Source organism: Argiope bruennichi, chromosome 9 (assembly GCF_947563725.1).
Source record: "Argiope bruennichi chromosome 9, qqArgBrue1.1, whole genome shotgun sequence".
In the NCBI taxonomy this organism is placed as follows: domain Eukaryota; kingdom Metazoa; phylum Arthropoda; class Arachnida; order Araneae; family Araneidae; genus Argiope; species Argiope bruennichi.
Window position 1 is genome coordinate 95,032,542 of NC_079159.1, and position 576,716 is coordinate 95,609,257.

A 576,716-nucleotide genomic window follows, 5' to 3' on the forward strand; every position below is an offset into this window, starting at 1 on the left:
TTATAGTTAAACGAAGATTTCAATCTCTCTCGCTGTATATAATTTAATTTTTGTTGATATTATTTTTAGAAAGTACAATGTTACCGATAAAATACTTTATCGAACATTTGACATTTCTAAAGAGAATAAGATATAGCATTAAACTTTTTGTATAAAGATACAAATTCTATAAATCATTTCCTTTAAAAATGTTAGTAGCAAAGCTGCAGATATAAATGAAAAATGTCAAATAGTAGAAAGAAGCCTTTAAATTAACCCTTAACTAGGGAGGTGAAATTTTATGACTTAACTGGGGAGGTGCAGCACCGCATTTCATTTACACTCAAATTAATTTTTCTAATGAATGTATTAGCATGAAAAATTGCCAATATATTTTGCAGATGTTTTTCTTGATGTATAGATATGTTTTAGAAATTTTTCAAAATAAATTATCATTTAAAAAAGTAAATGCGTTGGAAGATACGTTTTCTTCTCAAATTAAATGTTACAATAAATAATATTCTTGAAAAAACATTACTTTTTAGTTTTAAAATCATATTTTTACAGTATATGAAGGTATGTAGAATACAATACAAAGTAAAACTCAACAATTATATGAAAAATGTAAAAAAAGACAATTGGCTTTTTTTATGGGTTTGTGTGACTTTCATAGCACGGTTTTCTAGGGCATTTTAAATATGCAGGTTAAGAACTAGTATGAAAATCAACCTGTAAATTCTGTATATATATCTCTTGGTATATTAATATATTTTATAAATTTTTCAAAATGCATTATCACTAGAAAAATTATGTTTGAACATACATGTCAGAATCAGCTGAATGCGAACTTTCATCGAAAAACTCTTCTGTACAATTATCCTTATCACTAAAATCACTTTCTGCTTCATTTAAAAATGTCTGGAGCACTGCTTCATTATAGGATCAGTAAACTGGATGATATTTCGTAGCCCAAGTTTTAGCGCCATCTGCTAATCCTTGTTTATCGTTGGGACACTAACAGAGAGGTGCGGTCTTAGAGACCGCGCTTATAGAATTAACTGAATTATCTTAAAAGGCATCCGCTGAAATCGGTTAAAAAAGTGCACATGTATTGAAGGTCATAGAAGCTACAGGGTAAATCCATTTAAATGAGCTAAAAATTGAATAGGGGTAACAGAAAATCCATCGCTAGCGGTCTCACAGACCGCACGGCCCCTGTTAAGGGTTAAGCGCAGAATTGCTCTACATCTACGAAATGGAGGATACTCTTCATCAGACATTCAATGAAGCATTTTTGGTCATATATTGCTTATCTAAATACTCATCATTAATGTTCATTGTGGCCATAAAATAAACTATATTTTTGGTGTAGCTGTAGATTAGGCAATTATTAACTACAACTGTTAATACAAATTGGTGTTAACGCATATATAACTACACCTGATTTTTAACACAATTTTTAATATAGGTATTAAAAATTGTTATTTGTATAGGAATCTACATTTTTCTTGTGGACTATAATAATAATTTCTTGTGTATTATAATATTTGAAAAATATTAGCTTGCCCTGTATATTTTTAATTAAAATAGAAATTTGGACTTATTTTAAATAGACTATTTTTTGTTTAGCATAATTTTCACAAATAAATATAGTAGGCATTCATTTTAAAAACACTCTTAATAATATTCTAAAAAGTGGAATTTTTTAAAATTATGTTTAGATTCATCACTCTGGTCCTTTTATTCCCCCTAAAAACATTTTTCTGAAATTCACTTCCAGGTGGAGCCACTGATATCAAAACTTAATTAGCTGATAATTTCATTCTGAATGTAAGAAAATAGTATATTACCATCAAAAATAACTATATGTATAATATTCCAAAAATTAAATGCATCAGAATGGTAAATATATTAAAAATTCCGTATTAACAAACATGAAACAAATCAAGCTGAATAAAATTACATGAAAAAAAAATGTTATTGTTTAACAAAAATGTATCCAAGAATGAAAAATGGGACTTCTAATGGATTAAGTCCTATCATAAGATTAAATTTATGGATGCAATGATCTATGTTTGGCAAAATACATTAATTATTCAAAATTTTATTCATCCTTTATTTCTTTCCTAATTAAAAAGAAATAAAACTAAGTGCTAAATAAGGATCTCCCATGCAACATAGTCTTAACTTCCAAGAAAAACCTGATCTAATGAGAAACAAGCAAATAATCCTTAGTTCATTTCAGAGTAGCTAGCAAGTCCATTGTACAACAATCAATCAATCTATGATGGCACCATAACCCATTCTAATGCCGCCCTTTCAGCACACGATACCACACATTCTTTTTCGCAGATTGCCAGCAAGTAATGTTTCCTGCTGACATCCAATTAACCGCCGGACGAGCCATAAGCGTTCAGCGGCCGCAGTTCTCCAGGCCTTAATGGTTGCCGAAACGGCGCCCACAACGATTGAAGAGTTTAGTTGCTTCACTAGCGAAGAAAGGAAAGAATAGAGAAAAGAAATAAAAAAGAAATAAATAGTAAAAGCAACACATACTCAATAGAATGGCACTATCAAAATAGGGCATAGACAGTTCTTAGATCTTAAAATTTAAAAGGCTAAAGAAATTTTTCTTTAAAAGACTATGAAAAATGAAACATAAGTTAGAAATAAGTCTTTTTACCATCGTGCTTTATAAATTTAATCTATTTGGAAGGAAATATTGTCTTATTTTATGGCGTTATAAAAATGGCCAGTGAAGGATCATTTTTTATAATAATAATATTTTAAAATATTTTTTCTTAGACATTATAATCTTCTTGCATAAAACTCAGCATATATTTGTATTTATCATCTTTTCCTAAAGAGTGGGTCAATTTTGCTAAAATTTGGCAAACAATATTCCTCATTGAAACACTAAAATTTCTATATGGTTAAATCAACTTGAAGCTTTACTTTCTTAATTAGGAAGTAAAATCTTTCATATATATATATATATATATATATATATATATATAACAAATGGATTAATTTACAAGTAATTTGATTCTCACTATACAGTGTCTCAGACCAAAAATATAGTAAGGTTAAATCTTCATTTAGATATAACCTTGATATAACCATATACTTCAAATAATAAGAAAACCAATGAATCAGTACCAAGTCTCAACATCTGGTTTGATTTCGTTAATTTTTGATTTGTATGAAAGCTTATAGCCCTAGATATGTTATCAGTTGCCATCTACTTCATTCCTTTCCATCTAGAGAGGCAGCCAAAATAAAAATTAATACATCCTTCAACAAACTGGAATAATTTAGCCAATTTTCATCACCAATTTAATGATTTCACATTTTTGAAATGTACCTTGCTAATCAGAATTCTCTATCTTTATTGTGGAATATTTGCATACATTTATATAGATTTTTATTCTGCTTTTGATAAGATGTCGTTAATGAAAGTTAGGTAATATGACTAAATTAATTTCATTAATTAGGCGTTTCTATGACCATATTAATCATAGTAACTGCCTTCAACATGAACGAATCTCGATTAAATATATATTTTTCCCACGATGAAAGAAAATACTTTTTGAAACTATGATTCCATAATAATGGTAGAGCATTTTAAGTCAGCTGTGCTAGCAGAGAATCTAAATCAGTTGACGACAAGAAATGGCAAAATTGGTCCCGTTTTATGTTTGGGATTTCTATCTAAGTTTTAATTTACAATATCTCTCAAAAAGGGATTTGGAAGATAGATGATACTTAATGATAATTGAAGAGACTTGCGTGTCGTTTCTTAGAAAATTGAAATTGACAAAATAATAATAATATTTTATTTTGTGATTATGACTTTCAAACTCAATCAAGAATTTTCCAAACACAGAATAAATAATGAAGCTTTTGAACTTTCTCTCCGAAATTCATACAGATTAAGAAAAGAGTCTGAATGATTTAATATGAAAATGATATGACTAACGGTTGTAATAATTTAATATGAAATAATAATTGGCGAAATTGGTACAGTGTCAGGTGTCTAAAATGATTCCTTGATTTTGCCAATTTTTTAAAAATGCATAGATGGTGGATGAACAATCGATCGCCAAAGTCAACTAGTAAACTTCTTAAGTTAATAGTTATCTCTACGTCATGTTGGGATGTTTTTGTTTTTAGAGGAAGCTGGACAAAATAATATTTAATAAGAATGTTTTTTTCATTTTTATTAATCTTCTGTCCTATAACGAGGGGTGAAAGGGGAAGGGGATGAAGGAGGTGAGTCATAACGAAAACTTCCCTGATCAAGGTGGAAGTAAGTCATTGAAAATCTTAAATATTTATGACTTTCAATTATTAAGACTGAGCAAGCTAGTATTTACAATGTAATGAAGAAAATGATTCCCAAAAGCAGATTTAAGATTATTCGAAATATATAAAATATAAAATTTCATATAATTTGAATAAAATTATTCATTGTTTATAAGCAAATTGTTCTATTGGAATTTCAATAAAATTAACGAATGGAAACATTTTAATTAATATTATTTTACTTACCGAACCATATGATCCCCCCCTAAAGTCTTGACTAATAAAAAAACGAGCAACATATAAGAATTCTTGGTAAAAGTGAATTATAGTGTGACCCTTGCTGCGCCAACAATGCCAAGTCGCCAATAAAGATGGCGGACAAAATAAACAAATACTTCCGCGTTACAGTTACCATTTCCCACCATATAATTAGGACTTTTTACTGATAAGTATTGTTTTTTTTTTTGTTCTTGTTGTTTTCCCATACTGCCCGGTGCCTTCTACAGATGTCTTTGGCAGAATTTGTTAACTTAAAAAAAACATCCTACGGCTACTCTAGCAGCGGGAGCGGGAACCTAGTAGCTTCGCTAGCACATTGAACATAAGTACAGTGTGGATAATAGAAACGGTACATAACCAAAAGAAAAGAAAGAATGGAGAAAGAAGAAATCGGAACACTCTCCATACAAAATTTCAAACCAACATCCTTTTCCAACTTCATCAACTCGTAAAAAAATATATTACTCTCACCCTTCATCCATTCTGCCAGTTCAATATCAAACCATTTTCAATACAAAATTTCAAACAAGCATCCTTTCTTAACTTCATCAACTCATATATTTATCACCCTTCATCCACTCTACAGGTTCGAAATACTCCCGACATAACAAATTATGAAGGGAACCAACCATTAGAACACCAAAAGAATTACGGGAACTGCGAAGAATTCCATTGCAGTTGTCTTTTAAAGTGAGAATGTAGACGATTTTTTAAAGCACAAACTGACAATTAAAAATTGCAAAAGAATAAATATTTTCTGCTCGTATTCGCATTAAAAAAAAGAAAATAACTTTTAATTATAAGCTTAACTTTATTTAATAAACCTTTAATTATAATAAAGAACAAAATTAAAATCTTTAATCGATATTTTTTTATAATATAGTTGTAGTTTATGTACAACTCAACCATTGCAAAAAGTAGTAAACAAAACAGCATTAGGGTTGTTAGAAGAGCGTTCCGATGGGTTGCAATATTAGCGACAAACTTGGGGGCACACTATTCTTCACTTTATCCAAATTCTTTAGTTCATTCATCATAAATAAAAAGATAAAAAGCATTCCATAATTTCTTTCCTGCCAATGTGATAACATTGTAGAGCTATTAACCGCTCAACTGTTTCGCCCGAGTGCCATACGTGCATCGATTTATTAGATTTTGATAGTTGTAAGCAAAAAATAAACCATTCAGAACGATTATAATTCAATATTAAAATTGCTTCAATTACATAGATAAGTCAAGTATTCAATGGATTTATATTTGAATCAAAATGAGAAAATATTCCCAAAATAGAGAGTGTCATCTTATTAGATAGTAAAGAAAATAAAACAGTTAAGTGCTTAATAAATCAATCTTTTGATGGCGTACTATCCTTTTCTAATGCCACCAGCACGCTATACCGCAAACTTTTTCCCTAGAGTGCGGAAAGATAGTATTCACAGATAACATACAATTAACCGACGGACGAACCATTAGTGTTCAGCAACTTTCCAACTCTTAATAGACCCTGAAAGGACTGCCGAGCCGATTGCTAAGGCATTTATCCACTTTCCCGCTAGAAGGGAAAATGTTTCTAGAAAATAAGAATGGATGTTAATGATAAAAGTAAACACTTATTTGAATTCGACATTGCGATGTAGAAGTTTAGGCATTGATGCCACTTGGTATCCAACTTTCAAATTGTAATAGTAGAATTACCAAAACCTTTAAACATATTCAAAAACACTTGTTTTAATTACTGTTACGAGCACCTTTGGTTAAAAACTAGATTTAACTTTAATCATACTAGAGCTATAACTTGCTTTCAGAACTCTAAAGTCAGAATTAATTGCGCGCGAAACCAATATACGTTTTTGTATATGGCAACTATACAAAGCAAGCATCTAACTATATATATATAGCATGTAAATAGAATTGTAAAGGAGAGAGAATAAAATGGAGTCAGATTAACAACGAGTGAATTATTTCACATTTTGTACCCACATCTTTGAATCTTATTAGAGGAGAAGCGAATGAATGAAATGAAATTCAGATAGAGTCTCAATTGCTATAAAGCTGATTTTTTGGTAAAAAATAGAAAATTTATTTTTGAAAATGTTTAGATACGATTACGAGTTTTTTTTTTTTTTAAATCTCGGTTAGAATAACCTCACAGACTCAAATTAAGTTCTGCAATTGATAAGACTTCGTAATGAAGATGCATTGAGTGATATCAAAAAGATGAGTTTACAAAGAAGTATGAATTAGGGATTGCAATACCGGTATACCGAATACCGGTATTTTGAGCTATTTGTACAATTTTTTAATACCGGTATTCACAAGTTTAAATACCGGTTTTTCGGTATTTACTAGAAATTTTTAAAATTGTCTCCCCTATATGTTCAGGTATCGCGAACATAGCAAAATAGTATACGTTTTTGTTTTCATGTCTCCCTAACAGGGTGAAATTAATTAGCTAATTAATGGCTTAATTAATTGCTTAAATCTAAATGAGCGAAACATGGATTATCCCTGAAAGAAAATATTGTATCTATAACGACTGATGCAGCAACAATTATGAAAAAAGTTGGAAAGTTGATTGGTACAAATCAGCAATTGTGCTATGCGCATGGAATTCAATTAGGAGTAATAAATTATACCAAAAAAAAACAGAAGAATCCAAATACTGTGGATATAGAAATTTCAGATTCCAACATTGAAAAGAGTAAGAGTGAGAGTGATATTGACAATGTAATTGTTGAAGAAGATATTACTAATGAGGATGAAATATTAACCTATCAAGAATTGCTTCCTATAATTTATAAAGTTCGAAAAATTGTTAAAATATTTAAACGTTCCCCTATAAAAAAGGATATATTACTAAAATATATACTAACTGAAAATAAAACAAAATATATTTTAATATTAGATTCTGAAACAAATTGGAATAGTTTACTCCTAATGATGGAACAATTTATGAAACTGAGAAATCCAATCCAAAAAGCAATAATCGACCTGTAAATTAATTTTTCAGATAGTGAATTCGACTTAATATCCAGAACTATATCAGCTCTACTTCCATTAAAACTAACTATTGAGGCATTATGTAGGAGAGATTCTAATTTATTAACAGCTAATGCAACAGTAAATGTTGCAGTCACTGAAAGAATAGCACACATCACCATTTGAAGAATTATATATTACATTGAAAAATCTCACAGAAGATAGGCATACCGAAATAAAATGTCTTATGGTATTTACGTAATTATAATGATTTTAAAAATGAAAAAGAAAATAAAATAAAACCAATTCATCTGATTAAGTTTATAGTAAATTTTCTTAAAATATTTTACCCACCAACCTATCCACATTCAGAAGAATTCGGTTCAGTATCTAAGATTATGATGTCACTACTGTCGATAGTGAAAAGGAATTGTCTCTTGAACAAAAATTAGAATTAGCGATAAATAAAAAAAATTTCAACGAAGCAAAATACAATACAGAAATCAGCTTTATTCAAAACCATCCGACGAGAAATCGATTTATTTGAAGATGAGGGATTTAGAGGTAAATACTTGGAAAAAGTATATCGCGCACTGCTAATAGTACCATCAACTAGTGTAGATGCCGAAAGAGCGTTTTCGACAGCTGGTAATTTTTAAACAAAGTTACTTTTCAGGCTTAATGACAGTACAATGGATGCATTATGTTTTTTAAGATCACATTTCAAAAATTTGTAATAGTACCACAAACTGAATAGTGATATTTACACTTTTTTTGTGATTTAAATAAATAAGATGTTTTTTTACTTTTTTGTGATTATATACTGTTATAATTTATAAATTACAAATTATTTTTTGTGATATTTACACTCTCTAACAAAACTGGCAAATAAAACAAAGAAACACCTGTGTTTTCTTTCTTTTTCTAAAATTTCTAATACCGGTATTAAAACCGGTATCCCGGTATTAAGATTTAAAAGATACCGAATGCCGGTATTGAAATTTTGGTCCAGTATTGCAATCCCTAGTATGAATGCAAGCAACTTTTGGAAATTTCCCTAGTATTAGTCAATTAAAGTAATTATTTATCGAATTTCGTCAAATAGATACTAGTATAATGTTTCGTCTAATGGATACATATGTAGAGCGAAAAGTTTAAGAGATACTTACGTAATGTTTGGTCAAATGGATAATGTAAAGCAATAATGAAGGCAGCGTGTAATAAATAAAAGTGATGATCGGCAGATTCAAAAACTTGCAAGTTCCCAGCAGATGACTGTTCTTGAAATTTGAAAGTCATTGGAAATCTCGGCTTCAACACATACGATTAGTATACAAATTTTGTAACATGAACATGGGTCCATTGCAAATTCGAAAAGAAACTAGCACTGAAGCCACCTCATAAGTTACCAGAAATAGTACTAAGAATTCTAAACCATATGCCATATGAATAACAATAACAGTAAGTGATATTTAACGACACAAAAATGGAATATAGTTGACCCGAATAACTGAGCATCGTACTAACGTGGTTTGTTCAAGAAACAACGGCATTATTTTTAGTCCCAGATAAGGAAATACCTCGGTGATTGGTTGGCCATCCTTTGACTTTAATGTATAAATGTCTCTGTATTTTACCTGCAATAGTCAAGCATCCAGTTTCATAGTAAAATATTGGAGGACATCCTGTTATCACTTGCTGAGATTCTAGGTGGCCCTCATTTGGAATTTCAGCAAGACCATGTTACGATTAACAGAGAAAACACAAAAATTTGATTTTATTCTCAGGAAACAAAACTTGGCAATTGACTTCTGGGTTGGTGTATTTCTATTGTTACAAGCGATTTCACTTTAGATATAATATTTATTTAAAAAAGTAATATTTAAAAACAGTATATACCTTTATATACTGTTTTAATATATAAAGTAATATATTATTATATAATATTTAAAACAGTACGTACCTTTCTCGGATATTCGTTTGAAGTCTTCTTTTCATGTTGAAGTAGTGTCCGACGGATTTTTCTCTTTCTGCTTAATAATGTTGCTTATTTTGCACATACTAATTTTAATACCACACAAGTCACAACGTTTTAGGATTTAGGAGTAAAAATATTTTTTTTACGGAAAGGGCAAAAACGTATCTTAACGTATTATTTACGCAGAATATTTCGAAAGAATAATAGATTCAAAAGTAGCAGAAAATATTTCTGTCTTAAACTGATAAACAGTTGCAAGAAGCATGTGCTCAAAACTTCTGTTTTTTTAAAAAAAATTCTTTAGCGATATTGTTATACAAATGGTTAAATACCATTTATATGAGATAGAAAAAGCACTGAATTCTACATAATGCCCTACGTTTACCGAAAACAGCACTTTAAGGCAAGCACTCCACATACACGAGTTCACAAAACTAAAAACCAAGCATAGCACATGAAGTTAAAAGTAAGAGGCTACAGTTATGTGTCTAGGTTAGAAACAGTATAGTTCTTTTCAAGTTATAGGAGGACAGCCTCAAATGCATGGTGATTGATGAAACCCTAGTTGATACGCAACTCAGTTAAATATTTCACATTTCATTGTGTATTAGTTTATCAAACTAAAGAATACCACCGAGTTAACACGAAATAGAAAAGTTTTGCTTGATTTTTTTTAGTTGAAAGTATTTCCAACTTGACATTAATTTTTTTTTTGTATTTTTGTGCCTTCTGTACATAAATATTTTTTAATTAAAAATGCTTTTTGAACTATTTATACTTTGCATATTTTTTTTTAGTTTATCGTACAAGAAGTATACAAATAGAAAGTATACAAAATATTTTAGTGTAAAGTATGCAAAGTATATATACTCTATAATATACAATGAAAAGTCATCAAAACATTTGAACCCCTGATTTTGATGATTTTCCGCGTTTTGGACTTCCCTAAATAGGTAAAACACATTTTTGGAATTATATTTGTATCTGTTTTTAAATCGGCATCTTAAAAATACCTTGAGATAGAAGAGTAAAATTTGGTATGTGGTTTTGGCATCAAATTAGTAGATTTTTATTAATTTGTCCGAATATAAGTTAACATGATGGTTACAAAATAAGAAGAGCAAGTTGAATAAGAATTTGTTCGTAGATTTACGATTTAAATGTAAATTTTTATTAAATTTTGATTCAAATTTGACGAGATCTTGACCGTTTGTCTATCTATATTTTCATATGCATTTGAACGTACCGCTTCACATTTTCGTTCATTCTGCTTCAAATTTTTGTTTCAGTGGTCAAAAGAATAGTCGTGCGAATCACATATTAAGTTTTTTGGAATTTGTACATTAAACTACATCCCGGCAATTAATCGCTATAAAAAAGTTGCAAAATATTATACTCTAATAGAATCACTCGTAATTATTATTAACCGTTGTTATGAAGTATATAATACTCAAATACTATTTTGCTTTTAATATTATTTAAGTTATTGAATAAAACACGGAAAAGCCTCCAAACAATTTATGATTGATTACACACTAGTTTCTAACCACATAACTAGCTTATTTTTTACACTTGTGACAACTAGCTCAACAATAAGTCCCTTATTTATAAGCTAAATGAGTTTATGGGCTTGTAGTTTTCCTGTATATTAAACACAGAAAAATAATTCACAGTAGTAAAGAAAATCGAGCTTGTGATTTTTGACGAATTTCCATGTTTCAGATTTCTCTGAATCTAAAACCACATTTTTAACATTAAACCTGTCTGTCTTTGAACAAGATAACTCAAAAATACTTTGAATTAGATATATAAAATTTAGTATGGATTTAGATCAAATTTGTAGATTTTTGACACATTTTGATCACAATTTTTTCACAGGAAATCAATTTGTCTGAATGATCAAATAAAAGTGTATTCGATAATTTTAAAATGTAAAAAATAGACAGAAAAAAATTATTGGACATATCTAGCATCTAAATATATATTCTTACCGAATTTTGAACAAAATCTGTTAAAATATTAACTATCTGTCAAAATTTTCATATATGTAGTAATTCATAAGAGCATTAATTTAAATCGATTAATTTGATTTATATAATCTTGTCAATATAACTTTAATTCTGCGTCAATTTTTTGTTACAATCATTGAGAAGACAGATGTTCACAATACATACTCGCACGATAGATTCATAAAAATGCTAGATTCATACCAAAGATAAATACCATTTCGTGACTATTGTTCCCCAATTCCACGTTATTTATTAATTACCAATCATAATAACAGGTATTAGCCAAGATAGGCAATTATATACGAGGAGGGAAAAGGTAAATGAGGCTTTTATTGTAAAGTATGTGAAAAAATTTCGGAGATATCACTTCTGTCGGTTTATATGTTATTTTGCAAACTACTTTATTCATAATACTTTCGTTTATTTGTTAATGAGGCATTTAGATCCTAAAAAATTACAAAGGCTTTATTAAAATACATTTCAAATTAAAAATTTATTTTCGGAACCAATCATCATTTAGAATATGTAATGTCAAACAATCTAAAGAAAAATAGTTTCAAAATACAATATCAGTTTAAGGAGTTATTTAAACATATCGACGAACTCTATGTTTATTTAAATAAACATTGAAATCCATTTCGCTATAACTCATCGCAACGAGTGAAAAGTTTTATCCCAGTTCAAATCCTTGTTTATCCAGTCTCAGTGAAGGATTTCGTAAACAGAAAGAGTGGCTAAGGAAGTAATTAAATTAATCACAAATTCAAGTTCTTTAATTCAAACTCCTTATTATCATTTCCTCAGAGTTAAATGACTGAAAACAATAGCAGAGAAGGCCATACATTTAAATATAATTTCATCTTTAAGAAATTATTTCTGCCATTTGCAGCAGGGAGCTATCAGTTTATAAATGCTAATATATGTAACCAGTTTTTGACATCAGCAGTATGGCAACTGATATGCAGAATCAACAAAATGTTATTAATCCTAGAACTTGGTCTGGCATCATTAAATTTCGAATGGAACTTCATTTTTTTCTTTTGTTTGCTTTGCTGTGTTTATTCAAGAAACGGACTTTGAAATGTAAACAGTTGAGAGCAGATGTTGGCGATGTATTTTAATAGTCCTGCAATTTAAGAACGTTGAATAACATTACAAGGGAGGATTTATAATTGCAGGAAATATAAGGAATGGAATTAAGCAAATTATTTTAAAACCGAGACAGTCAATTTGATAGGAAAAGTAGTTATGCTAACTTATTTTAGCTTTATTAATTAGACATTAGAATATTTTTTAAAACGTTTTTTGTATAAGTTATAAAGAAATTTATGTATTTTTACTTGTTTTCAAACCATTAAGGGAATGGTATCTGAAAATATGGATAAAACATTTCTAAAATTCATTTAGATGTGTGTATGCCAGTGAAAATGTTAAATTCGTGATTAAATTAATTTTTCATTTTCTAAATCGCATAATTCTTATTAATGAAATAAAAATTTCTGCAGTCAGTGCTGCCATTTTTTACTGTGAGGAATTCCAACTTCCAAACTATTAAAGCGATAGTTTCTGGAAATCTGAATAAAACATTTCTAAAATTGATTCAGCAATGTGTATGATGATATTAAATCCAATGTTAAATTAATTCTCATTTTTTTTAGTCTCACAATTATTATTAATGAATTAAAAGTACGATCAGCCCTACAATTTTTCAGTGCGCTGATTCCAATTTTCACATGGTGAAACAATATATATCAACTGGATAAAAATATTTATGCGCATGTTTTTCCTTCAGATGCTTTCTTTTTTAAAGTTAGAGCATAGAAACCAAAAGTACTTCTAGATTATGTTGATGAATAGATAACAACAAAATGATCTAAACATAAATAAGCATGACAATTTTCTAAATTATAAAAGCTAGCTTGAATTTATGATGTTTTTACTTTATAGTGATAATATATAAACCATAATATTTTGCTTTTTCCACAATGGATTTTTGTGGCTTCTTGTTAAAAGTCTCTAAATTACGTTGGAATTCATAGCTTCGATATGAAAAATTTTTCATACCTTGGTGGATGTGGTTAATTTTTGCCCTATGTTAGACATGGCGATTTCTGAGATAGCATGCTTATTTTTTTATCTTTGCAACATTTTTACAATTTACAATTTAATACCTAAAATATATTTTATATATTTCCTTAATCTGTCCTGAAATGTCTACATGATTTCTTGAAAATTGTTCTCATTGTTCTCACTCAAATTTTTTTAATATATGAATTTCTACTGATAAATGTTTTCAACAAAATGGAAGGAGTTGTATGGGTGTTAAGACATGAACTAATGATAGTTTAAAACATACCTATTCAGCTTCCAAAATTATGGTTATAGTGGCATAATTGTTAAACTTTCTGTCCTTTTTTTTATTGGCACATCACCTTAATAGATAAAAATTTCAAGAAGAAGTTAATCAGAAAGGTAACTGAAGTATAAAAAAAACACTAACACAAGGCAAATATTAAGAAAAAGATGAGAACAACTAATGAGGACAAAGAAATGATAGAAAAGAAAAACAGTTTATTGTGTTGCATAAATTTCCCAAGAGTGTAGGAAGTGTCATCTTGAGTGATAGAGCATCATTTTTGCCTTGCTTCCATATGAACTTCCGATTATCATATCTGAATGCTTGTTATATTCTGCTGTAGGGGACACCTAATACAAAAAATTGTTCCTGGGCACTTGCAGTTGTAGGCTAGCCGATTAAATCTGTGAACGAGAATACAAAAAGATTTTCTGTAACCGACAAACATAATTACGTAACCAAAAACTATAAAAGAAAATCTTAGTAAGATGATAACAATACAAGATAGACTTAATATTTTATCAATAGCAGTCATTAATTGCAGGTATTAATAGCAAGATTATTTTTAAAAAATCCTAAAGTAACAATTAAGATATACTTATATTGCTGTATCATTTATTCACTGTGTAAGAAAAAAGGGAGGGGGGTGTCAGCCCCTAAGAGGAGTAGGCAGGTATGAAAAAAATATATAGATTAAACGAAACAATCAATCCAAAATAATCAATATGAAAATTCACCTGTATAATATTTCCTGAATCTATATAATAAAATATACATTGTATTTAGAGAGCGCTAATGCTTCTACAACTAAAACACAAATGAGCTTAACCAAATTAGAATAATTATTGGAAACAAATATTAAGTTTACAGCCAAAGAATCAAAAAGAAAGATATAATGAAACGGGTCTGAAGACTTTCTCAAGGGTCTTGAAGAAGTCTTGAGAAAGTCTTCAGGCCCGATTCATTATATCTTTCTTTTTGATTCTTTGGCTGTAAACTTAATATTTGTTTCCAATAATTATTCTAATTTGGTTTTATATTAAACGAATTAACTTTAAGCCACTCAACAACTGCTTGTGAACAGAGAACTTAATCTCGGTAATGGAGAATATACTAAGCAAATTCAGAGTTGCAGATCTAGAAAGATTGTTAAAGTCAACAATAATAGCAATGCTTATTTTTGAATATATATAAAGAATGAAAAGACAAATATTAGGCTAGGAAAATAACAATAAAAATAAGAGTAAACAAAGTAATTAAAAATATTATAATACTCAGAGATGATAATATATGAGAAACAACAGCTGATAGAATGAATAAATTGTACGTTATATTTGCAGCCATATGAAAACTTCAAGCATTAATTGAGAAAAAAGATTGGTCAGAGAATTTAATGTTGCTTTAGATTTTATAATACAAAGAAAAAATAAACACTTAAATGATAAATTTAACTACTGAAATAAGTTGTTGTTATTGATTACATGAGTGTGTCTAATATCCAAAAGAAGAAGTTCTGGAATGCTGTTGACCAACAGATGCTTCTGTGTTGAACTTATATGGATAGAGAAAAAGCTTACTCAGGTCGGAAAATTAGAAGAAGAGAGCAAAGATAGAACTCCCTTTAAGTTTTGATTAGATGATCAGGATCTATCATGAATAAAACTAATTCGGTAATTCTGACCTGGAAGAGATAGTGACCGAATTGTTATTGACCAAGCTGCGAGTAATCGTTGGTTCCGTAAAAGAATCAGTCCATAGAATAATAAAAAGAAGTTCCCTTATCTCCACGAAGAACACTTTCCTTTAAAAAATTTTTAGAACCTTTTCAAATAGGCTAGCAATAAGCTACATTTAATGATAAAATATTATTTGATACTGCTATTTTAAAATTTAAAGGGGGCTTTTGAAGTATGGCACCCTTGAACTTTTTAAGATATCCTTTATCTCAATGCTCTTACCACTTCTTGAGTATTCAACTAATTTCTGTTAATACTACAACTCGGAAGATAATTCGGGTATCTTTTGATACGATGATAATCTTGTTAAAATAGTTAGTCTTTTGTTTTTATATACTGACAAAATATTCAGTATATTATCAGATTTGTGAAGTACGACACAAAACGATCATTCTGATATTTCTTTTTCAATATATTCAGTATATTGAACTATTATTCAGCATATTGAGTTTTCAGCTTTTTGCTTGCTTTTGTATAAATATTATATATTTTACATAGTAGATGGTTTTTTAAACCAAAGTTTTGGGAATTTAAATATAATTTATTATTATGGCGTTGCCAAATTGTCACCAAATTTTGCTGCATGATTTTTCCAACTGGATGCTCTCAAATGCTAAATTTATTTTGGGAACCCAGCATTTTCTTTAAAAAAAAGACTCCAGTTGAGCAACTCCTTATAAAGTGATTTTAATAATTATGTTAGCTTCTGAAACAACTATTGTTATCTTAAATAAAAAAAAATATCCTTGAACTATTGAAAGACTTCCGAACAAACTTAGTCATGTTATTTAAGCGATGTAACTTCCTTGCAAAAATTGACTTCGTAACATTTATCGCAAATAGATCCCTAAATGGTGTATTTCTTTTTAAAACATAAAACTTCTGCTTCTAAACACTCACTTAAAGCGGTTTGAGGAAGTGGAGAAGCAGGTTGGTTGCTATTTTCTCTTTAAGATTTTCTGCAAAGCTTTCCCGCGTAATTGGTAGATAAAAGAAAGATTTCTGCGAAATTCCTGAAGTAGTACTTTGAAGTAAAGTAGCGTTAAACGTCAAACTGCCATTTATTCCTTAACAGGATTAACGGATTTGCTTCAAATGGGCCTTGCCTCGTGTAGGTACTTATAGAGAAGTTAGGAATGAAAATATTAATTTTCTTTTACTTTGGATTGTGGTATTTGATCAACAATTTCAATCTGTAAATATGTTTATGAAAAAAATGGCAAAGTAGCATAAAGTTAATTTGTTTTTAAACTATTTTATAAATAATCACTTTTCATCACAAATACTACACTCCATGGGAAAGGTTACATCAAGAAATAAATCCGAATGCATAAAATATTAAAATAAATTTAAATGTTCATAGGAAGTATATCATGAGAGAAATCGAAATCTTAAATTGCAACATGAAAGAACCTAGTAACTCCATTTTAATGGCATTTTTTGAGCTGTAACATTGATCATTTCAGTAATGTTATTTTCTGATTGTTTTGTTAGAAAGAACCAGCATTATATGTAGTTGCAAATATTTTCATATCGAAAATAGAAAAGCCATGAGTGTATTGAAAATTTAGTTTGACCTCTTTCCTCTTTATGTGAGTTTATTTAAATATTTCAATAAATTCAACGTAATGCCTGTCTGTTATACACATTTTTAAAACCAAAATGAAAAAGGACCATATATTAAAGACGATAGGACTATTTATTAAAGACGATCTGAAAATTGAGTATTCTTCCACATCAACAACATCCGTCCAGAAACTGCTTATTTGATATTTTAAAATTATTACTAACTGTCCATCAGACTTATGAAGATATCTGCAACAGTTCACGTCACAATATTTTGATTTTAGAGACATCGCACTAGCACATAATATATGCTTCGTTTCAACTTAATGGATTTATTCCAGTGAGACCAAATATTTTTAAAATATATTGTAAAATATTACAATTATCAATACTTTACCCAATATATATTCTTTTGTTTCCCAAGTGAATCATGGATAATATACGATTAAAAACAATGAAATAATCGAAGAAAATAGGCCGTTAAACTTATATTCAGTTAAAAAAAATTAGGAACTATTCCAGCAGTAAAATACAGGTTAACTGTAATATCTAGAGATAGGGAGAGAAGGGGAATACTTTGAAAAAGACAAATATCTTCAAAATTCCTTTAGAAATGTTTAGCTAATATAGCTTATTTGTTCAGTTTCTATTTGATAAAATAAAGAAATATTAAATAAATAATTTGTATCTTTGACATAGAATTAAAAAGAAATTGCACAGTTTTAGCATAATAAGAACGTGGTTATTTCACAAGAATTAATTTAAAAATTCAATTATTGTACATTTCTGAGATGCCCATCCTTAATAGTGAGAGGTATGGAATAACCAATTCAAGAATAGGTACGTCATAATCAAAAGATTAAGACAGTTACACAACAAAATTAAGTTATAGAAGTTATAGAAACTTGAATTTATAGATAAGTAATATCAAGTCTTTAGAAGAACTTTAAGTCGAAGAAATCATTCACAGACGAGTCATTTTCACTTTCTCATATAGAGAAAATATAGTAATCATTGAAAAATTTCAACTCGAGATTTTGAAAGAATCTCCACGTTTTATACCTCACTGAGTTCGACAACATATTACTGGAAAATTTCTGTCTGTCTGTGACAAAGATAACTCAATAAAGCTTTGAGAAGTTTGAAACCAAATTTGTGGATTTCCATCAAATTTTGAGAAAAAATCCCTTCAGAGGAAGTCTGTCTGTTCGGCTGTTTGAATATAAGTTAGCACGATAATTAAGAAAGCTGGATATATGAAATTCCGTACACAGATATAACATCTTTAGTATAGACGCTTGTCAAAGTTTTAGCGCAATCTAACAAGAGTTGGCTGTTTGTTGGTTTGTACTTTCAAAAGCAAATAAATACGAATACTTAAAGACACAGTGACTTAAATATATCGAATTTGATATTTTATTTTGCGATTTTAAACATGAATTTGAGTCAAATTTCTCTTTCAGTCGGTTGTGAAGAGCGCATCTGAAACCTAAATTTGCTTTAGGATTAATCGCCAAATGCCATCAAGGATAGCACGATAGATTCAGTAAAAATGCCAAATTCACGCCAAATGTTAATAATGCCTAACTATTCTAAGTCAATGTTATGCAAGACATTCACTGGGATAACATATTTATTCATGAGCATGCGAGAAAGTTATAGGGAGACCACTTACACTGATTACATAGGAAAATGTTACAAATATAACGAATAACTGACAGAAATGTCAGTATGACAGTGTCGCAATCAAATAAAAGACAGCAGAGGATGTATACAACATTTGTAGAATGCGAAAATGCTATTTTAGTTCTATTCATAAAGTTTGCACATTTATTAAAATCTTTGTAATATTTTAATAATGAATTATGTGTTTGAGACCACAAAGAAGAAAACGATTAAAAATATAAAAAATACTTTGCAGCATTCTAATGGAAGTATGCGTTTAGTTAATCTTCTGATAAAATTTATTTTTGCTCCTATGTGTGCTGGCTTATACTTAGCAATATTCTTGAAGTTCTTCATCATTACGAGTAATATCCTTAATGGTTATAATAAGCGTGTATTTCTTTCCTGATTACTGAACTGAAATTTGAATTTGAAATCAGAAATGTTTGATTTTGTAATTAACAGGATGTTAATCACGTGAAAAAGTTCTTTTGAAGATAAAACTGAACTTGACTAATTATCGGTACAAATATTAATATTTTGTTTCTATAAAACACAAAATCTTATGCATATATGTAAATTATTATTTTATGTTTTTATAAAAACAACATATATTTATTTATACATATATTTATAAAACATTTTCATAAATATATTTTTGAATTTTTCATAAAGATATCTTACTATGAATTCGCTACTAATTGGTACTACTAGCAATAATTTGATCAACAAAATCACCAAAAGATTTCACACATACAAAAAAAGAAACATTCGATTTCCTCACATAAAAATCATGTTTTTGGTTGGAACTTCTTTGGCGATAATTGCTATTATCTGTCAATATTCTACTGGAAGAAGAAAAATATATGTATAAAAAAATTACTATATTCCTTATCGGTAAAAGTTTTTAATGGCGTCGTAAAAATTCTTGCATCTACTGTTGCCATTCTGCATCGTAAAATTCTGCGAAAAGAACACGGCATTTCTGATCTCTGCGGATGAAAACCGATGCATTGAGTTATTGATCGCAACGTAAAAAGTTTTATGATTCAGAACAGGGTGATAACCGCTCTTAAAATATAGTAGGCTGAACGATGTTAAATTTGAAATAAATTTATTTTAATGTTCTTTTAACATTTTGGTTTGCAAGTTATACATTGTTATTCTGTTTGTAATTTCACTTTTATAAATAAATGTCACTTCGTGGTAGTGTTATGGTATTTTGGTTCTTTAGAAAAAGGAATGATTTGGATTTTTATGAAGTAGTTCGGAGCACTTCAAAGATAAGGCATTATCTATATTAGATAGTTTTCTGAATTTAATAGCTCTCTTCTGTCCAAATTTTTGTATCTGTACAAATGCAAAAGTCTTTCTTGATTTGAAATTCAGGAGAAATTTATTCTCCATCAATTAATTTTAATTATTATGTTAATAATGAAACAATAATAGTTTATTTATTTACATCGACTAAAGTTTTCTCTGAAATTGAGATAAAACAGGCATATTGCATTATTGTGAAAAGAAAATTATTTATTTATGGATATATTATTTCTAACTATATATGGATTAGAAGGAATTTTATATCCGTTTTTAAAAAATTCTAATTAATTGCATTTTTTTATTTCAGTGAAATCGTTAATGTGATTTAGCAAAAAGACAAATAAAAGTATTATAGATAATTTCAAAGGATTTTTTTCTTTTATAGTAAAAACATATCAATAAATTTTGATAAAAAAACAACAATACAGATTATGTTTGAAAGGTAAATTTTATCAGATTGTAACAAAAATTTCACACCACCGCTAATACAGCCTGCTCAAACAGTTCGCGTTGGCGTATTTGCTCCTATTTTATCAAAAGACATTTTGCTATTTGAAAGAATGATTGAATTGAAAAGCTTCATAACACTGTTTTGTGAAATATGTTAAAAAATATCGTTATCATTAAGTACAAGGTCTTTGAAATAGAACTATCACGCTACAAGATTAGAACCATCATTTACTTCTAGTAATGTTGCAAAAAAAGAGCTACAGAATGTCACCGAATCATGTGCTTAGCTTTAGGTGCTACTGTTGTATCATATGATGCTGTGAAGATTTGGTACTGAAAGTTCAAAAATAAGGGCTATGACATTCAAGAAGCAGAGCGCTTTGACCTGCCTACTGATGCTTATGAGGCACGCCTGCCAGAATTTCAGTAATCAACCACTCGAGAGCTAGCAAAGGAGTTAGACGTTAGTGCCATGTCCATTAGCAGCGTTATGCATCTCAAGAATTTGACGTACGAATTCAATACCTGGGTGAGAAATGAGCTGACTCAAGTGTACAGATGTGTTAAGGCCTGCATTTATCTGCGCATCATATCAACTCAAGGACAACATTCTGGACCATTAGTTGTCATGAAAAGTAGATTTATTTCAAAAATACAACCCAAAAGGGTTTGTGTTGTTGATCTACGTTTCTAACATTTCATATTTTAAAGAAAGAACTTAATTTCTAGTAAGATTTAATTTTCTTAAAAATATTTAAATTTAAATGATCTTTTGGAATGAAACAAATAACTCCATTTTTAAAACACTAAAAACTTTATTTTTTATATTTTTAAAATTGAAAGAAATTTAAATACGATTTATGTAAAATCTAAAAGCAATGAAATCCTTCTAGAAATTTTATACGATAAATATTTTTTGTTCTTTAAATAAACAACTTTTATTTTTAAAAAAGCCATAAATTTATTTAAAAAATGCTACTTTTAAGAAAGCGTATAATCAAATCAAGTTAAAACATTCATTGCAATACAAATAGATAGGTGAGTGGCGTTGGTAGTCAGTGGTTTATGTGGTTTATTGGCGCAAGAGCCAATCTCAGCTAAACTATGGCATACATATAGTTACAAATAAAGCATATCCAGCAACAAAAGAAAGAACATTTTTAAAATATAAACACAATTTCAATCAAGTTATGAATGTATCAAAAACTGAATATATGAAAATTATTGAAAACTGCAAAATAATCATAAAACCAAAAAGGGGATATCAATTGGAAAAAGGCAAAGTATCGAATCTAAGTAAAAGATGTATCAGATATAAGTGACAAAGCGAATAGCTTTTAAGAAATTAAAAATATTTGGGTAATGTTTTTCATCCACCAAGTCTTGTTAAGTTAGAGGCAATACCTGGAAAAAGTGTTCACGATGGGATTTAAAGTCTAGAATTCATTAAAAATGGGTTTAATAGTAAAATCAATACAACATCTTGGGCACACTGGTGTTTCTCTTCACAAATGAGATGTTTATGTGTGAAAAGTGTATGTCCTATATGGAGGGGTGCCCAATTTAACATTCAATCTCCGTACAGGAAGTACAGGCCATAATCCAATGAAAGGTTCGATTGTATTCAAATTGTAATAAACTATAGTTTCCCTCCAAGTGGAATTAAGATGACAAACAGATACGAAAAAGCTTATAATGTACTCGAATACAAAAAATTCAAATTGTTTATAAGAGATGGAAATATTAATTTTTCCCAATGTTTTTGTATTAACATTTTGATAAAATATATCAAAAATCGGATTAAATATTATACTTTTGTTAAAATATTGTTTATACGTATTCGATCCTCATTTTCATTTCTTACCAATCAACTTCCCAAATTTGCTGATTATATTACCTAAAAATAATAAATGCACTTCATCTAGAAATTACGACAGATAAAGGCCAAACGACAATTTTACAATATCGATAAAAATTCTAAGCAATCCTGAGTTAAATCCTTCGCTTAATTGCAAAAGAATATTCTGTAATAAGGGAAAACAAAAGAGTTCTTTTATTTCTGTTCCGCCTACAAAACATGATTCTTTGTTCATTCAGTAAAACCTATCACATTTTACGTATGTCAAAATTTTAAAAACGTTTGTACTGCAGAATCGGATACAAACAAGCAAAAAAAGGTCATTCCGAAAATATGTAATTTTGAAAAATTTGCTTTCTTTTATTCCTTCGATATTAATAAGCTCTCTAGAATGGGGCACATTAAAATGGATTCCATTTAGAGGAAACGCCGTTTAGCTAACTAAATGAGATTAAACTTTCAAACAGAAGACACCATTCATTAGGATTCTCACTTAAATTCCAAAACAGAAATAAAGCGCATATCTGAAAAGACTCTTTGGCAGAGAAAAAAAATTCGAACATTCTCTCCGTGGATTCATTAAATTCCTTTTAAAGAAATTTATTTGGAAATAGATTGTACAGTATTTTCATTTAGTTTGATGCGTTTTAAATTTATTGAGAATTTCCGGTGGTTTCAGTTTTTTACGTCGGTAAATGGGTTACAATTTTATTGTTATTATTCTATTAAAATATTCGATCTTAATAAAATGGAGCATTAATGCAAAAGACGAGTTGAGTTGCAAGAGGTCTTTTATTAAGTGCGCTTATGTAAAAAGTTATTATTGTTGGAAATCATTTAATGGTATTTTATTTTTATCAATGAATTGAATTTTGTGATATTATTTTTGGACTTTAATCTCAGTGATAAAATTTTGAAACCTTTTATTTTTATTTACTTTACGCACTTCAAAAGTGTTTATTGAAGAATTCATTGATGATATTTAATGTTTTATTTTTTGGGGGGTAAGAAACAAAAGAGACATTAAGAATTACATACATTTTGAACGTTATACTAATTGCTGTGAAAAACAAAGAAAATTAATTTATGCAATATTGCATTTTTATTAAACATTCATGAAATTTTTATTTTATATTGCTTTCTTGCATAATATATATGGAGGAGGGGGGGGGGGGTCCTAAGCTTTTAAATTCGCAATCCAATTTATAAGAGCCGATTTTAGAGCGACTCACTTCTCGACACAAGGATTTTTTTCAAAAACAAATTGATAATTATAATTTCACAAAATATAATAAAGCAGTTTGATACTAAGAGTCTGAAGAACTGCAAATAAATGTAGCCTCAAGCATCTGCGTCTTAAAAAGATATTTTCCCTGATTTCTTCAATTCAGGTCATTCTGCACGATCCTCTTGTTTGCGTATTGCGCTATTTGTGGTGATATTGTAGCCACATGGTTTGAAGGGAATTTATCACATTCTTGCAAATTTTGAAAAAATATACATAATTTCAAGATAAATATAATTTTGCCATCCACCAAAAATTGACAGAAGTCCCATAGTTTGAGAATATCTATTACATATTGGTTGTTAATTTCATTTCATTATAATTTGCATTTTTTCATTATTATATACATTTAAAATAATTTCTTAAATTATTTCATAGAAGAAATAAAACTACTGCTCTATATTTAAAGCAATAAACATCGAACAACAGGTCCTTTGTTAACTTAACAAATAAGAATTCCTGATTTTCAATCCGTAGATTCTTACTCCTCATGTCGGAAACATAAAGGAGAAAATGTTTGTTAAAATTTCAAAATATGAATGCAATAATAAGAAAAATCAACCAATAAATAAATATATATATAAATAATAAAAGAGCTATAAATATAAGGAAGAAATTAAAAATAATTGTTTTCAAAATCGTAGTCTTAAGCAGGTGGCATAAGGTCTATAAATTGCGACAGACCTGAAGAAAATATCTTTCCTAACTCTCTACAGATTGTTTGATGCAGAATTATATCTATATGGACAGTAGATGCTCACCAAGAGAGGCTAAGATTGTGTAAAGATTTTTATTCAAAATTAATCAATGATTTTTATGTTTTTCCTCAATAATTTCGTAATATATAATTGCATATGAAATTCCAAACATGACTTCAAAATTCAGAAATAATCTTTTCAATTATGCGAATCTTGCTTCTGCTTATAAAAATATCTGAAAATTATTTGTTTATATTTTAGGAATGCTAATTTTTATTGTTTTAGTTATTCGATTTATACTCACACATATTACGAAGATGTTAAATCTCTCTTTTTGCCTGCAATTTGTCGTTACTATAAATTAAGAGTAAATAAAAATAAAGAAAGATGAAATAAGTCAGAATGTTGTGTTATCATGCTATGGTTCATATTATAGAATCGCATTTCTGTTGCATTTTTATCGTAAAGAATCTAAATACTTTGGAATAAAAGAGAACAAAAGGAAGGAATTTTCCAATACTCTCTCTCTCTCTCTCTCTCTCTCTCTCTCTCTCTATATATATATATATATATATATATATATATATATATGTATGTATGTATGTATGTATATATTATTGGTTTAAGTAGAATGCAAGTTCGAAGCAGTGAAGAGACTTGGTATTCTTAATTTCGTTTTAATATCCATTTCGGGAAAGCATAATTATTAACAAGAAGATGCAGAGCGGCACAAACGCAGAAGTAAGAAAAAAGGAAAAAGGGGAGAAACAAATGATCACTAGTCTTATATAACATAGGATTTCTGGCCAAGCGCCAATATACCTGGCCTTGCCAAGGTATCAAGGTATCGTGGTGACCTTTGATACTTTGGCAAGGGCAAGTGAAAGTATCACTTTCATTTAATACGTAGTGCTGATGGCGCATTATTTTTTACAGAGGAATTAATTAAACCAAAAGTGGGATTGGATCACTAAATAAGAGAATATTTCTGGAATGAAGTTACTATGGGCTAAATTAAGATAAAGTTTTGGAAATTAATTTGGATTAAATTAAGAATTTAAAATATCATTGCATATATATATTAAAGGTTAGTGTTATTTGCATTTGTAATACATACGAATAAATCCTTATTTACAGATCGGCGGTGGTTTGTACTTGGATGTCTGATAACCTTGAAATATCACATGTCGTCTTTATTCTCTTTAAGTCCTTGATTCATGGGCTAAAGTACATTGGATGAAAAAAAAAATGTATAGTACTTTTAGATGAAATGTTATTTGCAGATATTCAGATATTTTACACTCTATTTGATTACAGTTTTCTTCAAAATTGGCAATATAAAAGTTCTTCATAAAAAATATTTATTGCACTCTTTTATTTAACATTGCTGAATCCCATTTTATTTTTTCGAATACAAAGAGGAAATATTGTAAACATCAAAAAATTTGATGTCTTTATTTTGGTGAAAAACCATGTTTCAAACTTCCTTGAGTCTGGAAAATACATTAACGGAATTATTTCTGCATGAATCTGTCTGTCTTAAAACACGAAAAATGTTAAAAACGGAAAAATGCTTTGAGTGAGACGAATGCAATTTCAAATATGGTCTTAGCAACAAATTTTTACTGAAATCTATTCATGGGAGATCTATATATCTCCCGAATATAAATTAACACAATAATTTCAAAATTTATAAAATTAGAAAAATAAAATTTAGTGCACATTTTTAATATATAAAAGGTAGATATGTAAAAAATTTGGATCAAAATTGGTTAATGAGTTGGACATGAGTAACTTGATCTTGAGACATAAATTCCAGTTCTAGCACAAATTTGTATTTCAATCGGTTGGAAGAAAGAAGCCCAAAATAATATTTGGTTTACTGGTACATGTGTATTAACCGCATCATAGCAAGTGATTATTTTTTAACCATTGTTCGACAAAGTCATGAGATTAATATCTCGCAAGTACACGGAGGGGAAAGCTTTCTGGGAAACCATCCCCGATGATTTTAAAATTAGAATTTTATAAACGATTTTTCACTCACTTATAACTTGAGTTCTGCCCACTTTGCATTATTCGTTTCAATACACTATTTAAATATTTTCAGAATTTAAATGCAATTTGATTAGTTAATTCAATTAAATGAATTTCATAAACTTGGTATCACTTGGTAGTTAGTTTGTGAAAAAAAAATTCATTATAAAATTTTGAATTTTAAAATAATGACATAAATCAAGGATCAAAAAGTAGATTAACAGAAGATAATGAGGAAATAGACCTCCACTCCTCTGAAAAAAATCTTAAAAAGAATTCTGAATGTGACATTAAAAGCAAATAAAATTTCAGCCATAGATATAGTATCTACAAATAACACTTTATCTGCTTGATATAATAGCTGTAGATAGTATCTCATCCGATGATACAGTACCTATAAAAAGAATTTATTCATAGGTTCAATATCTACAAATGTTTACTTTTATAAATAAAATAAACTATAGAATCAATGAATAAATTATTCAAAAATTTTGCAAATGTATTGTAATTAATTCATTGCTTCTGCAAATTAAAATTTTGTATCAATCATTATACTGTATTATTTGCATTATTTATCCATTGTATTGTATTATTTGTAATATTTATTCGTTTTAATGTATTATTTGCATTATTTATTCTTTTATTGTATTATTTATTCATTTTAATGCATTATTTGTATTATTTACCCATTTTAATGCATTATTTGTATTATTACTCCTTCTATTTTTATGCATTATTTATTCTTTTTATATTTATGTATTATTTATACATCGTGAAGTCAATTGTGTTCAACTGAAAATTAATTAGTAATTAAAAGTCATTTATTCATATTTTGATCTATATTGCTAAATGATCAAAACTGTCTTTCTTATGTGATCTTTATTCCTTAAATAATATGTCTCATCAAAGACTAACACAGTCAAGAATAAACCTCAAAAATACATTTAATTCTGAAATTGAACATGATCCCTAAGCGAGTAGTATCCCAACTTAGGGTATCTAATTCATTATGGAAATAATATTTGCTACCACTGTATTTCAAAAAAGGATATATCGATGCTTTCGAGCTGTTCAAGCTGTCGATTCTTTTCTACCAAAAGGGAAGTTCTTTTGAGGGGGAAAAATAGAATAAATAAATAAAGCCTTCTTTATTCACGTTTGAAGCATAAAATTTCAAAGAACTCGGGTAAATTTCCCATTCCACAACATCTTTATTTGCAACTCGAGCCACCCAACAATGCAACAAAACAATGCACATAACAAAGATATTCGTTTCCTTTTGTGGTCCGCGCGCTCATAATTTATGCAAACGATGTTGTGCAGCTGCCTGTGTGATTCACTGCACCCAGGAGCCTACTACAGGGGCTCGGGAAACAAAACAATAAGTTTTGGTGTCGACTACAAGCTTTTTTTTTCTCTTTTCATTCTTGTTGTTATTGTTGTTGTTTTTTGTGTCTGTTTCTAACAAAAACTAGCTTAAAATTCAATTTGACGCTGCTGGATTGTTTGAAGTTTTTAACAGTTTGAGCTCATCAAAAACAACTGCTTCCTTCTAATTCATTTTTTCTTTTAACAATTCTTTGTTATTAACAGAACTGTATGCATTCGATTCGTAATTTTTTTTGTTTTATTTTTAGAAAACAATGATGTTTTCAGGATTATTTCCAAAACTTCATAGTCTGGTTTTATATAACAAATAAGTTTTATGGCAAATAACAAAAGTTTCATTAGTTTGATGAGAAAATATATTCACTTAACTGTCTGCATTTTTATATGGAATTCCAACCGATGGTGAATTTTATATATCAAATATCCTTTACAGATTCGACTCCATTTTGAAGTTACATGAAATCATGGAGGAGGAAAGCTAAATTTATCAGATAAGGGTTAATTGTTTTTTTTTTTTTTTGTAAAAGAAAATTTATATTTTGTAAATATAAAAGTGTAACGAATACTTTTATTCGATAATTCATCATAAGACATCCTATAACAGTACATTACAAAGTTACATATTTTCAATAAGCACAAGATAATCAAAAAGCATCTTCATATATTAAAAAAATTACAAAATATAAACTAACAAAATATACTTTTCTGGGATTTTTTATTCAATATATAAAGTATCAAAAGTTTTTTTTTTGTAAATTTAAGAAATTTTAAATAGCATCAAGTTATTGATACTGTCTTTCTCCTTTTGTTCTAATTTTACAGCAGTAAATATCTTAAGATATTCATTGTTATTCGAATTATAATCTTTAACATAAGTACAGCGTTACTATCGGATTACATAAATTATTGATTGTCAATCTGTGAATGGTATGATAATTCTATAACAAGGTGCTGATTCACAAATATTTCATACACGGGTATGTTTTATGTTTAAAACATTTAAGCAAACTAAATGAGTATGGGAAATGCTTCGTAAAATCATATATATATATATATATATATATATATATATATATATATATATATATATATATATATATATATATATATATATAATGATATTTTAAACTCTTAATTTCAATTTAATTAATTTCTAAGATTTTATCTCAATTTAGCTCATAGTAACTTCATTCTAAAAATATTCTCTTATTTCGTGATACAATTCCACTTTCTCTGCTTAATTAATTCAAGATAAGCTTTATAAAATTGCTTAGTCAGCTAAACGCCGATATTTTCACACGCTCGGCGTGAAGGGGTAAAAAATGTCCAGTAAGCGCATTCTTTTTTAAAAGATCCCTGTGTTTCCCTTACACGTGATTGACAGACGATAGAAATCCCTATCAGAATCTTATTAATATATTAGCACTGTGAATAAATATTTTCCCTATCAAAATCTAAGGTTATATAAGGCGAGGGATAATTTTATTTCGGCCCTTTTTTCCCCACTCTGGCTTTTGTCTGCGCTGTGGCGGACGTCTTGTCCGTGTTTCTGCTTGTAAATAATTATGCTTTCCCGATGGATATTAAAAATAATTTAAAAAGATAAAAAGTCTCTTCACTGCTAGTCACAACTGCATTCTGCTTCACAAGAAATAATATTACATATTAAAAAGCCGACAGGATGCGATTTTATTACATATATATATATATATATATATATATATATATTTGAAATCTTCTGCCCAATCGGTATGCCTCTATCTTTGAAATATTCTGAACACTGTCAAAAATTTACTTTGATTCTTCCTTTATTAAGTACAGGAATCCGCGGTTGCGTAGCTTCATTTATTTTATTTTAGCATCCTTCTTAAGTATAAAGGAATTTTTATGACACTCTCTGCATTAAATTTTTAAAAAATGTGAACCTTTCTGCAGAAGAACATTCTATTGAACATTTTTTTAGATGGCTACATAATTGTTCTAGTTATTATAAAAAAGTTATTCGTAATAAAGTTTTAAAATACAAATAAAAATTCGAAACAAAATGTGTTCAGAGAGATTGGGAAGTTTTTAAAGGAAATTCCATTAAATCACTTATAGGATTTATGAAGTGGATTCCTTATAGGTATACTACATATAAGAATATAATTCATGCAACGATTTTGGGAAACATTTTGCTTGTCCTCAATTATTATAATCTCCAAATCCTCTCCATTCTAACTGAAACAATTCATTCATGTTAAATTATTAACAAATAGTTCTGATAGGATTTGAAGGGGTAGGAAAATTGTTGAAATGAGGAAAAATTTAATAGAGTTCGGATATTGGTTAGTCAGCTCAAAGGCTCGGAACAAAAATACTTAATTTTTTATAACTCTCTTATGATTGAAGATAGAAAGATAATTGACCATATGTGATTTCTCACCTCCTCGTAATAAACAATTCAACTTTTGTCAATAAAAGTTTTTATGACTGCAATAATTAAGAAGTTAGGGGTAGTGAAGAGTTTTTTATCACCTCTTTTCGAACTTCAGCTATTTTTAAGATGCTTATTAAAAAATAAATTTTATTTCAATGGTAGTCATGGCATGGAGTTTAAGAAAATTCTGCAAATTTTTAATAAACATGGCCTTTAGAACCAAAATCATCTCCGTCCAAAGAAAAAGGATGATTTTGAGTCATTATCATGTGAAGACGTTTATCAGATTATTTTATGGAAATTTTATATGCACTGGAATGTGTAAAGGGAGGATGAAAATATATGAAGGATTCGTTAATAGTGTTGGGATATTAAAATTTCCATTATTTTAACTTAATTACAATTGGTGATACAATACAATTATTACATACATTGCCATCCCACCATAACAAAAGTTTCTTTATAGCTGTAATTTTTTAAAAATATTTTCAAACTTCAACTTTTATTTTTAACATAGTAATGATAAGGACCTGTATATTAGTAGTAAATTGCGGCTTTGTCATTAGACGATATAAATAATGCAAGAATTGTTCACAACTGTCCACAAAACACACAATTTGACCTATAGCTAACAAATCGGCACGTTAGTACTTCTTGAGTACTTTACGTCGATAAAAAAATATTTTAAAGATTTTAATTAAATTTAATTTAAAATCCAATCAAAATTTAAAGATTTTGCTCAATGACTATGAACAATATTATTACCCATTATAATATCTTTACACATTTTTTTTTGTCATTCATGTTAAAATTGTATGTAACTATTCTTCTAATATTAATGATCTTTTGAAAAAAAATATTTTATTACAATACTTTTCCTTTATTGTCTTATATTTATAGGTATTGCACGATATTAAAAACAATTTTCGCATTATTTGATAAAAAAATAACTGTTGAAATATTATGTTATGAATAACTAACTAGAATTCCATATTCCATTTAATGTATAATCGGCAAATTATATAACTTATTATAATTCATGATAACTTACGTATATAACTTATACATGTAGAAACTTCTTGAAAAGCATTCATTCCTTGTATATCCTTATAGTTTTCATTATTGATCCAATTCTTATAAAATTGGAAGAAGGAATGATGGAGGGGGTGAAATATGACAAGAATTCTTTAACAACAGGAATTTATTCGTATAGTTTTACAAGCATTTATTTTTCCACCCAATATCAATTTTTTGCAGCTATTTACAAATTCAAATAACCATTATTTACTTTTAAGTATGAGTTGTTTGATTTAAAGCGACTTGTACACATTAAATCAAAAGTAATGTTTGAATAGTAATGAAGTAAAAAAAATAGTTCAACTATTTCAAAAATTTAATCATTAGATAAATTTCAGTAAATATTGCCACAACATTTTTTTAGTTAACATAAATATATTATTCTATATGCATATCACAATTTAAATATTATTATTCAATGCAATATAGTATTAAAATAAATTTTATGAAATCTAAGAGGGAAATTTATAAACGGATTAACACGCATCTTTATAGTTAAATTTTTTCCATCATGTTTTTAATAAAATAAATTCATTCATAAAGCAAATATATCATCTCAACTGTTTCGAAACCGTTGTATTAGCTACAAATTTTTGTCTTTATCTATAATGTCAAATGTAAATATGTTATAATTTTATTTCATACTAAGTAATTTGCAACAGATGGCAAAATTTTTAAAATCTTTTTAAAACTCCTTTTGAAACACAAGAGATTACACATGTATTTATTTATCTTTTGACTGCGAACTTTAGTTTTAATCAATAAAATCCCTCCCTTCATTTATACAATTGCTAAATTGATTCGTACGTTTTCATATAAATGCGTCTTTATTTGTAAGTAATAACTATTTCGGAATTACTCCCGACCTGCGAAAGTATTTGTGATAGTTGAATATCACCAGGACATCGTAAAAGGGTTCTAATCTATCAAACGCCCATAACTGGTAACCGTACAACTTCTCCCATAGAAGGTACATCTTGCCATTGGAGTGAAGGTAACTCGACTTCATTGCATCAACCTATCCATCAAGAAAGTGATAATCACTCCGGTTATCCGGCATGTTATCATCCAAGTATATATGATATTTGTTTTCATTGTAATTTTAATTAATTGAAGAAATCAAATTCTATAATTAATGAAAGGTTTTTAATTAAGTAAAGTTTTCTAATTAATTGTTTCGTTAGATTTGATAGAAATTTCGTAAAATATAATGGCATAAATATAAATTTTCAATTTCGCAAAAAATATTATTGATCCAAAGATTAAATATATAATAAATCGATTTTTTCCTTCTTTTAATTAAATACTATTTGTAACAATAATCGTTATTGTCGCAAAACAATTCACAATGTTTTATTGCTTCATTAAAATCTAATGAAGGATCTAGCATTCCTTTTTTTTATCAATGTTGTAGCATCAATGATGACAAATATTTTTATTCTTCACTTATTATTTGACAGTGAATGCTTTGAAAATGGATGACGAATATTTTTATCTCCAGTAGGGCCAGCTTTCATGTATATATATCGAATGAGGAACTGATATATTAATATTCAGAATAAATCATATAAATTCAAATTTCTATTTTTTAAAGAAAGAAGCAACGCAAAATTATAAATAGCTACTCATTTTTGACGATCACTTTGGTCTCTCAGGTTATAAATTTTTAGGTTGTTAAACCACTAATATGGTATTTATTTTCTAATAATACCTTATTAATTGAAATGAGTTAACACATAAATTTTATCGAATCAATCTAATACAAATTGATGTGGATCTAAATAAAAAAAAGTATTTATTTTTTGACTTAAAAATAGAAATATTAGTTAATGTCCCAAAAAAGTAATTTATTTTTTATCTTAATTTTAACTCTGTGAAAAGTACTCGACTGAATGTTTTAGTGGATGAGTGTGAATTTCATCATAGTATCAAAAACATTGTTACAGTCACTGCATCAAATTAAATTTTTTAAAAAAAATTATTAAAAATAAAGTAAAAGTGTAGACAAAAATGTATTTGATATCCTTAAAATGTTAATTTTTTTAAGACATAAAATTTTAGGAAGAAATAAACATCAATTTCCCTAGGCAAGTTCTAACGATTACCCGTAAAACGATGGTTAAGCGTGTTGTTTCCAGTACATGTAGTCTTCTGGCGAAGAAAACAGTTTTACAGATAGGTTTAACGGATCTCAAGTAGACGCCGGATCAATAATGTCATGGGGATCACTTGACGACTACGGCGACAAAATAAGAGATTTAAGAAACACCAAGAATTTTAGCGATAGCACTATTAGGAGACGTGTGATAGCTATCTGTTTGAAATATAATAAAATGAAGGAATCAAAATCTTCAAGAAGAAACCTCTCTGATATCTAGTATTGTCAAGAATGTTTGACCTCCTGAAATATTTTTTCAATAAGATTCGAATCAGTGAATTGTGACGCCATTATTATCTATGATTTTGTTATAAAAAAGGAATTATGGGGCAAAAAACATTTATCGAAAACTTATTCTAATAATTCATTTTTCAAATACTATCTTATAATTTTATAAAGCAATATATTTCATTATTTGAGATATTAACTGTTATACAAAATACAAATTTTATAAAAAATAACTGAACTATTTTTCATTTTCGTCGTTTCTTGAAATCTTTATCATATCAAAGTCATCAATATAAGAATTAGGGAATTATTATTATTAATTGAATTATTATTTTGTTCTTTAAATTATTATTTTGTCCTACAATATTAGTTCTAAGTCAGCAAATTAACTTTGTATTAGGTCTTGTGTTAAAGTAGTCAAATTAAAATTTTAGAACTGAAAAGAAAATTTTTTACTAAATATAAAAAGAATTATAAAATAACTATACACACAAATATTTTTTTTCAAATTGTTTTTATTGATTTTATTTATATAAAAGAAAAATCCAAACGTTTATTTCTTTCCCAATTCGAATAAAAATAAATAGGGAAAAAAACGAAACAAAAAACAGGTTGCGATTAAGGGTAAGATCTATGGATTTATCCCAAATTTAAGTTTCATAAGGTATTGGTTTGACATTTCGAAAATTCGAATAAAAAGAAGAAAACATATCTATTGATGATTTTGTTTATGTTGATTTTTTATTTTAGAATAGATTTGTAACCTTTGACACTAAATCCCATAATACTGGATAAATCTCAACGAGACAGAGATAATAAATCTTGATTTAGATTGAAAGTAGAGTAAACATCCTTACAAAAGAAAAAGACTAGAAATTCCATCTGGTGCAGAAATCCGTATAACAAAGTGGATTATGATAAAACACGGCATACTCTCTCCTCTCTCTCTCTCTCTCTTTTGATTCAATAAAAATATTTCCATTGAAATGAGAGGAAATTTTCCATTAGATGGCTCTAGACAGATGGTACTAAGTGCTTGCTATCTAGAGAATAACATAATTGTCTTCAAAACATAATGTGTAGTGTACCTGGCATTTTAAAGCAAGAAAAAGTAAATAAAACATATCAACCATTTATGTTTGTGATATATTAATAAAGTACATCAGTATATTGATTTTAAAGTTAACCCATATTTCGAAAATTCATCCTTCAGAATTTTATAGTGTTGCATAAGTTTTGAAAGTTATAGAATTCTGTTTAAATGTCATAAATATAGTTTGCTTCAAATATTGTTAAATAAGTGTAGTTTGCCCTAAATTTATTGTTCAGTTTTTCAACTTTTTGATGACACAATAAAAAATAAGTTATAATAATAGTTTGATGACACAATAATAAATAATAATAGTTTCCACAAACCTTACATCATTTTAAATAAAACTATTTCGTCCCATCCTTTTTGCAAAAGGTTTTTAAATCATGAGCAGGGTTTTGAACGTCATAAATGCTGAGAGTTTTAGTCTCCGCATATAACTTTTACATGTTTCGTGTAAAGAAACAATGGTACTTTAGTATACATTTTGGTCTTCTTCTTATTACAATTCTTGGGCTAAAAATTTAACATGAAATTACAACTCTAGTAGAAAGATCATAAACAGAATATCTTTATCAAAGTCATTGCCTTTTTTGGTTACCGCTTTTTATATATATGTGAAATTATAAACCAATAAACTATCAACTCCTTGATGGAGTTTTTAAAAATTGTACTTTATTTACATTTTAAAGGTTTAATTTGTGTGCTAAAATGCATACATCTAGATATTTATATTTTAATGTTATTATTTTCATCTATTCTAGAATAGTTACATAGATAGTCTACATGAAAATGATTCTCTTTAAATATTTAACCTTTATAAAAATGTGTTGTGAGATTCACATTCAAAATTTCATCCATTTAGCTCAATTTCATCCTTTGAGCTATCGTGTTTATAGATATACAAACAGAAATAAATACAAATACATTAAGTATACATTGTAAGATTGTTATCGTCAAAAAATTCGAATTTGAGATTTGGACGAATCTTTCTGAGTCCGAAAAACAAATTTTTAGAATTTAGTCTATTGGTGAGCAAATAACTTAAAAATGCTTTTGGAAATATTGATGAAATGTGTCATGTGATTCTTAGATCAAATGTGTAAATTTCTACCCTATCATGAAAGAACCAATTCATACGATTACAATTGAACAAAATTACTTTGAAATTCAAAAAGATCAATCAATATAATTTGGTAAATAATTTTAGATTCTTAATATACATCCGCAGCCTTTACATCCGTAGCGACCAGAAAAATTCTTGATTAAGTCCGTCAAATACCTGACTGTCTGTCGGTCATTACATTCAGACAAATGTAAGCACGGCTATTCAAAAACGAATGATCTGAATGTAATTTAAAATGTAACCAAAAATTCTAGTTTTGTACCAAATTTTGATTAATTTTCATTTTTAAAAATTTTCAAAATTTATACTTGGTTTCCTTCATTATAATATGAGGCACATAATATCCATGTGAAGGAATATGAAGATAAAATTCTAAATATTCTGAGCATGCATGACTTTGCCCAAGTTTCCTAATTCTTATTCGATAGTAAAAGTGATAAAACATTTATAAACGAGTTTCGAAAAGTCAACTCCCAGAGATTAAATAAGCATATAACCGCGTAAACATTCTGGGAATAAAATTGAAAGGATTTTACCATTTATAGCAAAAAGTCTTTTCAGTATACGTATAGTTAATTTGCAAAAATAAAGTAGTTACAAAAAAAAATTATATTATCGAAAAAACAAACAAAAAAAAAATCCACATTTCTGAGTATTTTTACTAGCTGAAGAATTCAGAATTTTTCGATTTAAAATCGTTTGGTTGATTATTATTATGTATAAGAAAAAGTAATAAAAGAGAAAATAAAATAAGAAATTTTTGATTATTTTACTTATAAGCAAAAATTTCTTATTTTAAGGGCATTTTTTATTTGCAGAAATGAAAAAAAGAGAAATAAGCATTTCATTTTAAGCAAAACCTTCAGTTGGAAAAGATATAACAAATAAAAAATGCTTTCCAAAAGTATTTTCAGTTTTTAAAACAAATCAATTCTGCCAAAAAGTCTGAAAATTATAAACAAAAATGAGAAAACATTTTTTTTATAAAGCTGTATCTATTTTATAACATCGTTTTTTATAAATTCTATTAAGAAATGAAGAATTGTTTGAATATTTATATAAAATGGAGAGTGGATTGTTAAATATTTAAAAAAATAATCACTTCACAGACATTATAACGGAAATGAAACAGCAAGAAATTGAAATAAGCAGTTCAAATAAACACTTCAGGCTGCAATTACAATAACAGTTGATATTCATGTATAAATTTCTGATCAGTGAAGAAACACTTTAAAAATTTAGCAAAGAAGGTTAGTTCTAAAACATCAAAAGAATCATATATTTGAAAATTCACTGATTTCACTATTAATTAAATGTGATTTGCATATTAATAAATGTATTCATATTTTCAAGCATTACATTTTTTCCATCGCAATGCAATATGTTAAAGTAACAATTCGTATCACATATTGTGATTGAAAATGAATAACGATGCTTTTAGTTGTATTAAAGTAACAGAATTAATTTCTTCGAAATAAATGTAAAATTTGCTTACAGAATTCCCGCATTAAGTTTTATTTTTTGAAAATATGAATCTTGACAATTCGCTTTATGTTTCAAATATTAAATGGTAACTTTGAAATAATTATTTCAAAATGTAAAATAAAAAGATTTTACGTTTAATTATTCATTTTTAATATCGATTCATATTGAAGAATTAAATATAATATTTAAAATTGCTAAAGCGTTTCCGTGATATGAAGTTACAAATAAATACATAAAAATGTGAATATTTTACCACATTAAATTAAATAATTAAAATTAAGTAGATAACTTCAACTGGCAGATGTGAAACTTGACTAAGCATTTTTAAATTAATAATGAAATTAACGATAAACATTTGGTCTATTACAATATCAGATCACTAACAAAGAATTAAATACTTAAATGATAATGATTTCTAACACATTACCATGTGTCCATTGACTTTTAAAATGAATAAATAAATTCATTATAAAAACAAACGGAAGAATTCTCCCTTCTCACTTTCTCATGTATTTACGTAATATTGTGATTTTGTATTCAATTTCGTAGTCCAGAGAAAGAAGTTGAATATATATTTGTTGCAAGTCTATGAATATGGCAATGAGACTCAAATCTTTTCCCTTAATCCTTATTTATTAAATTGCTATCCATCTTTGGTGACTAGGTAGTTCTCCTGGATTAATAGTTGCTTATTTTTTAATAAATGTTTTGTTTGACTATTCCATAGAGGATTCTTTAGCAAAATAATTTAAAACTTTAAATTTTAATAGATGCATAATCCATGTCATCTTAGAAGCAGCATACTATTCCATCCCTTGCTCTCTGTATTATTTATGCATATCGTTATGCACCTATCATTTGATAGATCAACAGTGTTTAAAAATAGGAATATTTAAAAACCTTAACTGCTGCCTAAATTTGAACTGAAACAATAATTATAAGTACATCTCAGTTTCAAAAATCCAATTAAAATTGACTTTACTCTGAAATCTCACAATGAAAAAAAAAGTCGAATCTCGCTTCGTTATAATTAGCAATGAATAAAAAAAACCATGAAATGTTGTTAGCACCAACTAAAACAATTCGAGTTTCAGTTCAATAAGAACAATATTAATGTAAAATACATTTAAAAAGTTATTAAAACTGTAAAATTTATACCTCAAACATAATTGATATTATTAAACATATACTGAATTGAAATTTAAAAAAAATAAAAACCCTTTTTAACTGTTATATTTCAAAAAGCTATATCGGAAAAAACGCCAACATTTTCTTATTTTAAGTTCAATAAATTTCTAATTAAAAATTTAAAAAATCACTTAAAATTACACATTGCCACCTTTTAAAGTATTAATGTACAGAATTTGATTTTCTATGTTAAACGGTTTCGACAGCACAAGCACGCTCAAAGACACACATACAATCTCCTTCATTATTAGAAATATAGTCATCGCGTTTACTGGCTTCCGAATAGATAATTCGACAAATATAAAAAACTTCTATGGGTCTTACAAAACTTTTTACATAGATCTGAACTTCTGATATAATATATTAAAATTCTCCAATAAAATTTGTGCCATTTTTAAGTTATTTCATTTATGCGAACGAGTTTAGAAAATGGCAAATAAACAACAATTTGAAGGATTTGGTCTAAAAGTCGATGCAGGTCTGTAATTCCGATAGTAAAATCTTTTTGTAAGCCTTTTAGAGCTTTACATACTGTCTAAGCAACCAATTTTAGTCATAAAACAATTAGTAAGTGCAGAGACAAAAAAACAAACAAAAAAAAACTGAGAAATTTTCGGAATTAATTAAAAAAATAGTTATCTTATCATCGATTACAGCGAAATTAAAACCATTAGTATCTAGAACAATCAGTTTAATTTACTCTATATTGTCGTTCTGCCTTCAGTCCTTTCAAAAGCAAATAGCAAACAAAATGGCAAATAATCAACAGTTTGAAGGAGTTGGTCTCAAATTTGCTGCATATCTACAATTTGAATTGTAAAATCTTTTAATAAACTTCAATTATCCAGCTAATTGCCTTTTAGAGCTTTTGATATAGTCTATGTAACCAATGTTTGTCATTAGACAATTAGTAAGTGAATAGACAAAAAAATCTCTGAGATCTTTTCGGAATTAAATAAAAAAAAAGTTATTATATCATTGATTAGAGCGAAGTTGAAACCATTAGTATTTAGAACAATCAGTTTGAATTACTCTATATTGTTATTCTGCATTCGGTTCTGTCAAAAACAACACTAATTCACTTTAAATTTCAGTCATTAAATCTCGTTTTCTGGCATCTATTTTCAATTCATTGGGAAAAAATAAGACTTTTGAAAATAATGTGAAGCCCCATTAGTGTGTTATTTCCGAGAAATTTATCATGATTTTAAATAAGTCCCGTTCATTTCCTTGTTTAAAATGTCGCAATTGATTAATAGCACAGAGAGAACTGCGACAGTAGTAAATCTAGTTGACGGCTTTGTTTGGACATTCAACATAATCAATATACGAACTCTGTCAAACGTACCCTTTAAAGGAAAGGGCTTTAGAAAATTTTTCATTTTCCTTGAAACAAGTTGCTAATTGCATTACTTTTCGATTATATTGATGACTCAGTTAAGTATTTTTAGCGTAAGAAACTTTAATATATCTTGACATTGAAATTACCATTTTAACTGTTAATGCAATGAAACAAATCAAGGGTTTGATAGTTCGTTAAAATAATGTTTATTTAATTATGGTATCCGACCGGTGCTTCCACCATTAAAAGGGATTTTTATTTTTTCATCTAATATAAAATCTAAAAATTGTAGTTGCTGTAAGAATTTATTTTTAATCAATGTAAAATATATCTTTAAATACAGCAATTTTAGCAACACAAAACAATAAAAGTTAAGCTGGAAATAGTGTTGTTTTAAACTGAAAGTGATTTTTTCCCCAAAATGCCTCCAAAATAATATTTAAAATAAATTTATTAGTTTTCCAACAACGCAGCCACAGTGCCCTTCTTTCAGACAATTCTGTCTAAAATGATCGAAAACAAAGTTTGTTTTTAATGTGTGTTTAGATATTATAAAAATGCATATTTAAAATGCATTTTCTGACGGATGAATATTTCATTCTGATTGGTTCCTGGAAAATATGGTATGTTGAAAACAATTTAATAAAATTTATTGGAAATTGGTATGCTAGTTTCAGTTTTAGTTCAAAACATTAAAATTTTCAAAAATGTTTCAGACACGTATACAGAATTGTCATTTGTACAGTCACATGCACTCACAGTTATATTGCGATATAACTGTTTTTAGAATAATAAGCATTGCCCAAATACTTTTTTTGGCAGACAGTACTAATAATATTTGATAAAAAAATTCTTTTAAGTTAGTGATTCCTCGAAAATAATTTTATTAATAATCCTTAAAATTCATTTCTTGAATAACGCCGCATATTTATTTCTTTTTTTAAAGTATCCACATGCACACCTTTACATTTATTTCTCGAAAAAATATTTAGTTTTAAGCCTATTGCTCTATATTTCTTGATTGGTTATCTTTGAAACGCTTAGATTTCATGAAACGTGATAGAAAATTAAAAGCATGACAGCGTCAAAAATTATATAACCTTATCCCAAAACGAGTGAATGAAACAAAAGTTGATTTTTATCTCTAAGTTCATAGACATTCTTCACAGATCACTAAAACGATCAATCTTTCAGACCGAAAAAAATTGTATATCAATTCGGAGGTTCATCTAGAAGAAAAAAAAAATATTCTAAAATGAATTTTTCCAGCAGAAAGGAAGAACTCGCCATTTTTATTCTTAACAAGTGTCATGCCGATGTCCTGGCTTAGGCGTAACGCGTCTTCCCCTTGATCTGGGCGTCTTGGGGTTCAGGTTCGGGCATGGTTGTTCTTTACGCTGTGTTTTATCTGCTAGGTGTGTGAAAGAGCCCCACTGTAAAAAGGGATTGTGCAAGCGAGTGTGTGAGTGCTATCTAAATATGAGCTAAAACCAAACTTCTGCCCTTGGATGGTCAGCTGTTTTTATCCTCAGAAGCTACTGCACCCCTCTCTCCCAGACCTTTCAAACTTGGCACGCATGCTCACGCGCACACACACGTACACACACACACGCGCGTACACATGCACACACATATATATCGTTATTTGTAATGAGTAATAATGTTAGAATAAAAACATAAGTTAGGACTATAAATTCTGTCAGCTAAAATAATAATCTTTTCTAACATTAATCACCGTCTCTAGTTCTACAATGTGGTACAGCAATAAAATTAATGATTCGAACTAATCACCAGAGGGTAGGGAAAAAACAACTTCTGGACTTTCAAGAAAAAGAAAATATTTTTTTCTTTCACTCCCACTAATTGTTGGTCTTTCTGAAACTTCCTTCTGATGATGGTAAGACACCGAAAAAAATATTACTGAGATTCGCGAATTATTTTCTAGACTATACTGAGCGCTAATAATCTGAAGAATTTATCGGTCAGCATTTCCTGATAATAGAGAAAAAATATTGTAGAGGGACGAGACTCTTTATAACTTCATTATGAGGTAGATGAAAATAACAGCCGAGTTTCAGGAACAGGTATTTAATTATTTTCTAAGTTCCACGTTTCACAAGACAAAACAAACACGAACACGAAAATGACATTTACTTAAAATACAATCTAATAATGAACCCCAGAATTATCATGGGAAATATAATGCCATATGTGTATCAAAAGAGAAAGTAGTAGAGTTATGTAACCTCTATAATATTTTTTTCGTCCTTTTACAATTTGTGATAATTATAAATAATTGTTTTCTCAGTTTGAGATTCGACATAGGTTTTCTTTTCCATTTCCTGCAAAAAAAAAAAAAATGAATCTGAGTTTGAATAATTTTTTGCAATGTTTCATTGCCACAGATAATTTTTGATATCAACAGAAAGAGTTAAAGACATGACAGGTGTGATCGGTAAAAAAAAATTTGACAGATGTGATTTGCTGCGAAGACTTTGACCTTACGTCATGTATCACATAAATCTGAAGAGAGCGATTGGTGATGAAAAGTCTTCCGCATCATTGAAATAGAGTGAACGTAATGCTGACTGACCATTAAACACGTTTAAAGGTATCGTAATTATATTATTAGGAATATTTTTATTTTTAGAGCTCTATCTTAGTAAATAATTTTACTAATTATTTATTAATTTTTATAATTCATATACTTTTATTAAATAATTTTAATCACCTATATAATTTTTATTTACAAGAAAAAAAATTTTTTTTTCAGAAATGGGATTGTTATTTTCTTAAAGATTTCCCAAATCTTAAAACATTTTTAATGATTCATATTGTAGTATTAATACATCTCTCTTGGATAGAAAAAACAAGTTGCAATAACATGTTGTTACGGAGCTATAAAATTGCTTCCCTAAACAATCAGCTTCTTAGTAAGGAAATGAATTTTATAGGTATCTTTGATGGATACTGAATGAATGCAAAGTGAATGACACCCCCGAGCATAATAACAAACTTTAAACTCGTAACCAGTTTTAAAACATGTGACAAAAGAGAGCATTTCTTAAAAACTCGAATTAGCATTACCTCTATTAGGAGAAAAAGTACGATATCCTTCTAGAATTTTATGAAAAAATTCACAGAAATTATGAAAAAAAATACCTAAGACATGGAGTTGAAGGAATTAGTTGAATCAAGAAAATGAATAGCTGAATGCATTCATTCATTCATTGATTAAAATGTTGAAGTCTAGCAAGTTCACGTTAAGCATTTTGTGCTATTGCGGTTGCTTTCTGAAAATTTGTTATTCGTGTGATGTTGATTTCTGCAAGTGATATTTTGAGTATGCTTCGTCTATGTTTTGTTATCTGTGTTTTATATAAAATAGAGCGTTATTTCCGTAAAAATACGTAACCTGAAATATACACATTATGTTTCCTTATTTCAAATTCACAGTTTTGCTCAATTTGGTTAGATAGAATATTTTCTTTTCATACATTTATGAAAGCGGCATATGTTGTTAGATTTATTGTTTATTTTAGATTTAGGTTGATATTATAGGTGTCAATTTATAGACACGATAACAAAAACACAAAGAGCAAGATAGATGGACATTATTTCTAGATAGTGTTTTATCAATAGGATTACACACAAATATAATATTTTTACCAATTATTATAAAGTGGAAATAATCTTCTCAATGTATATCTTCAAGAATATGAGCATGTAAGTGAATAAATGAAATTTGGTACATTTTCTTTGAACCGCAATTTTGCATATTCTAAATCAAATTTTTGATATTATCAGCAAAAGGAAAGAAGTATAAATTCACATAAACATAAAAAAACAAACATAAGTATAAACTCGATACTTTGATTCTTTTTATACAGTAGGCATATTTTCTTCTAGAAAATGTGCTTATTAAGAGTATAGGGAGAAAATCAACGGAAGAAAACTGCATTTGGTGCTGATATAAAGCAGATAATACTTAATAAATTACTGCACTCTTAATACAACGGTTGATCCAGTGAGTCTCTATTACTGAAAACACAACATGCGAGCCAAATGGTTTTGGATTCATTTTGTCTCATTTATAAAACTTAGCCAGAAATATTTCATACAATCGAGAATATGAGATTTCAGAGCAAGTAAGTAAATTTTTGAAGTATTATACAATTTAATGATGTTAAAGATACTTTTCATGTAAATATATATATATATTTATAAAATAAAGATGTTATAAGCTTTCATCCGGCTAGAGTTAATACTCCAAAGCTTTCATGTATAATGATTTTATAATAGTATTGCTCTCTTCACCTGCATAAAATTGTGATTCGTAAGTAAAACGGCAAATGCCTTGCATAGCCGTTAAAAATAGCCTTGCGAAAAATAGTTACGAAATAAAGATTTTTTACGTGTATCTAACATTTTTACTGAATATATGATGTGATTTCTGACATAAGGTTAATTCATATATAATCGAAAATAGTGTATATATTTTGGCTGCATTTTTTCGAATGATTGAAACCAATTTCAGTATTCAGCTGCAGTTGAAATCACAAGATCACGTGCCAAATTTTATTTATTTAAGACATTGACTTTTGGGGGATAGAGTGTGTTTGCGTGCTTCCGAAAGTATAGATGAACAAGCTGCCAACAGTTGAAAGATTTCATTCAAAATTTCATAAAATATATTTCAGATACTAAATCTATACACTAAACTCTATTTATCTAGCCTTTCATTCTTTGTATTCACTTGTACCTGCGGAGCCGTATGGACATATTTCCTGTGAATAAATTTCGTTGATGATGTCGTGTCTGCGTTACCACGAAAAGGGGGTGCGTTAGCTTCTGAGGGTAAAGACCCCTGAGCACACGAGGGCAGAAGACAGACTTCTAGCTCATATGAAGATGAAACTCACACATTTGCTTGCACAACCCCTTTTTACAGGGGGGGGGGGCACTCACACACCTCACAGATAGAACGCAGATGAAGAACAACCATGCCTAACCGGGATTCGAACCTGGGACGCCCAGATCACGGGGAAGATGTGCTACCCCTATGCCAGGACGACAACATAGATCTCGTTCAAAATGTGATAAAAATAAATAGGGGTGAGGCAAATTCTACATGCCAAATTTTATCCATTTAGCTCAAAATTATTTTGATTTCCAGTAATTAAAACATATATAACTCCAAATATATGCTTTTCGAAATTGGGAAAGTCTCAAACGTTAAAATTCGCTAAAATCTCGAATTTTGGGGAGATTACAACGCTTTGTATATGCTATGAATGCTAGAAAGTAAAAAAAAAGTTCCACGAAATTTTGGAGAACCTGCAGATGTTAATTTGATCAATTCAAAAATGATATCTATCTTTGAATGCAATAAAACCTGAAAAATTTTATTCGGATTTCTAAATTACTATCTAATCTTCCCTGGATCTTCACAGCAATATATATATATATATATATATATATATATATATATATATATATATATATATATATATATATATATATATAGAGAGAGAGAGAGAGAGAGAGAGAGAGAGAGAGAGAAAATAATAATTACAGATTTCTGTAATAATGAGTTTTATACGGGAGAAAATTATTAATAACAGAAATTGCTTCTAAAAGTGAAAGGCACTAATAGCTTCCTTAATTAAAAAAGATATTAAAAGAATCAACCATGATTCTACAAGATAACTGAAAGAAAAAAAAAATCGTTCTTTTTAATAAAATGGTTAAACTGGTGCCACAACATGAATTTCATTATTTTAAATAAGTGATCTCTGAATAATGACACAAGCTAGGATACATTAATTCTGTCAGTCGGAATGATTCTTTTTTCTAATTTTCACTTTGAACTCCATTCATCCACAGGATAGTGCAAAGATAAAACGAGTGATCCGAACTAATCGACAGAAACCAAATATAAAAGAAACATTCAGAAAAATCCTTAAGAAAAAAGGGGAAACGAACCTTTTCTGATTCACTAATTTTTCAGCTGTCTATACCTTCTTTCTACTGATGGAGAAAAACCGAAAAAAATATTCTTGAAATTTAGCGAAACTCTTTGGAAACCTTCATGGGAAGTTAATAATCTCAAGATCTTTATCGGTCTCATTTTTCTGTTATTGAAGAAGATTTCTTTTCTGGTAGATGGACATTATGGAAATAATTTTTGCTGCTTCGGACAACATAATTAACTCTTTTCATAGCATCTCTATTGAATTTATGCCAGTTTTTTTTATTTTTATTTCCTGAAAGTGTGATAAAGATCCATCTTGTAAAAGAAATCTACCTGAACTATTGAATTTGGTCAAGCTCTTTCAGATATCATATAACCTCAGAAAATTTCCAATATCAATTGGAGCAACTAGAGTATGTCAGGGCATGAACGTAACGAATGAAAACGTATGAAAAAATGTCAGGGCATTTGTGATTGATTGCAAGGCATTGACCTAACGTGATGCATCACATAAATTTGTAGAATGTCAATTATGGTGAAAAGCCTTTCACATCATTGAAGTGGATTAATTTATTGGCGGTGTACAAGATAAATTAATCATTATGCACGTTATCTTAAATATGATGTGCAACTATTTTTCAAATCGGATCAAAGATGGGCTCACTATTTAGATCTGGTTGCAATTTTTTAAATTTCCTTCCTAAAACCAAAAATATTTTCTGCGAATTGACCAGAATTTTTTGCTCAATTAATGATTTTGATCATATTATCTTTCATATTTCCAGAAATATTTAATTGAATGCAACCTATATGCCTAATTTTAACGAAATGAAATATTTATTAATATGTTTCAAGTGTTGGTTTGTGGAATATTTAGTTAATAAAATAAATGGCAGAGATCTCCTCAAAATTTTCTCACATACTCTTTAATAAACTTTTCAAGACAGAGAACACCTCACGTGGCATTGGCTTACAATAGTTTAAAAAAAATATTCTTATTTTGAGTAGATTTGGCATTTTTACTGATTCAACCATGCCATCCTTGGCGAGTTATTTGGCGATTAATTCCTAGTATGCTTAATATTATCGAAAAAACGAATTTGTTTTTTAAACATGTTTTTCTCAACCGATTTAAATAAAAATTTTGACACAAAACTCTATATGCAGTCACAAAATTACTTACCAAATTTGATATATTTAAGTCATTTCGATTTTCAATTGTCGCATTTACAGTTTCTGAAGGTACAGACGGACTGTCAAATCCTTGTAGGATTTGGCAGTCCAAATCCTAGTAGGATTTGGCAGTGTTAAGTAAAAAATATTATAAGATTTATTTAGGAAGTCTTTTTTATGTTGCTAGTAAATTCATTACTAAATATAAAACAAGAAAATTTTGTAACTCTGCTGGAGATTAAGAAATATTTTATTAATTCTATGAGTAAAATGATGAAAAAGAATGCAATGAATTGTAATTTAATGCAAAGATAAAAATAAAATATTTGTAAGTGTGTCTTGATTCAAAGAAAACTTATTATCATGAAACAATTTTAAATATGAATTTTTGTTTACTGAAGAACTTTTTTTTCGGTGCATTTTAATTCAATGAAATATCTTAATGTTATATTTCTTACTACGCTATTATTCCCTTCATTAATAAAAGCAGTCTGTTAATAACGTTTTATAAATGCTTGATTCGTTAGTCTCTACAGGATTGTTTATCATTTATAGAAATTCAATTTCTTGTTTATTAGTTATAAAAATTAAGCATCTTGATATAATATTAGTAACTTGTTACTTGCATTCTCGAAATACAAATTTTGAGCTACTTACGCCATTTCAAATTATGAGCAAGAATTCTTAAAATAAATTAACTATTGATTAAAATTGAATTAACTACTGATTCTGAATAAAACCTTCCCCAATACACCTAATAAAATTTCGGGAAAATGTTTTTACGACTCAACTTATTATACAAGTTCTTATTCTTTAGCATGTTTTATTTATAAAATAATTTAACAAAGCAAGTTAATTCTGAAGCAGAGATAAATTTTAAAGTTCAAAGGATCATATCTGTTAGCATTCAGATATATATTCCGATTGATAAAATATGTTTATTAAATTTCGTTTTATTTATTTACTTTTGGAAAAAAAAGTTTATTGCATTACCTTTTCACAAACCAAGTAAAAATTTTCATTTCAAATACTTCGACAAACTAATTAATTTATAAAAAAATGAATAATAGAATTTATATTCTCTTTACACATCATAGATATATTTACTTTAAAAATAGGTTTCAGTACAATTAATTAATATGGGACATTTATATTTTAAAAAATACCAAAATTAAGATAATTATGAAGTACAATTATAATTTGAATTTTTCCTAGGAACAGTTATCGAAAATTCATTAAAATTTGTTTTCAAAAAACTGCTTTCCTGATAAATACTAAAAATTATAATAAAATATTTACATATAAATAGTATTATAGAATGTGTGTCTTTGCTATGAAAATAAATCAAATTATCCATAACGTTGACTTTCGTTAATAAACGATAATATGCTATTTGAAAATCTTGTAGAAATTTGAAAAACATGTAGATTTATTAACCTAAACAAGAAAGAATGTATTAGGTTTGGACACATATAGAAAATATTACTGCTCCTAAATAAGTAGTTAATAATATTAAAAGAATATGGATTTTTCCGCCAGGTTAAATTTGAAAGCAATGGTTGAATGACCAATACACTTGTATTATAATATGCTATATCATAATGGATATTCTTTAGAAAAATCAATAAATTTTGAAGTAATAATTTTTTTTAAAAAATGAGAAAAGAATTTTCGTTAATATTGAGAAGTTATTGTTTCAATCCACTATGAGTCACATTACGAACACATTCACAAATTTTGTACTTCTTGACATAGCTTCCAATAAAAGGTCTATTTTTATGGGGTAGTTAAAATTTCCTTTAATAGATCTTTCTGGTCTATTTTAAATGTCCTTTTAAAAATAACCAAACTTTATGAGCTCTTAATGGTAGTGTTCATGCCTATTAAATAAAAACTGAGATCTCAGAATCATATATATATATATATATATATATATTGTTGTGCTCCATCCACATATTTCAATCAACTCCATCAATGATTCAATAAAATATTTAAAAAAATAATCAAAAGAATCACCATTTTCAACATGGCACCAATTTAAAGAAAAACTGGATGAATCGAATTAAATTGAAATTGAAATAAATTAATTTTATTACTAGGGATTCGTCATTCGTTAACAATTAACTAATATAACATTAAAAATAACTAAAACCCCAACTGTAAACACATATCTTAATTTTGTAATGTTATTCTATCATTAGCAGATATCTAAAATAATACCAGCATCATCAGCAAAAGAAGGGTCATTAAAATGTGGTTAGTTTTACTTTCATAGTTACTTTTTCTTTTACAAAGAAAAAATATTTACAAACTACATCAGAATTCTTGAATACTTTTTTTAACATTCCATCCCTTTTACTATCATCTACTCTGAAAATCTATGTCAACACAGTTATCGCCATTGATGTCTTAACTTGTCTAATATTTTCGAAACGTATTTGCAACATTCAACGAACAAACATAAAACTCGTGGAAAAAAAGAAATTCTTCATTTATATATTTCTTCATAATATAGAACATTTATATTTTAAACAATACAATATACCAGTGGGAAAATGCTGATCGACTTCTATTTGTCCACAACTCGTGGTGAAAAATGAAGAGGAAGAAATGGATCCTTTTCTCTTATAAACTAGATCTTTCCGAAGGATATATTTCTTGCTGATATCAGAGGAGGAGTAAGTTTAAGACAGAAAGGACAAAAATATTTCTTAGCAATTGTACCAAGCCAACGGACAACTATTATTCGGGTTTGTTTCTTAAGCCTTTTCTATGTTGGACTTGCATGTTTTTGTGGATTAACGTACTTTGAGATAATGTTGTAGAGGATTTGGCCAAAGTAAAGGACAAATCTTTGATGGTATATCATATTGTGAGATTGTTTTATTTTCATATTTATTCTAGTTAACAGTGTAGAAATAATATTGAAATACTCTGAATGTTTTAGTTAGAGGCATAAAGCTCACTATGCAATAATGATTCCGAAATTTATATAATTCTCTGAGTCGAAAATGAATCCAAATTTATTTCGAAAACTACTGAAACACAAAGACTTGAAAAACTTGAGTAAAACTTGAAAAACACTGAAAAAATTTATTTAATATAATAAACAGTGAAATGATTGAGCCAGTTGATTATGACAACTTTTCTCTAACACTGGAGTTAATTAAGCTAATTTTTAACACTGAAAAACACTGAAAAAATTTATTTAATATAATAAACAGTGAAATGATTGAGCCAGTTGATTATGACAACTTTTCTCTAACACTGGAGTTAATTAAGCTAATTTTTAACACTGAAAAACACTGAAAAAATTTATTTAATATAATAAACAGTGAAATGATTGAGCCAGTTGATTATGACAACTTTTCTCTAACACTGGAGTTAATTAAGCTAATTTTTAACACTGAAAAACACTGAAAAAATTTATTTAATATAATAAACAGTGAAATGATTGAGCCAGTTGATTATGACAACTTTTCTCTAACACTGGAGTTAATTAAGCTAATTTTTAACACTGAAAAACACTGAAAAAATTTATTTAATATAATAAACAGTGAAATGATTGAGCCAGTTGATTATGACAACTTTTCTCTAACACTGGAGTTAATTAAGCTAATTTTTAACACTGAAAAACACTGAAAAAAATTATTTAATATAATAAACAGTGAAATGATTGAGCCAGTTGATTATGACAACTTTTCTCTAACACTGGAGTTAATTAAGCTAATTTTTAACACTGAAAAACACTGAAAAAATTTATTTAATATAATAAACAGTGAAATGATTGAGCCAGTTGATTATGACAACTTTTCTCTAACACTGGAGTTAATTAAGCTAATTTTTAACACTGAAAAACACTGAAAAAATTTATTTAATATAATAAACAGTGAAATGATTGAGCCAGTTGATTATGACAACTTTTCTCTAACACTGGAGTTAATTAAGCTAATTTTTATGACCGCAACAACTGAAGACACGATTTCGTGCACAAATTGAATAAAAGCGGTAAATTTAATTAAAATTCACTAAGCTTCTCTATTTTGAAGTGCTTACTTATAAAGTTCAAAGTATATTACACTTAAAACGCAGTAGATTCCAAGATTCTAAATTTTGTCTAAATGGATTTTCACAATCCATACAAGTTGCATAATCATTTTTTTCCAGCAAATACTTGTATTAATTCGATCTTAAATCTATGCAAAATACTGATATTATAATTATGAAAATATATTTTTTAATTCAGGTAATAATGAATTATAATTGTTCTGGAAACATATGAAATTGAATTAAAGAATGAAAAAAAAATATGAAAATTGTATAATATTTCACAGTGCTCCTTTGCTGAAGACCATGCCCAACGTTTTGCTTAGTTCCACATTTTGACAATCATTGCTATGCACCATTAACTAAACTTTTAGCTTTTTGACTATTAATGAGTCGTATACATCCCACAGAACTTTTAAAATTGCTTTCATTAGTTCTGTATGAAAATAGTTGTTTTGGAGTTATTTTAATATCATGTTCCAGCCTCTGGCTTTCAAATTACTTTAAAAGAAAATTCGAAAGCATTTAAAGTATCTAAAATCTATTCTCTTGACATGATTAGAGAATGAATAGAGAAATATTTTTAAAGAAAATTGTTATCAAAGTGTTAAAGCAATATATCATCTTATTCCAAAAAAAATCATTAAAAAGAAGTATTTATATGCGGAACTCCAATTTCAATTTCCATTCAAAAGTATGACAAAGAATTGCATGATTACATTTTGAATTCGAATATAAAATAAAAATCATATTAAAATTGATTATCCATCAATACACCTACAGTACTTCTATGTTTGTTCGGAAATCGAAAGCCAATCATTTGAAATTCCTTTAACTGTAGTTACATTAAACTATCATAGACGTATTCACATATTTTTTCTTTTTATAAATGGGCTTTTAAATATAATATCTTGGCAATTATCAATTAAGTTGTCTTTTAGTTTTCACCAAATTTTTATAGCCATGATAAATAATTTGAATCATTATTTGTAAAAATAATTTTCATAGTTTCTATAAAATTAAAATGTTTGCATCCTATTAATAAGCATATGATCACGTTTTTCCTTCCTCCATTACTGAAAGCTAAAGAATGAAATTTCTGTTTATTCCTTTGGCATTACTCTTATGAATTTTTAATTTTTTTTTTATTTTATTTATTTATTTATTTATTTTTTTACTTTATAAGTTCTTACATTTTAACTACAGATTAAGAATTCTAAATATTAAACAAGTGCATGTTTAAATATGATACAGAATTATTCTTTTAATTTCTAATTAATATACTCGAATTCCCTCAATACTTTTTCTTAATTACAGCCTGTCACCCTATTACAACAGAAATAATACGTATAAACAGGGATTATTGTGACTGACCGTTCTGCTCATTTCTTTGAAAATGGAAATAACAGGAAATGTTTCACTCTAATCTGTATTGCAATGACATCGACATGAACAATAATTAGGCTTAGATTGGATTTTTTTTCTTATTTTCTAACGAACGTTATAAAATTTAAAAATGCATTATTTCTCTGATATTTTAATTGCATTATAAGTTGAGATATGTAATTCTGAATTAATATTTTTTTTTCACAAAGTCGACTTTTTCTTAAAAGAAAAATTAAAAATAAACTTGGAACACCATTTAAAACATTAAAATATGATTTATAGGTTTGCTCTTGACATATCAGAATTTGGAACATGTAGGCATATAATCTAAGAAGTATAATTTTTTTTTTAATTTTAAAATAAAATCTATTATTTTTCCAGAAAGATTTTTTCAGAATACATGACTTTTTAAAATTCTAAAGAAAATTAGTATTAGTTGATTAAATATTAAAAAAATATCATTCAAATTTCATTTCGAAATATCTATTAACTACAACAAGATATAGATTTTTTAATAAATCCCATATGTATGAATTCGTATTCAAGGTACAAGAGTAATAACTAATTGAAAGAATGAGTACCACAGAACAAAACCAATTGTAAAGTTAATTTATTCTGATTCTTTTCCATATTAAAAATTTATGTATGACAAATGAAACTAAAATATCTAGAATTGAAAACTATTTCTGAATTCACAAGTTTTCACAGATGACTACATTTCGTTTCAAACTTAAAAACGTAATACATTAGTGAAACCTAAGATAATAACCTAGTTATATAAAGCCTAAATACATCAGTGAAATTAAAAATATTATTAAATGGGAGATGAAAAACTAAAATAATTATGAGCATTTTAACCGAACAATGATTACCTATTTTCGGGAAAAAATAGAAGGATTTTCTAAAATATAACATGAGATCATTGAATGCAAATTGAATAATGAAAACCTTGAAGCATTCATTGAAACAGTATACAAAAATGAAACTGTTTGGTAAAATTATGAATTGCCTTGAAAATTAATAAGATTTTAAAGAATTCTACTTAAGTTATTATTAACAAGACTATATGAAGTAAATACAAATTCTTTTCTGCATTTAAATTAAAATAACTGTTAGAGCGATTGTTTCCATTTTGATTCAAATAGAACTTTAAAAATTAATTTAAAATTTAATTTGTAAAATTTGAACATTTTAATTTGTGAAATTTTAAAATTTTAATTTGATGAATTTGCATAAATCTCAATTAGTTTGCAATCATTCTAAGTAATTAGAATGTTGCACTTCAAATAAGCATGATGTTCTTCTTTATTATTTTAATACTTCAAAGAAATTCATTGAAGTTTTAAATGAATATGTTTAATTTCCTGTATAAATTACATATACAATAGTTGTGGAAAGAAACTTAAAAAGTTCAATTATCATTAATTTTTTTTTAGATAAGCAATATGGAAATTTTTTAAAATATTTTTACCAAAATATTTAATTAATTACTAATTATTAAACTATTACTAAATATTTATTAATATATTTGCAATAAATTGTTAAAAATACATAAAAAAATATTTTTGAACAATTTTTTGAATTGCCAAAGTAACGAATTCACATTTAAGAATAAAATTTGAAAATTAAAAAAAAGTGCATTTCGGATTTAATGGAAAAGCATTTATAAAATAAAGCATAAATAAAGCATATAGTTTTCTTTTGCATTTTAGTTAAAATTCACTACAAATGAAAGCGAATCATAAGTTCAGATTTCATGACATGACTAGTCAAATTACTCTCTAAATTAAGTTTATTTCAAAACACTTTGCAATGCACAATCTCTGCTTTCACACAATTCTGTTTATTTATATTATTTAGCAGTTTGAAATTCCCAAATGTTACTTTTGAGTTAACGTCAAAGGTCAAAAGAAGTATTAGAAAGATAGTTATTAGATACATTTCCAATAACCCAAAAGATTTCTCTTACAATTTTGAGAAAAGAAAACCTATAATAAAAATACCCATCTGGCAGCAATATTTAAAAAATATATATATTTAAAAGTGTCATATAAGGCTTTTTCGACCCTATGTACAAAATAACGTTACTAACTAGTGACAAGTGACCAGGCCGAATCTCGAAACTACTATACTCTGTCTCTAAGCCAAAATGTAAGAACCGACTTTTGTTTAGTCAGGGCTTTTTTCTTTATTATAAAGAAATTTCAATTTTTCTGATTACTTTTTTTTAAAATCCAACTTTTTTTTTTGTCGTGCGACAATTTTAAGCCAAATTATTGCGCAGTAGCTTCTGAAGGTAAAGACCCTGAGCACCCGAGAGCAGAAGTCTGACTTCTAGCTCAAATGAAGATAACACACACACATTCGCTTGCACAACCCCTTTTTACAGAAGGGGGGGGGCTCATTCCCGCACCTCACAGAGAGAACACAAGGAAGAGAATAACCATGGCCGAACCAGGACTCGAGCCCGGAACACCTAGATCACGGGGAAGACGCGTAAACACTAGGCCAGGACGTCGGCAAAAGCCAACATAAGAACGAGATATTCACCATAATGAGTTAGAAAAATGACAAAAAAAAGTGGAAATAAATATAGAGCCTTTATAGCTCCAAATAAAGATCTTGCTGAAATTAAATTGATCACTTTAATTTTGGTTTAGTTAGTTATCCTGCAATATACCTTGAATAGTTAAAATTACATAAATTATAATGCGAAGCACATTGAAACCAAAATGCACAACAAAAGTTAGTTTCGAAGTCAAAAGTGAACTTTGAATTCAAATGATTACGAAATGATTTTTGATTGAATTTAATACGACTCGTCCCCATATTCACATTTTTTTCCGCAAAAGTTATTCCTATTTTGTATATATATTTATGAAATGAAAATAGCAGCTTGAAAGCAATTGTTGTTTGAAGATTTTGGCAATGTTATGCTACATGACAGTTAATTCAGTTTGCTTACTCCTGTAACTTTCATAACACTTTATGCACCATATTTTTCATTGTAATGTTCAATATGTTGTAATAAGGCAAACCATGCTTCATCGAAGACACAACTTTGCAAGGATACGTCATCTATGACTTAAATAAAAAAAATATTTCTCACCACTCACCATTGTAGGAAACTTTTATATATCTACAGAAATTTCAATTGACATCCAGAAATCTTACTGGAAAAATTTGTCCAAATTCAATAGTCATGACTCATTTTCTTATCCACAAAGAAGTTCACTTACACTTGCGGGAAGTGAAAAAAGAAACTGAGACCCCAAACTCAATTGAGACGCTGTGAAAAGGGTCTATTATATCCTTTGGGGTAGCAAAAGGAATTTCTCATAATGTCAACCGACTATAAGAGGAGAAAAAAATTCTTCTTCTGTAATGGAAAAATGGCCACCGATAAAGATCTCGAGGTTATTAACGTTCCTTATACTTCCCAAAAGGCCAGATCCCTCATGGACTTTTCTAGGCTATTTTTTCACTGTTTTACCATCAGCAGAAGGAAGTTGCAGAAAACCGAACAATTAGTGTAACAGAAAAAAAAAATCTTTCATGCCTTTCGGATCGTTCAATAGTTCATTTTTTTTTTTATTTCTATTTCCTGTCTATTAGTTCTAGTTGTTAGTTTTATTATTGATGGATTTTGTGGTAAGAAAGAAATTTAGTAAAAAAATCTCCATTTAATTTAAGTAATGTTTAAAATTAGTGTTCAGACATTTATTATTGAAATTAATGACATTTATCATATTACACTAGTTTAAAATCTTATTCAATTTGGAAAATTTTTGATTTCAATCATTCAACATAATGATGATTTGTCTTTTTATGAAAAATGGTAGGTGTGAGCATAATTCAAGGACTTCTTCATACTTTTACTTTAATACTTTTAATAAGTTGTTTCTCCAGTAGAAATGATCTAATTGCATATACGTTACTGTAATTTTCAGTGTGATAAATCTTCAATATTCATAATCTTTAGAATTCAATCTCCCTAGCTAGATTCAACGAAGAGTTGCCCCGTTCCTTTGAGATAAAAAACATAGAAATGTTTAATATGTTGTAATGAATATTGGAACATTATTATTATAATTTTGTGGATTCACTGGAATTCGGCTAAAGTTGCATTTATCGAAATTAACTTTGCGATAACTAATTGGAAGTAAGATATGACTTAAATTTGATATCAATAAGCTCATGTGCACGAGCCAAAATTCTGCCACATTTGCATATTTAAAAAGCTTGCGAAGACAATTAGTAAACTATATGATAGAATGCTTAAAAAAGATGAAAATGATAATAAAATATATCAATATAATATATTTGCAAATGTATATAAATATAAACGCTTTTCCATTTTACAAACGATTATAAACATTTTTTTTTATTTTTATTCTTTATCGTTTTCCCATTTTAATATTTCATCATTATATTATCCGCGATATCGTCTGCTCTCCTTACGTTTACTGCGCATATATCCATTTAGGAAAATAGCAATATATAGATATTTTTACGTTGTATATTCAACCTTTTAAGTGATTGGATATTCAAATCTTACTCATAATAATTAATTACTTACTTTTAAATGAATCCATATAAAAAAGTTTCGCAGCCTCATCACTTGGTACATATATGACAAAAATGTATACAACTCCCACTCTAAAAAAACTTGACAACATATATTTGGTCATAGGAGAAATAGGAAGTTTCTTGGTTGCGGTTGACAACTTTAAAAAAAAAATAAGAAAACTTAGATGAGAGCACAAACAACAAGATATAAAATTTTAAATTGAGACCTCATAGCAGTAAGTAATTCACATAGTAATGAAAATCAAGAACCGAAGTTAGAGAAGAAACGATTAGAAAAGAAATAAGATAAAAACCACAAAAGCAGCAGCATTATTTTATAAAATAAAAAAATATGAATGATAAAGCTTTTTACTTAATTAATGTTTGAATCAATAAAAATTCGGTGCTTTGATCAAAAATAAAGTTATCATACAATTATGGATCAAAATCTAGTATACATCTTTCCTTTCGTTGAAATTTTTAGAGAAATAAGTGAAATTCGTTTCTCGTTTTTTCCTTGTTTTGACAATCAAAGACTTCATAAATTTCTCTTTTCATTCCTAACTCGAATCATCAGAAATGCTCTCGAAAATGCATTGGAATTTAGGCATTCCAAAAGTTATTGCATTTTTGCGTTTTGGTTAGTATTATTTTATTTAGATATTCTTTTTCGTTCTCCTTCTGACCTAGGCCCTATCAGGAAATTATAAGTAAGTTTTGCAAATTCAGTATAATCCAATAAAAAATTACTGAATTTTAGTCTGAAACATAATTGCATGATTTGGTTTTATACTCGATTCGACTGATTGGTCTTGGCCCATGATTGCAATAACCGTTGTGTAATCATTTTTGTATCTCACAATGTATAGAAAGAATCATTGGCTGTTTCTCCATCTATCGCCTGTCTGCATGCGCATCTTTCAGATTATCTGGCTGTGTTTTCGTCTCTCTGTATGCCTCAAAGTAATTGCTTATAGTGTCAGGTTTTTCTTTTTGCATCAAGCAATTACAAATAATTGTTCAAGCTACAAATTTTCATATTAAATTTCTCCATATTAAATAGATTTTTCAAATGAAAGTTAAATTATGCTAATGCATAATTCTAAACTCATTGATTTTCAAATCAGAATTCATAAAAATTTTGTATCGTGATCTAAATTATGAATGCCACTATAGTTGCTTAGTTATTCATTCCCAAAATCAAATGCATGAGCATTCTATACTTCTTAGTATAGGGAGGAGAACGAAAAACATTTTGAACATCTTTTCTTCAACCAAATAAAGAAAAAAATTGACACATTGCAATAACAGTATCACGAGATCACATATCAAATTTCATTCAGCTAAGTAATTGCATTTTTGAGATCATAATTTACATACACGATAATGTACACTCTGAAGCATAGTAAAACATACGACTTTGAATCAAATTTCATATTAAAATTTGATTCAAAGTTTAATATGAAAATATTGTTACGGATTTCCCGGTTCGTTTGGATAGTGGTAGTGATATGGTGAATGGAACACACAATCAGCAGGTCTCAGTAGAAAACAATGACGTTTATTTACGCGAAGATAGGACAGCACACAGACGGCAAATATTTACAGCAGAGACGAACACAGGACAGCACACAGTAGCACACCACAGACGACAGTAGCCCACAAGTAGTAATCGTCCACAGAACACAAAGCGGCCAGACAGAATCCAGCAGGTGAGGGGATCCTCGGGGCTTGGCTCTACGGTCTCTCAGACGGCTGAACTTCTCGCTGTCTTCTTTTCGTTTCAGCTGCCAACTCACTACTTCTCCAACTCTGACTACTCACTCACACGACTTCCACAGCTTGAGAGTGCCTGTAGTTTATAGTTCCGGGAGGCGGGGCAAGAATCTTCCAGACCAATCAGGGTGTATCTGGGTGTATCTTGGTTCCTAGTGGATGGATCGTGAAAATTCTGGAACTTTCCAATATTATCCATTTTGTCACCAAATACATCGCCAAGCCGCCAAATGATCGCCAAGTTCGTCACCAAGCTCTGAGGTCATTGACGCGGCACCCGCTCAACATACACAGGGCAAATCGTACAACGGTCTTTCTTACGGTGACTCTATTCGTGCAGGGAAGAAAATTACAGGTTTGTATCAATATAATTTGAATGTTAAAACAGCATAACAAATTTCATTTATCCAAGTTGTTGTGTTTTTTAGTTATCATGTTTACGTGCATGAGAAAGCATACACTTGGCAAGAAAAAACTTTCCCGGATTTGGTTCAAAAATTTGATACCATCTAAGCATCATTTGCGAAATGTATGCACATCTTGCTCCTTATGTTTTGTGGTTATCTTATTTGTTCGGACAGCCAGGCAGCAAATTTCCTCCGAATGTGATAAACTCAAATTTTAATAGAAGCATTAGGCATAGAATCCACGCCATACTCCATACATCTAGCTGAAAACGTTTATAATTTATTGTGATCACATACAAACAAACAAATATAACAAACATATACAAACATAATATCTGAAGTATGTTTTTCAAAATCATGAATGAGTGAAATGGGAAGAATTATCAAAATCGTTCGAATTTCTTGGCGATTATAATATTTTCTCTTTGCATGTTACGTATACGAGAAAATAAAGAAATATAATAACAATTGAATTCTCACAATTTACAATAAATACGTTAACATAAATTTTATATTTAAAAAGTAAATATCTTTTGTTCTGAATCATAAAATCAGTAACATCTACTATTGTTATTTAAATATTTAAAACCCTGGATATGATCTTTCGCAAAAATGTATATTTTGATACGGAAATATACTATTTGCTTCTGAAAATTTAGAAAAATGCATTTATTTGTTAATCCTTGAAGCAGGGCACTTTACTCTGTGAAATTAATACAAATATGTGTATTTTTAAATTGAATTAAAGTGTACAATATAATTCCATCTTTTGTTAATATTTTGAGCCTTCAGTCTTTGAATCCAAATTTTAAAAAGTAAAGTAATAAATTGCAAATAGCAGCTTCATATCTTAAAATGAATAAAACAATAGCAGTGTGACAAACGCAGAGTCATTTCTGGATTGAAAATAAAATTTTTGCTGTATTTTTTTTTCTCAATAACAAGTTCGAAACAAATAACGCAAAAGAACGCAAATTTTTCTATCTTTGAATTCTCAAGCTAAATTAGTATTCTCATTGTCTTCTTCAAAAATGGAACATGCTTTGTTGCATTTATTGTCTTTCATCAAATCTTAGTTAAGTTAGTTTTTTAATCTAAGAAAAATGTCTTTCTTCGTGATTTTTATTTATTTAAAGCATTATATTTTCATTTTACTTAGTTGCTGGCGGTGATTTCGAGGAAATAAGACTGTGCGCATCTATATGATCTGTAAAAGATTTATATTTTTGACTTTTTAAGTTTGGGCAAATTTTATTTCAAGTATCCAATATATAAAAAGAGAAGGTGTTGTTATTGCCAAAAAATTCACAAAGGTGTATGTTGAATTTATTATGAATTCCTTCGGAATCCGACAAAGAATTTTCGTAATTTTGTTTGTCTGTGTTTGTGTGCATTCCTTGAACAGTAATAATAATAAACCTTTATCGGATTTCAAACAAAATCAGTTAAAGAACTCTTACTATATGTTCCTCCATTTGTATGCTAATAGTAATTCAAACATAGAGTTATCAAAATGTATTAAATATGACATATGATTGTGTTACTAGCAAATTTCATTTCGTCAAGAATTGACTCTATTTGCCTATTCCTATGTGTGCATGTGTGTGAACTCGACAACTAACTGAATAAATGAAATTTGGTGTGTTTATTTTCCCCTCAAAATTCAGATCTGCATATTAATTTCTGAAATTTATTTGTGAAAGAGGAGGGAACAAATACATACCTGATTCTAATTGCTTTATAGCGAAGATAAACTCATAATGAGACATTTTGTTAAAATATACGTAAAAATTAAGAAAATAATTCTCTGATTAGATTTATTCAGTTATTCTACAACTAATAAAGCATATTACTCAGTTTGCTGAGTTGATACGATTTAATGAATAGGACTTCTACTATGATTTACCAGATCAAGTTCAATGTTTATGCATCGAGCATCTATAACTCAAAAAAATTGAGATATTCTTCCTTAGATTTATTATTACTGTTAATAATATATGTGAAATTTTTCAAAACACAAATACTTAATATCTGGTAACTCATTTAGGCTAAGCCTGCACATTAAATCGTTTTTCAATCAAAATTGAGATTGAGATTTATGATAGTCAGTGTTTGATTGATATGCTATTTTTCGCAATTTGTTTTAATTTAGTGTTTCCATGCTTCCCAAAGAGTGACATATCTTTCAAACCCAAACATATCAGAATCAGTATTCAGCAAAACAAGTTATTGTGTTTAGTTACCTACGCTTGTTAGAAGGCCTAGCATTAAGATTCGTGGTAACCTCTCGCAAGCTGATCGCAAATCTGAATTAATTCTTCAAGTGAACATCACTTCACTTCACCTGATGTAGGAAAATATTACCTTTCAGGATTACCACATATCCAGACTAAAACCCCCGGGGGGCACCTCGAAATGAGGATGAGATGCTTCCGGCATGATGGTTGGATCTCGCCACCCTGGAGAGTACACTAATAGATGGGGGATCTGACTCCTCCAATCGATGACGGGACGTACTTCCTTCGGGGAGGGTTGTACCGTGACCGGTGACGGTCCTTAGGGCTCAACTACAGTTCCCGCCAATGTTGCTGTTGCCGCTTTCCGGTCATTCAGTTTTTAGGGTTTAAATCCGTGTGCCTTCATGGCGGGTCGGAGAGTTAGATGGCTGACTATCCAGGGACTAAAACAAGTGCTTAAATTGATATTTGTTTGGCATTAAACCCTTGCCTTACTTTGATGAATCTGATTCATGATAGCAATTTTAAGCCAAATATAAATATTACAAGTCAAATATGTGGAAACAAATGCGGGCCAAACATAATCAACAAGATTCATACTCTTGGAATGGTGAGTAAGCGAAACGTGAATATCACGAGCAAGACTCATAGAATGGAAATCGGCCATACATACTACTCAGACTAGGATAGCGCATTCGTAGCATTGTGTATCTTTAATAACACATGGATCAATTTTCTATATAATAGTATTGGCAACTATTAGTTAACAATAATTGGCAACTATTACGCAACAGAATCAGTTAACAAACAAAAGGAACATTAAGTTGACAATTACAATGCATTCTTATAAATTATTTACTTGCAATATGCTTCTTTTCTTTAGATGCTGTATTACTAGATTCCTTCTGATGATTTTCCGCTTGTTGATTCTTTGTCATTTCATTATTTAATTATGTGAGAACATGATATTGTTTTGGATAGGGGGTTTTGAAGATCGAAATCGCTTAGGCAATGAATAAAGAATAAATGGCAATTTTTATCATCATCTTTCAATCGCATATATTTTTTTACCTGCTTTTACCAGTATTGTATTATTATTATGTATGCTTTTTTGAAAGCAGTTGTGTTTTTAAAAGACTGACCTGCTTTTACCAGTATTGCTTTATTATTAAGTGTGCGTCTTTGACAGCAGATGCGTTTTTAAAATGTTGACGTAGAACTATGACATCATAGCTGTTATTTCATCTCAAAATCGGTCAAGCTACAAAATTTTGTTTGCCAGCTAGAAAAAATTGAAAATGAAAGAAATCATCATAATATATATATATATATATATAGAGAGAGAGAGAGAGGGAGAGAGAATGATAGATACCGATAGTGAAGTCTCATGATTGGTTTAAACTGGTTAATGATTTAAATTAATCAAGGCAATTCATGACTTAAAAATAATAATGTTCTCACATGATAGCTTGACATTTCCGATCGTAGATTTCATTTTAATTTTTTATTTATGTGTTGTTTACTGTTATATATTGTTCTCAAAAACATATATAAACGAAATTCGTTAGCTTTGTATTTCACAAGAACTATATAATGTGAAATACACTTGTTCGCGTTTCGTCACGCAATTATTGCCATGCATCTCTCAGACCCGCTTAGCTCATGCCCTTTTCCTGTCATCTGGGCAAGCATTCCGTCGAACTAAATAGTGCGACAAGTGGTTAAGCAGAAATTACAAAACTCTGTAATGGGGGGTGATCTAAGAAAATTATTTATTTTGCTTTCCAAACAAAGAATGAAAGGAATAGAGATATGCTTAATGAAGAATAAATAGAAAGCGTAGAAGAATATAATTTTCATATAAAAAATGTTTCAACAGTTGTCTTACTGTGCGTCGATAACATTCGTACACGACGTAAAATTCGTCGAATTTCGATATTTTATAGAAAGTTTGAAATGTGTTTATCGAACATAAAAGATACAAAATTACAAAATTAGCAATGTAAAAAACACATAGACAATATGAAGAATGTCAAACACTTTGTTTTACAAATATTGTACTTCGATAATTTTTTGTCTACACTTATCAAATGGATTGAATTATGTGTAAACCATTCAGAAGTTCGGTTTCCAGATTTATCTTAGCAAACATAGTTGTTTTATTTAATAAACCATTTAAGTAAAATATTTAAGTAAATAATTCTAAATATTATGTTTTTATCCACTTCTATACAGTTATTAATATATATGTGTGTTTCTAAATCGAATATTTAAATTCCTTTCTTTATTTTAAGCAACCGTTCTGATGTATGAGATCAGCCGATTTTCTATCCCATGCAGCTGATGCAATTTAGTAATGTTACTTTAGATTTATGGAATGTATTGAAATGTTTTCAACAATCAATAAATGGCACGATTTCTGCATAATGAATTCTTTTTTAAAAAAAAATATTAAACTTATTGTTTAATACTTTCCCTTTCTATTTCAGGAATTCATTCAATATCTCATAAGCATTACTTTGAAGTATAAACTAAGTACCTATTTTGTATTTACTTATTTATTTAGCATATTGAACTCCTTTCTAAACCAAAAGTAGAATGTTTAAACAGATGAAAGTGATTCATTGGTATGAGATATGAATGAATATATTTACTCGATAAATATTTTCTTAAAACATATTTTAACTTTATATACTTAGAAATGTAAATAAAAGTTAGAGTATATGCTGCATAAGCTTTGTTTGAAAAGAAAAGAATTCTAGAAACTGTTACATTTCCTAATATTTCCATCGCAGAATCCAAGCTCACAAATATCTTCACTTTTCAAATACTATCAGTAACCACATAAACACAATGCAGAGTCTTGGAAAGTTATTTATATCAAGAATTTTTCCAATAATTGTTCAGTAATTCTCTGAATAAGAATCATCTAAATAATTATTTAACCCTTTTTTAGACTCTTTAGATCCATAATTCTCGGAAAATCGATTTCTTAAATCTCTACTTCGGGATGATTCTTCAAAACAACAATACAAACTTCAATTACAATTGGACGACATTCATTTAACTTGAAATCATGCTACTGCAAGAGCGCAAAACAATTTTTCCGGTAAGGAATTTTAGTATAAAATAAAAGTAGTTACAACAACCAGCTAAATATTTTCTGAAATAAAATCTTATTTTAAAAACTTTGATAACCTTAACAATATTAAAAACCTGGAATAAAATCTAATCTTAACCTATTTAGATTCTTCAATGACAGAAATCACAAGAAATATTTATTTGATATTACAACATAGCATCTACTTTAAAATGGCGCAATCAAGAGAATAAAAAAGTTGTTGTAAAATATACATATTTTTTTTAAAAAATTATTAAAAATAGGGAAAATCTTGCAAGAAATGATTTGTATTCTCAAAAGCCATTTTTTTTAAATTTTAAGGTGATACTAAAATAGTTTTTATACAATAATATGCTCCAAAGTTAGTAAGTAAAAGCATAAGTATTTCGATTAAATTATAATTAATTAAACGTTCAAATTTAGTATTATATTTTCGTATTGAACATTTACTCCTAAGAATTAAATACGAGGAAGATATAATTCCTCTAAGTCTACAAGTAATTGCTTAACAGCATTTTAACTAATAAGCGTAACATGAATCATACAATTAATAGATATTATGCCAAACTAAAGGAAGATATCAAATTTTCAAAGGAGTCAGAATAACAAAATTTTTTAAACGCCATTTTTCCCCATGTAATATTGCATTTAAATGGTTCCATTTAAATGCAATATTACTTGGAACGTTGCTTTAGTTAGTTAGCTATATTAGCGCCCAGTTTTAATGTAACACTAGGATAATTTGGGGACGGACTTCGCAATTTTGAGCCGCAGTCAGATGATGAGGATATAATATGAACCAGCACCCGCTCTTCAAACTATCGCATCACACTAGCAGGAGGGCATTTGGACCAGACGGATTTAACTTGCACCATACCCGCTTATTCTTCGGTGGAATCAGATACCGAACCTGGAACCCTTTCGGTCCCATAGATGAAACCTTATCACCAGGCCACCGCGGTCGAGGACCCCTTTGCAATAAAGATTAGAACTAATTTGGTATAAGTTTCATAGAGTTCACAAGTAAATCGCCTGCTGTGGTGTGCCTTTTAGCAAAAGATTAAAGAAAAAGGTTTTGATTTAAGGTTATCAAACCCATCTGTGCGTTCAAAATTTATATTCCTATTGATTACCACTAAAGTTACCTATACATTATCAGTGAAGTATTTCAACGTGTGGCGAAAAAATACTTCCAATCGTAAAGCAAAATCACGAATATGTTAGGAAAGACTGCTCATAGAAGATATAAAAATCTTTTTGGAAGAAACGCCTTCACTTAACTGTGTAGAAGTGGAATAATTTCAGATTCAATTGTGTATATAATGAAACTCAATTAAAAAAAGATCTTATTTGACTCATCATGAAACAGTCACCATCCAGCTAAATCCTTCCGATCGTTATCACTAAACACTTCGATTAAGCAAAAAAATCTCTACTTTCGACGTTATTAAGAAATGTAGCAAATGTGGATCCAGAATTCATCCTTATCTTCGCTCAGCAAAGAAAACTGATAGAAGGTTCTTAAAAATCAGTGTTCTTCTGCTCATGTGTAAATTAAGCATATCTTTTTTTAACGATTATTTTTAATTTCTTGCCTTAATAAGAGAAAACGCCCTAACAGTTTTCATCATCTCCATAAAAGTGGGAGAACAGCATATAAAATAATGATCACTTATATTTTTACATTGATGTGTAAGTTAAAAATATCTCTTCCGCATTGTTTTTCCTGCTATACTTTATAAGAGTGTATAATTTAAAGTTATACCTCACATTCACAAAGGAAAGTGAACTAAGGTAAAATGAAGTATCATCAGCACTTTTCTATTGATGAGTAGACTGAGTACATCTCCTAACTTTCCATTTGTTTGCTGCGATTTATATAAGAGTACAAACTAAAGTTCTACTTCATATGCTTACAGGGAAGAGAAACATCCTATTTAAGAAATTATGATTACCAATTAATTACAAGTTGACAAGTCCATTATTAAGGTACTATTAGTTGATTGAAAGTTGACAAGTTCATTTATAGGGTCCTGTTAATTGATTAAAAGTTGACAAGTCCATTTATAAGGTCCTGTTAGTTGATTAAAAGTTGACAAGTTCATTTATGAGGTCATGTTAGTTGATTACAAATTGACAAGCCCATTCATGATGTCCTGTTAGTTTATCACATGTTGACAAGTCTTATGAGGTCCTGTTCGTAATCTTATAATCAAAAAAATATAACTATCACTCGCTCTTAAATCCAGTTATTATCCCAATTATATTTAGCATAAATTTGTTCTCTGCTAACAATTTTCTCAACATCAATATTCCAATATGGCCATGTAATTCCAATGACTTGTAACCAATGCTCAGATGTTGAAGAAAGACATCTACCCTGGAATTTCAGCTCTCCGTATGAACTTGTGTCTCCTTGATAGACGTGGGATTTCCACTTTCCTAAATATCTCTACAAACAGCAAGTCAGTACCAACAATATGTTGAAATCAGAGATATGTTGTGATATCTAGGTCTCTGTAATTAATACAGTAAATTTGTATCACATTTTGGACTCAGTCAGTTTAAAGAAAGACTACCAAAATGCATATTTGTTTTTTCCCTTACTTATCTAGGTATTATGGTTATTGATTTTTGCTAATCCGTGTTTGAAGTATTATCCTGACTAGAGACTCACTTTCAATTTCTTTGACTTTTTCTTTGAAAAGTCGAATGGGTTATTTTTCATTTTATGTTGTTTCGTATTACTGGAAAAAAGCGCAAGCAATTCTAATTCGTTTAGGAAATAATTCCTAAATATTTTATTTCTTTTTTTGTAACTTTATTTTTTTGTTCATTAAAATGTCACAGAAAGTAAAATGCTGTTCAATTGTTGTAATAATTTCATATATCATATGCAAAATAGCAAGTAATATTCGATATATTTTAACGATTTATGATAATTAATATTATGTTGAACACACATTACATTGTAAAAAATAAATTTTCATCCATTATCTATTTCGTTGCATTATCATTACAGTGCTTAAAGAAATAAAGAAATGCCATCAAAAACATAATTTGTAAAAAAAACCAAGTCTCGCAACTCAGTTCTTCGATAGTAAAAAGTTGTGAGATCGATGTAATACCAAGTCGGTCAATTTATTCAGTCCCTACTTAAGGGTCCTTCTGTCTTAAGTTATTACGTAATTAGCTAACCTAACAACATCTTATAATCTATTTTATTAAATTATTTTTGAATCACTTGTTTCAGTTTCAGGAATCCTTTCGCTAATTTTCTGAGATTTTTTTCGTGTAGCTTTATGAGTAGTGTTTCCCTTTTTAGCTTTTCTACAAATAAAAAGAAGGAATAGGGGGACACATATGAACAAAACAATTAAGAACCCACTAGTAAACATGACAGAATTCATTTGTTCTGTGCTTTCAGTCATGTTTCCAGGTGCTTTCGTTGATTCTACTTTGGCTTTAAAATGAGAATCCTGGTAGCCATTTGCATTATTTTTCACGCCAAAGTAACCTTGAGGGACATGCAATTGCCTCCTTTTATTTTGCCCCTTCTGAAATGAAACAGGATAATATTCATTTTTATGTTGATATGTTTTTAAGAATGGATTAATGATTTGCTTATTTTTGAAGAAAAGGTTTTGTTCACCTTGAATTGGATTTCTCCCTGTCTGATGTTTTGCAAATAAAGTTGATGGATATTTTTGGCTATTCCTATACAAATCATTTTTTCCTCGCAGAAATTTCGATGGTTTATACTTGGTATCACCTATGAACTTATTTTTTCCATCCAAAGTCAGTGGTTGATACCTAAGGCGAGGAACGTTATTTGAATTCATATCCAGGCGTTTTTTCTGTGGTACAAACTTTGGTGCTTGATATTTCATTAATCTGTTCTTTATGTTTCCGAAGATTCCATATTCATTTCTCTTATCTCCGAATTTCACCCCTTTATTTGCATCACTTTTTGGATAAACATTTGGATTATAGGTTTTCTTCATATTATCTTTCGAAGTCCAAATGGGCATCTTAAAAATGTTCAAAATGCTCGAAGCCTTCTTAGGAGGTTTTGCATCGACCTCAGCACCTTTTAGCAGTAACTTATTAGCATTCATTCTTTTTAAATCGCCGAAATCTCACAAATCAGTCACAGTTTATTGCTATGAAAATTGAAATATTTTATCAGCTATAAATCACCTGCATAAATAAACTTTTTGTCACAGCAACAACAACTTATACGTTTTGTCACTGTTGTGAAATGCATTGTTGTATTAAGATGATGTAAGAATGTATGACGCAATAAAATGGAAAACTATTTATTGGTATAAAGGGAGCATTAAACAATTACTGTTCCTTTGTTGAAAAAAATCATTATTGGCATTCTAAATGTTATTGACAATTCTTTTATAAAGACGTTGTTGGGAAGCTGAAAATATTTCAATTTTCAAAATAAATTTATAAACACTATGAAAACTTATCTAATTATTATTTCTGTTTCCATAAATAATAAAAATGAATATATGTGTTCCTCTTTCTGTGTGTTTTTGGCGATTCACAGGTCAGGCAATCAAACTAATAAATTTGGCCAAATATCGGCTAATACGTTTGGTATCATACAGTTATGTAGGTGACAATGTGAAAACCCATAACTATTTTTATTTTTTTTGAAAATTTATTTAGAATTTTAATAAATTAAAAACTTTACTAGATTTTGGCCTTTTTCTGCAACCACATAAGATTTACATTATAGTTCAAAACTGATTTTTACAAAGTTTTAAAATTTGAAATCATTATCTATCCAATGATACCGTTTTAGTTGATTGTAAATATTTTTGTTTTGATTCAGTTACTGTTTAAACTGTCTACAATAATATTTTATTTCAATATTTCCATTGTTGTAAATGGAATCTAAATTTCTTTTCTATTGCTAATATTTTATCCTGATTTCTTCATCCATTGCTGATGACCTAAACAAGAAGATTTTGCTTAATTTTCCATATTGCAAAATTAAACAAAATCATCAAATAATTTCAGTTCAATAAAATTTTAGTATGTACATTTTTAATAAAATTTTAAATATTTTAACATTTACAATTAAGGCTTGGCTTCTAAATAAAATAATGATGAAACACTTTTTGAAGTTTATTCGTTTTAAATAGTTTAAGAATAAAGAATTTTGTACTTCCGTTTTAAATTAAAGCTGAGACTTTAGGTGAAATAATAGAAAATTAAAGATATGCAAAGCATATTGAACAGATCATTCTAAGGGTTTTTAACTAGAACACATTACATTTTATCCCTTATGAACATTGCTGTTAAAAAATATTTCGATAAGGAAGTTATATTTAAATAAACATTTTAACAACCATTTATTCAGATGAGCCAACTGATCATTAGAAATGACTAGTTACTTATTATTTACATATAATTTGTATAAAAATTAAATGTGTTCATCGAAAACGAAACAAAAATATCAATAGAAGCGAATAAATAAAAAGCATTGCTAAATGCAGATAAACTTGTTAAAGTCATTCAAGTAACCCAATGCGCCACTTTTTACTTTCTATGCGAATTACAGAGAATAAAATGTAACGTTCAAAAAATGCCAACTTGAGATCTTGAGGAATATTTCCGTTTCAGATCTCCTTTAATTAATTAAATAAATAACTGTCTAAGAACAGGAGAACTGAAAAAAAAAAAACTTTGAGCTAAACGGATTGTTTTTGGTTTACGAACTTTAAATTAAATCTCTAGAGGAAAGCAGTCTGTTTGGTCAGTCGAGTGTAAGCTAATGGTAAATTCAAAACGAAAAAATACTAGATAAATAAAACTAGGTACATTAGTTTCGTATCTAAAATGAAGACTCTTCTCGAATTGTGAACTACATCTGTCAAAAAGTTGACCTTATATTTGTTTGTACTTTCAAAAGCCTGTAAATGCAGTTACCCATTAACCCAATGATTTAACGTTAGGACGTCTGGAATTTTGATTATCCTTAAGCGTTCTGCCAGTCTCGTTTCGACACGGCGATATATGATTCTGACTTTGTTGAAATGCTAAATAGAATAAGATTAGGTGTGACTACACAAAAAGACCGCGACTTACTCTCGACTAGATTAATAACTCTCAAATCCAATTCAAATGAAAACAGATTAATTGAAATAATTGAACACCTCTCGAAACTTTCTGATGATACCTTTTGCTTATTACCTACAAAAAACATGTGAACAATTAAATACTTCAATGCTTAAATCTCTTCCACATCCCGAAATAAAACTTACAGCTGTAGATAGTATAGATTGCCCCAGATACCTCACAAAAAGAGCTCGTGAATGCATAAAAAATATGAAGACGATGCTTCTACGACTGCAGGCCTGGAAGCGTACATAATTATAAAAATAGGAGCAAAAGTCATGTTAAGGCGAAATATTGACGTGAGTCTTGGTTTAGTTAATGGTTCTATCGGTATAGTGCAAAGAATAAAGGTTGATCCGGAAAATACAAAAATAATTAAGAAAATATACATTACATTTAATAAAGAACATGTTTACGAGCGTAATCTGGTCAAAACTAAATTTGAAATTATTAATAGAGTTTATAATCATCGCGAATAGTTTCCCCATATGTATAGCCTATACTATAACTATACACAAAAGTCAGGGCCTAAGTAGTGCACTGATGGATATCGGTTCTGCAGTATTCACATCCGGTCAACCTTACGCGGCACTTTCGAGAGTTACAAGTCTGGACGGCTTACATCTAATTAATGTCGACTTTGGAAGCATTAAAGCGCAGGAATCCTCAATTTGTGAATACAAAAGACTAAGAAGCATTTACCGTCCAGACGTTAAAAACTGTATCATCAAAGCTTACGAGAAAAAACCCATAGAGACAGGGAGTGGGCTTTGAGAAAAACTGTAGCTGAAACACAAGAGGTAGTACCGAAAAAGAAAAAGAGGAAGACTACATACAAAAATAAGAAAAGGACTATCTACAAAAAGAAATGATATGCCATCAAAAACATAATTTGTAAAAAAAAAACCAAGTCTCGCAACTCAGTTCTTCTATCGTAAAAAGTTGTGAGATCTATGTAATACCAAGTCAGTCAATTTATTCAGTCCCTACTTAAGGGTCCTTCTGCCTTAAGTTATTACGTAATTAGCTAACCTAACAACATCTTATAGTGACCATATCAATATTAAAAATCTTTTATGGCTTAAATAAATAGATTGACTTGGCAATCGCACTAAACAATCTAATTTAATATAATATGTTAATGCAATCTAATTTAATGTAAAGATACATTGTGTTTGCATGCGATGGCCAAGTCAATCTATTTATTTAAGCCATAAAAGATTTTTAATATTGATATGGTCACTATAAGATGTTGTTAGGTTAGCTAATTACGTAATAACTTAAGACAGAAGAACCTTTAAGTAGGGACTGAATAAATTGACCGACTTGGCATTACATCGATCTCACAACTTTTTACTATAGAAGAACTGAGTTGCGAGACTTGGTTTTTTTTTACAAATTATGTTTTTGATGGCATATCATTTCTTTTTGTAGATAGTCCTTTTCTTATTTTTGTATGTAGTCTTCCTCTTTTTCTTTCCGGTACTACTTCTTGAGCTTCAGCTACAGTTTTTCTCAAAGCCCACTCCCTGTCTCTATGGTTTTTTCTCGTAAGCTTTGATGTTACAATTTTTGAAAAGTCTGGACGGTAAATACTTCTTACTCTGTTATATTCACAAATTGAGGATTCCTGCGCTTTAATACTTCCAAAGTCGACATTAATTAGATGTAAGCCGTCCAGACTTGTAGCTCTCGAAAGTACCATGTAGGCTTGACCGGATGTGAATACTGCAGAACCGATATCCATCAGTGCACTACTTAGGCCCTGACTTTTCTGTATAGTTATAGTATAGGCTATACATATGGAGAAACTGTTCGCGATGATTATAAACTCTATTAATAATTTCAAATTTAGTTTTGACCGGACTACGCTCGTAAACATGTTCTTTATTAAATGTAATGTATATTTTCTTAATTATTTTTGTATTTTCCGGATCAACCTTTACTCTTTGCACTATACCGATAGAACCATTAACTAAACCAAGACTCACGTCAATATTTCGCCTTAACATGACTTTTACTCCTATTTTTATAATTATGTTCTCTTCCAGACCTGCAGTCATATAGGCATCGTCTTCATATTTTTTTATGCATTCACGAGCTCTTTTCTTTAGGTATCTGGGGCAATCTATGCTATCTACAGCTGTAAGTTTTATTTAGGGATGTGGAAGAGATTTAAGCATTGCAGTATTTAATTGTTGACACATGTGTTTTGTAGGTAATAAGCAAACGGTATCATTAGGAAGTTTCTAGAGGTGTTCAATTATTTCAATTAATCTGTTTTCATTTGAATTGGATTTGTGAGTTATTAATCTAGTCGAGAGTAAGTTGCGGTCTTTTTGTGTAGTCACACCTATTTTTATTCGATTTAGCATTTCAACAAAGTCAGAATCCTTGAGCTGTCGCATGTTTATTGTAAGTTCATCGTATATGAACAGTTCAATCCACAGATTAGGTATACCGAGGGAACCTAACAACTTGTTAGTTTCAGCAGTTGATAATTTTTCAAAAGATGACTTTTCTCTTACCGGTGGAAGCTGTAAGAGATCGCCAAAAACTACAAGATGTTTTTTTCCAAGTCACCCATTCTGATCGTCGCTTGTGTCGATTATTTCAGATAAGCGTAAATGAATATATGTTAAAGTAACATTGCATATCATCGACACTTCGTCTATGATAAACAACACTACTTATTTCAAATCTGATCTCAGAACTTGGAGCACTTCATCAGAAAGTAGCTTGTTCTTCGATGTTTGTTTGTGTTCTACAGGCAGCTGCAATAGTCTATGTATAGTCAATACATTCACATTGAATGCATCTATTCCTGTTAGAGCACTAACTGCCACTTTTTTGTTTAAATATAGCTTAACCCAAACTTTCAGAGTTTTTTTTTATTAAAAAGCTCTTTCCAGTGCTACCAGTTCCACTCACAAAACAGCGTAAAACGTCAGCTTTATTATCAGTTGTGTCCATTTTATTTGTGATCATATCGAAAACTCTTTTTTGATCGGCATTAAGTTTTCCGATCATACTTTGAAGATCAGTTTGCTCTTCTTCTACCAGATTGATTCTCTGAAAGTCACCCACTGCGTTTGCAGCTTCCACAGTTTCAAATTGAATTATTTCAAATTAGATATTATTACAAACCTGTAATTTTGCTTCCCAGCAGCGAATAGTGTCGTCATAAGAAATACCGTTTTACAGTAATCTGTATTGGATGCTGTCGGATGCCGAGCCAGAGCTTGGCGACAAACCTTTCGGCGAATTTGCCGACAAAATGGACAATGCTCAAAACTTCGAGAAATTTATCGATCCGTCCATTATTACACGCATATTTGAGTTTTTCCTTGATTTATATACTAAACACTAATTGTATTCTAAATTTGAAGCTTCTATGTCTGCTAGAAGTACCTTAGAGTTTTGATGATCGGTCAGTCAGTGACAAAATTCAGAAACTTTGACTAGTTATAATTCTTAAACTACTGGTTCAAATTTAATGAAATTTGAAATATATCGTGTTTATATAATGCCTGCTTGGTTACTAAAAATTCAGGATTCGAGTTTTCTCTACAAAGAAGTTATAGAGGGTCGAAAATGGCCTGAACTGCTTTGAGAAAAGGATGGTACGGCCGTGTCGCTTGTTTTTGCTCGACTTGGCGGGGGCACTGCCGTGCCCCCAGATATTGATTATATTTCTATTCAGTTTTCAAAAAAAAAAAATAGTAGTACCTTTTCTCACAATACTTTACATTATGAAAATGAATAATGGCTCAAACATTTTTCGATTATTTTCTAGATTTATAGTCTATAAATTCCTAAAATCATTTCAATATGTAGTTAATATTTCGAACTATAAAAAGGAACTACGGTGACAATAGAAGTTCTTTCTAATCACCGGAACCAACTGGTTACATTAAAATGGAAATTTAATCAACGGTGGATTACAAATTCATTAGTCTAATGTTTTCTTCTTCTGAATAGTAATTTTAAGTAAACAATATTGAACAAAGAAAATGTTTCTGCAAAGCAATATTAAAGTAAAACCTGTTTTTCTATTTCAAACTTGGAACAAAGAAGCTTTGTGTGCTATTGGCCATTAATCATGGATGTTTTTTTAGTCGATAATGAAGCGCTCTTTTTGAGATATACCTCTCTTAAGCTTTTATCTTTTCATTTCACATAGATGGTGTCTGTAAAATGCAAGAAACATTATTCTTATTAACATTACAAATGAGATATGGATAATGCGAACTTGAAACTACTTACATAGTTCGGAGGCATTTGGCTAAAACAATCTAGATAATGGAATCATATTTTTCTAATTCATAATTTACTTTTTCAAGAAGTTTTTCAGAAAAATTTTGTTGAAGAAATTTGGAGAAAAAGAATTATTAATTCTTCTTAAATAGTAATTACAAATATAAATTCATAAAAGAATTTGAAACTAAATAAAATGTGAAATTTAATTCATAAAAGAATTGCTTTAAAAACTTTTATATTTAATTAAAAATCCCGATATTCTAAAATAAAATGTCTCACTTTAATTTCATTTGAAAAAGTCGTTAATAACCGAATAAACAATCATAATACAATAATACAATTCTTTGCTGATGAAATTCTAATATTCAATTGCTGGTTTTTCTTTATTCATTTATTTTAATTTTCGCATTGTTTTTAATAAAGTCAATTTATCCGTTCATCAACTTAATTTTTTCTTATAACTTGAATTTTAACTTTATTTTAAAGTGTGAAATATTTTGGCTTTCTCAAGATTCTCAGGGTAATATCTTTTTTTAATTTATCTATCGGTCATGAAGTTATGGCATCACGTAAAACTACTCAACTAAAATAAATACATTCTGAATTATATTTTTAAAAATACACTTTGTAACATATAAGTTCTGATTACTCCTCTTTTTGTTGTTTCTTCTACGATACTTTGCTGAACGTATCCCTCGTACTTATGGCCACGATATTAACAAAGCATTTCAGAAACAATTTTTTTAGCGTGTCGAAAGGAAAAAGTGCAATTTTAATATAGCTGTCTCAGTTTTATTTACCGGGATTCATTATATATTGAATAATTATAAGAACACTTATTCAGTTATATAACATTTTATAGAGGATGATGAAAAATATTTCAATATTGTACTAATGAATTTCATTAATTTTTTTTCAAAAGATGATCAAGATTTCTTTTCGGTGTTGAGAAATTTAGATAGTTTTTTTATTGTTAGATTATGGACGATCATGCATTTAAATTTAGTTCCTCATAATATTAAATACATCATATATGTAAATAAATAGTGTATAATTTAGGCATGTAGCATTTTTGGCGCATCAAATATGACTTTTAAATAAATTTTCAATGGCCAAAAATAGGGAAATATATGCATTAAATTAACTCCATTCTTACATGCACAAATGCTTTACACTAATAATAAACAATGAAATATGTGGGGAAATTCTGCGTGCAATAAAATGGTAAGCTATTTAAAGGGGAAACATGAATCATAAAGATAAATAAAATCATTTTGTTATGTAGTTATAACCTTGTCTTAGTTTCTAAGAAGCCATCATAATAATAATATTCTAATATATAACATGGCATGTTAAATATTTCTGAGCCGGCGTCCTGGCATAGGGGTAGCGCGTCTTCCCCGTGATCTGGCCTTCCCGGGTTCGAGTCCCGGTTTGGGCATGGTTGTTCTTCTGTTGTTCTATCTGGGAGATGTGTGAATGTGCCCTCCTGTAAAAAGGGGTTGTGCAAGCGAATGAATGATGCGTGAGTGGCAAAGTCGTACTCTTGGCCCTAGTTGGCGCTGCTATAAAAAATAAGAGACGTTCCCCCTCAGGCTTAAATCGCTGTCTTCGTAACAGCGGGCTTGTCAGTGGCAAGTGCCATAAGAAACAAACAGACAAACAAATATTTCTGAATAATTTTATCTCAAAAATCGTTACAACTTTTAAGTGTATGAAGCCAGTTACATAAAATTTATATTAGAGAAATATATTTCTGCAATAATAGAGCAAATTTCTGTGACTAAATCACTATGACCAAGGAAAATGTTCAAGCAACCCTTGTTCAACAAGTTTCATAAAAGGACCAGTCATCATTCTATTGAAAGGTTCATTTAAAAAGCTTTGCATTTCACCAGGTAAAATATCTGTCAACATAAATCTCAAGAATTTGAATACGCAATGTTTGAACAAATTCTGTCAGATAGAAGGATTATTTTTTTTCAAAACTTCATTTCTATTTTCTGTTTGCCACAATGTAGTGCAATAATAAAACTAATAACAGGAACTAATCGTCAGAAAATACAGAAAAAAAAAAAATGAATATTTCCGAACGATCCGAAAAGCGTAAACGAACTTTTTTTTCAGTTTCATTAATTGTTCGGCTTTCTGTAATTTCCTTCTGCTGATGGTGAAACAGTGAAAAAATATCTTAGAAAAGTCCATGAGGGAGCTGGCCTTTTGGGAAGTTCAAGGAACTTTAATAACCTCAAGATCTTTATCGGTGGCCATTTTTCCATTACATAAAAGGAAGATTTTTTTCTCTTATAGTCGGTTGACATTATGAGAAATTCCTTTTGCTATATCAAAGGATATAATAGACCCTTTTCACAACGTCTCAATTGAGTTTGAGGTCTAGATTTTTATTTTCATTTCCCTCAAGCCTGATTGCGTTTCTTTGTGGACAAGAAAATATATGTTGACTATTGAATGTGGACAAATTGAAGGGTGCCATATCACACTAAAGAATTCTGAATACGAATTAAAAAAGTTACAGATGTACAAGAGCTTAGAGTAATGATGATTGATTAGAGATATTTTATTTTTATGTCATACATTACTTAACTTTCTAATGAAGTTCTAATTCTAATGAAACATTATTTGCGTCGCTGAAACTCATTCAACTTATTAGTGATATGCGATAAATAAATGTAACTGTTTTGCTGAGTTGCATTCTTAAATATTTGAAATATATCGTTTTCAAAACAATGTTATATGAATATTCATTTAGAGAAATGATTTAATAGAACAAATTCTTCGTCCACCAACAGAGCATTTCAAGAATTTTGAAGAATGCGGGAAAATAAATGCATCTGTGTTGGAATTGGAACTGTTTATCATTATTTAAAGGGATGCACAGAAATCTCGGAATCAAGAAAGAATCTAAAAGTTGAAAATGGTGACTTAAGTACAATACTGATGGTACAAGATAATCGTAAATCACTGATGGGCATCATTTTAAAAATTGTCATTTTTTTACCAACTATTTGAAAGTTTTAAAGCGTTTGGATTCCTTTTGTTGTGGAACAATATTGATAATTTTGATGAGATTTTCTTAAGATAATGGCTACCTCCTTATTTAACAGGATGATAAGGAGGAATGTTAGAGATTGACTACTTTGTGGATGAGGCCAAACCACCTCGAAAGGGATGTCAGTTCAGTGAATCGGCTGGCGTTATGGACCGTTTATGTTAAAGATAGAAGTCTGCCGCAACAAATCCTGTCAGCACTGCTTCTTTCAGTGGTGGCGGGGTGGTTGGCTGTACACAAGAAGCAGAATATTTCAAGGGTATTTTTTTCAAAAAATCTCAAAAGTTTCTAATAACAACAAACAAAAATACATGCATTTGTATGTATAAAGATATATATATTCATATATCCACGAAATGATTACATATCATAGCAATTTCTTCAACTATAAAGGGAAAATGGCAACCAATAAGGATTTCGAGGTTTTTAATTTTCTACTATTTACCAGCAATCTAACTTTCTCCTGGACTCTTTGAAAATGAGTTAATTTGAGTTCAAAGATTATTTTAACTTTTGCACGTTTCGCTAGGTCAATTTTCCTTAACACAAATTACCAATAATAATTTGCATTAAAATTATAATTTATGCCAATTGTGTAGCTTAATTTCAGTAAAAATCCATTTCTAGTGGCATAATCTCTCCATTTCTAGTGGCATTGATTTTTGTTGAACATGATTCTGGCATTGAATTTTGTTGAACATGATTCTGGCATTGATTTTTGTTGAACATGATTCTGGCATTGATTTCTAGATTTTTTAAATTTTTGAATTCTGGAAGAATTTTTTTTAATACTACTAAAAACGAACTTTTTGTTTAATCGAAAAGAAAAATAAATTTGTCATTAAAATTATATCTTATTTATTTTTCGATGTTAATTACATATATATTATCATTCTTTCTCAATCATGTAACATGTCATGATTGATACTAAAAATATTCATTACTTTTCGATTCATTGATTCAAATATTTAGTTTTTGATGTATTTGTCATAAATTATCAAAATGTGTTAAATTATATTAAACAGAACAGTAGTCACTCACTCTGCAATCATAAACAGATGTTATGAGGAATATAATAGAAATATATTAATTTCGTTAGCTGAAGGAAACTGCTATAATTCGATATTTTGAAATGAATACTAAGTGGCTGTGAGTCCAAAGAAAAATTTTCAATCTATGTTTACCACACATTTTTTCGATTAAACTGTAACTGCTAAATGATTTTTAATATATTACAAAAAAAACTATTTGAGAAAATTAAAGTAAAAAATAAAAATTGTATCAAAAATAATTTTGAAAGTACTCACCTAAAGCATAACACTTATTACTGTGTTAGGTGTATCTATCTGTTAATTTCAAAACGCCACCATAAAATAAATTTTTTACGATGATGCTAAAATATAGAAACAAGTAAAAAGGGGTAAATTCTAAAAAGTCATATAATAAAGGAGCAAATTTTATAAAATGAGTTTTTCCTTCTTACAGTCTGTAAAAAAATGAAACATCATTCTACAAAAAATATGAATGCCATAACAAGATCACAAAAGCATGAGACGCTGATAGAAATACACTAAATACTTTGAAATTTCAATCGCAAAATCATATATTTGAATAAATAAGAAGATATTTTCGGATTTTCTTAGTTATTCATCGTCGATTAATTTTTTGAATAGAATTATGCCTTAATAACTATATAAAATTAAGATATAAGTAATGTTATATAAATGGTTTTGACATATTTGACATATTTTTAAAATAAATGTAATTTGTAATATGACATTTTTTAATTCTTAATATATTTTCTTTTACCTTGTAACTTTTAATTTATTTTATAATCCAATATTATAGGACTAGTTTCCTTTTCAGATTTTTGCTAAATTCACCATAAGAAATGAAACTTTGTAATATAAAATCAGAATTCAATAAAAATTAATTGATTAACTTACAATTTAATTCTAAATATATAAAATTTCATATAATCGTCTGAAAAGAGGACTTTGTATCAAAACTTTTTACTAACTTTTATCAATTTAAAAAATTAAATGAAGCAAAATAAAAGCTCATAAAATTAGAAATTTGCTATTATATGTTTTATTTGTATATTATATCCATTTTTTTAAAATCTGTCATTGTAGTAAATATATATATATATTTTAAAATATGTTTTAAGCACTTAAAAGGTCTGGTAGTTTTTGGAATTCATAAGTAATCATGCAATGGAAATTTTAACAAACTTTTTTTTTAATTTGCATATTTTATCATAAAAAAACCACAACCATATTTCAAAAAAATCATTAATCCAACTGTAATATTTTAGGAATGATTATACCGAATAAAGAATAAATCATTTCTATATATAGAAACATTCTTCCGGATTTAATTCGTTACTTTTGAAGAAAAGACATCTTTAAAGAAAAGTTAAGCCATTTATTGCTTTCCGGAATCGAATAAAAATAAATGAAAGAGAATGAAACAGAATGGAATTCACCGAAATGATTAAGGTAGAATCTACAGATTTATCCCAAATTTAAGTTTTGAAGGAAGATATTGGTTTGCTGTTTCTTAAACAAAAAAGTAAAAAAAAAAAAAAAAAAAAAAAAATGCTGATGTTTCTTTTCACGGTTGGTTTTTATTTTACAACGGATTTGTAACCTTTGACACCAAATCCCATAACACTGGATAAATTTCAAAGCAACAGGGAAAAATAAATCTTGATTTAGATGGGATCTAGGAAAAGATCCCTACAGCGGGAAAAAAGGGCTAGAAATTTCGTCTGGCAAGTAAATCCTTACAACAAAGTGGATTATTGATAAAATAGGTCATATTCTTCTTCTACGCTTTGAAAACAGCATTTTCTTTTGAAATGGCTGGAATTTTCTATCAAATGGTTCTAGACAGGTGGTCCTAAGTGCTTACGTTGAAACTAGGAATAAAGTTGTCTTCAATCACAAATTTTGCAATGGGTTTGACATTGCGAAGCTTGCAGAAAGTAAATAAGAAATACATATTTTATTTCTTTGACCTATTAGATATTGTGCCAGATTCAGTGTTTGAGATATTTATTTCTAACTCATTTTCCGACCTATGTTTTGAAACTGTACTGTTTTGAAGCCTTCCCCTTTCCTTCTAATCTTACTTAAAGTGAATGTTATAAAATCTGCTGCTACAGAATACATGGCCAATTTATTAAATGTATAGTGATTCCTTTGTATTATAATTTAAGTTAAGAATTGGCTATATAACACAAATAATCTCATTTATATTTCCTTATTTACGTTACTGCACCCATGCTTTGTGATGGAAAAAACTTTATAAGGAAGACTTATAGTTTACGAGAAATATATTACAGGATAAATTAAAACACTCATGTGGATTTACATGCGACAGATATTAAAATGACTTATACAATTATTAAAAATATTTACTAACATACAAAAAATAGTTTTATTTACTTTGACCTATTTAACCCTTTCTAAGACAGTGGGAAGTATGCTTACCCCCAAATTTATCAATCTTTGTATGAAATTATGTAGGTTGGCATAAGTTCCGACAAATTTTTTTCAGAAAGACAGAAACTTAGATGCTTCAGTTCTTTATCTCACACAAAATGATGTGTCTTGGTTTGTCACTTAATTATTAATTGACCAAATTAAATTTATCTATTAAGCTAAATGAATCCCTTTGCTTATTCTAATTTCAAGCCTAAAAATATTTTAACATAATATGACTAGAAAAAAATGGCCCTTTAAAGGGTTAAGTTACTAAAACTATCCACTGTGTCTGGAAAACATTGAAGTGATAACACATAAATTGTTACCGGCATATTACACGGTCAAATTATCACATATGTCTGGGTGGTTTTTTTTTGTGATATACTATTATTTAAAAATTTTGCTGCAGTATAACGTAAATAGTTTTATTTATATTGACCTATTTACGTTACTAAGCTCCTGCTTTGTGGTAGAAAAATACTGAAAGGAAGAAATATTTACATTGTTATTACTATACGGTTATGCACTTAAGGTTTTATCTGTTCATAGTATAAGGTTATCTAATAACTTTCTATACAATACAACGAAACCCTTCATTGATTATATTGACCTATTTACGTTAATATAGCAATGTTTTATGGTGGGGACACATTAACAGAATATTTCGGCAACACACGTGATTCATATGGCTTTAAAACTATAAAAAATTATGCCAAAGTTCTGAGACGTTTGGTACTTGCATATCTTATCTTGAATTATTAAATCCAAATAAAAGAAGCCATGTATCTACAACAAATAAAAAAAATTCAAGGTGCAAATCATACGTTTGATTCGGGATTGGTTAAATTTTAAAGAAAATATTTTATTATTATTTAATCTGTATTTCTTTTTCAAAATTGTTACCAATAATCCTTTAACGTTCATGATTGTTGTATATATCTCATTATTTACATCAAATACAATAATTATTCTTTTGTGTGGAAAAAATAAAGGACAAAATTGATCTGTAAGAAGACAAACGCCCGCCTACTAAGTCAAAGTTCAGAGTTAAAACCGTTATTAAAATCATTTGTCACTGATTGTTGTTCATGAAACTGACTTGATGCGTTTCTTCTTTAATTTCTTAATTAAATGATTTTTATTTCAAACGTAATTGTAAATTTATATTATATATATATGTGTGTGTTGAAAGTGGCCAGTGTTTGTTTAGAGTTCGTTGGAGGAGGAAGTTTGAGTGACTCTTGGCATAGTGGTTGTTCTGTTTGTTGCTTGTAACGACTTGAGGTAACGAAGAGTTCTCTGTGGGTTTCTCACATGCCTGGATGTGGTTTGTGTATTCGAGTTGTGCGATTGCTTTCGGTGGCCTCATTAGGTCTTCTCGTACTGCTTTTGACTAAGTCGCGGTTTGAAATTATATACAAGCAATTTTTTTTTTAAAGTGCATAAATGCCATTTCTCTAACAAAGATAATATGAAAGAATAATTGTTTAATAAATGTATTTACAATGTGTAGTGTGTCTAATAATTTTGACAGCGATTGTAACTTCTTTTTATTAAAATTAACTTAAATTTTGGACGAAAATGCATTTGAATGAATTTAAAATAATAGACCTTTAAATCAATCGTAGTTTGAAAATAGAGGTAAGTTTAAAAATATTGGGTACAGAAGAAATGTATTGAAATTACAAAGGAGTATACCCATATCCTGTTTCTGAACATAATTTATCTCACGCAATTCAGATTTGGAATCATAATTCACAATAAAATTGTTGTTCGTAAATTTAAAGTATAATCAAATATTCAAAAATATAAAAAGAAAATAAGATAGTATACCAGGAATATGAACGATCCAATACTTCATTCCTAAACCAGTTCAGATTTCCATATATTCAAAACTGAAACAAAAAAGAAAAACAAATTTTATGAAGAATTTATTTAATAGAATTTCAATCAATAAATATATTGTTTAAAAATTAGAGAAATTAAATATTTATACAATCCTTCGTTTAAACTACTTATATCTAGTAAGAATTGTCTGACACATTAACGCTTTATATATACACAGATTTCCATTTTTCAACTATTAGATGGATACAATTATGAAGGTTAGTATATCATTATTTTAAAGTAATGAACAGTGGTTCGAAGAAAGTACCTATACATGCATTGATATCATAAAGTGTCAAGTGAAATGATGTGAAACCGTGATATTCGGAACTCAGTCGGCTTTTTCCTATTTTTCACGACCAACTAGTCCTTCGAGATTAATGGTTGATAAAAATTTTAATAAAATATTTTGTGTAATTCTGCCTTAATGGTATTCTCAGTACAATATTTTTACACTTCAAATCTTAACCAATTTGCTACTCTTACTATCTTAGAAATCTGATACTGTTCTGTCATTATACTAGGCATTCCCTAATTTCCTTTCTATGTCTTTATACATAGAATGTAAAAAGAAGTAATATTTAAAAATAAACACACATTAATTCAACATTGCTTGGTTTTGAATTTAAACCTTAATTAGGACCACGATAAAATTTCCAGAATTTTATCAGAAACATCCGTTATATTCCTTATTCAAGATTAAAAATAAGCCATGAATTCGTATCTTGATATTTTTCTTAAGGGTAGTAGATCCCTCTTACTTGTTTCTTTTTGTTCAGGTAGTCTTCGGCCGTTCCGAATGTTTCGGCAGTATCTTTTTGCATATCGTGATTATCATCAGTGGAAAAAATATCAGAATGAAATATTAACAGGAATGAATTGTGATTTTAGATACACTTCTAAATATAAGATGAAATAACATGTTCATTATATTTATTAAAATATATTCACTAGATTTACTAGCACATATATATAGATTTTTATTCAATATCCGTGAATTGTATAAATAAAATTGTATAAAATTTAATACCATAGTTGGCCCAGCCTACAGGCTTAGATGTAAAGCTTTCAAAATATTATTATCATGACGTGATCTTTTATAATTGAAGAGCTAATTTTGTAAAATATATGAAATTTATTTTCAAGTTTTCATTTCAGTAATAACATAATTTCCACATCAGTAATGATGTGAGCAAATTTCAAATATTTTCAAGACAACAAAGACGCAACCTGAAAAGTTTCAAATTGCTTAGCCCTGGAAAATTTATTTCAAAGTACCTTTAAATAATCAATGGTAAAATAGAAAGTACATAAATATGGAAATTAATAAGATTAGCAATTTCTTCTATAAAAGCTTCGTAATATTTATAATTCAAAGACGCAGATAAAAACTTTCATAACTAATAAGAGTCGGATAAAGTATTAATGTCTCCTAGTATTTGCTATCACACTTTAATCAATTCCTATTTCAATAAAATAATTTTGTAAAATCTTATAGAATGAAATGGACACAGTATTTCTTGCAATATTTAAAGTAATTTTCATTAACTGAGATGATTTCTGGACTAATAACTGACTGAGCTGATTTCTGGACTAATAATTGGCTGAGCTGATTTCTGGACTAATAACTGACTGAGCTGATTTCTGGACTAATAACTGACTGAGCTGATTTCTGGACTAATAATTAACTGAGCTGATTTCTGGACTAATAACTGACTGAGCTGATTTCTGGACTAATAATTAACTGAGCTGATTTCTGGACTAATAACTGACTGATCTGATTTCTGGACTAATAATTAACTGAGCTGATTTCTGGACTAATAATTAACTGAGCTGATTTCTGGACTAATAAGTCGGAATAATATATTTCCTGTTGTATTAACATCTTTATATTAATTTTCAATCATGGAAGATTATTGATATCCTAATATTATTAGCAACGGCTGAAATCTCATGATTTCGAAATTGGAATTTTTCCAATAAAAAGAAACACGCCCTGTATATTTTGAAGTGTATAAAATAGTTTTCCGCCAAAAAATACAATCTAGAACAACATTCGAAAATTCTACTAGAATTCTAGACCAGAAAAAACAAACAGTAAATCTAAATTTTATATTTTAGTAGCAACTGCGTATTAAAATCTTTTAAAATATTAACATCTCTTTTTGGAAATTGCGAATTTTTTATTTCATTTTATTATACAGACGAAATAATAATTTAGTATACTTCTAAAGCTCCCAGAATTCAAGCAAGAAATAGAAAATTTATTTTCAAACCTTTCAGCATTTCTGATGCAATAGTCATTTAAATGTAATAATACATTAAGTAGACATACATGCATTATATCATTATATTTTCCTTTCCGTTGTAAACAAGTGTATTTCAAGAAATAATTTCTTATCGCTAGTTGTAGATGAAAATTTTTAAAGAAGCTTTTAGATGTAGAAAAATTACGAAAGGTTTTTCTTCAAAATAAAATTCTGTTCAACATTTTTTTTTTCCCTTTGCATTAAGACAATTTTTAAACCTTTTGACTCGATTTTTCTTCAAGTCACTATTTCAAATTTTAAAAGTAACTTATTTTCTATAATCAATTAACTATTTAAAAATGTATTTGCTTCCAAAATTTTAATCTCCAATGATTTAAAAAACTAGCAAATGTTATAGTCTAGAAATATATTTTGTTAAAAAGGGAAAGAAATGAACAGCATCTGAACACACATGCACTAAATTTATGTCGATTGCTATCACATTATTAAAAAATCACCACACAAGAATAATTTTGGACTCGTTTTCCTTTTATTCTGGCCATCATTACTTAGCAGCACGCTGCCTTGCTACCGCACACACACTAGCTCACGATACACTGAAGCGTTTTTCTCTTTGCCGCAAGAGGGCAGCTCAAGTGACAGGTCGGAACAGCATCAGTAGAAATTGAAAAACAAGCAAAACTTCTATTTCTTAAAAAATATTTTCATCAAAATTATTTGAAAATATTTTAGAATTAGTTTATACTAACTGTCTTAGCAATATTTTGATAGCAAAGTGTTCTCAACATAAATTAATTGTTCTTTTAAATATTTTTTTTAATGAAAGATTATATTTCCAATATATTTTATTTTTAAGAAAGTTTGAACTTTTGTATCATTACAAGTTCTAAATATTTTCTATAAAATCAATTTCTGGAACAGAATTTTTTTATTGAGGAATCTTTAAAAATTAATTCAAGATAGTAATTCTATAATATAGTTGTTTCCCGATACATTTATTTAAAAATAATCTATTAAAAGCTTGATAGGTGATTTTAATTTGTTTTTATCTACATATATTGATTTCTTTAGTATTTACATAAGATTACATGCTATTTCAAGGATAATGCTCTAACAAATTTCACATTTTTTGCATGAATAGAGTTCAAAACCAAACCTGCCATTCTTAATTGTATTTGCGACAAAATATAAGTGCCATTCTAAATAAAAAAATGCTATTATTATTTTAAATTATGTCTATATGAACAGGTACATTGGAAAGCTAATAACACCTGCTAATGTCCTTTGTTTTCATGCTGATTTTTCTCTTAATTTAAATTATATATATTAAATAATTTAATGATTATACAGCATTATATAACATTTCCATTATATAACATTTACGCCATTTAATTAAATGTTTTAATGTGTGTTTGTTATAAAATCTATGACGGATCGTAATCTTATTGACTGCGATCTAGTAATGTATCGTTATCTAGATTATAGATTTAATTGTTACTCTGGTTATTATTCTAAATACAATTTACATACATGAACAGTTACAGCCCAGAAAGTAGTAAGCATTTTATATGTTAATGTTCTTTGCTTTCATTCTGTAATGGCTATTTAAAATTTGCATTAATGTTTATGTAGAAATATCTCAAAGTTAATCGGTAATGTGTGAGTGACATTCCTATTTGATCTTTCGCCATTCGAAATATTTGAAGACATTTCAAATATGTTATGAAAAATCAATGTAATGTGGTTTCAGATATGCTATGAGCTAAAAACTAAACAATATTTTACCAAATCTTGTATTTTTACAAAATTCTCTTTTATTTTCCTCTTAAAATGTATTAAATGCTTCATCATTATTGGTTAAAACAAAACAAAACGTTCGTGGAAGATAGATTGAATGATGGAACTTAAACCCTAATTTTTATATGACATCCTCTTTCTATTATCATTTACTTTTACGATGTTACGATCTGCGAGATCACTACGCTTCTAATTGTAATTTTTCTCGCTTCCTTTCTCTCTCTCCCTATATATATGAAGAGAGTGAGAAATTATAAATTATTATTTAAAAATCTTTTTGATTTATGCAAACACATTCTTCTTATTTTACTGTGGTGTAAATGTGAGGTAGGTGAAATAATTTACAGTATATTTATTATATGCAGAGAAGAAGATAAACTGGAGATAATTAAACTGGTTTTGATGATCTCTCGCTTTTACTTATAGTGTGCAGGACTTTTATTACATTTAAAAGCCTATTTCTGTGAAACGGTCAACGTTGAAGGAAAAAAAAAAATTCAGATGATCCGAAAAAGAGAACTATAGAGATGATTTTTTTTTTTTGTACTTCTGATACAGATTGTTGAACCTACAAAATAATGCACAAGCTGAATTTATCTAACTAAGAAAACACATAGATAACATATATGTTTAATATGAGGGACTTTTTATTCAAGGATGTCCTTCAGCGGAATAAAACGCTTTATTATACTGTTTCAAATCTATAATATAGCTTCTCTCGGCAGATAGAATTATAATAAAGAAGAAATTTGTAAAGTTATTTCAAAAGGATGCTGAGTGGAAAATCTTGTCTGACTTTTCATTCATAAAATTGAATTAAACTACATAGGTAATAATAGACAATTTGATTGTTTTGTATTTTAGAAAATAGATTTTTATAAAGTGGACCTGATAAAAATAAATGTACAATAAATGTAAAGTTGGGGAAAATATGAAACACGCGTGTATAAAAATTGCGAAATTCAAAATTAAAAAAATTATCACGTTTGAAGTTTACGTAAAATTTAAATGCCTTCAGTTCTGAGACCTTTTTGCATTAGTAAATTGCTTTTGATAAAATTAAGCGAATGTCAAACAGACATATCATCCAGGTATCATATACATTTATTAAAATGAAGATCTACAAAATTTCATCTCAGACACTGAAGTTCCATAATATTCCTTTAAAGAAAATGGTCGGAACTCGTATATAAGATAAATACTTTCATCACCATTTTCTATCTACATAATTTCCAACTAGAGTGTTTCATATAGCAAATGGATTTTCATCAAAAATCCCACAAGAAAAATAGAATTTTTAAGAATTCAAACTATCAATCTATACTGCAGTGAAAATTTTTTTATTAAATACTTGAAAAGTGTATATATACAACAATTTATATTATCTATCTATGTCCATAATAAGGGTGAAAATTATTTGTACACAATTTTAAATATAAAGCATTGTCTTTTTGATAATAAAAAATTAATTGTTGATTAAAATACCATAAAGTTTGCCAATTTTAAAAAAATATTTTTTTTTCTCATTTTAAAAAATAAATTACACTGTTATCTTGAACCACAATACATTTTAATTGTTTATCAGGTTTCTAATCACATGATTTATTTCTCTTCATTATTGAAAATTAAAGAAGTAGAAGTTTGTTTAATATTTATGTAATTTAAAAATTAATAGAAAAGTGAAATTGCAATACAGATAAATTTAGAAAACAGGTGAGGCGGGCATTTATGCTCTTCATAGCGCTGCGATGTCTTAAGACTGGTTTCTAATAGATAAATTAATGAACACAATAAACAGAAAATAAATGACACTGTATTAATGTCCGATAATTTGATGGAATCATGGATATGAATTATAATTGAAATTAATTATAACCAATTTCCCCTGTGAACCAGCTGGCTGTCTATTAGTACGCAACAAACACAGAATTAATCTGAAAAATAGTAGTGCCTAAGAGAAAACTTTATCTCCTACATAGTATAGATGTATATGTATTTTTAGGATATTTGTGCGTTGTTCTAGAGGAACTACCAAGGAAAGACGACACTAATACGCCACTGAATTGATCCACCATCAAATACTTGTCCTTCACTATCCAAATCCTCGGCATCGTTATCCCTAAGTACACCAGCCAACATAAAAGAGGAAGAAGTCCAGCACAGAGAAGTCTTAAGGAACAAACAAGACGGTCGAATAATAGCTACCTAATGCGTTCGACTAATCGCTAAGAAACACTTTTCTTTCTTCTATCCTAAGCTACCCCCCGCCCCCATTTAGATGTCAGCAGGAAATATGCCCTGAGGAAGTCGGGGGTTGCGTTGACGACCGAAATTTCTTCCTCATTTTCGGATAGGAAGAACAGTGGGCAAACGTAAGATAATCGGCATTTTCTCTTGATGTCTAGACTAAGCAATTCTTCTCTTTCCACAAGTTTTTTGTTTGTTACAGGTTGTGAAAGATTTGTTCCGAAAATATATGAGACTAGGTGCACAGACCCAGACAGACAATTGCGTAATAGATAAACTCTTAGATGGTTGATAAGATAACGGAAAGAATATAAGGAGTCATATAAAATTGTCTAATCTGTACCAGGATAAGCAATTATATCTTACTGGATACAAATAATTGTTTTGATATTCATAAATGTAAGAAATAAAGTCTTCAACTATACTTTAATATTCAGTTTTGCATTTATATTACTCCGACAACACACCTTAGTCATCAGGATTATTATTTGATAAAATTTAAATTAGTATTTTTTGTGACCTTCTCGTTAAATTATGTTTTGATCTAATTTTGGTATACATAATTCTTACTATTCCCAAATCCTTACAGCACTGCATTCATTACACCATACATTTCACTAATTTCTAGTCAATATCTTTACATAAATCAAATGCCGGTGTCCTGGCTTAGGGGTAGAGCTTTTTCCCCGTGATCTGGACGTCACGGGTTCAAGTCCCGGTTTGGGCATGGTTGTTCTTCCGTTGTTCCATCTGTGAATGTGCCCTTCTGTAAAAAGGGGTTAGGCAAGCGAATGAGTGATGCGTGAGTAGCAAAGTCGTACTCTTGGCCCTAGTTGGCGCTACTTTAAAAACAAGAGACGCTCCCCCTCCGGCTGAAATTGCTGTCTGCGTAACAGCGGACTTGTCCGTGGCAAGTGCCATTAGAAACAACAACAACATAAATCAAATAATATCAGAGAAAATAGAAACAGCATTTAAAACTGGACCCATTTAAAAAATATTTCATCATTATTTAATTCTGAAGCTGTACCTTAGTTGTAAATGCAAATATAAATAAAATAAACATTTTATTTAAAGCTAAATACACTAAAACTTATTCAGTATAGAAAAATAAACCGAACATTCATATCTTGATCATCAATAATGGTAAAAAGACTTTTATCGTATTTAAAATGATGTACAAATCATTTTTGTGCTGCAATATTTTCGATCTTTTCCATTGAAAAATACCAACATTTCATCAAATGTTCATAAAAATCTCAATTGAAATTTCAAAAGCGTTTCTTCGAATATATATGTGTCAAGCTACGCCATGCAATACGTGCACAGACACATTTATTTTTATTATTAACGGAGATATTTTATAATACATAAATTTTGATTGTGGAATTTTCAAATCCCTTCTGTTGAAAAAGATATTTAATTAATATTGATTAAAGCATTCAAGATAAAAATATAAATTAAAATGAATCAAAATCGCTTACTGGTTTTGGAAATACTACACATTTTTAAATTAAATCTTTATGACACATCAATACTTTATGACCTTGAATTATAAAGAATTGTTTCCATTTAAGATAAACAGAAGATATAATGTTTCGTTTTCAATCAATCTAGTTAGAATGCTGAAAAATGTGGTGTTACAGGAGTTTGTGAAAACTCTGCTCTAAATGTTTCAGCTTGCCCTAGAAGTAAAATGGTTACATAAAAAGACACAATATCAAGGTTTGCCGTAACTTTCGTAGGTATTTTTTACAATTCGTTAAAAATTCACAAATATTATCTGATACGTGATGACGGAGTAATTGAATTTGAATGAAGGTAATTTGAAAGTAATTCAATAAGGTAATTTAATTAAAATACAATTTTTTTCTATGAATCCTTTAATGTAGTTTTAAATCATTACAAATGGCTATTCCTGAAAGAAAATTAATTATATTTATGTCAATGTTCTGAAAATGAAATTTAAGCCTTTCACTTGGTATACATTAAAAAAAAATATTCTCTAATTTTATCATAATATCCATGCAAAACAGAGAAACATGATTTTCAAACTCGGTAATTTAAAAAAAATATGTTATTATTTAGAAATAGGTATTTATTTCAATCATATATTTTTATATAGCTATTTAAAATAATTAATAAATAAACCAAAATCTAAAAATTTAAAATATTATCTAGAAAATTATAAGCTTAATCATAAATAACATGCAATTTCAAAATTAGATTTGAATGAAGACCGTTCCTTAAACATTTTTTCTTAACTTCTATATTTTCTTCTTGCAAAATTGTGAAGCAATCAAGCATCTAATTTGACGAATACTTCAATGGTAATAGCTAACATTGCATCCAGAATGGTCATAACTGAATGTAATTGTAATAGAAGAAAGAACTCAAAGAAATTTCAGGTCCGAATGTAACCTTATTTAAATTGAGGGAGGGGTGAATTGCCATATTGGGGTATTGTAAGAATTTGCTAATTTTTCTTATCTCAATTCAAGTAAAATTATGGGTATCGGATAGGCAATTTATGTTGTAATGATATAAATATAAATGTGATGTGTGGAAACCTTTTTTTATTTTCTCATATACATAGTATAGAGAAAATGTCGTAATCGTCAAAATAATTCGAATTCGAGTGTTTGACGAATCTCAGCGTTTTAGAACTCCCCGAGTTCGAAAAACCCATTTTTGGAAAATATGCGTCTATCTGTCTGTCTGTGACAAAAATAATTCAAAAATACTTTGAGCAAGAGGCATGAAGTTTGGTATATGATCTTTATACCAAATTTGTAGATTTCTATCAAATTTTGTATAAAATCCGCTTAGAGGAAGTCTGTCTATCCGTCAGTTCGAATATAATTGAACACGATAACTAGACAATAAAGAGAACTAAATTGATAAGATTCGATAAACTGAATTCACATCTATAGTCTAGACACCCATCAAATTTTGAAGCCAAATCAAACAAGTGGTTGATAGTCTGTCGGTCTGTACTTTCAAAAGCATGCAAACGTGGTAACCTCAAAATATAATGATTTGAATATATAAAATTTGTTACGGAATTTTAACACTATACGTGTAATTTTGAGTCAAATTTTAATTTCAGACAGTTGGGAAAAACATGTCTGCAACACAAACTCGTTTTCGGAGACTATTAACCACATGTTAGTGCTTAATCGCCAAGTATTTCGCCGAGGAGCACTCGATAGATTCAGTAAAAATGCTAAATTCAAGTCAAAGGTATATATTTCGTAACTACTGTAAACCAATCTTATGCAAGGCGTTCTCTGAGATAATATATTTATTAGAGTATATGCGAGAAAGTTTTGGAAAGTCCACTCCAACTGGTTTTAGAAAAAGTACAACATGGGTGCAAATAATGAGGAAATGGTTTTCCTTAGATGTCATCAACTAAATGTTTTATACGAAGACTATTTTATTGTAAGTATAGAAATATTTTATTATACCCAAAATATATCATTATACTCAGAGGGAATTTATAAGTTGCATTTTAATAATAAGAATTTTAATAATATAATTTAAACATAAATTCAAACTATTATTCTTGTGTCCATATAGTCACCGAATAGGACCACAATCAGTTACTTAAAATGGAGTTCCCGAATAAAAGCGACCCTTACATCGAAATAAAGGAATAACCCGGAAAGCGGTTATAATAATTAATAGTCCTCATAAAATCGAAGTGAAACTAGTTAAAGCAAACACACACACAAAAGGAACGTTAAAAACGTCAAATGTTGTTTCAAGAAAAACAGAAACTAAGATTAAGTGCTTTGCACCAGATGTAAAGAAATAAAAAAAAGAAAGTAGAAAGAAGCAATACATAAAATGTCATATTTGAGTTCACGTTGTGTATTGATGTGAATTCGGGAATCAAAAGATATTTTATCTTTTAATGAGTTAAAAAGATTGATACTCCAGTTTGGGAAACAAGGTTTTTTAAATTGATTATTATCATAAGATTTGTTTAAATAGTATTTCACAAGAATTTGAATTGCATTCTTTTGAATATTCAATTATAACAAAAACATCTATTAAATTTTGGTTGAAATTAATTTGTTAGTATTCTGTATTAAAGTTTAGATGGATCAAATAAAGAAAACTTCCTTTTATGCAACTTATACTATAAATAATGAGTATTTTAGAAAATTAATAATCAAAATATAGTTAGCACCCCCCTCCTCCCCAAAAAATACTGATGGCTGATGTTACCCGGTTTAAAATATTAATAAAAACTTAAAGAATAACCTCTTTAATTTTTTTACATTTTTATAATGGTTTGCAGTTCTTAAAATTCAGAATTTATTTTTCATATTTTGTTTCTTTTACCTCATAATTACCTCATAAAAAGTGCTCAAGTAATTTCTAATTTTCGCAACTACTGTCACTCTGAATAATGAAACCAAAGCTAGCAAAATGTTGCAAGTGTTTATAGATCAGTCTGATCTATTTTGTAATCATATGAACATTAGATGCATTTATATAAATCATCTAAATTGACCATATTTACGTATTATATAGGCCGTATTAAACCACCTAATAATTTTTAAAAATTATAATTAAATAAAGCAGATAAAATAAATGATAAAAATTGCTGTTGTTGTGTTGTGACTTATGTCACTTTACAAGCCCCCTGACAGTTTGCTATCAGCGATTTAAGCCAAGTGAACTTTTCTTGCTTTTTCAGTAGCACCAACTAGGGGCAAGAGTCCGACTAAGCTACTTCATGCGTCACATTCGCTTGCACAACCCCTTTTTACAGTGGAATGGGGGGGGCACATTCACACACCTCACAGATAGAACACAGAAGAAAAACAGATATGTCCGTACCGTGACTCGAACCCGGGACGCCCAGCTCACGCGGAAGACGGGCTACCCCTATGCCAGGACTCCGACAAATGATAAAAATAAAATTAAAAAAATGATCCGCAAATCTCTCAAAATAAATTAGAACGATTGATTATTTATTTGCAAAAGTCGGACGCATGATAAAAAAGAAGTGCAGAAATCAAGTATTATTTTTAGATAGTTCCCATATAATAATTTTTTTTCAAAATGTTTGTAATAAATTAACTTCAAAATTCTCCATTCATTATAGTAACATTTTGTCAATATTCGTAAATTATACTGTTATTCTGCCTAAAACGAATGCATAATTTACTAGGAATTATACATAAAAATTTCTTACCATTCAAATTATACAGTTTCCAATTTATTTGGTAGAATATAGAAACTTCTCTTTTGACGGAACAGTCTACAAGTGAGTGATTTGTATTTGTTAAGTAAAAAAGTTAATAAGAAATTGTTTAAGGGGTCGGTGACTCTATCAGACACTTTTCCTAATTATTCACCTAGGGTTATGATTTTTTTTTTTTAGCATATGCATTAAAATATAAATGCGTCACATTTTTTGAAAAACATTTTAAAACGAAATATATTATTCTTAAAAAATTTTTTTAAATGTATAATTTTTAAAAATTTTAAAATATTCCAAGTAAATTAATTTTTAATTTTTTAAAATTATTATTTTTCTCTTATTACCAAATGTAAATTTACTTGCAACGAAACTGCGAATGACATTTGTAATTCCAATTAAATGCTAATTCTTTTAGAAATATTTTTACGCACACTTATTGAATTTTCACATGAATTTTATGGTTTTCTGAACTAAGATTGACTTTTGACTATCTAAAAAAAAACACGAAACCTAAAATTCATGTCGTATTTTCTTTTAATATTTGACCGAAATCTTTACGGTCAATTGCATTTAATTTCTTCAAAAATTAAGACACCTGGAACATTTCAAAATCTAATTACAATATCATTTTGTGAAAAGTCATTAAAATATACTTCTTTTCCTTTTATCCTTTAAAATATTTTTTTTATTGTAGAATACATTTTATAACCCTATTTTAGGTGAATATAAGCATATATTTTGGTATGAAATGCTAAAAATAATATTGAGCATTTTTGCCTATTTTTGCTTACTTCAAAATCCACTGTCCCCTTAAGTTAAAAAAGGTTATGCAGATAAAAGCCCCAATCATTTTTACCATACAGTAGAATAAAAATTATTTTTTCCATTCGAATAAGTGGTTAATACGCTGTAATATCTGTCACCATAATTGTCATGTTTCTTTTTTTCATATCAAACTGATGCCTGAATAATAACAGGGATATTTCGAAACATTAATTCTGTCAGCTAAAATTGTTCTTTTTTTACTTAGTCTTCATTCCTGTTCTCCTTCTTCTACAAAAAAAGCGTAATAATAAAACTAACGACTCGAACTAATCGGTGGAAAGCATGAAAAAAAAAAAAAAAAGGAAAAAAAGAAACTTCTGAACGATCCGAAAAGAGAAAACGAACTTTTTACAGATCCACTAATTGTTCGCTTTTCTGTAACTTCCTTCTGCTGATGATGAAACGGTGAAAAAAATTCCTAGAAAAATTCACGAGGGAGCTGACCCTTCGGGAACTATAAGGAACATTAATAACCTCAAGATCTTTATCGGTCCACATTTCTCTATTATAGAAGTAGACTTTTTTTTCTTCTTTTATGGTTTGTGAATGTTATGAAAAATCCATTTCGGTGCCTCAAAGGAATAATCGAACTTTCACACAACATCTCAATCGAAACTAGGCTCGGGAGTTCTATTTTGGTTATCCAAAAATGAGATTGAGTTATTTTATTCAGAATAAAATATATCTGTATATTTGAATTGCGGAGTTTCTTTCGATGTCTAATCGCCGCATAAAACATTGATTGTCAAATAAAAAAGGAAAAGATGCGTAAAAACTTCTGGCATTTGAAATTTATTACGAGGACTTCACCCTACTGCTAGGTATGACATAAATTTCTTGTGTGATTTTTTTGGATTAAATGACTATAATAATAATGTAAATGTTCAGATAAAGCTGTATTAAACATATCACCATTATAAAAAATATTGAAATAATTTCTTCATTTCCACAAATACAACCTTTAATTGATCAAACATGTTTCATCCTCTGTAACGCCATGATCTTCGTATATCGAAATGAGCCATGTTTGCTGTGAATTATTAGAAAACCTTTTAATTAATATATATTGTTTCAAAAACAGATTGCAATTGAAAGAAATTCCCTTCGTTTTTCAGCAGTGCATGAATTTGAAATTGTTTCAGTAACAGAATTTCTTTGAAATGCAATCTAGCTTTCACAGCTTTATTGATGAAATATATATGTTACAATTAATGCACTTATTCGCTTATTATTAAAAATAACATGCAAATAATTAATCTATTTATAACATTTGGGCGGTTATTACGGATAATAGCCGAAAAAGCACAGTGACCATTGTGTGTGTGTGTGTGTGTGTGTGTGTGTGTGTGTGTGTGTGTGTGTGTGTGTGTGTGTGTGTGTGTCAAGTAAAGCTCGAAGCAGTGAAGAGACTTTGTATTTTTAATTTTGTTTTATTCTTTGCATAAGACAGGCATGATTTATTTACAAGAAGGAACAGTGCGTCACAATAAGAAGGGGTGAAACAAATGATCACTAGTCTTATATAACCTGGGATTTTCGGACACGCGCAAATTGAATACACGTGTTGACCTTTGACACCTTGGCAAGGGCAACGGAGGGATCACTTTTACTTGATACACAGATTGGTGACGCAGTACATTTTACACAGCGTCAGTTGAATTAATTAAACCGAAAGTGGAATTGGATCAAGAAATAAGAGAATGAAATTTCTATGGGCTAAATTAAAATAAAGCTTTGAAAATTAATTTGGTTGAAATTAAGAGTTTAAAATATCATTATATATATATATATATATACAAAAGTATTAGAATCAAGTTAATAGGAAAAACAAAAAATCAAATAAAAATTAAACCAAAAAAAAATTATTAAAAAAATATAAAAAAAAGAATCCGGCCTGAAGACTTTTTCAAGGGTCACCCTCAGGCAGGGATTCAAAGAAAGGGATTTTTTCTGTGAGGACATACAGACATTGTCTAATAATGATTCCTCGTGACCCGAAAATCCCCTGAAATTATGCTCAAGAGATATACCATTTTAACAGAAAGGAATTATTTCCTTTATTTAATAATTTTTTAATAATTTTTTTTGGTTTAATTTTTATTTGATTTTTTGTTTTTCCTATTAACTTGATTCTAATACTTTTGTATCAATTCATCTGTGTTTTAGAAGTAGCTGCAATGGCGCTCTCTAAATACTATGAAGTTCTTTTTTGGTTTTAGTTTAAATAGGTAATAAATTTTAGTTGCGATTTCGAAACTGTTTTGTTTCGTTTTCATTTTCGTTTGTTTTCAAACTTTTTCATACTTTAGATTGGTTATAATCATCGCTTCATTATAAATAATATTGATAATTTCATAGCAAAGATTTAAAGTATGCATGAATGTAAATAACATATTTAAATCCATCATGACTATGCCGTTTACATCTAAGAGACAAATAGTAGTCAATTGCGATGACTTGAAACCTATGTCTAATTTTAATATTAAAATCTTTTTATATCGTTCTATAAACATTAACTGAGGGAAAAAAGGCGTTACGTCACTAAACATATACCTATTGTTCTAGAGAACGTATGAATGTATTTACTAATTCCTAAACACAATTTTTTTTATATAATAAGCAGTAAAAGAAATATGCATTGCTTTTTAGATAACAAATAAAATTTAATTTGGTAATTCATTACGATCTGTTTCTATTATTTTAAAACCTCTCTTCTGATATTGAAATTCAAAAATAAGAAAAACGTCGACAGAAGAAATTTTATTCACTTGATTTATATAAAATAATAATGTTATAATTGAAATCTAATCATGTGCTGTTTAAAAATTCATTATTCTGTTCTATACCTTGGAGATAAATTATTTGATACTTTTAAATTAAATTTTAAAAAAATCGGTCATGCACTAATAAAGTAATATATACGAATTTCTACTTTTAGTTACGATTAAAGAAAAACGTATTGCTCATTTTTTTCTTTTTTTATGATACATCGTACATATTTTAAGATCGATGTAGTAACTGAATCTACATGAGAAATTCATTTTCTATTCGAAATTTTGAAATTAAAAACATAAAATTGTAATTTAAAATATAATGTTATAGCTATACGAAACAAATGCGAACAAATGTAAGCCTTTTTAAAAGAATTAGAGACTTCTTTAGAACTTAAGAACCATGACCTTCAGAAAAATTCTAAATTTCTTTAGATCCAAATGTCAATAGCAATCAACAGCAAGAAAGTTTGAACAATGCCATTGTCTTAAAATTACTTTGTCTACTTATTTCTGTGTCATCTTAAAGAAGTCACAAAGTTAATTAAAGCAATGGAATTAGATTCTGTTGATAAATTGCTTCCATATTTTATAGATAACAATATCAAGAGTACACACCCAGCACCGTAGACCACTTAGCTGCAAACAATCATAATATTGTAAAGTTTGTGAAACAAATTTTAAAGCTGCGTTGAGTTGTAACCATGAAGTATATTCATAAATTCTTAACTAAGCATAACAAAATTCATAATCTATTCATTATAAAAATATTTCGGTGTTGATTTAATATTTTATAATATGAAAAAAATGGCATATTATTTACAGCTGAACATCTGTATTTAATGTCCATAGAGAAATGCAACTCACTTCTGCAATACATTATTTTAAAAAATCAGCAAATCATTTGAATTTTTTTTTTCTAAAATGGAACGATTTTTCTAAACATATTTGATATTTAGCTCATTGCTTTTGTTACATACGATTTTTTTCATAATATTTTAAACAAAATTTCAAAAATCATTTTATAGCATTTTTTAAAAATTATTACGAATGCTGTTACATACCTTCAACATTATTCCCCTCTTATCTGGAGTTATACTGCATCAAACCGTACCTAAAAAAAGGAAAATAATAAAAATGTAACTATATCAAATACGTTTATTAAAAGAGGGAAGAATAATTATACTGAACATTTTAGTCAATTCTTTTTTACAATGAGATTGGTCAGATCACCCAAATTAGTTTTCGAAAGACAAATATTACAGGCTCTATTAATGGTATAGGAATCAATATTCTTAAGCTTATTATATATAACACTTTTCAAATTTATCTGAAAATTTATTTCGAAAATTCATTGTTATGCATCGCAATTAAGTGTTTGATATTATTTACCAAATTTGTGGTCATCTTATGAATGAAATGTATATAGATTACTGAAGTTCATTAAATATTTGCAAAAATAATAAATTCGAGGTAATTCTGACACTGATAAAAATAAATTACTATTGAATGTTCAGTTGAAAAAAAGTGCTACAATAAACAAAATACTGAATCTCCAAAAAAGGCTTGCAAGGAAGATTTTACCATCATAATACTCTGAGTTCCAATATCCCATTATTCTATTATTTTTTCAAAAGTTTTCAGACATATTGTGGTGAAAATAATATTCTTATTCATAGATATTTCAATGAAATTTTCAATTAGCGAGAATATCATGACAACACAACACAGCCAAAAAAATTGCAAATATATATATTTAAAAGCAAACATATATACGAATAGTAAACAAACAAAGATGGATCTGAAATTACAAATCTTAAATTGCCAACCTTAGAGAGAAAGACAAAAATAATCCGAAAAATTCAATTATAAAGGTTTTGAAGAGAATAAAAAATTAAAATATTTATATTAGAATAGTTAAAAATTTTCCATTTCTTAACTAGTATCAACATTAGATTAAATATAAAGCTAATGTTTTCTTTGAAATGTGTTATTTTTATGTATTTACAAAGTGTGAAAATATTTCAGACTAATTTTGATTAAAAGGATATTTTTAGCTTGAATATTTCCACATATAAAGGTTTTGATTGCTAAATAAAAAGTTTTAATAAAAGTGAGGGATATTTTTGATTAAAGTTTAAGCAAGGAACAGAAAAAAAAATTTTAATAGCATATATATAAAATGAAGATAAATGCAAATCCATATTTTAAAACATCAAGCAAAAAATTACTTTATAAAAATGAGTTACAATCTTAGGTGATTCAGCCGACCGAAACTAGATTGAAATACTAGAATTTAATTATATTTTTCGTAAAGTCTTCAACAAATTGATTTGAATATTCCTGATGCTTGATATATCTTTTCTTTATGTGAATTCTTGTCTTTTCTCATACTTATCACGTACTACAAGATGAATAAAATTTTGATCATTATATGTAGAATGTTTAAATTAATATTGGAGTATATATATAATCTTACAAATATTATTTGATAAATAAATTCTGATATGAAAAGTAAAAATTTATAATAATCTGTCAAAAGCGTACCTTTATATCTAAATCCGCTTATTTCATGATATAAAAAAAAATTCCTTACCTTTAAATATATTTTTCTTATTTAACAAAATGTCCCTTAATAAGTATATTTTCCAGCGGTTTTAATATGATGCTAATGCGTGGTTTACTAATCATATCGAAACTTTATCATGGTACAAAACTATACGAGAAACATTCTTAACTTGTTAAAGAGACAATGAATTTGGTAAGGGGCCAAGGGAGTAAACTTGGACTTATATGATTATCATTCTAATTATTACATCATTGCAAAGCGAATAATCAAGATAATAATATCTAATTCTTTAGTTAATTGACTGAAACATAGTATAGCAAAACTAATTTAAGTGAGATATGTTCTTTGTATTCATAGCGATATTATAAACTTTTTTTTTTTTTTTGCTGAACTGTCTAGCGCAATTAGATATGCACATCCAGAAACATAGAATTGTATGTATTCGAAAATTATATTGCAAGTTAAAATCATGATTTGGGTAAGTTCATATTTATTTTTATAATGTCAAAATAATCAATAAAATTAAACATTTCATGTATATCATTTTTGGGAGAAAAAAATTCAGCCATCACTCTTTTTAGTTCCTTCTTTCTCACCCAATCTTACAATTACGTACTTTTTCTTGTGTACGAGGATTAAAAAATAAAATTTTAGAAATAATGATAGAATAGGTTCAATTTCTCAAAGGAAACCTAACATTTTGCTTTGACCAAGAAGGATTTTAAGTACTGCGAACGCTATTGTTTTGATGATTAATTAGGAAAACTGATGCAAGACTTTCTTTCCAGAATAAAATATACTTAACTGACATCATATCGACTTTAGTCCATAGGATTAATGTACTAAATATATTTTAAGCTTTATGGGATAACTGTAGTAGAAATGCCAAAATAAATTCTTTGTTTTTTCTCCAAATGAACTTCTCTTAAAACTTTATTTTCTATGACCAAAATAATCTTTGTTTTTTATTTGTAGTAAAGCAATTAGCGTTATGGACCATCCAACAAATCCATTGATCCCTAAGGGTTAAAGTAAATTGTAAACTTTATAATTAATGTATTCATTATAATAAATCAAAACAAATTCAGTTGATGAAAATTAAAGTGACATTTCAGATCAAAGCAATTTTATTTTTTATATAAACAATGCAAAATTGCATTATAAATGTCTCGTGATTTCAGAGTTTCAGTATTTTATCATCTCTAATGAAGGTCTCACAGTTGAAAAAGCTGAACCAAAGCTTAATTTTTATGTTTTCACAAAATGACTATGATAAAATGGCGCAAAGACGACTGTAAATGAGGTGCAGCTAAAATTCTCCCAGTCCACTTGTTTTGCATTATTATCGGATGCGTGAATTTAACTTCTATTTTGACGGCGAACAATTCAGAGAGGTTTTTTATGCGTTTAAATCAACTGATTTATCTGCGTGGGAGTAAAAAATAAGCATAGATAAAAATTATCCATGGATCTGTAAACTTTACATTTTATTTCAAGTTCTTTATACTGGTTCGTGGCACAAAAAATCAATGAGTCAATGTTTGCATTTTTTAATTTTTTTATATGTGTGCATAATTTGATTTATATTTTTTTTTATTCTTTTATATTTATTTATATTTATATTTATTTTTTTATTTTTTTATATTTATTATACTGGCTCTTTATAGTTATTTTATTTTTTATTTATTTTTTTTAATCATATTCTGACTTCTCGGACTAGACTGAAGATTATTGTTAATACTTTTCATTCATCTTTTTTTTTAAATTTTGTATTTGGAATTGTAATTTTTTATGTTAGCAAATCCTTATTTGTTTCAGTTTAATTTCAACATCTATTTTTAATTTGAGTGCTCATAAACCGCATGGGTAGAGAAAAAACAAAACATTTCTTCTTAATATTCATTTAAATTTAAAGTATTAAACAGTTTACATTTACAAAAATATTTTTTTAAAGTTCTTAATAATCTAGCAATGTTCTTAAGCCTTTCTCTTATAACTTTTGTAAACTAATCTATGACAATCGGATCTTATTTATTGTAAACAGAATAAGAACTCGTCTAGACGGGCACTTCTTTTTAATAAAATAAATTGTTTATAAAACAAGTCGTAGCATTCATTAAAAATTAATAATTAATGAATACTGTTCTTTTCTTTCAGAAATAATGAGAGTGCTATGTTTTAACAGAACAAAGTCTATTTTTTTCTATACACATTTCCATTACCGGTTGGAATAAAATTGAAAATAATCTAGAAATATAATGTCTGTCTTTTCTTGATCAAAAATATATATTTTTTTAATTTTGAAATAAATTAATAATCAAAATAAAGGAATGCATAGATGCTCCATTAAAGCAAGCGTTAATCACTTTTAATTCTGCATTAGTCATTTTCTTTAATGCATTCTTTAATCAAAAGACAAATTGATTTAATAAAAGAATTTATAACCTTAATTACAGATAACGACCTGAAGCAATTGTTTTGATTCATAAAAGCATTAGAAATACAGGCAGATTATTTCAATGTAAATAGGTTTTTATAAAAGCGACAATCTTGCAAGAACATAAAAATCAATTGTGAATTAAACGACTCGCAATTTGAAAACAAATTACAGTTATTTGCTAGAAAGATGTTTCCATTCAATACCGAAATTTCTAAAAATGAATTACAAACCACATTATCTTAATGAATGAACTATGAGACGATCCAATTACTAGTCGTTTGCAAATCATAAAAATTTTGTAAGATTAAAGTCCTGTTATTTTTGTTTGGAAGCAGGGAAAAAATGACTTATCTAATCATAACAGCAGTTCTTTAAATCAGAAGCTGAGAAATTTCGCATCAAATGACCGACGCTTTTAAAAAGTATAATTGCTGCAATACTCGCTGTGAAGTTTCTAAAAATCTATTTAAATGAATCTCTTTTGAAAAGTAGTGTTAGAAGACGAAAAGATAATAACAATGAGGAAACAAAAAAGTACCAAGAATGATAATCACACACCTTCATATTTGATTCAGATTTCAAATTACATCCAGCGACGAAATGATGCAACCTCTTTCTCTGCTTCTTTCATTATACTCAGCCTTTTGACATACGATAGCAGAAGCAATTATAATTTAAAGCGACGCTTCGCATCAATTTAATTTTTAAGTACACCACGGCGCGCGAGATGAATCGAAAAAAACCTGCACGGAAAGAGGGCGAAAAAGAAATATACATATGGATGTCCTCTTGCCTCTTCGAGATTTATGAAGAATAAAGCCCTCAAAAATGCAATTTGCGCATTGTAATTACTTCAAAAACCCATTATAGTTTCCGCCAGCGACTTTGAGGAGTTAGAGCGGGAGGGTAAGGAGGCCGACCGGTGCAGGCAGCGTGTAAAAATTCATCGAGACAGAATTGGAAGGAGAGAAATGATGAAAGATTGTGAAGCGAAAATTTTATTTAAAAAATAGGCAGGATGGGAAGAGATGCATTTTCATTTCCCTTTGTAAAAGTGGTCCTCACTTGTGAAGAAAATGAGGAATGAACGGCGAAATTTGATCGTGAGGAATAAAATAACTGATTATATTCATTTTCAAATTTTTTAAACTAACTACTAAGATTTGATAAAATATTTTATTTATAGGAAGATAAAACATAAAATGAAGAAAAATTTAATATTAGAAAAAAAAAATGGGAGCCCAAATTACAGTGCATGTTTGTTTGTTTTTTAAATTTTGAATGTACTATTATTATGTTTCAATCTTCCAATCAGCCTCGTTTGTTTTTCATGCATAATTCCATAGCAGATAATTCATGATTATATCCACACGTACAAAATAGTACTACAAATTCTAACCAGATTCTAACAGATTCTAATTAATAAAAATTGACAAAACACGAAAATTCTATAAGCGAATGCATCCTTGATTGAAGTAATGTCTGTTTTTACATATCAGTAGGTTGCAAAAGAGCGTCAAATTAAACTTTATACAGAAAATATTAGTGCATAAAATATTAGTCCTTTGTCTTAATTACAAAGTTATGTTGACCTTTGAAATAACCTTTGAAACATAGTTATGATCTTCATTTTAGAGTCTATCCTTTCAACCAATCAAGATAAGTTTTCTAATATAATTATTTAGAGGTATGAGCTCGGGATGAGGTGAATAGCAAAAGAGTGTCTTTCATGGTTACAGTTATAGCTACAGAAACTCGAAATTTTCGAATAGCTATTTTCACCTTTCTCCATCTCAGAATACTCAGCGTATTAGAAAACTCGAAGGAACATTGGTGCGCTATTTGTATCATAAAAAACGGATGTGTTATTCGCGTTCAAAAATATGTATGCGAACGTGAAAAAGAAACGAATGGAAGCGCAAGGAGGAAATTTACAAATAGCATTGTTTATTCTCAGAATACTGGGACACCGATTTGGGGACCGCGTCATTTCATGCTATTTTCCTACTCGTTCCCCCGACCTCAATCCGATGGATTTATAGATATGGGGATTTTTCGATTTTTCAAACTTAGAATGCATATATGCAATCAGCAAACTTTGTCGGATTTGAAAAATTTTGTCAAGCATGAGATTGCAAACAATTCTTGCTATGTTATGATTGTATCTTATGGAACCCATGCGGAAATTATGTTCTTCAAATAAAAGTTTTCTTTCCTTATATCTGTGTTATCATCAGTTATTGGTATTGGTGTATGCTCTATCACATGCAAATTTCCTTCGTATGTCTCTGATAGATTTTTTTTTACCCTAAGAGGAGCTGTTTTGTGTGTGTGTGTGTGTGTGTGTGCGCGCGTGTGTGTGCGCGTGTGTGTGCGTGTGTGTGTGTGTGCGTGTGTGTGTGTGTGTGCGTGTGTGCGTGTGTGTGTGCATGCGTGCGTGCGTGCGTGTGTGTGTGCATGCGTGCGTGCGTGCGTAACTCGTCCTTTTTTGAGATACACGTAACGTTCCAATGCTCTTTATGGTTTTGGAATGCACTGAGTATTTTGCGATGAGAAAAAGTGGGCATTGGCATTCGAAAATATCAAGTTTATATATCTATAACTATGATATACAACCACGAACGCCACTTTGCTGCCGTTTACAGAAATCCGAGTTCATACCTCTGAAAAACTAAATTTGAAATCGCATCTCAATCAGTTGAACGGACCGGCAATTAGAAATCCATAAGTTTTATTTTTTCCATGACAACCCTAAATATTCATTTTTGTGCATTTATGCATTATATAGCTTCCACATAAATAGTCAATGGCATTGCCAATGTGAAATTATCTAACATTTTACAGGAGAGTTTGTGGCATATACATAGAAATTATTTTGAATTCAGGCGTCTGTATTTCCATTCATTCAAGATATTAGACATATTTTCCCTTATAATCAATATTTTATGCATCGTAATACATATTATATACATTTATTTTGCTTTTTTCATCACAAAAAAATAAAAAAATTTCCTTGAAAAAAAGTTAGGACTACCAATAGAAAAAATAAATCTGCTTTCGAATAATTTTTGAAACATTTATCACAAATGGTGTTGACTATTATTAAATATTATATTTATAATCACAACTAGAACATATGTTGTTTCTTTCTTTTCTTTCGAAACATGTAAAATAACAAATTGTCAAGTTTAAAAAAAACAAAAAAAACATATTCTGAAGGTTTCCGATTGCCTATAAACGTTATCCATATATTTATAAAATACTAACATGCATGCCACAGAAATCACTCAGATGACTTGGCAAATGAAAAAAGGCAAATTTAAACGAACGACTTCAGACTGCTTTATTGAACATTTTTACAGCTACATTTAATTCAACCTTTCTCCAATTAACAGTGCAGCGAAATATCATTAAAAATGCTCTGGAGAGGTTTCACCGTATCAGCAAAATATCCATTCAGCTAAAGGAAAGAAAATGCATAAGAAATCAAATAATAGTCTTGAAACATATTATTTAATAGTGAAAATGGGTTTAACTATGACCAAGTATGTAATTTCTATGACTTATCAATGGAAATTGATAATATCTTCCAAAGCTAATTTTTAAAAAAAATACTTTCTTCCTTATCGAGCTTATCATTACAAAACTCGAAAAGTTTGTCTTCAATTTTTTCAACCTGATTTTCAAATTTTATTTGATACAGAATCTGTATCAATGTTTTCAATATTAGTATGAAACCAAAACTTATTCATCAGAGCTTTCAAACATTTGATTATGCCAATGATGAAATTAATATTAAAAAATTAATTAATTTCAAGATAATATTTTCAATCGCTAAAAATTATGTTAGGATTAAAAAATAGTATTTTTATTAAATTATAGGACAAATAGGATTGAGAATTAAAATAGGCGATTAAATTATTCTTTTAATTCGTAATAAAAGCCATTTTTAATTTAAATCCTCAAGAATCTGCTCCAGATTGATCCAATTGCATTCAAACTTTTCAATAGTTATCAAAAACCATTCCATATTAATTGTTTAATAACCTGAAAAAATCAGTAATTATTGTAACATGAGGTCACTAGTGGCAGCTAGTTTCATTATAATAAAATAAGCATCTTTCATCATTTGCTTTCGCCATCCATTAATCTAATACAATTAACTTCCCATGAACCAAACTCAAAAACACCAAAATTTCGTCCTTTTATTCGTCTGCCACTCTCCTGAAATGAAAGGAAAAGATCTCCCGGATCCCGTTTTCTAAAGGGGAAGGATTAGGCTCTTCGGAATAATGATCCTTCTCCTGATCTTGTCAGGGGACGGTGATACATGACAGCCTGTCAAAATAAAATGAAGCCGAAAGCCTCCTCTAAGAGCACCACTGACGCAAAATGTCGGCGGAGAGTTAAGCTCCGGGCGAGGCTGTAAAATAATGCCTGAACGAGTTACAGCAATTATCGGCAACTATTTTTATTCCTCTGTCAAGTATCTACGCTAAGGAGAGTGAAGAAGATTAGAGGTAATGATTTTCAACAAAAACGTTTCAAAATTATATTGTTCTATGATATAGTTGATCACAATATTGTCCAATATTGATCTACATCAAAATATCTATAATCGAGTCTACTTACTATTTTCTTGCCGTTCCAATTTCAAGCTTTTTTTTTTTAAATTTTAAATTAGGAACTTGAAAATTTAAGTTTAAAAGCGAAAAAAGAAAAGACTGAAAGTTATTTCTCAGTTTAATTATCTTTAAATTATCCCAGTTTGCGATAAAATCTGCAGTTCTGTTAAGCAGATAATAGATACAAGGGACATAATCTTTTTAAAAATATTTTCTAGAAATTATTCAAACACAATCTGTAAGATTTTCTTAAAAATGTTGCCCTCTCTATATTCTCTCAAATGTTATTAGCAATTTTCTAGTGAAAATATTTTTGTAAATTCTACATTAACATTTTCCAGCTCTGTTCTACTTGATTTAAGCGAATAGTTCAAACAGTTTCAGCTATCGTTTTAATAGATTTTATTAATTATTCATTAATATTAATTAAATTTATTATTTGATTAATATTATTAAACGCATATATATTATTAGCATGATTAATAATTATTTATTGGAGCATCAATGTATAAAAAGTAACAAAATATTAATAGAAAAAACCGTCGGAAAAATTTTGAAAAATATAACTCATTCATCATAATGAGGGAATTAAAATGCTTGCTAATATATTTGAAAAAAATTTTATCCATAATATTTTCTTAAATAAGGCACCTTTTCTGCATGGGAATTAGATGAATAAAGGCTTTCACATTCAAAGTAGGATTTCGTTGATACCAGTTTTTGCCAGGTATAAGTTGATATTAGATTGTATCTCATACTGCTGGTAACTTATAAATTTTTACTTCAGATCAAACGCGGTCTTTCAGATATTCTACTATTATGAATATGTTTATCTGCATGTTCATCATTTATGTTCTTTATATTATAATACACTTAAGATATTAAAGTATATCAAATTTTATCTATCCTGGTCCACTTCAGCAATATTGTGTTAATTTTTATACGAACAGTCGGTCAGACCGATTTCACTTGTATGAATTTCGTTCTCAATTTGATAGAAATCATCTACAAATGTGGAGTAAAGATCATCTATCAAATTTCATCTGCCTATTTCATGGCATTTTTGAGTTATCGTTTTCATACATAGATACACAAACAAATGGACATCATTCCAAAAAATTATTTTCCTGACTCAGAGAAGTCTAAAAAGTCAAAATCTCCAAATCTAATTCTTTCACGATTTGAATGCCTTCTCTTTATCCCATTTATGAGAACGCAATAACTTATTTTGATCATCTGAAATGAACACAAATATTTAGAATTCATTGATTTTAACCCTAGTACAGTATTGCTGCACGTACTTCTAATACGTTATAGTAATCTATTATAATTACTAGACAATCAATATTATTTTTAGGTATAGTTAGGTTTAGTTTAGTTTAGTTATATTAACGTCCCGTTTTAAAGCATCATTAGGGCTATTTTGGGACGGGACTCGTAATTCTGAACCACGGTCAGATGACGAGGGCGACACCTGAGTTGGCACTCTCGTCTCCACACCACACCAGCGGGAAGATGTTTGGCTTGGACGGATTTAACGTGCACCAGACCTGCTTACACGACGGTTCTTCGGTGGAATCGAATTTTTAAGTAGAATAAACAGTTTATTGAGTTTAAATTTTTAAAATTAAATTAAAAATATATAAAGTAATGTGTAACAAATACTTTAAACTAATAAAATGTTAAATATATTATTACGAATTCGAACTTTATTATTTAAAATTACAAATTATTAAATGTTAAATTCATATTTCTTAAAATTCAAACTTTCTCTTTCTGTACTACATTTAACAGATTGAAATCATTTACTTTACTCATTTTAAATCTACAGAAATGTTTAAATTTCATTGTCTATCATAATAGCTTGCCGATATGTCATAATCTCACAAAAACAAAAGAGATTAAAAGTATTGTTTAAACGAAAAATAATTTTTTTTTTCTTCATTCAAAGGAGAGTTGTGTAACATTCGATACTTCTGTCAACTGTGTCCCACTTTCTTTCTGAAACTAAGACCCGTCTAACTTTTGTTGACGACACATCAAGCCTTAAGCTGTGCTCTCACTTGATTAGGTTTCTTGACACTGTGTTCGGTAGAAGAAAAAAAAAAAGCATATCAAGACCTGCAGTTGCCGAAGCCTTTCAGTTCGAAAAAACAACAATAAACACCTTTTTGCGGGGCAGGCAGTATTTTTTTTAATCTAGTTCATTTTGATTTGTCATCAATTCATGGTATATTGTTTGTGTCCTTTTGACTTTTTTTTTGGCGTTATTTGAAGACATTTTTTGTATACATTTGTTTTTCTTATAATAAGAGTGGATTTTTTTTTATAAATTTGATGAAGACTACAATTTAGGCTCATCAAATTCAGCAGTTTGTTTGGCATAAAAAAATGAGCTTGAAATTATTACACAAAGAAATTTTACACCAAATACCTAAACTACAAAAAACTAATTATATATATATATATATATATACAATATTGTGAAAAGAGCAATAGTTTCTTCTTTTAATTTCTTTTGAAAAGTAACTATAATTTAAAAAGATTATCTGAACATTTCATGTAATTAATTTATGTGCAAATAATTATAGTTGTGTGTTAGTTGAATTTTATACAGTTAACGTAAGTATAAAGCAACTATACTGTAGGAGTATAGTTGCTTTATACTTCTACAGTCAAAATATACTACAGTCAAAAAGAACACATAAGGAACGTATTGGCTTCTGTGCTGAACAAGATCAGTCTTTTATTATATCATAGACAGGACTCTTTACTCATCATTAGAGGAACATAAGTGCATTTTCTGTGCATAGAGAAAAGGAAGCTGTGGGTAATAAGTTTCCTGAAAAAAGGAGATTCCCTTGTGCCAACGGCATTGTACAATTTCGTTGAATTTTACAGTTAACATGATTATAAAGCATCTTTTCCATAAGAGTATCACCTCTGCATGACAATCGTACAGGACATATAAAGAACATATTGTCTCCTAATATATATAAATCCTTAATATATATATCTCGTGTCACGGTGTTTGTGTTCGTATTCCTCCGAAACGGTTCGACCGATTTTTATGAAATTTTTTTATGTGTATTTGGTAGGTACAAAAGTAGGTCGTAAAGTATATTTCCTAACCCTAGGTAATTAAGGTGTCCTTATCCAGAATTTTTTTCCTATTTTTTGACATTTTTTAATTTGGCATCAAAATTACCTATAACCCCAAATTTTCACTCTCCTACCCCCACCCTTCCATTTTTTAATTGCGATTTTAGTATTTTTGTATGAATTATATCCAAATAATTAACCCGTCAAGCATGGGGGCCCAAATGCTACAAGATCCATCTGCTGACACATTTTCGGACCAATTGTTAAATATCGGCGACGGAAAAGTTGTTGTCTATGAAAATACTGGATGCATAAAATTTCCCACTTATTTTTGCACTATCTTTGATTCGCAAAATGCTCTCATTGACCGCATATTTCCCGATGTACGCATTCAATACATAAATCATACGTGGCTGGCAGAAAGAGCCATTTGGCAGCAAAAAATGTGGACGTCGACGCTTTAAACTTCAAGATGCAGTCGACTTGGTATCATACAAATCGATCGATACGGTTTGCGATGCTAACTAAGCTGTAAATTATCCAACAGAGTTTTTGAACTCACTGGATTTGCCAGGCCTTCTACGATTGAAAGTTGGATCTCCGGTTATTTTACTTCGGAATTTGAACCTACCATGGCTGTGCAATGACACGCGATTGGTCATTAAAAAATTGATGAAAAATGTTATAGAAGCCATTATTTTGAATGGTAAATTCCGAGACGAAAATGTTTTGCTGCCACAAATTCCAATGATTCTCACATACGTGCCAATCGAATTGAAACGCGTTCAATCTCCTATTAGATTCGCATTCGCAGTGACAATCAATAAGTCGCAAGTCCAAATGATGTCTGTTTGCGGCTTAGATTTGGGCACACCATGTTTTTCACACGGACGTGGCATGTTCTCGCTTGGGCAAACCATCGAGCTTATTTGTGTTGGCTAAACATGGACTGATAAAAAAATATCGTATACTCAATTGCTCTTCGAAATGAATATTGATTTTCTTTATTTCAGTTTTATACTTTAGGACAAAAAATATATTACTTTTTTCTGTTTGATCTCTTAAAAGTTAAACCTAATGTATATGCTCGTTACATTAATGAAATAGATTGTATTGAGAAAATGAATGATTGGTGTTTGTTTTTATTGACGATCATCGTCTACAGCGCTCCATTCATCTTTCTGTCATAGATCCCATCCCCACACACTTACAATACATTCGTTATTTTTTAATTAAAAACCAAAATATTCAAGAGATATAATTTATATGGCAGAACAACGTTTGCCGGGTCAGCTAGTATATATATTATATATATATAGCGGCAAGGCACCTTACTGAGTGTCAGAGGAACAGGTGGGCAATTTCTGAGATAGAGAAAAGAAAAGCGTGGATGACAAGCATTCTGAAGAATGAAGAATCCTTTGTACCTGTGGTATTATACTATATTGTATAGAGGTATAGTATAATAATATTGCACTATATTGATGTAGCAATGGTTGCTTTGAAGGAGTGATTACGGTTGTGAATTCAGTGCCAGATGAGGATAAAAATTGAGACAATGAATTCAGTCATGTTATTGTGAGTTTGCCAAACAGGGCAAGAGTTTATAAAGTTTAAGAGTGATGAGGGTTTTTACTAACCCAGAAGAGACGATATAACCTGAAATTCAAACTAGGTGTGTTTCACCATTAGTACTTAACCTCGATTTCATTTTTATTGAATTAATGAAATATATTGAACTATTAACTGGAGAAGTACACATATATCATTAATATTTATCATAGATTCCATGTTAAGCGTATTTGGTTAGCTAAAACTTTCTTCCAGCACATTACAGCAATTTATTATAATTTCTAGACTATATAATACAATTTTCAGATAGAATTAGTCGTTTGTTAAGCTCAAATAATGTACTAACAAATAAAACATTAGCATGGGACACTAATATTGCTTAAATTGCATGGTTGGAAATTAACTTGCCTATAGAATCCCGAAGAGAGAATCGATTCTTCTATGAATTTCTTTCTTTCTACGAAATTTTGAAAACGTGCGGATTTGTTTAGAAGGGCCTACTCATTTCAGGTCCTAACAGAGTAAGAGCTGAAGTTTTCAGATTTTACAGAATCCTCCTTTTTTATTGCCAATGTTTGGCAGTTTTTTTTCACCAAAACTCGGGGAAGGTCACTGTTCAGCCACCCATTGAAATTTCATTAAAAATCTCTGTAAATCTGTCTTAACAGCAATGATACAAATGTTACATGAAATCAATATTACAAATTCGTAATAACAACAATAACACACAAAATTATCCTTGCGTAATTTGAATGCATTTTCTGCAAAATATTTTTATTTCTATAATGTGTTCCTTGTTTTAAATAAAACTTTGAAAATAATTTTAACATATTTTACATTCGTTCGTTTGTACATACGCACATTGCTATGATTTTTAAATACAACTTTTTCTTGTATGCTGATTTTCTTTACTATTATTAAAAGATATTTTTTAAAACTAACATGGCAGCAATTTAAACTTATTGTGATATGATTCTGGGGCTAAATATCCTAGAATAACTTCTAAACTTTTTAAAATTAATTTAGAAAAGCAACTACTCGCTCGTCAATTATCTAATCTCTGCATCATTACTCGCATTCTGAATATTCTGCCAAAATTACTCATGATTTTACGTCTAAGGGAGTAATAATCTATAGAGCCCTGTCGAGCAGACCTTCAGGTGTTGACTGATCCCCAAGCGCCTACAGGTGATCACTCTCAAGATTGAAATTATCAGCACATGGCACTGGATCTCTGTAAAGGTGCCTGTACCTACGCGATTATGCATGTGACTAAATACTGCTCACAATTCTGTATATTAAGCTGTCCTGATCAGTGCTAAATGAAAGCGTTAGTGAATGGTCGTTATTGTCATGTCACGATAATGGCTGTATGTCAGAAGTAACAGGGAAATCATCTAAATATTGGCACACGAGAGAATTATTAGTACAAACATGTAAATTATTAGTCACACATTCTCTCTTTATTATTTTCTAACTAACAACAACGATGAACTTAATATTTACATAGGGGACTAAAATGAAAGAAATAAAAATTAAAAAAAAAAACACTTTCAATCCAAAATTCACATTTGATACTTTTCTCGATATTGTAACATAGACGAATTATGTATTTGAATTGTATTAAGTACAGGAGAAATTCGAATATAGATTACTTCTCCTGATCCTTTTCCAGCTCTCAAGTGAGCCTTGAAGGCTTAGTGGTAAAATTTCAGTTCCGGAGTGCCTCAAATTCGAAACCCATCTCCGCTAGATATCTATCGTGCATGTGATCCTAATGCATGTTAACCTTGACGATATAGGTAAAATGACCTTCCATTAGAGAGATGCGGGGATTTGGAGAGAGGGAATGCCAGCTCAGGTACCGTCCTGGTCGTCCTATCAGGATTCAAATTACAAGGTTCGTACAAAAACAGCCGTAGTTTTGCGTTCAATATTTTAAAAAAACCAAATTAAACATCTCTAATTAATGAAAACTTGTTCAAAAAGCGAAGCAAACGCTACAATTTTCATCATCAAATCAAATTAAATAATCCGATATAAATTGCTTAGCTGTTTATTATTGCTACAAAAAGAAAGTTGACATTTTTTTAAATAATATATAATTTTTTTTTTGTGCTTTATTCAAGGAACACATGAAACAGTCAGTTCATTTTTAATCTTTTTTTCACCCTCTCAAAGTAAGTCTTGTATAACTTTTGTTGACAATACATGAAAGACTTACTCTACTATTATTTATTTTTTTCGAAATAATATTCAGCAGACTTGACTGAACTTTGATCAGATGCCGTATATGAGTAATTTTTGGAGGGAGAAATATGTCAATTGTTATACACGTTTTAAATTATCCGAACTCATTATCTAAGCTTATATTGTATTTCAAATAACTGATTTTATTAACAGAACTCGAGAGGGAAACATCAATAATGTCATAATATATAATTCGGGCTTCTCTATTTAAACAGAAGTTATTTAATTTCACACCAAGATTGCTGCATTCCTTAGATTTGTCAAAATATGTATTGAGTCATTTTTTAGAGTTTCGTTTGCTAGCGTCTTTCAAAATTCTACCAATTTGAATAATTTCTGTAAACTGTGCATTATTAAGAAGGCATTTTTTCTGAAAAATGTTGATACAAAAAAAATTCATTTGTACTTAAAGACCTGTAATATGTTTAGATATTTCGACAGAGAGAGTAAAAATTTCAAATTTAAGTATCTAACTTTGCATCTAATTATGTAGCTGATTATAAGTAAGAATTCTTAACTGCTTTCGTATTATTGAATAATCCGACAGAAAATAAAATTGAAATTGAAATTAACAAGTTGTTCCATTTTTCGCATATAAAATGTAGAAATAAAAAGCATTATAATAGAAAAAAGTACTTTACCATAATATTTTGGTTTCAGTCTTAGCTTTAAACTTCCAGGAAGAAAGAAATTCATAATATTAATGCTATTAAATAAATTTAAATAAAAATTTAAAATATCATTGATCTGTCTGCTAAAATGTTATTTCAAAAGCAAAAAAAAATGTTATATTGTCTATAAATCAAAATTACAAATCTTCACCCCTTTTTGACAGCTTCCATATATCGGGTTTTATTAACAGAATTGTACAATTGTATCCATCCCTTTTTCAACGCCCATAGTCTAAAAAAACACTTATCCAGAGGATATAAGGTGCGAATTTGGGCTTCAGGGAATTTTAATACGTCGAAGCAATGTCATTATTTGGGAAAATAACAAATGATTACATCGTCATTAGGAATTCTGCGCAGAATGCAAAAATGCAGCAAAAAAAATAAGCTTAAAAATTCGGCAAAACTCTAAAATGTATTATAAGTGTCAACATACAATTATCGATACTTTAATATCATCACATTTAAATACAGATATATCATACGTTAACATAAAATAAAAAAAATTAAATTAAAATTACAATGCAAAAATTTCAAAAATATTGCGACACTCAAAAATTAATATCAAAAAAATTTTCAAATCAATATATCATCAATTAGTCTTCATATCAATAATCAATTCTATATTTCAATCAGATGAAGAGGCATTAAAGTGCATTTTTTTTCCTTGGAAACTTTCTAAAACCGGAGAACACACCAGGAATTTAGCGAAAGCTCCTCTGAAACTGACTTGAAATTGGTAAATGAAAGCAATGCCAGTTTGAAATGCCAGCAATGAAAAGAGCAAGGTAAACCAAGTTTCATATGCGTCTTGTTCCTAAAACTGAAATGCCAAACAATGAACCCAGTAGGTCATTTGTGTTTTCCAGGCACAAAACATATCATTATGCAGGGAAAAAAGCAATAAGGGAAAAACTACTTTTGGTTCTAATTGGAAAAAAAATGTTAGCTTAGTATAGATAAGTGTATTCATTTGAATTTCTTTAATATGAAAAACTCATATTAATGCTGCCTTCAAATTTCTGACTTCATTTTGTTAAGAAGTGTTAATATTTTATAAAGATTTATTTGAAAAAATGTCTGTAAAATTGAAATACAGGATTTTCCATGATTAAAACCTTACTATTTTCAATCTTTTATGACACCTGAATTTCTTACTGGTATCTCTTTCAACCATACAAATATTGTGAAACTAAGCAAATTATAAAACCAAAAATAACAACTTAATTTCTTTAAAAACTTAATTTATTTCGAGTAAAAATGTAAATAAAATAAATAAATACGACTTCAAAAACTAGCTTAAGTCTAATTGTCGACAAAAGATCCGAAACATTCTTGCAACAGCTAACTTCTATCTTCTAGAAATTTACTACCTTCAACAAACATTCCACTAAAATGAACTTCAACGGAACTTATTTATGATCAGGGTAAGGGTGGACCGAATTTCGAAGGTAGTTTCTTTCTCGAAACTTTGAAATAGAAGCGACAAATTTCTGGAAAGCGAAAGATGATTTCGACCTTAAAGAACTCGTTAATCATCATTAGTTTAATTACGAAAAGTTCTTAGTTTGGAATATTTTGCAGGCAGCAAAATTCTTATGGAAAATGACTCGTCGGGGTCTTCGCGAATCCTGGCACCCAAAAAGAGGAGAGCATCATCTTTAAGAAATTCCGCATCATTTCATTCAACTAAATATTCCAGAGATGATGTTCAATGATGTTGAAAGAAATGGAATGATATCCTGACTTTTTAAGGCATATTCATCTATCTGGGCAACGAAATATTTAACGAGGGGCTTCTTTTTTTTCCAAAATAATGTCAGTACTGCTGCATTTGACAGTTTTACTTAATTAATGTTTAAAACTGAATTAGCATAGGTGAATGAGTTTTACGTCATAAATGTTTGATTATTGCTTTTTTTTATATTTGAGCGAAAATAGTTTAGAGGGTGACTTCTCAATGTTTTCAATGTTGTGTTTTCATTTTTCAGTGGTCAACTAGGATGTAAAAGTAATGTTTCAAATTTTGAACCTTTGTTCTTTTTTTTTTCTAATGATCATAATAGCAAGAACAATTTCTTTATTTATTCAGATAACTTTCTTAACATGAATAGGTTTTTATAAGGCTGACATGCTTTCAATAAATTGAGCAATGTAAAAGTCACATAGAATATAACGTGAGGCTTAAAATATAGAATGAGAAGTTCTACAAGCCAAATCATTGTACCAAGAGTAATCAAATTTAGAAGGCAAGTTTTACTTGGATAATAAATGTTTATAGAGAAATAGTGATTTTGGAAATTTTTTATTAGAATTTTATATATGTTCATATAAGTCTATATGAATTAAAATTTTTCAAAGTCCTTAATGCGCTTTCTTAATAAATCGGAAGGATATTATGGGAGTAGAAAATTATTTCACTGCACTTCCAAAGTCTAAAAATCAGTTCTGACACCCCTTCGCATACAATGGTGTGTCTGATATGCACATCGAATTACTGAAATTTTAGTTTTAAGTCTGCAACTAAGCGAAACAATTATGTATTCAAATATGAACAAAATAATTTAAAAACGCTTCAATATCTCATATTTCTTTATACTATTATAAAAATTAAATTGACACTAAATGTCCAAAATGTGATATCTATTTTAGTTTCCTCAGATAATGATTTAAAATTTAATAGATATTTTTTTTAAAACATTAATAATTTATTTTTATCAAAGCATTGAATCGAATTTATATTTTTAATGAACAATTTTAAAATTTCTAATAAAATTATCAATTACACTTTTGTTATATATTTTGAATATCATGATCTGTGTTCCATAATCAACGTTCCGCAATGAATCGCAATCAAATGTCTCAGGAATATTTCGATGCTACCTCTAAAGCAGATTAACTCAGGTAATGGACGCATATCTTAATGATCAATAACATGTGTAAATGAACGTTAGACACGCTGATATCTGGAATGGTATTCGTCGAAGCGCTATCTTGATTGCTCTGCAAATCCTTAACATAAATGCTTAGCAGAGGTGTAAACATACCATCTCACGGTGAATTGGAGATACCAAGAACGATTACAATATCCATGTAATTTGAAGCATTCCCACAAATAACATAGATGATAATGTAGAAAACAATGTAGCCAATTCCAAAATTAATACAAATTTTGTATAAAGGTTTCGCATTCAACTAGTTCTTCTGTGCTTAGATTAAATCAACGGGAGTGGTCTTCTTAAAATTTTCTCACATACATTCTGAGTAACGTGTTATTTCAGTGAATGCATTACACTGCATTGGCGTACAAAAATATGAAATATTAACCTTTGGCTTGAATTTAGCATTTTTACTGAATCTATCGTATCATTCTTGGCAAGTTATTTGGCGATTAATCCGTGGCACTTGGTAAATAGTATCCAAGATTCGAATTTGTGTTTGACAGATTTTTCTCATTGGTTGAAACAAAATTTTGGCACTAAACCACACTTGTAGTCACAAAAATAACAATACCAATTTTGATATATTTAAGCCAATTCATTTTTGAGCAATCGCATTTACAAGTTTCTGAAAAAACAGACAACTAGACGATCAAGCCTTTGTGGGATCTGTCTCAAACTCTGATAAGTGTCTATACTATAGACGTTAAATCTGTGTATCGAATTTTATCAATCACTCTTCATTTTGTTTCTATTCTGCTTAATTATATTCGAACAGTCGGATAAACAGACTTCCTTTGAATGGAATTTGCTCAAAATCTGTTAGAAAATCTACAAATTTTGTATAAAAGCTGTATATTAAATTTTATTCATCGAATTCAAAGAGTATCTTAGTTATCTTTGTTACAAACAGACAGGCAGACATTTTCCAAAAATGTGTTTTTCAAAATCAAGGAGGTTTAAAACGTGGAGACCCTTTAAAATCTCCAGTTCGAATTTTTACTATATTTTCTCTATAGTGCGTATACTATAATGCAAAATAGGAAGCATTTATGTTCGCCCGTGTATGCGATATTCAGAACACATTTAATGCGATTGGAACCATAAAATTTCCAGCGCAAGTTATCATAATGGTGACTCAAGGTAAATGAAATGAAAAATGAAATTTAAAAACACTTAAGTTAAAAAGCTTATACTATTTTGAATATGAACGGATTTGCTTATAATGACTGCAGGAAAAAAAAATCGTTCGCAGTTCATAGATTCATAGACTTTCATAGATTCAAAGAGATTCATTTTAGATGTGTAATATAATTTCTCAATTTTTGAGAATTCTTTTAAAAATAAGTAATCAATTTTTGCGAAAAATTTAAATTTTAAGAATATAAATTATAATTCCGGATCTGAACAATTTCATTCTGTCATCTTTTTTATATATTTAATGGCCATTATTAGAATGGTTTTCTCTGCTTTAAGCAAGAATGTTTAAAATACTTTTATTCTTGCATTTTCGATGAATTATTATTCTGATTTCCAGAATTTTCTTCTTTGTTCAACTGGGAGAAGTTTTTCTTCCTCACGGATTTGGCAGAAAAAAAGGTGAAAAATATTTTTCTATTCTAAATTAAATTCTTATATTTTGGCTTGCAACAGAAATTCTAATTTCATTTTCTCTTTATCACTCGATTTAGTATGTATTTATTAGCAATTATTAATTTTAAATATTGTCATCTGTATTTTACTTGATAAAATTATTGCCACTAAATAAATAAAAGTGTAAATTTAACGTTCTTTTTTTAATTTTTCAATTGGCTGTATTTTATTTTATTACGATTTTGCTTTTGTTGGCAAGTACTATTTTTATATGTAAAAGTATCAGCATAGCACATGAAAAATAAAACGTTGATGTTTTGTAAGATATACTTTAGTTTGAACTAAAGTATATCTTGCACGAAGTATACATTTGAACTAAAGTTACAAATTTGGCACAGATATGCTTTAGAGAGTGGAAATGTACATCTCGAATTGATATTCTTAAAATTTTTATTGATAGAAAATAAGGAAAATATTTGTGTTCTCACAGTTATTCCCGAAAACTGAATTAAAATAAATTTATTTTTATGCAAATTTAAAATTAAAATCATTGCATTTTAATTATATCATTTTAATTGCACTACAATTTTTTCCAGAATTTTGGAATATTTTTCAATATTTTTTAAATATAAATGAAATAATTAATATTTTTTTCCACAAATCTGAACTACACATTTTATTTTTACAATGAAATTTTAATAATCTTTTCATAGTTGATCAAATGCATAATTCCGCGATTTCCTATTGCTGAAAGGCAAGAAGAAAAAATGTACATTATCTGCACAGAAACTGGAATTTTAGTACAGTACACAATCTGAAATAGATTACTATACACAAAATATGCTTTACCCTTAACTGGGGATGTGCGGTCTGTGAGTTGGTTGGTTTGTTGTATTTTATTGGCGCAAGAGCCATGTTTTGACTAAACTGCGCCACTGTGCGGTCTGTGAGACAACTAGCGATGGATTTTCTGTCACCTCTATTCTATTTTCAGCTCAATTGAATTTATTGATCCTGTAGCTTCCTGTTCTGTGACCTTCAATACACGTGCAATTTTTCAACCGATTTCAGCAGATGCTTTTTAAAATAATTCAATTATTTCTTTGAGCGCGGTCTCTAAGACCGCATCTCCCTGTTAGTGTCCCAGTGATAAACAAGGTTTAGCAGATGGCGCTAAAATTTGGGTCCCGAAAAATCATCCAGTTTACTGATCCTATTATGAAGCAGGGCTCCAGACACTTTTATATGAAGCAAAAAGTGATTTTAGTGGTAAGGATAATTGTACAGAAGAGTTTTTCGTTGAAAGTTCGCATCCAACCGATTTTGATATGTATGTTTAAACATAATTAATTTTTCTAATGATAATGTATTTTGAAATTTTTTTTAATATATTAATATACCAAGAGATATATATACTGAATTGATAGGTTGATTTTTATACTAGATCTTAACTTATATGTTTAAAATGCCATAGAAAACCGTGCTATGAAAGTCACACAAGCCGATAAAAAAGGGCCAATTTTACCCATTGTCATTTTTTTAATTTTTCATATAACTCTTGAATTTTACATTATATTGTCTTCTATATACCTTCATATACTGTAAAAAGAAATATGATTTAAAAAGTAAAAAGTAATATGCTTTTTCAAGAATATTATTTATTGTAACATGTCATTTGAGAAGAAAATGTATATTCCAACGAATTCAATTTTTCAATGACAGTATATTTTAAAAAATTTCTAAAACATATTTATGTATCAAGAAAAATATCTGCAAAATATATCGGCAGTTTTTCATACTAATACATTCATTAGAAAATTTAATTTGAGTATAAATGAAATGCGGTCTCGTAGACCGCACCTCCCCAGTTAAGGGTTATTTTTTTTATTTAAAGTTCAGACTAATATTTATGTGTTTTGATTTAAAATTCTAACTGTTAGGAGGTGAATAAAAAATGAATAACCATATTTTATTTTAACAAATACGAAAAGCGTAAAAAAATATCATCGAACAGTTTTCTAAAACTTCACAAATAACCATTTATTTACCAACTAAAATGGAAAAGTGTTTCAATTTCCTTACTATTCATAATAAAATAAAATGAAATGAACACGATTTGACATTCAAATTTATTTCACTAATCCAAGACTACTTTTTTTTTATCTTCATAAATATTGGAAAAAATTAAATAGAATTTTCATTTTTACTGATATTTATTGCCGAAAGCAATCGAATATTTTGCAACTATCCTGTGCATGTTCCGTCAAATGAAGCAGAAATAAAAATTTTCGAATATTTCACAAGTGTAAGTTTCAAGGGAGGAAAAAATAGTTTCAAAAAATAGGAAGAAGAAATAAAATTTTCACATTTTCCTCCCACTTGTGGAGCGAGGCCCATAAATCAAACTCGGAGCTCACATGGCAGAAAAGGGTTGGGTGGGAGACAGGAGCTCTTTCGAATTCATCCTGTCTACTGTTCACTCCCCTCCCCTATATACATGCACGCACACTCGCCTTTACGAACAAAGGAAAATTCCAATTTTATTCTGATTCCCAGATGAAAAATTGAAATGAAAAAGAAATGTTATTATTAGATATCAAAGCCCATGCATAGTTAGTACATTAAATTTCACCTGAAAAAAAATTAAAGTAACATTATTTGCAATTCTATCCAATCAGATTTCAGAATTATTGTTGGAATCTTAATTCAAACATTAATAAAGGATAATAAATAAGCATTTAATAAAGAATGCAACGCAACTTAATTTTCTGAATACATTTTGTAAACTGGGTTCTTTAAGTATCTTTTTTCCCCCATGTTTTCGTATACAAGGTACACAGTGAGAAAGTATTATAATCATTCAATAAATTCTAGCTCGGAAATTTGACAAATTTTCATTTTTAAAACTTCCTAGAAAGAGAATTTTTGAATCATTTCTTCTGATTCAGAGCGCAATAATTGGAAAATGGCTTGAGATAAATGGATGAAATTTGGTCTTAACACAAAATGTGTTGATTACTCCCGAATTTTCAGAAAACTTATTCACTTAGATGTCTCTTGGATAAATGATTTTTCAAATGCGATCCCATTATTAAATTTATAGAACTCCGTCAAAAATATGATTACACGCATATTGGTTTACTTATCTATAGTACGAAGCCTGAGAGCACATATGCAGGATTCAGAAAATAAAAATTTCAGAACTCGTGATCGTTTGCTGCTTTCTTTAAGTTCAGTATATTTTTAATGAGAAAGGAATGGAAGGGAAAATAGAAATAACACCTTTATTATGGAATTTTTGAAAAAAGTTTCATGTAGACCACTTTTGTTTATTCAATAAAAAACAAAATATTTAGTTATTGCCATAAATCTGAATATATTGTTATAATAGAAATAAATAAACAATATTCGTCTTTCATCATACTTGATTAAAATATAAGATACAATTATAGATGAATATATTTTGATATTTAAATAAAGAAAAATAATTGCAAAATAAAAAAAAAAATTCAAGCAAAACAATTTAAGCAATGCTAGTTCCTAAGCATAATTATTTATTCAGCAATGTTTTGAAGTCTAAGAGAATAATTTAAGCATATTACCAAACATTTATATCTGAAGAATTTATCTCTTGGTAAATTTAATAAGCATGGCAACAAAGCATTCGATTAAAATTTTGAAATATGTGCATTTAGAGAGCAATTAAGTAGTGTAAGTTGAGAGTAGTGTCGATCACCTATACTTTATCCTCAAATTCTACAAAAAATATTTAAATGAGTATACCATGTGGATAAATCAGGCATTCCACATATTTACGAATCAGCCATTCCTAATCATTTAACGACGGAAAAGAATTCGTAATCTCTATCTCTACAAATAATGAAGGTGAATGTATATGTATGTGTTTTGACTCTTTACAGGACAGATCATTTCAATTAGCGTTACCGAATTTGGTATAGAATTTACGAAACAGCTATTCCCAATCAATTAACGATGGAAAAGAATTCGTAATCTCTATCTTTACAAATAATGAAGGTGAATGCATAATGTATGTGTTTTGACTCTTTACAGGACAGATCATTTCAATTAGCGTTACCGAATTTGGTATAGAATTTACGAAACAGCTATTCTCAATCAATTGTTTTGACTCTTTACAGGACAGGTTATTTCAATTAGCGTTACCGAATTTGGTACAGAATTTACGAAACGGCTATTCTCAATCAATTAACGATAGAAAAGAATTCGTAATCTCTATCCCTACAAATAATGAAGGTTAATGTATATGCATTCTTGACTCTTTACAGGACAGATAATTTCAATTAGAGTTACCAAATTTGGTACATATATACTTTAGAATTGTAAATGTGCATCTTGAATTGTTTTTGAAATAGTTATTAATAATCGAACGAGATTTGGTAGTTTTACTGCTATAACTCTAGAATCGATTCTGTGCTATAATAATAGCACAAAATCAAGTTTCACCACTTTAAAAGTTTAGAAATTAATTGTATTGTCATTTTAAGATATCAATTTATTTGTAATGTAAATTTTTCTTGAACACTGAAAACAAATTCAAATAATTTATTCCTTAATTTTCTAAAATTTATTCTTTAGTTTTCTGTATTTTCTTTCTATTTTCAATGTTGAACTGAAATTCAAATGGTTTCCATTGTTACATTAAATATTCAATCGTATAAGTTTATTCCTGTACTGAAAGCTAAGGAAAAATGCTTCAGTTTAATATCAAAATCGTATAGAAATCTACCTTTTTAAAAGCATTATTATGTCAAGAGACTTATTAGAATGATTCACATACAAATAAACAAAACAGGTTAATTTAACAGGTTAATTTAAAACAGGTTACAATTAAAACAGTTTGGTCAATATATATGTCATAATTTGATACTTGAAAATATGAGAAGTGATCCAAAAAACGTTTACAAGGCAAAGGAAAAATGCTTTATCAACAATAGACACAGGATACAAATGATAATTAAGAAACATATGTGGCGTCAGGTCCTCCGCTACTGGGCCAGTTCACGACACCTTTTTGTACAATATTTTGTATGATATGAACCTTGCTTCGGTGTTTCTTCAAAGCCGGGAAAAGGAAATAGTCACTGGGAACCAAATGGAGACTGCATGGGAAGTGGCTCCAGACCTCCAACCTAAACGTTTCCAGTAATCTCTCTACCCGCTTCAAAAGATCGCAACTTTGTGCAAGACCACTTCTCTAGACGTCCTGCCATTACTGTCGCTGTTTCAGGTCTGAGTACAAACACTATTTGCTCGGACGGCCGGTCTAAGATAACTAGCGCCATCTGTCTCCACTCTGGGTAGCAATATTCCCATCCACAATTTCTACTTTCCAAATGATGCCTGCTTGTAAACATTTTTTTTTTGGATCGTCCCTCGTATATTCTTGGAGAAGTCATGAATATTCAAGTTATTTAATTGAGTGCAAAAGTAGCTAATACTCTAGGCTAGCCAGCTGGTTGCCAAAGGTAGCTAGCATGAAATTTACAAAAGCTTATACCATTTTTCTTGTACCACACTCAGACGTCACTGCGTGACTTGAAGTAAATTATTTCGAAATATTTAGTTTCGTTTAAATCATTATCATAGTCAAAAAAAAATTCAAAAATAAATATTTGATACTTTAGATGAGTTACCAAATCACGTTAAAGTTTCAGTGTTAAATTTTCTAAAAGATAATTTTTTTAAATATACTAACTGCGAAAATACATCGCCAATTAAAGTAATTAGTTATTAAAATATTTGTATTAAATTCAAAAATATTTCCATTAAAAAGTGCTTAGCGAACTTTGGGTCAATCTAGCAATATTCAATCACTTTGGCGCAGCATGAATGAAATAAATAGTAATAATGGATTACAATAATTACTTAAAGAAATAATATTCCATCTACACTAATTCCTCTTCACCATTCATAATTATTCCGATAGCGATTGGAAAGTTTGCAGGAACACCTACCAACGGAGCTCGATAGGAAAACGTCTACACCACCCATTCGACCAAGTGTGACAATTTGGACGGATCATTAATTCGCGCCAACAAATGAAACACTTGGCGAGGAGAAATGGGCGTAACCGGATTCAAAGATCCTCACAGTCTGATTCCATTCTCGAGTTATATCTCTCCGACGTGGCCTTTAAATTACAGAGTTGGTGTTGCAGCAACAGGAGAAGATAAACCCAACTCCGAAATTGATTCTTTCGGAAAAGGAAGTTAAATATTTAAACTTGTGTCCCGGAGGATTCGGAGGGTAAACAATTGCTTCCCGAACCCGGAGAGAAGAAAGAAGAATTCTTCTTTTTCAAAGATACGTATCTTTCACTCTAAGAACAACAGCAGAAGCGGGGAAGAAGAAGAAGAAAAAGATGTCTCAGCGGCTATTTTCTTTCGCGTGCCTTGAAGAAAAGTTTTCCTTTTGCATGTTAAATAAAGATAAATGTGTCTCCCATGATCTTAGGGCAGCAGCTCGTAAATCAAAAGGAATGGCGGCAGACATCTCACTTTTCCCCTGCTGGAGCCTTAATCGACTCGCAACTGCGATGCTTCTCGCCAGGGGGCGCCAACAAGATACTTTCTTGAGGCTGACTTCTTGGATTACATGAAACGGTTGTTGAGTTTTGAGATGAATAGAATGTGTCCAAAGGCCGAGAGGGAATTAGCATACTGTATCGCTGTTGTTTAATATTTCAAGTAAAATTGTTTGGAGTCAAAGTGGTTTTGTGAAGATAGGAAATCAACGGCTAAAGACGAGAATTTTTAACTATTTGTAGTAAAATTTCTCACAAAGTATCGATAATATTATAACCATTTTTGTTGCATTTTGTATAAACTGTTGGAGCTAAAATTTAATTTAAAAAATTTCTCTGGACTTAATATTTTTGCATCCAGATACATATTTTTGTATTCGTTATTTTTGAGTTTACTTAACGTTGATGTATTTTAATTAAAATACAATTTATTTAACTGAAAATAATATAGAAATATAAAATCTATGCTTTACTTATTTAATTTTGAATAAGATTGCATAAATTGCAGAAGGAAAAGAAAGAGGTATGACGTTGCACTTATTGTAATTTAGTATAGAATCAGATGAGTAGAGGCCGAAATGAGATTGTGTTGTCGCAAGAATTGAAGTATTGAAAATTGTCTAATCAAAATTATACATGAAATTGTTTGTAAATATTTTTTGTTTCATATTTTTTCACTTCATTAGATATATTAATGGATTTAACTAGATTGAAAATTTGAAAACATTTTAATGGATTCTTCATGTTGTTACATGAAATATAACAATATTAACCCAAATATTTTTAATTACTTATATAAATGAGACTGGCGCAGAGTGACAGCATTAAAGCATAACATGTTCTTTTAAAGATTTGAAATATTTTTTTCTTGTCTTTCGATATCATTGTAAATAATAAATGATCAAATAAAAAATGTATTGTTAGAAATTTTTGATCTTTAAAAAATTTAAGATAAAGGAATCTACTCTAGAACAAAGAGACATACCACTTCTGGATAAGTTATGGTGGTCTGACAAATCAATTATAATTAATATTTACGAATACTTAGTGGGAGATCTATAATTTCTTTATACAAAATAGCAAGAAATTGATAGTTAAAGTACTAAGAAAAAATTGTACATAAACATTATATTACATCTCTTATTTACACAGATTTTTATAATAATGCTTGACATTTATAAAAATACAACTGTTTTTGTTAACAAATAATATAACATAAATGGTTAATTTTAATTTAAATCAATGGGAATATTCTCCCCGAATCTTTCTCATGTACTTCTCAATTAAGATCTTACCCCCCCCCCTCCCTCGTGCATAAAATAATAAAGGCCATAAATGCCTACCTTGAAAAAAGCGAATAAGGAAATACAGACCCTTGGCGTGAATTTAGCATTTTTATCGCTTGAACATGTATTTTGTCGACCTTTTATCTGATCAATGGACAAAAAGTGAGTTGTAGTCAAAAGATCACAAATCATATTTCCCTGATTTAAGTCATTGCATTAACATGTATAAGAAGATACAGCCATTTGACACATTTGGGTGGAATTTGATAAGAATTTACATTTTAGCTGTTAAACCTGCATATTAAATTTTATATCTCCAGGTATGTAGATTTTGTAGATATCGATTTCGCCTGCATTGAAACAGCCAGACAGAAAAATTTCCTCTGAATGGAATTCGTTCAAAATTTGATATAAAATTGCATACAAAACTGCTTTCGTCTAGTCGTATCGTTTTTGAGTTATCATATTCATAAACAGTGAGACATAAAATGCATATTTTTTGGACTTAGGAAGAGCTGAAATGTAGATATTCCTCAAAATCGTGAGTTCGTATTTTCTGACGATTACAATTTTTACTTTCTCTAAACTTCGTATTCGAGAAACTAAAAACGATAATTTTGTCGATAGGAATTCAATATTCAGGAAATTCAATCATTTTTGTGCAGATTAGATTTACTGGATTTTTTATGAATTTGGATTCATCCTAGATGGAATCAACACTTTTTAATGCTTAGAACCCGTTCAGTTTGAAATCAGAGTATCTGTAAATCTTTACAACCAGTTGAAATATTTTTCCTCAAAATAATTACGAAAATCTTATCTGATCTGATCTTAGTGTCTTGGTGATCTTATCTGTCATATTAGTAGAATATCTTGGCAATAGCAGTGGAATTGCTCTTCTATAAACTTTCCCGATCACTTAAACGATATACCTTTTTAAAGAGTCTGTATCCTTGATGTATGCCGAGAGCAAATGCATCGGGTTAGGAGAGAGTGCAAAGACTTGCAAATGAGTTACATGATGAGGCACAGCAGTCAAATACCAGCTGATATGAATACAAAAGGTGAGTCCCTATTTTGACTTTCGAATACAATGGCACAGTATGAAGAGTTTTATGCCTCGTAATCCAATGAAGATATGCAGCTCGAAAGAATTCGAAATTTGATACAGAATTGATATTATGGTCAATAAACGAGATTCAAATTTCGTTTATCTAAATGTTTGGGTTTTAGTGTTTTTCATCTGCACCCTAATATACAGAACGACTGTCTACCCATTGATAAAAGAAATCCACAATTTCATATATATCTACATTGTATGTATGGTTTTACTTTGTGGGAAGGTAGATAATTTTATGTACAGATATTGAGTGAATTTTCCCAAACATCTGCACATTTGTTGCCCGACGCCTCTACCAAGTTTTATCCATGCAAATCACTGCAATTCTGAATTATTTAGTTCAAATAGAAGTATAATTCTAAAATTTACTTTCGAGCAAGGATCTAATTTTAAAACATAAATACTGTATTCCGATAAAATATAAAATATTTATACTTCCCTTTCACACTCTTTGGAGGGATACTGGAGTTAACATTTGTTTTATATTTTATAATAATGCAGTTAATTCTTTAAATCTATAAGGAACATGTGAAACAAAGTTCTTTTGGATCTGCTAAGTTTAATGTCAAAAAAAGAAAGATACTTAATATTTACATATGAATATATAGAATTAAATCAACAATATAGACACATCTGCAAACAAGATAAATATTTCTATTAATTATTATACTTCTAATAATCAGATATCTTTACAAAATTAATGATAATAGAAAATTTAAAAAAAAAAAACCTCTTAAAAGGAATGAGACCTAAAAGAAACTATTTATTTTAACGCTAATATTAAAGAGAAAATCTACTAAGATAATTTTTCTTTCATGAGGCATGTCAATTAATTTTTGATCATCATTGATGAACATGCTTTTTCTAGGCTTTTTTTAATTATATGTGAGTGGCATTAATGAGCGAGTAAATATATGAGTTGAAATTTCATATATTAAAATAAAGATAGAAAATATTTACCAATGTTTTCTATATGAATTCTAATAATATAATTAAGCAATATATGCAACAATCAATCATTTTTACTCTCTTGTATAAGAATTGAACAAAGAAAAAATATTGTAATCGTCGAAAAAAAATAAGAAATCGGAAATTTGATGATTTTTTATGATTTAAATGAAAAAAAAAACATTTTTGTAATGATCTCAGTTTATTTATATGTTACTCTGTCTGTCTACGAACCATCACAAGTTAAACGAATGAAATTTGCAAATTACAAGCAAAAGAAAAACCTATGTATCCATTGCAACCTAAGTAGATTAATTTTTCTATGCTTCAAATTTGGATATACCAAAGGTAAAATTGGAGATATCCCCTGAAATATGCAGTGAAATTCATTCATATATTTTCTTTTCTTCTAGCTGTCAGAGAACAAATGAACGCGGTAATTTAAAAATGCGAAGGTCTAGATGAAAAAAAAAATTGGTTCACAGATTTAGAACTTAAATTGTTGAACTGAATACAATTTCAAACAAAATTTGTTTTAGGATAGACTTTTTGAAGGCTTTTTATTCTCGTAACAATAAAGACAAAAATTCAAAAACATATCAACATAGATAATTTAAATTTGACATTCGGTTATAATATCTAAAGCATAGACGTTTTTATATTAAATTTTGTGTAACATCCAGCAAAGTGCTAGTTATCTGTCAGTCTAATCATGCATATAAACACCATTTAAAAGAAACGCAAATAATTAAGGAAACAAAATTTGGTATATGATCTTATTGCCACAATCTTGTTATTTTGATTTCAATATTCGAAAAAAGGCATTTAAATTGCATTCTGTAATTTCCTCACTATGTAGCACATAGATTTTGCGTTCGAAATACTCTGAAAAAAATAATTCCTCGCAATTGGCACGGCTTTATCCATGGTCCATCATTTTATGTGTTAGAAGGTAGTGCGTGAGAAAGTTTCGGGGAGACGATTATAGCTGGTTTATTAGGAATCATTTTTATACATTTCTTACATTAATGCTAGTAAATTTATTTTTTACTGTGCTTCATAACAACTTATACATTTTATGGTGCATTTATAATCTTCGAGCACTATGGTATATCTTTTTTTATGTTGATATTTTTAAATTCTTTTTATAAAAAGTGCAAACTTATTTTAATGAAATATATAAATAAGTTTCTTTCTGTATGCAGATTTTTAAATTACTTTTAGAGTACTTTTAAAAATTCCCTTTTTAATATTTATCTTACATTTTTATTTCCTTTTCATGAAAACTGCTAAAATTGGTGCCTTCAATTCAGATCATAGAATATAAAAATTCTTTCCATCATATCATTTCTCGGCAGGTAATTAATATTTTCTTACAGAAATTTTTAAAAAAAGTTTCGTTATGTTCTGAAAGAAAAATTCTAAAGCAACTCATCTAATTCCCCTTTTCTTTTTTTTTTTATCTTCCAAAGGAAGGAAAATTTCTATGGTTTCTTTTCATATACTCTAGCTTAAAAAAAAATCGATGAAATTTCAATTTTTCCCTATCTATTCAATTCGAGATATAAATAGCCATTAATTTCTCTACATTTCGAATAGAGTAAATCTTTGCCGCATGAATGCACGCTGATTCTGCATTTGCTTTCACGAAAAACGAATTCTCTCAAGAGTATAGCACAAGAATAATTTTTCCCATAGGTCATTTTTAAATAGCCATTAATTTGTCTACATTTCGAATAGAGTAAATCTTTGCCGCATGAATGCACGCTGATTCTGCATTTGCTTTCACGAAAAACGAATTCTCTCAAGAGTATAGCACAAGAATAATTTTTCCCATAGGTCATTTTTAAATAGCCATTAATTTGTCTACATTTCGAATAGAGTAAATCTTTGCCGCATGAATGCACGCTGATTCTGCATTTGCTTTCACGAAAAACGAATTCTCTCAAGAGTATAGCACAAGAATAATTTTTCCCATAGGTCATTTTTAAATAGCCATTAATTTCTCTACATTTCGAATAGAGTAAATCTTTGCCGCATGAATGCACGCTGATTCTGCATTTGCTTTCACGAAAAACGAATTCTCTCAAGAGTATAGCACAAGAATAATTTTTCCCATAGGTCATTTTTCACGAAAAATGAATTCTCTCAAGAGTATAGCACAAGAATAATTTTTCCCATAGGTCATTTTTCACGAAAAATGAATTCTCTCAAGAGTATAGCACAAGAATAATTTTCCCATAGGTCATTTTTCACGAAAAATGAATTCTCTCAAGAGTATAGCACAAGAATAATTTTTCCCATAGGTCATTTTTCACGAAAAATGAATTCTCTCAAGAGTATAGCACAAGAATAATTTTTCCCATAGGTCATTTTTCATGATAGAATTTTAGAATAATCATGAATGTATCTTAGAAATTTAAATTTCGCGAAAATATATGACGATGTCAATCTTTTTAATTAAGATCTTAATTATCATACATCGATTTGAGAATTCTTTAAAGCACATTCATTTCAAATTGCGATAATATGTATTTATGTTAAAGCAGTGAATACACAAAAATGATTATTCTGTATTTACAATACAGTTTTTGCTTTTTAAAATACAGGGTGATTCTAAATGAATATGCCAACGTGGCAGGTCTCTTAAAACAAAACAAAGTACAGCCTTGGTTTTCATCAAAAATCAAAATTAAGAGTTGTGAGTTTAAATTCTGCACAATTATAAGTGCTCAATGGAATCTTTCCATAAATATTAAGGATATCGAAGCAATATGATAATTAATCCCACATTTTTTTCTGCAAACCTGACGTGAAACTTTGAAAGGATGCATATATATGTATATGGCGATACTTGATTTTTTTTTCAGGAGCTACATCAAGCAACAAGGATTTGTCCCTCCGTACCAACTAACGTTTATAAACTTTTGGTATGTGACTGCGTATGGGATGAATTTTTTGAAAAAGTTCCAAAATATGAATATTTTTGAATTAATAAGATTCAAAAAACATATATGAAACCAAAATATACAGCTTAAGTAATAAAACTTTATTTAAAAAATTAAAGAAGGGCCTTTATTAACTAAAAAAGAGGTGTAAAGGAAAATTCTTCTAGTTTAGAAGTTTATCAAATGAGTTACTTAAAATTTTGTAATTGCTTCAGAAATATATTATCTAATTCCTGAACAATAAAAAAAAATAATTTGAATTTCTATCCATTTTTTAAATAATGGGATGTGACTGATAAATAACACGAAATTTTCTTTTCCCACATTGTGAAGCATTAAAACCACTGTAAAATATTTTTAAATGAATATATTACTTATTTTCTATTTCAGGAACTTCAGAACGTACTGAGAAATTGTGATATCAAATCTGAACAAAAAAATTGCAGAATAGATTTCAATTATAAGGTTTAATTTACGATTCTTAAATTTTTTTTTTATAAACGATTAAAATTTTCGAGAACAGCATCTAAAGATATAAAATAGCATTGAAAATTAAGTAATTACAAATATAAAAATCATTATAATTTCCCCAAAATAAGCTTAGACACAAAATTCTAAATTTTTTATGAAGAAGCCTGCTCAAATATTAAGAGTATTAAATAAAAAAACATAGTTTTGAAAAACAACGACATTTTAACGAAATCATCTACCATAAAACCTGCATATATGCAGGCTTTCAAAGCATCGCATCAAAAATGCTGAAAGAATATAGGATGAATTATCATATAGTTCGCAGTTTCAGAAGTGTTTATTATGATTACTTATATTCATGATAAATTGAAATTTTCAATTATTATTTGCATTTTCTAATGAAGAACAATGTTGTACTGTATTTATTTTTCTTTCGAAATCCCTGCAAAGGTGAGATAGTCATTTATAATAACTCTGTATTTTTTCGCTAAATATCTTGTAACAGATTGCTTTATAGGAAGTATACCAGAAACTTATGATAAAAACTGTTCAACTTGATGGTGCTTATGTATTAGTTGATAAAGGAATACCTCACAAAATTATTCAGCTCTGTGATTTTGATGGTGAGTATTTTTTTTTTGATTAAACGATGTATAATAAAAAATTTCATTTTTATGGAATATTCACAAAAATTCATACAGGGACATATAAAACAATACTTGACTCTTTTGTTTTATGTTTTCACACTTACTTTAATACTTTTTATCATTAATAAATGATCTGACATTTGATGCATGATTTGTCGCGGAATATTGTAGAAAAATTTAAAAAAAAATTATGTTATATATTAAAATTTTGAATATTTTCTTTTTTAAAAATAAAGCATCAAGTGGGGACAAGTTTCGGCTTTGGGATATGATAGCACCAAGGTCGAGTTTCATATCGACAAACAGATTATCGTTTACTGGAACCAAGACCAATTTAAAATCTTTGAAGTAACAAAGGTTTGCGAAAAAAAATAACGAAAATGTTGAAAGAACGAAAACGCTTCAGATGTAATAATTCTTGTTATCTGACCGCGATCGAATATATGGGACATTCATTTACAAGCAGCACTGGCTCATTATCGAAACGGAACAATAAACTATCTTAAGCTCGGTGCAAATATCATTGTTAAATTCCTAGAAATAACCGTATACTTCAAAGAAGTAACTTCCTGAGTAAATCCTTTGGTCAACACACTATTATTTATTCGGAAAGGTCGTAGACATCAACAGAACCATCAAGCAAATAATAATACAACAATATGCTTATTCCATATATTCAAGGCAATGGATGAACCATGCTTAATCTGTGGCACAGAGCTCTATTACAAAATCTGAATCCATTGTATTTCTTCTTCTGAAATTACTTGAAATCATTACTCTTTTTTCATACAACTGGATTCAAACGAAAGAACTTTTTTATGAGAATTTTTCGACACCAAGTTTCATTGAGATGGATGAGCCATTCCTTCATTCATTGACATGAGTTATCCGACAGATACCGCGTAGATTAGTTTGGTCCGGTATATTTTCTCAAAAATTCGCGACTTGTAGTATTTTCTGTACTTAGTTCTCCCACAAAACAAACGTGTTTTTTAACAAAAGATCATTTTGAAAAATAATTTGCCTGTGCATATAATCATTAGCAGATATTCATAGATGTAGTTCTTGACTATCTTATTGACTATGATTTCGTAGATGCCTTGTAAATGTTCATTACTAATTGGTGGTTTCTTAGGAGTTATAAGCAAATATTTACATTCACATACCGTAATAAATATTAGCTAAAAATAAATCATAAATTATATTCTACGGCTAGAAAAGACAGAAAAATATTTATTGATCCTTATAAGTTATTTAAAAACCCACAGTAAGCTGAAAGAATGCTGAGAGATGTAATGTGGTTTGCTTGAGTTCTTTAATAACCACCTCCACAATGATAACCGGAGATATAGCTCAGACCCGCTACAAACCATTCGTAATAAATAAATAACGAAGAGAAACTATAGGAAATCCCATCAGATACTGAGCTTCCAAATATATATAGTTTCCTTCCTTATATTTTCTCATGTATTTCCATATAAAAACAGGTAACAGGTAATTGGGAGGTAAACACTTTAGATTGATAGCAATAAAAATAAAACTATTTTCAAAATATTCTATTTTTAAATACCGATTTATTAAAAACATTATATTGAAACAATATAATTAAAGAACCATTAACTTTTCATTAAAATGTCATTCATTTTTAATGCCTGCTAAGAATTTTTATTTCCTAGTATATCCCATATTGCTTAATTCTTTAAAACAATGTTTCAAGATTTTGTTTTGCATAAAATTTAAAATTATAAAATAAAAAAAATAATTTTTTTTTTCCTTTTTTGGAACTTTTAAATCTTTAATCTATTACAAAATTGTGCAATTCAATCCCTTATTGTCAGGATTTATTTAAAATTAATCATTTGACACATAACCATATTTAAAAATATAAAACATCTCAATACCTTCAGAAACAAACAGCATTTCAATGCATAATTTTAAAATAGTAAGTATCAGCTATAAATTTCGATTTTTAAAATTATTAAAAAAATAAAATTATACAAAAATTTTCTGAAATGCTAGGCAAAATTGCATTTTCGTTTTAGAATTCTTTATTATTATTATAAATGTTTAAAAATAGATCATTTTGGTATTTTATCACAAAAACGTCGTCTAAACTTTTCTTTTATAGGAAAATAAAAGTTTTTCTTTTGTATGCTAAATTAAAAAAAAAATGCTAATGAAATAGGTTTTAGTTGTATAATTTTCTTCTCTACTTCCAATATTTACATTTTTATTTAAATTTAAAAATAAAAAAATGCTTATTATTTTATTGTTTTATCATTTTTTTTTAATCCCAAGCTTTCTTCTAATTATAAATCAAGTGATTTTAACTTCATTGAGATTATCATGTTATAAAAAATCGAATATTTTTTAGCTAAAATTAATCAAGCATCAATAACAATTAATCAAATATCAATTGCAATTAATCAAGTATCAATTGCAATTAATCACGTATCAATTGCAATTAATCAAGTATCAATTGCAATTGCAATTAATCAAGTATCAATTGCAATTGCAATTAATCAAGTATCAATTGCAATTGCAATTAATCAAGTATCAATTGCAATTAATCATCAATAACAACTTTTATCACAATCCAAGTTTCTCCTTTATATTATTTTATCTATAAATTACTAAGAAGCAAAGAGAAGGTGATAATTATAATAAAAATATATAGAAGTAATTTTAGTTTCAAAAAGAGTATCAAATTTAAGTGAAAATTAGATTAGCTCCTGGGAAGTCTATTCTAAAATATTTTGTTTATCAATCAGAATATTTTTACCAAGAAATTAAATATGTGGTATAGCAAAATTAGTTTTCACACTCACTAATAAGAGCTTTTACAAAAATTAAATCAATTTGCAAGCAATCAAAATACAAGCAATTTGCTTTTTCATTCTATCCTCATAACAAATATTTAATTTCCTTTTAGATCAATGATCTATTATTCGAATAGATATATCTTCCCCATTCTGCATTTTCATAAACATTTTCCTGTCCTTTTTTTATAATAATAGCTCTAGGTTCCCTTCCATTAAACTAATTAGTAGATTTGTTCAAAAATAGGATCAAAATTTAATATTTTAGAGTAAGTTTATTTGACAAATTTTATCCATTTAATGTTCTTAGATTAATATTTTACTAACCCAGGGCTTTTTGAATAATAATTTTATTTAAAAGATTTTATAATTAATTAACATATCCACATCTATGTAAATCAAAGAATTTTTCACAAACCTTATTTTTTCTAGTTTCAAAATAAAATATTTGTACATAAATTCGGTTACAAACATGAACAGTAAGTCAATCTTATAGGGATAAATCAGTTTTTTTTTTTTTTTTTTTTGTGATAAAACATAGGAAGTGAAAAATTTAAATAGCCATTACAAATAGTTTTTTTTGTCATTTTATTGTGTTGAAACAAAGAATGCATAAGATAAAGCACACAAGAAAGATTTAACATATATTTGCAATAGTAAAACCACTTTTTTTCATAAAAAATAATATGAGAAGTACTTGCTGAAGCTCAGCTACTTTATGTACAGTATGTACTTTAAATGCGTACATTAATTGATGATCTGGTCTATAACTGTACTGCATCCAAAATACCCTCATTACCCCATTTGTCGAGTTACGTACGATTTATGATGTTGCAACTTGTTACACCTTGTGCTATTTTAAATTTATATTCCATTCAGTTTATTAGGTACATTTTACCAAGAACATCTTTTTTATTACTCAATTTATTGCCAAACCTACTGTAGGAAATCACTGATGGGTATATGGTTGTGTGTAGGATAACGACATTTCACTCACTCTATTGACCATTTAACTCTTTTTGAAGAATAGACTGGTCATGAAAAAAAATACAACATTTTGCCTTATGATGTATTTATGTATATTCGTAAATTTCAGGATGTTTAAAATATTTTTAGGCCAAGTCGAAATCAAAGGAACAAATAAAAGATCATTATGAGTTGAACCATGCTTTGCTCAATACCATTCTCTAACAGCGGATAAAAATAATAAATTAATTTTTTGTTTCTTGTCTTTCATATGCAAAAAAATGTAAGTAAATAAATAAATGTGATTGTTGAAATAAAAAATAAAAGTCATTTCATTACTAAATAATTTCAGATTACACATACATTGTGTTTGACAAGTATACGACGAGTCGTCATTGCTAAATTTTTGAAACACAAATTTAAATACACATTTTCTGAAGAGGTCGAAACAGTTACCTGGTTAAAAATTATTAAAATCAGAAAAATTCATAAAATAATGAAAGAAATCGTTTCGAAAAATCAAGGCAAACGATAAAAGATGTTTAACACTTTGATCAGTGGAAGTTATTTTTCCTCTACATATTTGTGAGATGAGATAATAATATAACAAAAAGAAATATTTTGTGTTATTATACAAAATTTAAAAAAATATTTCTATCCGATAATCTTGTTATTATAATGCGTAATCTAAAATTTCCTTTTTTATTTCTGGATTCACTTAAAATGAATTAATTATGTGCAGCATTTTTCATTCTTGAATTAATAAAGAAAACAAAAATCTGGTCGAGCACAAAGTATTGCCATGAATTTCAGACGACTTACATTAAGATACATTGCTTCAAACTTTATTTTTGAAACAGAGTCATAATTATATGCCTGCATAGAAGCAGACATATCTTCTTTTCCTTTTCTGATCTCTATATTCTTTAAAAATTAAGAAATGCTTATCTGGATTGTTACAACATTACTCACTGACTTACTGTGCAGAAAAATTTAGAAATGATTTTATTTTATAATTAACCCTTCAGAAAGAATGCAAGTATATTATATCTTTTATTTCTTTTATCAGCCGACTATAATTACTATTATAAGTTAATGTAATTGCAACCTTCTAGGATACAAATTATTTCCATGTATCCACAATGTAATTAATCATATTATATTTAACTTTAGTGTTTTGATGGAAAAAATTTAAAAGAACTTGCGAAACCTTCTAATGTTTTATTCATTAATGGACTTATTTTAGAAGACATCGACTTCGGCCATGAAATTATACAGAATAAAGCAGAAAACTTTGTAGACGCTGGAAATTTTTTTGTTTTTTAATTTGCTATATTAAGGAGTAAAATCGATAACGTAAATGATTTATCTACTTTTAGAGATAACATAATCCTGTATAAAAACAATGTAATAAATATGCTTTACATTGTATCAGTTTTTACATGCTTTTTATTTGTTTAACCAGTGAGCTTCAACCTCTTCTGAAAATGTCTCTCTAAATTGTGATAAACATATAAATATTATATAATTAAAATAAATTATTAATTATAAATACAATAATTAAATAATTATATAAAAATAGTAATTATCAATAAACTCGTCATAAGGCAAAATATGGTACTTTTTCCATGACGATTATACTTGTCAAAAACAGTTAAATGGTTAAAAACTGCATAATAATTGACAATAATTGATTTAACAAATTAAATAAAACACTTAGAAAAACATATTTATTGAAATTCTAATATATTGAGATATAAATTTTAATTATTTTCTAATTTTTTAAGATTTAATTTATTATTATTTTTTAAATATCATCGAATTTTGAAATCAGTTTTTGTCAAATTAACTACAAGGTGTAGTCACTGGAATAAAATAAAAAAAATACTTAATTCAAAGTTGAGTTCTAATTTATTATAATCATAGTCTTGTCATCAAGACCACACAAGTGTTCAAAATTTAAAAAGAGTCACTTATCAGAATATGAGAGAAAAATCGATGTCGAAATGCCATCTTTCCAAACCCGAAGCAGGACAAGATAATAAAAATATATTAAACGTGGTTTACGCTGCAAACATAAAATTATAAATATTGTAGCGGTTACATAACTCTACTACCTTCTCTTTTGATGCAACAGATGGCGTTACCTTATCATCAAGGTATTTTTCCCACAATTTTTCTTGAGGTTTATTATTAGATTGTGTTCTAAGTGAATGTCATGTTTTTTTCGTGTTCATGTTTGTTTTGTCTTGTGAAATGTGGAACTTAGAAAATAATTTAATAACTGTGTCTGAAACTCGTATATTATTTTCTTCTACCTCATAATGAAGATATAAAGAGTCTCGTCCCTCTATAATATTATTTACAGTCAGAAAATGAATAACCAAATTACATTGTAACAATAGAGAAATGTAAAAGTGGTCTTCACAATTTATGGCATATATTTTACCCAAAAATATGTGCAATTTTGCAAAGCATCACGCAGATAATGTTTTTTTTTAATGAAAAATGTGTTAGAATATTTTTGAATAAGTACAGAGATGAGATAATATTTCAAAACTAGAGTTTCAAAACATAAGTGGAATTTCTGTTACAGAATCGAATAAATTTGGACTGCTTTAAAACTTTCATCTCTCTCGATAAATTCACTTGGATGTTTTCAAAGAATAACTTATTTATGATCGCTTGAATACATCAAATAAAATGCATAAAAGTCTTCTGAAGGAAAGTTTTACTGAAATATGAGTAAAATATTTATCATTTTATATTTACCTTATTCCATTTTTTTAAAATTTCTTTTTAATCAAATGGAACATACTTTCGAATTGAATGGTTCGTGAATTTAATTACATACAGAAAAATTTATAAGAATGTAAAAGAAATCAAATGCATGGCTCTAATCGTTTGATATCACTATTATATAAAATGCGGTTTTGCGCATGTTCACTAGAATATAAATACATTTTATATCACAGTATAGTAAGGTATCACTCAACATGCATAATTCGTTCCAAAGTAAACAAAGCAAATTTGTGATGCATTACATGAGCATAACAGTTTCTATAAAAGCTTTTGTTTTGTCAAATGTAAGAAAGTGGTTGAGATAAATTTGCCAAAGTCTACAAGTATCAATACAATAACTGGAAATAGTGCTCTGATAACTTCATATGAATCTCACTTTACATAAAAGTCGGAATTATAAAATTCCAAGTACATCTCGACTAAAATACCAACTTCACCAAATTCCAACACTAATTACTACCAACTACAAAAGTGAGTCAAGATCATCTTTTAATGTCAGTCTTCTAAGGTCTGCCTCCCCTACTCTTAAGAAAAGCTCATTTTGACACTATAAAAGTATGCAATCTCCCGTGAATTTCTGAATGTCTATTTGTGTATCTTTCTATAGACAGTTCTCTATAAAACTAAGTGATTATTATTTTAATATTGAAGAGAAACGTTGTTGTTTTTGCAAATCGTGACATACGCCATGCATAATATAAAATATGATCATGAATTTCTAAAAGACAGATCATTGATCCTATAATTATTAAATTTGACATGTGGTAAATATTTGGCTAAAAAACAATAAAAAGAGGCTTACAAAATTTTGCTAAAATATTTAAATAAAAACACATTAGAATGTAATGTTTTTTCTTAAAATGTTCAAAGACTATGGCAAAAAAAAACTTTTTTTTTTGCATCACTTTAAAATTAAATAAACGGGCGTTTTAGTGATAACAATTATTTTCAGTGATAAAAGTAAATTATATGAAAACACGAAATATGAACAATTTTTTTCGCCTTTTTTTTTTCACCTTAACACAATCTTTTTTTTTCCCCTAATTGTCCATAATCTGGATATTCCAATATGTCGCTCCGGAATATCAGAATTTTTCTGTATTTAATCTAATTTTAATGCAAAATGTCTGATACTTTAGATGTAAAGTGAACAAAATTTACTTCAAAAATACATGGCGATTATAGAAAGATTTTTAAAGATAAATAGGAAATTTGAAATGCTATACATTTAAATAATGGCTAATTTTGATGAATTTTAATAGTATTTAATAATAATATTAATTAAAAAAAATATAAACAGAAATAAACTTTATAAAGAAGCTAGATTTTCACAGGAATTTTAATATGAAGAGGTACAAAACACCCAGAGAAAAAAAACAAGTAATTGTTAAAATACTAAATTTTATGTAAAATAAAAGAATAAAAACCGTGATCAAGATTCAAAATTTTAGAAAGTATGGAATAAACACTACGATAAATAATTGTTTTTAAAATACTAATTTTTATATTCAATAAAATCGTGTTCGAAATTCAAAATTTTAGAAAGCAAATATTTACATACAGAATGGGAAAAATTATAGATTAATATATATATATATATATATATATATATATATACATTAAAAATACACAATTTAATAAATTTATGTATAAGTCACATGACGATTATACGAAAACGTTGTATTCCGACTGGATTAAAATAATTCATTAAAATTGAAAAGCAACGAACAAACTTAATTTGATTTTCAAAATATATAAAAAGATCAATGTTATTATCATGATAATCAGTTTTTCATTATATGGCATCCAGAAATCTAAACATCAAAAGAAGTCAAGATGCCCAACAGTTCTCCTGTGCCCCATAAATAAAGGCAACCGAATCCCGGGATTCGGAAGGTTGAATGAAGAATACTGCAAAAAATGCATCAAATGTTTCGACCCCCCGGACACCGTGAATAGATAAAAAAATATCTAACAAGAAAGGTGGACTACCAATCTTTCAGAGTTCCGAAAAATCCTTTCCAATCTTTTCGTGAACACTTCCCTGCACTATTTTCATATTTCGACCGGCGGGGGAAAAAGGATCCTATAAAATCTAACAATCCCCTCTTCATACAAGGATGGCTCAAGAAAAAAAAAATATATGATGTATCATCTTCTCGATCTATATAGATGTCTTGGTTTTTTTCCCTCTTTTGATGTAGAGATATATCATCTACCTATCTGTTTATCCATAGAGAGGTTTTTTTAGAGAGGAAGTGTGCAATTTTAGGCAATTCTCTTTGAAAAAGTGTAATATTTTGAGAAATATCCATCCCACGAGTTGATTCAGGCCATAAAAATTATTAAAAATGTTCATGGAATTTTTATGGATTATTTGAGAATTTCAGAATTAGTTTTAACATCAAATTGCGGGCTAAATATTATGTATATGTGTTCTTTATCTCAATCAAAATGATGTGTCTTGATTTGTTACTTATGTATGTATGTTTAATTCAGCTACCCATTCATTCCTTAATCCCATATGTTAAGTGAGTTACTTTTACAATTTTGAGCTAATTTGACAGTAACGAATTTTAAAATTTGTTGTTTTAACCCTTTCTCGGGGTGTGGGAAGTACGCTTCCCACCAAATTTATCAATCTTTGTTTGAAATTTTGTAGGTTGGCATAAGTTCTGACACATTTTTTTTTTTTTTGAAAGACAGAAATTTAGATGCTTCAGTTCTTTATCTCAATCAAAATGATGCGTCTTGATTTGTTACATAATTATTAATTAATTAATCAAATTTATCTAATAAGCTAACCCTTTTCTTATTCTAATTTCAAGCCTAAAAATATTTTTACATAATATGACTAGACAAAAATGGCATTCTAAAGGGTTAAATAAACGGAATTTCCTTTAAAACAATTAATTAATAATTATCCTCAAATTTATATTATGTGTAGAGTTTTATATTCAGTCATTCAAAATTATTATATAAACAATTTATTATTAATCTTCATTCAATACAAAATATATAATTTCGACGATATGACTAAAGGTTCTAGTAGGACTAAAAAATGTAAATATCCCTTTCATTTAAAAGTAATGTATAAAACGCTTTATGATATCAGTGTTTAAATTAAAATTATTTTCAATAAAGTTTATCATAATATAACAATAGTTTAAATTAATTTTTGATATATTTTATTTTGATGCGTAATTCAGGTTGAATCTTTTCAGATAAAAGGGTAGATAATCAAGAGTAATAAATTCAGTCATAAATAGAAATGAAATAAATAATCTCGCATTTTTTTTTATCCTCCAGAGGACTTTTACAGTTTTTTAAGAATAAAACTATTAATTAATTCGATATTTATAATTCATCATCAAAGATTACTCACATTTTGTACCTATTGTTGGCCTATAATTTTCAAATTGAATAAAAAGGAATCCGTAGGAGCACTGTTATTTGATAAAGCATTCTTCAATTATTTTCACGGTAAATTTAAATATGAATATTGTCCCCGAAGTGTATAGAAATTTGTATTTTATCTATACTTTTTTTGTTTCATATGACACATTTTGATACCACTTACTGTATAGATATATTAAGTCTATTATATTGAAAAGAAAGTAGTTCTACCCGTATATTTAATAAAAGTTTTGAGATCATAGAATATATAGAAATAAACTGTTCCTGCCATTTATAGACAAATGTAAGCTTATAAAATATGGTATAAGCAATTATGATAGCGTCGATTCGGAGCCTAACAAATGTGTTGCAAGAAAAAGAAAGCTATCGTTTGTTTTGTTCTTCAACATGCTTTCGCAGCTCCCTAATGAAGTTTGTAAAATTTTGAATCTGAAGTTACTTGGTAAGGCTGTTAAGCTTTTAAACCATTTTTTGAAAGGCGTTTTACTGTGTACCAGACGGTTCTCCAATATTAATGCTCGCTAAAATGTTCACTAAATATTTTATGTAACTTATTCTTATAATAGGTTTTTTAGCGAAATATTTATAAGCTTCAAATTTTGACAGTCATATTATTCCCTTATACTATCATGTAGGTATTAAGCCGTTCTGTTCATTGTATTAAGCGTTCTCTCTCTAATTTTCTATTAGCGCCAGTGAAATTCAACTTTAAATCAAAGTGGAAACAATAAAACTCCAATAAATATAAAGTCGTATTTTAGTAAATAAATTGTTGAAAAATATGATTAAATTACTTTTTTAAAAACTCATTAAAAATAGAAATCTAAATTGTACGTTAAAACATTAGTATCATTAATAATATTTTTTGAATTTCGATATGTTATAAAAATCAATTTTGTGCCGTAATATTTTGGAAGTTATAGCGGAAAAACTCCAAAATTTCACTTAATTTTTAATTAAGTATAATTCTAATTAAAAATTCAAAAAAATAGCTCAGAGGAGCACATTTCCAGCCTCCAAAGTATACACGTGCTAAATTTGGTAGCTGTAGCCGAACGATCTGGCCTACAGAGCGCCAACACACACTCACACACACTGAGCTCTATTTTAAGTATCTGGTATAATATCATATTAGCCAAAACGACTTTCAGGAAGACAGTGCTGAATTAATATTCGCAGTGACAGATGGAAACAAAAAAAAAAAAAAATGGTTTCAAATCAGAAAATACCGGTTCGCGAAATTAGTAAGGCTTCCCCAAGGAGATAGTTCATAGATGAATTATATAATATTGTTACGTGCTCACGTAAAAACGGTTCATTCTCAAAGTTTATCAATATTAAAATATTGCAACGGACTCATAATCATATGCCATTTGGTGATAAATGGATGTCTATTTTTAAGTGATATAAAAAAATGAACCTGACAGGAATATAAAATATTGACATAATTTATGAAAAAAGTCAAATAATTCTGTCAGGAGATAAATTAGGTGGTGGTGGTTCTATGATGGCATGTGCGGTTTATGATTACAGAGACCAATTGGATTGGGCCTTTTTATATGGCCGACAGAATTCTCCTAAATGAATAGAAATTGTAGAAAATCATTTTATGCCATCTTCGGGAAATATAAGGGATGAAATTGGGAATATCAGCGTACCAATGCTCCAAATACACATATTTTGTTTATTTTCAGCTTCAACGATATTGTTCGTCGATTTTCTGATTATGCCAAACACATCTAGATAGTGGGCGATTTCCAGAGTACGCTAAGATCTCCAAGATTTATTATATATAAAGATGTATTCAAGGCCCATTTGGCAATTTTCAGATTATCCCAAGACCGCCATGGTCTCTCAGTTCCTCTTCAGTCTCTGCAGAAACTTCGGTTAGTAAAAATATGCATATTTTGGCGATTTCCGGCCTGAGGCTTAAAATTAAACAAGTATCAAATGCGTAATTAGAGTAATACCAAAACATTTTTGAAGAATAAATGTTTCCAAAAAAATTAATTAAAACTAATATGTTCAAATATCTTTAGTACATATAATATTTTTAAACAAATGTTTTAGCATGCGTAGATCTTAATTTAACTATAATGGTTTGAAATTCGAAGCTTGAAAGCTCAAAACCAGAACTAACCATTTAAAAGTAAAAAAAGAAGTTCAGCTTCATTTACCTGTCACTCCTTTTTCTTCTATCATCTCCCTGAAATAGCCCCAGTGCTAATCTCTTCAATTGTTAATTGTTGCTTCCATAAGTAACTAATTTTATAATGAGAAGCTTATAGAGGTCAGAGTATCTTTTTCTCGTCCTAGAATTAATATTTTTTAAAGGCATCTGGGGTAAGCTTACATTACGGCAAGGTAGATTTGCGTTCATTTATGGGAGAATATCGGCACTATGAGCAATGATGAATGTATCTTGGTTAGGCTAATGCAGTTCATTTACATAAGTTTCGCACATCAAGTAGATGTATCTCTCTATGTACCATATACACATTTACTAATCTCTATATCTTAACGCTATGCCGTCAGGTGACACCACAGTGGTGTCCTATGTAAAGTGTCGTCCCACGGCTGGCGACACTACAGTGATGTACGCAAAGTACCGACAAGTAAAACTTAACAATTTATAATCTCCCGATAACCTCAAAAACTGCCGGCACCAAGCGAAGGAATTTTTAGGAGACATGCGGACAGTAAAGTGTTAAGATATCCGACTAGGTTGGAAAGGATGGATTTGGAAAAAAAAATCATCTTTATTTTGTTGCAGTTTCAAAAAATAGTTACCTTTTTGTTTCAAGTGGTATATTTACTTTGTCTCTATGTCTATACTAAGCCAAAGTATAGCTAACTATTGATATGGTTGTTTATAAGCATTTAAACACTTTAGATGCATTTTTCTAATAATGAGTTTTTTCATAATTCTACTGTACGGAAAAAAAAATCTCAAAAAATAATCAAGATATCTTAATGCAATTTATAATTAGTGCGCATTATGTTATGCAGAACGTAATGAACTATGAATTGGATGTGGAATCCTCTAGAAGTGAATTTATGATTGTTTAATGTAAATATTATTGAAAAATTTCAAAATCTAATAAATAATTTCGTATATTACACACAAAAATTTTCTTTTTGAATATAATTCTTAAATAACAGTTACACTCTTAGAAATGTTAGATATTTTATGTTACGAAGAAAAATGAAAAGTAACAATTGTTTTTACTCTAGAATTATCCTAGCTTTTGTGAATAAACGCTAAAATGTACACCAAATATGCTTTTCGTCAAAAGTTGCATATATAAAATTTCACTTTTTTACATCATTTTATCTTTACATTAGTAAAAAATATCATAAACATTTTCCTTTGAAAACATCATTTCCGAACCTATTCAGATACCTTAACCCTATAAAGGGACATTTTTTTTCTTGCATATTATGTTAAAATATTTTTAGGCTTAAAATTAGAATAAAAAAAGGGATTCATTTAGCTTATTAGATTAATTTAATTTTATTAATTAATTAATATGGTTAATTAACAATTAAGTAACAAATCAAGACACTTCATTTTATGTGAGATAAAGAACTGAAGCATCTAAGTTTCTGTCTTTCTAAAAAAAAGGTGTCAGAACTTATGCCAACCTACATAATTTCATACAAAGATTGATAAATTTGGTGGGAAGCATACTTCCCACGGCCCTAGAAAGGGTTAATACAAAAAAATAATTTTCCTTTATGAACATCAAATGCTTTAATCATCCAAAACACAACAAACGCTGATCTGAAAATGATAAACAGTTTCTTATTTAAAAAATGTAAGATAATCTAATTGATTATATAAGGATCACGCATCCTTACATGTCCTTAAAAATCCACCCTGGAAGTTATATCTCATTAATTAAATTATTACCATAACGAAGACAGAAGACTCCTTAATTATTATAAAAAGGGAAAATAACTCTCATTCCGGTAATTAATAAGGCGACAGATTTGCGTATCACAATGAATGGGATTAATTTATTTCATTTTATGTTGCCACTTCATTTACACATAAATCAACTATTATAACTTCAGAATAAATCATATTATTCTCTTCACCCCAATTAGTTCTTTTTTGTTCCTTCCCCGAAAGCTTCATTTATGCCTCATATGCATTTAGTCGCTTTAAGCACACAATAACCACGAGCGGCGAATTGCAGCATGTGAATAATATGCAACAACATATATATATTAATGGTCGATCCGCTCTTACCAGTAATTCGCCGGGCTTATGAATATGCATGAAGGCTCAACCCTTCAGCGTGCTAACGAACGCATAAATGTTATATTCTGGATTAGTTAAAAACTTTAAAATTGATGAGTACCGACGCATGCTTTGTGATCTCGAACACAGGCGGCCGAATGAGACGAGTTTTCGGTATTTATTTATTATTAATCATTAGATATTGGGTCTGACAGTTACTATTATTCAAAACAACTGTTCGAAATGAAGTTTGTATTAATGTTTCAGTACCTTTTACTAATCTGTAGCTGAATCTATTTGGTCAAAACGTAGGTATGCTTTGTCCGTAACTATAATGAATTGAAAAATGAATTATGAAAATATGATAAAGTTTCTGCTTAATTGTACTGTATTTGGAATTTTGTCATTGTATGGTTTTAATTTTCGTTACAACTAGACTGTTCTGTGATGAATTTTATTGAAAAAAAATACAGAACTAGGGAGTTTTCACAAACTTCTGTGTCTTCGACTATGATTTAAATTAATAATTTAATTCTTGAGGCTCTAAATTTTTAATTATTTTAATAATTAGGCTTGTTCATGTTTTACGATAAGACGACTTCGGGAGCAAAAATTGCTTGTTCTTATTACTTCTACACTTGATTCCACCAAACATTTAACATGTATATAAGTTCTGTGAACATTCATTTCAAGACCAAATGTCCTCCTATTGGTATGGAGTGGGAGTATGCAGAAGAGAACGCAGGCCCAGGTGTCCGAATCGTTTTCAAAAGCGATTCAAGTTTAGGATTTTGTCCCAAAATATTCAACTTTTTCTTTAACCCTTTAAAGGACCCTTTTTTTCTAGTCATATTATGTTAAAATATTTTAGGCTTGAAATTAGAATAAGAAAAGGGATTCATTTAGCTTATTAGATAAATTTAATTTGATTAATTAATTCATTTGGTTAATTGATAATTAAGTAACAAATGAAGACACATTTTGTGTGAGACAAAGAACTGAAGCATCTAACTTACTGTCTTTCTAAAAAAAAAAATGCCAAACTACATAATTCCATACAAAGATTGATAAATTTGAAGGGAAGCATACTTCCCATGGCCTCAGAATGGGTTAAAAAGTTTATTAATATAACCAGTAAATATAGAAATGATGGATGAAATGTATTTAAAAAATATATGACAGTAAAATTACACTAAAATGCCGAAATTTCTGTGTTCAAATGATATTAGCTACGTATTGCAATTGTTGATTAAAATTTATGTAACACCTTATTTCTTATTTCTTAAATTTATGTAGCAAAATCATAGATAAACATTGAATGATTTTGCTTAATAGTTACTACTATGAAAAATAAACAAATTCTTATCTTTCAACAATATAGCAAATGTGCAATTATTTTTAAATCTTCAGACGTGAAATTTGATTCAAATTTGATGACTGTATATGTATCAAATAAATTTCATAGATAAGGGGCAGAAAGTTCCTCCGCGCTTGGTAAAATGCTGAAAACGTCCAAGCACTTACCGAAATATACAAATGTGATTGTAACTACTGTAATGCTACTAATGTGTAATATCTTATTCCAGTAATGATCGTCGCTGATTCACAAATATTTTGAAGGGTTGGTAATAGTTGTCAAATGAATGACACCCGAATACGGAAAAAAACTTGAAGATTATCTGGCTTTCTTGCAAAAAGAAGTTTATAAAAAAAATTTACAAAAAATATGGTGATATATCCGTTAGGAATAGAGATATGTTGATTTTTCTGAAAATCCCATATCGTGTGGGGGTCTATAGAAGGAGAAGCGCTTACGCGAGGAATGAATTCTCTTCTTGTTTAATGACCATGGAACAGGGTATATACCTGCATGCCGAGATCAATAATGATCTCGGCTTGTGATAACTAAAGTGATAATGGCATTACTATAGTGATACTATCTTGTGGCAACAGATAGTGATTTACTAACTCTTTCTGTGTTATTAATTTCTACTAACTCTGCTCTTTGTATACATCTTTGCTGTTTCCTAATGCTTCTGTTTGTGGCTCTCGTGGAATAAAGCACCTTTTGGCATTATATTGCTTATTGTATTAAATTCACTATACATCCAGCAGATAATATTCGAAGCAATATAATGCTGCTACATTTAATGTATATCTCCATTTCCTTACATGCAGCTCATATTTGTAATCAAATATTTCCTTCAGACGTAAGGGAAACTACTAAGAAAATACGAGATGAATGAGAATTTTGTATTAAGAATTGTATAATTACAGCCAATCATGCAATTCCGTTTCATTGTAATAATAATATGTAATAACATTATTATTACATTGAAACGATCATACTTAGATGGTGCAGCTACAAGCAAAGTCTATATCTTGTTTTCAGACATATGGAAATCTTGATATAAATATATGCATCTACGAGAGGAATATTGCCACAACCTCTCTATTGATATTTTGGTTGGAGCAGTCTAGTGCCTTAAAATTCTCTAGAATAACCTGTAACAAGTCTTTGGTCGATCACTAGTTGCAATCCGGGTGGCGCTGTAACAATTCAATTCCAGCGAATCAGAAATCGAGGCATCAGGAAAATTAATTAAAGAATTCTACAATTCTTCAACGTTGACAATTTGTTTTCATAACTTCGTCATCAACTCAAATCTGGAGTGGTGTCTAAGAAGAGAATAGATCTCTAAAGATCGCAATGTGCAAGGATCAAAATAAAAAACAATAGTAAGAAACATACCTAGTGAATACAATGGGATATTGACATATCCTTACAATACGCTTGCAGAGTTCTTTTGGCTGATTTTGTAGCTTCTGACTGAAGACTGTTGGATTAGAAAAAATCTTATAGTGTCATTTAGCAAGTTTTTTTTCTCCTTTAGTGTTCAAATTGATTTTTACTACTTGTAACATTTACCGTTGAATGTCTGCCAGTTTTATCCCTCTTTATTAGTAGATATGTATCTGGTTTCAGATGCATATATGCTGCCAGTCCATTTTTTCATCTTCTACAAGAAATCCATGCATACATTTTATTACTTTTCAATATTGTACAGCACATATGGTGATGAATGTACTTGATTTTTGTTGTTGCATGTAACTTTCTTTCAATTCAAAGAGGACAAATATTTCTTGATTTTTACATCGATTTAACTATGGAGTTTCACCCAATGACTCTCACATTGATTTATCTTAAATTTTTAACTTCACATTTTTTTTCTGCTGTGCTCTTTTTAGCTACATTTTAATAATTAATTTAATTAACCAAAACTGTTCTTTGCTAGATTCAGTAATGGAGAAAGTAAATCCTTAACTTCCAACAACAAATGGATAAATTTTCTTCGATACGAAATAATAAAACAAAGCTACCCGCTTGTTTCTCAAACTTATTGAATTTCGAGGCAATAAAAACATCTTAGTAAGGCAACAATAATCATTGTATATATTCTAAATGATTTTTTTTAAATAATTTAAATATAAGGAGTAACATATAAATATGAATGCCAAAACTTCCAAAGATAAGAATTGTAAAATTTTGCCAGTACTAGAACAACGTTTATTTAAATAGGAGGGAATGAAATTTAAACTTACTGACCACTTTTATTCAAACCCTGCAGTTTCAAATTTTTCCAATAGCTCACCCTTGAATAAATTTTCAAATAGAATATATGAAATGAAAAAGTGAATATTTCTCTTTTGGCCTAGTATTTCAACAATGGACCAGCCTTCAAGCCAATTGGCCCGGAACGGAGAATGTAGAACGCATCAAACGCTCTATCCCCTCAGGCGTCGTAGATAGATAAGAAAATATCTAACAAGAAAGGTGGGCCTCCAATCTCCCGCAGAAATCCTTTCCAATCTTTATGGTGAGCTCTTCCTCCAGTATTTTCATATTTCGACCGGCGAAGGAGAAAAGTTTCCTATAAAAATCTAACAATCCCCTCTTTATGCAATGATGGCTATGAAAGAAGTATGACGTATCATCCTTTCAATCTAGATGTCCGTTCTTCTTCTGATGTTGAGATCATCCTTGTATCCATGCATTGAAAACTTTCGGAAGAGTGAAAGTCTGCATTTCTGTTTGAAAAAGATTTTGGATATAGAGAAGTGTGGATTATTTGGAGAGAAACTATTTAAAATGCATCATATATCTATATCATGAGATATCTAATAGGAAATGGAACTAAAAAGACAAATCTTGTGAGATTTTAGTTTGTATTTGATATTTATAATTCAAATACAAAAAAATAAAAAAAAGTGGGGATTGTTCGGGTAGAAACTATTTAACCCTTTAAAGGGCCGTGGGAAGTATGCTTCCCACCAAATTTATTGATTTTCGAACAAAGTTATGAAGATTGGTAGAAGTTCTGACAATTTTTCAATAAGATAGAAACTTAGATGCTTCAGTTCCTTATCTCACACAAAATGCCGTGTTTTGGTTTGTTACATAATTATTAATTAACCAAATTAATTATTTAATTTAATTTAATTTATCCAATAAGTTAAATGTATTATTTTTCATAAGCCAATCTCAATTCTAAAAATATTTTAATATACCACAACTGGAAAAAAATGGCCTTTTAAAGGGTTAAAATGCATGATTTTATAAGGTGAAATCATTATGCAAATGAAATAATCAAATGAATCATATAAGATTTTAGATTGTATTTGAATCATAAAATTCAAATACAAAAATAATGAGAATTATGGATTATATTTGTATTTTATAATTCAAATACAAAAATATTGAGAATTTTGGATTATATTTGTATTTTATAATTCAAATACAAAATATTGATAAGTGTGTATTTTATTTGAATTTTATTATTCAAATACAAAAATATTGAGAAGTGTGGATTATTTGGATAGAAACGATTTAAAGTGCATGATATACCATGATAAATATTTATGTAAGGAAATTAAAAAGCCGAATCTTGTAACATATTATTTGAATTATATTGAATTTTATAATTCAAATACATAATTAGTATAGAGAAGTGTGGATTATTTGGAACTATTTGTGGGCTATTTAAAAGCCTGGTATATCAAGAGGAATTTTTATGTAATGGAACTAAAAAAGATGAATCTTGTAACATATTAGTTTGTATTTGAATTTTATAATTCAAATGCAAAAAATAGAGAGGAGTGGATTATGTGATATACAGAATTGCACCATTATTTGTATAGAAGCTATTTAAAATGCATGATTATCATGAGAAATATTTTGCAATGGAATATGCAATTAGTTTATATTTGAATTTTATATTTCAAATACAAAAAAATAGGGAAAAGTGTGGATTATTTGAATAGAAACTATTTAAAATGCATGATAGTATCATGAGAAAAATTTATACAATGGAAATAAAAAAGAAGAATCTTGTAAGATTCTGCGTTGCATTTGAATGTTATAATTCCTTTTTATTCAAATTAATTTTACAAAGAAAATCATTTATACTACAATGCAAAGATAAAGCTACTTCTACTATAAAATATGAAACGCCGACCCTGAAAAGATCTTGAATATTAGTTTACAGAATGGAAAATTGAAGAATAAATGCTTTGAAAACAGAAGCCATAATGTTTAATGAATTACGAACAAAGTCGTCTGCCACCTGGTTTAATCTTTTCAATCGAATTTGCAATGACTTTCATGGTGTAAAGATTTAGACATAATTTTATGCAAAAGCTTAACTTGGAAATTCCATTTTTATTAAACGAAAATTCAAAGATTTAATCCAAAACATATTCTCCAAAACTTGCCACAAGTGATTATGGAAAACAAATGTATATTTACAATGTCTGTTTGCATGCCATACTTATTTCCCGCTGCATTGTATGAAGGTAGTCCTCCAAAATAAATATTAACATTTTAGAAGTTAAATACAGCATATTAATAAATTCTTAATATTACATGTTCAACCCACACATCAGTTATGTAATGAAAAGCTCATCGTTTAAGAATTTATTAAATCTTTCGAAACAGAGTTCAACAAAATTGTTGTTTTCCAATTCAACCACGCAAAAATTCGACAATGCTTTGAAATAATATGTAAACATATCCGTATTCTCATAATGGTTTTAATACTTGGATTTATTCCTTATACATACAGTCTCACCGAATTTCTTTACGCAGAGAAATAAATTTTATTATAAATGTACCAAAAAGTAGAATGTTTAAAATTATTTAAAATTTTGAATTTATTATTCGTTACTAAAAATATTATTTAATCTTGAAATAAATATTTTCTATATTTCGTAATATCAATTGGTAGCATGGCCATTAAATCAAAGTTTAGTTATATTAATCTATTAATTGATAAATGAATTCTAAAAATATTATTGTATTATTATCGAGAATACACAAGTGTAAAAAAATTTAAAATTCCGTCACCTTAAAAAGGAAGTAAAAAATCGAGAATAAAATATCTTTATAATACTTGATGTATGTGAAATTCAATAGAAGTGTGAAATGAACAGTCACCATTTTTTTCTTACGAATTGTGTACGAATGTACAAAATTAGTTTGGTTAAGTGAAAGTTGTTTCTTCTTACATCAAGTGAAAACATTAATGCAATAAAATATCTCATCTTATATCTGGTATTTCATTTTTTTAATTAATTAGACAAAATCAATCCAAAAATTTATTTATCACTTTTGCCACATAATTGTCAAGCATAAAAATTATTTTGATGGTTCAAATGTCAAATGCTGATCCATATCCATATAAAAGAAACCTTCTTGCATTGATTATAAAAATCTTTCATTATACAACGAATGACATCTTAAGAAAACACAAAAGTTAAGTACTGCAAATCAGACCAATTATTTAAAATTAAGTTTTCAAACAATTGTTTACATCAGATATTTTCTCTATTCCTTTTTTCTTCTCTTTAAATTTTCAAGAGTAAAGATTAGATATTTGTTACAGTGAAAATCTTCTCGTAATTAGTGTACCATCACTTTTCCCCGACGAACTTTTTAAACGATTTGTTTGCTATTCAGTAAGAAAAATTACAATTTAGCATAGTTTTCAATTTAGTTTAGTTATATTAACACCTCGCTCTTAAAGCAACAACACTAGGTCTATTTTGAATCGTGGTTAGATGACGAGGACGACACCTGAGCTGGCACTTCCCTCCTAACACCAAACCAGCGGGAGGACGTTTGGCCCGAATTATTTTAACGTGTACCAAACCCGAATCCCTCCGGTTCCGAGACCAAGATCTTACCACCAAGCTACCACGGCCCTAACATAGTTTTTAGATTATTCCGAGTTAAGAAATAAAGAAATAACTAAGCTATTCTAAAATTCTTCAAAGTCATTACTACAGCAATTAAAAAAAAATTTCTGAACCACATTTCCACAAGTATCAAAAGATTTTCTACGGCTGAATTATATCAGTCAAAAATATTCATCAATTCGTTGAAAATTAAATACTTTTTTTTATTAAATTAAGACTGGTGTAAAGAAGTGTAGGTATAACAATATACACTAACTTATTGCGATTTTACCTAGCGATGAATATGTTTACTTATTTTAGTTTCTGTATCAAATTTTTACAAATATTTCAACATAAATTTCTCTGTACATGTTAATAAACTTTTTGGTCACATCTGGATTTTTTTAATTATTTATGAATATCACTTATTTACTTGAAAGAGAGTAATATGTTGGAGATACAAAAAAAAAAAAAGATTAAAAGATTGCATTCACAACTTTTACTCTAAAATGTACAGAAAATATTCCGGAAAATAACTCCAAACACTTAAAAAAATTAATTAGATTTTGCTCTATTAGGAAAGATAGAAAATAACGGTTTCATTTCCAGTAAAATTTATATCTTATTTCACAAACCGTTTACTTCAGATATGCATTCACTTATGAACATGCATATTATATAAAAACCCATAAGAGATACGCTAAATGGGATTGATATTAGAAGTATACCGAAATGTAACTGAAAAAAAGGGAACGAAAACAATCTCCGAGTAAGAAGAAAGAGACTAAGTCTACTCAGACACTTCGGAATATCCTCCATTGCATCTTATTGAATATGCCATTCGTTGGAGGCAAGTCCCGCCGCAGGAGATAATGTAACTGAAAAAAGAGAATACAAACAATCTCCGAGTAAGAAGAAAGTAGATTGACTAAACCTACTCAGATATTTCGAAATATCGCCCATAGCATGTTATTGAATATGCCATTCGTTGGTGGTAAACCCAGTCACCGGCGATAATGTAACTGAAAAAAGGGAATGCAAACAATCTCTGAGTAAGAAGAAAGTAGACTGACGAAGCCTACTCAGAAATTTCGAAATAATTTCCATCGCATGTTTTTGAATATGCCATTCGTTGGTGGTAAACCCCGTCACCGGCGATGATTTTCACCGCCATCATCATACCTTCAAGGTATACAAGAACCCTCTTAGACAACACGTGCCATCCTCATAAATGAGGTATCCACTGAAAAGATAAACTGAACCAACTATGCATATAATATAACAATCACCGCGTGATTATTCCTTTGATTAATTCTTTTTAATTTAAACTGAATGATATTTTAAATATATTAAGCAGTTTGTTCAAATTATTTACTTAAACATCTATATATGGAATTTTTATTTAATATATATATATTTGAAAAATATATATTAAATTAGCATTATTTGATTCTGCACTTGCCAATTTGATATTAGGAATATATCTAAATTATTTATCTTCGATGTAATACATTTATCTCTAAGCATATTTTATTTGAGAATAAGATGAAATGGGACTTTTATTTCCATTTTAAGGTATCGATGCAATTTTGTAGCTTCTTATTCTCGTTGTATAAGTCGCCTGTATTTGGTTCCATTTATAAATAAATAAAATCGTTTTCCTTGATCCAGATACTTCCTAAATAATAATCTTTAAAAGCAATGTTTCCCAATTTACTGACGAACAAATTCTTCAGCTCTCGTAACGAGCTTTTTCTTTTTTTTTTTTCTTTTTCTGAGCCTGGAACACCTATGGGAAATCTGCCAGAGAATCAGTCTCGAATTCATTTGATCCCAGCCAATTTGTGAGCTATTTCTACCGCGGATGGTCTATTTAGTTTGCGCATAAATTTCGTGCATTGGAAGAGCCAATTGTAGAAGTATTACTATCTTTATTGAAGGATGAAAATAAATCTCTGAAAAATTGGTTGGGAGAATTTCGATTAAGTTGTACGTTATAAAGTCTATTATTAAAAAAAAAAAAAACATCTTTGCCTACAATAATGTGTCTGTCACCTGCATCGTAATACTGAACTTTTAGTATAAATTCTGCATTTAAGGGAAAGTATTATTTAAAATGCAAATATCACTTAGAAACGCTTCAATATCTCAAATGTTCCTTATTATAATATTTTGCTTATATTATAGAAATTAAAATACTAATAAATTTCCCGAACAGAATATGTCGTCTAATTAATAAATTAAGTAAATTCGTAAGTCAAGAGATTAATGTTTTAAGATTTTAACTCCATCATTCATAAGATCATTCAAGTTCTGAAATTTCAGAGTACTGATATCTTTGAGAGAGACAATCGGTATTCAAAGAAAGTCCCTTTTCTAAAATCGCATTAAAATTCCATGTTCTTACGGGTTGATATTTAAAAAAAAAACATCCAGTTAAACTGATCTGTAGTAAACAAATGTATACTCGGAAGTCCTGTGAGTGTTCTCAAATAAATCTGCCTGTCTCCTAAACATATCTGAAAGAGCATCTCTAAGGAACAAAGCATGCACTTTGGGTATTTAGTCAATCATATTTAACAAAATGGTGAAGACTTTAGACAGCGATATCCAGGCGTCTCAGGCGCCACTTCTCAAAGTTTCGCTGAAAGGACATTTGGAGCCTTTCAGCTCTGTTATTATATGATAAGGATATTATTAATTTAAAATTCAACTTGCCAAGAAAATTTTTGTTTTACAAATAATACATAGGATTTTATTTTATTTTCTTTAATCATTCTATCCTCATACCATACGATTCAAATAAATTGAGATTTTTAAATTCTCATACCGCCTTAATTCTTTTCATTAACGATGTGCTACACTTTTCTTCTTTTATAAGACCAGAAAAAGCAAATCCGATTGAAATCCAATCATTTATATGGGTATAAATATTTTCTTCATTATTAAAAAATGGAATACTATTGAAACGACCGTAAAAAGGAAGTCAAATAAGCAAACGACTTTAAAGACTTTGAAATAAAAAAACATCGCCTCAATGGGTAAAATTAAATAATACTGTTTCTAACAACTTAGACTTTGCACTATGATTTAAACAAGGCATTAATTGATTACTTATTAACTAAATAATAATTTAATTCATTCATTAATTACATTATTAATTAATCAGCAAGCTTTAATTAATTTTCTTCCAACTAAAAATCGCATTAAAGAAACAAATAAAAAATTGATAATTATTATATCTTATTGACAACTGAATACCTAATATTGATATCATCACTGTTATAGAATTCTGACTAAAAGTACTATAATATAGTTTTAAGTTCGACATTTATGAAATGTACTTGCGGAATATGTTTTAGTGCGAACTGATAAAAAGCTGATTGGTTCAAAATTCTTTCGTCAAAATAAGGAATTTAAAATTTCATAAATTGAATGAGAAATTGAGAGAAGTCATGATTATCTGAAGTTTTAAATGTGTTCATGACTGTCTGAATTAAAAATTACATAAAATTTCTTTGGATTCCAGTGTCTTTAATAATGAAAAAAGAAACTGTTTATTAAAAGACATGTTATATTATATTTATTCCAGTAATGTATAGCAACAATCTTCACTATATCTTTATAAAAACATTAGGATTAATATTATTGAGAACGTTCTTTGAATTTTCTTGATTACTGCAACAAAATAATGCATGAAATACAATGTTGACAATGTGTTTCTTGGGTCAGTAAATAACATTACTTAATCCATTATATTTTACAACATATAATAAAAATTAAATAACATCTTTTATATGACATTAATAGGGCCCAATATAGTAACGATTACAAAAAGGCATTGAAGTTGTACTATAGGTACACTGTTTTTATCAAAAAAAAAAAACTGTTTTGCCATAAAATATATTACATGGTACGATTGCGTTATCCATTCTGTCGTCACATAAATTGATAAAATATCTAAAAATAAAGAAAAAAAATTAACCTTCTAGAGTTTTGAATCTTTTTTTTTTTAAATTTTTAGAGGTGTATTTTGAAATTTCGACATGAAGCGATTGTTAGAATCCAATGAAAGTTTGCAATCTGATCTTTCTTTCGGGATGTCTTGAAGAAAAGGTATGATGTATCATCGCATTTATCTTCATATCGAACATTTTCATATCTTTCTCACTGCACAAAAGCATTATATATTTTTCTATCTCTTTATACAAGGGCTGTGGAGAAAATGGTAGCGAATTTTTAATAAGTATTTTTTTGAAAATCTTAGGTATTGAAGAGTTTTGATCAAAGGGATGAAAGATATAACTGAAAATATGTCATCTAGCTGAACATCTAGTGACGTCTAGCTGAAAAGGTATTAAAATCTATTTTTCTCAAAAGTAAAGAAAAAAAATGGAATGCCTTTCAATTTTTCTTGCATCGTCATCAATTATAAAAGTTGTATTAACTTTTATCAAAAAGTAATTAGATTTCACGAATATTTATATCTTTAGTATATAGAAAATAAAAAAGTGTGATGGGAAAATACTAAATAAATCCCACATTTTATTCTTTATGAGAGTAATCTACATAAATAAAACCGAATCGTTTAAATAATTTCAATATTGTAGAAATCTTAAATCCTGAACAGGAGTTTTTCTAATATATTAATATCTAACATAAAACATAAGTAATGTTTTAGTGAAGATTTCCTGACTTTTAATTAAACATTGTATTTTGTATTAAACAAAAATTGCATCTCCATTAAGCGTACTCAATACAAGCAAAATATTTGTGTCCGTTATGATAACAAAGATATGCACTGCGTTGCAGAAGATAAGACAGTTACGCGTTAATTAACGTCATACTTTGACATTAAAAGTTTGAATTGTGATCGCAGAATTACCAAAGTCTTTAAAAATATTTCAAAAAACCTTTTTAAAACTCCATAATTAAAACATAATTGTTTTATCTGCTAAAAAACGAATTATTTTGGATATATATTTTTTTCTTATTAGAAATATTTTAACACAATTGCGAATTCCTGTGGATTTTAATTTTCAAAACATGGTTTTAAATTTAGAAAAGACGGCGTCTACTATTCCAAGTACAGGATGGTCCAGAAATAACAGGAGGTGTTCGGAGTCTTGTGTGTTATGTACTGGACGAAATATAACAAAATTTTGCCACCATACACATTAAAGTACGCGGTTTCTATTTATCAATAAAAAAAATTAGTACCAAAAAATGCCGATAGGGAAAATCCTGACGCTGCAAACACATATTGCGTGGAAAAAGAATACACAACTACCAATGGAAACAATAAATAGCAAAACACCAAATACCAATGAAAAATGTTTATTATAGCAACTTACAAGTTTTGCTCAAGGTGACCACCAACATGATGTTCCAATAATGTATGCGGTACACGAGATTTTCGACGGTGGCTCGCATCATATTGGCATTTATTCGTCTGGCATGTAACATTATTTGATCTTTTAAAGTAGGAATGTCAGGAACATGTCCATGATACACAGCACCTTTCAAGTGAACCAGAACGTCCCATAGCAAGAGATTGCCAAGAGTCAGATCAGTTTTATCAGTTAATGGATGTTATCTTATACGAATAAAATTTCAGGATCTTATACAATATCTTTTGCACAGTCGAGAACGAGATATCTGTTTGTCATGATATTGAACATGTACTGCTGGTACCTTGCTTATTAGCTATCACCTGATCCATAACGGCAGTTGCAACTTTTTCAATTTGTCCCTGCTTGATACCTTTATGTCCTCGGCCTTGAATTCTCGCACAACAAGAATTCTAGTTGTTTCAAATCTTTCAACTATTCTTCGTACGTTAGTTATGGTCATCGATCCTCTACGTAATGGTTTTAACCGCAGGTAATCACGATGAGCAGCACTGGCATTTGCATTTCGCTGATAAAACAGCTTGATTATAGTGTGTATTTTCTGTAGGCGGTTCAAGGTCACATTTTTACCTCGTAATTGGTTGTCTGGTGCCAGTAACGCTGTCGAAAAGGTACCTTGAACCGCCTACAGAAAATACACAGACTATAATAAGGCGCGTCCATGTAGTGACAACGCATGATGACTTAAATGACAAATTAGCGTTACCCTTCCTTTACCCTTTATCTTTTACCCTTCCGTTTTACCCTTCCTTTTATCTTTTATGTCATATCACAAAGTACTGGTATAAGCAAATCATATAATAAAATTTTCGATCACAGTGTCAGGATTTCCCCTATAGGTGTTTTTTGGTACTAATTTTTTTTTCTTGATAAGTCAAAACCGCATACTTTAATGTGCACGGTGGCCAAATTTTGTTATATTTCGTCCAGTACATAACACGCTACAGAATTCCGAACACCTCCTGATCACTCTGTACATAAGATCTGCAAACGATAGTAAGCGGCAGTCGAGATGCTACAATAGTAAGAAATTCAAAGAGTTTAGTTTCATTTAGTTACATTAACATGTTGTTTGAAAGTAACGCTACTGCTGGATTGCGAGGGACCTTGTAATTTTAAACTCCGATATGATGACGAAGAAGACGTTTTAGCTAGTACCTCTCCTCCAAACTTTCCCACTAACCAATGGCAGAGCGCTTGGTCCATGACTTAAATTTAACATGTCTCAGACTCGCATACATGGCGGATCTTTAGTGAAACTGTCTTTAAGCATGAAACCATAGCACTCTGAGACTCAGACCTTGCCACTAGATTTATGCGACCTCAGAAATTCAAATTAATGAGATCTAGAAGATTTAGCATTTGAAAATTGAAGGTAAGTACTTTTTGAAAATGTCGGCTATTGTTAATAGATCAAAGAATTCTATTTTTACACTAAAAGTAATGAATGAATATTTTGTCTCTAGCAACGTTGCATATCAGCTAATAATTTATAAGCCATATTTTCATTAAACCATTAAACAATCATTTACATTGTTTCAAACATTTCATTAAAAAATTATTTTGATTTGTGATACATAAAGTGGAAATATCAGAAAGTGGAGACAAGAAATCTAGGAACTATAAGAAGATCCATAATAACATAACTGCATCAAAATACCTACAGATTAAAGATATGTTTAAATTTTAAACACTAATTATAAAGCGGTTTAATTTTTCATGTTTATCAGCATAAGTTTGTTTTTAAGACCATTTTTTATTTCGACAGTAAGGTTTATTTCATTGAAAAGTTATTTCGTCCTAAATTATAAAAAATTAGTTGATTCTGTTTCTCATTAAATGATTTTTAGAAAAAAAATATTTTTCTTTCCATTTCTTTTAATAACTCTTGATTAATTACCTTTGTAAGTAGGCGTTTTTTGGAATTTAATTAAATTTTATTGGTTTTAGAATGTTGTTTCTATTGATGAATTTGAATTAACATTTAGAAAAAAAAATATAGAATCAACCGTCTTTTTTTTAACATCCAATATGCTATGTTTTGCATAAAAACATCTGAATAAATTTTAATCCTTCATTAGAAAAAAATATTATGCTGTAACTTGTAGTTATTTATAAACGCTCATATTGTTGCAATGAAATATGAAAAATACTAATATTGACAAAGCAAAGTTCACTTATTAAGCTACTTACTAAAAGCTGCAAGCATGCGAAAATTTATTTTTTTAATCGATATAAAAATTTCCTTTATTTTTAAAGCTCTTATAATTAAAGGAGAATGAAGAAGTAATTTGAAATGTTTAAAATAATTACTCTGTTGACTCTTTAATTGCTGAATATATATAAAAAAAGATTTTATCTAATATTTGTTTATTTTAGCATCCTTTTTCTCCCACATTATTCACATAGTTCTTACTAATATCTAGGTATAATTATGTTTTTAAAGGCTTAATTAAATTTGATTTAATTAAAAAATATTAAGAGCAAAAAGCATATATATATATATACCTTTTCTATTTATTAAGACATTTCAAATAAGAATCTCCTGTTATTTATTAATAATAAAATGCAAATATGTTGACTTTGTATTGCATATATAAGCAAACCATTTTTTTTGTTGAAGTGTATTATCTATTTTTTTCACAATATTCTATGCGATATTCTAAAATATTTTGAATCTTTCTAATTATATTTAAATTTATTAAGAAAACAGCGATTTAAGGTTTAAATGCTTTGAAAGAGTTATATATTATATAAATACACTTTTATGACTAGATAATTAGATTGAAATATTACCGCCTTGTTTCATAAAGATTTTTGTTCATATAAAGATTTAAGTCTTTTTACCATTTCATTTACTTAATATATTAAAAAAAAGTTGTAATCTTTTAAAAAAATCAAGTTGAAGATTTTGACAAATGCCTAAGGTTCAAGTATACCTTGAGTTCAAAATACATATTTTTTTTTAATTATGTCCATCAGTCTGTGAATACTAACTAAAAAAAAAAAGATGGTTTGAGATAGAATGGTAAAATTTGCTATATGGACGTCGTCGAATGTCATCGTCATTAAAAATGAAGAAACTGCAGAATCATCACAAAAATAAATATTGAACACCTTTCATATAAGAAAATATACAGGATATTGATTCTAAATTGGCTCAATAAATAATGGGCCATGGTGGACTGATGGCAAGGTATCGGCTTCAGAACCAGAGTTGCTGGCTCCAAACCCGCTTCCACCGAGAGACCGTCGCATAAGCGTGTCTGGTTCGTATTAAATCCATCAGGGCCAAATGACATCTCGCTGGTATGGTGCGGGAGAAAGGGTGCCATCCTCGTCACCTGACAAAGGTTCAGAATTACGAGATGCCTTCTAAAATAGTACCAGTGTAGCTTTAAAACTGGATGTTCATAGAACTGAACTGAATTAATAAATAATTCCTAAATCCTTAGAAGTAGATATGTAATTTCAACAAATAGTGCTTTAAGTGAAGTAAAGAAACATATTTTATTTTATATCAGTCAATAAAAGTACTGCTGAAAAAATTACAAAATTTAAATATGCATATGTTTTCTTAAATCATATTTAGTGAAATATCTTTCACAATAAAATTTTAAGCAAAAATATGCTCATAATTTTTTTTATAATCTTTCTAATAATCCATGAGATCTATTTCTCTGAAGTGGTTACCAAAAATGAAGAAACTCAAAATTCACAAATTAATCAGTTTTGATTGCAGAATTCCTTTTTTTTTTCCTTAAATTATTAATGTGACAAGAGTTTAATATTTATGGCTATTACAGAAAACTATATAAATTTTAAATTTCCCAATTTTCTTGCAAGGTAATTATAAATTTGTTTATCTAACTACGGGATTACTTCTCACGTTATAGAAATCGGCAATTGGATTACAATTAGAGTGGGTAAACCCGTAAAACATAAGATTATTTTTTTACCTACACTGAAGCTGCAATTTTGAATTTCATTAAATTAAAATAATAAATAAATTTATTTCAACGTATTTTACATTGGGATAAGATGATAAAAAAAAGCTCGAATAACGAAATTGAAGAATTAAATCAAGTAATTATTACATAATTAAAATTAACATTTTAAATTTTAAGAAGACCCGCCTACCCGAAAAACGGATAAACTTGAAAGTCACCAGGAATTTTAAGAAGATGCTAATACCATCTTCCTAGTATAATACATTAACTTGTACTTCCATTACATAATACATTAATGAAACATCCATTAAATGTTGATGATATTTTGGATTTGATAATATATTTATATCTTTTAGAAGCACCAGTCTGTTAGTCATGAGGAAATTTATTTTTTCCCTTCCACATATATGTTCTAATGCTCTAAAATAGACCATAAAGGTTAAATTATATTGAGGTCGGGTGACTGTGCGGGCCAAGACAGAGGTTTAACTTCATCCTCGTGTTCATCAAATCATGATTAAACAAATCTCGCTGCATGGATAGGTGCATTATCATCCGGGAAAATCCCAATCTCTTGCAGGAAACAAAGTTTGCATCATAGGATGGACCTGGTCAGCTAAAATTTCTCAATACTTCTCCCTAGTGATCCTTCCTTTCAGGATGACGATTGGTCCAGCAGAAAAGCACGACATGGCTGCCCATATCATAAAAGATCCGCCTCGATGCTTAACAGTTGGAAGGAGATAATCACGATCATAAGCTTGTGCAGGTGTCCTCCAAATGTGCACCCTTCCTGTTTTAGGGAAAAGTGTGAAACATGATTCCTCAGACCATATTATTTTCTTTCACTTATCAATCGACCAAGTTTTGTGAGTGTGACACCTCTGTAAACGACGTTTACCATTTACATCTGTGACAAGTGGTTTGGGAATTGCTGCTCTGCCATAAATGTTCCATCTATGAAGGTGCCTTCTAACTGTAAATACTGGTTTAGGAGAATCCAGATGGGTATTGAGTACTGCGATCACTTTTGCTGCAGTTGTTCGCTTTTTAGAAGTTACAATACGCTTCAATACCTGTCAGTCACTTTCACTGAGCTTCTCTTTCCGCACAATACTTTGCTTTGCCGACCTTATCTTGCCGCGTTGTGTGTATGCTGTCATGGCTTTAGACACCGTACCTCTAGAAACGCGTAAAAGTTGGGATGTTTCGATCAAACTTGCTCCAGCTAGAGAGGCTCCTAGAATTTGGCTTCTTTGAAAATCTGAGAGGTCCGGCATTTTATGCTTTTGGAAAAAATCCAAGAATTACAGAACTTCAATAAAGTTAACACTTTCTACCAGAATATATACAATGCTGTTTATACAAAAAAAAACTGGTGGCCATTATTATATTTTAATGCTTACGAAGCGTATTTTAAAATCACTTTTATTCACAGGTGTTTCAAAATTTTGATAACCACCTGTATTATAGAACCATTTTTATATTACTTCCATTAATAACCATTTTTATATTACTTCATTAAAAAAAATGATTTTCAGTTACGTAAATTTACGAAAACGGGTAAGTTTTCTGAATTTTAATAAATTTGCAACGATAATTTTTAGCAATAAATCAGCACTTTTTCGCTTTTGCAATGAATTTTAAACAAATTCTATTATTTCATCCTATATTTCATTTGTCTGATTTTGCGGATGTCAGTCCTATGATTTAAAAATACAAAACTTTCTTTCAATATTATAATATTGAAGGGATTTTCACTTTTAATTTTTATTAATATGATAATAATTTAAGTTTGGCATTTATTCCATGGATTGCTTGATATTAAAAATTGTTATGTACTGAATATATTGTCCGATATAATTAAAAACAAGCAAAGATGACACAGATACAAGTCTAAAAACATTAAGATATGAGGTGTCTGACTATCGGATCAAAACTATCAACAATTTTATGCAGTATATGATAACATCTACATCTGTTTTTATGCAGAAAATTGTGATAACACTACACGAAAGGATGGGAATTTTACACAAGATTACTGGAACATGCTTTAATGATCCCCCCTAAAACTAAAACTATGCCCTGAGGTGTTTCGGCATTTTAAGAGTTTACCGTTGAATAATAGCTAAAACGTGTTATCAACCTATAAATTTTAACAGCGTGTTAAGCTTCTTTAACCCTCCATTTATTACGAATCATAAATTTTAAAATTGACTATGATCAGCACATATGAAAGTATTCTTTACGAATATTTTGTAAGAGTATGTAATATAAATATTAATATTTTAAGAATATTATTAATAGTTTAAGAATATTATTATTAATTTAAGTATATCATTAATAGTTTAAGTATATTGTTATATAAGCGTTATGGAATATGTCATAAATATGACACAAAAAGGGAAATTTTAAAATTAAATGCATCTATTATCAGTATTCTAATTAAAAATCCGTATTATATATAGAACCACATTAATAAAATTGAAGTTTGATTGTCTATAAAGGATCATAAATTAAAAAAAAAATATTCTACGTTTTCGCTTATAATAAAATCATTAATTTATGACATGATAATTAAAAGTTAAATCTTATAAATGTTAATTTTTTTATAAAATTAAAAACGTGTTAATGTTTTCGAGATTGAAATTCCCACCCCAAAATGTTTGTGATGAAAAATATACAGAAATACTGTCCTCAAAATTTTCTCGTACAACTCTCTAATAAAGGTAAAATCTGTACTTCCGTATAAAAAAATGAAACTTGGGTGAGTCCACGAATGCTTTGCATATTACTGGCGATATTTAGAATTTGGAATTAATTTCATTTAGATTTACTGAATCTATGTGTGATGCTTGGATATTCTATTTTGAAAATTAACCTTTGACATTTAGCATTGAGTAACCTAACGCTGAATGTTTTTGTCTTAATCACGATCAACCGACTTAAACAGATATGCTTTACAGATTGCATTTGTGTACTAAATTTCATTCATCTAGATTTTTGTTTTATTATCGTTTAACTTATATTTGGGCAGCCGGATAGAGAGACATCTTCTAAATGGATTTTGTTGAAATTTTTAAAGAAATCTTTAAATTTGATTTAAAAATCATATGCAAAATTTTCATCAGTCGCTCACAAATCGCTTTTGAGTCATCTTTGTCATAGTCTTACAGACACAATGCCAAAAATATATGATTTTCAAACTCGAGGATGACTAAAACGTTGATATCAGTCAAACTTTCAATAGGGGTTTCTCTAATCGCATAAAGGAAAGTAAAAAAAGAGTCATCAAATCGGGATCATATTGATAAAACTCATTTTTTGTTTTAAATTTATAATATACCCATGGTTTTAAGAATAGTACAATCAAAACTTCCTAAAACATAATTTATATTGATTTCTTGTATTTGTTTTGCATACATTTGTCGAAAAACTACTTAACTTATTTATATAAACGTATACCTTACTAACATCGATGGTAAAATTAATTAAAAAAATTTCTAGTTAATTCTAACATAAAACATTAATTTTTGAATTTCTCTACTCATATGTGTTGGTTTTATGACTCACTATCTAAAACAAACGTTTCTATTTCCCTCTAAGTATTATTGTTGCAGTCCAATTTATTTCATCTCGCTGCTCATATTATTCTTTTAATATTCAGCCCCTTCTTTCATGCCTCCAAATAATTTCATCCTATTTCTAATTGTATATTTTATTTCCTGTTGAAGTTTGAGCATTAAAGCAAATTTGACGTTGAAACGCACATAAAATCAATGCATTGAAAGCTTTATGTAAGACTTAATCCCCTTGAAAGATTGCCTACAATTCTCCCATTCATTTTTAATTCGATATTATTTCAATAAAACACTTTATAAAAGTAATGTGTATAACATGATTAATGCCTTCATTTTATCAAATTATATCATTAATGCGTTTATTAATAAAACTAATTAAGCGATTAAATAAGCAGAAACGGCCTTATTCCCTTATCAATAGTGTCGACGTTTTCCTTTACGCTCAATACTCTTGCAAGCTTAAATAGCTTAAAGCTTACAAAGCCTATTGTTCATAAGCAGAATATGTGAGTACATTCCAACAGCAGATACGAGCTTGCGATTTAAACGATGATTCGCTATTTCTATGAATATGAATGGAGGCACATTCCTTCAACCCGCTAATAAGCGGATGAATGCTGCATTCTGGAATGGCCCAAAGTTTAAAATTAATTAACACTAGGGTTGCTGGTCCTTCTTCCATATAAAATATTGAATTTAATTAACATTGAGGATCATGTTTGATATTAGCAGCTATATTCAGAATTGCTCCACATTCATATCAATACTTAAATATGTATAAATATAATATTTCTGAATAAATATCAGTTCCTTTATATATGTAAACAATTTTTTAACAGAGATGGAAGAGAGAAAAGACACTTCCGAATTTTAAACATCCTTTATTCCATCCCGGGAAGCATGATTTATGCAAAAGCAGAAGCGATGAGCACATCAACAGAACGACAAAAGAATGAAAAGAAGGAATGCTAATGAAATATCTATCCCCGTGATTATATAGTGTGAGAATTTGATAGTGATTTCTTTACATGTATCGATTTAGGTAAGGAAATTATAGGTATCTTTTTAAAGAATGTCTTAGATCGACAAATTTTTATTCTTTCACTCTGAATATGGGAACTTGTCGATGTCAGCAATTTTACACCCGCATTAATTAATTCTGTAGCATTAATTAAATAAAAAAGGTGGAAAGGGATCAGGAAATAAGAGAATATTTTAGAATGCAGTTAAAATGGCCTAATTTATGATAAAACTTTGGAAAGTAACTTCAATTATATTTTAAATTTAATCCTTGTGTTCATTTTGTATAGTATACCATACATACAACTTTATAAAAATATACTTTATTAACTTTATAATACAACTTTATAAAAATATAAAAATAAATAAAAAATATAAAAATATAAAAAAATTATTTAAAAAATATATACAAATATACCTATATACATTTTTTTTTTTTTTTTTTTTTTTGCACTTCTTCAAAAAAGCAATTTTGACACGATAAGGGTTGATTAAATTTTTAAATATCATATTATATATGAACAATTTAATATAATAGAATATTAAAAACTGAAGTTATTGTCTCACATTTTGGAAATGTATTTAACTTCGTTTCGCTCGTAAAATGAAAATTAATTTAGAATTTAATCTGAGAGGTGCTCATCATGGAACTCATAAATCTGATTCATGTTGCAAAGTACAACAATAATTCCTTCATAGATATCTGTTTTTAAAAATTGCAGTATATTTATCTTCAATTAAATTTACATAACTATATTTTCTGGAATCAAAAGCCGACTAAGAAAACCAATGTACCAGAAGCCAGACAATTATACCAAAAAAGCCACAAATTGTTTTTTATCGTAAACGGATTCAGTGTTTTGAAAATTTATTTATTTCGTGTATCAGATATATTCCAAATATTAATTGGGTTCTTTTACAACAAAAATCCAAACATTTAAATTTTAAATTCTCATTTAAAAAATAAACTTTTATTTTTAAGAATTCTGCACATGCACGTTGTAATGCAGACTGTGTGTTTGGATATTTAAAGAAGTACATGCAACAATTTTTACACAAAGTCAAACGTTAATAGATTGATGGTAGTATTTGAGCAATATTTAAAAAGGGTTTAATTCTTAGCCACATGAATTTTGTCTATTATTGAAAACTAAAGAAGTATTCTGTTTAGTATCTGTGTGATTTATAAGATGAATAAAAGATGTGAAGTTATAGTACTACGAAATTTAGAAAATGGATGAATTAGGCATTTTTGTTTTTAATAGAGTTAATATGTTTTAGAGCTTGTCTCCATCAGAAAGGTTCATTTACATAATAAACAGAACATAAATAAGGGAATTAAATTAACTCAAATCTAATAACTATCAATTTGGCGAAATCATTGCCATGAAGTTATATTTAAGCGGTTTATTTCAAATTAAATATAACCAATATTCCCGGAAAACCAGCAAATTGACAGTGGTATTTAACTTAAAATAAGACAAGGATTTCACAAAAATTGAAATCTGCTTTCGCAAATTTCATGTTATTATGTGAGAACATAATTATTTTTCAGTCATTGTTTGTCTTATTAATTAATTTGTCATTAACTAGTTTAAACCAGTTGGAAACAATCATGTGACTATTAGATTACGCATGCTTCGACATTTAGAAAAAAATGTTTTTTTTCTTCTCATCTCAAAATCGTTCGAGACCTAAAACATTTTTTTTTTACAGTTAGAAAAATTAAAAATTAATATTATATAATATATTAATTTTAACTTTCGATACCTGTCCTTGCTGTTTCACATTCATTCCCATTTTCTTCTGTGTATTTCTTCGGGCGATAATTTCTTACGGCCTTGCCTTTTATTGGCCAGATAGGAGAATCAGATATATAGCAGACATTATCGCCAAGTTGTAAATTTTTGTCGCGATAAGTCACCAAATGTGACACCCTTCTTTATCAATTTATAATAACCCTAAAAGTGAAAAAATGATGCCTCAAAAGCGATATATCGCCAGTTTTCTGCCCGTGTATTTTGTGGCTTCAAAAATCTCAAACCAAAACAAGATCATGCTGTCGCATGATAAAAATGGCAAACAATTCTTCTGTAAATCAAGAATAAACATCTTAATAATTTCAAATATATGTCCTTATGTCTCTACCAAGAAAATATTAATACGAATAAAGCATTATATTCTAAATAATATTAAAATAATCCACTTTTGACCAATATGACATAGTGCATTGTTACTTCGTATGTGGTTTTAATTTTTCCGACGTTAAGAAGATGCATTTCGGAATTTCTCATTCCACTTACTCTAGTCAACTAAATAAATCCAATTACATAATTTTTCCATGCGATATAATTACTCTGACAGTTTAAACATAAAGCGCAACTTAACATCTTCACAAAAACTCCTCAACCTATTCGCTATCTCTAAGGAACTCTTTCGTTTTAAAGAGAGTGATATCATTTAAACAATTTAAATAAACCTTCAAGGAAGAGTATGAAAGTCAAATATTTTAAAAGTTGCAAACAAGACCATCAGGGCGAGTAATTTCAAAACAAGTTTTTAAAGAATTAAAACTTAGAAAAGGAGCAGGAAAAAGATCACTTAAGTGTGATAGCGTCGCACGGCGAACACTTTCTCGTAATCAATATACCGTAAACTTTTCGCTGTCGCATCTTTTAAAAAGAACTATTAGCTACTCTGAAACCTATTAGTCTATAATTTAACGTAAAACTACGACACCTCTCATTTTGGAAAGTGATCAGAAGAAAGAATTCCTGTCATTAGTCGGGGGGAAATTTCTCCTGCTCCTTTTTTCGCAGAGATTAATGCTTTGTGACACGAGTTTTCTTTAAAAACTTGGCGGGAATAATCGATGAAAGGACTGAAACTTGAAAGAAAATCGATTTGTTTATAATTTAACGAGTTTTAAGTGTTTGAATTAATGACATTTTGTGTTTATTAGGATTCTAAGCAGATGGGAAGAGAGAATAGATTAAATCTAGTTAAATGCAGAAAAATTGAAATATGATTAAATATCATTTCTACGATGGCCGATATTAAATTGTTATGAAAGTCTTGCTGTGCGTATACAGTAAAAAATGTCTAACAAACTACATAGTGAATATAGAAATTTTCCTATACAAATAAAGCTGAAGCGTACTCATATTTCTGCATCCACTTGCAGAAATTGATAACAGATTAGCTAATAGCAGATCGTTGATTAAATAATCGTGCACAATAATGTGCAGCTCATAGACTTCGCTCCACATTTATCACTCCAAAAAGAATATTCACTTGACTCTTTAATAAATTCTCAACAAGGTATAGAGTTTTCTAGAAGGATCTCGGATCTCGGCTCTTAATATAGTTAGACATAATTCTTGTTTGTTTTTTGTCTTTGTTGCCAAAGTAAACCAATCATCAATAAATCGCTTAATGATAGCCAAATTTACCTTTAATATTCACAGTTGTTGACCTGGTATCAATTAAAAATATCTGTAAAATACTATCTTCCTTTCTGAAAGAGGAAAGGGAAAGAGAAAAAATATTACGAGCTCTTAACGATGCATTTTAAATTTAAAAGGTAATTATTCAATAATCTACAAGGTATCAAATAAGATACCTCTTTTTCAATAAAAAGACACACTTATATTTGTATCTTTCTATCCTCTGGTTTAAAATCTATTAATAAATATCTGATATTTTTTATGCAGAATTATAAAATAATTATAATTACGTGGCTAAATATTTTTTCAGACTTAGCGATTAAATGGATCATTTAACTGACACCCTCGTTCTGTTTCAGTTTTCTTTTTCTTAAATATATTGTTACGAATCTGCGATGCGGCTTTCCAGCATAGTTGGTTCCATAGGAGATTCCAGAGCTTGGCGGCAAACTTGGCGACCATTTGGCAACGAATTTGGCGCCAAAATAGAATATACCCGAAACATCGAGAATTTTCCCGATCTGTCCAGTAGGAACGGAGATACGCCTCGAAAGTTCCTGATTGGTTGAGAGGTTTCTAGCCCCGCCTCCTGATGCCTATAAAAGGAAGTAGTCCTGCCGCTTCCGGGCAGGTGTGAACCAGTGGTGAATTGAGTCGTGGACCAGTGGAGTTAGTGGATTTTATTTGGAAGGCGCTATTCTTAAACTCCGCATAAAACTTTGAATCTGATACAAATTCACGAATGCCATAAAAGCAAATCAGGGATCATATTGTTACGAATCTGTGATGCGGCTTCCCAGCATAGTTGGTTCCATCATAAGAAAGAATGTTTTACACTCATCTGCATTGGACGGAGTACGGGTGTCACGTCGGAGGTTCCAGAGCTTGGCGACCATTTGGAGACTTGGAAACGAATTTGGCGACTTTGGTGCCAATATAGATTATACCCGAAACATCGAGAATTTTCCCGATCCGTCCAGTAGGAGCCGAGGTACGCCTCGAACGTTCCTGATTGGTTGAGAGGCTTCTAGCCCCTCCTCCTGAGACCTATAAAAGGAAGCAACCGCAGCTGCCAGAGTGGTGGTAGTCGGAAGCGACAGAGAAGAGTAGTCCGAATCGATGGTGGAGAACTGGCCTTCCAGAGATTAGCGGAGCAGCGACGGAGTAGAGCTGCTGTGTATACTGTTGTATGCTGCACGTCTCGGCTGAAGATAATCGTCTTCTGTGCTGTATATAGTTGTCGCCTTTGTGCTGTCCTGTGTGTCTTCGTGTAAATAAACGTCGTTGTTTTATTTTCTACTGCCGCCTGCTGATTGAGCGTTCTTCACACCATATAACTCCCATTATCCAAACGAACCGCCGGGAAATTTCGTAACAATATTTTGAATATCTGAGAATTAAAGAGAATAATCTTCTAACAAAATTTCTTTCAAACTACGTGAAGCAGTTTGGCTCATTCATTTTTACATTGTGTTATAGAAAAATATAATCATGTCTTTCAGATTTCTAACTGAAGTGGCCAAAACGGGATCTATAAAGTCTTTTTAATTAATACAATTGAATTATCATACAAAATCATACAAATTTCAAAAACAAAACAAAAAATTAAAATTTTGCTTAAAATTATTTTATATTTATTTGTTGTCGAAATCATTGATTATGAGGGAATATAATATTAATATAAATTTTATACAGTTTGAATTCTCTATGAGAAATATCCCGAAATTGTCTTTAAACAAATCCTCGTCTTTCAACTTGATTCGCGAAGTTACACTACCTACAACCAAACAATTTTTAAACAGCGAGTATTGGATATTATTCGGTTGAAAAAGTGCTTTATGAGAACAGAAACATATTAACCACGTATAATTACTTAATTAGATTGAATTATGAAAAATGCATTAAATTCTGTATAATCCGAAAGATAAAAAATTATAGGAATAAAACCAAAGAAAGAACTCTTGGTGGTAAATTAAGAAAATAAGGAAATTCATAGCATGAAATACACCCTATAGTCATTCTGGGGAGTTTTTTCCAATGTTTCGTTAGTGTTGATCGACTATCATATCCCGAATCAGTCCGCTGTGCACTAAAATCATAATTAACTCCTAACCAATCAGTAGAGCGTGCGCCATTATCATATTTAGATATAATTGTTAAATCAAGTAAATCTTCAGTATATAATAATATTGTCAAGTTAATGCACAATATTATTATATGTTGAAGATACATCAAAATATGGATAGAAACATAGAAAAAAAAGGGCCTACTTGAGGAGAATCAAGTGATAAAAAAATATTCTCAACACTTGTCCCGCGTAAACTATTTACTCATCTATCCATCTATGTATCTTCATTTGGGAATCAAAAATTTTGAGTTCGATTGTCTTTCTCCTGATAAATATAATGTAAGGTCCACGGTCAAATCACTAGCATTCCGATGACAGGATGCACCTATTATGGGAGGGATTGTATCACCTCCGGCGTACCTCCACCAATTATAGTTCCAGATGCAATACTATCAAGAGAACTGTCATTCAACCACCCTGTATGATATAACTAGGTGGAATTCTCTGTCTTTTGAAGGTTTTTTTCATTCAGAATACCTTACTAAGCTCTATCCCATGATCTTGCCTTTGTTTTACGCCTTATTAGCTATGAACATTCACTTTCGTAATTGGCAATGAGCATTCAGTCTAAGCCCGGCTTTAGATGAAAGGCAATCCTAGCGCAATTGAAATACCATTTAAATACATGTAATGCAGGATAGAGAATGTATATAACCATTTTTGATGTATATGATGAAATAGACTTTTCCGTATCTTACGATAAGATAATAATCGAACATTTTAAGTGAAGATTCCATTTACTCCAGTCTGCTAATATAACTGAGGAAAACTCTAGAAAATAAATCTAGTTTCAGCGGGATAATTCTACAAAATCCAGATATCCAAAGACTGCTTCATCAGAAAGAGTTAGTTGAATTATAAGCTAACCAGAGTTTTAAAATTTAGAGTATCGCAGTTTTCTACTTTAACCAAGTTCTTAAAAGTTATTGCTGAAGCATTCATTCTCACTGTAAAGCGAAAAGGTATGAATTTCATTACATTCTGGTTTATCAGGCAGATTATCGTGTTTCCAACTTCATATAATCATTAATTCTTTATAATTATTATATATTTTAACACAATGGCTAAATAGTTCATTGATTATTTTCATTTTGCTTTACATTTTCTTTGAGTATTCAATTATTTTTATTAGATTTGACTTTTAGTAGAGTAATAGTGTTTTACGTTTTAACCAATAATTGGCGGATGATACAAAATAATCCCTATTTCAAAGATCGTATTCACAGAAATAATCAGAAATTCAAGTTTTAATCCTTTAATTAATGAATGAATAATAATTAAGAAAGAATTTTTAATATCCCTAATAGCAGAAAACTTCAACTACTAGGGACATAAAAAAAATGTTACACTCTAGAAGTGGAGTCCATTTTATTGACGCAAACAACTCTCTAATGTAATTTAGCATAGATAACATAGGCGCATTATTTTTCTATATAATAATTAAATCGTTGTAAGTCGCTTTCAGAAAGTTGCATCAATCTTGCAATGCCCTGGTATTAGAAATACTCTCCTTGGTTATAAAAGCGCATAGTATATGTTGTATAAACAGATGATAGCTAAAAGGTTCACAGTCATATTGACATTCCTTAGATTGTCAAACAAATGGAAATTATAAGAAGCCAGGCTGAGAATGTGCTGGAAATTGCCAAACTTGCCTTTGAAACTGTCTGTGTGTGTTTCATGAAGTATTTCACTAGCATGCAAGAAAATAATGCCTTTACTTAAAAATACACGTCTTCTGTATTTCAAGGATATTGTGGTGAATAGCTTATAAGCCAGTTAACAGCTACGCTACACGAGCAATTGCTTTTGTATTGTGGTCATGTTATTCGGCTGCGAACCACAAGGTCCCAGGTTCTATCTTCGCTCAATTCAATCCGCCACAATACGAGCAAAAGATTGTACAGAAGGATTTGTGGTGACGCTTTATAAGCCAGATAACAGCTACGAGACATGAGACATTTCTTTTGTCTTGTGGTCATGTTACGCGGCTACTAACCATAAGGTTGAGAGTTCGATCCTCGCTTATCGCCAGTAGCAACAGATTCAAAGTTAATGATTATGCCTTTCCCCATGAACTCTTTTGTATGCACAAATCATTTACAGTAAATAAAATAATAGCCATGGTCTCATAAACGGGACTGACTATCTCCATATCGTTGAAGGTTATTTTGTGTATGGGTTAAAAGCTAGCATTCGTGCAGCTTGAAAGATAATAAAGTGACTAAGGTAATCATTGCCTTCTGTAGTATAACATTGAAGTAATTTTAAAGAAAGTCCAACATTTGTTATTTTTTCGCTTAGAAACTAATTAAGTTAGTATTTAACACGGTTTTAAATAATTCTGTTTGTGTCGTATCATTGAGTGAACGCTATCAACACTATTCCCAGATCCTATGCAATGTTCATAGCAGTCAAGCTTGTGTCTTTCGCCTGTCTATACCAAGTCTGTTTTATTCGATGTTCGATGCGCAGTGAAGTTTGCGATCTCTCTTTTCAAAATGTTTGCATCATTTCTGTGTCTGTAAGTGGCATTACAGGTGACCAATAACCTATCTATATTTTAAGGGTACATTTCCATTCGTATTTTAGATTTTGTTGACTCAAAAACATACTTTCTGTTTATTTAAAAAGCAAATGTATAGCTTCTGCTCAATTTTATTCTCACATTGGACGCTAATTGAAGGAAAATGGATGACCTTGAATTTAACCCTTAATTGGAGAGGTACGGTCTATGAGACCGCATTTCATTTATACTCAAATTAAATATTTTAATAAATGTATTAGTATGAGAAACTTCCAAGATTTTTTTTTCCAGATATTTTTCTTGATATATAGATATGTTTTAGAAATTTTTCAAAATATATAATCTTTGAAAAAGTAAATGCTTTGGAATATACATTTTCTTCTCAAATTACATGTTACAACAAATAATATTCTTGAAAAAACATATTACTTTTTACTTTTTAAATCTTATTTATTTTTACAGTATATGAAGGTATATAGAAGAAACTATAATGTAAAATTCAACAATTATATGAAAAATAAAATAAAAAATTAAAAAAAAATTGACAATGGGTAAAATTGGCTTTCTTTTTTATCGGCTTGTGTGACATGGATTTCTAGTGCATTTTAAACATACAGGTTAAGAGCTTGTATAAAAATCAATCTTTAAATTCTGTATATATATCTCTTGGTATATAAATATATTTTATAAATTTTTCAAAACACATTATCACTAGAAAAATTAATTATGTTTAAACTTATATATCAGAATCAGTTGAATGCGAACTTTCATCGAAAAACTCTTCTGTACAATTATCTTTATCACTAAAATCACTTTCTGCTTCATTTAAAAGTGTCTGGGGCATTGCTTCATAATAGGATCAGTAAATTGGATATTTTGGGGTCCAAGTGTTAGTGCCATCTGCAAAGACTTGTTTATCACTGGACACTAACAGGAAGGTGCGGTCTTAGAGACCGCACTCAAAGAAATAACTGAATTATTTTAAAAAGCATCAGCTGAAATCGGTTGAAAAAAATGCACGTGTATTGAAGGTCACAAAACAGGAAGCTGCAGGGTCAATCCATTCAACTGAGCTAAAAATAGAATAGGGGTGATCAAAAAATCCATCGCTTGCGGTCTCACAGACCACACGTCCCCAGTTAAAGGTTAAATCTGCAAAAGCTCCGTTCCTGTTGCGCATTGATGTCCATCTTCGAAAGTTATACATAACCCACATATCATATAACCTATGTATTTTATATTTAATTACCTAGTAATTAATTTTTCCCTAATTTTTGAGTTTTTCCAGATATGTCATTACACTTTGACATAGAAAGTTATGTTATGATTTTACTTCTCAAATTCTTAAACTTAGACCTTTTAGAATTGCATAATTGATTCAAGATTCCTAGAAAAGCAACATTTTTGCCTTTTATGGTCTTAAATTGGTTTAGTTAGTTAATGAAATTTTAAATCTAATCAGTACTAAATAGATATAGACATTTCTTTCATTCGAAGTGAAGTAAAAGCGAATTCTTTGTTTTATAAAGGCTATTGAAAAAATGTCTTTTATTTTGATTAATTACTTAGAATAGAATTCGTTGTTAAAATGGCTAAACCTTTTATTCCATAAGATTAAATAACCTTATTCCTGAAATAATATTTAAAGGGCGATAGTAGGAAAATTTGCAACGTTTTTATAGGCTCGTCACTTAATCGAACTGCTACCTATCTATTTTAGGGAAATTTATTCTCCCTCCCCCTCGTGGAAGAGTGTAATCCTTTTTTAACTGGTTCTTCCAACTCACTAAATTTATGCGCAGAATAAATAGACCGTCTGCGGTGAAGATTCCCAAATTGGCTAGGACGAGATGAGCTCTTGTCTGATTCTCTGGCAGATTTCCCAGAGGTATTCCAAACACACACACAAAAAAGAGACCGGTTTCAAGTGCCAATAAAAATTCGTGCCGCGGTAATCCACGGATATGTTACTTTTAAAATGTCGTTATTTCGAAGGTAACGGAATCCAGGTAAATGATTTCATTCATTTGTAAATGGAATGAAGTGTTGTACTTCTCCAACAGGAAAAAGCTGTCCCGAAATAGAAACGAGTTAAATAGAATAAGTAAAGCTGCATATCCACACCATACCAAATGAAATATTTAGAAACATTGAAGAAAATCAATGTGTAAAACTATTTCAATTGGGATAAATTAAATTTATATTTATACTGTGTCTTACCCGTCAGGATATTTCAAAACCCATGATTAGACTTAGTTAGACAAACATATTATCCGTAATCATATATACATAATACCCTTAGTCATACATACATACATTCAAAATACCCTTACTCATATATACCCATAAGACACAAGTACAAAATACCCTTACTTATATATACATATATACCCATAATACACACATACAAAATACCCTTACTCATATATACATACATACCCATAATAGTGCACACATACAAAATACCCTTACTCATATATACATACATACCCATAATAATACACACATACAAAATACCCTTACTCATATATACATACATACCCATAATAATACACACATACAAAATACCCTTACTCATTTATACATACATACCCATAATAATACACACATACAAAATACCCTTACTCATTTATACATACATACCCATAATAATACACACATACAAAATACCCTTACTCATTTATACATACATACCCATAATAATACACACATACAAAATACCCTTACTCATTTATACATACATACCCATAATAATACACACATACAAAATACCCTTACTCATTTATACATACATACCCATAATAATACACACATACAAAATACCCTTACTCATATATACAGGGTGGTAAAAAAAAAACTTCCCCTATATGTGAAACCCTAGCGGCCTATCCGCTCAATCAATCGAACCAAAATTTGAGACATGGTTGTTTGAAGGTATGCGCTGGAGATTGTGATGATTATAAACAACGCAGAGCTCACGGTTACGGTTACAGTGAAAGAATTTTGAAATTTTCGAATGGCAACACCCACTTTTTCCTTGCGCAAATTGATCAACGTATTGAAAACCACAAATGGCGTTGGAACGATTAGCGTGTGACGAAAATTGCTGCCGTAAAGCATTTGCAAAGAAGAGCATTATAAAAGACCAATGATAACACAGAGTGGAAAGAGAAAAAAAGCTTTTATTGGAATGGAAAGTTATAATTACAGGTTTTCAACGTGTTCACCTTCGCAGGCAACAACGCATTGCATTCGGGAGATTGTGGACAAAAATGCCAAACGTAACATGAAAGAAGAAATCTGCATAACTTCACACGTGTTATGGCATCTTGCAATTCTGACACATCTCGTGGACCAGGCTTGTACACCTTAGATTTCAGATAATCCCAGAACCAGAAATCCATAGGAGTGAGTCGGGGGATCGCAGTGACCACGAAAGTGCAAAGTTACTAGAGATGACTATATCGCCAACGTGTTGTTGCAGCATTGGTCGAACACATTGGGCGACAAGTAAAGGAACCCCTTCTCGCACCCATATAATGTCCCTATTGACAATTCGTTGCTGCAATTCATCACTAACGGAATTCTGCAACTGTTTCAGAATTGCAAGATGCCATAACAGGTGAAGTTATGCAGATTCCTGCTTTCATGTTACGTTTGGCATTTTTGTCCACAATCTCCCGAATGCAATGCGTTGTTGCCTGCGAAGGTGAACACGTTGAAAACCTGTAATTATAACTTTCCATTCCAATAAAAGAGTTTTTTCTCTTTCCACTCTGTTATATCATTAGTCCTTTATAATGCTCTTCTTTACAAATGCTTTACGGCAGCAATTTTTGTCACACGCTAATCGTTCCAACACCATTTGTGGTTTTTCAATACGCTGATCAATTTGCGCAAGGAAAAAGTGGGTGTTGCCATACGAAAATTTCAAAATTATCTCACTGTAACCGTAACCGTGAGCTCTGCGTTGTTTATAATCATCACAATCTCCAGCGCATACCTTCAAACAACCATGTCTGAAATTTTGGTTCGATTGGTTGAGCGGAGAGGCCGCTAGGGTTTCACATATAGGGGAAGTTTTTTTTTGACCACCCTGTACATACATACCCATAATAATACATACATAATACCCTTAGCCATACATAATTAGCCTTATACATACATACATTATCCTTAGTCATGGAATAAAGTTAATTTAAAAATAAAAATGGGGTGTTAAACACAAAGATGGGCGTTATTAGCAATCTTTTTTAGTGAATTAATTACAGTGCGATTATAAAACTTTTCATTCGCCAAACGTATCACTTTTGGAAGAAAGATAAAAATCCTTTCTTTTTATAAGAAGTTCATCATCAGTATATGGCACGACATTTTAAGAAACTGTTGATTTGGTTCTATTTTCCACAACAGTACGCTAAGTGGAAACTGATATATTCACCTTGTTTGTGATTAACAATATATCTGAACTATGAAATGAGTTAGCTTTGTTAGTACATGCTTTGTAGACTTTAGCAAACGAATTTAAAAAGTCTATTTTAAATCACAAGTGTTGAACCGTATCGCATATATGCAAAAATTGTTAAAAGAATACAACTTTGTATAGCTGTAGAAAGTTTTCATTCTGAATAAGATTTTTGAGCATTTCAATTAATGTATTAACTAAAAAATTTTAATAAAATTTTATAAAAGATGATATTTTTTTTTAATTTTCATGATATATATATTATCCTTGGAAATCTTAAAGGAAAGCCTGTCTCAAACATCGGTCAGTAGCATGAAAAAAAATTAAGTCATTTTGCAATTTGGTTTTTAATATATCAACAAGTTTTATAGATATAAGCATGGAACTTTGTTTTTATATATGAGTGCAAGAAAAACATTTTACATATTTGCATATTATATATGAGTGCATTACTGTTTTAAAATTTTGTTTGTTATTCCACAATATTACCGAGTAATCTTGACAATATTTTGTTGCTATTAATAATAGAAACGATATAATCTAAATGAAATATAAATCATATCATAGACAAAAGGAAAGAGGTTAAATACAGCATAGAATGCGTTTGGTTTAACAAAACGAGATAATTTTTGAATTTATATTCAAAAATTCAAAACGAATTATAATCAAAATGCTAAGCATATTAGAAACAAAAAAAAAGTATTTTTTTTTCTTTCATAGGGAGGAGGGATTAATATGATAAGAACGAATCTGGATAAAAAAATGACAGTAAATTGCAATACATAAAAAGGTCCTGTTTACTCAATTCTCTTGGAGCAGCATTTAAGATATTTGAATTTTAAATTCGCCTAAAGGCGACTCGCAGATTAAGCAGAAAGCATGTTGTTTTTCTTAACCTTTCAAGACCCTTCTTTGGTTCCTTTAATGGGAAGTTAGGCACTGGAATTCCTCTTTTGGCAATCTCCCCACCCCCTTGGATTCGGATGAAAGAGGGAAACTGTACTTTTTTGTATTGTTTCTTCCCCTTTAAGAAATTGAAATTCGGCCAAGAATAAACAGACGCCGGGATATTTTTTTTTTTTTCAATTTTTCAGTCTATGGATGTTGTCAACTTCAATTCTTATAAAATATTGTATTCTGAATTTTTATTCAGAGAGAAATTTGCTGTAATCTTCAAAAAATATTACGACCTTGGCTGAAATTCTTATTTTGATAGGAATTCCCCAGATTCAGCAATGTCTGTACAATGGCCAATGTGACAGAGAGTCTGTGTGTTAACAGAAATCGTATTGATTTTAAGTCTATATAATTGCATTCATTGAAAAAATGAATGTTGTAAAATAAGAATGATATATAAAGGTACGATTTCAAATATTTTTATTTAATACACGAAAGAACCAAAAATAGTACAGTTAATAATTACTGTGAATATGTTGTAGGAATTATATTATTTTTATTTTTCAGATTATTACCACGTATTGAAAAATAATCTGGAATGTAATTAGAGTTATTTCATTTTGAGTTAAGTAGAAGAGAAATTAATTTAAAATAGATATTTTTCAAACTTTTTATTCAATTTTTCTTTCTTTTAATAGTGATTTAAGGTATAACTACATGAATTCACCATATTAACATAATATGTAAAATTTTAATTAGTTTTATAAAAGTCAACATCAATTATTAAATTTTCAATTTACTTATTGATCTTATTATTATTATCTGTTTTAGCTTATGTAAAGATAATATAAGGGGAAATCAACTGATCAATTTTTTTTTACTGACACTCGATCAAACACCACATTGAGTACTTAGATTTTGACTGAGAGATGTGGAAAATTTGATAGTTGCAAAAATATAATAGATAACGCTGATTAAATTTATTATTTTTATTTTAATTGAAATAAATTTCATTCTCCTTTATATGTAGCAAAAAGAAAATTTAGTTGAGCAATAGTTTTTAAAAAATGCAATAAAGCTGCTTTCAAAGAACAATGTACTTTGATTTTATATTTATGAATTTATATGCTCAATATTAGCTTGATAAATGTCATATTAATTATTTCAGAATATTTAAACCATTTATATATAATACAGTACTGTTTAATGTATTATACTTTATTTAAAAATGCCAAAATACCCCAAATCACATATTAAATTAATGAAATGCGCTAATTATATATAAAATCATCCATGTTTTTTTACAAAATCAGATGTCTTAATATGTCAAATTTCAGATCATGTCAATTTTTTTTGAAACTTGTTCAATTTTAATGATCAGATTGTTAATAAGATTCAATTTGAATAAAATTATTATATTTTGGATATCAATAAATTTGATGAATTCAGAGATGCCTACAGTATAATAAGAAAAGCATCTTCCTAAAACAATTAACCTTTCCATTACATTCCTGTAATGAAACAAAAAGAATTCAAAGAAATGAAGAAAGAAGTGGAGAAAGAGCCATATCAAAAGAGAAATGAAGACAGTCATTCAAAGAAATGAAGAAAGAGGCATCTGAAGTCAAGCAATTTGTGAAGTAATTCTTGTCTTCGGAGTTTGCCGTCGTATTGATGTATTAAAAGTAAATCCCTTACTATTTGCGGAGGTCAGCTGTCTCCAACCCTAGCGATATAATTCTCTTAATCCAATTACTGGAATACGAATGTCAGAAAGGATATGCACTCTTGATTTTCGACATCCGAGATATGAAAGTGTGAGGATACTCAAAGACAGATCGGATGATTAGTTTCTACAGATAATTCCAAAGGTCATACATCTCCAAATTAAGCAAGATAGTTATCAACATAGAAGAATTTATGATACTGCTGACATCTATAAGCTTTCTTTCATACGTAGGAAAGCAAGTCTACATTCTTTGGTTTGTTGCTTCAAATATGTTTTTCTTTATAACACTAATTTGAAAAAATAAGGGGCTTTTACGAAATAAGTAGTATAACTTCGTTTTTCAAATATTTTAAACGCACGTGGATTCAAATTTAATAGGTAAAAGCTAAAAAAAATGATCGGATGAATGAAAATATAGGAACAATAACATTGTTTAATTGCATCTTGCAGCTTCTTGAAACTTCCAATCGCTCTCTACAATTCTATAAATTCTTTCAATTTTTCATATTTTATCTTGATCTAAAAGCAAAATTGCGAGAGTTTCTTTTTATTTGCATATAAAAATATGCAGAATTATTTTATTAAACGACATTTTCTAAACTTTTATTAGCAAAGATATTACTTTTTGTTGGCAGAGGTAATTGAAACTGATGAAAATTGTATATGTCTATTATTTATTTAAAGGAGATATAATTTGTTTCACCCCTTGCGGTATTTTGATGAGCATAACTTGTGATAATTTTAGATGACGTATGAAATCGTGGAAATAAAGCAGGCCACAAGTGATTGTCACGAGTCACACTCTTGAAATTGAGAATGGGTAAACAAGATCACGAGTCAGAATCGTGAGATGAAAATCAGGGCATATATACTATTTTTCTTCTAGATAGTGTCTTCCTAAATTTATATTAAATTATGCCATTATTTATATTATGTCATTTAAATATATATGGCTCAATTGTCCATTATATTAGTAATTGCTGGCATATCAATACAGTGAAAAATATAAAGATAGATTTCCCTATCAGTTACATTTTGCAAAAAACAATTTTATTTCTAATATAATTTATTTTTTATTATTTACTTTTAACTATCTTATTTCTACATTCCTTCCTTACTGATACCCAACTAATAATAATGAATGAAGGAATGATTCACCAGTTCAGAGAATTCCGGTCTCTAAAAATTCAGACTGCAAATTCTTTACGAAATAATGTAATGTGACAAAGAACTGGAGGTGGTAACCAGAATAAAGTATTCCAGCGCATTGAGGTTTGCGGAGCATGACAGGCATGACACGAATTCATTTCGACTTATTGTTTGATTAAATTTAATACCTTTTGGTTAAATTTACAGGAAAAGCAATTTAGGAGGATTTGCTATCTTTTTCAAGCCAATGTGTTAACGCAAAACTCATGTCGCAGAGCAAAAATACATTAACCAAGAGATTATAGTCAATTCCACACCATAGCTTCATCGATAACTTGCTACATAGAATTTGTAACATTAATACTCATATGTAACGTAAAATACATAAGATTAATCGGATCTGTCTAGAGATCGAAGAGAAACCTATTGATGGCATATATATAAGTTATAGAAATCAGTGACTCGCGCTAAAAGAAATCCAACGAAGTATTTATGTTGATTTTTTAAAATTAAACATTGTCAAATTTCTATTAACGTGTAAGTGTTTGAGTGCTCAAATAAATTTGAATATTGCTTATAGTTATTGGAATAGTTCTCCTTCTGAAATTTTCTGTGATGAATTATCAGTTATTTGAAGATTTATATAACAATCCAAATTAAATTTATACTAAATTTAATATAATTCACTTTCTATAAAACGATGTAAAATTTTATTTGGATTTCCGATAATTTCAAACAATATTTTATACTGTAAACATTATAACTATTTTGTTATCCCAATGCTTTGGCAAAACATTTGCAAATTGACATCTTCGCCATACTGATAAGAGTTCTCAATAATTGATTCAAATTTTATTGGATTAATTTTGGGAAATTTCAGTGAATTTTATATATTTTTTTTTCATTCAAGATCTATTTCTTAATTTTTACAATGCATTATCAATAGGTTTGTTTTGAAAGGGCATTGCAAGTACAGAATTATTTGAAAGCTTATTCTAATAATTGATTATGTTTAGTCAAGATTTATAAAACTACCGAGCGACACACTATTTTATGCTGAACTACTAATTTTATTTCGCCTTCACTAAATGATGCCTTTAAACCTTACTATACTTCATTAGCAATACCTAAGACATAGCAAATCCTCCTAAATTGCTTTCTCGGTAAATTTAATCAAAAGCGGCTCTCCGGAGAATCAGACTTTATCTCACCGAGATATGTTAAATCATTTGATTTTAACACTGGGTTTCTTTCCATATTTTTCAGAAAAGATAATTAAGATCTAATCCGAGAGATCTGAGAGTTAACCATTCTTATCTACATAAGCTATTCAAAGAATGAACATATTTTGTTAAAAATAATAACCTGATCTTATCTTCTGAATTTTAATGGACTTGCTTAAAGTCCTCCCCATTATAATCCCATATTTTTTTCTAATCATCAAATACTTGTTGGAACCTATTATTTGTAAAACCCGGTAAAATCACTTCCGTAGTTTAACCACTGCCACTGATGATTAAAAAAAACTTTAACTAGACAAGTATTTCTCCAAATTCGTGAAAAGGAAAAACAGCATATTAGTAAATCAGATTAATTAAGGAATGATGAACACATGTGACGTTGATGTTTGAAAAATATGATGAATGTCTCGGAACTCAATGAGAAAAACTTTCTATATGCGGTTTTTCTTGAGCAATATGTGAATGGAATCAACTGGAATAAATTTTCAGTTTCCCTAATAGATCTACTAATGTGATTCAAAAATTTTCCATAACATATAATTAATTCCGATATTCACTCCCACTGTGGTTGTGGAAATGTTTGAGATTGTGAAAAAGTTTGAGTATGAATTGGATAAAATCGACCAGCAGGAGATGACTCCCTCAAACATTCTCAAATACTGTCTAATAAAGAGGTTATCCACATTCCCATCTTCACATAAAATTACTGATTTTGGGCTAAATCGTGAATGCCATGAAGGCGAAGAATTTTATTTTCCCATATGATGTGCGCTTCGTAATTTATTAAAGAGAACAAGAAAATATGTACTAATTTAATTCCATTAACAAATATTAACTAAGAAAGTTTATCTTTGGAGTGAATCGGTTTTTATTGAATCTAATATGTGATGTTATGGTTTAATCGATGATATGCGGCTAATATACAATTAGCAAAAGATCAAGTGGATATATTGAAGGGCATTTTTCCAACCAATGGAAGAAAAAATAAGATTCCATTGAAACAAAATATTAGTACATTCACATATTTTTTTTTAATAATATGTGGGAGAGCTCTTCCAAAAAAAATTCTAGCATACTCTTTAATAAAATATGTAACCAGAATTCAATTTAAGAGTTCCATATATGTTAATTTTGTGCTGCTTAGTATAGCAAAGAAATCCTGCCCTTGGGTGTTATTAACAGCTTGCCATTTGGAGAATATTTATAAAAGATCCTATCAGGTTGTAATTTTTGTCGAATGTTCTTTCTTTGGCCATCAATTGATAGCCTATAGTTGCTACGTATATACCAAGAAACCGAATATACATTTTCTAGGAATTTTATCTGACCGATTGAAATAAAAATATAACTCAGAACTTCAATTTTAGTAAACGGATCGCATATCAAATTTCATTTCAATCCCATTGTTTTTGAGATGGCTATGTTTACATGTATGAATAAGTTTGACGGTAAGCCCTTTGACTAATTTGGTTCAAAATTTTAATAATGATCTACAATTTAGACACCAAAACTGTGAAATCTTATTTCATTTACCAAAATTTTTCATATTTTTTTGTATTATCTTATTTAAAGACAAAGAAAAATACAGATTGGCACACGGCCGTGAATTTGGTCCAAAATTCGATGCGGATCAACTTTATAAATTCTAAACCTGTGCGTAAATTTAATTTTAGCTCTTCACATTTTTTGCAGTTATCTTGTGCAAATTTTCTCAGAATGCATTTCATTGAAAAATCAAGACAAATGGTTGTCTTATTAGGGTTTTAATTTTAACGTTTGGTTATATTCAACTGTTTTGATCAACACTTTTGTATTTACGAGTTTTATCAGAGATATTTAAAGGAAATTATACTTTATCAACAGAAAAAAAAACACATCAAAGACCTTGTTTATTCACGGAAAAATAAGTTGAAGTCAAGCGAAATATTAATACAAGATTGGTCTCTTTTGGCCATATATTAAAATTAAATTTTTCATGCTCATTTTCTAAAGAAAATTGAAGTTAAATTTTCTCTTTTGCATAATACTGCTCTTAAGTCAAATATCTTAGGGCCTGTGCCATAAAGGGAATTGGATTCTTGAAATCGATGAAGAAAAGAATGCCCAGTACTTGATCGGATGATTATCTTCAAGAAATTCTGATCTTCCGAAATTTCTAAATTAACTTAGATATTTACCAACGAATGTAACTTTATGACGATAATGACATCATTTAAGACTTTTGAAAAGTATGAAAATAAATATGATTTTATTCTTAAAATTTTCTAATATATCTTATCTGAATTTGACAGCTAATTATTTTCCAGGCTGATTGCTGTGTATCAAAACAGTTTTTGTCTTTCAAAAGGATCTTCCTTGACGAAGAAAAATTCAAACATATGGCTTACAGTTGTAAATAATTGTCTTTCTGTCGATATATTTGCAGATATCTGTGACTAATTATTGATCATATGTATTTGCAAATTGAATGAACTTTTAATGATAACAAGTTTTCATAAAATGTGATTCATTCACGCGTTTCATTTAATAAATGTTTTAAAAAATTGAAATTCATTTCTTCTATTTTTATTGAAGCTCTTTTTTTTAATTTTCCTCTCTATATTTTTATAAATTATTTTTATTGCAACAATAATATATTTACACAATTATTTTTCTTATCAAAGATTAGACAAGCTTTAGAAAATTAACAAATTCTTTCATACTTACATCTTTCTAACACCCACATGCCAGAGCCTCCTACGCATAAATATTCCCTTTAAACCCAAATGTACTTATTAAATTCCCAGAAATAATAAATCCTCTCTAATTATTTTCCAAGCAAATTTAATGACTGTAGGTAATCTGTATAATCAGGCCTAATCTTAGCAAGATAAGTTTATATCATCTGATTTCAAAATATGAATTTTTTCATATTCTGACAAAAAGACAATTAGGATATATTTTATGAAAATCTGATATTTAATCGGCACTTCGCAAAGGAGTTTAAATAAATATGTTGCTTACGAAAAAGGCAATCTCTACTCCAAAGAAAACTATTCTAAAAATTAATTCAACTAAATTTCTATCTCAAAGATTTGGTTGAAGGTGATTAAATTCAGAAGAAGCCAATTGAGAAGATTAGTTTGCGATGTAAGAAATATATTATAAGCATATATAATTTATTTCAGTAAATCTCTATGAACCGCTTAGCCATTCAACATATCTGAGTTTTACAGTCTCAAAGAAAGAAGATAGTATTTTATGATGTAACTTGACAGAGAAAAAAAAATAAAATTCCATCTTTACTATTGTTTGAGAAATATTTTGTGCATGTGCCCTTGTTAAAAGGAAAATAGCTGCTCTTTTCACATATTATATTGCTTTCTTGTAGATATTTAATGAAAAAAAAAGAAAATAAAGGCTAACATATATTTTAGCGTATCTTCTGAAAGTAGTCGCGAGAGATTTTTCTGACCAAGGTGTTTCTTATCTTTTTTCAATAGAAGAAAGATACTTCGCAAGAAATTGAAACAATTAGATGAAAAATGTTGTTCCTTTTATTTTCTGTTCCATTCTTTCCAATTTTCTTTATAGTGGAGTTATTCTTTGGATAGTTCAGAAGCTTACATTGTTTTTATTTAAAGGCTATGTTAACCTTAAATATCGCAGCGAATACATATTTCTAAATATAAGTCACATTTTTTGCTTAATTTTTTAATCTAATATTTAGTTAATTTTTTCAAACATTATTAAGTGTGTAGTGATTAATATACTTTTGCTCGAAATAATTTTATTGCATGAAATGTTTTTAAAATATTTTTTTTCTTCCCTAATTATGTGACATATGTGAACTAAATTCTGATTCTCCACTATTTTAAAAAGAAGAAAATGTAATTTCAAAATGATTTCAAATTTTATCGAACAATTTACATTTTAACTTTATTTTAGTAATGCCATTTAAAACTGAGTATGAAATATTTTTCTATTTGGTTTTGCTTGTATTAAAACAACATCTGTTTTTTGGATACATATTGATTTGCCCAATATTTTATTAATTTCATGGGGTTTTAATACATAATTATTCAAGAAAATTAATTAAAATTTTGAGAGCTAACATTCCAAAAAAGGAAGGAAATTCACTGAAATTCATCTAAAGTGCAAAACAATTCATTAACTGGTTGCTTTTATTAAAAAGCCAAATCGTGAATATATAGGGTGTTCATTAATTATTGTCGGGGTTTCCGTTCCTCATAACTTTCGAATAAAAAATATTACACAAAAACCGATTACGTATTCGTAAATTACAACTCAAAGAATTTTATTAATGATATTAAAGTGTAAAGCTTGCACAATTTTCACTTTGTAGGCATTCAGCTGAAGGCGATTATATATTCGTAAATTCGCTGAACAAATTTTGACTTTTGATAATCGTGCGTGTTCTCCGAGCCCCATATTCTACAGTTATGTTTATTCACTTTTTCTGACACATGAAAAGTGGATTCTTCACTGAAGAACCATTTCCGAAGGTAATTTTCATCATCCTCAATTCGAGTCAAAATTTGTTCAGCGAATTTACGAATACATAATCGCCTTCAGTTGAATGCCTACAAAGTGCAAATTGTGCAAGCTTTACACTTTAATATCATTAATAAAATTCTTTGAGTTGTAATTTACGAATACGTAATCGGTTTTTGCGTAATATTTTTTATTCGAAAGTTATGAGGTACGGAAACCCCCACAATAATTAATGAACACCCTATATAATAATTCGAAAATACTATGAGGATTATAATGATTTTCTTTTATTTTGATATTCACATGAAGACAAAAATAGATATCTTATTTTGGATTCCAAAATGCTATTATTATTTAGTTTACTTTATAGCCATTTATAAGTATTAATAAATATTAATAAATACAGAAAAAGTAAATATATTAAACATTGCATACTTTAAACCTTTAAAAGGCCCATTTTTTTCTATTCAAGATATATTAAAATATTATTAGGATTGAGATTGGCTGAAAAAAAGTGATTCATTTAGCATATTAGATAGCTTTAATTTTATTAATTAATTTGGTTAATTAATAATTAAGTAAAGAATCTAGATACTTTTTATGAGGTTTTAGATAAGGAACTAAAGCACCTAAGATTGTCTTATTAAAATATTTGTCAGAATTTAAGCCAATCTACATAACTTTATACAAACATTGATGAATCTGGTGGGAAGCATACTTCGTACAGCAATAGAAAGGATTAAAGTGTGTAGAAATTAATCATTTGATTCATTGCTATTGATTTAATATATAAGAACTTAATTGCATTATATATTAAAAGAATATTTTCGAAGAATATTATTTATCATTTCAATGGCACGAATTCCTTGAAATATTTATTTGGGATAAGGGAAATAAAGTATTCATCTTTCTTTAAGATAAGGATTATAATAATACAGTAAAAAAAAAAAAAAAAAAACACGAAGCTAATATATTTTTTTCTTCATTTAAGCATGGCTTCAAAAATCCCACACATATAGCAAATATAATACTAGATATTTATCCAGTATTTCCTCCAATTTCCATGCGAAATTATGAATATAAATTATTTAGTGTAAAGACGCGTGTTCAAAATAAATCTTAACTTAAACAGAGAGACCATTATGGAAGTAGAAACCCATGCATGGTCGTGAAATAACTCGCATTTAATATTCTTTCAGTGGAGTTTAGTCAACTTAACATGAATGCGGATTATTTCATCAAACCCGTCTTAAATCGCCTTCGAGTCAGGTAAGAGTGCGTGTTAAATGCCCTGCCAGGGGTGGAACAAGCCTCTCGCAGCAGTCGGCCTTCGAGAGGTTAATTGGGGAACCTGGGCGATTTATATTTTAAAATCCCACTAGATTGAACATTATTGCTCCGGGTTGTCTTAAATTTGCTGCGATTCTGCTTATAAGCCCGGAAGTTTTAAAGCTAGTTATTAAGAAGGATCTGCTTAGATGTTTAACAATCCATAAACTGAGATAGATTCTTCATTGCATTCATCTGCGATTAAGACTGCCTTGTCGACAAGAGCACAGCTTCGATAAATTGGGGTTTCTATAAGATGTATTTTAAATATGTATAAGTAATTATTTGCTTGATTTGATCCTTTGGAATTTGCTTTTCCAGAAATAATTAGGATATTTGGATATGCTCTTCTTACATAGAGTTAGAATTATCTTGCTTTTATCAAATGTTTTCCAGCTTTATCTCGTTATCTCGTAATATGGAAAGTAATTTTGATACTTTACTTTCAATGTTATAATTAAGTACAAGGATATTTATTAGAAAGATGCAATGATTTTTGAAATTTTACATCAATGTATTAATGAGTAATTTTTAATAGGTTTAGGCATTTTATTTTAAAGGATATCAACTATATTCCAAGGCATCGATTAAATATAAAGATCTACTATCACTGCGTCTTAAGGCGTACGTACACACTTAAAACTTCGAAAATCGTTCAAAATAACGAATATTTTTTTATTACTTAAAAATTTTCTGTGATCCTTTAGCTTTCAAACGATACCAAGATGTTGTCAATATTCGAAATATTTCTCGAGTTATAATTATTTTTCTTCAGGTGCTTTCATTAAAAACTCGAGTTTCGTTTTTTTAAACTCATTTTATGAAGAATGATATTTTTCCACTATGTTGCTTCATTCAAACAATCATAACTCAACAAGAAATGAACCAAATACAATTATTTATATATCAAAATAATCTGTATGAAACAGTAAATGTTTTGTGCCTTAATCAAAGTTATATTTATAGAAATAAAATTTTAATAGCTATTTAAAAGTTAAAATTTAAAAAAAAATCTTCTAGTGGGTACGTACACCTTAAATAGAATTAATTCATCCTTCAATTATTCTTTTTGTACTTTCTCGTATGCGTAGTACAGAGAAAGTATGATAATCATGAAAGAAACATGATGAATCTCCATGTTTTAGACCCGAGTTCGAAAAATACATTTTTGGAAAATTTTCATCTGTAACAAAGATAACTTAAACACACATTGAGCTAGACAGATGAAATTTGGTATGCGTTCTTTATATAAAAATTATAAATATCTGTTCAGTTTTAAGCAAAATCCTCTTACAGGAACTTTGTCTATTTGGTTGTTCGAATATAATTTAACACGATAACTACAAAACAAAGACAGCTAGACAGATAAAATTCAGTACACTGAATTAACATCTATAATTTATCCATTCTTCAAATTTTCAGCCAAATGAAACAAGGGATTAATCGACTATAAGAAACTTGTAAATATGACAACTCAAAGACGCAATTATTTAATATATCAAATTAGGTAGGAGATTCTGTGACTAAGTAATTCTGCGCCAAATTTTTGTCTGAATTGGCTAGGAAAACGCATCCAAATTATAGATTTGATTTCCGGATACTATTAACCGCATTCCAGGGAATTATTGCCAAAACCCTAACCAAGGATAACACGATAGATTCAGTAAAACTGCATAATTCATGCCAAAGGTCAATATTTCGTAACTAATGAAATCGCCAATGCCATGCGTTCTCTAGGATAATACCTCTATTAGAAAGCGTGCGAGAAGGTTTTAAGGAGACCACTCTCACTGGTTTGTATATACAATTGCTACATTTGAAATTTCTGTGTCAGAAATATTAGAATTATCTTTTTATCAATCAAATATTTATTATCATTATATCAATATCTCATATAATTGAAAATAATTTTATTTTATATAAAATATTACATTCATTTTGAATGATATGATCTATGCTTGAGCGATTATAGATCAACTATTTAGATATATATAGTTGATATGATCTAGGTTTGTTACATTTATCTATATTTGTTACATTGAATGATCTATGCTTGTTACATTGAATGATCTATGCTTGTTACATTGAATGATCTATGCTTGTTACATTGAATGATCTATGCTTGTTACATTGAATGATCTATGCTTGTTACATTGAATGATCTATGCTTGTTACATTGAATGATCTATGCTTGTTACATTGAATGATCTATGTTTGTTACATTGAATAATCAATGCTTGTTACATTGAATGATCTATGCTTGTTACATTGAATAATCAATGCTTGTTACATTGAATAATCAATGCTTGTTACATTGAATAATCTATGCTTGTTACATTAATCCATGCTTGTTACATTAATCTATGCTTGTTACATTAATCTATGCTTGTTACATTAATCTATGCTTGTTACATTAATCTATGCTTGTTACATTAATCTATGCTTGTTACATTAATCTATGTTTGTTACATTACATCATTGAATTAATATTTTCATATTAGGCATGATAGTGATTCATTTCAAGTTTTTATGTTGTATTTATTATTGCCTTATATAATACAATCAATCCCAAAGGATATAACCACCTTTCAGTTTCAATGCATTCTGTAAAATTATACATTAAACCCAATATTTCCCCATATTTGGAACTGTGATTGTCACAGAACTTTAATCGTCTAATATTCGCATACATTTGCTGATCACTTCGTAATGATCGATTCATATAAATTTTCGGAATATTATCTATGAAAATTCCCTTCGAAAGATGGAGACTATAAACTGATTTGATGTGTTTTGTGTAATTAGATTTCCTAAGGACTCGTATTTCGTCGACAAAAGAAAATGATTTAACTCGGAAGAAACAGTCTTAGAAGATTACTTTGAGAGAATATCCTGCTTTTTCCCCCCTTTTCTGATGTCTTCCCTTCATTGCAGGTTATTATTTTATATGCATGTTCTGAACAGCTATACTTTTATCCGATTCAAACTTTAAGCTGATTACGAAATTGTATTCCCTAAAATCAATTTCTGTGAAGTTGAATGTAAGGTGCATATTCTTTTAAGGAAAAAATGTGCCGAATAGATCATGCGATTGAGCTCTTGGGAAACAAAACTACGTCTAATATGTTTCTCCTTTCTTAATAGATAGTTAAGAATTAAGGTTCCTCTGCAAAATAAATGAAGCGAGGTTCTGGTTTTTGCTAAATAAATGTTCAGGTCCTGAATATAATTGTTATATTTAAAAATGAATATCAGGAATGCCAAAAGTTTTTTACGAATGCAAAATTTTTTGATGATTTAATTTTCAATGATATTTATAAAATTGTTTAAACTGCAACTGGTTGAATAGAAAATTATAACATAAAAACATTAAAAAAATTAAAAAATTTGAAAAAATTAATTTTTTTACTATTTTTTTTAAGTAATAAATCCTCATCCCAGATTGCTAAAACAAATAATCTAAAAAGTCACCTTTGACAATCATTTTTACAATGGCATTGTTAGTCAGATAGTTTAGTTAGATTAACGTCCCATTGTAAAACAAAACTAGGGCTATTTTGGGACGGACCTCTAAATTTTGAACCGCGGTTAGGTGACGAAGACGGCACCTGAGCAGGTAACCTCCTCTCCAGACCACACCAGCGGGAGAACCTAACACCTAACGGATTTAACATGAGTCAAACCCCCTTACACGACGGTTCTTCGTTGGAGTCGGATTTCGAACTTGAAACCCTACGGCTTATTAGCCAAGATCTTACCACCAGGAGGGCACCAGGGGGCATTGTTTGTTCCAATAATAATATAATCTTTTATTTGTAACTTGAACTTTAATCTTACCTATTTATCCAACCTATTTCAAATTTTGATACTCCTGATTCTTACCATTTAAGAAGTCTTACACATTTTGTTATGAACCATCCCATTTGTGTCTATCCTTCTACCAAATGTATGAGTTTTATTTTGAATTGGGAAATTATTAAATCAAATTATAAGAAATTGAAGAGAAATTCTTCAACATTGAAATTTTGTGTTTAATAATATATTTTGTATTTAATTAAAAAAAACTAAAATGTTTTTTTTAAAGATACAATTAAAAATTTACTGGTGTAGTAAAATTTACTACATCAGAAAGCTAGTTTAAAGTTAAAAGAGATAAAATATGCACATCCAATTAAAGAAATTATCAACAGTAATATAAACAAACATATAAAGTACGCCCACCACTTATTTCAAAGTTAAAGGTAATCTATTATTTAATAAAATTACAAAATTCTATTTAATAATTCATAATTTAAATTGAAACTGAAGTAATATGCAAAAAAAGAAACATACAAAAAAAGAAACAGCTGATTATATATAATAAACAAAATTCCCGGATAAATATTTCCAGTTATAATGAAATCTATTTGAACTTCTTGATAACAATGGGCAGTAATGTTGTAACATTCATTCGAAATTAATATATATATATATATATATATATATATATATATTAAAACGGAAGAACATATGTACGGAAATTTATTTAGTATCAGAGTAAAGATTATTTCTTGAATTTTGTGACAGCATAATAAATATACTTCTTGATTCTGTTTAGCACACATATAGTGTCTTACAATATTTTATAATATTAAAAATTACTCACAATATTGTGTAACATTACTGAATATAATACCATACATTATTGTATAATGTTTTACAACAAGCTATGGTAATTGGAGATGTAATAATTTTAAAAGTTAAAAAGAAAAAAAATGAAACAATAATTAAAACTCTAATCAAATACTTGAAAAAAGTAGCTCCAATATTCACAAAACAATTTCAAAAGTAGGCCTTAATAAAATCTCTTAACTCCAGGTTCAATTTTCTTCTATAAATACAACCAACAAAGCACTCAGAAACAGATACTCATTCCCTTCCGATATTTTCCTCATTAAGATATTCTATATAGCGAACAACAACTTTTAAAAGGAACTGTAGTAACATTGGTTCTCATCAGAGACTAAAGCATATTTATATCATATTTATAACTCAGATTGCAATGAATTTAATTTTGTATTTGTGTTCTTAACATTTCGTAATTTACTTAACACTTAATTATTTATTATTACCTATTTACATATTTACACAGTACTTTTAATTATTTACTAATTACAATAATTATTATCACTGTCAATGAATTTGTCAATTTTGCTCTACTAAATAATTAAGAAAAAAGAGAATTTGTATTTAACTCTAAACCCTAATACCAGATATTTTACTTCTGTTTCAAATGCGATAAGTACTGTTACAATACTTTCTCTATACCCCATATACGAAAAAGCAAAAATTACTTTTTAAGTCATATTAATTTTGTTTCCGTAAAAATGCTTCTTTAAATTTTGTAATATATAATATGTAACCATAATTTTTTTAAAGCAGAATCGTGGCCGAAGACAGAGAATCTCAAACTTCGCTTTTATTCCATCCCTGGAGGTATGATTTATGTATAAGCAGAAGCGACTAGCATATCAACACAAAACGATACTAGAACGAAAAGAGGAAAATCTAATGAAATATTTATCCCCGTGATTATATAGTGTGAGATTTTGATAAGGGAATCATAGGGATCTTTTAAAAGAATGTCTTATCTCGACAATTTTTTATCCCTTGATTCTGAATGTGGGAACTTGTCGACTTCAGCAATTTTAAAATTCGTGTTGAATTAATTAAATAAAAAAGGTGGAATCAGATCAGGAAATAAGAGAACATTTTAGAATGAAATTACTATAGGCTAAATTAAGCTTAAATTAGATTTTAAAATATCATTACATATATGTAAGCATATTTCTGAAAAGTAGAAGGCAGGTTTAAAGACATTGAAGAGGCATTTATATTTTTAAATTAATTTTCATATCCATTCCGGGAAAGCATAATTATTTGCAAACGGAGACGCGGACAAGGCCTGTCCTCCACAGCGCGGCACAAAAGCAGAAGTAAGGGATTGAGCGAAACAAATGATCACTTGTCTTATGTAACAAGGGATTTCCGGCCACGTGTCGATTAAATACTCGTGTTGACCTTTGACAAGGGAAATGATTCCTCCGTTGACCTTTGACAAGGGCAACGGAGGGATCATTTTCACTTGATACGTAGAACTGATAGCGCATTATTTTTACAAAGCTTCAGTTGTATTAATTAAACAGAACGTGGATTTAGATCAGGAATCAAGAGAGAATTTTAGAATTAAGTTACTATGGGCTAAATTAAGATAAAATCTTGAAAATGAATTAAATAGAAATTAGAGTTAAAAATATCATTACATATATAATATGCAGTGTGTGTGTGTGTGCGTGTGCGTGCTTAAATGCTGTAATGGAATTCAAACTCGCCCATCAAAATATTCATTCGAGTGTTTTTCTCAATGATTTGCTCTGTAGTTGGATTTCCATGTTCGCTTTTATTTTATAATATAGTACATTTTAAATCTTTAAGTAAGATAAGATAATTGAGATAAGATATTTGAGTAAGGTCAATTCATGATTTTCAGTCGTATCAAATATAAGTTGATTTTTTTTTTTCTTTTAAAGCATTCCTCCAGTCTTTAATCATTCTATAAAGTCACTAATCTGCACAAACAGTCGCCAAAGGCGGCTAGTTATTATTTAATTACTTAACACGGGAGAAGACACTTCAAGTACCTCATCATTTCCAAGATATGGGAGACAGGATTAAATTGAATTGAATTCTGATGCATTTCCTTTTATTCGAATCCTGTTGTCGTACCAAAGCAACGAAAAAAAATCCCTTCTTGACTATTTCCTGAGAAGAAAAGAAGGTAATTTTTCTTTTCCGTCTTACGACGCAACTGTCTTAATCCAATTACTGGAGACCCTACGCCATAGAAGATACTTGATCTCTTGCTTTCAGACACCCGAGACTGTGAAGACATTGCAGGATGAATGATATGATTAGCGTCAGAAGATTCAAAAAGTTGTTTTTCACTAAAACAAATCATATAAAGAGCTAATTGACTCTATTTAAATTAATAGAAAAAATATTCTACTCTCTGAGGATTGTTTATTACTAAATGCATGTTTAATTACTTTTTCGTCTTCTCATTCTGCTGTGAGAAAATGCATCCCTTACAAGGAGAAATCTTTTAACATAGGTATTAGAAAAACGGAATTTAAAATAAAATCTCTTATTTCCATTATTTAAAACCGGTTTACAAAGGTGAATTTTTACCCATGAACATCTATGAAATATATGTATTGGTATTAATCGTCCTGCGACAATGAGCTATGGAATGTGAAAAATGCATTTTAATTGCTCTCTGTGTTCGCTCTACTTACTTGCGTTTCTATTTTGATAAGAAATTTTGAAGTTTCTTATCACTTAAATTAATTATCTTTTTAATTTTTGGTTTTCTGTCAATCACCATATATTTCACAAAATTAACCATAAATGATATAGTGATAAGAACTGGATTAATTTCCTTTTTAGTTAGTAAACGAATTATCTCTCATTAGTCCAAGTTTTATAATCCTCCTAAGAAGTGCAATACTGATAAGTGATAAGAGTCTCCTGCACACTGTGACAACTGGGCATCAATTTATTTTACTCTAATTCAACGAGTCTTGTAAAAAACTGTATAAATGTATTCATGATATATATATATATATATATAGCATATATAAATGTGGGGATTATGGCCCAGCAATAGCAAGTTCGAGTTAGTCGATATTTGAGAATTTAATGAATGACAATACAGTTACGTTAATGATGATGTACAAATTATGACGAGCAAATTGATGATGACAAATTTACAGGATGAGACTTAGATAATCAAGTTCAGAGCTAACATAAAAGCTCTTCTTTAAATTCGTAGTCATAAATCATTTGTTTAAATTAATAGTTCGTCTTCTTTGTCTTTAAAACACGTCATAATAGTTTGTCTTTATCTCGCCTCGTCTAGGCGTCAAGTGCTAGGAACTCTAGTTTCTTCCGCCAGAGGCGCTGCACAATGGTGGGAAGTAAGGTTTCTGCCACTACATATTATATATAGGGCATTGTGTTGGTATCTTCATCAGCTGCTACTTTTTCTATGAAAGTTTTGTCTTATGATACTAGGAGAGTTATGACTTGTTTATTTAATGTCTTGTTTTTACTTTGATATGACCTGAAATGAGCTACTATATAATAAATGTTTTGTTTAAAGCCTCATCCATTTTAAGCCTTGCACATCCATGAAATCCAGAGCCACCTTTACTTTTACTTATCAGTAAGAAACTATTCTTTCACCATATTGATTTTTCGATTATATATGGCTGTCTATGGCCTAACATCTAATTCTCAAATTACTATTCTTGTAAGTTTTATCCAAGATGTAATCCACATGAATAAAAGAAATTTATCAAGATTTGCGATGTTATCAGATTTTCAAAACGTAATTTTCCAAGTTTGCCAGTTGAAATAGTTAATATCCGATCTTAAGAGGCCTAAGATTTAACTATTATCATCTTAGATCGATGAATAGAAAAATCTCAATAGTAATTTCCGATGTATAGAAAGATTTGAAAAGCCTAGTAAGATCTTTGTAACAAAAATAATAAGACATCTAAATGGCTTTATAATCTTCCATTTCCAATAGAAAATAATGATAATAAAGAGGGACATAACTTAGGTATTTAATTGGAAAAAACCAAATCAGAAGTCTTAAGATAATCTAAAACTACTCAAATTATTTTCCTATATTTCGTTTTGGAGTGAAAAAATTTGATGTTTTCGATATTGCAAAGATAATACAATAATAAAAAAACCCATAAAACTTTTGGGAATATTGCTTGTTTAAACAGAAGCATTTGGCATTTCTCTCAGAATTTACTTTTCCCCCAGACAAAAGAGAATAATAATAATAAAAAAAAGACATAAAAGAAATCTATATTTTGACGATGCATTCCTTATGTGAGAAGCGATATATCTAGTTTGGCAATACTAATTTATTTTCCATCGGAAGAAGATTTTACTTGAGATATTTGAACAAGTTATAGATTATTTTATTTTTGCCAAACATTTCAGTAAGATTTTCAATACGCAAATAAATAAGAAATTTTATTTAAAGAGCACAATATATTTTGCTACCCCTTGAGAGAGTATCTTGTTTAGTCTCAATTTAGTTTTCTGAATTTTCTAACGGTAAACTCAAAATTATTGGACTGGCATTGTAGAGGAATGTATACAATGCAACAAAATAGCAGAAAGTTAAATAATTATGCGATGAATCAATGCAAATATGCTTGCGTTCGCTTAATTCTATTGACATTTATGGTTCGCATACATGTCAATAAAAATTTCTTTTGAAATCAAAGAAAAGCACGTTTTGACTGTTTTTATTATTATTATAATTATTATTTTCTTGTAGATGGAATACAAAAAGAAAAAAAATGTAAAAAGCAAATCGGCGGAATTTTGATGAAAAATGTTTTCATGAATTTGTAAAAACGTAATTGCAGTTACCTCAAACATTTGTCTGTCTATGAACATAACGCAAAAACGCATCCAATTAGAATTGCAGATCTTACTCCCACTGATTTCATAACCGTTATACATTCAAGATATAATATAAAATAATATTCTATGCATAGAATATAAAATGAATATAAATTCAATGCATAATATAAAAAGAATAAAAATTCAATGCATAGATTATAAAATAAATAGAAAAGAAGGTTCTGAAGTATCTAACTATATGACAAAGGCGGGAAAAGGTATCTTCTATTTCTTCAAGCTTCATAATTTTACTGTTCACATAGAATAATTAATAATATTAGTTAAATATGCCTATTAATAAAATATTATCTATCAATGCCTCACGACTTTTGTTAAGTTTTTAATTATAATTAAAATCGGTATTTTTTACAGAACTACCCTTTTCCAACAAGACAATAATTGAAAAAAATAATTTTAATATGGCAATTTTATGATACCCTTTATATGTGTAACGGTATATAATGAAATTATAATTGAAGTCGTTTCTAAAATTAATTAATTTGATAGATGTTGACATATTTATATAACAGTATATAAAATACAAAGAAATCATTGGGAAACTTTCCAAATCCTTTCTATATGCAATTGCCATATGTATGTTTATTCTTTACCTTCATCGACATGTTTAAAAAATCACCAGTGATACTCTCTTTAATTTTAAACTTCTCTCCCAATATCTTTATCACAAATAATGTCAGAGAGGGATTGTTGAAAACTGTACACCAATTGGGCGAAACCATAGTGAAAATATTCTTTTCTATTTTTCGATTTTCACTATAAAACTATTTTGTATTACAATTATACAATTTCGATATCATTGATTCACGTTTCTTCTACTTAACATTAAGCGTTTATCTACTTAAATTTTTTTAAATTTCAAAAAAATTTATTTCCCGATGAAAAGCTATTTTTAAAAAAAATTGAAATACCAAAAATTAAATATATATATATATATATATATATATATATATATATATATATATATATATATATATATAAATTATCTTGAAATGAATTGATATTTATTACAAATAAACATTTTTATCTCAAATAAGATTAAATAGAATAAAATAATGTTTGTTTCTCTAGATGCATATGATATCTGAAGCCTCTGATATTTAATTATTCCACTTTCGGCGGAGTGTTTTTAGACATTATAAAAACCTCTTTCCTAGGTCATTCGAGTTCAGGTGCGTCAGAATTCCGGACCACCCAAGTTTCCCAAGATAAATTCCCAACCTCTCAAAAGCTGCAATAGCATTCCTTTCTGTTAAAAGGTTGATATACGCGATTGACCCTCGCACAGTTGATAGCAACTAAACAAATATTTGATCGACCATCCTTTGAGAGTTCTCGGAAAAATTCCCTAGTCTCCAAACCCATCAAGGTGAGCTTCCTTAACGAACTAAGTACGAAATACGGGTAATAATCAATCACTCTTAATAAAAGAGGAAAGTAGTTTCTACTTGATATCCAGGCGTCTCAGGCTATAGAAGCAGCTTCGCTGAATGAATTTCTTCAATATTCTGGCAATAACAATTTCTGCTTAAATACTGAATATCTAATTATGTAAACTACGACCTAATTATTTTAACTAAACAGTGTTTATAAACAATTATTTGGGATATTTTGTTATAACAGCAATTGTTGTAACAACGAAAAAAAAAATATAGAAAAAAAAAATTAGAACAAAAAAGAAGCGCTTGATATTCTAAAATAATTATTACTTACTAATTTTTTCCTCAAATAATTTTCTTGAATCCTTTTCCCAAAAATATTTAAATACTGATAGATAGTATTAAAAATAGCACCTCTAATAGGAATAAGTATTTTTAGTACATATTTAAAATACATTAAAATTAAGGCTCTAAACTCAGAAATTCATTTAAATAATGATTCACTTTGACATCATAGCTACCAAGTTATTCATTATATTATTATATACTTGCAATACTAATCTTCAGGCTGCTGTCGTTTGTTTGTTTAATTTTATTGTGCAACTTCTAAATAAATATAAAGTTAGTACAATTATTCTTACGAAGTAGAACTACAAGCCACGTCTTGCAATTAAATGTGAAAGTGGATTATTTTATCAAATCCACCTTAATTCGACAAGCAGTCAGGTAAGAATGCTTCTTTAATGACCTGTCAGGCATGGAACAAACTTTTGGCGACAGCGAGCCCTTTATAAGCTAACTAGAAAGCCTGGTAGAATTATAATTTGAAATCCCACAAGATAGAGCATTGTCTTTCGAGATTGTTCTAAATTTGTTGATTTACATGCAAGACGAAAATTTGAATGGCAGTTATTAAAAAGGAAACTCTTTTGGTTTTAGTAATTTATAAGTGAAAATTGCTAAAGCATTCAGCTCAACGCACCACTGTATTATGGATAAGAGGGAAACATCCATAAAGATATTTCCTTGTTGATGTAGTTCACAAGTATAATAAATTGCTAATGTAATCCCTTCGGATTTTCCTTTCGAGGATTTCTTCCAATATTTAAGGGTATTTTGAAGATAGAAGTTACCAAGGTAAAGTTAAAATTAAATTCGGTTTATCAATTATTTAACCCATTAACCGCTGGTGTTGCGTTGACGCAACGGTCAATATAAATAAATGTAAAAAAAATAACGATTAAACAAATTTTTGAATAAATTATAGTTTTATGCTAAACAATAGCACTACCAACAAATCAGTGAAAAAATGGACTTAAATAAATTATTTTACACCTAATAATCGATGTTTTACTCTAAGCATTTTTTTTTTTTTTTGTTCAAATGTCCAAACTCATTTTTTCTTAGAAAAAATAAAAATTAAAATCAAATTGGAGTTTGACTGTGAAATACATTAGCCAAGGTCACTTTTTGTCAGTACATTCCACAAAGCAGGTGTTTCTGTGGGGGAGGAGGGGAAAGTAAAAACAGGTGTTGCGTTTGCGCAACGTCAGCGGAAAGGTGGTAGACTGTTATCCTTCTCGAAATATTTCATTTCAGAACTGTACGTATTATTGGTAGAAACTTTTTTTATCCTCTGTGGTTTAAAATGCGTAGAACAAGATATCTTACGTTAGAAGAAGCTTTGAAAAAAAAAAATTCGAGCAAAATTCCGATGACGAAGATGCAGATGAGATCGATATTGTTGTCGTACCTCCAGAAACAGCAGATGCTAGTGGTGAAGAAGAAGGTAATGGAAATATTTAAATAACGATAATGAAGTTTCACCTAGAGATGCTGCAGAGGAAGTCGAAGTTCATGTAAAGAAGAAGTTAGATCCTCCCAAAAGTTTTGCTAAAAAAACAAAAAAAAACAAAAAAAAAAAAAAAAAAGGAAGAATTACGATGGACAAGAAAGGAACCAATTGATAGACCTCAATCAAAAAATGAAGAAAAGGCTTCAATTGATCGCATCAAACAAATCATAGAAGATAAAACTAGTGCAGATATTTTCAATCTTTCTTTTTTTCAGTATGAAGAAAACAAAAAGATACTTGTTGTTCGGTGGAACGACAACTCTGTTGTGACAATATGGTCAACGTTTGGAAAAATTGAACTACTAAAAATGTTTCTCGATACTCTAAAAATCAGAAGAAGAAAATATTAGTAGTCCAACCTCACTGCATAGAGCAATATAATCAGAAAATAGATGGTGTAGATTTGTGTGACGATTTTGTTTCCAATTATCGAATTAGGGTCAGTGGTAAAAGATGGTGGTGGCCGATATTTTCAATTTTCATCGATGTTGCACTGACAAATGCTTGGAGAATATCAAGATTTTCTGAAGAAGGAAGTAAAACGTCACTGTTGGATTTTAGACGGGAAGTTGTACTTCATCTGTTACAGACGCCCTTGGATAGTGAGATAAATAAGAAAAGATCAGCTGGAGGACGTCCGAGAAAATTCAGCTTAACAAAACCAATATCGGAAGGACATTTTATTGTTAAGTAGTAGACTACAGTAGAACTATTATAAGGGGTCAAAATAATAACTTGTATTGTTTGCATCGAAAACAAATAACGATTTTGAGTTTTGGCGTTTAATGGGTTAATGGTATCATTTCACAAAATTGCAGAAAAGTAATTATTTTGTTTTGTTGTAAATATCAAGAATATGCCAGAAAAGATGTTGTAAATTTTGTCTCTTTTTGTCATTTAAGTGACATTTTAACTAAGAAAAGCTGTAAACACTCTGATTGTTAGCAGTTTGAATAAGTATTCATTTTTTCCATTTTATCCAAAATATTGTTATCGTTATTTAAAAACATTTTACCTTTTTATTTGATTTGAAGTTCGGACACAAACAACATATGGCTAGTGTTCGTCCAAAATATGCAATATGTTCAGCGAAAAAAGTTTTTTCTTTACTGATAATGTTGTAAAATGGGAGGGATTTGTTCACTTTCTACAAGGTATATTATAATTTCCTTTTTAAAGGAATTTTGCTCCAAAAAATGTTCGAGATATATTTCAAGTAATCTCCGCATTTTCAAAAGAATTAAAGAATGTCATGATATTTATAATTACAATATAGTAAGTTTCCAATATTATTTTTAGCTTATAGTTTGCCAATATTTTTTATTTATCATGAAAAATAAAGCTTAGACGTTTTTGAAATGCAATGAAATATATAAAATAGGGAATATTCTAAATATATCATAAAAAGGCCTTGAAATATTTTAATATTGTGTAATTTTGATGCAATTTGAAATGATATTGTAGCATAGAAAGATCCCGTACAGAAGATAGATATCTTATAGAAATTTGACGTTTCTTATGTAATTAGATTTCGAAGTAAAAATTTTGATTCGAAATTCAAAAACACATTTAACTCAGAAGGAACAATCCGTGAAGATTTGCTTGCGAGATAAACCAAATTTGTTTTCTGATTTCTTCTTTTAATGCTGATATTTAGTCATTAATGCAAGATACATTCCTTCCATTTATGTATTGCAAAGTTTTTTCTAGTATTACAAAGATTTTTGACTTTTTTTTTTTAAACTTTTGTATCTAAAATATTTTTAAATTTCAATTGTACATATTTTTGTATGCGATATACTGAAACCATTCTTAGAAAGTGATCTTTATTTAAATGTTGCACTATTTTAGTTTGTTAAAAATTACTACCTATATATACTTTTATAAAACTTAAACTAAAATCGATAAAAAATATAAATGACATCAAATTTTTTATTGCCTAAGAACCTTTAGAAAGCTAAATTCAGTAATGTTGCACATTAAGTAAGTCGTCCAAAGTGAAGTAAAATCGTCCAAAATTGTCAATATAAAGTACGAACAGTAAATAACAAACTGATCTGAACATCATTCATAATCAATCAACTCAGGCATCAAACACAAGATAAATAAAAAGAATCTTTCGAGAATTAAATAAGAAAATCCTTCCTATTAGTCAAAGAAAACGTACAGATGTCACAAATGTCAAACTTTTCCGTACTGGTAACTACGTTGTTTATTTCAGCGATGTGTGATTCTCGGAAATATCTGAAGAAAACTAATCATCCGATCCGGTCTGGAGTGTCCTCACACTCCTTATCTGGGGTGTCGGAAATCAAGAGATCAAGTGTCCTCTCCGGTATCTGCACCGCAGTAATTGGATTAAAAGAGCCGCATCATGAGGCTGACAGAGGAGTGACCTTGTGTCCCCCCTCCGGAAATAGCCAGGAAAGGATTTACTTTCATCACTTGGATACGGTAGAATGTATTCTAGGAAAAAGAACTGCTTCAGAATTCGATTTACTACCCCTGACCTTTCTCTGATTGAATGAGATCCTTGATTTCTCCTATCTTAAGAAATGTTATGTTAAAAGGATCGGAATAAATAGGAGTACACTTTGAGTTAGAAACTTTCTGATTGCAGGTAATCATCTTTTCTCATCCAAAAGTATTGTTAAGTTAGTTTGAATTAAAGTAATTAAAAAATATTTGTATCATTCATTAAAAAGAAAATATAAATTTTCTCATATACGAAATATGCAAATAATTTATTATAATTTATTTAATTTATTATAATTATTATAATAATTTATTATAATACTCAATAAATTCGATTTTAATATCTTCATGAATCTCTTCTTATCAGATCTCCCTGAATCTAGAAAACACATTTTGCTTAAATTATTTCTCTTACACTGTCGGTCTATCTTTGAATACGATAACTTAAGAATGTCTAGAACTAGAGGGATGAAATTTGGTATATGATATCTACTCCAAATTTCAGAATTCAATAAAGTTTTTAATGAAAAACATTCAAAAGGAGTTCGAACACAATTAACATGATAATTACAAACCGAAGAATCGACAAATATTAACCAAATAGAATAAATATAATTTGATACTTACATATAACACCTGAAGTGAAGATTCTTATGAAGCTTCTGAATAAAATACGTCAAAGGATTGATAGTCTGTACGTTTGCATGTTCCCATTTATGTAAAGCAAAGACAGCAATGAATGAAATTAATATTGATCTTGTGATCACAATTGTTTTTCTGTGTCAAATTTTGTTTTTAATCAATTGGGAGAAAACACTTCCAAAATACACACTGGTGATGATCTGGTGCTTGTGTATTGAACACATCCCCAACGATTAATTATGAAAGATCGCACGCTAATAAGTTATTTCCTAACTATTATTCACCAATTGTATGTTATTAGTGTTGGCGGCTGTCTTATAAATGTGTGTACTTTATTGTAACCTTCAGTTCGTTTTGGCGATTATTTTTTGTAAGAATGTATAGTCTGGAAGATTTGCTCTAACTCTTGTTTATGCTAGTCACTTGGGATTCAGTTAAATAATTTTAATCAATATGTACAACCCATTAAATAAAAAAGAAACAAACAGTTAATGTGTAAGCCCATTTATTAGAGAGTAAAATGCGGAAAATAATAATAATAATATCTAAATGTTAATAATTTCTTTAATACAAATATTTATTCGTTTTTCATTTAAATGTCATACATTCCAAATTTAAATAATAGGTAGATGTTGAAATTAAATTATATGCGAGCTAAACGTAAATGATATAAAAAGTATAATAAAAACTACACAAGTCTTCACAAAAACGATAACTTTTAAATATTCCGGAAAACTCTTCGCATTTCTGGAAAAATTCAAACATGATGATAATGATAAAAAACTTCATTTTCTTATTGTAAAACTAACAAAATATTTATATCATGATAAAAGTAGAAGTGAATATGTCGATCTGGTTCTTCTATTTCTAATTTTGTTTCTTATGCGATTCTCTTCATCACTTAATCGTCATAAAATATTTATTTAAAAAAAAAATTTTATTTAAATGAGTATATGAAATCCACAATCAAAATATGTTTACCTCACAAAATATCTTTCATATTAGGAGAAGATCTAATAATATTAATAAAAGATTATATTATTACATTACTATAATTATTTCTAATAGCCTGTTTTAAATAATACCAATGTTAAAGTAATACACTACAATTACCGCGTGTGTGTGTTCTATAGGCTGGATTTAGAGCCAATGAAAGTGATATTATATACTTTGAAATGAAAACATTTGAACCTTAAAACAAATATTCACAAATTTTAATAAATTAAAAATTTGACGAAGAATGAAAACTGAATTTCTGGGAAACAATTTAATCTATTGTTGAAAATGAGGCAAAGTACTTTTTTTAAGTATTACTAAAAATCAGGAAAAATTTTCATTGTAATTAAATTAGTTAAATTAATATCACTGAGAATATAAATTTTTGTAATTTATGATTATATAAAGATCATTTTTGTACTATAATATTTTTAAAAGTTATCACCAAATTCAGCCTAAATTTTTATTAATTAATATTATATTTAAAATTTCAAAACGTAATATCCTCCACACCAACGTTTATTGATACCAAATGTGGAAGCTGCAAGCCAAATGGATTGGCTTATAGGGCTCTTTAATATTAGTAGTGGATAGTTGAAATAGGAGTGAAAAGTGAAGGTCAAGAATTGCATACATATAAAACAAAATCTGAAATCAAATAAAAATGAATATTTTTCCACAACAGACTATTGATATTTTTCATTTCTGAATTATATTCAAGAGCCTTTATACTGCACTTGTTCAATACACATACAAGTATTTTGTCCTTACAAAAACCATTAATAAGCATAAAAGTTAGCGAAGGACGCAAATAAAAAAGTAAATCAAACCAAATAAAATTCGGAAACTTTGATGAAATAATTAATCATTTCCATACAATTGCCGTCAAATTATTTACGATTTACTTCCAACAATGATTTTAGTAGGAAAAATAGGACATCTGCCAAAAGAAATATATGATCTGATGAAATACGAATTGTGTATACTTTTAAACAAATAATTCATAAATTTTCAACAAAGTGGTGCTATTACTTCTTCCCCTAAGTCTTTACCAAGTTTCATTATATATTTTTTATATATTAGATAAAATCATGTTGGCTCAGATTTAAAAATATTTTATTTTGGACAATTAGGTTTTGTAAAAAAACATGCATAAATTATAAGAAGTTCTGCCCGTTGATGGTATATTTTGAATTTCCATAAAAGAGTGATCTCGTCTATTCTTTCTTCCAAAACCCAAAGACTTAAATACCTACTCACTCTTTATAAGTTAAAAGTCTTTGCATTACTTAATACCTTTGTATATCTTTGAGACAGACAAGAACAATCTCTTTCAGGATTCAAATCTTTCAATAATCCATTAAATTATTCCTATTATATTGAGGGAGTTCTTCCCTTCAGCGATTACATACCGCAACCGAAAAAAATAAAAGTAGGTTCCGCTAAAGGCAAATAATCTCTTTAAAATGCAATACTGTTCAGAAATATCTAAATTAACATACCTATTTCCCTTAACATATGCATAACCTTTTATATCCATACCTAGCTTTAGGAAAAGAGGCAGTGTATATTATTTTTTTGAGAAATGGTAAAAAAAAAAAAAAAAAATCAGTTATATTGGAAAAGAATAAATGAAACAGATATGCGTAAAATCAGTTTGAGAAATATGTAAAATTCAGCAGTTTTTCTAACTATCCAGTGTTATATTGTTAAAACTTAAAATGTGATTCGACTCTGTAGTCCGAAACATAGCAGTATAAAGTTTTAAGGGGGTTTTTTTTGGTTTTTTTCCCCCTCAAATTTGATTGTACCAGCACCAATTTTTACACTATGTAATTTACCGGAGAAAATATCATGATATACTTCGCATTTATTTAGGAAAAAACACAATTTGATTAATTTTATTTAAAAATTTAATTAAAATTTTTACAAACTATTTTATGATCAACGTACAACTTAAGAAGATTTGTATATTTCGAACTTGGTAAATTTAAGTCATATACTTCAATTCTCTAAAGAATTCTGAACTATTTTAACACCATGGCACAATATGTAAGCTGAAAGCAAGCCAGCGTACGAACATTTTCAATAAAATATTCATACGCTTAAAATAAACTTTCCAAAGCGAAGATGTATATTTTGCATATAAAAGGAATTTTCCCAAGGATTATTAACCATCTCAACAAATTCGCGCATTTACTTCCGAGTAAATTTATGATGAAAAACCAAAGAGTACTTGATAAAATTAGCATAATTCTAACATCATTTTGTCTTTGGATATTTATATCTTGAGAAAGACGGCAAACACTTGAAATAGAGAGAAGTATCAGATCAGTCAGGAAATTCCACCTTCAACCTCATAATGCATCCTCTAGAAAGCCTTATTTATGGAAGTAATGTTCTATCTAGCAGGCAGTATTGCATCCATTTGAATGAACTGATGAATTCATCTCCGTTTACAGATTGTTAAACACTTAAGCAGCTCCCCTTTTAATTATTACCTTTGAAACTTTCGCCTCTTGCTTAGGAACGCAATAAATTTTATCAATCAGGAACGGTAATTCTCAATCTAGTGGGGTTTTAAAATATTATTCTCCCTGTTTCCCTTATTAACATTTTAAAGGCCGACTGTTAAGAGCTGCTTTTCCCATACTAGGCAGGCTATTTAACACTCATTCTTATATGATGTAAGCTCGAATGGGGACTTATTTGCTTAGATATTCTGTATTTAGTGTTTAGATTATTTAAACCCAATGCGAAAGGGCTAACTAAGAGTAATGCAGTACTATTGGATTGATTTTCGTCTTCCATATCAGCCACTTTCATTATGTTTTGATTCATGAAGGAATTGGAAATCCAAACTGAATCATAACGCTTAGAAACTTGAAAGTTTCAATACATATTTGAAATTTCTCTCGAGTGAACGAGATATGAAGTTAAATCAAAATTATTTTTGTCAAAAATTACTGTTAAATTATTATTTTTTTTTAATTTTTGGATTGATAAATCTCCAGTATGCATAAAAAGTTGTGCAGCAATATGTTTGTGTTCAAATTGTATTTTGTCATGAAAGTATTTAATATTTTTTAAAAAGTATCATTATAAAACGATCCATAAAACCATTTAAAAAAAAGCCAAAAGACTTAATAACAGATCGTTACTATAACGTCTAAATAACATATTTATGTACGGTATTTCATTATGGTCTTAAAACCAAATCAAAAATTTAAAGCTTCAAGTTTGACAATTTTGTTCCATTCTACTTACAGACGAATTTCAAATTTGTTCGCTTATTGTAAAGAAACGAAGCTCAAAATATAGGTTTTCTGCTGTACACAATAATGATTGATATATATGGAATGAAACTGAATTATCAGGTGTACCAAATATATTTTGCCCCGCCTTGATGTACGTAAAATTCCAAATTCCCAAATGCATTAATCATTTATCTTCTGCGTTGATTTTTCTACTTTATTTCTTTACTAGCAGAACCATGCAGCGATGAATGTCAACATACTTAGTACTGTAACAACACAAAATATAGCTAGGAAAACTATTTAAAATAAAAAAAAATACTTCGAACATTTATTAATTTAATTTCTAGTCTCTACAGGCAATAAAAATAAAAATAAATAACTGAAAATGAAAACCCTCTAACTAACAACCACGCTATTTAAATATTTTCATGTTTCTTTATTTGATTAATTTTCTAAATCCGTGAAGAAAAAACCCTTCTATAGGCTCAAAGGCTGTGTATCAAAAGTAAAGAATTATAAACTCATATAAAAACTGATTGAGAAACAATCCATAGAGATATTTTGATCGTTCTTTCTTCAATACAAAGGAAAATAGTTATACATTTATAAAATAGGGAAAATGTGACGGAATTAGTAACATTTTTCGGAAAAAGGATTTATTTTCAATATTTTCCCAAAAATCAGTAAATTACATCAGTGACGGAAAGGAACTTTTTTTATAACTACAATTATTTGCTTCCTTCAAATGAAGACATATTTATTTTAGTTTGTATTGAAAAAAGAAATCAATAATGTGGCCAATTGCGAGTGAAAAGTCTTTGAAAATAACATTAGATCTGAAATAAATTCCTGCATTAAATTCAAAATTTAAAATTTAAGTCTGCAGTGAATTACTATTACATGTGTGCAAATGTCACGGTATTGAATACAATTGATTTGTTAAGACACCGTAAAAATACAAATGCAAACATTTCATTTTACAAGTATAAATTTGTTTTCTAACTAAGAATGCCTATTGGTTAATTTACAACTTATTTAATTTTCTATCGAAAGAATAACAATGAAAGTTTAAGTTTTGAAGCGCTGTATTAAAAATTTTGAAGCCTTCAATAATCATTTTCATTATTTTCTAAGGGAAAGTTGAGTTTCTTTTAAACTTCAGAATTTTATCGTAATATTTGAAGAGTGACGGCTCTAACTCTCGGAAATGTTTGTTATTGTTTACAAAAGGATAGAATTTTGACACATCAACACCGATAAACTGTCTATGTTTAATACTTATAGCATGGTTGTTTATTGCGCAGTTATTCCTTTGATTTATATTGAGATCAGATTGACCAAACAAACTGAACTGACTCATAGAATTGAACAAAAATATAAATTAGAAAGAGTATTTACTAAATTCATTTTGTTCCTAATTTTTTCGCATTCCGCAACAAATGCAAATAAAAAATATGCATAAATATGTATGCTTAAACTAATTTTAATTTTGAATTATTTTTTCTGTTTTGTTTACTGGTCGTCTTCTTTTAATGAATCTGAGAAAACCTCAAAATAAATAATTAGACAAAAATAAAAATATGTATGAGCATATAAATGAATAAAAAATAATCCAGGAGAAATTAAGCACAAAAAATTAAAATCATTAAACAAAGCAATCAAATATAGAATCGAAATATATTTACATAAAAACACTATCTGAATACTCATATTTGCTATTATTTTCTGTTAAAATAATTGCTATAGTTTTTTAAGCAGAAAATAAATCAGAACACCAAAAAATTTCCCCAAAAATTTAAATGTTTAATGTTCAGATAGATTAAAATGTTTAAATTCCCGAATCTAAGGATTACTAAGTATTATAAATTTTGGTAATTCAAGTTTCTAGAGAGAGTTCTCAAAAGTTTTTAAGCAAGAAAAATTTCTTGGTATGCAATAATATAATTTTGACACAATTCAAACTTCAAAGGATGCACTTTACATTCATTGTAAGTCTAAATATTATTCGCTATTTCTTTTTTACGATATTTCAATGTGAATTCAAAATAGTTTACATAGTAATCAAGTGAGAATTTGTTTTTAGTAAACTGATTTCTAGATTAGATTTATTCATTCACCATAGCATTGGACGAATCTAATGATTGATGTTGCTTAAACATCTGAAAAGCTAGTTGCTTCAACAAGCGTATTACAGATTCAAGAATCCAGCAAATCACAATTTATAACCAAAACAAAATATATCTCACAAATGAATTACCAAATCCTAAGCTAGATTCAAATATGTGGATTCATTTACCAACCAGGCTCTACAATCTTCTGTCCTGAAATAATCAGTTTTAAGTAATCAAACCCATCTTGCGTATCAGGGGTGAACAAAGTGACCATCGCAGGGGACAAGACAAAATAAGGAACTAAGCTAGCATTTTAATAGTCATCATCGACCGCAGTATAAAAACTCCTACTGAGTTGCTACGTCATGGAAGCGTTGGTAATTTGACACAACAATTTTATATACATGCCAGGAAAATGTGAAAGAAACAACCATGCCGAAAGCTTCACATCAATAAATCTAAGGTGCTTCTGGGTAGGCCATATATAAACAAAATGATTCAAATATTACTTAACCCATAACTTATAAATTTCGAATACAGAAACTAGTTTTAAAAAAACTTCATGGAATAATTTTTTTGTATAACTTGACCCTTTATTTACGGAATTATTTTATCATAATTTTTTCTAATTCATTCTTGAACTTTTAGCTAAGTTTTGGTAAAAAATAAACCCAGGAAAAAGAAAAAAAACTTTGTTGATTGATTAAAATAATTTAATTAAATTTATAAGGTCTTTAATGCTATTTTTATTGGTATCTACAGCATTCTATAGGAAATACGTTCTTCATCTTGCTCTCAAACATTAGAAAAAATAGTCATATTGTGAAGGTATCAACCGGATTTAAACGGTACTTTAAATTACCATAGGTAAATAAAGGGTTAATTGCATATCAATCATAAAAGAATGTAAGTTTTCAGGAGCTTAAAGATTTATCTAAATTTGAGCTTGATTGTTGAAATCTAATAAGTAGTCTCCTGAATAAAACTTCAACTTTAAAATACATCCTAGCATTTCTTCCTTAAGTAAGTTCATTCATCTGTTAATTAATCATATTGAATGGAGAATTAACAGATGAAAATTAATTTTTAAGAGAATGTTTAAACAATATCTTAGTTATTTGAATTTTGCACTCAGCATTGTAAAGCACATTTCTAATTCAATAACTGTAGTTTCAACTTTTTAAACAAATTCTTTAAGACATTTAATTAAATAGGAAGAATTAAAGTAATTTACAAAATTTTTCATAATAGCATCATCCGGTATCGTTAAGAAAAGCAATTTTTTTTCAAACCTCTCTAAAAAACCCATAATTTTTGAAATATTTCCTTCTAATATGCCAAATTTTTATCTCTAATTTTCATAAACCATTAAAATTCATTTTAAATGCAATTTCAAGCAATTGAATTAAAATTAATTCATAATTTCATAAAACAAAAAAAAATATCAATACTTTATTGCAAAGTAACGGTATGACTTTTAATTATTGCATTTTGTTTTTTCATATCTTATTTTTAAATATTTTAGTACCATTTTCTATAGATTTTAAAATAATTCTAAAATTTTTCTTTAAAAATTACCGTTTTCAAAATCCTTTATTTTATAATTTCGTTTAAATAAAAATTAATCAGGAGATTGGTGTTTTCCAGCCAGGACTTCTGAAAATATAATCTCACAAAAGCCATTTTTTCCCCATATTTGAATTTATAAAAATAAGCTTTTTAGGTAACATTCATATCTTTCTAGTATAATTTATTTCTTTCATTTAAGCAAACTTTTCATAATTTATGAACGATGTTTTGATTATTGAAAAATAAGAATACATTGTCAGAACACAAATTTATTTTTTGTTGTCTGAACACATACCAGAATTCTGAAAGAACAGGAAAAAAAATTAAACGCAGACGATTAACAAATTGTTAAAATTAAATTTTAAAAAAATATTTTCGTTCAGTATTTGTAAACAGAATATCTATATCTATCTATCTAACTAACGCTTACTGGACGTAAAATCAGGCGGAATTTGTTAATCACTGTTTGGCAACACTTCGACCATACCCCGGAACATCAACACGCGGTTTGATAAGATTTGAAGCGAAAGCTATTCTTGCATAGATTTGAATTTAAAAAAAACAAAACATTAACGGTCAAAAAAGGACTACATTTTTTAAGACAAGTCGTGCCGTATCGATTTTAAAACCAAATCGTCAAAAAAGAGTAGACAGGCCGAATGAAAATGTTCAAGAATCTTTCATAAGAAGATCCAGTCGTAATGAACGAGCTAGGGTTAAAACGTTTATGAGTACGGAACGAAGTTTTTGAACTCCATGAGCATAGTTGTGGGACTATGTTAGGACTCTGTCCTTTTTTCCATTCACGTTATTGGGAAAAAGTGTATGTTGTCATGATAAATAATTGTTTTGGTACATCTGTTGAATCTACCGGAAATATTCAAAGACTTGCTGATCAGTGATCGAAGGAAGAAACTATCGAAAGCATATAAGAAAATATAATTTTGATTTAGCTTTTGCTTCCATGAGAACTCAAATTAAATCTCCTCCTGGAACAGGCCCATACTGCTATAGGGATTCATGGTCAGATATACCACATGGTTTCTTCTTTCTACAGTAGTCATAACAAACCAGGTTATGGTCAGTTAAATGTGTTTGATGCTATTATTTAATAATATCAAACACATTTAATTTTAATATAAATCAATTGTAATTTAATGTATAAATAATTGTAATAAAATTGTGTGTAATAGAAAAATTATGCGAAAAGCACAATATTTTAAAAATGTGTTTCTTTGCCGGATGTATATAGTTATTTAAATGAAAGGATATTTGTGTTTACAAAAAACTTTGATGCAGGTGGTGTTGCGAGTGTAATTTTTACTTTACATGTTTTCTTCCTTTCATTGTTTTATCATATTTTGGAATAAATTGAATCTGAATATATATGTTGCTAGACTAAAGTGGTTTAGTAGATGGAGAGCGAGCGAAGCGATCCGAGAGGAACTGCATTAGCAGTTCCTAAGGGTTGGCGGGAATAAGTCAGCAGGGGCCGGAGCCCCCTAGTTTTTAGTAAAAAAGCTTATGGATTTCCTTGCTCTTTTCATTTTAATTAAAAATATTTAAGGCAACCAAAGCACTTTGTGTATTATAATATTTTATGGAAAATTTGCTTTGAATTAAAAATATTAAACTTGTTAGTGCTTTTCTACTACTCCCGAGTAAGCATCCTAATCAGTTATATAATATATGAATATCGATGAATAACATATCTGATTGTTTGCCATTAAATGCGTTCTTTGAAAATATTTCTAGGTGCAAAATGCTTCTAAACATATAAAAATTCTTAAACTTACATGCTCTGAAAAAATCAAATTATTTGATTATACCACAAATCTAAAAATTTGGCGAAGTAAATAAGTTCTACAAAATCGGAATGCACAAAAGTGGCAGTTGATATTACACTGCCTAAAAGTCATAGCATAATTTTATTTTTATTGCAAATTCTAAAAAGAAAATGTGAAGATCTCAAACGAAATGTGCACTCAAATTGTTCTTACTAAAGAGAATGCACCTGTTCCAGGCGGGAAAACAATTATCTAATGTCCAAAAATTCACCACTTGGAAAAAGTTTTGTAAAAATAAAGATTTATCTTTTCTCTTTTTCTCCAATTTCTTCCTAATTTGTTTTTCTCCTTTTTCAGTAAAGAGATGGCAACTGTGCAAGAAGAGAAAATACTTCTTTCGAAACTAGTAATCTGTTTAGAAGAATTATAGTTTATGCTTCAATTTTTCCTTCTTCCATTTTCCATTTGAATAAACTTTCTTTTGCACTAATCTGCGAAATGAAAAAAGTCAGTCCTTTATACTGTCTCAAAAAGGGTTTCCTAACAAATAGGAAATGATTTTTTTTCTTTGTTTGTTGTTTCATCATTTGACTATAATTAATTTTTATCGCCATAGACCAAATTATAGCTATTGAACTCTTGATAACTCTGAATTCCATAATTAAATCTAAGTACACAACGTTTAGGAAGTATTTTTTTTCTTGCATGGAGAATTGTATTCTTTCGGAACAAACTTATATTCTCACATAAAAATGGTTATTGCATGGTATTTTTTTTTTACCAAAGATAAATATTGTATTTTCCAAAGAATTTGAAAAGTACAGATACATTTTTTTTTTAAATAAACAGAATTTTACAATTTGGATAAACCTTTTTGATTCGGCTAGCTGAAAAAGCAGTTGTTTTTTTTATTTAACCAGCGTCAAAAATCATTTGCACTATATGTTCTCAAAGTATGAACATCTTCACATATCTGCTAAGATCACTGAAAGTCTTCATATACTTCGGGAATTAATTGCCTTTGCATGAATTTCTCCAGAAAATATACAACTAATCATGGAACTCATAGAGAAACTCAGAGATCATTACAATGCGTAACACATATTGCCTCCTGACATATTTTTTTTATTATTTATACTGATTCGTTAAATATTTTAATGTCACTAAAATCAATTAATCCTAATCTTCATAATTATCTTTTGAATTTTAAAAGTTTTAGATCCTTTTAATAAAAAAATACTATTTTTATCTTTTGAGTGTTCTTGCATGTTGAAATTTCGGTCAATTAAAATGCCGACAAGGAACAACTTCACGCCATCAAAGCATTTTTTCAGCCTTTGCCTTCACGAAAAAATAGAAAGGCAAATAGAAAACATTTTAACTCGCTTGAGCATTAATCATACTAGATTCGCTCATCTTCATCTTTTAATCAGAAAATAATCACGTATGAATTCGCGATGCAACAGTCAAATGTCTATCCACCATATTTTGTCAGAATGCTTATGTTTCAGTGCTCAGCGTTTGCGATTTTTTTTATAACTCCTACAATTTCTTTGTTAACTTTACTTGATAAATCCCTCATGTTAACATTTTTGGATCCATAAAGATTTATGGATCCAAAAATATTTTTTAGGGATTTTAATCCACAAAGATTTATTTTTTTTTTAAATTTCATTTATAACCTTTCTTACATTGTCACGATTTTATTTGCTTGGCGCAACATAATCATCATTCTGGCTTTTACTTCATAAAAAAACCAAACCAAAACCCACATTTAGCAGTTTTGCATCCCTTCAGTTACCAACAGTCGAGAGCCGATTTGCTTCAACCAAGTGAATACCATTCTTCTTGGGGATGTTGATATTCGATATTATGAAGATGAAAGCCGGAAAAAATCCAGTGGATGAAGCTCTTAATACTGATTATGCATATTGATATTTTAAATTAGAATTAAATTGTAATTAATTTCCTTTATGGTAGAAATTAGCAGTAGCCCTACTTATTGATGATTTCTCTATGATATCTTATTTTAGCTCGGATTCTATTCTCAGAAATTATTTCTTTAGACAAACTCCTTTTCTTTTCTATTGCACTAAGGAAGATGCGGTCAAACTCATCAAATCAGAATACCTCCAATATTTTAGTTTCCGTTATGAGTCATTCAGGTCTTGTCTGTGGCTTATTTTTAAAGTAAACAATGAAAAGTGCAAACTGTTCCAGAGTTTCACATCAGACAACTGTTTTCTCTTTTGGTTTGCATTCAAGAGGCTGTTGCAGATAAGTTATCGCATAGTATAGATTTTTTATGTCATATAGTATTTTATTCTTGGAATTTATAATTAAACAGTCAACAAAATTGAAATTTCAAAATTTAATTAAAATTAAATAATTGGTCAAATAAACCAACTTTTAAATTTTTGCACAGTTGTGAAACCAACTATGAAAAAATCCAGCTATAATTAACCGAAACAATTTGCTGAAAAATTTGAAACAATTACACAAATTGGTAAGATATGATTAATCGGTTCCGTTAGGGAAAATATTTATTTACCTATAATAAAATAAGTAAGAAAAGAAGCGTAATGCTAAATTACAGATAAATATTTCAGACTTTCGCATGCTACATTTGTCCATTTAGCACTAAAATTACCAAGATTTAATTACCATCAGAATAAATTTTTATATATAATAAGATAATCATTCTGAATTAATTTTGAATACATAATATGATATAATATAAGGACACGATACCTAAATTGAACATTCCTTTAAGGATGAATATTTTCCTTACTTTTCCAATGCTATCTTTGTTTTTGTTCTGTCCTTTATAGATTTTTAAACACGCTTTACATTTAATACTTTGTGAATTTTTAGATTAGCTTGTACAAACTGATGGCCAAGTATTTTCCACAGTATGAATATTTCAGGAATTTTACATTTACTCATTATAATTATCAACAAATTTCAGCCAATAAATTTGTATTTATTAAATTGTTGAACAAACTGCTTCTCATAAAGTACTGACATTATTTACAATATCCTTCCAAAATAAATATTCTGGCTTAGACCGTGATCTTTCCGGTATGCTTTGATATATTTCAGAGTAGATAAAAATATGTACGGTTGCAGCGAAAAAACCTGCACAAGTGGAGATTATGTATATCAAATAAAAAAAAGTAAAATTCTTGTATGTTTATTCACTGCCGCATTCAGATTTCTTTCCAGAGAATGAAACAAAAATAAAACTGTTCTTTATTTTTTCTGAAGCAGCATAGAGAAATTCAAGTGCCTAACTCCCCATTAGAGTTGCTGAAAAAGCCTCTTTAAAATCGAGGAAAACAAAAAGTTTTTTGCATAATCATTGCCGTCACCTTTTGGTCAATTTAAAATTTAAATATTTCGACCCGATGCAGATCAGAGGATTGGTAGAGAAAGATAATCAACATTTTTTTTTTCCTTTCTCCTCTTGATACGCCTAGATATTTTTCATCTCCTCTTTTTAGTATTTACTTTATTTTTAGAAAATAGTAGGAAAATATATAATTTTTTTTATTTATCTAGTATATAAGTAAAGGTAAGCAATTTTTATGGCACTTTTCAGTCTTTCTCTTCCTTCAATTAAAATTGTTTCATTTTTTTTATTCGAAATGCTTGTTTCATTTAAACATTGAGCTATATTTTTAGTAAAACTTATATAATTAATCATATTAAAATCATAAGCTTTTGCCGTAACCAGTAATTTGAAATATATATTAGGTTTATCCATAAATGTATTCATCAGACGAGAAAAGTTTTATTCCCCTTTTTGGAATAAATTTATTCAATGATATTTAAATCTGGATATTTCATTTCATTACTAAGGAGAATTGGCTTGACTAAATTTTATAGAAGCTTTTAATTACAACCTGGGGAAGTAAAATGTTTTAACCGAAAATATATTTGGGTGCTGATATCTACACATAGAAAGCTGACGTACGTGACACAGAAACCGCACTTATCAAACAGCGATAAGACAAACTGCAGTATGAACTTTTCAAAATGCTTTATTGTTTCTACAGTTGTTGTAAGTTCAGAAAGTTATTTTATGTAGATGTAAAATATTACTAGAAATGCTCGGTTGATGGCTCATTGTGTCAACCACTCTCCCTTCAATTAGAGGAAACAAGATGTAAAAGAAATCGAGACGATAGAACAAAGTATTTAAACAGTTTAAATGAGTGCAAAAACATTGAATACTAAAAGGCCAAAAATACCCGTTTGATAGAACTGCAAATGAGCATCTGAAACGTCTTGGTATCATTAAAAAATTCTCCATCTCTCTTTCATTAAGTCATTACTGGAATACCCGAGGTACACGTTTATTTCCTTAGATATTCCCACCCAAATTGTTTTTGGAACAGGAAAGTTTCTGCGAGCTTTAAAAAAGATGTCCGAGCATGCATTTTTTTTAATAGAGTCAGAAATACGGAGCCCTCTTCTGTATATCAAAACCATATAAATACAAATTCTCATTGAGGAGTTTGAGGGAGTAGCTTATTTTTTTTATCCTTGAAAGAGAAATTTGAGCCTTTCAATATCCCGAGGTACTTGAAGTCAAATGAATTTAGGAATGCGAGAATAAACCGTCGCCAGATGGTTAATCCCTATGCTTTGACAATGAAAATTGAATTCATAGTTTCCAAAAATACTGCCAAAAAAAACTGGGTTTCAAATCAGCGTAAAGCTCAGAAACTTGCCTTTTTAATAATATCGATTTCATTTTCATACAATTTACTTTTAATAAATGTTATAATTTGATACATAGTTTGTTACAATGAGAAAATTCAATCTTAATTATCAAAATACAAAATTCGTGTGCTTTTGCAAAAGTTAAAATTAAGAGGAAGATTAAAATAATTTATTTGAATATTGACACGAATGCAAGTTTTTCATTTACAAGTTTTTTTGTAGTATTTATTTTTCCATCTCACGCGCAGTAATTTGTTGCAGATAGGTTCAATTAAATTTCTGTTTTTTAATCATATCAAACAAGGTACAAATTTTTAACTAATTTCCATTTTAATTACTTAACATCCAAAAACACTTAATAATTTTAGCAATCAAGAAGGGCGCAAATGACGGCTGATTAGTTTTAATGATCCGGAGAAAGAATTCCATAGTCATTAAGTCCATAGTCATGGACTCTACCTTAGACTGAGCCATTGTATATATTTTTCTGTTAATTTTTTCATTTACTTATTTTTTTATTTGCTTATTTATATTTTTCACTTATGTTTATTTATATTCATTTTTATTTTTTTTCTTCTAAATTTAAATTGCCTATCTTCGGTATTTATAAATTATGTTTCAATGATGCTGTTGGAATATTATGTAGACTTCTGCTTGGGCTATTTAGACCTCTCCACTTTTTCCTTTTTATGCCTACTTTTTTTTTTCCTTTGGCTGTTTTTAGCTTCTAATACACAAGATTATGAAAAAAAATTGAATAGCTAGTCCTTTAGTAGCTATTTAAATTCTATTTATTTTAATTTTATTTATGAGCTTGTACTGATGTAACGTCACTTTTGGCACACACCTAATCATCATCGGAATACATCAGAATAGTTACTAACAAGGTTATTCGTATGTTTATTGCAAAAAAATTAAAGAATTCCAAATTCTTTATAAATGAATCATTTCCAGAATTCATTAAATAAAGTAAACAATATTTTTTTACTACTACAAAACTTTCCTCAGATTCAAGTGTCATCGATTGAGAAAATTTTTAAATTTTACGCATTAGAAAATTTTTAAATTTTATGCATTAGAAAATTTTTAAATTTTATGCATTAGAAAATTTTTAAATTTTATGCATTAGAAAATTTTTAAATTTTATGCATTAGAAAATTTTTAAATTTTATGCATTAGAAAATTTTTAAATTTTATGTATTAGAAAATTTTATCATCCATAAGAACCTAAAATTACAGTCATAGAACTTAGTCCAGAACATTATCCAACATGGTCATAAAATTTAAAAAAAAATACATTAATTCTTTCCTACATTCTTATTTTATAAATAAATATTTAATAACATAAATAGATAAGAGAACAAATTATTTGAGCATCATTTTAATCTTAGGTGTTTAAATTTTCAGAACATTAAGGAGTGAAATTAATTACCCCAGCGAAAAAACGTTCAGAAAAATCAAAATCAACTACTGAATATACCTACAAACTCAAAATATTTCTTCCACAATTTTTTTTTAAATTTACAAGTAAAATTCTTGAATGCAAAGCTGTGATAAGCCTACATGGAATTGATTCAGAAATATATCTCCTTTCATAGATTGTTAAACACCCAATCAGCTGTGCTCTTAATAACTCACTTTTAAACCTCAACTTTGTTATGCAGCATAGTAACAGATTTAAGGCAACCAGATGCGATAAAGCTCATTCTGGAAGGAATTTTAAAGTTTAAATATTCCGAGCTTTTCATTTCACTTCCTGAAAGCCCTGTCCTGTGTCTGGTAGATCATTAAACACGCATTCTTGCCTGACTTCGGCGCGATTTAAGACTGGTTTGATGAAACAATCTGCTTTCGTGTTCGGTGACTTAACCCGATTCCAAGAATATTAAATGCGTGTAATTTCGAGCGAAGGCATCGGTCCCCAGTTCCTTAAGGGCCGCTTTGATTAAATTTTGATTTATTTGGAACACATATGCTTGAACTAAGTTATTCTTGTTTCTTCTTTGGAAAGCAATTTGGAGAAGATTTTAAATAAGTACTTGAAGTTGCGTTCGTTAAAATGATTCAATGACTTGCATGGTGTAAAGTTAAACGAATATTAAGGTCTCAATATCTCGGTTATAAAGTCTACACTTAATTTCTATGCATTTTAAATTTGTGCTTACGAAATGTCTTGATGGTTATTTTACTAATAGTATAAAATAAGTTTACATTGGTTAAGCATTGGTTTAGGACATTGGTTCTTAACCTTTTTAAGCCGCGATCCAAATTTGAGAAATATTTGAGAAAAAGTCAAATTTTTTTCCATTGCTTTATTTTAGATTGTATTTTTAAAAAATCTTCAATCCTACGATGATGATTTTTTTTAACTTTCAAATTTTTTATTTATTTTTTTAATAATAAAGATAAACAAAAGTACTTTTCGATCCAAGGGAAATTTAATTAATAATCAAGTGTTTTTAATAATTTTTATTGACCAAATTAAAATATATTTATAACTTTTTGAAAATAATTGACATTTTGATTAGCACACAGATGCTAATGGGTGTTTCTTTTCGCTCAAAAATAATTCGACTTCCGTCCGTAACGATAATACTCTTTGAACAACTTTGACCCGGGACATCTAACTTCAGAATAATATAATAAATGTTCGTATTCTGCACCAAATTCGAAACACAGTTCGCGGAAAATTCTACAGTTAAGAGCTCTTGATTTGATAAAATTGACTACCGCAACAATTTCATCCAAAACGATACATAATTCGGGTGATAATTTTTTTGAAGCAAGATTTTGTCTATGTAACAATGAATCGATATAATTTGTGGATTCATTTGTTTTGCTCTTGTCGAAAATCCCTTTTTAGATGCTGTCATGGCAGCTGCACCGTCGGTGCAAATACTGAAACACTGATTCCAATTTAATCCTTTTTTAAAAAACGAATCGACCATAAGAAAAATATCTTCACCTCTAGTTGTTGCTGACATTGGTTTGCAAAATAAAATGTCCTCCTGTATATCTGTTAAACCGCGTATCTGGATATCGCACGTAAACCATGAGTTAAGCATCTTTACTTACATCTGTCGCGACCCAAGAAATATGCTTCGCGACCCAATTTTGGGTCGCGACCCATAGGTTAAGAACCGCTGGTTTAGGATTACATATGTAAAATCTAGCAATATAAGATTGAATATATACGAAAGTAATAGCCTTTAGAGAATTTTTATGCCTTAATCAGGCAAGAATAGAGGAATTGTATTTTGTCTTTAAGGCTTTTGTTCATAAGGGTCATTAAACTTTGTCATTGATGAACACATTATACGGAGATAAAAAGAAAAATGAAATGTTTTAATGTTTGTCCTTAAGCAATTGATGTTAATTTTCTATAATGTTTCAAGTAATAATTGTTTAAATTTGATATTTTATATAATAAAATTATTTATAAAGATAACAGAACACAAAAATATATCAATACAGAATAAGGAATTAAGAAATGATAAATTAAGCAAAGTTACATTTAAGTCAAAATTCAAGTCATTATAATATTATTTTTAGTATATTAATTCTAAAATATTATATTTGCACATGATATTTCCTGTTATCATAACCTTACTTTCACATACCAGAAAGGAAACGGCCAGATTAGGAATAACTATGTTCTTTAATTTTCAACATTAGATGAAAGCCATGTCATTAAATATTGAAAAACGCTGAAAATTCACTGAATCAAAGCATTGTGAAAAATTACCCAAAAATATTTTCAAGCAATGCCGAAACTCCGGAAAATGTTTCTAGCCAACTAAATGAACAATTTTTTTTAATTTAATATGATGTAAAAATTATTTTTGTACTATTTTGTTTTCGGAAATTATCGCGAACAGAACTCTAAAATTGCTAATTTAATTTTGAAAAAAATATTCCTGGGAAATTCCCCCCCCCCTCCCAAATTATCTTTACGCGAAATACGGTACCTCTAGATCAAATGGCCCATCTTTTAGAGCATCAAAACTTTCATTTTATTTACAGAAGTATAAATAAAAATTTACACTAACTTGAAATTATCATACAAAACTAATGAATTTTTAAATGCCTATAGAAATTATGAGGAGTAAGTAACATGGCTTCCTTTATACGATATATAGCTTTGAAGTAATTTTAAAAATATTAAAAACAGAAATTTTTTATTTTCCACAAATGTCGATTCAACATTACAATAAACTACAATTAAATCCAATTCATGAGATTTTTTTTAAGAAATTCTAGAAAGCAATCGGCTATAACAAAAAATGATAACTCAAGGGGTTTTTTTGTGTTTTTTTTTTTGTTTATCAAAATTTCAAGATATTTTTCAACAAAATCAATGAGTCATCTGAATCTATTTTTCTCAGTGCATTGTAGAATATATTATTAAAGATACTGACGTTCCACTCAAAAGATTGTCTATAAAACAATTAATCATCTAAAAGTATATGAATCACAGAACTTTGAAGAATATATTACTGAAAATTATCAACTCTAAATTATTATTTATAAATCATTAATCATCTGCAATAGCATTTGAACTTTTCAATAAGTCACAGAACAACGAACATGAGAAGCATGTTAATGAAAACAGTGATAAATTATTCTATATGATTGTTTATAAAGCACTGATCAATACACGAATTTTCGATGCGTCTTTCCTAACAATTCCCCTTTTAAATAATGCCTTAAACATAAGCAAACACACCTATTTATACTAAGAGACGTAGTTTCTAAAAAACTACATTTTGGATAAATGCAATAATATAATTAAGTTTTAGGTTTTTACGGGCATTAAAATTTGATAAATTAATGAAATATTAAATAATTTATATATAACATTATTTTGGTTGAAGCAGAAGGCAGGTTTGAAGACATAGACGAGGCGTTGTATTTTTAATTTCGTTTTATTCTCTCTTTAATATCCATCTCAGGAAAGCAATTTATTTGCAAGCAGACGCAGCGCTTCACAAATGCAGAAGTAAGAAAGAAACAAAAAGGGGAAAAGGCCCGAAACAAATGAGCACTAGTCTTATATAACGTAGGATTTCCGACCACGTGCCGATTGAATACATATGATGACCTTTGACAAGGGCAAAGGAAGTATCACTTTCATTTGATGCGTAGTATTGATGGCGTATTAGTTTTCCAAAGGAATTAATTAAACCGAAAGTGGAATTGGATCACGAAATAAGAGAATATTTTTAGAATGAAGTTACTATGGGCTAAATTAAGATAAAATTTTGTAAATTAATTAAATTGAAAATTAGAATTAAAATATCATTACATATATAATAATTCAAAATAGTAAAATACACTAAAAACACACAAAGTGAGCATATTGATTTGTTTAAAGCAAACTGGCCAAGTTATGGGTAAAATTTTTTCTTATCTGGTGACTTAGGGATTTCATTAAAATATTGATATTTTCCCAAATTTAATTGCTTATTGAATAATTAATAAAAATTTTGCAATTTAAATTTGGCTTCTAATGATTAAAAAGTTACATAAAGTTTTATTAGGTGTTCAATTTCTTTTACAGCTTCCTTGAACGCAAAAGCAAGAATGTAATAACTTCGAGAGAACTTTGAAATTAATGATTCTGCAGAAAATAATAGAAAACAGGTGCAAAAGAAATTATCCAAAGAAGTATCAGGCAATAATTAAGCTACTTGTAACAATCTTTCTGACACCATAAGTTCCGTAAAAAAGTAACTGCATTTCTTCCTCCATTTTTAACGGCAATAAATAAAATATCAAAATTACACACACATGGTCTACTCAGATTTATACCCAGTCGGGAAGAATAAGTGAGAATGCTAGATAAAATTTAAAAAGAGAATTTTTTTAGGGAACCGTGAAATAAGGAATCAGTAAGTTCAGTAAGGTTTTATCATTTGTTCAGTATAATAGATTCAATTAAAACTTTACACCATCAGATCATTATTTGGTGAATTTCAATATAGCTTTAATTTTAATGAAAATGAAAATGAAATAATTTCAATTTCTTTTATGAGACACACAATCAGCATGTGTTTTGAACCAAATATAAAGAAATATTTGATTCAAAAGAAGAACTTTTTTTTTTTTATAAAAACTTAACACGCATACTCACACACAGAAAAAAAATACGTGAATCGGTGAAAGAAATTAGCTTACAATGCAAAAAATGCTTTTTAGATCAGAAAAAGTGGACGGACATTTGATAAAAATTACCAGTTCATAAATGAACACACTAATCACATTTTGAGTAATTCAGAAATATTTTGCAAATCTTTTAAAAAGGTATCATATTCTAATGTTTTTCATCTAAACTTCTCAGTATTCCGTTAAAATAAAAATTTTTAATATAAAGATATTAAATTAGAAAATTATGAACTTTAGGCAATTCTAAAAATTCATTTGTGAATAGATTTTTTTAAATAATAAACTTAAATATTATTTCATTAATAATAAAAAGTAACAAATATCTGCAACTACTTATCGATGTTCATTTTAAAATTGGCGCTAAAGTATTCTTTCGATAATTCTAAATAACCTTCTTTAAAAGTAATTTGAATCGCATTCATTTAAATTGTAAGACAATACTAAATATTTATTTATTTTTCTGTTCATTCGTGTAGCATTCTATACAATTTAACAACACAAAATAATCCACGAATCATTACTTGCTGAATTGAATAATAAAGTTGATCATATAGATTTTCAAAATGGTGACCATTGTAAAATGTAATTTTAAGTAGATTTTAGTCTTTTCCCCCCTTCCTTTTCATATTATCATTATTTTTGCCCTTGTAAGTGGAATAGATTTCAACACAATAAAATATGTTAACATATGATTCGGAAATGATTTTGTATCATAATTAAAATAGTATTATTTACATAAGTAGTATTTAATGCCTTAGATTTCAAATATTAAAATCACAAAAAAGCTATTGTTTCATCTTAATTACTAAGCTTTTTTTTTCTAAAATTATACTTTGTACCTTTACCTTTTTCCCTCATTTTATTTATTTTATTATTTTCTAACATACTTTGCTTGTCCTGAATTATTTATGATTTATTTATTAAAATTGAGTGAATAATAAATTATTATCTCATTAATTCATTATTTTAATTTCATTCCACATTCTTTTTGATATGCCGGATCCATCAACGAATTTGAATATCTTAGTTATAAATAAACTCAAAATTTAAACAGGCAAAAATGTGAATTATCTTTTTATAGAAGCAGTCAATATTTCGTCCCTATCTAAGTAAACACAGACATCTCTGATGCTAGGACGCTTCTTATAATTTGAAGATATGTAACTGATGGATTTATCTGAAGGAACTAATCATCCTACCTGTCCTGGAGTATCCTCACCATTCATCTTGATCTCTTGATTTCTGACACAAGCAAGTGTCTGCCCCTGCATCCATATTCCAGTAATTGGATTATTAGAGTCGATTCGTGAGGGAACAGAGAGCACTGACATTTTGCTCCTCTCAGGAAATAGTCAAGAAGGCATTTACTTTTAACATATCGATACATTAGCAGACCTAAAAGAACAAGTTTGTATCAGAATTCGTATAATTGCAGTTGATTTTTTTTTCAACAGAAAGAAGTCTGATTTTTTCATTCCTTCTCACAGCTTCATTTAAATGGGAAGCAAGCAAATAATTTGTTGTTTTTCATAATGCAGAATTATCTCCCAACGTAGGGAGATAAAACAAGACGATCAAAATAAAATCAACTTAATTATGACAATATCTAATGGTTTAGTTACAAAAAATGAAGGAAATAGTACATTTTATTACTCCAACTTCGATCATTTTAACGGACTTTTGTCACAGACGTAAGGGATAACATTACACAAAAGAGAAATGTTACAAGAAGTTTTCGCTTCGAGAAATTTAAAAGATCCTCACTTCTAAACAAAATGCGATATGGTGTATATTAAAGGAGATAACGGAAGATCTACGCTTTATAATGAAATAGTGCAATATATCTGCATATTATATAACAAAAATATCACTTTATAATTTTACTGGAAAAAAGACGTAGCGGCATTTACTGCCTGTGTTTATTCAACCAGGAAATACATCATATTTGGAGTTGAAAACCTTTTAGTATGGTATTGGTTCTCCGTTGTCTGATACTACCAAATAAAGCAGTGTTAAATTATAGTGTATATATATAGATATAGATAAAAGAAAGAAATGCATAAAATTATAAAGAAAAGATAAAAATTATGTAAAACTTGTTTTAAATAAATTTATTTAATAACATAAGTAGCTAAGGGAAGGTAAGTCAGGAGTTTATATTAAAAGGGAAAATAAGTGTCTGTTTTGTCAGATATATTTTGGGGCATCAAGATATGGTTTAGCCTTTAGCTCCAGAGTCTCTCAACAATTTTCAAGAGAAACTTGTCCAAATTTTCCTGTTTCTCGACCGAGGAACAAACGCAAAAACAAACCACATCGACGCGAGCAATATATTGTCAATAAAAACTTATCAATACATAAACTTTTAAATGTTTAATAAGAATTAAAGAAGGTTTCTTAAGAATTTTGAATATGTGTGAAGAGAACGTATGTCAAATTTATATTTTTCAACAATATAATTTTTTTAAAAAATAATATAGTAAAATATTCAATCGCAACAAAACTAATCCCGAAAGAGCAAGAGGAGAATGATAACAAATGACAACAGCCTCTGGTGAAAGGAAAAAGAACATTCAGATTGTACTAAATGAAACGAAGAAGTGCATTATGATATTAGCAAATAATGTAACAAAAATAATTCCGTATAATGTAATAAACTATTCTATGCTAATATGCTTTATATTAAAATAAATAAAATATTATAAAGTGATAAAAATATAACTTATTTTACAGTTTTAACAAAATTAAAACAAACTTTTATTAATGTTGTAACATAAAATGAAGAGAAAAAAATATGGCTCCATCCAGAAATTTTAGATTATTTATCCTTTCAAAAATTCGAAATGATTAATTATTAAAAAAATTATTATATGTCTTTTGTAGATGACCAAAACAATATATATATTTTAAAAATCAATGTTTTCTCTCAAATTTATTCTTTTAAAGCGAAAGAAGCTTCAAAAATTATATTTATTTAAAAGTCCATCTTAGAAATGTAAGTAAACAGTGAGGCAATGATTTTTTTAAGTGGTGAAAGCAATTTTTTAAACATTTTCCTAGCAAAAAATATGTAATGAGAAGAGTTCGAATTTCAATTGTATCGTACTTATCGTGGATGTAGTTTAGTTACTTTAGTATTTACCAAAATATATTATACTTTCTGATATTACTATAAATGGATAAAACTCGAGTTTATAACAATGGATTACATGTAATGTACTTATCTGAATTTCAATTGGTGTTCAATCTAGTAATGCATAAAAAATATATGTTTTTTGTAAAATATTAATAATCGAAAATACGTGAATAGTTAATTCCATTGAAACTACAGACAAATACACTAATATTTCAAAGGTTAAAGACATTTCTAAACCTACAATGTATTTAATATTTTCTTCCACGCTCTATCAAATGATTATTTCCCAACGGCAGTTTTTATTGAATCGTCTATACTTTTAGTATGCAAAGATGTTGTATTACAACTTAGTTAAAAAAAAATGGTTCAAAGAATTTGAATCAACTGAAGCTCAGTAAAGCAACTAAAGAAACCAGCTAAACAAAAACTTATGAGAAATAAAACGGAGCTTATTAGAAATCCCATTTTACTCATTACATTCTATTGGCAACAGAATTAAAAGAAAGATGGTTAAATCCAAAGAGTTTTTTTTCTATTGTATAATTATTGGTAAAGGTTGCTTAGTTAAATATGAGCTTGAACGTGATAATTCTTATAAACTCAGTTTCCCATTGTGTTTTTCTATATATTTATCTAGTTGTTCTTACAAAGAATTCATAAAAGTTAAGTAAACAGATTCTTAATAAGGGTATTTTTCCATTTACATACAAATTTATGGCATTAGGCTACAATAGGATGCTGCGAAAAAAAGCACGCAATCTTGAAAGGATTCCGAAAAATTTGATCACTTTATTTTTGAAGAAAATAAATATGTAATAAAGTATTTATTAAAGCACATATTTAGAAAACCCACAAGAATGGCATCTTTTTTATTCAAATCCTTTTCTATCTTTCAGTCTTTGATAAATAATAAAATGTTATAAATATCATAGAATCTATCATTTCATTTTTTTAAAAATTTCACTGCCAGATGGCTTCAAGTACATGAAAACAAATTAAAACAGTCTATTAATTAATAATTAAGTTCTAAAATTCTTTAACGTATTGCCATCGAAAAGCAACATATGTGTCCATCACTTTAATCTGAGAGGAAATAATTGATTGTGAAATTTCAGCGTTAAATTCCTGAAGCAAATCATGTTAATCTTTTAAAAGGCTATTTTGTTTCTACTTATAGTATATTAAAATATTTGATTGATATTGATTTAGGAGACATTAATTCAGCTTATTAAAAATTATTCCATTCGAGAAACAATGTTTAATTAATAATTATTCTAAAAAATTAGAGTTCCTTATTACTGCTTGAGATAACCTGAAAATATATAGAATTTTGCTTCATGGAAACGCAGTTGACAGTTTAGGACATCTTTCTTTACATCTTTAAATACTGGCATGTTATTCTACGAGAAAAGTAATACAATATAAGAGACAATTAATATGATTTTTAAAATCACGTTAAGCAACCAATGTGTTAATCCTAAAATAACAGATATTGATTCTTCATTAGAAATAAACACTAAGGAATTTATGATAAACAATTCATGATTATTTTTAAAATGCACAGAGAGAAAGCTTAAAATATTTGGACTCCAAAAAATGTATTATTGCTGAGTGAAACTTCACGCATAATTTTTCTTAAGAAAATTGAAGAAATTTATTTAAAAAAAAAACTTATCCTGATATATAATTGATAATAAGCAAGTCTTTTCACGTGATTTAAAATATTTGAATTTCATGACACCATTGACATTTACGTTTGGCTACTTTCTATAATACAGTGCTACTCTACCGCCAACATATGGCGTTATGCAGAGTCTGAACACATCTCTCGACAATAGCTTAGTGACTTCCCTATTCCTGCCTTTTTAGAAGCAGAAATAACGTACTAAAGTTAATATTCTTTTAATGTTTGAATCAAATAATTCGTATCCAACATTGTATCCAAGCACTGAAGTGTTTAAAAAAATGTCGAGAAGGTTTATAATTTTATGTTTCCTATTTGAACTTAAATTAGCACTTAATTTATTTCATATCCTATATTTATCGCTAGGTGTAATATATTTCTTAACGAAATTGGCACCAAAATTTTACTTTGGAGACTATTGGTACTGTGCTCTTGTACCAATTTCATTCTGAATCTTGATATTTACATAGAATAACTTGGTTTATAAATGAAAAGTTTTGCATATAACTTATCAGTTTCTTTCCGTTTTAAATTTAAATGTTTTATCAGTCAAAGCAGTTATAATGATTTATAATTATGTTAGATAATATTTATTTAATTTGGCATGTAATTTATTAATAAAATATTAGATGCCTATGTAAATAAAAATAATTTTAAAAAATGTATTAAATTAAATATTGAAACTAATGCATCTAAATGTATTCATGATTTCAGAGAAATTTGTTTCTATTTAAATTTCAAAAGTTGCAACGCACAGTCTTGAAGTTCAAAGTTTTTTCAGTTTCAGCTCAACATTTATTTACTTATTACATCTAAAGTGATGCAAGTAAAGTTTTGATAAATTCTTATAATTCTAAAGAAATTTTCGCTTTTTCATCTATTTGTAATTTATATATTAAGAACACCATGAAAATTAAAAACCAATTCTTCCACACTAAAAGTTGTTCTTGCCTATCTTTCATAAATATTTTTAACTGATTAGGACCGAGACGTATGTAATTATACCAATTAACACAAAATAAATTTTCTAAGGAATGCATATTTATGGAGAAAGATTAGGGCTGGGAACAAAAAACCAAATTAGTATTGAATTCAGAAGTGTACATTTTCCAATCTCTGATTAATCCACCTTCCTTTATGGATTGCTAAGTACCTAAGAAGCTACCCTTTTAGCAGCCGATTTTCAAACTTCTATGCTCAACATCGTAACAAATTCAATGAGACCAAGAAAGGTAATGCTCAATCTAGTGGGATTTTAAAATATAAATCTCCCACGTTCCCCAATTAACCTCTCGAAGATCGACTGCAGCAAGAGGCTAGTACCCTGCCTGGGAGGTCGTTAAACGCGCTTTCTTACCCGATTCCGATAGAATTAAGACAGGAATGATGAAATAATCCGTGTTCATGTTTAGTCAACTGAAATCGATTGCAAGAACATTAATCCTGAGTTGGTATGCAAAATTATATACGAGTTCCATATTCCATAACAACCGTTTTGAGTAAGTCTTGATTTATTCGGAACAAGAGCAGTAAAACTAAATCATCTCTACCCATTCTTTAAAAGATATTTGGAGAAAATTTTAGCCCATACTTTAAATTAAGTTCTTAGAAAATTTTGGAGTGGGCGAAATGATATTGGAATGAATAATTATCGAACTCTCAGTTTTGAGTTGGAATATTTGTGCTGTCTTTTAAATATATTCAGGAAGAATCCTTGGAGATCTTGAAAATTTTATTAATGATAGTATATAATATTTCATCAACATGATTTGCGTAAGATCCTGGAATTAACAATCGAATGCGATATGCATAATATCTTATAAAGGAAATAAGATTCATCATCTGTAAAATTTATAACGGATGATGAAACATATTCGATAAATTATAACCAAGTATTATATGGACTAATTAGAAGTGGCTGAAATGTCATTTACTTTATCTTTACGGATATTATCTTTTAAATTTCAGCATATGTTGATATATTTTTCACCTTGAAATTTTATCTTGACAAATAGAAAATTAATCTTAAATAGTATTAAAAATAAGTTTTATCTTAAATAGAAAATTGTATATTTTTTTTTTATTTCATTAGTTACTACAGGCCCTTTCACAGTAACTACTTAACCGAATTATATTTTCTCTTATAACTAATGTAATTTACAACCATAAAAACAAATTACATAATAAATGTGATTTTAAGGGTATTTTGTTTACAATACGTAAAATCGGGTATAATGTATTTTTCACAATGTACTCAGTAATAATAATAATAATAATTATTATTATTATTATATATGTGGGTGTGTATGTGCTTTGTGTATGCGTGCGTTCTATATACAATTTTTCAAAGTTGTTAGCATGGAAATTATTTAAAAAAATATCGATTCTTCTTACAATCTGTTGTTTCTAATTGATAATATATACGATTGGTATTATAGCCAAATATTGAATAAAAAAGTATAAGTAGTATAAATGGCTAAAATGTCTAAAATCACTTTTACAAATAAAAATTATGTTTTCCCCCATAATTTCAGAAAATACTTTTAGATATATAAATAAACTAAATATAATTCCTCATTAATATAAAAACATGCATGACTTGCGTCCATTAGAAAAGATATTATATGTACCTATATTTTTGTTCGCAAAATGCACAAAAGAAGCCTTATTTTTTTTCTTACAATATGTACAGTAATTAGTAATCGTAAGTATATAAAGTGAATTTCAGAATTTTGTACATAGTTTTATCAATTGTCTGAATGAAAATATTTTTGAAAAAAATTAATCAATTTTCTTGAGGATTAGTACGAGTTTCCTCCTTAGTACGTATTGTTTCTTCTAGCACTTTTTTGTCTATATATATCATATCAAAGAATCTCACTGTAAAATTTATTGACAGAAGAAAAAAAAAAGTACGAATTCAAATTATCTCTAGGTAAAGGTACAGCAGTCCAAAAAGAAACCAACTGAACAAGAACTGATGAATACAAAGCAAAATGAAAGGAAAACTCTACAATGCAACTTTGTATAATATCTGAAAACGAAAATTAACACAAAACAATTTAGTTGTATATTTTCGGTTGAACAATAGAGTCTATGAGCGTTTTCACAAGTTTATTTTAAGACATTCTAAGGAATTTAGTTTTTCAAAATTCTTTTTTTTTAATTCAATCTCTCTTTTTCGAAACATGGAAGTTAAGAGAAAATAGTACAAATCTCCTACTCTATTCGCATAGACTATAGACATATACCCGATTTCAGAATCTTGTTAGTTCTAATTTGGTACTATACTGATCTAAGGGAAAAACAAAAAACGCTCACAAAACCAAAAGCTAAAAATGTCTCAAATATCTTTAGCAGCCTTAAGGCCAATATTAAAAGCAAAAGCAGACTGAATCGAAACAACTAAATACTGGCCACTTAGCATTTCATTTTAATTATTTGTAATTCCTCAAAAACACGGAATGGAAAAGTTATATTTAGGATTCTAACTATTATATAATTCTCTTTCACTAATTAGTTAAAACGCAGTAATTCATTCTAGGAAAAAGTTCACAAGTGGAGTAGTTAGCAAATGCTATATGGTCTGTATTAATTGCATTTAGAATATTTTTAAAACCTGGGGGCTTAACTTATTCAGTGAAGATATGATACCAGCGCGATGGTAAAATACAAATATTTCTATTAGCTATTTCAAAGTTATTTATTTTTTTTAATTTATTATTATCGATATTATTTAATCAAAGTCATAAATCTTATTAAATATTAGTATAACTGTTACAACTAAGTGCTTATTAAAGAAATACATTTCTACTAGAGAAACGCATCATAAAAAGAAAAAAAAAATCATTGTTTCTAAAAATTGTTCCAATTTTTCAAAAGGTACAATATTTTCGAAAAAAAGGTGGGGCAGGGCGAAATTGACGCCCTACCCCAAGAAGACCTTTCGCTTCCACCATCTGGAAAGCTTCAACAAAATATAGATTTATCTTTTTCGGTGTTTTCCCCTCTTCTTTTGGGAAAAACAGAGTAAAAAGTGTGGGAGAAGAGCAAATGCTTCTTTTAAACTAGCAATCTCCCCGGTAAGATTAAAGTTTATTTTTCTTTCTTTACCCCTTTCAAATCATAAAACTTTATCTTCAATCTTCCAAACGAAAAGAAAAGAAAGAAGTCGGATGGTTAAGCTGTCTAAAAAGGTTTCCCGGAACAAATTGGAGACGATGATAGTGTTTTCCTTGATTTGTTCCCTCATCGATTGACTACCGTTCGCTTTAATCGTCATCGACCAACTCCTCAGTTGATAAAATCATTTGGAGAATAGTTATCTTTGAAGCAGAGATTTACAGTCTTTCTGAAAAATCTTGTGCATCTAGGCCTTTCTACATAAGAACGGTTATCTCTGGGATTCCTGAAGAGTGGATCTTAATTATCTTTTCTGTAGATTCTGGAAAAGTGCAGTATTAAAATCTGATGAGATTTGTAAATCCTGATAAGTTCGGATCTGATTCTGCGGATTGCCTCTTTTGATTAAATTTGCTGGAAAAGCAATTTGGGAGGATTTGTTATGTCTTAGGACTTGTTGATGAGATATATTAAAGCTTGAAAGTAGTCATTATGGGTAGCCAAATCAGATTCTTGGGTCGACAGTTCTAAATCCCCCCAATTTTAACACTGTGTGAGGATATTTACAATGAATCAATAAACAATATATTATTCAAACATCAAATTCCTATATTTATAATTTGTTGGAATGAAACCATATTACTGCGGGATACGTATTCTACAAAATAAAAAGGAAATAAATGAAACTCCTCACTACCTTTATTTGGACTATTATGATTTTCATGGTATTATTACAATTTTTCAATCTTGAAATAATATTTTATTCAACATATGGTAGATAATTGTTAATGCTTCTGTAATTATATAAAATCTGAGATTTTATCTTAATTATCAAATATCAAAAGCTAAATAATCAAAAGTTTGTTTTCTAAATGCTTGCCTTCATTTTGGTGCACTTTCAATAGATATGGTTTTATATTATTTAAATTTGAGAGACTCAGATGTTAACATTCTAATATTTTGTATTCACATTTCTTCACAGTATTAATTTTTCAATGTATTTTCATCGCACTTCCATTATTAAAAGCTACGATATTAGTTTTACTTTCTCTTAGACAAAGAAACAGTAATGTAAACGTCAATAAATTTGAACTTGAAATTATGAAATATATCCACCTCTCAATCTGTCCGTGTCCGAAAAACACTTTCTGGTATTGTGCCTATTGTCAAATGTCTACAGTTCTGTTTTGAACATGACAATTCATTAACACTCTTAGCTAGATAGATTAAATTTGGTATGCCGACTTTATACCAAATTTATAAATTTCTATCTAATTTTGAGCAAAGAAGGATTTAGGATGTCTGTCTGCCCAATTCTTCGAGCAAAATATAAATCCTTGAAAAATGTTTGACCACATTTTTTCAAAACGCTAACTTTTAATGTACTTTCATTTTTTATGGATTGTATTCAATTTATTATGTGATCTTATAATTACAAATGTATTTCTATGTCAAATTTTAAATTCAATCTGTAGAACAAAAGCATCTATAATTTATCTGTATTCTGTAGTAGGTAGATCTGTATTTCGTAAATATTGTTCAACAATACCATGCAAGACATTCGATAATTACCCAAGGTCCGCGATTTTATCCTGTAAAGGAGGAGATGCATTAATTCCATCTCAGCAATTAATCACCAAAATGGCGCCAAAGATTGCACACTAATAGACTCTTTCGTAACTACTGTTCGCCAATAACATGCGACTGACAATATACAAACATATTCATTAAAAAAATAAAAGGGAAAACTTCCGAAGATTACTTCTGCTGGTTTTATATTTTAAATCTAGGTAATATTAATAGAGTATCCAATTTCTCAAAAAGTATTGGATTTTATTTCATTAATACAGAATTTAAGATTAATTTTTGATAAAGAATTTTTAATGGTCTATTTGATAAATTATAAAGAATTTTACTTAACTATTTTTCCTTATAAATAAAAAAGTATTAATAAGTCATTTTAAGGAATTTATTTATTAGTTAAACTAGGAATTGTTGATTAATGAAGTAAAAAGTGATTAATAATTGAGAGAATATTTTTTTATGTGAAAGTGCTTTCATTGAAATAAATTATTTCAAACAAAAAATATTGATAAGATAGCACGAAATAGAGAAACTGACTTATGTTGTTAGGGAATGTTGGATAACAATAATACCATATGTTATCAGGGAAAATAGGAATAAATATGAGAACTTGCACAATACCTTTGAAGAAGGGATATTTTTAAAATTTCAGATGCCAGAAAATTTTCTTTTCATTTTATATTCACACCCAATTTTATGAGATTAAAGAATAATTTTAAAATTCTTAGTGTTATTGTTCCAAAATCAGCGATTATTCTTGAAAACGTGTTTTCAAAACAACTGATAAAAAAAAGAATGTACTTTATTGAAAAATTATATTTTAAGATTAGAACAAAAATAATAAACATCATAAAATAATTCAATTCCAGAAAAATACATTCTAAATCATATGTATAAATTGCAAAATAAAATACAAAAATTATATTAATTTTTCAATACATATAACTTTAAACAAAATTTGTAATGAGGAAAGCCGTCGTTACATCGCCTAAAATGTGCAAATTTTGATACTGAAGTAAAATACACATAAAAATTTGATTTTAGAATTAGAGAAGTTAGTTTTTATTGAATTTATTTTATTTATCATATTTTTGCAACAGACTTTTAAAAAAATCACATTTTCAAAACAAAGCATTATGTGAATATAATCACACTGTAACACAGTTTTTTATGGGTGTATATAACTTATCATCTCGCAAAAAAATTTGGTAGTTAATGGGTTAATGAGTGTTTTTAGGCCATTTAGGAAGTCAGGTCTTTGAGTTCTTCCGCAGTTGTCTGAACTTCGTGAATAAAAAGGTGTGTAGAAACTAGGGATTGCAATACCGTTATACCGAATACTGGTATTTTGAGCCATTTGTACAATTTTGTAATACCTGTATTCACAAGTTTAAATACCGTTTTTTCGTTATTTAGTAGAATTTTTTTTAATTGTCTCCACTATATGTTCAGGGATCGCTAACATAGCAAAATAGTATACGTTTCTGATTTTATGGCTTCCTCACGGGCGAAATTAATTAGACAGTGAATACAAAGTTGCATCGTACATTCAAGAGAAGTTATAAAATACTAGTAGTGAATCATTCAAGGAGACGGGTAAAAACTATTCTATTATAGCTCCGAGCGATACTGCACACGCGCAGGATTTGTAGTCTGATATTTGTATCTATGAAAACAAGGTTGTACTTCTGTAGAAAGTGCGTAATATTTCGATATTTATTTAATTGGCGAGATTTTTATTCACAATGTGTTTGCATATCATACTTTAGAATTCAAAATATTTTTCAGATTTATTATATATCTGAAAAATAATAATAACCCATGATAATGATTAAGAATAACTTTAAAGAACATAAAAAAAGTCCTTTGATAATACTTTGGTTTAGTTTCATTATTTATATGATGAAAAGAATATAGTGGCACAATGTAAAAAAATGTTCAAGGGTTATTATAGTGAACGGAGGAAGTACAAGCGGACTCCACATACATTTAAAAACGAAACATGATACAAATTTGTTAGAGAGGAAAGAATCAAATTGCGATGAAGATATACATTTAAGCACAGTTTCTAAGCCCAAGCCATCAGGGATTTCAGATTAGTTTGAAAAAAAAAAAGATAATTTGGATAAAATTATAAGTAAAATGACAGCATTAGACGGTTTGCCATTTCGAGTGTTTTGCTTTTCTACAAAATTATCCGCCAGAGGTTTTAAAAATCTATCAACATTAATTAAAACTATAAGAAGAACTGTTATAAACTACAGTAACAGTGTTCGTTATTCTTTGAAACACGAGCTAATACAATTTAAAGTAAATGGTAAAAAAATTAGTCTTACATTTGATGAATGGACAAGTGTAAATAATAGACGCTATTTAAATATAAACATTCATTCAGAATTTTTTTTTGGGGGGGGGGAATATTGGACTTACACTCACTCTCTAATAAAACTGGCAAATAAAACAAAGAAACACCCATATTTCCTTTCTTTTTCTGAAAGTTCTACTACCGATATTAAAACCGGTATCCTGGTATTAAGATCTAAAAAATACCGAATACCGGTATTGAACTTTTGGTCCGATATTGCAATCCCTAATATAGACTGAACTTTTAGTTATCGGGATTAAATAAACTTAATTTAGCCATCTGGATGTTAAAATTTTTATATTTTTTGAATAAGCAAGTTAATAACCCATTTCTTCATTCACTTATGTATTGAAAAATACTTAACGTTGCTCTGGTATTACGTTTTTCTAAAACGTATGAGCGCAACTGTCAAATTGTTTGAATAACCTGTTTGATAAATACAGATACCACGCTAAATTGCATAAAACTTTGTACATCAACGTATATCATACCATTTATTTCAGTATCCCGAGAGATCCCTTTACGACGATTCTACCTCACTAAGAGGGGAGACACGAAAAGACGAGGGCATTTCTGGAATTCTTTGACCATGAATCCCGCCTTTTTAGATACTTTTTTGCTTAATTTTTATATGTCGTTTCTGAACGCATTATTTTATTTTAATTCAATCCGCGTGTAATTCGAGTTTATTTTATTGTTAAATGTGAACATCTCCTGCTTTCATCTTTCCTCTCGCCCCATTTTGAGGAATTAAATCCATCCTAACGTATGCGCAAAATCGCAGACGCTTTTATTTTAGTATTAATTGGCCCTTCCTTTTTTAGTGTAACGCTACGGCTATTTTGGGACGAACATCGTAATTTTGAACCGAGGTCAGATGACGAGGAGGACACTTGATTTGTCACCCCCCTGTCCAAACTTTCACACTACACCGCTGGAGGACGTTTGGCTACAATGGATTCAACCAGCCCGCTTACCGGCGGAATCGGGTCTCGAACCTGAAACCCTTCGGTCCCAAAACCTAGACGTTACCACCATGCAACTGCGGCCACAGAGGGTTTTAGAATCCGTGGACATACACCTATATTTTTCATTCGCTTGAATATGAGGTTATTTTTTACATAAAACAATTTCTATACCTTTAATATTATTTTAAATAAACAGTATTAAGTTGATTTACAAGCAGAAAACAAAATGAATCGATTTTAAATCCGCTCTCTTAAATCACCGTCAGATTTAAATAATAAGCTTTCAAGGAAAATCGCTTTAGGTTTTTGAAATTAACTAAGAAGAAAAATTAGAATCTCCCCCCCCCCTCCACTCAAGCCATTATCACCAATCCAAAATAGTTTCCTATTAGTCCATTAAGCTCAAAAATGCATCGCTGGCAAAATGCAGCCATTATCAAACCTCACAGCTAAAGATAAACATCTGAAATAGCGGTGGGAATTCTTGGAACGGTTTTCGACTTAAAATGAAATATTTCTCTCAGAATCTAATCTTTATGTGAGTGTGGAAATTTTCCGAGAAGATCCCTCTTGTTGGAAATATGCATTTAAGTGAAAGCTTAATTGGAGATGTAATTAGATTTTCGTTAATATGTTATTAAGAGGAAACTTAAATATAGATTTGTTGAGTAATGCTGAACAGAACTCAACATAATATTTTAAATAAGGTCATGTGGAAAGTAGTAGAAAATTTATTATTACTATTATTTTGACTTATGAATTATTTGAACAAATATCTGGTGCTATGATGATAAATGTTCTAGAACTTAGATGAATATTTGGGACAATAAGAACCTTCGTTTGTATTAATTAAATCTTTTCGAGTTTAACTTTTAAAGATATTTAAACTCTTAAGCCCTAATCCCTGCCATAAATTGATTCAAAAAACATTAAAATCCATTTATGAATAAAATTTCACAATCCGTTTTGTCATCTAATTTTTATCCATCATCATGTATAAATTATTTAACTTTCTCAAAGTAAACTCCATGTTTTCTTTTGACTTTGCAAAATCCCTCCTTGAGGATTTAAATTTTTGAGCTCTATTTCATAATCTTTAAATTATATTTTGATATACTAAAAAAGAATAAAGAAAAGTCGAGCAACCATTCGGTATTTGAGGACTATACTGGAAACAATTCTATAAGTTTAAATTATGAAAACTAACTCATAAATCTTTTGAATCTTATTTCGCAATTGTGTGCTCTCAATATGCAACCCCGTTCAGAATTTTTTTAATTAGTGTCAAATGGAATTTTTTTAAAGATTATTACAGGTCCTAAAATGCATAGGAAAAACAATATAGCGTGCATATTGTTGACATTTATCGGTATTGAAACGTGTGGAGTAAGAAGTAAACTCGCAGACAAATCTATATTTTCCTTCATTGCCAATATTTTCAAAATTTTTATTTTTCATCAGTATCTTTAATAAACTAGCACACGGGCAACGCCATCTATAGTATCAGGCAAGCATTCTCAATTCATCATTGTTATGCGACTTCGAGTCATCTAAGAATATCTTATTATTCCTACAATTTTGTAATCCTGATCTTAATCTATCATTCAATCAGATATGTCATATGTAGAGTGCCAATATATAAGTGAAGGAAATTACGATATAGGATCAGTAAAGAACACTGGAAACGAAATTTGCAGAAATTGACCTTTTCTTCGTTTTAAAATGTTTTTATAGAATGGAAAATGTATTCGAATGCACAGTCATGTTCTGTAAGATTCAATAAAAAAAAAAATTAGACTTTCTTTTTTTTAAACATAATTCTTTAGTTAAGCAGTGCTATCCACAGCAATATCCTGAGACGCTATCCCAATTACTACAAAAATGATGGAGTATTTGGAAAAACATGCTTTAGCTTTCGTTCACAGTAACGAACTGACTTAGTGAGAATGTATTTATAATAAGAAACTTAGATTTATTTTCCTCAATTTATTTACTACTTGTTGTCCATTACCCAGAAATATTGGTGTTTTTAAACTTTTCTAAATAAGTTATTCTTCTTCATATATCTCATGTTAACATTTTAACATCTCATGTTAATAAGCTCTTTAATTTTTGTAATTTCGAGTGACTGATAACCATTCTATGTCGGAAATGAATTTTTATTAAAACAGAAACGGCATAAGATATGAGGCAAGATAAGGAACTAACTTTCGGAAACTTTCTTGAAAATTAATAAAGACTAATAGTTCAAATTAATAGGGTAAAATCTTTTTGAAATGTAAATTCCGTCTCCAATTGAACTAATTTTTCTCTAACGTTTGAGCTGTCTGATAGAACAAACTGAGTTAGAGTATCTAGTAATATAACTTTTGCCATAACCGCTCTGCTGCTGCAAATAATAACTCTTAAACTAGGATTAACTGCCAAAACAAATTTCGATTTAGCCATATGGGTGTTCTTAAAACTTGGCACATTCAGCTGTCTACCGAAATTATGGCTGCATTAATCTCTCAGACAGACGAATAATGATCATTCATTCTCAATTTTCTTCAACATAATCGATTAAAAATTTACATATTTATTGAGAAATCAACCCTGAATGATTTGAGCTTGCTACTTTTTCTATCATCACAACTGCCATATTTTATTCGGAAGAGACAAATCATTTTCATTTATCTCTTTTCAGCATTACTTTTTGTCCCTTCTTCGATGTTAGAATTTTTTCTTTCTTCTATACTCGAAGTCAGTCAACATCATATTGTTACGAATCTGTGATGCGGCTTCCCAGCATAGGTGGCTCCATAGGAGGTTCCAGAGCTTGGCGACAAACTTGGCGACCAGTTGGCGACTTGGCGACGAATTTGGCGACTTTAGCGCCAAAATAGATTATACTTGAAACATCGAGAATTTTCCCGATCCGTCCAGTAGGAACCGAGTTACGAATCGAACGTTTCTGATTGGTTGAGAGGTTTCTAGCCCCGCCTCCTGAGACCTATAAAAGGAGCTGCAGCTGCCGGGGAGTGGTGGTGAATTGAGGAGGCGTGAACGAGATCGGAATGGAGTAGTCGGAACCGACGATACAGAAGAACTGGCCTTCCAGAGATAAGCGGAGCAGCGACGGAGTGAAGCTAGTGCTGAACTAAGCTGTGCGCTACTGTCTGTAGTAGAGTTTTGTATGCTGCCGTTGTATGCTGCACGTCTCGGCTGAAGATAATCGTCTTCTGTGCTGTATATAGTTGTCTGCTTTGTGCTGTCCTGTGCGTCTTCGTGTAAATAAACGTCGTTGTTTTATTTTCTACTGCCGCCTGGTTATTGAGCGTTCTTCACACTATATAACCCCCACTATCTAAACGAACCCCGGAAATTTCGTAACAATATTATTAATAATCAGCTTCCAAAAGTGAAAAGTTCTGTACGTAATTAACATGGTAGATTTTTAAAAATATGAGTAATAAGTTGACATAAAATAATAACTATTATCGACGAGACAGGATAATGTCCTGCTCTTAGACTTAATATAATAGATTAAAATAAATAATTGTTTGATTGCATTAAAAAGTATCATAATTACCGCACAATGACAATTTGTCAGGTGGTGATTAAGAAACAGGATAGGGTTCTTAAGAATTAAATTTAAAATTTAAGAATTAAAATTAAATCTTATCCGTTATATTCTACATATGTGTAATATATAAGAAAGAAATGTGTTACATCCTACAGATATCTCAGAAATGTACATCTTTACAAATTAACTTACAAATAACTGATGTGGGGAGTGTATAATTATACTTAAAAAAGTTTAGGTTTCCTTTTTTTATTTCTGTTCCATCTAATAAATACAACTATTAGAAAATTCAATTGAAAGCAGTATGAAAATATTTATCGTTTTCTTTTAGAGTGCCTTAAAGAAGGCAACTGTTTCTGTACTCTCTAAAGCTTCAATTCTACGTACAGTTAGTCACTGTTCCAAATTACCTTCTTTTTCTCCATTACTCTCATTGGCAAGCGTAAGTTACGTTTTATAGTACTCAAATATTTAAATTGAAAGAGCTTTTGATTTATTATGGATTGTATAAGAAAGTAATAAAGAAATTTATTGGATAATATTTTTGAATTAAAAATTTCCAGAGATACTTATATCCTCTCAGCCAAATCAAAAGAAATATTACCTTTGAAATCAATTTGAATAAATTTCAGGCATTCAAATTGATATTTTAACGTTGTTATAGAAGTTTTTCTTTGTTTTTTATTCAGAGATCAAATTCCCTAAGGAATATATTATCATTTTCACCACGTAATGGTAATTTATACACTTAAATAATCGGATAATTATGATAATATAGAAAACATTAAAAAAGAAGTGGGAAAATATTAAATAGCTTCCAGTTGTATATTTTCTCAATACATGCATTTATATCGTTAATTGTCATGGAATTTAATTCAATAAAATTTATATTTTAACTTAAGTCCATCCTGTATATAAAATATATGAATAAAAATAATATTGTTGAAATATATTGTACTGGAATCGCAAGGTACAATTCAAAAGCATATAAAAGTCCCATGTACAATCAAGGTAACAATTGTATAATATACGAATTGCTGTACCAAACAGTTGAAAGTATCCATGAAATGAGATAGAAGAATAATATTGTATTTCATTTACAGCATTACTAATTTATACGTGTGAGACGCACTTATGGAAATTTTATCTGAGTTTTATATATATGTCATATATGTGACAAAATCGCACATATTCTTACCATTTATATTTCAGAATAAGAACTCTTATTTTTTATTTAGAGATAAACCAATAGTCATAATATATTTAATTAAACAAGAAATATGGGAGACTTTAGTACCAGAAAATTTTTCTTAACAGAAAGGTCACCTTAGAAATACTACTATGGTTAATTTATTACAAATGCCACAATCCTAAAAATAATATGAAAATAAAGAAAAAAGTTCAAATTGTTCCGATTTCTCGAAAGGTAGAATATTTTGAAGGTGGAAGATAAAATACACTATGTCCCAGGAAGATCTTCCGTTGCCACCATCTGGAAAGTTTCGTCAAAATATAGATTTATCTTGTCTATTTTTTCCCCTCTATTTTTACAGGAAAAAAGGTAAAAGGGGTGAGAGAAGAGCAATGTTTCTCTTTAAACCAGCAATCTTCCAGGCAGGATTAAAGTTTATGTTATATTTTTTTTTCTTGCCGTTTTCAAATCATCAAAGTTTATCTTCAATCTTCGAAACGAAAAAAATGGAACGAAGTTGGATGGTTAGACTGTCTAAAAAGGTTTTCTGGAACAAATTGGAGGCGATGATAGTGTTTTCCTTGATTTCTTCTTCCATCGATTGACTGCTGTTCACCTTAATCGTCATCGAGTAGCTTTCAGCAGTGGAACTGTTGATAAAGTTTTTGGAGGAACACTTTATCTTCAGAGAAGAAGAGATTAACCTCCTATTAGAATAAATATACCCAGAGCTCTTCCTCACAGAAGTCATTACTTCTTGAAGATTCAAATAATTCTTAATTATTTTTACCTAAATCCTGGACAGGCACCTTACTGAAATGTGATCGGATGTGTAAATCCTGATAAAACCAGATAAAATAATGTGTGTTTAATTTTATTCCCTGCAATCTTACTTTCTCGTATACGCAGTGAAAAGAAAGTATTGAAATCGTCAAAAGAATTCAAAGTCGAGATTTTGACAGATCAAAATGTCCGCCTGTCTCTGATAAAGATGACTCAAAAATGTTTTGAATAGTAGAAGAATGAAATTTGGTATAAGGTCTTTATATCAAATTTGTAAATTTCATTCAAATATTGATCAAAATCTGTTCACTGTCTATCTGCCTGTCCAGAGGCTCGAATATAAATTAGCCCGAATATAAATTTGCATAACGTAAAAAATTAGATGAATAAAATTCAGTACACATTTTTAACATGTGTATAGACACTTACGAAAGTTTGAGCCAAATCCAATTAGGATTTGACCATCTGTCGGTCCGTTCCTTAAGAAATCAGTAAACGCCATGAATCAAAATAGCGATGATTTAAGTATAATATTTTTTGATAGGTTTTTGTGTTAACAAGTGTGGTTTTGTCTGAAATCTTGATTTCTATCGATTGGGAAAAACGAGTCTACAATACAAATTAAATTCTCTGATGCAGTTAACCGCACGCCAATGATTAAATCATCAAAAATGAAATGATCTATTCAGTTAAAATGTTAAATTCACGCCAAAGGATATTACATTTTTTAAATATTGTACGTCATTTCGTGCACTGCGTTTTCTGGGATAATACCAGTATTAGAGAGCATGCAAAAATGTTTTTGGGAGACGATCACTGCCGCTGTTTGAGAAGTAATTTAGGGTGATTTCTTATAGTACAGGAACATCCAATGCGATAAATTATGCTACAAGGAGTGTTCAAATGAAAAGGTACGAAGCGTCGTAACAACGCGACTGTTAACATATTTGCCTATGCCGCTATGGGAGAACGTAGCGAGACATCTAGGGATGCAATTGGAATCTCCGGCGTAGATAAGAGCATGCGCAGGAGAGAGCAGAGGCTCTTATGAAGAGCGCAGTCCAATTGACGTGGTAGTGCGTGTGAAAAACCGTTAGAAGAACTATTAACTCCAATGTGGACTATGAGACACTCAGGCCCATCAAGCACAAAAAACTGGGGCTACTCACTGATTGTGCGGTTCTGATCCATGATAAAGCGTGTCCACACGTCTCCAGGGTCACACATATGGAACTGGTCAAGTTCAAGTGGGAGCAGCTCGACCATCCATCCTACAGCCCGGGCATATCCCCCTGCCATTTCCATGTGTTTTTACACCTGAAAAAAACATCTGAAAGGGAAGCGCTTCAACTCGGACAGCGAACTCAAGGACGCTGTGCAGGACAAGGTCCCGTCACAGCCACAGGAATTTTGGGAACAAGGAATCCTTCAGCTCATTAATCAATGGGATCGTTGTGCTCAAGCCTATGGTGTGTTTTTTGAACAATGTCTTCATTTACACCCACAATGTCGTTTCACACCGTTTCATTTGAACACCCCTTAAGAAATCCAATGCACTGAAGTGCAATATAATTCTATTTATTAAGTCCTTCGCAACTTATTCGGAGAGTTTAAGTTCCAGTTGGTATAATAGAAAATTTGAAAATACAGCAACAAGTTTATAACGAAGTACGTCACATGAATATTGCGGAGGTATGTCAATCATGAAATACAACACCCGAAAACGGCAAAAATTGTCTAATAATAATTTAACGATACTATATAAAGTAATTTTGCCATGTTTTCTTTAATATATATATATACACTATGTATTAAAATGGTTATTACTTTTTATACTTCGTCAAATAGGAAAGTAAATATTTAAGGTATAAGATATATAACAGCATTCTAGGCCTATTAACTTTTATTGTCTTAAGAAATCAAAATTGCCAAGACATTTAAAAGAAGCAAAGATAAAAATTTTCGAAAAGTTCTTTATCCTTTTATTGTTATTGTAGATCATGACAAAAATTATCAAGATTTCTTTTAGATCAATTTTATTTTTATTAAAATTTTAAATCATACGATTTAGTTTTAAAAAATTTACTCATATTATAGACTTGAAATAAAAAGGGAAATAACGTCTTGCCATCCATCCATTAAATGCTTATAAATAGTAAATTGAAATAGGAATGAAATAAGCAAATGACTTTACTATAGATGATTTTCTCAAAAATGCTATTTCTGTTTGGCTTTTAAATACATGATTGGGAGAGAATACAATTTTAATCTGAAATTTCATTTGATATAATGTAAAACTGAAAACATTTCAATGACCAAAGTAAGTTTTTCTTTATTAATTTTACTGTGAATACATATTTTGAATTGCTTCGTAATTTTTGGCATAATTCATTTTGTAATTTTATACATGCTGAGATAATATAGTTTATTTTTAAGGGCTTAATGTTTTTAGGTTACAGAGAAAAAAACACGTTAAATTTCATTTAGTAAAACTTAAATTTACCAAAAAAAAGTTCTCCCAAAAATGTTCGTTTTGTTTTTAAATCATTATTTAAATATTTTTTTTTTTAATTTTCAAGAATAAAACGTTTTTTCCAGTCCTTAAACTTAGTAACTTATTAATTTAGTTTCAGTAAGATTGATTAATCTTACTTTAACTAAATTAATTAATAGATTCCATTAAAAATTTGTTTTCTGCTTCAGTGAGATGTCAATTTACAAAGATTATGCTCCATTTTTGAAAAAAAAAAAAGTTTTTTTAATGATTTTAATAGACAAAATAATTTACAGTTTTAAAATAAAATTAGTCAAAAGTTTCCATCTTTACGTTTATAAATTTTTTATAGATTACTGACAATGGAGAGAACCGCAATAAAACTATCTTAATGAAAAATTATCCAAGAATAACATCTGATATACTAAAATTTCCTGGAATACTTGATATGTGATAGAAATATTAAAAATTTAAGCATTATCGTCTAAAAAGTACCTTTTGTAATTTTTTTTCAATCCATTCTCTTTTAATTGAATTACGGGATAGATTATCATCAATCAGGACAAATAAGCATAATAGAAACATTTGATCTTCCAAATAATTTAGGAAATTTTGTAGATGCTGCCATCATCTTAAATATTCCAATACTTGTTGCGATCTTGCTTATTTTGGTTATATGTCCTTAGAACTATTCAATAAAAATCGTTCATATTGTTACAAAAATTTTCTTCTACTACAAATACCGTCAATTAATCGTAATGACGCAGCACAATTAATTAATCATTAGTTCAGCAACTTGCTTGCTTGCTGATCCTTCAGTTTCTCTACGTGTCGACTACACTCTCACACACCACTTCTGACGATGCACACGACTTCTTCGCAGCTTCAGATTGCTCGTCTTTTATAGTTCCGGGAGGCGGGGCTAGAAACTGCAGACCAATCAGGGCGTACCTGGGTGTATCTCTGTTATTACTGGATGGATCATGAAACTTCTCGAACTTTCTGGTATTATCCATTTAGTCGCCTAACTCGCCAAATTCAACGCCAAGTCGCCAAATGGTCGCCAAGCTCTCAGGTCATTGACGTGGCAGCCGCTCAGCACAGATCTTACAACGGTCTTTCTTAAGGTGAAACTAGCCGTGATGGGAAGCAAATTACAAGTTTGTAACAATATGTTTCGTCTTGCTTCAATCTTATTGTTTAATATAATAAAAAATAGGTTTGATTCTACGTGTCAATTATTTATTTCAATGTCATATCATTTGCTGTATGAAAAAGCGGTTCCAAAGCTGTACAGAGCAGATCTCATAGCGTAATCTGCTTTGGTAATTAGCAACTTCCTACATAGTAGACTGAAAAAAAGGGGGGGATTGTAATTATATTTTTAATTGAAAATGAATCGAAAAATAAAAGTTTTCCTCAAACTCTGAGAATACATAAAATACTTTTGCACATCTTCGAAATTAAATTGCGTTTTATTGATATTGATTTTACTGTTACAATCTATTATTATATAATACTTCATATTACCGTCTCGGATCTCTTTAAGTCGTAGATTAATCGCGTGGTAAATATTTAAAAGTAACTTTTAAAAATATAAAGACCGATTAATAAAACTTTAAATATTAGCAGGTACAAAATTTCAAATTAGAGACCGGAACCCAAAAAAAATTAAAACTAAAACAAATTAGAACTAACACATACCCGATTCATTTCATTTCAACAGTGTCGTAAATGTTAAAATGGATAACTGTTTGTTTCTATTGCTCATTTGCTTGAAAAATGTTGCCATAATTATTATCAATGTTTTGATCAATATATTTTGATTAAAATTTTTCAGATCAATATTATGCCAATATGAACAATAATTGAAATTTAACAAATCATTTGGTTGCCATTGATATCAAATCTTGTATGCAATTAAAGAATTAATATAGCAAAATTTCTACTAGGATAGCCAACATTTTATATTTGTCAGTTTACTTTGGTTTACTGACATCAGATAAAACAAAGTATTTCACAATAGCCGAAACGTAAAAAGAATTCTAGAAATTCGATAATACTAATTTAGTCTAACTCAATTATTCGATTTGTAGCTTGCCTAACTGAATTTTCCTAATATTTCAATCGTAAGAAGTAGTTATTTTCGAGACTAGAGCTCTTTCAATGTAAAACCGATAGATACTTAAACGATAACGTTATGATGAATGAAAGTGAAAAAATTCGGATAGTAAAAACTTGCCATTTTCAACTAATAATCATTAGGAAAGTTTTTTAAAAGAAATACAAGTTGAATTATAAAAGAGGAAATATATGAAGTTTATGAAAATAATGTTAATTTCTGTCGCTGGAATTCACTCAGATTAAAGGATAGCTTTGATAGAAGGCAAAGGGTTAAAAGCTATTAAAATGTATTTGCAATTGTTAAATGCAGTAAAGGTGTTAAAATTCGCGATACACAAAGGATATCTTTGGCTCATGTTTGGTTTGGTTTAGTTATATTAACGTCCCGTTTGAAGCAACACTAGGGCTATTTTGGGCGGACCTCGTAAATTTGAACCACGGTCAGATGACGAGGACGACACCTGAGCTGGCACCCCCCTCTAAACACCGCACCACACCAGCGGGAGGACGTTTGGTCATGACAGATTTAACGTACAACAGACCCCCCTTACACGACGGTTTTTCGGTGGAATCGGGTCTCGAATCTGAAACCCTCCGGTTCCGAAGCCGAGACCTTACCACCAGGCCACCGCGGCCCCTTAGTAGCTCAGGAGATTTATGAACTAAGTTAAAGCATTCAAATATAAACCAGTACTTTGAGCTAAAAAAAAAATTGCATGCAATAAGAACAAATCAAGTCTGGCTTAAAGTGCATTGTTTTGAAAATAAATGTTAAATCAACAAAATTTGATGAGGAGGGTGAATATTTTGAATGCTATTATTTTTTCCTCATTAGCATTGAATCAAGTTCTAATATTAATCAAGATTCAAAGATAATTAGAATTCAAAGACCTTAAAATCTGAGAGCAAAGTTCAGTGAAAATGAAAGTCAGAATATTTTAAAATGTTTACCAGCAAGTGAATTTGTAGTACTCAAATTAGCATGCGAAACTTTTTTTATATACGGATTCTTATCATACGAGGTTTTATTTTCACTTATAGGAAAAAGTCGCCCCAGATTCTGAATTACTGATACTCATCTTAGATACTGAGAGACGTTAGTATAACATTTATTTTCTTCCCGATACGTAGACGTTACAAGTTAAAAAATGTAGTTTTAGAAAAACAACAATAACAAAGGTAATGCCACTCAAGCTAAAAGTAATTATGATAATATGTTTGCTTGCTTGCCGCAACATTAGATATTATCTAAAATTATTCACTGTATACAAGATACCCCTCTAAATACGAAAGAATACTTTTAATTCTTTTAAAAGAAACTATTCTTTAAAAATTGAGGTTTAATTTTGCTATCCAAAAAACTGGACTTCATCTAGTCCACTAATGTTATTATTTGAGTATGTTAGATATGCAGGGCATTTCAGAAAGATCTTGATAAAGGGAAATGAACTCGAATAAAAGCATAAGATTCGAAGCATCTTCTGGAAGAACCAAGTACACTAAAAGCCGTTTATTTGACGATAAGACTCTTACTAAATTGCCGAACAAAGGACAAATAAGAAGGAAATTGCAGTGCACAAAATATTATACATTACTGAGAAGAATTAATAATTATTGAAGCAGATTTGTTACACTTTCTCAAACCCTCAACAGAAAGCGACAGAGAACCTCTGAAAAATGTCTGTGACACTATGTTCTTGCGAGCTATTTATTTCCTTAAACTTGATACTTCTGGGCTAATAACTATTATTTTGATTCACATAGTATATATATATATATATATATATATATATATATATATATATATATATATATATATATATATATATATATATATATATATATATATATATATATATATATGTATGATGTACTATGAATCATTTTCAAACTTTATATTATATTATATTATATTATATTATGTATTATATTATATTATATATTATATTATATTAATATTATATTATAGTTATCAATTAAAGTTTAATGCTTCTTTTCTTAACAGACAGACTATGTCATGATGTAATCTGTAGCACAGATGTTACTTAAGTTTGAAATTTTTTACCGATAAAAAACATCGACATTAAAGACAGTTTTTTTTTCAAAGATTTTTCGAAATGTTTCCCAGGGATTAAGATTCCTTCTCCAGTTTTTTTGAAAAATGTACAAATAAAAAGAACAAATGCAACAAAAAGTAGTAATTTTGTTTGCTGCCTTCTCTCTGCTCCATGCAACTTTCTTGCAGTGAAGTGAAAACAAAATAAAAAAGTTTATAACTCCGCTTTCTTGTCAGGAATGGGGGGGTGGAGCATGGTAGCGGGAGGAATTCAAGTGCCTAACTTCCCATTAAAAGAACCTAAGGAGTGTCTTCAAAGGTCAAGCAAAACAACAAAAACTTTGCATAATCCGTGTGCGTCGCCTCTTGGCGAATTTAAAATTCAAATCGCTCGACCCGATGCTGCGGCAAAAGAATTGGGGTGAATCAGAATTTTTTTTTCTCTATATTTTATTTTTTCGTACCATTTTTTCCTTCTTTTTACGGAATTTTTCCTCTTTATTTCGAAGAAAGAGAATGGGAGTGAAAAAAAAAAAAAGGGAAGAAATATTTTTCTTGCGCTGGTGCCGTGCTTCCCGCAGCATTTTGAAGTGTCTTTATTTTGGATTTCCGGAGACAAACTCAAAGATTAGTTTTTTTCCCTACTGTTCTTCTTTCAACGTGTATCTTTTTTTTCCTTATTTATTTTTTATTATCGGAATAAATTAGTTCTTTTGACGCTGAATACATTTTTAATTTTTAAAATATACGATAACGTATAATTGATAACTTGAATGATATTCGTCTAATCTTAACAACGATCCATCCAAAAAATTAATTTTTCTGATACAACATGCCTAAACTAAAAGTCCAGATAAACTTAGATCTTAATAAAACTTTCAAAGTTTTATTTACAGATGGAAAACTTATTTCTTAAAATGATAAATGGACATATATCGCATAAATTATTTTGAGATAAATATTATGCTTCATAGGAAAACTATATTAAATATCAGCATATATAGAATATTTTATATTGTTACTTAAATTTTTAAGAGATTCTACATTTTCTTAAGATGTAATGAGCTCCTTTGGTATATAAAATCATAAATATTTTGTTTATTAATTTCAGATTAATAAAGAAAAAGATATATATATATAATATTATGATGCAAGTTTACATAATATAATTCACATTTGGCGATAGATTTCTAAACACAAGAATGTTTAGATTGAGCACTGAGGGAATGAAAGCAGTTCTATACCGAAATTAACTTCGTATGAATATGAATTTAACGCAAATTCTATACATTTTATTTTATTTGATTTAGTATTATTATTAAGTCATAAAAACAGATCCGAGTTTCATCTCAGGAAATGAGCAAACCATTATTTCATAAATAGTTCTCATAAAATAGCTGCTGATCATCAATAAGTGTATTTATTTGTTTCACAATGACACGAAACAAGTTGTTAAGATTAGAAGTATTAAAGAAACCTTAAGATTATAGAACATCAATAAATAGAATAAAATAGAAAACTATAAAACAAATGAATTCGATCTGAAGACTTTCAAGGTTTATCTTTAAGTAAGAATCTAAAAGAAGGGTATTTTTTTTCCGTAAGGGGCCTGATATTCTCCCAGGTATTGATCCCTTTTGATCCAAAATTTTTCAAGTATTTAAGTTTAGAAAAAATAAAAAGAATTATATATAACATTAAAGTATACGAGTAAAATTTGGGATGAGTTTTTGAAAAACGTTCGAAAAGACATTTTTGAATATGTGTATAAAAAAAGATTGAAAAACATCTATGAAATAAAAATATTCCAGTTAAATTGAAAAAGTTTTTTAATAGGAAAAAAAGGGCATCTTATTGGATAAAAACCGATATGAAGAAACACATTCTATTTTAGAGGTTTATCAAATGATTTGATTAAAACTTTTCAAAAGATAGTTTAAATAACATATTTAGTTACTGAAATAAAAATTATAAATTATATTTCTATTCACTCTTTTAATATTGTGGTTCAATTAATAAATAACATCTAATTTTCTATTTTTTACATTATGAAGGAATGAAACAATTACACAATATTTCTAAATGAATGGATTACTTAAATTCATAAATAAAATTATGACCTGCAGAATATACGAATTTAATTAAGAAAATATGCATTAGATTTTAATTTATGAAGTTTTGGGTAAGAAAATTCTATCAAAGATCAGAATCAACCATAAGTCGTATGCAAATGCAAATATAAAAATCAATGTAATTCCCAAAATAATAGATTTTGAAACAAAATTCTAAAGGTTTTATAAAGAAGCATGTTCAAACATTAAGAATATTAAATAAAAAAGAATTCATAATTACATAAAAACTCGACTTCCAACGTAGCCTCACCTTAGAGAATACCTTAAAAAAAGCCTCAGTAAAGTCAATCATTAAAAATGTAATATACAGAAAATTACAGATTTAGTAAAAGAAATATTTGATACAAATTCGAACATCAACATTCAACTGAAAATTTGGGAAAACCATACTTTAATATAGAAACGGCAAAATACCAAAAATTAAGAAATTCCAACATCAATATTAATAAACATGAAATATAAACCAAACTATAAAATTAGTAAAAGCACCAAAATGTTAGAAATACAAAAAAAAAAAAATTCAAATTCTAAACGAAATATGCAAGTTAAGATTAATTATCCTCTAAAAAAATTTTTGTACAAAAACTAAAAGCAAAAATCGAAACTTACTGGTGAAGACAGGCGAAACTAGAAATTTGAATGTTCCCGCATTTAAGGTTGAAACGCCCACAAAGCTTGATCAAAACGTGTCGCTATGAAATGATTTAGTTTGAAAACGCTTAGCGCCATCTGTTGTGTTAAAATGAAATCTAAGGGAAAAAAACAAACAAACAAAGAAGCAAATTAGGAAACATATTTTCAGTTAGTAAATTCTATAAAAATATATATTAGTGCCCCGTTATTAATTTTTTATGTCGCAATAGTTTTATTAATATCGTGAAATTATAAATTTTTAAGAAGATTATTTATTGTCTAAATATTAAAAAATGATATTGCAATTCTTTTAATGCTATTAAAATAATTGAGGTTTAAAAAATTAGGATTTAAAATATAATTGAAATAATTTAATTTAATTAACTTTGAAATCAAACTCATCCCTTTTACCCTTAATACCTACATAAAAAAGTTTATCCATTAGAATCTTCTGTTTTTATATCCAACTATGTATCTTTCCAATGGTTTTGGTTAGACTCCTTTAATTCTAATTTCTTTACTAATAATTAATAATATAATTAGAGATATCTATATTTAAAAGAAATAAGTTAGCAATGTATCTAAAACCATTTATTAAATTATATTTAATTAACTTTTTTTGTAGAAATTCCAGGAAATATTATACAATATATATGAAAAAGGTGTTACTTTCACTTATTTATAAAGACTAATCCCATTAAATATATTATTTTCTAAAATATATAAAATTAGATTGTTTAATTCAATTAATATGAGTAATAATATCTCCAATTAAATATCCGTCATATATATCATTGTAAAAACTTCTATTAGTATTTAGTATGGTATATTAGTATACAAGTTTTTAAAATTATAAGTATTAAGTTTATCGATATTGTTATCTTTTAGAAATTCCAAAACTTCTTTGTTGGTATTAATTATAAAATTATTCTCATTTTTAATTTCATCCAGAATAATATTTAAAAATTTTAAAAAAGGTGGTCTCCCCTGAAGCAATTTTAACTAACAGTGCTACCTACAATCAAATCTGTATATAATGTTTTTTTTTATGGAATTTGTCTGTAAAGATATTTCTTCGTAATAGGTAATATAATGATATGAATAATATGATGAGAATACTTAACCCATCTGAAAGAGAGAAATCCAACCTTCAAAGACCATTGCATGACCTTATTTTTCTGGTGAGAATTCAAACTGAAAAACCATTATAATGCATACTCGAAAGAATTTGTTTCAATAGGGCCTCTGCTTGGCCTTCCACCTATGGGAGAGAACCATTGATACAATATAATCAAATTTACTTTTTTCATTTAGGAAACGACGATTGAATGTTTAAAAATTTTTCTGTTTCTTCTAGTGTGAATTAAAAAAATATCCATCATCCGTTAGATCAAACCAATCTTCTCTCTCTCTCTCTCTCAATTCATCCAACTCTGTCTTTCTGTGAAAACTTGGAAAAGAAATAACAATTGCTTCAACAACTTGAACGAATCTCTATTCGCCGACGATGAGCACTGTGAAGATATTGAATAATTACACTCCTTTTGAGGAAAATGAAAACAGGATCTTTCCGTTTTTGAATGGGATGCTATTAGTTTCGTAAAAGAGCTGCTGTATTATTTTTTAAATATATATATAAGCATATTTTTATAGTTTCATGACCGAATGAAAGACACTTTTGAAAATTTAATTTCCATTTGTTCCCGAGAGGTACAATTTATACTAGAAACAAACTATGATGAAAGATGTGTCAGTCTACATAGCGATACAAGAGCAAAAGAGACCGAAATTTTTCCATCAGTGATTTCACTATGAGATTACCACGTGTCGATTTAGACAAAAAGAATCTTATATATCTTTAAAAGAATGTTGTAAGCATTAGGGATTTTTATTTCTTCACTTGTAGGGTGTGAAAATGCTGAAGCCATCAGATTTCCAAAATGCGTGTTAAAAATAATTAAATTAAAAGTGGGAATCGAATCAGGAAATAAGAGAACATTTTAGGATGATGTCAATATGGACTAAAATTAAGATTGAAATTAGGAAATTAAGTAGGATTTAAATTAGATTAAGATATATCATTACGCACACACAAACACACATATTCAAACCACATCATGACCATGCATCTTATTAAACAAGGCAAAACAATTCCTTATTTTCCCTTTCTTGTCTATTCATTGACTCATGAATTTGGTTTCTAGAACTAGTTACTGACATCTAATGTTAAAGAATAAATTTATTCAGATTCAAACAATACCTACAGATATGACATTAGTTTGCTTCTAGTTTTGAGAATTGATAGTATTAATTGGCAATATTTGAAATCAATCATGTAACAAATATTCTTTTTATAATGATGGAATAGAATGAAGTAACGCATCATAATAAAATTATGATTCAATAAAAAATAATCAAATGATTATATAAAGAAAATAATCACAAAAAATTCCGAAATCCACATTTTGAAGAATTTCCCAATTCTAGTTTTCTCTTAGTCCAAAAGATATATTTATATCTGTATAATCGTCTGTACTTGTCTCTATGTAAACACTATAAATCATTATAGCTCTGAATTAAGAGGGTGGAATTTGGTATTTAGTCTTAATGTCAAGTTAGTGGATTTCTATCAAATTTCGAATGCTATCCATTCAGAGGAAGTTTGACTGTCTTAGAATAAATGAACTCGGTAAGTGAAAAATATAAACAGATAGATGGATTAAGTTTTGTACATAGGTTTAGCCACTAATTTTACCGTCTATCTGTCTGCTCTTTGCAAGGATGTATGTGTAAGAATTAAAAATCTTAGCAATTTAAATAAATGAAATTTGGTTCAGAGTTTTAACTTCCAAAATGTAGGCTTTTCTAAAATTTTGAACGAATTCTGGCAAAGAATTGACTGTTCTCATTTTATACAATTTTTTAGCGTGTAAAATCTGTAACTCAAAAACATAGACATAAACAAATAAAATCTAGTATATGATCTTGTGACAACATTTTTAGTTCTGTGCCGAATTTTGCGTTAGACAAAAGACATCCATATCGAAAATTCTGATACTTTTTTATTAATATCACGCCAGCAATGAATCGGAAAAATTTCCAAAAATCACTAAATATACTTTTTATTAATACAAAATTTTGCTATATTATAAAGCATGTATGTATATACATGTCGCCTAGTTAACAAACATATTGTTACTAAATTTCCGGGATTCGTTTGGATAGTGGGAATTATATGGTGTGGAGAAAGCTCAATCAGTAGGCGGTACTAAAAAATAAAAGAACGACGTTTATTTACACGGACACGCACAGGACAGCACAAAGACGACAACTATATACAGCAAAGAAGACGATTATCTTCAGCCGAGATGTGCAGCATACAACAAGACTCTACTGCAAACAGCAGCGCACAGCTTAGTTCAGCACTCACTTGACTCCGTCGCTGCTCTGCTAATCTCTGGAAGGCCAATTCTTCACTGTCGATTCCGACTACTCTTCTCTGTCGCTTCCGACTACCACCACTCTGGCAGCTGCGGCTGCTTCCTTTTATAGGTCTCAGGAGGCGGGGCTAGAAGCTTCTCAACCAATCAGGAACGTTCGAGGTGTATCTCGGCTCCTACTGGACGGATCGGGAAAATTCTCGATGTTTCGGTATTATCTATTTTGGCGCCAAAGTCGCCAAATTCGTCGTCAAATGGTCGCCAAGCTCTGGAACCTCCGACGCGACACCCGCTTTCCGTCCAATGCAGATGACTGTAAAACATTCTTTCTTATGATGGAACCAACTATGCTGGGAAGCCGTATCACAGATTCGTAACAAAATGATCCCTGATATGCTTTTATGGCATTCATGGATTTGTATAAGATTCAAAGTTTTTTGCGGAGTTTAAGAATAGCGCCTTCCTAATAAAATGATACAATAAGTTTTAGTGAGCCAGCTACACCATGATACGTTTTAGATTTAATGATAATCCTTACTCCTATAATTAATTCCAATAGATATATTCATATCATTGCTCTCTATATAGGTGCATTTTCCAACTATTTTATCCATTCTCTAAAAAAAGTACAATTAAAAATAAATAGCAAAACTTTCAAAATAAGTTGCATTCTCTTTGACGTATTAGTTATTTTTATTAATAATTTCAATGATTTTTAAAAAAAAACGTTTTTATGATATTTTAGTTCACCACATGGAAAAAGAAATAAACAATATTTCACTTAGATTTCTGCAAATACATTACTTCCTTTATGAAATTTATTTACTTAAGATTTTGAATTTAATTTAAATATTCAGTAAAATAATATGCTCTAAATCTTTGCATATTCAATTTGTCAACAGAGGTAAGTGAAATATTTGCCCGGATATCAATATCTTTTAACATCACAGAAATTGAAATATATATATATTTATTACAGAATGACTGGATTTCATTTTTTTCCAAATAAATCATAATTCTGAGAAATACATTTAAGAAACGATCACATTAAAAGTAATTTAGGATTCGGGCGTGCGCTTCACGTAATTCATTCTATGCTTTTTCATCCTCAAAATCTAGAAGTATTTAATCCCTTCACTTTAAGAGAAAATTATATTTTCGAAAAGCATCTTTATGATCAGTTTGAAATTCGATTTGCATAACATTTTCGTTTCTCAAAATATTCTTTTCCAAAAAGAAGAGACAGAAACTAATAACTTTGCCATGAAGGAAAGAAATCAGAAAAATAACTATGATTTTCTCTCAAAGTAATCTTCTTTGAGTGTGTTTTTTTCCTACGTCGAATCTTTTTCATATATCGTGCAAATATGAGTCCCGCGAAACCTAATTACATCAGAACCTAAAATCTGTGAATAGTATTCATCTGTTGAGAAGTGCTTTCCCAATGGATTTTGTTAAGATGAGTTACTAAAAATTTCCAAAGAATATATTCAATTTTGAAATGTCTTTAAATGTCACAACGATGATTTCAACTGATCATTGCTGTTTCAATTTACACTCAAATTTTATTATTTTTACACATATTTTTCATGATAATTTCCTTGATAAATGGAAAGAATGGAATAAATATAGAGTAACATTGTGCTGTTTCGGAGAGACAAAATGTAACTACTAGTTGGATTTTATTAAGATGAGTTACTAAAATTGTCCAAAGAAAATATCCACTTTGAAATCTCTTTAAATGTCTAAAAGATGATTTAAACTGATTGTTGATGTTTCAAATTGCTCTCAAATGTTATTATTTCCTCACTTAATTTTTATTATAAATTCTTTGATAGATTAAAAAAAATGGAATAAATATTGAGTAACATTGAACTCTTTCGAGGAGACAAAGTGTAACCACTATTTGTTGTTGCCAAATAGTTTAAATTTAAAAAATCTGGAGTCTCCTATTATTTTTTCATCTTTGTATTATTCAAAGGAAAGCAGTTGCAATCGTCAAAAAAATGTTCAATCTCATTTTAAGTGCAGTGCAAAAATGACGATTTTTTTGTTTCTTTTCATCGATTTTTTTCCAAAATTTGATAAGGTCAAAATCATTTACCGAAATTTATTTCTTTATGTTGGGGCTCTCAAATTCTGTCGGTGTTATTTCCTTAGTTACGATAATATCTTGAATGTAAATATAACTTTTTCATGATTTACAAAAATGTGGTGTAAGTTTATAACCTAAAGGGTGTCACAAAATTAACACAATATTTGAATTTTCCACCATTCGTGCAGTAAAGTATTGGCAATCTTATTAAAAAAGCAATTTCATAGCTAAAAACTTAGGGTGAGAAAATATGGATCATTAAGAACAATAGAACAGCTTGTTTTCATTGTTGAACAATATTTCAAAAATAATGAAAGTCTGACGGACATAGATGAAAAATTTGTGAGTTGACACCTTATATCGGGTGATTTAACAGTACTGAATTTCTTTTAGTGGATTTGTTTGTAGTAAAAGGTCTATGCTAATAAGTCACAAGGAAGCTTACATTAAAGGAGAAAATTCAACTCAGCATCAAAGAAATTCAGCCACATTTATACAAAATGATCATGAAAAATTTCGACAAAAGAATGCATATGTGCCATCAAAGCCGTGAAGGCCATCTGGCTTATGTTTTATTTCATACATAACTCTATCCTGAGCATTTTACGATTCAATAAAAGTATAACAATTTAAAGAAAAGCTGTGTTTTTTATTTAATTCAAATCTTGCGTTAAGACGTTCTATCGTGTAACACTCCGTTTTTACTAAACATAAACTATCAGTTGTCAGTTTTTTTTAATAGAGTTGCCAACATTTTACTGCACAAATTCAAATCTTGCGTTAATTTTGGGACACCCTTTATATGAAATCACACATTTAATCTATTAGTTGTAAGTTCGTATTTAATAAAATATTTTTTTTTCCCTACACATAGATATATTTTTAAGTACATAAATTTCTTTTAGGAAGAATTTAGGCTTTTCGGTCTAAAAAAATTGAATGCGCCGATGGCAAACTGGATCGCTTTAGAATTGGTTTCTAAAAAAATGAGTTCCAGTGTTTAAATATTTTGGAACCACTAGATTTAGTCATTTTTCTTTTCAGTTACCCCATTCAAACACTTGTCAATACGCAGAACGACAAATGGTTAACCATTTCATAAATTCAGTTCAAATTTGATGCAGGTCTACAATTTAAATGACTAATGTTTACTTAATTTCATTCATCAACATATTTGTTTTTTATACCTATTTTTTTATACCTACATTAGAGTGAGCAAGTAGACAAAGTTTCCAACGAAAAATTTTATCTAAAATTTGATTAAAAGCAGCAAGATTGAAGGATAGATTCGATACCAAATTTGATGCTTTATGCTCTCTATTTTAGGCAGATTCCTAAAGAAAGACTACCTACTGCAATGGTTCTTATAAGATTTCGGAAATTTTTTTTTCAGTTCTTCATATATATATATATATATATATATATATATATATATATATATATATATATATATATATATATATATGGAACACATTGAAGAGACATTTTACATTTTTAAAATTCTTTTTAATATCCATTCCGGAAAAGCCATTTATTTGCAAGCAGGCGCGGACAAGGCACGTCCACAACAGCGCGAAACAAAATCAGAAGTAAGGAAGGAACGAAACAAATGATCACTAGTCTTATATAACATGGGATTTCCGGCCACGTGTCGATTGAATACACATGTTGACCTTTGACAAGGACAACGAAGGGATCATTTTCACTTGACACGTGGAACTGATTGCGCAGTAATTTTTGCATAGCTTCAGTTGAATTAATTAAATAGAAAGTGGAATTGAATCAGGAAATAAGAGAATGAAATTACTGCTGCCTAAATTAAGATAAAGCTTTGGAAATTAATTTAGATTAAATTAAGAGTTTAAAATAACATTACATATGTGACGAAAGAAAAATAAATTCAATTATCCAAATTAGCATCTCATTAAGACGAACGACTTTTGCATTTAAAGTTTCTCGACAATAGAAGAAGTTACAGGCTATAATGTGATTTTCATGACCTAATTTTGATTCTTTCTAACATCAACTACTTATGTTATCAGATAGTAACTTAGATGTAAAGAAATCTACCTTTGCCTTCCAGCTTGCAGAGAGGAAATTCTTTTTGCAGTATTGTGCTTTAAAATCGATCAAAAGCAGACATAACTTGAAAGAAAAATGTGCATGCGAGCTTGATTGTGTGCATGTGTGTGTGTGTGTGTGTACACACGTGTATGAAACATGGAGATTCATCAAAATCTCAAGGTCAAATTTTTGAATGATAGAAATGTTTTCTTTTAAACTCAATCAATGTTTTCTTCATATCCAAAAAAATTTACTTTTATTTATTTTATTTTCTTCTTAACGGCTAGAAATAATAACTTTTATCACAATAATATTTTTGACAATTCACTTCTACAAATAAATACTTCTATTAGTGTTTCGAAAATGTTAGAAATCTTTGTTTTAAGTATTTAAACATTTTGTAGCCATCTGCTTTAGATATTCAAGTAAAAAAGGACTCGCTAATTAAACAGAAAATAATTTATTTTATGATAAAGTACTTTATTTAACTTTTTATGTGTTTCAATTTTTTTATTTGATATGAATAAAGCTCATTAAGTTGTTATTTTTCTGTTTGCTCGAGGAGACCATATAAATCATTCTAAAATGCCAGACCTTTAATCTGTAGTAATTTGGGTTTTCCCCTTCTGAATTTTGAAAAATGGTGCACATATATGCAGAAATTAATTAGTTTTTAAATGAGTGCTTAACTTTGAAATATTATAATAATTACTTATATAGTTCTATGCCCATTTATTTTACTTTACAAAACTAGTTAGCGTTTGAGTGAATTTTTAGTTTAATTCTAACTTTTCAATTATGCTATCACATCTGAGACAGCTTACTGTAATTAGTTCCATCTTACATATAGAGCGTAGAGAACGATAATTTTTTTACACGGATAAGGCGCTCAGTTTTCACAAAACTATCTACTTTATTTATTTATTAAACCTAAATTTCGTTAAGTTATTTGAGATACGAATTTGGTTTCATTTATATTTTTTAAAGTCTTATATTAATATATAAACTATGATATCATGAAAAAGGGGAAAGTCCATTCTTATGAGATGTACCATTTCAAATCATAAAAATGCGATAAACAAAATGAACAAAACTTTTCATATTATTTTTTTATTATTATTTGATTTAAAATTCTGCCTGATTAATCAACCAAAAATTAACATTATGTTTAAGGATCTTGGAACTATTAGTTCTTTTAAGACTCACATACTAAAATCATTCGAATTCATTTACCTCAAAATATTGGAACGCCGGAATTTCTCTTTTATCGTGTATCCCGTATATCATCCCATATCCATCTTGAATTTCAGCAGACAGCATGTTTTCTGAGCAACTGATGGAAAACTAAAAAGAACTGAATTTAGCAGATAAGTACTGAGTAAATGTATGATGGGACCTCCTTTGAGAGTTCTTAGTAAACCACAATATCCTCTAAACTTACCTCTAATAAACAAATCAGATGTCTCGCTTCAATTAACGAAAAAGAAAGAGAAATATCTCATTGGTATTCTGGCGTCTCGAGCGCCCGTCGTAGTTTCGTTGAATGGTGAGTTCAGTACTGAGAGTTAAATCATAACTGAGAGTAAACTGAGTCAAAATATCACATTTTAAGAAATTAATAATTTGAAACCGGAAATATTATAAAATCTATAAATATCTGAAATGCTTAGAGAGAAAAAATGTAACTCTTATTTTCTCAGATATGGTCGCGTTTTGCACTTAACTTCGTCATTTGATAAAGAAAAACAAGAACATAAATGATAAATTTGCACAAAAAAAAGCAACCCAAGTACTTTGAAATAAAAATAAATTTTTTATGCAATCCTATCTAAGCATCATCCATTTCCTTCTAGAACGAAGTATTTCAAATTACTTCTATAACTACTACAGGAATATAAAGCAGGTAAATCATTTCGTTTTGGACTGCATATACATGGAAAAATTTTATCGAAATAAATTTTCTGATAAAAAAACGCAAGTGCAAAACCTTAAACGTAGGTTAAAACAACTAAAAAAAATTAATTAAAATGAAATCTAAGATCGCAAATTTCAAGTTACCATATGAGAATATTATTATTTTAAAGTCATTATTTGTCTTCATTATTTTAAGTCATCAACCAGTTTAAACCAGTTTGCAACAATCACGAGACTTCTATATCGTATATATCCCTCTCTCTCTCTCTCTCTCTCTCTCTATATATATATATATATATATATATATATATATATATATATATATATATATATATATATATATATATATATATATAATGATAATTTTTTTGAACTTTCGTTTTCAATTTTTCTGGCTGGCAAGCAAAGTTTTGGGGCTCGACCATTTTTGAGATGAAATAATGGCTATGATGTCTTAGTTCTACGTCAACCGTTTAAAAAGGCATCTGCTGTCAAAGACGCATACATAATAGTAATGCAATACTGGTAAAAGCAGGTAAAAAAATATATATGCCATTAAAAGATGGTAATGAAAATTGCCATTTATACTTTATTCATTGCCTAAGAGATTTCGAGCTTCAAAACCCTCTAATCAAAACAACATCATGCTTTCACATAATAATAGGTTCTTTCACACGTTGATTGCAGCGTGGCTCTTCAGTGAATCACACCTATGATCTAATTGTCCGCACCATCTAACTATTTAGATGACCTCTTTTCTACTATAGTTAAGAGATAGTAAAAAAGAAGTAATATAATTGCATAGATTCTCCCAATATCAAATGCGAGTAATGTTAGCGAACTTGTAAATAAAAATGGTATTTTTAAAATTGTGAGATATTCAAAATCAGTAATACCATATACAACAGACTTACTAGTAATTCATGCACTTACATTTTTTCTTCAATTGAACACATAGAACCTTCGTTTATATATTTTTCTTCCATTCTAAATATTAATACAAATATAGTTTTATCTTTCAAAAAAATTAGATTGGAATTATTGTTTTTCTTTCTTTTATTTTTTAAAGATTCAATTGTTAGATATCAAATTCTTTTCTTTCTTGTATATAGTACCTTTCTAGCCTTGCATCGATTTGGTGAAGTTAATAAATGTTCGCATACCCGAATAAAATTTTTCTTATATTTACTCATGGACTGCATTCGTTTATAAATGTTACATATTATTTTATATGCTAATATGCTTGTTTGATGATTTCTTGTTTGCATATAAAATTATTTATGCTCTTCTTATATTTTTATTATTCCGTTCTTCTTGCATGATTATGTATATATGTTCGGATCTTAATATAGGTAAGTCATAAACCTGTGTAAACTTTAAATTTCGTAATAACGGAATTAATGTTAAAAAAAATTGAATTGTGCAAAGGGTTCGAGGGTCATTGGATTCTTTTTATCAATGTATAAAAAAATTATTCCAAGTGTCACCGAAATGAGGCGCTCACACGTCATACTGGGACGTTCTATGCAAATCAAGCAAACACTAGCAAATGATAAAACAGATAAAAACAACACTATACTGTGCATTTTAAAGTAAAAGGTGATCAACATAATCATTGCCGCAAGATAGTAGACAAATGTGACGCATCGCTACGCATAATAAAACTGAGTTTATCATAATGGCAGTGCGGTTATCAATGGTTCTTTGAAAGGCTTCATTTTGTTCCATCAAAGTGACTGAAGAGCCCGGTAAACGCTAGGATTTAAGTATTCCCACATCTTAAAATCTAACGGGATCACGTCTGGCGAATGTGTAGGCCGTTTAAACTTACAACCTCATATTATTACCCAGGAAAGTGTTTAGTAAAAGGGACAAACAAGAATGTCTTGACTTTATGTACAAAGTGGGATGGGGAACCATCCTGCATGAAAGATATGACAGGTAACCCAAGTCTTTCTTGCAATGCTGATACAATGTGTCATGCAAAAGCGTAATATAGATTCTGCAATGACTGTATAGGATATAGGAGAGTGCTCTTAAAAAAAAGCAAGGGTTCAAAATAAAAGACGCAGCGAAGCCAAACCAAGCAGTCAAATTAGAAAAATGCTGTGCCTATGTAATGTACTTAAAAGAATTTGACGTCTCCAGATACTTCTTGACGTCAACGTAAAACGAAAAGTGAGTTTCTTCCATCCAAATGACATTCAGCAAGAAGTGTGGATCACATGTCCCCTAAAACTTCCTTCAGATAGGAGAAGCAAGAAAAAAAGATGTTAAAGAAATCAAGAAATACTCAGGAAACAAAAAATTTAATTAAATGCGAAAATAGGCTTAATTATACCTGGATGGGTAATTAATATGATTTAACTATGGAAATTAATGACTATATCTTAAAAAATTGTTTCTCACAAAAAATAATTGTTGCAGTGTTTTAAAATTACAAAAGAAAACCAATTGCCTGTTTAACGATATCAATTTCATTTTCGTATATTTTTTTTCTTTATTTTTAATTTTTTTTTTATTTAATGTACAATCAGTTACAAAGCTTTTAATGCCATGTCTAAATTTAAACTTATCCATCACATCATCCAACACTATGCTTTTCTCGATGTTAAAATTAAGATAAAATGCTTTCTGTGCATATAAGCTCCGAAATAGGATTTTTATATCCGCTTTTATCTCGAACTATACACATTTTTTTTAATTTCCATTCACATTAATTTGTAGCACATTGATTCGATTAAATTCATATTTCTCAAACGTATTGAGTTGCAAGAGGACATTTAAAAATGTTTTCCATATTTATTATTTAACAGACAAAAAAAAATCAATAATCTGGGCACATAAGTAGGTTGCCAAAGGCGGCTAGTATTAGCAATGCATCATCATACATTCCTAATACAAGCTAGGAAGAGATCACTCATGCTTATGGACTGCCAGGACCTACGATGGTTTGCTTCTATCTTACCTATAATAACCTATGTTTATTACGCATTTAGGAGATGAAGATTCTAATACTGGAATAAGAAAAAAAAATAATGTGTTAGATTGTCTCTAGATGAAGAAATTGTGAAAAGAATTTTCCTTCTAGTATTAAATTATTGTTAAGGAAATTCCTCCACTAATTCCGTAAAGTAAACGTATTCTCTTGCAGTGGGTATATGGTATAGCACAGTCAAAGGCCCCCAATAAGAGATAAAGACATTTACTGACACGAAGACACCAATATAGACAACAAATACACAGTCGAGACGTGCACATGCAATATACAGCAGAATACTCAGAATAAGCAACATCCCATAAGTAGTAATCGTTAGTAAAGAACAACCACAGCGCACAAAGCTGCCAAACAGAACCCAGCAGGAGGAGGAAATCTACAGAGCGACTCTCTACGGTCTCTCCAAACGCCTGATATTCACCATGGTCTTCTAGCTCCAGCTGTATCCAACTGCCGACTCACTACTTTACTACTAGCTACTCCACACACGGCTAGATGTTGTTTCTGTAATGAACTCCGGCACTCAGCTTAATACACCAATCACTTGAACTCCACTCAACGCTTGCTCTTTGCTGGACCGATCCAACTAATTCGTCGTTAAAACATTATACAACTCTATATCAAATAAACGACAGTCTTCGTCTTAGAATGACAGCCTTTTTTTAGTTTCTGGAGCATAGCAAAAAAGGTTCTTGAACAATCAAACATATCTCAGCTCCTATTGGTTATATCGCCAAAATTCTTGAAGATTCAAGTATCATCCATTTTTCGCCAAAGTCGTCGCCAAATGGTGGCCATGCCCGACATTCGGTTAGCATCCAATAGAACGGATCGTAAAACGGACTTACCTTCGACGGAAATAACCGTGTTGGAAGCAACATTACAGATTCATAACAATACATTAACAAATGATTCATCCCTGAATATATACATTTCACGAAAGAATAAAAATTGTTTGCTAAATAAAAATAACAATCAATTATTATTAGATGAAGTACTACACAAGACATAAACAGTTATCATTAGATGAAGAATTGCACGAAACGTATAGTAATAAATTAAAATGAATTTAATAATGAATTGAATCAGAATTTGTGTCAAATTAACAATATCATACTCTAACATCCTTATTTTGTTAATTACGTTTTATTTAATATCTTTACTTTCTTTCCTCAAGCCGTGGCTATTTTTAACATAAGTTTAGAATTTGTTTCAGCAAAACAATTTGCTATTTATATATCAAATAAATAGCAGATAATAATACCGTAACTTTTATAGCTGAACTAAGATCCGTTTTTTTTCCATGCCAAAGACAAAAAAGTTAATTAAAAGTATACACTTTATTTCTTTTTTTTAACAGTCAATTATTTTAATTAGAATAACAAAAAAAAGGAAACAAAAAATGTCACATTCAGTAGAAAGAAAGCATTAAAAATTTTCACTGATATTACCAAAATATGATTAACTTATGCAAATATATTCAGTTTTCCATGAAAAGTTTTCAAGCGAATTATTTTTCTGAAAAAATAAAAGTTAAAATATCGTAAAAGAAACGTGAATATAAAAATAAAAAAAATAACGCCTGCACAAGATTTTTCCCTGTTGATAAGAAAAGGCTGCAAGTTTTAAAATAAAATGGAAATATTTTTTTTTTTTAAATTTAGAAGATTTTTCAAATATGAAATATGCTTTTTTTATTCCTTACTCATAAGGTAAGATTGTCGTTAAATTTAAACATTATCTGGAAAAATATTCTGCTTAAGCCATTTCTCAATACTTTTTTTTTCATCTCAAATCCACTGTAGTGAAGTATTCGAAAACATAGTCCACTCTACCGTATTTTCGGAATAAAGTTAACACTTCCCTCTATATATTGCAAATTAGATTTTGAGCAAGAATCTTTTTCGTTTTAATTATGATTTAAATTCCAGTTTTGATAAACGTGCGTTGAATGGGCATTCATGCATGTTTTTTATTTGTTTAAATATCAGCGATTGAATTTTCTAAAAAATATTTTTAATATACATTTTCTCGGTCGAATTTCATCTGGAAATTTTTAAATATTAAACACTAAAAGCTTGCTTTCAAGCTGCTTGAAAAGTCAATGGTTTTCCGAACTTTTCAAAGCTTTGTTATAGCAACTTGTTGAAGTTTAAATAATTTTATAAATTTTACAAAAACAGTTCACTCCCGAATACATCAGAAATCCATGAGATAAAAGATGTTACCTGTATGTTATTTAAACCATATGTGTGTGTGTGTGTGTGTGTGTGTGTGTGTGTGTGTGTGTGTGTGTGTGTGTGTGCATTAATGTGATGGTTTTGGTTTTTTTTTATGATTTATAATAAAACTTTTAGATTCTGTTTATTTATTATCTTCAAGGATATATACCAATTTTAATGATTTAATAATTATTAATTATCTTTTGATATGATTTATACTCTAATTAGAAAATAAGTAAAAACAATTACAAATTTTACCAGCAATTCTCCACTTCACAATCGAATTGATTTTAATTATAATTATGTGCACAATATCATGCAAACATATAAAATTTCTATCGAAACAAAAACAAAGAAAAGTCTGTTCAATTAATGCACAATTTAACCCTGTTGTTCTGTTGGGGTCTATATGACCCGAAAAAACAATTTATAGCCTCGTAAAATTATATAGTACAGGGATATTTTCAGGAAACTTCTTGAAATTTTTAGTAAATAAAATACATACGTACTCCTTTTTCTTCTTGCATACAGCCGACCACCCCGCTACCACTGAACGTAGCAGTATGGACAGGATATATACATATGTGCTCCTAGAAGGATTTAGGTTTATTCTTATTTTGAATTAATATTTTTCAATTTATACCTAATGTATCGTTCGGGTCAATATGACCCAATGCAAAAAAATCATTTATTTATATTCGTACATGTTCACTTTTGTTTGGAATAATTAGAAAGAAAAGAATGGCAATAGTTTATGTAATTTATCCGTTTTCGAAACGTCTTTCGATGACGCATGTATTTGGTCACATGACAAGAGAGCGCGTGCAAGGTCCAAAAGTTGATACAATTAGCAAAGGACCAATCTGTTTGCTCTTATTGCAACGTTTCTTTTTTCTGCTGTATTTCACTTTCTGGTACACTGTAAAAGAGTTGTGCCTGCGAATGTGAGTGGAAAAATGGCGAATCTTAGAAATTTGAGTCACGCTGATATAGCTAAACTAACAGAAGCTTCTGACAGCGCAGAAGTATCGGAGTATGAAAATCATACAAGTGATGAAATTGAGAGTGAAAGTTCTGAAATGAAATAAAGTGGAAGTTGGATCTGCTGCCACTTTCTTCTCAATCAACCGCTGCTAATATTATAAAAACTGCTCCAGGGGTCACAAGATATTCAACTGCAAGGATATCAGACGTAAAAAGTGCATTTGAGGTAGTATTCAATTCTACAATTGAAAACGAAATCATAAATATGACTATTATTGAAGGAGAAAGGGTTTATGAAAAAAAGTGGAAAAATATTGAAAGTAAAACTTTCCAAGCATATACTGAATTATTATTGTTAGCTGATGTTTATAAATCATATGGAGAATCAACAAAATGCTTATGGGATAAAGAAACTGGATAAAAAACTTGAACTTAGGAAAACTGGATAAAGCTTATGGGATAAATAACCTTCGTTTTGATAATAAATCCACTCGTTAAGAAAAAAGAAATTTGGATAAATTAGCTGCAGTCGAGATATCTGGGAAAAGTGGATAAAAATTCTACCAAAATTATACAATCCGATTGAAAATATTATTGTAGATGAACAATTCGTAGGATTTCATGGCCGATGTCCCTTCAAATAGTATATACCAAGTAAGCCATCTAAATATGGGATCAAAATATAGACTTTATATGACAGTAAAACTTCGCATGTACTGAAAACATAAATTTACACAGGAAAAGAATAAGGGTCAAAGCCAGAGAAAAATCAGGAAATGCGAGTAGTGTTTGTGTGATCTTACTTATGAGTATTCGGGGTACAATATTGCATGCGATAATGTTTTCACATCTTATAACTTAGGATAACTTCTTTTAAAACGGAAAATGATTATGCTTGACACCATTAGAAACAATAAATTAGAACATCCTGAACAAATGCCAAACATACAAGTTCACAGCTCCTTATTTTATTTTACAGAAGACACAACAATTGTAAACTACATCCCCAAAAAGAACAAGAATGTTATTCTTATGAGCACTTTTCTTCATTACAAAAAAGTTAGCAGACCTGACAAAAAAATCATTAATGATCTTAGATTATAATTCAACAAAAGGGGTTGTGGATACTCTCGATCAACTTTTAAACACATACACTTGTAAAAGAAAAACAAATCGCTGGCCCATTATAATATTCTAATTTCTGCGTACAATGCATTTGTTCTATGGACTTCAATACATAGTGAATGGAACGAAAACAAATTTACTAAACGAAGGCTACTTTAGGAAGAATTGGGAAAATTTTCATTTTTCCATACATTGAAGCAATGCCACACCGACCAAGAAGTGAGGACTCAATAAAAATAGTGACACGAATACAGAGAAAAGGGAAAAACGTACCATCGGGATTTGCAGAGAATACTTCATTGTGTGTCAAACGTGCAAGGTGCAAGCTCTATCCGTCAAGCAATGACAGCAAAACTAATATGTTAAACTGCAACTGTAAGAGTCATATTTGCAAATCTCATGTAAAATATTATTGCTCAAATTGTAAATAAAAGTAAGTTTCAATTTCGAATATTTTTCTGTTATTTTTATAGATGCTTTATATTTTTTTAAGTTTCAATTTCAAATGTATTTTTGTTATTTTTATAACTGCTTTATATTATTAGATCTATTTTTAAACTTATATTACTATTGTTTATTTCTTAAATGACACCTGTCAATTACTGCTAGAAAGGTTAGTTTTCTGAGTCGAGTGATATTGACAAGAACGCTACAAACATGAAGTAAATGCGAACAGAACAGCAGGGTTAAAACAAACGACAAACTAAATTTCTCGAAAGTTTAACAAGTACTCTTATTCGGAACAGTCGACTAAATTCCTTTCAACATTCCTGAAACCATCCACATTTTAAATTCTTTCTAATAACATTTAATGAATCTCTAATTGCATCTCCAATTAAGCCTCCAATTAAATGTCTATTCCACTCAGCATGGACATACATAGAATTTTCAGGCGGACTGCCGCAATTCCATAAAGAATCAGTTCGAAGAGGAACATTTCATTTTAAGAATAATAATTTGTTGCAAACAGTTGCTGGAATTCCCACCACTGCTTTTGATGTTTATCTTTCGTCGTGACATTTGATAATAGCTGCATTTTCCAGGAGACGCATCTCTGAATTTAATGGACCGAAAGATTATAACTTAAAACCATTTTCGATCTGCGATAATGGCTTGGAGAGGATTTCTAATTTTTCTCCCTAATTAATTTCCAAAAATATAAAGCATTCTCCTTCAGAATTTATTGTTTGAATTTTAGCAGTTGTTTAAAGGAGAAGTGAAACAAAATGTTCTTTGAAATTGTAGCAAAAATGTAGAATATGGTAACTAGAAACGAACATAGTGAGGCTGTTATTTATAATTCATATAATTGTCGTACTTATGTTCAGAAGAAATAATGCTAGAAATAATTATAATAATGAGCATTTAAGGAATTTTTAAATGGAATTCATGAAATAAGTATTATTTAATTTATGTTTTGTTGAGTACTGAATGCGTTTTGCATCCCCAGAGATCTTTTAAAAATATTTTCATGCAATTATATTATTGTTGCTATACCCAGTCTAACAGATCATAGTATTATTTTTTCTTACAATAGAGCAGGAAAAAAAGATCGGACAGAAGCAACAAAAAGAAGAAGTGGATTAAAAATATTTATTTTTAATGAGAGAAAATAGAGTCACATTATATGATACATCACTGAAAGAGAACATCCGATTTTACATATTCAAATAATCCACGTAAAACTGATGCATTTTTTTTTTGTTTACAAACTCATGCCTGTCATAAGCAAATTTATTGTTATAAGAAATTTGCAGAAGATGGCTGTATAAGGCAAAAGGAAATGGACTAATCATTCTGGCCCGCAGCGTTTCCAAATGTAGCCCTACGAAAAAAAAGTCTTATCTGTAGAAATATATGAAATATATTATATTATTTATTATGAAATATATTATGAAATAAGTGTAATAAAAGAAAGGAAGTACTCTTCAATTCAGTGAAATCGAAATATTGCAGAAGTGAGTTCGTGTACACTATGGCACTATGTTAATGCATGTGTCTTCAAGAATGTAGCACGAAAAATGAATCGCACAATGATTGTTTAGAAACTTTCTGACTTTTTCTCTGAATTTTCCTCTAACAATGATGTATCACATGTGACTCTATTTATTGTAATTTTTGTCTTTTCTATTATTACTTAAAGTAAATGCCTATTTGAGCAGGTGCGTGCATATGTATACGTGTGCTTCTGTCTCTTTCGTGTATTTCTTTCTCTCTCTCTCTTTGTGTGTGGGTTGGTGCTATAGAGGCCAGGTCTTATGACCTACAGAAAACAAATCTGGCCCATATATATTTTGAGAAGTAAGAATGTGCACCTAAGTGTAATTTTTTAAAATTTTAAATAATAAAAAATTGCGAATATTTGGCGCTTTTCTGCGATAACTTCTGAAACAGTTGTAACACTGAAATGAATCTCACAGCGTTTTGAAATTTACAAACACTGTCTTTTTAATAACACATTTAGTAGGCTTGGGAATGTTTACTGAATTTCGGAAATTTCTGGAAAATGCTTTTTTGCCTAACGTCTAACAATAAATTAAGCTGTTGTTCAAAATTTCAAAAAGTGTTAATTTAGTTAGTTTAGTTATATTAACGTCCCGTTGTAAAGCAACACTAAGGCTATCTTGGGACGGACCTCGTCATTTTGAACCGTGGTCAGATGACGAGGCCAATATTATAAATATAGCCAATATTCCCAGCGAAACAGCTAAATGTTCAATATATGTTTAGTTGGTAAAAAAAATAAAAATATGAAGTTACAATATCTTGAAATTTAGAAGATAGACGAACCGCATATTTACGTTTTTAATAGCGACATGATGTCATCTATCTTATCTCCATCGGAAATATTTCCATATGTATAATGAATAGATCATATGTCAGTCAATTTAAATAATACAGATTTATTTTGACGGAATCAAGGACATGAAGTTCCATAAAAACGATTTAAATGAAATTAAATATAGCCAATATTACCATGGAACCAGATAGTCGCAAAAGGCGACTGGTTGGAAATGAATATTATTTATATTCTCTTTCTTTTTTAAGTAACTATGAATAAGTAAACAAATCTATATAAGTCTTTTCTTTCTAAACATGGACCCATAGTTCGGTTTTCAATCTCACAGAAATTCAAATACAAATAAATTTATGAAAGTTTCAAGAAATTTATGCAAATATTTAATGTTATGATTTCTATTCAGAGATGGAGCTGCCTTATGAAACATTTGGTCAAAGCATCGAAAGAGGAACTTTTAATGTCAATGAAATAAAGAAAGAAACTATACTCACTGTACGTTTTTAGGCTTTTATTAAAACTGGGTCAACTAGTATATAGATGTTGTAGGAAATTCAAAGGGAAAGAAGTTTGGTTATTTAAAAATAGAATTAAGGGATAAACTGGGCTTTTTCCTTACTTGAAGGCTTTTCCTACATAGTTTGCCTTTATACCAGTTTTCTTCCGACAATATTTGGGTATTAAAAATACAACTTTTAATTAAAAAAGTCTTGCAATCGTTTACAGTACCAGTTGTGTTAAAAATTAGTTTTAAACTATTTTTCAGAGGATAAAATTCTTTTCTCGAAGTATAATTTGTGAATGCCTAAGTTTAGAGTAAGATTAATTTGAATAAATATGAATTTTTTTTTCCAACTCAAATTGCTTGTTTTGAGAATTTCTACTGCATATCTAAAAAAGCTTGAAATGAACGTATTCAAAATTTCTGCAAAACGATTGTTAGTTTTATGAGTTCATCTATTGCTAATAATCAATCCTTGAAGATGTTTTGGAAACGATACGTTGAATTACTGGTATAGGGCTAATATACCTTTTCGATAGACTCGGTTTCAAATATGATAAGGGACTATATTATATAAGTACCAGAAACCTCACATTTATTTTGGATGCTATTTTTGCTATAGATTAATATCAAGATTTCACACTAATACACTATTATAGTAATTCCTTTAAAGAAGACAGAACTATTGCAGTAACTATTACTATTTTATAATTCCTTTACTGTAGAACTGAAATTATAGTAACAAGGTCACGTGAAAAAAATTTCTTTAATTAAGAGATAGAGTTTTTGAATTATCGCGTTTATATGCTCACAGACTAATAGGAATTCACCTTTTCGATAGACTCGGTTTCAAATATGATAAGGGACTATATTTCAGATGCTAAATCTGTATACCAAATTTAATTTTTAATGTAGCTTTTTGCGTTTTATTATTAACACATTCCCTTATACTTGGACAACAGGGAAGAGAGACTTTTCCTTAATGGATTTCGTTCAAAATTTTAAAGAATCTACACATTTGATGATAAATACATATACCTAATTTCAATCTCATATCTCAAAGCAAGTTATTGTTTTTAAGGAAGGCAAACAGATATTTATAATTCCAAAAAATGTAGTTTTTCTGACTTGATAAAGTCTGGAAAGTAAAAAATTCGTCAAATTCTAGAGTTCGATTTTTTTTTTTTTTTTTTTTTTTTTGTTTATTCATTACTTATTCTTTCTAAACTTCGAAAAATGAGAAAGTAAAAAGAATCGATAAATTGTTAAGAAGTATTTATCATTCTATTTTTTTAAAAATATTTTTAAACGATTTATATTTGTGTGGAAAAACCATCCTCTCTTAAATGATTTTGTAATTCAGTTATTTGCTAAAGGATATTTGAATAACAAATTTATTAATTTAGGCATTGGTCCAAGTATTGATTGCAGCTTAAGAATACATGCGTGAAAGTTCATCACCTCAATCTATATGCATCAGTATAAGAATGTATACTAGAGTACATCAATTCAATACTATATGATTTATAAACATCTAGAGTAAAATTGTAATATTTTGATAAAAAAAAAAGCTATAATTACAAAAATATTTGAAACCTTTTGAGTTCACATGACAAATACTCTGAAATACACACTATACTTTCGTTTATGAACGAATGACGTATTTAATCTCTAAATAAAAAGAAACTGTCAAACAATGCGCGTTTCCTTTCATTTATTTCTTCAAAGCATCGATCTGAATTTTTTTATATCTTTGAAGAGAGTAGATAAAGCATTTCCCAAGTCGAACTGTTTTCAAGTAAACTTCGTCCTTTTATGCACTGTGTGTCCATTCTTTTCTTCATCTGTCGTAATTCTGGAATTTGCTCCTTTCAGAATCCGTTTTCGATGCCCCTTTGGCTGGGTGACATTTCATTGATTCTTTTCAAACGTAAAACATCGCTTAGTTTTTTTTTCCTCTCGTCACATTCCAGTTTTATTTTATTTGTTTTGTTTCTTTTCCATAGAAATCGATCAATGTTTCTTCCAATTTATTTTTATTTAAATTCATTTTTTGCTGATAAAATTATTTTTTTTAATAAAGGAATGTCTACTTTTTTCTGTGATATATTGAGCAGATATTTGTTAACATGATAGAGACTATTTCTACTCTCTCGTATAAGTAGTATAGGAAGTATAGTAACCATCAAAAAAAATTCGAAATAGAAATTTGACGAAATTCCACGTTTCAGACATTCCTGAGTTCAGAAAATATATTTTTAGAAAATGTAGGTCTGTCTGAATGTCGGTCGGTCGGTCTGTGACAAAGATCACTCAAAAATGATTTCAGCTAGCCGTTAAAATTTTAAATACGGTCTTTATATCAAATTTACAGATTTCTGTCAAATTTTGAACAAATCTGTTCCTACGATGTCCATCTGTTCGAATACTAGTTAAAGCGATAATTACAAAACGAAGATAGCTAGATAGATAAGATTTAGTACACAGATTTAACATCTATTGTGTAGACACCTGCCAAATTTTGAGCCAAATCCAAGAAAGGATTGGCTGTCTATCGGTTTGTACATTCAGAAATAAGCAAACGCGGTGATTGAAAAATGCAATGACTTAAATATATCAAATTTGGTATGAGAATTTGCTACTACAAATGCAGTTTTGTGTCAAATTTTCGCTTTAATTTGTTGAAAAAAAACATGTATAAAACACAAATTCGATTTTAATATATTATTAACTACATGCCAGGTATTATTTGCCGAAATTATCATCCACTATCACAGGATAGACTCTGTAAAAATACTAAATTCAAGCCAAAAATTAATATTTCGGAGTTATTGTATGCCATTGACATGTAAGGCATTCTCTGGCATTACAAGTTCATTAGAGAGTATGAGAGAAAGCTTTAAGGAGACCACTCCCAATGGTTTAAACAAATCTACTTATAGAAAAAGATATATATTTTATTATTGTGCTTATATGTTGCTATTTTCTTAACACTTATAATCAATCCTATATCGTCATAGAAACAATAAGACTTTACTTCGTACTTTTTTAAAAATTTAACTTATTATTTATAAAAAAATAAACATGATTTGAACATCAAATTGTTGAAAAATATAAGTACAGAAATAATAGCTGAAATGAGGACTCCAAACGGGAAGCTTTTTGATTCCTAAAAGCAAAAATTCAGGAAGAAAAATAAAAATATATTTGATCTGACCATAGGTGTATCAAAATAATTAACTATTAGTGTGTCTTTTTTGAATTCTGGAGAGGATTTCTGGATTCTTTTCATGTTCACCAAATTATAAAATATGATATTTTGAATTGACTCATTCAACCTTTGGGCTAGTTTAGTTATATTAACGTCCCATTGTAAAGCAACACTAGGGATATTTTGGGACGGATATCGTAATTTTGAACCGCAGTCAGATGGCGACGACGACACCTGAGCTGTCACCCCCCTCTCCACACCACACCACACCAGCGGGAGGAATTCAACCTTTGGGAGGAAACTAACAGGAATAGATATCTCGAAATTCCCTTACATAAAATGTAATAAAAGAATTATATGTCCCCTCCCTCCTCACCCTGATAAAATTGTGGAATCTGGGCTCCATTCGTGAACTCCATGAATGCTCAGATTCTTATGTTTCCAAAGGAGAGCTATATGCCCCTAAACGTTGTAAGTCATATCACTGACTCTCCGACCCGCCCAATGGAACATGGATAGAGAAAACTGAACCGGACTGCCGCAATAGAAATACTGGCGGGAACTGTGGTTGAGTCCTAAGGGCCATCACCAACCACGGTACAGCCCTTCCCGAAGGAAGTACGTCCCGTTATCGATGGAAAGAGCCAGATTCCCCACCTTTTTGTGTACCTCCAGGATGGCGAGATCCAACCACCATACCGGAAGCTTCTCATCCTGATTTCGAGGTACCCCCGGGGGTTTCGTCACATAGTAAAGAAAAGCGGTAAATGTATATTAATTGCATACAAATGGAGAAAGATAATTGTAAAAGATTCACCTTTTTCATGAATTCTACAATTGTAATTGATATCTAGTGTATTAAGTTTGGTACTTAATAACTGATCTTAGAACCAAAAAATTGGTTTTGTAATTTGGATGTCTTTTTTCCGGACTTACTGACACCAAATGTAAACATAGAATTACAATGGTAGTTACAGGATGACATACCAAATTTCCTTTATTTAAGATATTGCATTTTTCTGTTGTCGCGTATTTAATATATCAATATAAAGCATAATTAGATAAAAAGAAATCACTTATATCGTTTATAATTTAAAAACAAATATCAATATATTTTTTATTCATATTCAAATGATCCTTCTACCATCGCCGAAAAATGAATCTTCGTGCATGATGGATCAATTGCGCGATGCAATTATTATTTTTTTTCATTGCACTGTATTCACTGGTGAGCTGTCTTTACAGCCTGATAAAACTCCTTATACTATTTACATGAGATTATCTGAAAAAGTGTTGTATGTTGAACCAATCAGCACCTTTGTTGCACTTGCAACTTCCTTTCAACAATTATTATTCGAGATATGTTATAGTTTTAAGAAGTTATTTTAGAAATATTTTTGCAATATCCATATAAATAGTTAGTTTAAATTTTTAATAATTCTTTTAATATCCATCTCTCATGGATGTTTTCTGAATTAGTAGAAATGTTGAAGATTTCAATGCACCCATTATGAAAGAATCGATGATCAACACAACCTTGTTGTCTTAAAACAAAACTTTAAATCGCCAGTGGTTTCTTGACAGACCAATCGCTAAAATTACAAACATTCTAAACAAAAGTTCATGAAAATATTTTAAAGAAATAATGTCCAACATTTTTAACTTAAGAAATTCTATGGAACCAATAAATGAATTTGCCCTTTTGTAAAAAAAGAACTATAATAAACTCTTCATTACAGAGAGTGGAGCTGACATACTCCTTTATTAAGATTCAGAGAAAGCCAATTCCGATATATTTTGAAGTAAATATATCTCTATGTGGAAATTTCAAGTGATCTATTAAATCTAAAAAACGTATTGCATTTTCGCTGCAAAGCAATATCCGAACTAAAGGAATTCAATTCGGAGACTCGTCAATGAATGGAAAACGACTCGGAAATCGTATCCGACGGAAATGATGAGATTTATTAAATATTCTTGTGACAGATTTCCGCCATCGAGATACTTTAAGCGAAAGAATCTTTCAGTAAAGAAAGTATATATTTTTTCTTTCATTCGAAGGGAGGAAGAAATGCAAATTGCTTGAAAGTTGCCGAATAGACGAATAGGAAGAAAAAAAAACGCATCCTATTTAAATCCGCAAATGGGGTGTGTGGATTCAAAAATAAATGCTTTGCTCGGGTTCCTTGTTTTTAAAAAGGCAATTTCTTTGCGCTGACTCTAGCCAGTAACCGGTAGAACGACTCGAGTGCGTGAGTTACCTTTAAACTTTTAGCGGAGAGCTGGATTTCATAGATTTCCTTTTGTTTTTCTAGAAGATAAACTTGTGAGTAAGAAGGGAATAAACAATAAGGCTATTTATAAAAAATGATGCTCTGATCGTGCTGATAATTTTAAAAAGAATACTTCAAAAATATGTTAATTGGTAACAAAAAGTATATATCCTAAATATATCCTCTATATTAATTATATATGAGACAATTAAATATTTAAAAATATATTTGTATCTCTTATTTTGCTTTATTGTCCACGGATTTCATATATTTCCTTTTGTTTTTCTTTGAGATAAACCTGTGAGTTGGAAGAGAATGAACAATAAGACTATTTATAAAAAAATGAAACGATGCTCTAATCGTGATGATAATCTTAAAATGAATATTTCTAAAATATGATAATTGGTAATAAAAAGTATATATCCTAAACATCTCCTCTATATTGAGTATATATGAGACAATTAAATATTTTAAAATATCATTTTAATATTTATTTTGCTTTATTATCCAAGAATATCTACAAATTACTATAAGGAATGCTTGAAACTAATTTGAATGATGAGTCAAATTGTTAACCAAAATTAGAAATAAATATTAAGTTAATAGCCAAAAAATCAAAAAAAGATTAACTGAATCCGGCCCGAAGACTTTCTCAAGGGTCACCCTCAGGCAAGGGTTCAAACCAGGGATTTTTTCTGTGAGCTGTCTGACTTTCGTCCAACAAACTAATTTTGATAACATTAATATTTACATTCTTGAAGATAATATTATTGATTTAAACAAAAGATTAGACTTGGAAAATATTTATATTTGTAATTTAAAAACTTTGTTTCCTTATGGACTCAACAGCAAATTAAATGGAGAAGGTTACGGGGATTTGGATAACATTTGTATTTATAACAAACTTAACATCTTTAAAGACTTTCTAGATAATGAAAACAAAAGTAAAAGATTTAAGAGAGGAAAAGGTAGAGGCGGCAATTCTGATATAGTAACTGAGGAATTTCAGAATTTGTGTAATTTGGAACATAATAATGAAAATATTCTTAAAATTAAGAAATATCTATTTGGCTTTAGGAAAAATAAAATTAGATGGTTTGTTAATAACAAATTTGAAGATTTAAAGTTTGAAAATTCATTCACTAAATTCATAATTCTAGATCTTATCAAATTCAAGCTTAATATAGGAAAAAACGATTTACTATTTAAAACTAAAAGTAATTTAAATAAAGAATACTGTGTAGTGAGATTTTTGGATATTTGCTTCGAAAACCTAAAATTACCTAAAGTTATGCACAACAATAAAGAATTTTTTTCCTTTAAAGGATAATGCAATAGCTTCAATAGCATTTAGTTATTCAGCAACTTTAAGAAAAAGAATTTGTAACTATAATTACTATAGCAAAAATTTAAATAAAATAGACAAGACAGACTGTAACTGTAACAAAGATATTTATAAAGATTATTTAGATGCTGACAAAGGACATATTATAACAGGGAATTTGAAAATTATAGATTCTAACTCTTTAAGAGATTTAATGGAAAGGGGCACGAAATTTAGATTAAGAGAAAAAGTTAACATTAAAAAAATCTTAATTTCTATCGGACAAGATTTGGATATTTTTATTTCCAAATTATCTAGGAAATACCATTGGCCTCCAGAAGGTTTCAGAGAATGGAAAGTAAGGATCTTAGAAGACATTAAAACAAAATTTAATGCAGACAACGTTAGAACTAAAGAAAGAGGAATTTATTTCAACAAAGCTTTGAAAAAAGAAATAAAAAATTTAAAACAGAGGTTTGTTATTACAGTAATAGATAAATCGGCAAATAATTTGGTTTAATTTGCAAATATTATTATAAAGAACTTCTAACTAATGAATATAACTCTAATTCAACTTACAAATTAATTAACACCGGGAAAAAAGAATTGGATAAAAGGATGCTAGCTTTCGCTAAAAAAATTAAAATTAAAATCAAAACTTGCTCTTTAAACTACCCTTACCTCTTCCCAACAATAAAATTTCATAAAAAACCAATAAATTTTTAGATTCGTAACTTGTAGCACCGGCACTTACAATTACTATACGGGAAAACATTTCTTTAAATACTTAAAAATTGTCCTGAATAAAATTAAAGAGGAAGATAATTTTATTATCAATAGTAACAAATATATTTTGGACTTCATAAAAAATAACAATATTAATAAGCTTAATACTTATGATTTTGAAAAAATTTATACACTAATCTACCTCATGAAAAGTTAATAGATGTCTGTACTAATATATATGAAGAATATTTAAACAGAGATATTATTACAAAAACTAATTGGTTAGAATTATGTAAATTTAATATTAAAGAAAACTATGTTTTTAACGGAATAAATTTTTATAAACAAGAAAAAGGAATTCCAATGGGAACGGCTTTTTCAAGTGCGTTAGCCAATATTTTCCTACATTATTATGAAAAAGAAATAATTAAACTTAACATAATAATAGGCTGGAGGTATATTGATGACTTAATTTTGTTAAATGTGGATAATCCTAATGATATTATTAATTGTTACCCAAAAGAATTAGTTTTAACTCAAACAAACGAAAATCAACTTAAAGCTAATTATTTAGATTTAAATATAGAAATTGATAATGGGAAAACTTTGATAGGTATTTATGATAAAAGGGATGAATTTAACTTTAAAATAATTAAACTTAGTAACTACCATTCTAATTTAAACTCTAAAATTTTCAAAAATTTGATATTTTTACAATTGAACAGGATTAAAAAAATTTGCAATAATAAAAGCTCTTATATCTTAGCAACAAACAATCTCATTAAAAATTTAACTATTAACGAATTTCCCAAAAACTTTTGCAATATAGAAGTTTTGATAAGAGATGGTCTGTTTAATTTCTGACTTCCTCCGGTTTGTTAGCTTTGAGTTTTAATTCAATAGATGGCGCTGCAAGTTTGATGACGATGCATTATGACGAAACGTGGGAGGCGGATATAGCTGTAAACGTGGAAAAATTAAATTTTAGTTTAGTTTGGCGGAATGCATCTACTATGGCGCGTTTTGACCTCAAGTAGTTTTATTCAGAGTTGTGCTTTCAATTTGTAAGTGTTTTGCCTTGTGTTTATATTACTTTTTGGTTCTTTTTTCATGTATTTTGTATTTTGTGGTTTGATTTGCTGTGGTATTATTTGGATTGTTTTTTGCTAGTGTTTTTACTTGTTTTAATCTTGTGATACTAATTTATCTCTAAAACCTCAATTTTCTGGGATTTTCGGGTCACGAGGGGTCAGTTTGTTGGACGAAAGTCAGACCCCTCACAGAAAAAATCCCTGGTTTGAATCCTTGCCTGAGGGTGACCCTTGAGAAAGTCTTCGGGCCGGATTCAGTTAATCTTTTTTTGATTTTTTGGCTATTAACTTAATATTTATTTCTAATTTTGGTTAAGTTCATTTGTGTTTTAGTTTGTAGCAGCATTAGCGCTCTCTGAATACAATGTATATTTTATTATATAGATTCAGAAAAATTATATAGGTGTTTTTGCACATTGTTTATTTATGGATTGATAGTTTCAAATTGTTGAATCATTTGATTCTAAAGTTTCAAGGTCTTTTAAATTCTTCAAACCAATGCACATATCTTAAGGAAAAATTTAAAAAGATAAATCAACAATTATTTAATGAATTTTTAAGAGCAGATCTTTACAAAAAATATCTTTTCCGGTGAATAAACAACATTTAACGTACATTAAAATAAAACAACAATAAATTAGACTTTTTAATAAGATAGATGATTCTAAAGCAAATGACTACTTTAAAATATCCATTTGTTTGTTTTTGAGAATTATTGATTCATTTTTAATATTCTTAATGTTTGAACAGGTTTCTTAATAAAACCGTTAAAATTGTATCTTAAGTTCCTTTTTTTTGGAGGGGGGGGGAGTTATTGTTGATTTTAATATTTGCGTTTTCATACGTTTTAATGCTATTTTTCTTCTTTAGGTTTTAGATATTTTCCCAAATTATAATCTTTGCTAGAATTTTTTACAAAAAAAACCCCATCATAATTTAATATCTAATGCATAACTTTGTTATAATGATTTCTCAATGTTTTCTGGAGTTCGTGAACTATATAATAAGTAATACATTTATTTAGAAATATTTTGTGATTGTTTCAGTGTCTCACAATGTGAAAATAAATTGAAAATTCCATGTTATTTATTATTCGAATCCCAGTATTTAAAGAATGCATAGAAATATAGCTTTTTTTTTTAGTTTTGGAACTAGATAAAACATTTCTTAAGCTATCTGCACAATTTTAAACAAATCATTTGATAAACTTCTAACTAGAAAAATTTGGCTTTATATCCTCTTTTTAGCCAAAAACGCCCCTTTTTACAATTACGATTTTCTTAGCCAAAAATAAATTGTTCGAAATCCTAAAAAATCGAAAACTTCGAGATTCATCAAAATCTTGACGTAGGAAGGTTCGTCGATTATAATACAGGGTGTTCATTAATTATTGTCGGGGTTTCCGTACCTCATAACTTTCGAATAAAAATTATTACGCAGAAACCGATTACGCATTCGTAAATTACAACTCAAAGAATTTTATTAATGATATTAAAGTGTAAAGCTTGCACAATGTGCACTTTATAGGCATTCAGTTGAAGGCGATTATGTATTCGTAAATTATAACTCAAAGAATTATGAATAGGTAAATTATAACTCAAAGAATTATGATATACGTAAATTACAACTCAAAGAATTATATATTCGCAAATTACAACTCAAAGAATTATGAATATGTAAATTACAACTCAAAGAATTATGTATTCGTAAAGTACAACTCAAAGAATCGCCTTCAGCTGAATACCGACAAAGTTCAAACTGTGCAAGCTTTACACTTTAATGTCATTAATAAAATTCTTTGAGTTGTAATTTACGAATACGTAATCGGTTTTTGCGTAATAATTTTTATTCGAAAGTTATGAGGTACGGAAACCCCGACAATAATTAATGAACACCCTGTATTTAATCATCGCTTCCTTCGTATATGAGCTTAAACAATGAGAATCAACAATAAATAATCATCTCTTAAACAGGCTAATACCTTAGATCACATTAATTCATTTTAAATTTGTCCTTTTGGGGAGGATTTCGTACATAGTCTTCTTAAAATTAAAAAGTTAAATAATTTATGTCTCACTTATAAATTATTAAAGGGCCGAATCATAATCCTGATTTTTTTAAAGATTATTCTTCCTTTAATTTGGGTTTATATATTTCACATAGATACTGTTATTCATTAAATTATGTTTGATATGTCTATGTGATGTGCGCATATTCTTTTGAAATTGTAAATGATTATCAAAAACTGGTGCAACTAATAACTGGTAATTTGTTTTCTGATATCACAATTATTTCTAGAAAGAACAGATTTTCCCCTTAAGCCTTTTTCCCAACTCAGAGAACTGTGAGATGCATTTTATTATTCCAAATTTTATAGAAATAGTAGCATGAAGTATGCCCTCACATCAATAAAAGAGAGTGGAAGGAATTCACAAAATTCACAGTTCTATCAGTTCATCCTCAACAAACCTATTTTGAGAACAATGTTTTAGATAGTTCCGCAGCAAAGTACCGTTTTCTTTATTCACAGTTCAAATTCTCTCCAGGGGTAACAGGTGAAGAAAGGAACTCGTTAGAATAAAATGCAAAACTTCAGATAAAAGATATCCAGATAAAGAAACGAAGAATAAAGTAACATTTTATCATTTGTGTTACAAAAGAAAAAGGAGGGGGAAAAGAAAAAAGATTTCATTCGAGGTAAGTAGAACTTTCTTTAAGGACTCTCTATTCAGATTTCTTTCCAGTTTTAATGGTGAACTTATTTTGATAGATAAAATATATTGTATATGCCCTAAGTTTTTAATATTTTAGATTGAATTATTTAATTTCAAAGCCATATTATCAACTACATGTGGACTAGTTTGGTTTAGTTTTATCAAATATATATTTAAATATATATTTCTAAACGATTCGGGACAACTTTAGGATGAACTTTGGGTTTTTGATTCGTGGTCATATAATGAGAAATACATTAGAGTTGAGATTGCATCTTCAGCTCTCCACCACATCACAGAGGAGAGATGTTTGACCTTCTAGATGCCCTATTTCACATGCATAATACTATAGACATTAAATCTTGAATTTAATCTGATTTCAGTTCTGGAAACTTGCAATTCAGGAACCAATTTCCAATGACCAATCCACAATGTAGAGATGAGAAAAGTAGTCATTTCTAGGAGTGGAAGTACTTTCTTTTTCCTTAAATTTTTATGACCTTCAGCAAAGATCATCAAATATGTAGGTGAAGAATTCATTATTAAAATTTATTGACTTCTGTGGACATTAATTTGTGCACCATGAAATGCAAATTTTATAATTGGCTTAGGCTTAATATCCATCGTATTAGTTGATTTGGAGCACAATAATTTTAAAGTAGAAGATAAAGTACCTTTCTCTAGTTCCATGTAGAAATGTGACAAAGAAGTATTGGCTCAGGCCTCATTTTCATCATCCAGCTGTGATTCAGAATCTTGAGATTCGTTCAAAGCATTCGTGTTACTGCAGAAAGGAATGTTAATATAACTAAATAACAATGTGATTGTTTGTACATCTTTAAAAATTAAAATTAAAAATATTGAAAAAAAACTAATTTTCTGAAAAGAATCTTTTTTAATGGTGTTAATATTTGCACATGTGACAAGTAAAAAATATTAACAAAAATTAGACAATTTGTTTCTCAAATTCATTATTGATTTTTTGAGAATCTGAAATCATGAAATTTTACAGTACAGTGCTCAATTAAAGATTGGATGGCATTCGATAATGACGGCAAGAATAAAGAACTTCGTAAATTCAGTCCATTGTAGATTTATCTTAGCTTCTGTTGTGTAGATTAGTAATAAAGTTTTCCCTTATTACAAAACTTTTGTACCATAAAATCATTGAATATGATATTAAAATTTTTCTTGTTATTAAATTGTCTCATTCTTTATTTTTTAAACCAATAGATATTGCAAATAATGCATAAATGACTTTATATTTTGCTGTTATGAAAATAACTTCAACAAAGGGAAAAAGTTTTTTTTTTTTTGTTTCTTTGTATTACATAAAGTCAAATCAGCTGTTACTGCTCAATGTCAATTTCGAGGTTACAAAAAAACAGAGTGTTTTGCAGCACCGATTGAAGATATAGAGACACAAAGCTCACAGATGTTGCATATAATACAGCAGTCGAAATGTTGGACAATGAATTGGTAAGAAATAGAATACCGTCTTGACATTTTTCAAGTTAACAAAGAGATTTATACTAAAATATACAGACATAAGTAGTTTTATTATAAAAAAATATAAACATCTATACATTATATCGAAATTATCGTATTCTAAAATACAAAAGTTTTCTTTAAATAAATTTTGTATTGACTTTGATTTTTATGATTTGTATGATTTTTACTTCAACCATAAGAAATTAAATTATGTATTAAAAAATAAATTAAATTATTTGTTATTTATTCCATCAAATTAAATTATTCATTATAATATTGAGTTATTTATTGGAAAGTTTACAGCAACAAACAATCAAAAACATTTAAAAACCTATTAATAAAATAAAACAAAAAAAATTAAATAGCTCTTTCAAAAACACAAAACGGATTTGGAATTATTTGAAAGATTTATTCATACATTTGATTCTAAGTTTAAAATCATTGAGCGATCTGTAGAAATAGGATTCATCGACACTTAATCAGACGACGAAGATGACACTTGAGATGGTCCCCGTCTCACCAAATCTCAGCAAAGCACTAATTTAAACATACTTGTTTTACGATCTTAAATTTGCAAGTCCGTATACATCTTGAATATTAAGGGAAATCACTTCTCTAATCTAAGTTTCTAAGTAACTACTACCATAGGCATATCAAAAGTAAATCTTTGGATTAATATCTAATTTTAATGTAATTACCATTGTAATTACTTTTAATTGTAATTACCATTGTAAATTTACACTCAAGAGTCATTTTATAACGTTCGTAGCATTAAAGAATGACATATAACGAAGATGATACTTGATTTGGCTTTTAAAATATTTGTTTTATTGAATTTTCTATTATGTTGAGGTATATGACACATTTTTTTGGTAAATAATGAAAAATTAAAAATGTATTTGATGCACAAATTAAAAAAAAAAGTATCAGAAACCTGTTTCTGTAATTTCAACAGCACATCAGATTTCCATTTTTTTTTTTTTTTACCAGGCATAATGTTATGTTTGCTTTTTTTTTAAATATGAAAGCAGATGCAAACATTTATTCCCAAATATCGCAGTATAATAATGCTTAATTGCTTGCTTATTCTATCTTTATAATTTATTTTTGGATTTTTATTTCAATAATATAGAAGCAATAACAATTATACAAAAATAATGCATTTAATAATTGCATTATTTTTTAAACTATGCAATTTTTAAATTTGCAATTATATTCATTTAATAATTGCATTTTTATTGCATTATTTGTATAAATTGAGTAACTAACGAAATAAAAAGTACTGTCGTAAAATATATATACTTTAATTATTTAAAAAGCAATTAAAGTCACAGAAATATATATATATATATATATATATATATATATATATATATATATATATGAAGTCATAGAAAAAATATATCAAAATACAAATGGCATCACAGAAAAGTGCGTTCTAAAATGGAGTAAAAATGATGATTTTGCAATTGTGTTCTCAATAATTATACAGGATAAACATTAAAATTTTGATTAATTTTGAAATTGAATTAACATTTTGTAAATATCTATCTTTGTGAACACCTACAACAAAAGAATTAATCATGCATTAAATTTTCTAATTGGAAATCCAACAGCCCTACCTAAAAAGAAATGTGGACAATTTTTTTATAATCATGTCGCAATTTATAGGCAGCTGCATTATTACTTTTATAAGAGAAATACACACTGGTTATTATTTTAGTATGAATTCATAAGCAGTTTTAAATATAATACAGGTTTGAACACTATGGCTATGGAAACCGTGAGTAAATAATTCAGCGTGTGCTTCCTTTCTCTTTGGTGCTTCATTTTCATCCTCATATTTATGAGGAATACATAATCTATCAAATTGTTTTGAATACGTTACGTTCCAAAACGAGATGAAAATAAAGAGAAGAATTCATTTGATTTACTTAAAAATAGTTAAGATTCTTTCAAATGAAATCAAAATTTTTAAATAAAAGCTTATTTTACGTAATATCAAATAATATTCAAAACGAAAATAGTGGTTCCAAAGGAAAATAATCTTTATTTGTTTCCTCATACATTTATTTAAAGAAAATCTGAATCGCCTTAATTTAATTATAGAAGTAATAGCCATGTTTAAATATGTTTACCGGTGTGATTTAAAGTAGTCTCAGGGGAATACCAAATGGAATTAATGATGGAAAAAACTTCTTTAAATAGTTAATTCTTCTATTTTATGTGCAGAATGAAAACTCCTAAAAACCACGTAAACCGTCTGTCTCTGTTTATTAGTTTGCATTCTCAATAATACCAAATGAAGCTCTAAATTGAAATCCGAGATAGAGGAAAGATACATTGTATTAGACAGGTGAGAAAACTAATTCTCAATAGTTGATACAGGGTTAAAATTATTTAATTAAATGTTTAAATAATTAGATATAAAAGAGACTATTGAAAATTAATTTCATCCCTCTGGGAGATGAATTTGATCCGTCTTTTCTAATTTGTTTAATTTATTGGATCTTTTAATACAACAGTTTTCGAATCTTTAAGATACTATTTCAGATATATTTATTATTATCCTTCTATTAAATTAAAATTTAAAGGAAGGTAATTTTCTCTTAACTGAAACAGCTTTTATTCAAGATTTGTATTTCATTGTGGATTATAGAAATTAGTAAACAAGTGCTTACTAATCATCATTCTTATATTAACATCTTGATACTCCAGCGTCGACTTTGTTTAATAAGATCTCTTTATTAACCTACATTCAGTTAATCTCTCAATTAATTCATTAATTTATGAATACGGTGTAGTATCAAAAAGGATCTAGACTAACCCTAATAACAATAGACTATGTATTTATGCAGATACATTTTCATCCTTAGATGTAATTTTCTGAATAAAGCGATTTCTCAGGGCTTCTGTTGCTTCCGCAATATATCTTTGAAGTGCAGCTCTGGATGAGGTCCTATTAAATTCTGCGATTCATGTCTGATTTCCACGTTGGATTTCTTGTTGTCTTCCAATGATGTTCTTCCATTCTTGAAACTAGTCTGTCACTCAAAACACTTTGACGCATCGACATGAGATTGTTGCAGTTTGGTATGAGCGAGGATAGAACCTGAGACCTTGTGGTTTGCAATCCAGTAACTTACCAATTATACCAAAACAATTGCTTGGGTAGAAGAGCTGTTAACTGGCTTATATGCTATTCACCACAGACTCTCCCTCCAGTGAGTCGGAGGCGAGACAAACGATATGGCTGTTGAGTGGCGTTGTATTTAGCTGTTGTCTTAATGGGCCTGTACCCAGTTCAGTAGCGAGTGTGTGTGGGTGAGTGATTGCTGCGTCAAGTGAGTCTGACGACTTTGGTTGCTGGTAGATGGCACCACAAAAGCTGTACGAAGGTTGAATGTTCATTGTCCGAGGTCACCAATGTTGTAATTTGGTATGAGAGAGGATAGAACCTGGGACCTTGTGGTTTTCAGTCCAGTAACTTAACCATTATACCAAAACAATTGTTCGGGTAGAAGAGCTGTTAACTGGCTTATATGCTATTCACCACATTATATACACAATCCGTCTGTCATATATTTGCCAATATTTAACCTCTGTCGTAATATTGTATCCTTTGTCGATAAATAATTTAATCTCTGTCGTATATTTACCAAATGTGTCGTAAATTTTCAAAACTAGCTCTAATAACAGTAAACTATGCATTTATGCAAATACATTGTCACCCTTAGATGTAATTTCCTGAATAAAACGGTTTATGAGGGCTTTCGTTACTTGTGAAATATATCTTTGAAGTGCACTTCTGTATGAGGCCCCATTAAATTATGCAATTCATGCTTTCCATGTTGGATTTCTTGTTGTCTTCCAATGATGTTCGTCCCTTCTGGAAGCTACTCTGTCACTCAAAACACTTTGACGCATCGCCATAAGCTAGATACTATGTATACAACCCCTCTGTTGTAGATTTACCGAGTTTCAGACAATATTTCATATTCACTCTTTGTTCACTTTTGGGTCACAAAAATAGTACCATATGAAATCACAAATGCATGAGTTACACAGTTACCGATGCATAAAGTAGGAAGATCCTTGACACACTATCTTTAAGGTATCAATGTACCCAGTGACGCCCATTTAAGGGTCTCTGCGGTAATTTGTTGACATGTTGCATGTTATAGAACTAATCTCAAAACTCATTCATATCTTCTCGTTTCGATTTAAAATAAGTTGTCCTTTCCAGAAATGTACTTTGACGATGTGTAAATAATTTAGCGGCAAATAACTTCATCCTGATAATTTTTCAGCAATTCATTTGAAAATGCGCAAATACAGGAGTTGCACATTATTGATGCCTACAGTATCAATTGACAGACAGTCTCTAAGTATGGATGCCCCCACTGATTCCAGTTTGCGCCTTTGTGCATCAATTTGTTGACACGTTGCACGTTATAGAATAGTCTTGAAACTCGTTCACACCTCCATGTATCAATTTAAGGTAAGGTATCCCAGCACAAATGTACTTTGATTATATTCAATATATTTAGTGACAAATGACCTCATCCTGATAAAATTATCCACAAATCATTTAAAAATGCTCCAATGCAGGAGCTGCATATTTACCGATGCATATAGTACGAAATCACTTGAAATACTATCTTAAATGTGTCAATGCTTCCAGTTACGTTTGTTTGCGGCATTTTTGCAGCAAGTTATTGGCGTGTTGCATGTCACATTCTAGAAACTCGTACATGCGGAAATGTACTTTGATGATGTGTAAATAATTTAGTGGCAAATAATCTCATTCAAAGAACTTTTCGGCAATTCATTTAAAAATGCATTTGTTTTTCATTTCCAATAAAATTTAAGGAAGAAATAGTGTAATTATTGTCGTAAAATGAAACTTTGATTTAATTTTTCTGTAATCCTTGTTTTAGGGCTTGTGAAACCTGGAAGGAAAAAAAATACTAAAGAAAACATAACTATATGTAAATATAAAAACATCCAAATCCAAATTCGCAATTGGATATATAGGCAAAAATTATTTTTAGTTATTAGTAAAAAATTATACGTTCGTATCAGATTTTGTATAATATCCACGAAATATCCATGTATGATATCCATTACGAAAAGGGACGCTTTTTCCCTTCTGAAGTTCTTTTGAACACGACATGATATAATAACATAAACCGAATAGCCGTGTATCAATAAATGCAGTTTTAACATACTTATTACCAATCACATAAAAAATTATATATATATGTGGGAAGCGCTGACAGATCCCGTATCCTGTATGCCGCCATGCTGGCCATGTTGCGTCACGCCATTAATCACGTGATGCTTTCCCGCCATTATTGGCAGACGAGAGTTGGGCAGGGAGACTGCAAGACGTGTAGCTCACGCTCATGTATCTTTTATGTTCTATGTAGTAATGTTTTGTCCTTTGTACTTTAATCTTAATAAATATATTTCAAATATTAATGCTGGTCGTTGCCTTTTCCCACATTTTTGGGGGCTCGGCCTTTCTCGTGAATACCCCTAGCAAATCCCGCCAAATTGTTAAAAAGCTGTGGACGTTAGTACAATTTAAGACGTTAAATTGATGCTAAGAATTTTGATAAGAGTGGATTTTTGCCGTGGATATTTTAATGGACGTTAGTGCACGTTTTGGATGGATATGATTCAAGTGGAAACGTTAAAGGTTCAATTACTTCGTGTTCTTGTGCAACTGTGCTGACATATACTGGCTGCTTTAAAAAAAAAAAGAACATTTAAGAGTGAATAATTCGACTGCTCCCAACCAGGTAGGCGCAATTTTTTCCCAAGTTTGTAATTTATAGTATAGTACGTTACTTTATTCCGTTCTTCCTTTAAATTTTAATCCCGAGTGAATGTGCATTAGTTCTGTTTTAATCCATTACAATGTCTTTAAAACTAGGCGATATTCAATTAATCGCTAACTCCATTAAATATGCAAAAACTAAGTCAGTAAAATTGCTTAACTCTGTGTTAGGTTACAGTAATTTTGAACATTCTTCTCGAAAAAGAATGAGAAATTTTGAAAGATTTGAAAATTTAGATGTAGAAAAGCGTAAACAAGAGTTGTTGAATAATTTTTCTTTATCTGATTTTATCTCCGTTTCTGATTTATTACATTTAGAAGTAAACGAAAGTAACAAAGATGCTTTGTGTGAAAATATTTTTAAAGCCCTAACAAATTTAAATGAATTTCAGAACTCGCTAGATACTAGTTTTTTATCGGAAACAGAAGAAAAACCTTTGTCTCCTCAAAAGGTTTCTCAAACCGAAAGTTCATCTATGAGTAATACGGGTAATAATTCTTCCTTCCCCATCCCCGTAACTTCAGACGAAACATTAATAAATAACAGTCAGGCAATAATTACTGGCGCCAAAAGGGAATCACTCGAAAATGATCCCTCGAATAACCAAACGATGAAGGAAATAAACCTTCAGTTTTGTTTTTTATTACGCGATCTCTGTGGTAGTTGTAGAAACTTCACAGGAAATGATTTTTATTCGATTAAAAGTTTTTTTTATGATGTTGAAGAGAATTTTTCTCTTTTTCCTTCTTTAAGCGAACAACAAAAATTAATCTTTGTAAAGAGATTAGTTTCCGGCGCAGCTAAATCTTTTTTATTCTCTCAAAGAAATCTAAATTCCTATCATGCTTTTAAAAGTGCCTTCATTAATGAATTTTCCGATAAAGTAACTTCGATTGAAATACATAAACAACTAGAAAGACGTAAAATGCGCTCGAATGAAACTTTTATGCAATATTTTATTGCCATGCGTGAAATTGCGAATCAGTCTGAAACTCTTATTGATGAATGTTCTGTTATTCAATACACAATAAATGGGATACAGGGTTCCCCTTCTGATAAAATTATTCTTTATGGTGCAAAATGTTATTCTGAGTTTAAAGAAAAATTACGAATTTTCGAAACTATCGTAAGTGCAATGAACGCAAATAATTCAAAGATGTCGTATTCTAGATATGCTAATGACGATCAAAGACGTGATAAAATACATAAAATCCCTGTCTAACAAAGAGAATCAAAATCGAATCTTAGTAATCCAACTAACAGTAAGACGCGTTGTTTTAACTGTAACGATTTTGGACATATCGCAAAGTCTTGCCCTAATCGTAATCGTGGTCCTAAATGTCTTTCTTGTAATCTTTTCGGACATAAATCTTCCGATTGTCATCGTACTACTCGGAATGACAGTTCTACACCACGTGATAATGTCAACACTTTACATTTATTGCATTCTCCGTCGAATATGCATAAAGAGGTTGTTATTCTTAATAATACACTTTCCGGATTAGTCGATACTGGTAGTTTTTCGACACTTCTCAAACATTCTGCATGGATTAAACTAGGATCGCCGCCGTTGACGAATAACAAGATGACACTAACTGGATTCGGTTTTTCCCAAACTAAAATAATAGGTTCCTTTGAATCTGAAATTATTATTGACAAACAAAGCTTTCCTGTTTTTATTTCTGTGGTACCTAATAATTGTACTACTTATGACCTAATAATAGGTTGCGACGTAATAAATCAGGCAAATTTGACAATTAAACCTGACGGTGTTGTATTTTCCAAAATTTCTAAATCTGATGATCCTGTTGAAACTGACAGTTTTATAATGGCTATTTCTGCCGAAACTCCCACGTTTGATATAGGTCCGAATATTTCTAAACAAACTCGCAATGAGGTTGAACAGATTTTGTTAGCCTATAAACCTAACAAAACTAAAACCACGAACATCGCACTTGATATAACGCTTACTGACGATGAGCCAATTTTCCACTCTCCTCGACGTTTACCCTTTGCCGAACGTGATATAGTAAATGCGCAGATAGACGAGTGGTTAAAAAATGGAATTATAGAACCATGTTCTTCACCCTATGCTAGTCAAGTTGTCGTAGTTCGTAAGAAAGATGGAAAACATAGAGTCTGTATAGATTATAGAAAATTAAATCGTAAATTAGTTAAAGACCATTATCCACTACCATTAATTGATGACATTTTAGATCGTCTTCAAAATGCTAAAATTTTCAGTACTCTCGATTTGCGTAACGGATTTTTTCATGTGCCGGTAAAAGAAAAAAGTCGTTGTTACACCAGTTTTGTCACAAATACAGGTCAATTTCAATTCCGTTATATGCCATTCGGTTTAAGTTCATGTCCTCCTGTCTTTATGCGATACATAAATGCCGTTTTTCGTGATCTTATTGCAAAAGGCATTGTCCTCCCGTATATGGATGGCATCGTCATTCCCGCAAATAATGAATCTGAGGCTCTCGAATACCTTAACACTGTTCTAAAAGTAGCTCGCGATTATGGACTAGATATAAACTTTAAAAAATGTCAATTTTTGCATAGTCAGATTGAATTTTTGGGTCACGTAGTAGAACACGGCAAATTGCTCCCTTCACCCTCCAAAACTAAAGCCGTTCTTAATTATCCTGAGTTAAAAAATGCAAAAGACGTACAACGTTTTCTAGGTCTTACGGGATACTTTAGAAAATTTATTCCCTCATACTCTACTATAGCAAAACCACTTAGTGATCTTCTTCGTAAGGACAGCCCCTTTCTATTTCAAGCTCAGCAAAAAATTGCGTTTTTACGCTTAAAACAGTTACTTTCTGATAAACCCGTTTTAACTATTTTTAATCAAGGCAGTCCCATTGAAATTCATACAGACGCGTCAATTGATGGCTTGGGGGCAGTCCTACTACAAAAATCCAAAGATGATAACAAATTCCATCCAGTGTATTATATGTCCAAGAAAACGTCTGACAGCGAAAGAAAATACACCAGCTATGAACTGGAGGTACTCGCCATTGTAGAAGCTCTTAAAAAATTCCGAATTTACATCCTCGGATCACACTTTAAAATTATCACTGACTGTAATGCATTCGTCAAAACGTTAAATAAAAAAGAAATGAATTCCCGCATTTCGCGATGGGCATTATACCTTCAGGATTTTGACTACGAAATAGAGTATCGAACCGGTTCAAAGATGACTCATGTCGACGCTCTTAGCCGAAGCCCATGCTGCATGATCATTCAAGACTGTGTCAATCTTCAAATTTTCAAAGCTCAACAGACAGATGAGCATATTACAGCTATAAAAGCATTACTTCAAAATGCACCTTACGAGAACTACATAGTCAAAAACAACATTTTATATAAGAACTTAGACGGAATCGATTTATTTGTCGTACCTGATGATATGCAGGCCAACATTATTAAATCCTGTCATGAACGAGGCCATTTTGCAGTAAAACGCACGCAGGAAATGTTAAACAAAGAATTCTTTATTCCGAACTTGAAAGAGAAAATTGAACAATGCATACGCAACTGTGTAACATGCATTCTAAATAACAGAAAACGTGGCAAATTAGATGGCACTTTGCATCCACTTGACAAAGACGATACTCCCTTTCATACATACCATATTGATCATTTGGGTCCTCTTCCCAGCACTTCTAAGAAATATAAGCATATTCTGGCAATCATCGATTCCTTTACGAAGTTTGTGTGGCTTTACCCGACCAAGTCCACCGACACTGCTGAAGTTCTCAATAAGCTCGAGTGCCAAAGATCAGTTTTCGGTAATCCTTCAAGGATTATTACGGACAGAGGTACCGCTTTCACATCTACGTCATTCAAAGAATATTGTGAACATCAGCATATCACCCACATTGCTATTACAGCTGGACTTCCTAGATCAAACGGTCAGGTAGAAAGACTTAATTCTACTATCATATCTGTACTCTCCAAGCTACCCATAGAAAACCCTGAGAAATGGTATAGCCATGTTGCTTCCGTTCAGCAAATTATTAATTCTACATTTCAACGAAGTATCAATTCTACTCCATTCGAAATTCTGTTTGGAACCAAAATGAAATCTGAGCATGATATAAAAATCCTCGAAATCGTCAACGAAGAGATCCAGTCTGCACTTCTCCAACAGCGTGATGAGCTCCGTAAAGATGCAAAACAACAAATCCTCAAAATCCAAGAAGAAAATCGCCGTACCTACAATCTGCGTAGGAAACATGCTCAAAAATTTCAATTGAATGATCTCGTCGCAATCAAGCGCACCCAATTTGGCCCTGGTCTGAAATTGAAACAAAAATTTCTCGGACCATATAAAGTGATCAAAATTAAAGCAAACGACACATACGATGTTGAAAAGTGTGATTTCTTCGATGGACCATCAAAAACTTCAACTTGTGCAGAATATATGAAACCATGGTCCAGCAATATAGAACATATCACTTAAATTTTGTTTCAAAAGAAAACACTGAACACTACTTAAAGAGAAAGAGAACTATTTTCCTTCCTTTTGTGTGTGTATATTTGGACGATATAGACTTTGATTTTTATTCTATTTATTTTGTGTTATTGTATTTCTATATGCTGAACACTAATATTATTTTTATTTTTAGTTAGTTATTCGATATTTATGCTATATACTTATGCTGTCACGGATGGTATGACTATTTTATTTGTTTTATCTTGTGAATATTTCAATTTTACATATTATTATTTTCCTGTATTTGCTGTTTGTTTTATATATTTACTTCAATGTACTGTATACCATAAGGCGAGGTCGCCTATCCTGTCATGATGGCCGATGTGGGAAGCGCTGACAGATCCCGTATCCTGTATGCCGCCATGCTGGCCATGTTGCGTCACGCCATTAATCACGTGATGCTTTCCCGCCATTATTGGCAGACGAGAGTTGGGCAGTGAGACTGCAAGACGTGTAGCTCACGCTCATGTATCTTTTATGTTCTATGTAGTAATGTTTTGTCCTTTGTACTTTAATCTTAATAAATATATTTCAAATATTAATGCTGGTCGTTGCCTTTTCCCACATATATATATATATATATAAGAAAAACGAAAAGTAAAATTTTAATTCTGATTTTTTTAGAAGAGTGAATAAAAAAATTTCATTTTTAAATCACTAAAATTTTTTTATAAATAATTTTAATCATTTTCAAAATATAATAAAATTCCTAAAAATAAAGGTTGTTTTCAATATTTTGCATACAAAAAAAATTACTAACTTCAAAAAATTATCCAAAGCTAAAAAAGATGTTCAAAATGATTTCACTTTGATTCGAAAAACTGACTGGCTGAAAATTGTTTAACAGTTTGGGAATTCATTACGATTTTATTCACCGCATTTTTTTAAGGCGAAACAAAAAAAAATAATATGTATTTGGTAAAAAAATGGTAACCAAGAAATTTCGTCTCTTAAAATTCTGATCCAAGAAACTGTTTTTCATAAGAGCTTTCTTCAAATTTTTCTTTGTTCACTGAAGGTTTTATATATATATTTATTAACTCTGACTTTCTGGCATCAGGAGAGAACAGACTTTGCTTCTAAAAATCCCAACTTATCCATTTCAATAATAACAATGTTTCTGTTGTTCTTGTGCGAAAGTATCAACTTTACTAAATTCCAAATATAAAAAAATAATCTTCAATTGCCAAAGGTAATTAAATTTTTAATTTATTTTATTATGTGATTGTGTAAACTTTAGTTGTAAATTACATAAAATATTTTTTATATGTTAGGAACTTTTGTTTTTTAATTATAACGTTGAAACACCAAGTACAACTATTCTTCATAATTTATAAGGATATCATACACCATCTTTAAATTAGCTAAAGACTAGTTTTTAGATCAATTCTGCATAAAGAGTAAGTGACAACAATTTTTCAAAAATCAATTCACAAATGCTAATTAATGATTAAATGGAGTGAGCACACTACAGTACTAATCCGTCACGAATGACAGGAAATCTGAACATCAGATTATTTCCTTCTTTCTCCTTCCTTAAGATAAACCTTTAAATGACAAATCTGCGCATGACAACCACTCATTGCTCTCCAGGAATGTCCACTCCAAGAGAACAATCACCTCCTGAACCATCAATTAACACTAATTAAGCGCTTACGAGTGGCGTTTCCTTAATGAATTTCCTGGCTGCCTCCTCCACCTCACCCCCTAGCTGTCTTCCATCCCCCAACCTGGAGAAGATTTTTCATCTGCCTCCAATGGAATGATCGATTCTTCCAGTAGAAATATCTTCTAGATTTGGACTAGTCCAGAACAGTGGCGTCGAGTGCCTCTTGACCATGCCTCCATTTATTTCACTGCCAAGTAGGAATTGAGAGCTTTATTCATTGGCCCATCGAGCCGTAATTAAACACGCCCCCCAAGATCTCTTCGTTTTGAGTTTCCCGAAATGGGTCAGGCATCTGCATTTGTTCCCACCCATTCATCAGAAAGCCTAATGAGAGAGCCCAAAAACATCTTATTAAGCCGCATTGTTAATTGCCCTTCAACACGTCAACCTCTTTTCGGAAAGAAGATCTAAAGCTATTCATCCTCTGCATGCAGACGTCTCTGCTATTCGACTGAAATTGATGAATAGATGCAATGGAAACTTCCCACGCATTTAAAATAATTACAGTCTTATTCTGTTTCAAGTATTACTGGTTTTGAGGTTTCTGTATGGAAATGTCAGGAGTGCATGGTAAATTAACATCCCGTGTGGGTGGATAATTTAAATCTTAAGTACATTTCGAAGTTCAAATTCTATTAAATCTCGCCTGGGTAAAATAAAAAAAAATAATTAACTCAAATAAACTTTAAAATATTTTAAATATTTAACTTATGAATGAAATGCATCTTAATTAAATTTATTTACAAGTTATTGCGTGATCTTAAAATGATAACACTGATTTCAATACGGATTTATTTAAAACTTAATGAAAGCTGTACTACATAGAAAATATACAAAGACTAGGATACCAACTACAAAGACAGTTTTTTTTTTTTTTTTTTTACCATACATTCAATTAAGATTTGATGAAAACTAAAATTTCATTTCACTGATCCTAAAAAAGGTCACAAAATAGATGCATTATTACATCTATAAAAGAAGGCATAACCTTAATTAAATATTAATTGAAAAACGTTACATTTGATTGAAAAATTAAACAATATTAACAATGAATAGAAATATATAGTAGTGTATATGTAGTATTCTCAAAGTATAACAGTTCTTTGAAGAAAGTAAGCCTTTCAGTAACTCTATAATTTCATTCAATAGGGTTTTGATATGTAGTTAATTTGATCATTGCAGAAAAACTTATTTCAACTCTCTCTTTATATAAAATCATAATGCCAAGATATCAATATTTTATGCCAGTAACTGAAATTTAATTATCTGATTCTGATATTAATATTATAACTACTATAAATTATTATTAATATTACTTATTAATATTTCTGATAATATAATATAGTTATCACCATATTATAGTATTCTTAATATTATTGATATTAATATTTAGTCATCTCTTAATTAATATCAAAAGACACCAATGAAAAACGAGTAAAACGAAATTAAATATTATGCATTTCATTTAAAGATGATTAACAAGATACATGATTTTTAAGTAAATACCCTTTTCAAATAAAAAAACAAGTAACTGCATATATTTAACAATTTGAATTTTACACGAAAACGGGTGATTTCAGTATCTAATATTGTAACATTTGACGTGTAGTTTTATTTAATCAACTTTTGAATTCGATCCTCAGAAAAAGTTGCCGCTTAATTTGATAATTGCTGTAATGCTGTTGATTTGAGGGTAGGATCATCATTGTGGCTCTCATCCCCACCAAGGTGTATTTTTACTTTCAGGTATATATAGCATAGAGAAGGTATAATAATCGTTAAAAAATATGAACACGAGATTTTGAGGAATCCCCACATTTCAGACCTCCGTGAGTTCCAAAACCAAATTTTTAGAAAATGTCCTTCTGTCTGTGACAATGATAACTCAAAAACGCATTGAGCTAAGCGGGTGAAAGTTTTTATACGATCTTTATACTGTGGTGAAAAGCTTATAAGCTAGGTAACAGCTACGCTACCTAAGCAATTGCTTTTGTATTGTGGTCATGTTACTCGGCTGCGAACCACAAGGTCCCAGGTTCTATCCTCGCTCTTACCAATCCTCTACAGTGGTGACCCGGACGTGATATCTTCAACCTTCGTACAGCTGTTGTGGCGCCATCTACCCACAGAAAACCAAAGTCGTCAGACTCACTTGACGCAGCAACACAAAAAGACCACAGCAACCCAAAGTCGTCAGACTCACTTGACGCAGCAACAGCAACCGCTCGTCATAACGCTTGGCGCTACTCAAATGGGTACAGGCGCGTTAGAATCAACAGCTAAATAATACATCACCACTCAACAGCCATATCGTTCGACTCACTGGAGGGAGAGTCTGTAGTAAATAGCTTAGAAGCCAGTTAACAGCTACGCTACACTAACAATTGTTTTTGTATTGTGGTCATTTTACTGGGTTGCGAACCACAAGGTCTCAGGTTCTATCCTCGCACATCCCACTCGTGTAGCGTAGCTGTTAACTGGCTTATGAGCTATTCACTACAATACCAAATGTGTTGATATCTATCAGATTATGAGAAAAATACGTTCAAAGGAAGTTTGTATATCCGGCTGTTCGAATATAAATTAATACTATTACTACAAAATAAAGAGAATTAAATAGATAAAATTCAATACGCAGATTGAATACGCATCCATTGTGGAGACATCTATCAAATTTTGAGCCAAATTGAATGAGGGGGGGGGTGACCGTCCTTTGCCTGTACTTTCAGAAAATATCAATACGATAACTCAAAAACGCAATGGCATACATAGATCAAATTTGATATGGGATTTTGTGACTAAAAGTACAGTTTTTGATCAGTCGGTTGAGAAAAACGTGTCTTAAACGCAAATTCGATTTTCGGATACTACCAAAGACTAATCGCTAAAAAAACTCACCAAAGAATACACGACAGTTCTAGTAGAAATGCTAAATTAAGTCTAGAAGTTAATAAATATTTCGTAGCTATTGTATGCTGGGATTCCATGGAAGGTAACACCTTTATTTGTTTGTGTGATGAAGTTTTCGGAGGACCACTCCCACTGGTTTAAATGCAAGGGAAAGTGACAGTCACTAGACGCTTGATTCGAGCTATAAGAAGAGTGACCAAGTGGTTTCCAGTTAAATTATGCAATGAGATGTTGAGTATGATTTTCCACATGTAGATGAGCATTATCATGAAGCAAAACAATCCCTTTTTTTTCAGCCAGACATGTTTTTTGCTTCGAACTGCGCAACATCATTTAATTAAGGCCTCATTATAAATCTCAGAATTTATTGAATAACCACTAGGCAAGACAAATTCACAAGCAACCTCCCCTTCGTATCTCAAAACCCACCATGTAAGATCTATAGGGCTGAAATTGATAGGTTTTAAGTAATGTTAAATGCAGCCATTCTAATGATTGTTGTTTCAATTCCGGTATAACTGGTGCCATCTTTTATTTCATCGCCTGTGACAATTAGGCTTAAAAATCATCGCAAAAAATTATATTGCTCAAGACAAGTCAACGGATCAGTTGAACAAACGATTTTGCGAGTTCAGTCAACGAGTTTATTTGTTCACCTCAGACAATTTCCCCGGTAAACAACATGAGCATAACTTATGTAATTTAAATGCTTATTCACAATTCCATACAGCACACCTCTTCAGAAAATACACTTCTCTTTAATAAAGAACATTTCTTCAGAAAATGTACTTCAGTTCCACATAGAACACTTCTTCAGAAAATTCACTTCTTCCCCATAAAAGAACACTTCTTCAGAAAAAACACTTCCTCAAAAAGCACACTTCTCTTCTATAAAGAACACTTCTTCAGAAAAAACACTTCCTCAAAAAGCACACTTCTCTTCTATAAAGAACACTTCTTCAGAAAAAACACTTCCTCAAAAAGCACACTTCTCTTCTATAAAGAACACTTCTTCAGAAAATGTACTTCTATTCCACAAAGACCACTAGTTTAGAAAATTCACTTCTTCTCCATAAAAGAACACTTTTTCAGAAAATACACTTCTATTCCACAAAAAACACTTCTTCTCCGTAAAAGAACACTTTTTCAGAAAATACACTTCTATTCCACAAAAAACACTTCTTCAGAAAAAATACTTCTATTCCATAAAGAACAGTTCTTCAGGAAAAAAAAACTTGTATTCCATAAAGAACATTTCTTCAGAAAAAAACACTTCTATTCCACAAATACTTGCATTATCGTCACTGACTACTCTTAAAATTGCCATACACATGAACAAAGAATCTGTGAAATTGGTTTTCTATAAAATATATGGACAAAGAATAAAATATTCCAATTGTAAAAATATTTTTCTAATAGTTCCATTATTACAAAGATCAATTTAATAAATGAGAAGAAACTAACATTAAATATTTTCAAGTAATTTATTTAATAAACCTATAATATGTACTCAAATGTACTATTGATTTATTGGTACGTTTTAGCAAAGTAGTGAAAATAAAAACAAAATTCAGTCATTAGAATTATATTTTTGCCTTTTCCCTGAACAATATATAATATTAAAAGAAGTCGAATTAATAATACCCTTTTTTAAAATGAATTAAAGCATATTCAATTTGCATGTTTTTATATTTAAGAACTATCAGATGTAAAAATAATAATAATAACTTTTATTATTAGATTCCTCATTTTGTAGATCACTTTGTTATTTGCATGAATAAGCATAGAACATAAGAAGGAATGAAAAGAAAAGGTTAATAAAAAAGGGGAGAGTAAATTAAAATGCAAGGAATTCAACTAAAAATGACAATTAGTTCAAGGATTTGCTTACAGAATTCTTATTTCATAATGATGGTTGAACAAAACGTTTGTTTTATAATTCCTTCTACTGAAGTATACTGCTGAAATATATAAATGGTTTTTATATGCTGCTATAAAAGTAAATCTCCAATAGTTCATGGAGGCATCCATCATACTCTCTAAGAGTCATCTCAAACGTTTTCCTGAAAGAAATATGGCACAAGAACAAGAAAGAGCCATACATTCCTCAAGCAACGACTGGACCTGTCATCCATCCGGAGCCATATATCATATCCCGAAAAGGAAAATAAAAGCCAGAGATTTCAAAGTTCAGCTTGCCTCTGTCCTCTAATGGGACGAGTCTGCTCCATTTAAAGGTCCTCTAGCATGGCACGATTCTTCCCGTAAAGGATATAATTTAGTGCCTTCCCTTTTTCCTTTAACTATCGGAGCTACTCTAAAGATGGTCGTAATCTTCGACTTCGACCAAGAGGAACAAACAGCACAGAAATAAAATGAAAGAAGTTCCATTCGAACAGAGAAATCAATAGAAAAAAGTTCTTTCTTTCCTTCGTTTTTTCGGCTATCGGAAAAGCTGATAGTCCAATGTCATCTTTCAGTAGAAGGAATGTTTATCGGAAATTTCAAATGTTACCTCAAGACTGCCCCTTCTTCCTGTGTTTTAGGATCACGCCTTTAACTCCCAGATGTTTACTACTAGACGATTATAAGCAGTATTACATTCGGCAAGATTTTTGTTAGGTTTCTTTATTGGTTTCGGTTATTTTACTCTTTTTTTTTTTTTTTTTGCTTTATGATGGGCATAAAAGAGGGACCATAAAATGTTTAATGATTACAGAGACTTTCTCTGTAAATAAATGATTCTAACTCAACTATCATAACTATAAATAAAATTTGTATTCAAGCCACTTATTTTCACTGACATTTATAGGAAAGAATGAAACGATAGGAACAGTTTGCTTAACTTCAGCAAATCGTAATTTCTTTTTATTTAAATGGACCTAGCGCAGCTCTGTATAATAAATATTTATGTCATCTGGCATTAAATAATTATCGTCTGATGAATAGCAGATATTTCTCTTATTTTTTTATAACTACAACTGTGGCTTTCTTAACACGTTGACTACTACGTGACTCATCTGTGATTCACACCTTCTATCTAACTATATCGAACCATTTATCTAATTAGATTAATTGTTCTCTATTATAGTTTAGAAATAAAAAAGGAGTTATCTAATTATATAAAGGTTCCAACATCAGTCATAAAATAAGACAATAGGCTTATTAAATGTGTTCATTTGGTTCATATGGCTTATATTTTGACACTGCGATTTTGCATGCTGAAGTCTTTGAATTTTCAGTCATTATCAGTTAATTCTTGTTATAAGAAAATAGTGAACTCCTTTGTCTAGAGATTATATAATATTCTAAAAGAATAGCATTATTTTGTGTCAAATTCGATAATAATTATCTTGGAATGCTATTTTGAGATAATTTTTTGAATACTCCCTTTTGAAAGCGATTATTTCTTAGATAACAGATTTAGACAGAATTGACTTTAAATCTATTTATGTTATCGAAATCGTCTTCCAGTAAATGGAAAATTAATATTTTATTTTTTGTTCAGTTAGTTTTGTCTTTCACATGGTGATATTCAGCTTTTGAAATATCACAACCAATATAATATGCACGCCATCTTAGCACTTTTTTGAGAATTATTCAAATTCTGCGCTAAACTGACGGAAAATGGCACAACTGGCATGAAGAGCAAATAACTCGTTGTGACTCAATTGTTTCTTTTTAATTTTATTTTGGTCCATTTATTTCAATAATCTTTTTCCCTGATTCTTGAATGATGAATTTTTTGCAGATTCATAATATCTTAATTGTAATTTTCTTAGAAAAATAAATATCATCCTTTTCTTTCCAAATTTTGGCAATAACTAAGGTATTACCGATGTTTTTGTTAGTTGTCATGGTATTTTTATCAACACAGAAATTTTGTTATGGCCAATATAAGAACATAGTTTCATCACCATGTCTTAAAATGTGTTATGGTTCATACACCATGGTTCAGACACATGGTATGAAATGACTATAGTAGACTTTAATTTTTTGATTACTAATAAATATTACTTTATTTATTGAAATGAAAACCGAATATCTCGGTCTTGTTTTCTCCATTACGTAATATATATACATAGAATCAACATTGATGTTTTTTTAAAATAACATGAATCTATGGTAAGCTAATTGGAAACATTAGATTTTTACTTTTGAAATCTTTGGTTTAATCTCAATTTCAAAAAAAAAAAAAAAAACAATAGGAAGAATTTTGTGTTTCTGGAACAGTGTAAAATAACAAAATGTAATGTTTCTTGTCATTAAAGAGCTGTGGAATAGTTCAGAAATTCTTTTGGGTGCATATATATTATAAAAATGCAAATCATATATCTTTATTTTTCAGAAATTATATTGCCTGAGCTGCACCATTTTGGATTCTAATTTAGAAGGAAATTATTTGCTTTACTAGTTAAAATTGGAGAAACAGGATTATATGTCAAAAATTATTTTTTTTAAATATTTATTTATTTATTTGAAATCATAATTATGATTTGCAGAAAAAATATTGCAAATAATCGCTTTTCGTAAAAATAATTACGTGATGTAGTTAGATTATTTCAAATACGAGGGGTTCATAAAAATGTGATAAATTATTATGTCGTTGTAAAATCGGATACTATAAGGAATGGAAGCAATGGGATTCAGGGAAAGTAAATAAGGGTCCATGAATCGTGTTTGAAGTGAAAACATTTTAAAGTAAAAATTTATGCATCACAGATGTACATCATAAGATATTTTGATGGATATCAAAGTGTAATTTTGAAATAAGCACGCATTTGCTTTGCTCTTCAGTTTGACGGAACTGGGGTAGTTGCGAGTAAATGAGAAAAAGATATTTTTACATCTACAAAACTTTAATATTCTCCAAAAAAATATGTTCTTATAGATTAAAGGAAATATAAAAATTACTTTATATTCACTACACTATCTACACTCCCATTGACTACACTATATCTGCAAAAGTTATATATATATATATATATATATATATATATATACTACATAGTTTCCAGAAAGTTTTATCTGAAAGCTTTGTGTGCTGTTCCAGTTGTTTAGTAGTTATTTTCTACACTTCTGCGCTGTTATTTGTTGAAAATGCACATGGAAACATACACATACTCTAGCAAAACACATAGTTACGTTTTGCTATAGTGCCTTCGCATTATTTTCTAGAATAAATGTCGTTATGTTTCATGTCGTTATTTATTACTGAACCTGTTAGATTTTGCACCTTACATCCTAGGGACGAGATTTCGGATTATTTATGTTTTAATATAAACATAAAAATGAAGACAAAAAACAATGTAATTAAAAAAATTTTGCCTACCAAAGGATATATATATATATTCAAAACTTATCGTTCAATGAGGATGAAGTGAATACGTCAAGTAATCGATTTCGCATAGGAAAGTATGTCCGCAAACTTCATCTGCATGGACAAAATGGACAAGTGAAGGGAACACAAGGAAACAGTAAAGTTAAGTGGTAACGAATGTGACTTTTATTCCAACAAGGTAAAGTACAAGCTCACAATAGGGGCTCAAAATGGCGGTCATTTACAGGAACGCAGGATTTACAGTGCCTTTACATTGACCGGCGAACATATTCAAATATAACTGAAATATCACGAACAATGCTTGCAGCCTCCAATATTCCTGCAACAGAATCCATTTTACGGCTGACGGGGGCCTCTAGTACACATGGTCTTTCGAGGCCCAGCACAAAAAGAAATTCATGGACGATAATCAGGCCTAGTGATCGGTTCACTCTGCCGATCCATTGAGCTCCGAATGTTCGATTCAAGTAATCACGCACAACATTTGCGCTCTGGTCTGGAGCATCGCCATGTTGATAACACATATCTCGGAGTATATGCCGCAGACATTGTCCGTGATGTACCAGGCGTTTTTGAAAATGTTCGATGGTTGATGAAACCGCGTTGTGAATCTCGTCTTCCTGTAAATGGTTGAAATTTTCAGTACCTACTATGAAGGACCTACTGGTAACTGGTATTTACTTTACCTTGTAGGAATAAAAGCCGTATACGTTACCAATTCACTTTACTGTTTGCAAGTGTTCATATCACTTGTCCATTTTGGCCGTACAGATGAAGTTTTCGGACATATTTTCCTATGCGAAATCGATTTCCTGATATACCTACCTCAACACGAAATTTGAACGATAAGTTTTGAATCACTCTGTATATACTCATTCCAAAACAGTAATCCAAGCGAATATTTGACTAGATTATAAATATCCTGAGGATTTCTTAAGGGAAAAAATTGTCTTTCTCTTTAAAAATAATAAATTAAACACAAGCTGCTTAAATCTTCTGGTTACGAACTGGTGCTCGATTAGAATATTGAGATGAATATTCTACTGAACTGATTTGCTTTGATAAAATGTAAATGACATGATCCATGCGTCTTCTCAATTTTCATTTAATTTTCAAGAAAGAAGATCACATTGAAATTCGATCACTGTTAAATTTAATGAATATTTGATCACTCAAAAATAATACTGAGATATTTATCGAAAAAAATAGCCTTTGATGAAACAAATAACAGAAACTGTAATTCTCTGAAAATGAAAACTAATAACTACTTTTGGAATTCATTTGATTCCCATTCAAAAAGAAATAATTCATTTTTAAAAATTCTGAAATTGAATACAATGCAAGAAATTGTTTCTTTTATTATTATTTTTTTTATCAAATTTATAATTACAATTTTCAGAAAAGGTATTACTATATGAGTAATACCATTTTTTTTATAACTTCTTTTCAAAAGCGCGTTTTTATATCGATTCCCAAGTCCATCGCCTTTGTCCGTAATGCATGATGGAACTCGGGTTAATTTGAGAGCTCTTTTTTTTAATCATCGGAGATGCGATCGAAAAAAGCAATTAGACTAAGTAAATTACAAGATGAAGTATCATTTATAAAAATCGTAAATCTAAATTTACTTCCGAATTTAATCTGCATGTAGAAAGAAAATTGAACTCTGTCCGAAATTATTCTAAATGACTGAATCCGTTCTTCTTTTCTTATTTTGTATTGATTTTGCTCTTTTACCTTTTTCTCTTCTTTAAAAGGTTTAATGAAAGATGGCTTGAAATTCAAAAATAAGCTGAACGCGCTGAAATTAATGCAAAAACCATTACAGAAATGAGAATATTATATGGATATTTCATTATTTTGATGATAATTTTTTAGGTAATTTCCATTAGAGATTTTTAAAATAATCTTCCATTTTTTTTCTATCAAATAATCTCTTTTTATACGTTTGCTCTTTAATTATATTTCTAAAAATCATAAAAAAAACATTAAAAAATCATTTCATGGTTATTGTTTTAATATTAAACAGGTTAGGATTGCTGAGAAAAATATTAATTCAGAAATTCTGATGAGTGAACTTATTGAGTTAAACTGAAAAATAATAAGAATAAATTTTAATTGCCCATTCTCAAACTATTATTAAGAATATCTATCAAGTATAGAAATTATTGCATACTCAGAAATGTTTTAAACTGTCTTTTATTTTCTGTTCAAATATTGCTTTTTGCCACTGTATGATTTTTTTGAACGAAGATAATTACTTTAAAATAGCCAACTTCGGTGACCAACTTATTTGCCTAAAAAATAAGTTGTCTTTACTTTCAATAAAATCTATTATGCATAAATTAATATTTATTTCAATAAAATACTATTCAGCATCAAGTTATGACATAAATTAAAATCGTGTCAGTTTAATTATCTTACTCTTGATCCATTCACTGATCGTCCAAACAAGAATCAAGTTCCATGGTATCAAACTGCTATTAAAATCAAAATTTTCCGATTCGTTTGCAAATATTTGCAGTACTGCAATTTCACTTTCTTATTCGTACTATAAATAATGCAGGTATTATAAAGAATCCTTCTTCTTTAGCTTTTTACTATGAAAAAATATCACCCCGTAATAGGTTTGATGAAATAAAGAAAACCGAATGAATATAACTGCTAAAAATATAATCTGTTGTAGAAAATTTGGCAGAAAATACATTGAAAAAACTACCAAAGTTCAGGAAAAGTTCACAGGGCTTTGAAATTGGTAAAATTAAATATATAATTTCCTAAAATTTAAAATGATATAAAATTTAGATTTATGCTATGATATTATTTTAGGTTATTGTGGAATTTTTTTTTTAATTTTGCTTTATTTTTGAATATTTCAAATCTCTAAAACTCGCTCCTAGGTAAGGCGAAATACAAGTACATTTGTTAAATTTGATAGTTCCAGTTCTGTTCTATATGACATAACACACATGCACTAATTCAGTTTTATTATTAGGAGAAATTACTCTGAACACTAAATATATGATGCATCTGCATTTTTTTCATTCTACTCTGCGCAAAATATTAAATCTGTTAATCTGTCTGTCTGTCCGTTGGAAAAAAATGGTCTTACAGACACATTAGAAGATTGATTTACTAATGTTTGATCCTAATGTTTGTCTTAGTTATATTTTTAAGAAGATATCTTTTATTCAATGATATTTAATTGTTAGAAAAGTTTAGATATAGCCCTGAAATTTTAAAGTACACTCATGTCCAAAATTAAGGTCACAAAAATATGTTTTTCAAAGTAATTCTAAATGGCTACCAGTAAAATTTAAACAAATTATATTTTATATATTGTGAAGGACCGCTAACACGATATTAACCTTTTTTTGTGGGAAAAAGTGTTGTTTAGCATTAGTTTTTGGGGAACTACTGAAATTAGACCGTTTAGGCATCTGGGATTTTTGCCTGCAATTTTGTGAATATTGCATTAAAATAAAAATAATTAACCTGTTTCCAGTGAGAATGAGTTCTCATAATCATTTAGACGATGCCTTGAGATGGAGAACCGTTGGTAGGCTTGAAGCTGGGCAGTCTCAATCGGAGGTGGCTCGATGGTTGCGAGTGGCACCGAAAGTGGTATCCAGGTTGTGGAACCAATTCCAAACAAATGGTACTGTAACCAGGAAGGCCGGCCAAGGCCGTCACAGAGCAAAGACGCCTGAACAGGATCGCTATTTGGCATTTAGCGCATGACGGCATAGGCTGACAACGGCTCCTCAACTTGCTCGTGACCTTGCTGTTTCGTCATGAATAAGAATGTCCAGACAAAAAAACTATACAGACGTCTGGCAGAGACAGCTCTTTATGCCCAAATACCAGTTGAGTGCGTCCCTTTGACTGCATCCAACAGAAAAGCCCGACTGTTGTGGTGCCTAACATATCAGTCTTGGGTACAGCAAGAATGGGGGTGTGTTCTTTTCAGTGATGAGTCGAGATTTACCACACAAAGTGACACTCGTCGAATTTTCATCTGGAGAGAGCGAGGAGCTCACTATCATCTCTCCTACGTAAAAGAAATCGACTGATTTGGTGGCAGAGGAATCCTTATCTGGGGTGGCATAATGTTGGACAGTCGTACACAACTGCATGTCTTTGATGCGGGTACTGTCAATGCGCATTGCTATAAAGATGAGATCCTTGAAACCTATGTGAGGTTGTTCGGGGGTGTTTTTGGCCCAGACTTCATATTTATGGATGAAAACGCGCTTCCACACAGAGCCCATATCGTTGATGATTTTCTTGAGGAAGAGGATATTCGACGTATGGACTGGCTCTCGAGGATTCCGGATCACAATCCTATTTTAACATGCTTGGGATGGTCTCGAAAGAGCCATTGCACAGCGTAACCCCCCTCCTAATACCCTCCAAGAGTTAAAAGCCGCGCTTTTGGAAGAATGGGCTTTGTTGCCCCAAGCATTTATTGTCGTCCTTATAAACAGTATGAAAAGCTCGTTGTGAAGCCTGTATAGCAGAGCACGGTGCTCACTCCATTTTAGACAGGCTTTTCCCGAGATAAATGCTTTATCTCTGATTCATAATGTAACACTTTTTGATTACCATGTTTCTTAATTCCCAATTAAAATCTTTTCCATGTTGTTATGTGTATATGTTCTTTCTCCCATTGTAATGTACCTCAGTGCCAACACAGTGAATAGTTTTTCATTTTTCGCAGATTTTATGTTTGTGACCTTAATTTTGGACATGAGTGTAATAAAAATTCTAAATTAAGGGGACCTGAAGTTGATTCACTCATATTTTCTTGTATATTCTCTAATAAATGCACTTATATATTATAGAACCTACGCCATTTGCGAACAATACTTATAACAAGTGTCATAGTTTGCGATTTTTTGTGATTTTTCTTTTTCCTCTTTTGCAATGTAATTAATACAAAAATGTAAAAAAACGAATGTGCAATTTAGATACCTGTTCTCCAAGTGATTGAAATCAAAATTCCATTCAGAAATACAATTGTAGTCACAAGATCACATACTAAATTTCGTTGATTGAAGTCATTGCGTTTTATATGCATGCGAAAGTGCAGCTCAAAAGATGGTCACCCTTTAAAAGATTTGGTTCAAAATTTTAAAAGAAATTACACTTTATATGCTAGACTTATGTACCAAATTTTATCTTTCTGGATCTTCATTTATCGAGTTGACTTGTACTTGAACAGACAAATAGATAGGCTTCCTCTCAATAGTTTTCATTCAAAATTCAAAATCTATATATTTTGAATAAATTCTTGAACCATATACCATTCTCCATCTCAAACCGTTTTTTTATTCATCTTGCTGACAGACAGACAAACATAATGCCAAAAATGAATTCACAGACAGACAAACATAATACTAAAAATGATTTCACAGACAGTGACAGTCACAGAGACTGATACGTGGAGATTCACCAAGATTTTTACGATTACATTACTTTCTCTATGCTTTATATATGAGAAGAAAAAGGAAGAATATGAAAGCAATCGTTATGTCATTAAATTTCCATTTTTCAAAAGATTTTGAACTTATTCCACGAATTGGTTTTAGAGGCCAGCTTGCATCAGATAATCATTGAAAGACCCAATAACATTCAATGCAAAAATGTTCTAAATTTTATTGAAACATATATCTAGATTTTTCATCTAAGATTCATTTAATTCTGATAAATTGTGTAATATTTAGTAAAACCGAGCGATAGTGAGTCGCTGTGCCCACAAGAATTTTCTTCTAAATATACAAATATTAAAATGAATTTATATAGCAATCCTACCACTTTACTTTGAAAAAAATGGGCAAAATATATTCAAATCAAAATAAAAAAAACGTGCAATAAAAATGAAACATTTATTATTCTATTAAACATTATATAAATATTCTTTATTCTATTATTATTATTACATTCTATTAAACATTCTTTTATTTGCAGAATCATGAAACATACTTTATCTGTTGTTTCACTTCTTTATTCGTATGTTTTTGCTACTTACTTTATTCGTTGAAAAGTAGATTTTCATACTATTGGATCTATTTTATAAAACAAAAGCTTCTACCGATTTTTTTCCAAACAACACTTACAAAATCAAATTTTCCTCCTTACAAATTGTATCCTAAGCGATGAAAACAACTATAGTAACTTGAACAGAATAGAAGTAGAAAAAAGAATATTCTTCAACATTTGCATTTCTTCAATCAATAGAAACCGTTATTAGATTTTGCATGCAAGTCTATATATAGAGTTTTTGTATAAACTTTACAGACCATACAATATAAACTTTGAATGGTTAGCCAAATTAGTTATTCATATAAAAATTCAAATTAAATAAAGCTTTCTTTTTACCCCAAGCTCTCGCTTAATTTCTTAGCTTTTCAGCTCACGCAAGTTTAATTAACACGACGCAAAGATAATTAAATGTGAAGAAAACTAACACATTACCATAATCGAATCGTCTAGTTAACTCTGACCGTGTTTCCAGAGGGAAATATAAAAACCAAAGAAGGAAAATTGTTCCAGTCTGTAGTTGTTGTTTATGGCGACTTGTTGTGCTGCAGCTCAATTAGGCGTATGTAAGAATTTAAGTATATGACGTCATGACCAAATACAAGGTGCAATTTGCGGCAACAAGTTGAAGTTCATTTGAATTATCTTCTTTTCACCGTCATGTAGTTAAAAATAAATTGCATTCAATTAGTCCGTGTTTTCTGGTGAGAAAAAAAGATTCAAATGATAGCGAAGTTGGGCAGATGTCAAAAACTTGGTATAGTCAAAAGTATTTCTGTGAAACTGTGATAAAAAGTGTTCTAGTTAATTATCTGTTAATTTAATTGTAGGTTTCATTATTTGCTATTTTTAAACTTTTTCATTTAACTTCCCATGTTTCATGTTTTCAAAGATGGAATTTTGTAATGGATTTTTCATTCACTTCTTGATATATTTGAATTCTTAAATTCTGTACACTTGTAGATCATTATTGGCCATATACTACTTTAATATTTTCAAAGCATAGTTTTTGGTAATCAGACTTATTTAATTAAACATTGATTTTACATTCATTGCACAATCTGGTAATGAATAAAAGAAAAATTGATTACAAAATTTAATATTTCTTATTAATTCTTTTAAAAATAACAATAATAAAATAAAAGAACAATAATAAAAAACTGATTTTTAAAAAAATGTTTCTATTAATTTAAAATTTGTTAGAAAGGTTTGAAAAATCGAAAATAACTCTTAGAGAATACCACATTACAACAATTTTCTCTTTGCTTTTTTCATAAATTATTTTTTTTCCTTTATTTTAAGAAATTCTGTACTTCAAGAGGAGATCTTAAATGTTTTTTCTTTAAATTAATTAACGTAATCCCGAAATGTTTGCTCAAATCTTAGAATTTACTTTTTTGTACTTTATTGCTTCTTTCCCTTGAGAGACGTCGATTATGTCCAACTCGAGAATAAAAATTACGTTATTATTAAAAGTGTTCTCAGCTTTCCTAACAATACAATGATAGAAATGTTGTCTAGTTAGCTGTTTTATCTCTGATGGCGGGATATACCTCATTATCAGAGTCAGGGCATGTGAGTTTCATCTTGGAACTGTTATGTATAAATCACAGTACCTTTATCGTTATCTATTCAGGTCTAAACATTGCATATTTGGTAAATGTCTTTGTGTCTACCTAGAGTTTATAACACCTATTAATTATAAATTTTCGTATTTGACTGTTAATATATTTTTGTAGACGGCATGTATTAGAAAGGCATAGATTTATTACTTTATTTTAAATTTGATCAGATTGAACGAAAAAACATTCTCTGAGTTTTTCAAACACTACTCAAACCTTCCAAAATTGTATTATATTGAAACTCGTCATTGTATTATAAAAAATAAAAATAATATTTGGAAAAATATTGCATCTAATAAAGATTAAAATGAGCGTGATTCTCATTCTATGGATAATAATCATGAAATTCACATTAGGATCCCAGTATAATGTGAATTAAGGGTCAATAAAGATATTATTTCTAATGCAGATTAAAATGAGCGTGATTCTCTTTCTATGGATAATAATCATGAAATTCACATTAGGATCCCAGTATAATGTGAATTAAGGGTCAACAAAAATATTATTTCTAATGAAGATTAAAATGAGCGTGATTCTCTTTCTATGGATAATAATCATGAAATTCACATTAGGATCCCAGTATAATGTGAATTAAGGGTCAACAAAAATATTATTTCTAATGAAGATTAAAATGAGCGTGATTCTCTTTCTATGGATAATAATCATGAAATTCACATTAGGATCCCAGTATAATGTGAATTAAGGGTCAACAAAAATATTGTTTTTAATGAAGATTAAAATCAGCGTGATTCTCATTCTATGGATAATAATCATGAAATTCACATTAAGATCCCAGTATAATGTGAATTAAAGGTCAACAAAAATATTGTTTCTAATGAAGATTAAAATGAGCGTGATTCTCATTCTATGGATAGTAATCATGAAATTCACATTAGGATCCCAGTATAATGTGAATTAAGCGTCAACAAAAATATTGTTTTTAATGAAGATTAAAATGAGCGTGATTCTCATTCTATGGATAATAATCATGAAATTCACATTAGGATCCCGGTATAATGTGAATTAAGCGTCAACAAAAATATTGTTTTTAATGAAGATTAAAATGAGAATGATTCTCTTTCTATGGATAATAATCACGAAATTCACATTAAGATCCCAGTATAATGTGAATTAAGGGTCAACAAAAATACATATAAAGCCAATGTATGAGTATGTACAAATACAGAGAGTACAATGTATGAGTATTACAAAATGTATGTACAAAAAATACAATTATTCTCTCTTTTATCTTAACACACTTCAATCAATAATTTTATATAGAGTTTAATTAAAAGTTTATTAAATGTTTGAAACCGAACATGTCTCTTCATATTCATTATAGAAGGTATGAAATTCTAAAATTAGCATTAAAATAGCATTAAATATCAGCATTAAAATCAGATTTTTTAAAGATTTAGATGTGTAACTCATCATGCATACTTATTTTTAATTGATAATAATGCCATAGTTTACGTTATATCCGAAAGTTATATCCGAAAGTGAATACAAAGTTCTTCGCAATCGAAAATTTGTCCTGTCTGAATATCAAAATCGTTTTTAAATTTATCATTTATTTGGAATACTCTTGTATTATATTATTTTGCAAATATTGCATTTTAGATATATTTAATAAATGCATTTACCTTAATTTAAAAAATAAATATGGAAATATGTGACTTATATTTATAAATTTTCATTTTATTTTATATATTTTATGTCTGTAAAGACTACATTTTGATGTTTATTTTTCCTTCACTTATCTTTGAGTTTTCGAAATCTTTGTGCATCGAAGAAAAAAATAATTTGTTTGATGTTTTCAAAATCTTATTATCATCTAAACCTTTGATTTAAATAAATTTTATTGAATAATTGTGGCAGAATCTGGGACTCAATGTCATAAATTTATTTTGGTTTCATATTATTTATAATAGCAAGTCCTAAATTGAAAACTTTAAAAAATAATAAAGAAAGAAAAATTCCTACATTTCTGTAAATCGTTAAAGGAGCGTTTAATTTTTTTTTTAATTTTGGACCCACTTTTTATTAAATTTCTTCTTATTTTCTTTATATTTGAAGAATCGTAATCAATTTTCACCTTTTTATGTTATAGCTTTGATATTTCCTACCTTTGTGCACTTTAAATGAAAATATCCTAATTCTGTATTTTCAGAATTTAACTATGCACTTATCAAAGAATTTAAATAAATTTGGACTCGAAACAAGTGGCTCCATCTGACTATGAATTTAGAAAACAAACGATTTCAAGATTCCAAAACATTATTTATGAAATGTATATTAACCATTATCGTGGCAAGATTGCTTTTTTGAAGAAAAGCAAAAAAAAAAAAAAAAATGTATATAGGTAGCTTCTTTACGCTATAAAAAAAAACATCAAAAATTAAATTTATAAAATCGTGATATGATATGATATAAAACTAAGTTAAACATTAATTTATAGTGGTAGTATATTTTTATAAAGTTGTGTGTATGGTATACTATACAAAGTGAACATAAGGGTTAAAATGTGGAAATATTTAGAATAAGAAAGCAATCTAATACATTTCCATTAATAAATTTTTATTTAATTTTACCCTCTGTCTTACTTTAAAATTTATTTCATATTATTAAGGTTTATTATAATCTGAAAATTATTTCCATAATTCTTTTCTGCATGAGTGTTCTAGCATTGAGCTTTCATTCTTTGTTTGTATCTGCCATGCAAATTTGATCTCCATGTTTGCTTGGCATGATTTGTTTCATTTAAATCATCTAGAAATTCGTGCCTTACTCTCTTTTAGGTCTGTTTGCTAGCATGCTCTAATTACTTTTACTTTTTGCGTGAGAGTTTGGATGAGTAAATTTTGGGGATTCTTTTATTTACACCTGCAAATGGAAGTTTGCAAGGCCCTTAGTTTTGTTTGTTAATGAATTGAATGATTGCTTTATGTTTGCAATCTGTGTGATTTTTCGACTTACTAAGTCTGTGTTTGATTGGAAATGCTATTTCATTGTTTCTGACAAGTTTGAATTTATTCAAATATATAAAATAGTGCATTGTGTCAGAAAAATGAGCATCTCCTTACTTTTAAATAATTTTTATAAAAAAAAATATTTTTTGTTATAATATCTCTATTAACATATTAGAATAACTATCTCATCTGTGTCAATGAATGTTAATAAAGTTAAGACTTGTCTAAAATCAAGGTTTCATTTAGTTTGATGAAGTTTATTGGCTGAAGATCCAATTATGATTAAACTGCAGTGAAAGTTATTTTAAAAGTTTGTTTATATATAATATCATTTTTATGGCCTGTAAAATCTTCAAAAAATTAGTTGAAAACACACATAGAATTTTAAAAACATTTTTTTAATCAGTGAAAGATAATATTTTTTTTAAAGTATAATGTTGGGCATGATGAACTTTATAAAGGATATCTCTTAAAATAAAATTTGGAAAACAATACCAGTGGAGGCATTGATTATTAAAATATAAACTTTCTATAAAAAGACGAAGAACTGATGAACTAGAAAATTGACATATTGTACATCGAGTTTAAGTTTAATGAAAATATCATATTAGATTAATATGTCCACTGTTGGTTTATTTAAATATCCAAATAGGTAACTAGTTAGATATTCTGGCAGAAAAATAGAAAACAATCATTTATTTCCGAGAAAGATTTTGCTAAAATTCCTATTCTAACTTACCTTTGATTGGTAAATATTCCAAATTATCATTCGCGCATAAAGTAATTTTATATAAAAGATTAATCTAACCATTCTCCTATGCATATCGCCCATCAAGACAACCGGGCAGACAGATTTTCTTTCAATAAAACTCAATCAAAATAAGAAGGATATCCAAATTGAGAATAGAAAATAGGGTTAATTCTTACAATAAAAGTATTTAACTTATTCTCCAGTGCATTGAAAAATGATAATATTAATTTGAAATGGTAACACTAAAATGAAAGAGTAAAAACCCCGACAGATTTTAGTAATCGAAAAAATTCTTCTGCATGATTGTTTCTTCGTTTTTGTTTTCTTCAAAGTAAATTTTCCACATATCATTTCCGAAAATTATTTTTTTAACATAGTGTGGAGACTTGATTGTCAAGAGTCTACTGTATACATAATTAATTAAATTCTAAAAATATATGTGGTATTTAATTTGTCAGAAACTATTACTTGAAGTATATGCAATGAGCACAAAAACTGAGCGAATTTCCTTTAGTTTATTTCTTAAATACTTGTGGGTTATATATGTTAATCAGTAAGGCATTTGGAATTCATCTATCTCGTTTCTATCATCCACCTTGTAAAAGTCTACATGAGTATTAACCATGTGCAATAAACTCTGGAAAACATTTCTTATCAATATATAATCAAATTTGAAGTAACTTAACTTTATAATAATAAAAAAGAATATGGATGTATATATATGCAGACAAGCTACAGGCCAGACTGTCTCACCTAGAGCTACGAATTTTATCACATACATAAACTTAGAAGATGAAAACGCGTATACATTTTTACCACATCCCAAAACTTAAAAGACTATCTTTTTAAAAAATACTAATTTAATAGTCGCGCAAAGTTTTCCCGAGTTTTGACAATCTTTTAAAAGAGATATTTCTTGCCTGATTTCGAACAATAGATTTCATATACGCCTTCAAATTCAAACAATTATCAATATTTTATCAAATATGTATTCGTATAATAATAAATATTAGTTAAAACAATTCTTCCATTGTAGAAAAAGAAGGAATCGGTTTAATATCTCTATAATTTGTAAGATGAATAAAAACTGAATTTTCAATCCTACAAAATTTTAAAAATAGACAAAACTCTCATTTATGTTTCTAATAGAGCTGTGATGTATTGAAAAAGATTGTGATGTCTGTGAAAAATTTGACGGTATCATGTTACGTGAAATCATGTCTAATGTTTTATCGAAATTAAATGTAGACAGTATCTCCAGTGAATCCACTGGTCGCCAAAGGCAACTAATATAAAATAAAATTGATTATGAAATATGCATTAACACTAAGTTTGATATAGTTTTAAAAGCGACAATTTGGTTGAGATATATTTTCCATCGTCTGTACGCCTTTCAAAAATATAATTTTTTTTCTATGAATATATTTTAAACATCAACATAGAGAATTAAGCCATATTCTGCAATTATATATTTTTGATTTTCTTCGAAATCGTTTTCATATGAACATTGTTTACTTCGAAGGAAGTGCATAGTCATTTTCTGCATTTCATTTATCGATACAAATCACGATAAACACGCGAAAATACATTACTATTCCATTTCTATTGTTACCACACGAACGGACTTAATTTCTCTTCAAATACATAAAACTGCATAATGTCTCTTTCCATTTACCACAATACAAAACAGAACATACGGAGCACAAATTAAATGCACATAATCTGAATGAATCCAAAAGCCACACGCGAATTACAAATTAATAAACTTGCTTATAAGTTCATGTCATTTCACTCACCTCCCCCCCCCCCTAAAAAATCTAGCCATACAATGGCATTTAAACCATGGCAAAGTCCGTTTTGCCATTGTTTCCATTTGCCTTCATCTTTCTTTTTGATGGATCCGAAAGTGCATCAGGCGCTTTCAGTGCTGAGTCACGCGAAGCTGCTTTCTCACACGCCCTTCGGTCCTTTCTGCAGTGATGACCCTTATTACACGACATCAAAGTGAAAATAAAAGCCGAACTAATCCACTTGATTCCATTTATTTTTTAACATTTTAATAACTGGCCGACGGGGTGTGGTCAAAGGATGAAGACTACCTCGACCTTTACAGGGCGTTGGAAGAGTGGAAGGTTTCAGACGTAATTATCGATATTTCATTAGCTTCTTAGAGAGATAATTGTTTCAGGGCCTGGGCCCTTTCAGACATTTGTTGCACGTTACCTAGTTTGGTATTTGAAATGAGATTATGGTTTTATCGATTTATATTACTTTGGGAATAATGAAATGGTAGATATAGGATATATGACTTTATTTCTTGAAACCTTATGCTTACATTCAGTTTCATGCGTATAATGAATGTCTTTTCTTATACAGTTTCAATGTTTTTCCGTTATATGAATTTAAATTTAAAAAATAATGCTTATAATATTAAATTTGTAATTTTTTTATTAATGTAATGACAATTCTAACATATAAAGTTTAAGAGTTTGGAAATAAACATCTCTTATTAGTTTAGGGGGAATGGAGTACCTATGGGGTGGATGAAAATTAAACAAATCAGAAATTGCAAAACACTAAAAAGGAAAAAAAATCACTTCATAAAAAGTTGACTGGTTACAAAATAAAACCAGCGTAATGGTCTCCCCAAAACTTTCTTGCATACTCTCTGGTAAACTTGTAACGACGGCGACAAATGTAGCATTTTACTGAATCTATTGTGTCAGCTTTGGCGAGTTATTTGGCTTGCGTTAAAAATATTCAAAAATCGAATTTGTGTTTTACACCCATTTTTTTTTCAACCGATTGAAATAAAAAAAAAAATGGAAACAGAAACCAAATCTTATACCAAATATAATATTTAAGTGATTGCGTTTTTGAATTATCGCATGTAGTTCTTTATTTATTCCCGGGCTCTCTGTTAAACAGATTAATAGACAGACATTAATGCGTTTTCACACGTTTTGCCAATTTTATGGGTAGATAGAATAATATATAGTGATAAGTACTATAAGATGGTTAAAAGCTTGAAGCGTGAAAAGATAGTACACTCATTGACAAAACATCACTTTCCATCAGCGACACAAAAGGCAGTGGAAAACGAGAATAAATGACGAGACTACACCAACAGAGAGAGCGTCACTTTTGCAACTAAATGTCGAATGTGAAATTTCCCGAAACGTTTTATAGATGCAAAACAGTTATAATGGTTAAGTTATCATAAAAAGCTATATATCACTCATTGCACCGATTGCTAAATCAAAATATTATTGCAATATGCTATATGCATTTTTTATATAGATCCTTTAGATTAAATATTAAGACGAAATAGTTCTTGTTTCGAAAGACTATGAACATTAACTAGATATAATCATAACACATTCCGACCGGTTAAAGCAAGCAGAATAATGGATTGACCAGACATCTATGGATAACAAATACTGTAATGTGATGTCATGAGAAAATGACCGCATTATCAGGAGCAAATGAACCTTCACAAAAATTCAATGCCGAATGGTTATGTTGTCTATAGTCATATTTAAAGAAATGTTGGGTAAATTTTAATTAATACAAAAAAATGTTTTTTTATCAATTAGTTTAATCACTTCTACTTTATTTATAAGAACAAATTTTATACGAATTCGCAGAAAATTGGAGAAATACATGGTGTAATGGATTAAGACTTCTATAATAGTAAAAGATATTTGACTATCAAAATTTGAAGCTTAAAAATATTTTGCTAAAAAAGCTATTAAGTGACCAATTAATTCTAGCGAGCATTAATTCTAGCGAACCTGTCACCAAATACGGCTAGTAAAAAAATAATATTCTCAAAATTGGAAGTAGTTGCAGTAATGGTTCCTTTATTCAAACTTTTAAAACCAAAGCTAAAAATCAATTTTATTATCGTATTCATAATTGTTTGCAACTAGTTTATAGAGAGAATTATTAGAGCATACCAAAGTTATACACTGATGAGGATTTCGTGTCCGCGTTCCACGGAAAGGAGGTGCAGTAGCTTCTAAGGGTAAAGATCCTTGAGCACCCGAGGGCAGAAGTCTGACTTCTAGCTCATATGAAGATGAAACTCACACATTCGCTTAAACAACCCCTTTTTACATGGTGGCATATTCACATACCTTACAGATGGAACACAGATGAAGAACAACCATGCCTGAACCGGGATTCGAACCCGGGACGCCCAGATCACGGGGAAGATGCGCTGCGCCTATGCAAGGATGTCGGCAAGTTTTACATTAGTTATACTAATAGCACTATCAGTTGTTTAATAATGCAAATTTTGATCTTGAAATTGTTTTGTGTATAGAAGCGAGATGCCTCTATGTCACAAATAAGGAATTTCATAATAAATTTTAAACATTTTGCATCAATCTCTTTAATGTGCGTAATAATTTAAATTACTTTTCAGTCAATCGTTTAAATTTTTGCTTTCCTACCAATCTCTCTTGCAGTTTCTATAAGTGAACAGCAAAAAAATTTGTTGTTAAAAGCTCAATAAAGAATGCTTTTAAAGCTTCTCAAATCATTTATAAGATTTATTAATGATTTTCATAAATGTGATCATTGTTACCGAAATTAAAGTAATCTTTGTTTTATTTTCGCAAATACAATAATGAAAATTAAAGAAATACTGATTTCTGATGATAATTCGAATTTATTGAGAAATTAAGATGCATGTTCCGAAAATGCAATGCAAAATTTATTAAGTCACCTGCCAAAGAACTGATATGAAATACATCACACTTTTTTGTGGATAAAAAATACATGAATTTAATAATTTAAAGCAAAATTTAGGGTATGATTTCTTTTTAAAACCAATTACAGCATTGCAAAAGGTAGAATTATACAGAATTAAAGAAAAAATTCTTAAAATAAAAAGGAATATAATAATATCCTGATTCAAGAAATTAAATTTTTATTTCGCTGAATATGTATGTCTCTAACGCAATTTATTCAAATAATTGAAATATATTATTAAATGCTTACTGAAACTCCACAGATTTTAATATGCAAATGACTTTCACTGTTAATTTATTAAAGTATAAAAATAGTATTTCCTTGTAAATTATCAATATGTAAAATAAATATTTTCTTGTAATTTATTATTATATAAAACCAAAAATATTCAAAAATAAAATATAAATTCTTTGCACAGTCAAAAATAAATATACTATTTTCTTTCTATCTGTCAAAAGTTTATCCAATTATTATTTTGCTATTTACCAGAATATTATTTCTCCAGATTCTAAATGAGTTTAAAATTAGGATAAATAATACATTTATTACTTTAGGAGAAATAATTTAATTTGCTCAAGAAAAATGGAATCCGCCTACATAATAAGAAGATATTTCCATTTTAATTTGAAAAATACGAAAATTGGATACATATTATTTTTGTTTTTCATTAAATCAATTATAATTACATTTTTTGGGTGTGTTGTATCTTTAAAGCGTTTAATCTTTTCCGATGAGGTGTTTCTTTTTTTATTTCAATATTATAACATTTTTTCTGATATAAATTATTTATAAGACTTTTGTAAAAATCTAAAACTGAAATTTTCTCATTTTATCACGATCAATAATTTAATTTAATGAAAATTACATTTACATACTACATACATTTGTAGCAATGATTCCTTCATTTCAATTTCGAAAACCGTAAAAAAATTAGTTTTGTTGCTTTATTCCTAATTATCAGCACCTAATTTACAGAGGTTATGCTCAAAATTGACGCTTGACTGCTTTATTATCTTATATTATTTTGTTTATTATATTCTTTAAACATAGTCATCAATTCATACATCGATAGATAAGTAATTTTCAACTTCGACTTTTTGAAATGTTTTTTAAAAGAAAAAAAATTGAGTATATTGCTTCTAGGGATTGTTTTGTTGATGAACAAAATATCATTTTGGCATTACTTTTCTTGCATCTGTGAAATAATAGTGTATTAATTTCCGAGAATCTATTTTTTACTGCACATGATCGTTTTATATCGTAGAAAATGACAAAAAAATTACACTAATTCTTTCCCAACTACTATAATTGACCCTATCTCGTTACTCTTGAAAAATTTTTTAAAAAACGTTTAGATATGGTTCAATGAAATAAAAGGTTAAAGGCCTAAATAAATTATAAAATTTTTAAACCGACTACTTTTAATTTTATATTACCTCTTTATCTGTTTATATTCTTTTACTCTTTCAACTTAGAAAGAAATGGAATGATTTTATACAGCTAAATATAAAAAATAATGTAATATCAAATAAATTCGTTGAATTTCAATTATATATATATATATATATATATGTAACATTATTTTAGTTGAGACAGAATGCAGGTACGAAAATGTTGAAGAGACATGTTATATTTTAAAATAAATTTTAATATCCATTTCGTGAAAGAAATTTATTTACAAGCAGACGCAGCACGGCACAAAAACAGAAGTAAGAAAGAAGGGAAAAAGGACGAACAAATGATCACTAGCCTTATATAATTATATAAGATAGGATTTCTGGCCATGCTCCAATTCAATACATATGTTGACCTTTGACACTTTTTCAAGGGCACCGAAGATATCACTTTCATTTGATACGTAGTACTGATGGCGCATTATTTTTACAAAAGGATTAATTAAACCGGAAGCAGTATTGGATCACAAAATAAGAGAATATTTTAGAATGAAGTTACGATGGACTAAATTAAGATAAATCGTAGAAATTAATTTGGTTTAAATTAAGAATTTAAAATATCATTATATATATATATATATATATATATATATATATATATATATATATATCCATGAAACATATGATTAAATCGTCAAATATTCTACGGAAATGAAATATTAGTAACGAGATAGAGTCGGCAATATTTCTCTGACCCAAAAGGTGTGGCGACAGTAATGCATCATCTACATCAACTTACTAGGAGTAATGCATCATAGTTGTCACATGAAATAATAACTATACTAACTACAAGAGCGCAATTTAATCATGATGTTATTCTTGTACCAAAGGAACTGTCCAAGATACATAAAATTTTAATTGTCTTGTCGGAACATAATTTGTATGCAGTCCTCATACTAAAAACGGTTAATGAATTCTTGGTACAAAAATTTAAGATTTACTATAATATAAATATACTTTAAAAAAAATAATTAGAATAACTCATGAAGTGAAAGAATGCATTACAGTAACACAATGTATACTGTTGAATTTGTAATAGTTAATTATTCGCTTGTGAAATATGCTTTCTCTTCCATTGCGTTTCTAATGAAATTGAATCTGGATTTCACTCTTCTGCGTTACGATTAGGTGGGAAGAACGGCATTTGAGCCACATTAAGATTTTTCCAGCTGAACCCAATTGATTTTCTTCAGGTATGAGAAATCCTACATAGGCCAATTTGATGACTTTATCATGCTACATTGTCCCAAAATGAATCTGCTTAGTTATGTTGTGCGAATTAAGAACTGTGATACTTTTGGATGGAGGTTATGATATTTGTGCCATCTTTCAGATCTGTCAATCTTACTAAAATCTGTCTCTTAACGATATATTTGTCCATAGCAAAAATTTCATAATCAGAGGAGTTTTTTAATAAAAATAAAAGTAATTGAACCTGTGATCCTCCAATGCCCAGTTCCTTTCCTACGGGCATTATCCAAAATTATTCCTTTTAATAAGGTTGCGCAAATTATGAAGTGTGGTTGCTTTTTTAACTTTAGTTGGATGGAATTATTGACATTTAAGCTATCTTTGTCTTCTAGATCTTTTAGTTTTACTAAAGCATGTTTCTCAACGCCAGATTTGGCACTTTCAGAAATCCCATAATCAGAGAAGGAATAGTAGAGATATAAAGAATTATATTTTTAGTAGAGATATAAATAATTAGACCTGTGATCTTCCATCGCCCAATTCAAGATTTTTACTACGTACTATATTGACCAAATTATTCCTTTTAATTAAGTTGTGCGAATTATGAACTTCTCTGTTCTTGAGCATTACTTAGATAGAATTAACGATATTTGAGCCAGCTTTATAGTCTAGGTGTATAAATCTTCTTAATATGTGTGTCTCGACGCCAGATTTGATGTATGCAGGAATTCTTCTTCTTCTTTTTTTTTAGTTGAAATGTTTTTTCAATTCAATTTTTGATTTTCTAATGCTCGATTCGAGACTTTTAATTGGATCATATTTGCCCCAAATGATAGGTCTTCTAGATCTCTCTAGTACCAAAGTGCACCGTTTGACACCAGATTCCGCATTTGCATTGATTTCAAAATGAAATGAGAAAATATAAGTAGAAAGTATAAGAACAATTAGAAAATATAAGAACTAAACCTGTTAATCCCCATGTCTTATTTGAGACTCTGTCACATTGCTACAGTTGCTTAAAAATTTTCCTTTTAATTACAATACTCGAATCATGAATTTAGACTTCATTATTAAAATAAATTAATTATTTCAGTATTTAATTTTTTTAGTTTACTTTTTCCTTAAATCACTGAAAATAATAAAAGAGTAGCAAGATGTTGAGATAGAAAAGTTTCTTCACACATGAAGAAAGGAACAGGATTTATCAACTTCTAAGTTTGACTGATGAATTGCTTGAAGTAATTTTTTTTATTGTCGATCGTCAATAAAATTTGAAGTAATTTCTTTTATTGACTTTTTTTTTTGCTATTTTACATACTTTTAAAATAAATTTTCTGTTGTTAAGTTACGCACAGAACTTGAGAACGATCGTTCATGTGAGTGATCAAGTAGGGAAAACAAGATAAAAGAAGAAAAAGAGAATCTAAAATTTAAAAAAAGAGGGAATAACGAATGACATAGTTTTGAAAATGTTTAATTAGCCCAAATCGCATGATATGAGAATGTAAGAGCATGATTTTGGCAATAATTTTCAAATATAAGCAAGGGATACTAAAGATTATTTATACCATTAACAAAAGAAAAAAAAAACTGATACATTACGGAAGAGAATCTGTTCTTTTTAAATCGTTTAATTTTGTTTTAAATATTGCAGACTTTACTTACACAATCTAATAATAAACAGACAAGAGAAGGAAAAACAATCAAAGAGCATCTTTAGACAGGAGAAAAGTCGTATCTGCTATTTAAACACAGGGAAGTGCTGCAAGATTACTTTTATGTACTTCCGGAAGGAAATGAAAGAATCAGCCTTCTAAATAATGATTTATTCAGAATGTTATAAATAGTGAAAGCCAGCATTACTTGCAAGAATTCGGTTTGATGAACCTTAATTGTTTACTTCGGCTGTCAATTCCACTGCTTCCACGGCCATAAAACTTTACAACCACCAAATGCCGAAAGCTCTTGTAAGAAAACAATCTCAGAAAACTCTTTTCCACCCCATTGCCTAAGACAGAGGGATGGTGGAAAAGCAATAGTGGAAGTAATTTTTCCCTCGGTCCCCAACATCTGACCAGCCAATCCGTTGTTGACACCAGCTTTCAGATCTAGGCGTCTTATAACGCAAGGAAAGTTCTCTAACTGTGCCCGGATATAGCTTTCGCCAATGTCCGGGCTATTGGTCGCCCGGATAATTGGTCTGGTAGTGACGTCAGAAAGAAAAAGAGACGGACATCTGGCAACTTTCGTAAACCCCGAGTATACAGTAAATCGCATTTTCTGCTCGAGAAAGTATTCCCGAGATTTTTGTGGTTGCGGGATTTGTTGGGCGTGAGATAAGATCCTTTCGCTCTCTCATCCAATGAAATCGTCGAGAAATATAAGGATTAAATGGTTCGTCACTTCCGCATGAGACGTCATTTCCGCTAGCGATTTAAGCTGTTTTTCATAAAAGAAGAAAACGTATGGATGTGGTTCTTCAGCAGCTATTTTGTAATGAATAATTCAACGATTTCTTGTTGAGGTGCTTTATCCTTCAATAAACTAAACGATTTGAATCTTGAAAAGTGTTCTAGAGAAATGGTAGAAGATTTAAGAAATGACCTGATAAAACTCTTAATGATATTACAGGTTAAAATAAATAAATATAATAAAATATAAATATTATATATATAGTAGTTATTGAAATAAGAAAATTAAACAAATGAATCTTTGTTATTTCATGAATTGGTGGATTTATTCCGTTTATGTCTCGAAGATAAATAAATTTTCTAATTAATAAGTGCAAAAGACATATTCATTCTAATTCAACCCCTCTAGATATTTAGTCAGTTAGAGTTTTCCAAAATCTCTTTTAAATGAAATGCACCGTTACGTTCTAACTGAGTTATCCGTGATTTTTATTGCTATTTAAATTTGAAAGTAACGAAAGTTATGATAAACAATTGATCTCACTAGTTGATTAATTTGAAATTCCTTTAATGAAGTTCTAATGAATTTTTAATATAAATAATTAATATTTAGCTTTTTTTTTTCTAAATCTATAAATGATGAACACGGAAGTCCAATCTCATATATTTATTTAGGTTTAATCTCTCACTTCATAAAATTTCTTTCAATTTATAAAAACATTTTTAAAAAATGTGTATAAAATGGCACATATTGTTTAAGTGCTGGCTAAATAAAGAGTTTATACATTTTTCATAATATAATAAATTAAATCGCAATAACGCGATATATACGACGCGATATAAACGATTCGGGCTTCATTATATAAGAAATTATTTCGCAATTATATCGCGAGATTATATCGCATTATTAAATTAATAAAAAAATGTCAAAATACATTTTTTTATTAATTTTTCAAAAGTAGCAGAGTTAATAAATAATGACACATGAAATTATACTTTATAAAAATTGCATTTTGAATTGCAGTAACAAAAATTTGCTGAAGATTGTGGAATATTTTCACATAGACAATGACAGTTTATCACCTATATATAAATTCAACACATAAATATAAACCAATATTAAACAGATGGTCATTAGTAGAAAAAATTTCACTTCAATTTTTTCAAAAAATTTCTTTAAAGTATTCATATTTTTTAATTCAAGCACAGAGACTGTTAAATTATTAGAATAAAAAAATATAATGTTTTGTTTATTACTTCTAACCCCATTATCATGATTTTTGTAGGATTTAATAAAAATGTGAATAAAGGTTATTTTCTTTAACTGCACTATCTGGTTTGTTCTTAAAATATATTAAAGTAGAAAGTTGAAGGAGGAAAATAGAATAATCCTTAAAATAAATACAAATAATTATCATAAAATATAAATTAATCAAATTTCAAAATGTATCAGTATTTTAAATTTAAAAAGTTATCTGAAATATTTTGGAAATTATTAACTGACGTATATATTGTATCTAATGACTAATTACTTAAAAATATTAAAATTCCCCAAAAAAAATCTAAGAAAATTTTAAATATATATTTAAAATTAAATTTTAATATGTATTCATTTATAATTATTTAAATAGTATTACATTTCACGTCTTTAATGATGTTTCAATAACATTTATATTTCCAAATTTTTTATAATCACAAAATTGCTACCCTTTTTAAGGATTATAGAATTTGTTCCAGAAGTTACACAATCAGAAATATAAAATTTTTGTACATAAATATAAAATAAAATTTAGATCATGCTTTTAAATGTGTTTGATAACTTTTTATAATGTGGCCTCCTATTTTCTGACTATGTCATTCCATAGCAGAGAGCTTCACTAACTATTGAATTACTATTTTTTTGTTTTAACTATTATCTTGGAATCTTAGATGTAAATTATTGTCATGTCATTTCCTATATACAAAAAAACTGGAGTATCTTGTATTCTGAGATTTAAATTATTGTCATGTCATTTTCATTATAAAACGAAGTATCTTGAATTCTTAGATTTAAATTATTGTCATGTCATTTCCATCATACAAAAGCAAAGTATCTTGAATTCTTAGATTTAAATTATTGTCATGTCATTTCCATTGTTAAAAATAAATTGGAGTATCTTGGATTCTTAGATGTAAATCATGTGCATGCCATTTCCATTATAAAGAAAACTGAAATATTCTGGATTATATTATTGTCTTGACATTTCCATTATAAAAAATTAGAATTACCGAAGGATACATAATACAAAATTACCATTCTTACCTTAATATTGCCATTATACAAAATTGGAATCATTAAGGAACATTGAGTCTAGAGACTATAACAAATATTTTGCGGATATTCCTATGCTCGAAATGACGTGTTTTACAAGATTCATTAGCAGCTGTCGAAATAGCTTTTATACATGGTATATGTATCACAAACTTGGAAAAGAAGAAAATCCAAAGCTTATTGATTAATTCTTATACGAAATCATTTCTTTCTCACAAACAATAATTTATTTTTATTACATATTGCTAAAATTATTATCAATTTAAAAATCACTTAAATTTAATGAAGATTGATGAAGATTCTGGAAATCATATTTAATTAATCTAATTAAGTTTCTTTTTTTTTTCTCGCATTTCATATTTAGAAATTTCGTTTATAAAAATACGTTAAAGTGCAAATCGAAAAGGATTTTTATTTTTTCGTTTCCGAAAAGATATTGAAATGTTACTCAAAGAATTAAGATTCGGTAAACGCATACTAAACATAAGTTTTCTCAAGATAATGGCTTAATAATAAGAACGGGAGGATTAAAAAATACATGCGGTGTTCAGAAACATTGGCATGATGGATTTCATGAAAATAATTTATGAAATTCATAGCTGCAATTCTCTCATAAATGAAATTATTACAAATATCTAAGCAAATTTCAGATTATTATTATATAGTTTTCAATAATGTAATGTCTTGATCTAAACTGATCAAATACCGACAATTCTTTATTTTACAGCCCTATATATACAAAAGAACAACTTGTTCTAATCGTGGTTAAATAAACAGTTATTTACACCTGTAGTAGGAGATACAACAGTCAAAGTCGAAGGCTTTCTTGAAACTCAGTTCTCCATCATGTCAACACGACCACTCCAGGGGTAGTTTCTCAGACTCCGAACTCGTGGACGTAGTCCAACAGTCCGCCTGCAATTCGTTTCTTCTTTCCTCCTTTTTTAAAAAAAAAAAAAAAAAAAAAAAAAATCCGCACTTTATTTCGGCGACAATCTCCGCCTCTTAATTTACACTGGTTATTTGAGCTCTCTTTCGGCCAATCGGGATTCAGCAATATGCTCTTTCAGCGCCGCCAGTGGGTCGTGGGACGGTCCTTTCACAAAGAGAAACACCTAACATCCAGATGTTTGGACACCAATTTCTATTTGATGGTACTATCAATACCTCTTGGACGAGGAATTCCACATGTGGTATTTCACTGTAGTCGCTAATGAATAGATGCGAGACCACCCAGGTGAAAAGATCCACCATCTGGTTATCTTGAGGAGTTTAGTATTTAACAGCGTCGACACAGCTGGCTGTAAATGTCTTATCAGTACTGGGAAACAGGTAATGTTACAATAAAAAGTAAATTTTAATCAAATTCTCTTCTGACACTTCAATGCCTGATGATAAGCGTTCGACTTTTAGACAAGATGGTTCCTGGGTAAAAACCCTTTTCCAATTAAAATACATCATATGAGCACTTTTTTGCACAAATATTTCGGCATTTAAGATAAAACTTCCACCCGTTATGGTGGAATGGAAGTTTGAGGAGATCGTATGTCGTTATTTCACTTTTCTGTCTCATTATGTAGTGCGTGCCTCACAAAATATCTCTGAAGGTGCTAAAAATAATAAATAGCTAATAACTTAGCTAAAAGTAATGTTTATTCCAGTCTTTTATTTAATATAATCTAACAAAATAAAAAAACCAAAATAAAAAACCAAAGCTAAACACAACTTAATCCAAAAATTTTACAATATTTATTGATCCATTATATTTTATATTATTAGATGAATTACAAATAATACCGTTACTTTACTGAGAATGCTGATGTATTATTGATAAATTATAAATATAAATGAAAGAGTTGTTTATTTAACAATTTAAGCCCAGAATTTATGACATATATGGATATTATATTAAGAAGATTATCTTAAGATTTTCTTGAAGGATTATCAGAAGTAACTGGCCTTCTTCTGTAATGCAGTTGGAGAAAAATCAAGTAAATTTTCGACTACAGTAAACAATATATTAGTAAAAAACACATCAATCACCCCACCAATTAATTGTTTTAAATGCTAAATAAAAGCACAACAATAGGACAGAACTTATAACCTTTTATTCCTGATTCTCAATCATTGCGCGCCTTCATTCATTACTCTTGAGATAAATTAAATCTTATTTCTCTATTAAGTGCAAAACAACAGGTCGAATGTAAGACATGCACTTGCGTCTAAAATGGTAACTATTTTTTCACGACATTTCTATTCCGCCACTGAAATCTGGCGGTCTAAGCACTAGATTTCTCGACAAATATGGAGGTGAGAATCGATGTTTCAATCAAGACATTGAATATTTTACTGCCTCATTCTTTTCAAACACAATGAAAGGAAATTCGGTAGTGGGTATTACACAAGTTAACATTTAATTCATAGAAAAATAATTGAAAGATTTACGTTTAACTATTAACCTGAATCAGTACTTCTAAAAGACAATGAATTAAAAAAAAACGTTAAAAAATTGTTAAATATACAAAATTTGAGGAATTTTTATGGAAAAGATCAATATATAAAACGGCAAGTTACAAAAATGTGGAAAGCTCTGAAGACAGTCTGCGCGAATATATATATTGTTACGAATCTGTGATGCAGCTTCCCAGCATAGTTGGTTCCATAGGAGATCCCAGAGCGTGGCGACCATTTGGCGACTTGGCGACGAATTTGGCGACTTTGGCGCCAAAATAGATTATACCCGAAACATCGAGAATTTTCCCGATCCGTCCAGTAGGTACCGAGATACGCCTCGAACGTCCCTGGTTGGTTGAGAGGCTTCTAGCCCCGCCCCCTGAGATCTATAAAAGGATGCGGCCGCGGATGTCAGAGTCGTCGTAGTCGGGATCGACGGTAAGGAACTAGCCTTCCAGAGAAAGTGGAGCAGCGACGGAGTGAAGCTAGTGCTGAACTAAGCTGTGCGCTACTGTCTGCAGTAGGGACTTGTTGTATGCTGCTGTTTTGTATACTGCTGTGTATGCTGCACGTCTCGGCTGAAGATAATCGTGTGTTGTGCTGTATATAGTTGTCGTCTTTGTGTTGTCCTGTGTGTCTTCGTGTAGATAAACGTCGTTGTTTTATTTTCTACTGCCACCTGCTGATTGAACGTTTTCCACACCATATAACTCCCACTATCCAAACGAACCAGGAAATTTCGTAACAATATATATAAACCTTACAATGATTCTTCAGTAAATAAATGGATGGCATATCATCCTTTACATACAAATATCAATATTATTGTAAATCCACAGCATATATCTTACCAGGGTTTATGTGGTAATATAAGAGTAAATATAATATGAAATATGCGTTATCTGATGTTTTCCAATTTAGCTACAGTTTTCATAATTCGGAGAATATAATGTTGTGGAAATAACATTAGACGCATGGGCTCTGCTATATCTCATTCATCTTAGATAAAATGGACTTTCATATAATGTTCTTCCGTATAATGGGAGTTTATATAATGCTTTACTGGTATAAAAATTGTGATTACCTCGCATACGGCTTGATAAATAGTCCCATATTGCGTGCAGCGGAATTTAACATTTATTTTCATGTGGTTTTTGATTATAATTTTCTAGAGTGCAAATTATACAAAGTGAATGAATGTATTATTAGTAAATAAAGTTAAAGTTAGTAAATAAACTTACATAAGTAATTATATTAAGAGAAAGAAAGTAAAAAAAAAATTGAAGATAATGATGGATCTTCAAATGTTAGACATTTTTGAATAAAAAAATAAGTTTTTGAAATGTCTCTTTATCTGCCGCTTTATCTGCAAATTCTATTACTCAAAACTAGACATAAGAAATTTAGTTTATGGTCCTTGCACCAAATATTTAGATTTCTACCATTTTTCGAATAAATTCATCCAAAGGAAGTCTGTCTGTCTGATTGACGGCTAAAATGTAAATATGATATCTACAAAACATAATAAACAAGATCCTTATTATGTTTAGAAGTTATATTTCAGCTAGGTAAGAAATCTAATATAAGATCTTCGAGCAAAATATTTATCAATTTTTAAATAAAATCTATTCTAAGTAAGTCTCTATGTATGACTGTCCGGTAAACTTACATAAGTAATTATATTAAGAGAAAGAAAGTTAAAAAAAATTGAAGGTAATGATGGATCTTCAAATGTTAGACATTTTTGAATAAAAAAATAAGTTTTTGAAATGTCTCTTTATCTGCCGCTTTATCTGCAAACTCTATTACTCAAAACTAGACATAGGAAATTTAATATATGGTCCTTGCACCAAATATTTAGATTTCTACCAATTTTCGAATAAAATTCACTCAAAGGAAGTATCTCTGCCTGATTGTCGGCTAAAAGTAAATATGATATCTATAAAACATTGTAAACAAGATCCTTATTATGTTTAGAAGCTATCATATTTCAGTAAGCAAGAAATTTAGTATACGATCTTCGAACCAAATATTTATTAATTTTTGAATAAAATCTATTCAACGGAAGTCTGTACTTTGACTGTCCGGCTACAAGCTACCACACAAGATTATCCCCCCCCCCCAGCCTAATTAAAGGCAATCGCATTAAAATCGAATAACCAGACCACCGTGACAGCATAGGCGAAAACTGTGGTCGAGTTCTAAGAGACATCACCGGCTATGGTGAAACTCTTCCTGTGGGAAACACGTTCCGTTATCGGAAGGAGGTAGCCGACCCCCCACCATTTGCATACCCACTTGGGTGGCGAGCACCAATCTTCATGCCGGAAGCTTCTCATTCTCATATGAGGTGGCCCGCGGTGGCAGCGGTTTCAAGTATATAACAACAAAACATAATAAACAACAAAAATACGGAAAGAATCTGATACATATATTTAGGATCTAAAATAGATGTCTGGGCCTAATTTAAACGAAATCCGTTAAAGGAATGATCGTCCATAGTCCCACATATTTTGCGATAAACACGTAAGTCAAAAATGCAATTCTTTAAATAAATGGAATTTGATGTGCGATATTTTTACTAAAGTTGGTATATTGCCTCAAATTTCGGTAGCAGGCACCTGTCCTCAATACATATTTGGTATTCTTTATTTTAATGTAATATGATGCCCCAATCTGCCATGTGCTGGATTCAAAAAGTATAAAACTGAGCATTTGTGGCATTCACAGAATTGCTCATTGTCCACAATTTTATGCAGGCTGAAAAAAATGGATAAAATATTTAATAGAGTGTTTACGGTAAATTGTTGTGCCCTCTGCAATTAGTTTATTTATGCAATCAAATGAAAGCATTACCTAATATTCACAACAGAGCTAAAAATTCACCAAAAAAATAATTTAATATTGTTGCATTGTACAAACCTAATAACTAAAATACTGAAAAATGTTATTTGAATTACAATTAAAAATAACTTTAATATGGAATGTAAATAAAATAAATAGTATGAAAATGATATTAATTTAACTTAAAATATAGTCTTTGAGTTAAAAAAAAATGTTTGAGCAACTCTATGCTGAGAAATTATTTATAGAAAATTTCATTTAACATCAATTGTTAATTTATAATCTAATGAAAATATTGAAGACATTTTTTAGTTAGAATTTGCTCATCACGAAGAAACTATGTGCCAAATTTTGTAAATCTAAATCAAACGATTTACTTTCAATGATTATTATGACACCACACATTTTTCGGACATTAATCAGTCTATAAATATTATTATGTAATTAAAAATCAGTATTCTTTAACATTTCCTTTTTATATTATTGCTTGTTATTTTGGTATATTTTCATTCTTTTCAGTCAGCATTTGATAGCAATTGTTTTCATCTTAATATTATATCTTACTTCATCTTTAGCCATTTTCTTTCTTAAAACATTAAGCGCCATGTCAGTCACTGGTGGCTGACACTGAAACTTTAGCTCGGTTCTTATCAGTCATCAACGACTGACAGTATATTTTCATTTTGTACTTTACATGTACATTCTTTCCGGCCATATAAATGACTACTGATAGACAAAATAATTTTCGTTCAGGCTGCGTTAGTCATTATTGATTGACGATTTACATTTAAAAATTACATCCTTTTTAAAGGAATTTAATCTGGAGATCACAAAATAATGTACCTAAATGTCTGCAATCTTATCGAAAATTTGAATAGATTTCTCGTTGTTAGCATATCAAAGACATCGCATATCGCAGGCTAGACAGAAAAGGGACCAAAATAGGCTTCACGCTAAATTAAAAAAAAAACAAAAAAACATTTAACAAAAGTTTATACGCCAATACAGTAAAATCCATTCTGATATCTTTATCTCTTTTGCCCCAGTACTCTTAATATGCATAATTCCTCATCGGGTAATACCTTCCAAGGCACTAAGAAAATTTTCAAAACGGTTTATGGTTTCGTAAACTACCTAAAATCAAGCATGAAGTTGCTCCTGAAACTTAGAATGCAATAAAGTAACTTCCGATACTCATATCTTTTCCTCGACACTTCGAATACTCTTTATCCGAAGACAGCAATGCTCATTTATGAATTCATTCCAACGCACTTCCTCCTTATCTCAATTCTCAGAATTCTCGAGGAATCCTCGAAAGAGTATTGTTATCTCCATTCATAACCGTTCATTAAGTTCATAGCTCCGGGCTGTCGACCACACTTAATAAAATCATAGAGCTCATCCCTCCCACAATCCTGCCATCCCCCCTTCAGAAACTGACAGAATCGTTCCCCCGGAAAGGGAACTAAATCGAATGCATTCTGATTTATTCTGGAAGGGGAGGTGGAAAAGGGGATTCATACCCTTAGGTGTCCGGTTTCTCTTACACCCGTGGGAAAGGGGAGAAGTGTACACATGCGAAATTAATTTGCCAATTTCGAAATGTCATTTAAAACGTAAGATTCCTTTGGCTATGCGTTCGCTCGAATATTGCCATTTAAAGATCGAGTGCGCTGCGAATTAAACTCCCAGATAATCTGATTCTGCGTGTTATATGTTTGAAAATAAAGCTCGACAATAACTGTATCACTGCTTAATAAACATTTATTCACACGGTAACTTTTTAAATTATTGACATTCGAATAAAAAAATGTTACTTAACCTTATTGAATGTAGAAAATATTGATTTAAGTAAATAAATATACAATAAAATATCTTTAGATAAAATAATCGAAAATAATAATTTTTATCCATTTCTGTTAAATTGTCATCTTTACAAACAAACAAACATTCAGTATCAAATATGTGTGTTTTGAATTAGGAGTGTCTGACTTAGGGAGGAGGAGGTTAAGGGGCCTAAGGAGGTTTCAATTTAGGGAGGTCTAGCAACATTCGTTAAAATCTGTAATTTCAATTTTTTGACGATTACAATACTATCTTGCCGGCGTCCTGGCCTAGGGGTAGCGCATCTTCCTCATGATCTGGGCATCCCGAGTGCGAATCTCGGTTCGGGCATAATTGTTCTATCTGTGAGGTGTGTGAATGTGCTCCCCGGTAAAAAGGGGTTGTGCAAGCGAATGTGTGTGAGTTTCATGGGCTAGAAGTTAGACTTCTGCTCTCGGGTGCTCAGGGTCTTTACCCTCAGAAGCTACTGCACTCCCTTTCCGTGGTAACGCGGACACGACATCATCATAACAATACTATCTTCGTATTGCATATTCGAGTAAATAAAAAGACAAGAATAAAGTACAAAATAAATTCACTACATCAGACGTTACGTATAATTATAATTAATTTTCGACATACTTCTGGGAAGATTCTATAATTTCTTTAATCGATGGACTTTCCAATTTTTCATTCCCCAGTTTGCAAAATAGTGACGTGGCATAGGCATCAACATTTCTTTAAATCTCCCGATTATTCTAGAAGCTTTTACCCCTACTTAGTTCGTCAACTAAGGAGATAAAAATGATTTAGCACTAAACCTGGAATATAAGCAGAGAATAATCAAACAGATTTCATTCAAACTGCCCTAGAAACTGCACAGTTACAACAGAATTATGAGAGCGGAATGTGGACAGTTCCAAAAGGCAGTATTCCTCCTCTTTTGTTTTGAATGGCTCTTCGCCTTCTTTTGAAGCTCCTCATTAATCTATAAACTAAGTATCTTAACCAGTTCTCCAATTTAAGGAAGATATAATAACCATTCAACTCTAAACTGCGGTTCTGATGAAGTAGAAAAAGTTCACAATCTGACGTCAAACAAGATCTTGATCAACGAGTTAATCAAAGAAAGAAGAATGTCGGAATCCAAGACAACGAGCTGGACGACCAGCACTTTCGGACTTAGGAAGATGAATGCTTAGATAACCCTGTTCCATGTTTTTTCGTTAAAAGAAAACTCTAAGTACTTCGATAAAGAAATAAGAAGTAAAGTAATAAAGAATTTCAAACAAACTTTAAAGTCCATCTCACCTTCCAAATGGCAACGTCCTTCGAAGAGGGAACAGAAATTTAGTTCAAAGATATATATAAAAAAAAAATTGAATCTGTACTTCGATTATGTCAACCGATAACCACTTAACTTTTAATAATAAATTCCTTTTCTCCACTATAACAGTATTTGTAGGGTTCATCGGAGGATAAAAACGAAACAAAGCAATCATCTTTTTCTTTTAGGGGGAAAAATCCATACAAAAAGTTATCCCTCCTTTTCTTAAATATATTCAATCAGTTTCTTCCGTACAGCTTTCCTAATAAATTTGTTATATTAAATAAATCATATTTGTTTCACTTGTCAATATTTATCACAAAATTTCAGAGAATAATAGGCATATATATATATATATATATATATATATATATATATATATATATATATATATATATATATATATATATATATATATACTGAGCAATAATTTTGCAATCTGGATTATGAATTGTAATGTGTTTTAACAATTACTTTATTCTTATAGATTAACAATCAACCATTCATAGTTCATGGGAAAAAAAATCCGTTTTTTAGAAAGAAAAAGAAAAAAAGGAACAAAAATACTTATCTTAAAAAACATTTTTTTTATATATATTTTTTTTATTATTATTTTGAGAATTATTATTTTTAAACAATACAATTTTCAATTTGTTCTTTGGAGAGAACAAATATGACTATTTCAACTTTCAGACAATTGATATGAACAATGCTATTTTTTTACTGGAAATAAAAGATTAAAAATTTTCGCATTCAGCTGGTATTTCTTTGTTCTTTGCAAACTGCTCAAATAGTTAGTCAAATAGTTAATTATTATTTTTTTAAAGGGTGAAATAAACTTCATTGCTGTTGATAGAGAACACTTGCAGATTTTTTTTTCTCGCATTAAAAGCTTTTATTCCTTTTTGCTGCAATAAAAATTTTATTTTAAACTTTCAATTAAACTTATAGTTCACGTAGAATACATATATATATATATTATTTTTTTAATGTTTGCTTTCTGCCAATAGTTCAAATTATTTTCTGAGATATTATTTTTTAATTGAGAAAGAATTTCATTTTCTTAATTGTGAAAGACGTTTATGATAATTGCTTGTTGTTTATTCAACATTTAACCTTTGATTTTTAACTAAAAAGTCACGAAGAAGTGAGTAAATCAATATGCTGTTTAATTAATTTGAAAGAATCTTCTTTCTATGCGTTATGATTTAAAGACAGATATTTATTTTTAGAGTTGCCTTCTAAGAATTTATTTTCTTGGCAATAAGTTAGAACCACTGCTAGATGATATTCAGATTTTTTTTCTTAATTTTTAAAAAGAAGTTTCTTGAAAGTGAAATTGAACTTTCGTTTTAAAATGAGAAAAGAATATTTTATTATTTACTTCTTTTTGATTGGCTCATGCTTTTAATAATTCCCAGACTTATTTCTCAAATAAAGTATTTATAAATCAAAAATTTCAATTTCTTGCTTTCGTAAAGTTTTATCTCATGACTTTTAGTTCCTCACTATGCTTTGTTTCTTGTTATATTGATTGTACCATTTATATAATTGATATACAAATTGTTATTTATATCATTAATATAGAATTATATCCGTTTAAGCTAATTTATTATTTTATATTTCCTTTTACAAAAGTTCTAAATTTAGTATGAAGAAATAAAATTTAATTTTACGAATATTTTATGCAAATGGTAACTAATACACGAATCTAATTTCCTGTTATTTTTTTCATATTCTCATTCCGTATTATTGCATTTACAGAGAGTTTTATTTTCTACATTGTACATTATAGATTTTAATAATTGCAGCGTTTTATTTTCTTTTAAGATTTCATGCTAATGTTTGAAACTCAATTAGACTCCTGAAACATTCGCTTATAATATTTAGCAGACATAATTTATTAAAAAAACTACAACAAATACATGTACTGAATTATATTTTTTTATCTGAATTTGACTGTTATTTCCTTTTCTTTGTTCAATTATACTAGTTATTATTGTAAAAAAAATATAATAAAAAATATTCTATAGCAGAAACTAAATATTCATTTATGTGCTTATAAAATAGATCATCTCTTATCATAATAATAATAAGGTCTATTCCATGTAATGAATCGGTATAATGATAAATAAGCCTACATTATTCAATAAAAAGAGTCAAAAAAGGAAAACTGTTTCAGTATAATTTGTATTTTATCAATGCTAATATTAATAATATTTATGCATTATAAGCTTGACAGAAAAACTGACTCTAACATTGAGATTTAATTGAACTTTTAGGCATTTTTAGTTTCTATGAACAAAGCAATAACTACAAATGTACATTTTATTGTATCATTTATCATCGCATATTTATTATTTATTACTGTATCCTTGTATTATAATATTTAATATTTATTACTGCATCATTGTAATATTGTATTTATTGTATAATTATAATTAATGTTATATTACTTAAGGAATAGCATTAATTGAAGATGTTGGCATTTCTGTTTCAAGATGTTATATCTTCTAAAAATTATTAATTATTTTCACGTACTATTTGATAACAATAATATACATAATAACCATAATTATTGAGATATTTTTCATATATTCAAACTCAAATTAACCAGAATTAAGCTTGTTCTTTAAGATATTAGTCTTTCGAAATTGGCATAAAATGCTCTCTATTTTCAAATATAAGTAACTAATAATTCATTTGCTCTAAAATGTGCTTTCAAACTTTTTGAAAGTGTTCCAACCCTGGAATAATTTATAGCAACAATTAAATTTGCATTCTCAAGAAAACGCTTGTGGTCGAAGCCTTCCTATTGAATCGTTTCCCGAAAAGCAGAGTTACAAAGACCGTTCCCTTGGCAACGCTAGCAAGTTCTGGCGGGAAAAGAGATCTTTGGCGTGAACTTCCTCATTAACGGAAGAATTATTTTAATTAGCAGGTTGGCATCGTTAGGTCCTGGAGTGGAAACCGATGAGGTTCAATGGGCCCTATCTATTGTTAGGGGCCCCATCGATTGACAGAATAATGAATCAGGGCTGAAATTGAATCTGTGAAAATCGATTCGAATCCGCGTCAGTCAATGAAGCTCTTTATCAGCATTCGATCCTTTTGTTGCAATAATTGCTCTTGACTTCTTATATAATTACTCTTCATCTATATTTTATTTGTTATTTTTCTTTTTTTCTAGAAATAAAGAGTTATGCCTCTGAGTTATATTTCTTTCAGCTTGTTACTGTGAATCCGCACATAATAAAGTTTCGTTTTAGATATAATATGAAGAATTTCAGAATGCAGTTGATATTTTTTCATTGGAATGTGTAACTTTAATAAGTTCAAGCAATAGTTGTTTAATAATAAGCAATAATAAGTCCAAGCAAGAGTTGAATCTAATATGAATATATATTTATTCCTTAATAGAATTTGCACCTAAAATATTATGCCTATTTAATATCCGAACATATATTTTATTATAACAAATGAATTTAAAAAAAAAAAAAATGAAATCATTATGCCAGAATATACTTCTTAGGTTAATATACAAATTGTTTCCAAAGGATGAATCTTAAACAGTTATTTTCTATATTTATCTCATGTTTCTCCCCTGTTTAAACTTTTTTCGATTTTTTCTTGTCAGAACAAAACCTTAGTTATCAATGAATATGAAGTTAAAATGTAAAGTTTCTCAAACAAATCAGATATTTTTTTTTTTCAATTCAAAGCATTTACCTTCTTTTAAAAGGAATTCTCTTATTGTAAGAGCAATTTATGAAACTCTGGATTTTGCCAAACATTTAAACCGGGTGCTTATAAAACAACTATTCCGATATATGAAGCCGTAACTATCATACCATTTAAAGGAACGGAATAAAATTTTGGTTAATGGTATTTTGAGGTATGAACTCAAGAATCATATGAAAAACAATAGTTAAACCTAATAGTTACGATTGTAGTGACAAACTTCAAATTTTTAACACCAACTGAATATGTTCTTCATAGGAAAAAATATTAAATAGCGTTGGAACGGTACCTGTTCATGTAAATTACCAGCGGCAGACAGACTAAGAAGAAAAGATAAAACAACCAATAATGGCAGAAGAGCAACAGAAAGCTTTACAAAACAGACATTTTGTTGTGTTTCACCCATTTTTCACTTGACCCACTTTATCTACGATGACACTTTGCATGCGGTAGATGGTGACTAGAACCATAGCACGTACCATGCCGAGAGGAATCTGTTAAACTTAAAGTCTTTAGTAATCACATCACAGTTGTTTTCTCAGTCTGTCTAGCGCTAGTGATGCTTCGTGGTGCAGATGCCTTTCGAATACTGTTTACTGTGTGTTGCCATGGAGAACACATTATAATAAAAAAAAAGTTGATGTTGCCATTCAAAAATTTTGATATTTGGTCAATTCATAGTTTTGATATGATTCTTGAAAGCAAACTTCAAAATACCTAAAACCAATATTTTATTCAGTTCTTGTAAATGGTATGATAATAACGATCCCATATATAGGGATAATCTTTTTTTATATAACCACCCAGTATTATTATATTTCTTATAATGATAATATATACCAATAATTACCAAAAATATGTTGCCTAGATTTTATGCTTATTCAAATTGTTTCTGTAGTTTCACAAATGTTATCAGGAAAGTACATATAAGTTTTTATTTTCTTAGTTATGAAACGTATAGCAAAGAACCGATTTCATGAGCTAAGTATATCAACTTTAAATTATGTTTGCGATGCATGTCTTTTTTAATATAAATAAAAATATCATCAGTTGCCAAAATAAAACAGTTCACTTTAAGTAAATTCAAATCAGTATTTCTATTTTACTAAGGCAACATCTGGTTTATAATATTGTAACCGAAACTCACAATGGTATAATTTTATTTAAAAGACAAACAAACTAGAAATAATGTATATTTAAATATAAATATAATTGATTCCTAGATTCATATATACATAAACTTAAAAAAATAAAAATTTCCAAGATCAAATATAATCTACAGTTAAAACCCCATGTAGAAATAATGGTGAAATCCGCTTAGTTTAAACAAAAAAAAAGTATTTACATTCATATTGATTTTTTAATACAACTACATATACTTTATATAGACTAAAGTATCAAGAAGATTTTTCATGAACAATCCATTTTAATGAACTTCTTTACTCGGAATTCATTTTGTTATAATAAATAATAATGAAAATTTAATCTTTCATTTTGCAAATAAAGAATTAATCCTTTGCTCCAAAACGAAAGAAAAAAAGAGCTCATATGACAAAGATTTTTCCTATGTATATTTATTTAAAATAAAGGTTGATATTCATCAAATACTCTATTATTTTTTACATTTGTTTTATTGAAAATATTATATTATAGTTCATTTTTATATTATTATATAAAATATTATAGTTCATCTTTATATTATTTAAAGAAGGACTAGGTGAAAATTAAATAAATAAAAGACTGAATTTCCCACATTTCTATTATATAATTGTATGAAATATCTTATTGACATAACGTTATAATTCATCTTTATATTATTTAAAGAAGGACTAGGTGAAAATTAAATAAATAAAAGACTAAATTTCCCACATTTCTATTATATAATTGTATGAAATATCTTATTGACATATCGTTATAGTTCATCTTTATATTATTTAAAGAAGGACTAGGTGAAAATTAAATATATAAAAGACTAAATTTCACACATTTCTATTATATAATTGTATGAAATATCTTATTGACATATCGTTATAGTTCATCTCTATATTATTTAAAGAAGGACTAGGTGAAAATTAAATAAATAAAAGATTAAATTTCACACATTTCTATTATATAATTGTATGAAATATCTTATTGGCATATCGTTATAGTTCATCTTTATATTATTTAAAGAAGGATTAGGTGAAAATTAAATAAATAAAAGACTAAATTTCCCACATTTCTATTATATAATTGTATGAAATATCTTATTGACATATCGTTATAGTTCATCTCTATATTATTTAAAGAAGGACTAGGTGAAAGTTAAATAAATAAAAGATTAAATTTCACATATTTCTATTATATAATTTTATGAAATATCATAAGAATCAATATAATCATGTAATATGAAAACTTGCAATGAATTATTTTACTAGATTTATTTCTTGTTATGAAATTTATCTATTAAAGATGGTCACTTTAATATTATTTGAATACAATTTGTGTTGATTGAACATTTTAGTGAGCTAAAACAAGGAAATGTCAGTTAAAACACAGCAACACTTCCTGGGAGATTTCCATATCTACAATTGGTTTTATAATCAATCAACATTTAAATTATTTCTTCCATGGTTAAAATTTGAAGATACTTTAGAATCTTCGAACTTCATATTTTAATTCCCGTATTTCTTTAACTATTTCTCTAAAATACTTCAAAACATTTCCGAAATTCCATTTAAAATTCAGTTTTATCCATAAAGAGTTTCTTCGTTTGTTTTCTTACTTTTATAAGTATAAAATTAACTCGATACCTTTTTTAAAAAATTCAATGGAAATAAATTTTATAAGCTCAATTTGCTTTATTTCTTTTTAAGATTCATAAACCGTATAAACTGTTCGGGAATTAAATATAATTTTTTTGACATATCGTTTAAAATGGGCAAACCATTTTTTAACACTTGAATGTATTCCTCATTTCTCTTTGAAATAAAATAGCAATGGGCTTGGGGCGTTTTAGAGTGGGTAGTGGAAATCGCATGATAATGTTATGGTGAAAGAAGTTGGACAAGAAAAATAATGGAAAATGTCGCTTTATTCCAAAAAATCTTCCAGAAAACTAGGAACGCTGGGAGAAAAAAACCATTCGTCTTAACGAGAATTAGTAGCTGTAGACACTAATAGCACAAGCAGACAGCATATTAATAAATTTAAAACAGTAGTAGTTCTCAGGCAAAATAATTATAGGACACGCTCTGTGATCAACATTCTAAAGAGACGGTTATCATTTGTGACAGTGACACATTCTTTTATAATTGACTGAGAGCATAAAGTGTCACATAGAATCTTTTAGGAGAATCTCAATATACTGAGCCCTAATAAAGATAATTTCATAATTCTTGTTTTTTCCAGAAACTCTGTTTTTGTTACCAAATTCGCTGCTAAGTTTGTCGTGAAAGTCAAGGGTAACTGACCATTTCCTTTAGCCTCTATTAAAAATCGCTGTGTATATTTCCTTCCAATCATGACTGTAACCTGACAGACTCCATGACTCTAAATGATATTACAGTTTCATATGTTGTCTTCATGAACTATTTTGATCTGGTATTTTCGGAATCAATCATTTTCATAAAAGGTGGGGAACTACAATTCTAATATATCATGTTACTGAGCTCAAAATCCCATTGTTGTTCTTTTTAATTACATATTTAAGTTGTATACTGCCTTAACCTCTTAATACAAAATGAATTTAATGTGGCGAATGTATTTCCTTTCAATATTATGCAAGAGTTTAACTCTGGTAATTTTTAAAGTTTTTTCGGTGTTATTTAAAATATACAACAGTTTTCATGAACATAGTTACCCAGAAAATTTGAGGTGCGGAAACGTATGTTTGTAACATTTTGAAAATAAAATGAATACATTTTATAAATTTAATTACAAAAATAAATAATTAAGGTACAGTGGAAAATCCATAAATAGGATATTTAAATACCCTAACAATTTCTTTTCGGTTCTTCTTTTATTCTCTTTTATATTCCCTAACAGACAGAGGGATTGTAGAAAGGAAGTGGCATACTGAAAGTCACAACAATCTGTAAGTGTAAGTACGTTCTCATCTTCCCAACTTCTATATTTTATGATAAAGTATGCCACATTTCTTTCCTCATTATAAAATCAAGAAAATTTGAAGACTTTCCATTCCAATAATTGGATTCAAAAGTTAGCAATTATCTACAATTTTAGCCACAACAGCATATTCCTAGTTGTATTTTTCCAAAACATTGCAAGTTCATTTATCTGACTTTTATCTATATTCTGGTTTGAATATAGTTTAAAACAAATCCTCACCTAATTTGTGATATTTGGTAGAAAATTTAATACACATCTATAATTGTGATACACCTGTAAACCAAATTGTAACAGTGTAGTTCTTTGTGGTTTTGCATTCTTGCGTTCAGATACATACAAACAGATATAAAATTGATTTTGATGAAATTTACAAACATGATGTAGGGACTATATACCGAATTTCTTTGCTCAATTTCAAAACGTTTCTAAGTTATTTTGTTCATAGACAGTTAGATAGACAAACAAAATTCGAAAAATTGGTTCTCTGGGCAGGTGTTTGTGTATGGAGGGGGCACCTTAGATATGGAGATACGTCAAAACCTCTAAATCATATTTTTTGACGAATATCGTATCGTATTTTATTTTTTTTTTCGTATCGTATATTTCACTTCAGAAAGGATGAAGGCTGCGGTGGCATGGTGGTAAGGTCTCAGCTTATACCCGATTCCAAGAAGAATCATCGTGTAAACGGACCAGATGTACGTTAAATCCGTCGGGGCCAAAGCTGGTATAGTGCTAAAGTTTGGAGAGGAGATTCTATCTCAGGAGTCGTCCTCGTCATCTAACCGCCTTTCAGAATTACGAGGTCCGTCTCAAAATAGCCTTAGTTTTGCTTTTTAACGGGACGTTAATATAATTAAATTGAACAAAATATCATATACAATGGGGAAAAACATGTGTATTTGAGATAACGATGGATTCAAAATTTACGCTTTGTTTTTGTCATATTATTGAATAAATTATAGCTGCTTTGCCGTATTATGCAGTTAAAAGGCAACCCACGGTAATAAATCGAGATAACAACTTCGCAATAAATAATCAGAAATTCATCAGTGACGAGACATTAATTATACCTCTGATCTTTAAAAGGTTTATATAATCATTCCGACAGATACCATCGAAGGTTGAATGACAGAAATAACTCCTCATCAGATCCAGTCGGGTATGTTTATTAACAGAAACGGTCGCATGAGCATCTTTCTCCAAATATCTATGATGAAATGACATAGCGAGACAATTAATCCGACTGACGATTCCACGCCCCAGCAGTCCTAAATACTTTGCCAATAAGCATACTTTACATCTGCCGTCCCGTCTCTCTCGAACCACTTGATTCGGCCCCGGAGAGTTTAAATGAGCGTAGATCAAAATGTATTCATCGGCTAAAGGAATATCAAGTGGATATCTGGGACATCCTTCAACTTATCATGAATAATGATGTTATGTCGATCAGAGGGATTTGCGAATTTGATTTCTTTAATATTAGCAGATGATTAATGTCAGTACTGAAGAGTTTATTGATTTTATGACATTGATGAAGGTGAAACTTTTCAAATAATTATCAACTTTTAAATACATCTTTTAATGCGAGTAGAATTACGGAATAAACTTCGACAAAGAGATTTAATGAAATGTCATTGAAATACATATCGTATGTTAAATACCAACTTAAATGAATATGAATTAATTTTGGTCCTGCTATTAATAATTTAAAGTGATTATAGAAGTTGAATAAAGCCATATATTACTGTGAGGAAAGAGTAAATGGAATGGTGATATAAAATAAAGAGGTATTAATTTATTTGACAAAACGTATTACATCTCTTTCGAAATAATAACCTCCGACTGCAATGCCCTTCTGCAAACGTTTTTTCTAATCATCAAAACATGCTTAAATTCGTTCTTGTGAAACTTCGGGCCACGGTGGCCTGGTGGTAAGGTCTCGGCTTCAGAACTGAAGGGTTTCAGGTTCGTGACCCGATTCCACCGAAGAACCGTAGTGTAAGGGGGTCAGTTGCACGTTAAATCCGTCATGATAAAATGTCCTCCCGCTGGTGTGGTGTGATGTGGTGTGGAGAGGAGGGTGCCAGCTCAGGTGTCGTCCTCGTCATCTGACCGCGGTACAAAATTATGAGGTCCTTCCCAAAATAGCCCTAGTGTGGCTTCAAACGGAACGTTAATATAACCAACCAAACCAAACCTTGTTAAACTTCTTCAGAGAGCGTAGCAAATTTTTCTTTTATTGAACTCAGTGAGTAGCAATAAGACCATGAAGAGGCAATTTCAAGTGAGGAAATAAGAAACAAACTAATATCATGGTCTTATATCTAATGAATAAGAGTTTCTGGTGAAGTACTGGATGATATTTGCAAAATATTCATAAATAATAATGGTATTGTGAAAACACTCATTACCAAGATGCCGAACCTATGAATTGTTATTCCATTGATTTTGTTGTTTCAGACGTTTTCCATATAGTAATTCATTTAATAAAGAATCTAATTACTAAACCAAGATCAGTAATTGATTTATTTTAATTTTAAAAAAGTGGTCATACAGAACGTGATTTGTTACGTTAAAATGATGATTGACTCAATTAAATGGTTGTCAGGAAATGGTTTTTTTTTTTTTAATTTAATTTAAATAAAAATTTTATATTGGTGAAAAAAAACTTTCCAAAAATACAAATATAACACATCTTTTGATATTCATATTGTTTTCTCCTCTCACTAAATATTCTTCATTAGAAGACAATAAATTTTATAAAAGAATTAATTTCATACCAAATTTTCCTCGTCCTAAAATTTAAAATCCCTAAAAATTCCTCTAAAGTATACTGTCATCGCAATCCATAACCGTTCGTTAATTTTATGGTATCAAGTTGCCAACTATATTTACTGAAATCTTAAAATTCCTATTCAACCTTCACTCCAAAAAAAGAAAAGAAAGTCATCCACTCATTTGAGAAACAAACAAAATCATCTCTTTGAAAAAGAAACTAAATAAAATGTTTTCTCATTTATTATTGGAAAGAAGTTCTCTGAATTTTTTCTTTGCAGTGTTTCCCACGTGGGGGAGAACGCCTCGTAATTGAAGATGAGAGATAGTGGTTGGTTCTCGCCACCCTTTTGGGTATACAAAAAGTGGGGGTTGTCTATCTACCATCAATGACGGAACGTACATCCTTAGGGAAGGGTTATGCCGTGGCCGTTGATGGTCCTTAGGACTCAACCACAGTTCCGTCCAGTGTTGATGTTGAAGCGGTCCGGTCATTCAAATATGTACGTGTACCTTTGGACAGGTAGGAATAGTTAGTCTATGACTTACTCTGAGTTGTTCGGTTTCTCGTACATCCCTGGTGAAAAGTAGCACTAAAAAAAATTGTTTACATTCTAAATTAATTTTGCAAAATCAAATTGTCATTGAAAATATAACATTCCTTTAATAATTCTAGACAAATATAGATAAAGAATTAAAAGTATCCCATATTTCTTGTTTTGAATGGTTTTTACGTAACAATAATTAAAGTTGAAAAATGCGTTACCCAAGTACGTATGTATCGAAATTAATTTCTTTTACCTGTTTCTTATTTTCTGACAATGTTAATTGAAACAAGTTTATTCCATTCAAAGCTAGCAAATAATTATTCAGTTGCAACAATTAAAGAAATTAATTTTAACAAAAGGCACAAATAAATTGCTGTTTTTCAAAAAACTTTTGATTTGATCTTCTTTAAGTTCTTACAAAATTTTAAGCAAAGCTATTGTAACTAAATCATTGTGGAGAACGAATATAACTATCCTTACTATAAAACAATAAAAATGAACAACGCTATTGTTGCTGAACTTAAATGATGACAGCATTTTTTAATTAATTGTGCTTCTTTGTTTTGTATAAACTATTATAAAAATTCATATATCTTTTAAAGGAAAAAAAATCATGAAATCATGTGTTTTGTTCTTAAAAGCTTCACATCATTTAAATACAGCTATTATAAATATTCAATTAAGATTCTTTATTTTAAGTTTGCATCTCATAAACATTTTTTTTATTAATTCATTAATTTATATAATCATTTACACTGGATTATTTTTTCTCATTTCTGTAAAAAACAAAACTAAGAATTTACTTATCCAATTAATTACCATTTACTTTAAATTTATTTTCTAAAATAATTATTTGTTATGTAAGCCATGAGAAAATTAATTAATGGGTAATATAATTAGCTTGACATAGTGTCTTATATACTAATGATCGAAGTAATAACAGAAAATTTTTATGAAGTTATATTTAGTAAGTATACCTTAGTAGTATACTTAGTAAGTATAATTAGTACTAAATGCCATAAAAGAATAAATAATTTAAATAATGAATAACATAATCATTTCATCCTATATCAACATTTATCATAATATGCTATATCTGTATAACACATAATTCTTATTAGTAAGAAGTAGTGATACATTTTACACATTTTAAACTAGAAAGTATGTTATAATATATTTTTTAAGTGTTATGAATTATTCAAGTAAGCAAATAATTTTTAAAAATGAATGTTAATTTAGTAGTCAAATTTAAATATAATTTATATAGTTCTTTTTCACTGCTTAAGCTTTTAACTACATTTCTTCTAGTATGGCAAGCTTTGGCACCATTTTTCATGAACACAATTTCCGGGAAAAATATACATATCTTCATTAACCATGTTCTCTAAACCAACCAAGCCTAAAACCACGCCTCATTAAAGGCTCGGACGTGCTCAGAGATAGATGAAAAGTAGAGGAAATGGGTAGAGATGAAATTTTTAACTATTAAATCTAGAGCGGATGTTCAAATAATTCATAGAATAATTTCCTCATTAAAATTCTCTTTTGTACGATTTTTTTTTATTGTTTTAACCTTAAAACTTAATAATCCATAATTATTCTCGTTGAGTATATTTCAGTAAGTTAAATTTTGTTGTACTTCTTTCTCTAGAGATATGATGTCGTCATGCTAGAGAACTTCTACACAATATTGAAGCGATTTTGAGACTACGTATCATTTTTGTTCAAAATTATGTCGTTATACTTCTTTTGAAACAGATATGATGTCGTCATGACGGAGAGTTTCCATACCAGCTTGAGGAGGTTTTGAGACTCCATATCATTAGTTTTCAAAATTGTATAATTTACCTCAGCGTTTCTCAACCTTTTAGTATTTGCGGCCCAGTTTTAAATCATAATTTTCATCCCGCCCCCCGCTTATAATAAAATGTATACAACAATAATGTATATTGAGTATATTGGATTTTGTTTTTAAATTATTTTTAACTAACTGCCAAAACAAGAGTAAAAGCGAGCCAACGTTGGCGAGAAACCACATCTTGCATTTGGACAAGCCGGCGGTAAACAGATGAAGCGAATGAAAGCGGGGAAAATTTAAATATTATATTTGAAATGAAAGCCAAACAGGGAGATAATGTTAAAAGAATATGAAAGTAAAAAAATTCGTCAATGAAAGTTAACCTAGACGGGGTGAGCTAAATTTAGAAACTGGGAATACATTTTTTCGAATAATAAAAGAAATAAAACAGAAGCATGACTAAAGAAAAGTTTACAAAAAATAAGCAATGTTTGTGGAAGGGAATCCACACGACCTATGCCGTTTCGAGCATGCGAGGAGCAAATACAATTGTTAATTGAACCATTCATTCACGTAATATTGCCAATTTTCAAATTTAGCTAAAAGAAAAGGTTTTCATTTGAGCATTAACTTTAAAGTTGAAATTTTATTTTCGCTTTTATATTGAAGTATATATTTGTCATTTATGTAAGCAGAAATTTTTATAAACAAACTTTATTATATTCATATAATGCAATCTCATGAAGATAAAATTTTAAATAAATGAATTTCATCTAAATAATCCAAAACTCAAAAACGCCAATATTCCCGGAAGAAAACAATACGCCAAAGGCAGCTAGCATTTTATTTTTTCTTAAAAAGAATAAAAAACATCATGCATATAAGACAGCCAAATCAACTTTGCTACATTTTGCTCTTTTAACAACTGCTTAACAATATTTCATTGTTTCCCTTCTGATAATTACCATACTGAACTCTTCCAAACACCGCCCCGTTCTCCAATACACCTTCCAGCTCACCTGTTCCCAAACGTACTTTGCAACTTTTTGAAGGAATTTCATCTCTGGAATAATTAATATCAACAACTGAATTTCCTTGCTCAAGGAGACGATGGTGGTCGAGGCCTTTCAATTGAATTACTTCGTGAAAAGGAAAATTTCGAAGACCGTTTCCTTGGCAACGCGAACAAGTTCTGGCTCGAAAAGATCTTTGGCGCGAACTCGCTCATTAGCGGAAGAATTATTTTAATTAACGGCTTGCCATCGTTAGGTATTGGAATGGAAACCGATGACGCTCGGTGGGCCCCACCTATTATTAGGGCCCCCATCGATTGACTGAATAATACATTGGGACATAAATATATTCTGCTTAGAATTGATTTGAATCTAGTATTAACCAAAGAAAATCTTAATCAAGATATGATCACGTTTGCATGATTTTATTATTTGCTACTTAAATCGATTCTTTTCATTTTTAAAAATCTATTAATAAAAAGTTATGCTTGTATTTCTTTGTGTGTTGAAATTTTATTACTATAAAGTGCCTTCCAATTCTTATAAATTGGATAAATATGACAGCTCATTTTTAAAATTGGAACTATAGACTTTAGACTGATCATTTGTGAGCAGTTTGACTGAAATAATAAGACTCAGTACTTTTCAGATAATTCCGAATTTCGACGTAATTATTCTGAAAAGATCCAGATCTTCAAATTCCTTTTATTCTTTTACTAAATTAATTTCTAATTCTTTACTAAATTTATATAAAAAATTTATTTTACTTAAAAAAAATCTTTCTAGAAATTTTAAAAAATAAATTGAGAAATTAATTTTAGTAATAAAAATAAAAAAAAATACTAAACTAAATTAATTTCTGCAGAGAAAGATTAAATATTTTTCAGAAAAAAATACTTTTAAAGATTTTGCATTCCAAATCAACGCAACTATTTGCCTGTTATTGAAAACTGTTATTTTAAAGATATGCCCTTAAAAAAATTAAAAATTCATCTATTCATCATTTCAAAATTATTGCTGTCTACAAACTATTTCGGTTCTAAAAAAATGATAAACTATTTGCTGCATAAAATTATAAATGGATTGGATATGTAGAGATTAAAGGTCTTGTCATATCGGTTATAAAAATATATTTAAAAAAAATTAAAACATAAAGCTGATTTAATGATTAATATTCTATATTGTCTATTGTAATCATTGTACTGAACTAAACAACCTAAAGCCGATGCTAAAGTTTTTTACTGTTCTAATATGTAACTCAAAAAAAATAATTGAGCAAAATAAAACTAAATATGAAATAAAACTCATTCATTGCCTTGTTTTAAAAAGCAAAATGTAACTAAACTATTAAATAAAGATTAGAGCTGGGCAGAATAGCATTCATTCAAATGTAATATTTTAATTTAAATGGCAATGAAAATGTTTTAATATACTCTCTAATATACATATATATATAATTCCAAGCTGACACTTCCAATCCGCCCTGAAGCACACGGATAAATCTGAGTGACCGGATCGCCGGGACAGCATTGACGGAAGTAAGATTGAGACATGAGGGTCATGACTGGCCATGGTGCAATGCATCCTGTGGGAGGCACGTCCCATCATCGATATAGGTAACTGACCCCACATAATTTCTGTACCCACCTGGGTAGCGGTGAAAATCAACCATCATATCGGAAGCTTCTCATTCTCTTGTCTGTGGTGCCTCCCTATTAGGGATTGCAATACCGGTATACCGGGATACCGAATACCAGTATTTTGAGCCATTTGTACAATTGTGTAATACCGGTATTCACTAGTTTAAATACCGGTTTTTCGGTATTTACTAGAAATTTTTAAAATTGTCTTCACTATATGTTCAGGTATCGCGAACATAGCAAAATAGTATAAGTTTTTGTTTTTATGTCTCCCTAACGGGCGAAATTAATTAGCTAATTAATGGCAAAATTAATTGCTTAAATCTAAATGAGCGAAACATGGATTATCCCTGAAAGAAAATATTGTATCCACAACTACTGATGGAGCAACAATTATGAAAAAAGTCGGAAAGTTGATTGGTGCAAATCAGCAGTTGTGCTATGCACATGGAATTCAATTAGGAGTAATAGATGTATTATATCAAAAAAATAAAGAACAGAAGAATCCAAATACTGTGGATATAGAAACTTCGAATTCCAACTTTGAAGAGAGTAAGAGTGAGAGGGATATTGACAATGAAGATAATGATAATGTAATTGTTGAAGAAGATATTGCTAATGAGGATGAAATATTAACCTGTGAAGAATTGTTTCCTATAATTTATAAAGTTCGAACAATTGTTAAGATATTTAAACGTTCCCCTATAAAAAGTATATATTACTAAAATATATACTAACTGAAAATAAAACAGAATATATGTTAATATTTGATTCTAAAACACGTTGGAACAGCGTACTCCTAATGATGGAACGATTTTTGAAACTGAGAAATCTAGTCCAAAAAGCAATAATCGACTTAAACCTGTAAATTAATTTTTCAGATAGTGAATTCGACTTAATATCCAGAACTATATCAGCTCTACTTCCAATAAAACTGACTATTGAGGCCTTATGTCGGAGAGATTCTAATTTATTAACAGCTAATGCAACAATAAATTTCATGTTGCAGTCACTGCAAGAACAGCACACATCACTATCTGAAGAATCATATATTACATTGAAAAATCGCACAGAAGAAAGGCATACCGAAATAGAAAATGTCTTATGGTATTTACATAATTATAATGATTTTAAAAATGAAAATGAAAAAGAAGAAAAGAAAATAACCAATTCAAATCCGATTAAGTTTAGAGTAAATTTTCTTAAAATTTTTTACCCACAAACCTATCCACATTCAGAAGAATTCGGTTCAGTTATCGAAGATTATGATGTCACTACTGTCGATAGTTAAAAGGAATTGTCTCTTGAACAAAAATTAGAATTAGCGATAAATAAAAAAATTTCTACGAACCAAAATACAATACAGAAATCAGCTATATTCAAAACCATCCAACGAGAAATCGATTTATTTGAAGATGAGGGATTTAGAAGTAAATGCTTGGAAAAAGTATATCGCGCATTGCTGACAGTACCACCAACTAGCGTAGATGCCGAAAGAGAGTTTTCGACAGCTGTTAATTTTTACACAAAATTACTTTACTGGCTTAATGACAGTACAATTGATGCATTATGGTTTTTAAGATCACATTTCAGAAATTTGTAACAGTACCACAGACTGAATAGTGATACTTACACTTTTTTTTTGTGATTTAAATACATAATACGTTCCTTTACCTTTTTGTGATTATATACTGTTATAATTTGTAAGTTACACATTATTTTTTGTGATATTTACACTCTTTAACAAAACTGGCAAATAAAACAAAGAAACACCTGTGTTTTCTTTCTTTTTCTAAAATTTCTAATACCGGTATTAAGATTTAAAAAATACCGAATACCGGTATTGAAATTTTGGTCCGGTATTGCAATTTCTACTCCCTATACACTGAGTAGACGAATTATTATGACCAGCTGACAGTTTTATGCAAAATGAGCTATTGTGTTACGATTCTCCAGCTGAAAGGAGACTTGGCAGAGTTGTATGCGCCAACAGAAGAGCAACAGTACGTCAAATAGTGGGGAATCTTAATGAAGGTGCAGCTGCGACCGTCCCTGAATGAACTGTGTGGCGCATATTACACCGTATAGGCTATGGGAGCGGACGACCTGTTCGAACGCCACTGCTGTCAGCATTGAACAAAAGTAAACGTCTCCAGTTTGCAAAGGTGCATAAGGATTGGACATTAAATGACTGGAAAAGGGTCATGTGGTCTGATGCATCGCTTTTTCAACTACACCATCAGATGACAAGTTTCGGATATGGCAAAAACAGCACGAAAACATGGACCCCAACTGCATTGCCACAAAACTTCAAGCTGGTGGATGCAATATTTTGGTTTGGAGGATGTTTTCTTGGCATTTCATGAGTCCTTTGATTACTGTGGAACAACGTCTGAATTCATAAGGCTATTTAAGGGTTCTTTCAGACCAAGTACATCCTGTTATGTTAATGGTGTACCTTGCCGGGGATGGATACTTTCAGAAAGACTATGATCCTTGCCATGCAGCTGGTAATATCGCCAGATAGTTCCAAGAACATGACGCTGACTTTACCTGCCTTCGTTGGCCCGCACAATCACCAGATCTCAATCCAATTGAGAATTTGTGAGATGATATCGAATGGGCATCAGACAGATGGACAGTCAAATTCCTCCTACCACCTACAACATGTCACAAAATCTATGCCAAGAAGAATGAGAGCAGTATTACGAGCTAAAGATGATCCAACACTGTATTGAGGGGGTGGTCATAATAATTTGGCCACTCAGTGTATATATCCTATGGCTTATAATCACCATGTCTATTTGCTCTCTAAAAGACTGACATAAACAAATTTCCATTGAAGGGATTCTTCTATATTATAAAGATTTGCATTCAATATACGTAAACCATTTAACTAAACGCGTTTTTGTGTTATTATTATTATTGTGTCCATAGAATACAAGCAACCATAAATCAAAATGCCCTGAGCGACCGGGAGCTTTGAAACATGGATATTCGTCATAATTTCAACTTTTTTTGACAATTACGATACTTTTTCTGACTCTATTAAGTTTTTTTTTTAAAGTAAGTACTAGAAATTTATCGATTACCCATTTTTATGAAACACTTTTTTTCACCCTATTAACATCAAATCAAGGCACTGATTTATAATTTTACTCTATATACTACAAATTTAAATCCAAAAGAAGAAAAAAAAAGGATTTTTTTTTCAACCGGCTTAAATTACTATTCTTACGATCTTTTAAAAAGTAATAAAATAGTTTTGCTGACAATAACTGGCAACATTAAAACTATAATAAATTGATTATCCATAGCGGAATTCTTGAACTCAGTGATTATAAATTTCCAAGTATTGCTGGTGTGGAAGAAATGGATGGTATTTTAAATAGAGTTATATATTGAACTTTGAATTACTAATGTCATATACTAAAATCATTAGAAATTTACTGAGTCCTAATCACATGATAAGTGAAATAATATAATATATAATTATAAAGAAAAGATGATTTAAACTTATTGTAGAATTTTCTTTAATACTGCGTTTCTGTATTAGTATTTCAGCTTTTTCTGGGAATTGTATATTAATCTAATTCCTCAACATAGCAGGAATTGTATTTTTGTTCTGAGATTTATATTAACGTCCCATTTTTTTAAACGACATTGTGGCTATTGTTACAAATTTTTTCTTCTACAACAAATACCGCCACTCAATTGTAATTACTCAGCGCATTTAATTGCTATAGTTCAGCAGCTTTCTTGCTGTCTAATCCTCCAAGACCTCTCCGTCTCGAGTGCTTGCTTTTTTTATAGCCTTCCCACAGGAAGTGATGTCATTTACAGGAAGTGACGTAATCTTGGGAAAGTCCCAGAACTTTCTCCAAGTTTCAAGGAGAAACTGGTCTCGGTGATATAATCTAGAGTCTTCTAGAAGATTCCTTTCGACGCCAAGGTCGCCAACATTTGTCGCCAAGACCGCCAAGTTTCCCGCCAAGTCACCAACTTTTGTCGCCAAGACCGCCAAGTTTCCCACCAAGTCGCCAACTTTTGTCGCCAAGACCACCAAGTTTCCCGCCAAGTCACCAACTTTTGTCGCCAAGACCGCCAAGTTTCCCGCCAAGTCGCCAACTTTTGTCACAAGGTCGGCATGTCAGGGATACGTTTTTATCACTTCGTAACACTATTTTAGAATGGACCTAGTAATTTTAAACCGTGATCAGATGACAGGAGTTAATACCTGAGCTGGCACCTCCTCTCCAAAATTCCACACAACACCAGTTTGAGGGCATACTGCCCGAGCGGATTTAGCTTGCATCACACTAGCTTTCACGATGGATCTTCTCAGGAATCGGATCTCGAATCTGAAACCCTCAAGTCTCGAAGACTAGATCGTAAAACCAGATGTCACTGTTTTTTTGAGGTATTAACAATTTTATTACTAATATCTCAGTGAGTTTTCTGGTTGCTTGCTTTTTTGTGACATTTAAGACAAATTCGTTACTTTTTGTTGTGGTGGAAAGCATTCATTGAGTAAATTTATTAAGCTTTTTCCTAAAAGGATGTCCTTATGTATTATTGCTTGTATATATGTATTGTTTGTATATATGTATGTTCGGAGAGAAGACGTTATTTGAGCTTTCTCTCTGAACACAAAAAAGAATACATAATGTTTATAGAAACACTATATGATTAATTATCCAAAACTTATCCCGAAATTGCTTTTGCACTCTTAAGATTACTAATAAAATGTTTAAATGTAAAAAAAATGCTTATTTCAGTAATATTATGTATAACATAAAAGTTTCTTTAAAAGTTTGAATCATTTTCCGTAAATTTAATTGAAATTCTTACGTGTTTCCAAACAAGACGAAGGTCTCCCGCTGAATGTTTTTCAAAGACACCAACACTGCCTCAGGTTGAAAAAGCAAAAAAGGCTATGCGATCTCTTATGGTATCACATGACTGTTTCCTTTCTTTTAAGAAGATATTTTCCTTGGTTATAGGAGTGTTCTTGAGAATTTCTTTTGTTTTAGGTGGGTTTTTTTTATGAATGGGATCCAGTCTATTGTATCTTTTCTCTTTAAAAACTCCTTTATTTTTCCAGAATCTTTTTCTTTTGCTTAGGTAAGAAATTTTGTCATTATTTTTTCGTTATACAAAGGGGGGAGCTTTTTATTCTTTCGCGAAAGATAATTGAATACTTCTTTTACCCCAAATGATATATTACTTTTTTATATGAGAACATTTTAATATCTTTTCACTGTAACATAATTTGTTTCATCAGCAGCTACAGTTCATTTAATTGCGCCGCTTTTAGTTTAGTAATTTTATTTCATTCATTTTTTTTATTGCTAGACACTTTTGATAAACACCATAGATTAATTTTTTAAAGTGGACTGCGTTATTTCTATAGCGTTATATTTTTCTGAAACACTTTTATTATGTGTTTTAATGTAATTACTATTTATGCACCTCCAGTGTAAAACAACAAGATAATTATACCAAATTTTGAAAATATATTTTCTTGAGTATGCGGTATCGATTTTAGAATAAAAAAATTATTTTATACCTTCATTGATAATGATTAAAGGGCTTGCTGCGACGGTGTTAATGGCATAGGATTAAAAGTATCTGAATCTTTTCTATAAATACAGAATGAGCGCAATGCTTTACATGATAATAAAATGTTTGCATACAAAAAACAGGAAGGATTGTAGTATAAATTATTTATCATTAAATAAGTTATACCTGTTATAAAGCCCTTTTTTACTACGGTGTCTCATAATTTTTTTCTCTTTTTGTATTGCGAAATGAATATGCAACAACTGTTTTTTTTAAAGTTGTGACTTGTTAAAATTTATCCTTGATTATTGACCACAAACTAAGTACCAGGGAGAAACGAAAAAATCAACTTTTGATTTTTAATTTGTAATAGCGAGGAAAAGTTGTCTTTCGATGTAGATAAGATAAATTAAAAATATAAAAAATATTGAAGTACATCTTGAGGTGGTGCAAAAATGTTAAAGTTTCATAAAATTGAAATTTTTGCTACATTTTAAAGATATTTTTAACAAATAATTTATTTTTGATTTTTTAATTTCTATTAGCGTCGAAAATTTGCATTTTGGTGTAAATAAGATAAATTACAAATATGAAAAATATTGGAGTACATCTTAAGGTGTCGCAAGGATGTTAAAGTTTCATAAAAACACACTTTTTGCAACTTTTTAAAAGATTTTTACCTGTCTTGACTATGAAATCAAAAGTTTTAAAAAGGCGCTATAATATTAATAGAAATATAAAAAAAACATTGGCATGGCATCCAGAACGCTGAGTCATCGCCGGAGCAGATGTTATGGAGGAGAGGTGGAAATTTGTCTGCGTTTGGTGACGAGCTCAATCCTGATGTCAAGTCAGTATATTTGCCGAGTTCAATTGAGTTGGCGTCTCCACTCCGTCTATTGTGCAACTGATTTGTTAGTTTCTGTGCTTTGTTTGAGAAAAAATGACTCGGATTAAATTGTTAAGACAAAACAAATGTCGGGATGTCCTATTTTTGGAAAAATTTAGTGATTTGCTTCAAATTGAACCGCCTACATACAAATCTGTTATATTAAACATAACCTCAAAATTGCTTCAGAAAAGGATCCTTCTTTAAGTGAAATACGTAACATTTTAGTTCCCAAAATAGAACAAATATGGTCCCGTTGCTTCTAGCAAAAGAATTTTACAAGTGATAAAAGCTTATCATGCTAAATATAGGAATTTATTAAAGTCTAAAAACAGAAAAGGATCAGATTCGGTTTGATTCCAATCTCACAAAATTTAAAGAAGAACCTAAACGTTTGGTTGATATTGCTGCCTGTAAGTGTGTAAAATTTAACACTGGTACTTGTATAAATGAAAAAAATTACCACTTATGGAAAACAGTTTCTAAACTATCAACGCTCTGGTTATATGTAATGCTGATAAAGCTACCACAAGCGCTTTGAGGAAGAAAGAAGAACGAAAAAATAAAGAACTACAGAGAAAGGTTAAGTTTAATCAAGAACGGACAAAAATACTAGAACTAGTGTATCAGAAACGGTCACTGACGACAATGACTGCGCTGAAGGAAAACTATGTTCTTTATTGGAAGAAGCAACAACCAAATCCTTCAAATATATCTTAAGACTTTGGCTGATTACATTGTGAAAATGTATGTGCTTATATGGTTTAATATTAAATTAACACCTTCATGCACTTATGGTACCAAGCAACCGTTTAACCTTATCTCATATTCACGCTATCTCTCTGATTATCTCAAGAACGTTATAGACTAGATTATTCAAAGAAATGGGTACATTGCTGCTCCACAAAATATTTTGTCCATGCTAAGTGATGAAAGTAAAATTAAAAGAGAACTTGGTTTACAACGTGTTTTAAAAGCAAGAACAAAAAGTATAGGTGGAGTCAGAAAGTTTAAAGTTGCAAAGATAAATTTCGATGCAAAGGATTATATCGACAAGATCTAATGGCTTGAAAATGATGTAACTGAATCCCCCCTCGTTAAAACACATTTCCAGTGACTCTTCCAAATAGTTTATACGGAAAGCATCTGAAGCTGAACCAAAGAGTATAGTAAAATAGTATAGTTATCGATTTACCCCATATTCCTTGACACACGCAAGCAGTGTAAAGAACTGCGTAACTAGAGGCCGAATCGGCTCAGAATGTCTGTGGTTCAATCATAAGAGAAGGATACATAAGAGTAAAAATTGACACATATGTGAATATGCCAAAATTTCAAACAGATGATAGCCTAATGTGGCAATGAAATAGGAACAAACATTTTACAGCTCCAACATTTGTAATCATTAAGGATACAGAAGTAAGAGCCGGCGTCCTGGCATAGGGGTAGCGCGTCTTCCCCGTGATCTGGGCGTCCTGGGTTCGAATCCCGGTTTCGGCATGGTTGTTCTTTCGTTATTCTATCTGTGAGATGTGTGAATGTGCCCTCCTGTAAAAAGAGATTGTGCAAGCGAATGAGTGATGCGTGAGTAACAAAGTCCTATTCTTGACCCTAGTTGGCGCTACTATAAAAACAAGAGACGCTCCCCCTCCGGCTTAAATCGCTGTCTTCGATACAGCGGGCTTGTGGCAAGTGCCATAAGAAACAACAACAACAGAAGTAAGGAACTCAAAATTTCTCAATTAAATATATTTTATTATTTCATTTTGTAATTAATAATTATTTTTTCCATTTGTAATACTTTTATATACATTTAAAACTTCTTTTGCAACATTATAGGGCAAAAAATTCATAAAACATATTTTATTAAAGTTTATAATTTTTCAAATTTTTAATTAACTTTAAAAAATTGAAAAATTGTGGTATCTCAAGAAGATTGTAGTAATGCAACCAAATATTTTTATTCCTTTAGAACCTAAAAGGAAACTTTTTTTCTACTATTACCAAACTAAAATCTAAACGAATTTTTTAAAGGCCGATTTTAAAATTTTTCAACTTTTTACACACTTTAAGCTCTTTTCGGCACCTTAAGATGTTGTTGTATTGCAACCATATTTTTTAAAGTACTTTTTTTTAACCTAAAAGGAAATTTTTTCCCCATTATTACCAAACTAAAATCTAAAAAAAAATTAAGGCCATTTTCTTTTCACCCTTCTGTTTACTCCAACCAGCCACACATGGAATATTATGCATCGGATGAATGATCGGACATTGGCGGGAACCGTGGTTAATTCCTAAGCCCATCACCGGCCGCGGTACAACCTTTCCCTTGGGAAATACGTTCCGTTTTCGATGGAAGGAGCCAGATCCCCCACCTTTTTTTGTGTACCCCCCAGGGTGGCAAGGAACCAACCATTATGCCGGAAGCTTCTCATCCTTATTTCCGATGTACACCCGTGGGATACACTTGTTTGTTAGTTAAATCTTTTCTTTATCAACTTGCATGTCTCAGGAAGCCTCATTTTTCCTTCTATTCAAAACAGTTTTAATGGGCTTATTTGCAAAATATTTCGTGATATGCGATTCGCTTTCGGATTGGTAACGTTTATCCTGGTGATAAGTTTTAAATGAAAGCTATAAGTAATAGCAGAGCGTAACGAACCCTGAGGAGTACGGTGGATACTGTAGAACTTCCTAATGAGATTGTAATAGCTTTACTATTACAGGCAGTAGCTTTACTATTACAGGCCAGATGTAGTGTTGTATTATCATGATAATAAACAGTTCCCCTTTGGTTAGTCATTTCGGTCCATTTTCTGTTATAGAGGCTTTCAGTTTAGCAATATTGGACAGAATTAAGGGCTTTACATTGAAGAAGGAATTTGTAATAAAATACACCTTACCGGTTCACTAAATGAATCAAAGAACTTCTTTCGTGTGAAGTCCAGATTTCGCGACAGTTGAAAGACTGTTTACTGTCGTTAGACCATACAAGCTCTCGTTGTACATTTTAGTACAAAATCAAAGATTCATCTCCAGTTGCAAGTCTCTTTAAGAATATATATTTTTTCAAGTCGCTGGGGAAGCAAATCACTCTTAAAGACGCGATTCATAAGATTTGTATCCGATAATAGATGTGTAATATCAACTTCACATCACTTGACACTTTTCATCTTGAGTAGGTGATTATATACGTTATCATTCATACACTTTATCGCATATTTTCAGCTAGCATACCGACCGACCACTGCTAGTTCCATTTTTCAAATCAAAATTGCCAGCTTTCAATCTCTTAAACCATTTGCGGTCCTCCATAATATTCATAGCAGCACTCATATCTATTTTTAAAGCAATAAAACATTACATGCTGCAAATGTTTCTTTTGGGTATCTTTAAAGGACTGTATAAATATATGCCACCAACTTTAAGGGAATACAAAGAGTACGAATTAGGTACGCGAAATGTAGCAAGATTTATTACTACATGATCTATCCTCACAATGCAATATTAATTAAGAATTTTTTTTTGTTTTCTGAAGAACTTAGAAAACCGAATAGTTACCAAACAAAGAGAATCCACTAGAAAATCACTACAGAATCACTATAGAATTATTGCCAAGTTTGATGGAATATTCGGAAGCTGCAAAAATCTTAAATGATTATTTAGGTTATTTAGAAGACTGCATAACAGAGCATAAAGCAAATCAACTTACTTTTAAACAAAAGGCTATTAAAGAAGAATTTGAACCATGCACCCTTGAGTTTTCTAATAAAAAAAAGAACTCGTATATCATGTATTGCTATCAGAGTGTTGGAATTTGGTCTAATTTTGATAGATGTCCGAAGAATCGTATATAGGCATTGAAACAAAAATAGTTTGAATGATGAAATCAAGAAATATGAATGTAAAGTCGAATTATGTAAGATTTTTTGAAACGACACAAGAGCAAAGTCTCCCTGGGATTTTCTGAAAAATAGTGAATGTCTAGGGAAACAAAATTCAACAAACAACTTATCTTGATTTGTTATTTGTTAAAGACTTTGTATTAAAAAACTCTTCTTGGTATATATATATATATAATGTCTAAAAAAAGAGGAATAATAAATATTCTAATAACCAATCAAAAGTACTTCTTTTTATAAAATGCAAAAAAGAGATGGGATATTAGGACAAGAATAATGTGGAGTGTTAGTTACTACTGAGACATGTATGAGTGCAATTAAAAATTTTACGCCTGCATTGTTTATTTTCTTTTTAAAGAAAGAAAATCCAATTTTCCCTGATAATACACCAGCACGAATCCATTCTTAATGCTATCCATCTAGAGGGATGGATACAAACACTTTTCCAGTGAATTCGAAAATATATGCAATTCTCTAAAACAACAACTAGAAAAACAATTCTCTCGATTTTCGACTGTTATGGCAACTACTCAAAAAGCGTCAATCCTATCATATTAGAGTAGAAAGCAATGTTACTTTTTGTACCACTTGTCACATTGTTTTCATGAAGATGTACTTATTGCCCCTTCGATCACCTATTTCAATTTTCTAATAAACATTTTAAACCAATCAGGCTTTATTTTTTTTTTAAAAAACTAATAACAAGATAAATAAAAGAAAGGAAAAGATGGACAGAGAATAGAAAATGGGTTGGTTGGGACAAAATAACCTACAGTGAGAAGAGGAAGAAAACCATTCCACATGCCCAATTTGCAGTTCAAAGTAGTTAAGTTATATTAACGTTCTATTTTAAAGCAACATCAGTGCTATTTTAAGACAGGCTTCGTAATTTTAAATCCCGGTCAGATGACAAGGATGATACCTGAGTTGGCACTCCCCTCTCCAAAAGTCCGCATCACATCAGCGAGAGGGCGTTTCACGCCAACGGATTTAACGTACACCAGGCCCTCTTACACGATGGTTTTTCGGTGGAATTGGGTCTCGAGCTTGAAACCCTCCTGCTCCGAAGAGAGATCTGAACACCAGGCCACAACGGGCCTACCCATGTTGCAGAGAATATACAAGAATTTTCATATAAAATAAATTTAGTAGTAAATTTTTTCCTGAAAGTCCGATTTTCCTCCTTTCTCATAAAATTAATATGTGAGCCTTGTTTTATCTCATTAGTAGGATAAGATTGAATTATTTGATATTTTATTTTGTAAAAAAATAATTTAAAAAGTAGAAAAATATTGATTATTCAATAATATTATATTGTATTCAAATAAATAATGCATAATTTAATAAAACCGGAAATCCAAATGGTTTAGCTCCAACTGGATTTCGAGACAACTAGATCAACTGGATTTCTGGAACAAACCCGTACTGGAACAAAACCGATCCAATACCACTTTTTTTATAGAAGTATTTTAAATATTGCTTAAGATATATTTTTGCAACAAATTTTAATAAAGGAATTTAAAATGATATCTCATTTTACATCAAACAGGGAATAACATTTTTCTGTTAAATTTTAGACGGACATTTTTATGCGCTTTGAACAAATTTTTAAAAAACTATATTAACTTATAAAAAATTTAATTTTTTCCAGAATCTTTTATAACGTTTAAAATCCATGATGAATAATTCATATTTTCTTTATTTGAATTGCTAATAAAGGCACTATTAAAAAATTTCCTTTGCCAAAATATTTGCTACCAACGTTATTATAAAAAGACTAATACTAAACATAAAAGAAATAATATGAAAAAAAATACATTTTTTTTTATTTTATAAAAAATGCCATCTACTTAACTGTATTCTTAAAATGAATAATGTAAGTATTCTCTCCAACCGTTCACAAAAGAAAATTATCCCACTCAAATAAGTTCAAAACTCTAAAAAAATAATGATGAAATGTTATAACAACACTGAATAATAATAAGATAAAACAAAGAATTTTTCGCTTCGGCTATCTAGTTTATCAAGTTATAAAACATAATTATAGAGAATGATGCTTTTATCTGGTAAAGTTTCTGCTCTATTACATTAAGGCGTTAAAAGAATAAAAAACTGTCAACTCATGATCACATTTTAAATTACCATCTCATTAAGGTTCTTTATTAATTATTCCAAGCTCTCAATTATTATTTTTCTTGAATCACATGAGGTCTTAATTCATTTTACTTTATTCTAAGTAACCTATTTTTCGATCTTGAATTTATTACAAAATAATACTTAGTAGTTTTAATATCTTTTTCTAATGATTTTATAGACTTCTTTGCATTTCTGATTCTCAGTCGAATTTAAGCTAGTTCTGATTCGCAGAAGAACTGTTAATTCCATTAATAATTTATGTTTATGTTTATGCTATAAAACAAAACCTGTTTCTTTTCATGTTCTGTTAACACAATGCTGTTTAAATATTGATAAGTAATCTGAAATTTGTGTGAAACCAAAATCATTATAAACAGAGCTTAAAGCTCTTTTGGTCCAAAGGAAAATTAAAGTTTATTTCTAAATTAATTCTTAAATTGTGGGAGGAAACAATCGTTTTGAAAAGAATTTCACAGAATGTTAATTTTATTTTCTAAACACTTTAAATTATCAGAAGTTATAACATTTTTTAGTCCATAAAGTACAAGCAAATTATCGCACAAAAATTACTTTTATAGTGATTTAAAAATTAAAAAAAGAATGACTTATTGGTTTTACTTTATTCCCCAATAATATTTTTTCTCTAATATTAATAAATTTTTCAGAAGAAAACATGTAAGCATAATTTGTAGATACTATTTGTAATTTTAATTTTATTTATTTATTTATTTTGCAACAATTCTTTTACTCGAGAGATCTTATGAACTGTATCGTTATGAAAAAAAAAGTACTTTTCTGCGGTCATTGACTTTAAAACTTTAAATTTTCACTTTAATTCTTATTAATATTATGTTTTTAAACACTAAACTTTCGAGGGTGCTTTCTTCTTTTAGTAATAAAAGTAACTCCATAATTAGATAATTCAGATGTTTATTTAAATTCAGGATATAGCGAAGTTTGCATAGAATTGCTGTATGTTAAATACTCGAATACTCTAAATATACACAGATATGATATAGCGGTTATATATAAGTTTGTTAGATAATTACAGAATTTTTGGCAGAGAATATATACAGGATGTCCCAAAAAAATGTATACACATTTTAGCAGCTGATAACTAAGTTATTTCTTCTTTCTTTAAAGACTGAACCCATTGAACCGAGTGATGGCAGACAGACTTGAATTTGAAGAAAGGAAATTTATTCTAAAATGCTACTGGAAGTATGAAAATGCAGTAGAAGTGCAAAGACAATTTAAGAGGGAGTTTAACAAAGAACCACCTACACGAGTTACCGTCACTCGAATTAGAGATAAGTTTGAAGCTGATGGAACTGTTCAGGACGTCCATAAAACTGCAACAATTGTTCAATTGAGGGCAACCATTGAACATGAATGTACGAATATCCCAAGGGAATTGTTCCATCATGTGTGCTATTCCATCGCTTCGCGTTGTCAGCAGTGTCTGGAGCAGAACGGACATCAGTTTGAGAACATGCGATAACAAGACAATAGAATGATATTTGTAGAATCTTTTACATGTTGAAAATTATTCGAATTATAATAAACCCCAAATTTACAATTATTTAAAGTGTGTATACATTTTTTTGGGACACCCTGTATATTGTTTATGCATTCAATCATCATTTTTGAAATATTGAACTAAACGTTTAATTTTTTCTATGGAATATCGCCAAGAAAGCTAGTAATAATTGTAATGTAACTGAACATACGTAATTTATCAATTACGACTGAAATATAAGATATATTAAAGATATTTAGCTACCTATCTTAAAAAATAGCTCTTCAGCAGATGGTAAGTTTTCTGAAACAGTTGCTTGATAGATTTATATATCATTAAAGCAATAAAAGAGATTTATTTGAAATCGTAAATGATTCTGATTGATGGAAATAACTATCTCAAAAAGCAGTCATTGAAATCTTTTTTATAATATATGTGGAAATATTTCATTTTGTCATTTCATGTCATCCATCTTATACGTAATTATTAACTCTGTACATTCTACTTACTTGCACATTCCGCCCTTCCTAGTTTGATTGATTTGAATAATTTTTCTTCCTCTCAATGATAATAAATTTGTTATTTTTGTTTAAAAACTCAGCTTTTGATTGGATTATATTTAAGATTGATTATGATGGCATTGCCTAGTTTTAAAATCGTGTTACTTATTGAGTTCAGTTAATTTAAAACAAAATATATTGTTTAGGATAATAAACAAGGTCATTCAAAAAGAAAAGAAATATATAATTTTTTTATATCATTTATTATAAAAAAATGTCCATGGTTACCCAATATGGCTTTGCCTAATGAATACGATGCTGCAAAGTGAAAAATTGAATTTCCAGAACTATTGACAAAACTTTGCTTAATTAAGTTTCGCATATGTAAGTTAAGTTGAATGCTGTGATGTTAGTTTATATCATTTACAAAGCTACAAAACTATTTCAAATCTACAAATATTTTTTAAGTAACTTTAATATAGAACATTTTTCGTTTTTTTTAATTTAATGAACACTCTTTGCTTTCAATTTAAAACTAAAGAAGTATTAAGTAATTTTGTCATATAGATTTTAAATTTTGTCCTTTGTCATGATATTGCCTAAATTTTATGGTATCTCTGTTACAAACTTGCCTAGATTTTGAGCTTTATAATTTATTTCTGGAAAGGATGAAGATTCTATTGAGCCTTCTGTCTGGAATGAATCTGCAATAAGCAGGATATGACAAGCCAACCTATTTTGAATCGTCCATTTTGAATCGACAACAATTTTGAATTCATATATTAATATAAACAAGCCTCCTTTGGCCACCATTATTCCCTCACCATACCAATAATCCTTCTTTAGAAACGCCATTCAATTTTGATGAGTGAAATTATAATACACCAAATGAAAGTACTGTATCAGGTTATACTTGCACTTAAACATGGTGTATTCTGATTGGTTAGCTACTCAAGTAAAATGGCGTTATTAGCAATTGTTGAAATCGGTTCAGCTGTTGAAACGAGGAAGTGCGTTCTTTATCGTAGTCTCTTTTTGCGATATCTTTCCAAAACGGTAGATGAAAGCAGGTGGCCATTGGATTTTGAAGTCGTAATATTTGAAAATAAAAATGCTAAATCTTTCAGTGATTGGGTTTGAAAGACTGATCAATTTTCTTTCTTTCTTTATTTATTTTATTCCCATGGTAAAAATATAATGAAATAGGCATTCTGCGATTTCTTTCACGACTGTAGGATGTTTGGAGACATGATATTAGTGATCATCATCCAGAGTATAACACTGATGCAGAATAAAAATATTGTACAAATTGAAATCAGAACAAGGGAAATGTATGTCTAGAAAATGTATTTTTGTTTTTTAAATTATTTTTTTAAAAAATAGCTTTTGTAAATTAAAAAAAAATGTATAAATTAAATTACTTAACATAGCTTATGGAATCACTTTCTCATTGTCATCCGAGAAGTTTAGCTTAGTTATATTAACTCCCCGTTTTAAAGCAACACTAGGGCTATACTGGGACGGACCTCGAAATTTTGAACCGCTGCCAGATGGCGAGGACGACACCTGAGCTGGCATTCCACACCAGAGGGAAGACGTTTGGCCCGGTTGTTTAACGCGCACCAGACCCGCTTACACATCGGTTCTTCAGTAGAATCGGGTCTCGAATCTGAAACCCTCCGGTTCCGAAGTCGAGGCCTTACCACCAGGCCAAAGCTACCTCTTGCCATCCGAGTAATCAACAAATACCTTTTAATTGTATACACCAGGAGAATATTTCAAAAACTGCGTGAGCGCTGTGTTTGTTTTTGTTTTTCATTACGTTAACGATTTCAACAGCCCCACAAAAAATACTACTCATATCAAACAAATTACCGAAGTCCAAGATTGGTAGGCTTAATGACAGCCCGAAGTTTTATCTCCTTTTTTTCCTCAAGTATTACATGACAGTAAAAATAAATATTTTATGACCCTATTGCATTATGCAGTTGCCTTTTTATCTTACGTGAACCTTATGCGAATAATAATTAACTTTGATCTTAACTCCGCTTTAATGAATGCATTAAAATTGTTTATTCCCCTGAGAATCAACACAAGTAGAGAGCATTAAACCTCGCCAACTTTTTTTTCCATACTAGTTGTTTAACCATGACAGTGGAACTTCTACGACTAATCCTGATGTAGTGCCTTGGCTGGGTTACTCTTAACACTGAAGACCCATTCATAAAAGTGGGTTTTATAGCATTCTTGCGGGCCTTTAATGATCTCGTTATTACTGCCATAATTTTTTCTCGGCGTCACTCTAATAAAATAAAGCGTTCTGCCCCCTTTTTGGCGTCCCTTTTATGATCCGGCGGCAATGAAGTGTTTAAGAGCTTCGATAGTGTCGCCAAAAGCCTCTAAGACGGACGTGCCGCGATTATTAAACTAGCGTGCGAAAAGAGGGGGAGAGGGTCTTAAACTGTTTTATGCCACTGAGGATGAATAAGAAAAACTGATAGATCCAGCACAAAAAGTGCAATAAAAAGCATTGAAAGTCTTTAAGCCTTAAAAAGGGAATGAAAAAATTGATTGCTTTTTCTTAAAATAATCCAAGGGACTTTCAGGAATATACAAATGAAATATGATCTGCTGTATTCTTTGCATGGCATCAAGGATTTTCTATTTCGTGGTATTAATATTCTAGTAATGATCTTGATCTTTATGCCAACGATTTCAGAATTTAAATCATCACCTAGTCTCTCATTTTTTTTTGAAGAAAAAAAAGCAATTTGTTGAATGAGTACAATATTAAAGCATAACAGGGAAAGAGAAATCCTTTAACACAGATTTGTATCAAGAACTTAGATTGGGAATAACTTCTCAAATATTTAATTTTTTTTATATGTTTCAATATAGAAATGAAATATCAAAACTTTACAGTAGACAAGCATTTATATTTTCAAGTATACTATTCTTAATATCTCTAGAGGAAGTATTGTAATCTTCAAAAGCTTTCATCTAGATTACAAATAATGGGTATCTAAAGAGTTTCGATTTTAGATCTAAGAGATTTATAATCTTCCTAGAATCCTTTTCTCAAAACACTTGTGGCGAATTGAGATGCGCGAGGATAGAACCTGGGACCTTGTGGTTCGCAGTCCAGTAACACGACCACGATACAAAAGCAATCGCACGGGTAGCGTAGCTGTTAACTGGCTTATAAGCAATTCACCAAAGACTCTCCCTCCAGTGAGCCGGAGGTGAGATGAACGATATGGCTGTTGAGTAGTGATGTATCAGCTGTTGATTCTAATGCGCCTGTACCCATTTGAATAGCGCCAAGCGTGCTGGCGAGCGCGTGTGGGTGAATGGTTGCTGCGTCAAGTGAGTCTGACGACTTTGGTTTGCTACGTCAAGTGAATCTGACGACTTTGGTTTGCTGTGGGTAGATGGCGCCACAACAGCTGTATGAAGGTTGAAGGTTCATCGTCCGAGGTCACCAATGTGGAAGATTGTGATGCGGTGAGGATTGAACCTGGGGCCTTGTGGTTCGCAGTCCAGTAACATGACCACGATACAAAAGCAATTGCTCGGGTAGCATAACTGTTAACTGGCTTATAAGCTTTCTCCACACAATTTAAACATTTCCAAGCATTCAAAAAACATTTTTTTTTTATTGTCTATTTGCCCGTCAGTGAGAAAGGTGTAGTCTTTAAATTAAAACAGCTGGAACCAGTATAAGCAAGACATTGCATATTATTTCCACAAAAATGTACAATATTCTAAATTCCGGACAATATCGAATAAAAATACTTTATAATAATTTATGGACATTTTATGCCAATATTATTGCATAAAATGTGGTGGTAAGTTTGTCTGTTCGTCCGTCCATATCCATGGAAACACAATAAATCAAAAGCATCCATGGCGAGAAGGAAGTAAATAAATACATAGCTTTATTAGTGAAATTTTAAATCCCTGCCAAAATTCGTTAAAGGGTTTGTCTATCTGTCAGTTAGTATTGCAAGTAAATGAGCGTGATAACTCGAAAGAACAATGGCTTAGAAAACCGAAATTCGATATGAATTCAGGTCATAAGAATAGAAGAGTTTTACAAATTTTAAATTCAAATAATGAAAAGGAAGGCGTCCAAAATTAATATTCGTTTCTCTCTTCTATTATAAGAGGCACAAAATGCACCTACTCTGTTATTATATGGTGTCGTTGAAGGAAAAATTATTTTCCCACTTGTAAAAATATGTAAATAACAGCAGGATACAAAAGCATCTATCAAGTATTTTCCAATTTTAACTATTCCAATTCATTAAATGTATTCTGATTTGGAGCCGTCGTCCTTTCATAGGGGTAGCGCATCTTCCCCGTGATCTGGGCGTCCCGGGTTCGAATCCCGGTTCAGGCATGGTTGTTCATCTGTGTTCTATCTGTAAAGTGTGTGAATGTGCCCCCTTGTAAAAAGGGGTTGTGCAAGCGAATGTATGAGTTTCATCTTCATAGGAGCGAGAAGTCAGACTTCTGCCCTCGGGTGCTCAGGGGTCTGTACCCTCAGAAGCAACTGCACCCTCTTTCCGCGGTAACACGGACACGACATCATCATTCTGATTTGGAGAGTAAATTTTTAGGATTTTTTTTGTTCCTGATACATTTTCAATTGAAATTACATGAATATTTTTTTAAAACATTATTTCACATTTCGGCAATAATAGGTAAAGTAACTGGGAGACTAATATCCATCGAAAAAACAATCCTACTTCGCTGAAAATTTATTATCTTACCATAGAAATTTTAGTAGAATCTAAACCTATATTAATTTTAATTTATGATGTATTTTAGAATTGGAAGTAAATTTTAAACTTTATAAAAATGTATACTATGCTATTTTTTTTTAATTTAAAGATTATTTTAGTTATATTTACGTCAATTCAGAAGTAACATGGTGGTTATTTTGGGAGTGATTTCTTCATTTTGTCTCAGATGTGTTCCTCTTCATCATTTGAATATGGTTCAAAATTACAAGGTTATTCCCTAAATATCCCCAATGCTACTTTAAAACCACCCATTACTATAATTAAACTAATCTAAAACTTACCCGTCATTTTGAACTGTTATGATATAATGAGGAAGGAACTCTTTTTTCTAACTTCTGGTTCACACCAACGAAAAAACATTTGACTTCGATGTATTAAATATATACAGGGATTATTTACATGCTAATTCTTCAGTGGAACTGAGTCTCGAATTTAGTCTCGTTGCAAAGAACTTATCAAATTGCCAACTACGGTTTAAGAAAAATTATGAAACCAATGGGAGTGGTCTCTCCAAAACTTTATCGCATACTCTCCATTATACTTGTCATGCCAGAGAACACCTTGCATGTCATTGCCGTACAACAGTGTTGTGAATTGTTCTGAGCGAGGATAGAACCTGGGACCTTGTGGTTCGCAGCCCAGTAACATGACCACAATACAGAAACAATGGCTCTTGCAGCGTAGCCATTAACTGGCTTATAAGCTTTCACCACAGACTCTCCCTCCCATGAATCGGAGGTGAGACGAACGATATAGTTGTTGAGTGGTGATGTATTTAGATGTTGAATCTAATGTGCCTGTACCCATTTGAGTAGCGCCAAGCGTTATGGCGAGCGTGTGTGGTTGCTGTTACTGTGTCTAGTGAGTCTGACGGCTTTGTGTTGCTGCGTCAAGTGAATCTGACGATTTTGGGTTGCTGTGGGTAGAAGGCGCCACAACAGCTATACAAAGGTTGAAGGTTCATTTTTTGAGGTCACCAATGTGACGGATTGAGATGCGCGAGGATAGAGCCTGGGAGCTTGTGGTTCGCAGCCCAATAACATGACCACGATACAAAAGCAATTGCTCGTGCAGCGTAGCTGTTAACTGGCTTATAAGCTTTCACCACAACAGTTACGAAATAATAACTTTTGGCTTGAATTTAGTAATTTTTTAGTATATCATTGACAAGATTTTTGGCAATTAATCACTGGCATGCCTTTAACTGTTTCTCCAAATTTGATATATTTAAGTCATTGCGTTTTTTAATAATGGAGCTTATTTATATCTAAAAATACAGACCGACAGACAATAAACCCGTTGTTGGATTCGGTTCAAAATTTGATAGATGTCTGTACTACAGATGTTAAAGCTCTATACCTAATCTTATCTATATAGTTTTTTTCGTTTTGTAATTATTATGTCAATTTATATTTGAACAGCCGGACAGACTGACTTCTTCTGAACAAGTTTTACTCGAAATTTGATAGAAATCTATAAATTTAGAGTAAAGGCTTTATACCAAATGTCAACCGTTTATCTCAAAGCGTTAGTCATCTTGTTGCAGACAGCCAAAGAGACAGACGAGCATCTTCCAAAAATGAGTTTTTCAGATTCAAGGTGGTCTAAAATGTGGAGATTCGTAAAAATGTCGAGTTCGAATTTTTCGATGATTGCTTTACTTTCCCTTTAATGCATATGCGAGAAAATAAAAAGCACTTTGCATCTATTTAACTCAGAAAAACATTTATTTTTTTATTAATTATTAACTCAGAAACGTATTTTTTATTTAAACTAAGAAACGCATGAATTAATGTGCATATATTCTAGAAAAATTAATATTTAGAAAAAAAAATCTATAATAAAATTAAAAGGAAAAGCAAGTTCCACGCAATTCTATGCTTTATATCTATTAAGGACTATAGGTAATGATAAAAAAAGATTTTTTACTATGACATTTCTGATAGCACAAAACTGTGATTTTTTCTTCTGAATGCATTCTTAAAAAGAAAAAAAAAATAAACTACTAAAAAAATATAATCTAGTTCTCTAATGATCAATTTAGTTCATTTATATATTTAAAAGAATCTACACCACAGAGCTTGCTGTCTTCCTCAAACAGCTTTGCACTGTTATAACCCAAAGCTTCCTGGTAGCATATCCTTTGAGTGGCACATCTAATCATTTCCTCCATGCCAGCGCGAGCTTGCAGCTCTTGGAACTGAAACCCAACCTTAATTTTTGCTGAGTGAACACTCGACCTGACGTTGGTTAACTCCCTTACCTGCTGTCCTGTCATGGAAGGGTTCTGTGCCATTCATCGCATTGAATTTGCGGCCGACTGAACAGTGAAGGCTTGCAAATACCACTTTAAGCCCCAGTGATTGCGCCCTAGGGCTGCTCCGAGGACTCTACTCCATCTCCATCCATCATGCCACTTCACCCATTCAGGTGATGGCATCGACTTCAGGGGCTAATCTATTTTGATGGATGCACTCGCGTCCAGCTCGTTCAAAGATCCGGGTCTTTATGGTGCGTTCGGTTCGAGTGATGCGTTCAACTGAACTGGATTTACTCCTCGTAACAAATGAATGAAGGGCGTTGGTGGCTTGATCTTATCTGACTGCAGTTGCCAATAAAATATTTATTGGATGAGGCAACATTTCAATTGACTGCTATGTTACAGTTATGCCATAATATGCAGTCAGAGTAAAGCTAGTTTAAACTAATTTGAATAGTAAATTGGATAAAAAAGAATTGAAAATCATTTAGTAGACAAAAAGAAAAGAATTAATTCTAATTTTTTAAATTTTTAAAACCCTACTGTTATTAATGCGCTAAAAGCATTTTTTTTCATAATTATTTTCCACACTTTATTTTAAATTTATTGTTTGTCATTGTAAGTATTATTGAGTGTTTGAAACTATTTTGTAAAATGCATTACAATGCGAATCCATTATTATGAAAAATTAATGAAATAAGTGGTTTACTGATAATTACGTTCTGAAATATTAAAAGTGTATTGTCATCGAGAGTACTCAAGCATAATAAATTTCAAAAGTCTAGCATAGGAGGAAGTGAACGAAAAATGTGTTACTAAATTTTCAATACTGTTATATTACTAAATACAAACTAACGAAATATGTGTTACTAAATACAAACATGAAACAATCGAAGTTAAAATAATGTAAATGCATTAAAATAAAATACGAAAAATTATAATAATTACATAAAATAATATAAAAGAGTTATTATTAATTTATTATCCTAAGTTATATTTTTTATTTATATTATTTACATATATATTATATTCATTTCCTATTATTATTTTTTTACAATTTGTTGCATGAAATTTTAATTGTAGTAATTAAAAGAAGAAATTATTACAAACTTATATCAAATCATTCAAATAGATAAAGCAACTGGCATCATAAATAAGAAATTCAGAAGTCATTTGCAAAGACTTAAATTGTCTGAAAATAATAACCGGAAGTTCATTGAAAATAGAAGCAATATAGTAATTTTTTAATAAAGTAAAATCTTTAATAGTTAGTTTTAAAAAATTATTTCACTTCATCACCTTAATAGGTAAATGAATATCATGCAATATTTAACGACTCTTTAATTTGTTTCAATACTCTAAAGTAGTTACAATACGTTATCAAAATCTTGTATAATATCATGCACTTCTTAGATACAAACATACCCACAAATTCTTGGGTTCAGAAAAATACCCACAAATTCTTGGGTTCAGAAAAATACCCACAAATTCTTGCTTATCTTTTATTTTACAGAAAAATGAACTCTCTAAAAATACTTTTAAAATGTAAATTCTATATCAAAAAAGAGATTGTGCATTTGCTCCTTTTCTAGTTACAGAAGGATAAAATCTCTCACTTTGTAAATCATTTATTACATCAACTGAATCATTAAAAAACATATGTACCTTGACAATCAGAAAAAAAAGAGAAATCTTTCTAGGAAAGGCGGAGATTGAAGATAATCTGTATGTGCATTAAATAAAAAACACTTTAATGTCCATTTTTTTTAAATTCATAATTAAATGGCACATTAGGCTTTGAACATTTATTAATATTGATACAAATCTATAATGTTGCTTCCCAGCTCGGTTAGTTCAATCACGGGAAAGACAGTTTTATGAACAGCTCTGTTGGATGCTGATCGGGTGCTGAATAGGTGATCTCAGAACTTAGTGTCAAATTTTTCGACCGTTTCGCGACGAATTTGGAGAGAAAATAGATAATTCTGCAATTTTCCAGAATTTTAACGATTGAACCAATTGGAACCGAAATATACCTGATTGTTCCATAACCTTCTCTACCCGCCTCCGGGAACTATACAAGGACGCCCGTCTGAAGCTGAAGTCGATCGTGTATAGAGTCGTCGAGGGGATAGCGAAGCAACGGCGGAATAGTTGGATCAGTTCAGAGAAGAGCAAGCATTATGTGGAGCCCAAGCGATTGCTTAATTGTACTATGCACCGAGTCCTGGTTTTTATTGTAGAAACAGCGTCGAATCTTGTGAGGAGTAGCCATTCGTGTAGTAGTGAGTCGGCAGTTGGGGACAGTGTAGAATTGCAGGCGTTAGGAGAGACCTTAGAATGTCGTTACGAAGATTCTCTCCTCCAGCTGAATTTTGTCTTTCCGCTTTGTGTGCAGTAGTTATTATTACTACCAATTACTTTTTGTGCACCACTGTTTGTTGTAGTATGCTGCTGTGTGTTCCCTGTGTTCGTCTCGACTGTGCATTTGTTGTCTTTGTATTCGTATTAATAAAAGTCTTCGTCCGTTACTAAAAGATTGTTTTTTCATCTGCCAACAAATCGGAAAGAACCTCCTAGTTCCGTAACAATATTTTAACATATAAAAGTTCGAAAGATTCCTGAAATACTTAACGATGCCCAAGAAACTTTTGGCTTTTTAATAATAATAAAATTTATTTAGATATAAACATCGAAATCTTGCAAAAACCCAGGTGATTAAGAGGTATAGTGTTTTATATCGGTTACCCAGAGAAAAAAATGTCTCCTGTTACTGAATAGGATCTTAAAGAAGAATAAGGAAGGTATCTTTATAAGGAAACAATAAATGGCATAACATAATTCAAAGAATGCAGAATGCTCAGATTTTCTTCATGAAAAAAAAAAGGGAACTCGGACATTTTAATAGAAACATTGTAATTTGATAATTCTTGCGGTTTATTCGTCTAATTTAATGCCATCAGGCATAATGACGATGTTGTCATTGTGGTATGTTATTATTATTTTGTCATAATGTAATATTGATGTTGTCTTTGGCGATGTCTAATCACGTGCAGAAAAAAATGCGACTCTTAAACCATCATAAACAAAAAGCTTTATTTTACCATCCAAGGTTATACAATTTTATTTTGCCGTAATTTCTAAACAAATTTAAAAAATAATGAAATTTTAATACAATAACTAGAAATATATCACAATTAAATCAAGCTCAGATTAGAAATTACACACAAATCTGCTTTTAAAAAATGAATACTTTTGAAATATATATTTACTTAATTTTTGAAGTTTCGATTACGAAAACTGACTCCACAATTTATTATTAAACATTCCAATAGTGACTAAATGATATATTGTATCAAGCGTTGTGTTATGAATTTAATCAAGTCAAGTCACATTAAAGAAAAAGAATTCAAGAGAAATGAAATACATATTAGGGAAAAGCTGAATTTTTGAATTTTAAAGTGGTGTAAAAATGTTTCAAAGCTATAAAAATACAAATTTATATATCAGAAATGTAATAAAGTTATTATACGGTTAATCGTCTCATCCTTATATAAATAACTTAAAATTGGTATATTTGACAATCTAATTTAATTCTGATGAATTCTTCCATCACCAGCCTTTGTTTATTTTCATGAAACACTTTTTGATAGAATTACTGTAAAGAAAGAATGTAGTATGGCAGTTTAAATTGCTTTTTATTTCACGTGAATGCGAAATTCTACTTGTTTTATAAAATATATTTCAACATTCATTAAGCATTAATGGTCTGAGTAGTGTTTATATTGATTGTCAGATAAATGAATCGGAATTTTATCCAATCTTCTTTCATTTCCCATTTATATTAATGGATTTCTGTAACAGTTATATGATGAAATAAGGTTTATTATTTTATATGTTAAATCACGGAAGTATATTTTTATTTCCTTTATATCGGCAACAAGTTTCTTTCAAAAGTTTGATTTTTTTTTTCAGATGCTTTGTTCGTGGTTTGTAGATTTAATTTTTTTATTGTTTATTCAAATGTTTAGTTTTACCCCAATCGTTATAAATCATTTAAATCCTATTTGGGTCTTAATTTGGTCTTAACAACTTAAATTGCTATTAAAACGTCCAAACTGTCCAACGACGTTAAAATTTATAAACTCATAAAATTAAATCAGTAATACTTATAAATCTGTAAAGCTAAATTAAACATTACAACTAGAAAGTTCTGGTTGTTTTAGAGCAACATATTTCTTGCAAAAGCTGCAATATTTTTATATCAACAATATTAGATCTGATTTTTTGCTTCAAACGTAATTTTGTACCTCTCCAGAAATGAAATTTAGTTTCTTATCAGTAAATATAATTAAGATGCATCTGCACTCGTTTTGAAGGCGAAAAAATAGAAGCATCCTTGCATCGTAATTATTTTAGTTCAGTTATACATTCAGCAGAATAATTTATATTTAAAATGTAATCGCCCTTATTTAATAATATACAAACGCATTATAAGTAAATATATATGTAATTTCATAAAGCAAAATTTAAATAAACACCGACATTATTAATGCCTGCTGAACAGCTACATTGATATAACAATCAATATACATTATTAATTACACTATTATTCATAGATTTGGTACATAAATATGATTAGTTCTGGAATGGTAATATAAGCCATTTGTCCCTTCATTGGAAACACGAAATCAATTGAATCCTCCAAGATTCATCTTCGCGTATTTAGCTTGCTAATCAAGGTATATGTACAATATCTTGATTAACTCTGAGAAAGTAACTTCACCCAAGTACCCCCCTCCCCCATCGAAAACTTGGAGTCAGTATGATATATATGCTAAGATTAATATGTTATAAATGCAAGCGTAATTCAATAAAACAAATGTTTTTATTTATTACAATAGAAACAAATGTTGCACAAATGATGTTTCCACATGTAAATTTCGTCATCAAATGCATTTTTAAATGCAAAAAATAATGGTAATTAAATACTAAAACTAAATACTAAACTAAAAACTAAACGAAAACTAAAAACTAAAGTAAACAAATACTAAATATTAGCCAAACGTTTTTAAAATAAAAGCAAGCATAAAAATATATTTCAAACAAAACCTAAGTATTAGTAAACAACGGCAAGTCTTAGACAACTAAATACTATACTGGTATTCTTCAAATGGTCTAAATTCAAATATTGATTTTTTTGTTTTCGTTTGCAGAAGTAATTTACATAAAAAATACATAATTTATATCTTACTTTAAAAAGTATAATGGAAACACATGACATAATGATATTGTATTGAATAAAAGTATCAGCAAATACGTAAATAAAATTACGGCATAAAAATTTGCATACTTATAGAGATTTTGTAAATGAGCGAATTCCTAAATATTTTCAAGCCCTTATTATTTTTATAATCCGAAAAGCCTTTATTTATTTTAAAAAATAATAGGTTCTAAGTGCTTCGTTTAAATAAAATGTTTTTAAAAAACAAATGCATAAAAAAAGAGGATAATGAATATAAATTTTCCATGTATCAATAAAAATCTTATATATTAAAAACTCATTATCATTATAACTCATTATATCAAAAAGTCATTATCATGTTTAATTATTATCCTATTAGAATATCAGTTAATTTGATTACAGTATAACATGTATTATGGATGTAAAGATCAAATATTTTCTTTATCGAAATATTATAGGAAATCTAGTTTAAAATTCACTACACTATTTTTCTAGAAAATTGTAATCAGCAAATTATGTAACCTTAACAGGAATTATATCAAAGATCCAAAGGAAAGACACCGAGTCAAATTAACTTTTTTTTAGGAGCACTGGATGTAAACAAGAAGTCAGACTGACTTTACCCACGGTTCTCTATTGCACTCGAATAATCAATTTAATTCAAAATTTTTGAAAAGTAATTTCTAAGTTGAGATGACAAATTGTAACAAATTACAACAGGATTTGCTCTAGAACAGCAATATGAGAATTGAAATAAACAATGGCTGATTGACCTGCAAATAGTGTTTCTAGCTAAGAAAATCCTGATTATACAGGGAAGCTATAATTCATTCGATTTATTTGCTTACTTTCCCTAAGGGAGTTCTTTGATTTGCTCTCACATTTATGTTACTTCTCTATTCTGAAATAATAAAAAAATCTGTAGGATGCGCTGTAATCTTAACTTTAAATCTAAAAAATGATCATAATTTATAATTCTATCTGTAAACCTAACAAATTATCAATTTATGATTTTATCTTTAAATCTAGCAAATTATTATTAATTTATAATTTTATCTTTCAATTTAATAAATTATTAAATTATGATTTTACCATTAAATCTAATAAATTATCATTAATTTAGGAGCCTTTAAATTAAAAAAAATTATTATTAATTTATAATTTTATCTTTAAACCTAACAAATTTATGATTTTATCGTTAAATATCTATCATTGGTGTGATCATAAAGGCATTTAATTCTCAATAAATTCATTTATAGAATCAGTCCATTTATACCATTTGTTTTCTAATTTTTTTCTCTTTCATATATGCACTTGTTGCTCATTACTTTGTAAATTTTATTGATTTTTAATATCTGCTTAATCTACGTACAGTGCCTTAATGGAAAAAATATATATATATATCCCTTTCTACTTATTCAATATGCATAAGCCTATATTCTTTAAAGTTGCTGCCTACTTTTTTCTTTTGGAATAATTTTCAGCTTTCAGTAACAAATAAGGTGGCACTAATTATAATTTTTCACGAATATTATTTTAAAAAATACTAAGTTCCCTTAGAGAGAGAACTAAGAAAGATGTTATTTTTCCCCAAGAAATCCTTAAATTTCAGATTTAGGTTTTCATTTACCAAAAACAATGACAAGTTCAACTAACCAGAACACTACTTGTTTATTTTGACATTCGATTTAAAATATGAAAATACTTTTTATGCCCTATCATAAATCATGGAGATAAAATTACTCTGTTATAAAATTTTCAGACAGCAATTTTAAGTATGAAACATTAAATGGGTATTCTAACTTACAAAGTACTAATACAATAAAATCTGGTTCCACTTTTTCCTTATGTACGTCCACGGATTGTGGTGGGCTATAACCTTTACTTATAACGATACTACCACAGATCCATTTCCAGAAGAGCAACTTTTTTTCCTATCATCTTGGCACAAACATCCATGGTTTTCTAATCATGTTACCCGAGAGCTTTTCTGGAATGCCTTTGACAAACCAAGGCCGTTTGGATTAAAGAAAGGGCATTTATTCCTTCTTCTTTTATGGGGTGGTATGAGGTCATTGAGTGTCTGACCAATGGCGAAGCAGGACAAATTGCCTCTCGGAAGGGATCAATCCCTCTGCACGCGAGAGATAGAAAAGGCCCTCATGAATTATTCCACACCTCTTTCCTCCCTGAGATTTTTCGTGTCGGATTGGTGGCAACACGACTGAATGTAGGTGGGGGGTAGGAAAGAAGAGATTTAGGAAATAGTGTCTAATAAATAAATACACGATGCCCTGAAAAAGAAGCTCGCATCAAAGAGATTATTTTGGGAAGGACGTAGATCTTAATCTTAAATGCCTCTGCACGCAAAGGTATGGTGAATTTATGTTCTAATGTTAGTTAGTAGTAGCGGCATTATGTAACATTTTCTTGCAAATGCTCTTCGCCAGAATGGTTTGTTAGAATAGTTTATATGCAAATGTATAAAATGTTTCATTTGTCCACAAGCATGAAGCTAATAGCTTACACGCTGATGTATGTGTATTTCCTTAGAGTAGTATATTTAAGATAAGACAGAGTAACATATTATTTTATTATTGTTTATATTGAATTCAACCCTATTGTATTAAATAAAGGAAGAGCTTCATATTATTTTTTAATTTCTAAATTAGTCCTGGTATATATCAGAAATGCATTTTCTAAACTTAAAATTTCATTTTTATACTATGGAACATATTTTTAGGGGGATATTTAATATATCAGTTTTTTTTTTAATTTTAAAATACTCTCAATTCACTTTCAAACTTTTCTTTGATATTTTTTCATAGTTACAAAGATGGAATATCATAATCAATGTTTTAACTTTCTTGCAAGTATGTTTGAAGATTGCAAAGTTTTATATTTGTAGTATTTTTGATGGCAATACACTATTTTAATCTTATCGTATCTTATTTATCGATTAATCATTAATTAATTAAATTTTCCTTTCTTCTCAGTAAAGTCACCAGGAAGTTGACATGAGAAACATTAGATCTCAAGATAAAGATGAGAAAAATAATTTAAAAATTTCATCTACAAGAAGTATAAGTAACTAAATATAGTAATAAGAGTATCAATTTTATTTCTTAAAAAGTAATATAATGTAGATGCAAATTTCGCTTATATTTAACATTCTCTTATATTTTAAATTTAGTGGTCCTCATCTATCCGAAGGCTTACGGATGTTTGAATGATCTGAGCGCCACGATAGCATTGAAGTGAAATATGATGAATAGTATGACACATTACCGGGCACGGTGCCACCCCTCCCGCAGGAGGCACTTAATGCCATAAGGAGAATGTAGATAACCCATACTGTTACAGTATTTGTCTTGATCACGAGAACCAACCACCGTATCGAAAACTTCTCATCTTCTTATCAGAGGTGCCCCAAGTTTGAGAATGACTAAATATAACCTGGGATATAAAAAATGTTAAAAATTGAATTTCTTTTGGTATTAAATCTGAGCATAAAACTCTTCATTTTCTTTACAATTCATTTGCAATTCTTTCACGATATCTTTTTAATTAATACATGTTGATTTAAAAAAAATCAAAATCAAAGACGCCAATTTCAAAATCTTGTTTATTAATTTTTATAATGAAATCTAAATTAAGCAAAATAAAGATAATAATATTTATTTTGTTTCAGTGATTACAAAAACCATATACGGAAGCCATTACAATAATGTCTTGCAATCATCTTTCTTTTTATCTTGCTGGTATTTCTTGAGTATACAAAAACCATAAATAATTTTTATATTTAATAATTACATTAAATAAAATATAACATTAAAGTAATATACAATATCAAGCTACAGTATTAAATATAAAACAATAATAAAAGAATTTTTCGGAAAACATCTTTTATATTGACCATTGACCATACTTTTATATTGTATTGACCATTCCGTAAAAAAAATAATTAAAAATTTAGAGAATGATATCTATCATTTTTTTTTGTCTGAAAATGTATTAAAAATATCTGCAGATCATATTCTACACTCTAGCTCTATTTTTTTAAATATCCAGTGTGATCCCAATTGCTCCTCATCTCTTTTGTGTTTCTATTTTTTTTTTAAATAAAAATGATTTTCTGTATGTCTGACATGCTTTAAAATATATCATTTTTTTTTTATAATAATCATATACATTCAGTACATGGAACAAAATCTTAGAATGTAGAAAAGTTATTTATAATTCTAATTTAGCATCGACTAATTTCTATACGCATAAGTTCACTGGACATAAAGAAACATTTATTATAATTTATAGAGTATTTGATGTAACATGGGAGAATGTAAAATATGCTTACGACGTTATAATTGTATCCTTGCTGTATATAATTTTTTAGTGCCGTGATTTTTTCCCTAGTTTCAAAAAATTGTTTAAAAAATCTTTCTTCTTACACTTGATTTATAATTTAGGGCATCTTTCTAGCTTCTTGGAAGCTCTGGTTCCTATGTAATTTCATTTTTCCCTAAGAAAATTCTTGATAGTATTAATTGGTATAAATTATTAAACTCTATAAATATTGATATTTATATAATATCAACCGGTATAAATTATTAAAATATATAAATATTAATAGTTTGATAATATTAATTAACATAAACTGCAGAATTTCATAAATTATTGATATTTTAATAATATCATCTGTTATAAATTACTGAATCACTTAAATTTTTGATATTTTTATAATATCAATTGACATGAAGTCAGTAATGACGACATGAATTATTGGCATTTTAAAAATTCGTTGACATAAATTACTGAATTGCATAAATTATTGATATTTTGATAGTAGCAATTGGCAAGAAAAAATGACAATTTGACTATACCAAATACCATAAATTACTGGTAATTTAAAAATACCAATTAGTATAAATTATTTAATTGCATAAACTATTAACATTTCGATTTTTCGTCAAGATAAATACGATAAATATATCAGTTTTGTTTTAAATAATTAATTACTAATAATATTTGTCTATAGGTCATCAGTTTCATGTCCACATTTTAAAATAAGTATTTAATAACCGAATTTCTTAAATCGTTTCATTTTTCAACATAATCTCCTTTAGTGGAATATATTAAACATGACTATAAAAAGCTCATGAAATCAAAGTACTGAATTTAATATCTACACAAAATCAAAACATATAAGATTCATCACGTTAGATTAAAGCACTGAGCTGAAAAGATTATTGGAACCAATTATTATTACAAATATTATTAGTATATAATTAACTCAACAATATTATAATAATTTGATTATTCAAGTTATACCATCATTAAAATTTCTAGACACCTTTGTTTCCGATTTCGTTGTAAATATGAAGAGTGTGTTGTTGAAATATACGGTGCTATAGACTTATCAATCCAATTAATGAGGTATTGTGAAAACATTAAAATAAATATTAACGAGATTAAATGCAACTTTACAATAAGGGCATCATTATGCTTTTAAATATAAAATATTACTAGGATATTTCAGATGCAGTTTGTGCAATTAGTTTTAAAAACCTTTGTTTGGTGGGATTAGTAATAAATAAGTACTTTTTAGATTAATCAATTACTTTGTGATGAATTCTTTCAGAAAAGGGATAAAAATGTTCTTCTATGCTATCTTCTGAATGTTGTGTATCAAACAGACCGACGGTGCTTCGCTTCTATAATCAGTTTTCAGAAAATAGGTGAATTGATGACAAGAAAAGAAGCTGCCTCATATCTGGTCTTAATCGGGCAAAATGTGCAAAACAAGCAATAAAAAGATGCGATGCTCGAGAAAGAGTGCAAAAAAGTTGAAATTATAAATCAAATGATATTTTAGGAAAGTCCAGTCTAACAATATTGCTTCCTATTTGATAAAAAATTAACTTGGTAAATCTTATCATTTGCTTATCTGATAAATTGGTTCAGAAATCTTTCAGTTGGTAAGCGAAGCAATAAGTCTAAAAAGCTGGTAACAAATTGATATACAATGTTTTATTCCATGACAGCACAGATTCAAAAGCACAAGCAAGACAAACACAAAGGACAGCACGCGTAGACATGAACAACAAAAATAAATAAAGTCACTGAAAAGAATAAAGATGACCGCAAAAAATTTAGAGCTCGTTCTGCGATGAAGACTTTGAAGGTAGAATTAATTCCTCGGTACATTGCATTTTCCAGACTTCCAACATAGTAGGGAATTTTTTCGAAGAACCTAAAGACCTTAGCTAATATAAGGTATCGACATAATTCTTGTATTTTTAAAAACCTTCATCATTTTTCAACGAAGTTACAAATAGCTTCACAAAGTCGCAAATTGGGGGATCATTATTAAAAATAATTAAATATATTTGAGTGTTCAACATCTATTAAGGTATGTAATTACTTACATAAGGAATTTTTTGAAAAACGCTCTAAAATAATTATATTTCTGAATATTTGAAACCAAAAACGGAAGAAATATGTTTGGAACCAAAATATACTATTTAAGTGCAATTTTTTTAAATGAAAAATAGGATTTTTCTTTGGCTAAAAAGAGGTAGAAATCAAAACTCTTCCAGTTCAGGAGTTTATTAAATGATTAAAAATTTTAGATAGCTAAAAAATATATATTATCTTGCTCCAGAGCTAATAAATTAGTAGTGTCTCTATCTATTCTTTAAATATTGTTGATGGACTGATAGGTAACATGAAATTTTCAATATTTTTACATTGTGAAGCTCTAAAACAACTATAAAAGTCTCTAAATCAATAGATTACTTATTATCTAGTTTAGGAACTGCAGAACATATTGAGAAATTATTTTACCAAATTTGAACAAAAAAAATAGATTTTAATTTAGGATGTTTTTCGTAAGAAAATTCTATCAAAGGCCATTCGTCATAATTGAAATTTAAAAAGGTTGCAACAAACATAAAATTCACACTTGCTAATTAACATCATTTGCATTTATTACACATTTTACAATAGATATGCATTTAAAACTTTTAAAAATAACATTAATCCTTCATAGCATGAATAAAAACATAAAATATTTATAAATAATAATAGAAATTCTTTCATAATTTGAATAATTGTATGATTGTATTTTTTTTAAATCATTCAAAAACGAAATAAGGTACTGCTGATTCTGATACATAGAGTTTATTTTCTATGAATTTTATTATTGCACCATCTGTTTGAGAAAGCTGTTTCAATAAACTATCATTTAGTCAATATTTCGCGGAATTTCAACTTCTAGAAAGCCTCAAAAATCCTTGTTCTTATCAACATCGCCGGCGAACTTTTTTTTATTCTAGACAAACTCTTTAAAAATTCAAATTCCCATCTCGTAGAATTTTCCAGAAAAAGAATAATAAAGCGGCAGAGGAAACATTCACGGGGAAAATGAATTGCTTTCGCGTTTTCAACAAGCCGTCAAAAAGTATTTCATATCTAGTAAAGTAACAAAAAAAAAATCTCTGTAGGATTTCATAGAAGATAAAATTTTAATTCGCTGCTTTTCTGGTAAAATGTATGAAATTTTTTTTTTTTTTTGAGATATAGGTGTTCAAAAATATTTGACCTATGATTTTAAGAAATTTCCTTTAAAGATCTATGAGATTTATATAATTAAAAATTAAAAATGTGTTTGTTCGAATTAAATGTTGCAAAAATGCTGGTTTAATCTAATTTACCAAGTCATATATTATGGAAAACATGAATAAAAATGGACCGCTATCGAAAAGGTTCACCTTACAAAACTAAAACCGAAATTCGTTTAAGATTTGAGATTATCACATGATAATGCAAATGTTTGGACACATGAACTGGCACGATCCAATTGTTCATATATTGGGCTTACCCATCTAATTTAAATATTCTTCGTAAAGTGAAGCATCCAGTAAATGTTTCTTATTTAAATCATCTATAGAAAAGCATTTCATTCAGCTATAGAAGTGCACAGAACATCACCAATATCTCAAGAAGCGTTAGAAAAAAACTAAATAAAAAAAGTTTTTTGATAGCTTTCTGTTACAAAGATGATAAAAAGGCTATGCAGAATGCTAACATTTGAGTAAGTTGGAAATCTTGAAACAAATACTACGCTTTACAGAAATTTGTTGTTGTTAATTTTGTTATTGATTGAAAACGGATGCGCCTATGAACATCCATCGTAGAATGTCGATTGAACATGATGTCATATACACACAATTTCATCCAGAAATTCAAGACTTTCTGGAAGTCACCTTGCCTCGAAGATCTCGCAACTTTTGCCTCAACTTTTTTCTTATCTAAAGAATCTTGTTTATGAATATTCTGAGACATTTCCTGGAGATATCATTGGCATTCCTGCCGTATTTTGGATATCATTTGTTTAGAATCACAGTGGTCTAGTGGCAAGGTCTTGGCCTCAGGACATAAAAGTCCCAGTTCGAAATCCGGTAATTTAAATGTAGGCTTGTTATGGGTTAAACTTGACTTCATATATCAAATATCCCTCCCTCGTTATAATGTGGGCTTGCACGATGGTTTTTTGGTAGAATCGGGTCTTGAACCTGAAACCTTCCGGTTCCGAAGCCGAGGCTTATTCACCAGGACACCATGGTCCGCAACCAAAAGGGATGAGTAAACGTTCGTGAAAGGGAAATCTCCTTATAATGAAATATCGAACTGAATCTAATTTCCGAATTTCGTATTTCAAGGAAACTTTGACAAAGGAGAGTGTTCTTATACATAACATTCAAAAATGTTAAAATAAACTGAACATACACTTATATATACAACTGAATCATATATATGATATATGAATGCTTAATATTTCAATTTATCCCCTTTCATAAATAAATAATATTCTATTCATTTCTTTTTAGCTCCTGAGATGCGTAAATTGTTCCCTCTCACATTTCACAATGCTCAGGCTAGTAAAATAAATTATAACTTAGTTAATTTTTGGATGAATATCATTGTGATGCTACGTAAGTTCCAAATGTTTTCTTTGGTTCTTTTTCATGTTTAAATATATGTAATGATATTCTTAAATCTAATTTAAATCGTAATTAATATCCTAATTTTTTTTGTGTTACTTTAGACCCTATTAACTTCATTCTAAAATGTTCTCTTATTTCCTCATCCAATTCCCATTTTTTTTAACTTAATTAATTTTACATGCGCTCTATGGAACTGCTCATTTCAGAATTTTTCCCACTAATTTTATCCACGCTCCGTGTGAAGGATAAAAATTCTTAATATTTACACCATTGTTTAAAGATTCCTAAATTCCCCTTATCTAAGACCCCATGTGTCAAAGAAATCTCTATCAATATCTTATTGTAAAACCAGCGAAAAAAAAAACATTTCTGTCTCTTTTGATTTTCTGCTCTTGTGTTATGATGATGATTGAGGTATTTATTACCACTTATTCCTTGTACGCAAATTATGCCTTCCGGGATGGAATAAAGTGAAGTTTTAATTTGCAAAAGTTTCTTCTAACCAGACAGGCATCTGCTAAAATATGTTTATATATAAATATATAGTTATACATACAAACATAGACATATGTAGATAGTTATAGATAGATAGAGGTAGATAGATATAGACAGATAAATATATATAGACAAATAGATATATATAAAAAGATAGATATATATATAAAAAGATAGAGATAAATAATCCCATCTGATTAAAATGCAAAAAAAAATCAATTTGTGAATAAATAATAAAGATTTTTTAATTAAATGTGCAAAATGCATAATATTTATAAAAAAGCATATCAGCTAGATTTATGAGGAATTAATTCACTTCTTTTGAAAAAATTCACTTTTGAAAAATGATCTGGATCTTTAATTTCTTCCCGAAATATTTCACCTGCAAATATTCAAATCATTAAAAAAAAAAAAAAAGGAAAACATTTACTCTAAATACCGTTTGGAGTTATGCTGATGTTGATAAAAGGTTATTTGTCAGCAAACAGCTTTCAGATATTTAAAACGTTTTAGTGATTCAGTTTTTCAGATCTTGGGAATTTCAGCTGTGAAAAAGAACAGATGATGGATGGTCCATAATGGGAATTTCTCACGATAGAATCGATCTTTTTCGAATATCTTATGTCGATACATATAAATAGTTGTTTTTACTCTAAGAGTTGGAAGAAAAAAGCGAATTCTTTTTTCCATTTGAAACAACAAAAAGAAAAGTAGATATTCCTATAATTAATTAATGCAAAACTACGAAAAGATAATTTCTCTTTTTCAATTAAAAATATACCGATGAAATATTAACCGTCATTTTATAAAATAATAAATACAACCGAAGAATTCCTTATCTGTTGACTTCTGAATTTTATTTTTTTCTAAAGTTTGATGTTTTTAAATAACAAACAAACATTAAAATAAAAAAAAATACTAAGTTGATATCAGCGATTGTTTTCTTAACTGCTCTGATGATGGAAATGATGGATTTAAATAATAATTTTTTGAAATAGTGAAGTCTGATTTAAATTTCATATTGATAGTTTTCTTTTAACTCTATTTTTCTTTATTTTTGAGATTTTTAAACCACTTTTAGAATATATTTATATATAGTGAAAAAAATATTAAAATGGGAAAATTAAAAGTTAGAATACTGCTGATAAAAACACATGAAAACAGAGTAGTAAAACTCGTGTGAACCTTATAAATATTTGAGATTTCCCAATTGATAGCCTTAGTAAAAACAAAGTTGAAAAAATATTTGTTTCACACTGAAGGCTAAAGCAGTCCGTGTATGATAATGAAAGCGTACAGTCCCGAAGAGAATTGGGATTGATAACAGAGATCACAACGTAATTTTGCCTTTTTACTGATGATTTGTACAGTGATTGTTTATTAAATATCATGTTCGAAGTGATCGTCGCTTCTTTTATGGATTTTGTTTCCGGAGAAAATAAGATGACGATAACAATTATAAGGAAGAAAATGGCAGTAATAAGTCTTGAAAACGCGTTACATTAAAAAAAATTAAAAGATTATCCAAAAAAATAGAGTAAGAATTAATAGAAATAACTTAATACACATTTACAGCGTTTGTGTTTCATTTTTTTCTTAATTTACACCATTTTTCGTTGTCTTAATAGTTTTTTTTTCGGTTTGATTTTGCTTTCACTAGTTTCACTAGTTATAATTTATTTATTATGTTTTTCTAATGAATTAATGAATTATTTCTTGTATATTGAGTATAATTTTAATATGACTGTTTCGTATATTATTGATTTAAATACAAATAAGCTACACTTTCTTACATTGCTACTCATTCTCAATTTGTCTTATACCTAGATGGAAGATATTCTGACTGTTGTGGTTATGATACGACCATCAGTGTGCAACTTGTAAGTGAATAGATGTTTATATTATGCTTTTCTGTTTATAAAGAAGCTATGGCTAACAAATCTAAATATTTTAAGCTCTACAGTAGCCAAATATCTTGCTCTACACACTAAATTCGTGCCTTAATCGAATAAATAGTCAGATAAATATCCGATCTTAGATAGTAATTTCATTTATATAATCCAAATATATATATATATATATATATTTGAGTATCCTCTATTAGTTATTGTTTCATTTTTTTTTTTTTGTTTGTTTAGTCTTAAAAATTTTCACTTCCTAACAGTGCATTTCAATAATTGTTAAATAATTAACAAAGTGTGTATCGCAATTTGCCCTTGTAAATCGCATCTTTTCTTATTAAATTTTTAAAATATTTACAATTTTTTCGAATTGTTTGTATGTGTTCTTTTTTTTCTAATTACCATATGTATGCAAGAATTAGCTAGCGTTCTCAGTTACCGTTTCAAAAATTCAGTTTAGTTTAGTTAAAGAGGCAGTGGACTTTGAAATAGGCGAAATTATGAAATTTTCTTTTTGTGTTTTATCACCAAAATATATGTTTATATTCAAAGAAAATACAATTATAAAATGTATTGTTCAAAAAATTGAATATTTAAATTGCCTAGAGAAAAATATATTTTAATGATATTTTTTTCACAAAACAATGTTCTAATTAGATTTTTTTTTCTGTTCCAGGTGTTTTAATTTTTGTGTGTTTTTTAACAATTGAGTAAAACTGATAATGTAAATTTCCGTTAAACATTACAAGAAAGCATATGCATTTTATGTTTCGATATTTTTTTGGATAATTAAAAGTAAATTTTACCTCTGAAAAGCATAGAATTGTTATAAGAATTCAGTTCGTGTAAATAAAATTATTTATAAAAAAAATTAACATTTAATTTGAATCATAAAATCATACACAGTTTTTTTTTCAAATAAATTAATATGGGATAGTAATTAAAAAATTAAAAATTAATTGAATGGAATATTTGAAATTTTAAAAAAATTGTATATCTTAATTTTTTAATAATATATTTTTGGAAGAGTTTTTTTAAGAATGTTTAATCTACTTATTTTTTAACACATATGCATAAAACTTTCTGTGACCCTAAGTCAATAATTCGCAAAAGTTTCTAATAGAGTCAGTCCACCATCTCCTTAACATTAATCTGAGTGATATTTCGTGACTGTTTATTTTTAAAATTTGGTCAGAAGCGAGAACGAAAATCAGAACAGCCACCCTCTCTTCACACTTCCGCAGTTCGCCATCAAGAAGACGTTTGCCCTTCGACGTCTTATTTAATAGACATTCGTGTCACATCTATGGGTCATTTAGGGTAAAATCGATTTTCGAAAATGGAACCTGTTTATTTCCGAAGTCCAAACCTTGCCCTTAAACCAGCATATCCCTAAGGGAATTTTAACAGTAAAAAAAATTGAAATTTCTATCGCAAATTTCACGTTATCATGAGGGAACATTATTTTTTAAGTCACGTGATATCAATTCGACACAAAAAGATCATGTTCTCTCATGACTCATATTTCGCAATCACCAACATTTAGAAAATTGATGGTTTTTGACCATCTTAAAATCAATCTAGCTTTAAAATTATTTTCTCGGAGCCAGAATTTTGATCATGAAAAACCATCTGAAACCGGTTTGAAATAATCAAGTGACTATCAGATTATGCATGTGTCGATATTTAGAAAACGATGATTTTTTTCCCAAACGCAAAATCGTTCGAGTTCCAAAACTTTTTTTGCCAGTTAGAAAAACTGAAAATTTAACATATAACTTTCGATACCTCGCTTTGTTGTTTCGCGTTCATTCCCATTTCCTTCCTTGTGCTTATTGGGACGATAATTTCTTCGACACTACCCTTTATTAACCAAACAGGAGAATCGGCAGCATGGCGGACATTAACGCCAAGATGTAATATTTCGTTTCGTTGTTATATCGTTATCGATATTTAGAAAACGATGGGGTTTTTTTCCCTATCTCAGAATCGCTCGAGTTCCAAAACTTATTTTGTCAATTAGAAAAAAACTAAAAATTAAATATATAACTTTCGATACCAACCTTGTTGTTTCGCGTTCATTCCCATTTCCTTCCTTGTGCTTATTCGGACGATAATTTCTTACGACTCTGCCCTTTATTGGCCAAACACGAGAATCGGCAAAATGGCGAACATTCCCACCAAGATGTAATTTTTCGTTAACAATTTTCTTTATCATTCTCTATAAGCGAAAAATTGAAGCCTCAAAAACAATAAATCACCAATTTTTTTGTCCGTGCTTTTTGAAGCTTCAAAAATCCCGAAACCAAAACAACATCATGTTCTCACATAATAATACAGTTTTACTCTCTTTTACTGCATTCATAATGACAAAAAACAAACACGATTCAAGAGGAAAACACATGTCTGCTAAATGTAATCAATAAACTGTATTCTTATCCACATTAAAAGTTTGTTTTGAATGTTTTTCTAATAATTTACAGTTATATTATTTTTTACAACAGATCAAAAACAACATTACCTCAATACTAACGTCAAATCGTCTTCAAAAGTGCTCTAAAATGCTTTGTATAGATCCGACACATTCAAATAGTCATTAATAAACTGATATCGACCATTCTACTTGGAGGTGTTTACTAAAACAGCTCTGAAATCTTACAAACAAATGCGCATGAGGGGAGACTGAAGCATGAATTATGGATAGAAGAAACTACATTTCCATAGATATACCTAGTAGAAAAAGTGGAAAAGTATGGTAATACTTCATGCAGAGAGCATTCTCATAATGGCTGCAGAGACAACTGATATTTCATTTTGGCCGCATTTTAGCATCACGACTGATATTATTCTAAAATTTTAAATGTAATACTTGCTATCATTCTTAGTTATTTAAAAAAAGAAGTATAACTATGCATATTAAATGTGTAATATTCTAAGAGATTTATATTTATAAACATTACGATAGACTCTGCAGATTTATCAAAAATAAAATATTGTAAAACAATATTCTCAAAAGCTATTGCAGCCATTATCAATATGATTTATTATAGAAGATGATTTAAATTTATTGCAGGTTATTCTCTATGAGATTTCTTTAAATTTATTAATCGGTAAGGCGAATATTCTATGCAATTCAAATTAGATTTGCATATGAATAACACTATGCGCTTTGTAATTCCATAATTTAAAAGTTAATATTCTGAATAAGTTTATTCAAATTCACTATATTGTTACAATTTTTTTTCTGCAAATACCATCAATCAATCGTAATAACGCAGCGCATTTTATCGCTGGTTCAGCAGCTTGCTTGCTGTCTAATCCTCCAAATTTTTACGTGTCGACGACTCCGACTACTCTCACACACGACTTCAGAGTGCCTGTTTTTTATAGTTCCGGGAGGCGGGGCTAAAATTTTCCAGACCAATCAGGGCCTACCTGTGTGTATAGCGGTTCTTTCTGGATGGATCGTGAAAGTTCTCGAACTTTCCAGTATTATCCATTTAGTCGCCAAACTCGCCAAATTCTTCGCCAAGCCGTCAAATGGTCGCCAAGCTCAGCACGCTCAGCACAGATCTTACAACGGTTTTAATGGTTTTTCCCACGATGACACTATTAGTGCCGGGTAGCAAAATTACAGATTTGTAACAATATCTATACCATGACACTTGACAACAAAGTTTTGCAAATTGTTAATACGATATTCATTATAAAGCATTTTAAAGTAGCACACAGAAATAGTAATATATTCTTGATCTTAATAAATATCATGACTTCTACGTAAGAAATTTAAAGGCTTCAATGTTGATAGGAAGTAGTGTATTGCGAATAAAAAGATACAAAATTGTTCACATTGATATAACCTTTATGCACTTAACAGGTCGGTTCAAAATTAACTGCAGTACAATAATAAGATGCCCTTTAAGAGATTATTTATACGTCAGATTGATTCATTCAAGATGTCTTTGAAGCCTCTCTTAAAGTCTTATTATGTTTTCTCTTTCTTTCATGATAGCAATATATTTGATCAATTATTATCTTAAGTTTCTTTAAATAGTGGCTTTCTTTTAATAGTGATATCCAGAGCCTGAATTTTATATTTATTACTTGAAGTAATAGAGAAATTCCGACATTGGTGTCTGATATGAGGTTGGAGGATTAGGAATTTTTTTACTTTTGGAATAGCGGCTTCTCCCGTTTTTCGGGAAGTTGTGCTATTCTTGAACTTATTCTTCTTAAACATTCTCAATATTTTATATTAGAGTAAATAGTATAGAATTTGTCCCCTTTAAACATTATTTGTTGTTGAACCTCTGATATTTCGCGAACCGGAGTTAAACTGGAATTCCAGTTTTGATCCATGGAAGTGTTCCTCAACAATCCTCTTTGTCAAACATATTGGAGTAGCTGGAGTTCCAATTAAACATTATTGACATTATTTAATTGGACAGGGTGGGGTTTATTTTTGTAAATATATAAATTAGACTAAATTATTATTTATATTTAGGGTAGACTTTCTTTAAATGGACTCTCGTTAATTCGTTACTTCCACCTCTCCATTGCACCAGTTGGAGTATATTATCTGCTGATGAGTTATCCTTTCTTGTTGAACTCTTCACCTTGTCAGTACACGATTTTTCAAATGTGTTCTTACGTAATATCGTATCATATTGTTGTCCCATCTCCTACATATAGAAAAATGTAAGAAATGTATCATTTTATAATTCAGTGATTTTAATTAATGTTCTATAGTTTCGACACATCAACGAGTATCAGATCCCCTATGGGCCAGATTGGTGCGAGTTTATTGTATATGAAAATTATATATATATATATATATATATATATGGATCTTTCATTGATTGGAAGCACAACCACTATATCAATAGGCAGGATTTGGTTTTCTGGGTTATATTAGACGTCGAAAATAAAAGTTAGATAAAATTAATAAAATATCAATTCTGAGGTGTAGGAAGTCTTTGGAGGTCTGTCTGTGGATTTTTTATTCAAACGTAGATATTTTCCACCTGTGTCCAAGTTTATTACAGATCTTGTGGAAAAAAAGGATTCTTTTGAAAATAATTCACGAGGGAAGATCAAATTAAGGGATGCAACACCAGGCAAAGGGCAATTATCTCGCCTTTTATAGTCTAGAAAATCAGGTAAGCAGTAGCCTGTTTTGTTTTGTTTTTTAAATCTCATTTTTAAGATGATGCAATGGTTTTCACCTATGTTGTTATTTAAAAGGAATTAATAGGATAATATTTAGAGCGTTATTCACAAATACTTTACCCATTGGGCCCCACCCAGACATATTTGTTCCGCTGATATTTTTAAATCAACCAAAGGGTATATAAGAGAGGAATTTATTGAAGTGCATGTCCCAATGTCTTTCTGTGATTACATTCATATGTTAGTGCATTTTTTTCGTAGACGACTCTCATCGCAGTTTCATTAAACGGACGTTTCGTGCTTTTCAGTATCGATAGAGTTAAAATCATTGAAAGAATATATTCTCCATTTTGGCTATATGTGAAATATCCTATGTTTTCTTTCACTTTTATTGGTAAAAAATAAAGTGATTTATAGTTTGATGCATTTGAATGAGGAAGTGAAATAATATTACACATAATTAAAGTTATACATAGATTCACTTTGTGAAGAAAATTAAATTTTAATACGACAGAGATATGATATTGAAGTTTATCCTTAACAACTAAAAAAGAAATTCATATTATTTCCTTTATTTTTTGCAATAAAACGATTAAATTGCAACAGCTGCATGAATCTTCCATGGATACACAGGATTAGCTTTGACGAAATCAGTATTTCAATATAAAATTTTTGTACCTAATCCAAAATTAAGTCAAGAAACTAAGACATCTGATTTTCCCTAAGAAATGTCAAATAAAATCGAAATACTTTAAGTCAATACATCTGGATAGTATATATATCTGCCTTTATCTAAACAGCATTTCTTAAAAAAATTATTTCTTATTAAGTATTCAAACAATAATTTTCTTAAAACTAATTTTTAAATAAATTATACGTAAGGCAACTTTGAAAATAAGGTATCTAAAGTTGGATTATTACACTAGAATTTCTTTAGCAATTTTCTTGGAAACTGCATTATAAACATATTTCACAACCCTATTATGCAGAAAAAGAAAATTTTCCCATGAAAAACCAATTTATGCAAATTTGAAAAGATCACATTCCCGAAATTTATTTCTTCAAATTGCAGACGAGTTATTAACCCACTAATTGGTCTGTTCAAACTTAATTTTTAAGTAGCGGTTCAGAACAAACTAAATTGAGGAAGCGAAGTGAAACGAAGGTTAATCACTGCTGGAGCTTGTTTCCGAGCTCTTTAGCAGGGTAATGATGGGACTCCTTAATTGATTTAGAAAGACATACTGCTGATTTCCACGAGTAATGAGTCTCATTTAACTCAGAAAATCACTGAAATTTCAACAATGGTTACAGTGCATTCTGGCTGGCGAATCGCATGAAAATGTAGAATTTGCATTCAAGACTCGGTTGAAAAAATTAGTAATATTGAAGCATGATTCAGGAACTATAAAAACAGGATAAGTAAGAATAAATACTGATAAACTGTTTAAATGGATAAAGACTGTAATAAGTACTGATCAACCATTTAAACAAATAAAGGGTGTAATAAATATCTATCAACCGTTTAAACAAATAAAGGGTGTAATAAATATCTATCAATTGTTTATACATATAAAGGGAGTAATAAATATCTATCAATTGTTTATACATATAAAGGGAGTAATAAATATATATCAATTGTTTATACATATAAAGGGAGTAATAAATATATATCAATTGTTTATACATATAAAGGGAGTAATAAATATATAGCAATTGTTTATACATACAAAGGGTGTAATAAATATGTATCAACTGTAAACAAATAAAGGTGTAATAAATATTGTTCAACCGTTAAAACAAATAAACAGTGTAATAAATATTGCTTAACCGTTTAAACAAATAAAGGCTGTAATTAATACTAATCAAATGTTCAAGCAAAAAAAGTCGTAAATAGTATATTCTCGAAATACTCGATCATTCGTATAAGATTAAAAAATAAAATCTGCTTATAAATATTAAATGTGGTGTGTAGAAACTATGAAAACAAGTAAATTTATAAGAATTTATTATCTCTGGTTTCTAGTCACTGATACGATTTAATAAGAAACTAGTATGAATGTCTCTCCGAAATTGCTTTACATATAACCTAACAAAAGTTTATTTCTCCTCCTCCTTCTTCTACAGTCCATAAAAATTGTAAATTATGGGCAAAACAGTAAATTCCATCTTTGTTTTCAAAGTTTCGCATATGAGCGCTTTGATCTTCTTAGTATAGTAAAGAAAATCAAGCATGCATTTTGGACATCTTTTTCCCCCTTCCAAATGAAACCGAAACTTGGCACATAATTACTCTTTTAGTCATCAAATTTTACTCAAGTGAGTTGTTACATTTTTGAATTAATGCATTCATATGAATTTGAAACTTCCGTTGTACAGATATTCTCCCCAGACATGAGGTTGGCTAATATTTTGATACAAATGTGCACTTTAAATGCTGAACATTTGCAGAAAATTTTATTTATCTTTTTAAGTTTTGCAGCTTTCGTGTTCACTTAGATTTAGAGAACCACACCTCTTGTACATAGATTTCATTCTAAATTTTATAGAAATCTACAGCACTGTTACAAAATCTCTATGCCAAATTTCACTCATCTGGCTTTATACGTTTCTGAGTTATCATGTTAGACAGACAGGACAAATATTATTCCAATAGTATGGTTTTTTCATTTTTATTCAGTACGGTTTGAAACGTAAAAATTTATTAAAACTTCATGCTCGAATTTTTTTGACGATTAGATACTTTCATTTTTGTATACTTCGTATAAGAAAAACAGAAAATGGCTGTACACTTTCAAATTTAATAAATTCACGATTTCTATCTCTTAAATGTAAGTTGGAAAAAGCAAAAACAAATAAATGTTTTTCTTTTAGACTTTTTAAGAAAGCTATTGAAAATTCATCATATTAGAATTTTATTAATCTAAAGTGCTAGTAACATATTTTTTTCTATAATTCCATTAATGCCATATTGGTCCGATATATTTTTGGGACAGATATCGACTTCGAGATCGTGGAATCTATTTTACTGAAAGTTTGCTATATAAATAATACTACTCCCACTGGGAAGGGGAGGGGGCATCTCAAATATGCGGTTGGGAAGCTTCTCGTATGATGGCTGGTTCTCGTCACCCTAGTGGCTACAGAAAAAGTTGGGGAGTAGGTTACCTCTGATAGATAATGGGACGTCCTTCCTTAGGAAGGATTATGCCGTGGCCGGTGATGGCCATTAAAACTCAATTAGAGTTCCAATGAGTGTTGCTGTTGCGGTGGTCCGGTAATTCAGTTGTATCCGTATGCCTACGAATGGGTCGGAGTAGTTTGTTTGTGATAGTGATATAAATAATACTGTGAGCTTTAAATCAAAAAGTTTTTTTATTTATTCTAATGTAAAAATTTGTTACCCAAATCATGAAATGTTACGAAAAATTAATTTCATGAATCCTTGAAAGAATTAGATAATTTTAAATCACATACTCTCTAGGTTGGAACTGCAACTTTTCTTCTGTTTTCCACCTTGGAATAAAATAATCCACGCAAAAAACTTGTTATCTTTATTGTAAAAAAAAATGTGATTTGGTTTTGCATCCATGTTTGAGATACAGATTAACACACAAGAAACAAAATCCCCACCACCAAATTAATCAGTTACCTCAACTCATCAAAGGCTTGTTTACGAAAAATTTTAATTACATTCCTTAATGAAGTTATCTTTATTTTTTCCCAAGCAAACACGGTTCATTCTTCAATCAAATCAATCTTGCGCGGAAGATTGATTGAATTTTGAATGATCAATTTCCAGCACACGTGTTAAATACTGTCTGTTAAGCAAGAACTAATTATTTTTCATGGAAGACAATTCTTTTTAAATTAACCTTCTTATCCTTATCAGAATGATGATGAATTTGTTAGATGGCGTTACGAAGACTTAAGAAAAGGCCTGTGGATATCCATCTTCTTAGTAGGTAAGAAAATAGTAAGTATTTTCGTAATCTATAAATTGTAGACAGTCGCAAATAATATTTTAACTCAAAAATGAGAAAAGCTCTAACGTCACTACTTTCTAGTATACTTAGTATAGAGTAAACTCCAAATAATTCGAAGTCGAAATTTTGAGGGATTTTCACTTTTTTGACCTCCCTGATTTCGTAAAGAACATTTTTGGAAAATGTTCTTTTATCTGTCTGTGAAAAAGATAACTGAAAAACGCTTTGATCCAGACAAACGAAAGTTGGTATACGGTCTTTATACCAAATTTGTAAATTTCTATCAAAATTTGAACAATATTCGCTCAAAAGAAATCTACCTGTCAGTCTGTTCGAATATAATTTAATACAATAGTTACAAAACGAAGTGAGCTAATATTCTAACTAATATAAAGTGACCTAATATTCTTCGACTTTTATAGTGAAAAAATATTGATACAGTCTAAAGTCTAGACATCTATATGTCATCTATAGTCTAGACACCTCTCAGATTTGTGCCAAATTCAACAGGGGATTGAGTGTCTGTCGGTCTGTACTTTCAGAAATACATAAACGTGATAACTCAAAGACGCAGTGACTTAAACATTCGACTGTGACTAAGCATGTTGTGACTACAATTGCAGTTCTGTGTCAAGTTTTTGTTCCAATCGGTTAGGGAAAAACGTGTCTAAAACACAAATTCGACAAATTCCGCAGACCAGGAATTAATCAACAAATAATTCACCTGGAATTACACGATTCAAATAGATTTAGTAAAAACACTGAATTCACGCAAAAGATTTATATTTCGATACTATTATATATCCATGTCATGCAATGCATTCTCTGGGATAACACCTTTATTAGATAGTATCCTAGAAAGTTTTGCGGAACCATTTCCGCTGGAATAAAAATATTTATATTAATGGTAACGTAAACATGAATCATATTTCATAAATTTTTCATGTTTATGTAGACTGATTTTCAAAATTTGGGCATAATTTGAATAATACAAACTGGTTTTTTTTATGTTATCGTTTTAAAGATTCAAGATAATGACACGATTCAATAGTGACGAAGCAACCTACAAGAGTACGATTTTCGATTTTTTTTATGATAAATCGCTGGGATGCTGGTAATATAAAAGTATCGAAAAGCGGAATGTGTATTTCGGAAGGTTTTTTCTGATTAATTAAAACAAAGATTTGACACAGAACTAAAATTATAATTACAAAATCACATGCTAAATTTCATTGATTGCGTTTTGTCATTGCGTTTCTATGTCAGCGAGCCCACAAGCATGCGAAAGTAAGGACAGAAAGTAAGAACAGACCCCTTAACGAATTCATTTTCAAATTTGATACATGTAGAGATTTAATTAGTGGCCATTACTATTCCATTGTTATACTGAACGCATCCAATTGAATTTAGTTTTATTGTATTGTAATAGATGGCACCATGGGTTCTACTAATCCAAAGTGCTAAGTCACATGACCATAACTTTTAATTAAAAAAAAAAAAACGAGCTGTTGGTATTCGCTCGAAAGAAGATAGGGAGAGAGGATTCTTCGTTTCGGTGATAACGCTGAGTATTTAATTTGCAATGGTGTCCCATACATTTGCTATTGGCAGATATCGTATTAGGCTTCGCCCTTGTGCCATCTAAATATATTACTTCTAACTTTAATGTAAATAATCTTTCCCGTCCAAATTGTTAATGTCCTTTTAATTTTGTTTACTGTAAATAAATTATCTGTTTTCTTTAAACGTTACTTCATTTTTAAATCAGTACCGTAGACACTGATACAAATGGGATTGAATGTGCATTTCGTCCCACCCAGTCCTACATACATATCTAGACCTTAGAGATTCAATTTTTTTACCAACTTTTATCTATTTAGAAAATATTTTTTCCCAGTTACACTTTTAAATTATATCCAGGGAGCCGAACAGATATAATTCTAAATAGACTTTGTTCGAAATGCAAAAGGAATCTACAAATTTGTATTAGAGAATAAATAAATTTCATCCGCCTAATTCAAAGCAGTCTTGAGTTACCACATTCGTTGACAGATAGACATAATCCCAAAAATAAGTTTTAGGATCCAAAATGGTACGAAATATGAAGATTTGTCAAACATCCGAATTCGTAACGATTACAATACTTTATTTTACGTACATGTATTGAAGTAATCATATAAAAATTCGAACTTGAGGTTCTCAAAAATCTTTACGTTTTAGATCTTTCCGAGTTCGAAAAACCACATTTTTATAAAATGCCTGTCTATCTGTCTGTGACAACGATATCTCAAACGCTTTAAGCTAAATGGTTGAAATTTGGTATATGGCTGATTTCATCAAATTTGCTGATTTCTGTGAAATTTTCAGTAAACTCCGCCAGGAAGGAAGTCTGTCTGTCTGGCTGTTCGAATATAATTTAACACGATTATTACAAAACGAAGAAAACTAGATGGTTAAAATTTAGTACATATAATTAACATCTATATTGTAGACAATTTTAGACCTAATCTAAACATGTAAAGCATTCAAAAACATGTAAAAGTGATAATGCAAAAAGCGCAGTGACAAAAGCGCAAAAAGCGCAGACCAGGGATTTATTGCCAAATAACTCGCCAAGGAGGACTCAATAAAAATGCTAAACTCTGGCGAAGAATTAGTATTTCGTAACTACTGTACGCCAGAACCATGTAAGACGTTCTCTGGAATAACACATTAATTAAAAAGTATGAAGAAAGTTTGGGGAATATCACACCAGATAGTTTATTTTATATTTATTAGGATACAAAATAAAAAAGTACATATTAGATGCATAAAACAAAGGCTATTATCTTTAAATAAAGCAATCCCTTTCTATTTCATTTCAGATAATTATCGACTCACACTCCAGTTCGATGCCAAAATTTTATTCTCTTCCCACTCTATTCCTTATAACAGCAAACTACTTCAAGAAACTAATAAAAAAAGAACAAGAAACAAGAAAAAAACCATTAATGAGAACACTGTTTCCCCTCCCTCATTTATTTTCATCATATACTTTAACTCCTTACAACAGAAGCGACGAACCAAGAACCTCAAAAGATGCGTTAATTACATTGAAAAATATCATCCTTTGTTTTATGACAGTCTTCTCCCTCTCTTTTTTTTTATCATCATCTCCGCACATGAATATTTATTGCTTATTTTCGTGTGATTGAAAACTTCATCCTCCGTTGGAAATATTTTTTTTTCTGTCCACCATGCAAATTTAATACACATTAATTATCATTTATGCTCCGAAGCAAGGAAAATAGTTTTTTTCTTTTTTATTTTAATGACACTTCTTTTAAAAGAGTAAGAAAGGTTTGATCTCTCAATTATTTGGGAAAGGGGGGGGGGCTGTGTTGTGTGTGCTAGCAATTTTAACAATCTTAAAGGAAGAGTTTATTCTGATAATGAATGAAAGAATTGCAGTAAGTGATAGTTGCGCAAATTAAACATGGTGATTTGTAAAGGTTATTCTTGAGAGTAAAAATGGTTGACAGTTTGAACGAGATGTTTGCGATCAAATATATGCTTTTTCTTTTTCGTTTTTTTAAAAGAAAATTAAACTGAAGCAAAAGTAAATATTTAAATGATGACGTTAAACAGTCTTCAGATACATTCTTAGGTAGCTAGCTCTCTAATGAAAATTGGATTTTCGGCGTAGCTACTGTAAAATAATGTTTAAAGAAGCGATAAGCTTTTTTAATTATTTGGTCTTCCCGAAATAAGTTTATTATTTCCTAAACCAAAGATTTATTTATAAATTTTATATAAAATCGTAAATATTACACATTTATATCATTCAATGCGTTTTTCTGTAACTTTATATCCTATAATTCAGGTTACTTACCTTTCACATTTCAGAAGAAGAAAAAACAGTTTGATGGATCGTACATTTATTCTTCTGAAGGTAATTTCTAAATTATTTATTTACCTCTTGATGATTAGAAAATTCAGAGTGTTTCAAAGTACATGCAGTTTGAAGTGATTTTTAAAACGGCAATTGATGAGATTTGGTAATCAAGTGTTCCATATTATCAGTATTTGAGGTCACACTGCATTTTGTATTCCTAACAGCTTATCGATAAATGAAACAATATTGAATAAACCCCTAAAAATTGCTTATTCTCAAAAATATATATATACTGTGTGTAATGTGGAAGGTACCTTTTAATGGAATTTATGTGAGGATTTATTTATTACATTGCATCATAACCCTAGGCCTGTAATGATTATGATTAATAAGCGGTTAAGTGGAAATGTGAACGTCAGTTGCATTGAGGTTATACAAAAATTACAGATTGTTTGCTGTATCCAAGAAAAACAGATGAAAACAAAATATTTAATGACTGTGTTACATGGAGCAAAACAAACGTAATGCTAGAGAAATTATAAAATTGAAAGATACAAGCATTAATTACAAAGCAAAAGATAAACAAATCTGTACGGCATTTGGAATGAAAATAGAATTCCATATATTGTATCATGCAATGTTCTTGACGTAAAAAGAAAAATATTTCAGAAAGTAGAAAGCAAAATATAAATAATATTAATCAGCTCATTCCTAAAATGATTCAAATGCTGGAAGGCGCAAGTTCCACCCAAATTAGAACAATTCCCTTCTCCTTTTAAAAAGTTTTATCGGCAGTTTTTTTTCTTAAGGAGCTTATATACAAAAGCTTACCCCACTCAGTTGATGGTTATTAAGAAATTCTAAACGCGAGTATTTATAAGATATCCGAGTTCACAATTTCTTATAAAAGCTTCTTGTACATCATGCCTATATGGGTGCGCGTCTCTGATGAGCAAAGTACATGCTTAGAGTATTTAATCAATCACACCTAAGGAAAGGGGAAGAAATTTCGCAGGTACATCTATGCATATCAGACATCCGCGGTAGGTTCGTTGAACGGGTGTTTGTTGTCTTTAAGTTTTTACACAGTTAAAAACTAGGGGAATGGTCTTCTTAAAACTTTCTCGCATACTCTCTAATGCACTTGTCATGCTAAAGAATGCCTTATATGTCATATAAAGCACTTTGGAAGTCATATGTCACATAATCACCTGGTGTATTTGGCATGAATTTAGCATTTTGACTTTGAATCTGTCGTGTCATCCTTGGCGAGTTATTTGGCGATTAATCCTTCATGCGTTAATCATATCCAAAAATCGAATTTATATTTTAGACACGTTTTTCTGAATCGATTGAAAGAAAAATTTAATACGAAACTGCACTAATAGTCACAAAAATCCATGCCAAATTTTATATATTTAAGTCATTTGGTTTTTGAATTAATGTGTTCGCATATTTCTAAAAATACGGACCTACAGACAGTCAGCCTGACGTTGCATTTTGGTCAAAATTTGTCGCATGTTTACACTACAGAGGTTAAATCGATGTACAGAATTTTATCTAAGTTCTTTTCGTTATGTAATTCTCGTGTCAACTTATAATCAAGCAGCTGGACAGGTAGACTTCCCCTGAATAGATTTTACTCAAAATTTTGACAGAAATCTTAAACTTTGGTATATAGACCGTATGAAAGATTTCTATCGACTAACTTCAAGCATTTTTTTAGTTATCTTTCTCATAGACAGACAGACATTTTCCAAAAATGTGTATTCCGAACCCAGGGAGGTCTAAAGCGTGGAGATTCGTCGAAATCCTGAATTCGAATTTTTTTGACGAATCTTTACCTTCTCAATACTACATATACAAGAAAGTAATAATATTATAATACATAACTAAAAAAAATTAAAATAGTGAAGAAGAAGGAAATGATAATTATTCTCTTATAATATATACTCAAAAATTATTGTCGGTTAGTCGAAATTCAGCATTCCATAGGGTTATGGTTCGAAATTTTGTACAAAACTAAGATGATCTTAAGCAAAGACCATTGGTCGCAATACTACATTTACGACTAGATTGGGCATGATAAGAAAGAAAGCAATTTTCTTATGCCACTTTTGGTGCTGCTGATGATGATCACAGAAGAGTTTATTCAATGGGGAAGAACTATTATTCATCTCCGTAATAATTTTATAATAGATTTTGCATGTTCATCAGTTAATTTATTTCCTAAATAAAATCGTGAAATTGTTTATTATTCTACCTGTATATATATAATTATTTCTATTCTTTTCAAATTATTAATATACAGGGTGATTATAATTACGATTTCAAAATCGATCATTTTAAAACTACTAGTCAGAATGATTTGATGTTTTAATAGAACAATCGTGAGGCAATGGAATTTTGTTTGGCGAAGGAAAATAATAATTCTAAAATGTGCCAATAGATGGAGCTGTCAGGGTTTACGTTGTCTGGAGAAATGTGAATTACTTATATGTAACATGTGCACCGCAGACATAGCTGCCATATAAATGCAGAGCGCCAGTTCTTTGTCTGGATGATTCATCATGACTCTGACTACGAAGGATTGCGCTCTGCTCTTGAAGCTTTTTTATAAGAGCGATGACTGTGCACTTATAGCTATCAGGAAGTTTCGGACATTAAAATCCATAAAATTGGGTTCAATAACCACAAATGGTCTGCGAAAAATGATTGCTAAATTCGATGAGATTGGTCCATTTGACGTAAAATGGGGTAGAGGAAGGAAACCAGTTTCGGCTGCGACAGTGGAAGATGTGGCTACAGCATTACAAGAACAGACTAACAGTGATGCTGGAATCAGCAATGCACGGGGAGTTGGCCGAATACTAGATATGCCTATAAGCATGGTGCGTAAAGTTCTATGGAACATCTTGCGTTGTTATCGGTACAAGATAACTCTTGCGCAACAGTTGCTACCTGCAGACTTGCAAGCACGTAAATCTTTTGCACTACGATTTCTTGCCCTGATAGAAGTGGACAACGGACGGCCATGGAACTTTCTGTGGTCTAATGATGCCCACTTCCATTTGCAGGGTTCTGTAAATACGAAAAATTGCAGGATATGAGCGACCGAGAATCCGTTCCAGCTACAGCCATTAATTCTTCAGTCTAAAGGGGTCACTCTGTAATATAATAACGTATTTTTAACGGTAACTTTATCGTCGGTCCGTTTTTCTCCGAGGAAATCACACCTGAGGGTCCCATTACCTGCACCGTTACTGGCAAGCGGTATGAAGCACTTTTGCGTAGCTTGTCCTCCCGGCACTTCAGCAACGTCAGTGTGTGGATCGCACAATATTCATGCAAGATGGCGCTTATTCGCACATTGCTACTCCTGTGAAGCAGCTGCTGAGTGTTCATTTCATAGATGATGGGATCATAAGCCTCCATTTTTTACCACCGTGGCCACCACGTTCCTCCGACTTAAACCCGAGTGATTTCTGGCTTTGAAGGTGCCTGAAGAATGCTGTCTACAGCGGGAGGATTGCGAATCTAGCAGACTTGACGGCAAGTATCACACAACACATCCATTGTAACAGTACAGTTACCCTTCGATCTGTTGTGGAGCATGCCGTTTGACGCTTCCAATTAGTAGCGGAACAAAACGGAGAGCATATCGAACAATTTGCCTTAACAGTAGATGTTTGTTCCATGAAACTTTTTTGTCATTATCAATCTTGTCGCTATTAATAAGTATTCTTGTCTTATCGTTAATCAATGTTTAGTAAACCCCTGAACTCTACTGTTTTCTCTTGGCTAGCAATATTCCTGTATTTTACGAATCCAATTTTTGGTATTTCCCCGGACAGCGCCATCTATCGGCACATTTTGGAGTTACTTTTTTTTTCTTCGGCAAACAAAATTATATTCCTCACGATTGTTCTGCTAAAATATCAAGTCATTCTGAATAGTAGTTTTAAAATGATCGATTTTTGAAGAGGTAACTTTAATTATAATCACTCTGCATATAAAGCATTTTTTAAATTCATATGTATTTAGCATATAAATGTTTCATACAGATATATTTAACATTAAGAGGCGCACATAACAAAGTGTGGAACGAGTCTTAAACACAAGATCCTGTACCCAGAAATCAAAACTTTGTGATCAGACTACCGCAGGCACCACGTTTGGTAATTAAAATGAATCAAAATTATATGAATTTCAGGAGTGGAACTTGTTGAAAGATTAATTACTGCTTAAAAGTGAAGTTATAAAACTGATTAAAAATAATAGGACAATTACTTTTTTTGTATAAAAACTATTCCAATTAACTAATTCAAGAATAGGAAATTCAATTTTAAAATTCATTCAAAATGTTATTTTTGTATGATATTGATTGCATTATTAAATAAATGTGATTGGGAGAATTTATTGAACTATTGTGAAATGGAAAATAGAAAACATCATTTGTACTAATTCCAATATTTTAATTTTATTAATTCTTCCTATGTATATTCCAATGTACTAATTACTTTTTCCGATATAAATGTATATTTCACTGACATAGAATGAAAATAGGTATTATATAGAGTCTCCATACAATATATAGAATGTCTGAAATCTTTTCAATTAACTATGCAAAGAGTAATCATTCCTCACATTTCCAATGCAATGCTAAATGAGAAATCAGCAAAGCCCAAAATATAATGTTTGAAATTTGTTCAATTAATTTGGGAAAGAATAGTCGACACATTTCCAATGCAATGCTAAATGAGAAAGCAACAAAGCCCAAAATATAATGTCTGAAATTTGTTCAATTAATTTGGGAAAGAATAGTCAACACATTTCCAATGCAATGCTAAATGAGAAAGCAGCAAAGCCCAAAATAGAATGTCTGAAATTTGTTCAATTAATTTGGGAAAGAATAGTCAACACATTTCCAATGCAATGCTAAATGAGAAAGCAGCAAAGCCCAAAATAGAATGTCTGAAATTTGTTCAATTAATTTGGGAAAGAATAGTCAACACATTTCCAATGCAATGCTAAATGAGAAAGCAGCAAAGCCCAAAATAGAATGTCTGAAATTTGTTCAATTAATTTGGGAAAGAATAGTCAACACATTTCCAATGCAATGCTAAATGAGAAAGCAACAAAGCCCAAAATATAATGTCTGAAATTTGTTCAATTAATTTGGGAAAGAATAGTCAACACATTTCCAATGCAATGCTAAATGAGAAAGCAGCAAAGCCCAAAATAGAATGTCTGAAATTTGTTCAATTAATTTGGGAAAGAATAGTCAACACATTTCCAATGCAATGCTAAATGAGAAAGCAGCAAAGCCCAAAATAGAATGTCTGAAATTTGTTCAATTAATTTGGGAAAGAATAGTCAACACATTTCCAATGCAATGCTAAATGAGAAAGCAGCAAAGCCCAAAATAGAATGTCTGAAATTTATTCAATTAACTTGGCAAATAATAATCATTCACACATTTCCAATGCAATGCTAAATGAGAATTCAACAAAGCCCAAAACTTTACCAGTAATGTCTGTTCAAAAGCCATGTGTCAAAGCTTGGGAATTTTGCAGGACCATAGCAAAACGATTGTGGAGCAGGGGAGCAGGCTATCTTCCTAGGACTACTCTTTAAAAACGGGAAACAAAATTAAACTTCCAATTTTACGAGTGAACGTTATGAGTGCATTAGTTAGGGAAAAAAACAGGTTCATACCTGAAAAAAAAACTGTTTACAATTCGGTCAAAAATATTAGCGAGAAATTTCCAACTCTGATTCAGTCGTAATTTTACGAATTTTTTTTAACAATTGCACTGAAAGGAGAAAGTTATGAAATACATTTTACAAAATTAAAATAAATTATAATTTTTCGAGATCTTTAATGAGTAAAGGAATATATCAGCATTACTTATTGAGTATAAATTAATTCTAATCGATTGCTACATAATTATCAGGCTTTTTAAACAATATTATCAGGTGTTGTTGAACAAAGTTTATTATGAAAAAAGGAAGCATAAAGATTCAACAATAAAATTTTTAAGTGATTAATCCGGAGAGCAGTCACCATCTACTTCAATAAATGCTTCAATAATCTGCTAAAAGTGCCTTGTCGTCGAAATGAGATGGTCGATCTCTTCCTGGCTTATCTTCCAAGCTAATGTCGCCAAATTTGAAACGATCAAACCATTCTCAGCATCGACTTTCGCTGATTGTGCCTTCACTGTTAACTCGTTGAAATCGCGAAATGACTGCGCTGTTTTCCATCCTTTCTCAAAGTGATACATCATAATATGACGAATGAGTATGATTATCGACACGTATTTTTATAATCTAAAAGTAGAAGATTATCTTCATTCATAAATTTATAAAATATTGTGATTTTTTATTAAAATATAGCACATCAAAGAAACGCCTGATCATTTTGCACCAACCCAATATAAGATTTTAATGATATTGCCACAGATTTTGCTGATTAAAAAAAAAGAAAAAATTTTAACATTATGTTTGTTTATTAAAAATAAAGTTTCTCTAAGCAAATCAATAATTTTTTACTTTCAGATTTATTCAATCTATGTAAGGAATAAATGTATTTTATGTATGTTAAGGAAGGGAAGTAAGTATGTTGCAAGTTCCTCAGAAAGGGTAAGCACCACCAACTGATATTCGATAAGTATTTGAAATTGTGGCTTCAATTTTGTATTTTTGTCTTTATTGGAAAGTGACGAAACAATTTTCTGTGAATTTTCTCAATAGAGATTCAAGCTCATAATATGTTGAATAAAAAGTAAACAAAGATTTCTTCTGCAATCTGTCCAAAAAAATTACGGCTCTTTTATTTTCTTGGGAAAACAGTATAGTTCTTTCCATAGAGTTACTAATACGTGACAATGATAAATATTCATAAAATTAATACAATTAAATTATTATAATTTAGTTTTATTATAATTCAAAATACCAAATATTCTTTACAATGCTGGTTTTTTATACATTGTAGAAATTGCTTTTATATTGAATAACTATCACGCATGTAATGTGGTAAATTAACTCCACGAGAAGGCTCTCTGCGTTATTCCGGTAATAGCCAGCAGTCGGAGGGCAGAGTTCAGAGTTTACTAGACGAGGGAAGAGAACGGACGTCCGCCGAGAAGGGTGCGACTGGAAATCGAGAAGGCATGATACTCTGAAAAAGGGCCGAAACTGGAATTCTTGCGTTGAAGAATTCCTCTGCAAATGCCAGCGTAGGTGGGAAAGATCCTTTAAACAACATCAACTGTCCATCTTCATGTAATATAAATTCCTTCTTCATCATCTGATTCTCACTTGTAAAAATCATCATAATCATCCTTTGTTAATCAAGAATAAAAAGATTAAGCAAATCCAAGTGGACTGATGCATTAAAACCCATCACACCCACAGTAATTATTAACACAAATCATAATTTCATAACTCAAATAATTTAATACGAATGATAATCTCGTAAATAATCTGCATTTTCGTAAAAAATCTATTAAATGATAATAGTATGAGTTAAGAAATGTTTAAGACTATCTTTATTAAGTATTAAGAAATACCAAGAAAATAATGGCCAGTCATTCAAGCACTCAAAATTAATGATGGAATTTTACTTATGCATTAATTAATGTCATGGTTTAATTATTTGTAGTATTAATTGTGATTACGGGAAATATACAAAATATATTTCTATTGGACTGTTTCTGTTTATGCAGTTGAAATCAATGTTCATTTCTAAATTTAGTTAGGAAATAAAACTTTAAATATTATACTTTAAATATACTTTAAAAATTATATTATTATTATGTACTTCTTTAATTGGATTAGCATTTAATTACATGACAAACTCTATTTTTTTTAATGCTTAGATTAATAGTATGAATGGAATTTGAAAAAAAGACTGTTTTGAGAACTTTTAATTTTGAATAAATTTTACTTTTAATTTGAAACATCATTTTTATCGAGTTTGTAGCATTTATAGTGGTCAGTTCAACATATAAATACAACAATAAAAACCAAAAAAATGTAGATTATGTAGAAATAAATTAAAGATATAAGACACCCAATAAAGTTATAATGGTAAATAATAGGTCAAGGAGAAACATTTTCTTTGCTTTCCAAAAGTAAATAATTGGCATAAAAATAACAAATTAAACGTTGCTTATCTGTCACAAAAAATTGTTGGAAAATGTTAACGCTTATAAAAAGCTTAGATACATAATTATCCTTAAAAGCTTACAAAACCCGATATTTTGCTTGTAACTTTGGACTTTCTCTTCAAACAAATCTTGCTTAAAAATCTTTTCGAGCTACTAAACTTTGTTTCGTACGCTTGCTTTAACACAGCTTATCAGTTGGAAGGAAAGAAGCTTAAGTCAGAAGAATCTTTGCGTATCGATTTCATTCCTAAACTTAATTTTGCAAAGAACGGCTCCGCTGTAAAAAGCCAATTATGCAAATGGGCGTCGTGTGTGATTTGATTGAGAACATTAGAGCCGGAAAGTAACTCTATGAGTTCGAAGATGCCCCTGAGTTAAATCTAATGTTCTTTTATCGAATAAGAATTTTCCACGTCGCCTACGAATCATTCTTCCCAAAGAATTTTCTACCTAATTTTAACGCACTATGTTTACTTTAACACGGAATGCATTTTATGGAAAGAGATTAGCATTCTGTAAGACTAATTGGTGAAGCAGAACGAACGTACTCAAGTAAATGATGCAAAGAGAGTTAAAAAATGGATAGTTTTCTTTTCTCCCAAGTTTCTTTTAGTTTTCGACTTGGCAATTTTTCTTCTTCTTCTTCTTTTAAAGTTATGGAAAGAGTGTTTTACGCCATTTTAGGTTTGCAGTTTTCGTTTTTGAGCCATGAAAGTAATTACATCTGACATTTCGCAGCTTTCCCATAAGCTAAATTGCTGGGGTCTGTTTTCTTTTTTCAGTAATAAGGGCTTCTTAAAAATGTGGAGTAATTTCCCGAATGGGTAGTGTAGCAATGATTGGGAGGTTATGTAGAAAAAAAATTGACTGCCAAATAAATATTATTATACAAGCGTAAATACATCTTTCAAACAGGGCCTTGAAAATTATTTTACGCATTTATTGTAGAAGAAGTTGAGTGCAAAATTATGACATTCTTTGAAAACAGCTGGTTAGCAAATGAATGATGGGCGTAGATTAGTGTAAATAGTAATAAAAAATAATATGCTCTTTTTAAATTTTAATCTGTTTCTCGCAGTGCCGAGGACGAATAATGGAAAGATTAATTATTGTGATCATTACAAGATTCGAACCATATTTCGCTACTTCTCAAGTTTATCCCCGAAATCGAAGATTAATCCACATTTATGAGTTTTGATACATTTTATTCAGCCAAGAATTAAAAAAAAATATGTATGGATAAAAGGCTTGAAATTACAAAAGTTGTATAAAACCAAGTTCCCACTGAAAAAAATTTAACACAAAAATACACACAAATGTAAGATATAAAAATATGCATATCCAAGACATAAAAGTATACTTAAAAACAACTTTAAAAGAATGTATGAAAAAAAGAAAAAGATTTTTATAACGACAAGAAACAAACATACATATATAAACGTAATATAATATGAAAAAAATATATAAAAATCCCTGCAAAAGAAATGCATGACATACTGAAATATTAAAAGGCAAAAGTATAAGCAGAAACAATTAAAGTGCTAGGCATTTTTTTTAAAACAAAAATATGGTGCATTAATTGAAGAGGATTTAGATGTCCGACTATTGGTATGTAAATTCTTTATCTGTTCTTAATGTCTACGAATGACCCCGTTTCAGCTAATGTTACCAAATCTGGCACATATAAACTTCGGAGTGTCCAAATGTTCACCTTGGAGCGACTTTTTTTTTATTTTTATTAATTAAGAACTAAGCATTTTTTTTTTTTTCGTTTTACAATATTAATTCTAAAAATATTTCTGCGTAAAAATAATTTTTTATAATATTTTAAAATTTAAAAAATTATGTTTTCAGTACAATTTTTTATTTTTAACCTTTTTTTTTTTTTTTTCTAAAAAATATGCTTTAAGTATATTTTTAACATAAATGTAAAATATTTGCTGAATCTTAATGAATATTAAATGTTTTACGAAGAATACTGAAAAAAAACAACATATGAATCCTGAAAGTACATCAAAGATATTGATAAAAGCAGCTATCGATATTTCCTGTCTTTTGCTTTTTTTTATATCCGAATTGTTATCCATATTATTAAAAAAAATGAAACGTACAAAATATTAAAATTAAACTTCTGAACTTAATATAAATCATTATTGGCAAAATGGATTTCAGGAAAGCCAGCATTATATGTTCTTAATGTTGAGAAGATTCTTTACTTAAATTGTTTTAGGTTAGATATTAGATTTCTTTTTAAAAATAATTCAATACATTCATTTTTATGATTTTTGTTGGAACTGACAGAAAATAAGAGAATTATTGCATTGTGAAATGAACAAAACGATGAGAATTGAAGTGGAATTTAAAAATATTTTGCTATATGAATGTTAAACCTTAAAAATATTTTGCTGAAGAAGTCATTAAGACCTAAGGCAAATAAAATATTTAATTAAAAATTTTAGCGAACCAACTGGTTGTCAAAATTCACTAATGAAGAATAAGTTAATGACTTTTAGCTACTAAAATGTAATTTCTATCACTATTCTTATCGAAATTAACTGACATTTAGAATTTTATTTTCTTATATACTTAAGGAATATAAAAATGCGTGTGCTACGCATTACTCGATCAAATGAACGTATTTAAGAATTAATTCAAACTTGTTTATTTTGCTGAAAATCTAAAAAAAAAAGTGGACCACTTAGGACTCAACCAAACCAAATTTACAGCACATAAGGAATTAAGGCACAGAAATTAAGCATCATAAAGTCATAATTTAATGCCCCTAAATACAATTTTCGTATGTATTATAACATTTAAATTAAAAAAAATACCTTAACTATTCTAAATAATAATATAAACAATAAAAGCTTTCATTGCGGATTTCGAAGTAAACCTCTAAATCTCACACACACACGAAGAAAAACCCGATAAGACAACAATAATAATAATAAAAAGTTAAGATCTATAAAAAAAATTTCACACACAATTAAAATGCATTAAAATACTCCTCCAAGGAGACCTGAATCTGTTGTTAAATGAGTCCATAGCTTCGATTGATTCAGCCCCAGATGGAGCGGGATGACGACTTGTTAAAAGGAGTAAAGGATGCAAAAGTCCCTAGTAAGTTACATATATAGATGACAGAAACGTCGGCCACAGAGAACATTTTCCATCGGTACACCAGGTCGGTCTTCAATTGTGATGACCACATAGCCCCGAAATTCAACGTCAGGCTGGAAAGCTGAACTTCCTTGACGTTGGAGAATTATGAGATCTCGTGCACCAGTATCACGTTCTCGCCATAGTAGGAGATCTTCCGGCGATGTGCCCTGGCAAGCTAGAGTATCAATAACAAAAATCTTATTGTCTTTTATGGCGACAATGTCCGGTTTTCTCTTTCCAGAAGGAGTATCAAAGATTGGTTCCTGGTGGACCGTGTACTTGCGTCGTTCGAGGGCTCTCACAAGATAGTTGTTTACAGCATTGTGTCTGGTAATTCGATTTTTGTGAGTTCTGGGGCAGGCCTGAGAGATGTGGTTTAATGTGTTTTTTTTTTTTGTTGCAGCCTGCCCTGCATAATTTATCTTTTAGTGGTCTGCTCCAAACACATCTTGAAGCCGTAGGCAGGCAGTTGATTCTAGGTTTTAACATGTTAATGTAGTCCCTTCGGAACAAAAATCTATTATGTGATTGGACCCAGTCGTGTTGACGGGGTACTAAGCAATTGCTACAAAGTGGCGCTCCATCAACCGATTGATAAAGTTTGTTGGAAAAGTAAGAGGCTGTGTCTGATGAGATAAAGACACTCCTCACTCGGTCATGTAACCGCTCCAAATCGCCCTCGGAAACACCCCACCCATAAGACAGTCACGGGACAAGACCGTTCCAAGCCGACCAAATCTCGAGAGCCGCCAAGAGGGAACTATAACCTAGAAACAAGGCACACTAAGCCTACCAACGCAACAAACGAATAAAGGTAGGCATTAGGGCAGTCACCAGGGTCAAGATCTCCCTGACGAATGCGCGTAAACAGGAGTTTGGAGTCTCCCGGCACGTACGGAGCTCAAAACCAATTGTTGAAAGAGCTTTGGTGTTAGGTTGTTCTTTAATATCCATAGTTTCTGTAGGAGCTTTATTTGGGTTTCCTTTAAAATTTTCAAATAGTTGGAGAAGGTTGGAGAGACACCCGCTTCCAAAAGCCCTTTCGCCGAGAAATAGACACCTATGTATTTATTTGAATTTGTCTTGAAGTTTTATACCCGAAAGGAAAGAGCCCGAAATGCTTAAAAAGTCTTATCCTATTTTAATTCTTTTATTTTTAGAATCAGTTAAAATTGAAATAGCAAAAGATTTGGTGCTATTGATTTGTAAATTTAGAGAGGCAAACAACTTAACTGAACGGTCCAATATGTGTTGCAGCCCAGGAGCAGTAGACGAGAAAAGTGTCAGATCATCAGTAGGCAGCTATTGTAATTTTGTTTTCATCTATTTCCGATCCCACAGACTCCTCTTTGATGTTTTTGATGATATCATCCATCACCGAATTAAAAGTAAAGTTGGAAACGTGTCGCCCTGGCGCACGCCGTAATTTTGGCGGAAAAAGTGGCCAACGTAGGGAACGAAGCTGGTGTTAATATTCGAATAAAAAGCTTTGATTAAAGCAATAAAATTTGGGTCTAGTTGTCGATCTGCGAGTGCCTGTAAGATTGCCTATTGCCGAATGGAATCAAATGCCTTTTCGAATGTCTCGAATGGCGATATAAGTCCGCTTTATTCTCTCCAAGGCAATACGAAGGATGGAATCAAGGAGAAAGCTGCTTGTCACACTCAATAAACCCTAGCTGTTCATCTTGGAAAGATATTTTTTCGTCAATATTCTAGAGAACAAGCGCACAAGGATCGGTGTGAGGGATATAGGTCTAAAGTCGCCAGGATCAGAGGCATCAGATTTCTTCGGTATAAATACTGTCCTGGATCGGTAAGTCTCCTGTAAAATAAGAAGATATTTATTACTTTCACCAGGTCCAGACACGGCAAAGTCTTGATATCTTTGGTCATGACACCGGCTCGACCTGGAGAAGTACCGTTCTTGGGCATCGCCTTTTCAAGCTCTTCAATCACGACAGGAGTCAAAAAGTCGATGGTTAATATGTCAGGTTTACCAGGGGTCTAAGCAGGAGTTAATGCCGGTGTCTCGGTTGTTAGAAACATTACTGTCTCCCAATCGGATAGGAAGTTATAATCAAAGAGGTCTCCCAATGCTGGATCTATTGGGTTAAGCAAACCTTTGGCGAATCGAGAGGGATTTCTCCGAAACTCCCTAAGCGCCTTGGAGTATTCGATTCTTCAAACTGTCGATTGGAGATGTCACCTTTCGGAGGCTCTTTCTCTTCAAGTCAGATCGAGATTTTTTTTAATTCAGACCTATCAGGGATCATAAAGGCTAATGCCAGAGATATTTTGTAAAATAGAGTGTCTTTATCTGGGTTTACTTTGAATTCGTCCCATCCAATCCTTAATTCCTCCGAAATCTCTGACGAGGAGTCAAGGTCGAAAAGTTGATATACGAAATCTTATATTTGACTCACCTTCGGTGAAGGCCAGAAATGTTGGAGAAGCTTCTTCTAAAGAGTCGTCCTGGAGAACGTCTATTCCAGACTGGAACAGTGATCGGCTCGACAGGGAATTGGATATTGATACTTCGGAGCCGGCATGATTCAAGGAGATTTCTTTAATTTCTTCAACTTCGGCTAAGATTGCCGGCACCAAAGAGGAATCACATGGGCTTCCACATTCTGGAATATAAAGGCTGTGGTTCTCACTAGAGGATTATGTTGATGATGGAGGGGGGGGGGTCACTTAATGTCGTAGCCCTTGAGAATGGAGTGGAAATCGTACCCAGATGTTGTCTGGACGAGACCTCAGTCCTCCCTTCGACTTCTTGCTGTTGGTCCAGTTTTAGTAGGTAAATCTTCAAAGTTGATCCGACCAGTCCGTTGTGCAGCACCTGAAGATTCCAAATCGATGACGGAAGGTCTCCCGAGGACCTCAGAGCGGCGGTAGAAGTGGTGGTGCTTTATGAGTATCTCTTCCAGGAAATCCCGATAAAGTCTTGACTTTCTCTGGGATTTAATAGATTGGTGAGTTCTGCATGGTGTTGTAGATTGATATCCTGTGTAGGCCCCGAGAAGATGAGGTCAGCTTCCTTGAGAGCAAGGAGAGTTAATTCCTCTAAGAATCATCGGGTTTTTATTCTGGGAATCTCGATATCTTCATTGTATTCTTGGGGATGGATCCTTGGTTTATGGATCCCCAGTCCTCTTTTTGAGCCAAACATTGGTCAGCAGTAAAGGAAGAGGAAGTCCCCAGCAGCAGCCATGGCGACGAAGGTTTCTCAGGCTCTTCAATCCCAACAGCGGAGGTAGTCAGGAAAATAGTAAGGCACACTAGAGAGTCAAAAGAGTTAAAATAAGCCGAACTGTCGAGACCGCAGGGCCAAGGTCGGACCGCAGGGCCAACTTTAGAGAGGCCGAAGCCGTTGCCCAGGGGGCACAACGGGGAGGTAACGCCACGTCCTGCCACAGAGAGAAACTAGAGTGTCCTCGTCAGCAAAAACTAACTCTGCTTGTATTGCGCATCACCTGGGCATAGTTAACACAAATAGGCCTTCTTTAAGCCTCGACCTTAAATCTGAAATTTTTTTTTAATGGAGGAAGAAGCAAATCTTTAATGATAATTAAAGTAATAAATTTCATTTTGTATATGTAGCTAATCATTTGAAAAATAATTTTTATTGCCAGATCTTTTCATGTATATTTTTGTTTATAATACAAGAATTTCTTGAAAAGTAAGTATTTCTCAGAAATCCCCACATCCAATAAATGAAGAAAATTTGTTGTGTACATTATTTAAGTACCCTTCTCCCCCAAGAAGCACACCAAATTCAAAAAAAAAATAAAATTAATAAGCATTTAAATTAATTATCGATCTTAAAAGATCAGCTGTAAAGTATATTGGAAATTCCGATTCATATGTTCTGATTGAATTTTAGCTGTGGCCTTTAACTCGTGCGTTATGAGACCATTGTCAGTCCCAGATCACTTAGAGAGCGAACAAACCCTCCCCTTATTGTTCTCTTAATCCATTAGTCTTTAGTTATTGGAAGACAAGTCAAAACACATACTCAGCTTAAAACGGACAACGATTAAATTCCGACTCATTCGCTTACAATGGACGAGCAATTAGTCCAGTGCCGCATTCCGTTTCGTCATCCGTTTTGCAAAGATGCTTAGCGCTGCAGCTTCTGTTAGGATTAGCAAGACGGGTCAGCAAAGTAAAGACTATGCGTCTTTGCATAGATTAGCCTTTTTGGGCTTGAATCTTATTTTCACCGAGAATATTAAGAATGGCTTTGAAGAGAAGAATGTTTACGATAAATAATAGTATCTAGGTGAGAAAAATAGTAGAATAATAAGAGAAAAGTAGTAGAATAAATAGTAGAATAGCAGAATAAAGAAAAATAGTAGAATAGCAGAATAAAGAAAAATAGTAGAATAATAAGAGAAAAATAGTAGTAGTAATAGGTGAAAATAGGGAATAATTTAGGAATTTAATTTTTATTTCCTCTTTTTCAATAAGAAAAGAGTTTTAAATACGTTTTCAGGAAGATCAAGGTATTTGCTTTAATCTTTTCCATTTACATAAATTCATTTACTTGTTTTATCTAATTTTTGATAAAAACAGAAACCACTAATTTTCTCGAGTCGCAAACTTTGATCCTTGTTTTGTGCGAGAAAAAATTATTTTATTTATATTAAATAAGCATACTAATTGACAAAAAAAAAAGAATTTTTCTAAGAAAATTGAAAATAATTCCCAGCGCTGAATATGTAAATTAATTTTTTTTAAGTTGTTAGATATGGATACTCATTTTCTTCTTTTTAATCCCCTTTCTTCTGAAGTAGAATCTACCTTTAGGTAAGCTGCCAAAATTGCGCATGCGTCATATGCAAGACGTTTACGTCACACGTCTGTTGTTTTGTAAATAAATATTCTTGATGTTTTGCAACATTTACAACATAAATCTCCAACATTGGGTCTAAAAGAAGATAACAATAAAAAAAAGAATCACGCTTGTCAGATTTATTTCAATGACTGATAGATGATATGACGCCGTATTCTTAATACTAGAGATAGTCATACATCAATTCAAAACAATAAAGGAAATTTGAAATATCTAATTAAATATTCTCATAATAAGATTTAGAAAGGAAGTGCAGGGTTTAAAAATGAGAAATTTTAGTGATCTTTGTTGATTATAAGTATATATGAATACAATATAACATATAAGGAATGATTTTTATTAAAATGCTAGGAAATGTATTTAGTAAGTAATTAGTATTCTTTATAATGAAATGAAAGTTATTTCTTTTCATGCGAAATCATTCACAATGCCCAAGCTTCATTCATAGATACATAAAGGAAGCCATTAAATGGTAATATGATTGCTGGCAGCTTTCTATGCATCTTTATATTTCACTTCAAAGTAAAGAAATATGTATGGCATTACTGATTGTATGGCTTCTTTTCAAGACTACATGAAGTTTTTGGTGAATCGTTCTGCAAACCTCTGACATAAGTAAATAAAGGGTTTATCTGCAATTATTGGCTCACTTTATAAAAAAATATATTCAACAAATTAGAAAGCAAGAAAAATGTCCTGTTTTATGCCTTGTACTTTGGAACCATCAGAAGTATCGTCTCCAAAATTTCTGCCAAATTTTCTTTTCTAGAATAGGTGATTTTCGTGCTGAAGTTACTGTTCCAACTCTATTTGTTTTGTTTTTTGTTTGTTTATTTTGTTATGGAGAATACACACTTTTGTTAATTAGCTTTTCGCTCTGCTTTGTCTATTAAATTCAAATTTTGCAAACAATTTTAAGCTATCATGCCATGAGCAAGAGACTGGAAAATTTAAACATTTTACAAAACTGGATAATAATGCAGTACTAATTCGTTTCAATGCTTATATCTTTACGTGTTCGTTTCAAATATTGCAATCAATTAAAAGTTCTACTACTGACAGATACCGCTATACAAAGTTTAAAGATAGTTTAAAATCGATTGTAAAATTAGAGAAACACAAGCCTAAAAAGCGAAAAATAATTTTCAAATCAACATTAATATACCATGAATTTAAAACGCATTAAAAACATGAAATAATTTATCCTACCTCTAAACAGATTGTCTTGAAAATTTGTATTTTAAATCGATTGCGTTTAAAAAAAGCAGATCAAGATGCAATATAAAATTACTTAGCTTGTGCAATGAAACAAATCTGAAAGTGAATGATTTGGGATCCTAAATCATCATAAAAAGCAAGAAAAAGAGAAAATGCTTGTAATAATACCGTTTCTATTTTATCATTAACTCGATTTCAATTCTTAATAACTTAGCCTTTGAATTTCAACTCATTAATAATGTACGTGAGAGGAACGCAATTTAAACACTGTAAAGAATGTAAATGGCAATGTTCTGAATGCTTTAGATAATTATATCTTTTAATGTAATGAACCGTAACAGTTAAAAAATACTTAACTTGAAAGAACGCTTAACAGATAAGAATACTTAAACTTCAGTAAACTTCAGCAATCAAAAAAATTCTATGCATTTTCCCTGATAAAATTTTGTCAATAAATATTATAAAACAGTAATTCTAATATAAAAGAAAAATCCACTGTTTTAACATATGTTATACAATAATTTAATTTAAAACAAAATTCTTTACTATAGCATTTTTTATTAATAATTATTAAACGAAACGGAAATAATAGTTATAATTTAACAAACATTTTTTTTAGAAATGGGAAAGTTCTATATCGGTTCCAAATTGAATTTCTTAGAAAAAGTATATCTTAATGAATTTTAATTAAAAAAAATAATGACTCAAGTACAAAGAAGAATACATACTTGAAAAAAAAAATGTTTTTCAGTTATTGCAGATGATTTGGATTTTAATCTATACTTATATAAAGCTCAATGTGTGTGTGTGTGTGTGTGTGTGTGTGTGTGTGTGTTGTGTGTTGGCGCTCTACAGAAACGCCCATTTGACCAGCAGCTACCAAATTTGGTGCGAGTATACCTTGGTGGTCGGGAATGTGCACCTGCGGTCCCTTTTTTTGAAATTTTAATTAGAGTTTTTATTATTAATTAAAAACTAACTTTCCCTCCCAAAAAAATCTTCATTTACCCACCGTCAAATGAGCAAGTCTTCAGTTTTTTTTCCCCACGCTTATGAGGCTTAGGCTTAACATTTTTCGGCCGATTATTTCAAACGATTCTGTTTATTTTCTTAATGTTTGAGGCATTTAAAATTAAACGTTGTTAATAAATGGATCTTTCAGATTCATTCTGAAGTATTTTTGAATTAAAATAAAACAGAATAAAGGAAATTAAAAATGTCTAATCTGCATAGCGTTACCCCAACTGGCGTAGAAAAATTCACGCATTTGCGTTACCATAACTGGCGTTGAAAATTCATGCATGCGCATTGTGTTCTGATTGTTTACATCTATTTTCAACGGAAGCGGACTTGATTTAAATTATTTAGTTGTATGCTTTTGTAATTAAATTTTATTTATGTTAGTTTAAGTTCATCATTTTTTAAGTAATTTTTTTTCCGGTTTTCGACCGATTATTTTAAATGATTCTGTTTATTTTCTTAGTGTTTGATGCATTTAAAATTAAACATTGTTAATTAATAGAACTGCTGATGATGAATCTGGAAAAATTTTGTTGACAAATTCTTGAGATATTACCTAAATTAAGAAAGATATTCTTTAGTGCCCATAAGGTTTAAATGCTAAGTGATTCTGTTTTCAGTAATCATATTACAAAAAAATGCTTTATTTCAGTAAAAAATATTATTATATTAATTGCAGATTAATCATTTCCACTTAAATTTAAAACATATATTCTACGGAAGCTAACAGAAAATTAGAGAGATACAGATTACGTTATGACTGAAGGCCTTTATAATATTATGAGTGAATTGAAATTTGAAAATATTTTAATGAAGAAGCAATTAAAGTAGGAATTGCATGAAATATTCAATTATTAAAATTTTAACAAACATTAAGATTGGCGAACCGGCTGATCACCAAAGACGGCTAGTTGGTAATAATTAGCTCTTGAGTAGCAAAACAATTTAGAATAAGAACTATTTTTATTATAAATAATATCTCAATAAGAAATTCTCGAAGATAAAGATTTTTAAAAATGCTTAAGAATCTAATTTTCTATCATTTCATATCCTCATATAGGTCCCATTTTTTCAGCTAAATTTGATTGGATTAATGCCCGGCTCGGCAAAATTACATACAGTTTATATTCGGATGGGCCTCGTAATTTGCAGCTGAAGTCACGCGCCAAAATTGACATCTAAATGTCCTCCCCCTCCCCCACTTTCTGAACTTCCACTTCTCATGAGCGTTAAAACATGTGAATTCAAATTGTAACTTTAACGTGCATTAAACCAACATATAGGGCGAAATTTTGAGAAGAATCGAGTGTTGAATAAACACTTCCAATTTCGAATCTTAGTTATTCCACTATTAATTTTCAACTTACGAATGTAGTTTAAAAACTTTCGAAATTGATTTATAATCTATGCAAATTTCATTAAATTTGAAAGTATTCCTTTTAAAAGCAATTTTCAACGTTTTTACTTAACTTTACATGTTTCATACATGTCAAGTCGAAATTTCTAATTTATTCCTTCCTAATAACTTAATTGTTTGAATATTTCTTCTGTTATAGTATCCTAATGACAGTATAAAATTTTCATAATTTTTAAAGCTCATGACTATCATTTGTTATATCAATTTAATTAAAAAACAATTTATAAATGTGGAACAACTAGAAAGAAAGTTTTTTAGAACTGTTAATTTTTAGATTGCGTAATATTTGTATTCATCAATTCTAAAATATGTTAAAAACTAAAAAGTAACAAAGAATAAATATAAAAAGTCAATAAAAAAAATTAATTAGCAAAGATTTTTTTTATTGAAATCAAGCAATATTATAAAAAAATTAAGATGCAACATGATAATAAAAAGAAAATCTTGAATTTTCATTTAAAGTTAAGACATACATAAATGTAACTAAGATTATATTTTATTTAAAGTATTTCTGTCGGAAAATCCAGTTTTGATTTACACCCATGTTTAGATAGATAAATAATTCATAGCAGGAAATTAAGAATTTTATAAGAGGATCATAATTTAAATATTTATTCATAAAATAAGAGAAAAATTAATGCAACCTAAAACATTTGATACTCCCGTACAATATTATATATATATATATATATATATATATATATATATATATATATATGGATTATGAGCTAAATAGAATGTCTATTCTTAGAAATCTAGGATAATAAAAGAAATCAAGTTTCTTCAAAACGAAATTGTTCGAATAGTTTAGAAATTTAATGTCAGCTTAAAATCTGCCAATTTATTTATTACAGAGGAGAGTAAATGGTACATAACAGAGTTAGCTCAGATAAAGCCTAAATGTTCATTGAATCATTAGAAATAAGTTACTAGATATTCATTGAAGCTTAAAACATATTATGAATGCAAATGATTAAAATTTCAATCTACTTTGAATATTTCTGTTTAGAAACTCATAATTTTACAAGTTTATCTGTCATCCATATTTTTCATAAAAACTACTTAAGGCAAATATTAAGAATATAAAAATAACGTAAATATAATATTTGCTTTTAGACTAAATATTTTGTTATTCCGAACAAAAATATTAATATACGTAATATTATATACGTAAACATATTTTAATACTGCATATTTGATACTATATTCAAAGCATCATAAATCGGTCAGTTTTCAGCGTAAAAAGGCTGGGTATATTTTTTTATTTAAAATGTTAGTAGGCAAAGGTATTTTATTAAATGTGAATAATTAAACCAAGGAATGTATAGAATGTTAAATTTCGTAATTTTCTCAGCAATATATATTTATTGTTTCAAACAACAAAATTATATCATCATTAGAGCACTTTTCAAATTAAAAATGTATGGCCATCTCTAACAGTTTAACCCTTTAAAAAGTCATTTTTTTCAGTCATATTATGTTAAAATATTTTTAGGCTTGAAATTAGAATAAGGAAAGGGATTCCTTATTCTAATAATAAGGATAAATTTCATTTGATTAATTAATTAATTTGGTTAATTAATAATTAAGTAACAAATCAAGACACATCATTTTGTCCGAGATAAAGAACTGAAGCATCTAAGTATCTGACTTACTAAAAAAAAATTTCAGAACTTATTCCAACCAACATAATTTCATACAAAGTTTGATAAATTTGGTGGGAAGCATACTTCCCACGGTCCTAGAAAGGGTTAAATAAGTTTCCAATAAGCTAATCGAGCACGATTAAAATTTCATTATATATTAAATATCTATTCAGTGCATAATTTTTTTTGTGAATACATACATTCAGAATATCAGAAATTTACGCAAATTGCTCAACATATATGCTTTTGTAACTTCACATAATAACACTTCTTTCTAATTCATTCCATAAAGAAATTCTTTTGCTTCTGTTGGTATGAAGTTGATATTATAGAAACTCATTTTAGCCGCCCCATATGTCGTCCAAATTATCTGAACACGCTTCAAAGAGATAATAGGACTTCCCCCGTTTACAATGCATGAGATGTCACAAATAATAAACATCTTTACTTATAGCTTTATTTATTTATAAAAGAAAAACAATTTATTTGAATACTGAAGTAGAAAGTTATTAAAAATAAAACTAAATAAAGTTTTAAAAAAACTAATGATTTTATTAATTTACATTTCTTCCAAAAACAAAATGTTAGCCAATGCGTTTAAATTTATAATCGTTTTTCAAATCCGGATAACTTCTCAAAACATCATGGTAAAATAATTTCATTAATCACATAATAATGTAAACTAATAGAATAAATTTAACATTTATATGCAGTTCTCTGTTATACTAATTTCAGAAAATATCACAATTGTTTATATGCAAAAGATAATTTATTTTAAATGTTTGACACCCCATCCCAAATTTTCCAAATAAGTATATCATAAAATTGCTGACAATAAACACAAGAATGAACTCTGAAGGATATAACAGTTTATCTTTGAAATAAACTAACCGTCTTTCACGTTTTCTGGCCATTAATAAATTCCACTGTACTCTCTCAGATGCCCCTAGCCTTTACTTCGAGAAACCCTTATGTCACAATTAATGTGTTGTCGAAAATTCGGACATCTTCCGCGCAAAGAGGATGTGCTGTTGCCACTCCAATGAGAGAAATATTGCTCCCTCAAATAGAATAATTGTTTCCCGCGCTGTATGCGGAATGTGTTTTGTAATTTGTCACGCCCGAATTAACCTTTGTCCGGTCTCGCATTTGTAACGAAGCACATGGAATCGTCGTTACTTCGGAATTTCGATTAGTGTACCGGACAGAGAGAGCTACGTGCATTGGATGCGTCTCCGTCAATACAATTGCGACGGCTACAATTTAAGCAGTGCTATTGGATAAATGATGCATTTAGAATTCCCTACCTTTAAACAATTTAACGAAGTTAGGCTTGAAATATCGAAATAACAACTGAAAATTAAACGAAGTGAAATACAATTAAATTTATTCGATTCCACTACATATTTAGGGGCGTTGAATTTCAGGTTATGATCTTAAAAGTGTTCCATTTTTGAATCAATTATGTAATATAATTATATTAGTTAAGGAAGTAAAGGTTTATCTACATGTTTATCATTGAATAGTTTTATGCAACATTAAAAGAACAATTATGCAATCGTTTGTCATTTTATGGTACAAAAATGTAGGTATATAAAATTTTCTTGGCATCTATTGAAATAAGAAAAAGAAAATGGAATATAAAATGCAAACTTCGGGTGTCAATGTTATTAGCTATTTAATGGAGGATTACACATTAAATAGCTAATAATACACAATGATTTTTTATATTTTGGTTTAAAAAATTTTCCTTTATTTGGGCATCATACAGTATTGATAGTATAAAGTAAAAATATGTTTTATATTAAATATAGCTTTAATGAACAATTAATTTGTCAAATTATTGTAGAAATATTATCTTGAAAGAAAATTGCCTTACACATTTGAAACAATTCTTATCAAAAAACATTTATACTCTAAGAATTCGTATTTTTCATGATATTATTTAATAAATATTTGAATTGTTCAATCTTTAATATAAAAATAATCTACTATTGCTTCATATTTAAAATAAGTTTTTTTATTAAGTATTTATTTTAACATATATATTTCTGAACATTCATGTTGCATTTTTTATTGTAATTTGCCACGGTTGTATACTATGACACCTATCCAAGAGTTCATTGTACTGCATGCACTCACCAACTTGTTTAACCTTTTCACTACTGAGCCGGCTCAATCGGCCGAGGAATTCTATTCTGGAATGTCAGTTTCTATTTCAAAAGAGGGGTGGAGAATGTAAAGCAAGGAATCCTTACTGATAATTCATTTTACATCCTAAAACCCTCTCTGAAAAAGAAATCTGCCTGCCAGAATAGTGTTTGTACGGCCTGTTGAGCTGGAATAGTAGTAAAAGGGTTAATCTTCCAAACATAAATTAAATATTTAATGGTACAAAACTGTTCACAAACTGTATAATTAGAATTAAATTCGTGAATAAAAGTGACATATTCAAAAAAACTAATACTAACATGAACTAATTAATTAGAAGCATTCCAAAACATAGTTGAAAAATATATTAGGTTCAAAATTAAACTTTTTCTAAAAGTTTTATTTCTTTAGTTGAAATCTCCATACAGTTAGGCATGTAAATTAACAGATATAATATTCACTACTGCATTTTAAAAAAGAATTAACTCGATTTTATTACTTCTTATATTTCAGACTTGAATAACGTTTCAAAAACAGAAATAATATATTAGTAAGAAAACAAACTTAAACAAGGGTAAACAGCTTACTTCTAATCATTGTACTTGACTGTTTTAATCACTCAAAGAGGTTACAAAAAAATGTGTGTTTAAAACTTTTTTGGGCCTTGTAAATGTCTATCTTGAACTTTAATAAAACGCCAGATTCAAAACTTCAGTTAAAGTCTTCAAAACAAAGTGTTCTGGAAATTATTTATTAAAAGTTCTTTTCAATATGCTTACGAAAAATAAAGTGAAGTTCACAAAAACAGACAGTGCAATTTTTTCTCTCGTCCTTATTTCTTTTTAATGTATCTTGTTTAACATTTTATTAAAATGGTTACTTTTTTCTTCCTTAGTTTTCTGTCAAATTGTTGTTCAGCATTTTCTTTTCTTATGTAGAAAGTAAAAGGAGTTTTCAAGTTTGTATTTGAGTCGCTTTAAAAATGAAAGCTTTAAAAAAAGAAAAAAATCAAATTATTTTATGAATAGAGTTACTTTAAAAAATTCTAAACCAGACAAGTAATTAATTCCATATAATTAAAATAATTTAGTTGATGTGTTGAATTTTACAGAAATATTAAAAATAAAAAAATAACACATTGCTTTATTGATGTATTAAAGAATGAATTATAATTCTTTTAATCAAAGTTTGAAAGTTGAAATAAAAACAGTATAACTTCGAGAGGTCCTTAGAAATATACAATGCAAATCCTAAATCTAATAGTTTTTTTTTAAATTTTAAATTAATTGTTAGAATCTTTTTATTATGATATTCATAGCGGTTTAATTTTGTTACAGAATTGCATACAACTCTTTTTCATCTTTACAAAATGTAACAAAATTTAAATAAAAATGTTTAAAAAATAACAAAATCTGTATAATCATAAAATTTTAATTTGGAATGAATGATTCACACATTGAAAATAATAAATTAGAAATTTGTCGATTTTCTTTCTTTTTTTTTCTTCTCGTTTGCTTTTATAGATTATCGAGAAAAAATATTTAATTTTAAATATTAATTTAGCTTCAAATTCACTTGGATCTTCTAAGCTATTATTGCATCGCAGATTTTTATTTGTTTGTATTTTTGATTTGACAAATTTTATTCTATCCGTTTTTTAAATATTTATTAAATTTCAAATATGATTAAATTTTTTTTCTTATTATAGACAATAGGTTATACTTCCTTTTTTCAGTAAATATTCTGGATTTAATAATTCCTAGTGCACTCCAATCAAATTAATCAGTAACCAAAAATGGATACGAAATCGGGAATGTGAGATGCATGCATTATATTCTGTTCAACATTTTCTTTTCCAAGATCAGGTTCAGTGATTTCAAGCACATGTTGCATATTCATAAAATTTGTTTAAACAATTTAATTCTATATGTGATAGAAATAATGTTACATAGAAGAACAATTCCTTGAATGAAGCGAATTCGAATACAAAACTAAATGTCTTTCTCCATATTCTGCTACTGAAAGCTAGTGCAGCAAAGTTTTAAAAATGTAATTTATCACGATATCACTTTATCTCTTCTGTTGTCGAATAAAAATACTTAGCTTCATTTTTGCAAAACCCACTTCGAGAGTAGCAGATTTGCCAATATTTTCTGCTGTAAAACGACATAATCCTTCGTCCGGTAAATTTAGAGATTTGGAGCTCTAAAGCTGTCTCGATGTAGAGTTTCCTATATCCGTTGAGAAGAGTGGAAAAATACGATAGCTCTAATATTTCGTGCGACGCAATCTTGTTCCGTGACTTAACTTGACACCTTGTGTGTCAAAAGCTTAAATATTCAGCTTGACATTTTTCTTTTTCTAACGTGCTTTCACTTTCTTTTCGAAGAGCACTTAAAACCTTATGTTGCTTTGCCACAAGAAAAATACGACATGGAGTTGTTCAAACTTATTTTAAGCACCATTTTTGGATAGAAAAAAATAAATCTTAAATTTATTTATAAATCTAAAAAATATAAATATAATCTGGAAAAAAGCTGGGTTTTTTTCGACAGTGATTTTATATTGATAAAAATTAAACATATTTTACAAAAGAAATGATAATAACAGTTTAATTATCCATTAATTATTTTTACTATTTAATTTATGTTAATTACTTTAATATTATAATCTATGCATGAGAAATCTCGAAACTATCATTCCTATTATATATATTTTTATGTAAAATGAAACCAATATTAATTAAGCATGCTTTTTATCATTTTAATCGCATAAAATTGAAAATTCAGTCGCTTTCTTATGAATAATCGATATTGGTGACACGCTGGTTAACCATAAGTTGTCGTGTTTGATATTCATTAAGTGAAACATGCATAACTTTAATGCTTATAATTCTATTAAAAATCCTTACATTATGATAGGCTTTTGAGCCGTGTTATTTCATTAGTGTACACGTGTTTTATTTATGGTGTAAATAAATCTTCCTTTCAAAGTAAAGGTTTATAACATCATAGTATTATTAAAAAGGTAACTGTCCGGTTAATCCATGTCCTAATAGAACAATAATCAGCAACAAAAGAAAGAGCGTTCCAGCAACATTTTTATTTATTATCCCATTTTCCAAAAATTGTTGTTGATGGAAATGAAGAGACTGGCTTGTTTCAATCAACTGAGTTGAGTAACTTCGGAAGTTAATTAATATTTTTTCGAATCTTTTCCATTACGGCTATCATTTTTTTCTTAATCGAATTTGTCGATATGAAATGAAACTCGCAGTAAAATTTTATGGAATTCTGATAATAGAAACTAGAATTATAGGGTTTTGAAAAATGGTTCTTCCAATGTTAATTGTGTCTTATGATCCTTCAGGTAATATTTCGGGAACTATTAAATATTTTCATTTTTTTCTTTCGGTGACTAAAAAATTTGTATTTTATTAAATCCAGAAATAAATGTATAAGTAACAGAAATTTAATATTTTTTGTATGAAATTTTATACATGAATGAGGAAAAAAGTTAAATGTATCATTATAAAATTTTAACATGGGATCAAAGCTTTTGTGCTAAAATGTCGGTATTCAAAAAAAAAAAATGCACGTATGTCCCAAATAGTTTGAGATATTAAAAAAAATGCAAAAATCCCGCAGTCGAATTTAAAGCATTATTTTTTTTAATGTAGTTCTATTTCGCATTCCAAAAGGGCATTTATGGGCGATTACCTTTTCAAAACATTAGGTTTAAAAAATCCGTGGTAAATATCCTTATATTACTTTTTTTTATATATTGTCTTCCAAATCCAAGCGGAGCCAGAAGTGTTTACTATTTCAATACTTTAAGCATTCAATACGAAGCATGATTATTAAACTATTTAAAAATTGTTCCAGATGTTGGAGCAATTATTGTCTTCAATTGTTCCTTTTTAGAGAAAGATAAAATTCGCAAACTATTTTTAAGATGCTAATTTTAAAAATGAGTATTCCAAACTTTTGAGAATCGATAATTCACACTCCAAATTCCCCAAATATGTTTATCATAAACTTGCTTATAATAAACACAAAATAAACTTAAAAAGATATAATAGTTTATCTTTTGGAATAAACTAGCATTCCTTCATACATTTCGATCATTAATAAATTCCACAGCCTTCTGTTATATATCCAAGCCTTTGCTTCGAGAATGTCACAATTAATGCGATGTCGAAAATTCGGACATCTTCGGGGTAAAGAGGATGTGTTGTTGCCACTCCAATGAGAGAAATATTGCTCCCTCAAATAGAGTAACTGCTTCCTGCGCTGTATGCGAAATGTGTTTTATAATTTGTCATACCATTAACCTTTGTCCGGTCTCGCATTTGTAACGAAGCACATGGAATCGTCGTTACATCGGAATTTCTATAAATGTGCTGGACAGAGCTACGTGCATCGGATCTCCATCAATACAATTGTGACGACTATATTTTAAGCATTGTGATTGGATAAATGATGCATTTAGGATATTTCCTATCTTCAGTCAATTTAATGAAGTTACGCTCGAAAAATCAAAATTACAACCGAAAATTAAACGAAGTGATGTGCAAATTAAATTTATTCAATTTCACTACGCATTTAAGGAGTTAGAATTCCAGAAATCGTAAACCTTTAGTTGCCAGAGTTATAATTTCTGACTAATATTGCATAACGTATTTATCTGATAGTTACAAAACATTATAAGATATACTTTGTGATGCAAGTTGCAAAATGATTTTAGAATCTCTTTGCTTAAGTTTGGGAATATTTTTATCAAACATTTATTCGGCATCATTTATGTTAGAGTCATTGGTCTAGTAATTTAAGTTGGTTGGTTGTAATGAATAAAATATATAAAAAAATCAATAGTTTCTTTTTAAAGTTATAGCGGATTGGCAACAATAAAATTGAAAAAAACTTATTAATTCATTAACTTTTATTGCAGGCGGCCATATCCTTCGAATCCAGATTGGGCATCTTAACATGATTGGCTGTTCTAGTCATGTGATTCACTGACGTATTGTCCCTATGTTTCCTTATGACATAATTTCCCTTTTAATGTGTAATCATGCATTCTATTAAAAAGCACGTGCTGTTTGATATTGAAATGCAGTTGTGCCAGTAAAATTCAAATTCAAAATTGATATTGGAATATATACTTAATTATGGATTAAAAATGCGAAATTTATATATAATATTATAGGGAAAATTTCTGTAATAAAAGATCGTTGTATTAGACTTTAGCAATAGCAAAAACCCTTGAATAACTTTCATAATAATATTTCATTAGCAAATATAATTTGAAAATCTTAAAGAAATCAAAAGAAAGAAGATTTTTACTTAATTGAATGTACAACAGGCATTCAATTCTCAGTTAGATGTGAAATTTAATTACACAACTAAGGAAAATTTTTTGTCTACCTTTTACATCAATTGCCAATGAAATGTTTTTTTAATTATAGAAATAGTTGTGTATTAGATTTGTTATCAACATATATAAACTTCATAAAAAATAAATGTGCAAAATATTTCATGTAAATTATGTAGGACTTTCTGAATGTATCTTACATGCTTGATGATCTGAAAAAAAGGGCATGGAAAATTTTGTAAGAAGTTATTTTATTAATAAAGATAAGTATTAGTTAGAACTAACATATAATCCTACATCTGCTAAACTGACATGAATAGTTACAGTAACTGAAATATGTGATGAGCTGTATAACCTTCAAAATATTTGAATCGTTTACAGCTTGCAATTACTGCATTCATATTAAACATTAATCCACAAATCAATAACATTTGTAAATGATTAAAGGATACTAGTTTTTAAATGTCCACTATAATTGAATTTATAAATAACTAAAAATACTACATTATTAAGGCTTTTGTTACTGGATTTTATACATTAATAAAATATAAATATTAAAACACAATACTAGCACATTTTAAATCCCTCATATACATTCACATTTCTGTTATTCTTAAAAATAATCGAAAGTACATACAAAATATTTGAAAAAAAAACTACAATAATATTTAAGATTAATCTCAAATAACGATGCTATCTGATCGTTTTTGATTTAAAATTTGTCATACACATTCCCGTCATGCTTATAAATAATCGAAAGTACATTCAAAATATTTTCAATTCAAACAACAGTCGTATTTAAAATTAATCGAAAATAGGTTCAAACCAACCTTTCCGTTGCAATGAGTAAACGTCAATGAATCACATGACCAGAACAGCCAATCATGTTCAAGATACCCAACCTGGATTCGAAGGATATAGCTGCCTATCTTTTATTTGACCGCATAATTTTTATTTTACATTGTTAACTACATTATTATTATTTCTATTTAAATATCAGCTTAAGCGTGACTGTAATACAGATTATATTTTTACTTCCTCCAGTTTCGTTTGTATTTTGATACGCTCAATGTTTTTCGGCCTTTGATTAAAATAGGTTATTATAGTTAAAACGATGGAAATGCAATTTTCTTAAACAAGTTTTTTTCCCTCATTTGGAATTATATTTTAAGAAGCTAACGTCTATATTTAATAAGGAGATCATAAAAACCCAAAACTCAATTACTTATAAATATTGCTTCTCTTATCTATACAATATCAGTACACAAAAGTATAGCGTCTAACAGTGATTGATACATATTCCTGATATGTGTATGGTTTTATAAGATAAGCAAACAAAGTTTTGCAAGTTATATCATGTTTGCAAAATTACAGGAGGAATAAAATAAGGAATTTTCTTCATTACAGTCAATTCAAATGCAAATATGATGAACTAATTTTTTTCACACTTTTTTTTCTTTTGTAAAATTATTATTATTCATCACATTATCATTAATTATTATTATTCATCATATCATCATTAATTATTAACATTCACCATATCATCATTAATTATTAACATTCACCATATCATCATTAATTATTAACATTCACCATATCATCAATTATTGACATTCATCATATCATCATTAATTATTGACATTCATCATTAATCATTAACATTCATCATATCATCATTAATTATTAACATTCATCATATCATCATCAATTATTGACATTCATCATATCATCATTAATTATTGACATTCATCATTAATCATTAACATTCATCATATCATCATTAATTATTAAAATTCATCATATCATCATTAATTATTAACATTCATCATATCATCATCAAGAATTAATAAACCTATCTTATCTGTTGAGGATCTTTTGGTTTTTGGTTCTCGAATTCTGTTGATGAAAAATTCCCTTACCTCCATTTAATACGTTGGGTAATCTTAGTGGGTAAGTTATAGTAGTTTCGTTTTCTTTATTTATTTCATCACTCCAATTTGAGAGGCTTCTTTTCTAAAACTTGCTTAACTCAAGGTAAAACAGTAACATTTATGCAACAAAATCGCTTAAAAATCATATAAATTATTTTGAATGAACAATACTATCCAGCAAATAGAAATACATACGTCATTTTGTGTTCGTGTTTCTTTTAAAACGAAAATTGGTTCATTCCAATGTTACAGAAGCATTACCTTGAAAGAAATTGCATTATACTATTATAATAAACTTTTCTTAAAAGCAGTTGTATCCCAGTAAATATCTTTTGTAGATTCATTATTTTTCAATCAGCAACATCAAAACATATCACAATAAGAAATGAAGAATTACTTATAAAATTAAATAGCTTAGTATTAACTTATCATGATTAATATTAAGTTAAACATTCAAGGTGCATTTTACTGCTATAGGTTTTAGCTAGTTTTTGAACTATATCATTTTATGAACAATTGCCATGACCATAGTTCTGATTGTGTTTTAAACATAACTATGCAAAAGTTATTAGCCTAAATATATTTACTCTACTGCTTAAAGTGTTTTTCAGAACTTAAATAATTCAAAGTATAGCAATGTATGCTAACTAAATATTAGATTAAAATCAGAAGTAGCCTATTGAACAAACATGAATTAATGAAATAAAAACATTCAAAAAACACATTTAAGGAATATAATAGGTTCCATAACTAAGCCTTTTTAATGAATTGCATGATTTTTTTTCAACTGAAAATACTATATAGCTAGACAAGCAGAATCAATGATTATCCCCAAAGCTAAAACGTTATGACACTTTAACTTATGAAGTTTAAGTTTTATTTTACCTGAATAATGAATCAAAAACAAACATAAGAGAAATAATACAATGTAAAAGAAGCCTCTTTAAACTGCGCCAACAATGTATTTCTTATTATCATACTCAACTACTTTAATCACTTTAGAGAGCACAAAAAATGTATATGAAATTTTCTTTTGGCCTTGTAAACGTCTATCATTAAGATTAATAAAATGCCAACTTCAACACCTCGGTTAAGGGTTTTAAACAGAGTGCTCTCAAAAATATTTATTAAAAGTACTTTTTAATATGCCATCGAAAAATAAGTAGAAGCTCGTAAATTTTTTTTCCTCCTCGCTCATTTCTTTTAAATGTATCTTGTTTAACATTTTATCAAAATGTTTACTTTTTTTCCCTTTTTAGTTAATGTCAAATTATGGCTCATATTTGCTGTGCTTGTGTATGAAGCAAATCGAGTTGTTAAGGTTGTAGTTGATGGACTTAGAGATAGATTAAAAATCGTAAATATCAAAATATTTTAGGAAAATTATTAGGTTTAAAAATGTTAGAAAGAAAGGAAATCAATGTACGGAATTTAGAACAATTTTTCTGATGTTTTATATTTTGTTGTATTTCCGTAAATATGTTTTAAAAATATAATAAAATAATAAAATAAATATCAATGCATTAAAAAGTACAACGTTATTTATTAATCAATAATAAGAAAGTCAAAATATTGCAATAAACCTTTCAGGTTCCAATACAAATAAACTATGTGAATTTTATAATCATAAATGTAATAGCATTTTAATTTTCAATTAATTACTCTAGAATATTTTTCTTTTGGTTATTCATATATTAGCTTAATTTCTTTAAATTTCTATGACTCATGCTTTTAGGATCTTTTTTCGATATCAATGTTTTTTATATAAAAAATAATATTAATTTCCATTCTCTTTTTATAAAGCAATGTTTTTAAAATTTTTATTTTGAAAATCATCGTTTTTATTCTTAATATAACTCATAAATTGTTTTTATAAATTTGAATGAATCTAGCATTCCATTTTTCCCAAATTCACCATCAGATGGCGCTTCTCTTATGGAATCAAAGTTCATCTCATATTAATTAAGATATAATTAAATTTTGAAGATATAAGAACATTGTTTTCTCATCGAGTGCATGGATTTGCATAAACTTTCAAAACTGTATTACTGGAAATGAATGGGAGAAAAACAGAATATAAAATTTCATCAAATAATTGCACTTATGTAATAATTTCAATCAAATATATCATCAACATCAAACCAATGTAATTAAATAAAGGGGTATCAAATGGAATTACAAGATACGCCAGTCAAAATTGCAAATTTGAAGGATTCCATCATCAGTGGAAATTGCAAATAATAATTCTTGTTTGCTTTGATTTTAGAGCTTATAGAGAAAGTACATTTTTTTAAACTTCAATAAACGCGTCTTAACTTTGATTGTGTCGAGTATTTCATTTCCTTTTACTGTCAATTTAACTGATCTTTTTTCAGCCATTAATAAAATTTCTTTTGCCTTTTTATACATTTTCTGTTCAATGACTTTTTCTACAAGAATATGTGCAAGGATTTTTTTCCCGAATTTTTTTTCCTTCGTGACAGTAATTTAATCAGTTACATCATACAGAATGTTTCTAAAATTCCTGAAAATTTAATTTTACAGTGAGAACAATAATGATAATTTTAAAAAATATTCTCTTCGCCGTAATATTATGAAATTACGTTTAGCAAACCAAATTTGAAATCTCTTTCTTCACATTTCACAATTGGAAATAAGAAAAAGGAAAATTATTTATCATGTCACTTTCTCTCTCATCTTATGGAATAAAAATATTCAGTTCCGCTTTTAAAAATCTTGTTCTTGAGTTGCAATTTTTCCAATCTGCTGTAAAACGCCATAATCCTTTCCCCCTTCACTTCAAGGATTTTAAGCCCTAAAGTTTTCTTGATGTAGGATCTCCTATATCTCTAAAGAAGAATAGAAAAACCTGATAACCCTAATATTTCGTAAGATGCAGGTCTGTTCCGTGACATAGCTTGACACCTTGTGTGCCAAAAGCTTAAATATTCAGCTTGACATTTTTCTGACATGTTTTCTTTCAGAAAAGTGCTAAAACACTCATACGTTCGTAAAATATAAATTCGACATGTGATTGTTAAAACTTAATATAAGTATCATTTTTGTGAGAAACAAAGATGTAAATTCATTTTTATGTATACAGGGTGTCACAAAAAATGGAACAAACATTTATTTCATTAATTATTGTAATTTGGCATATACTTCCGATTGTAGAGTCCTATTAAATAAGGTAAAAATATACAAAAATACATTAGCTTCTGTAGAGGAAGTTAATAAAGAATTAAAAATATATAAATGTTGTACTGTCTCCATAGTGAAAAAGAGTCAAAATGTTAAAATGTTTTTTTTTATTAAAAGCATACAACATTTTATGCTTCCATTTGTAAATTCTACAAAAATACTAAAAAGCAAATTTATTGGCGTGTTATTTTTCCGTACGATCGACGCTTGAGGGAGATTTTCATTGCAATTTTCAGGAATACGTACATATCAGAAATGTTATTAAAAAAGACGCATCCTGTAACTTGCATTTAACTTTAAAAAAATTGTCAGATAATAAATTAATTGAAATGTTAAAATTCCAATCAAAATGAATACCTTCGACATATATGTGACATCTAAGTTACATAATTTTAACAATACTTGTTCATATGGAATCGAGCTCATGACTTACGATTTGAAGCCACGTTATTTTTTTAATTCCTTAGCAGATATTTACAATGATGTACCACACAAGATACTTCATCCTTTAATTCACACAATAATATCAGTCAAAACTAACTGAATGCATAGATCCCATTTTGCACACAGTTGTATAAATTAGCATATAAACCAAAATAATAACAAAAAAATGGCACATCACCATATATTTATAGAAAATTGCCATTGCTCTTGTGCGAATAATGGCTATACTTATTGTCAGAAAAGGGATCATTTTGAAGATTAAAGCTCCTGTTTAGATTAAATTACATTCCTCTGTCCGAATTTCATTTCTTAGAAATAAACAATTTGATTTTATCTAAAATATTACATAGCTGCAAAATTCTAAACTTCTTTTATGTAGTTATTGAAGCCTTTAATAAATTTATGGATTCCACGAATATCATAAAGGTACCAATCATTGCCTTGAAATATTGTCTAGATTATCAGTTTTCCAGTATTCAGTTCTCGACAGTTTGTTTCATATATATAAGGTTGCGTGTGCGTGCGTGCGCGCATGTAATGCTTTATCCTCCCCGCTCATCTTTGGGAAAGTAAGGACTATTTAAAAAGTCATTACTAAATCAGTTTGTAAAATCATTTCCTCGAATTTCAGAAAACGATATCTGCGCTCTTTTCAAAGAAAAAGTTTTTCATGAAATGTATCACCAAACTTGATTTATTTTTGTAATAGGAAATGTATGTCTAGGTTACACTTTTGGGATACATTCTATATACAAGAATAAGATTAGTCTACAACCCTCAAATTTAATTATCTGCACAACCTAGAATAAGCGTAACACAAAATTTATTGACTGCAAGTAGTTTGATGGTTGAATTTCAAATTATTTATTATACGTGTAGAGTGAACATTCTAAATAATATCATGCTTCATATTTTCAGTACTCAGAAAAGCAGATGGTGATAATAGATCTTGTGCATGAAGGGAAGTTGCAGTATTTAAGTTATTGATAAAATAATTTGTCATTTTTTTCATTAGAAAGTTTCTTTTTTAAAGAATGGCAACTCATTCGTCATATTTAGAGTTTCTAAGCAACAGATGACAATATATTTAAGCCTACAGTGCAACGTGTAGCCATTTAGCTGCATTGGATTTCATTTCCGTTTATCAGATTCACATGACTGTTCTAAATGCCAATAATAAGCACTTCGAAATTCTTTTTTCAAATGCTTTTTGATAAACATTTGTAGAAAATACCAATATGGAAATTGCGGTACTAGAATTGTATTAAAACGGGAAACTTGCAAAAATAGCACGACGGTTGCTGTTTGAATAGTTCTGCCATTAAAATAAAATAAAAATATTTTCTTTTTATCATTGTAAAAATACATTGATAAACATTTGTAGAAAATACCAATATGGAAATTGCGGTACTAGAATTGGATTAAAACGGGAAACTTGCAAAATTAGCATGATGATTGTTGTTTGAATAGTTCTGCCATTAAAATAAAATAAAAATATTTTCTTTTTATCATTGTAAAAATACATTGATAAACATTTGTAGAAAATACCAATATGGAAATTGCGGTACTAGAATTGGATTAAAACGGGAAACTTGCAAAAATAGCACGATGATTGCTGTTTGACTAGTTCTGCCATTAAAATAAAATAAAAATATTTTCTTTTTATCATTGTAAAATTACATTGATAAAAAGGAAAATTTATTTTTATTGTAGAATTATTGTAATGAAATTTGTATCAATGGGATATGATTTAATTCATTATGTAACCATTTGGCACATTTTTAATTTTTTTAAAAAATTTTACAATTTTTTTTAATATTTTCTTCTAATTATATGTAGCTATTAAAAATATATATATTTCTTTAACAAAAAATAAAAAGTCATGCATTCTATGGTTAACTACGAAAGATCATTTAAACTTATTGAATATTAATTGTGTAATATAGTTTTCACGCGTATAAATTGCATTTCGCAATTTAATATTAAATGAAGTGCTTAACTGATTATAAGTGCTTAGTTGAAAATACAAAAGTGCATTCAGACATGTATTCAAGAGAAAATTAAGAATGGCACATCGAATTAGATTTATGAATTTTTGCTGTAAAAGTTCTTAATAGAGAAATAGTATTAAAATCTGCCCACACGCAAATGACTCGCATTTATAATCACGGCATCTTAAATTGATGCATTTCTTTTATCAGGTGCAGTAATCAAATGAATATTAATAGCTCAGAACCAAAATAAGAACTGAGAGAACCATTAAGGGATGTGCTTTAATGTAAATTTGCATACTTAGCAATGTTTTCAATTCCTTTATTCATTTTTACGAATAAGTCTAGAATTTTGTTGGCATGCATAAAATGGAGTAGCAGTAACAATTAGAAAATTTTTGTTTTACAAAATTTTGCGCTGTTGCAAATTAATAGAAGTTATGAAATGTTGCTTATTCCATGATTTATTTGTATTGTTAGCATTCATCTTTTCCTGAATCAATTTATATAAAAAATAAAAACAATAAGGCTTATAGGAAGTTTTACCTCTTACAGACACAGTATATTCAATTGATTTTAAATATGGATTAAAATTTTGCTTAAAAAAGATTAAAGCAGCTTCTGTCGTTGTTTTCTTCAGAGCAATAAACTGACTTTATTGTTCTGTTTTTGCTTTCCGATTAATGTCGTTATCAATAATATCTAGAAAAAGGGATTAATTGATTTATCACATTAATCTATCATTTTTAATAATCGATTTATTATTAATACCATTACCATTTATTATTAATAATCGATTAATTGCATTGACCATAGCAAAATACATTTCATTGAGTATTAGATATCACAATCCAATAAAAGTCTAAATTGTTTTTTGAGAGGAGAGGGAATGAGGCTGATTGTGTAAAAATCTCGAGCATATTTCCTGCTGCTATTATAATAAATTACTTGTATAAATTCTATTCAAAATCAAACACATTTCTAGATCTCGTATATACAGATATCGCCTTAAATATATTTATCAACATTTTGTATAGATAATGAACTGGATTACATAATAACACTATGTATAATATGTAATGGGCAAGCTTTCATTTTAATTATTCTTTGTTAAATAAATCACCCATAATTTATAGTGTTTCGAACCAATACGAATGAAAGATTGCTTGTTATTTAAAATAATTTAAGATGATTTACATATGCCATTCACCATAACAATGCCATGTGCCATAATAATGCCATTTGTCATAACAAGCGAACAAATGTGTTTTCCATCGATCGAGAGCCAGTGATATCGCAACTCCTTTGATCCTCCGGAAATCTTAGTTTACGTTTCACCGAATTTCCATCGTCCGGCAGGAGGGGCATTTGAAGCGGAAATTTGAAATCAAATGTCCGTTTGCTTCGTATCTTGTACAATGCAAAGGCAGGGATACTCGGACATCAGATTTGATTCTTCTACCCTTTGCTTCGTATCTTTGTCTCTGTGCCTCCGATCATGCAAGACTGGACTTTACACAAAATGGAAGTCGACATCTGCATAGCCGTCTTTGTCGACCTGTTTTGCACTTCTCACTACTTTGTACCATTTTGAGGACTTAAGTAAAATGTGAGGATTTGAGGTCTAAAATGATCACATGCTATTGTTTAAAAAATTAATGATTCTTTTATTTACTTTTAAAAAGCAGAATCACTTATTAAAAATAACTGACTTAAAACTTTTATAAGTTATTCTATTCGGTGATAAAAATATAAGAACTTTTACTTGCTTCAGGACACAGGAACATAGCTAATTCAAACATTTTCAATTCTTTAAAGAGCCATTTTTTTCCATAAATGGCTATTGAAATAATTTTGAATTAAGATAGATTTAAGAAAATATCGATTTTATTAATTAATAATTAAATAATAAATCAAAACATTTTGAGTGAGATAAGAACTTGAAACAACTAAATTTCGGTTTTATCTAAAATTTGTGAGAATATTTGTCAAAGGATATAACAGCATACAAAGATTGATTAATTTTGTGGTAAGCAGATTTCCTATGGTCATAGAAAGGGTTTAAACGAATTTTATTCTGCTCTCTTGTTTTTTTTTACAAGTATATTGCCTATTATCATCTATCATTCGAAACTTTGGTTGATTCGAAGCTCAAACTTAAAAGTATCCATATTTGATTGCATTTCGGAATTATTTTCGCTACTAAACTACATATGTACATAGCAACCTTGGAAATACAGTTCAGGCTTTACAAATATAATACAGTCCATAAACATGGTCTCCATAGTCACAATAATATTGATGGTGTTGTTCACTTGATACCTATCCAAAAATGCATCGCAATTCTCATATAACATAACCTGATTCCATGCCCCTGAAGCTATAACCTTAAGGTCATTTAAACAGTCTCGTAAACAAAGTGGAAAACAAAGCCCACCTTCTGATGCTAACAATCATTCTTTATTACTGCCAGTTTGCTAGTATTGAAATTTAATTGCTTGAAATATTTTTTTTTTAAAAATTGGTCTGTAGCGGTACATGACGATATAATGGACTTGTGTGGCAGAGAGGTTCTACGCATCATTAGTTAGATTAGTGAGGTATACGCAATGAGGCTATTCTGTGTCGATCAGAGAGCTCCATATTGTGTGTCATTGCGATTCATTCATGCAGTTCACTTTTGAACCAACGGAAGAGTAATTCTTTATGATTCTTTCTTTCTTTTTTTTTTAAATTTTTCAATCATAATCGTATTATTTTCATGTATTCAAATTATTTGCTTTTAACATTCTAAACATAATGAGCAAACCTTTAAATGTTTAGATGTACTATAGTCTGTGTATTTTCTGTAGGTGGTTCAAGGTCACATTTTCTACCTCGTAACCGGTTGTCTGCCTCTGAATGCTAAGGCAGATAACAGTGTCACTTTTTTTTTTTTTTTTTTTTTTTTTACACAGCTGTTAAGGTATTCCGAAGGTAAGGTATTCCCGAAACGTACTGGCGTGGAAAAAAAAATAAGCTTTGTCAAAACCATGGCAACGGAAAAGGAGAAAGAGTGAAGAGTAGCGAAGTCAACCTTCTAACTCTCCGACCCGCCCTAAGGCACACGGATTTAAACCATAAAACTGAATGACCGGACCGCCGCTACAGCAATTGGCGGGAACTGTGGTTGAGTCCTAAGGGCCGACACCGGCCACGGTACAACCGTCCCCGAAGGAAGTACGTCCCGTCATCGATGAAGAGTAGGGAAAACGAGTGTCCTTGAAACGCCTACAGAAATTACACAGACTATAAAAAAATCATATTTCTACACTTTGTTAGCGATTGTCAGAAGTACAATATGTTTCGTGAACTAAAACATTCCGATTCCTTTTATCAAAATACAACGCCGCATAAAGATTTATAACTTAATTATAACTTTATTGGACTTATTATAGTGTAGGTTTTGAAACATTAAATTAGTTATTAGTCGGATACTCGTATCAGTACAGCATAGATAGTACGGTATAGAGTTAGTATTATTAGTCGGATATTCGTATCAGTACAGCATAGATAGTACGGTATAGAATGTTAGTATTATTAGTCGGATATTTGTATCAGTACAGCATGGATAGTACGGTATAGAATCTTAGTATTATTAGTCGAATATTCGTATCAGTACAGCATAGATAGTACGTTATAGAATGTTAGTATTAGACAGTATATAAATTATTAGTCTAATGATGCTTTAATTTCCGGCAAATCGTAAATCGCTCTTTTTTTATAGGCAAAAATCTTCTAAATGCAACAAACAAATTTCATCTATATTTTTCAAGAATAGTAAAGAAGAAATGTGAAAAAGAAATTCCGTCCTTGCCTTGTCATATTCATTTATTATTCACATCGTTATGGTAATAATTAAGATTTTCCTCTTTCTCTCTTTTTAAAGAAGGCTTGTTTCTTAGGAAGGGTCTTAGAAGAATTTCTGCAATGACGAATTTAGAGGACTTAATAGAATGTTTCAACCAGTTTGAAAGCAGCAAACAGTTAAAAAACAAAGAATAAAGTCTTTTGAATAATGAGTGTTGATGTTAATTCCCTCTTGTAGACAGGGCTTAATTTTTTTAATAGCAATTTGCATCAAGATGTCTGCGTGTGATATTGTATCAAACATTAAATCAAAGTATTAAGTACCTAAGACCAAAATTCCTCATAGACTGTCTGCACTTAAAATTGTTAATCTCTTAAATTAGGTATCTTAAAAATGCCATTATTAAACTAAAAACTTCACTTTTCACCCATAGCCAAATATAATAACCACGTTACAAGAGCAGCAATTACAAGCAATTTTTATATATATTTCCTTATGTTAAGACTGAGAATGTCATTTACAGGAAATATTTAGAGTACTGATTAATTAATAATTATCAATTAGATGCGAGGTTCTTAAAGCCTCCTAAGCAGTTGATACAAGTATTTGAAAACTGTTCAGCCCAAAATCATATGTGTTTTGGCTTTTTCTTAAGTACCTTTTTCTAACTTAAAAATAAATACATGCGAAGCCGTGAAGCCAGTGGTTGATTAATGATAAGCACACATTCAATAATCTTTGGAAAGTTAAGAATTTTCTGAAAAGAAAAGTATTTATTGAAGCTGTTAAAGCTACTTCTAATAATAGTTTTCCTGAAAAATGGTGTTATCTCTAGTCGGAAAACATTTATGAAAAACCTTTACAAATCCATTACAAACCATTACAAATTCCTCCCTTATAAAATTCATCTTTTCTACAGGATAAATATTTCAGGATAATAAAGAATCGGGTTTAGTTGGAAGGGGGGGGGGATAAATGATTAAAATCCTTCTTACATTGTTTCATATTTGAATAAAATCTAAATATGTATTATATCATTAATTTTATTTTCATGAGTTAAATAATTAGAATTAATAACTATGCTCATGAAATTATGCAATTCCGTTATTTTGAAAAGTGTATACTCTTCCCGTAGATTATTATATAAACGTTTCAGTTTTATATTTTTTATATAGACATATTAGGAAATATATACTTACGTAATTAGGAAATAGGAAATACATATGTAGTATATCAGGAAAAAAATACTTTCCAAATATATTCACTAATAAAATTCAAAAGGTAATACAAGATGACCCACACAAATTTTAAAATTAAATAACTTGGCAATGGAGAATGAATTAAAAGAGAAATAAACTGTATGAGAATAAACTGTAAGAGAAATAAACTGTTTATTTTAAAAAGATATATAAATCGCGTGCAGAAATTTTAAAATTCATTCAAATGGCGTCAAAAGGTGACGCTGTATACTGTAATCATATTAAGAGCTATGAAGAAGATATTATGAATTGTTTAGAACAAGCAATCATTGCAATGACATTACAATAGTTTCAAAATATTTAACTTTCCTCACACAGAATGATACATAGGATGGATTAAAATTTTAATACACCCCTGTAGCACATTAATGAAAAGGAGAGCGAATTCTTAATAAGTGCTTAACAGATTAACAGTTTATTCAAAGCTACATGAAGGCTTTGTAAAACAATGTATTTCGATACGCAATAAACAGTCACACAAGATAAAATAAGATGAGTAGAAAAACCAATCAGTGTCTGTTCCAATAAAGGCGGAACAGTTTAAAGCAACGGATTCATTGTCGAAATATTTCTAAAGAAAGATAAAAACTACTTAGTATTATGTGCTAGTGCTTCAACTTGTATAAATCACGAAGTGATTGGACGATTTTCTTGCACTTGTAGTATGTTTACAAATTGTACAAAAACCACAATGTACCTTTCAGTAAAGATCATTTCCCTCAAGAAATCTTTCCTCCTTTTTTTCTCTTTAATTTCCTTTTTAAGAAATCCTCCTCCGCTTCAAGAAGACAAACTTTGTTATTAGTAATCCTAGACTTTCCAGCTTTGTTAGACCATCTCCATGAATCTATATACTCTCTAAGATCTATGAATAAAATAAGCCTTCTAAAATGTCGACTTTTATAAAACTTAAAAAATAAAGAATATGGAAGGGAAATATCTGGTCAGCTTTACACTAATGGCATTCCAGAAAGATCTTCCGGGCCTTATGGAAAGTAGGAGCATTGAATGGATACTCCAATAAATCGTGAGGCAGTCATCAACTGTTTTCTGTTAAGTATTAAAGTACAATATATGGTTGTTTGTAGCTTTCCAAGATCTGTTTATTTTCATTTTTTGATTAACATTTTTGAATAAGTGAATGTTTTCGTCTTCATATATACTTTTTGCAGATGCAGTCTTGGCCAATACATCAATTACCACATTGCCATTCAACCCATTATTAGATGGGATCTGATGAAATTGGATGGAGTGTCTCAAGGATAACCGAGAAATAAGACAAAAATATTTAAACATATCATGTCCCCTATATTTGCTCAATGAGAAAGATGCTATACAGCAGCAAGACTGTCTACAAAAATGTGCATGTCTTTAAAATTCAGTCCAGAAGCAGTATCGACATAGTACAAGTCCTTGTAAATTGCTATAAGCTCAGATCCAAATACAGAGTAGTGGCCAGAGTTTTTCCGAAAAAATAATGAATTGTGCCAGCAGAAGTTGCATCTACTATCAGAAATACTATCTCCCCTGCTGGCATAGATGCTCAGTTTTTAACTAAATTTGAAATTTCTGCTCAATATTTTAACAAGTTTCAAAAGAAGTGTCAAATTTGGTAACTCTAGATCAGTCTTCTAAGGCACCAGCATACAGATATATCCTCAGATTCTCTTTTTAATTAAGATTCTGAAAATTGTTGCAATTGGTGGACAAAAGCCAGTTCAGAACGAGCAATTTTTTTCTACTCAAAATTGTAAAGGCAAAAGATCGTTACAATCAATTAAGTAAATAAATGGTAATAAATTTAAAATTACTATTAAAATAATAATAAAATATTCTAACAACAATAAAAAAGTTAAGCTCTTATAAAATATACAGTAATAAAAAGTTAAGTTGTCAACCTAGGGCCTTATAATTTGAGATGTATAATTCTATCCTCACGATCGAGAAACTATCTAGGTTTTAAAAATTATTTCTAACATATTCTCCAATGTAAGAATGAAAGTATTTCTACGTAGAAGATAAATATAATTTACTTTCTCTCTTTATTTCATTCCACTTGGGGGTTTTCAATTTTTGTACCAAAATCTCAGTTTGTCCGTGGAGAAATATTCTTTTAATTTTCAACGAAAAACACTAAAAGATGAAAGCATGAGACTCTCTCGCTTTTCTCGGAGCTACAATGCAAACAATGAAGACCTCTGATTGATAAATAATTCTACAAGCAACTTCATATGAAACATTGGGAGAAATATAATAAAGTAAAACAAAGCATAGGAGTAAAAGTATTTTCCCCTGTGTGTGTGAGTACGCGAAAAGGGTAAGTAAGCAGTTTTTTCCCTCGAGCGATAAAAAAGAAGTCCAACATCGTACAGAATTATAATTCTTCTAGTACAGAGAAAGTTTGTTTTCTTTTTCAAATGTGAGTACATTTTTTCTTTATTTATTTGCTTTTCAGAACTTCTCAATAATAGGTTTTTTTTCTTCTTTACCACTATTTATGTATATGATTTTCCATTTTAATATTATTAATATTTCCATATTGTTTACGGTTACAGAATTAGGGTTAGTTCTCATTATTTTATTTCTGAGTTTTCAAATAGTCCCTTTCTGAAACTTTAAATTCATTCACACAATATTCTTTTTTAGAGAAATAAACGAGTAATTTTTTTTAATAGAAGTGTATAAAATCTCACAACTCATCTGCTTTTTTGTAGTCATCATTATAATCATTTACTTCGAACGATTCAAAAAGAGAACTCGGACTAAATAAAGTATTATAAAATTTATTAAATTTTCTGCAGAATTTTAAATCTTATTTAAACAAGCCAAAAACCTGCGATTGTTACTTTCTCTAAAACCAAACTATTAATCACATTTCTTGCAAGATGCTTCGTCTCTACTTTGAAGAAGAATTTCGTCGTAATTCCTTAAAGGAAAATAAAGATTCCGTTTACATTTAATCACTCGAAAATTGAATTGGAACAAGATGAGAAAACTTAAACAATACAAATCTTCGAAGTAAAACAAAGCACTGTTTGTACGTCTGTCCTTGAAAAGACTAAACCTAAAACGATAAATAAATAAAAAAATATGTAAAAAAGATTTTAAAAGAAATATTAAGAAGCTTGAATTAATATCGCCAATGCAACTCTTTTTAAAGTAATATCCTTTTACTTTAAATTTGTACTATAACTAAATACCATTTCTTTTTATAATAGTATTAGTATATCACTAGATGTATTTGAAAACAGGGATTCATTTTTAAAATTCACTATTTTTCATAAAGGAAAGAAAAAATATAACGTAATTACATATGTTGAATATAAATTATACATTTTATAGAGTTTACAACTAATGCGCGTGCAGACAGTTGTTCAGTTTAAAAAAACAAAACGTTTAACCATCGTCTAATATTCTGATTATTTATTAATATTAAGCACGACATTATAAATCGAACAACTTTTCCTACTTTTATTTTATTTTCCTCCTGACAAATATTTTGATAAGCAAAGTAAGTTCAAAATTTTTCATTGGAGCTCAAAGCATCCGCAAAGAAAAATATAATTCTTTTAATTTTTTTTTATTCTTTTTTTTCTATCGTTTCTTCTCTTAATTATTATTAGAAAATTTTATTTCTGTTGATTTATTAATTATGAATAATTTCTAGGAAATTTTTCATAAGAAAAGCTTTCTAGTAAAACGTCCTTCATTAATAATTGTCAGAATGCCCAAATTTCAATTTCCAGCGTTTACAGATTTTTTTCAAAAGTTTTTCACTTCATTTTCTTTCTTGCTTGATAAGACACCTCATGCCCAACTCTTTCCATTTTTAAAGCCTATAAAGTTTAATCCATTTATATTAATCTTGATTAGATTTTTAGCTTCTCCTCATTTTCTCTTCGTGATTGCTTTAAAATGATATAATTTTACCGATTGTCTTGCGTCAGAAAACCCCAAACTAATCAAATCAAAATACTTCTCTTACAAATAGGAAAGAAGAAATAAGAATTAGGGCGGAAATTTTACAATTATTAGAATGTTTAAAACACAATGGATACCGAAGCTTTGGATAGTATTGTTACAAATCTGTAATGCTGCTTCCCAGCATAGTTGGTTCCACCATCGGAAAGAATATTTTACAGTCATCTGTATTGGACGGAGTCCGTGTGTCGCGTCGGAGGTCCCGGAGCTTGGCGACCATTTGGCGACTTGTCGACGAATTTGGCAACTTTGGCGCCAAAATAGATTATACCCGAAACATCGAGATTTTTCCCGAGCCGTCCAGTAGTAACCGAGTTACGCCTCGGACGTTCCTGATTGGTTGAGAGGTTTCTAACCCCGCCTCCTGAGACCTATAAAAGGAAGCAGCCGCAGTTGCCGGGCAGTCGTGGACCAGTGGAGTCGAAGAGTAGTCGGGATCGACGTTAAAGAACTGGCCTTCCAGAGATAAGCGGAGCAGCGATGGAGTAAAGCTAGTGCTGAACTAAACTGTGCGCTACTGTCTGCAGTAGAGACTTGTTGTATGCTGTTGTTTTGTATGCTGCACGTCTCAGCTGAAGATAATCGTCTTCTGTGCTGTATATAGTTGTCGTCTTTGTGCTGTCCTGTGTGTCTTCGTGTAAATAAACGTCGTTGTTTTATTTTCTACTGCCGCCTGGTGATTGAGCGTTCTTCACACCATATAACTTCCACTATCCAAACGAACCCGGGAAATTTCGTGACAGTATAAATAATATTCATTGAAAGTTCCGAAATTCCATTGAAATGACGTTTAAATGAGAAATGAATTAACAATGTTTTATTGTTCATTATATCCATTCGTTTTTTGTATCCGATACTATATATCGAGATATTATTATTTTAAAAAGATCTGTGCATTGCCTGAGATTTAAAGATGTAAAATACAATAGAGTAATTATTTAACAAAACATTTATGAGCCTGTATTTTAACTTAATAAACGTCTTTCTAGGTATTATGTTCTAAATATCTTCCTAAACAATAATATCTAATTCAATAACACTTTACAGACTTATTACTTAAAACAAGAGAAAAAAATTCTGCCAGCTCTTTGAAGTACAAAATATTCAATTAATTAGAAATTTACTGAATTATTGGTATTTCTCCACTGGGGCTTGAAAAAAAAATTATTCTACAAGAAATATTTATTAGTCATTTTAAGTTCCAAATTTTACATTTTTAATTATATCAGTTTTATTTCTGTGCAAACTATTCTTCAGACTTTATTAATTTTTGAAAATTTAATATCTGAATACTGGTAGACGATATTGAATTAAAGAAACTTATAGATGTTCCGTTACTCGGCAACGATAAACTTTCAATTATATATATATCTTTCAGCTTTATTTTATTATAGCTATTTTTCGGCAAAATTCCGTTATTGGTTTTTAAAAGAATTCTGAAGTTCAATTTGATTTAAAAATATTGCCTTTGAAATATCCAGTCTATATCTATCTACGAAGTACTAGTACTATTGTAATTAGGAAAAAGAGTATAGAACTGTTAATAAATAGAATTTTTAAATAGAATATCGATTTAACAATTCTTAAAAGAAAAAACCAAGACAATCGTTTAAATTCGAATAAAGAGAAGAATTGTAAATCTTTTGAGCGCAAACAAAATATACGTTCGAAGACAGCAGTGGTTTAAGATTAGGAGATATCGTGCCAAAGTATGGCTAGCGGGTGAACAGGAAATTCTTAAGAAATTGATCATTTAATTAATAGTTAATAATTTTAATTCAAACATTTACTATATTTCAGAATTTGGAAATACATTTGCAACACTTATATAATTATTAACAATAACTTGGGAAGAAAATCAAGTATCTGAGAGTTTAAAAATCGTTTACTTCAATCAAGGTACACATTTTAATTAAAAAATAATTGACTATAAAAGTATATACCGAAATTATATTTAATATAATACTATTTTTTACATTAAAAATATCAGATATAAGAGCAAACTATTCTCGAGCAATTAGTAAATCAACTAGTAAAAAAATTTAATTTGTTAATAAAACTAAATCCCAAGGTTGTGTTATTTAGGTGATATTTGCTGAATTTTAGCCTCAAAACTTACAATCCAATGAATAGCATATTCAAGGATTTACCATTTAATTAACTCATTTTCATTTTTTCAAAGTAACCAGCAAACAATGCGATATAAAATAATACAAATCAAATTTTAATATATTTCTTAATTAATATTTTTGCTAATTTTTCGCTATTAAAGAAAAATTCATTTCAACCAAGTTTTACTGTCCTCGAAACGGAGATTTAACATTTAACTTTCCGAACCATTTACATTTAAAAGTATTCATAAAGTAAGAATATTTTCTATAATCCAAATTTTTCTTAAATATTAATTATTCTTCAGGCGAAATTTCCAGTAAAGTTTTGTTTCAATGTGTTTTATTCTCCTCGAAACAGAATCTTCCCTATTTATCTGTCACAGCAATTATTTTAATTAATTTATTTACTATGTACTTAGTAAACAGAATTTACAGTATCCCAAAAATAAGTCTTTTTTTTATATATATATATATCTTAATACTTTTCTAGCAAAACTTTTCATTAAATAAAGAAATTTCGTTTTATGGAACTTAACCCTTTAATTGATGTCATTAGTCATTTTCAAAGTATCTAGTAAACAAAAAATTTTCAATAATGCAAGCCAAAATGCTTCTTGTATTTTTATTATAATCAGCAGGAGTGGTCTTCCTGAAACTTTCTCGCATACTCTGTTATAAAAAAGAAAAAGAATTTCTTGGCATTAGCGTACAAATCTTTGGCTTGAATTTAGTATTTTTACTGGAGCTATCATGCGAGTCTTGGCGAGATTTTTTTTGGCAATTAATTCCTAGCATGAGGTTAATAGTATCGAATTTATGTTTTTGACAAGTTTTTTCTAACCAATTGAAACAGAAATTTGATATAAACTTTTATAGTGACAAAATCATGTATCAAATTTGATATATTTAAGTCATTCCATTTTTGAGTTTTGGCTTAAAATTTGATAGATATAAACATTATTAATGTTAAACCTGTACACCGAATTTCATATATCTAGTACTCTCCGTTTTGTAGTTACTGTGTTAACATATATTCGAACAGCAGTACAGAAAGATTTTCTCTGAATGGATTTTGCTCAAATTTTGATAAAAATCTACAATTTCGGCATAAAGGTCATACACCAAATTTCATCCGACTGGCTCAAAGCGTTTTTAACTTATATTTGTCACAGACAGACGGACGGACGGACATTTTACAAAAAATGTTTTTCGAAGTCAGGAAAGTCTAAAACGTGGAAATTATTCAAAATCTTGAGTTTTAATTTTGATGTTTTCAATACTTTCTCTATTCTATGTCTACGAGAAAGTAAAAGTGTGAAAGTACCCAGCGAACAAGCAAATTAATTTTTTTAAATTCGTTTTTTATATCTAAATTATTTCCCTAGCAAAATCTTTCATTATATGAATTTGTGGTGAAAAGCTTGTAAGTCATTTAACAGCTACCGCTACCCGAGCAATTGCTTTTGCATCGTGGTTATATTACTGGCCTGCGAACCACAAGGTCCCAGGTTCTATCCTCGCTCATACCAATCAATCCTCCACATTGGTGACCTCGGACGATTAACCTTCAACGTTCGTACAGCTGTTGTAGCGCCATCTACCCACAGTAACCCAAAGTCGTCAGACTCACTTGACACAGCAACAGCATCAGCAACCACTCACCCACACAAGCTTGCCATAACGCTTGGCACTACTTAAATGGGTACAGACACATTAGACTCAACAGCTAATAAATAATACATCAATGAAATGCCATATTGTTCGTCTCACCTCCGACTCACTCGAGCAATTGCTTTTGTATCGTGGTCATGTTACTGGACTGCGAACCACAAGATCCCAGGTTCTATCCTCGCTCATCGCAAATTCGCCACAAATTATATTCATTTCCGGCAAAAGACTCTTTCCAATAAGGTTTCTTTGAATTCAAAAAAAAAAGGAAATAAAAAAAATTCTCCCCTTATACAAAACCTTCATTTGTTTCTATTACAAAAGCATCACAAAAAATCGAAGCAATCTCAAAAGTCGATCTGTTTACTTTTCTCAAAAATTTTGATAAGAGGTATAAATATCAAGACCATAAAATTCAGGTCAGATGCTCTTTCGAAAAATAAACTCTATTTCTTCATATTATCTAAGGAAAAAATTTCCTTCAAGATTTGATGGATATTAAAAAGATGTCTCTTCCCCAAAATGGTGACTATTATGCCGATGTCTTGAATCCGTGAAGTCATCCATTTTTCCTCGTGGCATAAACGCTAAACTTTATGACAACATAAACATCTCCTTTGGATGTTGTTTCTGGGAATGCGACGCATATGCATATAAAATTCTTTCGCCAGGATTAAAACGGTAAAAGAAGAAAAAATATTATGGCTTTCAAAGAGTTTTATGAATTAAATTGGGTTCACTTCCTGCAGATGTTCAGTAGAATGTATGTGTAAAAATTCTTGAAGATAAAATGTTTTGATTAATGATTATTTATGCTTGTTTAAAAGTATTTATTTAATTATTGGTTAATATAAATAAATATCAAAATTGTGATTGTAGTTTGCAAGTCATTGACATTGTGCCACAACATATACATTCTTTTTTTGACATAAAGTTTCTAAGCTGGTATTCTTTCTGTAGAATGTTAGTTCCATCAAATTTAGATAGAAAATAATGCAGACTATGTAAATCTCGCAAAGTTCTTTGTTATTTCTACATACCGACATAGTTTATCAGGTGTGAGAGATGCGCTGAATTCCAATTAAATCTTGTATACATAATTTAATGCTCATTGTTAACTCAACAAGGTAAGCATAAAATAACAAGAAATTGCAAATTCTTAATATTTCACCTTACACTTGTCTACACTACACTAAGCCTTCTAATGCATAGGAATTTTCTTAATGGAATCTGATCCCATGACGTCACAGTTCATTAAAAAATTATGTCCCTGTTAATCCCTTTGAAATTGTGCGCTGTTTTTGTGTATACTGTAATTTCGCTTCGTGATTCCTAATACTAAAAATTAATGGAATCCTTCTCACTTGGCTTTCAAAAATGAAAGAAAATCATAAAATATTTTCATTGCTTCTGATGAAAAAATAAACCCGCTTCTAATTTCATTACAATATAGAAATTTGATATTGGCAATTATACAAAACAATATTTTTTAAATCAAAATTGCATAGCAATTAAATCATTATAACCAAAAACATAATATTTAAATTTTTGAAATGGTAGAAATTGAGTTTTGTTCAAATTATATTTTGGGGAATTGTGTCGAGAGAGCACAAAAATCTCGTTTCATTTGTACTTAATAAAAATTCCATTAAAATATTTTTAAAAAAATAGAATCGAAATGCACATTTTTACCTTCCAAAACATATCTAATGTTGCCGTCATTGGTCACCACTTTGAAGGGCCCACTGGCATCTTCTAAAGTATATGTGTGTCAAATTTGGTAGCTCGGTCAAGTGATCAGTCCTTTAAAGCGCCTAAGTACACACATATACATTACAGACACTTCCTTTTATAAGAATAAATTAGGGGATTTCAAATAATAATTAATTTAAATTAATTATTTTTAATACTAAATAATAAAATATGTTTAAATCATTTGTTTTAAATAAAATGTTGAAATAATATCAGATCAATAATATATCTTTTATCAATAATAGTAACGTTAAATAAAATTTAAAAGTTGTTGGGCGTTAAAAAACAATGGCATAAAGAAATTTTTCAACATTTTCTCAAAAATAAAATACATTATAAAAGGGATTAAATTTGTATGGTTTGTTTTAAATATTTATATCACCACTTCACGCTTTTACTAATTTCTTTGACATCCATAAATGTAGGGGGATAGTAAAAACATTCTTTTTATTATGCCATAAAAGCGTTTTTTTATTTTTTTTATTTTAGCTTTTGTAATAAATATGCCATTTTACATCAATTGATTTATAATGATTCTTCTTAGGTTTAGCTTAAAAATTAATATTTGAAGTATTCGTTTTTATATTTATATATGTATATATCGTTAACCCAAATTACCATAAAGAAAATTTTTAGCCTCCGAGTTTTTCTTAACATCTAACAGAAGAATTGTTCGTTGCTACATGGATCCTCTGCTTCCTCTGTATCTCTCTTTTTTCGCTAGAGTTTAACTAAAAGAAGAGATTTATCTTTAGTATGCTAATTGGAATTAATGCAAGTTTTCTCGAAAAAAGTAAATTTTTAAAAGAAGTTCGCTTCTTTTTCCGTGCCAGTTATTAATTTATGTGCATTATAATAACATTTTCCGCCTGCAAATAATTTTGATACTAAAGAATATGTTGCGTCGTAATCTTATATTTTAAAGTTTACGCTATCATATTAAATCAGAGTAAGAAAATGAAGTTATAAAATGTTTCCTTGCTTTCATCAGCAGAATAATTTAATCCTTAACTGATTTTTTTATGAGTGGTAAATAACAAGTGGAGAATGAATTCATGATTTTTACGCAGAAGTCATGTGTTTAGAGATGACTTTAGAGAAAATAAGGTAAGTGTTAAGAAATTTGTCTTTCCTTTTGCGATTCTGAACTAAGTCACTATTAGAGATAGGAAGGCAATGGGACATAAATTTTAAAAAAAAAATAACAGGAGGACAGTCAAATGGTAAGAATTTTATAGAGTTAAGGACTTACAAATTCAAGATTACATCTAAAGAGATAGGGCCCATCGAGTCGCATAGCAAAGTTGGATAGGAAATGCCTACTTGGCGAGGAAAATGGCGATGCAGAAGTACAGAAGTTTTGAGTGCATTCGCTAATATACTTCATCTCATGTGTGAGCAGAATGGAAATTGAACGAATAAAATTCACAAACTTAAGTAAGAGAATTATGCTGGGGGCATCCGTGAATTGGTCTCCCGTGGCATTGTACTTATACCTTGGTTATTTTTTCTGGCATTACATCAAATCACTTTCCTATGAAACTAAATTTTCAGATTAGGGATCTTACTAACATCTTTCAGACATTCCTGGAATCTTAAAAAAATGTCTGAAATTCCTTTATTCACAATTATGAGGTCAGCACCATTGCCTGAGATCAGGGATTCGAATACCTCTGTTAATGTCAGCTTATTTTTCCTTTGTAATTTCATTTTTATAATTAGGTACCATGAACCATAGGCAGGTTTTTCGCCTACTTTGTAGCTTTTTTATTCTTATGTTTTATATCTATACTACCATATTAATGGCACACGTCTAACCCAGCCTTATTATGCGGTTCCGGGTCGCCTTGGTGTAACCTACATCTCCAAGAAAATAGTAAGATTTCAGAAGGAACACCTTGTATGTATGCTATGAAGACGAAAACTTTTGGTAAAATAAAGTATATATTTTGAGTAAAAAGAGAAAACAAAAATATTGAATTAACTATCAACAAAGAAAAGCAGTGTACCGATGTCATTATCTCATAGATTTTAAATAATTCTTGAATTTCGCTAATTTCCAGATTAATTTTTGAAAATGTCGCCTCATGGAAAAATCACCTTAGAACACTCAAATGATTCATTTCATTATTTTGTAGCCTTTTACTCTTGAAAGGTTTATGACTGACTCCATGCTTTGGCCTTCGTATACCATATAACCCTTCATCCATCCCTAAAGCTCACATTCCCTGTAATTGATTGGAGGCCCCCATCCCCGGAGGTAACCTTTCATCCACTTCCCACAAATGATGGCCATCTGGGCAGTGTCAGATCGCAATTACGGCACTATCGCACTTAACCACGGAACACTAACCCGCACCATTTTGACAGGCACATCGTCAGAATGATTAGAGTAATAGGGGGCCTGGAATGCGCAGTCTTCATCAAAATATATATTCTCATCATATCACTTCGCATCTGCTCCCTTCCTCGTATCTCATTTTCCTACCGTCATCTTTATGGCCTGCGGCATCGTTTTCTTCCGTGGGAAAATTCGGAATGAACAAACAGGTAGCTTTTGCGTAATAATGGCACATTTTGGTAAGGAAAGGATATTTGTTGTATTCAGTTGCGGTTATGAGATTCAAAAAAATCCCTTATTTATTTTTAATATAATTATTTACTTTAGCAAAAAAGATACTTTAGACATACGTAATAGTATTAAAAAGACCTATAAACATTTCTACCATAAAAAAATCACTTTTTCATTTTTACTCTTAAAAAATAAGCAACAATGCACTCATTACAGAAATGTATAATATGTAAAATATAAAAATCAGAAGTTCAAATGCAGTTTGCCACAACGCTTATAATATTAAGATTCCAGTCTTAAAGGGTAGATTGTTTTATGTCTTTTTCATTTAGAATCAGAGAAGATTTATTTCAATTTTCATTTAGAATCAGAGAAGATTTATTTCAATTTTCATTTAGAATCAGAGAAGATTTATTTCAATTTTCATTTAGAATCTTTTCATTGAAAAAATATTATAATCGTCAAAAAATTCGATTTAGTGACTCAGTGAGAGTTTTCTGAGTTAGAAAAAGTTGTTTTCTGTATTATATCTGGGTTATGTCGGTATTATTATTAGGGGTATTCGGTATCGGTTACTCAAAAACACTTTAGACTAGATGGATGGAACTTGGTCCGTGCAATTTCAAAATTTGACAGATATCCATAAATTCCTTTTAAAGTAAGCATACAACGGAAGTTTCCTTGTACGCTTGTCAGAATGTAACTTAACATGATAAGTATTAAATGAAAAGAGCAATATGTATGAAATGTGACATACAGACAAAGTGTAAGACATACAGCAAATTTAGAACCAATTCCGTAAAAGGATTGATTGCTGTCATACTGTTTTAAGAACTAGAAGAGAGCATAGTAAATCCTCTCTGGAGACTACAACCGCCCACAACTGTATATTCAATTCTTACTACATTTCTGCAGACAGATAGAGTTAATTACAATAGAATCAAGCGGGAGCATCCATCAGCAATAGCTGAATTTGTATAAACCATTATCGGTCATTTAAATATCGTGCACAACAATTTCTTTAGAAACTTAAAATTTACCTTATTTTTATTTATACCGTTTTAAACACTTGAATTAAATCTCTTGCGAATGTCCCATTTGTTAAATTTAAACGATTAATCTCTACAAAGACTCATTTTCAACTTATTAATAACGCAGGGCGACCAAGAGACAAAAGGCAGGAACAAGAAAGAGTGAGAAAGTGTTATGAACTTATATAATTTTAGAAATAAACTTGAACAAAAATCATGTTTGGTTCTGTGAGTAGAGAATGATTCGTGCAACTTAGAAGTTAAAGTTACAATAAATGCGAAATTCAAGAGATTATATTACATAATATTATATATTTTACATAAAACTAAATATTTGATTTTACTTTAAATAGTTAATTTCACTTTAAATAAAAGAATTTATCTGTTAACGGTTAATCATGAAGTAAATAAAATTTAAGATTTGAAATGAAATAATACATGAAAAATATTTTAACTGCTAAATTTACAAAATTCCGAATGAGGAATTAAAAACCATGGATTAAAAGGTAAAATCTAATATAACAAAGATAGAAACCTATATTCTAAATTATAGTAAATTACATCGAAATTAAATTAACTGAACCCTTTGCATAAATCAACTGATACAAATCTTATAAAGATTGTACACTTTCTATCACACATGGAATGCTAAAAACAAAATACCTCTATCTCTAAAATTTCTGAATTCTTTTATACGTGTAAACTGCGTCTCTTAAAATACACGGCAATTATTTGGCGATCTGGCGAGATTTTTTTCGTGCCCAGAAAGTGAGAAACTACTCCCAACTTTTCGCATTATGTAACCAGCACGGAAACAAACTGCTCGAGCGATCTCCATTAATACCGGTTGATAGAGGAGGACATAAAAGGTAAATTGTTGCAACAAGCGAGAAAAGAGAATCGAGGAGGAATCTATTTGTGACACGATGCACTTTTATGATTTAAGATAAACATGGATTCCTGTCTTGTAATGAGAGTATGATTTCTCATTCTGAGATTAGTGTATGAATAATGAAGATATATTAAGTATATCACTGCATTGCTTACAAAAGTGATATACGTAAAGATTTAGAGTCATTTTGAGATAAAATCATAATGTTTGTAGTGGAAAATGAGAATGGTTAACAATAAGGACTTATCTAAGTAAATCTTTTAATATTATTCATATAATACGATTATTTTCATCATAAAGGGCATAGTTTTTAAGAATAAAAATTGAACAAATTATAAACTGATAACTCACTTAAGTGTTAACTAAACATTTTTCAAGAAATCTACTAGGGTCAGTCCTCCTAAAGAGACGCGACCCTATACTTGGGAGATTTGAAAATAGAGAAATGTTAGAGTTCAAGGTAAGAAATTTTCTGTTGAATCAAGTAAATGTTCATGTACATTTACTGATTTGAAAGAATCTTAATTATGAGTAAATATTAATTCAATTGATTAAAAAATAAAATAATATAGAAATTATAAAACAATTTACATTGATACAAATCTAGTTGTAATATTCAAAAATATGAAATAAAACAACAAAACTCGGACGAAATAATGCTGCCTTAACTAAATGAAAAATAATTGCGATGGAGATGGAAAATTAATACTGTCATATAAAGAACTGTCGGTGCTAGAAAAATTGGAATAGAACATTAACAATTCCAAAAAAGACAAAATATTTTGCAATGCACTATATTTTCACAGACTATTCTTCTAAGGTTTTTATCGAAAAACTGATAATAATAGCAAAAGATGTTTTACAGGATGAAAATATCCTATGATATAAAAGAAAACTTCGCAGGTGTCCTGTCATAGGGGTAGCGCGTCTTCCCCGTGATCTGGGCGTACTGGGTTCGAGTCCCGGTTTGGGCATGGTTGTTCTTCCCTTGTTCTATCTGTGAGATGTGTGAATGTGCCCTCCTGTAAAAAGCGGTTGTGCAAGCGAATGAGTGATGCGTGAGTAGCAAAGTCGTCCTCTAGGCTCTAGTTGGCGCTACTAAAAAAACAAGAGACGCTCCCCCACCGGCTTAAAATCGCTTTCTTCGTAACCAGCGGACTTGTCCATGGCAAATGCCGTAAGAAACAACAACAGGAAAACTGCAAACAATATTGAGCCAAAAGATGACAAATAGTGAGTGCAAAAGATTTTTGATTGAAATTATAATAAAAGCCCTTTACACGCTCATGAGAAAAAAATAAATGAAATAAAATGAATTAAATTAAAGAATAGTTAATAAAATATAAATTATTTTATAATTATTATTACAATAATATTGTATGTTATTTAAGCTCCTCAATAAGAAAACATCACCCTACCAAACACAGTAGACATGACATCAAAAATTAAGGCAAATGGTTGCTAGTGGTAGTTGTCAGAAATAACAAAAGTTACCTTTATCATTTGTGTGTGTGTGTGCGTGCGTATGCGCGTGTTATTAATCATAATTTTGCGAGTCAAATTTAAATAGACAAAAAAATAAAAAGTAGACAATTTATATTTGAAACCTAAAAGCATGTTCACATATATAGAATTATGAAATTTTTAAAATTTTAATAGAATATGTCCCTTCCAATATGTAGAATGATCAAAGGACAAATTGATTAACCATAAATTACAAAGAATCAAAATAATAAATTGCCAAATATTCACAGAATGTGAGAAAATCATCCACAGTCAAGTCTTCCTAGTTTCCCATGTTTATACAGTCTCATATTACAATCTATTTTAACCTCTATCAATTTTTAATTAATTAAAATTCGCACATCGTCCTTTACTTTTAAATATCATGAGATAAGTCATAGATAATTGGTAATGGAAGTCAGATAAACATTTGACACAATAGAATTTTGCGGAATATTCAGAACCTGATACATTGTTTAATACATGATACAGTGTATTTTAAATTTAAAAAAAAATTCTTTCTCTTTTAACCACAGTTTTCATTCACATGATATTGTCAATTTCTATTAATGTACTATCGTAAATTATTCAAAGTACATTATACTAACCGCCTTTGGCGACCAGCCGGTTCACCAATCTTAATATTCGTTAAAATTTTAAAAATTAAATATTTTATTCAATTCCTACTTTCATAGCTTCTTCATCAAAATATTTTAAAACTTCAAATTTTTATAGTCATATAATTCACTCATAATATTATAAAGGCCTTCGGTTATAACGTAATATGTATCTCTCTAATTTTCTGTTAGCACCCGCAGAATTTATACTTTAAATTAAAGTGGAAATGATAAATCTTCAATTAATATAATAAAATTTTTTTACTGAAACAAAGTATTTTTTTTATAATATGATTACTGAAAACAGTCACTGAGCGTTTAAACTTTATGGGCATTAAAGAATATATTTCTTAATTTATGTAATATTTCAAGAATTTGTCAACAAAATTTTCTCAGATTCATCATGACCAGATCGATTCATTAACAATGTTTAATTTTAAATGCATCAAAAACTAAGAAAATAAAACGAATCGTTTAAAATAATCGGTTGAAAACAGGTAAAAAAAAATACTTAAAAAACGATGTACTTAAAACTATAAGCATATACAAAAAATATATAACTAACATAAATACAATTTAATTACAAAAGCATGCAACTAACCTAAAAATAATTTAAATCAAATTCGCAATCTGTCACAACAATTAGAACACAATGCGCATGCGTAAATTTTCAAAGCCAGTAACGGTAACACAAATGCGTGAATTTTTCTACGCCAGTTGGGGTAACGCTATGCAGATTAGAAATTTTTAATTTCCTTTATTCTGTTTTATTTTAATTCAAAAGTACTTCAGAATGAATCTGAAAGATCGATTCATTAACAATGCTTAATTTTGAATGCATCAGACATTAAGAAAATAAACAGAATCGTTTGAAATAGTCGGAAGAAAAATGTTAAGCATAGCCTCATTACTGTTAGGAAAAAAAACTGAAGCCTTACTCATTTGGCGGTGGAGAAAATAAAAAGATTTTTTGGCGGGAAAGTTAATTTTTAATTAATATTTAAAATTATAATTAAAAATTCATAAAAAGAAACCCCAGGTACACATTCCCGACCTCCAAAGTATACATGTACCAAATTTAGTAGCTGTAGGTCAAACGGTCTGGCCTGTAGAGCGCCAACACACACACACACACACATTGAACTTTATATAAGTATAGATTGAGAATAAGCGTTGCTAAGACCACCAAATGGAAACTAAATTAATCTTTCAACACATCCAAAAAAGTGAATGAATTTCTCATAAAATTTACACACAAAAAAATAGCTTTTCAAACATTATTTTTTCTAGATAATGAATTTCTTTCTTTCTCCAACAGGATTCTCAGAAGGTGGAATATACTATACAAAAATGGCTATCAACCCAATATCTTTCGGCTGAGCACAACTAAAACTTATAAAAACATTGTTTTGTTTTACATCCATTCTGGTCTTAATATCGACGCTCATATTATCGCAAAATATGCAAATAAGCTATTGTTCTCAGATCTCTCGACAGATAGGAATAGTTTGGAAGCTAGAAAAATTTACTTAACATGCAAATATTTAATGTTTTCTGTGGAAGAAGAAATCTTGTTTTAAAATTTACATCTTGAAAATACCTTTCACATTAACTTCAATTAACATACTAAATGAAATGGGAGACATATTCGTTTTTTCCCACACACACCCCAAAAAAATGCAAAAGAGAATCCGTGCTCAAAAGCAGTGCAGTTTTAAAATACTGGAAGGAGATGCAATCGATAAGAAATTTTATATTCATTGCGAACAAGGAATATTTTATCGATGTTCCAAAATATAAATTGCATTATAAATTTTTTAAATGAAAACGAATCTTTAAAATAAGCGTTACATCGGTATGTAAATAAGAAAGAGTTAATTAAAGCATGCTTAAGAGCTGCATAATATTTGTTAACGTGTGTTGACAGAGAGAGACGTTATGAAATAAATATGTAAGTTTTGTCAGATATTTCGATTTTAGAGAAAATACAAGAATTTCAGTGAGGGGGTGGATTGGGTAAACTTTCAATTAAGATTTTAAAACGTAAAATAAATGTTTGCTTTTCAGTTTATTAAAATCAATATATAAAACTAAAAATCTAGATTATTATTTTAATAATCTTTCATAAATGTATTTACTATAATCGATTTTTTTTATTTGTGTTTACGTTAATAGGATTTTAACGAGTCCTATTTTAACGAGTTATTTTGGGAGCAAGCTTGTAAATGTTAGGTAAAATGACGATGTTTAAATGTTTCGAGATAAAATGTCATGAATGGCACAAAAGCTGACTTCCTTATCTCCACATTTTCATACCACACAAGTAGGAGAATGTTAATTATATTATATATATATATATATAAAATAAACGATCCTCTAACATTGGGGCTCTTTCTGAGATCGGTTTTCAAACTTTCGGCAGTTCAGACCTTAAAACTACCAATTCTTTTGTATGATCAACAATGGAGACAAGCGGTAGGAGAGAAGGGCATAGATAATCAAATTTACGATCCATTTTTAAACTACACAATTATTAATTATATCAACATCAGATTTTGAAACTACATACAATTAAATTTTCGGGATGCTTCACGTCTTTTTGAACCTTGGTCCAATGACGCGAAAGACATCTGAGCCAGTACTACCATTTATAAATTTCATTCCAGATCAATAAAAGAATGTTTGACTCGTCCGATTTTAAAGGGTGTGATGCCTATATAGAAGTGCATTGTACTTGGCATCCGATAGATTTTTCCTCCAATTCCAAAAACACTCACAAATTTCCCACTGACTATGACTTTATAGCTATTGGCTCTTTTTCAAATAAAGAAATATAAAATATAATCTACAAACTTACTATTCCAAATTTTTTTGGCTTCCTTGGCAACACTTTGCATATGTATATGATACACAATAAATACGTTGAATGTCAAATGACTGATGGAGTGCTACACTTTGGAGAAAGATATGCCAACTCATGTACAGACCGTCATCTGACCAAGGATTAATTACAAGATTAATCGGAATATAGCTTTCATACAGCTTCCATTAATCAAAACTCAAACTTGCAAACAGGACCAGCCTAATAAAAGATTTAGTAGTTCACCAAAACCAGAGGGCGGTACATTTTTAATTAAAGAACCAGCTTAAAAATTTTATTTAACGTATGAATACTTCCTAAGAGAGTTCAAAAATTGTATTAGAATATATACATTTAAAACAGTTTTGTTTTGACATTTTTAAATATTTTCAAAAAAATGCAATTTCTGATTTTTTTTAAGTACTGCAATAAAATTCAGTTCAAATTAATTTCTTATAAATATTCCAACAGTCGAAATTTATAATTATAATATATAATTATTAAATATGAAAATTATCAATTTCAAATATTCTTACATATAAATTGTTGTTGTGAGATCTATGAATAAGAACATTCAAATACATACTTCATAAAGAAACTAAAAGCAAAATATAATTACTAATGCAATTCCTTGATTTCTCGAGGAAGTTTGCCAAAATTCGATAAATATGACGCTGCTTTTCTTTTCAGGTAAGTCGCTAAGCAAAATATTCAACTGAATTTTTGAATGCTTTTTAATAAAACCTATCTTTTCTAAACTTTTTTTAAAATATTTTTCATATATGTATGTACAACAAAATGTACATACAATTTTCTTGTAATATCAAAACGATTTTTTTATTTAAGTTTAAAATTTTATTTTGTTATTTCTAAACATGCTACCTTGAGACACTAGTAATAAAACGGCCGCAAATACCCAAGCCTAGCAATTCATCAAAATTCATTCTCTAAAATATCCACCCCAAAATATCCTTATGCATAAAATACCCGAAAATAATAAGACTATATAACTTTTTTTTTCCTATTCCGTTCTAGTAAAAGTTTTATACCCTGTCTTGTGAAAGTATTTCACATGTATATGCATGGCACTAGGGGTAACAACATCAAAAGGGAAGCGTTTATGCTGCCGTAAAATCTAACTTCTATGGCGTGAAGGAAAAAAGGCCGATTTCACGGATTCTAGAGATTGCCGTAATAGCCTCTTTTTTTCCCGAGGAGTCATCTTCATAATACCCATCAAATCTTGCAGTGAAAACTTTTTTTCTGAGAAAGATGACAAATAGAGGCTTGTTTTTGAAAGAGCGTAAGATTTGAATTTTACACTCATGGTATTTATGGTTCGCATCAGGAATTTTGGAAGAGATTCGCGAAAGGATTGAAATTGTTTCACTTGCTTCTGCATTTTTGAAATGAAAACATATGAAAGTTTTAGTGTAAGATAAACATTTTATATGTTTTTATTTTTCATAAAAATGAACAAAGTGAAATTATAGTAATTTTAATAGGAGGCATTTTTAAGCACATTTATTTAACTTTAGCCTTTTTTTTGTTCATTATTCCTTTTTTATGTATTTATTAATATCTTATAATTTTTCTTTAAAATTACACTTTGACATTCTTGGCAATAAGATAATAAAAAAATGTATAGATTTAGAAATTAATTATCAATAAATAGAATAATTTGATCGGATTTAATTATGTATAAGTAGCGACATTTGGCAATATATATGACAAATCGAATAATTTGATCGTATTTAATTCTGCATAAGTAGCGACCTTTAGCAATATATATAGAATGTAATTCATATTATGGGATTCCATTACATTTATAATAAAAATTTTAAAATTAGAAATATAAAAGTAGAAAAGAATTATACATTTAAATCTATTTATAATACTATGATATGTTTTTAAAATATACTCCCTTTATTCGAAATCTTTCAAGTAGGAAAAATTTGCAAGTTCATAATAAAAGCAATTTGTTTCTAATCTAATTATTGGTGCAGATTATAAACATTTACATTTCATAAAATCTAATTTTTTTCATAAAAAAAAAAGGTTTCATAACATCATCATATTTAACCGAATACGATTAATGTTTGAATACAATTCTTTACTCGAAAATTGGTCATTTAGTTTTTCTTTTCAAATAAGAAAACTGTTTAAAAATTGCTGTAATTCCTAATCTGTAATAGGGGAGTTTTAAAGAGAAATCACAACTATGAAACCATGCATTTATCTGGTTTGTGACTTTTAAATATTAAAATACCACATGACCACTTAACCAGTATAAAATAATAACTCAAGAATATTTTAATGGATATTTAGACCTTCATTTCTTGAAAAGATCTTGTCTGGTAATTTAGTTAGTTCAATTGTATGTTCAATAAAATTCACTTTTTTTTTACAGAAAGAATGTTACGAATACAGCTTATTTTAATGAAAATAAGGAATATGAAAATGAAATTACAAAATGAGTAATAACTTGAAATTTCTTGAATAGAACTAAGATTTAAATAATTTAGGAATTCAATCAAAAAATTTTCATTGTTATTCATTTTTCACCAATTCAGTTTTCGCTTTCATCTTATGAAAGCAAGTTACAGAATTAATGCAAATATTACAGTCTACATATTACGAGAAAAATAAAGTCGAAATTTAAGTCAAGTTCGCTCTTATAATTAGAATTTTTTTAAAAATAAAATAAACAACAAAGTTAAGTCAGAATTCAAGAACAAATCATCTTAATAACATACATATGGTGACAAATGCAAAGGGCAACCTTTGGAAGGAGTTCTTTATAAGTGCATTAGCTATCAATGCTTAAAATTCCCAAATGCCCTTTCAACAAAAGTACGATGACTACCCGAGGTGCCTGGATATCACTACGGAATTCCTCCCCCTCCCCTTTACTTTAATTCAGCAATTTTCACAAAAGCCAAGTATATCATTTTTTATTTAGATACATCAAGAAGATATGAAAATTCTCATTAAACATAAAGCATAGTGGCACAGGTAGTTCCTGCTGAATCAACAGAATTTCATTGCATAAGTTTATATAGATATGAAGTAAACTGTAGTAAGTACATCTCAGCTTTTATAAAACTCCAGAAGATAAAGCCGCGATGTTGGAACAAATTGCATCTCGACTTTCATCTTTTGTCTTAGCATTCAATTAAAAAATATACTATTTTCGAACGTTTTTCAATAAATTCATTCCGAACGAAGTTACATACTTTATGGCAGGTGACTGAATTGTCAATTTTTTTATGAAATTAAGATTTTTTTAAATTTAATATTCTTAATTTTTGGACAAGTTTCTTTATAAAAACGTTATTTTGTTTCTAAGTCCATTTTTGGGGAGAAGTTATACTGATTTGTATATTTATATATGCTTTAATTCTACTTTCTTCAAATTATCTTTAAATGCTATTTTCTCCAATTATAATGTTTGATGGAATTTTCAGAAGAAAATCTTCATACATTAAAATATAACGCATATTTCTTATTCAAATTTACTACAAGAATTTCTCAATATGTTCTACAGTTTCTGAACTTGAATAAAAGTAATCTATTGAGAAACGTTTTATAGCTGTTTTAATGGTTCACAATGTAAAAAGAAGAAAGAAAAAAATCATGTTAGTTGTTTTCAAAGCCTTATATATAAATAATGGATATAAAGCAGCTTAATGTTTAGATCAGGAAATAGGTAATATGTTTCTTAAAATATCTGTAAAATTTTAGTCAAATTATTTCATAAGCCTCTAAACTAGAAGATTTTTGCTGTATACCAATTTTTAGCAGAAAGAAGTCTTTTTTGTTAATTTTAAAAAACCCTTTGTCTTTTCATATATGTTTTTCAATATTTTTTATGCAAAAATTCAAAAATATAGCTATTTTAGAACTATTTTCAAAATATTGATCCTTAACAAAGTTACATACCTTAAGGTGTACGTACACACTAGATGATTTTATTTTTTTTTATTTTAACTTTAGAAATCCAGTCTTTTCCCAGTAGGACATTAGTATATGTTTAAACTTATTTCAGAGAGAAAAAAACCATATTACACTAATTATTGATTAATTAAATAATATTTAACGAACTAATTAGCCTATTTTTTGAAACATGATATCTTAAATTCTAATTTGTACAGACACACCATTCTAGTTGGAAATGATGCCTAATATTAGTCTTCATGTTGTCTACCTCAATGAAGTTATAAAAATATATAGTTTGTTTTTAACAATTTTTTCATTCACGATGAATAGAAAAAGCGAGATTTTTTCTGTCATTTTAACTTTTAAATAGCTATTAAAAATTTATAACTTTGATTGAGGCACAAAACATCCACTTTTTCATACAGATTATTTTGATAGATAAATAATTGTATTTGGTTCATTTCTTGTTGAGTTATGATTGTTTGAATGAAGCTACATAGTGGAAAAATATCATTCTTCATAAAATGAGTTTTAAAATAAACCGTAATTAGAGTTTTTAATGAAAGCACCTCAAGAAAAATATTTCTAATATTGACAACATCTTGGTATCGTTTGAAAGCTAAAGGATCAGAGAACATTATTAAGCAATAAAAAAATATTCGATATTTTGAAAGATTTTCTAAGTTTCAAGTGTGTACGTACACCTTAACTTGTGGCTATGATTTCTAATTAGCTTTGAGAATGTGATAGAACACAAAAAAAAATCTGTCTTCTCACTAGTTGCCATTTTTATTTATTTATTTGTCAAAAGTGTATTTAACGACAAGCGAGCGCATATTGTTCGTAATCTAATACTTGGACTCTTTTTTCCTAGCTTGCAAACGTTACCATTCGTATATTTTTTTAAAAAAATACAGGAATTTGAAATGAGATATCCCATTCTGAATAGCCCTCTAACGTAGAAGAATCTAACTTCAGACAACATAATTACTTAAAAACATTTTTCAAACTTTTTAAAACAAACAAATGAGGACTACTAATCCCAAAGCTTCAAACAAATAATATCAAACCCAAAAAACGTAAACTCCCGTACATCGCACAGCTATAAACAAAAAACAATTCTAAGGATATATTCTGGAAAAGAAATGAATAAAAAAATGCGCGCTTTCTTATGCAAAAAAAAACATGAAAGTAGGATTATAATTCCGCACATTGTCGAATTTCTTTTTTGCAAAAGCAAAAAGAAAAAAAAATTGCGTATATTTTTCCCAGAAGAATATGTCGTGGAAAGTTAGTTTTTTTCCTCCCAAGAGTTGTTCTGTTACTTATTCATTCTGAATGCTTAACATTAATCATTCTGTAGAATTATTTGTCAATCAGAACATTCATTGTTTGCATTGCATTTCAAAAGAAAACGACACTGGTGCAAGTCCAGCATTCTTATTTTAAACATTCTTCTTGAAAAATAAATTGTTTTCTTTTGTCGGACATACAGAAGGTTTGGTATGAAATGACAGACTATCTTTGCAAGTCAAATGAAAAAGTACAATCTATTTTTTTAACTCAATGATACTATTATTCTTGCCGTTAAAGACATTAAAAATATATTAATGTCTCGTTTTGAAGGAAGATATTTTGGAATAGATCTCTTAATATCGAAACCGCGGTCAGACGACAAGAGCATACTTGGACTGCAGCAATTTCTTCCAGACTTCTGCTCCATGTCAGTTAGAGAAAATTTAGCATCATTGGATTTAGCGTGCATTAAGTCCGGTTATACGTAGATTCTACAGTGGAATAGGGTTTCTACCCTCGAACCATTTGATTCCGAAGTTGAGATTTTACATTAGACCATCCAGATTCGAGATATTGAGATTTTATATCAGACCACCACGATCCGAGATACTGAAAATGCGAGCGTCAAAACTCTTCTATAATTATCATATGTGAATTTAATGGTTTTCTTTGAATCTGTCCTTTAACATATTGTGTCAGCAAAAAAAAAAAAAAAAAGTAAAAAACTATCTTAATTTTGTAATATGAACCAATAACGAACAATTCGTGTTATTTTTTCTCCACATCTGGTACAAACATGCGTACTTCTATGTTCCCTTTCATTCATGAAAATACACATTAGGTTTCAAAACTCTACCGCATCAGGAAATATGTAAAATCTCAATTACAACATCGTATCGTTAGGAATATGAAAGAAATCAAATAAAAGCATTCAAAAATAGCATTAAAATTTAAAATGTTAAATAAAATGAATAATTAAGATATTCAGTAATTTTAAATGACTTTAAACGTTTAACTTTTCTTTCCTCGAGTTCGCATTTCTTTGAAAAAGCTTATCCACATTAATTGGGGGGGGGGGGAATTATACACTAAATTAAATCATCCGTGAATCTATTATCATTTCGGATTTTCCTTAGTAGATGAAAAATCATTTTCTTTGTTTTTCTAAAATTCTATATATATTATTACTAAAAATTATTAACTATATATATAATTTATAACTATATATATGTAAGCATTCTGTTTGAAGCAGAAGGCAGGCTTGAAGACATAGATGAGACATTTTACATTTTTTAATTAATTTTAATGTCCGTTTCGGGAAAACATAATTATTTTACAAGCAGAGACGCGGACAAAACACGTCCGCCACAGCGCGGCACAAAAGCGGAAGTCGAAAAAGAATGAAATAAATTATCCCTCGTCTTATATAACCCGACATTTTGATAGGGGAAATATTTCTTCATAGTGCTAATATATTAATAAGATTCCGATGGGGATTTCTGACGCATGTCAATAACAAGTAAGGAAAACACAGGGATCTTTTTAAAAAAATGAGCTTACTGGACATTTTAATGTCCCTTCAAGTGAAGCGTGAGAATGTGTCGGCGTTTAGCCGATTCAACAATTTTATAAAGCTTCTCTTGAATTAATAAAATAGAGAAAGGCTTGGAATTGGTCCAAGAAATAAAAAAATGAACTTACTATGGGCTAAATTAAGATAAAACTTTGGAAATTAATTAAATTGAAATTAGAGTTAAAATATCATTACATATGTATATATGAAATTATATTATATTATATTATATATATATATATATATATATATATATATATATATATATATATATATATATATATATATATATATATATATATATATATATATATATATTACTAAAAATTTATTTTTTGAGGATAATAACAAAATTGTGCTTTTATTTCCTTCAGAAAATATTTTAAAGTGATAATAAAGGCAAAATTTAGTATAAAAATTTGAAAAATAAAACGTATGGGGCTTTAAAGCAATCTTTTTGATTATTATTATTATTATTATTTCTTTTTAACAAATTGGCTTTACAAACTTTCAAAGATTGTTCAAAGGTATGGAGAACTTCATTAGAATCCTCTGTTTTCTTGCACGCTACCAATAAAAAGTCATCGTTTTCTTCCGGTTTCTATGGCTGATTTATATTTTTTTCTTTATTATATCTCTGAAATGGCAAAATATATAACAGAAAAAGAAGATAGCATATTTTCGAATAATAAAAAATAAATGTATATTTAAATAAATTAAAATAATATATAAATTATTAAATAATCGATTTATTTGTATGTTTAAATAGTATATAATTTGCATTTTAAAATGCAAATAATTATTATTTGTATTTAGAACTTTTATAACTATTTTCTAGACTGCTAAATGATTTCTGAAGATGTCAATTCACTACCGATTCTTGATGTTTTATTAAACATCTGAGCCCTTTATGAAATTTAAAGTTTATAACATATGCTTACCATTGTTTTCACGAAACGCTAGTAAATAGAGCTGATTAATATTTCGATTTTTCATCTCAGCAAACCGAGTTTTCATCCAACACGATTCCAATCTCATTAAAACATCTACTCATCTTTGACGCGATACTTGTTAAAGCAAGTAAAATTAGTCTCTCTGTAACAGGATTAGCAAAAGCTATCTCTGCGGTATTATCTTCCCGAACACTCGGTGAAGAACATTACCTTCCAGACAAAGCATCCTTCTGGTTGCATCTCCTGCATGGTTGCATTGTTTACGCATATAAATGAGAACTTTACACTTCCCCGCGAATATCGAAAGTCATTTCCATGTACTAAATCCGCAAGAAAGACATTTTCTGGCTCTCTCGCCGCATGATCCCCGCACGCGATCCACCACCCGCCCGCCCCCAACCCACAATCCCGAGCAGCGGGGACATTCATTCTGACAAAGAGCCCCTAACGCGTCCCGACACGCGAACGAAAATTATGCGGACTCAAAACTGCTCCCTTCTTCGGGTGATTAAATATTCAGACGCGAGGATGGCAGATGTTGCAGGTATCGTCCGTTTAATTACTGCGTATTCTGATTATGCAAGGCAGTGGCTCCTTGGGGTTGGCTCCTTCCGAGTCGACGAACTTGTTACTTCCTTTCCTCCATTCCCTTATCGCACCTGTAGGGATTTATGACACTTTAGGGAAACGGCTTTATTGATGGAAATGTTCTTTTATAGTCGACTTTGGCGACCATATTATTCACCCGGATTATTGACTTTTTAAGAAGTTATATGGAACTGATATGGAATGTATCTTTTTAAAAAGAATGTCGCCTTGTTATTCGATAAGACTAAGGAACTTGAATTCGTTTGAATCAGTGCATTCCAAATTGAAAATTAAAAAGTATATATTGTTACGAATCTGTGATGCTGCTTCCCAGCATCATCAGAAAGACTGTTTTACAGTCATCTATAGTGGACGGAGTCCGGGTGTCGCGTCGGAGGTCCCAGAGCTTGGCGACAAACTTGGCGACACCATTTGGCGACTTTGGCGCCAAAATAGATTATACCCGAAACATCGAGAATTTTCCCGATCCGTCCAGTAGGAACCGAGTTACGCCTCGAACGTTCCTGATTGGTTGAGAGGTTTCTAGCCCCGCCTCCTGAGACCTAAAAAAGGAGGCAGTCTGCAGCTGCTGGAGTAGTCGGAATCGACGGTGAAGAACGAGTCTTCCAAAGATCAGCAGAGCAGCGACGGAGTCAAGCTAGTGCTGAACTAAGCTGTGCGCTACTGTCTGCAGTAGAGTCTTGTTGTGTGCACGTCTCAGCTGAAGATAATTGTCTTCTCTATGCTGTATATAATTGTCGTCCTTGTGCTGTCCTGTGTGTCGTCGTGTAAATAAACGTCGCTGTTTTATTTTCTACTGCCGCCGGCTGATTGAGCGTTCTCCACACCATATAACTTCCACTATCCAAACGAACCCGGAAATTTTGTAACAATATTATACGAAATAAAAGCGGAAGTGAAAATTTTGCTTCCGGCTTTTATGACTGGCAAATGAGCATAATTAAATAATCTGATAGATGAGGACGAATTTCATCATAACATCAAAAACATAGTTACAGATTGAGTATCGATTGAATTTTAAAATATAATTAAAATTATTAAACTGCAAAAATGTATGTAAATAAATGTATTATTTTTTTTATAAAAAAAGACGGTAATTTTTTTTAGTTATTCAATTTTCTTATTTTTTGAACTGATATTAATGCAAAACACATATATTTTTTGAAGATATAGATGTCGATTTCCATTGGAAGATCATATGCTATTATCTATCTGGCAACAGTTGAACCTATTTTTGCGAATGATAAACTGCGCTCTATGTTTACCGCCTAATTCTATCATTTCGATTTTCTTTCACAATTTTTCCTATGGCTAAATGGATCATTTTGTACCTCAGAGAGCTTTTTTTCCAAACATTTCCAAGGGTTTTTATAGTTCCTCTAATTAACTAAGCGTTGGTGTGAAAATAATTAATCCCGAAAGGTGACTGATTGGATATTCATTTTTTTTCCTTCGTAAGGCTTCGCATTTACATGTGAGTTAATCAATGAATTTCAATTTTTTTTTAAAGTAGATATCAAAAGCTGCATATGTAATAGTAAGCAATATTTATATTTCTACAAAAGATTAGATTAAAGTATATACAACAAAATATGTAACAGTATCACTAAGTAAAGCCACCAGAAATCAACATATAATAGCAAAATATGTTATGTCTTTAAAACTTCAAGTACGTGTATTTTAGGAGCAATATTCTTTTCTTTTTCATATAACGTACAAATTCATATAGATTGAATTTTTTAAATTGAAATATAAACAAAAATTACGGAGGCTTTGTATAATAGGTATATTTGCAGGTTCGAGACACATCTTCCAAAACAACTAGGTCGAATTCAATCAAAGTTTGAGAGCATAATTTTAAGACAAGTGAAAAAATACTGGCATCTTTCCAATGAAAAAAAAATTAATTAAATATTCAATTAATTATCCAAAATTTTACTTTTCTTCTCCAGTGTCTCGTAAGGAAAATTTACATCAGAAAAAAAATTTCACCCACTTTAAATTTAAAATTTTTTTTTTTAAAAGATACAAATTTTATTTTTGTGCAAAGTTTCCTTCAATTGTAATAAATTTCTCTAAGAATTCAAAGCAGAAAGCTTTTTAATATGGACGGTGCTCGTTTGCTAGACAACGGCAACACTTTGAAATATTTTAGCATTATTTTCTTAAATTCCACTTGTACTTTATCCAAAATTTTCTAAATGGCATTAAATTAGCGGTTCAATTACTTTGAGAAAGGTAAAGCATTTACTAACAAATAAAGACCTGACTGATAGCAACAACTTTAGTCTAGCCTAGATTTTGTTTTTTCCCTAATTAATTGAAAAGAAAATTTCTTCTCGAGAAAATAGTTTTACATCAATTTAAAAGTAAAAATATTACTTTTTCAAGAGTACCGTTTTCGTATCTGCGCAATGTTTTCTCCAATTTTTATTATTATTTTTGTTAAAACTTTAATAGAGATGATTTCGAAATATAAAAATTTATTCCCTTACTAGATAAACATTTGACTACTTAACCATTATTTTTCAAATTTCCCTTTAAATTTAAATAAATATATCTAGGCTATATTTATTGGTTAAAAATAGCGAGCTGACGAAACCTTAAAGAAAGCATAAATCTATTGCTCAGATTCAAACGAAGACTATAGAAGTTAAACTTTCACAAGCGAAAGTAATATATATATATATATATATATATATATATATATATATATATATATATATATATATATATATATATATATATTCCTATAAAATTTCCTAATTCCTAAAAAATTCCTATATTGAAACATCAAACAGCCTCATTAAAAATTTAATTAAAAATGAATTTCCTAGAAATTACTGTAATGTCAATTTTTTAATTAAACAAGGTATGGTTTGGGATTAATCCTTTGGCTTAGTTAAAAATAGAACTTTCCTTGCATATTAGATCACACAATAGATGGCGCTGGGAGCCTACAATTTTTTACCTAATTTAGCGTTAGCATTTTTACCGTTAGTGTTTTCAAAAAGCGGAAATTACAATCGATAGCTTAAAAATTCCTTGACTGCTGATAGTAAATTCAGCGCCAGAAAATGAAGGTGTAGGTTTGCAGAATTAAAGAAACCGGGGGAGTCTTCTGAAAAATGAAATCACATTTTGTCAGGAGACTATATAAATCGAAGCATTCACTCAAGGTATTGATTCCTCTCTGGATTTGCATTCGCAAAGTAAACTCTTTTTTTTTTATAAGTTTTTTAATTAAGGATTTGCGGTTTACCTTGGATTATTCGTGCAATTTTTAGTGCTTGTTAATGCTATTATTTGAATATATATATATTGGCTGTGCACTTCGTTTGTATATACACCCAAAATACTTAGTATTTTTGGATTATTCGTAGAATGAAACATCATTTTCCTTTTTCCAAAGTGTTATCTTTTCATTATACAGTCAGTGGAAGATTTCAGTCATAATATCAATGAATAATTTGAAGAAATAAAGTATTTTTATGTGAATTTCATTTAACATTTCTCCAGACTTCGAACCATCTGCAAATCTCTATCGAACCCTTATCATCATCTTATTCTCTAAAATACAGCTTATTAATCAGTGTCATAAAAGATAATTCACCGAATTAGTTTGAATTTTATTTCATAAGCGTTTTTTAAATATCTAAAAGATTTTTAAAAAAGCATTTTTTGAATATAAAAATTTTGCAAAATATATGCTAGCTGATTCAGGAAATAAAATATGTTTTGAATAAGCATTGTTTAAAGAAGGAATTCAATTTTCTTCACTGAACTGAAAATATACGAGAAAGGAAATCAACACCAATATATTATTTGTCACGTATAAAAGAAACTACAAGCCGATTTATATAAATAAACTAATATTTAAAACAAACTATATTATAGTTTGAAGCAAAGAATAATGCTGTAATAGCATTGCCTTCTTTTTGGAAACTTAACGCTAACTATAAACAACTTTACCATTTGAAAATTACAAGTATCTTGCTAATAAAAACTGCCTGAAGGCTGAAAAGTTTTAGACAACCACATGAATTTAAAAACATATATGCGCCTGTATATATTTAAGGCATATATTAAATTGCATATTTTGAATCATAATATAGTCTCACGTATGAAACAAATATGCGCATATTTTAAGGATAAGAATAATTGTGTTTTAAAGTTTATTTATGGGAGAAAACTTTCATATTGATTCCGGTTAGTATATTAAATGAGGAATACCTTCCTTTTCTTTAACGCCAACTGAAACAACGAAAACAGAAAATTCATATAGTTAGTACAAACAATTCTTTTTTAAAATACTGAAAACGAACTTAGAAACTTAAAGCTTTTTCTTGTTCAGTGCATATTTTATGTTTCTGTTCAAAGATATGACTTTCGAAATAGAAATTATGTTTCTAATAGTAGACTCATCTTAACCACTCCTTCGGAAATAATATTGTTTTCATTGCAATAAAAATCTGCTTCAAAGGAATTCCGCAATCATTACTTTAGTGGTCAGAAGATCGTCTTTCCACAAATATTCCATCCTTGTATGTTTCAGGAACAAAAAAATATAGAAAGAGTTTAATAAATCCTAGATGCCTTATTTAGCTAAATCTTAATTCAATTAGTTGCAGGCATATTATTTTAATAAGTAAAAGCTTTCAGTTTTCTTGATCAGTACGTTACAGTAGCCGAATCTCTATTTTTCGAAAGTTCTTATAGATTTTTCCCATGGTAAATCTATGGAAGTTGAAATTATCTTAGGTGTAGCATAAACACTTTCACGTTATTGAATAATGAAATCTAATTACGTTAAAATTCAGAAGATCATTTAAAAGAAAAGAATATAAACACATATTCCATTTAAATGAATTTAATGACTATACAAAGAAAATAGTTGCTTCGCTAATAGAAGAAGAAACTGAATAGACACATTCTATAATTTACTATTCAAACAATGCACACCTAACACAGAAATTATTCGGAAAGGTAATTAGAAATATTCTGCATATGGATCACACAAGATCATTCCACATTTTTAGAATAAATCAAAAATATAAAATACTTGTTTTATTGAATATAATGTGGAAAATACAAAAAGAAGCTAATATAGGAGTCTTTTTTACAGTGAATTAAATAGAAAAAATAACATATAAGATAAAATTAAAACACGGATTCAACGGAATTCAAATTTACTTTTGCATTAAACTTAAGATTACAAGTTGTATACACAATAACAGGCACGATTAGAATGAATAAGAGTAGTAGAAATAGTCCATCTAATTTATATAGAATTGCCTGACTTTTTCTCTTTTTAGAAGTTCAGTGAACTAAAGCACGGAAAAGTTAAAATTGAAAAGAATCATAGGTTCCTATGTAAGATACTTCTATTAGTATTAAAATGTATAGAATATATTCATCTCATGGATGCTAGTGCAACAATGTATTAAAATGTATAGAATATATTCATCTCATGGATGCTAGTGCAACAATACATTAAAATGTATAGAATATATTCATCTCATGGATGCTAGTGCAACAATGTATTAAAATGTATAGAATATATTCATCTCATGGATGCTAGTGCAACAATGTATTAAAATGTATAGAATATATTCATCTCATGGATGCTAGTGCAACAATGCATTAAAATGTATAGAATATATTCATCTCATGGATGCCAGTGCAACAAAAGGAAGACACAGGATAGTTATTAGGCACCTAAATACATTTTTAAGTGTCTTTCCTGCTTGCGTACATATTTTCCTTCCTGTCATTCTTTGCATTTCAATTGTTATCGTCGATCCATTGCTAGTCATATTTTAACACTATATTGTTACAAATCCGTAATGCTGCTTTCCAGAACAATTAGGTCCATTTTAGGAGCAATAGTTTTACGTACTGCTCTATTTGATGTTGAATGAATATCGGATCAACGACCCCCGGGCTGGGCAACAAACTGGGCGAGCATTTGGTGACTTGACTACGAATTTTCGCGAGTTTGGAGACATAATGATTCTAGAATATCCAGGAATTTTGCCAATGAGACTAGTATGAGACGAATTATGTCTAATATTCAAGAACCTTCATTCTCTGCTCCGGAAGTTATAAAATGCCAGTAAGGCAGAGTTGGGGTCAGTTAGTCATATAGATTTGTCAGCCACTCGTCAGTTGGCTCAGTCCCGTGAAGTGCTTAGTGATCGTTGTGTGGAACTCTTGAAATTAGTGATTTGAAGACTGAACATGCATCGAGTCTTGGAGTCAAGAATGGAAGCAGCATCGAGTCGTGTGTAGAGTAGCCGGTCATGTAGTTGTGCAGTCGGCAGTGCAATACAACTAAAGCGAGGGAACAGTGAAGAAGAGACGTTAGGAGGAACGTGGATTGCTCTTCCTACTTAGAATTGCCTGCCAGTTTTGTTAGCTGTTGGACCTTTTTACTACTTATTGCTGAGGTAATTGCTATTTACTTGAGAGCTGTTGTCTGTTGCAAGTGCCGCTGTTTATTGCTGTGTATTTTTTGCGTGTCTGTTGCATCTTCGTATTAATATACGTCCTTATTTCCTATTTAAGCCTGTTGACTGTATCATCATATTGCCGCATTGAAAAGAGTCAGTCGACTCTCCATGGCCGAATGTTCATAGAACTGATCTCATAATCAAGGGATTGTGAGTTCGAATCCCGCGATTCACAGTCTGTGTAAATATTTAATTGATTTTATGTTTCTCTTTATATTATGTTCCAGAAGATTCTGGACCTTTCTTTAGTTTACCAGACAAGTGTTCTGGACTATTCTTACTGTCTCCAGAAAAGTATTCTGGAACTTTCCCTGCTGGTATAAAAGTAGAAGATTTGTCAGCCACTGTGTACTGAGTTCAGTTAATAAATTGGTTTAGCTCTACTTCTTGTGTGTGTCATTGAGTTCCGCACTCAAGTACCTACATGACAATATACACACTACGGCGAACCCTTCGATTTTACGAGATTTTGTAGAGAATTCTTCCATAGCAATATTTTTATTTGTATTAACATTTTTGATCAATTGAACTGTTTTCATAATCTGCACTTGAAAATATAAATAAGGAATATATTCATTATTCGTATTAATACAAATAATATTAGATAATCGAATAAATTTTAAATATAATAAGTTTTTTAAATTATATTTCCTGTAATTGCAGGAAATATAATTTTAAAAGCTTAACAATTTAAACAATTTTAAAAGCTTAGCAGAAAGCTTCTAAAACAAACATAAAATTGAAAAAATAAAGCATGAGAAATATGCAAAGCAAACATTTCAATAATACAACAACTGTAAGGGCTTCAACCTCCAGAATTCTTTCAACTACTACATGCTGTCGAAATTCCTTGCCCGATCTATCCATAACTTCCGACGCAGTTTAATACATAAAACTCTCTGAAAGTCGTAACATTTTTCATCTTCCAGTTCTCATCCCGCTGAAAGTGTTCACACGCATATGCATCGCACTCTAGAAAACAGCATCGAAAGGGAAGCATTTATGCTGTCGTAAAATATAACATCAATGACGTAAAAAAATAAATAAATAAAAGAAGAGCAACTTCGCTTATTTCAAGGATTGGCGTAATGGCCGCGTCTTTCGATGGGGCTATCTTCATAATGCCTATCAAATCTTTCAGAGAAAACATTTTTCGACAAAAATGACGAATAGAGGCTTACTTTTGGAGGAGCAGAAGACTGGCGTTTTATATATTTTATGTTTACAACATGTATCAAGATTTAAGTGTATGGCCAGGACATCATTTTCGGAAACTGTTTCCTTAAAACGTTTCCTAAAGGAAATATATGGACATTTGAATTTGAATTTTCTGTTTGCATATTTTATAAAGCTTTTATTTAAAGTGTCGTACTATATGTTTGTAATTTTCTCATCAATTTCCTAATTTTTTTTCTTAGCGTATTCGGCTTCTGAAATGTTATGTAGTTGCGTATTCTCGATAGTAGTACAATATTTTAATTTTTCAGAATTTAAAGATGATTTGAAGGATTAATTATAACTATTTTTCTTTTACATGAGTGTTATTGAAAAATAAATGAGAATTCCTGTTTATTTAGAATTTTTCTATTAGTAAAATGCTCTTTAAAGATATTGTTCTGATGTTCTGTATTTTGATGAAAAGTTCTTTGCCTTCACAATAACTGAAATTCAATATTTGCAAAAATTTACATCAAACGATTTAAAAGAAAAATATAATTTCATCCTAACTTGGATGAATTCAATCAATTTTTGAAACATTTTTTTCTCATGCTAATCTTAAATATAAACATTAGTTTAAGCTCTAATTGATACACGTGAGTTCTTCCTATCAGACTGACTATCTAATCAAATTTCGGGTCTTTTGGCTTCTGCGAATATAATTCTCCTTTTTTTTATATTAATAACAGGTGCTCTTAAAATCAGAGTAATTTTTAATTAAACATAACAAAACTTCTATTTATTGAAATGAAGCCTAATCTATTGTCATTTAGTTATTGAAATCTTAGATAAGTTATATTCAAATCCATATTCAAAGCAAAGGTGATATTACAGAAAGGATCACTTAATTTATAATTCTGAGGATGGCTTAAAGATTTCACAGTGCAACTACTTAACCATATATCATACTAACGGGAAAGCATTTGAACTTTAGAGATTGATACGACTAACATATAAGGGATTCGAAAATGGAGATTCCTTAATCTCATCATCATACAACCCCTATTGCTTGTAATTTTATAAGAAAGATTTTTTTCGGAGAATGTGTAAGAAAGTTTCAAAGAGACTTCCTACTGATTTAAAGTGTATTGATAATCTTTGAACATTATTTTTTTTATTTGCAAACATTTTTATGTTCCATTTTAATGAAAATATAACACTCCCTTTCGTTCTCAAAGTTTTATAAGATATTTTTGTTAGATATAAAGATATTTTTGTTAGACCTATTGGACAACTTTGTCCTATTATTACATTAATAAAAGAAAACATACAATTAATTTCTCAGCATATAGGACACGCATGATTTATTCACTCCTACATGTATTAGGATAGCAAGTAGCAACAGATTTAAGATAAAAATACAAAATAAAGGTTAACCATATATTGTTTCGGAATGTCCAAATTTTAAGGCCTGGAATTTCAGATAAATCTTCCTCGTATAAATAGCATAGAGAAAATACAATAATCATCAGAAAATTCGAATTCGAAATTTTGACGAATCTCCTCGTTTTAGACCCCCCCCCCCTCCTCCCTGAATTCGAAAAACACATTTCTGGGAAATGTTCGTCCGTCTGTCTGTGACAGAAATTACTCAAAAACACTTTGAGCTAGAGGTTGAAATTCGGTAATAGTCTTCACACCAACTTTGCAGACTTCTGTCAAATTTTGTGTAAAATCTGTTGAGAGGTAGTCCGTTTGTGCGGATATAATTTAACACGATAATTGCAAAAATGAGGAGAGCTAGATAAATAAGATTTCGTATACAGAATTAACATTTATAATGCGGACACATATCGAAGATTGAGTCAAAACCTACGAAGGGTAGATTGTCTGTCGATCTGTACTTTTAGAAACATGTAAACACGATAACTCAAAGCTGCAATGACTTAAATATATCAAATTAGTTCTGGGATTTTACTAGTACAAGTGCAGTTTTGTGCCAAAGCTTTGTTTCAATCAATTGACAAAAACGTATCTGAAGCACAAATTCGATTTTCGGATACTATTAACCACATGCTAGGGAATAATCGCCAAATGACTCGCCAAGGATGATTCGATATATTCAGTAAAATTGTTCCTGGCATAGGGGTAGCCCGTCTTCCCCGAGATCTAGGCGTTCCGGGTTCGAGTCCCGGTTCGGGATGGTTGTTCTTCATCTGTGTTCTATCTGTGAGGTGTGTGAATGAGCCTCTCACGTAAAAAAGGGATTGTGCAAGCGAATGTGTGAATGTCATCTTCATATGAGCTAGAAGTCAGACTTCTTCCCTCGGGTAATCAGGGGTCTTTACCCTCAGAAGCTACTGCATCCCCCTTCCGTGGTAACGCGGACACGACATCATCATTAGTAAAAATGTTAAATTCCCGACAAAAGTTAATATTTCGTAACTATTATATGTTAATGTCAGTAATATTTAAAAATACGTTATGTAAATATAATACCAAATGCAAATTAAAAATTTGCATATATGCATCCTATTGCTTGCCAAGCATGCTTCCAGAGCGTTCAAAAATGTACGGACCCTAGGAGCACGTTGAGCGCGCAGAGTACCGTATGCAGTGTGTTAATCTGATCCCTTTTTATACAAGCAACCAGCTTCATTGTTCTTGAAGCATAAAATATCTAATCAAATAAAACCAAAACTATAAAATGTGAACTTAACTTGAAGAAACAACAGTTAGTTAAAAAAATGATTTAATATACTCTTTATTTTTTTTAAATATCATTTCAGAATTCTTCCTCTCTATTTTCGAGGTTAATACTTCGTCGAATTCCAATATTAACTCAGCTATTACAACATAAAATACAACTGCAAAGATTTTAGAACAAATACATTCCACTTATTTATAGGATTGTATAAAAGCTCGTAAGAGATAAATTTTGAATTAGACAATTCATTTATTTTTCTGCCGAAGATTATAATACAGACAAAATCTAAAATTCTGAAAAGTAATTACTTTAAAAAAAATTTCATGCTCCCTTTAGAATAAAAAATACGTACTAATCCTAAAGCTGTAAATGCAAATAGTGCAGAATAAAGATTAAAAAAAAAAACTAACACAAAAAATCTTTATGAAAAGCAAAGTTCGGTAGAGACTGAAAAAAAAAATTGCTTTCGGTTGTTCTAGAAAGGAAATAAATAAAAAATATGTGAGCAAACTTGAAAAAAAAATTACAGAAAAAAAAAGTCCCACTGTGGAAAAAGGATTATAATACCTTTTTTTTTCCATTCAAGTAAGGAAAAAATATTCTGAATGTTTTCGCTGAACAAATAAATAGAGAAAACTACGCTCGTCCTCAGACGTTCTTTTGTTTCACATGAATCCTTTTAGAATTATTTATCAATAGGATACTACATTGTTTTTGTACATTGTATTTCAGCTTTGAATAAAACTACTGTTTTGAGAGTACCACGCTGCCGTTTTATGCATCGTTCTAAAGAAAATTAAAACATTTTACCGGCTAAAATCGAATTCTCAAGGGATAAATTTGTTAACATTAGATAGAATTTTTTTAAAAAATTACTATCGCTGTATAGCTGCGTATATTATGTAAAATATTTTAAAATAAGGTAAAAACTGATTTTCTATATTCCTGTGTTTTCTTCAAATAGTCAAATAGAAAACTGAAAAAGGCAAATAAGGATTTAATACACAAATATCTTTTTTCCTTACACTGAAATAAATGACTTTAATTACACATACACTGTAACTAAAAATCTATATAACTTGAGCAAATAAAAGAGAGCTAATCGGGAAAGTTACTTTTTCATACTTATCGTTCTCTCTGGTAAGATTATAATCTCTATAATTAAAAATAATATTTAGTACAAATTAGAAAAAAAGAAAACTTAAAATTAAATGGCAATACCGATAATTCACTTAATGGTTTCTTCATAAAAAATACTTTATAATGAATGGTGGTAAATTACAATGATTAATTAACTAAATTAAGTAAAAAAATAATTAACAGATTATCAGTGTAAATAATTAAATATTGAAGTTTCTAAAATATTTTTTGTGACAAAGTGTTTTGCAAATATATTTTTTATCTGTATAAATATACAATTTTTCTTAAATAGTTCATTCTTTTTGTAGAAAGGATAAGAAGAGATTGAATGTTTTAAATCTCTAATGGTTGCACCTTTAAAATTATAGTACTAAATAGACAAAAAAAATGTCTAATTCTAACTTTAAAGAAAGTGAAAAATTTTCTCAGAAACTGTCTTTTCAAAGTGTATTGTTTCTTGTTTTACACCACCAAAAGACAAGTTTAATAAGAAAATTATTTTTACGATAAACTTACTAGCTAATTTGCCAACTGACAAAGAAATGCAAAGTTGCACAGTGCTACAATTCCAATTTTGTAATATCGTGTTTGACGTTAGATCTGTCTGCTTATAAATTGCTGTATATGAAAAATCGGAACCATTTAAGAAGTTATTCTTTAGTTTTATAACAGTTTTTCCCTCTTTCCAGGACCATATTTATTGCGCTTTAAAATAGTGATTGCACAAAATTTTGCCATCGATTTCTCATCAAAATTTATTTTCCACAAGACTTATTATACCTTGTTCTTTAATTGTCTGAGGCTTTAAAACATTTTAGGGTGACTGGAACCCATCATTAAGCTCTCCAAAATAGTCATTATTACATGTTTTTTTTTTTTAATCAAGAACTAGATCTTCTTTTAAAAGAGAGTTGAGTTTTAATTAGCGTCGTAATGGTGTGGATAATAAATGAATTATGACACACCGCAATGAGGACTTCTTTCCTAGATTTCAGAATTATTTGGATTTTAATAACTGACGAAATGTTCACCATATGCATAAGCGAGATGTTTCAGAAAAATAATGGATTCACTCAAGACTTCTGAAAAGGTATTGAATCATTACACTAATTAAAACCGAAATATGATTTTTTTTCTCTTGCTCCATTAACAAATTCCATTAAGTTTAAATCTTATTCAAATGCAAATAAGTAAAATTAAGATTTCAGCAACAAAAAATTTTAAAAAATTGTGGATTGTCTTCCCACATGTACATGCTTATTACATGTCAGGACATGAATGCAGTTTACAGTTTAGTATTTCATGGCATATTAATGTAATAAATAAAATATTTTTATTGAAAATACAAACTATATATGCCTCTTAAGGTCCTTTTCTGTAATATGAAAATACTTATAAATTATGCAAGATAATTTAGAAATCTATTTACAAATATTGTTTGTAAAAGTAAATACAAACAATTTTTGCATTAAAACATGTGGTTGCAAACTCAAAAGTCGTCCTTACACGATGAACCACTGTTAATGAATTAAATAAAAAAAGGATATATTAGATTAAAAATATAACAAAAATTTAATGGAGTACAAATTCACAAGTGTCTTGCACCATGCGGCTTGATCTAGTTTTATTTATGTATCATTGTGGTTGTACCATAATAAAGTAGTATTACTTTAAACCTGTGTTGTAATTTTTTTTCCTAATTCACTTATTATTTTTACTTATTTCGTTGATAGAGAATTCCTCGCTGCAGTTGCCTCTTATACTCCATTTCTAATCACGAAAAGTTCTCTTCTCACATGAATAATCTCACCCAAAAAACTACCAACGGAGTATAGATAATCTTGTTTGTAATGTGACCCTCATCCCAATATTCCTCATCTGTTGTACATCTACACGTTTTTATCCGAAAAATGTTTTAAAAATATATACTGATTTGAAAATATTAAAGACAGATGTCTTAATTTTTAAAAAAAATCAATTCTTTCTTTAATTTTGTAAACAATTTTATTCCTTTTCTTTCAATATTGAAATAAACTGCTTTAACGGAACTTTAGAGATAAGGATAAAAATTACAAAATTTCACATAAAATCACTTCCAAATGAATAAGGCCTCTTCATATTGGTATCTAAAACCACGTATTACATGATGAGATTATTCCAATGTTCTTAACTGCTGTTTTTTGTTATATTACAAACGTTAATTTTTGCGCTTTATTTTTTTTCAAAGAATATAATACTTTTATTGGTCTTCGAATTTCCAATAGATAGAAGAGAGGAAATTTCCTAATAACAGTTTTTCAAAAAGAATAATTTTGTTAAAATATCGTCTAAATATTCAAAAACTAAAAACAAAATCGTTTATATCACTAAATTTAAGTAAAAAATTCCAATCAATCTCAAAGAACAAATGCCACATAGTAAAAAAAAAATCTGCTTTTTTTTAAACTCAGTATTGAAATATTTACATTCTTCTCATTGGGGTAGAAGGGCACAAAACCAGTAGAAACTGTTAAAGCAGGGTGATATTTATCCTCAGGTACCAGAAGTGCCAGGTAAGTATCATTCGAATCCACTTCAGACAAATCAAGTCAAGATATTTATTACTATAATTATGAATATTGTTATATTGGCCCAAATTTAAATGATTGATAAAATTGAACAGTACATTATACAACTGACTAGGTGCGTTCACAAAAATCATCACATATAGGTAAATTAAACACCAAAAATTAATATTTTATCATAAGAAACAAATAATTTAAAACCAAAAAAATAACATACCTGTCCAAATTGGGGCAAGGTGGAACGTAAATAACTCGTAACAGCATCCTTTTTGAAAACTTTAACTTGACTGAAATCCAAATAGCTTCAAATTCCAAACCAAGAATATCTAATTTACGGGACGAAAGATACTTTTTGATAGTCACAAGAACACCACCATCTCAGGAACCAAGATCTTCAAGTAAGTACAAAAAATCTATAGCGTGTCAAAGTCATGTCTCTGTAACACAAATTACATTATACCCCTTAGAAGTCACAGGACTGAAGAACTCTACAGTTTTGGTGTGTAAACCAAGAACAGTTTGAAAAAATAAAGATATTTATTTCTAATCTGTTTTTTAGTCAAATCTAAGTGAGAAGAAGCATTGCTGTCGGTTTCAGAATGATAAATTTGATCTTCTTTCAATTGTTAACCAGACAGCCTTCAGGCCAAACCGATGCATCAAATAGGTAACGAAAATCACTCTTGAAAACTTCTAAAATATTAGAAGCATACGAGATTGGAGCCATCAACATAAAAGATGATCTGCTTTTAAAGGATTCCGAAATACTTCGTAGACAGTCGTATCAGAACTAAGTTTTGAAAGAAAAACAGCTTTTCTTTTGGGTAAACGTACCCACGCTTTTCAATGTCGATATCTTTTTGGCGTCATTAATAACCAATCTCGTGTCAGTTTTCACTCTTTTTACACCATGTTGTTTCGAGCGGCAGAAATATTTGTTCTGACCTCAGAATTGGACTTTTCTTTCATAATCACTCCATGCAAGCAAGGCATTTGGAACTTGGTTATCTAACAATACTTTCAGAGGTAGTAATGCTGTCAACTTTAGTATTTATATCAAAAGGACGTGAACTCACGTTTCAGGTCAATAAACAACTCCATAATACTGATCTGATTATCAGTACCAGTTTCTTGAACGGAAGCCATCTTGGATACTGCGGTCACAAACAACATTAAAATATCACCTTTTAATTCACTAAAACCATCCTTTTGACTTTTACTGGCAGCCTTTTCCCCAATCACATTATTAAAAATACAACATAATTGGTCCATTTAATTAGTAAAATTCTTAACTTTCGTCTCACCGTCTAAAACACCATAGTTCATATTTGGACCATAGTTCAAATTTGGAACCATAGTTCATATAATTCATATTTGGACCACCGTGCATGTCAGCCTTGATGCCAATGGTACGCTACATTATCGTGAAAAAGACACAGGGACTCTAGATCACCAACCCACCACTTGATTAATTACATTTGGGACTTGTTCATTGTAATAACAAAAGCAAGTTTAAATCAGCGTGAGTGGTCTCTCCTAAACTTTCTCACATGCTCTTTAATGTAGTTCTTATTACTCTTCTTCCGCATAAAATTTTGGACAGTGGGTAAGGTCTAAAATACTTTGCATGGGATTCGTTAACAATAGCTGAGAAATATAATCGTTGGCATGAATCTAGTATTTTTACTGCAACAATTGCGGGAATATGTATTTTTCACGCTTTTTTGCTGGCCAATTAATATCAAAGTTTGACAGGAAACTACAGATGCATTCGCTGAATTTCATTGATTTAAGTCATTGCGTTTACACGCATGCGTAATTACAGACTACAGATGATCACCAGTTTGAAAGATTAGGTTTAAAATCTGACAAACTTCTACATTTGAGATATTAAACAAGTGAATCAAATTTTTTCAATCTTGCCCTTTGAATTTCATGATTACAAGAACACAAACAACCAAATAGAGAGACTTCCTGTGAATAGATTTCGTTCAAAATTTGAAAAAGAATCTACAACTTTGGTCATAATTCCATATGACAAATTTCAACAGCCTAGATCAAAACGTCTGTAAGTTATTGTGTTCACAGGCAGGCAGAGAGACATAATACCCAAAATGATATTTTCAGATCCAGTAAGATTCGTCAAAATTTAGATTTGTTATTTTTTTCAACGATTAAATACTTTCTGTATACTTCCATGCAAGAAAGTAAAAAAATTGAATGTCAAGGGTATATTATTGAAACCAATGGTATCCGAGAAAAAAAACACTTTCTGACCTTCCTCTTTTTCTGTTAGAAAAGAAACTGATGTAATAAAAGCGATAAAATTTGGGATCTTAATATAGTATAAAAATATGCCTTCAGGAAAGAATTCCTCTGAAGTTACTGTGGGAAAATACCGAGAATTTGAATGTTTTAATTAATTGAATATTTAATTAACTTTGTAACTACGAAAACTTGCTTGTCTTTAACTTTGCTTTCTAACTTGTATTAACTTTGTAACTTGTATACTTGCTTTGGTCTCAATAACTGTGTAAAATTTGAATGAATTTGACACAGTCTTCTTAGGAGAAGATGTGGAGTATACCAACATACATATTTATAATAAATATAATATGAATTAAGATTCTCATTTTTCAAAGTGTTTGAAATATAATGAGCCTAGATACATCACATAATATTCTCAAAACATTTAAAAATAAGTATAAAACTTTATATTATAACGCGTGTATTTCGGATTTTGATTTTATATTTGGAAATGGCATTCGCTTAAATCAGTACATCATAAACTTTTGAATTTTTTAATAAATGTAATAATATTAACATAAAACTATTAAAACCAGTCTCTTGAAATCAAAAGGAAATCCTAACTCTATTATATTTTCTATATAAAATTCTCCTTTCAAGCTTACATGCAAATACTTTTTAATGCAACAAATAAGTATATTATCATGAATCGTTTAATTCGATTCTTTCACACCGATATCGAATGTCATTAAACTCACAAGAAAGCCTTTTCGTATATTTCTCACCGCGTCTGTGAAATATGAAAGCTACTCCCCACCCCTTCTCCACTGAATAAGCGGGAGCAATCATTTCTGATAAAGTCTCATGCCAACACACAAGCGGAAATGATGCCGATTCAAAACTGCTCCCTTTTTCAGATAATTAAATATTCAGAAGAAATGTGGCAGATGTTGCACACCTCGAAAGTATCATCCGTTTAATTACTGACGATTCTTATTTTTCAAGGTATTGGTAGCTTCAATGTGTGTTCATTTGACTCGACAAACTCGTTTTCTTTCGTTTTTCTTTTCTTTTTTTTTTTTTTTTCTATTCATTTCTATAGAATAGTCAGATTTTCTAAAAATGATTCATTTTAGTAAATGTTTGCCATAGTCTATTTCTTCACCTGAACGAAGGGCCCGTGGTGGCCTGGTGGCAAAGTCTCGGCTTCTGAACCGGAGGGTTTCAGGTTCGTGTCCCGATTCCACCGAAGAACAGCCGTGTAAGGAGTTCTGTTGCACGTTAAATTCGTCATGACCAAACGTTCTCTCGTTGGTGTGGCGTGGCGTGGAGAGGGGTGTGCCAGCTCAGGTGTCGCCCTCGTCATCTGACCGAGGTTCAAAATTACTAGGTCCGTCCCAAAAAAACCCTAGTGTTGTTTTAAAACGGGACGTTAATATAACTAAACAAATCACCTGAACGAAAACGAAGAAAGTGTGTGTGTGAGAGAGAGAGCAGCCAAAAAATGCTAAAATAAATTAATGGGTAAAAGATATGTATTAGTGGCTGCTTAATGATATGCTAAACATTATTGCCGATTTAATAATATCCTATCTCATCTATCTAAATTGGAAATTTCTCATCTTTCAATTCAAGCTTTATCATTTAGTAAGTTATTAAAAAGAAAAATATAGATATTGGGTAAAGATTTTTTTAATTGTTTCGCATAAATAATTGTTTTGTTACTGCATAATTTTTCTTTTAAAATATTAAAATACTAGTAATTAAAATAGAAATTTATGCAATTAAATATATTACAAAAAATGCAAAAAAAGAAGTTTTCCGCGATAGCTGAATTTATTAAAAACGATATATTATTAATATTATCAACATTCTCCTATCTTCTTTATATAACTAAAGTCAGCCTATTCAGAGCCGTATATATTCCATAACTGTTTATCCAAATGTCTTGAAATTTAGAATCTTTGTAAATAAAGAGACGCAAGAGGTATCAGCTAAAAACTTCAATTTCAAAAATTTTACCAGGATCATTAATTGTTGAAATTGCAACATATCCACGCAAATTTAAACATGCAATTCCATTCATACATAAGAAAGAGGAATGATTTCGTCTTCGAAATGAAGTCTGGTGGTAGAGAGCAGAGAATAATTATATAGATGCCATTAACTTTTAAATGATATAGAAATTGGAGAAATCGGTACAATAATAGGATTATTAGTTCTTTGAATTTGCAAATTTTTGTAAATGTTTTATTAGTACTATGTCAAATTTTATTTACGTGTATAATTGAACCCCCGGGAGGGTGCACCTCGAAATGAGGACGAGATGCTTCCGGTATTCTGGTTGAATCTCGCCACCCTGGTAGGAACATAAATAGGTGGGGGATCTGGCTCCTTCCATCGGTAACGGGACATACTTCTTTCGGGAAGGATTGTACCGTGGCGGGTGATGACCCTTAGGACTCAACCACTGTTCCCGCCAATATTGCTGTTGCGGCGGTCCAGTCATTCAATATTCTTTATCCGTGTGCCTTCGGGTAGATCAGAGAGTCATTGATGTGGCTTACGTGTATAATTGAATAATATAGATACAAAATGTTTAAGCCTTTTGATTATAACTACTACTTAGAGGATTCTTAGATTTTTAATTTGAAAATACTCTTTATGATGTCACTTTTGGTTCATTATGTTATTTTCCTTATATTTAAGTAAAAGTTTGAAAATTTCTGTATCATAGAGTAAGGGTCGTCTAATATTAAAATAGCACGATAGTGACGACATTTCAACGCATTTGGAATTCTGCTAGTTGGTAAGAGAAATGCTATGAATATACTGAAGTAATAGTTGGGCTTTGTTATTTTTTTATGTATTCCCAGGATACACTTTGAGCAACGTTTTTTTTAACATTGAAGAAAAGAAAAAGAAAGGAATAAAGAATTTTCATTCTAATTTAATTCATTATAATTCATTCATTCATTCATTCATTCTAATTTAATTTAATTCATTTTGATATATCTATTGTAAATAGCTACAATACAATGGATAGCAAACATAAATTTGGAAACAATTTCTAATAATGAAAATATATAATAGAGCATCAATATACAATAAATAAGAAAAAAGGGCCTTATATCAATATTTTATACAAATGGATAATGATGTTTTATGATGACAGTAACTGCATTTACAGGGTGATCATGAACTCCACTGAGAAACGTGTAGGGTTAATCGGAAATAAGATAAAAACCTGCAATTGTATATGGGGTCACAAAATACAGCCACTACAAGGGATAAAGGAAGCCACTATAGTGATTTAAGTAACAGCAAACAATTCACCAAATAATATCTACAATGCAAGTTCAATGAAATACAAATTAACAATAAAACATCAATACAGTTGCATACATAATGTCATTACATTACTTATGCAGTAAATACAAATATAATAGAACATCAACATACTATAAATAAAGAAAAAGAGCCTTACATCAATATTTTATACAAATGGATAATGATGTTTTATGATGACAGTAACTGCATTTACAGGGTGATCATGAACTCCACTGAGAAACGTGTAGGGTTAATCGGAAATAAGATAAAAACCTGCAATTGTATATGGGGTCACAAAATACAGAGACTACAAGGGATAAAGGAAGCCACTATAGTAATTTAAGTAACAGCAAACAATACACCAAATAATATCTACAATGCAAGTTCAATGAAATACAAATTAACAATAAAACATCAACACAGTTGTATAAATAATGTCATTACATACCTTATGGAGTAAATACAAATATAATAGAACATCAATATACTATAAATAAATAAAAAGAGCCTTACATCAGTATTTTATACAAATGGATAATGCTGTTTTATGATGACAGTAACTGCATTTACAGGGTGATCATGAACTCCACTGAGAAACGTGTAGGGTTAATCGGAAATAAGATAAAAACCTGCAATTGTATATGGGGTCACAAAATACAGAGACTACAAAGGATAAAGGAAGCCACTATAGTGATTTAAGTAACAGCAAACAATGCACCAAATAATATCTAAAATGCAAGTTCAATGAAATACAAATTAACAATAAAACATCAACACAGTTGTATAAATAATGTCATTACATACCTTATGGAGTAAATACAAATATAATAGAACATCAACATACTATAAATAAATAAAAAGAGCCTTACATCAATATTTTATACAAATGGATAATGCTGTTTTATGATGACAGTAACTGCATTTACAGGGTGATCATGAACTCCACTGAGAAACGTGTAGGGTTAATCGGAAATAAGATAAAAACCTGCAATTGTATATGGGGTCACAAAATACAGAGACTACAAGGGATAAAGGAAGCCACTATAGTGATTTAAGTAACAGCAAACAATACACCAAATAATATCTACAATGCAAGTTCAATGAAATACAAATTAACAATAAAACATCAACACAGTTGTATAAAAATTGTCATTACATACCTTATGGAGTAAATACAAATATAATAGAACATCAACATACTATAAATAAAGAAAAAGAGCCTTACATCAATATTTTATACAAATGGATAATGATGTTTTATGATGACAGTAACTGCATTTACAGGGTGATCATGAACTCCACTGAGAAACGTGTAGGGTTAATCGAAAATAAGATAAAATCTGCAATTGTATATGGGGTCACAAAATACAGCCACTACAAGGGATAAAGGAAGCCACTATAGTGATTTAAGTAACAGCAAACAATACACCAAATAATATCTACAATGCAAGTTCAATGAAATACAAATTAACAATAAAACCTCAATACAGTTGTATAAATAATGTCATTGCATACCTTATGGAGTAAATACAAATATAATAGAACATCAACATACTATAAATAAATAAAAAGAGCCTTACATCAATATTTTATACAAATGGATAATGATGTTTTATGATGACAGTAACTGCATTTACAGGGTGATCATGAACTCCACTGAGAAACGTGTAGGGTTAATCGGAAATAAGATAAAAACCTGCAATTGTATATGGGGTCACAAAATACAGAGACTACAAGGGATAAAGGAAGTCACTATAGTGATTTAAGTAACAGCAAACAATACACCAAATAATATCTACAATGCAAGTTCAATGAAATACAAATTAACAATAAAACATCAACACAGTTGTATAAATAATGTCATTACATACCTTATGGAGTAAATACAAATATAATAGAACATCAACATACTATAAATAAAGAAAAAGAGCCTTACATCAATATTTTATACAAATGGATAATGATGTTTTATGATGACAGTAACTGCATTTACAGGGTGATCATGAACTCCACTGAGAAACGTGTAGGGTTAATCGGAAATAAGATAAAAACCTGCAATTGTATATGGGGTCACAAAATACAGCCACCACAAGGGATAAAGGAAGCCACTATAGTGATTTAAGTAACAGCAAACAATACACCAAATAATATCTACAATGCAAGTTCAATGAAATACAAATTAACAATAAAACATCAATACAGTTGCATACATAATGTCATTACATACCTTATGGAGTAAATACAAATATAATAGAACATCAACATACTATAAATAAAGAAAAAGAGCCTTACATCAATATTTTATACAAATGGATAATGAAGTTTTATGATGACAGTAACTGCATTTACAGGGTGATCATGAACTCCACTGAGAAACGTGTAGGGTTAATCGGAAATAAGATAAAAACCTGCAATTGTATATGGGGTCACAAAATACAGCCACTACAAGGGATAAAGGAAGCCACTATAGTGATTTAAGTAACAGCAAACAATACACCAAATAATATCTACAATGCAAGTTCAATGAAATACAAATTAACAATAAAACATCAATACAGTTGCATAAATAATGTCATTACATACCTTATGGAGTAAATACAAATATAATAGAACATCAACATACTATAAATAAAGAAAAAGAGCCTTACCTCAATATTTTATACAAATGGATAATGATGTTTTATGATGACAGTAACTGCATTTACAGGATGATCATGAACTCCACTGAGAAACGTGTAGGGTTAATCGGAAATAAGATAAAAACCTGCAATTGTATATGGGGTCACAAAATACAGCCACTACAAGGGATAAAGGAAGCCACTATAGTGATTTAAGTAACAGCAAACAATACACCAAATAATATCTACAATGCAAGTTCAATGAAATACAAATTAACAATAAAACATCAATACAGTTGCATACATAATGTCATTACATACCTTATGGAGTAAATACAAATATAATAGAACATCAACATACTATAAATAAAGAAAAAGAGCGTTACATCAATATTTTATACAAATGGATAATGATGTTTTATGATGACAGTAACTGCATTTACAGGGTGATCATGAACTCCACTGAGAAACGTGTAGGGTTAATCGGAAATAAGATAAAAACCTGCAATTGTATATGGGGTCACAAAATACAGCCACTACAAGGGATAAAGGAAGCCACTATAGTGATTTAAGTAACAGCAAACAATACACCAAATAATATCTACAATGCAAGTTCAATGAAATACAAATTAACAATAAAACATCAATACAGTTGCATAAATAATGTCATTACATACCTTATGGAGTAAACACAAATATAATAGAACATCAACATACTATAAATAAAGAAAAAGAGCCTTACATCAATATTTTATACAAATGGATAATGATGTTTTATGATGACAGTAACTGCATTTACAGGGTGATCATGAACTCCACTGAGAAACGTGTAGGGTTAATCGGAAATAAGATAAAAACCTGCAATTGTATATGGGGTCACAAAATACAGCCACTACAAGGGATAAAGGAAGCCACTATAGTGATTTAAGTAACAGCAAACAATACACCAAATAATATCTACAATGCAAGTTCAATGAAATACAAATTAACAATAAAACATCAATACAGTTGCATAAATAATGTCATTACATACCTTATGGAGTAAATACAAATATAATAGAACATCAACATACTATAAATAAAGAAAAAGAGCCTTACATCAATATTTTATACAAATGGATAATGATGTTTTATGATGACAGTAACTGCATTTACAGGATGATCATGAACTCCACTGAGAAACGTGTAGGGTTAATCGGAAATAAGATAAAAACCTGCAATTGTATATGGGGTCACAAAATACAGCCACTACAAGGGATAAAGGAAGCCACTATAGTGATTTAAGTAACAGCAAACAATACACCAAATAATATCTACAATGCAAGTTCAATGAAATACAAATTAACAATAAAACATCAATACAGTTGCATACATAATGTCATTACATACCTTATGGAGTAAATACAAATATAATAGAACATCAACATACTATAAATAAAGAAAAAGAGCCTTACATCAATATTTTATACAAATGGATAATGATGTTTTATGATGACAGTAACTGCATTTACAGGGTGATCATGAACTCCACTGAGAAACGTGTAGGGTTAATCGGAAATAAGATAAAACCCTGCAATTGTATATGGGGTCACAAAATACAGCCACTACAAGGGATAAAGGAAGCCACTATAGTGATTTAAGTAACAGCAAACAATACACCAAATAATATCTACAATGCAAGTTCAATGAAATACAAATTAACAATAAAACATCAACACAGTTGCATAAATAATGTCATTACATACCTTATGGAGTAAATACAAATATAATAGAACATCAACATACTATAAATAAAGAAAAAGAGCCTTACATCAATATTTTATACAAATGGATAATGATGTTTTATGATGACAGTAACTGCATTTACAGGGTGATCATGAACTCCACTGAGAAACGTGTAGGGTTAATCGGAAATAAGATAAAAACCTGCAATTGTATATGGGGTCACAAAATACAGCCACTACAAGGGATAAAGGAAGCCACTATAGTGATTTAAGTAACAGCAAACAATACACCAAATAATATCTACAATGCAAGTTCAATGAAATACAAATTAACAATAAAACATCAATACAGTTGCATACATAATGTCATTACATACCTTATGGAGTAAATACAAATATAATAGAACATCAACATACTATAAATAAAGAAAAAGAGCCTTACATCAATATTTTATACAAATGGATAATTATGTTTTATGATGACAGTAACTGCATTTACAGGGTGATCATGAACTCCACTGAGAAACGTGTAGGGTTAATCGGAAATAAGATAAAAACCTGCAATTGTATATAGGGTCACAAAATTCAGCCACTACAAGGGATAAAGGAAGTCACTATAGTGATTTAAGTAACAGCAAACGATACACCAAATAAATATCTACAATGAAAGCTCAATGAAATACAAATGAACAACAAAACATCCATACAGTTGTATAAATAATGTCATTACATACCTTATGGAGTAAATACAAATTTGTATTTCTTATGAATTTGTGTTCAGCTAATCCTGAGTTTTATACTTTAAATGGTATTTATTTTCCTCATACTTATTTTACTGGTAGTGAATCTCTTTGTAAAATCCACTTTTGTTTATTCGACCCCGTGTTTTATTGCAAAAATTGTTTGTTTGATTTCACTGTGATCCTTCGAAATTTATCGTATAAATGTGGCTGGACATGCACAATATACAAGCAATTTTTCCTTCTAGTATCGAAATACACACAAAATATAGCAATCGTTAAAAAGTTCAAACTCGAAATTTTGACGGATCTCAACATTTTTGACATCTCTGAGTTCGGAAAACACATTTTTGGAAAATGTCCCTCTGTCTGTGACAAAGATAACTTAAAAACACTTTGAAGTTAAAAGGATGAAATTTGGTATACGGTTTTTACACCAAATATGTAGGGTTTTTTTTTAAATCAAATTTTGATCAAAATTTGTTCAGAGGAAATCTGTCTGTCCTGTTCGAATATAATTTAACATAAAAATTCCCAAACGAAGAGTTTTAGCGAGCATTAATATTGGCGAACCGGCTGGTCGCCAAAGGCGGCTAGTATCCAATAGTTTCAGTCCTAAGATTTTATTTAATACATAAAGATATATTAAACAGTAATTCCAGTGTTTAGCATATCATTTCACGCAACTACACTAACAGTACCGTTGTAGTGCTGTTATGAGTGATAAGAAATGTCGGTCAATAGCAAGTTTCTGTTTGAAAACAGTCCACTGATTTTGGATGAAATTAGTAATTGCATCAACTGTCGTTGCTTTCTAAAAATACTTAAGCTTAATGGACTTGCTAATGTATCAAGTACAAAAAAATTCTCTTTTCTCTCTAATTAGCGAAATGGTGCATTACCTTCCCAGAAGTCTCTAATCAATCTGTTATTTTTCAGGAAAATCCAGCTTAGGCACCTGGTCAATCTTTCCTCAGAACTCTAGAATCCAAATAACTCTAAAAACTAAAAAAAAATAATAAGGTCTCATCGTGTTGTGTCATAATTCATTTATTATCCACATCATTACGATAGTAATTAAAATTCTCCTCTGGCACACTTCAAAGACTGGGTTCTTAGAATGGTTTTTAAAAAAAAAAGTTGCAACAATGTCTAGCATGAAAGACTTAATGATGTGTTCCAGTCACCCTGAAATGTTTTAAAGTCACGGATAATTAAAGAACAAGGAATATTAAGTCTTTTGGAAAATGAATGTTGATGAGAAATCGATGGAAAAAGTTTCTAGAATCGCGTTTTCAAAGTGTTTACCAAATGAATATGACTTGGAAGAAGGAAAATAAATTATTATAAAATGGATGAATGATAGTTTTTAAAAGAATTCTATTCTCCATATATAATGAGTTTTAAGTGCCCACACTTAAGTAAAGTATAAATCAGGAGGGTACAGTTCAGTTATATTAACATCCCATTTTAAAGAAACACTAGGGTTATTATAGGTCAAAATACGCACTTTTGAGCAGCGGACAGATGACAAGGACGACATCTCAATTGGCCTCTCCTCTCCAAACTTCCGCACTACACGAGCGGTAGGACTTTTGGATTCCGACGGATTTAACGTGCACAAGACCCATTTACCCGACGGTTTTTCAGTGGAATCAGGTCTCGAACCTAAAACTCTCCAGTTCTGAAGCCGCGATCTTACCACTAGACAACCTAAGTCTGGAGGGTTAAATTTTACAGCATTACTTTTGTTCATTACTTATGAAATCGGTACTAAAGTTTATTGTAAACATCAATTCCTTTCTTTTGTATGCACAAAACATGTAAAAAGATATTCATAGAGAAAATAATTGCTAAAAAACTATTCACTTTCTTTAAATTTAATATTAGTGATTTTTATATCAAGGATCTAACTAAAAGGATCTAAACCATAAAATATTTGTTTAAAAAATCAATTTCTTTCATTCATCAAAATAACTAATTGTGAATAAAACTAACTATTCACATAGAAAAATATGTTTTCAATAAATTCAAATACGAGAAATATACTTTTGCTAAAGAATTAGATAAATGTATTTGACAATAAACTTTTAAAAAATTAGAATTTCATTAAAAAAATTATCTGGTATTGATTATATTATACTTATTATATTATATGATACTGGTATTATTATATTTATAGTTAATATGTGTGCAATTAAGCCTAGTTCACTCGTTGTTTAATTTCATGCCATTGTTATTTTTACGTTATAATGCGTGAATTTCAAAAACTGAATAATTGATTTGACATCAACATAAATCTCAGGACATTTCTACCAAAGTTTCAAAGCTAACACTTATATTCTAAATTTTGAAGTACTGTAACTTCACTTTTTTTTTATTTTTCCCGTAAACTACCCAGATATTAAACAGAATTCTCCTTCTTTAGCTTTCAATAATGGAAGAAAATCTCGCGATCAAATATCTGATGCAGCAATGAAAATAGTTCGTATTTCACAGCAATAATGTAATCTAATATTGGAAGGTAAGCCAAAAAATTATTTTAAAATGTTTTCAAAATTCAGAAAAAAAATTCAGGCTATTAAATCTATATCATTAAAATAATTTTTTAAAGTTTAAAAAGGTGTAAAACTAATTTTTGTTTAATAATATTTTCGAAAATTATAGCGAAAAAACACCATAATTCAACTTAATTTCTTGCAAAAAATTACCAAAAAAATGGAGGGGAATGGCCTCGAGGCACACATTGGCGCACTCGAAGATAAATACTATAGCATATTTTGATAACTTTAGGCCTGTAACGGATTGAAATGAGCAAGGACAGAACCTGGGACCTTGTGGTTCGCAGTCCAGTAACATGACCACAATACAAAAGCAATTGCTCGGGTAGCGTAGCTGTTAACTGGTTTATAAGCTTTCACTACAGGCCAAACTATCTGGTGTTGTGTGAGTCTGACCAACAAACACACTCAAACTTACACATTCTACTTTATTAGTAGTAAAGATTACAAACCAAATTATTCTTCGTAAAGGATTCATTTTCCATTTAATTGAATCACTGAAGGAGAATTCAAATTTGTTATCAAAACATAGTTGTCAGCTTAAAAGAAATATAATTTAAATTTTCCCAGAAGAATGCAGGGAAAAACGTGAGGTTCGCACAAGAGTGGCTTTCCTTGGAAACACAATGAAGTCTTTGATTAATAAATAATTCTGCTATGAAGTTTATGGTAAACATGGAAAAAGAAACCTCCTTGAAACGAAAGGAACGAGCCCAGATGTATTCGTTCACAAAAACCGTGGGGATTTTTTTTTTCTTTCTGTTTGAATAAAAAAAAGAAATTCGTAAGAAATTGTAATTCTTTTTTCTCAGAACAAGTTTTTCTTCGGTTATTTCTTTTTTCAGCTATATTTTTTTTTCTATTCATTTCTTTTTTAGAACATTAACAAATCAGTTTTTCCCCCCAGATATGTTTTTTAAATATTATTTTCTTATTGTGTATTTTTGGCAATATTCAAATAATGCTTAGTTTTAATTTTTTTTATTCAAATGTGCTTACGAAGTGTTCATAATTAGAATTCTTATTTTTAGAACTGCTTACTGCAGTAACCTTCTATTAATAGAGAATGAAATTTGAGAATTATCTATAGCTCAGCAAACGGGTGTATTTTAAAATACAAAAGATAGCGTAAATTTAATTTTTTGAAATGTTAATTCTAAAAAGCTCGTACTTCGAAATTTAAACTTTCAAACACTCAACTTGGTATCGAATAAAGAGTTCTTTTTTCAGCATTTTCTACCTTTCCTGTATTTTTTCAAAATATATCTGAAAAAAACATTTTCATTTGGCTACCAGCTGATTCTTCAAAAATATTGATTATATTTAATTTAATTTCAATCGTTTGGGTACAACTTCATGTCAATAATTTGAATTTTAAAGCAGTGTTACTTTAATTGTCTTACATATGCTCTCCCCATTATATATATGAGCCTTTCTAATGGATATATGTCCCATGACATCATAGCGCTATTAAAAATTTAAGTATGTGATATCCTTTTATTGGAAATTTCGTAGTATGTTGTTGTTCTTGCTAATGGCACTTGTCATAAGAAAAGCCCGATTTTATGCCGAGAAAGCGCCGTACACACGGAGAGTCGTCGGCCGGCGGGGTACGAATTCACAACTCAAGAGATGCGAATCCAACATCCTACTAACCAGGCTATCCCGGCCTTCTTTCGTAGTATTGTAACTGTTTGAATAAAAAGAAATTCGCAAGAAATTGTAATTCTTTTTTCTCAGAACGAGTTTTTCTTCCGTTATTTCTTTTTCCAGCTAGGTTTTTTTTTTTTCTATTCATTTCTTTTTTAGAACATTAACAAATCAGTTTCCCTCTCCCAGATATGTTTTTTATATATTCTTTCTTTATTATGCATTTTTGGCAATAGTAAAATTATGCTTAGTTTAAATTTATTTTTATTCAAATAAGATTACGAAGTGTCCATAATTATAATTCTTAATTTTAGAACTGCTAACTGCAGTAACCTTCTATTAATAGAGAATGAAATTTGAGAATTATCTGCAGCTCAGTAAGCGGGTGCATTTTAAAATACAAAAGATAGTATAAATTAAATATTTTTAAATTTTTTTGTATAAAGCTTGCATTTCGAAATTTAAACTTTCAATCACATACAACTTGGGGTCAAATAAAGAGTAATATATTCCTTTTTCAGCATTTTCTACCTTTCCTGTATTTTTTTTTTCAAAATATATCTTAAACATTTAACTTAATGCTGTTTCTCATGTCTTTTTTCCATGGCAATTATACTTCTTGTCTTTCCATTCCTATGTCTCTAGTCCTCATTTTCTAAAGATTGCTCTTCAGAAACTGATAGCTTTATATAAGATAATTTCACGTGATGAACACAAGTTCGTTCTTCGAATTCGTTCTAGACCTTTGATGCTCTATCCATATACCTCTATCACCTCTACTATAAATGACTTACTGGATCAACTGCCTTGCAAGAGGAAATCTGGTGTGCAGCAGTGGATACCCGCACATGTAAACAACCTATTTCCATCATCACACTTGTATATGCGAACGCTGTGATCAGGTGTAGACTTAAATCAGCCCTCTAGGAAACATTTAATCACTGACTTGGATTTCCCTAGAAATGTACCAACTACATTAGCTAGATTAAGAACTAATCACTCTAAGGGAATGAATCCTTCCTGATGGGACAAGAACCTATATTTACTGCAAGACCTTCCCGGAAATTCAGCTCACACTGAGACACATCTTCGAGTGTCCATCTATTACAGCAGATATCTTAAAGCCTGGATGATTATCGTTGATGGATTTACTTCGGGAGATCCTTTGCAGTCCTGAAGCACCAAAGCTGGTGGCAGTGGTCTTCTGGACCTTTGACAATGTCTGAGACTTTTTCCCTTCACTTTTTACATTTCCATGGATACAACAACAACCTTTGATGCTTTTTTTAGTCTTTCAAGGAAGATAAGTGTGAAGCGCATTGTTCAGCTGTCAAACAGTTTTCTGGCTTTCATTCACCAATGCAATCTAATTTATTTAATTCAATCAATCTATTGGAATTGAAACCATCATCAAATAAATTCATTAGCTGGTTTACTAGAGAAAAAATTCGAGCAAACCAGGATAACAAAGCCTTTTTAGATAGAAGTACAGAAAAATATTTTCAGCTGTGCTGCTACGAACTTAGAGTCAGAAGACGAAGCAATGAAAAATGTAAAGACATGCTAAAAAATCAAGCTTATATCATATATAGCAAAAACCATAAATCATCGTAATATTTCACTGCATTTTTCAAAAAACATGAATTATTGATGGGAAGAAACGAGAAGAAGAACGGATTATCGACAATTTACGCTATAGAAATAACTAGAAATAAAGAAAGGTTTCTGCAAATAATTTGCAAATGACATTACATGAAGTACCGTCCTTCAAAATGTGTTTCGGCCACTTTTTTAACAAGTTGAGTTCAACCTCGACTTCGAACAATGTTGTATCTTATATAAAACTTGACTATTGGAAGTTATTTTGTCTGTTCCAGGCAACTATTGTACGAATGTGAATATAAGTACATATATACATATTATTTAAACAATTTTTAGTATTCTTATTTTTTATGGAAATATTTAACACTAGATTTATGGAAGCTGTAAAGTCTTGATCCAATAAAAGGTAGCGTTATGATCAAATTCTTTATTTACAGCTTTATTTACATAAATTTACAGTTCATCATCTAGGTTAAATGAGTTCTAGGTTAAATGATTTTTATTCGACACAACAAGGATAGTTCCTCGAATACTTAGGAGAAACCTCTTAAGAAAACAGCTAGCCGACTCGTAGCGTTCTCGCAAACAGGCGTAGCTCCAGGGATCCACCGAATCTTTTCGGGTGGAATTCTAGTCGGACACTCCGCTTTTGCCTCAGTGTCCACCATTTTTCTCTTCCAATCTCCTCGCACTTTTATCCTGTTCCCACCCTCATTCATATCGGACCATTTTCCCGGTTATCCAATAATCGTTCAGCAACAACTTCACTGGTCTACCATCGACCGTGGGAATCCGTTGGGGAGCCACCCTCCACAATATAAAGAATGCAGGTTTACATATGTTTCAAATACAATGCAGGTGGGGTCCCTTATCTGGACTCGCACTAATTGCCCAGATGTCCTTACTTTAAAGGAGTTGACCACCTGGTACTTCTGGAAGCACTTACACTGCGGTAGGGCGTCGCCATTGCTGATATTGCTGTCTGGATGCTAATTATGGAGCTTGGGAAAAGAAACGTCACCATGGTCAAACAGGGAAGAAGCTGAATCATTACAAAGCCATCATTTTGACGACTTCCATAAATCTAATGTTTAATTAGATTTAAGTTATACTAATTATTCTTCTATAATTAAGTACATTCAATTAAAATTGCACTTTTAATCGCAAACTCCCATACCAAATTTGATACATTTAAGTCATTGCATTTTTTGAATTACTGCGTTTAGATGTTTCTGAAAGTACAGACCGACAGATAGTCAACTTGTAGTTGGATTTGGCTCAAAATTTGACAGATGTCTGGATTATAGATGCTAAATCTGGGCACTGAATTTTATCTATCTACTTATCTTCGTTTTATAATTATCGCGCTAATTTATATTCGAACAGCCGGACATATGGACTTCCTCTGAACAGATTTTACTCAAAATTTGATAGAAATCTGCAAATTTGGTGTAAAGACCTTATACCAAATTTCATATGTCTAGCTCAATACGCTTCTGAGTTAACTTTGTCACAAACAGGCAGATGTACATTTTTTTTAAATGTGTTTTTCGATTTCAGAGGGGGGGGGGTGTCTAAAACCTAAAGATTTGTCAAAATCTCGAGTTCGAATTTTTTGGCAATTACAATAAATTTCCTATACTGCATTTACGAGAAAAATCAAAGATTAGTAAATGACATAGTTATCAAAACAAAACCATTTCCAAGTTACAATTTGAGATTCAACCATAATTTGTGTTGTACATTAAAAAAATTTTAAAAATTATAATTCTATTAAGTTTATTAACTGCAAACTGTGCTCTATAAGTTATCATGCTAAAAAATAATATAAATTTTCAATTGAGATTAGTTAAGATTTCAAAACCTTTCCTCCCTAAACAGAATAGAAAAATTTCAACTTTTAGAAATAATTTATATGGAAATAGTAAATATATGTTGCATTTATTGAAGTAAAAGAAATTTACAGTATTCGAAAGTAATGTCTGAAGATAGTATACGCAATTTCCACTTAAACTTTGATGCATGCTATCAGCATAGCAGAAATAAAATTCCAGACTCCTGCTCTTCTGAAAGTAAACCTCTATTCGTCATTTTGTCAGAAAATGTCTTTCCCGTAAGTCTCGATATGCTTTAGAAGACAGCTCTGGCGAAAGAGGCGGCCATTACGGTAATTTTTGAAATCGGCGAAGTCGCCCTTTTTTTTGTCATTGATGTTAGATTTTATGACAGCATAAATGCTTCTATTTTTGGTGTTGCTTTCTAGAGTGGTCTGCATATGCGAGTGAAATATTTCTGCTGGAACAAACACCAATAGATAAAAAAAATATATAACTTTCAGACAGTTTTATCTATGAAATTGCATCCTAAGTTAGATACATAGTTAGAGCAAGGAATTGTAAAAGTATGTAATTTAAAGAATTGTAGAGATTGTGAGGCTTAAGGTTGTTGCGCCATTGAAAATATGTGTATTCTAAATACATACTTAATTTTCTCTATTTAAAAGAAGTAATTTCTGGTGCTTTAAACTCTAGAGAAAAATTATTGCTGACACTAAAAATATAATTATAAACAGTGCATAAAATTATGGTTATACGTTTTTATCCTGTCAAAAGTTTTATTTTTGAATTTAGAATTATAGCTTTTATAGTTTCACAAATGGACGCACCATTATATTTAAAATTAACTATATTTTAACCTTTATAATAAAACTTAAAGTTATACATTTTTATCCACTCAAAAGCTTTATTTTGAATTTATATGTAGAATTATGGATTTTATAATTTCACAAATGGGTGCAACGTAATATTTAAAACTATAGATTGCCTTCATTCTTGATAATTCGTTCATTTCAGAGCTTTTACGCATTTTATTTTGATGAATTTTTCTGTCTTTTGCCATTTTCCCAAATTTTGATGAAACGAATCCGATTTGACTAATAGACGGTACCTGAAATGAGAATTACACTAACACCTTCCATAACCATTAAATTAATTAATTATGTTTTTTTAATTATTTAGAATATTTGCATCAAATCCTTAGAATGCCATATTGTGAAAATGGGCCGCGGTGGCCTGGTGGTCAGGTCTCGGCTTCGGAACTGGAGGGTTTCAGGTAAGTGACCAGATTCCACCGAAGAACCGTCGTGTAAGGGGGTCCGTTGCAAGTTAAATTCGTCATGACCAAACGTCCTCCCGCTGGTGTGGTGTGATGTGGAGTGGGGGCTGCCAGCTCAGGTGTCGTCCTCGCCATCTGACCGCTGTTGAAAATTACGAGGTCCTTCCCAAAATAGCCCTAGTGTTGCTTCAAACGGGACGTTAATATAACTAAACTAAACTAAAAAAAAGCCATATTGGGAAAAAGTCAGTTTGTTCAAGCTCTTCATCATCAAATAAACTGATATCAATGAAAATTGTTAATTGTTAATCCTAAATTTTTATTTTAGATCTTATTTTACTAACAATTGGTAAAGTTTTTCCATTTAACCCTTTAAAAGTCCATTTTTTTTCAAGTCATGTTACATTAAAATATTTTTAAGATTGATATTGACTTAAGAAAAATGATTCATTTAGCTTATTAGATAAAATTTGATTGATTAATTAATTTGGTTAATTAATAACTAAATAACAAATCAAGATACATCATTTTGTGTGACATAAGAAACTGGAGCATCTAGGATTTTGTCATATTGAAAACTTTGTGAGAACATAATTTCTTTCAAAAATTGATGAATTTGTTGGGAACATACTTCACTTGTCCTTGTTGTTGTTGTTGTTTATAATGGCACTTGCCATGGACAAGCTCGTTGACGAAGTCAGCGATTTTAAGCCAAGGGAGCGTCTCTTGTTCTAGTAGGGCCAACTAGGGCCAAGAGTACGTCTTAGCTACTCACGCATCACATTCGCTTGCACAACCCCTTTTTACAGTGGGGCACATTCACACATCTCCCAGATAGAACAGCTGAAGAACAACCCTGCCCGAACCGGGACTCGAACCCAGGACGCACAGGTCACATGGAATACACGCTACCCCTATGTCAGGACGCCGGCTCACTTAGCCTAAAAAAGGATTAACTAATAGTCTTGACTGTACTTGTAAGAATAATACGAAAATCTAACATGAATGAATTTGTGACATCAGGAAAATTAATTGTTCCATTTCCTTTGTTCTTTTCTATTCATTTTGCTTTCCCCCTCCTTTGCTTTGCACCCTGACATCACTAAATGACCTGTTAAAAAATCTATCATTCTTGAGAGAAGAAGTAACATTTCAATCCATTTTTCTTTCTTAAGATTAAATACCTGAACTTTTTTGTTTGACCTTGATCCTTTACACTCTCTGAAATGGTAAATCCATTTTAGGTATTGTCCCTTAACTATCAAATTCATTTCCTACAAATGTTATTTCGTTCTAATATGTAATGATAGATAGAGAATTTGAGGTCAGTTATGATTGTTTAGATTTGTTACTCTACAATTGTGGTATATTGGTGTTTAAGAATTCATATACAAAAATAAAATCTTTGATCACTTGAATCTGCCAGTATATTTCCTAGACGGTTATCATTTTTATAACATAAAGGAATCTTTTTGATGAATGTTATATCTTTTCCTCAAACTATTTAGTAAGTGAAAAGTTTAAACAATTAAAAAATTTCTTAGTTTTGCTTTTCCTATCTTTAAGAAGCAATTGAGAAAATAAGGTGTACCAGCAAAAGCCATCTCGAATAAAAGTAATCGCAATCTTTTCATCGCGAGCGCAACTCAGTAATCATTATATGCTAAAATTCTTTACAATGACGTTACATTGCATCATAAACTAATGCTCTACAGAGTTTTCTGTAAAACATTTTTCATATTCAGAGGATGAAAAGTGTTAAGAATATCTTAACTGTACGACTTCAAACTTCCAAAAAAATCGTTCATAAAAAACCCTTATAAGGTTACATAATGTTTACTTAAATAATTTTTATCCTTTTAATTCAGCTAAACATAAGAATAATTTTATGACTCCATTTATGAGAAAATATTCATAGAGATAGAAATACAAAATGAATAATTGTCTCCATATTACTTGCACTTGCATAGAATCTCTGCTCTAGACTGGGATTAGTTCCCTATTCTGCTCAGCATGTAATTATATCTTCATATGGAAGGCAGAAATGATGAAGCTAAGCTAAAGGGCGCTCTAACGTAGTTTGGCTTTTATCGACGTGCCTTTATCCCGTCTTCTAGTTATCCTTTGTGGCTTGACAGTGAAAAATTTCATACGAAGAATGTTTTGATTTTTTCCAGACTCTTATAGATATTTGACTTTGAAAGTTGATATAGCAATGTTTAGACTCCATGGCGCCATCTATGATTGACCCACAAACCTCTACTTTAGAAAAATCGTTTTGATTAATTCATTGTCTTTTTATAGCACAAAGGCCCAATAGAGGCTGCGCTGCTCCAAATGGAAATACTTTTGAACTCTAGCATCTATAAACATTAATCGTCACGTATGTACATCTACGCTCATGTCCAAAATAAAGGTCACAAACATAAAATCTGCGAAAAATCTAAAACTCTTCACTGTGTTGCCACGAAATTTGGCACAGAGGTACACTACAAGGGAAGAAAGAACATAAACACATAATAACATGGAAAAGATTTTAATTGGGAATTAAGAAACAGGGTATATCAAAAATTGCTACATTATGAATCAGAGATAAAGCATTTATCTCATGAAAAGCCTGTCTAATATGGAGTGTGACTACCTTGCACTGCTATACAGGCTTCCCAACGAGCTTTCATACTCTTTATTAGGGTGTTAATAAATGCTTGGGGCAACAAAGCCCATTCTTCCAAAAGCGCGGCTTTTAACTCTTGGGGGGGGTATTAGGAGAGGGGTTACGCTGTGCAATGTCTCTTACGAGACCATCCCAAACATGTTCAATAGGATTGAGATCCGCAGACCTCGAGGGCTAGGCCATACATCGAATATCCTCTTCCTCAAGAAAATCATCAACGATCTGGGCTCTGTGTGGACGCATGTTATCGTCCATAAACATGAAGTCTGGGCCAAAAGCACCCCGAAACAACCTCACTTAGGCTTCAAGGATCTCATCTCTATAGAGATGTGCATTGACAGTACCCGCATCGAAGACGTGCAGTGGTGTAAGACTGCTCAACATTATGCCACCCCAAATAAGGATTCCTCTGCCACCAAATCTGTCGATTTCTTTTACGTAGGAGGGATGATAGTGAGCTCCTCACTCTCTCCAGATGAAGGTTCGACGAGTGTCACTCTGTATGGTAAATCTCGACTCATCACTGAAAAGAACACGCCCCCATTCTTGCTGTGCCCAAGACTGATGTTTTCGGCACCACAACAACAGGGCTTTTCTGTTGGATGCAGTCAAAGGGACTCACTCAACTGGTCGCTGGGCATAAAGGGCCCTCTCTGTTAGACGTCTGCATACTGTTTGTCTGGAAATTCTTATTCCAGACGCAGCAGCAAGGTCACGAGCAAGTTGAGGAGCCGTTGTCAGCCTATGCCGACGTGCGCTTAATGCCAAATAGCGATCCTGTGCAGGCGTCGTTGCTCTGTGACGACCTTGGTCGGTCTTCCTGGTTACAGTACCACTGATTTGGAATTGATTTCATAACCTAATACCACTTTTGGTGCCACTTGTAACCATCGAGCCACCTCCGCTTGAGACTGCTCAGCTATAAGCCTTCCAATGGCTCACCATCTCAAGAAATCGTCTAAACGATTATGAGAACTCATTCTCATTGAAAACAGGTTAAATGTTTTGTTTTAATGCAATATTCACAAAATTGCAGGCAAAACTCCCAGATGCCTAAATGGTCTAATTTCAGTAGTTCCTCAAAAACTAATGTTAAACAACATTTTTTTCCCACAACAAACGGTTAATATCGTGTTACCGGTCCTTCACAATATATAAAATATAATTTGTTTAAATTTTACTGGTAGCCATTTAGAATTACTTTGAAAAATATTTTTGTGACCTTAATTTTGGACATGAGTGCATTTCCCATATATTTTAACCAGAAGCAGTTTTTTCCCCAAAACTTTCTCTCATGCTCTTTAATGAAATTGTCATACTAGCTTACATGACATTGGCGTGCAATATTTACGCCAATGCCATGTAAAGTATTAAATTTTGGCATGAATTTAGCATTTTTACTGAATCCATTGTATCATCCTTAGTCAGTTATTTGGTGATTATTCCCTGGCATGCATTAATAGTAACCGAAAAATTAAATGTGTATTTTAAACACGTTTTTCTCAATCGATTGAAACAAAAACTTGACACATAGCTTCAAATCTTGTAACATAATTCCACACCAAATTTGATATATTTAAGCCATTGCGTTTTTCAATTATTCCGTTTACTTGTTTCTGAAAGTGAAGACCAACAGACCGTCATCTCTCATTGGATTTGGCTCAAAATTTGACAGGTGTCCACTCTATAGATGCTAAATCTGGGTGATTAATTTCATCTATCTAGCTCCCTTCATTTTGTAAGTATCGTTTTAACTTACATTCGAACAGTCGGACAGAAGGAACAGATTTTACTCAAAGTTTACAGACCTTCTGAACAGATTTTTACTCAAATTTGATAGAAATCTTTAAACTTGGTGTAAATCTGTGAACCATTTATTTATCTGGTTCTCTTCGTTTTGTAGTAATTGTGTTAAATTATATTCGCGCAACCGGACAGACAGACTACCTCTAAACGGATTTTTCTCAAAATTGGATAGAAATCTGCAAATTTGGTGTGAAGACTGTAAACCAAATTTCATCCCTATAGATCAAGCGTTTTTGAGTTTACTTTGTCACATAAGGATGGATATTTTCCAAAAATGTATTTTCCGAACTCAAGGCGATCTAAAAAGTGGACATTCGTCAAAATCTGGAGTCCGAATTTTTTGAAGATTTCTAAACTTTCTCTATACACGTATATGGGAAAGTAAAATGTGTAAAATATAAAATCATCCTTTTATGAGAAGAAATTCTCGAAAATTGGAGACGTGGAATCTCCTTTATTCCTATGATAGTGACAAACAGCAATTAAAATAATTTATTGTCTAGGCTCTGATCTAAACAATCATAGAGGATTCAACTGAAGATACTAGAAGATAGCACATAAAATGTATTCGCCACTTCATGAAAGTAAAAAGGATTTAAGTCTAGAAAAAACAAGTTCAGGCATGTATTTCCAGGAAAAGAATCTGCGTTGCAGCAATGTTTCTTGAATGATAGATTCCTTAAAAGGTCAGTTCGTGATAGCAAGAGTGCTAAACAAACGAAAAAGAAAAAAGAGTAATGAAAATAGAAAAAGAAAATGATTGAACAAACGCCGTGCAGTAATTAATTCTACCAATGTCACGAATTCATTCGTGCTAGTTCTCTGTATCATTTTTTCAAACTAGAGGAGAAGTTTAAATAGATAATTTTCAATTATAAGTAAAAAAGGGCAAATATAATTAGATAAAGAAAGAGAAACCAAAGCAAGCGTGATTTTTTTCTTGGCATTTGAGGGAGGCTATTAATCCCTGGCAGGTAGATAATTCACAGTTAATAAAATATGTATTTTAGATAAAATATGTATCCCATTTTTTCTTAACGATTTAAAAGAAAATTAAACTTAGATCTACAATTCCAGTCACAAAATCACATATTAAATTTCAATTATTTGAGTCATTGCAATTTTGAGTATGAACTTTACATACATTGATTTAGTTGCATTAAAGTCCAGTTTTAATTTCATTTATTTGAGTCATTGCAATTTTGAGTATAAAATTTACATACATTGAATTAGTTGCATTAAAGTCCAGTTTTAATTTCATTTATTTGAGTCATTGCAATTTTGAGTATAAAATTTACATACATTGATTTAGTTGCATTAAAGTCCAGTTTTAATTTCATTTATTTGAGTCATTGCAATTTTGAGTATAAAATTTACATACATTGAATTAGTTGCATTAAAGTCCAGTTTTAATTTCATTTATTTGAGTCATTGCAATTTTGAGTATAAAATTTACATACATTGAATTAGTTGCATTAAAGTCCAGTTTTAATTTCATTTATTTGAGTCATTGCAATTTTGAGTATAAAATTTACATACATTGATTTAGTTGCATTAAAGTCCAGTTTTAATTTCATTTATTTGAGTCATTGCAATTTTGAGTATAAAATTTACATACATTGATTTAGTTGCATTAAAGTCCAGTTTTAATTTCATTTATTTGAGTCATTGCAATTTTGAGTATAAAATTTACATACATTGAATTAGTTGCATTAAAGTCCAGTTTTAATTTCATTTATTTGAGTCATTGCAATTTTGAGTATAAAATTTACATACATTGATTTAGTTGCATTAAAGTCCAGTTTTAATTTCATTTATTTGAGTCATTGCAATTTTGAGTGTAAAATTTACATACATTGAATTAGTTGCATTAAAGTCCAGTTTTAATTTCATTTATTTGAGTCATTGCAATTTTGAGTATAAAATTTACATACATTGATTTAGTTGCATTAAAGTCCAGTTTTAATTTCATTTATTTGAGTCATTGCAATTTTGAGTATAAAATTTACATACATTGAATTAGTTGCATTAAAGTCCAGTTTTAATTTCATTTATTTGAGTCATTGCAATTTTGAGTATAAAATTTACATACATTGATTTAGTTGCATTAAAGTCCAGTTTTAAAGTTTTAAAGGAACGTTAGAGAAATTTTGGAACGGACCTCGTAATTTTAACCGCAATCAGATCACGAGGACTACACCTGAGCAGCCCCCCTTCTCCAAATTTCCGCTCTACATCAGTGAGAGGACACTTAACCCCGACAGATTTAACATGCACCAGACCAGCTTATACAATATCGTTCAAAATTTGCTCAAAATCTACAAATTTGATGTAACGATAATACACTAAACTTCATTCATCTAGCTCAAAACGGGTTTCAGTTATCATATTCATAGATAGACAGGCATACTTCATAGATAGACAGGTTTTTTCGAGCACAGGAATGTTTGAAATGTGTTAAAAACTCTAATTATAGACTTTTGACAGTAACAATACTCTTTTATTCTATACTTTATTCACGAGAAAGTAAAAATTTATGTGAAAATTATCGTCGCTCAAAATTTGAGATATTTTCATTCATTTCCTTTTTATTAATTAGCGCATTTTATCAATGATATGTTAAGCCATCTTATTGGTTTTTATTTATTTATATACTAGCCGCCTTTGACGACCCGTTTGCTTGGCCAAACTTTAGGTTATTAAATAATAAACATAAACTGCGTTTTAAAAAAAAATATTTCACCTTTTTATTTGAAACAACTGAAAAGAAAGATATGAGCATCCATTTCCGTAGGCAATTATTAGTAATTATTTATATAAGGACAGTTAAGCCTATGTTTATAGCGCAATTAAGATTTGTTTGAAGCCGATTTGATTCCGTTTGTATTTACTTTCTTCTGACTGAACGCACTTTTTGGAGATCTTCAACCAATGTTCAGATTTATTTTTGGCCCAAATAAAACTTCTTTCTTAATTTATGAGTAAAAGAAATGAATCAAATTTTAAAAATAAGAGTCTCATTTTTTTCCTTTAATTTTTTGGCATATATTAAAAAATTCAATCCTATTAATTCGTAATTAATTAATTTAATATTTATTTCTATTTAAAAGCGATATACCAAACACATGAAACGAATCAAATTTTAAATGAATGATAAATAAGTAAGTAATGAATATTAATTAGTCAACTGTATTATTCAAATAAGTAAGTATTAAATATTTATTATTCAAATGAATACCAAATAAATTTTAAAAATTCTACTTTCAAATCCAATGAAAGAAATTTATTATTCTAGTTTTGATATTGCGGAAAGCAAGCATAAATAGTTTTTCACCGAGCAATTTAAAATGAGAATGTGTGATCGGAATTAAATATGACGTACGATCGTTCATACAATTCCAATGGGGTCGAATAATTAAAAGCATATATTATTTTACAAAATCTTATTCGGAAGATAAGAGGCTATTTAAAGAAGTCTTGAAGTTACATGACTTGCAATATAAAGTTAATGAGAGTAATTGCGAACAGTGACTACAGTACATACAAGTGAACATTTAACGAACGGGAAAACATATATTTTCTTCAAAGAATTAAAGAGAGAAGTGATAAACACTTTTCAGCTTTATAAGCAAAAGTTTCTCAATTTAATTTTTGAGCTATCATGTTTATATATGTTAACGTAAAAGTTTGAAAGCCATTAATGTACAGATTAGCTTATTTGCTCATTTAAAGTACGAGATCAATTCTCCACATTTTAACTAATTAATGTGCAAATTAGCGGAATTAGCAAAATTAAAGTTCAAAGGTCTGTCTCTCTTATTCCTTTTCCCTACACCTTCCACCTCTCCCTCCACTTTATTTCGGTTTTGCCAGTATCTGGTATTCGAAGGTTGCTTTTATTTCTCATCATTTGCGTCGGCTGCTAGTGCGTAGCATAACTAATTCTATTTTCAAATTCGTTTCTGCATGTTAGCGTTCTAGCCTGAATTTCCGTTGGAATCTTTTTAAAAACAGAAAATTTAGCTCCAAGTATGCAAGCAAGCACCGAAATGGTGAATAAAAGGAAGAAAATAGCAAACCTCTTGAGCGAAGATTCAAAATATTGTTACAAAAATTTTTCTACAACAAAATTCCGTCGATCAATCAAAATAACATTTAATCGCTATAGTTCAGCAGCTTGCTTGCTGTCTAATCCACCAGTTTCTTTACTTAACGACGACTCCTCTCACATTCAACTTCTGACGATCCATACGACTTCTCTGCAGCTTCAGAGTGCCTGTCTTTTATAGTTCCGGGAGGCGGGGCTAGAATCTTCCAGGCCAATCAGGGCGTATCTTGGTTCCTACTGGATGGATCGTGAAACTTCTCGAACTTCCCAGTATGATCCATTTAGTCGCCAAACTCGCCAAATTCGTCGTCAAGTCACCAAATGGTCGCCAAGCGCTCAGGTCATTGATGCACAGGACAGATCTTACAAAGGGTTTTAACGGTTTTTCCCAGGATGACACTATTCGCGCCGGGTAGGAAAATTACAAATTTGTAACAATATAGTAGTATTTCAATGACAAAATGAAAGCATGATTCCATAATGGAATATGTAAAGAGGCCGGTGTTCAGGCATAGGGGTAGCGCCTCATCCACGTAATATGGGCGTCTCGGATTCGAATCCCGGTTTGGGCATGGTTGTTCTTCATTTGTGTTCTACCTGTGAGGTGTGTGAATGTGCCCCCCTGTTAAAAGGGGTTGTGCAAGTGAATGTGTGAGCTTCATTTTCATATGAGCTAGAAGTCAGACTTCTGCCCTCGGCTGCTCAGGGGTCTTTACCCTCAGAAGCTACTGCGCCCCTTTTCCGTGGTAACGCAGACACGACATCATCATATGTAAAGCGCATAAAAGCTTCCAAGCATAAAGGAACATCTCGAGAATATTGAATAATTCAAAGGTATGATGTGTTGATTTTGAAAGACTGTAAAAATCTCCTTGAGCCGTTGTCAGATGCACGAGAAAGTGTGAAAAAGTTTCCCTATGCCCAAAAATTGTTTGACATATTGTATTCCATACATTTGTCAATTGACCATCGTGGAAGAGAAGAATATCAAAAAATAAATAAGTAATATTTAATTTAAACGTACAGAAACATTACTGTTCTTCCAGAAAACATCTTAGTTTCATCTTAACGATTGCCCAGTAGGTAATGTGCCGTTTATGTAGGTAATTAGCGGATTACCCAATAAGTTAAGAAATGAAAAAAATTTCAGCACTTTAAGGTTTACCCTAGTTAATGCGCGTATTATCTAGCTAATCTGCAGATTACTAATTTCTTAACTTCAGCAGTAACATATACATTGGAAAGTATGGAGTAACAGAAAGTCAACATTTCACTAGAATTCAAAATTTAATAAGAATTTACGCTTTAGCTGAGTGCAAAATTTTATAAATCAGCAAGGGGTAGTTTTTTTTTTTTTGTTGTTGTTGTTGTTATTGTGCTCACTTGTATTGTGAAAACGAAGATAGAATTTCTATAAATGATACCCTTCTAAATTTTATAAAAATCTGCAAATTTGGTACAAATACACCTTACTAAATTTCATCCGCCTAGCTCTAAACGTTTAATTTTTGAGCTATAGTATTCACAAGAAAGAGAAACAATTTTTAAAATTAGTTTTTCGGACTCGATGGGATCTGAGACGTGGAGTTAGACAAAATTAAATCGAATTAAAATCTTTTGGTGATAACAATTACTTTCTCTTTTTGCCTGTTTTGTATAAGAGATAATAGAAAGAAGCACCTTCCTTCTGAGAATAACTTTTACGCAATAAATCTTCGTAATCAGTTTAATAATTTTTGTTAATCCTGTATCACTTTAATTAAAAGTTTTACTTCTGATAGGATAGCGGGTATTGCGAAGTGTTATCTCAATTTGCTTATTACAAAATGGCCATCAATTGTTTTGCCAATTAATCATTTTTTTTTCAAATAACTTTAATAGAATATAGAGAGAAAAGTTATGAGAAACTTAATATCCCATTCAGGTGTCATAATCGCCATCAAACTCCTAATATCTTCTCCTAAATGTTGTTTCCAAACTGATACTACACAAACAAATAATGTTCCTCAATGTACTGGATAATACGACTATTGTACAAATAAACCGTTAACCCTTCACTCCCTTCTCATAAGTAATTTATTAGATAGGTGCACGTATGTAATATTATTTCCTGCTCCCAAAGTGTAATTTCATGTGTAAAGGATAACAGATTGCTGTTGAGTGATGATACTGATTAGATTTGGACCATAGATGGTATTCAAATTTCGGTTCATTTCATGGCAACCTCATTTTTGCATGCATTTTATCAAACTGATTTCTATGTAATTTAGTTATACACTCAGCAAATTATTTATATTTATATTTTGAAATTATATACTATTTATATAGTTACAGAGCAATATTAAAAAATGCATATAGTTTCCATAGTAATAGGTGAGTTATTACGTAATGAAAGCAGTTGGATTTTCTCAGTCAGGTTACAATTATGAGAGTAAAACTGCATAAAACCAAAAGATGTATAACATCAAATCATTGTTAGTCCGATTCTGCAAGTAACCAATAGAAGTACTTTTCACTGAGTTTTCTCATACAATATTGGACAATTTGTCATACGATGAGGAGAACTGACTGTACATTTTTGATTGCCTTTTGAGAGGTTGCTCCAAAATCTGATACTCATCGACAGTTCCAATACAAAAATATCGTATCTATTTGTACTTCTCAAACCTTTCATCAATGAATTTCTCTCAAAAATTGATACGTATCTGCATTTCTGGCATTATGATAGTGTACCAAATTTCACATGTCTTGCTTGTTTTGTTTCTCTGATACTTGTTTTTTTTTTAACTCAAAAACTCTTATAAACGTGAAAATTCATTAAAAATTAACGACAGTTATATTACTTACATATTTTATATTAGAAAATAAATACTGGAAGACAATAAGAAAAAATAATATAATTTGTAGCATCTGAATTCAGCTGATAACAAATAAAAATATTGTTCAAGTGTGACTTTTAAATCCGATATGCATATTTTTATTCGTTTTGTAATGTCCCTTCATAACACATGACTGATGACCCAGTTATTTGTCTTATGTGACAGTGAAGTCATAAAATGAACTCTATTTATATTTTAAATCCATTTTGCTCATTTATTTGTAGTGCTTAGCAAAAAAAGAAACATTTTGGGTTTCGAACATTAACCCTATAAGCCTAAATTCATCTCCAAACGTCTCTTTCGGCAAAGTCCTTACTCGGGCGTTTACAGACACATAATTGAAATTTAAAGTTCAATGATAATACGTGACTAATTGCTGTATAGTAGGAATTTTTCTATTTCTGTTTTCGTGCTAGAAAAATTACCTTAGGTTTTCACGTCCTGGTGTTCTCACACTAGCCTAGCTCATAGGATTCATTGTGCCAGCATTGAGATAAGACTGTTAGATGATACTTTTGTAATTTAATTGTAACTTCAAGGGAAACGACTTACTACACTAATAATCAATAATTGAGCTAACTACTGTAAATGGCTATATAATTGTTAAGAGATGATATTTTATGATTTAGCTTATATACTCAAAATATAACCCGATAAAACGGTTTAATATGCTATTTCTTATTAAGAAACAACTGTTTTTACCTTGATTGTCAACTATTTAAAGACCGAATTATTGTCAATAAAGAATGAATGCTAATTCCTTGTAAAATATATAACTAAAATATTTTTAAAAAATCAACTTTGATAAAATTATGTAAAACTGTGATTATGAATAATGAATTGGTACTCATCTCACCTACAGAAGTAGTCCAGATGCCTAAATGATCTGAAAGTATTATAAAACTAATAAAAATATTCTCTGAAAATACCTGTAATAAATGAGTTTTGATAAAATAATTTTCTCACGTTTTTACTAACTTAGAGCGCGTTCCGATTTTAAAGATAAGACAACGAACAGCCAGCATTAATCACTTGATGAACAAAAAGAAAGAGATGAAATAGCAATCATCTTTCATAAAATCGTGCATACCAGCACGTCTTAACTTATAGCAATATATTCTTCTAAATGGTCTAAAGTACAATTTTCCGTAACAACCATATCACGCATTTTCAACATCAAATTAGCACATTTTGACTTGCTTATGTCTGCAAATATTTAAATTATATCGTGGCAGATTTAGACATTTTGAGGCCCTAGACATATCTTTTCGGGGGCTTCTCTTTTATAAAATGGCCAAGTTAGTTACAAACCACTGGATATTTTTACCTTAATCAGCATGTTAATGGAGGATGGGGGACGATAGTAATTTCTGTTTTGGATAATATCCTTTGTAATGAAAGTTGATTACGTTATTTTTTAATTTATTAGTTTTGTAGAAGAGCATGTGTTTTTATATATTTATTAATTTACTGAGACTGATAAATGTGTATCCATTATTATTTAATGAGACGCTTGTCGTTTATAAATATTGCAACTAATAAATGAAATGAAACTTTTACGAACATGGACGATTGTACTTAACAGTGTTCATATATTGCCCTCATACATATTTCAAACAATTATAGTTATAAATTTATTTATTTGGCAATTGGGCAAATAATAATCTATTTATTTATCTTCTAACTGTTGTGAGTTTCCATAGCTTAACCATTCAAAGCTAATGCTTAACATGTTAGTCAGAAATCTGCTACAGGAGATTTGCATATAAAATCCTTACTAGCCATACGCTAGCAAAGCAACTAGATTGCAAGTGCCGCTACTTGCGAAATCAGAAAATATTTTTAAAGTTAAAATAATCTGTCCATTGCCTGTTTAAAACGCTAGTAGCACTTTATCATATACCATTTTTTTTTAAATCATATCTTTCAATGTGTTGCTGAAGGTATTGAATTTCTGCTCGCTAATAAAAGTGCCATAAAATATTTTTCAAAGTAAAACAAGTGGATCTACTCAAAATTTTCTCACATATTCCTTAACAAAGTTATCTTTCTTCTCCCTCACTCAACATAAAAAATTGTGAACTAGACCTTGAGCAAAATCGTAATTGGCACCACTCATCATAAAGAAAGGCACACAAATCAAATAACGACAAGACACACAAATCACCTAAAAATTTCGGATTAATGATTGACTTTGAAACCTTAAAACTGGCTTTATTGAAATGGTTCGAAAACTCTGCAAAAAATCTCTATTTTATCTTGCTACTTTTATTGGACTAATGTTTCGGTTTTTTGGGAGAATATAGAAAATGTCTATGTTCTTCAATATTTCTTTTATTTACATTTGTATCATTTTACTCAATTGTAATTTATTTTTTATTCACCTACATATAGATTGAGTTTAGCTATATTTGCACCTTCTTTTGAATTTACAGGAAAAGCATCTCAATGAATTTACACTTGAACTGATTCAAATTAAAATCAAACATCTTTAAAATTTGAAACATTATTTTATCCCTTTCTAGGGCCGTGGGAATTATGCTTCCCACCAAATTTATCAATATTTGTATGAAATTTTGTAGTTTGGCATAAGTTCTGACAAATTTTTTTAGAAAGACAGAAACTTAGATGCTTCAATACTTTATCTGGCACAAAATGATGTGTCTTGATTTGTAACTTAATTATTAATTAACCAAATTAATTAATTAATCAAATTAAATTTATCTAATAAGCTAAATGAATCCCTTTTCTTATTCTAATTTCAAGTCTAAAAATATTTTAACATAATATGACTAGAAAAAAATGGCCCTATAAAGGGTAAACAACACTTCTCAGTAATACCTTTAGCGAATTTATGTCGCTTTATAATTCAAAAATATATGCATTTTGATATAACTTTGGAATTCTAAAAATATCCCAATATTATATTTAAATAGTACTTAAATTACATTAAAAAGTTTTACCACTTTTTTTACCATAAAGTTACATTTTAAATTTCATTTAAACTTGAATAACTGTTTTGTAAAATAATCCGCACTTTAATATTTATCAATTCCAGTTTATCAAAATATATTATTGAAAACTACATATATAGAAGTTAAGTTTAAATCAATGAAAAAATAGGGTTTTAAAAGTTTGAGGGGGAATAGTGGCATTCCCAAAGGGCCCCATAAGACTTCATCCGACCATGCAAATAGTATTAGATTTTGCAGATTTATCTTAAATTTACTCAGTTGTAAAGAATCAAACCCTTTTAACTCAATGCAACAATTCTGTTAAAAGAGTCCGACAGGCCATGACTACATCTTGCCCTTTTTTTCTTTTTTTTTTTTCTCTGGAATGGAAACTTTTCAATTTCGAATCAGAAGCTGATAAAGCACCTTTACAACCAAACATGTGATAACCATTTCCGTAATTGACGCCTACCATACACTCTAACGGAAAATACCCTACCAGTAATCGAAAGCATGATCCAAAATAAAGCAAAACAGATCCTTTGGAGAGCTCAAAATGCTTCAGCAGCATGAGCTTTAATCTCACAGAGTGGGTCTTCTTTCTGCACGTTCCGAAATAGTGAATCTCGTTTAGGTTCGTGAAAGCTCGAGAGAGCTGCTAGCTAGCTCACTAGAAGAAATCTTGGTGAGACAGACTTTCTTTCTTTCCGTGAGTGCAGGGTCGAAAAATTAAAATTGATGAGAATTCAGCGAGTAGCCATTTGCTCTTTTATGTGTGAAGAAAGCACGATGACCAGCAGTAAGCGCTAAGTGAGTCATACATTGTTAATGAAGATTGTTAGGATTTTGATGGATGTTTAAAAGGCTAAACAGGAAATAATCTTTTTTTGTATTCAGTTGGCATAGACAAAGTGCTATCTTCAGGTTTGGAGTGCTAATGATAAGCAGAAGCACACTTTAGTTATTATCTTGGTCACGATACTAAATGATAATGCACCAAGATAATTTATGGTATACAAAGTTATTTCTTTGTTTAAAAAATAAAGATAATAGTTAGTAAACACTCAAAAAATAATATATGGTAACCATAGTGTCAGATGTAAAACTTAAGCACGAAATCAAGTTAAATAGATTATAACAATTTGTTAATTTATAATCTTTTATAATAAAGATACAAAATAAATAGCTTTTGTTTGAGAGTAATGAAACAGAAAAAAATTAATAAACAGAGTCATTTCTAAATGCAGATCTAATTAAATTGTTGACAAGTTTTTCAAAGTGTGATTAAAAAGATTTATAGGGGCATGAATTTATTTTCTTACAAAGCAAATGAAACTCCACGTTTGTTTTTTATTAAATGATAGATATTTTCATTTAAAATATTTGAGTATAATGCTCAAATTAATAAATCTGGGATTAGAAAATCTTTGCCTTAATTATAAATGCAGTTGTTTTCAAAAATTTATATTATTGTATTTTATATTATTATATATTTAAATTATAATTCTTAGAACAAGATAATAGAACTCTTTTTGTAAAAATTCATTATTCAGTGTTTAATCCTGCTCGAACGATGATGAACCTTGAGATGAAAAAAAAAGCAACATTTTATAAATATCGACACATGCGTAATTTGGTAGTCCGTGATTGTTTAAAACCGGTTCAACTAGTTTTCGCGGGAAAAAATGCTTGCCTCGAGAAAAAAATTCAGAACTCGACTCATTTTGAGATGGTCAAAAACCACCACTTTTTTAAATATTGCTGATTATATATTGCAAGAACATATAATATTGCAAGGACATGATATTTTTCTGTCGGATTGATACCATGTGATAACTTGAAATTTGCGAAACAGATTTCAAATTTTTTATTTAAATAAATTTTATTCTGGCCTTCAAATTTTTGTTGACGGTAATATTTTTCTTTCTAATGAATTAATGAAAACATTCTTCAGAAAAGTTGTTTTACAAATATTAACTTTCTTTTTTATTTTATTTTTCATTTATTTATCCATATTTCTCACTTTTCTTTAAAATTCTTTTTTTGTCCTATTTATTTTTTTCTGTTTTCTAAATTTAAAATCCCTAACTTTGGCAAATTTTATCATTTGCTAATTATGTTTCAATGATACTGTTACTGCCTAATATTGTGTAGGCTCTTCTGATTGAGCCTTTTAGACCTTCTCCATGTTTTCGTTTTATGCCTGCTCATTTATTTTTTATTCGGGCTTTTTTTTTACTTTAGTGAACTTTAACTTCTTTTACATCTAGTACACATGCATATGGAAGATTTTTTTTTACTTTAGTTCAACTTCTTTTACATCTAGTACACATGCATATGAAAGATTTTTTTACTTTAGTTTAACTTCTTTTACATCTAGTACACATGCATATGAAAGATTTGTTTTACTTTAGTTTAACTTCTTTTACATCTAGTACACATGCATATGAAAGATTTTTTTTTACTTTAGTTTAACTTCTTTTACATCTAGTACACATGCATATGAAAGATTTTTTTTTTACTTTAGTTTAACTTCTTTTACATCTAGTACACATGCATATGAAAGATTTTTTTTTACTTTAGTTTAACTTCTTTTACATCTAGTACACATGCATATGAAAGATTTTTTTTTTACTTTAGTTTAACTTCTTTTACATCTAGTACACATGCATATGAAAGATTTTTTTTTACTTTAGTTTAACTTCTTTTACATCTAGTACACATGCATATGAAAGATTTTTTTTTTTACTCTAGTTTAACTTCTTTTACATCTAGTACACATGCATATGAAAGATTTTTTTTTACTTTAGTTTAACTTCTTTTACATCTAGTACACATGCATATGAAAGATTTTTTTTTACTTTAGTTTAACTTCTTTTACATCTAGTACACATGCATATGAAAGATTTTTTTTTACTTTAGTTTAACTTCTTTTACATCTAGTACACATGCATATGAAAGATTTTTTTTTTACTTTAGTTTAACTTCTTTTACATCTAGTACACATGCATATGAAAGATTTTTTTTTACTTTAGTTTAACTTCTTTTACATCTAGTACACATGCATATGAAAGATTTTTTTTTACTTTAGTTTAACTTCTTTTACATCTAGTACACATGCATATGAAAAATTTTTTTTTTTACTTTAGTTTAACTTCTTTTACATCTAGTACACATGCATATGAAAGATTTTTTTTTACTTTAGTTTAACTTCTTTTACATCTAGTACACATGCATATGAAAGAATTTTTTAAAATGTCTAGTCCTTTAAACTTTTTTTAAATTTTAATTATGAACTTTTACCTATGTAACACCACTTTTGGCACACGCCTAATCATCATCAGAATACATCAGCATACCACAGAATGTAACTTTACTTTATTTATTTAAAAATGATAAACAACTTTCTACCCAAAAATTACATTATTAAACTACTTCAAATATCACAAAGAGGTTATTTAGTGAAAATTCATGAAACTTTAAAACCCGTTCAGGTATCATAAACTTCATCTAACAAAGCTCTTCAAACTGTGAGCCTCATCTCCAAAATGTTCATTCCAAAGTGGCGACTAACCTGCTAATTTCATCATTGCAGATCCTATCCAAGCGGATAATATTGCTCTTAGTATGGAATGGTGCCATCATTGTATAAATTAGCCATTAAACTTACAATCCTTTCTCATAATTAATTAATTAGGTATCTACGCTTCAGATTATTACTTTCATTTCCTGATGCATCATTACATATATGTTGGCTAAATAGAATGCTATCGAGTACAGTTGTTGATTAGATGTAGGCCATATTTGGCATTTCAGCTCTTTAGCAATAAGTTAAAAGTTCAATTTTTGGTTACCTGTGTCCTTTTGGATCAGAAGAAAGATTTGCAAATGCATGCACTATATACGGTTTAACTAATACGGAATTGTTATCGAATATATTATTTAAATATCTAAAATGTATACTATAAGAATAATAAAAAATCATATTCAATATGCATAGCAATTTTCAATACGCAATGACAAGCAATTCGTGCATTTATATATAAAAAGATGGTTACGGTGTTCATTTTGGATTTAAAATTTCTCCAGCAACTATAAATCTTTAGGTATAATAATAATACAAATAAATTTTATCCCATTTCTAAGAATTTGGCTTGATTGCATATACTCTATATGAAGTTAGGACACAATACGTTAACCCAATAATCAGGTTAGAGTTACTTCTATTCTGCTAAAGCATCCGGGATGTAAATGAAGGTTTTAGCGATAGTGGAATGTTGGAAATTGAAGTATTAAAAGTCATCACCGGAAACAGTTCAACTGTCCCTTTGAGGATGCATTCCTCATTGGAGTGAAAGCAATACGACCCCATAACATTATTTTATCTAACAGAAAAGCAAGAATCGATAAATTGAACGTCGACTTATCATTCATGCATTCACAGAGCATCACTTCAGAGAAAACGGTTCAACTGTCCTTTAAAGGATACGTTTGTTATTGAAGTGAAGATAATATGACCCCATAGCATTATTTTATCCACCAGAGAAGAGAGAATCGATTCATTAGACATCGACTTATCATTCACGTATTGATAGCGCATCACCTCAGAGATGACAGTTCAACTGTCCTTTAAGAGATAGATTCGTCATTGAAGTGAAGGTAATACGACCCCATAGCGTCATTTAAAATACCAGGAAAGGGAGAATAGATTCATTGAATGGCGATTTATCATTCACGGATTAATAGTGCGTCACCTCAGAGATAACAGTTCAACTGTCCTTTAAGAGATAGATTCATCATTGAAGTGAAGGTAATACGACCCCATAGCGTCATTTTAAACACCAGAAAAAGGAGAATAGATTCATTCAATGGCGATTTATCATTCACACATTCATAGTGCATCACCTCAGAGATGACAGCTCAAAAGTCCCTTAAGGGATACATTCCTCATTGGAGAGGTGATAATAGGACCTCATATCAATATTTTATCCACCAGAGAATTTAGAATAGATTCATTGAATGGCGATTAATTATTCATAAGACGCATTCATGGTGCATCACCTCAGAGATGACATCTACTCATTGAAAGAAATTGTATAGGATAAGAAATTTATTTCAAAATGAGGTTCTGTCTTTAAAAGATTGGTACATTAAATAAAACAAACACAGCCATAGACAATTAGACTTAGAGTATATAAACAGAGATAAATATTTCTGGTTATCAATTTCATCTTCCGTGCACTTTTTATTCCAGAAATAATGAGCGCCGAGTTTAACATAAAACAATACTTTTTCCTTCACAAACAACCAATTATAAAAGAAAGTATAAAAAATCATTGAATTGAACATAAACCTAATTGCACTTTTTTCTCATCTGATTATTATTATAGAACAATAACTCTACTATCATTCAAAATTTTAAAAAAGTATTATCTTCCAATTAAATCTATTAAAATTGAAAGGACTTCCAAATCCTTCAAATGAAGCTGCGACGAGAGACTGAGGCGCCTGAATATTACTGCGATTTAACTACTGACTACATTACTATTCGATTAGACGGGTGCAAGAGAGAAGTCTCCAGATAATTTAGACCTGTGCCCAAAAAAACATCGCCAAAAAATTGTAGCGTCAGGTTTTTATGCAAGTTGGCACAGGCCTTGGTGACGTTTCTTGGCGAAGCTCTAAATTATTTGGAGACTTTTCGCTTGCATCTGGCGAAACAAAAAGTACCATTTAATCTTCCTTTCGTTAAATAGAAATCATTAAAAACCTATGTTGCTTACTTTGTTCTTTAGAGACAACCCCACACATCAATTTGGAGGGGGGAGGCAGTTAAATTTTCTGAGAGCTCTCAAATAGTTTCTATATATTTGTTTAATAACCATTAACTAAGCGTAATCTTCTCTTTTGCATCAGCAACGTAAAATCGCAAGCTGTCATTACAATTATTGAAGGGGTAAAGATTATTTTTGGCGCTAAAATAGAATTTGTCGTTCTTGGGAAGTATTCTAAGATATCTGAACTCGAATCTTTTGGGAATGAGTGGGATAAAGGAAAAGAAAATATCGCCCTCTTTTCATGAAAATATCCACAAAGATACCTCAGATTTTATTTACGCATAATCTAAAGATTAATCAAGTAAAACAATACATGCCTATCATCATTCTCCTTCAAAAATCATTACTCGCACAATATAAACAACAGAATTTTTTTCATCTAACTTTGAGAATCTTTCGAAATATAATGCTCGGGGCCTTCTTCGTGAAAATCAAAATAATCGCATCACTTCATAATCCTGCAATAATTAATAACACTGCCGCTTCGCTTCACCGACTAAATTTATAAATAAAAAAGATCCGAAGATCCCCGAAAAAAGCTGCCTGCATTTTCTGGAGCTATAACTCACGTCGTGTTTCTTTTTTATTAGATGATGTATCCATCCTCGCTCATTTACGAGCCTAATAACGCGAAATCTCTCCGCTCCATAAATTAGTTCCAAGCCATAGCGCGTCTTGGACATCCAAAGATATCAGAAGCAATCTCGGATGAGGAACACGATCGTTCGAATTATTCCAAGGTTCTTTTCTATCCCCTACCCCCACCCACTCAAGTCATGTTTTTTTATGCCTCGCTTCCTGAACATGATTTGTTATCGCTATCTAAGCCCGTGGAGAGCATATTTCATGTTTAACAATATAAGTCCCATGGAATTGCGCTTCGGGAATACGACGAAGGTAAGAAAAATATATGGGTGCATTGGAGAGCAGTAGAAGCAGCAGAAACTATAATATAAGCAGGTTTCATTGTTGTTGTTTACTGAAATATTTTTTTTGAAATCTGCTTTTATGTCTCTAACTGTCACTGTTTGAAAGTAATAAATAAAACTCCTGCTTGTTTTAACATTAAAATTTTAGCTAGAAGAAATCTCTGAAATTTTAACCGAGAAATCTGGCAGGACATTTCAGTTTATTCGAAGCAAAAAGATCAATAAACCATTTTAATCATCCAATGGATAATTTGTTCTTTTCTTTAATGAGAAAGTTTCTCATCGTGCAGATAGTGATATAATTGGATAGGAAAATGAAAACTTTTACTTTGGCTTTTGGCACCACTTATATGTTTGTTTTGTGAGTAAAATACTATATAATATCACTGTGCAAAATTCCTTGTAACCAATGAAACAATTTTCTTTTAAATTCTTCAAAGTATTGATTAGGAAAATGTTAATTTAAAAATCCAAGAAAGCGCTGTAAAAAAATTAATTAAAGTTATACTATTGCATATACTTATTTTTAATTCCATGCAGAAATTAATTCTTTATATTAAAATTAAATAGAACGATACTTTCTTACTTTCTTTCTCTAGCAAAAACATCAATATATTAAATATCTGTTTTTGTTTGTATATTTTATTTATGTGTAAGTATTACTTTCTACACGAATATTTTTATATTGCTATAAATTAAATTCTAAATTTTTGTGTGAGGATTTCAAAAATGAAAATTTCTAAATTAAAATTATTGTCTTGAACCTCAAATTTAAAAAAAAAAAACTTTTTGGAAGAAGCAAAATAAATTTTGCTTTTCTCCTTATTTGATTATTCTAATTTTCAATTTTTAATTAAGGTATTGTAAAAGGTTCAAGTAAGGTTTTCTTCTGTCAGTCAAATGTTTGACCTAATTTAATAAGGTAAACAGATTAATTCCTTTCCTGTACCCTGAACATATAATATATTAATTTAAACAATACGATAGTCATATTCTACAAACAAGAGCAAATGGGGAAAAACTAAAGTCATTTTTAAATCATGAAATTTCCATAAAATTAGGTGAAATTTTTGACGCCAAAAGGAATTAAGAAATCTCTCTTATTGCCATTAAATTTTATACCGACAGCATAAATGATAAAATAATACAAATATCTATTTAGAAATTTTTCGTATTTCGATTGTAAATACAGCTCCGTCATATGTCGCAGTAGCTCTGGCAAATATTGACGGCCGGATAAGAATCAGTCAAATATTAGCTAATTTCAAAATTGTAAAAGAAAAATTCCGTTCATATCAAACTTTTGCTATGTCTCATCCGTCAAACGTGAAAAAATGTATGATGGCAAAAACTCACCTCTCCGGAATATTTTTGTCTAATACCTAACCGTGTAGATGTTTGAAAGACCTTGAGTCAAAGATTATGAGAGTCTACAAAAACTTGGGAAAGTTATCCTGCGTAGAATAGAATAGTGGGTGAAAGTTGAAATTTATTAACCGAGATAAAAGAAAGTTGAAACATATGGTAGCCAGAAAATATGAGACTACACTGCAATAGATATTCTGATAGAGAAACACCCCTCTCTAGAAAATTATGGCCAGAAAAACTATTCACAGGAGCTGCATTCAGCAATAATTCATGATAGAATAACCGTCCCAAAGTCGTTAATATCGCCACAGAATGCTATGAAATGACGTTCTAAATCGCATTGAGAAAAATCTCAAGATTACAGTGTTTTTTATAATTATGAATATCCTGACTATCGGACTGTGTGTATCTGGTAAATACTAACAGAAGGATTTCATATTACCCATTTTGAATTTGTCACGAAGCATGCATACAGCTCTTTGATAATGTAGGTGCTATATCTTGGGATAATTTGGGTCCACACATACTCTAGAAGGAGAAAATCCCATCTGAAGAAAAGTAATTTTTTTCAGATCAGTTCCCTATTTTCAAATTCTGTTTTTTATAGCTTGTCCTCAAAATGACAACTTCTGTATGTGAATGGCTTTCTGTGTTCAAACTTAGCTGCATGAGCATTATGGCGAAACAGAGCATTTTGTGCTGTGCTGTTATCTTTTTGATTTATATAGCATAGAATCCCTCTAGAATTTTTAGAGAATATAATCTGTGCTAATTTCCCTTTTCCTCTCACATTACTTCAACTCGAGATCTTCCTGCACAAAACATGGCTCAAATGATTCCCTTAAACTTTGTGCACAATCTTTATTTATCGATCCCAAATAAGATATCAATTGTAATTCAGGCAAAATGTGGTCCATTCTGAGCAAATAATTTCTGGTATTCCTATTATTTTGTGTTAGACCTGTAAATGCTTTACCATCCTGTAATTAACATTACCAATAATATCAAAATTATAATTTGATTCACTCTTCAGTATTTGTTTTGGTAAGTAGAGATTTTTATGAAAGGTTTTTAATAAAATGACTTATTTATAAAATGATTTATCAGTAAAAATCAGATTTTTGTGCATTCAAATCCGATCACATGTTTAAGCAAGAATCATCTGAAAACAGAAACCTTACCACATCAAATCATTCCTGGAAGAAAGAAAGAAAACATCATTTTCCATTAAAACTTAGAAAAGACATTCCATAACCACGTAATGGGACTACCAATAAATAGCTTTCCCTCGTTTAATAGCCACCCTTCCTATTCTGAAAGAGAGCTCATCTAATGGGCGTTTATTGTAGGCCTCGAACGATATGCTTCGCTCTAGATTAATACTCCCAATTTTTAGCTCCGAAATTTAATCCGAACAAGCTTCATTTACATTTTCGGAATAAGACTCGACCGGCTGAGATGGAATTGTTGGATAAGAGCTTGAATTCAACGCTATAAAATGAGACGTTATTATTGAGAGTGCGTTTTAATTTCTTTCCCCTGGAGGTCCTTTAATAGCTGGAGAGAAATTGGACAAAGAGACCAATTTTTAGTGTTGAGGTGATTGCGATTAGTAATTTTTTTTGTGCTATGGAGAAAATGTGTTCTGTTAGAGAATTGTCTTTTAAATTTGGAGAATAATTCTATGTTTTAAGTTAATTTCGGTAGACGTGTTGACCATAAACGGAAGGGAATAAATAGGAGTTCTTCTTCAATCTAACGCTTTAAGAGGTAGGATAGTGACCAGAGGCATTTTAATATTTAAAGCAATCGAAAATTCTTGGGAATAAAACTCAAGAAGAAACACTTCAGCGTAATAAAAGAAACATTTTGTTTTTGGATAAAAGATATAGTTTAAATTTTAAATTCTGTATATTAGCCGTCTTCGGCAACTAGCTATTCCCTTTCCCGCATTAATAGTTAAACATTAATGAATAACATATCATACACTATGAAAGTACAGGATATTATAATTAAAGTTGCATTTTCAAAAGTCTGTCATAAAAAGACTTGATATTTCATCTGAGTTGGCGCAAAGCAATGTTTTGCGTAATGCATGTTTCCACTTCACCTAAGTTCACAGCTGGCCCCCCACACACAACATCTTTTAGGTAACCCCACAGGCAGAAGGTGCATGGGTTCAGATCAAGTGAAAGTGGCTGCCAGGCTGTTGGGAACTTTTGACTTATAATTCTATCATTTCCAAAATAGAGTTTCAGCAGTTGCATCACTAATATTGCAATGTGCAAAGAACCGCCACCTTGCATAAAAATTGTACTATCCACACTGTCTTTACTGCAGTGCTGGGGTGAACTGGTTGCACAAATTAAATGTATAACGTATCCCATGAACTATATAAGTTAGATTACATGAAAGACCAATCTCCTAGAAACAAGAAAAAGTAAAAAAGTCGCGATCATCTTTTGAGTATAAAGAACTGATTCTCTTTTGCTCATATTGTGCAATTTTAAGTATTGGCATAATTTTAGAGATGGAAATGGGTCTCGCCTATTGGTAAAATGTTCCATGTTCCTGCCGTGCCCACTTCCATTCCAGTAAGAAATTGCGCTCCGAAAGTTTCATGCTTTGGTAGTCAACAGGAAGCAATTCCTGAACTTGAGTAAATTTGAATACATAGCATTGCAGAATGTTTTAAAATTTGACGAACAGTGCTGACAGTCATGTCTCCAGTTCAAGAAATTGGCTTTTCACTGGACATTTAGGGCCACGGTGGCCTGGTGGTAAAGTCTCGGCTTGTGAGCTGTAGGGTTTCAGGTTCGAGGTCCGATTCCACCGAAGAGCAGTCGTGTAAAGGGGTATGCTGCACGTTATATCCGTTATGCAAGCATCTTCCCGTTGGTGTGGAGAAGGGGCTGCCAGCTCAGGTGTCATCCTCGTCATCTGACCGAGGTTCAAAATGACGAGGTCCGTCCCAAAATAGGCCTAGTGTTGCTTTACAACGGGACGTTAATATAACTAAACTAAACACTGGACATTTATTTCACACACATTTCACATGAAATGCTCTCGACTCTTCAAATTTATCAAACATCTTCCTCAGACCAAATATAGTCATCGAATCATAAGCTTTTTCATAAACCCTTTAATGTCTGGAATTTCTTCGAAACAATAGCAGCATATTCACCGTTTTTGTAAAAGTGTTTCACAAGCAGAACCCGGTCCTTCAGTGATGAGCCAGGATTACCTTATTAGCGTTGAAGATAGACATGTTATGTGATAAAATAAGAATCCGAAAAATTTGGAAAAAAAATATTGAAAAGATTTTTTTTAACACTTTTGCGTAAGATAGTGGCATGAACCGTAATCACAAAAATATTCATATATAATATTTACACCTTATTTATAGATTTCTTTTAAATTTTGCACAAAATTCATTTCGAGAAGTTCGACTGCCCGAATATACGTTAACACGGTAACTACAAAACGAAGTTATATGTATAAATTTCGTATACAGTATAAATTTGGAAACGTTTAAAACATCAAATATGGAAAATATGTATCAAATATGGAATGAAATCCGTCAAGAGCTTAACCATCTATAGGCTTATACTTTTACAGGTATGTAAAAACGATAACTCAAATACGCAGTAATTTAAATACATAAAATTTAGTATATCATTTTGTGATTACACTTGTAATTCTGTATATTAACAGCATCAGAAAATTCATGACGAAAAAAATCTGTTAAAAATCACACTGTAATCGAATATTTCGTAAATTTTGTTCGCATATAGAATGTGTTTAATAAAACACAAGTACATTTTTTTAGAAATATGAGAAATTTTCGAGAAACCACTCCTGTCGGATTTAACTGACTAGAACCAAGAAAAAATTAAAATTTTAGTTTTGTATCCTTTAAGTTTGATTTACTCAAATTTTTGCAGGCGTCCTTGCATAGAGGTAGTGCATCTTACTTGTGATCTGGGCGTCCCGGGTTCGAATCCCGGTTCGGGTATGGTTGTTCTTCATCTGTGTTCTATCTGTGAGTAGTGTGAATGTGCCCCCATGTAAAAAGGGGTTATGCAAGCGAAAGTGTAAGTTTCATCTTCATATGAGCTGGAAGTCAGACTTCTGCCCTCGAGTGCTCAGGAGTCTTTACCCGCAGAAACTACTGAAATCACTTTCAGTGCAAGCGCGGACGCATCATCATTTAAATCTTTGCATCTTTTTTAATTATCATGCTTAAATACATGCAAATTCTACGGTCTAGCCTAAAGTCAATCCTTTAATGGATTTTATTCAAAATTTCGATTTACACCTTACATGCTAAAATTATATAACAAATCCTATCTATCTAGATTTTTATAATTTATAACAATTATGTTCATTTGGACAGACAGACATGTTAACTTCCTTTAAATAAATTTCGTTCAAAATTTAATAGAAATCTTTGCAAATTTAGTATGATGCCAGTCTTCATTTGCCTAGCTAAAAAAAAATTATTTTTAAATTTCTTTTTAATTTTCGTGTTTACAAATAGACAGACAGGACTACATCCAGAAATAATTCCAAAAATCAGTTTTTCAGACAAAAAAAAAATCGGAAGCGTGGCGATTTGTTAAAATTTTGAGGTCAAATTTTTGACCATTATAATACTCTTTCTATTTGTATTCTTCGTTTCCAAGAAAATAGTAAAGCACCATATTTAAATATCCTAGAGCATGGAGAAGAAAGCATTTTTTTATTTCTTTATTCTCGTCGTAATTGGATTCGTGTCATGCTGACATTCTTTACTTTGAGTACGTGTGATATGTAGTCTAACAGAAAAATTCCCATTTTTTTCACATCAACAAACCTTTAATTGAATTTGAAGAATTTACTACTCAGAGATTGGAATCATTTTCTTTTAGCAATATTTTATTCTCCCGGAAAAGCTAACCGTATCTTTCCAAAAAGATGTACCCTTCTCAATGCTTTAAGCTCTTTCGTTCTTTAGAAAAACCTTTCAAAAATGTTCTTGCCAATCAGATTAGCTTCCATTCTACAACGACACTTAATCTAGAAATCCACCCCCTTTTTCGAACACTGGTATTTCATCTTGGTGACAATTTCTCAGCCCATGTAAAGAATCGGAAATACAAAATTCTTTAAATTCTTCATCATCATCAAGAAACAGCTTCATGTCCTTTTTACTACCCCACCATTTCCTCCTTCCCCCTTTATCTGCCTTCTGTCACATCCCCCTTCCTCCATTTTTTTCGAAGGCGTAATATCAGAGTAATTTGAATGCTTCTGTTCTCCTCTTTGAGAGATCAGATTTTCTTTTTTGGAACAAAAGGATTGAAGAAAGAAAGAAAGAGGGCCCTCCTGCGAACGAGGAAGAACAGGTCCTCCACCCTCTAAAGCACGTCGGACTCGAGTGGCTCTGTCTTCGTCCTGTTGACGGGAAAAAAACGAAAAAGAAATCCTTTTATCTCATTCTTATTCTAAAAAGGTACTTTACCCCACCCCTTCTTCAAGAAATGACGAGACAGCTGTTGCAAGAAGCATCGGTGCGGAAAGGAAAAGCTGTCTGTAAGCGCATGCGTCTAACAGAAGTTATTGGATTTTTTTTTTTTTTAATTATTATTATTTAATTTCTAAACTCTTATCTGTTATAGTCCAGAATTCAATTATTTTTTGGCATTGTAATTAATTAAAATTATTTATTAAATTAAAAATGGTCGAATAGGAATCTTGTTGCAGTCTAAATAGTATTTATGAATACTCTAGCGAGAAATGATGTGTATTCCTAGATCTATTAATAATGATAACTATTATGAATCTATTAATGATGATGGTGCATGTATTAATAGAACAACAGCTAATGCAGCAAGCTAACAATGTTGTAACAAATACTTACAAATAATATATTAAAATATATTGGGAAAAACTTGGGCCCCAAAGATAAACCTAATGTCAATGACTAAGAAGCTTCTTTAATAAGGAAACCTGAATAAATTTATATTCTGTTGTTTTCTGCAGAAACTATACAATAAAAAAAATTCCTTTTCTTGTAATATTGAAATAAAATGGACAGTGCAAAAAGGAAAAGAAAAGGTGCGTAAATAACAATTAGTCAATTTTGAAGGTAATATTAACATTAAACAAAGTGAACTAAAGGAAAAGGAACTAATTAATAAAGCACTTAAAAATTTATAAAGCACTTAAAATCATTCATCAAACTTTCTGTTATAAATGCACCTATCTGGGCTTGCTAAGCTATCTCATGTTTTATTTATTTATTTATTTATTTAAGAGGCGGTTAACAGTACAATGTTTGAAACATTACTGACAGTTTCTTTAAAAATTGTCTTAAATTCTTTGTTTGTGGAAGTATAAAAAATCGTTTATTATTAAAATTGTTGTACCCCTTATCAATATTAATTATTAAAAACATTTTGCAAAACCCAATTGAATAATATTCTGAATTAAATAAGATTTATATTATTTAAAAATGCATATTTCAGATGAAAATATATTTGCTTAAATATCCTGTAATTTTAGTTACTATGCCAACATAGTTTTCATGCCTGTAATAATCATGCGTAAATGGAATTAAGCAGGAAAGGGATTAGAATTATGGTTGTTTTAAAAAAATATCTATTTTCTAATTTTTTATTAATGTTTTTGCTGAGATCTATATTGTTACACATCTTTTAATTTTGATACTGATGATTTTAATAATACAGATGGAATTATTTTTATTGAATTATTATTATTTTAATAATGCAGATTTAATTTTATTTATCTTTTTTAAACTACTTGAATTCTAAAAGTTAATTTTTTTACAATAAACTTCTATCGAAGGTCACTTTAAATATGAGGATGAAGAACTTGGGATTCTATATGAAACAGTTTGATTTGCAACTACGGGATTTTATACGAAACGAAATATTAAACAATTTAGATTCAATAATTTCATGAATTATTCGGCAGAAATACATTATAAAAAATAATGCTGATCTTCAATTTTACCCATTTCAATTTACCTTTTATATGTTCGTATCTTCCGTAATGGTCCGTTTGAAGTTGATTCGCTTATTATAAAGAAGGAGCAATATACATCGGTTATTTCAGCAAGCGTATGAAGTATTGTAAATCTGATTTTATAAATATTTTTTATTTTTATTTTACTCAATAAAACAGTTTGATTTGAATCTATGCGAAATGTTATACGTACAAGGCGATATCTACGATAGACTTTATAACACGGGTCAGGGGCAATAAAGATTAGTAAAGTCCAGCAAACTGACTAAACATACAGAAATATAGTCTCCGCCAAAGTTGTGATGTCATTTTGATTTGATAGTGTGGCACTTTCTCTTAACACCTCGCCTAGAAATATAAATTCGAAAAAAATAAGTTTATTCATGTTTTAAATGAGAAACGGCATCTAACATTTCAATTCATTATAAATTTTTCTCGGGGCTCGGGAAAATAACGATTAGCAAAGTCCAATGAAGTGTCTGAGCATACACAAATATTACCTCCACCAACGTAGTGATGTCAATTTGACTTTGAATTATTATATATCTCTGAACATCTTGCGAGGGGCTATAAATGAGTAAAAAGCAAAAATCATTCATATTGTATACACAAAGCGGTATCTTAGTAATGAAAGAGTTTATACACAACTACGGCTTCAGGGGTTAGAGATATTGGATCTTTATTAAGATTAAGAAAAGTGCCTCAATATAAAGAAACATAGCCACAGCCAACTTAGTGATATCCGTTCAACGCAGCTTCAGAATTTGAAAAAAAAACTATATTTAAATACATTTGTTAGTTAGTTTGCTTTTTTAACAAAAGGGAATTTTGCCCTAAATAAGCACTCCACATCGTTGTTGTTGCTTATGACACGTGTCATAGACAAGCGCGCTGAGGAAGACAGCAATTGTTTAAGCCCAGTTTTAGCGTCTCTTGTTTCAATATCGTCATCTAGCGTTAAGAGTGCGTCTTCCTACTCATTCGTTACAGCCAGAAGCGAGGCGGACGTCATTCATACATTTTATTCACAGATCGTAATTTGGACCAGACTCAGAGAACGATCCCCTCTCATCCAGTGCCTTCAGCAGTATTGTCCCGACTTGGAAGCTTTTGCTACTACGACAGACTTATGTGTGCACCAGCCACCACATACACGGAGGGTCTTGGGCCAGCAAGGTTTGAACTTACAGCGCAAGTTAAGCGAACCCAGCACACTACCAACCAGACTATTCCGACGTTACTCGAATTAACATTAAATTATTAGTTTGGATTAAATGTGTGTGTGTGTGTGTGATTTAGTCCAAATCAGCTCCTGAACCAATAAACCTGCAGCTTAAATAAACGAAATCAATTGTATGTGGAATACACTTAACAGAAAACTAAAAAAGGGAAACAAAAAGTGTATATAACATGTAATTTAAATATGTATTAAACATTCAATTACTTAAAATAAAACTTAATTAAAATATCACTGATGTGATTAAAATACGTTTCTGCTAAAAAGAATTACAACTATCTACTCATGGGCGCCTTTACTCTAATAAGAAACAGAGAAGAATTTTGCACACACACACCACAAAAAACTACCAAATCGATTTTTCCCGGAAAAAATCAGAAGTTTCAGCGCATGCTCCTTGATCCAATCATTACTCCTAACAATCACTTGTAGAAATAGGCGCTGAAAAGTTATAGAAAAGGAAAAGATGAAAAGGTTTCCATTTTCCTTTCCAAAAGATTCATAACAAAAAATATCTTGTGAAAAGTGGATCCTATTAGGCAAACGCATTTGCGAACATTTTCTTTTCTTCAGATTTCATTGTTGGATATAGATAAAAATGGCACTCTTCCGGAAAATATTCACAAAATAACAGGCACATTTGGGCAATCGAAAAGAATCAGATTTCAGTACGAATGGTTCAAACATCTGGTCTGAAAGCTTATGATCCGCCTGATGTTATATATCTTAGGAAACAAGCGGATGGTAAAAGATTTTGCTTTAATGATAAAGTTTTTATATTTACTTTATTCTCCTAATATTTAATCATACTACTGAGAACAATTTTAAATTTTTCATTGATTTATTTAAATAAAAAGTAACAAATTTTTCAGTCTTATAGAACATTTTTACTTTTTCGGTGCAATCATTTTTACTTTCAAGATAGAGAGAAAATTGTAGCGGATGTTATGAGCGAGAATAGAACCTAGGACCCTGTAGTTCGCGGTCCAATAACATGACCAAGATACAAAAGCAATTGCTCGAGTAGCGTAGCTGTTAACTGGTTTATAAGCAATTCACCACAGACTCTCCCTCTAGTGAGCCGGAGGTGAGACGAACGATATGCCTGTTAAGTGGTGATGTATTAGCTGTTGATTCTAATGCGCCTCTACCCATTTGAGTGGCGCCAAGCGTTATGGCGAGAGTTGTGTGGGTGAGTGGTTGCCTTTGCTGCGTCAAGTGAGTCTAACGACTTTGGTTTGCTGTGGGCAGATGGCGCCACAACAGCTGTACGAAGGTTGAAGGCTCCTCGTGCGAGGTCACCAATGTGGCAAATTGGTATGAGTGAGGATAGAACCTGGAACCTTGTGGTTCGCAGCCCAGTAACATGACCACGACACATAAGCAATTGCTCGGGTAGCGTAGCTGTTAACTGGCTTATAAGCTATTCACCACAAAATAATGCAATCGTTAAATGACTCATATTCAAAATTTCGAAGAACTTCCGTATTTCAGATCTCCGTGAGTCCGAAAAACACATTTTGGAGATCAAGATTACTTGAATATTATGAATATTACTCAAATGGTTTTCAATAAAAATGAATAAAACTTCAAAAATGGACTTCACATCAAATTTATAAATTCTATAAAAATATTAACGAAATCTGTTCAAAGGAAGTCTGTCTGTTTCAACTCCCAAGTATAAGTGGAACATAATGTCGATAGAAAAAAATACAATCGTTAAAAAATTCATATTCAGAATTTCGAAGAATGTCCACATTTCCAATCTCTGTGGGTCGGAATAAAACATTTTAGTTAGTTAGCTGTATTAACGTCCCGTTTAAAGCAACACGAAGGCCATTTTGGGACGGCCCTCGTAATTTTGAACGTCGATTAGATGACGAGGACGACACTTGAGCTGGCACCCCCCTCTCCACACCACACCAATGGGAAGACGTTGGTCTTGAACCTGAAACCCTACGGCCCACAAGCCGAAACCTTACCACCAGACCACCACGGTCCGGAAAAAAAACCTTTTGGTGATTATGTCTATTTGAATATCTTTATGCGTAATATAAAATCGTTTCAGAATAAATGGATGAAATTTAATAAATGACACCAAATATATATATTATATAAAATTTAAACGAATTCCATTCAGATGAAGACTGTCAGCTCCGACTGTCCAATGAAAGTGAACATAATATAGAGAAGTATAGTTTAGTTAGATTAACGTGCCGTTATAAAGCAACACCAAGGCTATTTCGGGAAGGAAACCATAAGTTTGAAGCTTGTTCAAATGACGAGAACACCTGATCTGGCTTCCCCTCCCCAAACTTCCATTCCACAGCAGTGGGAGGACATTTGGCCCCGACGGATTTAACGTGCCCCATACCCGCGTACACGACGGTTCTTCGGTGGAATTGGATCTCGCACCTGACACCTGCCTTTTCCATAGCCGAGACCCATAATAAGGAGAAAATGACTGCATTCTACTTTAAGTGGTTTGGTGAAACTCACCACCCCGATTCTAGTCATATTGACACACCGTGCTTAGCCCGGATTATCTGATGAGCATAGAGAGCTGAAGGACAAAGCTCCAAACTTATCGGCATAGTTAAAAAAAAGATTTTTAAGTTATCATATTTCCAACACACACGTAATTTTATAAATGTATCATGCAGGTCTGAAACATGGGGACTTGCCAAAATCTCAAGTATGAATGTTTTAACGTATACAATAGTAATATACTAATAAGAAAGAAAAACTTAAAAAAGAGAGAGAGAAGAATGCAGAAAATGAATGAACCTGTAGGAGGTGCACAGACTATGAGCTGCCCGACAGTTTGACCTTGACTTTTTGCCCTTTGAACTTAATAGTGATTTGAAAGTATTCGCTAGTTCACGATTGTCACTAAGATCTTCCCTCTTATCCAAGTCTTAAGTTCCCATTCTTAATTTTTGTTTTCGCTTTCTTTCTTTACATATTTTATGCTTTTTTATTTTACTAACCAATTCAGTTATTTTTAATGATATTCGTTTTTTGATATTATAGTCACTCATTGGAAAAAAGAGATACGTCGATAATTTTCTTCAAGGCAATTGAGTTTATCATCGTTATCGTTATTGTTAAAAAATTCGGGGCTACTCAGATATACTTTTTAAAAAATTGTATTATTGAGAAAAAAATTGTAACACTGCATTTTCCTGTGCTGAAAAACTACTATTGAGAGCTCCTAAATGAAAATCACTATATATCACTTTTAAAAATAAGAAAGAAAATCGTGTACTGCTACGGAAATTGTTTGGTAAGAGTATGGAGCAATAATTTCAAGATGAGGATAGTGGAAAAGGAAATTCTATTCTAAGAAAAATTTTTTGTTCTCAATCTAATTTAGAAAAACACTGTCGAAGGGTATGCAAAGAATGATACTTACAACATCTTTAGTAAGAACGGAGTATAAGAATGCGAACCTCCTGGTTTTCTAGAAAAATTTTCTTCTTAAATATGATTAGAAAAATAAAACCTGAGCATAAAGTTTGCAAACTAAACAAAGAGAGAAAACGATACATAACAGAAAATTTTGCTTCGTATAAATGCAGTAAAGAGGGCTGTTTTTTTCTTTGAATTCCAAGGACCATAAAAAAAAGTTCAAGGAATAAAATCATAGGTGAAAGTAAAAAAAAAAAAAAAAAAAAATGGTAAATCATGTTCCTAAACCCTCTTCGAGAAAACAAGTCACCGCCGGTGATATGAGATATGCCTTAACATTTCTACGAAGTGGCTGATTAGTCTGGAAGTTCTACGAAACTTCTTTTAATTAAAGAATATGAAGCAGAAAAGTTTAAACATTCACCCTCCAAATTCTTCATTTCGGCATGCCTGTCGGCCAGCTCGTTGCCGAGGATTCCAGCATCCTCCATTTCCTTCGAACTCTTTTTTAAAATTTCGATCAATTCGTTGATTAAGAAATCTGAAGCGATGGTCTTGTGTCTTTATGTAGAGTGTGGCTTAAAGCATAGTGTTTTTTTAAATCTCTTCAGTAAATTGAAGAATTGGTTTAGATACCAAAATAATAATTCCAGACTTATAAGGAGCTATAAAGGAACGTTAAAATCTATCTCGCATTAACCGATAGTAATTTTTTTTCTCTTAAATGAAGTATAGAGAAAATATTGTAATCGCCAAAAAAACTCAAACTCGAGATTTTGAAACTCAGAGATTTGTCAAACTCGAGATTTTGAAACTCAGAGATTCAAAATAAAACTCAGAGATTTGTCAAACTCGAGATTTTGAAACTCAGAGATTCAAAATAAAACTCAGAGATTTGTCAAACTCGAGATTTTGACAAATCTCTGCGTTTTAGACCTCTCTCAGTTCGAAAAATACATTTTTATAATCATGTCTGTCTATTTATCAGTAACAAATATAACTCAAAAACGCTTTTAAGATAGAGAGATGAAATTTGGCATACGGTCTTAACACGAAATTTGTAGATTTCTGTAAGGTTTTGTCCAAAATCGTTCAGAGGAAGACTGTCTACCTGGCTGTTAAAACATAAGTTAAGACAATGATTACAAAAACGAAGACAGCTAGATGGATAAAATTCGTTACATCGATTTAACATCTATGATATAGACATCTATCAAATGTTGAGCCAAAATCTACAAAGGGTTGACCGTCTGTCGGTCAGTACTTTCAAAAGAATGCAAATGCGATTATTCAAAAACGCAATGACTTAAATATATCAAATTTAATACGTGAGTTTGTAACTGCAACTATAATTCTGGACCAAATTTTAGCTTCAATCGATTTTGAATTGATTATTATTGACAATCGATTCGCATATATAGTTTAGGCACCTATCAAATTTCGAACTATATCAAACAAGGGGTTGACCATTTGCCAGTCTGTACTTTCAGAAATACGTAAATGCGATAATTCTAAAACGCAATGACTTTAATATATCAAATCTGATATCAGATTTTGTGATTACGATACAATTGTGTGTCAAATCTTTGCTCCAATCGGTTAAGAAATACGCATCTAAAACACAAATTCTATTTTCGGAAACTATTAACCGCATGTCAGGGATTAATCGCCAAAAACGCTCTTCAAGTACCACATAATAAGTTCAGTAAAAATTCTAATTTCAAACTAAAGGTTTATATTTTGTAACTATTGCACGCCAATGCCATGCAAGGGGTTTTCTGTGATAACATCATAAGAGAGTGTGCGATAACATTTTAGAGATACCACGGATTGATGGAATAGCAAACCCTATCCACCAATTTGAAGCGTGCCTGAATTTTCACAGTAATTATGTGGAAAAGCAATCATAATTGTACAGAAGTTTGGTGATAAATTCATTTTCTCCTCCATACTTGTCATCGAACTTGTAAAAATCGGTCTTCGTATTTTATCTTCACAATGACTGCGAATGAATCGGTTAAATTATGAAATGAAGCATTAATGATGATGAAATTAAGCACTAATGATGATGAAATGAAGCCTTAATGATGGTGAAATGAAGCACTAATGATGATGAAATGAAGCATTAATGATGGGGAAATGAAGCACTAATGATGATGAAATGAAGCATTAATGATGATGAAATGAAGCACTAATGATGATGAAATGAAGCATTAATGATGATAAAATGAAGCACTAATGATGATGAAATGAATCACTAATGATGGGGAAATGAAGCACTAATGATGATGAAATGAAGCCTTAATGATCATAAAATGAAGCACTAATGACGATGAAATGAAGCATTAATGATGATAAATTGAAGCACTAATGATGGTGAAATGAAGCATTAATGATGGTGAAATGAAGCATTAATGATGGTGAAATGATGTATGTAATAAACACAATGAACGAGATATACACATAGGCGAGTTATAAATGGTCGGGTACTTTAATATTGTATCAGAAATTTATTTAAACGTTCTAGAACATCTTAAAGCTGAAGGAATAGAAAAAAAAACATTCTAGTGGTTCACAGAACAAACAACACAGTAAACATTCACGCAAACATACATTTTGCATAAAACACTAAATATCCCTCACTCAAAAACGGAGCAAGTGGGCGACAAAATGTGGCTGACGTTGATGGATGTTCTTTCAGACGGAAAAAAAAAATTATTTAAGAGATATTGATGTTTTTCGAGAACTAATTCTCGCGGTCGCTCCAAGTGGCCGGGAGTGAGAAGAAAATTCCAGACTACCCCCTTGCTCGTAGGATGATTTATTGCGACTCTACTTCTCACTCTTTCCCTCTCTTTTTCATCAGTAGTGAAGAAGGAAGACGACGATAGTTTTGACTTTTCGTCGTTTTGATCGATTATACTTTTTATTTCGTTCTCGGTTCGTATCCTTTTGTTGTTAATTTGCGATGTGGGATGAGAATGGAGATGAAAAATGGTTCAAATGCATCAATACAAGAAACAATAAAAGGTGTAAAAGAATGCGAAGAGTTTTTTTTTTTCCCCTTACTCACTATTTTTTTTACATCGAACTTTCTAGAAAGAAGTTATAATAATGCGGCTGATACTTTAACACATAAAAACATTATTTTCCAATGTAGTGAAAGGTAAGTAGAAAGTAAAAAATAAATGTCTTTAAGTTTGGAGCCACCACTGTGGCTTTTAAATGGTATTGAATATATAACAAAATAGCAAGTATCTTTCCGTATTTTTAAAACTGCAAAGCAACTTCTGGATCTTTTGCCACTAAAATTTAATATCATATCTTTTCATGAAATATATACACATTTTAATGAGAATCAAATTGTTAAAGGATGCAAATATTTAATTGAAATAGTTTTAACAAGTGTGAACTTACATTTCCAGCATTAATTAAATTTCAAAATAAAATATTTATCATTTTCCAGAAATTTTTCAACGGAACCGATATTTCCAATGGCATGGACATAATAATAAATATTTATTTTAAAAGCTGAAAGCAAAAAAATATTTATAAAGGAGATAAACATTTGAAAAGCAAAAACTATCGCAAGAGCATTTCTTGATCGAATGGATTAACAGGGTAATACGTGTTTAGCATTCGTTGCCTCGTGCTCGGTTCTAATAAATTCTCTGGTTTTTACAATAGACATTTATTGAAGACATTGACCGGACGGTACAGAAACACACATAATGGAACTACGATAACAGGAAAGATGTTACAAGCTGCAGCACCAAGTAACAATTAAGATGGATCATATAATTTTGAAGGCTTCGCAAGCTAGCATTTTTTTCACAATTTAAAATATATTGCCTATTTCGTCCTATTGCCTTCGCACAATTGGAGATCCAACTATATCATTAGGCCGCGGTGGCCTGGTGGTAAGATCTCTGCTTCGGAACCGGAGGGTTTCAGGTTCGAGACCCGATTCCCCCGAAGAACCGTCGTGTAAGGGTGTCTGTTGCACGTTAAATCCGTCCTGACCAAATGTCCTCCCGCTGGTGTGGTGTGGTGTTTAGAGGGGGGTGCCAATTCAGGTGCCATCCTCGTCATCTGACTGCAGTTCTAAATTACGAGGTCCGTCCCAAAATAGCCCTAGTGTTGCTTCAAACGGGACGTTAATATGACTAAACTAAACTAAAACCCACTATACCATTAACTGCGGAACTCACCTCCATTCCCCGCTATTCTTTCTTTCTTTTTTTTTTTTTGTCCCTTCCCCCAATCAACCAGAGATACCACCGCCATCTCTTAGAAGGTGGGGAAAAGGGATCAAAACATTACAACGTCTTTAAAGCATTAAAATACATGTGCGGATAATAAAAGTAAATTTTTAGCTATGGTTTTAAAATCTATGTGCTTTTTAATAGCTCTTTGGATTTAGACAAAAGACTGCCTTTTCAGATAAACTTGTTCAATGCAAAATCTTCTTTTTTGCAATGATGTGCTTAAGAGATGTGGTAGTCTCAAGAGAAAGTTTCGCTCCCCTATTAGAGTGGGTAGCAGGGCTCGAGATCCAATTCCATGGAAGTCCCCTCAACACCTGGTATATATTTAATTAGTGGAAGTGCAAACGTTCAGTGGTTGCTATGATCTAGATATGTCATTTAGTTGGTGTTGTTCGGAGAAAAGAATATTGATTCTAGTATTTCATCCAAGTTCCAAATGAAATCTGTCTCTAAGATAAACTTCTATTGTTAAAAAAAATAGATGATAAACTAATGAAACTAAACTTGCAATGGGATTTTAACTCCGATTGACAAAAAACGACTTGTGGCTAATTTATTCTGGCAACTCACCCATGTTCAAAGTGGAATCTGTCTCTAAGATAACTAACGACAGATGTTAAATTAATGAAACTAAACTTGCATGGAGCTCTTAACTCAGAATAACAGAAAACGCCTTGTTAATAATTTATTCTGATACCTCACCCATGTTCAAAGTGGAATCTGTCTCTAAGATAACTAACGACAGATGTTAAATTAAGGAAACTAAACTTCCGCAGAGCTCTTAACTCAGAATAACAAAAAACGCCTTGTTAATAATTCATTCTGATATCTCACCCATGTTCAAAGTGGAATCTGTCTCTAAGATAACTAACGACAGATGTTAAATTAAACTAAACTTCCGCAGAGCTCTTAACTCAGAATAACAAAAAACGCCTTGTTATTAATTCATTCTGATATCTCACCCATGTTCAAAGTGGAATCTGTCTCTAAGATAACTAACGACAGATGTTAAATTAAACTAAACTTCCGCAGAGCTCTTAACTCAGAATAACAAAAAACGCCTTGTTAATAATTCATTCTGATATCTCACCCATGTTCAAAGTGGAATCTGTCTCTAAGATAACTAACGACAGATGTTAAATTAAACTAAACTTCCGCAGAGCTCTTAACTCAGAATAACAAAAAACGCCTTGTTAATAATTCATTCTGATATCTCACCCATGTTCAAAGTGGAATCTGTCTCTAAGATAACTAACGACAGATGTTAAATTAAACTAAACTTCCGCAGAGCTCTTAACTCAGAATAACAAAAAACGCCTTGTTAATAATTCATTCTGATATCTCACCCATGTTCAAAGGGGAATCTGTCTCTAAGATAACTAACGACAGATGTTAAATTAAGGAAACTAAACTTCCGCAGAGCTCTTAACTCAGAATAACAAAAAACGCCTTGTTAATAATTCATTCTGATATCTCACCCATGTTCAAAGTGGAATCTGTCTCTAAGATAACTAACGACAGATGTTAAATTAAGGAAACTAAACTTCCGCAAAGCTCTTAACTCAGAATAACAAAAAACGCCTTGTTAATAATTCATTCTGATATCTCACCCATGTTCAAAGTGGAATCTGTCTCTAAGATAACTAACGACAGATGTTAAATTAAGGAAACTAAACTTCCGCAGAGCTCTTAACTCAGAATAACAAAAAACGCCTTGTTAATAATTCATTCTGATATCTCACCCATGTTCAAAGGGGAATCTGTCTCTAAGATAACTAACGACAGATGTTAAATTAAGGAAACTAAACTTCCGCAGAGCTCTTAACTCAGAATAACAAAAAACGCCTTGTTAATAATTCATTCTGATATCTCACCCATGTTCAAAGTGGAATCTGTCTCTAAGATAACTAACGACAGATGTTAAATTAAGGAAACTAAACTTCCGCAAAGCTCTTAACTCAGAATAACAAAAAACGCCTTGTTAATAATTCATTCTGATATCTCACCCATGTTCAAAGGGGAATCTGTCTCTAAGATAACTAACGACAGATGTTAAATTAAGGAAACTAAACTTCCGCAGAGCTCTTAACTCAGAATAACAAAAAACGCCTTGTTAATAATTCATTCTGATATCTCACCCATGTTCAAAGTGGAATCTGTCTCTAAGATAACTAACGACAGATGTTAAATTAATGAAACTAAATTTTCACTGAACTTTTAACTCGTATTGAAGAAACAACACCTTGTGAATAGATAATTCTGGTATCTCACCCATGTTCGAAGTGGAATCTGTCTTTAAGATAACTAATGATAGATGTTAAACTAATAAAACTAATAAAACCTCAAGTTGTTTAAGAAATAGATGTTACACTAATTAAACTAAAGTTGCACCGAGATTTTTAACTCAGAATGAAAAAAAAAAAATTCTTCCTTGTGAATAGTTACCAAAAGCAAGTTATATTTCATTTTTTTTCCTACCAACAAAAGCTTCTGAAAAGCTTCCTTAATATTTTAAATTAATAATATAACCATCTGTCGAATAATTAAAACAAATATTCAGAAATTCATGTTATTTATCAGCTCAATAAAAAGTAATTTCAATTCTTAATCATTTCTGCCATTATAACAATAAAATAAAAACAAATCAGTTTCATCATTAAAAATTATAATGAAAGTACGGAAATCAAAAACAACCAATTTCAATAAAGAATATAAAGAACTGTGTAAGAACTTGATTGGGAAAATCTTTTTATATGCCTTCTTCTCTGTATAACAAGAAATGTTTCTAATGAAAAAAATGTTCTTCCTAGATAAATACATTAATGTTCCTCCTAGACAAATACATTAATAATATTCATTAATTTCTTTATTATAATTATCGTAACCATGTTTCTATATTTTAATTCTTTTATAAAACCTTTTCCATTGTTAAAATTAATTTGATTGCAAAATTATTAAGTCAAAATCTAAAAATAACAACTTTAGAATAATTCGCCAAAAATTATTTCCAAAGGAATTAAAATATCTAATATTATCTTGATGTTGCCTTTTAATACTAAGCAAAGACTTTTACATGAATACTTTAAAAAGTTTTAAGACTTTTAAATATAAATTTAAACCTAAACTTAGTGTTAAAGAAATTACTCAAAATAAGTCAACAACAATTCTAAAGTATCAAAAAAAATCGTCTGCGAAGACAGAAACTTAACTTAAATTTTCATTCTTATTTTATGGATTGGTTCAACCTAAAAAGAACCAAAAGAACAAGGAAGACAGCAGAAATATCCATTCCTCTCAAGACTCCTTTTTGTCTTTCGCGTGAAAAGTTGTCACGGGTGACGGTCTTTTCAGACGATATTTATTGAGATTTCCTCGAAGATCGATTGTCGATGCGGCCCCTTCGACCCCTTCCGGCGTTCAGTCGTTTGTTGGAAGGATCCCAGGACTCGAATGCGGGCACAGTTACAGATATATTGGATATTTCTCGTTGAAAGGGCAGGAATTTATTTTGAGTGTGCCCTGAAAAGGTGGAACAAACGAAAGTTCCCTACTGACAGATAAAAGTTTCCAAAACTCATTGCTTTCGATCGAAATTAGCATTTAAGTAAAAGTGAAGGCAAGATTGGTTCATTCTGTTAAGTTCATGTCTCATGAAATGGCTTTGTCAGATTTAGTTTTCAAATTTTAAGAGCTCTTCAGAGTTTTAAACTGAAGAGACAATTGATCTTATTTATACTTTTGAAAGAAAATATTGATCTATGATTTAATCAAGTTATAATAATAAACAACGACTTTATTGAGGTTCAATGCTTTGTCAAATCTGTGAAAAATTAAAAAAGTAACTAACTGTTACAAATGACTTGCTCAAAAAAATGCTGGATGATTATTAAATAAAAAACTATCCAGATATATGAGAACACAACATTCCTATTCCATTCCTAACGGAACAAAAATTTTGTTTCAAAGTATTTTGAGGTTTGTACTCAAGAATCATATGAAAAAGCATATCATATGCTAAACTCTAACAGTTACGGTTACAGTGATAGAATTTTGAAATTGCAACACCAACTTTTTTATTGGAATATGTTCTCCATAGCAAACGACAATAGATAGAGTTGTAACGGTACCCGTAACATGAAAAATTATCAGTGCTAGACAGACTCAGAAGAAAAGAGAAAACAACTCTGGTGTGTCTACCAGAGACATGAAACGCAACAGATTCCTGTCAGCATGGCATATGATTTGGTTCGAAACACCATCTTCCACATGCAAGATCTCATCTTGGTTGAAGTAGGTTAAGAAGAAAATTTGTAAAACATAATATATATTTTTTTTTTTTTACTTCTCTGCTATTATTTCTTTTTAGTCTCTATCAACCACTGATGATTCTCGTGCTACAGGTATCATTCTAACGCTGTTTATTGATTTCTGCTATGGAGAATACGTTCTAATAAAAAAAACTGGGGTTTGCATTTCAAAATTTTGAAATTTTATCACTGTAACCATAACTGTTAGAGTTTATCTTTTGTTTTTCATATGATTCTAAAGTGCATATCTCAAAAATACCAAAATTCTATTCCCTTCCTGTGAAAGGTATGATAGTTATGATCTCATATATCGGTATAATTCTTTTATAATCGCCAGGTATATCAGTAATAGTTGTATCCGAACCTCAAAATAAAATATTCAATTTATTTTTTTTTTTATTTTTATTTATTTATTAGATAAGAACTTTATTCTTAATTGCTATATTCCATAACATCAAAGGAAGAAAGTGTCATAAATTGTCTATAATTTTTAAAAAATGAAACCGCTGTGCGATTAAATTGGAAAACCCGTTTCTTTGAAGAACTATTGTAATACTATTCTACTACAGACTCAAAACAATGCATTAATGTTGGATCAATGTAATAAAAAAGCAAAACGTATGTGACCAATTAATGTTAAAATTGGTGAATTTGTTCTTAGTTTTTGTAGTTACGCTCGAGAGCAATAAGGTCACTTAGATTTCTTCTGGAAATTTTAATGTAGCCAGCTTTTCAAAGCTACATGAAGATTGCTGGTGTAGCACCTTTTTCAAATTTTTCGAAGGTTAGTTTGGAAAGAATCGCAACATTTTAACTCTATGGTGAGACGAAACTTCAGCTGATATTGTTGCTGTCCATACTTCCAAATCTCATCAATAGCAGAGCATTTGAACTTGGGCAGATTTAGATCCTATGTATACCCATTAAATTTTTTTCTGGTCAGCTCATTAGCCACCACAAATTAATATTACTGGTTTAAAATACACTAATGGCTTATGACCAGTGAACATACACTTCCAGTTCTGTTCCAATCTATATTCGAAGTCTGAGAAAAACGTTGAAAAAAAAGTCTAGCTAATCTTTTGTCCGACATCCCAATTTTGTGAAAGATATGTCTGCACTGTCCCATATTCTTTATACTTCCAATCGTTTCGTCAATATTTTATCAACAATATACTGATGTGTGCACAGGCCCATATACTTGTGTATTAATGTTCCACGGAACCGTATACAGGCATGTTAATGTGTCCCAGCCCATACACAAATGATAATTTGTTAACATTCCACAGGCCAGCACACATGATAGCGGCATGTCAATTCGCCTTAGGTCCATATACAAAATGACTATATAAAGACATGTTGTATACAGTTTTTTTTACATATTCTGAGCCTTGCGCATGATAGTCGAGTACAGATAAGTAAATATTTTCCGAACACACGATGGTTTCATACAGACTGTCATGCACTAGGCCAGTTTACATGATATCATATTTTCGAACCAGGAAATCAAAATTATATCACATCAGTTCTTGAGAATATGACACCTAATTTGCTACTAAACCATCAGTGCATCATTTAGAATACTATTGATATGAATGTCTAAATTAAATTTTAAAACTATTCAGTTGTAAAGTAGCATTAGCAACTTATAAGCGTTTTTGCTTTTAAAGAATGCCATATTAGATAGTTATTGTGGAAAATTCTTTAAAAACATTGTTACAAAATTTTTTTCTACAAATATCGCCAATCAATCATAAGGACACAGCGCATTTAATCGCTAGTTCAGCAGTTTGTTTGCTGTCTAATCATTCCTCCGGTCTTGAGTGCTTGCTTTTTTTATAGTTTTAGCACAGAAAGGGATGTTACTTACAGCAAGTGGCGTAATCTTGGGAAAGTTCCAGTACTTTCTCCAAGTTTCAAGGAAAAACTGGTCTTGGTGATATAATGTTGGGACCATCTGGAGTCTTCTAGAAGATTCCTTTTGTTGCCAAGGTCGTCAAAATTTGTCTCCAAGATTGCCAATTTTCTCGCCAAGGTCGGCATGTCAGGGATACGTTTTTATCACTTCGTAATAATATGATACTTCCATTACAGTAGTGTATGCTCTATACTGGCACATTTTTACTTTCTCTTATATCAAGTATATAAAGAGAAAGAAGAGCATTCCAAAAAAAGTCCACATCAAAATATTGAAAAATCAAATCTCCCGGAGACCAAAAATCACATTTTAAGAACTATGCATCTTTGATAATGCAAAAACGCATGGATCTACAGTAATAAATTTGTATCTTTAAATCAATCTTCGTATTAAACCAAACTTCAATTTTCTATCATTTGTCAATCTTCATATAAGCAACCATATCATATTCTGTGAGAGGTTGTGCATCTGTCAAAGGATATGATACTACGCAAATGACTCCGTAATGACTACGCAAATGACTACCGTCCGTACGCAAATGACTACGATAAGTCAAAAACAATAAGTGTGAATAAAATTTATCCTCCATAGAATAGAAGTGTATTCAATGTTTGACCAAATTTGTAAAGGCTATTTGCTACTCTGCATAATCTTGAGAATTTGAAGGTATTAAAAACACAACAATATAACAATTTAAAAAAACTAAAATTTAGAGTATAGCCCTGTAGAAGAAACCAGGAACCTGTTAAATTTTCGGTGTAAGATAAGGCACAATCATTAAGTGGGGGAGTCGATGGGGTGAAAATACAAAAGCTTTCGGATTTCCATGATCGTCGGGATTTTACCGCCTTCCTCCTCATCCCAAAATTCATTCAACAGAAAGAAAGTAAAGCTTTATATTGCATAAATAATTTAGGAAGTCGATGCGTGAACACTTCCACGTATTCTTTCTGCCAACGTTGCAAATTTTATTTTATAAACGCTAGAAAATCAGCTGCTTTGCCATAAATATCAATTATGTCTCATTTCTATTAAATACATAACTTGGTGTTCATGTTTCACAAATTTAAGCCACATAAGCAAAATTTCACCTATTCAAGTCATCATGTACATAAACTTACTTAATGAAGGCAAATCCCCTTAAAAATTGTAATTATTGTAGTAAATTATCCTTGAACTACTCTATACTTTTATTAGTAACTAGTCAATAAAGTATAACTAGTAACTAGTAACTAGTCTAAAGAAATTCAGTATCGATGAGGAGACAACTAATAATATGCTTTTATGAAAGTTATTTACCGAAAATAGAAAAATTTTAATCAGATAACTTGCTTTCTAATAATTTCCTTGGAATCACCTTCATAATTAATGTAATAAATCTCATTCGATTATGTTTCACGTTAACAAGAATTTCTTTTGATGTTCTCTCATTAGAAATCTTAATTAATAAAACATAAAAAATACATATTTTAGAAATAATAACGATACTGTCATATTTAATTAATACACTTTTTCAAATAATCAATTGAATAATTTTTTGTATAAATTTTATCGAAACTATCTAATAATAAATCTTAAATTAACATTTTGTTGTATATCTGTCTTATACATAAACTATATTTATTAATCTAATATTTATTTTAAAATAATAAATTAAAAATATAATAAATTAAGCATTTTTTTTAATATGCTTATGTATTCAAACTATACAGAAGAAAATGTTTGAATTAAAATATGTTTATCGATATCATATATATAAATACTTGAATAACTGATAAAAACACTCTGAGAAAATTGTACTCAATCTCATTTATAAAATATTTTTAATTTCAAATACACGTTAAGGAATTTCTTTCTGATAATATTCAACAATAATACTTTCAGAGTCTAAGGCCTTTACCAATTAGTTTTAACTATTGTTGATAAAGGCATTTTTCTACATTACAGAACACTAATTAAAGAGTGTGGTTTTTAAATCCTATTTCTATTATTTTTACTGCTTACTGTTTAATATATTTCATAATGAATCTCCATAAATATTATGAAAACATATAATAAATATTTTTCTCAACTTCTTGATGAGACTCTGCCTTTCATATGAAAAAAAAATTATTGTTAATTTGTGAAAATATTAAAATCTTGTATTTTCTATTGGAGCACACAATATACAAATTGAAATATATAATATGAAAATTTGTATACAAATTTTCAGAACTCTAGATATAGTTAAGAAGTAAATGAAAAATCGGAAGTAAGATGAAAAAAATTAGGATGAGTAAAAGAAGATGAATAAATCCGTGAAAAAAAGTTTTAAAACTCCATGAGTTTTGTTAAATTCATTCACAGCAACATTATTATCAAAGTAGCAAAGAATTACGAACTAAGCCTCTCAGATGGCACTAATAGGTTTTAAGAGACATATTGCAATCTATACGTTATAAGCTTTCAAAAAGTTTTCGCTATAAGAATTCTTATGAACTTCTTATCATTTATTATGACAAAACTTTGACCATTTTGATAAGCGGCTCTCTACTTTTCATGCAAAATATTCTTTATTTAATGAAACATTAAGTATTTTTTTTATTTTGAATCATAATAACTGTATTGTAAAATATTTTAATGAAAATGCTTCCAGAATTATTATTTTTACAAACATAGCTCGCAAATTTCATGTAAAAATTTTTGACCAATCAAACAAACTCTCAAAAATTTCACGAAAAGTGACTTTAATATAGTATTTTAGGAATAGAAATAAGTTCGATATCTAAATAAAGCTAAAAAATAGATAATCAAAAGACTTTCTTAGAAATTTCATATCAATGTTACATCCATATAAAATAACACCATATAAAAAATTTCTTAAAACCTTTTTTTTGAATATTAAAACAGAAAATTACATGTTACAACAGAAAGCATTACAACAGTTTCATTTATCCAAATGTGGTAGCAATCTTGATGCTCCAAAATTGTCAACTATCATGAAAATAAGCCTCTAAATTTGTCTACAAATGTGCATCGAAATAGCGATAAAAAAAAAAAAGGAATGAAGAGTTCCGAAAAATACGAAAGTCACGCGAAAAATATTTTCGAACAAACTTTCCGGAATTAAATTGCCTCAACATCTAAAGAAACGTTACAAAAGTGCTGTTCGAAAAGACACATCTTCTTAGAAACTTTGCAACAATATTTCAACCAAAATAAAAAACAAGATCACTGAAGAAAAATTCCAAAAATATATGAATATCGTATCAGGGTGGTAGATGGAAGGTTAGTTCAGCGTAACAGCATTTGAAAAATGAGATGGGGGTGGAAATTTGAAGTGGGAAGGGAGGAGAGAAGTTTGCTGTGAAAAACGAGAACTTTTCCCCTGACATTTATTCCTAGTGGCAGCGGTTGTGTCTCGTTAGCTCCTTTTCAATTCGGATTTAATTACAGCCTAACTTCCTTTTATGGAAGAGTAAAAAAAAAAATTATAAAAAGATTGAATTCGGGAACGGAGTGGAGAACTGCGGAAAAAAATTAGTTGTCGGCGGAACCGAAATTCCATTAACATGGTTTCGCTGTTAATTAAGTTGTTGGAATGAAAGCCCAGTTGTAAAGGTCTTAATAAATTTTTTGTACCTTTTTCTTGTTATTTTCTTGTGCTTAGTTCTTGGCGAGCAAACAATTTAATAAACGAGGTTACTACGACTGGGAAATGTTACTAATTTTTTATTCCTTTATATCTTCTTCAGGAAAATTAATTCAGAAAAAAAAGTTTCGCAAAAGAATGCGTGTACCTTTGGGACAGTTTGAAGACGCCCCATTTCTCTTTTAAAGATTCACAGGAGTATCTACCTGTAGCATTAAAAAGCTAAATATTTAAGTAATGCAGTGGGAAATTATAAAGTGTTGCACAATAAAATACAAATATGCTTCAAATTAATTTTTTTTTTTATTATTTTATATTATTTTAGGCTTAATTCATGAGCGTTTTATCTTTGAAATTTGTTTTAATTTTCGTTATTTATCGAGTTTTCTAATCCTTTTATAGTTGTCTGGTCCGGATTTTTGTATCGAATGTGATTTAGTCGCTTTACATGAAACCTATTTGGTTTTTCGGTGTGTGGTATGTCAGAATTCCCAGTTTTGCAATGCGGAAACTAACGACAGTCATTCAGGCATTCTAAGTTCTCAGTGCTTAATATGAATCTCAAGAGCTGCTTTTCTTGCCTTAGTACTTCGATTAAATATAAAAAGCAAACTGCGTTTGACATTTTATACATTTCTACTGTATTTTTAGGATCTGAACTTGGTTTAACTACACTGATCTTTAATTTTCAAGCAATATTAAAAGTATTTTGGATCAAACCTCATAATTTTGAATCTCGGTCAGATGATGAGGGCGTTACTTGGGCTGGCATAATCCTCTCCAAGTTTCTACTTCACATTATTGGGAAATCATTCGGTCCCGACGATTTTAATGCTCACCAGACCCGCTTACAATTCTGCTTCAACTATAGAATCTGGTTTCGAACCAGAAGCTCTTTGGTTCTATCGGTCTCTTTGTTGATCAGTAACTGCCAAGAAATTAATAGAATTTAAAAATTGAAACATACTATCTTCTAAAGAAGAAATTTTCTTTTAAAACACACAAAATATTTTTGTGAATGTATGGTATTTTGGTGTACATTTTTGAATTTGAGAAATAAAATACTATCATATAAAAAATAAACAAAAATAAAAGACTAAATATATTTTATATGCAAGGATGGTTATGTCATTATGTTTTTCTTCATGAAGTAGAGCATTACTATTTCTGCTTCAGTACTAGATAATTGAATACTCTCTGTTTTGCGCATGAAACTTTCAAATAGCTAAGATTTAACAGGTTCGAATTACTAAACAATTCTCTTTACAAAATTTTATGTAAATTTAGTAACAGTATTAATTTATTTTATAAAACATTATGTATTTGCAAAAAAAAAATTAGGGAAAAAACTTTCTGTTTATATATTTATTTAAATTGTTTATTATTTTACCACCTGAACAGGTATAATTAATCAATTGAAAGAGAAGTTTAATATTTTTTGTTACATATGAGAATCAACTTCGCAGCTCTAGAAAAGGTATTTTTTTTCTTCCTATTAGAGTTTAAGCGATTCTTAAAAAATGTAATCCAATTATTGTAAATAGTAAATTAATTAAGAATTGATTTTTTAATTTGTTTGAAAATGAAGGATAAAAAATGTAAACTTTTATTCTATTGAGTCAATAAATAATAATTATTTTTATATACTTTTTTGCCCATCTCTAGCTCTAGATATTTTTGCTTTTTGGAGTGAATTGAATTTAAAAGTACTCCATGAATTTGCTTCCTGGTTGTTGTTAATTACAAATGTTAAAGGTAATTAAACCTTTTTGTCTCAAGAGTGTAATTATAAAGTGTTTGGACTAAATAAAAAAGTAAAATAAACATTTTCAGCACCAATATAAATATAGAAAAATGATAAATTAATATCAAGATGTAAACAAAACACAATAACATATATTTGATATGTTGCTTAAATTTAGTACATTAAAGCAGATCAACACATCAATATTAGAATAGAAGGGATTCAATTTCTCCTATAAACTAACATTTTTCTCAAGAACAAAGTAAGTATAATTAATCATTTATAAATAACACATTATTGAAAATTCGAAAGCACAAAAGGTTTATATTATTAATAAAAAAGCACTTTATTTAAAACTGAATATTTATTTAAAGATAGAAATGGATTTTTAAATTCAGTGTATCTATGGCAATTTTATTTTCCTGAGAATAATAAACTTTTCAAAAATTAAATTTTCATTTCTTTTTTCATATAAAAGACACAAAATTTTGAAAAAATCATATATACTTGTATCAGTTCTTAAAATGACGAAGCACGATATTGATTTCGGCATACACACAAAAAAATTAATCTTGTGTGATAAAATAATACACTTTTTTTAATTAGTTATAAGAGTATTGAAAATTCATAAAACAGGTGCATTTTATGATTAGTAATCAATTGAATTGTGTGCTTCTGTCGATGGGTTATTTCAGTTTTTTTTTTTTTTTTTTTTTTTTTTTTTAGTTTTGAGTTTTGGACTTCCCTTTTAAAATTGCTCATTACGACTAATGACTATTTTCTCGTTAGAATATCGCAGTCGATTGCCGGTCAAAATCGAATAGGAATTAAAATGCTGAAAATTCCCCGTCAAAGAGGAAAGAACTTTTCGGTCATTTCCGATTTGCATAGCAATTATGCATTACTGAAAATCTATGCTATAGCGAAGCATTTAATGTGAAAGCTTTGTCGTTGTTTCCTCTTTTGATTTCTTTTTTCCATATATGTAATATTTTCTACTGTACAATAAACTATTTTTGATATATTCTTATTATTGAATAACATAAGATGCTTCTATCAAATAAATAAATAGAAATTTCCATTATTAATCGATGGATTTGTCAGTCTTCATGCAATGCAAAGCAAATATGGTTGTTTCTCCATCTAGACAATCATACAATTTAGAGAACTTTTTATCTCACAAGGAATGATTAAATAAATGAATGAATTTAAACTTATTAAAATTTGTTTATTTATATTTACGCTTAGTAATTCAATACTCATTTGTTCCATTTCCAATCCTTTTTCTATAAAATAATTCGTTATTTCTTTTTAACCTGTTATTGGTTGTTATTGAACATTAAATATTGATAAGCTTACATCAAATTCGATGATTAAACTACTTCGGATTTTGATACTATTACCAATATGTCCACAGAAAATTATATGCACATATTTTTTTCTGCCACGTATTTTTATTAATCTTTCATAAAATGCGTTTGTGTGTATTTGAGTATGCTGCTGTAAGCAAATTCATCCGTTATTAAAAATGTCCTGCAGTTGTTAATATACTAACTGATATTATATAAAGAGCAAGTTTTCGTAATTTACTAATAGTATAAAAATGCATCTTGATATTAGAATAAATGTTTCTTAATAGAATTTTTTCTATAATACTGTTACGGAAAACACCCCAAATCAATCTGTGGGTTGGACAATAAAACATCCAAAAGAGTCAGTAATAAGCAACGATGTTTTATTCTATTTTAAATGACGAATACGCAGGTAATAAAATATAATCAAAGCATGTACGAAAACTTGTAGTAAATAGCAACACATTAGCAGCAAATGTAACAATCGCAATGGCAAAAGACGCTCAGAAAGAATTCGCAGGGGAGAGACTTCGTTCAACTACTCACGTCTCTCAAATCGTCTGCCATTCTGTTGATTGGATTCATGGTGCGTCTCCATTTTTATAACTCCTGTAATAGAGCATAAAATGCTCTAGAATAATTTCAAAAATCAAGTCAATTAAGTTATTGTCATATTCTTGAATATTTAGCATCCTTCATTTTGGTCGCCAAAAAAGCAAGATTCGATACCTGAATCCGAAGCCATTGATTCAACGTTTATTTAGCAGCCATTACTATATTTACAAAACTATCTCTATTACTAAGAGACAGGGAAAAACAATTACAATCTCGTAACAAACTTAATCCAAACAATTTTAAACAATTGGTAAAATGCATGTATATATCAGAATGTAGGAAAACTTTAATTAACATTTCAAAAATTGAATAATCTTCTAAAGAATATCCATCATCTAAAGAATAATTAAAGCTATTTTAAAAATCAAAAATTAGAATAAATTTCTTTGTATAAAAACAGTTCCGTGTCAAGATATCAAATTGTATTAAAATCAGTCTGCGTAAATTAGGCTCCCCTAAAAAACTTTATGCTGTAGGAGATTCCACATTTAGAAGTATAAATTTTAAGCTATACTCCTTAACATTCCATACATGAATACACATCGTAGAGTGAGTTTTTTGAGTGTTCTTATATGCATACTATTAAGGTAAAATTGCTTTTAAATCTGAATAAATAAATTCAGAAACAGCAAATATTTACTATTGAACTAAATTTGCATGTCTTATTAATGCAAGCTTACAAGATTTTACTAAATTCATAAATTGAGTGCATACCATTCCTTAATAAATTTAATAAAGAAAAAAGTAAATTTTTCCCATTATTTTTTAATTAATCCTGAATTTATATGGGAATTAGATTTATTATCTTATAACCTTTTTCAAAATTGACAAATAATATATCAGAGTTATCTCTTTTGATTACATAACTTATTACTAATTAGTTTTCCTTTCATAACAAATATTAGATTGAAAAGGTCCCGCAATTCAAATTTGTTTCAACACAGTTAAAATATTTGCTTAGTGAAATGCTTGTTCATTTAAAAAAAGTTTTTTTGAACCCCAAAGGGGAATAAATGTTCCATGAACGACTCTCTTTGAGAAACTGGTAAAGACATTAAATACTTTTAATTAAATTCCTAAGTGCCCACCCTCCTTGTCTTTTCTTCTCTGAAATACTACGAAGAATTTAAAATAATTTTAATCTAGGGCTTATCGTTGTTTTTACTGAAAACTTCCAATAGGAGATATTAAACATAAGAATACGGAATACTTAAATTAAACTTACTCGATAATTCTGCACTGATTTTAGTTTGTTTAAATGCTATAAATTTCAGCTTCATGGAATAAATAAATGGATAAATAAAAATTGGTCTGCCATATATATCTTAGATTATCATATCTGTTAAAATATTAAATATAATATAAGAAGGCGAGTAAAATGTAAGAATTGCTATAATAATTTAGAAAGCTGAAAAGATTTCTGAAAAAATTGAGTATTTTACATTCTAAACTATTGCACAGATATAAATAAATTCATCTCATTCATCACTCTTCAATTCATTGTTTGATAGTGAAACAATTGTTCAGTATTGCAGCTCTAATTGCGTCCAAAAAAAACTGAAAAATTATAATTATTTTAAAAATTAATTAAATTTTTAATTGATTAAAAATTTTATATTTTAACCTAAATAAATAAATAAAATTACACTTAATAAAAACAATTAAAAAGGGAAATTAAATCAAAAAGAGAAAAATAAATTAGAAAGAGAAAAAAAGAGAAACGCTTTCCTCCAAACCTTGATATTTAGTGCAGGGAATAATCTTTTCAAACATCGAATCAATTTCAGTGGCTATAAATAAGATTGCCACTGATAAATCAATATATACTACATCGAATATATCGAAGCATTTTATATATTATATATTTTATATATATTAAACACTTTACTATGTTAAGTGATGGTTCTATAGATTTTCAAAGTGCCGGCGTCCTGGCCTAGGAGTAGCGCGTCTTCCCCAGTATCGAGTCTTGGTTCGGGTATAGTTGTTCTTTACCCTGAGTTCTATCTGTGAGGTGTGTGAAAGAAACCCCTGTAAAAAGAGGTTGTGCAAGCGAGTGTGTGAGTGTCATCGTCATATGAGCTAGAAGTCAGACTTCTGCCCTCGGGTGCTCAGGGGTCTTTACCCTCAGAAACTACTGCACAAACTTGGCATAAATCGCTGACTTCGTCAGCGGGCTTGTCTGTGGCAAGTGCCATAAATAACAACAACAGATCTTCAAAGCGAAATCATAAACCTGAGAAAATAAGTGTTCAAAGACAGGTACAATTCTTGTTTGTTGTTTGTTTTCTTATGGCACTTGCCATGGGCAAGCCCGCTGTATCAGCAATTTTAAGCCGGTGGGGGAGCGCCTCTTGTTTTTTATAGTGGCGCCAACTAGGGCCAACTTTGCTACTCACGACTTTGCTACTCACGCATCACTCATTCGCTTGCACAACCCCTTTTTACAGGAGGGCACATTCACACATCTCACAGATAGAACAACGGAAGAACAACCATGCCCAAACCGGGACTCGAACCCAGGACGTCCGGATCACGGGGAAGATGCTCTACCCCTATGCCAGGACGCCGGCAGGTACAATTCTAAGTATGTGTATTTGAACTGAAGAAGGCCTGAATTGTCACAATCCGTCAAAAGTTTGAATTCATTTTTTTTTTAATCTTTTACAATATTTTCTATTTGAATTATATTTCGAAAACGAGACAGAAAAAATTTAAATAATTCAGAAATTATTTTTTATTTTTTAAAGGAATTAAGATTTAAATCAAATTTGCTATTTTCTTATTGCGTTTATTTTACTTTGTAGATTAGATGTAGAAATAAACATAATATTTTTCAAAAAGCTACAAAACTCAGAGGTTTCTACAATTTTAATTAAATTAACCTTTTGTTTTTAACATCAAGGATTTTTTGATAGCTCATAATAAAATTGAAATATCTAGTTAGAAAGTTCTTTTATTCTAAACTCCCACCCACATATTCAGGAAGTCTTCTATCATTTTAGCCAAGTGTAATTTTCAGTGATGAGTAGTTGTTTCACTTTTGCCATTTCTTTATTTGGACTCATTTACATAGCAAATTCTAAACTGGCCATTTCCTGGAGCAAGTTATACGTTCTGCAAATGTTTCTCTTTCAGCAAATGTTTTCTCTCCAGCTTATTGCAGTCTAAATTGAGTACAATAAGGGACCTCAAAGCAGTTACCTTCCGGAAGATTAGAATGTTATATTTGAAGAACAATTTTTAAGACAATATGAGTGTAGCATTCGTGGCCTTGTGTTTGTGAAAATGAGGTTCCAGAAAATGCTCTGGTTTTCATAATAGACATTTATTGAAAACACAAACGGGACGGTATAGCAACACCATCACAACGAAACTATGGTGATATAATTCTGGAGGATTCACAAGCTACTATCGATTTCACAATTTAAAATAAATTGGTCATTTCACCCGGTTGCCTCCGCGCAATCGAGTCCAGCTATAGTATCCTCATAGGAGATCACCTCAGCCCCTCAGCCCTCACTCCCTTTTCTGATCTCTTTCCAACCGACCAGAGTTAGCAGCGCCCTCTCTTGGAAAAGGGATCAAAACATTACAAAAAGGAAGAGAATTTTGGGATAAGCTGAAAAAATTATAGTATACACACACACACACACACACACACAAAATTACCTTTAACCTCATGTCGCTTTATAACTTGGGTAAAAATTTAATACCAAATTAGTTTCTGTAAGTTTCTAAATTCATGTAATATTGTCAAAAAAGGACTTTTATTTATCATTTATAGCGTAAGAGCCTTCATATTCGGTTTTTATTTAGGAATATGTAAAGAGTCTTTCTTTTTGAAACTTGCTCAATTCTTTATATATTAACAACGACAAGAAATGACAATTTCTTTAAACTTTAATGTTGTGAATCAATATATTGTCAACTTTTGTATCTTATTTTCGCATCATTCTTCAAGTTTTCGGCACAAATAATTCTTGGAAAAGGGAAAAAGGCCTTTTTTAATGAAATAAAAAATTAAATAGTTTCATCATTAATTTAAAAAATTAATTATTGTCATCGTGTGCCACCAATTGCTTACTATCAGAACTACTTTCTTCCTATTCCTGATAATATTATAAAGAAAGTCGTTTATGAAGGTACATGTCTGATTGAAGCAGTGCTCTCAAATGCAATACTATAAAATATGAATAACTAGAAAAAAACATTGCTTAAAGTATTGCTATTTCCAGATTCATCGATCTTTTTTTATGATTTGGGTTTGTTTAAGATTAACTTCTTCTATTTTACACGTTTTTAAAGAAAGAATTTGCCTGTTTTGAAGAAAGTCGATCTATATCAATGATTTTCCTATGTTTTTGAAGCAAACATTTTCCTCCTGTCTGTTGAGTTTTGTGCTATTAACACAAGCCATAAAGATCAACCAACCTTCCTAGCATCAGACACGAGAAATCTTTGCTTACTTTTTTTCACTTCAAAATGGCACGCCCGAGATATTTCGGGTAACAAAAGACACTTAAAAATGTCAGATCCGAAATTTTCGTGGTGGTAACTTCATAAGTCAGATAACAACCTCCGGAAAGGCGTGTACACTTTTGTCTAGTGGCTTTGTTACTCGGCTATGAACCCTAACGTTGCGAGTTCGAACCTCCACCTACACACTGCTGACACTGGTTCTGAAAAGCCGCATCCTTCGTTCAGCTGCCGTGGCTCCATCTAACGGCAGCAACCATTCACACACTCTCGCCGTCTCCCGCCATAACGCTTGGCGCGATAACAACGTTCGTCTCTAGCTATAACGCCCGGCGCGATAATCACGTTCGTCGCTCGCCATAGCTGGCGCGATAAACTCCGCCGACTCACTGGTGGGGGAGTATTGTGGTGGTAACGTCATAAGCCAGATAACAACTTCAAGAAAGAAGTGTAAACTTTTTTCTAGTGACTTTGTTACTCGGCTATGAACCCTAACGTTACGAGTTCGAACCTCAACTTGCACACTTTCCTGTTGCCAATTTTTCTCATTTCTCAGATGTCCAGCTGTGGGTATAATGAACGAGAATGTCTTCTATCATTTTAAGGTCAATGATTGATTGCCCATCAGTAGGACCTATCTTTCAACTCATGATGCATTAACCTGCTAATCCCTCGGAGAAATTACATTAGTTATTAAAATTCATCTCACAATTTATTTCATTGATAATCTCTACGAAAAATACAAATAATTCCCTCACCAGTCAAAAAATCTAAATTATCAACTTTTTCAAAGCATTTCAAATAAATTTGACAAAACTTGCTTTCTTTAATCGCTTAAATCGCAAAGATACAATTTATTTTACTTTTCACATTTCCACAAAGCACTTTAAAAAAAACGAGGTAACCCCGTGTTTAGTATAATCTTATACCAAGGATAATTTAGATACCATTATGGCAAATAAAATAATTTAGCGAGGTAATCTTCTGATTAGGATAGTCTTATAATAAGGTTAATTTAAATACCATTATAGCAAGTGAAATAATTTAGAGAACTAATTTTGTGACTAGGATAGTCTTATAGCAAGGATAATTTAGATACCATTACAGCACGTGAAATAATTTAGGAAAGTAATATTGTGATTAGGATAGTCTTATAGCAAGGATAATTTAGGAAATCCTTATAACAAATAAAATAATTTAGAGAGGTAATCTTGTGATTAGGACAGTCTTATAGCAAGGATAATTTAAATACCATTATAGCAAGTGAAATAATTTAGAGAACTAATTTTGTGACTAGGATAGTCTTATAGCAAGGATAATTTAGATACCATTACAGCACGTGAAATAATTTAGGAAAGTAATATTGTGATTAGGATAGTCTTATAGCAAGGATAATTTAGGATATTCTTATAGCAAGTAAAGTAATTTAATATGGAGAACTACCAGAAGAAGAAAATGAAAAAAAACCATCATCCAAAGATTCAAATCGTTTAGTTCTTTAAGGAAAATGCCCAGCTGAAAATAGGTAAACATTTTTCATTCAGTAACATTCCTTACTCAAGCAATAAAATTCCACCGTTCTTTATCTATCTTCCAATATTCACCCCTCATAAAACTGCGACTATAATGAAGAAAAGAAAAAAAATATGTTTTATTTTGCCCTAGAGATGTTTTCACACCATATGTCTGATGCCATCACATTGATAGCAATTATTATTCTTTTCGAACACTGTTCTATTTCTTTCCTTTTTGGTGAGTGGGTGAGAAAGAGGATTTGAAAAAGGGAAAGGAAGGGAAGAATTTGGTCCTTTTTTTTTTGTAGTTGGTCTTGGGATCTGTCTTTCAAGTTATAAAGCATTCTGAAAAATGGAGGAAAATTGAACATTTTTTTAATACAGAATGAAGTATGATCTTAAAGGTTTCCATTTGTATTCTAGAATAGTAATGTAAAGAATTCATTATTTACAGCAGGATTAAATTATGCATAAAATAGGTAGTATTGAAATGAAAAGATATAGTTTAGGCACAGAACAGTTAACTGTTAATTTGACACATTTTAAATATTCTGTTTCAGTTTGAAATATCAGTTTGAAAACTTTGGTTATAGTGAATACCATTTTCCAGCCTAATCACGATTTTATCAATAGTTCAAAAAGCAAAAGATGAAACAAATGGTACAGTATTTGAAAAAAATTGAGGGTCGTAGTGACCTGGTGCTGAGGTCTCGACTTGGATGATTCAGATTGGTGAAAAGTGGATGATTTCAGATTCGAGACCCGATTCCACCGAAGAACCTCCGTGTAAGCGTGTCTGGTACATGTTAAATCCGTCGGGTCGAAACGTCCTGCCGGTGGTGTGGTGTGGAAACTTGGAGAGGGAATGCCAGCTCAGTGTCGTCCTCGTCATCTGACCGCGGTTTAAAATTATGAGGTCCGTCCCAAAATATCCCTAGAGTTGCTTTAAAATGGGACGTTAATATAACTAAACTAAACCAAACCAAACTTTCTTTAAGAATCAATCCATTTCATTTGAAAAAGAACAACAAAGGCTGAAGAAGGCCATTATAAATAAAATACTATTTAAAGCCGAAAAGAACAAAAGCGTTATTTTTATCAATAAACAAAACCACTTCATTGAAAGAACGGAACGAGTTGTGAAACGCAACCCATCAATAAACGCTACCTTCTGTTAGAAGCAACGAAGATTTTTATTTCCTTTTCACGTTATAGATAAAAAAAAAGGAACTAAGCAACATTCATCTCCCTTATTGAACTGACGAAACACAATATTGATTACAGTATCCACAAAGAATAATAATTCAGCAAATTAAAAATTGAAGAAAAAACTGTCCTTCCTGCTGAGTGAGATAATAAGCCTTTTGAATTCGTTATTTAAATATACTGAAAATTCATAGGCAGCTGCATTTGATGATTAGAAATCGAATAGAGCGTACGCTTTTGTCAATGGATCATGGCAGAAGAATTTTTTTAAACCTATGTTTTGGTCTTCCAAATTAAATTCCCCAATATGTCTATTGGCTGTTCTCTTATTAGAGTCTCTGAGTTAATAACTGATCGACTTGAAGAAGAAATAAACTGTTGAAATTTCCTCCATTAATTAGTTTAATATTTGCTATTTGCTTCTCAATTACACGTTGCTGAAAATTCGAAGTTATGGGAAAATATTTAAAGAGAAAAAAACAGCGCCTCTACTTTCTCTTCTTTCTTTCTTTTTTTTTTTTTTTGCGTGTTTTATAAAAGCAACAGGTTATGCATTGCATCACAAGGTACTTTTATCACGTTCTTTTAGTTTTCTCTTTTTCATCACACGTTTTTTGTGATAAAAAACGATATCTAATTCAAATCTTATTAACTGATTTCCCTGACTGTATTTTCCTGTATTTACATCGAACAGCAATATTTTACTTCGGAAAATTCTTAAATTTAATAAAAATTCTTTCATGATTTATATTAACAACGTACTTTTATCATTACTTTCCACAAAATTAAACCAAAGAAGAATTGGAACTTCTAGTCATTATAAATTTTTTTCAGTTTCGCAAGTCTTTTAAAGTCAGTTACTCATAACGTGGTATTAATAACTTAATACCAAGTTATTTTTTTTATTTATTTTTGAGCATTTTAAACATATTTCAGCATAGTGATGTAATAAATTAATTCTCTTCATTTTTATAAATTAAATAAAAAATAAACAAATTTCTGGATTTTCATTTTCTCCATGTATTTTAGGGAAGCATCAGATTACGTAATTATTTCAGTCTTCAGAATGCATGGAAAAATTTGGAAGGCTTCATAACATGTAATTCAAAAATCTTACTTCGTGGGTGACTACTGATGTACAAAGACAAAAATTTAAACATAATTCTTTTAATAACATTGTCATTGATATGTATTTCTTAACAAACAGTTTAACAATAACAATTTAAAAATGGGTTGACTAGCGGACAATCTTTATGATTCCAGAATATTTTTTTTTAATTCAGTGATTAATCAATGCAGTAATTGTTGCACCGAAAATTATATGCAAATATTTGATAATTGAATTTAATAATTTGTTGCTAAAGGCGGATTTAACTCTAAATAATTAAGGCTTTCAGTGAAAAAATAGCTGACAACAATGCTGAATGAAAGGAAATCATTTGTTTTTTCCTTTCTTATTGTTATGAAAATTTGTCCAGTGACTGTAGGATGCAAGAAATCCAACTTACGCTTTAACGGATGATGACGCTTAATTCAACAAGTGAGCACAAAATACTCGTTAAAAAACGTACGTACGGACAGTTGTTGTAGAAGTCAACAACCTACTTTCAAATAATTAACTAAACAAAAGCTTTAACTTAATGATTCTCTGGATACCAACTAACAATACGATGATACTCCAAAGTGAAAGCTGCTTTGTTTGATTTACTCGAGCTCTCGCATTTATATAAGTTTATGGATAATATATAAGTTTATTATAAGTTTTCTCGCATTTATATAAGTTTATCTCGCATTTATACAAGACATGGAATTTTCTGGAAGAATCCTCTCTTCTCGGTTCGTAATAGAGATAAAGCCGAAATTCTTGTATTTACCAAAACCATTTTTATCGTCAACTCCATCGCCACATCACTAAATTATCATCATTTATCTCCAAAATTAGGAATCATCAACTTGATGTATGCTCAGCATTTATTAAAAATATCTGTAAGTCTCTCTTTCTTAATATGAGATTAACTGTGCCTAGAAATAACAATTCAAAATCGTAACAATATCAGTTTTTTCTCTCACCATATTCCTTCTCCTCATACATTTATTTCTATAGAAAAAAAAATGTTTGTGGTAATGAATTTTCCCTAAAGGTTTGCCTAAGAGTTTTGATTCACTCTACGTATTTAAGAATAATAAAAAATTCAAAAGAGAAATATTTTTTAATCTGTTTTCTCTCTCTCTCAAACACACACACAGTAATTCCTGTTGCTTTGACAATACCATTTTTCTGTAAAGTAGGTCGCATATAACTTGAACCAAATGGTAGAAAGAATTAATCTCTGTAACAACAATTAAAAACAATTGTTTGTATTAGAAACTGAAAGAAAAATTAGGTAATAACATCATGTGAGGAATGGCTAAAATCATATTCTAATCGAAAAACTAAAACTTATATATGGAAATCAAAATACCGATACATTTTATCTACGTAAATGAAATTAAATATTTTGTTTTGATCGTAGGATTCAGAGAAGTCTCCATTTTGTGTCATAATTTTTTTAGATAAATGCTAAATTCGCTTTCGGCAGAAAAACGGCATAATCTTCGAAGGAAACGAATTATAATATTCTAGGGAAAAACTGATCAGCCCTTACAAAAGACATGAAATGAATTATTATAACAATGAATACAATTTGATAATTTTTAACAAATATTAATAACAATAACGCTTATTAATAACAATGAATACAATTTGATATTTGTTTTTTAGTTTTCCTCGGAATTAATTGCAGCATAAAGCAAATTTATAAACCGTTAGAATCTTTCATCAATATTATTTTTGTATAGAATATCCTCTTTTAATTATACAATCTATTTCCCACCAGATTTAGTGCTTCATTACCAGATACTAACAGAAAAATGTTTCCAGCTCAAATTTCCTATGACATAATTTAATAGATTTCTGTTTTTTTTTATTATTTATTTTATTTTTTTCTAAAATTCTTAACCTTGACAATACAAACAATATTTCCAAACTTTTTTCTCAGAAATAGCTTTAAAAAATAAGAAAATTACCACTGATTTTTTTTATAGACACCAACTCTAATTATTAAAAAAAGTATCTTGCAAATACCAGGCAATATTTAAATTATTTATAAATTAGTACTTATTTTTATTGCATAATATCATAAAAATATAAGATGCATGGAAAGAAAAAGTTCCAATTTTATTTCTGAAACTAAGATTTTGTTTTCAAGACAGTATTTTGTATTGGCTTGCATTTGCTGAAGAGCGAACTACAGACTGAAATGGAAAGCTACACTGAAAATTTATTTATAAGCAAAGGAGTGATGATATTGTAATGGCATTTAATTCGGTTCTATGTTGTCATTTACAGACAGGATGGACGTGAATAAGATAATTTTTTGTCAAGAAACCTGAATTTATTATGTGCATAATTTACAAATTAAGTCACCAGATGATATTGGGGTTTTCGGAGTAAGAAAACAAATAGATAAGATAATGATCAAAGGATAGGCTTATATTTGTTCAATGTGTCATTATACGGTTAGAAGTACTGTGCTTCATTTTTCCAACCATAAAACACCATTTTTATGGTCATACAGAACATTATCAACAGAAAATTGTTGGGGAGCAATGTATATCTTTATCTATCTGTTGTTTTCCTGGATAGAGGAATATATATTAGGAATTTGAAATCCGTTTTATCCGTACATTTATGAAAAAAATCAATGATCACTTGCTTGGTATGGTATACGGTAACTACACTGTGAGAATTATTAACAGCTGCAAACTATAAAAAAAAGGTTTGCATATTTGTCACACTAAACAAAATATATTTTTCATATAATTTTTCTCCATTACACTTTTATAACATTGCATAATTGGGATAATCACTGGCAATGGGACAGGTGATAGCTCAAATATTTTTTCTAATAGCTTAGCAGTTAACTTTTTAAAAGTTCAATTTTTTTAAAAAGGGTGATAGCAAAACTTTTTGTATATTTCTGCATATACAA